This window comes from Prionailurus viverrinus, chromosome E1 (genome assembly GCF_022837055.1).
Source record: "Prionailurus viverrinus isolate Anna chromosome E1, UM_Priviv_1.0, whole genome shotgun sequence".
In the NCBI taxonomy this organism is placed as follows: Eukaryota; Metazoa; Chordata; class Mammalia; order Carnivora; family Felidae; genus Prionailurus; species Prionailurus viverrinus.
Genome location: NC_062574.1, coordinates 9848064 through 10398920, shown reverse-complemented (window position 1 = coordinate 10398920; position 550857 = coordinate 9848064). Strand labels below are relative to the sequence as shown.

The 550857-nt window shown below is 44.2% G+C and overlaps 4 protein-coding genes, 1 long non-coding RNA gene, 1 other non-coding gene and 1 pseudogene across 17 annotated transcripts; 1 reads left to right on the top strand and 6 right to left on the bottom strand.

Annotated features, from left to right (window-relative positions):
* Window positions 1-3602: 3602 nt before the first annotated feature.
* ALDH3A1 (aldehyde dehydrogenase 3 family member A1) lies at window positions 3603-12335 on the bottom strand. 2 transcript variants are annotated; one of them, XM_047833068.1, is made up of 11 exons: window positions 12269-12335; window positions 9772-9938; window positions 8128-8359; window positions 7628-7713; window positions 7201-7409; window positions 6501-6618; window positions 5646-5787; window positions 4873-5039; window positions 4478-4577; window positions 3910-4040; window positions 3603-3807 (listed from the first exon to the last, which is right to left on the bottom strand). In XM_047833068.1, the coding sequence occupies exons 2-11, from the start codon at window positions 9931-9933 to the stop codon at window positions 3793-3795; spliced, it is 1362 nt and encodes a 453-aa protein (XP_047689024.1). In that variant the 5' UTR covers window positions 9934-9938; window positions 12269-12335; the 3' UTR covers window positions 3603-3792. The 2 variants fall into 2 exon arrangements, with proteins under 2 accessions (XP_047689024.1, XP_047689025.1); XM_047833069.1 differs by lacking the exon at window positions 12269-12335 and adding an exon at window positions 10211-10227.
* Window positions 12336-41163: 28828 nt separating this feature from the next.
* ULK2 (unc-51 like autophagy activating kinase 2) lies at window positions 41164-125944 on the bottom strand. 3 transcript variants are annotated; one of them, XM_047831989.1, is made up of 27 exons: window positions 125756-125942; window positions 124411-124503; window positions 123274-123315; window positions 113105-113137; window positions 112779-112815; window positions 108033-108206; window positions 107029-107102; window positions 104878-104979; window positions 103675-103733; window positions 103043-103125; window positions 98940-98987; window positions 98032-98120; window positions 92126-92297; window positions 77412-77472; window positions 70226-70363; window positions 66547-66692; window positions 64543-64623; window positions 62412-62698; window positions 60844-61031; window positions 60334-60437; window positions 52211-52360; window positions 50679-50887; window positions 48485-48675; window positions 47915-48033; window positions 46916-47073; window positions 44446-44581; window positions 41164-43528 (listed from the first exon to the last, which is right to left on the bottom strand). In XM_047831989.1, the coding sequence occupies exons 1-27, from the start codon at window positions 125843-125845 to the stop codon at window positions 43470-43472; spliced, it is 3123 nt and encodes a 1040-aa protein (XP_047687945.1). In that variant the 5' UTR covers window positions 125846-125942; the 3' UTR covers window positions 41164-43469. The 3 variants fall into 3 exon arrangements, with proteins under 3 accessions (XP_047687945.1, XP_047687946.1, XP_047687947.1); XM_047831990.1 differs by lacking the exon at window positions 70226-70363 and having other exon boundaries at window positions 125756-125944; XM_047831991.1 differs by lacking the exon at window positions 52211-52360 and having other exon boundaries at window positions 125756-125943.
* Window positions 125945-130417: 4473 nt separating this feature from the next.
* LOC125151388 (pre-rRNA-processing protein TSR2 homolog) lies at window positions 130418-130709 on the bottom strand (annotated as a pseudogene).
* A 9900-nt stretch (window positions 130710-140609) lies between these two features.
* On the bottom strand, window positions 140610-223984 carry AKAP10 (A-kinase anchoring protein 10). 3 transcript variants are annotated; one of them, XR_007146813.1, is made up of 16 exons: window positions 223733-223984; window positions 214049-214096; window positions 208549-208731; window positions 204174-204731; window positions 182015-182113; window positions 176914-176998; window positions 175961-176084; window positions 174728-174864; window positions 172108-172252; window positions 169896-170069; window positions 164820-164929; window positions 161433-161515; window positions 157677-157729; window positions 156986-157081; window positions 146585-147775; window positions 140610-140621 (listed from the first exon to the last, which is right to left on the bottom strand). XR_007146813.1 is itself a non-coding variant. In XM_047832580.1 (15 exons), exons 1-15 carry the CDS (start codon window positions 223818-223820, stop codon window positions 147770-147772), a joined length of 1989 nt encoding a protein of 662 aa, XP_047688536.1. In that variant the 5' UTR covers window positions 223821-223984; the 3' UTR covers window positions 146264-147769. The 3 variants fall into 3 exon arrangements, 1 of the variants encoding a protein (XP_047688536.1); XR_007146814.1 differs by having other exon boundaries at window positions 146998-147775; XM_047832580.1 differs by lacking the exon at window positions 140610-140621 and having other exon boundaries at window positions 146264-147775.
* Window positions 223985-258089: 34105 nt separating this feature from the next.
* SPECC1 (sperm antigen with calponin homology and coiled-coil domains 1) lies at window positions 258090-544758 on the top strand. Of its 7 annotated transcripts, none has more exons than XM_047834069.1 (15): window positions 258090-258156; window positions 341093-341263; window positions 352555-352690; window positions 439401-440983; window positions 454134-454341; window positions 458170-458243; window positions 458657-458835; window positions 472875-473020; window positions 474189-474289; window positions 477334-477415; window positions 480473-480629; window positions 485114-485216; window positions 526089-526205; window positions 532708-532767; window positions 541543-544758. In XM_047834069.1, the coding sequence occupies exons 2-15, from the start codon at window positions 341117-341119 to the stop codon at window positions 541630-541632; spliced, it is 3183 nt and encodes a 1060-aa protein (XP_047690025.1). In that variant the 5' UTR covers window positions 258090-258156; window positions 341093-341116; the 3' UTR covers window positions 541633-544758. The 7 variants fall into 7 exon arrangements, with proteins under 7 accessions (XP_047690025.1, XP_047690026.1, XP_047690024.1 ...); XM_047834070.1 differs by lacking the exon at window positions 258090-258156 and adding an exon at window positions 315491-315570; XM_047834068.1 differs by lacking the exon at window positions 258090-258156 and adding an exon at window positions 316150-316299.
* On the bottom strand, window positions 322025-328731 carry LOC125152216 (uncharacterized). The gene is made up of 3 exons (XR_007147085.1): window positions 327216-328731; window positions 327045-327118; window positions 322025-322200 (listed from the first exon to the last, which is right to left on the bottom strand). It is a non-coding gene; the product is annotated as an uncharacterized LOC125152216 (long non-coding RNA).
* Window positions 514366-514472, bottom strand: LOC125152306 (U6 spliceosomal RNA). The gene has a single exon (XR_007147154.1). It is a non-coding gene; the product is annotated as a U6 spliceosomal RNA (small nuclear RNA).
* Window positions 544759-550857: the final 6099 nt, after the last annotated feature.

The following is a 550857-nucleotide window of genomic DNA, read 5'->3' as shown; positions in this document are numbered from 1 at the left end:
TCAGTCGGTTAAACCTCCGACTTCAGCTCAGGTCATGATCTCCAAGTCCGTGGGTTCGAGCCCCGCGTTGGGCTCTGTGCCGACAGCTCAGAGCCTGGAGCCTGCTTTGGATTCTGTGTCTCCCTCTCTCTCTGTCCCTCCCCCGTTCATGCTCTGTCTCTCTCTGTCTCAAAAATAAATAAACATTAAAAAAAAAAAGTTTATTTATTTATTTTGAGAGAGAGAGAATGAGCAGGGGAGGGGCAGAGAGAGAGGATTCCCAAGCAGGCTCCGCGCGGTCAGCCCAGAGCCCGTTGCGGGGCTCGAATTCACAAACCCTGAGATGGTGACCTGAGCCGAAATCAAGAATAAGTTGCTTAATGGACTGAGCCACCCAGGCGCCCCCAGGGTGTTGTCTTTACTGTGAAGATGTTTTCAGTTTCTGGCTGTTTTATTCTAGAGTTGGCTCATGTGAGCTTATAGTCACCTAAAGTAAGGTAATTTCAGATGAGAAGATGGCAGGAAGAATGGGAATTTGGAGCAACCAAACCCCAATGACGTCATGTAAATTCATTCACGGAAATATTTGTTGAGCACCTACTATGAGCTAGTCACTGACTTAGCCTCTAGGGATATACGGTGAATACGACAGAGGTCAGTGCTCGCATTAAAAAAAAAAAAGGTTTTTTATTAGTTTTCTTTATTTTTGAGAGGCAAACTGACTCTTTGATTGACTCTTTGATTTCGACTCAGGTCATGATCTCACGGTTCGTGAGTTCGAGCCCTGCGCCGCGCTCTGTGCTGACAGTGCGGAGGCAGCTTGGGATTCTGTCTCTCTCCCTCGCTCTCTGCTCCTCCCCACCTTGTGCTCCCTCTGTCTCGCTCTCTCAAAATCAATAAAGTTAAAAAAAAAATAAAGCAGAATGTGAGGCACCCCACAGGCAATCTGCTAGGACGTGGCCAAGACGGAAAGGAATCCCACCTCCTTGCGCAGCCAGGCGGAACATTCCATCACACACGTTCTCAAGATGAAGGATGACTAGGCCTCCAATAAGAGGACGTCACAGCACCATTCGTCTCACAAGGGTCATCCTAACTTCGGCTGGTATTCGGGGACACTATCTGTGTTAACTAATTGGCTTCATCCAGAGGACAAACGTCTATCTTCACGACAGGAGGCAGTTCTGCGACTTGGAGCAAGGTGCTGGTAAAGTGCGGCTCCTACGTTGGGAGACAGGGGGCGCTGTTTCGCTGGCTGTTCCCCTTTCAAAAAGGTCGCTCCCAGGTCCTTGGGAAAGGAAGAAGAGCGCCCGGCTTATGAGGCTGGCTAGAGGCTTTCTTAGCTTTTAAAAAGACTTATGCAGGTTTCAAAGAGGCCGAGAAAGAACATACCCTGACAAGTTTTCGGAAGTAAGCAAACGGAAGGGAGAAAAACCTGTTCCTTTATTTTTGACAGGAGGGGATGAAGCCTCTTATTTTTAATTATCTGCTCTGGCAGTGGCATGGTCTGATTTTTGGTCTAGGAATCTCCTCTGGGTGCCCAGGGAAGAATGAACCAGAGGGGAGCAAGACCAAAAGAAAGGACACCACTCGGGAGGCTCTCTGTAGTACCCAGACCAGGAGTGTGATGGTGAGAAGGCAGAGCAGGACTTACCTGGGCGCTACCTGGAGGCACCCTCCCCCACCCCCCACCCCCCCCCCCCGGGGGGTCTTGCTGAGGTCTTGGCCCTAAAGAAAAGCAGGGAGTCAGCATGCCTCCCAGGTTTAGGCTTGAGCTGTCCTCTGAGGGATGAGGCCACGTTGGCTTAGAGAGGAAAATCAAGAGCTCTGTCCTAGGCCTGCTAGCAATACGTTCGTGTTAAGAATCCAAGTTCAGGGGCGCCTGGGTGGCTCAGCCGGTTAAGTGGCCGACCCTTGATTTCGGCTCGGATCATGAGCTCCCTGTTCCTGGAACAGAGCCCTGCGTTGGGCTGTGTGGTGACAGCGCAGAGCCTGCTCGGGATTCCCTCCTTCCCTCTCTCTCTGCCCTTCCTGCCTCTCAAAATAAATAAATAAACATGGGGTGGGGGGAGAAGACTCCAAGTTCGTTATGTCAGGTAGGCAGCTGGATATATGGATTAGGAGCTCAGAGCCAGAACTGGAGACTTTCATTTGGAAAGAGGGTAGGAGGAGAGTCGAGGCATGGAGTCCCAGGACCCCGGAGGTGAGGGGTGTTGGACGGAGGGGTGACCGGGCAGCGGGGCTGGGAAGGCTGGCTGGGAGGTGGGACGGTGAGTCTGCCCACTTGGGGGTTGGCGGTGCCCAGACGAGAGCAGTTTCGGCGGAGCGGAGGTGACAGAGGCTCACCTGGCTGGCTCCGTGGAAGCATTGGGCTGTCCGAGAGCAGATAACCCACTGTCCGGAGGAGTCTCTCTTGGGCAGGAGAGTGGGGAAAGGAGGCACTAATTAGAGGGGCAGAGGTTCCGGGGAGGATTTGGGCTGCATGAGTAAATTGTTTGGATATTTGCAAAATAAGGAAATGGTGCACCCAGTGAACATCCAAGCAGTACAAAACTTCACCCTCTGCCTGGTCCCCCTCCGCTTCCCCTCAAGTGGAGGGGATGAAGCCCAGGTAACAGCTTAAGGGCTTTTATTTGAGGTTGTATTTGGGTTTGGGGGCGGGGGGAGAAATAAGATGTGAGATATCAGAGGCTGGGAATGATCCAGCACAGAAGGGGGACCAGTGATGGAGGGGAGCTCCAAGGGGGATAACGATGAGAGTCAAGGTCAGGAGCAGGCAAGGTGGAGAGAGGCAGGTGGCCCTGGGACAAGTGGAGGGTTGGCCTTTATTGGGAGCGAGGACGTTCTGGCACCGGAGGTGGGGGGGGGGTGGGGGTGGGGGGGGTGCCGGGAGGACGGCCATGCTTTTACAGTCAAGGCTCCTGTGAGCACCACCACCTTCACCCCAGAGAGGGGCCAGCCCCAGTCATTGCGACATGCCGCCAGGAGGGGGCGCCAGCCTGCCATGAACCCGGTTCGCTTCAGCAGGTCTCTCCCCCACCTACCCCTGTCCACCTGCTGGCCAGGTTGGGCTGATTCTTGGCTCTTGCTTCAGACCATCCTCCCCGGACCCTGTCCCAGCTCTTCAGGCCTCCAAGGCCAGACCCCTGGGCCCAGGCGGTCCCTGACCAAGAACTGTCAGGCACTGTGGGTCCTGGGTGGGGAGGGGGGGAGGGTGTAGGGGGCTTCTGCCCAGGAGCTGCGCTCGGAAATCACCCAAGGGTTTCGAGTTGACCCCTGCATGGTCTCACCGAGGGACCCCTGCCCTGGGTGCCAAACCCAATGTGAGAGGAGCACTTTGGCCTCCAGTTTCCGAGCCACTTGCCATCAAGACAGCCCCCTCGGTCACCCCTTCGCTGGATACACCAGAAACGGAGCTCACTCCCCAAGTCGAGATGCAGGATAAATGGCTCCAGGACACCAGTGGCTCCTGCCTCGGGGCTCTGGGGGCCAACGCGGGACTTTGGGGAGGCCTTCAGTGCAAGTCGGGATGAGAACTGGCTGGGGCGGGGGCACGGGACCAGGGAGGATGCGGGGGCTGCAAAGGAAGCAGGCGCACACACTCCTTGGTCCGGCTGGGGAACTTTTATTGGTCTCTACGTGTCCAGCGAGGGGGCGGGGACTTGGGGAAGTGAGGCCCGGGGCCCAGATGGGAGTGGGGGCATGCAGTGATCCTCAGGGGAGCAAGAGGGGGGCTCCGGGAGCAATTCTCCCAGGGTTGGACAGAGGGGCAGGGGTGCGGCGCGGGGAGGCCAGCCAGGTGCATGCAGCACTTCAGTGACGGGTCATCTGCGAAGAGGACACAAGGGGGCAGTGAGGCCCGTGTCCTGCGCGGGCCCAGGGGCTCCCAGCAGCCGAGTCTCCCCGACAGCCTCCGCCCCCACCTCTCACCTTGGCCAGGCTTGGGGGGTATCTGGCTTTGAGGGACTCATCGTTCAGCAGAGGCCGCACCAGGCAAGAGCGTCGGTGGGAAAAGGTCTCAAAGCTCTTCTTGCCGTGGTAGGACCCCATGCCGCTGTTCCCTGCGGGGAGGAGCTGGCTCAGCCCCCGGTGGCCCGAGACCCCCAGACCCTGCCGACAAGCCTCACGTGCCCTTTCTCTGAGCCTCCCGGGGGTGGCCGATCCCTGGCGGATGCCCCAAGGGACACGTCCACGCTGGGGACAACAGAAGGTGCTCAGAAGAGTTGTTTCAGCTGTGGGACCTCCGGGCCATGTCCCCTCTCTCAGGGCCTCCCTGAAGCAGGACTGGTGTACCAGGTGACCGTTAGGACCCTCTAGGATCTCAAGGTCGAACATGGCTGACGGATGTGCCGGCCGGAGCCAGAGGCTCACACAGGAGAGGTTAGTGGGGGTCTGAGGCCCAGGGCTGCTCTGGTCCCTCCTGAACTCCCAACTCAGGGCTGTGGAGGGGGGACACCTGGAGGGGGCAGGCAGGCAGTGAGCTCAGCCCCAGACTCACCCACACCCCCGTAAGGCAGGGAGTGCACAGAGTTGTGGACAACGACGTCGTTGGCCGTCACGCCGCCGCTCGAGGTCTCCGAAATCATCTTCTTAATCACCTGCAACAGCCGCCGGCCCCACCCCCGCCTCAGTCTCCTTCCCCGACCCCCCAGGCCCCTCCCCACTCTGTCTGGGCACATCCCAGAGCCTTGGGGGTCAAGTCGATGGACTGGTTTCAGAGCGGAGGACAAAGAGGCTCCGAAAGGTTAAGTGACTTGCCCAAGATCACACAGCGGTAAGCAGTGACGCTGAGATTTGAACCTTGGCCCGTGGACCCCTGGATCCTGTTCACGCGAGTGCTGTGTTGGGACCCCCCCCCCCCAGGACCCTGGGAGGAGGGCACCCCAGGCCTACCTTGTCATTTAGAGAGAACACATAGAGGGCCAGGGGCTTCTCCCGTTGGTTGATGAACTGGATGGCCTCCTCCAGGCTGCGCACACACACAATGGGCATCACGGGCCCAAAGATCTCCTCCTGCATCACCTGGGACTGGGGGTCCACGTCTGTGAGGATGGTGGGGGCTGGGATGGGAAACAAGCGAGGGTCAGCGGGTGCAGAGGCCCCCACCCGCCCTGCAAGCCCAGGCACCTAGCTTCTTCCTTCAATTCCTGTACAGGATTCGGGTGGGGCGCGGGTGAGCCCCCCCCCACCCCTGCCTGGGCTCCATCACAGCAGACCAAGGAGAGAACTGTGGATTAACCTACACGTGGGGGAAACCCAGGGTCCACATCTGGAGCGGGCGGGCACTGTGCCCCGCTGGCCACCTGAGCCCCTGCCAGAGCCCTTCAGTCTCCGACAAGCTGGGGGCCGAGCGGGGTCGCATCGGGTGACCTTCAAGCCTGGGCACCGGGGGGCCCCTCCAGCTGGCCACTCGTTACTCTTGGGGCCTTGCCGTTCAGACCCCCTGCTGATGCCGCCTGGGCCTGGTGGGCAGAGGGCTTCTGGGCTGGGGATAGGCTTCCCGGGAGTCGTGCCCAGTCCCTGCCTGCCGAGACCCCTGGAGCATCCCCCCGACCCCCTCCCTCGCCAGGCCCACTGGATCGCGTCTGCTCCTCAAGGATAGCTGTCCACCCGCGGGGACCCTGGCAGCGGGCACGCACACACACACCAAGGGCGAGCACACACACCGATGTATCGGGTGGCCGCGTCCCCAGTGCCTCCGTAGGCGACTTTCTGACCCTCCATCAGGCCCATCACCCTCTGGAAGTGCCGGGAGTTAATGATCCTTCCGTAGTCACGGGACTTCTTGGCATCCTCCCCGTAGAACTCCTGCGGACAAGAGGTGACAGGTTTCAGGTGAGGACGTGGACCCTCATCCTGGCCATTGGCTGAGGGGCGACCTTGGCCTGGGAGCACCCAGGGGCACCACCTAGCCCAGGACTGCTGAGCTGTCATGACACCTGCAGTGCTCCAAACTTTCACGGCGTATGAACAGCTGCGAGACAGCATTATTTGAAAGAAATCTGTGCACAGTTGTGTGGACGTTGTCAGAAGATCGAATGTGTGTCTTCACGGAGAGGAAGAGTGTGGGACGTACGAGGAAGGTGGCAGTGATTGTCGAGGCGGTGGGTTTCTAGCTGGAGCTTTTGTTTCTTTACGTCTTATTCCTTTATAACCTTTTCTGAAAACTTTCTTTTAATGTTTCTTTTTCAGAGAGAGACACACAGAACGTGAGTGTGGGAGGCGCAGACGGAGAGGGAGACACAGAATCCCAAGCAGGCTCCAGGCTCCGAGCTGTCAGCGCAGAGCCTGACGCGGGCCTTGAACCCACGAACCTCAAGATCGTGACCTGAGCCGAAGGTGGACGCTTAACCGACTGAGCCACCCAGGCACCCCCTTTTATAACCTTTCCCAAATTATTTACAGTGAGTGTGGATTATTTTGATGACCAGGGGAAAAAAAAAAAATCCAGTGTGTTCTAAAGTCTAGACCCACCTCACTGCCTTGCAGCTTCTCACTCAGCCCCAGGGACCAACACTCACTTTCAGGGACTTTTTGAGCTTCTCCACAATTTGGTTCTGGATGGAGGGGTCACAGAGGATGTAGTCCGGGGCCACACAGGTCTGGCCACTGTTCATGAATTTCCCCCAGGCGATGCGTCTGTGAAAATTCCAGATTAGATTGCATCCCGGGAGGCATGGGAGGCTCCCTCAGACAAACATCTTATTCCATTATCTCAGGGTCAAGGTAGGAGGGGCTGAGCACTGGGGGAGAGCTCTCAGGTACCCAGAAGCCAGAGGCTCCCTAACGTCCCACTGGTTTCTAGACACTGGACTGAGCAGATGCATGTCCCTGGACGTGTTAACAGGGGCCGATGGCATCACACGTGCTAACCTCATCAGTGACTGGTGGGGGGTTTCTGGGAGACGTCTGGGGTGGGCAACCTTTGTGCCTCTCTGTTCATGCCCTTGAGCCCTGCATGGCCAGGTGTTATCTCTGCTCGGGGTCCCCACACCCTGGAAGGCCACGCACGTGGGATGTGAAAGGATTCTGGCTCGACCTCTTTCCTGCTGGAAGCCTTCCCAGACTGCCTTGCACCTCTTTTGTGGGTATGGTACCCCACCCCCACCCCCAGCTCCCACCCAAGACCGCAGACACCGTGAGGGCAGGGACGATGTCTGTGTCCCTCATGGCAGAACTGTGGTCTGCGTGAGCTGGAGGGCAGCCAGAATGGCCACTCACCTGCAGGCGACATCCAGATCACAGTCCTTGTCCACATAGCAAGGGTTCTTGCCCCCTAGCTCCAGGGTGATGGGGGTCAGGTGCTTGGCTGCGGCCATCATGATGATCTTGCCCACAGCGGTGTTCCCGGTGTATAGGATGTGGTCAAATCTCTCCTTGAGGACCTCTGTGGTCTCAGAGATGCCCCCATTGATCACCGGGTACAGATCCTTCCGTGCAAGGAGAAGGTGGGGCTCAGAAAAGACCACAACACTTCCTCCTCGCCCTGCCCACCCGGCCATCACCAAACAGACCCCCTCTCCTGACCCCGGGACTCCATTCACCTCAATGGGAGAGGCCGGCTGTCATTGGCCCCAACCCAAGGCTTAGCCCCTTGCTGCAAAAATTCACTATTTCTCAACCCCCAAAGACCTGGGGAGCACCTCACCCTGTCCAGGTACTGAGGGATGACGGTGGCCAGCAGGTTCGCCATATTCTCACTCAGCTCCGAGGGCTTGATGACCACTGCGTTCCCTACAGAGCACGCAGAGTCAGGGCCCTGCCCTCCCAGTGACCACGCCGGGAGCCCCTCCGTTCTCTGTGTCCTTGGCAGAATGGACAGAAGAGCAGAGGGCAGGCACCCACAGAAGCTGCACCATCCGCCCTCTGCGGAGTTCAGATGCGGGAGGAGGGGGAAGAGAAGGGAGGGAAGGGCCTGGGCCCTGATGGGAGAGCGGAGCTGGTCCCAGCTGGTGGGACTGGTGAGCCCAGATGCATCTAAGCTGAGAGCCACCCGGCTCCGCATACATGGCCGGCCGGCAGAAAGGGGTGGGCCGAAATTCAGACCCATCACACCACTCCCTGAGCCCCAGCTCCACCCCATCTCTGGCTCCACTGGGCTGGGACAGTGATCCCTCCTGACGCCCTCCCGAGACAGAGCCCGAGTACCTGCAGCGATGGCGCCCACCATGGGCTGGACCGTGACAGTGAAGGGATAGTTCCAGGTGCCGATGATGAGGACCACGCCCAGGGGCTCCGAGTGGATGTAACACTCATCCTGCTGGGTCTGCGGAGTCTTCTCCACGGGCTCGTCCGCAGCCCACTCGGGGAGCTTCTTGATCACGTGTTCGATCTCTTCCAGGACATACACCACCTCCTCGTAGTAGGCGTTCCACTCATTCTGCGGTGGCGAGGTGGGGGGGCTCCGTGTGAGCTCCCCGGTCAGAGATCCAGGGCCGTGCAGCCAGGCCTCTGCTCAGGGAGTCACCGGGGCTGCCTGTGGTCCTGGCTCACTGGGCCCTAGACGTGTGACCCTGAATGAGCTGCCCACCCTGTCCTAACCTCAGTCTCCAGATCTCGAAAATGGGAGCATTTTTAGTACTTCACATGCTGGGTGGGCACGTTGGACACAGCCTGGCATGTTCAGCTGCCAGGGTGATGGGGCTGTTTACTGTGCGCTCCCCAGGCCAGGGGTCCGGGCCACCGAAGGCACAGTGGGGCTGCGGGCAGAGCTGAGGATTTGCCGCTGGGGTAGTGGGTCTGCGAGGGCCCCTTTCTGACAGTGTGGAGGGCCCGGGCAGTTTGCACATGCTAAATTCATGGTGCCTAAAAGGACCTCAGACCTGGGTGATTTGAAGGTCATTAATGGCGGGGGGCGGGGGGGGGGGGGCGGAAGTGAGCTGAGGAGGGTCCAGGAATGCTTATAGATTAAAATGAGACTTGAACTCAGGACGAGCCCTAAGAAGGCCACCTTGAAGAAATGGGTACAGGTTAAAGGCTGCCAAAGAGAGGAAAAAATCCAGGAGAAACTCTCAGCAGGGGAGAGAGGGAGCAGGCCAAGCCTTCAAGGGATCCTCCTGGAGTGGGTGGGGAGGAAGCCATGCTGCAGGGGTGAGGGGAAAGGAGGAGCAGACAGCAGGAAAATAAAACACTTCCATGAACTTTGGCTGCGAGAAGCAACGCAGAAGTCGTGAAGCTTTTGTTTTAAGATGAGGAACCAGAGATTTGAAAAATACAGCAGCGGGGGCCCGGGTGGCTCAGTCCGTGAAGCCTGGGACTCTTGATTTCGGCTTAAGTCATGATCTCAGGGTTTGTGAGTTCGAGCCCTGCATCCGGCTGTCTGCTGTCACCACAAAGCCCGCTTCGGATCTTCTGTCCCTTTCTCTCTCTGCCCCTCCCCTGCTTGCTCTCTCTGTCTCTCTCAAAACATATAAATAAACTTAAAGAAAAAAAAGTTAAAAAAAAATACAGCAGCAAAGGACTGTGAAACAGGAGGGGCATGAGCTCGAGAGTCGCTCTGCTCTCCTCCAAGGCAAAAATGGAACGGGTGGAGGCAGGGCCAGGCGACTTGGGGGCAGCAAGGCGAAGGGGTTGAGAATTTGGAGGTGTCTGATTTCGCTCAGGGTGAGGGATGGACGGGGAGGGAGGGCCCTCTGGGACGCCAAGCTGGGATGCTCTCTGGTTAGGGGAACCCAGGTGGCCCTGCGTGGGGCTGAGGGCTGGGAGAATGAGGAGACCCGACGTTCGGGGTGTCGTGTCCCCAGGACAGGGCTACAAACGGGGGGGGGGGGGGGGTCTCACGCTCTGGCGCACCCTGTGGAGGTCCGCTGTCAGCGCGCCCGCGATGTCCTTCTCGTGCTCCTTGATCATGCGCCGCAGCGCCTCCAGCTGCTGGATCCGGAACTGCAGCGGGCGCGTCTTGCCCAAGTTGAAGGCGGCCCTGGCCCGCTGCACGACTTCGCCGATTTTGCTCATGGTGCCTGGGGACAGAGAGCATCTTGGAGCCGGGGAGGAGGACGGCCGCATCCCTCATCACCAGGACCTGGGGGCTGCAGAGGCAGCATCCTCATTGCTCCTCCGCCGCGTTTCTTTTGTAAGAAGAGAACGATCCCCCAGGAGAGCTGGGGAAACGGCATTCTTTTGCCTTCTCAGCTCCCTCGCCCAGCTGTCTGGCCCCCCTGGCCCCTGAACTGATCACAAAGCATGTGCACGGAGGGCCAGGAAGCAATGGCATGCGACCCTAACTGCTCACGGTGAGATCCTGGCAGTGTGCGAGGGAGGGGAGTGCAGAGGTGGGGGAGGCCCTTCCTAGCATCTCTCAAGCCCCGCCCCCACCGCTACCCGCTTGCAGAGCCGGAGACACTCCCCCCGCAAACACTCCAAGAGCTCCGCACACCCAGCCACGCCACATTCCGGATTAGATTGGCTGGCCCGGGTTGGGATTCCACGCCCGAGCTGATTAAAGAAAGCCCAGCATCAGCATACCAGCACCACCTTCCTGGCTCTGCGATTGTTCGCAAAAGCATTAGCTGCCTTGCGGGTGGAACCAGCCTTGGCCTTTAAACCAGTGCGTGCCCGCAACACCTGTGAGACACAGGGCACACGCCAGCAGAAGTCTCCCGTCTCCCAGGGCCTCCGAGTTGCACACGGACGTGTGGAGGGGATCCCTGCTACCAGGGCGAGAAACGGTCCTGGCACACTGGGCTGGTTCTTCTGGGGGCCGTTCGGCTGCATCTAAGCAAAAGCCTTTAAAACGTTATTTCCCTTTGAGAGTGTAGGTCCACATTCAGGAGCCTATGGAAAGGACAGCGTTCCTAAACCTGAATGAGAAAGGTCATCAAGTCTTTATGTAACGGAGAAATACTGGAAACATCCGAAAGGTCCATCAGCGACTGAAATGAGCCATACAGCACCTGGGTGATGGCCCGTTGTGCAGGATTTAGGAGGGAGGCAGAATAGATGTTTCTGCACCTTCATAAGGGCACTGGCTGTCTGTGCCGGATGTGTCCCAGGCACGAGGCATAAGAAAGAAAACCGGGAGCAGGGCAGCAGGAACACTAGGTATGCACGTGTGTGTGTGTGTGTGTGTGTGCATGTGTGTGTGTGTGTGCTCTTGAACACGCAAGACTAGAAGGGTGGCTCCCAACATGGCGACCATAGACGGGGGTGACATCAGCGGTGACCTTCGCTTCCATCTTCCGCGGTGTTTGACTTCTTTTGCAATGAGCTTGCATTTTTAAAAAATGCTTTGTAACTTTTTGACTAGGTAACACATGTTCGTGGTGGAAGAAATAAAAGATAACAAAAGGGGCACAGAGAAAAGCCTCCCTTCTCCCTTCTCCCTCAGCAATTCCTTTCCGTCTTCCCGGAGACACCCCACCTCTTTCAGACACTGCATAACTGCTAATAACAGGAAGAGAACCACCATAAGACTATTTCTACTTTGCAAAAAAATATATATATATATGCCATATATATTATATATGCATATGTTTGATATATACATATATATGTATGTAAATATATGCATATATGGTATATGTAGTGTATATGGTATATATAATTTTTTTTGGCAAAGTGGAAATAGCTCTGTGTGTGTGTGTGTGTGTGTGTAATCCTGCTTGAATTCCAGCAGGTGGTTTCTGGGATCTCCCACTGCCTCCCCTCTCCACCGTGCTGAGCCCCACCCCAGGCCTTCTCTACAGAGAGGAGGGGCCCCTGTTGGCCTCCAGGGCGCTCCTGCTGACCACGACCCCAGCCACACAGCCTCGCAGGAAGGTCCTGCTTCCCTCCCCAGCCTCAGGTGGTCAAACCAGAGCATCAGCCTCTGGCCAGCGGCCCCCAAGACCGGGCGGTCCAGGGCGGAGTGGGTGAGTGAGACGGGGTGGGCACTTGGTCCAGCACTCAGAACCATGTGGTCTCTGGGAAGGAGCCCCCTCTGCACAGCGTTAATGGCGCTGCCTCTCAGTTATTAGCGATTCACGGAGCTGGAGGGCGTCTAACATTGCACCTGGCACACCGGGGAGCAGCTGGAGCTCCTTTCCCGGGACCAGCTGCCTTCGCACGTCTCCGCATGCCACCTTCTCACCTGTGCCGACTTTGCCCCCGGACGTCCCCGAGGATGGCTCCCCCTCAATCCTCCCCTTTGATCCTCACAAAAACTCCACAGCAGCGCCCCGGGGAGAAGGAACTGTTAGGAGTCCATTTAACAGCCGAGCAAAGCGAGGCCAGGCCGAAAGACACTAGGTGTTCTCACCTAGGGGAAAAAAAAAAAAGAACGGGGTGGGAGGAAGGGAGGGGAGAAGATTACCTTTGACACAGCCTTTCCCAGCGCCTTGAGCTTCTGGAATGAGCAGCCTAGAGGGGACACTTTTAAGGACCCTTCTTCCAGCCCACGTGGCCTGGGAGTCCCTGCCCAGGAAGTTTGTGTAACAGGAACAAAACAGTATTCAAATAGGGGTTGTAGCTAACGGACCTCTCCTTCCTATGAGCCCCAGCTTTGGGGATTAGGCCTTGGGTTGTTTATTTTTTTTCTGTTCTGAAATGCAAGAATGCGTCTGTGAAGGCGTGGGTGGGGCGCACATCCAAGCTTCAAAAGGAGCCTCTGTGTTTGCCCTGGGCAAGGGGGCCCTGATTGATTCAGCCTGGCATGCACCTCTTCCAGATTTCCGAAATTCAATTGCCAGAGGCTATTGTCCCAATTGCCCTGTTATGTAAGGTCAGCAGAGGGTGAGCTACGAGTCATGGTGAGTGTGGGTGCACGCAGCAACCCCCACACGCACCAGTGCATGGGCCCGTTCTTGTCCCCCTCGCCTCTCCGCCCATGCGCACAGGTGTCAGGGCCCCTTCGAGGTAGAGGTGTCCCACCCGAGGAACCGCAGGCTGGGGACTTTCTCCGTGAGGCCCCACTGATGCGCGGATCTGCCCTCCTGTTGAAGAGCAGAGCTTATGCCAAGAACCCATCATGACCGCGTGGTCGCCCAGGAAACCAGAGACGCTTGCGAAGGAAGGAATCTAGAAGCCCCTCCCTCGGCCATTTGCCAGATGCTTGCTGGGCATGTCCTCTGTGCCACCTAAAGGGGCACCTTTATCAGGTGGATGTCACCTACTGTCGCGTCTCTTCCCTCTCCCGCTGCTGCAGACTCTTGGTCCCTCCCTACCACACTTCCTGCCAAACTTCCCCACCTGCAGGCCCCTCTCCAGCCAGCATTCGGGTGCCCCGGCTTCCCCTTTCGCTCAGAGGAAAACACGAGGTCTCCACGGTGGCCTGAGGGTGTCCTGCTCCTCTCCCGTCCCTCTCTAGGAGGCCCTTCCCTTGATATCCACACACAGCTCCGCTCAAGTGTCATGGAAAACGGTAACCAGCCCAGCCTGTCACTTTCTGTCTTCTTCCTCCATTTCATTTTTCTCCCGGGCGTTTATTGCCCACGGACATGCTATTCATTTGTCGCTTATTTCATTTGCTACCTGCCGCCCTCCGGCTGGAATTTGGTTTGCTCCCTGCCGTCATCCTCGCACCTTAGAATGATGTCTGGCACCCAGTAGGTGGTCAAGAGATACCTGCCGAATGATGGGGCGAAACAGGAAATTTCAAAACCCGTATGGCAACAGTAGCAACTGGATGCACAAGACATTGACCGTGACTCAGACGAAGCTGACGCAGGAGGGAAATGGCATCTGTGCTGAATGAGGGCTATTCAAGCAAGGAACAGCAAAAGGGCGTGGAACAGCCAAAGCGAAGGCACAGAGGCAGTCAACAAGGTCATGCATCCCCTGCAGCTAATAATAAGCGGTGGTGATGTGTATGGTGCTGCCCCAGGAGGTGAGGGGATGGACGGGGGTCCAGGGGCAGGGGACTCGTGGAGGCCTGTGGGCTGTGGGAAGGCTGTGGGTTCGGTGGGCACGAAGGAGCTCATCACAGCTTATCAAAATCAGACCTTGTTTTCCGAGAATCCGTCTGGATAGGGCACAGTCTTGATGAGGTCCGGACCGAAGGCCGCAGTGTGCGGGAGGGACGCAGGCAAGGAATTCCAAGACCCCGAACTAGACTGACAGAATGGGAAACCTTCCAGAATGGCAGGAGGAAACACCAGTCCGATCAGGTGCCTGGGGAGCCTGCATTGGGCGGTGGGCCGAAGTTGGGCGTGCTCCGAGATGGGGAGGGCCGGGGGGGGGTGGGCACACCAGGCCTCTTGTGCCGACCCGGAACCCTCCCCTTGCTTTTCCAGCGGTAACGCCAGATCATCTTTACAGATGACACCTTCGCCCTCTGCTGCAGCCTCGCCAGGGGGAGCGTGGGTCCCCCCAGCCTCTCCCGGGACCTGGATACTGAGTGGAGGGCAGGCTTCGAGGCCCAAGGCTGCTGGAGCTGATTCATCACGACAGCAGCTCCCTGGACGGACAGCCCGCTTGTCCACTTGCCAGTTCCCTGACCGCCCTGGCCCCCACCCTGCCGAGCTCTGCTTTTCAGCTCCACTCTTCACCGGATTGCTGACCACCAGGGGCATGTCCTTAGACAAGTGATTCAATGTCTCTGGGCCTCAGTTTCCTCATCTGCAAACCGGTGCAGGGAAAAGAAACAGAGACACCAGCACCCTCCCACCCCCGGGTCGCCCCCTTCCCGGTCCTTGGCTCCACCCGCCTTCCGTGAGGCTCTTCTGCGGCTTTCGTTGCCCCTAAGCCGCCTTCATCCGTCTCATTTCCTCCTTCATCTTTTAGCATGAAATTGACCTCCCCGAGGAGAGTCATGGAAGCGACTGGAAAAAGCGAGTGCAGACAACAATGACCGTGTGGCACGATGGGAACGGGGCCTGGCACACGGAAAGTTTCGTGTGAATGCTGGAAGCTGTTGCTTTTGTCGGAAGTAGCAGCTCTTGGGGCGCCTGGGTGGCTCAGACGGTTGAGCATCCGACTCTCAATTTCGGCTCAGGTCCTGATCTCACGGTTCATGAGTTCCAGCCCCGTGTCTGGCTCTATGCTGACAGTGTGGAGCCTGCTTGGGATTCTCTCTCTGCCTCTCTCTCTGCCCCTCCCCTGCTCGTGCTCTCTCTCTCTCTTTTTAAATAAATAAGATATATATATAGCAGCCCTCGTCCTGGATGGAGCCTTGAAACTTGTTTGAATCCATGGAAGACAAAATCTCTAGATTTTTGTTCGTGAAGAGTTTCAGTTCCGGCATAAGCTTGGGTTGTCACAATGTTGCAGATGCATGGTTTTTAGTTTTTAAGGGTTAAAGGTTTTAATCTTTGCCCTGATGGTCCATCCCAATGCCTCATACTTGCCCAGATTGTCACACACACACACACACACACACACTCTCTCTCTCTCTCTCTCTCTCTGGAGCCACTGCTGCCTGTTTGTTTTCCTGAGTCCCTGATCACCTCTCTGTGGTCCTTTCTCCAAATATTGACAAAAGGGCCCTTGGGCAATGAAGACTTGAGCATGTTTCCCCCCATTGACATCCTTCAGTGGCTTTCTACTACTCTTAGGAAAAAAAACCTTCCCTGGCCTTTGAGACCTGCACAGTCTGACTCCTGGATGCCTCACCAGCCTCATTTTGTACCGGTTTCCAACATTTTCACTGAATTCCAGTCCATGGGCAGTTCCTGAATGGGCCACGCAATTTCCTGCCTCAGGGCCTTTGCACATGATAGTCTCTCTCCCTGGAACACTTCCCTTCCACTCTGCACCAGGGTAACTCTTGTTCCTGTTCAGACCTCAGCTTCTCTGACCCACCCCTACCCCCCAATAATACCTTCCTTACTCCTAGGAACCTGCCCACAACTTGCAATCATATATTTGTTCCTGTGATTATTTGCAGATTGTTTTTCTTTGTTCCTTGTCCCCCTACAGACTCAAATTTCCATGAAAGCAGCAGTTTCAACTTTTTTTCAATATCATATCCACAGTGAATGGCATATAGGAAGACCTAGAAAATAATGGAAACAGGTCAATGTACCAAACCATCCCAAATCAGCAGGTGGGGCTGGGCAGGATCTAAGCAAAGATTGAGAGAAATTATCACTCCTTTAGCAAGGTGATTTTCAACAAACACTCCTAAAGCTGGCAAAACATTTTTGGATGAATGAGAAAACCAGTTTAAAAGTTACGTTGCTTAACTTTCAAGGAGCAATTAGGTTAGAATAGCTTTTGGGAGGGAAAACCCACTTTCTTTTTAAGAACAGGTGGGAAGGGGCGCCCGGGTGGCTCATTCGGTTAAGCATCTGACTTTGGCTCAGGTCATGACCCCGCTGTTCCCAAGTTCAAGCCCTGTGTCAGGCTCTGTGCTGACTTCAGGCTCAGAGCCTGAAGCCTGCTTTGGATTCTGTGTCTCCCTCTCTCTCTGTTTCTCCCCTGCTCATGCTCTATCAAAAGTAAACATTAACAAAAAATTTTTAAGAAAATCATATCTTACTGCTTAACATCTGTTACATGTTATAATATATATTTATTTGTACATATAGATATTTGCAAAATTATATTTCATAATTAAAACTGGCAATGATGTGAATGTAAGAGATCTTGTATAGGTTCATGACACAGAATTCGGTTTACATTTTTCAAGTGGCCAAGGAGTGAGGGTGACAGCCTAAAAACCTTGGGGTGACACCTGGGTGGCTCAGTTGGTTAAGCATCTGACTCTTGATTTCGGCTCAGGTCATGATCTCATGGCTGATGAGTTCAAGCATCAGGCTCAGTGCTGACAGCGTAGAACCTGCTTGGGATTCTCTCTCCCTCTCTCTCTGCCCCTCCCCCTCCTCTTTCTCTCTCACAATAAATAAATAAACTAAAAAAAAGGGAAATTGTTCTAAGGGGCAAATAAACTGTTTCAGTGGTAAACATGAAATTATTAGACAATGGCCAGTGTCATGTCAGCCCTGAGGCTGCTGATGATCACCATGGCCACCATTTATTGAGCACTTAGTGTATGCCATGGACCGAGGGCATGATACCTTTAATCATAATTCTACAAGAAAGGTGTTATTATCCCCATTTTATAGAAGGGGGAACAAAGGCTCATAAGAACTCTCCTCCAGGGACACCTGGGTGGCTCAGTGGGTTGAGCATCCAACTTCAGTTCAGGTCATGATCTCGCATTCGTGAGTTCGAGACCCGCGTCAGGCTCTGTGCTGACAGCTCAGAGCCCGGAGCCTGCTTTGGATTCTGTGTCTCCCTCTCTCTCTCTGGCCCTCCCCTGCTCATACTCTGTCTCTCAAAAAATAAAGTGTTAAAAAAAAAAAAAGCCAAAAACCTTGTCCAGGCTGTCACAGCTCATAGGGGGCAGAACCAGGGCTTGAACTCATGCTTGGCAGGTACCAAAGTGCACAGACATATAGATCTATGGAATAGAACCAGGAGTCCAGAAATAAACCCTTACAGTTATGGTCAATTGCTTTTTGACGAGGGTGCCAAGACAATTTGATGAGAAAGAAGGGTCTTTCTAACAAATGGGGCCGGGATGACTGGACATCCCCATGCAAAAGAATGAAATAGAACCCTTACCTCACATCATATACAAAAATGAACTCCGAATGGTTCATTGACCTAAACATGAGGCATAAAAATATAAAACTTCTACAAGAAAATATAGGAGCAAAGCTTCACGTTCTTGGGTTAGGCCATGATTTCTTAGATACATCACCAAAAGCACAAATGACCAAAGAAAAAATAAATAACCAGATCACATCAAAATTAAAAACTTCTGTGTTATAAGGTATACCATCAAAAAAACTGAAGAGAAAACCCACAGAATAAGAGAATATAATTGAAAATCATATATCTGGTAAAGGGATTTATGTCAGAATATATAAAGAACTATTATAACTCAATAATAAAAAGACAAACCAATTTTTAAAAATTTTTTTTCTTAATGTTTTTATTTTTGTGACAGAGACAGACCATGAGCAGGGAAGGGGCAGAGAGAGAGGGAGACACAGAATCGGAAACAGGCTCCAGGCTCTGAGCCATCAGCCCAGAGCCCGATGCGGGGCTTGAACTCAACAGACTGTGAGATCATGACCTGAGCTGAAGTCGGACGCTCAACCGACTGAGCCACCCAGGCGCCCCAAACCAATTTTAAAATGGGCAAAGGAGGGGCACCTGGGTGGCTCATTTGGTCAAGCATCCGACTCTTGGTTTTGGCTCAGGTCATGATTTCACGGTTTTGTAAGTTTGAGCCCCGCATCGGGCTCTGTGCTGACAGTGTGGAGCCTGCTGGGGATTCTCTCTCCCTCTCTCTCTCTGCCCCTCTCCTACTTACGCTGTCTCTCTCAAAATAAACAAATAAACTCAAAAAAATATGGGCCAAAGATTTGAACAGACATTTCTCCAAAAACAGTATACGAAGAACGAGTTAATCCACGAAAAGATGCTTGTCATTATTAGTCATTAAGGAAATGCAAATAAAACTACAATGAAATACCACTTTAGACCCGCTAGGATGGCTATTTTTCTTTCTCAAAGACAGAAAATAACAAAGTGATGCAGGGCCACTTGGGAAAACAGTATGGACATTCCTCAAAAAGTTAAAACTCGAACTACCCTACAACCCAGCAGTTCCACTACTAGGTATTTACCCAAAGGATACAAAAATACTATTTCAAAGGGATACACGCACCCTGATATTTATAGCAGCATTATCCACAGCTGCCAAACTATGGATGTAGCCCAGGTGTCCATCGGCTGATGAATGGATAAAGATGTGGTGTGTATACACAATGGAATATTACCCAACCATCAAAAAGAATACAATCTTGCCATTTGCGACCACGTGGATGGAGCTAGAGTGCATTAGGCTAAGTGAAATAAGTCAGTCGGAGAAAGACCAACACCATGATTTCACTTATATGTGGAATTTAAGAAACAACACAAATGAGCAAAGGGAGGAAAAAGAGAGAGAGAGAGGTAAACCAAGAAACAGACTCTTAACTATAAAAAACCGATGGGGAGCTGAGCGGGGTGGGGGGCAGGGATGGGTGAAATAGAAGATGGGGATTAAGGCGCGCACTTGGGATGAGCACTGGGTGTTGTATGGAAGTGTTGACTCACTACAGTCTACACCCTCAACAAAGACAATAACAAATGTCGATGAGAATACGGAGAAATAGGAACGCTCCTACCTTGCTGGTGGGACTGGAAAGGAGCGTAGCCGCTTGGAAAACGGTCTGGAAGTTCCTCAAAGAAGAAAGCATAGAATTTCCACAAGATCCCGCAATTCTACTCCCAGGTGTATACCCAAGAGAAATGCAAACATACGTCCACAGGAGAACTTCTACGAGAATGTTTACAGCGGCATTATTCATAAGAGCCAAAAAATAGGAACAACCTAAATGCCCATCAGTGATCAATGATAAACAGACGTGGTCTATCTGTACAATGGAATAATGTTCAGCCATAAGAAGCAATGAAGTTCTGATACACCTCACAATCGTGGATGTGTCTTGTAAACGATATGCCAAGTGAAAAAAGCCAGTCCCACGAGACTACATACTATAAGATTCCATTCATATGACACATCCAGGAAAGACAAATTTATAGCCAAAAAAGTAGACCAGGGGCAGCCTAGGGCTGAGGAAGGGGATTGGAGCAGGGGGCGGGGGATGAGAATTTTTTTCAAGGGAACCAAAAATGTTTATGATTAGATAATGATGATGGGTGCACAAAAAAACTAAAAAACACATAATGGTACAGTTAAATGGGTGAAAAATATGATGTTGAATTATGTCTCAATAAAGCTATTCAAGTATTTGTATTACATTCAGTATCTTCACTCTAAGAAATAGGAAGATGAATTGAAAAATCCACTCTGGAAAACAGTGTGGAGGTTCCTCAAAAAATTAAAAATAGACCTACCCTATGACCCAGCAATAGCACTGCTAGGAATTTACCCAAGGGATCCAGGAGTGCTGATGCATAGGGGCACTTGCACCCCAATGTTTACAGCAGCACTCTCAACAATAGCCAAATTATGGAAAGAGCCTAAATGTCCATGAACTGATGAATGGTTAAAGAAATTGTGGTTTATATACACAATGGAGTACTATGTGGCAATGAGAAAGAATGAAATATGGCCCTTTGTAGCAACGTGGATGGAACTGGAGAGTGTGATGTTAAGTGAAATAAGTCATACAGAGAAAGACAGATAACCATATGGTTTCACTCTTATATGGATCCTGAGAAGCTTAACAGAAGACCATGGGGGAGGGGAAGGAAAAAAAAAAGTTAGAAGGGGAGGGAGCCAAACCATAAGAGACTCTTAAAAACTGAGAACAAACTGAGGGTTGATGGGGGGTGGGAGGGAGAGGAGGGTGGGTGATGGGCATCGAGGAGGGCACCTGTTGGGATGAGCACTGGGTGTTGTATGGAAACCAATTTGACAATAAATTTCATATTAAAATAAATAAATAAATAAATAAACAAACAAACAAACATAAAAATAAATAAATAAAGGGCAAAAAAAGAAAAAAGGAAGAAAACCCTTTTGGAATCTCCTTTATAGAAGTATTCAAAATAATGTATATAGGTAATGCCCTCTGAAGCAGGTGGTACATAATCCCCTTTCTCTAAGTGTAGGACGTGTAGTGACTTCCTTCCAAAGAGGACAATGTGGACAGGTCAGGAGAGTTGGCTCTACATGGAGAAACCCAATGAACACCACCTCACCAGGGGGTCAAGGTCAACATCATCAGCGATGAGTCATGATGGCAGCATGTCGCCTGGATATGGCGTGATGAAAAAGAGCACTTCTTGGGGCACCTGGATGGCTCAGCCAGTTGAGCATCCGACTTCGGTCAGGTCATGATCTCGCAGCTTGTGAGTTTGAGCCCCACATCAGGCTCTCGGCTGTCAGCCTGTCAGCGCAGGGCCCACTTCGGGTCCTCTGTCCCCGTCTCTCTGCCTCTCCCATGCTTGTGCTCTCCCAAAAATAAATAAATATTTATGATCTCACAGTTCCTGAGGTCAATCCCCACATCGGGCTCTGTGCTGACAGTGCAGAGCCTGCTTGGGATTCTCTGTCTCCCTCTCTCTCTTTGCCTCTTCCCTGCTCGCATAACCTCTCAAAAATAAATAAATAAACATTAAAAAAATTACAGTACTGTGCACGATTTTTTTCTTCCTTATGATTTTCTTAATAAATTTTCTTTTCTCTGGCTTACTTTATCATAAGAATACAATATGTACTATATATAACATACAATATATGTATTAATTGACCGTTTATGTTATCGGTAAGACTTCGGGGCAACAGCAGGCTGTTAGTTAGGTATTTGTGGAGTCATAAGTTATACAGGGATTTTCCACCGCAGGGGTTGGGGGTGGATGGTGCCCCAAACCACCAACCACCCACACCTTCCACCGCTGATGTCCAAGGATCAACTGTATATCACTAGGTCTTTGCCTCTGGGCACCTTGGTATAGACCCTTCAGCCTCAGGGCGGGCTCTGTTCCTCTGCCTTGCCACCCATACACAAGCCTTCCCTCTCAATTCCTGCAGTGAGCTCTCCCCACTGCCCTGTGGATACCCTCCTGGTGTCCATGAAGGTCACCCCCCCACCCCCCCGCACTGAGATCCAGCTGTAGCACCCCTCCAGCTGGCAGGGCAGGAGGGTAAACTTGAGGATGAGGCACCAGGAGCGACACTTGCTGACCTAGAGGGCTGACTGCCGGGGCTTGGCTGGAGCCAGGATGATGAGGGCTGGGGTGGGCCAGGCTTCCCCCCAGCTGCACATCATTTCTGACCTAGGGGTCCCCTTTCCTGGCTCCCCTCCAATCCTTGCACTCGCCAGGCCCCCTGTTTCTGGCCAACCAGTCTTAAATGCCCGATGGTGAGCCACAAGAGGACACTGGTTTTTCTCAGGCAGCTACTGTTTACAGACTCTCCCCTTTGGGGGGAATGAGAGAAGTGCCCAGCCCGGCGCTCCCCCCAGCTGCAGGTGCACCTCCTGGGAATATGTAGGGAAGGTCTCCGGGTCCCTCTTCATGTCTCTATCTGCTGCTCATCGCGGTGCCTTGGGTGGGAGAAGCTGCCGGTTTGCAGGGAGTCGGTGGGAGCAAGAAGGAACCCACGAGGGCGCCGTAGGGCCCCCCTCCTGTCACCCTGATCCTCGCCTTCCGGCTGTGAGGGCTCTCAGGGAGCACCCAGGGAGCACCCAGGAAGCCTGGCCGAGCCAGGGCTGCCGAGCAGCCCGGGTGGCGCAGCAGGCAGGGGGCGCGCTGCTGGAGGGGGCGGCTCCCACGGGACCCCCCAGTGCAAAAGTGCCAAGTCATGGAGACCTGTGCACGGCCCGCCTCGGAGCCACCGCCCTCCTCCTGGAAGGGAGACACCTGCACACGCGGGGTGGGGGTGGGGGGCTCTCCAGGACGCTGGGGCCTCAGAGCTCCTGCCCCTGCGGGCTGGGGAGCCACACCCCGTAATTAGCAAACAGACCCAGTGCATCCCCATCACACACGAAGTGCAATGTTCTCTGGAAAACTGTCAAGAAACTTTCCCTTTTATTTCTGCCCAGGAATCGCACACGGTAATTCCACAAACACGCATAAAGGAGATGAGACTATATTTTTTAGGGTAGTCTTTTTCTTTCACACCTCCTGGGCTTGCGTCCCCCTCGATATCAGCACCCCGTGACCAGCCCTGTGCTTTTCTCAACGCTTATGTAACACAGGATGTCCATGTAAATGGGCATGACTCACGGGGAGTCGCTATTGCTTCAAAAAAAAAAAAGGGGGGGGGGGTCTGATCAAACACACATTTCCGCATCTTCCGTTGCCACTCAGTGGTTTGTGGACACATCCCTCCATGGCAGCTGGGACCTCGGGACCCCATCCTGTCCATTCCTGTGGCTGGTTGATAGTCATTTTCATAATGCTTACTTAATATGCATGTGGCCACAATGTTCCCTGTGGATGGGAAACCACTTTGCTTCCAGTTTGTGGGCACTGGTGTTTTCGTTTCTTTGTAATAGATGCCCAGGAATATTTGCATTTTTCAAGTCCATAGGTGTTGCCAGATGGCCTCTCACAAAGGCAGCCCCGTTCCGGGCCAGCAAAGCTGTCGGAGCGGGTCAGCCTGATGGGTGCAGAGTGCTTTCTCTGTGCTCCCCGGGTCCGTGTTTCCTGCCTGTAGGTGAGCTGGGGCGGTTCCCACACATGCACTGGCAATCCGTGCTCACGCCCTGGGCCCTGCCCTCCCTTGGCCCATTTCTTCTGCCCTGTTTTTGTGTTTTCCGTCAGTGTTTAAGCGCTCTGTGTATCATAGCCATCTGAGTTACCAGTATTTCCCTCAATCTGTCATTTGTGGACTGTAGTCAGGGTACCTTTTGCTATCCAAAAGTTTTTATATGGCCAACTAGAACATTTCCGTGTTAGCCTGGGTGAGGAGGCTCCTCTCCAGTCCTAGGTTGTTCATCTAACTCCCTAGATGTTCTTGTAAGAGTTTGATTATTTTATTATCTCCTCCGAGCCCATCAAGGATTTATTCTACATTTGAAGATGGAAACCCACGTTTATTTTCTTTCAGCTGGAGAGCCTTGTGTGCCGTCACCATTTAACAAAAACACCACCAGTGGTAACAACAGCACTTACGGAGTCCTTAGCAGATGCACTTTCCATGTATTAGCCCATCAATCCTCCCAGCCACCTAAGAAGTAGGAACTATTATAAGGTCCCACAGCTAGTAAGTGACAGATCTAGGTGTCACCCAGGGCATCTGACTTCAGTGCCCCGCCCCCACCAAGGTTCATACCCTTCTTCTTTTTTTTTTTTTTAATGTTTTATTTATTTTTGAGAGAGAGCAAGAGGGGAAGCTGCAGAGAGGGAGGGGACAGAGTGTTCGAGAGGGCGGGCATCGAACTCACAAACTGTGAGATCATGACCCGAGCTGAAGTCTGACGCTCAACCGCTCAACCGACTGAGCCACCGGGCACCCCAAGGGGTTCATACCTTTCTGCACCATCCACTTCCTCCAGGTTTTCAAACCTGTTGCCATCGTGTTGAATATGTTTCCTTAAAATTCTTTTACTCTCTCCTGAATCTGTGCTTATGTCTCCTTTCTCATGCTTAACCTTGTACATTTCTGTTTCATTTTTCCTTCACCAAGGAAAGTGCAAGTCATGGTGAGCTTGGCTTTTTCTGTGCATTGGGGCTTGCAAAAACCAATTAACACACGCTTATTCTCTCTAATAGAAATATGAATGTCAGTACAGATCTGCTGTTCTAATTCATTAATTTGTCTTTGTGTCTTTACCAATTCCAACTTCCTGATTTCTTTTGGTACTTAGACTGAGCAAGTAGGTCCTTATTTTTGTCTTCCTGTTTTAAGACTAAAGACATTTAAGTTTGATTTTCCACTGAATGTGGTTTTGCTGTGTCCCAGAGGTTTGGGAATGAAGCATCCTTATTTCCAATGCTTTCCACTAGTTTTTAATTCAATTTCCTTCTTGATGCCCTCTTTAAGTATTATCTAGAAGTGTGTTTCCTCATATCAAAGTAGTTAATAGTGTAGTCATCACCTCTTTATTATTTACTGATCTGATTTCACCAGATTAGGATAAAAATGTGGCCTTTTTCTTGGCTTTTCTGCACTGGTTCAGGTTTTCTTTGTGGTCAAATAGATCATTTCTGCAGCAGTTACAGGGACACATGAATAGGAAGTATGTTTTCTCTTCATAGAGGTAAGAATCCTCACCTATTAAATCAGATTTATTGACCACTCCTGCATATGAGCCTAATTCTGAGAGATGTGTATTGAAATCTCTCACTGTAAACGCACCGCTGTTCAAGTACTGGTACTTATTCTGGTACTTTTGCTTTCTGTGTTTAAACACATGTTGCTTAGTTCCTATGGGTTTGTGACACTTTGGTCTTTATAACTTTTGCTTTTCATCTTCATAGGTCTTCACCTTAATGTCCACCTTATCTGATGTTAATATTACTGGTCCGGGCTTACTTTTATTTGTGCCTCTCTGCACCTCATTATTTCCAGCCTTTCTTTATCCTGCTGTTTTGCGTGCATTTCTTGTAAATAAGGTCTAGCTAGGGTTTGTTTTAGGTACCATTCTGACGTAGTGTAATGACCAAAATCCTTGATATGATTCTTTCCACTTCCTTTACGTTTACTATTTACATTGTTCTCTCCTCTCAGACGGTTACTATTCCTTCCCTTTCTCCTTGTTAATTTATAAGCTTCCCACAGCACCGACGGTCCCCTTCCTTCTTCCCTGCTCTCCTAACAGATGCATATTTTTCTACAATTATTTGAAAGCAAAATTCCAACTGTTCTCCCCTCTAAGCCGCTCTGTCCCTCTCCTGTCCCAAGACAGAATCTCTAGATCCTTTCCCTTCCTACCCCCTCTCCCTGGACCCCCAGGCCTTGGTTGTGACATTTAGGTTGATCTTACTTTCTGCCTCCCCAACATCTGTACCCTTTGGAGAGTTTTGTACTTTTAATTGTAGACCAGTGTTTGGACCAAGTGAGACAGGAATACAAAATGGTTTTTTGAATTTGTTTTCAATCAGTGCCTCCGACTGTGCTCTGTCAGATCTTTATTATACATCCCTTCAAACATTCCAAGCAGCTCCCTTCGCTTCCTGGTTAATTTCCGGTAGCAGAAGCTCAGGCCAGACTAATTTAACACTTTGATCCCCGTGAATACTCTCCCTCCTGGCTCAGGTCTGGCCCCGAGGAAGGAGTGGGGGTCTCGCTCTCCCTCCCAACCCATGTCTGCTGAGTCCCTTTGCCCCTGGGAGCTGGGGCTGGCAGGGGAAAAACGGACTCGGAGCGAAGTCTTTCTACGCAGCTGGTGCTCCTGACGCCCTCCCTCCGTGGGCAGATAATCCACACTGACTCGCGAGAGCCCCTGCGGCACTTGCCCACTGCATAGTTCCCAGGAAAGGGAGAGATTTTTCCTGCCGCCTCATAGCTCCTGCCCCTCCCCACCCTCCACATCGCTTCCCACAGGGGTCCCCTCACCCAGCTAGCAGCTCCCCTGGCACCCGCAAGATGGTTAACGCGGCAAGCAGTTAGCTCAGAGGAAACACACACGTGTTCACCGTGCCACCACCCCACCTTTGCCCTGACTTCGCTCTGGTCCTTTTTTTCCTCGCTCAGCCAGCTCGGATGACACAGAGGGGAGCTCAGCAAGTCCCCTGCATGAGGATATGTCCCAAGGGGCGAGGATTTGCCGGCCCCCTTCTTTCCAGGCACCCCGGTCTCTATCAGTGACTCTCTTGAAGCCCCGCTTGGTTGGCCTGGGGACGCGGGGATGGTGGGGAGGAAGGGAAAAGGCCACAGTCCCTTCCCTTTAGGCTCACGACTCCCCGACTCTTACAGATGCTCCAATTTCCAGTTTTCTGGATTACGTGGCAGAGAGATGCTGGAGGAGACATTGGAGCCAGTTCTGCCCCCTCACCCCGGCCACGAGGTCTCCGTGGGGACACAGGGTCAGAACCCACGGGAATGGGACACTGCAGCCCTGGGGTCTTTGGTGGGGCTTGGAGGGCTGGTGAGTCCCACAGATGACTCCCACACTGGAGCTCACACCATTTCCACCTGCACCGGGGAGGGCAGGCAGCTGCTCTCAGGACCACGAGACACCTACCCAGCGCGCGGTCCTCGTCGAACCATCTGCACGATGCACCAACAATGGAGTGTTCTCAAGCCTTAAAAAGGAAGGAAATCTGCCACACGCGTGGATATGCACGGACAACGCGGATGAACCTTGAGCACATTACGCTGGGTGAGATCAGCCAGCCGCGGGACACATACTAGGATTCCGCTTCCATGAGGGACCTACAGTGGTCAGATTCACGGAGACAGGAGGTAGCATGCTGTTGCCGGGGGCAGGGGTGGAAGGGGGAGAGTGTTCAATGGGGACAGTTTCCATTTGGGAAGCTAGAAGGGGTGTTGTGGGTAGATGCCGGGATGGCTACATAACAATGTGAATGCACTTAATACTGCTGAAGTGTATGCTTAAAAAATGGTGAGGGTGAGGGCCCCTGGGTGGCTCAGTCGGTTAAGCACCCGACTCTTGATTTCGGCTCAGGTCATGATCTCATGGTTCGTGAGTTCGAGCCCCACATCGGGCTCCACGTCGGTGGTGTGGAACCTGCCTGGGATTCTCATTCTCCCACTCTCTCTCTGCCCCTCCGCTGCTCTCTCTTTCTCTCCAAAAATAAAATGAAATAAAATGTTTTTTAACGGTGAAGATGGCAACCTTTGTGTCATGTATATTTAACCGCAATTAAATAAAAAATGTTTTTAAACCCATTCGTATGGACCCAGTCATGCAACAAACCACCCACACCATTTAGTGAGCTCCCCCTGGGTGCCAGGTGCAGGAGCCACAGTGGTAAAAAAAATAAGAGGCAGAGAGGGCCCTTGCCGTCACAGAGCTCCCACCCAGCAGGGAAGGCAGACAGAAGTGGCTGGGGTGACAAGGGCGGAGGCTCCCGGGGGCTGAATGGACAACCAGAGCCACATGGCCGGTGAGCCCAATCACAGAAAACCCAAGACGGAGAGATGTGCCAAGGTCAGAGGAAGTGGTCCCAGCACACATCCGGTGCAAACCAGCCCCAGCCTTGCGTGGCTAACGCTGCACTTGCCCAAAGGCGTGTGTGGAGGATGATAAAGCCAAATCAGGACAGTGAAGACATCTGGGGGGGGGGGGGGGAAGGGGAGGGGGAGAAGCTTAGATAGAGGGCACAGCTGGCTTTCAATGTATTTAACTTCTTTAAAATTTTTCTTTTCCTACATTTTTTTTAACGTTTATTCATTTTGGAGAGAGACAGAGACAGAGACAGAGACAGAGACAGAGCACAAGCAGGGGAGGGGCAAAGAGAGAGAGAGGGAGAGGGAGAGACAGAATCTTAAGCAGGCTCCCCACCCAGGGCAGAGCCCAGACCAGGGCTCGATCTCAAGACCGAGAGATCACCACCGGAGCCAGAATCAAGAGTCGGACGTTCAACCGACTGAGCCACGCAGGTGGCTTACGTTTCATTTGCAAAATTAAGACCGGTTTTTAGAGCCATTTTAGACACAGCAAAATTGAAGGGAAGGCACAGAAGTTTCCCATTTACTCCCACCCCCCCCCACACACGCATAGCCTCCCCAACTATCAATGTCCCCCAGCAGCGTGGGACATTTGCTACAACTGATGAGCCTACATGGGCACATCACCATCACCCAAGGCCCATAGTTTATATTACGGCTCACTCTTGGTGTTGTACATTCTACAAGTTTGGACAAATTACGGCAGGGATTCACTACTGTCGTATCATACAGAGTATTTTCACTGCTGAAAAGAAGGCAAATGTAGGGGCGCCTGGGTGACTCGGTTAAGCGTGTGACTTCAGCTTAGGTCATGATCTCACAGCCCATGGGTTCGAGCCCTGCGTCGGGCTCTGTGCTGACAGCTTGGAGCCTGGAGCCTGCTTTGGACTCTCTGTCTCCCTCTCCGTCTGCCCCTCCCCCACTCGTTCTCTCCCTCCCTCTCTCTCTCCCTCCCCCTCTCTCTCTCTCCCTCTCTTTCTCAAAAATAAATAAACATTAAAAAAATTTTTTTAAAAAGGGTAGATGTTCAGGGGCACTTGGGTGGCTCACTCGGTTGAGCATCTGACTTCAGCTCAGGTCATGATCCCACGGTTCGTGAGTTCGAGCCCCACGTCAGGCTCTGTGCTGACAACTCAGAGCCTGGAGCCTGCTTCGGATTCTGTGTCTCCCCCTTTCTCTGCCCCTTCCCCACTCATACTTGGTGTCTCTCTCTCTCCAAAAAAAAATTGTAAAAAAATTTTTAGAGGGTAGATGTTCATCATGTATTTATATAGAAGAGAAGCAAATCTTAAAATTGTACCTTTTCTGTCATCCCATTTTTGTTAAAGATTTTGGGTACAGGCAGGAAAAAATAATCTGGGCAGGACAAACTGAGATGTTAACGTAATCTCTGGGTTTATGGGAGGTTTGTTCTCTCTTTGGCTTATTTTTATTTTAAGAGGTTTTTGCAATGAACACAAAGTACTTATAAAATAAAAAGGGGGAGGGGGTCTTCCTCTGTCTGTTTCCTGGGTTCCCTCTGTCCATTCCTAGGCCGTTGAGAGAGAGAAGTGGCCAAGAGCAGAAGGGGGCTGTGCACGTCCATCAAGGTAGCAAGCACTTCCCAGCCTCCCACCGTGGGCCAGGACCTTGGGGATAAACCCGGTTCTCAACAAGCTCCCACAGTAGAGGCAGGAACTGGGGGCCCCAGTCAAGAATCCGAGGCAATCTGGAGAGGAGTCACTGGGGGAGGGCAAGGTGAGGCGCCCCGGGGCAGCGCTGGGGGTGGCAGGAGGGACTCTGTCGGGCAGGAGGCGAGAAGCCTAGCCTCGGTGTGGAGTGGGGTGTCAGGGAAGGGGCTCTGGACAGTGAGGGCACCTCAAGGGACAAAGCTGGGGGCAGGGCACTACAGGCCACATCTTTTCAGGGAGCCCAGAGCGGTTTGGTGAGCTCTGCAGGGCCGGGAGCAACAGGGAGCCACAGAATGTTTAGAAGGACACGTGTTGACCAGGCTGTGCTGCAAAGTACAACCCAAGGCAAACCACCTTCATCCAGGGAGTGGGGGTGGGGGGAGATACAGGGACCAGCTTCAGGCCTGCATCAGGGACCCCGTTCCTCCCTCTCCACCTACCTCTCTCTGTTCTGCTTGTCTACACACTGCCCTCATTCTCTCCTCCTGAAATCCGGAGGAGGAGGAAGAGGAGGGAAGGAAGAGGGAAAATATCCACCAGCCTCCATCACGGCCAGTAATCGCGCCCCTGGCCTGGCCCCTCCACCACCCTGCACCTGCCCAGCCCCCTGCCCCCCATCTGCCCAGACCCCTCCCTGGGACCTTCTGGAAAGCACATCTCCACTCCTCCCTGGCTGAACTGGAAATCCGGTTTACCCCTAAGGACAAGGGATGTGGCTTCTGGGGCCCTCCCCGGGGGCAGTTTTTCCTCCTGAGTCCCTGACCTCAGGCTCCAGGAGTGGGCAGGGCTCCTCTGGACCCCTCATGGGGGGTTCCAGACCACATCAGTCTTCTCTCCCTCACAAATCCACTCCCCGGCTCCTGTGCAGTCCCATTTCCAAAACCCTGGGCCACTGCATGGGGATCTGGCTCCGTCCCCCTCACTGTGGTCACTTACCGCTCAGCCCCAGGGCCTCTCTGTTCTTGGATCTCACTGCACTGGCCTCCCTTCCGCTCCAATTTTGTCTCCCACTATCACGTGCCTCCTTCAGACTTTTACTTATTTACTTTTACTGTGAAAACTAGGACAATAGGAAAAGGTGGGTTTTGTTCTCACAACTGACGGTGCCTGTCTGGGACCAGCTCAGACAAACAAACACCCTAGTTCTCCAGGTACACGCACCCCCGGCGGGGCGGCGGGGCGGGGGGGGGGGGGGGGGGTTGTTGCAACCGGTAAATACGCCGGACGTAAAATTTACCATCTTAACCATTTCAAGGGTACATTCTGTGGCTCTGTTGTGCTACTGTCACCCCCCTCCAACTCCAGAACTCTTCGTCCCGCAGATCTGACACTCCGTCCCCGTTCAGCACTAACTCCCTACCCCTCTACCTGCCAGCCCCTGGCAACTGCCATCCTACCTTCTGTTTCTGTGAATTGGACAACTCCAGGTGCCTCGTGTAAGTGGAATAATGGAGTATCTGTCCCTTGGTGACTGGGTGATTCCAGCCAGCATGTGGTGCTCAAGGTTTATCCATGTCTTAGCAGGTGTCAGTTTCCTTCCCCTTTAAGATTGAGCACACTCCAATGTCCCACTGTATCCATTCATCCATCGCTGGACGCGTGGGGCACTTCCATGCTTTAGCCACCGTGATTAATGCTGCCGCAAACACCGGCATAGAAATCATCTTCTCGTGTCTCTGCTTTTAATTCGTTGGGGTGCGTGCCCAGAAGTGGAATTCCTGGACCGTCCAGCGAGTCTATGTTTCATTTTTTGAGCAGCTGCCATATTGTTTTTCACAGTGGCTGCACCAGCGCACGTTGCCACTGGCAGGGCGTGAGGGGTCCGGGATCCCACATTCCCACCACGTTTCTTCCAGCAGATGGGAGACCACCCAGCAGGTGGTCCACACAGTGGACCGGGGGGGGGGGGGGGGGGGCGGTCTCATGCTGTGCTGCTGAAAACCCACTCTTGCTCTTTCCCCACCGATCTGTGGGGCTAGTTCTTTCCGGGGCGAGTTCCACCACATTCCCGTGCCCTCTGATCTTGCCTGACTATCCAAGTCCAGCCGGTCAGGAAAATGCCAGGCCGGAGCGATCCTCCCGTCCTCTTCGTTGTTTGTGGTCGATGGTCGTTCTGAGCTGGGCATCCCCACTGCCCCTCAACTACAGATGCCCTGGGGGGAAACGGGTCACTTCTCAGCTGTCCCACCTCACTTGTCCCCTTTCTCCTCCATGTCTTGGTGACCTCCGGCCTCACCAGGGTTGAGGAGTGAAGATGGGGAAGCGGTCAAGGAAAGCTTTCTTGTCTGCACAGTCGGAGGGAGGGTTCCTCTGGCTGCGGCAGATGTCGAAAACTTTCTCTTTCAAGTGGTAGATTTTGGAGAGCCTTCCTGTATTCTATCTACCCCAGGGTCTGCTGTCCTGGCTTCGCCCGACATAGGAGACTCCATCTGTCCAGTGACTAGCTGTACTCTTGCCCCTGGTCTGAGCCTGTGATGGAAAACCTCCAGTTTTTCCACCAGGGTCCCCTTCACATCAACCCACGCAGGCCCCCAGCTCTTCCTATCAGGCCCCCGGCCGACACAGCTCCTTCGAGACACTCCCGCACATCCTTGGGCCCTACAAAGTGTTTGACAGCTGATGGCAAGTTATGAACTCTTGGCCATGTGACTTTTCAGGTATCAGACACCCTTCTAGAATGTTCCCCCGGCCTCAGGAGGTATTTATAAAAGTTCTCCCACAGGTCGTGCTGGAGGGACTGCTGAGCAGCCCTTGGCCCTCTATCTTTGGGAGACGCTCCAAGCACAGTGTTGGCCTGGGTATCCCAAAAAGCAGAGTCGGAGATAAAGGCTCATTGTGCATCCAGGGACTTCGCTGGGGTGTGTGGTTCCAGGGGAGCCTGAGTGAGACAGGGAAGGAAGAGTCAGTGCAAGGATGTGCTGCTGAGTATGGGACCCCTTGACCCTGGCTGCGGCTTCTGCAGGACCATCTGAGGACCAGCCTTTATGGAAGGTATCGGGACCAGTCTGGCTGGTCTTACGAGAGAGCGGTAGCACAGTGAGGTTGGCATTGGCCCCTGCTGCTGGTAGGTTGCACATTAGCAAATATAGCCTTCGAGGCTCGTGGATGGCCTCCAACTCTGTCACCGTGGCCTACTTGTTGTGGGCCATGAACAGGCTGGTAGACCTTCCCAGGACAAGACATCCCAGGACTAGGCACATGCCTAGTGCCCCCTCTGGTGGCCATTGGTATGAAATACAACACTGTGTGTCCACTTCCCAGGTCATCCACTCATCCACATGCCTGGTCCCCAGATCTCAACTCCAGTTTCTCAATCTTGCTTCTTCTTGACCCTGACCACTCAGCAAAGCCATTCACCACCACCCACGTGTTCACGTATACCCTTAGCTCAGACCCCTCTTCTCCAGCCATTCAAAGATGACCAGGCATGTTGCTTAAGGCTCTGTCCACCCCGCAAACAGGGTCTTGCATGGGATAGAGCTCCACCAATGCGACAGAACCACACATCTTAAAGGAGGAGCAAAGTGGGGGCCTCTGGGGTCTTCCTCTCTGACACCAGCAGCGGCTGTCACAAGATCAAACTCCCAGAGCAGCAGTGGATGCAGGATTAAGGCAATGCAATGATGTCCTTCCTATACCAGGTCTGCGTGACCTGATTTCTGATTTTGTTCCCGGTTCTGCAGGCCTTCCCCAAATTCTTTTCCCAGTCACTTTTTTTTTTTCCCAAATTCCTTTTTGCTTAAATCAGCCAGAGTCGTTTCTGCTTGTGGTAGCTTACAAAAATGGCCACAGGAATTCTTCCCATAGCCGTGTTCACGCAGTTTTGCAATATGTCATTGCAAAGTCTATTTCTCCGCCCTTGAATCTGGACTTGACCAATGCGACATTAACAAATATGGTTCAGGGGCGCCTGTGTGGCTCATTCGGTTAAGCATCCAACTTCGGCTCAAGTCATGATCTCACGGTTTGTGAGTTCGAGCCCCACATCGGGCTCTGTGCTGACAGCTCAGAGCCTGGAGCCCGCTTCGGATTCTGTGTCTCCCTCTCTCTGTCCCTCCCAACTTGTGCTCTGTCTCTCAAAAATAAATAAATGTTAAACAATTTTTTTTAAAATAAACAAACAAACAAACAAACAAAAACACCAAATATGGCTCAGTAGGGGCTTGAAGAGTGCAAGAACCCTGCGGCTTGGTCTCTCATGTCCATGGGATACTGTGACATAAACGGGGCTGAGCTAGCCTTCCAGATGATGACCGACAGGTGGCCAAATCATCCTTGCTACCCCAGCTAAAGATCAAGCAAACCTACAAACACAAGTGAGGCCATCCTGAACCACAGAGCAACAGCCATGCTGAACCAGATCAGAAGACCTACCCAACTGGACTGAAGAATTTTGATAAGTCGTACATGTTCATTGTTTTAAGCCATTAAGTTTTAGGGTGATTTATGACACAGCAAAAACTAACGCACACACTATTTCTAGCGAAGGAGAACCCTACCTGACACACGCCTACGTCGTATTCGTCTCTACATCATGTTGATTTCAATTCTCATTTGAATAAGTTTCAGTTGGTGTCCCTGTATCCATTGGTGCCCCCTCTGATCTTTTTCCAACCTGCCAATTTAATCAGCCACACCCTCTACTTAAAACCCTTTATAGGCTGTAAGATGACCCACCTCAACATACCGCCCCCCTTCATTTTCCACACCTGCTCTGGCCTGCGGTCACACAGTGACGGTGCCTGTGAGCCTACGTTCCATCATGGGATGGAGTCCCCTCCTTGCTCACATGTGCACAGACGTGCGTAAAACAGTATGCACACATAAGCAGACTCATCAGGCTCTCTTTGCATTTGGGGACGGCATGCAAGGGAGGAAGCCTGCCTGAGATAGGTCCTGACTCAGGCACTTACTGCCTGGGAGAAATCAGCAAGTTGAGTAACGTCTCCGTACTGCAGTTTGATCACGGTGCCGGCTCTGAGGTTGACATCAGTTCGTGTACGTAAGATTCTTACGACTGTGGCTGGCACATGGAATGCATATAGATCGGCCAGCAGCACCATTATCATTTTCCACAAATACTCGCTGGGTGTCTGCTATTGGCCAGGCACTGTCCTAGGGACACAATTAGCAAGACAGGAAGATTCCTGGCTTTCGAAAGCTGACATTTTAGAGAGGTGAGTAGAAGAATAAACAAGTAAGTAAATAAATACAATAATTTCAGGGGTGCCTGGGTGGCTCAGTCGATTAAGCATCTGACTCTTGGTTTATGCTTAGGTCATGATCTCTTGTGGAATCCAGCCCCACATCTGGCTCTGTGCCAACAGCATGGAATCTGCTTGGGATTCTCTCTCTCCCTCTCATAATAGTTCCTTGAAATGTATCTGTCAGCTTCTGACATAGGAAACATCTCACAGCAGAGGGAACTCCTTCCCTAGACCCTCCCTGCCTTACGTCAGACCCTTGTTCCCTAAATTCTAGGCCTTTACCCCTAAATCCAATGATAGAACAATTTGGGCCTTTGTCTTCTATATCCTGGTTGGCTGGGGGCCTGGTCTTTCGTACCTACAAAGGCCCATCTGGGGCTGATCTCACACACGAGCCTCCACTGCCTGGCTGAGATAGAGGTGAAGGGCAGAAGTCAGAGGGAGGAGGGGCACCTGTGTGGCTGTCAGTTGAGCATCCGGCTTGGGCTCAGGTCAGGATCTCACGGTTTGTGGGTTTGAGCCCCGCGTCGGGCTCTGTGCTGACAGCTCGGAGCCTGGAGCCTGCTTCGGATTCTCTGTCTCCCTCACTGTTTTTCTCTCTCTCTCAAAAATAAATAAACATGCAAAAAAAATTTTTTTTAAAAGAAAAAAGAAGTCAGAGGGAGAAGTAAGGGCAGCCCCCACCCCCACACCCCAGGACTCTCTGTCTCTCTTTTGGGGCCAGAACCAGGAAGAGATTGAGAGACTCTTTGGGGCAAGAGTTTCCTGGTGGTGGGAGGGGTGAATATGCTGAGGACTCACCTCACTGCCTCCCCTAGCAAGGGAGCTGGGCTTCTGGAAAGCACCAAGGGAGTTCTCTGAGCTTTGTCCTTGCGAGCTTGTGCACCTTCTCTGAGGTTTCCCTGGGGCTCTCAAAGGGGTCCATGACCCTTGGCAAGGTGTTACCTTACTGTCCACTCTACCAGGACTCCCTTGTCTCTCTCCCTCTCTCTCTCTCTCTCTCTCTCTAGGTGAAGTGGGGAACCCAGACCCATCCCAGGGCCCCCGTGGGCACCCAGGAAGCCTCATTCCTGTGCGTGGGCACCCTCTGTCTGCTGGGGTCGGGACACATGGTGGAGGTGGGGGGAACCTCAGCCTGGGCTGAGGGAAGGAGACAGCCATGGAAGGCCTCATGGGGGACCAGTGGGAGAGGGGGAATCTGACTCTGTCACAAGTTCCTTCTCCAAGGCCAGAGAAGGCCTGAGGTGGCCCTGCTGAGCTGTGGGCCATGGAGATCCAAGACTCACGATTTCATAGGGAATTATTTGTTTTAATTTACATGCACACATTTATTTCACATTTTAAACACATCAAGAAAATAGAGCTGAAACCTTTCAGGATCAGCCCTGCAACAAGACACTGGGGGCTTGGTTTTGTGAAGTCGGCGTGCCCATGTTCCATGCTGAGAGCTGAGGCCCACGGAGAGGCTCCCTGGCATGGGTCCGGGAATGGATGCTAACTTTAGCATTTAGAACAACTCCAGGCAGCTGTTTCTAGGAACAGGACCTCCAGCCCCGCCCAAGAGAGCATAGCATTGCGTATTTTTAGTATTAAAAGCAAAACTACCACCATTTATTAAATGCGCGCTAAGTGCTATTGCACAAAGGGCACCTTCCCCACAAAAAGTGTTTTAGAAGTTTTCTTTTTTTTAATCTTTTTTTGGTAAGGTTTCATTTTTTGAGAGACAGCGTGATCAGGGGAGGAGCAGAGAGAGAGGGAGACACAGAATCCGAAGCAGGCTCCAGGCTCTGAGCTGTCAGCACAGAGCCCGACGTGGGGCTCGAACTCAAGAACTGTGAGATCATGACCTGGGCTGAAGTTGGATGCTTAACTGACTGAGCACCCAGGCGCCCCAAGGGTTTTACATTTTTAAATGGATATCAACAGTAAAAAAAAAAAAAAAAAAAGAGTAGGACTTGACACTCGAAAATTGCATATAAAGTTTTTACTGGAACATAGCCATGTTCGCCCGTGCGCGGTCTACGGATGCTTTTCGGCGTCCAATGGCAGGGGGCCGCTAGCTGCAAGAGACTGCTTAGCCCCCGAAGCCAGAAATACCCTCTAGTCCTGTACAGAAAGTGCGTGAACAGCTGGTATCTCGGGCCGCCCTGTCCCAGATTTCCTCAGTTAGCATGTGACGGAGGAACGTATGATGTTTCTATGACCATGTGAAAGGAAACGGTGGTCTTTACAATAAGCTGCTTATGTAACAAGCATCCTGTCTCCCCGACATACACCGGTTTTCCTATCCTTTCTGAACCGACATGACTTGGTCAGCTGCCGGCTTGTTAGTGAGCTCACGTCGATGTGCGCTCCGATCGGCTTGCCTAAGCGATGTGGTTTTTTGTTTTGTTTTTTATTTATATATTTTGAGAGAGAGAGAGAGAGAGAGAGTCGGGAGGGGCAGCAAGAGACAGAGGAGAGGGAGAATCCCAAGCAGGCTCTGTGCTGCCAGCACAGAGCCCAACGGGGTGGGGGTGGGGGGAGGCTTGAACTAACCAACTGTGAGATCATGACCTGAGCTGAAAGCAAGAGTTGGATGCTTAACCGACCGAGCCACCCAGGAGCCCCTGTCTAAGCAATGTTGTTCTGGTACATTCTCCGTGGAAAGAAGAGCTCGGGTCTCCAAAAAAAAAAAAAAAACCAGATGTGAGAAAGAGAGTACAGCACACAAGTGGTGGAGGGGAGGACAGAAGTGAGTCCTGCCCCGTGTCCCAGTGGTCAGTGGAGAAGATACAGCCAGGCCCTCGGGCCTCGGCCCTGGCTCTAATCCTGCTGTGACTGCCACTGATCCCGCCACCTGGTGTTTATTCAGGGCTCACCATGTAGGAAGGGGTGTGAGCACTGCATGTATGATTTTGTTTAATCCTCATGATAAGCTTGAGAGGCAAGTTCTCTCACCATCTCTGCCTCACAGTCGAGGAAAGCGAGGCCCGTGTCATAGTCAGGGCACATGGGAAGGAGACACAGAAACACGCATCTGGGGGAGAGGACCCTAAGGCCTCTTGGATCTATTTCCCTCTCCTGAGCTGGGTGACTCAGAACATCTGTTGGGAGCCTTGGCCTGCTCGGCCTGCGGCTCATCTATTCTGCTGCTCCCGTCAGGCCTCTGACTGGGGACGGTGGCGGGGGGGGGGGGGGGGGGGGGGGGGGGGGGGGGGAAGGGGGGGAGTGCATCAGGAGCAAAGGGAATTTCCTGATTTTCTACTAGCCTTTCCCTCACCGTCCCCTCCCTTCATCTGTTGTATTTATGGCAAATACTTTCCCTAGTTGTGATTTGCCTCTTGGAGTTTTCCTAGACTTAAAGAGCCTTGTTTAAAAAACGACACAGGGCTGGGGCGCCTGGGTGGCTCAGTGGGTTAAGCGTCCGACTCTTGATTTCAGATCAGGGCAGATTTCACGGTTGGTGAGTTCAAGCCCCGTGTCTGGCTCTGTGCTGACAGTGTGAAGTCTGCTTGAGGTTCTCTCGCTGCCCCTCCCTCCCTCCCTCCCTCTCTATCAAAAATAAACTTAAAAAAAAAAAAAGACACAGGGCTGTTTTTTCTTCATAGTAAAGGGGATTAAGAAGAAAAACCTCATGCTCAAAATATTCTGGGTTTCCACTAGAAACTGTGTCTCCTTTCCGCTCTCAGTTTAAGGCATTCCATACCAGCTCGGCTGCCCACACCTTCTGCTCCTTATGCGGGTTCCTAAAGGAACCATGACTGGGCGTATTTCTAGAGTGTGCAATCCATTTACCCGTCATCTTTACAGAAACCCGCTAGCTGGAACTGAAAAACAGCCTGTCTTCCTCCCCAGCCTCTCCTTGCGGGGAGGGGAGTGAGGGGAGTCCTGTCCCAGCGGCACAGGACCCTCATCACCGAGATGGGGAGGGCAGGACAGGAAGGTGAGAAAATGGGTTGGGGCCTTGGCGGTTTGAGGCAAACAAGAGAAAACCCTGGGGGCTACGCTCCTCCTGGTGGAGGGGCTGGCGTAGTGTGAACTCCACGTTGGACGGGGCCCAGGTGAGGGCGTGGGGCCGCTTGGCCGCAGTGGGGGCAGACCAAGGAGTTCCTGGGGAAAGGGTTTCTGCCTCCATCAACAAAAGAACTGGTCCCAGGACTCGGCTGTGTGCGTGTCGGGGTGGGGGTGGGGTCCCCTGGACAAACCCGGATTGAGGCTTCTCCCACCTGGTGCTGCACCTGCGGTTCGAGCTCACTGGCACAGGTAAGACCAAACAGGGAAACTGCAAAGTGGGTCAATCAAATGCTCAAGTTTATTTATTTATTTTTTAATTTTTTTTTTCAACGTTTTTTATTTATTTTTGGGACAGAGAGAGACAGAGCATGAACGGGGGAGGGGCGGAGAGAGAGGGAGACACAGAATCGGAAACAGGCTCCAGGCTCCGAGCCATCAGCCCAGAGCCGACGGGGGGCTCGAACTCACGCGAGATCACTCGAGATCTCGCGAGATCGTGAACTCACCGACCGCGAGATCGTGACCTGGCTGAAGTCGGACGCTTAACCGACTGCGCCACCCAGGCGCCCCCAAATGCTCAAGTTTATTGATACGTCATAGACGCCCTTTCACTGGGAGGTTCAAGGGTGGTTTCTGAAACCCACTGTTCTCGGGCTCCAGCCCCAGGCCCAACAGAGCTGTTGACTCCACCTGTTCTCGAAATCTGCTGCCTTCTGCTAGGCAGAAGATGGGTCCGAATGGCACAGAACTCTACTTCTTCCCCCCTCTTCCTGGACATCACCGGAGAGGTGTTACAAGGACGTGCGGGTGAGCAGGTTTGGGGCGCTAAGCACATCACAGGGGGAGGAGGGCTCCCCCACACCCAGGCTCCCCAGCCCAGCAGTCCAAACCCCTGCTTCCACCACTACCTGGCCTCAGGGCTTTTCTCTCGGAGCGGGGATTACTCTCCAAGCCTGTTTCTCCATCGGTAAAATGAGGCAAGTAAGGGTCGATATGCTGATCAAATAAATGTTAGCTCGATACAAACACTTCACTGTAACTGCCAGATGGACCTAAAAGGGTAAATAAAGGATGTCTGAACACAGCTTGCCGGGCGGGCCAGCCAGGGAAGGAGGCAAGTCCTTTCAGAAGCTGTCCGGCTAGAGCAAACGTGGTTCCAGGGAGCCCTAAACCCAGGCCTTGCCCTAAACAAACACAGGCCGTTCTCCAGCCCTCCCCAAAACAACACAGCGGGGAGCCGTGGACCGCCACCAGTCCAACGGTGAGCTTCGCTGAGGATACGCACGTCCCCGGAACGGCTTGAACTTCGTGCTCGCTAACCTGTTTCATCCGCACCCCACTCTCTGAGCTCTGCGCCCTTGCCCTCTGGACACACAGCTCTGCACGGGGCAGCTGGAGTCTGGGACCCAGGGGACCACCACGCCGAGGCGGCAGAGTGAAGCTTTCAGCAAACAAGTGCTCGGCTGGCCTCTCCTAGTGATGGAAGCAAACTCGGGGAAGGTCAGGACTGTCTCGGAGGAGGGCACGCAGCGTGGGGAGGTCCACGACCGTGCGCCAGGCAGCCTCGCCCAGGAGAGGCCCACCGCCTGTCTCCCGAGTGCGGACGTCGAAGGAGCCGCTGTGCCAAGGGAAGGAGCAGGTGCAGGGCTCCAGGAAGCAGCCTCCTCGGCTCAGATCCACTCCCCCAGGAGGCACCCTGGGAACACACTGAACGACAAAATCCACATGGCCTGTTGAAAACTGGGCTGAGACCTTCCGTGGAAAGGGGGAGCCCATAGGTGAGTTCCGCTTGCAGGGGGCAGACATGTGCGGCCTCCGCGGGGTCAGTGTGCCTGCAGCGGCGGGGACAGCAGGCTCCCGGCCCCCGTTCCTGTCTCTACCACAGTCTGGTCCCTGAATTCACACTGACCCTTCCTGTTTGGCTCTGCCCCCTCCGCAAAAGCAGAGATTTTCGGGGCCGATTGTCAGTTTCCCGGAGAGCGAGGCTTTTCTAGGTGGATCGGGTCTGAGGCGGTTCCCTCTGACTCTGGTAAGGAAAACACCGTCTTGACCCTCTCCCACAGGCAGTCTTCTCACAAGGGCTTGGATAAACAAGGAAGAGACTCGAGCAGGTCCCGAGAGCTTCCGTGGCTGAAGATTCACGGGTCCGGGCCCCAGAGGTGAACCGTCTGAGGGCCGCGTGGAGATGGGCACAGATGCTTCGAAGACGCACCTCTCGGTGGAGGGAGAACATCACGCTCCCCGAGCAGTAGCTCCTCGCTGTCTCGGACACCAGCAGGCAACCCTCCTGGAGCCACACACCGCGCTTTATCTCAGAAAGGATTTAAGACAGTCTGTAGAGACTCCACGCGTGGGAGGTCGTCCTGCAATCACTTCTGTCACCTCAACGGCTTCCTAGATACCTGAGTCAATGGCTTCATGTCCACTATGTCCCCGCTCAGCTTCTCCCTTGTGGCCCTGTGGAGACTGAGGAGGACCCGGCCCTGCCAGGAAGCTCCTCTCCAGGACTCCGGCAGAAACAAGACCATTGCTGCCTCGACTGTTCCTCTGGGCAGGGATAAGGGCGCGTGGACTGTGGGAACCGTTAGGTCCAGGACAGGGTGCCGTTATAAAGGCAAACCCTTACAGCGGGAAGAGCTGGTTAGCAAATTCACCGAGCAGGCCTCTGTTTACATGCGTGTGCTCAGTAACTTCCCACGTTATGCCTTCAATACGGGTGTCAACCCATGGATGTGTAGACTGGCCCATTTCTACCGTATGAAACAGATGATACGGAATTAAAAAGTACTCGTGGAAACATAAAGCATTTATTATTGCTATAGTCAAGGCAAGATCTCTGAAAACAATTGGCCTTGAAAATGGAAGTAGAATCAGAACCGTTATTCATGAGTTTACAGTTTGTTCTTTGCTGTTCAGACTTCACGGTTTCACACACAGCATCTATCACAAGACGGACCTTCATTATACAAGAGGAGGAAGAATGAACTTGGAAGTCACAAAGCATGGCTTAACTACCTCACTAGTTACCTGACTTCAGACACATCACTTACTTGCTGAGAACCTGTTTCATCCTGTTTAAAGAAAAAAATAAAATAAAAAAAAAAATAAAGGACAGGGCGGAGGGGCCAGAAGGAACCCAGCCCCTTGGAGGATCTACTGAGAGAACGCGGCTGATAACTACGAGAAGGTGAATGAAATTGCTCGGTATGCTTGAAGGAATTATGCAAACTAGAGTGTCCCTAATACCAGTGCTTGTCACCCCCGCAGGGAGGCGCAGGAGTCCTCATCGCGTAGTCTACACGCCTGGCAGCCTGCGCTGACAGTCACCGAGCATCGGAAATCTTGGGGCAGGACAAAGGATATTAGTGACCAAGCCTCCAAACTCACTGAGGAAGGAGCTGGCTTGACAAGCCACGTAATACGGACCCAGCTTTGCCCTAGAAACACTTTGTCACTTTTATTTTACCTCAATATACATCTGTACAGGCAATAATAAAAAGGCTATTACACAACAATTCAGTGAGTTTTACCTAGTTTCAAGAATAATGCATATGCAGTTACAAATGGGAGGTAGAAACACTGTATTAAAGACCTAAAAATACAAACATCATATAAATAAATGTTCAAATTAAGTGCTGGAATTTCATACAGATAAATAAGGTAAAAATTACATTACTTCGTCAAAGTAAAAGAAAAACCATGTTTTTGTTTGTCTTTATCAGTATGCTAAAATTAGATTAATGCCAAAGAGCTTCTGTGCAATTTGTCAGAGTTCAGATTATATTATCTAAAAGGATAAAGATATAAGGATTAAAAGTGGAGAATGTTTATTCAAGTATTCAAGCAGGTGAGTAAAAGAAATCAAACAATACACAACATAGGAACGGTTTCTGGAAGGATGTTAACTGCCCGCATTCTCCACGTCTAGCTATCTGGTGACTAGCTATCTGGTGAACTGTCAGGATTAACGTGAAAAATACACATTAGGCTGGAGAGAGAGCTGCCCATTTTCCTAAGAGAAAACAAACCTCATTTTTCACTAACTTCATGTAGAAAACTCCACATCACTAACAAGCCTTTAGGTCGCCAACTTTGTTGTGGCCCGGCTAAAATTCTTGTGAGTCTCCCGATTGATACTCTTTCTAATACTGCCCAAATAAACCTAGCCTTTAGTAAACGTAGAGATCACAGGCGTCAATGCACATTCTGCATGCACGGTAAAAAATAAAACCAGAGGCAAACGACCAGCAACTCAAAAATACCACTGAGAAAATCTGTTACGTGTGGATGAACAGGTTAAAAAAATGCAACGGTCCACATGAACACAAGTTTTTACCGTTTAAAAGTCCACTAGACATTACATGTGAATTCTGGAAAGGGTGTGTGTATAGAATATAATCAAGTAAAATATTTTAAACAAGTCCATTGTGCCTCAGTTAGTTTTAAATTGCAAAATCCAATGCACAGTTGTTTTAATAAATTAGTGCAATATGAAAGATTTTGGAAGAGTAACATGTGTCCATATTAGATCAGATGGAAGATTTCACAATTTCTTCCAAGAGCCTTCTTTCAGCTGGTTCTTAAGCTATTTCCTCCTGAGCTGTTTAAGGATGTGTGCTCAGATTTAGACAAACCTACCCCAGATATCAAACTGCCCGGATGAGATGTAGATTTTTTTTTTTTCTTTTTACTTTTATACCTCAGTAAATACATGGAATTTCACACACTGCTCCGATGAACGAGTAAAGAGCCACTCATTTTGTTCCCCTCTTGATCGTCTTTAAGAATAACTGCACTGATAGTTCTATTTCTAAGGTACGTTTATTTACCAGGTTCGAACTGAGAGCCAAGTGGAATACTCTTGCTGCTGCTTCTACAAAGAAAAGGGGAAGGGGTGTCGTCTCCGATAAGGCAGATTTCCTACAAGTATGTAGTTTTGGATTGTTCTTCCTTTGTGAAGTCACTGCTTGGTCTTTGGTAGTCACCAGGTGAGAAACTACGGTTTCCTGGAGATGGGGAACCAGAACCCGAGCTGTCATCCCAAACTTCTGTCCTCAATTCCACCACTGGTCCAGGGGCCGGACCGGCTGCCGCTCACAGGGTCGCGGTGCTACAGCAGAGTGCCGACAATCTTCTTTCAATACTAGTTTTATCTAGAAATAAAGTAAGTTCAGAGCAAAAGTCATTTCTGTTTTCAAAACCAAGGGCAGAACAAATGGAAAAACAAACAAACAAACAAAAAAACAAAACCAAAACCACTTTCCACCTACATCCTTGTCTCTGTTCTATCTTTGCCCCAAAGTGAACCATTCTGAAGATTTTTTCTTCTTTCTGCCTGATAATTGTTTAGATATAATGTCTAGCTCAGTGATGCACAGGAGCAAAATGTAGGTTAGCAAGTCAAATAAAGAAAATTTAGGTTTTAATAGCTAGCTTGCTCACAACTGCACATCATTTTAGAATTGCAGTCCCCTTGAGGCTCTTCAAAATGTGGTGTGACCACCTATGCTCCCAAGCCCCTCCTCAAACACCAGGGCTTAAACTCCACAAATGGTATCATCATCCTAGTACTCTCTAAATCTCCACTCTGTTGTCTATACCCGATCTGGGGTACGTAGGATCTTCATAAAGTTCTTTTTTTTTTTTTCCCACAATTTTTGAGAGGAGAGAGAGCACTAGTGGGGGAGGGGCAGAGAGAGGGGGGAGAGACAGGATCCGAAGCAGGCTCTGCACTGAAGCCCACGGGGCTTAAAATAGTTGCATGTATTATTATTTAACAAAAACAGAGTTCTCTACATACACAAACACACATCTTCCAACACGGTAATGTGGTATAAAAATCAAAAGCCATCAATCATTACATTATAAGCATGATCTCCGTTCCTCAAACAACTCTCTCATCTTTTAGAAGCAGCAGCAGACCGCACTAAGAATCGATGACTTGCCCAAAGTTGGAAAGCCAAGATTCAAACCCAGGCAGTACGACTCCAAACTCCAAGCTCTTCCTGCTGCACCCGTAGGAGGCAACTCAGCTGCAATCAATAACACACCACTTTCCAAGTCAACTTACATTTATGTACATTTTCAATATCTGCAGGGTCCTGGAGGATCTTCGTTAGGCCTTCCAAAAGAAGGGCTGCCTTATGATAGCGATAAACAATATCTTCTGTCTGCTGAAACATCTCATCCAGGGCTGCAGACTGAACCTGAAGCCAATCAGCAAGAGCAAGGAGATTCTCAACTTTTCCACGAAAATACACATCCATCTGGGCAATGCAGCTTTAAATGATATCTAACACATTTTGACGAGATGATATAATCTACCAAACTACAAAACTTACTCCTAAGACTCATCAGATGAGCAGTATAAAGGAGCTTCTCGATGAAAGTTATTTTGCCTTCAAACATAATCCCGTACTCAGAGAGATTCATGATTCAGCGTTTATACTTCTAAATTGGCTCTTCTATGGCTACACTAAAAAGTTTATTTTAAACATATACTCTCACACTAGGGAAACCTGACATTTCATTAAGGTAGATTTTGTTATAATAAGATAATTAAATGGTGGTAAAAGCCATTTAATAGCTTCCTTTAGCCAAAGAACTTTCTGGCGTAGTCACCCATTCATTCGGGGGTGTTTACAAGTGCCAAGCACTGCACATACCACGACGGAGAACTCACAGTCTGGAGGGACACACAGGCCTGAAAACATGGCTTGCTAATTCCACGAGACTCGTGGTTGTGTAGGAGGAAGCCCCGAGATGGGACGGAACACATACCGGGCACATCTAACCACCCCGTGGCACACGGAGATTAGGGAAAGCCTCCAGGAAGTGGTGTGTCGGCTGAGTCATAAAGGAGTAGAGGTGATGAGAAAGGTGGGCAGGGGCTTTCCAGAAAGAGGAGACTGTAGTATTATGCACAGGTCATGACTATTTGAGAAGTCTTCTCAATGGTATTCTGATTTCCTTGTTAAAAAGTAGACGACAGGCCCAAAATGGCACCACTTAGGCCAAGTCAGTAAGCCAGGACCTCACCTCACCTCACCTCACCTCACCTCACCTCACCTCACCTCACCTGACTGCATACCTCACCTGACTGCAGTTCCAATACCCCAGGTATGTAACCTCGAACCAGTCAACATGGCATTTCCTGGTCAGCACTAGGAAATTTACTGATTGACCCCTTCCTTCCACACTTCAGTTTCCCTTAGAAGGGTAACTTTGCCTAAACAACGCATTCCTTGCTAATGAACTCTTTTCCTCTTTTTTACTACCCCCTTCTCCCTTCAAACACCTTTGTTTTATTTAGCTCAGTAAAGCTCTCCTCTACTTGCTAGATGAAATGCTGCCTGATGCATGAATCATTTCACAAAAGCCAATTAGATCTTCAATTTTACTTGGTTGAATTTTGTTCTTTAACGTTCTCTTCAGTCATTAAAAGCCGGGACTGCCAGTAACCCAGTATCCTGAGGTGTACTTGCCGATATGATCTGCTTCTTTCAAAAAATACTTGAAAGCCACTTACAATAAAACATATAAAATGGGTACAGAAAATCCATTCTGAAAAGGATGAGGAAATGACTAAACATGGTGCTAATATCACAAAGTTTGCTGCGCAGCCAGGACAAAAGGAGGGACTTATTCAAGTTACACTGCTCTTGTTATCAGAAAAGGAAGAACAGCTAAACTCCTCAGGAGAGGACATTTTTCTCGGCCCCAAGTTTTAAAAATAATTTATCATATGAAGTCTCAAACCAGTATAGAGTGATACAATGCCTATTATTCATATCAATAGTTTAGAGCAAAATAATGTATGTTATGCTTATCAACAGTTTATACTCCAAAGTCATTTTCATTTGACTTTTGATAATGAATGGCTTGCAGAATAAGGCCAAGGGTAACATAACCGTACAATTCAAAGTAGACATATTCTGGGGCGAGGAGGTAGATTTATTATGTTAATGTGGCAAAAATAAGATTGCTCAATAATTTTCTTCCCCACTAAACTACTTAACAGTCTCTAATTTCATCACTACTTCAGAGCAACTTTTCCCCCATGAGATAGAAACAAATTATTTCCAACAGTAGACCCAAATAATTGGAAAAGCAAATTTTACTTTGTGTTGAATGCTTCAGTAAGGTCAGTAAGTGGAATCTGGGCACGTGGACTTTTGTGGACTGGTAAACAGAGCGGTATTTTTCCTAATGTTTTATTATGCCAGAATTTCTTAGACAGTACAAAATGCAGAAACAGATCCAGCCAAAGTGTTTAGATGCAAAGTATAAGAAGATTAGATCATGCCTAAGGTTAGCAATTTTTAGGAGGTACAATAACACTTCACCGAATGCGGTAACCAACGTTATTTAATGTGTCACCTGTGCTCGTGAAGTCCAAGTCCTCCTTTAGTAAGAGGCTATCACCGTGTTTGGGACTTGGGAGCAGTCAAGGGCACAAACTCTTTTTAAAACGATAAGGTCAAGCAGGTATTCAACTCAAAAGATACTCTTAAATAATGTTAAACCGTAGAAAGGGTTACCATTTCTACAGCACAATTATAGATGAGTTTCTCTGCAGTCACGCTGCTGATTTCATCAATAAATCTCTGTTTGTCAGAGAAGAAGCGAGTCAGCTCTTCCGTAAGTTTCTTGCACATGGTGATGCAGAATTTGTATCGTTCATTCAAATTCTTGACAACTGAAAAGAAGTTGAGATGAGAATTTTATTTTTCCTCCACAAGTCAAGTCACAGTGACATGCACTTTTCCTGCTGATTTAAGGAAAGTGACATTAAATGATCATTGAAAAAAATGACCGGGGTTGGGGTGGGTGGCTCGGTCGATTAAGTGTCCAACTTCGACCCCGGTCGTGATCCCACAGTTCATGCGTTTGAACCCCATGTCGGGCTCTGTGCTGACAGCGCAGACCCTGGAGCCTGCTTCAGATTCCGTGTTTTCCACCTCCTCTCTGCCCCTCCCCCACTCTCAAAAATAAACATTAAAAAACAAAAAAGACCAGAAATCAGATTCTTTCATGTGTTCTCTTCCACTTCACTTCCAACTGTTCCCTGTATGAATTAAATGGCAAAAACAAAAAACAGAAAAATCAGAATCTTTGCCCAGTTAAGAATATTTAAATGTTTTTTGAAAATTATTATCTATTTATTTTGAGAGAGAGAGAGAGAGAGGGAGGGGTGGGGGGAGGGGGGAGAGAGAGAGAGAGAGAGGGAGAGAGGGAGAGAGGGAGAGGGGGAGAGAGGGAGAGGGGGAGAGAGAGGGAGAGGGGGAGAGAGGGGGAAAGGGGCGGGGGGGAGGGAGAATCCCAAGCAGGCTCTGAGCTGTCAGCACACAGCCTGACTTGGGGCTCGATCCCATAAACCGTGACATCATGACCTGAGCTGAAATCATGAGTCTGATGCTCAACCGACTGAGCCACCCAGGCACCCCTACGAATATTTACCAACACAGGGATTCCTCATCACAAACTCTCAGTGCAAAGGGGAAAGGAGCAGCTCGAGGACCGTCACGCCCCACCCATACCTTGTTTCACGGCCGTGGATGGGCTCAGTTTCCCGGACTTGACCTGGGCTTTGGCGAGATGCAGCGATGCGGCTAGAAGCTGTGCCGCCTTCATGTACAACACCAGCTGCTCCACCCGCCTGTGCCCAGAAGACAGCAGAGTGTTATCCTGGGACCCACATGCCAGACTCAGCTCTCTACTCATCAGGTCACCATTAAAACAGCATTTCTAAAGGAGTATCATTCTCCTGGATATGTTTTAATGCACAAGTAACTCTGGAAGGAAGAAGGTTCATGAAAAAGATGTGTGTGTGCTTTGAACACAACAGGTCTACTCAAAGAAAAATCAGTATGATCCCTTTATCACCAAATACCTTCGACAGTGTAAGATACAAAGAGAAGGCAACGCTAGGGTTGCGGAATCTTCAAGTCTTGGCTCATATAGTGAGATCTCGCACAACGGAACAACTCGGGGCTCCCTTGAAGCCCTGAGATGGGATGTGATCTCGGCGTGCGACAAGGTCTCCATCTCAGACGTGAATTTACAGAAAGCATGGAGGATCTGGAAGTGAATGGCTGGGGAGCACCTACCCCCAGTCTTTGCTTAGTTGGCTGATCTGGTCCACGACCACGCTCTCCTGGATCTGGTACAAGGAGACGGCGGATGAGACAGCCGACGCGCACAGCTCCGGGTCTCCTCCCCGCGCGGCTGTCAGGTCCAGCACGCACTCGGTGAACATCAGCATCACACTGAGGTGGCGTAAGGCGTCTGTGTGTTCTCGCTGTGGCAAAGCCAATTTGTCTTAGAAACTTTCAGTGAAGAGGAGGCGTGTACTCTTTCCTGTATATAAGCCATGGCCGGCGCTAATGTTTTTCTATACTTATGAATATCAGAATGAGCAAAACAGACGAAGATTTTTAAATTCCAGAAGACTAGTAAGAAAATAAACACAGGTGAAACCAAATGTGGGTATGCGCATGTGTCTGTGTGTATGTATGAGAGCAGCCCCAAACTTAAGTGTCAAAGGAATGAGGTCACCGTGTTTTACCAGAAAAACAAAAACAAAGACAAGCACAACCCCAAAACTAAACAATTAAATCAACATACTTGAGACAAAAACATGACCAAATAAGCATCAGGATTTTAAGGATATCCTTTACACTAAACCACCCTTCTTGCTAGTTTAGTAAATTCTACTGACTTAGAGTTCCAGAGATGTTTTATTTTAATTTCTGGTGAGTTTTCAGTTCACAGTGACTCCTAATACCAAAGCTCTAAATTTCTGTGAGCTGTTCACTTAAAGAGGGGAGTATAGACATAATAGCATGCTTTAAAAAATGAGCATTCTAAAAGTAATGTGGGTTTTTGTTTTTTTGTTTTTTGAGAGGGCCCAAGTGAACCAGGGGCAGAGAGGGAGGGAGGGAGAGGGAGAGAGAGAGAGAGACAGAGAGAGAGAGAGAGAGACAGAGAGAGAGAGAGAGAGAGAGAGAGAGAGAGAGAGAGAGAGAGAATATCCCATGAGGGGCAGAAAGAGAGAGAAAATGAGAGAGAGAGAGAAGGAAAGGGAGAGAAGTGAGGCTCACCCAAAGCAAGGCTCGTGCTCACCCAATGCAGGGCTTGAACTCACAAACCCTGAGATCATGACTTTAGCCAAGGCTGAGCAACCCAGGCACCCTAAATTAATGTTGTTTTGAGATGTGCTTTTAGCTATAAATGTTTTTTGAAAGCTCAAATAAGACTAAGCTTCTCATTCTCCTTCTATGATGAAAAAAGGAGAATCATTTTCCTAGAAAAAGGAGAATAAACCAATTAACTTTTGAAAGTCTCTCTGCTCTCTGACAGCATATTGGACTGTACATTCCAATACACTGGAAAATGTACTAGAACACAATTTGTGTCTAGTTTGATGGAAACTGAAAAAACTCTGAAAACTGCTTTCCCAATCTTAGGACTGGATTGTACATATTTTCAAAATCACAACTAAAACTTCTACAAAATCACTACTAAATTTTGCATGCAACATTTTATAACTTTTATGTGAAATATTTAATTCTCATTCATGCAAAATAAAAACGTTAGTTGGAGGTCCGGCATGGAGAGAGAATTTGTTCTCTGTTGGCCCGGAGAACTGATCATTTTAATTTGAAATGCTAAGTCAGCATTGTAATCAGGACTGAGGACACAGTGTAGGCCACTGGGTGCTGTCCTGGAGTCGAGTCTGAGGAACTGAACTGGCACAGTCTTTGGAGTCGCAAAATTAACTTCTGTCGTTCTGAATGTGTGTTCAGCGTGCTTCAGATTAGGCTGCGTTTTTCCCTGTGGAACTGGCTCCACCGAGGGAGGGTGCTGGTCTACAAATGTGAGCATTTGCTTGGCAGGTTTATTTCTCAGTGCGACTAATCTGGCATTATGCTTTATTATTTCATAAGCCTAAGTGTATTGCTTTTATCTTATGAAGAAAAGCAAGCGGTGAGAATAAAAAGTTACGGTTTCAGGACAAAGACTGTGCTTTACAAATCCCATAACTAGCAAATAAACTTCAGATTAAAAAAAAAATCTCCATGTGTCACTTCCTCTCAACCAATGCTTGTTCTGGATGAGTGTCACTGTTAACATTACTCTAAAAACACATCAGCAATGTTTTTCAAGGAGAAAAGGACAAGGTGAGTTAAAGAGAAGAAAAAAGCTTCAGAACTTTTGTGTATTCTGCCCTTTCCTCATTGCTAGAACCTTCTTCCGTGCTCTCGACATTACAGCGACACGCCACAGGGGTCTCTTCTCTACCTCCATCAGTGTCTCCTCTGGCAGTTCAGGGGCTTCAAAGGTGATGAGCCCCTCTAGGCTGGGGGGTGAAGCACCATAAGGCATGTATCTCAGGCCGGGAGCCGCCTCCGCTCCCGGAGGGGAGGACCCCGAGCACGGCCCTGGCGGGGAGCCCACGCACGCGCGGCCGCTGGCGGAGCACAGGGAGCCTCCGGAGCCGCTGGAGCCCGCTGCAAGAGAACAGGACATGCGGCGCAGGGCCCGCAGTGAGCGCCTGCGCCCACCATCCAAGGAACAAAGGAAATGTTAAAAGAAAAGGCACCGACCCCCTGGGTTTTAGTTTTCCAAGTTCCCCTCTGTTCTTCTTTTATACGTACATTCCACAGACATCATCATGGCTCGTTTTAAACTAATCTGCGACATGCACATCTCTCCCTGTTGCTCCGTAGTCTTTACTGCAACATGCGGTCGGTGCAGAGCAGTTCACTAAATTTTTATAGCTACCGGTTATCGGAAGATTTGTACCATTTCTGATTTTTGTATCACAAATAACACTATAATGAAATCCAAAGCGTTTCCTTCCTCTGAGAGGCTCGTTTGTGATCAATACTCCGAAGTGCTGGTGTAAACAGGAGTGGGATTTCCACAGAGCAAATGTGACCCCCGCTTTTACAGCCCTGGGGACAACCGCGTCACGGCCTCCTGCGGTAGTGGCTGTGAGGCAGCGCGCCGATCCCGCCAACCTTCAGCGACGCTGGGCGTCAGTCTTTTAGTGTTGGCTTAGTTAACAGGTAAAAAACGTTACTTTCTGAAAATTGTATTTTATGATTACTTAATACTTCTAATAATCCGAAGAACAAGATCGTTGGCTCTACCTCCTCTCTCGTTATCTGTTTACAATCCTTTGCTTACGAATCTACTGACATCGTGATCGGTCACTTACTCAGTGTAAGAGAACTCAGAGAACCCACGGTCCAATATAGAAGATGATGTCAAACGAGAACTCATTTCAAGTCCAATCTAAGTGCTTTCTTCATTTAGGGTATTAACGACCTACGTGTAGAGCATGGAGGATGATAAAACCAATCTATTGACCTGTCTCAATGCAGACAGGATTCAGTGCAAAGACTGGGGCCCAAGGTACAAAAAAGGTAAGACTCAGGTTTCTAAAAGGACAAAGCAAAGACAGACAACCATCTACCATTCCAAAACATGTACTAAACGTACTAAATTAAGCCTTTAATATAAGCTAAGAAGCACCATATAGGCATAGCTGCTTCATCATGGAGAAGTCGCACTTCGACTGTATCGCTGTAATATCGCATGTTGTAAATATACAGTACTTTTATTTTATCAGGTTTCCCCCTCCCACAAATAAGGTCCCATTCATACCTTACAACCCTTTAAGGTAAAGACAATGATGATCTCCATGTCATTGGTAAAGAAACTGAAGTCCAGAGAGGTCAAGGGACTTGCTCAGCCACACCATTAAGCCATCAACAGAACACTGTGCTCCCAACACTAGCCAAAATCATAATAAGACGATGCTTCACCTGAGGTTGTTCTCGTTCGAAGGACCATATGGGTACAAGTGGGGGCCGTGGCACTGTGTGGAGGAGATCCTACAGTGAACAGGACAGCCCTGGAACTTGCTGCTGTTCCTATGGGAGGTGCCAGTACCACACCACAAGCTCCTGCGGGGGCTACGGTGAAAAGGTCACAAGATGTTACATCGTTTTGATAGTGTTTCTTTTGGGGGCTGGGATTATAGGGAGACCTGTACTTTTATATCAGGGTTGTTTTCTTTTCCAATAAGCATTTATTACTCTTAAAATCAGAAATGCAACGTAGGTCTCCACTAATAGTGTTTTGTAGTAATCTCTTCACAGCTGTGAATCTTCTTTACCCCAAAGCCTTGGATGCAGAGTCACTTCCGTGAACTTCCAGAGTATGTGACCTGCAGTCATGCCTGTTGAGGGTCATTTGAAAAAGTGGAAACCAAGTATTTAGAATAAAAACGTGAGGTAAAGCTGAAGGAAGAACAGGAGTCTCCACAGAGTAAGAGCTTGAAAAGAGAGAGAGAGTGGAGTCGAAGCACACGCCTTGGAACCGCAGCCGTGTGTCTGTCAGGGGGGTGTGAGGTGGGTCCAATGTCAGAGGGGCCTGATGGGCTTAGCGTGGGCTAAAGGAAGATGAGGAGAAAAGTCCCTCTCCACCAAACTAAAGCGAATGAACAGAAGTCGTCCAAAGCTCTTTCACATCCAAGCATCTCGAAAACATTACATTTCTGAGGTCACAGGATGGAGGCAAATCACAAATTTAAAAGTAGAAACACTGAACCAGACACAGAAAAGAATTGCCATCAGTGTCCGTGATCCACAACAGAGCATGACAAACTTGAAGCATCTAATTAACAGAACAGACAGTTCATGAAAATCTTCTAGGGAGTAAGGGAACAGTTAAGTGGGAATCAATTAAATAGCACCTATTGTCACACAAGATGTACGAAACGACACAGATACTCTCTTTCTGTAACACTGTTATGATGTTATTTTATTGGGTATACATGTATTTAAAGATAATCATGGGTATATTTTAAGGGCCAATGATCCTATTGTTTCTTAAGGGCTTATGTTTTTATTTTCAGAAAAGGAAATTTCATGATTAGAGAAATGTGCAATTTCAAATGCTGACAATAAAGCTCATGTGGAAGATGGAAAAGAAAAAGAGAATAAAAATAATCAAATATGCATTTTCTGCCTAAATATTGTTTAAGGAGAAAAACCTGGTTTCACATCCACAAACTCGGACTGAAATCAGAACATATATTCGTGTAGAACTTACACAACCTATAAATTTAAATCTATTTGTGAAGGAGAACGAGACATAATATGCTCTTTCAAAAAAGCTATTTTCAAAAACGGTCCCAACAACCAGTGACTGACTTTTGGCAGAGAGCACACAGAGCAATCACTCCCAGAAGGGGCAGTGTGTGAGGGGCATCGCAGACCTGCTCCTCGGTGACACGACCGTAACTGGTGGAAATTACTTCTCAAAAAACAACCACTTAAAGCGGCTGCAAAATGTCCTGAGGGCATGCAGGAAATGAAACATTTATTCCAGAATATCTACCACATCTCGGTAAGAACCTGTGTCTCCACCCAGCCCCCACTCCGAGGGTGGAACCGGGGCGCGTAGATGAAATGCTAGAGCTTTACTGCCCTCACCTCAGTTCACTTGTCGAGCAGAGGTCTCGGGCCGGTAGAGAGAGGCAAGCCAAAAAGACCAGGGGCTTCCAGCCCACCCAGCACCCAGGTCACAAAGCAAGGGAGTCACTCTGAAAGAAATGGGCCAGCATCCTCACACCCAGCTCTAGAGAAGGGTGCCCAGAATTTTCCACGGTGGTGGAGACACGGAACGAAGAATTCTGAAATCCTCCCCAAGGAAATGGACTTTATTTGAAACAGATCACGAGAAAGTTCTCTGAGTGCACTGTCAAAAACAATGAAGATTTTGGTGATAAACAAATGAGGAGGCTACTGGCTCCATGAGAGCAGCAAGCTACCAAACAGACCATCTAGAAGGTTAATAGAGAGAACCAGGGAGAGAGACAGCTAAGAAGAGCCCTCCTGTGGTCAGAACGAGGCTGAAAGAAGACTGGCTTCAAAGACTACTTCTGCAAAAGGGCCAGCATTTAATCAGACAAGACCGGAACAATTCACACCCAACACGATTTGTCAAAAATAGAGCCCTCGGAGGGCAAGCCGCAGGGCCCACCAGTTGGCTGTGGTACCGACAGAGGGAGAGCCTGAGAGACCAAAGAAAGAGTGGAAGAGAGCCCCGTCAAAGCCACCGTCATCCCAGGGCAAGTGTACACATGGCCAAAGCTTGCTCTCCGAAGACCGACACCAGAGGGTTCACACTACCAGGCCTACAGATTTCACGGGAAGAGTCCAGACAAGACTAAACACATTAAGCCCAAAACAACAAGCCAAAGGGTAAGGGACTGGAGGAGTCAGAATTCAGAACTGCTACAGAACTATTATATAAAATGTCTGGTTTTCAACAATAAAAATGTGGTATGTGCAAATAAACAGTAAAGAGTGACCACACATAGGGCGCCTGGGAAGCTCAGTTGGTTGGGCGTCCGACTTTGGCTCAGGTCATGATCTTGCGGTTTGTGGGTTTGAGCCCCACGTTGGACTCTATGCTGACAGCTCGGAGCCTGGAGCCTGCTTCGGGTTCTGTCTCCCACTCCCTCTCTCTCTCTGTCCCTCCCCCACTCGTACTCTTTCTGTCTCTCAAAAATAAACAAACATTAAGAAACAATTTTTTTAAAAAAAGAGTGACCACACACATGAAGAAAAACAAACAGAAACTGCCCTTGAGAGGGCTCAAATGTCAAAATTAGCCGACTTCAAAGGAGCACTTTTAAACATCTCCAAATAACTAAAGGAAACCATACTTTAAAAAGTAAAGGAAAACTTTACACTTGTCAGAATGGCTAAAATAAAAAAAAAATGCAAGAAATAACAAGTGTTAGTGAAGACGTGGAGAAAAAGGCACCCTCACGCACTGCTGGTGGAAATGTCAACTGGTGCAGCCACTGTGGAAAACAGTATGAAGATTCCTCAAAAAATTAAAAATAGAATTACCCTATGGTCCAATAATTCCACTCCTAGGTATTTTCCCAAGCAAAATGAAAACACTCATTCAAAAAGATTTATGTGGGCCACCTGGGCGCCTTAGTTGAGTGTCCAACTTTGGCTCAGGTCATGACCTCACAGTTTGTGGGATGGAGCCCCACATGGGGCTTTGTGCTGACCGTGCGGAAACTGCTTCAGATTCTCTATCTCCCTCTCTCTCTGCCCCTCCCCTGTCCATGCTCACTCTCTCTCTCAAAAATAAATATTTAAAAAAATTTTTTTAAACCAAAAAGATATATGCACCCTATGTTTATTGTAGCATTATTTATAATAGCAAAGATATGGAAGCAACATAAGTGTCCATCAACAGATGGCTAGATAAAGAAAATGGTGTGTTGTGTGTGTGTGTGTGTGTGTTATCTATACAGTGGAATGCTATGCATCCATAAAAAAGGATTGGCATCTTGCCATCTGTGACAACATGGATGTACCTGGAGGGTATTTTGCCTAAATGAAACAAGTCAGACAGAGAAAGACAACACCAAATGATTTTATTCATATGTGGAACCCGAAAAACAAAACGAATAAACACAAAGGAAGAATCAGACCTACAAATACAAAGAACAAACTGATGGTTGCCAGAGGGGAAGGGTAGGGGGAAAGGCAAAATGGGTGAAGGGGAAAGGGAGATACAGGCTTCCAGTTACGGAATGAGTAAGTCATGGGAATAAAAGGTACAGCATAAGGAAGAGAGTAAATGATATTGTAATAGCATTTATGGTGACCGATGGTAGTTACACTTATGGTGACCAGAGCATAATGTATAGAGATGTTGAATTGCTATGTTGTATATCCAAAACTAATGTAACATTGTATGTCAACTATACTCAAGAAAAAAAAAATGTTTTTGAGAGAGAGCATGTGCAAGCTGGGGAGGGGCAGAGGATGACAGAGATTGAGAATCTCAAGCAGGCTCCATACCCAGCACAGGGCCCAATGCAGGGCTTGATCTCATGACTGTGAGATCATGACCTGAGCCAATATCAAGAGTCGGACGCTTAACCAACTGAGCCACACACGCCCCAAGAAAAAAAATTTAAAGTATGACATTAATGTCTCCTTAAATAAAGAATAGGAATACACAGAGAAATTATTAAGAAAAACCCCAAATGCAAATTCAGGAGTTAAAAAGAATAAGTGAAATTAAAAATTCACTACAGGGGTTCAACAGCAGATCTGAATTGGCAGAAGAAAAAAAATCCATCAGCTTGAAGATAAACCTACAGAGACTGTGCAATCTGAAGCATCAGGAGAAAAGAGAAAAGAATCTCAAAGAGCTATGAGACACCATTATGGGTACCTATGCATAGTGTGTATTATATGCATGATGGAAGCACCAGGAGGAGAGGAGAGACAAAAAAAAAAAAAAAAAAAAAAAAAAAAAAAATCCAAGTAAATGGTGGCTGAAAATTTCTCAGGTTTGAAGAAAAACATTAATCTGTATATCCAAGAAGCTCAACAGACTCAAAGTAAGATAAAGTCAAAGAAATCCACACCCAGATACATCAGAGTAAAACAGCAAAAACTGAAGACGAGGAGACAACTTTGGGAGCAGCAAGAGAAAAATGACCTGTCACATACAGGGGTTTCATTCAATCTATAGATCAATTGGGGAGTTAACAATAGTAAGTCTTCTGATCTATAAACATGGGTTTCTTTCCATATTTAGGTCTTCTTTAATTTATTTTATCAGTGCTTTGTAACTTTCAGAATAAAAGTTTTATCCTTTTATTAAATTTATTTCTAAGTATTTAAAAAAAATTTTTTTTTTTTTGCATTTATTTATTTTTGAGAAACAGAGTGAGACAAAGCGTGAGCAGGGGAGGGGCAGAGAGAGGAGGAGACACAGAATCCGAAGCAGGCTCCAGGCTCTGAGCAAGCAGTCAGCACAGAGCCTGATGCGGGGCTCGAACCCACCAACTGTGAGATTGTGACCTGAGCTGAAGTCGGACTCTCAACCAACTGAGCCACCCAGGCGCCCCCTAAGTGTTTTATTTCTGATGGTATCTTACATAGAATTGTTTTTTTAATGTCATTTTCAGATTGTTTCTTGCCAGTGTCTAAGAAATACAGTGGATTTTTGGATATTGATCTTATACCCTGTCATGCTACTGAATTTATTTATTAGTTCAAATAGTTTTTTAGTGGATTACTTGGGATTTTCTATATACAGGATCACGCCATCTGTGAATAGAGGTCATTTTATTTCTTCCTTTCCAAACTGGGTGTTTTGTTTGTTTGTTGTATTGTTGTAGTCATTTTTGCCAAGTTGCCCTGGCAAAAGCCACTGATGCGATGTAAAATGGAAGTGATGACAGCAAATATCTTTGTCTTGTTCCTGATCTTGGGGGAAAAGCATTCAATCTTTCATCATTAAGTATGATGTTAGTTGTGGGTTTATCAGGTGAGTAAACTCACTTCTATTCCTAGCATATTGAGTGTTATGTATTACCTTAATTGATTTTCATATGTTAAAGCATGTGAATCAAGGGAAAAATTTCATCTTAGCAGGTGATGCTAATATTCATATTGGAAACTCAAGGACCCAGGATAACCAAAACAATCTTGGAAAAGAACAAAGGGGGAGGACTCACATTTCCTTGGTTACTATAAAGCTATAGTAATCAAGGCAGTATGGTACCAGCATAATAACAGACATATAGATTGATATAATAGAATTAAGAGTCCAGAAATAAATGCATTTATAGTCAATAGATTTTTTACAAGGCTGGCAAAACAATTCAATGGAAGAGAGAATAATGTTTTCAATAAATAGTGCAGGAACCACTGAATATCCACACACAAAAGAATGAAGTTGGACTCCTACATCACATCATCCACAAGAAATAGGTCAGAGCAGATCACAGATCTAAATGTAAGAGCTAAGATATAAAACTCTTAGGAGAAAATATATAGTTAGCCAAGGGTCGGATGTTATTTAAGGAAGGGTATCTAGGGAAACTCAAAAACAACAGAGAAAAGTTTAGCCTGACACCTACAGGTACAGGAAAAACTAAGCATAGGCTAACTCCTAGCCAGAAAAACGAAAAACCTCATACTATTTAACTCAATTCCTTTTATCCAATATATCATGTCAGGCTTTCACACACAAAAAAATTAAAAGAGAAGCTAAAAGGTAAAACTAGTTTGATGAGACAGGGTAACCATCAGAACCAGACTCACAAATAGCAGATTGGAATTATCAGATTAGAAGTTTAAAATAACTGTGATTAATATGCTAAGGACTCTAATGGAAAAAGCAAACAACATGTAAGAATAGATGGATAATATAAGCAGAGAGATGGAAACTCTAATCAAAAGGACACATTATACATCAAAATCATCAAAACAGAAATGAATAATGCATTTGATGAGCTCATCAGTAGATGGACATGGCTGAGGAGAGAATCAGTTAGCTTAAAGATATGTCAACATGAACTTCCAAAATTGGAAAGCAAATACAAAGAAGAAGGAACACAAAAACAAAAACAGAATATTCAAGAACTGTAGGACAACTACAAAAGTATAACATATACATGATGGGAATATCAGAGGGGAAGAAAAAGGGAAAGGAATAGAAGAAATATATGAAGTAGTAATGACAGACCAAACCACAGATCCCAGGAAGCTCAGAGAACACCAAGATGAGTACCAAAAAAATTATACCTAGACCTATCATATTCAAACTACAGAGAATCAAGACAAAGCAAAAAATCTTGAAAGAAGCCAAAGAAAAAAACACCTCACCTATAGAGGAACAAGGGTAAGAATTACATCGGACTTCTCTTCAGAAACCATGCAAGCAAGAAAAGAGTGGAGCATTCTCTTTGGATTAGAAACCATGTTCAATCAGATATCTGATGATCCAGATATTTCCTTCTTTGGAAATATTTCCTTCTCCTAATGGGAGAGTCAATAAAAAAATTCTAGAGAAAACCAGAACAAAGAGATTACAACAGTGATTCTCAAATTTAAGTGTATATAATAATCACGTGGGGAGCTCATTAAAAATACAGAATCCTAGAATCCATTCCCAGAAAATGTGATTAAAAAGTCTGGGTTATGGTCTGCAACCTGCCCTTTGTTTTTATTTTTTTGACAAGCAGTCCAAGTAATCTAGAGGTGAGTCTGTGGACACAACAGTCCCTGAAACAACTATGAAAAGGCCAGGGGATCTCAGTGACCTACGTTTTTTATAGGATCTACTCACAGTAGAAGAAATGCTCAAGAGCATATGTGTATTTAAGCTCCCTTTGGCCAGTATTATCCTACCAACATAACCCAATCTTGGGCCAGAATTCCTTCTGACTCCTAGCTGTTGATCATCAAGATACCTAACGAGCCCCTATCTTGTTGTGCTGAGAAAGAAGATGAAATGACAGGAGTGGGTGAAGAAATCTGGGTCAGTAGGTTCATGAAGAGTCAACAGAAGCAGACAGGTGAAATCATTACTTTCTCTTGCCCTCCCACACAGCCAAAGATGGCCATGTTCTAATGCCTGGAAACCGTAAGTAGGCTACGTTAAATGGCAAAGGGTAATTAAAGTTGCAGATAGAACCGAAATTGCTAATCGGCTGGCCTTAGAATAAAGGGATTATCCTGGATTATCCAGTGGGTCCAATGTAATCACAAGCATCCTTTAAAGGTAGAATAGGGAGGCAGAAGGTCAGAGTCTAGACTGGTCCCCAATGGGAAGGGATCCAAACAAGGACTGAGGGCAGTCTCTAGATGCTGGAAAAGGCAAGGACATGCATTCCCCCCTAGAGCCTCCGGAAGAAATGCAGCCTTGTCAACACACTGATTTTAGCCCAGTAAGACCCACTGCAGACCTCTGACCTCCAGAAATGTACGATAACACATTTATGTTGTTTTAAGCTACACGCTTGTGGTTAATCTGTGGCAGCAATTATAGGAAACCAACGCATGCACTCACAAATTACCTGCCTAAAAAGAAACCACATTTGTCTTACCTATATCCATTGGTCGTTCTGTATTTAAGCTGTCCGTGCTGCCCTGATGTCCACCTAAAGGTATCTTTACTTGTTGATCTGATAATTTCCCAGTACTGACAGACCTAAAAAGAAGAATGGCGTTAATAACGGTAAAAGTATACTTTAAAAATCCAGACATTTAAATAATAAGGGGGATTTAAGCCAAGCCACAAAAGGGTTAACGGGAAGTCAGAGAAGAAGGAGACAAAAAATAGATACCAAACAATTCAAGGCAGAGATGAACTTCAATAACTGAAATAAACAAAAAGCAGAGATAGAACATTCAGGAAATTCAGTGAGAGCTCTGTATTCACAGTTGCAGGAAGCACCTGTAGGTTTTCAGAGATTCTAAGGGTACACAGTTCATATTATTAACCGTGTGGCATAAACCAGCTACTAACCCAATTTGGTCTGGTTGTCTTTATACCAGAAATATATGTACCATTACAGTTTTCATATCAAAGGCTGGAAGGAAATGCTGTCTTTTACCTGCCAAACACTGCCTTGTTCTGCTGCTCAGACTTCTGCCTCTCACTTCCTTGTACTAAGAGACAATGAGAGCATTCCCGTGGGTCACTCCCATCTTTAGACTGCCCTTCAGAAGGCCCATGACGAGTAACCAAGGCTAGCAGGTTGGAAGACGCTTGTGTTTTAGGTATTTTGAAAGGAGCTGTGGTCTGAGGAAGAAACATGTGGAAGCGAGTTACTACCATGCGGGCAGCATTCAGAGTTGTCAGGCTGCGCGGTGCGGCGCTCAGAAGCACAAGTCAGACCCAGGTTCACACACTGGCTCTTCCACTCCTGGACAGTTGGTTCATACCCTGTAGCCTCAATTTCCTTTCTCTGGGATTAAGTAGGATCATGTGTATAAAGCATTCAGGAAGTAAAGTGGCTTTAGACTGTGCCTAAACTAAGACTGTGCCTGGCACCCAGCAAGTGTTCATTAAATTGTAGCTGTTTTCACCACGAATCTTTTCCCTAGTGTACAAGAGTCTCCCTATCCGTGGTTTTGTTTCCCGCGGTCAACCTTGGTCTGGAATAGATGATCCTCCTTCTGAGGTATCATCAGAAGGTCAGCAGTAGCCTAACACTGCATCATAACACCTATATCACTGACCTCACTTCATCTCAACACACAGGCATTTTATCATCTCACATCATCACATCCCACTGTAGTGACCACAGTATGGTATTCTGAGACACACACACACACAGAGAGAGAGAGAGAGAGAGAGAGAGAGAGAAATATCACATTCATATAACTCTTATTACAGCATATGTAACTGTTCCCTTTTGTTATTAGCTATTATTAATCTCTTATTGTGCCTAATTTATAAATTTAACTTTATCGTAAGTATGTGTACATAAGAAAAAAACAGTACATATAGGGTTTAGTACTGTCTGTGGTTTCAGCTGTCCACTGAGGGTCTTGGAACATATCCCCTGGGGGTAAGGACTACTGTACTTAACTATACCATACACTAGCTCATGACCTACTGTCAAGAGTTCAGCTGGGCTACTCCACAGTATTGCTGCCTCTGCATTCAATTTGTGTGGCCAAATGGCCTGCAGGACCTTAAATGACCTTGAGCCCCTCATGTAAGCTTGTGACCTAGACAGCGGTTTGCACAGTCACAAGGAAATGTAAGTTCTGGATAGGACTCCTCCGACAGCCCTGGTCGTCAAAAGTCTCCCCCAGGCTTTCCCCTTATATGTCCCATAGATAAGACTCCTGTGGAGCTTACCAGAATCTCATTCTTTTGGTTTTAATTGGCCAATTTAGCTCAGGAACCCCAAAGAACTCGATCCATGAACCCTAATAAAGGCATGTGCCCCAGGTCCTGTCTCTCTCCGTCTGCACCTGCCTTGACGTCCCCGTGTGGCCTCTCGAGGCATGCCAGGTACGTCTGCCAAGACAGAGGAATGGAATTCTCTATTTCAATTTCTCTTGTGGTCTACTGCTGAACCTTGGCTCAACATCCGGCACTCGATGCTCCATTTAACAAACGCTAATTTAACAAAGTCCTAACACTGACAAAAGAGTTTAACAAACATACCTTAGTAGGAGAGCCAATGATTGTTGGTAAAGGAGTTTTAAAGAGCCAGTCTGAACTCCGAGGAGAGGACCCCATGTGCTTGGTGGGAGAGGTTCCAAGGCCACCGGGCCGACTGGGTTGAGGTGAGTAGCTGTACCCAACCCCAGCGTGGGATGGGCACACAGGGTCCGAGTGCTGCTTTCTGAGTTTCTGCTTGTTCTGGTAGATGTCAGTGAGGGTAGGGGCGCTCTGCAATCTAGCACCCAACAGGAGAGACTGTGGTGACTGGGCCTGTGGCACTGGAGAACCTGCCAAGAACGCAGCCAATGTTCACCCAAAGTGTGGGGCAAAACTTAACGGTTAAGAAGACAATTCTTAAAGTGAGAATTCTAACAAATGTCATATTTTTCAGGAGCTATTTAAAAAACTGTTTATTTGGCAAGAGACTATTTTCAAGCATCTTTTACAAAACAGTAACAAGCCCACAGTCATTGGGATTCTCAGGAGATAGAAGTTGATGATGGGTATGTTGGCTGTTTTTATCAGCAGCTAGCAAATAACTCAGATTAATGTATAGTCTGACTAGCACAAAAGAGAACTATATCATAAATTGTTAAAGTTAATTAAAACTACAAAAACCTACATTGAACAAAATGATTCCTACTCTTTATATGAATATATACTTTGGGGATACCAATGTAATTATTCTCTTTTCTCACGTAGCAGCTAAAAGAAACCTTTCAAAGCAACCCAGAATAACCCTTTAGATATGGGGAGATATATATATAAAATTAGATAATACAGTTTTCTAGGATTTTATTTTACTTGTCTAAAAATAACAAGCTAATTCACTTTTTTATGGATAATTCATTTTTTATCAGTTTCATTAGTGAAATTCACTTATAACCTAAAGAGTCCATATTCTCTACAAAGAAAACACTTGTCCACAGATCCTTGCCTCTTAAGGGCACACCATATCAAGAGCACACCGTATCAATAGGATCTTTTTGGGGTTTTCTTTGAGAGAGTGAGCACACACATATGAGCATGAGCAGGGGAGGGGCAGAGAGAGAGGAGAGAGAGAATGTCAAGCAGGCTCCAGGCTGTCAGAATAGAGCCTGATGTGGGGCTTGATCCCACAAACCATGAGATCATGACCTGAGCTGAAATCAAGAGTCAGATGCTCAAGCCACTGAGCCGCCCAGGTGCCCCGAAATGGGGCTTTGATATGGTAAACAGTTGGCAGCAGCAAGAGAATTCTCCACACAAACCTTGTTGTGGCCAATTTAAGGTCTACTACGTAAGCCTGGAGCTTCAGTTACAAATTCTTCGGAGCTTCTTGCAAGCCACACTACCACCAATAATGCCAAGGATCTATAAATCTCCTTGGTGACCCATAACCATCATCTTCCCCAAAAGAAATTAGAGCTTTTGCTACTGCTGCCCACTCCTAGCTTACTCTCTTCCTAAATCTGGGATTTTATCTTTCAGAACTGGGCACTGCCGTGTGTATGTGTGTGTGTATGTGCACGTATACATACCCATGTGTACGTATGTACACATATATACACACAAGTAAATAAAATTAACAGCAAAATGTTATGATTTGGAGAAAGTTACCTAAGACTTATTTTGAGGGAAACATAAAATATGAAGAACTAAGAAAAGAGTGATATTCTAAGTACCACAGGATTCCTTTAATTGGCCAACTCTTCAAATGCACATACAATAAAACTTGACTTACAAAAGTGTGATTTACACACATCTTTTCAGGCATATACATATTATATAATAAAGCAAATAAACATCTCTATTTCCTGCTTATCTCAGGTAGCTCTTATCTAGAATAGTAATCAAAACAATGAAATTTCATTTTCTAGATTGATTTTCATGATCTTTGTGACGATGACCAAAATTTAGCTCAGTTACTTAACTTCCAAGACTTACTTTCATAAAAGAATCATCTACCCAAAGAGAAATACTTTGTGGATTGGATGATACGCTAAAACATATTAGACCAAGATTCTAAACAGTAGGATAACAGATAAAATATTTCATGCCAGTTCTATTCTTTTGATAAGACTAGAGAAACATAACACAAATCCACTTACAACAGGATTAAAATTATTAGTACACCAAATATATTTCCTACCTGATGAGTTTCTACTCCTGGATTCATGACCCTGAGGATGCCCACAGCAGCACTGACTAAATTGCTCAGGAATGGTACCAACTATGAACGGGGAAATGGGGAAAAGGAGAAATGATTCAAAACCAACGAAGGACGGAAACAGGTAACACATGCACAAATTGCACAGTACATCATAGTTCACAAAATTTGATTAGGCAGAGATTTATTTCTGCTGACACTTACTGAGCGACCCATGTGCTGGGTGCTGGGCACGCTATACTCTGCCTTGAAACAAGATCACCAGGAAAGGAAGCCACGTAAACAAATTAAAGCCTGTTAACAGGTAGGTCAGTTAAGACAGAGAAGTACCAAGAGCTTGCCGTGTTTGAGGCGGGTGGAGCCGCAGGGGGCACAGCTGACTCACAGCCCAGCTGCTGTCCCTCTGCACCCACCCCATCCCTGAGGCTCCTGACAAGGCCAGTTCCCCAGGGCTGCTCCCAGACAGTGACCAACCGCATGTGGGCGAGGCACTAATTCAGGTCATTCCAGCAGGTCAGGGAACCTGGACAATGCAGTGTTTGGGGACGCCCCTTGGGCCTGGCTAAAAGGTTCCGAGAGCTCACGCTAGTCAAGACGCCCCCGCCCACGCCTCCTAGCTTCCTCTCCCCCTCCCAGGAGTCAGACCTGCAAGGTGATCTGAGGGGGCTCCCCCAGATTCCTGCTGCCCCCCGACCCCAGATCCATCACAGGCGTCTCCCAAGTCACTCTGGCACGTTCCTGCAGCTACCTTCTCTGCATCTACCTCTGAGAACCCAAACTAACAGGAGGAAGCGCTGAGAAGGCCCAGGGAGTTTAAGCAGACAGGAGACATGGGTCTATAAAAACAAAAAGGCACTGACTCGGTAACTACGCGGGCAGGCGACGCTTAGGTCCCGAGGAAGGGCCTTTTCCTTGAGTGCAAGCATAAGGCTTGGACCTTGTCTCCGGAGACCCTGAAGTGCCCCAAGCGCTGCTGAGGGGGTGAAGGAGGGCCAGGATTTTGTTCGGGGAAGATTTTTCAGCTAAGAAACAGCCTCAAAACCATTGCAGGTGAGGTGGAGAAGTAAATTTTCAAAAACATTATCATTATGGTTTTGTGTTTTTTTGAATCAGGGCTCCTGGGCACCACTTCCATCCTTCTCACTCCGCCTCCTCCTGAAATTTCCTCGCGTGCCCTCACTCTTACTCCAGCAGTTTTGCCTGAGGGTGGGGCCCTCTTCTTTTAGAAGTAAAAAATACATAAATACATTCATATACCTTGCGGGGGTGGGGGGGGAGGCAAGTTTGGGATCTGCACCATGAGGCCTTAAGACCTGCTGCCCGGGCCCTCTCTGCATCCCCTGCCCCTCCCCACCACACCGGTGAGGTCTCTCACGCACTCTGCCACCTCAGCGGCTTTGGCCTCTCTCTTGCTTATATCCTGAAGTTGGAGCACTTTCCCTCTCGATTCCACCGAAACTGTGGTTTAAGGTTCGCTTTTTGGTTTGTTGCTGCTGCTGCGTCCCTGCTTGTTCTAGCGTTCCCCTTGCCCTGCGTATGGTTTCCACGAGAGGTGGAAAGATCCGTGACGAAGCCGCTACCATCTTCCTCCCAGAGCTGGGAGGCCTCTGGAGAACACGAGCCAGCACGCAAGGTACACTATTGTCTTCTAATCCTCGTAAATCGGAGTGCTGAGTGGGTAGGCCTTTCATGTACTTTCCTCTAGGGTTTCTGATGTTGTGTGTTTACAGCCCAAGCCCAATGGAGAGACTTTTTATCCATAAGGCTCATTTATTATTACATTTCCAGTAGCGGTCCTAACAAATTTACACAGAGATGCTCAGGCGGGGGCCAGGTGTAGGGTGGAGCTGGGGGAAGGATATGGCTCCCCATCAGCTGAGAGTCACTGTCGTCGCGAGCCACCGTCACGACTGACATAAAGAGCGTCACGTCAGATTTGTCAGAGCGAATAAAAAAAGTTGAAAACAACAGCTTTGCTCTCCTTACCCAAAGGGGAAGGTGAATAAGGTCTGGAAGACCCAGTGGAGAGTCTCCGTCCAACTGTCTGCACTGTGTCTGCTGGTGCCGGGGAGCAGGATCCCAGCCGGAGGAAGCCCATAGGGCTGGTGTTAGACCTTCGTACCGCTGCAGATCTGAAAAGAAAAATAAAATTGTTCCCTCTCTGGCAGGTTCTAGGACTCTATTTCTGTCTTGTTTTTTTTTTTTTTTTTTTCTTTCTAAAACTTCCTGACAACCTGCCATGGAATAGAATTTTCTTTTTTAAAAGTTTATTTTTTTGAGAGAGACGGAGACAGAGCAAGTGGGGGAGGGGCAGAGAGAGAGTCCCAAGCAGGTTCCACGCCGTCAGCACAGAGCCCGACGTGGGGCTCGGACTCATGAAACTGTGAGATCATGACCTGAGCCGGAACCAAGAGTCAGACGCTTAACCAACCGAGCTACCCAGAATTTTTTAAAATATATGGTATGGTCACATGGAACAAATGTAAAATGTATGAAATTACATGGCGTGAAGTCTCCCTCCCATCCTGTACCCTGTCTGCCGGATTCTCAACATTTCCTCAATCCTACTCCAAAGGTTACCATTATTTCCAGCTTCTAACATATCCTTCCAGAATTCCTTAATTTACACACAAGCAAACAGACTGGAAATCAAATCTTACTTCCATCTTGATTTAACTATTTTCAATTTTTTTTGGTTTGAGGTTCCCTTTATACTCCTAAAAATTACTGAATATCCCAGAGTTTTTGTTCATTCAACTTATAGCTATTGATATTTACTGTATGTAAATATTTCAGTTAAAACTGAAAAAATTTTGTAACTAGTAATTTATTAAAAGTAACAAACTTATTACATGTAACATAAGATTATGAAAATTAATTATATCCTGCAAATAAAATACATTCATGAGAAGCATGGCATTGTTCTACATCTTTTCAGATCTCTTATATCTGGCTCAATAGAAGACAGTTGGATTCTCATACTGGTTTTTGCATTCAATCTTTTATGTAACACAGTACATATGGGGGGATGTACATGAAGAAAATACAGCCTTATACAGCCTTCCTCCTCAAAAAAAGAAAGAATATTTCGGTAGCCTTTTCAAATAATTGTGATGCTCATCTTTGATAATATACCAAAACTCAGCAAATGGACATTTAAAAAAGATTAGCTGCAATGTAGAATCTGAAACTACTTCAATGAAATCTTGTACTCCATTACATTAGACTCTAATCTTTTGCAAAGTCCCTTGTACTTGGACTGGATCTCGTTCTTTTGAGCCCGACACGGAGCTCGAACTCACGAACCACGAGATCATGACCTGAGCCGAAGTCGGACGCTCAACCAACTAAGCCACCCAGGAGCCCCTGGACTGGGTATTTTATCTATGCATGGTTTTTAAACATTCGGTCACTTGAAAAATGTTGGTTGGTATTCCAAATGTCGACCACATCACAGGGTATCAAAAAGTCACATTCATACCAAAATATCACCACAAACCTTAACAGAAGTGGCTGTCAAGGCATAGCAGAAGCTGTCAAGATCACAGTAGTGAATCAAGAGTTTTCAAAAACTCTTAATTTTTGCTCAAGAGCTCACATTTCACGATACTTATTTTCTAGGTGGTGGCAGACTTGGCTCATGAGCCGCCAGACGCCCACAGCTGGAGTTTGTCAGTTGCTCTTTCACGAAAACACGGTGTTCCGTGAAAAAGGGGCTATGGTTCAGCTTGCAACTGAATCACACGAGAGCTTCTCCTTAAGAGAACTCCTCCAATCTGCTGCAACAGTGCTTTATGCCCACATGCCACTCGAGGTGGCGATTTCCAAAGAGAAATAATAACTTTGCAGGCTTCATTAAAGACATTCCTTGGTACCACAGTGCCGGTGGCAAAATATACAAAAACTCACAGTGTGGTTGGGTGCCACCACCGTGATGCATTTTAAGGCACCAGCAATTTGCACGTCATTGCTTTTGCACTATCAGTGCATGTCCACACAGTGAGAGAAGCAAACGATGTCCCAGTATCATTATGAAAACAGGTTTGACCTCATGGACCTTCTGGAAGGGAGCCACACATGAACCACACTTTGAAAACCACTGCTAATCCTGTTATCACTTTGCTTTTTTCATTTTATAAAATACCTTGGAAATGTTTCTACCTTAGTGCACAGAGAGCTTCCTTCCTCTTTTTATGGAAGGTGCTCTGTTGTCACAGGTGGACCTTACAGCAGTCACTTACTGGTGGGAACTTGGCTTACTTCTCATCCTTTGCTATTGTAACAATTAACGACCTGTGCATATGTAATTTCATACACAGGCAAGGACTGTATATCCATAGAATAAATTGCCAGAAGTTATCGAGTGCTGGGTTCAAAAGATACATCCGTTAATAATCTTCACAGATACTGCCAAAATGCTCTTTGTAGACGTTTTCTCAGTTTACATCCTATGAATCTTCTTCCACTCACTGAGCTCTACATTAGGTGGGCCCTTTTAACCTAAAATCTTGTGTTCTCCAATCCTGGAAAAATTTCTCTTGATTATTTCCTGGAAATTTTCTTCTTCACCATTTTACTTGTTCTTTCTGGAATGTCTACATTAATTAACACTTGAAGATTTTTTCTTTTTTTTTGTTTTTAAGTAAGCTCCATGCCCAGTGTGGAGCCCAGTGTGGAGCCCAGTGTGGAGCCCAGTGTGGGGCTTGAACTCATGACCCTGAGATCAAGATCTGAACTGAGATCAAGAGACAGACACCTGGGGGTGCCTGGGTGGCTCAGTTGGTTGAGCATCCGACTTTGGCTCAGGTCATGATCTGGTGGCTCCTGAGTCCGAGCCCTGCATCAGGCTCACCACTGTCAGCACAGAGTCCACTTCAGATCCTCTGTCTGTCTCTCTCTGCCCCACCAGGCTCACGTTTGCCCTCTCTCAAAAATAAACAAACATTAAAAAAAAAGAGAGAGACGGGGCGCCTGGGTGGCGCAGTCGGTTAAGCGTCCGACTTCAGCCAGGTCACGATCTCGCGGTCCGTGAGTTCGAGCCCCGCGTCGGGCTCTGGGCTGATGGCTCGGAGCCTGGAGCCTGTTTCCGATTCTGTGTCTCCCTCTCTCTCTGCCCCTCCCCCATTCATGCTCTGTCTCTCTCTGTCCTAAAAATAAATAAAAAACGTTGGAAAAAAATTAAAAAAAAAAAAAAAAAAAAAAAAGAGAGAGAGAGAGAGAAAGAGATATTTAAGCAACTGAGCCACCCAGGCACCCCTGAAGAATATATTTTATTCATAGTTTCCACCTTCTTTATTTGATTCACCTATTTCAGATACGGCCTCAACTTTGTCTTCCAACATTTATTTTTATCTATTTCAGTTATATTTTATAACATCCAAGAGGTCTTTTTGATTTTGATTATTTTCAAAAACATTTTGTACCAATTTATGGATGCAGTCTCTTTCCTATTTCTAAGGATACAATGTTTTGTTTTGTTTTTTTTTAAAGATTTTAATTTTAAGTAATCTTGACACCCAACGTGGGGCTTGAACTTACAACCCCCGGATCAAGAGTCGCATGCTCCACCAGTTGAGCCGGCCAGGTGCCCCGGAAAGTAACAGATCTTTGAATAATAACAACACATTTTTTAAAAGAAAAGGAAGAAAAGAGAACGCTAGCTTACCTTGGAGAACCGTGCAGATTTGTGCCAGAGCTGGCAGTAGATGTAAGATTCTGCTCTATGCGCTGATAATTCCTTATCTGAGTAGGGACCGGAATTGGTGCTGTCTCACTGTGAGGGGACACGGTAGGCTGGCACTGCCTGCAACCGTAATTTATTGAAAAAGGCAAGAAATCCAAGTAAGCCTGTTTTTCTTTCATTTGACACATTGGTGATATTTAGAGAAGATTCTAGAAGGGGCCAAACGATCGCTTCTATGTGAATAAAAAATGATCATCTCAAAAAATAAGGCACAGAAAATCACATTAGTCATTTAAAAGACTCTCCAGACATTCAGATGCTTATTGAGGACGAAGAATTCCAACAAAAACTGGAAAAACACTCCTCTACGACAATAGGAAAAGTCCGTAGGTTGGCAAAACTCAGTTTCATCTGCTCACATTCTGCTATTCATTATTATGTGAGAGAAAACAAATATTTCTAGGAAAATATGCTGGGTAAAAGAACAGGAAGTTCATGAGCAAAGATGACAGGAATGTTTACAAAAGTTATGAATGCGGTAAGCATTCCCAAAGAACTTCTGACTTTTAAAAAGATTGCAAACAACACTGTGCAACTCTCAAAGCACATTATTGATCTGGGGCCCACATGGTGAGGTGTTAGTACTGGGTTTCTGTAACAGCCTCTCCCCTTGATTTTCATAAATTCAGAAACAGGATGTCCTTGGATGACTTTCAATTCAATTTGCAACCTGTCTTGACACATCAGGGACAATACCGGGCCTTAAAAGATGATTTATTTCATTTTTCTGTCCTCCTATAAGTCCAAAAAAGCCACATGAATCTAATACTTTTTCTCAAATTACAATATGACAGATATCAAGAGACTGTATACTTATCTAACAAACAATATGATATTCATCTAAAGTGTCACTTTAGAGCTTTTGAAATATTAGAGCATTTCATATTTAAATAAAATCTCATCTCTAATAGAGATGTTAGTTGCTTTCTCCAATATCCATTCACCCACTCTTTCTGACTAGCAGAACTCAAATTTTATGGAAGATGGCAATTTGCTCAGTGAAATTATGACACATCCCAGACTCCTTTGCAGCCGTGAGTAGTCATATATCTTTCCTGGTCAATGAGATGTAAGTGGAAGTCTTCGATCCACTCTTCCTCCTTCCTCCTGCCTGGACTGTGGGTATGCTTGCCGGAGCTTCAGCAACTACCTTTGAACTATGAACAACAGGCCAAAAGAATTGGAGACAACTTCCTTGAGCCAAAGAAACGAAGACAACAGCTATTTATTTTGACTTCTCATCTTGCAAGAAAACTAAACCTTTAGTGTGAACCACGCTACAGTCAGGACTGTTGTTTCTAGCTTTTTGTCTATAAGCTCACTCTATTTTTCCATTTAGATAATTCTCATTGTCATGTATTCATTTATCCATCCATCCATCCATCCATCCATCCATCCATCCATATTGAAGTACAGTTGACACATACATTAGTGTCAAGCGTAATGTTAAGTATCTTTTAAATACAACAATGTGTGTTTTTAATATCTATATATCTGATTGTGAAGTTTACCTACAACCTGAAAATGAAACAAAACAAAACCAAAAACTTCTACTAGCGGAAACTAAATAGGTTTACAAGACTTCATTAACCAACTGTGGTGCCTGCAACCCAGAGCTCGCACAGGCCTGAGATAATAAGTTCACAAAGATCAGAATGTGAATGAACAAATGTTCATTCCTACTGTCTCAATTCAATGAGTTAGTAAAGACTTAGTGAAGCAAGTACATCTGGGAATTTCTTTTAACATATACATCGTCAAGTTCTAATATCTTTTCACCAAAGGGAAATTAGAAGCTGAGTAAGAGTACCCTATGATATAAATTGAGCAACTTCATACATAATTCAAAGCACCTCTCTCAGGGAATCCTAAGCAATCCTCTCCCAGCATATGAGGAGATAAGCAGCCATGACAGGTGTTCTGGAAATGTGGTCTCCGACAGTCTCTGGACAGAACCTTCAAGCAGACCTGCTCAGTCTACAAAGTCTTCCCAGGAGAAATCCCCAGAGCACCAGCTAGCTAAGACCACTGAAGCCAAATTTCTGTCTAGCTTTATATTAATATCAATATTTAACCATTACTTGACTCCCTAAGCCCAGGATGAGGAGAGGGAAGGTCTATGCATGCCCTGAGTCTCCAGCACAGCCTCCCCACCCCCACTAAGTAAAGCAGTTCAGAGGACTCTCTATGTGCAAAGTCCCGTTTGACCTGCATGGAATACTAGAAAGACTAAGCAGGCTGCCCAAAATACAATACACTTTTATTTTACGGAAATGAGTCATTTTTATCTAGGAGTCAGAAATTTTCCCGGAAAGACTTAGGTTAAATATTTCAAACTACTTTCAACAAAAGTGAGGCTCCGAGGAAGAATGAGACCTACTACTACCAACATTGCATAGACTGGCATATGAGATGACAGTTTGGGATACGGAGGTGCAAAGTTTTAACGACTTCACAAACAATATGTCTTGTACCTGCATCAAACCATTTTATTTTTGCATACAGCATAATTTCAATGTATTTTTAGTAATTTCTGTTTTCACTTGCACTTAATATCTTATGGTAGAGTGTTTTTTTGTTTTTTGTTTCCAAAATACTCACTACCTCTCTCTGGACCCATTTCTATACTCCCTGGTGTGGGCACTCCTGCCACAAATCCCGGGAGGTAGGTTGAAAGAACAGCTCCCAGTTAGGACATGCTGTTCTCAAACCAGAGGGAAACAGACCGATGACAGAAGAGAAGCTTTCAGAGCCATTATGTAGTCCTGCTATCACTATTTTCCCCTCTCGTTTAAGATCAGCATGTCCCAATTCTTATATACCATGTAAGAGACACAAGTACCCCAAAGCCCATAAATCTATGATATTATTAGAAACACATGGGGTGCCTGAGTGGCTCAGTTGACTAAACGTCTGACTTTGGCTCAGCTCATGATCTCACAGATTGTGGGTTTGAGCCCCACATCCGGCTCTGCGCTGACAGCTCAGAGCCTGGAGTCTGCTTCATATTCTGTCTTCCTCTCTGCCCCTCCCCTACTCGTGCTCTCTCTCTCTCTCTCTCAAAAACATTTAAAAAATTTACAAGAAAAAGGAACATATAAAGATGCCATTTGTGACATCAATAACATAAATGGGGGTAGTGTACTCCCATACTCTCCATTAGGAGGGTTTTTTTAAATATTTTTTTAATGTTTATTTATTTATTTATTTATTTATTTATTTATTTATTTATTTTTTTCAACGTTTATTTATTTTTGGGACAGAGAGAGACAGAGCATGAACGGGGGAGGGGCAGAGAGAGAGGGAGACACAGAATCGGAAACAGGCTCCAGGCTCTGAGCCATCAGCCCAGAGCCCGACGCGGGGCTCGAACTCACAGACCGCGAGATCGTGACCTGGCTGAAGTCGGACGCTTAACCGACTGCGCCACCCAGGCGCCCCAATGTTTATTTATTTTTGAGAGAGAGAGAGAGAGAGAGAGTGTGTGTGTGTGTGTGTGTGTGTGAGAGAGAGAGAGAGAGAGAGAGAGAGCAGGGGAGGGGCAGAGAGAGAGGGAGACACAGAATCCGAAGCAGGGTCCAGGCTTCGAGCTGTCAGCACAGAGCCTGATGCAGGGCTCAAACTCACAAACTGTGGGATCATGACCTGAGCTGAAGTCGGACACTTAACGAACGGAGTCACCCAGGCGCCCCAGGAGTAGAGTTTTTGCAGGCAATTGAAGTTATCAGGTAAATGAGATTGTTGTAACTGTTAGGATATTTCATGTAGTCCCAATAGTAATCACAAAGAATATATCTATAGAATACACACGATAGGAAATGTGAACTGAAGCATGTCACTACAACAAGGTCAACAAAACACAAAGAAAGGTAGCAAGAGAGGAAATGAGGGACCAAAAAGCCTCAAGACATACATAAAAGTAACAAAATGACAGTAATCTATCTTCCCCTATTAGGCTGAAAGTGAAAGAATATCCCATGCAAATGGTAACCAGAAGAGAGCAGGCACAGCTATAATATCAGACAAAAAGACTTTCAGTCAAACACTGTTACAAGATACAAAAAAGGACATAATGTATAATGATTAAAGAGTCACTTAACCAGAAAAATATAACAATTATAAATATTTATGCACCAAACATCAGCTCTCCCAAATAGATCAAGCAAATACTGACAGAATTGAAGGGAGAAATAGATAATTCCATAATAATAGCTGTACCCCCACTTTCAATAATGGATAGAACAACCAGATAAAAGATCAATAAAGAACCAGGGCTTGAACAACACTCTAGACCAACTGGATATTGTAGACACACACCGAGCATTCCTCCCACCAACAGAAGAACATTCGTTCTTCTCAGGTATACACGAAACGCTCTCCAGGATAGACCACACATTAGGTCACAAAACAAATCTTAAGAAATTGCAAAATACTTGTCAACAAGCTGGATAACCTGAAGAAATGTATAAATTTCTACACACACACAGGCTACCAAGACTGGATGATAAAGAACGAGAAAATCTGAACAGACCCATAACTAAGGAGACTTGATCAGTAATCAAAAACCTTCCAACACCAAAAAAAGCCTAAGACTTTCACTGGTGAATTCTACCCAACATTTAAAGAATTAACATCAGGGGTGCATGGGTGGCTCAGCTGGTTAAACGTTGGACTTCGGCTCAGGTCATGATCTCATGGTTTGTGAGTTCGAGCCCCCCATGGGGCTCTGTGCTGACAGCTCAGAGCCTGGAGCCTGCTTCGGATTCTGTGTCTCCTTCTCTCTGCCCCTCCCACACTTTCATTCAGTCTCTCTCTCAAAAATTAAGTAAATGAAAGAAAGAAAGAAAGAAAGAAAGAAAGAAAGAAAGAAAGAAAGAACATCAACATCTCAAACTCTTCCAAAATATTAAAGAGGAGCAAATACTCCCAAACTCATGGAATGAGTTCAGCATTATCCTAAAACCAAACCACACGTAGATACTACAAAAACAAAAAACTACAGCACAATTTCCCCTATGAAATTTGATGCAAAAATCCTTAACAAAATATTAGCAAACCAAATTCAACAACACATTAAAAGGATCATAAACCATGACCAAATGTGATTTATAACACACCTACATCAATAGAAAGGACCAAAACCACAGGACTATCTCAATTTATGCAGAAAAAGCATTTGACAAAATCCCAACATCCTTTCATGATAAAATGCATTCAACAGGGGTGCCTGGGGGGCTCAGCTGGTCGAGTATCTGACTCTTCCAGCTCAGGTCATGATCCCAGGGTCCTAAGATTGAGCCCCTCACTGGGCTCCGTGCTAAATGTGGAGCCTGCTTAAGATTCTCTCTCTCTCCCTCCCTCTGCTCCTCTCCCCAGCTTGTGTGCTCTCTCTCTCTAAATAAAAACAATTTTAAAAAAAGCATTCAACAAACTAGGAATTGAAAAAAATTACCTCAACATAATAAATGCCATATATAAAAAGCCCACAATTAACATCATACTCAATGGTTAAAGACTGAAAGCCTTTTCTCTATGATCAGGAACAAGACAAGGATGCCTGCTCTCATCATTTCTATTCAACTCTTAGCCAGAGCGATTAGGCACAAAAAAAAGAAATATAAGGCATTCAAATTTGAATGGAAAAAGTAATATTATTTTTGTTCATGGAAACATGAATTTAAATGTAGAACATCCTAAAGATTTCACACACAAAAAGCCTTTAGAACTAATACATTCAGTGGGGCACCTGGGTGGCTCAGTCAGTTGAGCATCTGACTCTTAATTTCGGCGAAGGTCACAATCCCAGGGTTGTGGGATCGAGCCCCATGTTGGGATCCACACTGAGCACGGAGCCTGCTTAAGAGTCTCTCTCCGCACCCCCCCCCCCGCCCCCCCCTTCTCTCCTGCTTGGTCTCTAAAATACAATACAATAACTCCTAGAAGAAAACATAGGAGAAAAGCTTCATGACATTGGATTAGGCAATGATTTCTTGAATATGACACCAAACACACACACACACACACACACACACACACACACACACACACAAAATAGACAAATGAGACTACATAAAATTCTAAAACTTCTATGCTGAAAGGACTGGAAAAACAATCTTTGGAATGGGAGAAAATATCTGTCAATCATATACCTGATAAAGGGTTAATATCCAAAATATATGAAGAACTCCTACAACTCAACAACCAATGACATACAAATGGCCAACAAGTATATGAAAAGACACTCAAAACCACTAATCATTAACAGAATTGCAAATCAAAACCACAATGAGCTATTACCTCACACCCAAACAAAGAAGTAACAAGTGCTACTGAAGATGTAGAGAAACCGGAACCCTTGTACACTGTTGGTAGGAACGTAAAATGGTACAACCACGGAGGAAAACAGTATGGCAGCTCCACAAACACTTCTAATATGATATGAATCCAGCAACCCCACTGTTGCGTATATATCCAACATAACTGAAAGCAGGGTCTCAGACGGGTATCTGCACATTCACATTTATAGCAGAAGTATTCACAATAGCCAAGGGGTAGAAGAAATACAATTGTCCGTTGAAAGAAGAATGGATAAAGAAAATATGGTATGTGTGTAGAATGGAATATGGTTCAGCCTTAAAAAGGAAATTCTGACACACGCTATGACACGGATGAACCTTGAGGATATTACGATGACTGAATGAAGCCAGTCACAAAAAGACACGTGTTGTATATCCTACTTTTTTGAGGCATATAAAATAGTCACATCCATAGAAACAGAAACCAGAATGGTAGTTACCAGTGCCTAGGGACGGGAGAAATGGGGAAGGCTGTTACATGATGAGCACTGGGTTCGACTTTTGCGAGACGAAAAAGTTCTGGAGAGTGGTTGCACCACATCGTGAATGTACTTAACGCTACTAAACTGTAAGCTTAAATGTGGCCAAGATGACAGATTTCATGTGTTTTGCCACAATTTAAACTTTGTTCACAAAAAACGACACATTGTGAAACTAAATTTTAAGAATCAGGAGCACAGTCAAAGTCCCCTAACTTTCCTCACAAAATTCAAAATGAGAGCAATCTTTTCATTTAATATACGTAAACATACCCTCCACACACCAAGAACTCGTTTGAAGCACGCTTGCCAGCAGCTCCCATTGCCATGTCATCTAAAGGAGAGAGAGGAAAACACAGTCAGTTCTGCTCGACCATCTGCTCACAAGACGTAACTTGTTCCAACATGATCATTGGGAAAAATCCGAGCACGACACAAATTGACCACTTGCTTATGTTGCAGTTTCCTCCATGAGTAAAAGCAGGTAAAAACCGCGAGGAGAAACACCGAAGACGCTGCACCCAGCTGAATGCACAGCCCGCAGCTCTTCAACGCCCGTTTCTAGAAACAATCCGGTCTTTACGAGGTAAAGTGTCCTATTTATTTCAGTGTTACGTATTTCTCCACCATCTAACACGCACGGGAAAACTGTGCTAACGTTTCAATCGTGTTCTTTTTAATATGTCACTCACCAATGTCTGGAGTATTATGCCTCCAATTCCAATTTGCCCATAAACTTGGTGGTTTTTACTGAGCAATTTTTTCAGACTGTGGTAATTTCCAGAACACACATGTCACATTCTAGCACAACGGACTGCAAACAAAGTCTAGTTCACACCAGTGTTGGAGCACCCCCATCCTCCTGCATAACAAACACTCCTGTGTCCTGAATGGTTGTTGAGCGAGACGTGGAAGCTGGGGCTTCTCAGCCACAGCAGCACATGCCACAGGCCATCGTCACCTACTCCTACATCGTCTGTATGTGGGAACAGAGCTGGGCTCAGACGCAGGGGCCCCTCACTCCTCGTCACTGGTATGTCCACTCTATCGCATTGCCTGTGTGATTTTAAATGGCCGTAAACGTGGGGCGCGTGGGTGGCTCAGCTGGTTAAGCATCCGACTCTTGATTTCAGCTCAGGTCATGATCTCATGGTTTGTGAGTTGAAGCCCTGAGTCAGGCTCTGCACTGACAGTGAGGAGATTCTCTCTCTCTCCCCCTCTCTCTACCCCTCCACCACTCACACACATTCTTCCTCTCTCAAAAGAAATACACTTTACATAAATAAATAAATAAATAAATAAATAAATAAATAAATAGCTAGCTAGCTAGCTAGCTAGCTAGCTGTAAAGGCATAATTAATGTGTTGATATGACACAGCAAATAATATCAATTTTTTAAAAAGTACACAGCTAACCCATACTCAAAAGGGGGGAGAAATCAACACAGATATCCCTTTGAATGGCCCTAAATAAGATTTGAGAAATGTATTTATTTTAGCACATCTCAAGTCCCTGCTCTCTTGAAGCTTACATTCTATCAGTGAAAGAGGGTAATAGTGTCAGGCATGATAAGAAATATAAAGGAAAATAAATCACGGTAAGAGAATAAAGAGAAGTGAGGAAGCAAGGTATCTATTTTTTTAATTTTTTTTTTCAACGTTTATTTATTTTTGGGACAGAGAGAGACAGAGCATGAATGGGGGAGGGGCAGAGAGAGAGGGAGACACAGAATTGGAAACAGGCTCCAGGCTCCGAGCCATCAGCCCAGAGCCCGACGCGGGGCTCGAACTCCCAGACCGCGAGATCGTGACCTGGCTGAAGTCGGACGCTTAACCGACTGCACCACCCAGGCGCCCCGCAAGGTATCTATTTTAAAGAAAATAGCTGCCAACATGGGAACAGGGCAGATGGGGTAGAGACAGAAGCTGCGTTTCACTAAGTGCACTTCGTTTTGTAGCTTTGAGTTTGGAACCATACATAATTATGAAACAAAATAAAATCAAAAGAAAAAATATCCCTAGAAATCAAAAGCAAACCACTATAATGTTTTGCCATTCATAACCATATATCAACATATCTGTATTGTCACCAGAAGGGAATTCTTTCAAGTGACTTTAAAGCTCAGTAATTTGATTGGACATCCCTAATGAGATTATCCTAAGGACAAAAAGACCCACAGAAAGAGTTTTTGTTTTGTTCTGTTTTCTTTTGTTCAGTAGTCTTCATGCCCCATGTGGGGCTTGAACTCTTGACCCTAAGATCAAGAGTCACAATCTCTACCCCATTGAGCCAGCCAGGCACCTCCCATAAAAAGATTTTAGTAATTATATCATTATCTTGATACCACACTGGGGAGGGAGAGAAAAGAGAAGAGCCTAAACTCACAAGGGCAAAAAGAAAAGTCAACAGCCACAAAAACTTAGAAGCTATAAAGTTGATATAAGCCTCCTTTGATTTAGGAGACCCAAGAAGACAGAATCCTTAGCCAGCAGAGGTTCCCCCATATTGTATCAGGGAGTCTTCTCTGGGACATGTGAATGGCCCTCCAAAAGGGAAGCATTCCAAGGCAAGTCAAGGACTCAGCCATATCGTGTCCCTAAGACCCACCACTCACAAAACTTTCAAACAATGTTCTAATTTTCCACTCAATTATGAGTACACAACAACCACCAAACATCCAAGGAGGGAAAGCCAATCTGAAAACCAGATTCCCAAACAACCTGGGGGAGATTTAAAAAAAAAGAAATATTTTCCAGGGAAAGGTTAAAAGATGTATATATAATTAATGTCCTCGGGTAAAACAAAATATTGCACCCTCAAATAAGAACAATTCTCAAAGGGAGGAGGGAAGCTTTTGAAAATTAAAACATGAGAACATAAATGAAAAACTCAGTGAAAGAAAACAAGGAAATTTCCATAAAATTAGAGCGATAAGACAAAAAAATGTAAAATCTGACAAGAGATAGGAAAATCAGAGGACTGTACTCAGGTATTTGTCTTATGTTATTACTTTTAAATCGTACACATGTTATTTATTTATTTATTTATTTATTTATTAATTAATTTATTTATTTAAATCGTATAGATGTTTTAAAAATCTTATATGAGGACTTCCGCTTCCCAGTCTCACATGTAAGAAGCCTGGAAGTTGCCATTCCAACCCAACAAGTAAAAAGGTGAACAGACTGAACAATCAACAATTCTTCTTGGTGGGCGCCTGGGTGGGGTGGCTCAATCAGTTAAGCGTCCAACTTCAGCTCAGGTCATGATCTCACGGTTTATACGTACGAGCCACCCCCCCCCCCCCGCCCCCCTCCCCCCCCACTTGGGCTCTGGGCTGACAGCTCGGAGCCTGGAGCCTGCTTTGGATTCTGTGTCTCCCTCTCTCTCTGCCCCTCCCCCACTCTCACTCTGTCTCTGTCTCTCAAAAATAAATAAACATTAAAAAAACTTCTTCTTGGATCCAAAAGAGATAGAAGGACAAAGGGCAAACCGATGCCCTAGGATTAGAGAGACAGGAAAACACAGGGACTTGTGGCTTATCTGAGATAAGATGTACCAGCAGAATGCTTGAGGAAACAGAGCTGGGGTGGCAAAACATGAACCATGACTGACAATTTGCTAGAGGATCACTGTGGACAACTCAGAGTTAAAAACTCCAGGAGGATCTAGTCATAGGGAGGCTCACAATATTGCCAGATTTACCTCCAGGAATTCAGAAGCTCACAGTAAATACCAGAGAAAAATCGCCTTCTGCTTCTGCTGAGATAACGGAAGAGAGACCATTTTTATTTTTATTTTAAAAAAAATTTTTTTTTTCAATGTTTATTTATTTTGGGACAGAGAGAGACAGAGCATGGACGGGGGAGGGGCAGAGAGAGAGGGAGACACAGAATCGGAAGCAGGCTCCAGGCTCTGAGCCATCAGCCCAGAGCCCGATGCGGGGCTCGAACTCACGGACCGCGAGATCGTGACCTGGCTGAAGTCGGACGCTTAACCGACTGCGCCACCCAGGCGCCCCGAGAGACCATTTTTAAATAGGTCTGAGCATTCTGTTCCGAACAAGGCCTGCCCTCAGGGGAAACCACTTAATCAGAGCCTAGCCGACCTGGGGGCAGGGAAATGCCCAACTCCAGTCCCCCAAGGCCATCCGGTCCCACCTAAGGCAGGAAAAAGAAACTGGGAAACACTTATGCCCACAGAGCAGAGACCTAGGCTCACTAAAAGACTGAGACCTAATCACAGGGCTACAGAACACTTCTACATACAGGCCTACTACTTACTTCCCCTCCTACTTACTGAACGGCCTACTTACGGCGGTTCCTTTTACCCAGTACATCATGTAGGACTATCAAGAAAAAGTCACAAGGCATACCAACCAAAAGGCAAAACAAAACAAACAAAACAAAACACAGTTTGAAGAGACAGAGCAAGCATCAGAACCAGACTTGGCAGGGATGTTAGAAGTATCAGGCTGGAGGGGCACCTGGGTGACTCAGTCGATTAAGTGTCTGACTCTTGATTTCCGCTCAGGTCATGATCTCACCGTTGGTGGCATCGAGCCCCACATCGGGCTCTGCGCTGACAGCATGAAGCCTGATTGGGATTCTCTCTCTCTGCCCCTCCACCCTCTTTCTCTCTCTCTCTCTCTCTCTCTCTCTCTCTCTCTCTCTCTCTCAAACTAAATAAAAAACATTTTAAAATATCTTTAAAAAGAAAAGAACTATCAGACTGGAAATTTAAAACTATGATTAATATGCTAAAGGCCCTAATGGAAAAGGTAGACAGCATGCAAAGACACATAAGCAACATAAAAAAAAGATGGACATACTAACAAAGAACCAAAAAGAAACACTAGAGATTAAAAAGCACTGTAACGGAAATGAAGATTGCCTTTGATAGGCTTATTAGTGCACTGGACACAGCTGAGGAAAGAAGAACATATGGACAGAATCCTCAAAAACTGAAAAACAAACAGAATAAGAACAAAGACTTTTTAAAAAATCAACAGAATATCCAAAGTCTGTGGGACAACTACAACAGGTGTAACATGTGTAATGGGATTACCAGAAAGAGAAGAAAGAACAAAAGGAACAGAGGGAAATATCTCAAACAATAATGACTCAGAATTTCCCTAAATGAATGTCAGATTCAGGAAGCTCAAAGAACTCCAAGCAGGATAAATGCCCAAAACAACTACACCTAGGCATATCATTTTCAAATTACAGAAAATCAAAAGTAAAGAAAAAAGAATTCTGCAAGAAGCCAAAGAAAAAGCCATACTTACAAACAAAGATAAGAAATCACATTGATGGGAATGCAAGCTGGTGCAGCCACTCTGGAAAACAGTATGGAGGTTCCTCAAAAAACTAAAAATAGAACTACCCTACGACCCAGCAATTGCACTACTAGGCATTCATCCAAGGGATACAAATGTGCTGTTTCGAAGGGACACACGCACCCCTGTGTTTCTAGCAGCACTATCAACAATAGGCAAGTATGGAAAGAGCCCAAATGTCCATCGTTGGATGAATGGATAAAGAAGATGTGGTATACACACACGCACACACACACATATACATATACACACACGCACACACACACACACACAATGGAGTATTATTCGGCAATCAAAAAAGATGAAATCTTGCCATTTGCAACTACGTGGATGGAACTGGAGGGTATTATGCTAGGTGAAATTAGTCAGACAAAGACAAAAATCATAGGACTTCACTCATATGAGGACTTTAAGACACAGAACAGATGAACATAAGGGAAGGGAAAGAAAAATAATATAAAAACATGGAGGGGGACAAAACAGAAGAAACTCATAAATATGGAGAACAGATTGAGGGTTACTGGAGGGATTGTGGGTGGGAGGATGGGCTCAATGGGTAAGGGGCACTAAGGAATCTACTCCTGAAATCATTGTTGCACTATATGCTAACTAATTTGGATGTAAATTAAAAAAAATAAAAAACAAATAAAAATAAAAAGAATCACATTGACTTCTCAGTAATCATGCAAGCAAGAAGAGAGTCAAGTGACTTAAAGTGTTGAGAGAAGTAAACCACCACTTAGAATTCTGTACCCTGCAAAATTATTCTTCAAAAGTGAAGGATGGGGCGCCTGGGTGGCGCAGTCAGTTAACTGTCCGACTTCAGCCAGGTCACGATCTCGCGGTCTGTGAGTTCGAGCCCCGCGTCAGGCTCTGGGCTGATGGCTCGGAGCCTGGAGCCTGTTTCTGATTCTGTGTCTCCCTCTCTCTCTGCCCCTCCCCCATTCATGCTCTGTCTCTCTCTGTCCCAAAAATAAATAAACGTTGAAAAAAAAAATTTTTTTTAAAAAGTGAAGGAAAGGGGTTCCTGGGTGGCTCACTCTTGATTCTGACTCAGGTCATGATCTCATGGTTTGTGGGATCAAGCCCCAAGTCAGGCTCCATGCTATGAGCATGGAGCCTGCTTGGGATTCTCTATCTCCTCTCTCTTCGCTCCTCCCTAGTTCACGCTTGCTCTCTTTCTCTCTCAAAATAAATAAATAAACTTTTTAAAAAAGTGAAAGAAAAATAAAGACTTTCCCAAATAAAAATTGAGGGGATTTGCTGACAAAATAATAGCATCAGCATATTCAGTTATGTATGCTAAATGTTTATGTCTTATGTATATATGTATATGCTTACATATGCTTATATTTAACTGGAATGAATGACAGCAATGATACAAGGGATGGCAGGAAGGAATGAGGATTTTATTATTATAAGGTACTTCACATTACCCATGAAGTGATACAGTTTATTTGAAAGTGGGCCTGGATTAGTTACAAACGTATATTGCAAACTCTAGGACAACCACTAAAAAAAAAGTAAAAAGTATAATTGATATGAAGGAAAGAAAAATAGAGTAATAAATGCTCAATTAAACCCACAAAAGGCAGGGGCGCCTGGGTGGCTCAGTCGGTTGAGCGTCCGACTTCGGCTCAGGTCATGATCTCACAGCTCGTGAGTTCGAGCCCCGCGTCGGGCTCTGTGCTGACAGCTCAGAGCCTGGAGCCTGCTTCTGCTTCTGTGTCTCCCTCTCTCTCTGCCCCTAGCCCACTCACATTCTGTCTCTGTCTCTCTCAAAAATAAATAAACATTAAAAAAAAAATTTAAAGGCAGAAAGAGTGGAAGACAAAAATAGAACAAAGAACAAGGATGATGAATAGAAAACAGTTAACAAATATGTTAGATATTAATCTAACTATATCAATAACCCTTTTAATGTCAATGGGCTAAATACACCTATTAAAAGACAGATTTCAGGGGCGCCTGGGTGGCGCAGTCGGTTAAGCGTCCGACTTCAGCCAGGTCACGATCTCGCGGTCCGTGAGTTCCAGCCCCGCGTCAGGCTCTGGGCTGATGGCTCAGAGCCTGGAGCCTGTTTCCGATTCTGTGTCTCCCTCTCTCTCTGCCCCTTCCCCGTTCATGCTCTGTCTCTCTCTGTCCCAAAAATAAATAAACGTTGAAAAAAAAAATTTAAAAGACAGATTTCAGACTGGATTAAAATACACAACCCAATTATATGTTGTCTACAAGAAACTCACTTTAAATATAAACACACATAGATTAAAAAAGTAGATGGGTAGACAAAAATAGACCATGCTAACACTAATCAAAAGAAAGCAGGAATAGCTTTAATCGCCAACACAGCAGACTTCAAAGTTATCAGGAATAAAAAAGGGCATTGCACAGTGATACATTTATGTTTACATAAACATAGATCCTCCAAGAAGGCATAATAATTCTTACTCAACAGGTACGCATGCCCATAACAACAGAGCATCAAACTATGTAAGGCAAAAACTTGAAAGGAGAAATAGGTGAAACCACTATCATAGTTGGGAGACTTCAACACCCCTCCCTCAAAAATGGACAGATCCAGGGGCACCTGGGTGGCTCAGCTGGTTAAGCACCTGACCTTTTTTTTTCTAATGTTTATTTTTGAGAGACAGACAGACAGACAGACAGGGCATGAGTAGGGGAGGGGCAGAGAGAGAGGGAGACTCAGAATCCGAAGCAGGCTCCAGGCTCTGAGCTGTCAGCACAGAGCCTGACACGGGGCTCGAGCCCACAAACCGTGAGATCATGACCTGAGCCGAAGCTGGACGCTTAACTGACTGAGCCACCCAGGCACCCCAAGCATCAGACTCTTGATTCCAGCTCAGGTCATGATCTCATAGTTTCGTGAGTTTGAGCCCTGCATCAGGCTCTGCACTGACAGCGTCAGAGCCTGCTTGAGATTCTCTCTCTTTCTCTGCTCTTTCCTTGCTCATGCTCTCTCTCAAAATAAACAAATAAACTTAAAAAAAAAAAAAAAGTTTTTTAAAGGACAGCTCCAGCAGGCAGAAAATCAATAAGGACATAGTTGAACTCAAACACGCCGTCTATCACCTAGATATAATTGGCATCTACAGACAACTTCATCCGACAACAGAGTACATATTGTTTTTAAACTCACATGGAACATTCAGCAAGATAGACTACATTCTGGGCCATAAAACATACCTTAACAAATTAAAAAAAATAGAAATCAGGCAATGTCTATTCTCAGACCACAAGAGAAATAAACTAACAATCAGTAACAGAAAGAGATCCCACTGAAATTAAAAGGATAATAAAGGGATACTATGCACAACTCTATGTCCACAAACTTGACAGCCTAGACGAAATGGACCAATTCTGTGAAAGACACGATCTGCCAAAACTCACTCAGGAAGAAACACGCAATTTGAATAAAGGCCTATTTCTATTAAAGAAATTGAGTCAGTAATTAATAACCTTCCAAACCAGAAAGCACCAGGCCCAGATGAGTTCTCTGGTGAACTCTTACCAAACATTTAAGGAAGAAATTATACCAAATCTTTATCTTCAATCTCCTTTCAGAGGATAGAAGCAGAGACAGTATTTCCTAATTCATTCTATAAGGGCATCAGTACCCAGACAAATCTCCAACAAAACATGAGCAAATTGAATCCAACAATGTATAAAAAGATATATACACCATAACCAAATGGGATTTATCCCAGGTATGCAAGGCTGGCTCAACATTCTAAAATTAATGTAATCACATTAATAGACTAAAAAGGAAAATCACAGAAAAAGCATTTGACAAAATCCAATAAACATTCATGATAAAAAAACTCTTGGTAAACTAGGAATGGAGGAGAACTGTTTCAACTTGATAAAAAAAAATCTACAAAAAGCTACTGCTAAAATCATACTAAATGGTGAGAAACTCCAAGCTTTCCCACTAAGATCAGGTAAGAAGATAAGGACATCCTTTTTCTTTCTTTTTTCCCCCCACTGATTTTTTGTGGACTGTGGTTATTACAGTTTCATATAATCTGTGAAAGATGTCCTTTTTTACCACTCCTTCAACACTGCACTGGAAGTCCCTGTTAATGCAATAAGTCAAGAAAAGGAAATGAAATGTATACAGCTGGGTAAGGTAGACATAAAACTATTGCTTGCAGGTGACATGATTATTTATGTAAAAAAAAACGAACTCAAAGAATTGACAACACACACACACACACACACACACACACACACACACACACACACACACACAAAATCCCCCAAACTAATAAGTGATTAAAGCAAGGCTGCAGGATACAAGGTTAATATTAAAAAAAATAAATTGCTTTCCTCTATCTCGGTAATAAACAACTAAAATTTGAAATTGAAAGCACACCACCATTTCAAAAAAACTTTTTTAATGTTTATTTATTTTTGAGACAGAGAGAGACAGAGCATGAGCAGGGGAGGGGCAGAGAGAGAGAGAGAGGAAGACACAGAATCGGAAGCAGGCTCCAGGCTCCGAGCTGTCAGCACAGAGCCCGACATGGGGCTCGAACAAGTCAACCACGACATGATGACCTGAGCCAAAGTTGGACGCTCAACCAACTGCACCACCCAGGCACCCCAGCACACCACCATTTACATCGGCCCCCCACAAAATGAAAATATTTAGTATAAATCTAACAAAATACATACAAGATCTGTATGAGGAAAACTACAAAACTCTGATGAATGAAATCAAAGAACTAAATAGATGGAGAGATACTCTATGATAGGAAGACTTAATATTGTCCACATGTCAGTTCTTCCCAACTTGATCTATAGATTCAATACAATCCCAGTCAAAATCCCAGCAAGTTGTTTTGTGGACATTGACAAACTAATTCTAAAGTTTAAATGGAAAAGGCAAAAGACCCATAATAGCCAACACAATACTGAATGAGAAGAACAAAGTTGGAGGACTGACGCCAGCCAACTTCAAGACTTACTATAAAACTACACTAATCAAGACGCTGTTGTATTAGTAAAAGAACAAACAGATCAACGGAACAGAATAGGGAGACCAGAAATAGACCCCATAAATATAATCAACTGATCTTTGACAGAAGAGAAAAGACAATACAATGGAGCAGAAACAGTCTTTAACAAATGGTGCTAGAACAATCAGACATCCACAGACCAAAAAAAAAAAGAATCTAGATATAGACCTTACATCTTTCAAACAAAATTAACTCAAAATGGGCCACAGACCTAAATGTAAAACAAAAAACTACAAATATTGTAGAAGATAACATAGGAGAAAACCTAGAGGACCTTGGGTGTCATGATACCAACATGAAACACAATCCATGAAAGAAATAAATTGATTTAAATAATTTAATCATTAAATTTAATGATTAATTTTAACTTATCAAAATTGAAAACAACCACTCTGTGAAAGACAACATCAAGAAAATGAAAGATAACCCATAGACTGGACAAAAATATTTGCAAAAGACACATCTGATAAAGGACTGTTATCCCAAATATACAAAGAGCTCTTAAAGCTCAACAGAAATGGGAATGCAAACTGGTGCAGCCAGTCTGGAAAACAGAATGGAGGTTCCTCAAAAAATTAAAACTAGAACTACCCTACGATCCAGCAATTGCACTACTAGGTATTTATCGAAGGGATACAGGTGTGTTGTTTCAAAGGGGCACACGTACCCCCTTTCACAGCAACACTATCGACAATAGCCAAAGTATGGAAAGGGCCCAAATGTCCATCGACGGATGAATGGATAAAGAAGATGTGGTCTATATATACAATGGAGTATCACTTGGCAATCAAAAAGAATGAAATCTTGCCATTTGCAACTACGTGGATGGAACTAGAGGGTATTGTGCTAAGCGAAATTAGTCAGAGAAAGACAAATATCATAGGACTTCACTTATATGAGGAATTTAAGATACAAAACAGATGAACATAAGGGAAGGGAAGCAAAACTAATACAAAAACAAGGAAGGAGACAAAATAAGAGACTCTTAAATACACAGAACAAACTAAGGGTTGCTGGAGGGGTTGGGGGTGGGGGGATGGGCTAAATGGGGAAGGGGCATTAAGGAAGACACTTGTTGGGATGAGCACTGGGTGTCATACATAGGGGACGAATCACTGCAATCTACTCCTGAAATCATTATTACACTATATGCTAATGAACTTGGATATAAATTTGAAAAATAAATAAATAAATAAATAAATTCCATCAGTAAAATGAAAAACAAAAACAAAACAAAAAACCAAACCAAACCAAAGAAAAAGCTCAACAAAAAGATAACAAAAAGGGACCAAAGATCTTAAGAGACACCTCCCCAAAGAAGATATATGGATAGTGAATAAGCATACGAAAAGATGCTGAACACCACGTCATCAGAGAAGTGCAAATTGAAACAAGACACCTCTGCACACCTATCACAACAGCCCAATCCTGGAACACTGACGGCACTAAATGGTGGTGGGGGTAATGGGGCAACAGGAACTCCCGTTTACTGCTGGTAGGAATGCAAAATGGCGCAGCCACTTTGGAAGACAGTTTGGTGTTTTCTGACAAAACGAAACGTGATCTTACCATACCAGCCAGGAGTCCTGCTCTTTGGTGTTTATCCAAAGGAGTTGCACACTTATGTTCACACAAAAACATGCACACAGATGTTTATAGTAGTTTTATTCTTCATTGTCAAAGCTTGGAAGCAACTAAAATATCCTTCAAAAGGTAAATGGATAAACTGTGATATAAAACTATACAGACAAAGGGATTAATGGTTTCCAAGGAGTACGTGGGGAGCATGGAAGATTTTTTAGGGCAGTAGAAATGCTCTGTATATTATAATGATGGAAACGTGCCATTACACCTTTCTCCAAATCCACAGGATGTACAACAAGAATGAATTCTAAGTAGACTGTGGACTTTGGGTGATTGTGATATGTCAACGTAGGCTCATCCTCAGTGACAAATGTACTGTTCTGGTGAGGTAGGCAGGAGGTGTGGGGGAAACCTGCATCTTCCTCTCAATTTTCTTGTAAACCTAAAACTAATCTAAAAAAATGAAATCTTTGAAAAAATATACGTTTCAAAATAACAAATTTTTAGCAATTAAGAAGAAGGGTGTGGCCAACTATAACACACGCTGTAAGTACATCAAAAAGATGAAGACCAAGAAATGACCTCTGAGGTTTAGAGGCACAAAGACTTCAACAGAAGCAGTTTTGAAAAAAAAGGTTTTCATATATTTACACAAGCACAAAAAACAAAGGTAACTAGAATAAAACAAAAGATGTGAGGGTCCTTTATGTAGGAAAATATAAATATGTACCAAAACATGTTGAGGAGAAACACATACTCTTGATTTGACAATTCAATATTGTAAAGATCATTTACTGCCTCTCAATAGGTCTTATAAAATCAACACAATTCCCATAAAAATCCCCAAATGGTTTTTTGTAGGATTTGTCAAGCCAAATTTAAACTACATGGGCATAAAGGGGGCCAAGAATAGCCAAAGTGATTCCAAAGAATACAAGAATGCTATCATCACCCCTCCCCACAATCTCTCCCCCCTACCTCACACACACACACACACACACACACACACACACACGCATGAATTTAAAAATGATTTATTTAAAAATTAAATAAACGTGGGGCGCCTGGGTGGCTCAGTCGGTTAAGCGTCCGACTTCGGCTCAGGTCATGATCTCGCGGTTCGTGAGTTCAAGCCCCGCGTCGGGCTCTGTGCTGACAGCTCAGAGCCTGGAGCCTGTTTCAGATTCTGTGTCTCCCTCTCTCTCTCTGACCCTCCCCCATTCATGCTCTGTCTCTCTCTGTCTCAAAAATAAATAAACGTTAAGAAAAAAAAATTTTTAATTAAATAAATGAAATTTTAAAATGATTTATAATATAGACAAATAGACCAATGGGACAGAAAACCTTAAAAAAAAAAAAACCCCTTAATCCTTTATATAAACCTGATTATGACAAATCTGGAATTGCCTATCAGTAGAGAAAGGACAGAATATTCAATAATGGGATCCCTACTTCATTCCATCTACAAAAATGAATTCCAGGTAAAGACTTTTCTTTAGAAGGTACCATTATACCATTAGGGGCAGCATGGCAGAGGCTACTGACTGGCTACAACTTGTGTGAACCAATATTTTGTAGATTTGAGGTTGAAAATTTCTGAAGTATCCATGTGGAAGGAACTCTGACCCAAGGACATCTGTTATAATACATTCTGAATAGTGAAAAGACAGAAATAATCCAGGTAACCATCGGCACAGAAATAGACAAACTGTGGTTTAGTTGTACTGTGAGATTCAGATATTAAAATGAACTAGACACACACCTAGATATATATATATATATATATATATATATATATATATATATATATATATATATCTAGCTTCGTAGCAAAACCATGCATAAAAAAACAAACTATAGAAAGCTTCTTTATACTATTTACTTAAAAACTGTATAAACACAAGAATACCGTATGTTATTCACAGATCCTGGCATATGTGGAAGCATAAAAAAAAAGTCGACGCAAAGAATTTACCTCTGGCAAGAGTAGAAAAAGGGCAAGGACTTGAGCTGACCTGCAGCATTTTTATCCTTAAAAAAGGACATCTAAAACAAAACGGCAAAATGTTGACATAAATAAAATTAGCATGGTGGTGACTGGAGTATCTGCTGTATTACTTCCTGTTTGAAATATTTCATGATGTTTAAGGTTTCTTACTTTAAAAAAATAAAATAAAATAAAATAAAACCCCCAATGTATGCTGGACGATCTCTGAAAGGTAACTCTGAGGTGGGAGAGCACTGATCATAAGTTGCCATCTACTCCTGCTGCGGCGTCCATAAAATAAATGCTAAAGTGCGCTTGCTCTTCACAGCAGCTAGCATGGTGCCTGACACAGCAGCTGTTAAATCAGTATTTGACAAATGACTAAAGAGACCTCTGGATACCAACTTCTCCAACCACCTGTTCGCACACACAGTCAACCTAAGACTATTTAAGTACCAAAGTAATCAAATTTCTAGTTTTTCTGATCCAGTTCCTTCACAACCAGACTATTGTTCCTTTTTGGTTTTGTCTAAGTCTCTTTTTTGTAGGTTTTCTGGTGCCCTTAATTATTCCATTAGAGCCCTGACTATATTTAGCCAACTTGGATTCTGCTTCCTTTATAAAAATTCTTCCTATACATTTACAAAACTCATCCCCGACCTTATGCCAGGATCTTCCGAAGGGCATCCAGATTGACTTTAGACTCCCTTGACTCTTAGGCTGTCTTGCAAAAGAGGCGTTCTTTTCGCTCCTTTCCTTAGATTTAATTTCCCTTGGTCTGCTGGCTTTTCTGTTTCTGTTTCTACCGTCTCCTGTAAACTTTCCATCTACCTTCAGAATCCAAAGTTACTGCTTTATGGGAGGTGCCTGAGCAGATTTTAGAAAGGCGGGTACATAACTCTGGGAATTCCAGCCACTAAATAACGTGACCGTTTGAAAGGGCCCCCTACACAAGAGAGCGTGATATAAAGGTTGAAAATAAATGCGAGTCTAGCCAAGTAAGAAGTATGTAACGTGTACAAGCAGAAAAGGTTCTCACATGAGTGGTCTGACGAGATGCTGTGTGGAACCAAAACAAAGTCATCCGTATCACAGGACGAGTTCTTGCTACTAGTGCTGGCAGAATCTTTGGACACTTGCAGACAGTTGGGAGGACCCAACGGTGGGGAGGATAAGTTCTCTTCCTGAATATGCTGCATATCTGGAAGGGACTAAAATGAACAACAGAAAATTAAAACTGGCCTAATAATACAATGCACGTCAGAACAGCCACAAGACGAAGGAATACTGTCTTCATAAAAGTGGGCCTAAAGTTCAATTCCAGCTTAAAATTGCAAAAAAAACTCTGTTTGGAAAATCTCTCCCTTAGAAAAGCACAGTTTTAAAGTGTCTTTGCATAAAGACTTCTCAAATGTTCTCCAAAAATGATACTTAAAAATATATCATACCACTTGTCATGTACATGTCTGCTTCTCCTGCAATTTTCGAGGTGCGTTTTTATCATCTCAACATCCCCAGTTTCGGCTCTTGGCCTAGCAAAGCAGATACTTAATAACTGTTCACTTAATGACTAAAACGCAGAGACTCTAGGTTAATGACATCCTGCACAACTTGAAAAAGTTTTAAACCTAAGATGAAGAAAACATTATAAACAGGAAAGCAAGAGAGCATGTTACGTCAAAAAGTAAAGAAATCAATAAGGATAACTGCATTCAATCCTAGACGTTCACTTACACTCACAGAAAGATTTGGAAAACCTTACAGGTGGTGGCTACGTTCCTTTGGTTTCTCTTTTGTTAGGGGGTAGGAAAAGAAAGGAAGAAAAGCCTATAAGATACATTTAAGCAAAGACTTAGATGCAAGCAGCTATATATCTTTTAGCAGTTGCCTAGTTCAAGGACTCTAGTGACACCTCTAATTAAATGTCTTGATGACACAATGGTTTTCTAAAACAATGAACTTCCTAACTTATTGTGTTCAGTCCCCTATTACCCTGTTTAACCTCTGTTTCGATGTAAGAAAAGGAAAAATACCACAATGTCCTTTAAACTTAAACCCATGTCTTAAACACCCAATTCACTGCAAGGGCTCTTTGAATGTCACTGTGCAATGAAAGCTGTCTCAAATCTCCTACCGTGTGCGTGTGTGTGTGTGTGTGTGTGTGTGAGAGAGAGAGAGAGAGAGACAGAGACAGAGACAGAGACAGAGAGACAGAGACAGAGAGACAGAGAGACATACATATGACATACAATCTCCTCATCACTTTTTAGAGAGACCTTATGTGTCAAGGTAATAAAGAGAAGGGACAACGTAGACTTACACTACTGATCGTCACTGTGGGCTAGACACTGTTAAGAGCTTTCCATGTATTACTTAACTCCAATCATGTTCTGAAACCCATTTATATATAATATATAGATATAGAGATATACATCTACACACACACACACACACACACACACACACACACACACACACACAACTCAGAAGTTTAGGAAATTTGCCCAAGATCATACAACTAAAAAGCGGTCAAGTTGAGATGTGATTCTAAGTATTTAACTCCATAATTTCTTTCCAGTGGTTTAGGCAGGAACTTTCTCACTTTCTTCCCTGCATTTGTAATATTATCCGCACCCACAACATCTGAGCGGAAGAGATCTCCTCGCTTCTCCACCTGTGCTCTAATTCTATTCCCCTCCACCTCCTCACCTCCTCAGAGACCAAGACCAACTTCCCTCTGCCCGACACTCACCCTCTCCCTTTTCCTCTCTGCACATGAACACATTTCATTTTGTCACGTCTCAAATCCCTGCAGCCCGCTTAATTACCATCTTCTCTGACTACTTTTTAACAGTATCTCTTGAAATTATCAATCTTCATGGGCTCATTCCTCACCTCGTATGTATCCCTCAACCCACCATAATCCACTTCTACCTTCGACTGTCCAATAAAACGGTCTTTATTAGGCTCATCATGACCTTCCCATTGCCAAGTCATGTGGACTCTCGCTCTCTCCCTTAATTTACCCGAGCTACGTTACACTTGCCCTGCAGACCATTCTTGACACTCTACCCCTTCATTCAGTGACCCTGCTTTTCCTCCTACTTCTCCATCTGTTTTGTGGATACCCGCTTCTCATCTGTCCCTTAAAGGAGACGAGTAGAGTCTGGAGTCCCCAAGGTGCCAGTCTGGACCCTCTACTCCTCACGTGCTTAGCCTCACCCCAGTGACCACTCTCACCCTCCTGCCTTCAAGTACCACCTCACCTCTGCAGCCTGGATACCTCCAGTGAGCGATGGACCAACTCACCACCTTTACTCTCCAGAGCACCCCCACCGACACACACTCCCACACCCAGCGACTTCATCATGCATCCGTTCAGTCCCCAGTTCAAGCAATTCCAAGCTCTGCAGACTACCTTTCTCTTACCTGGTCCCACCTTCCCCTTAGCTCAGGCCCTCATTCTCAGAAAAAAAACAACAAGAGAGGTGCAACAGTCTGCGGTTGTTCTCCTTCCTCTACCAGAGAGACCACTCTACTCTCTACCAGTCTCAAATCCAGTCCTCCACCCAGCTTTTGGGAGAATCTGGCTAAAACACACAGCGGGTCACATCACATCTGCATTCAGATGGCTCACCGCAGCCACACCCTGTCAAGATGCAGCATCTCCCTGCCTCTCTAGCACGACGTCCACCTCCCCTCACCACCACCGCTCTCGGCATCCACCAGTCTGGACTGCTCCGAGAAGCCTTGTCCACAGAACCTCCGGCGATGAGGGAGACAGTCTGCATCTGAGCTGTCCAGCATGTTACAGATCTACTAGCTATCGATGGCTACTGAACGTGACTAAGCAACAAAGTTTAAATTTCACTTTGTTCTAACAAATCTAACTTAAAGTGGGTACGGGGGGGAGGGGGGCCTACAGAGTTCCTTCAGTGGGCCGTGCTTCCGTGACTTCACGAACAGGAACTCCTCCACCTACGATACCATTCTTTCACTACTGCACCTTGCTGCGTCTTTCTCCAAAACGCAGCCGCTCCCTGCCCTCCCCAGCAGCCCTTCTCAGTTGCTGCTCTGACGGGATGCTCCTCATTCGTGTTCCCACAGGCAGTAAAGAGACACACACACACACCACACACACACGCTTCTAATAGTGACCCATTTCCCGGCCTCCTCTCCACACAACTAAACTAAAAGCTCCTTAATGTAAGGGACCTGACTGTCTCCTCCATTAGTATCAACCAGAACCTTACACAAAGTAGACATTTAGTAAATATTATGAAACCAATAAATACTCAAGAAGTATCACCTAAATAGCACTTAACCTATAGCCAGTATCATAACTGAAAGACTAATTATTCATTTTGTTTTTTGTTTTTCTGCCTTTCTGAGATTGCCCTGGGGGTGGGGGGGCGCCTGGAGGGCTCAGTCAGTCAAGCATCCAACTCCTTATATCGGCTTGGGTCGTGATCTCGCTGTAATGAGATTGAGCCCCATGTCGGGCTCTGCGCTGACAGCTTGGGACTCTCTCTTTCCCTCTCTCTCTCTGCCCTCCCCCACTCGCACGCAAGCACTCTCTCTCAAATACACATAAAAAAAAGATTTCTCCAGAGTAAAGCAGCAGCTGGAGATTTGTGTGAGAAGGTGAGAAAGAGAATGTTATGTGTGCGTGTCTGTGTGTATCAACCCTGAGTATGAGAATCAACTCCAGCCGTAGGAAGGATGCATGTATGAAATAATCTTACTTTTGTCAGATTACATTCAAAGCAAGGCTTGTTAAACCATCCCATTTTCTTTCTTTCTTTTTTCTCTTTTTCTAAGCAGGCTCCACACCCAAAGTAGGCCTTGAACTCACAACTCAGAGATTAAGACTCGCATGCTCCACCAACTGAGCCGTCCAGGTTCCCTAAACCATCCCATTTTCTGTCTCGCTATCTGGAAATTACACAGAAACACTCTTGATTTCCTTTTATTCCCCAGCTTTCCTTTTTACTTTCACTTCAAGCATTAGCTTTTAATAAAGGCCTTCTAAAATGTTTTTTCCACCACAGTTTGTGGCATCTAAATATGCCTCTTCTCTCCCTCCTGTGTGTCCTCACTGCTGTTAACACTCCATCTCTTCCCTAGCAGCCAAGCTAGCTCTGTAGGCTCTCCCTTTCAATGCCACCCTCCTAAAAAAAAAAAAAAAAAACAAAAAACAAAAAACACAAAACCCAAAAAACCCAACTTGCTCTCTCCAGTCAAAGCAATTTCCAATTCAATGTCCCTCCTACTGGAACCCCTCTTTCTCATTCCCTGGTCGCTCTACAAACAGGCTCCTTTATTCTTACTCTCCCACATCTCTCCCATAATCAGATCCTTCCTTGTGGTTCCTTTCTCAAGCCTAAACTTTGCTTTTCGTATTATGTATCACACTGTATCAAATGCAGACTTCATAATAATAGCTACAGTTTATCAACTACTCACTAAGGCTGCTCTTCGGGCAAAGCGCAATGAAGCCTGCGCTACAGATGAGGGAGCCACGGCTCAGCTCTGGAACTGACCTGCCCAAAGTGAAGGGTGAGCAAGCAGCAGTTGTGCCCAGCTCCAAATAACGCCAGCTGTCTTTCCATGTCAGTACTTCCTCCACACTTCTCCCCAATCACTCCAAAGCAGTGTTTTCTTATACTCCAGACTGAAGTAGGAAAATACACAACAGTCTTCTTTTTTTCCTCTTGGGTTCCCCCCACCCACTCGAGGTTTTTTCAATTCATGGAAATATAATGTAAGTCTTATTAGCCCATCTGCTTTTTCTACTTGGCTTAAGACTGCAGGGTTATGCAGAAAGGTTTTTTTTGTCAGTTTTAGGACTCATCTTTTGGCGATAGGCTGCTTGGCATCTGCTCTAGCTAAGGGGCTATTAGGTTTTCCTTGAAAATAATAATAACATTAGTTGCCACAGAGTATTTATTATGTACCAGACAGTGTAGTAAAAGTGTGTTTGCTCATTTATCCTTAAAAAACTCTACGAAATAGGTAAATGACACTCACTTTACATATGAGAAACGTGGTTAAGAGAGTTTAAGTCATTTGTCGTAGTTAACTGTGGCAAGTAAGGGATATGGAAGTCCCAAGCCCCATGCTCTTAAACCTCTGAGTTGAACCCACTAATTACACAATCATCTCCTTTTACAACTGCCCCACGCTCTGCCAGCAGAATTCAAGAAATTCATGTCTGCCAGGCTAATCTGGAAAATATTCACAATAGCTGACGCAAGAGCCCTTGGACCTTCAGCTTATGGAAAAGCCTCAAGGTCACAACCCACACTGCAACAGAGATTTGGGGCAAGGGTCAGAAAAGGGCAAAGTAAAACCCTGGGAGAGTGGAGTAGGGAGATGTAGTGAGCAGAAGCTCTCAGGGTCTAGAAGAAGCACTTAGGTTGGAGGAAAGACAACCGTGGGAGAAATGGCCAGGGAGCCCAGGAGGAAGAGGAGGCCAGTGGGGAGCAGGTCTTGAAGGGCTGGCAGCCGCCACTGTGGGGGTCCGGGTCCGCGGAAAGTGCACTCACCGCCACTGGAAATTCTAGATACCATAACTACCCAGCTGGTGTCATGACACTCAGATAAAATAAACATTACCTGTCTACCTGTAATAGGTACCCTTTGCAATGATCATTCTTTCCAACCCCCTAAGGCACGAGGTGAGAGTACTGTACCCGCTGTTCAGAGGCAAGTGGCCCAGAGAGCTGACATTCCTTGCTGCAGCTTACATAGCTACGTAAGGGCAGAGATCCACATCTAGGTCTATTGTCTATTTGACTCAACAATAATGCTCTTTCCCCAAACCTCAGTTGCCCCAGTAAACACGACACATAAAAAGGTCATCCACAGTGTGCCTGTAGGCTTAGGTGTGGACAGATGCAATAGCACTAACTGAAAATTACCGTCAATGAAAGCAAAGCTTACCGGTGGAGAGGCAAAACGACAAGACGGGGAGCTGCCACAGGAGCTGCCGGAGACAGAGCCAGCATACACGGGCACCGGGACTGGGCAGGCTGGGGGAAGAGACACGGATGAAGACAGACGTCACTCTGTACGGCAGTTACACGGCTTGTCTAACAGAAAACCTGTCAAAACCACTACAGCTTCGGGGCGTCTGGGTGGCTCGGTCGGTTGAGCGTCCGACTTCAGCTCACGTCATGACCTCACAGTTGGCAGGTTCGAGCCCCGCATCGGGCTCTGTGCTGACAGCTTGCTCAGAGCCCAGAGCCTGCTACAGATTCTGTCTCCTTCGCTCTCTGCCCCTCCCCCGCTCACACTTTGTCTGTTTCTCAAAAATAAATAAATGTAGGGGCGCCTGGGTGGCTCAGTCGGTTAAGCATCTGACTTCAGCTCAGGTCATGATCTCGCGGTCCATGAGTTCGAGCCCTGCGTCGGGCTCTGTGCTGACAGCTCAGAGCGTGGAGCCTGTTTCAGATTCTGTGTCTCCTCTCTGACCCTCCCCCATTCATGCTCTCTCTCTCTGTCTCAAAAATAAATAAACGTTAAAAAAAAATTTTTTTAATAAATAAATAATTTAAAAAAAAAAACAAAAAAAAAACCCTACTACACCTTCATGTTGACCCCAAATTCACACTCACCAACTTATTACACCTCCCATGGATAAAACTGAAGATGCAGCAATTACTAAAACTGTTTCCACCCAGATTTGGGACGAACAACTGTAATTAAGTAAATACAGCTACGGGTATTTAAGAAAAGCTCAATGGAATCTTGAGAAGCACAATGAAATTAATTTTGTAACACAAAACACTAATTTTTCCTTAAGCCTGCACTTACTCTTCACGTAAAAATGCAAAAAAATGGGTACTCACATTTTTTCACTGGAACTTGCTCAAGAAAAGGATGGTTGAAAAATGCTTCTGTAAGGAAACAGGAGAATACAGCCTTTAAACTGATGCTGACCAGCAGACAGGTTAAACCTTTGTCAAAGAATTTAACAGAGTGTCTCTTCGATCATGATTATCATGAACTTCTTCACGTAGCCTCTATCTCTTTCAGTGTAAAAGCATATTATTTTCATAACTCATCTATAAAAATGATCAGATTATAAGTAACTCTTAGTCAGTGAAAAATTAAGAATAGTAATTTGAGTTCTCAAAACACCCATTACCAGCACGGGAAGCCCTGAGCTGCCGAAGCAGACACGTTCCCTGACACATGCCGTCCCTCAAGCAGCATCCCCACGGACGGCTGTGAGCAGGCCTTTCCTTCCTAAGCATGTGTATGAGGCACGGCTGTTGTAAACTGTCCCAAGAGGCAATCCAGGCAGCTGATTTATGCAATAAATCCTATCCTTCTATCCCGGAAGAGAGATTCCTGCAGCTGGCTTCATATTTTTTTAAAAACTCTAGGTTTGATTTAATTTCTCTGGTTATCCGCCAAGGACAAAATCGACACAAGCCTGCTAATTAGATAAAGATACATAAGCAGGTGAGTACACGGCAGTTTGTTATTTTAGTTATTTTATTTTCGTACGTGTTTAGAGTGTTTCACTATTTCTTTAAAAACCCACAAAGAAAATCTCGTCTGTCATGAAGTCCCGGACCTGTGTGCTATTACATCTCGCAGAGCAGACAAGGAGAGCAACACGGTACCAGCATGGAGGTCGAAAAGAGGCAATGCAAGACCAGGAGAAGCTTAACTCAGGATCTAACGTATCTTCCTTCTACTCTGACGGGTCCCATGAGTCCCGCTGCAAAGCATCGCCAAAAGCCACTCAGAGTAAATTATCAGTTACGAGACTTGCCAAGGAAATGTGGAAGCTTTTGAAGGAAAACGTGAGTTTTCTGAGTTCATTTTTAAGATTTTTTAAAAATGTTTATTTATTTTTGAGAGAGACAGAGTGTGAGTGGAGCAGGGGCAGAAAGAGAGGGAGACCCAGAATCGGAAGCAGGCTCCAGGCTCCGAGCTGTCAGCACAGAGCCCGACGCGGGGCTGGAACCCACGAACCGCGAGATCATGACCTGAGCCGAAGTCAGGCGCATAACCAACTGAGCCACCCAGATGCCTCCACCTGAGATCACTTTTAGAACAATCATTAATATACATATTATATTTTGTATATATATACACACACACACATATATATATATAATTTATATACATATATAAATTATATAAATTATAGTTTGCCACATAAGATTTTTTATGCTGATTTTTACAAGGGGCATAATAGGGATGAAATAGAAAAGATTAAAAAAAGAACTGAATGCAAACACTCCGAAACCGCATTCCAAATCAATTGCCATGGTATGGAAAGTATATAAATATTTAATATAATCTATCGTTTTTTTTTAAGTTGATTTATTTATTTTGAGAGACTGAGAGAGCACAAGCAGGGGAGGAGCAGAGAGAGGAGAGAGAGAATCCCAAGCAGGCTCCAAGCTGTCAGCTGTCAGCACGGAGCCTGACACGGGCCTTGATCTCACTGTGAGATCATGACCTGGGCTGAAATCACGAGTTGGACGCTTAACTGAATGAGCCACCAGGCGCCCCTATAATCTATAATTTTAAAACTATTATCCATGAACATATTGTTTCACTATTGACCCACATTTCTCATGGTTATAGAGCAACTCTCAATTTCATTTCTCCATCTGAAAGATAAAAATATCTACCAAGTAGATTGCTGATATTTAACTCCAACTTTACAAAACTTTAATACATATTCAAGCTATTTCTTCTCTTCCCCTATATGGAAACTATTAGAGCCACTGTCTACTAAGAACATATGCTAGGACAATGTTTCACATACCAGGTCATTGAATCCACACAAACTTAATGCAAGGCATTACCTTCCTTGTATGGATAAGGAAATTAAAGCACATAAAGGTCATGTATCTTCTCTAGTGTCAAAGAGCTAGTAAGTTTAGAGACTAGATTTCAAACCCTGGTCTGTCTTATCCAGAAGCCTTTGTAGACTTCCACAATACACATTAACAGACCAAAATTCTGGAATAAGTTTTTGCAAATCGCTATTACTATTACGACTAATTACTATAGGAAAAATCAAACACTTTTTTTTTCCCTAAAAACATCAAGGTCAAGGTTAATTTAATAAGCATTTTCACTGAACATGTTTTATGGTTTTTCTGGTCTGACATTTAAGTTTGAGTCATGTTGTTTTTACACATGACTGCTAAGAACAGGATTGAAAAGACAATCTTTTACATGTTTACATTGATAAGAACAAGTTAACAAACTGTGCCCCAAAGAGAAGCTGAGGCCCAAACAATTTCAGGGAAAAATTGCCTTTCAAAACCTTCAAGAACTGGATAATGCCTACAGTATTAAGCTTTCCAAGTTCTTTCATCACACAAGAGGTGGTAAAATATTATTTGAAAATAGACTGTGTTAACTTAAAATACTTAAAGTTTCAGCTTCAGTGATTAGATTGTAAAAGAAAAAAGGCTCAAAATCAATGATAGAAGCTTTGCCTTAAGAGTCTAAAAATCTAGGGGCTCAGTCGGTTGAGCGTCCGACTTCAGCTCAGGTCATGATCTGGAGGTCTGTGAGTTCAAGCCCCAAGTCAGGCTCTGTGCTGACAGCTCAGAGCCTGGGGCCTGCTTTGGATTCTGCGTCTCCCTCTCTTTCTGCCCCTCCCCCCCCCCCCCCCCCCCGTCAAAAATAAACATTAAAAAAAAATTTTTTTTTTAAAGTCTAAAAATCTAAAACCACCCACAGCTGCTCTCCTAAGGCCACGGTGAGAACCAAGTGGCCACAGAGCACATGTTCACAAGGGTCACTAACACGGAGCTGCCCCTCCCTGTCTCCCTAAACTCCATCTTTGAGGCCAGCGACTTTTCGACCAGGATTATGGAGTGTTTCTCTTCTCCTTCCTCCCACACCTTCTCCCAAGTATACCCTCAGCCTAGACCTGTCCTCTGAACGCCAAGTGCCTTCTGACATCTACAGTTACACAAATGCGTATCTTCACTTTAACACGGTCAACCCCAAGTCCTGATTTGCCCCATATCCTGCTCCAGCCTTTCCTGTGTCTGTAACCAACAACTCCATTCCTTCACGTGCTCAGGCCAGAAACCCTGGAGTCCTCTTTGCGTCCTCTCTCTCTCTCACACCGCACACCCAATTCATCTGTAAACACTGCTGCTTCTACCTCCAAAAAGATCCAGTAGTCAACGGACTCCTCACCACTTCTGCTGTTATTATCCCAGCCTAAGTGAGCAACTGCCGTCTCCCGACTGGCCTCCCTCGTCGGTCCTCGGGCTACCTCCACACCCTTCACCAGAGTTCAAAACAAGCAACCAGAACGAGCCACTTGAAAACATCGGTCAGATCCCATTACTCCTCTGCTCAAACCCTCCCCAGCACACTGAGCGAAAGCCCCAGTCTTTAACTGGCCTTCTGACTGTTCCCCCAGTTTACAAGCCACGCTCCCAGCTTCGGGCATTTGTACTGGCTGTTCACTCCGCCTGGAAAGCTCTTCCCACAGATATGCACACCGCCCACTGCCCACTAGCTCACTATCCTGCCATCCATCAATCAAGTCTTTATTCAAAGGCCACTTTCTCAGAAAGGGCTTCCTTGGCTGCCTTATTTAAAATCTCCATCCCTTCCCCACCACATTTCTCTTCCTTCTTTTTCTCCACAGCACTTATCACCTTCTATATGGTTTATAATTATAGTTTATCATCTGTCTGCCTCCCCCCCAAGAGAATATATGCTACATGAGGACAGGGATTTTCTTTATTACTCTATTTCCTGTACCTAGAACATAGCAAGCACTCAATAAATATTTATAAAATAAGTGAAAGAAAAAAGACAAAAAGAAAGAAAGAAATTGACTTTAATTTTTTCTTTTTTTTGACTTTAATTTTCTTCTGAAAATTCCATAGCATCTTCTCAAAATCTTTTTAGGATACACAGAAATACAAAATTTGAAAATATTACTTACCAAAGTCCATTCTGTCTTTTTGGTTTCTCTGAAGCAAACCCAAGAGGAGATTAGCCAAATAAGGTGATGTTTCTCTGGGAATACTGGGAAAAAGGAAAAAAAAAAAAAAAGGATCTAAGTGATGAGTTTATACATACTCGCTATATGACCTTGGCCTTCATTATGATAAAGGAAAAGGCAAATGCACTTTCACAAATACTACTTTTTATATGAAGATGATTGCAGTAAAACCACATTTCTTACAGGAGAAAAACAGAAACAAAAACCAAAGCACTAAGCAACTGTCTTTGAGAAAAAGCATCCGTCTGGGAATGTCCCTGCACTGTGCTTCTCAATATTATTTGTTTGAATGTCGGCAGCGATAAAGCACTTCACAAGGGCAGCCTGGAGTTTAACACCACTTTAGCTTGGCACTAATATCTGCTAGAGTTGTCTGTTAGAAAAGGAGCCACCTCCAATTCTGTCTGGAAGAGGGCATGGCTTAAACAAATGCAAGTGAGAAATAATCCAGCCTCTCAAAATCCAATAAGAAAAAGATAAAGCACACACGCGCACAGAAACACATAAAGCACAGAGTTCACTTAACGTTGTATTCACAGACAATAAAACCCAGTGTTAACCAAAACACATACCTAGGCATTAAGCTCCTATTTTTTTCATAAAACATCCTTAAGTCTTGAGGACTATTGGCCTGTTAAAAAAAAAAAAAAAAAAAAGGTTTTATTTCCTAAATAATGGGGGCAAAAATTTCAAATCATGTGACCCGTACTCATATTCTTGCCAAAGAACATAGACTCTGAACCTGAAAGTCATGGATTGCTAAAGGAACCACAGATGGGCACTAGGAACCTAAAAACCTCTAAAATTGGGCGCAAATTCTGCGTATCCAGGCATAATGTCTCTTTTCTGAGTTCAGCCTCCTAGAGGAGCCTGAAACTTAGAAAAAGTTAAGAATCAGTATTCTGGAGGTTACATTACCAAACAGGTACAGTTCTGTTGTGTAAAACTCAAGGTATATTTTACCTTAGGACTGTCAGGGGTTCAAGGGAGAGAACAAAGTATACCTACCTCTAACTTTTAGTCCCTCCACAGCAACAGGAAGGACGCTCAGAACAAGAGCTGCTGGCTTAGTGAAGCTGCCCGTACGTGACAAACCAGACTGAGAAAGTTAAGTGTCTACACTGGCTGTGTCACTGTTTAACACCGTTTTGGACAGATAATTTTACTTTGCTGCAGTTTTCAGATTCAAAAAACCTCTTTGAAACTGGGCAGTTATGAACTCAGGAGGGGTCATCATGATGAGTTCTAGAGGGCCTCTTTTTGACGGGATATGGGGGTGGGGTGGGAAGAAAAACCCAAAATAATTTCCATAAAGACTGAACAACTAACTCTCTCTCACCCAGCAGTGGTGGCAAGAGAGAGCTGAAGACAGTTTCCAGTTACCTTCCCAGACCAGGCCCAGCCCTCACCTGGGAGTGCAGGACCCCCAAACCAAGCCAAGCAGGGAGCGCCGACATCACTGTTCACCCCCATTTCCCACCAGGCTGTCAGTCCGGACCCTGGCTAGTTTTCATCAGCTTGTAAACATACAACAGGCTTTATGCTCAGGCCAGGTACAAAGGGAAGGCAGGTTAAAAAAAAAAAAAAAAAAAAAAAAAAGGAAAAGCAAAAGACATTCTAGCTCTCTGTAGCAGTTTCTGCCTGTAAGAAAATCAAACTAAGTCACAAGGGAACCCAAAACACTGCTTTCAAAGTATTCCCCGTTTTAGAAGTCAGAGGCAACTGCAAAATGAGAAGATCCCAAAATTAAGCACATAAGTAAAAAGTCAGGCTACCTGAAAAGGTGGCTTTCCAACTAGGCATTGATATATCACCGTTCCTATGCTCCACAGGTCTGCCTTAGCATCATAATGTTGAGACATGATAACCTCAGGAGCCTGGGGATAGAAACATTCCACACACATGCATTATGTTATTTATATAATTAATATGCATAAATTAATTAACTGGTAAAGGTCATGCTCCTAACAGAACTACTGAAATAGGATCACATTGTGACATTTCCCTGATCAGACGATCCTGCAGTGAACTTAAACCACATTCATACATTGGGGTTTCCTGGTAAATCGCAAAAACAATGTGGCATGAAAAGAAGCAATTTATAGAAACAAACACTTCTATATATTACCATGGGCAGCAACACAGTAAGAGCATTAAGTTTATAATAAAGAAAAACACACACCAACTACAAGACAGAGGCTACTTCTGGGGTAGGAGAGTGGAAAATGGAAAGAGGGAAAGATATAAAGGACTCGGACTGTTTCTGAACGATTTTCCTCCTTTCTAGGAAAAAAAAAAAAAAAGATCAAGACAAACATGGCCAAATGTTAACTTTGTTAAATGTGGACAATAGGGACACAAGTTTTTTCCTGTCATTTGAAAGCTTTTAAAACAATATACAAACTATCATGAAAACACGGTAAAGGACTGTCTAAAAAGCAAAGACGTTTTCTCTTTTGCTTTGCACAGCTCTGTTCCCACCTCTCACTAGATGTTGCTTTTTAAAAATACCATCAATCTGGACAAATGTTAAATAGAAATGTCAAATATACCTAAAGCAGTGAAACTTTCTTTTCCACGTGTACCATTTTTATTTGTCGTGCCTAGTATGCTTCTGAGTCGACTCCCTTAAGAACTGGCCCAAGCACTCTCTCCATTCTCAAGGCGATGGTTCAAGCCTGAACGCATTTCATACTCAAGAAGTACAAACTCACTTTTAAGTGACATTAAATGATAAAGTTTATTGGATAAGCAGTAAAATTATGATCAAGAAAGTCAATCTAATTTAAAAAAGATTTTTTTTTAACTTTGATTACTAGTTCCTTAATCTCAGAGTTGATTTAGATTAGAGGAAATCCTCATTGAACACAAACCCATTTTAAATTTTGAATTAAGATAGGCACACTGATGTACTTTGCAAAATTCTGAAGGCCCAGAATTAAGCTATTTCCAGGCCTGATGCTTCACATTAGTTCAGAAGTTTCATAGCCTTCCCCTATCAGACCTGAAAACATCCATATGAAAGGATAAAGGGGAGAACTAAGAATTTTCAGCTTTAAGTGTAACACTAATTGAAATACCATTTATTTATTTATTTATTTATTTAGAGGAGAGTGGAGGGGCACAGAGAGGAAGAGAGAGAGAATCCCAAGCAGACTCTGCACTGGGGCTCAAACCCATGAACTGGGAGATCATGACCTGAGCTGAAATCAAGAATCAGATGCTTAACTGACTGAGCCACCCAGTGCCCTGAAAAACCTTCTGACACAGGGATCTTGTCAAGAGAAATAACATGCAAAAGATGAGCATGTTCATCCTATAAATGAAGAAATGCCCCCAAAAGGTTGTGGGTTTTTTTTCAAGTTTTCCCAAATATTACACATCAAGTGTAACATGACCATGCTTAATCAATTTTTATTTTCAGGGTAATCTAATAGGAAATTCCTACCATAATAACTAATTTCTTTTTTAATTTAAACTAGTGGGTAAAAGTGACTTTTATGGTCCACTATGTTAATAATTTTTTTTAATGTTTATTTTTGAGAGACAGAGAGCGAGAGAGAGAGTGTGAGCATGAACAGGGGAGGGGCAGAGAGGGAGACACAGAATCCAAAGCAGGCTCCAGGCTCTGAGCTGTCAGCACAGAGCCCGACGCGGGGCTCAAACTACAAGATAACGACCCAAGCCCAAGTCGGATGCTTAACTGACTGGCCCACCCGGGCACCCCCGGTCCACTGTGCTAAAGCAAAAGATGACTTATAGCATTATCAGTAACATAATCAATGTTAGTAATTATTGGCAATTACAAACGACAAGATAGACCATACATAAAATCCCATCTTAGTTGGAAACTACCATTATACTTAAATCCCAGGGCTAAGGCGCCATCATCTACACATGTCAGGACAAAAAAAACCCTCACTCACCATGTACATTGGGGACCCACACAGGGTTGCGGCCATCATGTTACTATGCAGGTAACGAGCAAACCCAAAATCCGCTGTATCACAAAATAAAAAGGAGAAAAACAAACGATACTTTTACTCATGCTTGACACAGATCGTATCTTCAAGATACAAGAGGGCACAAGGAATTGTGAGAGATTTGCGGCTTATTGAATAAGCCCGTCTGCCAAAGAGAAAAGTTGCTACCTCAATTTCCACAGGCTAAAAAACAGTGTTGGCCACCAGCTGAACAAGTCACTGCCCTGCCAGTCCTGAAACAAGGAGGGAACACCAAGCTTTGCAAGACAAAGTGCTAACTGTAACAGATGATTCATTAAGGCAGCTCTCACTAAATACGATACCAGGTATAGAATTTGAACTGGGTTTTTTTTTTTGCCTTCTCCAGATCCATATGTAACACATGTGAAATCAGAAATTTCTTTAAATACTGGTAAGAAAAAAAAATTATATATATATATATATATATATATATATATATATATATATATTTGTACTTTTTTGTACAAAAAGAAAAGCTTGAAAAATACCTACTATTACAAAAAAAAAAGAAAAAAAAAGAAAAAATGCCTATTATTAGAAACTGCTTGAAATAATTGTGACATACAAGAGCCAAAAAGGAAAGGCTGAGTTAAATGGTCTCTTCGACCCCTTGCGTTAAAATCCCATGAGTTGTAAAGAACCAGTGCCATTCCATTGCTGCCAGGACTGTAACACATCAGATTCCCTCTGATGAGAAGCAGGATAGGGTTTGCTGCTGGGAGTCCATGGGCCCCTGGGTCCTAAGATTCAGCATATGCTACCAGTAATGTAAAGTTTCCCATATCCAAATGCACCTCACTGAACTCAATAAAAATGCCCAAAGTGCATCAACAAAACCCGTCATTCTACAAAGCTGAACTGAAATCATCCAAAACTAAGAAGTCTCAAAAGCGTCCTTTTGCATAAAACGCTATGTGGCCATTTACCTATTTTGATGCGAATACCACTGACGTTGGACTTTCTGCGATTGGCGTATGACAGCAAGATGTTCTGTGGTTTGAGATCCCTGTGGATTATTCCTTTGCTGTGCAGAATTCGCATGGCAGCTGCAATCTGATGCAGAAACACTCTAATAGTATCTTCGCTGAGAGTTCCCTTAGCTGGTAGAAAAGGAATTGCATAAATATTTAAGCACACAAACTCAAATACCATCTGCATCTTCTATCAACAGAATCGAGTTAAGAATGTAGGGGGAATAAGGAACCAGGTTTTTTTTCTTTCTTTTACTCTAATAATTTAAGTCTATGAAAAGACATCAGACACCTCAAACATTTTACACGATCTGTAGTAAAGAGAACTGATTTACATTTGCATTTCATTTCACTGGTGTTTTTCCTTTCCTGTTTTTACTGTGAAGGTGTCCACATTACTGCACACACAACAGGTACTTTCCCTTAAGAAGACAAAAAGTCAAGTTCCCCTTCTTACTAGCCAAATATCTGGGATAAAGGTCCATATGTACTTCCAACAATTAACAAGAACACAAATTAAAGACAGGTGAAATCCTTGCATAGAGACCTGGACCTCACCACCACTTGCAGGTGTCAGGCAGGGATCCGTGTTCCCACATCTCCCTCCCCTCATCACCCCTGCCCTGCAACACTCCTGACCTACCACAGTATCTTTCACTACTGTAAAGAGACAGAATGAACATTATTGGAGGGTGCTCATCATTCAGTAAATCCTGAAGTGTGCCTGTGTGTATGCTGGAGCACGGAATGGTTAACAGCTGGGTCTGGAGTCAGGCTGCCTTTGCTCAAATCCCAGCTCCTCCTCCTACTTCCTGTGTGACCCTGGAAGATGAACCTTCTGTGCCTACTTCCTCATCTATAGAAAGCCAAAATCAGACTAACCACCTGGGGCTGTTGTGACCATCAAACAAGACAGCACCTTTAATAATGAAGACTTTAGAAAAAGCCTGGCACAGAGTAAGTACTCAAACATAGTCAGTACACAAATACAGACTTTTTATTCCTGTGGATCTCTAGAAGTCCCAAGTGTGATTCCTGGAATCTACATTAGGATTTAACATCCACGACCCTGTCTACTAAATCCTCTGTGAACATACTTCTGCCCTTACAACTCTAGAATATGTTCCACATGACCTTTCCATATGCAATTAAGAAGATAAAAATAACATTACATTTGGAAATGAAATATTATAGTTTTAAAATCATTTCAATGACATGTGATAATGACATTTTATGCCCTCAACACCCTCAAATAAAATATATCCTCTTGGTTTAAAAAATTATCAAATACTTTTTTCTGTGAGGGCTGTTCTTAACCTATCCCCCATTTTTATTCTTTGATGCTGTCAAAAAAGAAAGAAATCTAAATACACTAAAACATATAAAAAGTGATATCTCCCATATGCCATCCCTTAGAGATAAACACTGCTAAAAATATGGAGGGTATTCTTCCGGACCTCAGTGGGTGGGTCAAACCAATGATGGGAGTGTGGAGCTTTATTTTTGTAATGCCTACTTAAGTTACGTTGCCAAAATTAAAATGGGCAGTATTTGTTTTCTGTTTCATTCATTTACATTTTCATTTTAGGGATTAGAAACATTTTGTTACTTCAAATGATTGCAGATGCTTAGAACTTGTACTTTTGCTCCATGACATACAATTGAATACACTTAAAATTTATTTGCTTCAGAGTCCAAATTCTAATGCTGTTCTTGTGTGTTGGTGGGTGGGGGAAGGGGATTAATGATCTAACATAAGCTGTTTCTGAACACACGCTGTAGTAAATATTCATATTTTTACGAACGTGGAATGCATATTTCTCATCACGATCCTATAAACTGTATTTCCCATGTTAAAAACTTACTATTTTAAAGGCATGGCCAACATCGACACTCTTCAAAAAAAATAAATGCAAAAAGCACTTGAGCAAATCAGCCCGGAGGGAGCAGGCTCAGCCACTCCTGCCACACTCAATATTCTGCTGGAATTCATGTTGAAGTACAACTTGATAATTAACTTAAAATTTGTTTTAAACTTGCAATCAGTAGAATCCGTGTTCTAGCTTTTGAAAACATTAATAGCATTTTCCTTAACAAAGCAAATAGAAGGATTAAATGATCATCATCGTGTTGTGAAGTAATGGCATTAGATCTTCTAGACCAGCACTCTCCAACAGAAACAGTATGTGAGCCACATACCTAACTTTTAAATTTTCTAGTAGCCACATTTTAAAAAGTAAAAAGAAACAGGTGAAAATAATCATCCAAAATGTGATTTCAACTTATAATCAACATACTTAATGAGATACAGTCATTTTCTTCCTTGAAGCGTTCGAAAATCAATACATTCACATTTACAGCACATCTTCAGGCTAGTCTACATTTTAAGAGCTCAATAGTCCCACGTGATTGGTGGCTACCATACTGGACAGTTTAACTCTCGAAAATTCCTTGAGGTCTCTTATATGCCTTTACAAGTGTTTTCAAATGACAAGGGACTCCCGTAAGAACTACAGCAGAGAGGCACCAGAAGGAGGCTAAGTGACTCGACCAAAATCACAGCAATTACGGGATGTGAGGAGCGGCTTGCCTGTCTGACTCCGACACTCAGGCTCATACACCCCTCACTCTGGGGCCTCCTGTTCTAACACTACTGCTCCGGAATATCAAACATGGAGTTCAACATAAGGGACAAAACTGCTGTCAAAGCGACCTACCCCAGTAACAGTGCCTGTATCAGCGAGTAGGACTTCTGTCGGTGAGGGAAACTGATACTCCAGTGAGGGCACTAAACTGATAGGGTGCCACTCAATCTGACCCCGGGGAAAGGTGCGTTTATCTGGATCACTGAGAACATCAAGGAACTAGAGAGTCACTGACTGAGAAGGATGTAGAGCAGGGTGTTTTCCAGCTTGAACTTTCCACCAGTGGTGACCCAAAGTGCCTGTCTCATGTGTCCTATTAGTAAGTGACATTTGACATATACATATATAACCAAATGAGAATATTTACATAAAACACCAAATGAGGATTAAGAAAAAAAGAATCTCGGTTGGGAAAAACACAAACTGCACATGGAATAAACTACCAGATTCCAGATAACCATTGTCTTTAAGGGGGAAAGCCAGGAGAGGACTACAGAAGGGCTTACACTGGATCTTCAACTATAATCTTTTTAATGGGGGGGGGGGGGGGCATTTATACCAGTTTCTTCCCTCCCTCCTCCCCCTGACCCTTCCCAGCAATCACATAGCCCTAAAAGGAACTTCCAAATCCAGTTTCTCTCCGGGGCCTTCCCTAAGGCGTGCTGGCTTTAGAAGAGGCACAGCCCTTTCCCTAGGCTGATGGGAAGGGCCCACAGCACTGGAGGGCAGGGTAGACGCCCCCCTCCCCGCCCCCGGAGACCACCCCCATCCCCACCCCACTCCCGGGTAGCACTTCTGTGCGAGGGAAGCCGGAGAAGCAGCAGCCTCGGAGCCCCGGTGGTCTCCTCTTGGGGCAGGAACACAACACGCGGGACTAAGGGGCCGGGGAGGAGGGGGGGGGAGGCATGGCGCAGAGACAAGGAGGGTCTCGGCTCCTCTCCCGCCTCCATCTCCCGGGTCAGGTTGAAGCTTTGCTGTCGTTCGCCCGCTGTGCCTGGCGGAAGAGCCCATGTGACATCCGCAGTGTCGGCCGGCCCCCGGGGTCGTCGCGGTCCCCTGCAAGCCCGGTCCAGGCCAGGAAGGAGATGCTCCGGAGCCTCAGGCCCAGGGCCACTTCACCCCGCACCAACCAACCGGTCGTGGCCTGTGGCAACACTCCCAGTGTTGTTTCTAGTAATCTCCACGCAGCTTTTGAAAGTGAGCAATGTTTTATACTTTAAAGACTTTTAAATTTGCAACTGCACTCCTTGATTACTAGGTGAAATGGAACATTTTTAGTATGCTCTAAAACTGTCTATACCCTTTGCAAGTGTATCTACTGATGTCGGTGACTTTGCCATCAACTGCCCGGATCTATTTAGAGGCTGGGGTATTATCAACCTTTCACTGTTTTTTGTTTTTGTTTTTTTGCATATTTCCCTTGCATTTTAAGGAGTGAACAAGTAGATGCCGGCCTCATCTAACACCATTTAGAAATTACTTGTGAGAGACACAATTGATCTGAACACCTTTTATCCTATGTACATACATTCTGGACGCAGAATTTCTAGCACCATCTAGTACTAAAATCTCACCTCTGTGCCACGAAATAATTTCAGTGTTACCTTTAATCCTTTGTAACTTTTTAATTTACAAGAAAGATTCTCATTAACAAACACATTCTTAGATACATGTTTTCATCATTTTTTTTTTTTTTTAAAGAAACAGAAGGAACTAAAGGCCCACTGATGGCAACTCAGCAGAGTCTTTTGAAGAAAGGAACCTACATATTTGTTTTTTTCTCTCTCGGGGAGAGGACTCGTCTCTCAAACACTGTCAGAAAGAGGCACACATAAAGTAAGTACCTAGAAGCAAATAAAGTTTAGGAATAAAACCACAACAAATGACAACTGGTTGGCAAAGTGACCACACTTAAACAAGTACACAAACATTTATTGACTGTTTCTATACAAGTGCAGAGAACAGGGTCAGCATTACTTCAGAAGCAACTCTCAGGATCCAACAGACCACACACAGTACTATCTTCACTGAACACTGACAGACAGACAAAAATTACCTTGCAAATAATCTGCCAGGTCTCCACCATTGCAGTACTGATACATAGAAGAAAAAATAATTAAAATAAGGGAACCGATTCAAGATTAATTCAATCTGCAACCAGTTAATTTCAATTAAAAATACTTTGTGTACAATGTAAATCTAGTCTGAAAAACATAAGCACTATGGAATCAAAAAATTTTATATTCCTTATAAAGTAGAATATAAATCACTAAATGGAGTTTAATTCAAAATTTCAAGTAAAAATAATCTACTGTCAATTTTAAAGTACATATTAATCAAAAGGAATCTGAAGTAAATTAAACAGCACATATTACTACCTACCTCCATCACCAGAAAGACAGAGTTGGGTAATTCCTAAAAAGTAAACATTAAATATAATTTAGAGTAGGGAAAGAAAGAAGCCAAAATTCACAATATCTAAATCTATCAGTAAGTGAAATTTTAAATCCCCAGCACGGTAATTTAAGCATCCCAGCCTCAAAGTCAAGTCAAGTTTTGATAACACTAACGTAGTCATGAAGTTCAATTCTGCTTATGGAAAGAACTAAAGAAAGATTCATCCTTTGATCAAAGCTATGGTAAATTTGTGAGGAAAAAAAAAGAAAAGGTAAGATTCTCTGGTCCTCAGGGAAGCGCTTCTACTTTGAAAAGTTTATGATTTAAGCAGTGACTCAAAAATCCTATCTAGCAACGCTAACTGCACAATCTGATTTCTGGAATACATGACCCAGGATGGTTAGTCTTTTTCTTTTCTTTTTTTTTTTTTTCTTTTAACATTTATTTATTTTTGAGACAGAGAGAGACAGAGCATAAATGGGGAGGGTCAGAGAGAGAGGGAGACACAGAATTGGAAGCAGGCTCCAGGCTCCGAGCTGTCAGCACAGAGCCCAACGCGGGGCTGGAACTCACAGACCGTGAGATTATGACCTGAGCCGAAGTCAGACGCTCAACCGACTGAGCCACCCAGGTGCCCCTGGTTAGTCTTTTTCTGGAGGCAACCACATTATCTGGGAATTGGTGGCAAAGAAAAGACAAATATTTCTCCTCACTTATCTTAGTAACAGATTGATTTTTAAGGAATTAAGAAATTTTACTAAGTTTCTCAAATTTCACATAGCTCCAGATCTGTTGCTTGGGCAATTCAAACACTGACGTCCTGATTCTTCAGTAACAATATTTCAAAGTTAATGAAAAATGTTTATTTATTTTGAGAGAAAGAGAAAGCATGAGTCAGGGAGGGGCAGAGAGAGGGGACAGAGAATCCCAAGCAGGCTCTGTGCTGTCAGCACAGATGTGGGGCTCGAACTCACGAACCGTGAGATCATGACCAGAGCCTAAGTCGGATGCTCAACTGACATCCGTTTAGTGCCCCGTTAATGAAATTTTAAATTGTGCTTCCTATACCCTAACTTGAGACAGTGCTCAAGTGTGATTTAAGATACAACCCTTCCCAATAGCACTTGGCTTCACTAAGCTCCTAAATTCAAGAATGAGGAGTTCTATGTGAAAAAAAGAAAAAAAGAAAAAGAATGAGGGGTTCTATCAGAGAACAAAGGGAGATGTAAGGCAGTGTCCCTCAGAGCATTGTTCAAGGACCAGTGCCAAGCAGTGAATTATTTGGTATGAGCCCACAATGAGATAATTGTAGAAATTAAAACTTAAAAGTCTTAAAGCTATAAAATAATTTTATGTCTGCTAATCCTAATAAAAACTTTGGACATCTGTTCATAGGTCCTTTTTTATTTCATTTTGACAAAAATTCATTTTTATTGGCTTTTATAAATAAAGGATCAGTTCACACAGATCAGAAATACAAACTGGCGTCGCAGCGCTTCTGGTCTAGAGCACTTCTGTGCCACAAGGAACAGAAGGGGCTGCCACAAAGTGGTTCCACCGCATTCACCAAGGGTCTGGATGCCCCAGGCAAGATCTGAATTAAATCATTTTCTGCAAAACACTCAGGGACTTGGGATGATTTACTTCACTTAGTTCTCAGGACTAGACAAAAAATTCAAACCCCTTGTGCCCAATTCTTTGAGCAACCCCCTCGCCCCCAAACACACACACATAGAGGCACATGGGAGTTCAGAAAAACAGCAGTGCTTTCTGCTCTCTGCTGGGGAACCAGGAACCAGGAACCACAGTCCTGCCCGAGCAGGATGGCGGGCGTGGAGAGCCAGGCCGCAAGCCTAGAACAGACACTTGGTTTCCCAGAACAGCAGCACTCCCATGATCAGGAAGGAAGTAGAGACCAGTCAGCCTCCAGCAGGCTACAAAAGCAAATCTGTAAGAAATACTTATTTCCTTTTATCATAAGTAAAAACAAAAATCTACGAGTGAAATCATCTCTATGGTGAATCAGCCTTAGGTTTAGCCATCTCACCTGATCAAATCCAGACCAAAATACCCTATCATCCCCCAAAATACCCTATCATCCCCCAAAATACTGAGATATAATTAAACCAGTAACTTTCAACACAGTTTTCTTCTTCTTGAGTAGGAGTTACAAAAATATTATCTCAAATCAGTATTGCTTAATCAGATAATGGCACCATATCCTAACTACTGAAGAGAAAAGAGAACTAATAATTCCTTAGGGGAGACTAAACTGCTAGCTCAATGTAAAGATATCAAAAGAAATATTTTAACATCCTTGATTTCTCAGGCAAACCTTCTTTTGCCCACCTTTAAAGCAGTGAGAATCTCCACTGATCCTATCATTCTCTCCTGAACACTCCCCTCCTTAAGGGCCTCCAGTACAAAACAGTGCACACCTTTCAAGTGAAGCACTTAGCTCTAAGAGCCAGGAAAGAGTCAGCAGAAAGAAAAGAGAACTGAAAAAACAATCAAGTCTTCAACAGACAAACTGAAACTCTGATGGTACTGGGGCACCAGGGAAGAACTTGAAGAGATACTTAAAGGAACAGAAAGGCTGAGAAGTGAGGCCAACAGACCTGTGAGCCAGACCACAGAGGGTTTCCCAAAGTTGAATACACATCTGTCCTCCTTTCCTAAAATCAGGAAACTAATCACCCTCAACTCCTCCCCAGAACTTCCATCCACAAAATTAAGTATAATGAATTTCATTTTATCATTCCCCTACTCAAACTCTTTAATAAGATAGACAAACCCTAAGGTGGGGGGGGGGGGGGGGAGGTATTCTTAAGAAGAACTCTATGCCAGGATACAAAAATGTAGATGAAATAAACAATTTGGGAAGCAATTTGTTCAAGTAAAAACACAATCCTCAGAATTATTTCTCCTTGAGGTTACATGGGACCAGACAGCCTCATTGCATCCTGTAAGTAAGAAGAGTTGGATTATCATCCCTCCTTTACCAAGGGGGTGGTGTTAACAAATAAAAAATAAAGTCTTTTGAAGGATGCACAACAGTGGAGGTTTTTTTTTTTTTTTCTGGAAAAAGAACTAAGGGGAGGTATCAGAAGAGGGCATCTCTTCATTACTTAACACACAACTAGACTATTTAAATTGTTTTTCCACCCAGGCCCTATTACTTTTGTAATTTAGAAAACAATAAAGAGAATTTAAAAATCAGACAGCATGACTAGGTGTTTTCTCCAGCAGAATTCAGATGCTCAGGATCAGAAGGGGAGAAACAGAAAGTAACAAAAGAATTAAGTAAATAGCAAGAGAAAGATTCAATAAAAATCCTTGGCTCCTAAAACCCATCCCTCACCACTTCTCTGCTACTTTTCCTGATTTATTCTCCATGCCTCAGGTGACTCCTATGGGTTATCTCATAAAGAAAAGAAAATCCTTGTGATCTGCTAAGGGATCAGATATGGAAGGATCTTTTGTTAGTTCTTGAGGTGACCTTTGGAAAGTCCCCTAAGGATAGGGCCTGGTTTGCCAGAGAAACCAACAGTTGGATCAGAGAGTTGGAAATTTCAGCCCAACCCCTCCTCACCCCATCCCACCTCCAGGGAAGGGAGAGGAGGGGCTAGAGACGGAGTTAAATCACCCGTGGCCACTGATTTAATCAAGTGCAGCTATGTAACACAGCCTCCGTAAAACTCCAAAAGGATGGAGCTCAGAGGCATGTGGGGAGTGAAAGCCCTCCCCACATACCTCACCCTATGCTTCCGTCTGGCTGTTTCTGAGTTATGTTCTTTTATATCCTTTTATAATAAACCAATACCCTAGTAAGTCAAATGCTTTTCTGAGTCCTGTGAGCCACTCTAGCAATTAATCAAATCCAAGGAGGAGGTTGCTGGTACTACCTCCATTCAGACCTCAGTGGGTACTTTCTAATTGATAAAGTTCTTCTTCTTAACTCAGGCAAAAGCCCTGGAGGGCAAAGCGAGACGGACGGGGTCCCAACCCCACCAAGACCCCCTGTGATTGACCCTAAGACAAGGATTGACCTGACCTTTACTGCCCACCTGCAGGTACCCAGTGACCTTTGCCCCATATTTTCCTTAGGTAAACCTAGATGTACTTTCAGCACTTTGGAGACAGTCTTTGAGACCCTGGTCCGCTGTCTTCCCTGTAGTGGCCTCACTGAAAATCAAAATCCCTTTCTTGTTTCACCTACGCTCCTCTCTCTGCCTTCGGACTTTGTCCAAATCTGGTCTGTTTGGGACCCCGGGAGCCAGGTGCTCTTGTACCCTCGGGCCCCGGTCACAAACTCAGTAAGTGATAACAAAGTACCCACCTAATCTAAACCTGATTTGCCCATAAGTCTCCAAACTGCCTAAGTCCTAACTGTTTGTAACAGTAGGGAGGGGAGATAGTGTTGGGGAGGGGATTGTTCATTTTACTGAGGGTGGCTAAAGAAAACTTTTGAAAACATAGAGTTTGGGTAAAGACCTAAAGAAGGTTGGGAATATACCTATATATACTACAGACATGTAGAAATATCTGCACATACAGTGTATCTGGGAAGAAAGGTCCTGGGGAGAAGGAAAAAGGGGGCAAGGGCCCCGAGAATGGACTACAACAGGAGCCGTCAGAAGCAGCAGCAAACACAGAGAAGCACAAGACAGACGGGGTGAGAGAGAACGCGGTTATGCTGTGCAAATAAGGACTTCGGCTTCCACTCTGATAAAAATAGGGAGCCGCTGCAGAATCCCAGTCTGAGCAGAGGACTAACAAGCCCTGACTTACATCACCAAGATTATTCTGATTGCAACGTCGAGAATATCCTTACAGGGTGACAAAATATTGTCAGATAGCATGCCAAAAATGTTCTTACGATTCACGTTTCTACCAGTGATCTATGAGCATATTTCACACCTCCTCCCCAATTCCACCAGGAAGAATTAATGCACTTTTTAATTTTGCCAAAGGGGTGAGTGAGAAGTGGCACCTCACTGTTACTTTAATTTACGTTTCCCTGACTGCTTGTCCGTGAATATCATTTCATACATTAGCCATTTTTATTTCTCTTATGAGAACCAACAGTTTATATCCTTTGCTTACTGTCTCTTTGGGTTATCTTTTCCTTACCAGTTTGTGAGAGGATTTATATGTTTCAGATATTAGCCTATTATCTGTTGTGTTGTAAATACTTTCTCCAACTGGTATCTGTCAATTGCCTTTTCTTGAATTATGTTATGGTCTAATGTACACACATTAATACACAGAGATTTCAGTGTGCAGTTCAATGTGCCGTGACAAATGGATACATTCACGTAACTACACTTCCAGCCGAGCTACGGATCATTTCCGTCGCCCCAGAAAGTTCCTTCATCCTCCTTGCGGTCAACCCCCACCTCCCCAGAGGCACCCTCTGCTGTATTATCCCCGATTTCTACCACCCTAGTCTCCTCTTGGAACTCACAAAACAGAATCAAACAGTAGCTTTGTGTGGCTGGCTTCTTTTTCTCAACATGGTAGAGGCCACTTTTGGGCAACAAGCTTGAGCAATGGAAACTTGAGCAAGGCAGTGACCACAGTGACCACCGAGCTGAACGCAAACAGGCTCATCAAGCGACCCACCTCAAAATGGCCACAGGCCCTAAGTGGCCAATGAGCTACTCACGACTGGGCACGGTTACCAAAAAAGGGAAAACTTCCTCTGTCCCCGTACGCCCTCACTATAACTAACTACAGCCCCCCACCACCGCATCCTCGAAGACGCGAGAGACAGCATCTCTCCTTCGCTGTCCTGCCCACTGCTCCCTTGCGCTGTATTCGATAAACTTCTATCTCCTTAGTTCTGCCTTGGGTGAATTCTTTCACCGCCTGCACCACCGGCCCCCACCCAATCGGGACACCCCACAAGCATGTTTAATATATCATACGCTGTGGCATGTACCAAGTTTGTTCCTTTTTATGGCTATCGATTTGTTCATGGTATTATTGGCCATAAAAAGAAGTTTTTAAAGATTTTATGTGCCTACTTCCCTGTTTATTTATTTATTATTTATTTATTTATTTACTGAGAGAGAGAGAGAGAGAGAGAGAGAGAGAGAGAGAGAGAAAGAGAGACGGTGACGGTGTGAGCAGGGGAGGAACAGAGACAGAGGGAGAGAGAATCCCAAGCAGGCTCCGTGCTGCCAGCACAGAAGCGGAGTGTGACTCAAACGCCCAAAACCGTTGAGGTCATGACCTGAGCCGAAACCAGGTCAGAGGTTGAACCGACTGAGCCACCCAGGCGCCCCTATATCCCTATTTCTACAGCTTCAGAGTTTCTTATCTTGATTTAAAAAATCTTTCTAACTCTTGGGTTATATACAGTCATCTATGTATTATGCTAAGGTCCTTATTGGGTATTTTATATATTTAAGCCTTTCATTCATTTGGAAATTGTTACAGAACATGATGAGAACAGGGATCCAACTTTACTCTTTCTCAGATACTCGGTTTTGCCAGCACCATTTATTAAATGAATCCTCTTTTCCCACTACGCTAAAAATTACCTAGTGGTGGATCTTTATCCAGGCAATTGACCATCATACAGGTAAAGTACTCCTAACTGACAATACTTACCTCTTGCCCAGAAGGTTCAAAGATCTGTATCTTCTGAAAAACAGACATATCACTCTCCTGCTCTTAAAACTCTTCAATGGCCCTGCGTTGCCCTCAGAAGAAAGGTGGCCCCTGCCAACCTCGCCAGCATCACCTGCCGCCACCCTCCCCTCACTCCCGCACTCCCCTCGCCCAGCCTTCCCCTGGCTCCTCAAGCTCTCACCCTCCTGCCTGCTCTCCACAGAAGGCTTCATCTGCTTGGGACACTTCCCTGCTCTTCTCCCATCTGCCCCAGCCTGGCTGGCTCCCACTCTTCTGTCAAGTCAGCTTAAACATCATCTCTTCACCAAGTCTTCTCCAGCCCGTAAAGTGGGTAGCCCCCATGTGGTGTCCTCTCAAAGGTCTTCAACAGTTCTGTCTCACTGCACTGGGCACGCTTAGAGTAAGTGGCTATTAGCTTCACGTCCTCTTCCCCACTATACTGTGAGCTCTACAAGGACGAGGGCCATTGCTGTTTTGTTCACCACTAACTCCCGCATACCTCATTACCTGACTCAAGAAATACCAATTGCAAAGAAATCAGTAAGAAAGATGAACACAACAGAAGCATCACAGAACAGCAACAGGAAAGCCACAGAAGAAATATAAAAAGGCAAATAAAACATTAAGATGGTCAATGCACTGGGGCGCCTGGGTGGCTCAGTCAGTGAAGCGTCCGACTTCGGCTCAGGTCATGATCTCACGGTTCATGAGGTCAACCCTGGCATAGGGCTCTGTGCTGACAGCTCAGGGCCTGGAGCCTGTTTCGGATTCTGGGTCTCCCTCACTCTCTGCCCCTCCCCCGCTCATGCTCCATCTCTCTCTCAAAAATAAATAAACATTAAAAAAAATTTTAAAGAAAAAAAAAAGATGGTCAATGCACTAATGATTTAAGAAATAAAAATTAAAACTTAAGCTACTGTCTTCCCATGAGATTGTCAAAAAAGGAAAAAAACAGGCCATTGGTATAACCTTTTGGAAGGCAATGCAGTAATATCTTTGGCCAAACAATTCCATGACAAGGGATTTATTCTACAAGAACACTCATACAAACGAGCAAAGATATGTACACAACTTTCTCTCCAACACTGTTTCTAACAGGAAAAAATACCAAACAACCCAAATGGCCACAACTGGGTTTTAAGTAAATTATCATTTAGCCCTATAATACTGTAGTGACATGAAACTGTATCCAAAATACATTAAGTCCAATAAAACAAGCTGCATTCATGTACAAATACTCTTCTATTAGTAAATCTCTCACAATTAAAAGGTTAAAAATCTAATTATAAATGGTTAAAGAGGCATAAATGAATTCTGAAAACTCTACAAGAAAGGTAACAGTGGTGTCTCTGAGAATTGCCATTTCTTTTAGAATTTACTCATGTTCATAATGATTATTTTAACTAGGGGGATATATTAATTTCATAATGGGAAAGTATGTTGCTTTTTAAATGTCATCTAAACTGAAACCAGATTTGTTAGAAACAATGTCAAAGTTCTCAGTTTATACAAGTGTATCCATAAGTTTTACATCTCCAAAACTGATGGCCGGGAAAAATAATGTTCAAGTTGGTAAAATTACTGTTCTACTGTCTCTTTAAACATACAGTAAACAACTAAATTTATAAGGGGGCAAACCTAAAATAGTAGATCAAGACTCTGTTCACTCATTGGCCAAATGCTCAAGAACATATTTACTTGACTGAGAGGTCTTAACTTTATGTATTTCCAGTAACATACAGTGGATAAAATACAAACATTTTTAATGCAGTCACCTTCATATTCCTGATTGTTTGGTAATTCAGGTTTTTGAGTACATGTTCCCCTTAAGTATCTCATTCTACAACCAAAGCTAGTACTTAAACATATTTTTCTAATGGAATGAAGTTTAAGTACACTCTCTCTTCTGAAAAGAAATTCTACTCTGCAATTGACAGGGTCTTCTGTGCTTCTCAAAAAATGGGATATTAAGAGTTAATATTATTTAACATTTTTTGTACCGGGCACTGACTTGCACCACTTGGTGCCCTCTGTCTCCAAAGACCAAGACAGGCTGCACAAACAGCTCCGAGGAGAATCGACATTTCAACTAGGGATTGTGAGAGAAGTTGAGTTTTGACTCAAGTTTTTTCTCCTTTCTATGCTGCTCTATCTCGGCTGAAGGAATGAGTTACACCTATTTCAACAGGTAATAAAATACACCCCACAGTCACTCACAACAGTCTGTATGTGAAATTTAAATTGCAATTTTTTTGGAGAGTAATCACACTCTAACACCAAGAACTTTAAAATTACCCTGGTAATTCCAATTCTAGAAACTGAACATAAATAATCTAAGATATGTCCAGAACTTCACTATTATCCCCATAGCACTTTCCTGTAACGGGAAAAAAATGACACATCTTGTAACATGGGTTTAAATACTCTGTAGTATTTCATGGCTGCGTGAAAAATGACTATACACAAAAAAAGAAGTACATTGAAGAACGGTCCATTTCGCTCCACCCCACTAAAATTAAGCACACTGAAAGCAAGGACTTTGTTTTACTCACTGCTTTGTTCCTACACTTAGAATGATGCCTGGTGCATAGCAGCCACTCAAAACCTTATAAAACTAATGAATTTGAGTAATGCGAGTGTATACAGAAAAAATTTTAGCTAGAAACACATACAGCAGAATCACATAACATGTCCAGCTACTTTACTGGAATTCAACTGTCCAGACTAAGAAAAACAAAAGAAGGAAATAACGTAAATCATGCACCCTAGTCTGCTTTGAAGTGAGAATCCAGGGGGAAGCTGAGTCGGCTGGCTGCCCTCCCTGCCCCCTCGGTAGATCTCAAATCCTTGGGGCTGTCACACAAGCCATGCTAGAGAAGAGTGGTTTTAGTATTTAAAACCCAATATGCCCCTAAACATAAAAGCCAACTGCTTACCCTGGTGCCCCACCCCCCCCCCCCCCCCAAAATAGTAATTTTCTCCAACTTGGGGCTTTTCAAAAGGATTTCCAAGGGTAATTTTGCCTGTATAGAAATGTCGCCTTAGATGATAACTTGAGAACCCAGCCTTCCCACCTCCAAATAAAGTGTAACTCTACTGTGATGATCAGATACATCAGGGTGAGGAGTATGCAGTTTCCTTGCTTTTATTTACTTTCTAATACCTCTACAATTAGCAAATGTTGCTTTTGCAATAAGAAAAAAGCTCTAATTTTTTAAGAACCCACAACAGTCCTTTCTACATTTATCACAGAAATGCCAGATCTGGTATCAATATTCCTCTACCTGACCTAAAACACTACTCCCATAGTACAACCACACTCATGCAGCACATCATTTTAACCTATCGCTCTCTGCTACTTTAAACAATTTATTAACAAACATATAACTCAAACTATATACCTTGCTAACAAGAATAAGGCAGTTTTCTATTTCTATTATGATTCATTTACATTTGTATGAAACAGAAAAGTTCTTTATTGACATGCAAATTTTAAAATAATAATAATAAGGTACCTGAACATCATAGAGGGCTACAATATTTTCGTGCTGAAGTTCCTGTTAAGGAAATTGAGAATTTAAAATATTCGTCCTAACACATTTCAATATGCAAATAGATATTAAGTATACACACACATACACATACATACATACAATTTCTATATACTACACTTCTGATGACTGGATTAGAACAATTCAATTTACGAAAAAATAAGACGAAATGTGCCTGATCAAACTTTACTTGGGCCCTAAATGTTTCTTCACCACGATCATTTGTTAGACTCTTAACACAGGGAGTTAGACTCTTGTCTACAAAATAAATACCACAGGTAGAATGACCGCAGACTTTCTGGGAGTCTTTTAAATTCAGTATACAACTCTAACAGCACTAAAGGCATAAGTTCCAAAATGCTTTTAAAGAGCAGATAATTTGTCTGAAAGAAAACGAAGCATAATTCTTAGCTCAAAGAGCTAAGAGGGTAGTAGTTTTGATGAAAGCTAGTGTTAGGTGAGGGGTCTAGGTTCTTATCAGCTTGGGGGACACTGAGTTACATACATCTAAACTAGTTTCTTCATTGAGTAATTTTTCAGACTTTCTTTACTGAGCAAAGTGCTTTGTGAGTGACTCTCCAAGAAGTATGTAGTGGACAGGATTTTCCACACTCATTTGACGAGGAGACCATTTTTTTCCTCAAAGCATCTCATTGCGATAACACTGCTTGTGAGTGATCTAAAAAGGCCACTTGCAAGGTAGGTAATTCTTTTCAATTTACAAGGAAAAAAGATTCCAACTGTCCCCAGTCCCCTTCTCCCCTAAATACTTAAATGTAACACGAAAGGGATCAACAGAAGAGCTAAATGATGGATAAGAAGGGCCTGCCTCTTCTCAAACAGTAGTAACACAGTAACTAAGGAAAAGAAATTAGGAGAAGCTAAAATCAGCCTTCCCAGAACCCCTTCTAAGCACTGGCCAAGAACACAAACATCTATTCTTAAAAACAGTTTCCAAGTACTCAAACGTTTCAAAAAATGACAGCAACAGGTGAAAATTCTCAAATTTGGCTCCAACCACCAAAATGACAAAGGAAGTCATCACGCATTAATTTAAAATAGGTTTTAACTTACTATCAAATATCACATAAAGAAGCATACCTTCAAGATTTTAATTTCCTTCCCAAGCAGGATTTGTGATTTTGACAAGTTCTTTTTATTAATACTTTTAATAGCCACCTCCCAGTCAGTTTTCTGAAAAGGAAAAATAGTGTTACTCCTGGAAATTATTTCACAGAAGTAAATCTATAAGCACAAAGATGTTTTTAGCCCACTCACATACAGACAATGGAAAGGGTAAATGGAAAGGACCCTGAACCTCCAGCAACAGGAAAATGATTTCATAAATTACAAACTAGTACCTTATAAGACAGCCACTAAAAATAATAGGAGGACCACAAGTGAAACAAAGAACACAGTTTACAACCACTTTAAAGTTATGGAGAAATGCGGATAATAAACTGGAAGGTGGCATTTGATAGCTTGGCAGGATTAAGCCTCCTGCTTAAATTATTTTTTGAGTTTTAAGCTTTTTCTCTTAAGAAAGGAACGCAGTTTTTATTACTCTATCTGATAAGTAACAAAATCAGCCCACTTAAACATGCCTCTTGCCAACAGTCAGAACTACCAAGCCCCTTTGATGATTTCCACTCTCTAGGTGCTCTTCCAAATTCTTTAGATTCTAAAACCTCGTGTGACCCTATTTACGAAACAGCAAAAGCTTTAAAAAAAAAAAATTTTTTTTTTGTTTTTTTTTTGGAACCTGCTTTCATGTTTACTTGGATTGAAACAAGAAGCGTCCGCCCATCTTTTCCAGCCGCCCATCTAACCCCAAGAAGGGAAGGTGGTACGGGGCTCGAACGGGGTGTAGACGAACCAATGCTGGGAAATGCGATACCCCCGAGTTTGAGAAAGTCTCGAGCTAACGGGAAACAAGCCCGTTTTCCGCTGGGTCTGCAATTATCGACCTCAAAGGCGACAAGCCTTGGCAGCCCAGGGCGCGGAAAAACCTAAGGTGCGCGCTTCCACGCCCGAGCCCCGCGCTGGGGAGGGGACCGAGCACTCCTTTAGGACTCAGATTCGGGTCACGTTCAGGTGGAAAGGCGTGTGTCCCGCCGGGCCCCGGCGGTGAGCCCCTAAGAGCATTCTGGTTACCAGGCTCTCTGCAAGCAGGGGAAATCAGAGGCCGAGCGGCCCGTCGGTAGGTGGAGCGCTGCCTAGCGGCTTCGGCCTCAAAACAATCCCCGCCCGACCAAAACAAACCCAGCGACACTGACAGCGCGCACAATGGCAGGCCTCGGGGCGACGAGCCAAACCGGGGGGTGGGGGTGGGGGGGCCGCGCCCGCGGCGTCGCCAAGTTTCGGGACCACCACCCTGCCTGGCCGCAGCCAGGCAGAGGTGCCGCGGCCCACACACCCCGGCCTCGCCCCGGCGGACGGGGCTCACCTGGCGGTGCCGCCCCCGGAAGACCACCGCGAAGGCCCCGTGTCCCACGAGGTCCCTCTTGCTGTACTCGAAGTCGCCCACTACCTCCATGGCCGCGCCCCCGGGGGCATACAGCGGGCGGGCGGGCGGGCAGCGCAGCGCGGCGGGCCGGGATCAGCACCGCGGGCCCGCCGGCCCTGAGCGCGCCCGCGGGCCGCCGGACCGGGGCAGCCGCGGCCCCCGGCCCGGGCGGACGCTCATGCCGAGAGGCCGGAGCGGAAACGGGGTGGAGGCCTCCGCGCGGGGCCGGGGTCAGCGAGGCCTGGCCCGGCCCCGGCCGCTCCTCATGGCCCGGCCCGCCGCCGGCCGAAGGTTCCCTTGGCGAAGCGGCCTCGGCGCTTGCCGGGCCAGCGGCGCCGCAGCCGTCACTGTGCGCCCCCGGAGCCGCGCACGCGCCCGGGAGAGGTGCGGGACCCGGTCCTCCCCATCCCCAGCTCGTCCGGCCGCGTCGGCCCCCTCCGCTCGGGGGGCTGCTGCGGTGGCAGCCGCCGCCCTAGGACCGGCACAACCACCGTCCCCGCGCGCCTCCCTGCCTCGCCGCGGCGCCTAACGCACACGCGCGCGCGCCGGCCGCTCCCGAGCCGACTGCCGGCCCTCCGCGACGTCAGCACGTCTTGTAGGACGCAGCGCCCGCCGAAGCCCGCTCCCTCCGCCAGGAAAATGAGTGCGCGCGCGCCCGGGGGAGTGGCGCCGCCGCGGGGGCGCGTCCCCAGTCGCCCGCCCGGGCGGGAGAGGAGGGGTGCGAGCCGCTGGGACCGCAGCTAGTTACCCGCCGCAGCCTTTGCAGCCTTCGCGCTGGGCCTGGGAGCAGATTCCAGCCTGCCACGCCCCAGGCTGGAGCCCGCTGGGAGGCGGGCGTCGGGGAAGCGGGTCTTGAACTCTGACTGCAGGAGGGACGGGGCGTCCCTGGTGCAGTGTAGACCCCAGGGAACCGGTCGGGGCAAAGGAGCGTCTCCTAGAGCTCGGCCTTCCCCGCCCCCTCTAAAACCCGAGGAGGTCGTACCGCCAAGCTGCAGGTCTCCCCCAACCCTTCTGCCTTTACTCCTCAGGGTCCCTGAAGAGATGATGTCAGGCAGGGGTTCTGCACCTTTTGGGGTCCCTTGACTTCTGTGAGAAGCTGATGACGGCTCGGGACCCTCTTCCCGGAGAAATGTTTATGCACGTAGACTCAGTATTGAACACAGTTTCAAGGGCTGTAATGAGAAGCCCTGCTCCCCAGCCACCACTGTATCCTGCCGGTTTGACCTCAGGCTTACCTTTGAATGGCTTTAAGGGAGTTCTCTTTTCCTCCTGATTATTGAAGGTCAAGTGTCAGGAACTGATTTGTCCACTTTTCCTCAAGGAAATGCCATACGAGACCATTTGATAAACAGTAAGCTTGAACATTTCATAGAGAGGCGCCTGGGTGGCTCAGTCGGTTGGGCGTCTGACTCAGGTCATGATCTGTTTCATGGGTTCCAGCCCCCTGTCGGGCTCTGTGCACTGGCTGCGTGGAGCCTGCTTGGGATTCTCGCTCTCTTTCTGCCCCTCCCCTGCTCATTCTCTCTCTCTCTCTCTCTCTCTCTGTCTGCCCCTTCCCCACCCGTGCTCTCTGTCTCTCTCAAACTAAATAAAGTTAAAAAAAAAAATAGCTCTTCGGGAATATGTATCTTAGGAGCTGAAAAAAAATTTTTAATGTTTGTTTATTTTGAGAGAGAGCATGAGTGGGGGAGGGGCAGAGAGAGAGGGAGAGAGAATCCTCAGGAGGCTCCATGATGCTTGACCCAGGGCTCCATCTCTCGAACTGCAAGGTCATGACCTGAGCTGAAATCAAGAGTCCCACACTCAACGTGAGCCACCCAGGTGCCCCATTGGTTCTATTGTTTCTACTTTGCTGCTGCTGCTGCTTTGAAATTCTTGTGTATAGTTCATGTGCAGAGCTTTGATATCTACATATGCATGAATTTATAATAAATTATGGAAATAATCCCATAAAATGAAGAGACGGCAAGATTTGGATATATTTCTTAAAGCTTTTAGAAATAGCATAACCACAATTCTTCTAAATAATAAACACAAATCTTCTGAAATTATACCAAAAACAGACTTCAGCCTAGGAATTTTATGATATTCTGATAATATCACAACATCAAGGAGCATCTTTTCATGTCGTGCAAGAATCAGTATAAAATTTGCATTTCTCTTAAAAAAATTTTTTTAATGTTTATTTATTCATGACAGAGAGAGAGAGACAGAGAGAGAGAGACAGAGAATGAGTGGGGGGGGGGGGGCAGAGTGAGAGAGGAACACAGAATCAGAAGCAGGCTCCAGGCTCTGAGCTGTCAGCACAGAGCCCGATGCAGGGCTGGAACTCACAAACCGAGAGATCATGACCTGAGCCGAAGTCGGATGCTTAATTGACGGAGCCACCCAGGTACCCCATAAAATTTGCCTTTCTAAAACAAAGAACAGGGGTGCCTAGGTGACTCATTCGGTTCAGCATCCAACTCTTGATTTTGGCTCAGGTCATGATCCCAGGGTTGTGGGATCGAGCCCTGCGTCCAGCTCCAGGCTGAGTGTGGAGCCTGCTTTGGATTCTCTCCCTCTCTCTCTCTCTCTCTCTCCTTCTGCCCTCCCCTGCTTGCATGTGCTTGCATGCTCTCTCTCTCTCAAAAATAGATAGATGATAGATAGATAGACAGACAGATAGAATGAAAAACAGTTTCATTATTTCAACCAAGATATCAAGTAGCTTATTTTTGCTGTTGCCATAACTGTTATACCCAGACAGTCCTCACAATTTGAATCATTGAAAGTTAAAACAGCTAACCACATATTTCATAGGAATGGCCATGATATCCTGTTAATGCCAACGGGCAAAATAAAGAATATTTGCAAATGTCACTGAGATAAAATACAAGGAACATCATGAGTCAGTTTTCCAAATAAAGCAACTGAAATAGTAAAACTCCTAAAAGAAATACGTTAGTGATGTGATGATAAAGAAAATGAAAAATGTTTAATTTCAAAAGAATTTTAATCAAACACTTACACAGCATTTTCTGTGAGGTCTAAAACAGAATGCAACATCTTCAGCCATGAAGCATTTACTAGAACTTCAAAAAAGAACAGAAACGTATCATTGTGATCTAGATCTTTGCTCCCTCTTATGAACCACGTACCTACTGACCTGAGAAAACAGTGTGCCAGGTGGGTTCTCCAGAAATAGGTGCTGAGTTGGGGTGCAAGATGATTATTAGAAATTAACACAGGTGGTGGGAGGGGCTGGAAACAACACTGGCGAAGAGGGAACTGGGATGCAGGCAGGGCCACCCCAGCAGAAAGCTCTGGAACAAAACGTCACACTAGACCTGCATTGAGCCAAAATGCCCCAGCTCGCCCGTCACCTGATGGGGCTGCCCCGGGAGCTGTGAGCTCAGGTGATCTAGGCTGCTGTCAGGCTGAGACCCTGAAGGAGCAGAGAGCTGGAGGCAGACCGTAGTTCCCCAACTAAACAGCACATCCTTCCTCCCGCAGAGGTCTGGACGGCACATCTCCAAGTCGACAACAGTGTTTTGGAAAATTTCTGTGTCAGGCTGTAAAATTTCTATCAGTGTCAATGACGTGTCTATTGTTTCCCAAAGAAGTATGTTTGTTTTGCCTTGGCTTTTTTTTTTTTTTTTTTATTAAGAGAAAGAGTTTATTTTGGAAACTTTCAGAGTGCTGCTGTGCTCCATTCGTCCATCTGTTTATTTGTCCAGAAGTACCAGGCTGCGGGGCGCCTGGCTGGCTCAGTCAGAAGAGGATGTGACTCTTGATCTCGGGGTCGTGAGTTCGAGCAGAGATTACTAAAACAATTAAATAAACTTAAAAAAAAAAAAAAGTACCAGGCTGCTAGGGTGGGCCCAGAAACTACACCCTGGCTGAGCTCTGAAGCTCAGCTCCCAGAAGGCTGATTCCAAGATCAAGCCACAGGTGGAACAGTAAGGTATTACATACTGATGTACTCATCCCTGGACTTGGGCGGGATAAAGAGTTTGGAAGGAGGTTGGAGGAGGCAGAACCCAAGCTTAGCACCTAGCAAAGGGGTTAGACTTCCTGAGAAATTCCAGGGCTGGAGGCTGAGGGGCAGGAAGGAGTGTTCCAAGAGGTTCCAAATTCTGGGCTGGGGTCCAGAGCTATTCAGGTGGGGCCGGGGGGCGGGGAGAAGAGGAAGATGCTACAGCTACTTTCGTTCACATCTCCAAGCCATCTCGCTTCCCTTTGCAGGGTCACCTCACGTTCCTGACTCAGCAGGAGTGTCAACTCTCTAAGGCTGAGTGTTGGTTCCCTGGCTGTTCCTTCTTCACAAACCCACCTGCCCGCCGGCAACCAGCGTGCAGCTACTCCAGCCATACCCACACCCACTCGTCCTTCCTCTTACCCAAGAGGCGCGGTGTGGGGAAACTGGCCTCATCACTCAGATAGTAAATGAAGGCCCGAGGGGGTGTGGTGAGCCAGTTCCCGTCACCCCAAGACCAAGCATCCTAAAGCTCTTCCTCCTCTGGTGGGAGCTGGACAGGGGAATGGGGGAGAGGGAAGGAATGAGACAAACAAGTCTCAAAACAACTAGCAAACAAAGGCACAAACCATTTCCAGCCCCACTCATTTCCTTCTCCCAGCAATGGGCCAACCATCCTGCACCAGATCGTCTACCCTAATGGTCTGGGAGTCTGGACCAGAGGGTGCAGGCTGGGGGGCCGACCCCATGTGTCCCGGCTGCACCATTCCCAGCTGTGACCTCGGTCCCCTCCACGCCGTCTGCTTCGACCTCGAGCTCATCCCGCTCTCTGGCTGCCCTAAGTGCGGTGGCTCTGGTCCTGCACTTTCTCTGGGTGATGTGGGAGGCCGCTCCTCTCAGAGCAGCCCCATCTGCGCTCTGGAGGTGATGGAACATGTCTGCAGCTCACCTGGACCAGACTCCCATCCTCCTGAACACATCAAACCCCTTGGTCGCCAGCTGCCCAAGGAAGCCTTCCTCCTCATCCAACTCCTGGGCCCCATCCGCTTCGTGGGTAAAGGTCCAGACAGGGAGCCCTTTATCCGCGGAGGTGTGCACTTCTGAAGGACTGCTCCAGTGTCCCCCGAAGCCGCTTGGCTTTCTCCTGGCTCTACCTTCCCTGAAGTCATCCTCCACTGCCATCTGCCAGGCCGGGGACCCCAGCACGCGTGCGCATTGCGCATTTCCCCCCAGGCCTGCCGTCATCCGGCTGCGGACCCCACATACGGGTATTTTAATAGTGTACTCACAGTGCAAAATTGAAGACTCGGAAGATTGTTTAACGGTTCTTAGGGATGATGGAGCACTAACAGGAGTAGCATCTTAAAAAAAAAAAAACAAAACTTGTTTAATGTTTATTTATTTATTTTGAGAGAGCGAGAGAGAGCAGGTGGGAAGGGGCAGAGAGAGAGAGAGAGAGTCAGACAGAATCCCAAGCAGGCTCTGCACCATCAGAATGGAGCCTGATGCTGGGCGTGAGCCCATAAGCCATGAGATCATGACCCGAGCCGAAATCAAGAGTCGGGCGCTTAACTGACTGAGCGACCCAGGCGCCCCCAGGAATAGCATCTTAAAATCATATCTTTAATTTGATGGTCAGTGCTCCAGAAAAATGGTTTCAATGAGAAATATGCATATGAAAACTTGATTGGGTTTTGTGTCCCCGGTCCCAGTGCCATGCTAGAGGGAGAAAATCTAGCATTTCAGAGTTTTAGAAAACCTTCAGATGTTTTCATTGGATGCTTAGTCACTGTATTCAGTGATCTCTGGGTGATGCAAGAAAGTTGCAAACCAAGTAACTCACTTTAAATCTTCCCTTGATAAATGTTGTATTTACTAGCCTGTGTCAAATAAACAGCAGAGAGAATGAAACAAAGTATCTGAGAGCAGGGAGGGAAATAATGACAGCCGGGTGAGGACTTGGATCTTCTTAGCCAGCCTGTTATTATCCTAGAATGACAAAGGAATTAAGAAATTCTATCAGTCAGGGCGCCTGGCTGGCTCAGTCAGTGGAGCCTGCGACTCTTGATCTTGGGGTTGTGAGTTCAAGCTCCACGTTGGGTGCAGAGATGGCTTAAAAAATAAGATACGGGTGCCTGGGTGCCTCAGTCGGATAGGTGTCCAACTTCGGCTCAGGTCATGATCTCACACTTTGTGAGTTTGAACCCCGCATCTGGCTCTCTGCTGTCAGCACAGAAACTGCTTCAGATCCTCTGTACCCACCCGTCTCTGCCCCTCCCCCAAACTCTCTCTGAAATAAATAAACATTTAAAAAAGTCTTCAAAATAAAATAAAATACAGTAAATGCTATTGATCCTGCTCTACAGAGTTTGATAAAAATTGTAGAGTGAGAGTGGCTAAATAAATAATAAATACGTGGGAAAGTTTATGTGTTTGGGTTTAAATTTTTTTTTTTTTCTCAACGTTTATTTATTTTTGGGACAGAGAGAGACAGAGCATGAACGGGGGAGGGGCAGAGAGAGAGGGAGACACAGAATCAGAAACAGGCTCCAGGCTCTGAGCCATCAGCCCAGAGCCCGACACGGGGCTCGAACTCCCGGACCGCGAGATCGTGACCTGGCTGAAGTCGGACGCTTAACCGACTGCGCCACCCAGGCGCCCCATGTGTTTGGGTTTAATAAGCGAAATTACATATTATCTGTTATCTATTACAATAGAACACTCAGTACTTTACAAGATAGACTGATAGAGCTTGTATCTTACAAGCTGATAGATCAATTCAATGGTCCTCAAAGTGTGGACTCCTGAATATTTCTGACACTTTCAGGGGTTCTGTGAGATCCGACCGGGCATGTATTTTCTTTTTTTTTTTTTAATTTTTTTTTCAAAGTTTATTTATTTTTGGGACAGAGAGAGACAGAGAATGAATGGGGGAGGGGCAGAGAGAGAGGGAGACACAGAATCGGAAACAGGCTCCAGGCTCCGAGCCATCAGCCCAGAGCCTGACGCGGGGCTCGAACTCACGGACCGCGAGATCGTGACCTGGCTGAAGTCGGACGCTTAACCGACTGCGCCACCCAGGTGCCCCTGTATTTTCTTAAAAACATGAAAATATGAGTTGCCTTTTATGTTGTATTAATATTGGCACTAAAGGCACAAACGTCCCTTTTCTTACTAAATTTGTTTCAGAAAACAGTTATTTTTCATAACAATATGTTTTTTATGTTCACTTATAATGGGCTCATTATTGTCTTTAAATAAATTAAGAATAAATCTATTTTGTTTCTTAGTTTTAATTTTATTGTTTTTAAAAAAAGATTTTATGTTTAAGTTATCTCTGCACCCAGCATGGGGCTTGAACTCACAACCCCGAGATCGAGAGTCGCTCACTCCACTGAATGAGCCAGCCAGGTGTCCCTTAGTTTTAATTTTTAATCCAGTAAATATGTTGGGTCTTGAAACTACACAGTTTGAGAACTGCTGGATTAATTAGGCACATGATAAAAATGATTAAACATACAAACCTAAGGAAGGGAATCTATGAAAGAAAAAGAGATATAGTATGCTATTAGAAATTTTAAAAAGGTATCAATTCCAAGGGAAAATTTCGGTTGTTTAATTATGTAATAAGGAAATTATTTAATGACACAAGTGAAAATTACAGTAAACTTTTAAATATTTATTTATTTATTTAAAAAAAATTTTAAATGTTTATTTATTTTTGAGAGAGAGAGAAAGAGAGACAGAGCATGAGTGGGAGAGGGGCAGAGAGAGAGGGAGACCCAGAATCCAAAGCAAGCTTCAGGCTCCGAGATGTCAGCACAGAGCCCGACACAGGGCTCGAACCCATGGACCGCAAGATCATGACCTGAGCCGAAGTCAGACACTGACTGAGCCACCCAAGTGTTCCTAATTCTTTTCACTTTTTAAATTCTGAAACTTGTTCAAATGATGCTTTGGCTTCATGGATTGAGGATGAACAAAAAGTCCTAAAATTATGCCAACTGATGAAATAAGACGTACCAATAATTTTCTATATACTTGATAATAAATATGTCAAATGTGCTTTTTAAATCTCTGAGATTATTACAAAGATTGAAAAAGGATCCAGAGCCATGAACAACATAGTTAATCTTAAAAGACATCTGCTACTTATTTAAGAATATTGAAATTATTGGGGTGCCTGGGTGGCTCAGTCGGTTGAGTGTCCGGCTCCGGCTCAGGCCATGATCTCAAGGTTCATGAGTTCGAGCCCCGCGTCGGGCTCTGTGCTGACAGCTCGGAGCCTGGAGCCTGCTTCGGATTCTGTGTCTCCCTCTCTCTCTGCCCCTCCCCTGCTCATGCTCTGTCTCTCTTCCTTTCTCAAAAATAAATAAACAGTAAAAATTGTTTCTTGAAATTTATCTTTTCCTAAGGCCTAAAAATGGAATGTTAACAACTTGTGCTTATTAAAGGAGGCACCTCTGTTTTGTGCTGTCCCCGTCATCCCTTCTGCTTCCATCCGCTGTGTTGCCCCACCTGGGACGACCATGATGGAGGCTTGAATAATTGACATTTTGTAGGATGGCTACATGGATACAGGGTTGGCTCTGAGAGTCAAAGTTCAAAACCAGCGGGATGGCTCACAGCTGAGTCTATGTGAGATGTCTTAGAGAAAAAATACGACTCCCAAGACCTTCAAGTTGAGCATATCTGAAGAAAGCCTGTGCCAATCAGAAAGGGGCTAGGAACCTTGGAAGAATGAAAAGATGGAGTCAAGGAGGGGATGAAAGGAGAGGGAATACTGGTTGAGGCTTTAGTTGTCTTGACGTGAGGGAGTGTCTCTGACGCGCCCGTATCAGCAGATGACCTTGGCTCTGATTCCAGCGTACTCAGTACTCCTGAAACTCTGACTTCCCACGTGGCCTTGCGGTGGTGAGGCATGTCGTGATCTTGTGATCCAAGCATTGCAGCCCGCTGGACAGTTCCCGGACGCACGCATTCAACAAGTAGTTATGAGTGAACAAAACTGACAAGGTGTCTAAGCTTATTCTGTGGTGGGGGAAACAAACCATAAATAGGATAAATAAAATAAGATGTTAGCTAGTGATAGGTACTAAGGAGAAAACAAAATCTAAGAAAGGAGATAGGAAATATGGACAGAGGGGTACTTTATTTATTTATTTATTTATTTATTTATAAGTAGGCTTCACGACCAACGTGGGACTTGAACTCACGACGCTGAAATCAAGACCTAGGCTGAGATCAAGTGTCAGATGCTTAAGTGACTGAGCCACCCAGGCGTCCCAGGATATAATTTTTAAAAAGATGGCCAGGAATGGCTCCACTGAGAAGGTGACATCTGAGCAATGACCTGAAGAGAAGGAGGGAGGGAGGCTGTGATCCATGCAGATATTTAGAGGGAGAGCATTTCAAGTGGAAGGAATCACAAGTGCAGAAGCCTGAGGCAGGAGAGTGCATGTAGCCCAGAGTGGCTGGAGCTAGTGACCCAGGGGGAGGATGATTAGAGATAACGCCACAGAGAAAACAGGCCATAGGGTCTCATTGGTCATTATAAAGACTTTGAGGGCCCCTGGGTGACTCCGTTGGTTAAGCGTCAGACTCTTGATTTCAGCTCAGGTCATGATCTCACGGTTCATGAGTTCGAGCCCGAAGTCGGGCTCAGCGCTGACAGCATGGAGCCTGCTTGGGATCCTCTCTCTGCCCCTCCCCCGCTTGCTATCTCCAAAATAAATAAATAAACATTTAAAAAAGAAAAAGGACTTAGGCTTCTCCCCCCCAACCCCCTGGGGTCAGATGAGAAGCCTTTGTAAGTTTTTTTTTTTTGTTTTTTGTTTTTTTAATTTTTTTTTCCAACGTTTATTTATTTTTGGGACAGAGAGAGACAGAGCATGAACGGGGGAGGGGCAGAGAGAGAGGGAGACGCAGAATCGGAAACAGGCTCCAGGCTCCGAGCCATCAGCCGAGAGCCTGACGTGGGGCTCGAACTCACGGACTGCAAGATCGTGACCTGGCTGAAGTTGGACGCTTAACCGACTGCGCCACCCAGGCGCCCCTTTTGTAAGGTTTTTAACAAAAGAACAACATCATGGCAGCCAAACTGAGCCGAAAGTTGCTCCCACCACCTCTGAGACAACAGACGTGTTAACTAACTACAATGGCCGTCATGCGGCAATATAAATGTGTCACATCGATATGCTGTGCCCCTTAAATTTACACAATGTGGTATGTCAACTATGTTTCGGTTTAAGAAACTGAGCAGAGATTTTCCACATATGCCCTGTTCCTACACATGCACATCCTCTCCAACTGTCCACACCCACACCAGAGAAGGCTATTTGTTACAACTGATAAGCCTACATCGACACGTCGTTATTACTCAAAGCCCGTACTTTACATTAGGGGTCACTCTTGGCGCCGTACATTCTATGGGTTTGGACAAACGTCCAAGTGGAGGAAAGTTCTCTATTCCTGGTTTGCCCAAAAGGGTGTAGGGTTTTGTCAAATGCTCTTTCCAGTTTACTTATTGACAATTGAACTTTTTCTTTTTTTTTTTTAAGTTTTTAATGTTTATTTTTATTTTTTTTATTTTTGAAAGAGAAAGAGCCCAAACGGGAGAGGCGGCGGCGGGGGGTGGGGGGGGTGGGGGGGGTGGGGGGGGTGGGGGGGTGGGGGGGTGGGGGGGCGGGGAAGCCATGAGGACAGAGGGTCCAAAGTGGGATCTGCACTGAAAGCAGATGTGGGGCTCGAACTCACGAACCTTGAGATCATGACCTGAGCAGAAGTCATACACTCACCTGACTGAGCCACCCAGGTATCCTGAACTTTTTCTTTTTTTTTAATATTTATTTATTTTGAGAGAGAGAGAGAGCAAGAGAGAGACAGCAGAGGAGGGGCAGAGAGAGGGAGGGAGAGAGAGAGAGAGAGAGAGAGAGAGAGAGAGAATCCCAAGCAGATGGGGGGGTTGAAACCCACAAATGTGAGATCATGACCTGAGCCAATATCAAGAATCAGAGGCTTAACCGACTGAGCCACCCAGGCACCCCTGAACCTTTTCTAATAAATCAATAAACCTGTCCTCTGGTGTATATTTCTGTGTCACAGCCTCTGGGAATTAGATTAAAGTGAACTGTTCTAGGGGCGCCCGGGTGGCTCAGTCGGTTAAGCGTCCGACTTCGGTTGAGGTCATGATCTCGCGGTTTGTGAGTTTGAGCCCCGCGTTGGGCTCTGTGCTGACAGCTGAGAGCCTGGAGCATGTTTCAGGTTCTGTGTCTCCCTGTCTCTCTGACCCTCCCCTGCTCATGCTCTGTCTCTCTCTGTCTCAAAAATAAAGAAATGTTAAAAAAAATTTTTTTTAAAAATTAAAAAAATAATACAGTGAACTGTTCTTGAGAGAATCTCTCGCCCTCACCTCCGGATGCTCGTGCAGTCAGGTTCGTGTGAATTCTCTAGAGGAGGCTCCCCTTGCAAAGCCTTTAGGGAGGTCAGCGGGACAGCCAGCTGCTCCCAATGCCCCCGCTCCCCATCAAAGCAGTGCTGAGGGCACACAGTCTCTCCGAGCCTCCTTCCCCAGCGGCCTGGCATGTCAGCTCTGTGGCTGACCTCAGGCAGGCAGAAGAGATTGCTCTGGGCCCTGCGGTCGGGACAGAATGTTCACTTCCTGTTGAGCTGGGCGAAGCTATCAGATCAGCAGTTCTCCACAGTGGGGAGAGAAGAAGGAAAGCTCCTTTTTCCAGGGCCGGCAATTACACAACTCAAGTAAGTCCTCACGATCAGAGACGCCTCTAATGAGGAACCGAGGGCCCGCACAAAGTACTAGGTCTGCACTCTGAGAGCGGCCTTGGAAGTAAGATTATTGGAGGGGGTCTTTCCTTGTAATACTCTAAAGAAACCCAGCACTTCGCCCTCTTCTTCATAATACATCAGCAGCACCTTTTGATTGCATTGCCAAATATCTCTCGAACCGATGAGCTTCCTCCTCTGCCACCACCAGTTGCTGAAGAACAATCATCTCCATTTCTACAGGGGCCCAGAGAAGTGAGGGAAATACTGAAGATCCCACAGCAAAGAGGCAGCACAACAGGGAATTGGATCTTTTTCATGCAAGTAGCACGGGGCAGATGAGCTCTGGCCTCCCTGGTGCGGCTTCTGCGACTAGCCAGAGGTTGGGCAGGTAGGGCAGTTCTCAAACTTCTCCCTCTCAGAACCCCTTCTCACTCTCCTGGTGGATCTTGCCCTTTGAATCTTTGACCTATGCATGCTTCTGTGCCTCACGCATTCGTCATTTGGAAAATGTTGGTTCATTGGGTTATCCAGATCTTCCAAATGTTGGCACATTTCACCACACAGGATCAAAAAAAAAAAAAAAAATCAGGGGTGCCTGGGTGGCTCAGTCAGTTAAGCATCCGACTTTGGTTCAGGTCATGATCTCAAGGTTTGTGAGTTCGAGCCCCACACCGGGCTCTGTGCTGACAGCTCAGAGCCTGGAGCCTGTTTCAGATTCTGTGTCTCCCTCTCTCTCTGCCCCTCCCCCACTCATGCTCTCTCTCTCTCTCTCTCTCTCTCTCTCTCAAAAATAAGTAAACATTAAAAAAAATTTTTTTTAAATCACATCTGTTAATCAGCTCTCAATAGAAATGTCCTTTCTATTGTGAGCTATCAAGTTCACAGTGGTTAATATTGGTTTTCCAAAAGTCTAAATTTTGCTTGAAAACTCAAATTTTATCCTTGGCAATAAATACTGTCAGTGTTGTCTTCTCAAAGCCCTAAAGGCTTGCTTCATTCATTTTCCAGAAAATACCTTTTATGTATTAAAAAATGTTTTTTTTAATTTTTATTTTTTTAAACGTTTATTTATTTTTGAGACAAAGAGAGACAGAGCATGAAGGGGGGAGGGGCAGAGAGAGAGGGAGACACAGAATTGGAAGCAGGCTCCAGGCTCTGAGCTGTCAGCCTAGAGCCCAACGCGGGGCTCGAACTCACAGACTGCGAGATCGTGACCTGAGCTGAAGTCGGACGCTTAACCGACTGAGCCACGCAGGCGCCCCTAAAAAATGTTTTTTAAGGTTTATTTATTTTTTTGAGAGAGAGGCAGAGCATGAGTGGGGGGGGGTGGGGTAGGGGGCAGAGAGAGAGACACAGAATCTGAAACAGGCTCCAGGCTCTGAGCTGTCAGCACAGAGCCCGAGAAAATGCCTTTTAAATGCCCAAGTCTCTGGGGGCGCCTGGGTGGCTGAGTCTGTTGGGTGTCAGACTCTTGGTTTCAGCTCAGGTCATGATCTCATGGTTTGTGAGTTCGAGCCCCAGGTCAGGCTCTGAGCTGCTGACACAGAGCTTACTTGGGATTCTCCCTCTCTCTCTGCCCCTTCTCTAATCGTGTGTGTGTGTGTGTGCACATGTGCTCTCTCTTTCAAAATAAATAAATATTTGAAAAAAAAAAATAAACACCCAAGTCTGAATAACCAGCTTGTCTGGTCTTTCACATATTCCATGACCACAGCGGCCAGTTCTGCTAACAAGTCGCACGATTGCCTAAGTGCTTGTCCTGCAGGCCACGGTCATAGTCACCGTGCAGAAGTGCTTTATGCGTGCTTCCCATTTTGTCCCACATGCGATTGAAAAACATGTGTTTGAGATTTAATAAAACTAATAATTGTTTCTGCTTCGCCAAGGACATTCTTATGGGAAACTGGCTTTTTTTTTTTAAATGACAAGTCACACAGTGGTGAAGAATACAATGACCGCTGGTAGTTTAGTGTCACTGTCTAGATTCCTGCTAAGATTCCAGAAGTTTCACCATTGTTTCTGCATTATCAGTGCAAATATCCACACGGTGCAAAGGGCGATTAACGTCTTTAGTGTTATTATGATACATAATTTTGACCATGTAGACCTCCTGGAAGGGTCTCAGGACAGTCAGGCGTCTGTAAGTCAGACCTTATGAATTGCTGGATGAGTGTAAGACATCCCAACATCAACCTCTTGCCAGGAGCAGAGACCCCCTTTAGCCCCTAAGGCACAGGAAGACTTGGTTCTGAATCTGTGCACATAGGCCTGGAAGACCATTAGCTGGGCCTGATTCATTTAGAGCAAGCCCCCCACCCCCCAGCATCTCCTGAGCCATGCTCCTCGGGGTCAACCCCAGGCCTTTCCTGGGAAGAGCTTCCTCACATCTGGTGAGACAGGCCCAGAACCAACCCCCCATGACACCACATTGGATGGTGTGTGAGGATGTGCTCAGAGCAACTCAGACGGACAGGGCATCAGGGAAGGTTTCTAGAGGAGGAGGCAAGGGAGGAAGGGAGCCAGCCTTCAGAAATGAGGACTTCTTTATGTGGAGTTTAGAGAAGGGCATTTTAAGTTGTAGGCGTTGCTTGAGCAAAGGCACGGGCTCAGAGGGGTAAAAGCCCACTGAACAAAGGATAGAAAGGGGTAGGTGTGGTTTAAATTCTAGTGTGGAGCGTCCAACTTTGGCTCAGATCGTGATCTCACTGTTTGTGGGTTCGAGCCCCACATCGAGTTAGTTCTGTGCTAACAGCTCAGAACCCGAAGCCTGCTTCGGATTCTGCGTCTTCCTCGCTTTCTGCCCCTCCCCCACTTGTGCTCTCTCTCAAAAACAAATATTTAAAAGTAAAAATTAAAAGAAATAAAGTCTAGTGTTCCAAGATCTAGGCAGCTAGGTCAGTCAGTATGTTAAATGCTAATTAAGGAACTTGGGAGTTCATTACTGATATAGGTGATCTTAGATTTAAGGCAAATCCCTATTTTCCTAAGGAAAAGATGGTTAAAAATCAAGGGGTCAATCCGGATATTTAAACTTTTAGGAATGTTGATGAAAGAGTCAGATGTCTAATCATAATATCTAATTTATTTAGTTACACATGCATATTTAAAATAACATTATATACAATAATACGGTAATACAAAATATTGCTCCCCCCATTCTTACATTTCAAGTAACAATTTTATTCCAACTCTCTACATGCATCTTGGACATCAACGTCTTCGTCATATCCAGAGCCAGTGTCTTGAAGAACATATCCTTCAACTGCATCCAAGCTGTTTGAGCTGCAGCTTTTTAAAATATTTATCTGACATCGTCATTGGAAAGTTTGATCCAAGTCACCACGTGAGGGCAGTTCTTGCCCCACCCCCCACTTATCGTGTAGGCGCAGGTTTGTAATCCTTACAACGACAGTAGTCACTTATTGCTTCTGAAATTGCTCTTTGAAAGGCTGGTTTACAAAACCTAACTCTTATAATAGTGAGGGCATACCCCTCTGGGATACTTACTAGGTTTCTTCCCCCTCCCCCCCACCCCGCCCCCTTTTCACGCATCCCAATGGGAGGAATCTAGAACTGTACTTGCACCGTTTGGGATTAGGGTGGGCTAAAATGTGAGGGGAAACCAGAGGTAGAGCAGTTGACAGGAGGTGACAAAATCTAGTTATGGGTGTGACTGAAGAGTAAAATATGTTCTTGAGAACGAGGAAGGCCAAAGAACTCTGAGCTGGGTTGCTGGCTGGGTCATCATCATGGACAGTGGTTTCTTGGGGTGGGAATGATGCGGTGATGAGCCAAACACGTGGAGAAAGATAGCCAGGAGTGTTCTGGAGCTGGGCAGGTGGCAGAGATGAGAGCACAGCGTCCCCATGTGGCAATGGGGGATGTGGAACAAGGATACGGACACAGCCCTGGCCAGCAGCGGGCAGTCGTGAACCATGCCAACATGAAGTCGTGGTCCAGTTGTGGGGTTAAGGGGGAGGAGTGGCCTGCATGTGTTGGGACTGGGAAGAAACAGTATCTTGAGGAAAGAGATACGTGCAGAATGCACATGTTCTGGAGGAAGACGGAGATGATCAGGAAGTCTGTGGCTCACAAAGAGGGGTCTGCCTAGACTGCCCCGACAGATGCCCCGCTCTCTCTCCCGTAACACTCATCACATGAATTACCACTGTCTTCTAGGCTGCAAGGAGGGGTACTGCTTGTACCCCCAGTAACTGGAACAGGCATATAACGAGTCCTCAGGAAATATGTGCTGAAGGAAGAAATGGGGAGGAGGGAGGTGAAGAGGGGAAGAAAGGATGAACAAGGTACCAGTGTCCTACGGGAGGGACTTGACAACGAGGGCAGCAAGGGAGAGACAGGTCAGGAAAGTCATGGTCAAGACCTCAGAGGGCAGTCGGCATCAAGGACCTGGGGGAAGAACTGGAAGAAAATGGACCAGACAGGGATTGTGCACCTTGGGTGGGATGCCAGCTCAGGCTCAGCCCTAAGGGAGCATGTCAGGTGCACTGTCCCCAGCAGAGGCACAGCGCATGGCGGGGCAGGGGTGGGAGCTCAAGACCATGGGGGCTGAGACTAGCCTATGGCCTTACCCCCAGGGGGAGACTTGCCTCCATGGTCTCAGACCTGCCCAGTGGCTGAGACAGTGGGGTGGCGTTTGGGTGTGCTTGGCTCCGACATCTGAAAGCACTAAGAGATGCGTGTGCTTGTTTTGGCGAATCATGAGTAACAAAGACTCAAATTGCGTTTCTGCATAGCACGGGCATTTCCAATAACGGAATGAAAACACTCAGTTCCCAATTTACAGGAAAAGACTTAAAGGCAGTGACTCTCCAAAGTCAAACGTCTGGTCTCCAGAGCAGAATAGCGTCATCTAGGAATGTGTTAAAAATGCGAATCCTCAGCCCTTGCCCCAGACCTACTAAATCAGACACGGGGTTAGGCCCAGAAATCCATGTCTTTAACAAGTTCTCCGGGGGATCCTGATGCACGTGACAGTTTAACTACTGCTTTCAGGTAACGGATGGAGTGTTTTCCATTTTAAAGCCACGATCCCGTTTTCCTAGAGCATCTATGCCAGGCTTTCGTCAGCACGAAGCAACAGCAGCACAATGAGAGAAGAGCCCGTGACGATTTACAGGGGGGCAGAGCGGTGGGGAAGCGGGCAGTCTCACCGCCTGGACTCGCTTCTTCCACCTCTGAAGCCTCCGCCCCCCTCATACAAGGGCAAGTAGGCACTTACCTTACCAGCGCCTGGCACAGTGTAGGCACATTTGCTTGTGCCGGTTACTGTCATTATCGTTAAAGTCGAACTCAGAACGAGCAGACTACCTCTTGGAGTCGGCTCAGTAGGCTCTTCCAAGGCTGGGATTTTATATCACGTGCATGTGATGACTTTACACTAGCTTTTGTGTTTCTGTTTCTAAGAATTCAGTTCCCGAAACTCTGCACAGAGCCCCATGGGGCTCAGACTGATCCTTTGGCCTCTGCTAAGCCTACCCTACTTAGACTTGTTTGATGGCCTCAGACGTCAAGGTGCCCACTCCTTGTTGTCAGCCCGGTGCTCCGTGGCAGAGCGACCCCTCGTTGGGCCCCCTTCAGCCTGTGGGTGTCTTTTATGGGTTGGGGAAGCCTAGTGACTTCCTGCAGGGCTTTGTAAGGAAAGGGTGTTAAATCATAGGCTCAAAAGGCAATCTTGAGTCAAAAAATCCCAGCACACAGTATAGACGGAAGCTTCCAGCTTCTTATCACTTCCTCGGTACAATGGAAGTGGCAGGGGGCTCACAAGTTTGTTTTATTCCCCTGTCCCTGCACTGTAAATAGTGCCTGGCACTTAGTAGGCGTTAAAATGCTTCTAACTTCGCGAACATTTGCTAACAGGGGCTCTGTCATTAGAAGGAACGAAGGTTGTTTGTCAAGATGAGGAAATCTAGGGTCTGGGTGGAGCCCGCTGGGTTCTGATGAGCACACAAGACTGGGCCCGCCACTCAGAGCTACACATAGTGTGGAGGCTGGCACTGTTCGGCGAGGGCCTGTCCTCGAGGGGCATGGCGCAGAGGCCTCTTGCTGTGGTGCAGGCAGAGGCTAGCTTGGGACCATTTAGGGGTGAGCCTGAAGGCACATTCAAGATGGGGGACTCATACCTGAAGTCAAAGGAAATGCCAGGAGCTGAACTCAAACTCACTTTTTCTAGGCACCTTGCCTGCCCAACATAGGCCCCAGGGGCCCAGCTACCCCAGCCTGTGCTCACGAATAGTCCCGTAGGTGCCGCAGCGGTGCCTGGGAGCGGTGCGCTACCACTCTTCGGCAAGGGGCTTCATTATTCCAGGTGAGTTCAGACACCCTCACTGTGCCAGAGCAGGCAGTTTGGAGGGAACAGGCTGAGGATAAATTAGTTGCATAAAATTACTAAGGCAGAAATACTCACTACCCTGTGTGATAGGCAAGCAAGCAGATGAACTTCTCTCTCCCTGAGCATGAATGCCCTCCAGGCTTTTGCTCACACTGATCCGTCCAACACTCTCCGTGGCCACTCCCACCTGCCCAAGATCCATATAGTACCATACTTCTGACTCCGAACCACTCTCAACCCTGCCCAAGCAGAGACCCCGTGAAGGCCCACAGTGCTAATCTGTAAGTGGCCTCCTAGGGTGACTCTTAGTGTGGGTCTCCTAAGTTGTAAACTTGAGGGTTTTGCTGGGATTTACTCCTACTTATGGCTCCAGCCAAAGGCCAGACATCTTGCCTTGTATGTAGAAGTGGTCAGCATTGACCTGTTTTTGATAATCACTGCCCTCCCATCATTTGAAGCTTATTAGTTATGTTACCCATTGATAAAAATGCCCTCTATTTCTGGGTTTATTATAGTTGCTACAAGCGGGGATGGTGCTTATCCTTTGGAGGGATGTTGGGAAGCAAGAGGAGGCCCTGGTCCGGAAGGCCTGAGTTCTAACAGGGACTTAGACCTCCCCTTTTCCTAGGCCTGAGTAACTCCTCCCTATATAAATGAGGGAGTGTCTTTTAGCTCCATTGGTTTAGGATTCCATTTTGAGAGAATTCACAAAATGACCAAGGAGCATTTACAAAAGAAGAATGCTCCAGAATTCAGTGGTACTTTGCAAACACACTGAGGACACGATCATGAGTAATTAGAACAATCTGGCAGTACTTTAGTCAAGGTCCTTTTGGTTGCATGTAATAAAAATTCACTTCAGACTGACTTTTGAAAAGCCAAAATGCATTCTAAGGATACCTGAGGGATTAGTAGAGTTCACGGCAAAGATGGAGAACCAGATCCAGAAGCCAGCCAAGTCCTCGAGGCCACTGGGGTGGCCCCTCTGGCCCACTCGCACTCATGTTTCTGTATTTCTATTTTAAGCCTCTCTGACTGTCATGCGGTGCAGCTCATGGGTCCCCGCTTTCTAAGCGCCCCATACCAGCTGCAATCCCAGAGGGTCTCTCTCTTTCCCCTTGCAAAACTGTTAAGATAAAGAATTTTCTTGGGCCTGTTTGGGTCAGTTCAACCCTGGTCTAATCAACTGGTGTGTGGGGGAGGGAGGAAAGGGAGAAGGTCACTGTGTGCAGACATGTCAGCGTGAGTCAGGCGGGTATCCCCCAAACAGTGTCATTAGAGAGAATAACACCTGCTTCAGCAGGTGCTCAGCTAGCTGTACTGAAATAAGACAACAAAGAAGATTGTAATTTTCTGCAATCCAGAGTGACCTTCCCCTCCAAATTCTTACTGAACTAGTCACAGCTCCAGAAATGGACATTGCCTCCATTTCATAAAGCTCTACTGAATGCTGAAACCCAAGGAGAAAAAGCTGCAAAACGTTGCTCCCTGCTTTATCACTCATCACTGGACTCAGCTGACATTTGCTGTTTTCACTTTTCATCAAATCTTACAGGAGTGATTGAAGACGTGGTAAGTTACAGAAGGTACCACTGCTTTACTAACACCTCTTCTTCCTTAACGATTTGCGTTGATGTCAACAACATGATAAGGATGGGGTTCAAATGATTCCTTGAACCTATGAGAGCCTGCAGAGGCAGCATATTTTGTGGGTGCGCTGCATAGAGCCTGGAGCACACTGTGTGCTCAATGTTATATCGCATCCCATTCCAATTTTACAAGAAGTCCAAGGATCTACTTCCCATCAAATATTAACTCTGCCTAATAACTTCAGGCCACAATCTGCCTCTGTGTCCCACAGCAGGTGGGGCAGAAAAAAGTAACCAAGTCTCAAACTTGCTACTCTTCTCTGTAGAAGAATCTTACAACCAACCACTGATGTCTCTAGCTCGGAAGCACAAAATGTATACAAAGGACTATATATACTCTTAACTAAAAGCAGTAGTTTAAATTAGCCTCGAGTCTTACAGAAATTGTTATTCCAAAACATGCAGAGGCAGCAAGAGTCACCCAAAACCACATTTTATTCTATGACCTTTATATTGCTTTTCTCTTACTTAAAGGTTGAAGCAAAGTGAAAGGGTGGCAACATTGTGTTAAAAGAACAAAACGAGTTAGTCACAGCAAATACACCTAATAAAACCTCAGGTCTATGCCATTCACTCCAAACACAGGGCTTAGTCCAGGAGTGGCTCATGTCTGGGTTTTTGTAAAGCAAACAGAAATATTTGGAAGAATCAACACGTTTCAGGAGAAGAGCCACGAGTGCCCTGAAAGCAGAAAGTTGACACCATTTTAAATATAATTCATATATATATATATTTTTAAAATCAAACACAATTAAATAGAATATGGGTTAAGTACATGAATACTTCGCTTTAGAAGAATAACAGTGGTGGTACACAGTACCAAAAACTTATACACAGCCTTTCGCTTCTTCTGTCGATGAAACAGTGTGCCTCTATACAATCAAATATTGCAATGGAATAAAATCTCTATTCATTCAAGACTTTCTCAAGGACAGAGGTGATTAATAATTATATATTTATATATATATGTATATATATCTCTTTTTTTGTTTTCTTTTTTGCAAAGTCTGAGCAAAAGCAGTAACGCCTAAGAGAACGTTCCTTCCCCTCAAACAGTCACGCGCAGCGAGGAGGCGTTGGCACCGTCTGGCCAGTGGAGTGTGCTCGCCAATGGGGCGGGCCTGCTGACGGCGGCGAGGTCCGGACCCAGTAGCCGGCTGAGTGGAAGGGCAGGCAGGGGGTCGCCTACTATCCGAAAGACAGAAAGCAAAAAGGCCACCAACTGCACAGCGGAGAAGGGGGAGGCAGCCGAGGCTGGGTGCTCTTCCCGCCCCCAACCCTTGATGTCAATATTCTTAATTTACAAAAAAAAAAAAAAAAAAAAAAGAAAGAAAAAGGAAGAAACAAAACAAAAACCGCGTAGTCTGGGAACAAACATTTTGTTCAAGGTACCACAGGGGAAACGGGAGTGACTGCTACTGTACATTCCTTCCCACACGTATTCTGAAGGGAAAGTGAAGTAACCTGGAGGAGTATTCCAGAAGAGCAAGTCCTGATGCGCAAAGCAAAGGAGACTCATCTTTTTTGTTAGCAGGGGAGAGCCTGGTTTTCAGTATACTGCATTTTAGGAGCAATTAAAGTGTAAAAAGTGTATGCTGTCACCGCAGGGAAGGACAATGTCACTGAGATGACCTATCAGCTGGCTTCCTTCCAAATTAATGCCTCTGCGAATGCACAATGCCGCTGAAGGAAAACAACCCGCTAGCACCACGCTGCCTCCCCGAGCTGCCTGGCTCTCGGAGGGGCTGACTCACCTGTTGGTTTAGGAGGCCAAAGCAAAGCACTTCTGGTACCTGCTTTATGATACCTTTAGGGATGGGTTACCGCTACAGAATGGGCATCGAGTAACCGCTCTGCGCTTGTCTGCCTCCCACAGTATGTGGTCCCTGTCTATTCCAGTGGGCTAAAATTCTTTCGTAAATGGGTTATTGCCATTGGAAAGCTATTAGTTTTCTAGTAATGTAAACAATACCACTTTGTCTCTTTATGACTTTCACTGTGTGAACATCATGTGCAGCAAATGTCTACATGTCACTCTGCTTAGGATGGAAGTCTAGGATTGTCTGCCATTCTTTCTTGGGAACAACAGTGATATATTCGTGAAAAGAAATACAGTGCTTTGTCTTCATTGGCTGTGTTGAAGAATCCAACCAAAGGAAAAAAGTTCACTTATTTTTCAAAAGCAGATTTCCTTTTTCTCAGGTCTTGAGTCATAGCTGAAAAAAGAAAAAGAAAAAGAAAAAGGTAACGTACATTTCTACAGCCAGTGACATTATTACGGATTAAGAAGGGAATCAAAACCTAGTGTTTACTATATACCAGCATCCAGGACAGCCAGGATTGGACCACAGCCACTTGAGGCAGAATACTAGAACTGCCTTCATTTACATATGAATGAATGGATGGATGGAAGCTTTAAAAAGGTCAAGCAACTCACCCCAGCATTACCCAACAGGACTAGACTGGCAACCAGATTTGCTTTTATCTTTCCATTCTGGCACCAGATTATTAGAACGAAATATCTACCTTTTGACAGAGTAATTCTGCTTCTAGCAATTAACCCAACAGCATACTTGTAAGAGAGGGTAAAGACTTCTATACACAGACATTCATTAAAGTACTGTCTGTAACAGGGAAAAACCCCAAACAACTTAAATGACGATCCTTAGAGGATTCACTAAATCAGGAGAGCCATAATACAGAATACTCCAACACCTTCAGAAAGAGAAAAAGAACTCTGACCTCGCCTCCTAAGACCAAGATCTTGAGGCTGAGACCCCTGTACTCACAGCTCTGGGGAGGGAACAAACATCCCGGGGAGACAAGGTCTTGGGGACAGATACACATGAAATAACTCAGTAATGCCGTGAGGTAGTTCACGTTACATTCCCAAGTACGTTTCATAGACACGCGCAGAGTAGGCGATTCCGAGCACAGAGGCATCAACATAGGCTAGAGAGAGGCTGGGCACTCCTTCGTGGAAGCAGCTCACATTCATATAATCATAGAATGAGAATCAGAAAGAGATCTTATGAGACTGTCTTGTCCAATTTTTCTGATCTACTGATGAGGAAATGGGGACTGGAAAGGAAAGCGACTTGCAGAAGGTCCCACATGTTCACTAAAAGTGGACTGAAGAAGTTCTGTTGGCCCAGCACTTTCTCCATACCAATACACTGCTGATCCCTAAAGGACACACAGGATGGTCATCTTAGCCAGCCAAAGAGAAGGCTAGCGAGCTTAAAAAACAAAATATAGCAAAATAGACGTAATATTTTAAAAATGAAAAGCACACGGTAATAAAATCTGAACATACAACTCAAATAAAAAGCCCCAATTTTAAACACCTGCTTTCTAAAATGGTGTTGAAAAGAACATTTTCACGTTGTCAAACATTTGATCATCAACGATGATGGGGAATCACAACTTCATACACCTTTATCTTGCTCTTTGCTATTTTGGGTTTGACTGAGCCAGTGGAGATAGACAAAAATTACCACCCTTACACAGAAAAAAGGATGGAATCTGCCACAGTGAACAGAGCTTTGGTGTGAAATGGCTCAGTGTGAAGTTCAAAATTAAACCAACCTCTGGTAATGACAGTGCTTGGAGTAAAAAGTTGGCAAGGAAAGGGTGATGCTGGACCTAAATTTAAATTCAAGCCCTCCAAACTACTGTGGGTTATACGGGGTGTCATCTGAACGTATTTGATTCTGATTCCTGATTTTTGCTAACATAAATAATAGAGGAGTCATTTAATGCCTTCATAATGAACACGAGCAGATATTCTCCTCTCGCATTAAGTCTCTGTGATCAACTCAAGTTAGGGAAAGTAAAACTGTTGAAAAAACTGGGAATGTTTGGCTTGAGGAGAGGACTGGGGGGTACGCTATGTGGCTGCCTTCAACTTTCTAATGGTTACTTGCATGGTTTCTCACGGGTACTACTAGAACTAGCTGGAGAAGCTACTGAGAAACAGTATTAGCTTGTGGCAAGTCAGAATTTCCTAACCATTACAGCTGCGGGCCTCCAGACAGAGATGGAGAGTTGATCACACTCATTCAATTCACGCCTTCCTAAAATAGCAGTTAAAAAAAGAAAAAGAAAAAGAAAAAGAAACAAAAATTCACACAAGTGGGGAAAGTGAGAGAAGAGGCAGAACAAACTTGCAGAAGCTGGAAGCAAATGTATGAGTGGTAAATGACTTAGCTGGTCCAAAAGACTCAATCCTAAAAGGAAAGTGGAAAAAGTGGAGAAGCAACCTGATTTACAAGGCAGAATCCCTCAAAGTCCAGGAATTGGTGGCACCAGTATGTCTCATAAAGGGAATGGGGGCTGGGTGCAAACACAAGGATTTCTAAAAAGCCTGTTTTGGAAGTTAGTAATCTACAGTTATTCTGCAATTCTGCTCAACCAGCCCCTGCCCCGAAACCAATCTCAGCAGAAAAATCTGAGATTTCTTCTCTAAGCAGAGTAAGACAGAGGGTCTCTGGGCTGACCTACACCAAACACGACCAAGTACAAGGATTCTGTCCTGAAAAGAGGGGGATTAAGGAGAGGTATAAATAAGAATAATGAGACTTCCCTAGCTTTTTCCCACTTGCCTCCTTGGTAGCCTGGCCTTCATCCTCCAGGCTGGAGACTGCTAGTGTTTTCTCTGGAAATATGATCAGCCCAAGAAGAAAACTTAAATTAAAAAAAAATCTGCCATCAGAGTTTCCCAAGGAGATACCTGGCTAGTATATATTTCACTTTTTAAAAGGCTGCCAAATTGTTTTTCAAAGTGGCTATAGCAGTTTGCATTTCCACCAGTAATATGGTAGGGTTCAAACTGCTCTACATCCTTCACCTGTCAGTCTATTTTAGCCATTCCATTACGTCTGTAGTTGTGTACCATTGTGACTTTAATTTGCATTGCTCTTATGACTAAACATGTCGAGCACATCTGCATGCGAATATCTGCCATCTGTATATCTTCTCTGGTGGAATGTCTGTTTATCTTTTGCCCATTTAAAAAATACCAGATTGTCGGGCTTATTATCGAGTTTAAGGGTTCTTTATATATTGTGGATACAACCCCTTTCTCAGACAGTTGTTTTGCAAATATCACTTCCCAGTCTGTAACCTGCCTTTTCATTTTCTTTACAGTGTCTTTTGACAAGTACAAGTTTCTACTTTTGATAAAGATCAATTTAACGCTTTTTCTCCTTTATGGCTCATGCTTAGTTATGATCTAAGGAATCTTTGCCTAACCCCAAATCACAAAGATTTTCTCCTACGAGTTTTACTTTTAGCTCTGACATTTAGGTCTATGATCCATTTTGAGCTGATTCTGTATATGCTATGAGGAACAAGGTTCGCTCCCCACCCTACCCCCACATAGATATATATATGTAACTGTAAACTGTAAACTAAAAAGACCATCTTTTTACCATTGGATTAGCTTGCACATATGTCAAAAGTCAATTGACTTCATGTATTTGGGTTTACTTCTGCACTCTCTACATGTTCCAACAATCTATATGTCTACCCTTATGCTAATATCACTCTGTCTTAATCATGCAGCTTTACAGTAAATGTGTCTAGGCAGTGTTAGTCTTCCAATTTGTCTCCCTCCCCACCACGTTTCTTGTTGTTGTTGCTATTCTAGTTACTTTAAATCTCCCAATAAATTTTAAAATCATCTTGTCAATTTCTACAAAAAAGCCTGCTGGGATATTTACTGTGATTGTACTGAATCTATCAGTAGTCTTGGATAATCTTGTACAGAATGGAGAGTATAGTCAATATTGTATTACATATTTGAAAACTGCTAAGAGAGCAGACCTTAAAAGTTCCCATCACAAGAAAAAAAAAAAATCTGTTAACTATGTATGCTGATGATGTTAACTGGACTTATTGTGATCATTTTGCAATGTACACAAATATTGAATCACTATGTTGTACACCTGAAAAGAATATAATGTTATATGTCAGTTATACCTCAACCACCACCATCACTATCCCGGGTTGAAAAAGCACCTTTAAAAAAATTTTTTTTTTAATTTATTTAAATCCAAGTTAGTTAATATTTAGTGTAATAATGGTTTCAGGAGAATTTAGTGATTCATCATGTATACACAACACCATGCTCATCCCAACAAGTGCCCTCCTTAATGTCCATCACCCATCTAACCCATCCCCCCTAGAAATGGCTCCTTAACAACACTGAGTCTTTTGATTCACAAACATGATTTGTTTTTATTTAAATCTTTAATTCTGCTCAGTTATAGTTTATAATGTACAAATATTATACATATTTCATTAAATATATTCCTAAGAATTTCATGTTTTGGGATGCTACTGTAGATTGTATCGTTTTTTAAATTTCGATTTCCAACTGTTAATTGCTAGTATATAGAAATGTACTTCATTTTTGTATATTAACCTTATATCCTTTAGCACTGCTAACCTTAGTTCTAATAGCTTTTTTGTAGATTCCTTCAGATACTACCATCCAACAGTCCTTTCTGTGATAATGGAAATGTTCTGTATTGTGCATACATGGCTAGTCACTACCATACTGGATAAAGTAGCCTTAGGAATTTCTATGTAAGTGATGAGGTCTTCTGCAAAGAAAACCAGTTTTACTCCTTCCTTTACAATCTATAGGTCTTTTCTTCTTTGCCTTTTTGCGTTGGCTAGGACTTCCAGTGCAAGTGTCCTTGCCTTTTTCCTAGAATCATGGAGTCTTTCCCCATTAAAAATGACGTTAACTGTCAGTTTTACCAGGTTTAGGGCGTTCTGTTCTGTTCCTAGTTTTCTGAGAGTTTTGTCATCAATGGCTGAATTTTGTCAAATTCTTTTCCTGCATCTATTAAAATGATCATATGCTTTTCTTTTTATGATGAGTAACAGCAACTGGTTTTCAAATATCAAAGCAAACCTGCTTTCCTGGGATAACTCCACGTGTCATGGTGTTCTACTCTTTTTATATATTGATGATTGGTTTCCTTGTATTTTTGTCAAGGATTTTGTATGTATGTTCATGAGAGATACTAGCCTGTAGTTTTTTTTCCTTGTAATGTCTTTGTCTAGTGTCAAGGTAATGCTAGCCTCATAGACTATGTTGGGAAATATTACCTCTTCTTCAATTTTCTGGAACTTTGTCTAGAATCAGTATTATTTCTGTTTTATTTTTTGGGCTTGGGGTTTTCTTTGTGGGAAGGAAATTCAATTTCTCTCCTCTACCCTCCAATTTTATTGCTATGATGGACATAATACTGTTTAAGTTTAAAGTACATAACATGACAATTTGATATATATAGTGGTTACTACATCTATCACCTCATATAAATAGCTTTAAAAAAATAGTAAGAATACTTAAGAACTACTCTATTAGCAACGTTCAAGAAAATAATACAATTATTGTTAACTATAGTCACCATGTTGTACATTAGCTCTCCAGAACGAATCGATCTTGTAACTCGAAGTTTGTACCCTCTGACCAACATCTCCTCATTTCCCCTACCCCCTCCAGCCCAAGTCCCTGGCAACTACCATTTTTGCTGTTTCAAGGAGTTTGACTTTTTCAGATTCCACATACAAGTGAAATCACACAATATTTGTCTTTCTATAGGTCTGACTTATTTCACTTAGTAAAATGTCCTCAAGGTCCCTCCATGTCATCACAAATGGCAGGATTTCATTCTTTTTTTAAAAAATGTTTTACTTATTTTTGAGACAGACAGTAACAGAGCACGAGCAGGGGAGGGGCAGAGAGAGAGGAAGACACAGAATCCGAAGCAGGCTCCAGGCTCTGAGCTGTCAGCACAGAGCCTGACACAGGGCTTGAACCCACAAACCACGAGATCATGACCTGAGCCGAGGTCGGACGCTTAACCGACTGAGCCACCCAAGCGCCCTGGCAGGATTTCATTCTTTTTGATCCATTCAACCATAAATGAACACTTAGGTTACTTCCATGTAACACATTTAGGATTCTTGCATAGGATTCTAAATATGCAATGAACATGGGGTGCAGATATCTTTTTGAGGTAATAATTTCATTTTCTTCAAATATATACTCAGAAGTGGTATCGCTAGATCTATACGATAGTTCTAATTTTAGTTCTTTGAGGGACCTACATACTGTTTCCCATAATGGCTGTACCAATTTACGTTTCCACCAATAGTGCACAAGGATTCCTTTCTCCTACATCCTCGTTAACATTTGTTACTGCTTGTCTTTTTGCTAACGGTCATTCTAACAGGTGTGAGGTGATATCTTACTGTGGTTATGATTTGTGCTTCCCTAATGATTAGTGACATTAAGCACCTTTTCATGTATCTTTTGGCCTATCTTTCCAGGTCCTTTGCCCATTTTTTAATTTGAAAACAATTTTTTTGTCTGCTGAGTTCCTCATATTTTATACATATGTACATATATATAATGTATCAATATGATAATATCATAACTATAAATATATTTAAGTCCTCAAATTCAATTTAATAGATACAGCATTATTCAGATTACCATTTCTTACTGAGTTTTGGTAATTTATATATTTCAAGGAATTTCTCCATCTCATTCAAGCTGTTGAACTTATTAGCATAAAGTTGTTCATAATAGTTCACTAATATCATTTTAATAACTTTAGGATCTGTAGCGATGTCCCCTTTCAATCTTTGTATTGGTGATTCATGTCTAATCTTTTTTCCCCCCCTCAATTAGATAAAAAAAAAAAAGGTTTATCAATTTAATCGATCTTTTTAAAGAGCCAGCTTTTAGGGGCGCCTGAGTGGCTCAGTCAGTTAAGCGTCTGACTTCGGCTCAGGTCATGATCTCACGGTCTGTGAGTTCGAGCCCCACATCGGGCCCTGTGCTGACAGCTCAGAGCCTGGAGCCTGCTTTGGATTCTGTGTCTCCCTCTCTCTCTGACCCTCCCCTGTTCATGCTCTGTCTCTCTCTGTCTCAAAAATAAATAAACATTAAAAAATAAATAAATAAAGAGCCAGCTTTTGACTTTATTATCTGCCTGTATTCTATGTAATTGATAATCACTTTTTATTTTATTATTTCCTTCTTTCTTTGGGTTTAATTTACTCATTTTTTTTAGTTTCAGGTAGAAGACTGAGACTCTTGTCTAATATAAACATTTAATGCTATAAATTTCCTTTTAAGAACTGTGTTAGCAGTATCTCACAAATACTATGCTGTATTTTCATTTTAATTCAGTCCAAAATATTTTTAACCTCTATTTTGATTTCTTCTTTGACTAATAGGTAACTTAGAAGTATGTTACCTAATTCCCAAATATTTGGGGAATTTTCCACATATCTTTCTCTGACTTCTTGTTTAATTCCTTTGTGAGGAGAAAACAGATTGTAGGATTTCAATCTTTCAAAATGTACTGAAACTTGTTTTATGGCCCAGAATATGGTATATCTCAGTCAATGTTCTATATGTAGGCCAAAATAATGTGTATTCTGCGCTGCGAGATGCATTATTTTCTACAAGTCACTTAGGTCAAGTTGGTTGACATTGTTATTCGAGTCTTCTAAACACTGTTCTATTACTGAGACAGGGCTGTTGAAATCTCCAAGAGTCATTATGGATCTGTGTATTTTTCCTTGTAGTTCTACCAGCTTTTGCTTTATGTGTTTTCAAGCTCTGTTGTTAGATGCATACACATTTAGGATTCTTTTTTTTTAACGTTTTTTATTTTTTGAGAGACATAGACCAAGCACAAGCTGGGGGGGTACAGAGAGAGGAGACACAGAATCCAAGGCAGGCTCCAGGCTCCAAGCTGTCAGCACAGAGCCCGACACAGGGCTCGAACTCACAAACTGCAAGATCATGACCTCAGCCAAAGTCAGACGCTTAACCGACTAAGCCACCCAGGTGCCCCCACATTTAGGACTCTTGACGTCTTCTTAATCAACTGACCTTTTTATCATGTAAAATGTACTTTGTGCCTGGTAATATTCCTTGTTTTGAAGTTTACTCTGACTTGTAGTAATATGGGCAGTCCAAATTACTTTTATTAATGCCTGCATGGTATATATCTTTTCCATCCTGTTTTTACTTTAAGTCTTTATGTTTAAAGCAGGCTTCTTACAGATAGCATCTGCCATTATCTAATCAATCTCCGATTTAACTATTTATTAATTTTTTTTTTGATTTAACTATTTAGACCATTTACATTTGCTATGACCACTAATAGGATTTCACTTAAACCTACTATTTTGCTATTTGTCTTCTATTTGTCCCATGGATTCTTTCTTTCCTTTTCCCCTTTTTCTTGAGTTCTTTTATATCAGTAATTTTCTGGGTATGGTTTCTATAGATTATGTTTTTCTTCTGATTGTGGGTCAAGTTTTTCTGCTTCCTTGCATACCTAGTAATGCAGTGGATGGCAGACATTGTTATATTTATACTGTTGAGTACTGAATTTTACTGTGTTCCTTTAAAGCGGGCTGGCCTTTGTCCTGTCATGCAGTTGTTATTTACAGAGCAGTTTGATCCTTTCAAAGGTTGCTCTTCAGTTTGGTTAAGGGGCTTTACTCTAGAGCTTTTGGTTTTATTTTTAAAGATTATTCATCTATTTTGAGAGAGAAAGAGAGCTTTCATGTGCGCACAAAAGAGGGGTAGAAAGAGAGGCGGAGAGAGAGAATCCCAAGCAGGCTCCGTGTTGTCAGTACAAAACCCAATGCAGGCTCGAACCCACAAACCATGAGATCATGACCAGAGCCTAAAATCAAGGGTCAGTGCTTAAACAACTGAGCCCACCCAGGTGCCCCATACTCTAGGGTTAATTTAGCTCCAGCAGTAAGGCATAATGTTTCTGAGGAACTACCCAATGCCCTGTACATTACAAGACCTTGGTTAGTAGGGGTGGGACCTATTCCTAACCCATGTTTCAGGAATTAATTTCTGTTATTTTTTCCATGGCCATGGGCATTTTCACCCAATATATGTATAGATCAGTATTTGGCCAAGCCCTTCAAGGGACCTCTCATAAAGAGAGAAACTCTGGAGCTTTCTTTCTGTGAAGCTCCTTTTCTGGTATTCTTCTCTATGACTTCTAGCCAATTTAGGTTATCCAAACTTTGATTTCTAACTCCTTAATTCAGCAACACTATGAACTCTATTAAGGTCTCCCCTCCCTGCACTTTGGAAACTGCTTCTGGGCAGTGAGCTACAGATCACTTCCATGTTACCCTTATTACAAGAATTACAGACCTCTACTGCCTTTTGTCCAATATCTGGAACTAGTTGTTTCACTTAGTTTGTTTTCTAGTTGTTCATGATGAGAGGGCAGTTTCTATAGCAGCTAATCCTTCAAAGGCAGAAGCAGAATCTCCCTTATGCCCTTTTTTAATATCTGGAATTTAATTCTTTCCAGTTTTTATACAAGCTAGATCAGAACACATGTCATTCTTACCTTTGTAGACCTCTCTAAGGGCTGATCATATTGTGCCTGTTGCATAACATCACTGACTATCATTTTAGCAATCTTCCAAGCTAGCTCTTCTTGGGCCTAAAACAACAACAACAAATCATTTCAAACTGTTGATAATGGTTATTCATTAGAAAAGTTAAGACTTACAGTATCAGTGCTCTAAACACAACTGTATGTGATAGGACCTGGGCCACCCTCTGGCTATGCTACATTAACAAGCTATTTGTTCACTGTCTTCTAGGGTGAGCTACTGGGTACCCAACATCATGACTATTTTCATGTTAGATGATCAAAACATTTTTCTTTTTCCACTCACATCTCTCAATGTACTTAACAAGTCAAAAAGCAAGCCTCCTCTTCTGCAAACAGAAGTGAGGAAAGAAACATTTGAGCTTTTTGTTTCTATGGATGCCTGATGGTTGATGGAAATTTGGAGGTATGTCTATTTCTCAGTGGCTAGAGTCTCTGAACTAAAAGATCCTGCACTGACCCCACAAGGCAACTGTTAGATACTAAAAAGGGCCCACCCTTTCTTGTTACCTCCTGGATAAGGGAGCAATGATGTGCCATGTTGCTTAAACGTGGGAACTAAGGAAAGAGAAAACCTGAAACTTTACTTAGACAAAGTGCCACTTATAAACAGGAATTTCTTTACACTGAAAGTAGAATTTACCTCATCAGTATTTCCTTGCACCCATTTCTTCATAGCTTGTGAGAACATGGATCCTAGTAAATAAAACCAAAATTGAATGTATATTTCATGCACAATTTTACATTAAAAAGGTGCTCTTATTCAAAAGCTATTTCCAGAAATGGATATTCTTTTTTTGTACAATCTCATCTAAAACATTAAGGAATATTACCGTTAATCAAAATTGATTATCTCCATTAACAAGTATTTAACTTGCAAAAGACTTTTGAAAGTCTGTTTCAGAGTTCTGGACTTTTATTCTATTCTCCTCACTTAATAAAAGAAAAGTATTATCGGGGCACCTGTGTGGTTCAGTCAGTTAAGCGTCCAACTTTGGCCCAGGTCATGATCTCATGGTTCACGAATTCAAGCCCCAGGTCGGGTTCTGTGCTAAGAGCTCAGAGCCTGAAGCCTGTTTCAGATTCTGTGTCCCAGAATTCTGTGTCTCTCCCTGCCCTTTCCCTGCTCATGATCTGTCTCTCTCTCAAAAATAAAAACATTAAAAGAAAAAAAAGAAACTATTCTCTAGTGTTAGATTTTCAGCTAATATTAAGTGAACAAAAGAAAACCATGACTAGGATTTGGCCTTAGATAAGAGTCTAGCGGTACATCAGGAGGTATCAATCTACTTGTTATATATCCAAATTTTTTAGACCAGCTCCTATACAAAAGGGCTTCCAGTAAAAATTACACTGCCACATGCTCAATCTCTGGTGTGTATAAATTGGCTGATTAACAGCAGAGTTTTAAATGGCCATGCTCTGTCCAGGCCACAGCACACCTCAACCCCCCAGGAGATACACACAAGCCTATCTTCGTATAGGTAGGTACTCAGGTGCTGAGGAATCACCAAGACATAGACTAGCCACTTTTTCCATTAATGAAATACATAGCTTATCCTTTCTTTAACACAAATAAGATCCTTTCCAACTCGGCCTTAAATCAAGCAGTTGGTAGATTATTTCTTAGGCAAGGTACTGATTAAGTCAACGACTAGATTAGAACTATATATAGCATTCATGAAAAGTGCAAAACCTGCATCCTTTCCCTTGATAATTTTTAGTATTAGCTAAAAGTCTGAAGACTGGTCTAGGTAAACTTTATGGCCAACCAGTCAATAAAGCCACATTACACACTCGGCCTAAAGTCTCAAATGGCTGTTGAATTGCCCAGTGCACTGCTCTCTCTCAGGCTAACCCAAAGAGCCACACTGTGACAGTCTCCTACATGTTTAACACCCTCTCTCCTTTTCAATGCACACAAATTTGGCTCCTTTCTGTGCCTCCCCTCCCCTTTTAACACGGAACTTCTCCAGGACCCCATTTCCAGCCTTCTTTTCTCCTTTGACAGATTTTCTCTGGGGCATCTCATCCCCTCCTGTGGCCTTAACTTCCTTCAAAATGCAAATAACCAAAAAACCTGACCTTGGGCATTAAAATTCATGGACTTAGAAATTGTCCTACGGTATCTCACAATTAACATGTTCCAAATTGAACTTGTCTGTTCTCTACCTACTCTTTTTTTTTTTTTTTTAAAGTTTATTCATTTATTTTGAGAGAGAGAGGGAGAGTGTGCAAGCAGGAAAGGGGCAGAGAGAGAGAGAGAATCACAAGCAGGCTCTGCACTGTCAGTCCTGAGCCTGATGCAGGGCTTGATCTCCTGAACTGTGAGATCGTGATCTGAGCCACAATCAAGAGTCTTGATTTCTTGCTACCTGAGGACAGTGTAGAGCCCTTGCTGGCCAATACCCCACAGAGGCTGTCTAATACTTCCTCTACTCCAAAGCTACCAGTCACTTCTTCTTTGTACTCATTTTTTACCAATAAAATACACTATTAGACTCTAAGTTTCTTAATGGCAGGATCTGTATGTTCTAACCTGCCCCGTGAATAAGAGTGCACAGAGGCACTACAAAATTATTTACTGAATGAACTGTGCAGACTTCTTTCCATCTTTGTACTTTTCCTGACTGTGTACCTCAGGCTTCTCTGGCAAATTAGGAAATAAAATCAATTATTTAAATAAACTGATAGGGTAAAATAGGTTAACAGGCCCTTTTTGGGTCTAAATGATTTCAACAACTGTTGCATTTTTTGCTTACTCTGTCAATGTATATCTGACCCAGAAGTAGATTGTTCACCAACACCAAGAGCATTCCTTACTCAAGTAGTAGTTGAATTAAAAAATAAATATAATACAGGCACCTGGCTGGGCTCAGTTGCTGGAGCATGTGACTCTCGATCTTGGGGTTAGGAGTTTGAGCTCTACGTTGGGGGTAGAGTTTACTTAAAAATAAATAAATAAATAAATAAATAAATAAATAAATGGAATGCAATCCTATTAAATTCAATAGGAAGATTAATAATAGCTCTTAATTTTAAACACATTTCTCAAAATGGGAGATTTTCTTCTTTTTTTAAAGTTTATTTTGAGAGAGAGAGAATGTGGGAGGGGCAAAGAGAAAGAGGGAGGGGGAGAGGGAGGGGGAGAGAGAGAGAGGGAGAGGGACAGAGACAGAGAGAGAGAAAGAGAGAGAATCCCAAGCAGGCTCCACAGTACCAGCGCGGAGCTCGATGTGGGGCTCAAACTCATGAACTGTGAGGACACGATCTGAGCCGAGACCAAGAGTCAGACACTCAACCGAGACATCCAGGTGCCCCTGGAACACTTTCTTCTTACAAATTAGTGTCTTTTACTCAAGACAATACTGTCAATCCAATCACACTGAAAAATTTCTAGATCCCAAGTGAATGGATCCACATTGGTTTTTATTTTTATTTTTATTTTTATTTTTGGGACAGAGAAAGACAGAGCATGAACGGGGGAGGGGCAGAGAGAGAGGGAGACACAGCATCGGAAACAGGCTCCGGGCTCCGAGCCATCAGCCCAGAGCCTGACGCGGGGCTCGAACTCACAAGGCTGCGAGATCGTGACCTGGCTGAAGTCGGACGCTTAACCGACTGCGCCACCCAGGCGCCCCCACATTGGTTTTTAAAATCTTCCTTGTAAACCAACTGTTTGGAAGCTGAAATCAGTCACAAATAATGTACTGGTCAAAAAAGATTTGTGTTTAACTCTTGCAACTAAATGAGCACTCTCCAGGTGATTTTAAATGAAGGACTTGAATTTCAACCTCTTCATATTTTTCACATATATATCATGTATTTGAAATTTCAGCAAATTAGAGGAAATTTAATGAATTAAAGGGTCTTGAGATAAACCTCAAATCCAACCTGGACTGGGTATTCACCATTTTTGTTTTTTAAGTTTATTTATTTTGAGAGAGAGTGTGTGAGCGAGTTGGGGATGAGCAGAGAGAGAGAGAGAGAGAGAGAGAGAGAGAGAGGGAGGGAATCCCAGACTCCGCACTGTCAGCACAGAGCCTGATGTAGGGCCTGAACCCAAGAACCATGAGATCATGACCTGAGCCGAAGTCAGACTGACAAAGCCACCCAGGCACTCTGGGTATTCACTATTTTAAATAAAAAAGTGACAAATATTTTTTCATGCAGATGTGCTTTCTGGAATGGTAAAGCAAATTCAATACCTTTCATTCAGAGACTGTACAGACATGTGATTACACAAAGCCCTTGTGCTCAGCTGTGACTACAAACACAAGGTGAGAGAGAAGGCAATTATTTCATAAAATAAACTGTTTAAATCTTAAATGATCCTTCACTTACAGTCACTGACTAATGTGAGCAAAGGCTCAACAGGGAGTATGAAAACACCACAAACCTTTTGATTTCTTTACATCAGGCTCAGGCTCAGATTCTCGGATGAATTGCCCCAAGTCACTTACTCTTCCAAATGTCATCTTCCTAAATAAGTACAAAAAGAAAAATATGATTTCTAATGATCAATACCAAATTAAGGAAAGAAAAATTCCACTCTTAAGCATCTCATTTAAATGTAGGAAGCTAAAAATACTGTGTCATGTTATTCAAAGCAAGGTTTATTATTTTATTTTATTTTATTTTTATTTTTTTAAGCAAGGCTTATTTTAAATAGAACCGTCCCCTAAAGAAAGCAAAATAATCTTTAATTCAATGCAATTCCATTCAAAATCCCAGAAAGGTTTATGAAACATGATGGGTGAACAGGTAGCTCACAATTCTAAAATTCACATGGAAGACAAAAGGCATAAAAATAGCCAAGATAATTTTGTAAAGGAGATAAAAAGGTAGGAACCTGTCTTAGATCAAAATGTGTATTACAGAGCTAGAGTCTATAGAGCTAGAGTCATTATATATTACATATAGTCATTATATATGCTATAAAGCTACAATAATATCAAGCAAACTTGAAAGGCAAAGAACACAGTGAAAGACCTTATTTAACAGATTACTAATCAATAATGAATATTCAAAAACATAAAGAATTCCAACAAGTAACTAAGAAAGACAGAAAAATGTAAAAAGGAGACGAACAGTCACTTCACAGGAAGAGAAACCTGAACGACCAACAAACATGCCAAAAGCAACTTAATCTCAGGGGCAATAATCCAGATTGGTAAAAAATCAAACATCTGATGTTATTTAGTGTCAATAAAGATATGGGGGAAATGAGTATCTTCCTTAACGGGGGGTAAGAATGCAAAACATATAGCTACTCTTAAAGGGAAGCTGGTTAACGGGCGCCTGGGTGGCTCAGTCATCAAGCATCTGACTTCAGCTCAGGTCATGACCCCATGGTTTGTGAGCTCGAGCCCCATTTTGGGTGAGCAATGCTTCTCTCTCTCTCTCCTTCTCTCTGAGGGACTCTCTCTCTCTCTCTCTCTCTCTCTCTCTCTCTCTCTCTGTGTGCCCCTTGCTCACTCATGCCCTCTCTCTCTCAATAAAATAAAGAAAATAAAGGTAAACTGGTTAAGATCTATTAAAATTTAAAATCTGCCTCTTGGTACAAGGAAGTATATAAAAGTAATTATTTGCCATTCTGTGCGTAACAGTGAAAAATTGCAAACAATTTGAATATTCATCAATACCCAAAGGGCCAAACAGTGGCCACAGTTATGAGCTATAATTAAGATTTTATATGGAACACTACAAATAGTCAAAATGAGGTAAATCTGTACATACTACTATAGAAAAGTCTCCAAAACTCACTGGACTGAAAGCACAAGGTACCAAATACAGTGTAATATCGATTACATAAAAATAAGCAAGCAAAAATACATACTATAATGTCACAGTGATTATCCTGAATAGGAAGGGGAGAGAATAAGCTCTGGTTTGTGATCAAAGGGGACATCAGCCTTATCTACACATTTAATTTTTATAGGAGATTAATGTATCTGTAATTAAAAGAAGAAAAAGAAACTGTGACGCCCATGTATTATTTCACTCGGGCCATGGTGGGTCTTATTTTAGGGTTATCCTTCCCAGTAAGTTGTCACTTCACATGTGCTTGCAATACACCAACAGACAGAAATATGTCTGCCTTGAGAAACACTTCAGGAAGATGCCAAAACCATAAGACTAAAAAACAACACTGAAAACTATCTTTAAAGATGAAGAAAAGTTGGGGGGCGCCTGGGTGGCTCAGTCAGTTAAGCGTCCAACTTCGGCTCAGGTCATGATCTCATGGTTCATGAGTTTGAGCCCTGTGTTGGGCTCTGTGCAGAGCCTGGGGCCTGCTTTGGATTCTGTGTCTCCCTCTCTCTCTGACCCTCCCCCATTCATCCTCTGTGTGTGTGTGTCTCTCTCTCTCTCAAAAATAAATGTTTTTAAAAACTAAAAAAAAATTTTTTAAAGATGAAGAAAAGTCATTATTTCTCTATTTCTGACCCATTTTATATATTATCTGTTAAAATACATTTATTTTACACACACAGCAAAAAACTACAGAAGTAAAACATCTTGCAATTGACAGACTGCTTTAAGTCAGGTTTTAAGTAAATGAACTAACAACGATTCCTTAAGAATAAATATAATCTTTGGGAATTAAATCATTTAGGCTTATTGTCCACCATTTCCTAAAAGAAGAGATAAAGATCACCATATTGACGCAGCTAAAGCATGCTTTCTGAAGACAATGTGGTCCCATAGCTTTAATTTACTTCAAAGTACATCCCACGACTCCCTGGTCTCCCAAATATCACTGTTACTTTCTGATAAACTCAATTAAACATGTTGAAATCCCTTTTTATGGCATTGCCGGGACTGGGGTTGGGTCTGAGTAGGGTAATCAAGACTACACAGGTTTATAGGTTAATCAAGCCATCTTTAGAGAGGAGGAAGTGATTTTGTGATCTGATCTGTGGTAAAGGTCAGCAAGTGGTACATGCTAGGAATTGATGTCTTTTTGTTACAGGATAAATTAAACATCCAATTCTTAATTAAATACAAAGAAATAATTTTATTCCATTTTCAAGTATTAGTTACACAGTATTAGTCACTGTACTTTACTTTTGCTTTTAAGACAGACTTTGAAATAGCTAACATACAGACCAAATGAAACACGGAAGAGATACAGCCTAAAACCTGTCAGATAAACATGATACTCATCAACCTTGTACAGCATGGTGGAATGATGACGGTAATGACATTTATGGAGTGTTTACTAGATATTAGGCAAGGTTTTAAATGCTTTTTGTGTATTACCTCATTTAATCCCCTGAACAACCCAATGAAGCAGTAATATTAATCTCAATTTAGAAATGAAAAAACTGAGACACCAAGAGGTTAAGTAGTTTTCCAATAAGTGGCTGAGCCAAGATAAAAACCCAGGAAGTCACTCCTGAGCCTTCACTCTTAACCATGGTCTACTGCATACTCTATATAAGTAAGTGCTGGCTATATAATAGATGAGAAACAATTTTTAAATCTTAATTGTTTTTAATGTTTATTTATTTTTGAGACAAAGAGAGATAGAACATGAGTAGGGGAGGGACAGAGAGAGAGGGAGACACAGAATCCGAAGCAGGCTCCAGGCTCTGAGCTGTCAGCACAAAACCTGATGTGGGGCTTGAACTCATGAACTGCGAGATCATGACCTGAGCCCGTGTCAGACGTTTAACCGACTGAGCCACCCGGTACCCCCCAAATTTTTAAATTTTAAATTGAAAAATAAAAGAGACAAAACTCCATAAACTTGTAAACATTTTAGACACTCAGTCAAGCTTACCCTGCATATGTCCGCTGATACAAAGATTCTGGATCCAAACTGGCAGCATCCACAATGATCGCTTCATCAAAATTTTTCAGAATTTTAACACTGGCTTTTTTCATACTGGACTACAACAGAAATTGTAAAATCAGCAGTATATTATTTGGGAATCGAACAATCCTGGGTTTGAGATAGGAAAGATTTGTACAAAATCTTCAGTAATTGAAATACACATAATTTTCACTCAACCCCATCATGACTGAGATGCGAAACAGTAATGATTCTGAAATGTAACCTCGAAATATAACTGCAGGAGGAAGCACAATATTAAAGTGTACGACCCAAGCTTTTAATGCCAAATCTGTTTGTTTTCCTGGTGATCTGACAAATGTGCTGTCTTTACAGGCATTGTGTTCCCAAGGGTGCAAGACACCCATCCATCCAGGTATATATAGCTTAGCTAACTTTTTACAAAATAAACACGCATACTTTTGATCTTCAGTGAGGCCAAGAGAAGCTGAAGAAAACTTTCTAAAATGACCAGCTAGAAGAGTGTAGTAAGTTCTCCTCCAGCATGTTATCTCCCACTCCTCATCCCACGAAAAAGCAAGTCAGAATTGTTATTTCTATAAAATACCAGAGCCACGTGTTTTCTCAGTTATTCTACTTCTAAAAATTCAATTACAGACAGACTCAGCTTAACAAAATGACTAATATGCAAGATTATTATTCACTGTAGCATTGTTTAAAGTAACGAAAGGCAGGAACGTGTTTAAAATCTGTGACTAAGGTACAGGTTAATACCCATGACTCACGTATAGGTTAATATCCATGGTTAAGGTATAGGAACAGATGCTTACAGAACACACTCCACAGTACATGGGGTTCTCTTTATGTGCTAAGAAGGGGTAAATAATTAAAAAGAAAGAGGCACCCAAATAAAGAAGACAGAATACTTCCTTGAGGCTACTGTTAACTCAGTTACCAAAACTGGACATCACAAGAAAAGAAAACTACAGATCAGTGTAAGAATTGATGCAAAACCCTAACAATATACTAGCAAACTTGTAAAAATAATTACATACCACCACCAAGTGAGTTATCCCAGGTATGCAAGGTTGGTTTAACGTCTGATAATCAATTAGTGTAGTACACCATATCAACAGAGTAAAAACCAAAACCCACATGACCACTTCCATTGATACAGAGAGAACATTTGACAGAATCCAATACCTTTCATGATATATAAAAAAAAAAAAATTCAACAATTAGGAATACCGGGAAATTTCCTCAACTTAATAAAAAGCATTTATGAAAAATCCATACCTAACATCATATTAAAAGATTAAAAAACTGAAAGCTTTCCTCGTGAGGTCAGGAATAAGACAAGGATGCCAACTTTCACCACTTCTGTTCAGCACTGTACTGGAAGTTTTAGCTAGAGCAATCAGGCAAGATAAGCAAATAAAAGGCATTCAAAGAGGATAGAAGAGAGAAAACTATTTCTACTAGCAGGTGACATGATCTTATATAAAAAAAAAAATCCTAAAGAATCCACAAGAAAACTATTAGAGTTAACAAATGAATTTAGTAAAGTTGAGGTACAAGATCAACACACAAAAAAGTTATATTTCTATGCATTACCAGTAAAGAAAAAGAAATGGAGAAAGTAACTATTTATAATAGCATCAAAAAGAACAAAATATTCAGGAATAAAATAACTCAAGGAGGTATTAAGACTTGTACACTGAAAACTACAAAACATCAATGAAAGAAATTAAAGGCTTAAATAAATGGGATGACGTCCCATGTGCATGGACTGGAAGACTTAAATGGCAATACATCCCAAAGCAATCTACAGATTCAATGTAAACCTGATCCTAAAATTCATATGGAATTGCAAGGGACCCAGAATAGCCAAAATAATCTTATGAATGGAATGAGTTGGAGGACTCACAGCTTCTGATTTCGAAACTTATTAAGCTGTAATAATTAAAACAATATTAGTATTGGCGTAAGAAAAGACATGTAGATCAATGAAGTAGAACTGAGAGTCCAGAAATAAACCCATGTATCTAAGGTCAAATGATTTAAAAAATAAATAAATAAATTTAAGTTTATTTATTTTGAGAGAGAGAGCGAGAGAGCGCGTGCGAGCGATTGAGTGGGGGAGTAGCAAAGAGAGAGAGGGAGACAGAGAATCCCAAGCAGGCTCTGCACTGACAGGAGCGATGCTGGGCTTGAACCCATGAACTGTGAGATCATAACCTGAGCCGAAACCAAGAGTCAGACACTCAACCAACTGAGCCACCCAGGCGCCCCTAAGGTCAAGTGATTTTTGACAAAGATGCCAAGATCCTTCAATGGTAAAAGAATAGTTTTCTCAATAAATGGTCCTGGGACCAGATACCCACATACAAAAAAATAAAGTTGGACCTTACCTCACACAACATGCAAACCTAACTAAAAATGGATCCAAGGCCTAAACTCTTAGAAGAAAACACAGGTGGACATGGGAAGTGACAGCTTTATGTTTCATTAGCTAGGTTTCCATTTGGGGTGATGAAAAGTCTGGAACCAGACAGTAGTAATGGTTGTACAACACAGTGATTATACTAAATGTCACTGAATTATACACTTTATGATAGTTAATTTTATGTCAAGTGAATTTTATCTCAATTAAAAAAATTATACTTCGGGACGCCTGGGTGGCTCAGTCATTTGAGCGGCCGACTTCGGCTCAGGTCATGATCTCGCAGTCCGTGAGTTCGAGCCCCACGTCGGGCTCTGTGCTGACAGCTCAGAGCCTGGAGCCTGTTTCAGATTCTGTGTCTCCCTCTCACGGACCCTCCCCCGTTCATGCACTGTCTGTCTGTCTGTCTGTCTCTCTCTCAAAAATAAACAAACATTAAAAAAAAATTATCAAAAAAAAAATTATACTTCTATATACTTACAATGAAAATGTGAATATGAGAAAAAAATTCCATTTATAATAGTATCAAAAAGAATAAAATATTTAGAATAAACTTAAGAAATACCAAATGGATACTTGAAAACTACAAAATGTTATTGGAAGAAATTATAAAAGATGTGAATAAATGAAAGGCATCCTGTGTACATGGATTACAATATTAAGTATTGTTAAGACGGCAGTATGTCCCAAATTGATCTATGGAGTCAATACAGTCTCTATCGGAGTCCTGGCTGGCTTCTTCATAGAAGTTGACAAACTGATCCTTAAATGCATTTGAAAACTCAAGGGACCTTGAGAAGTCAAAACAATCTTGAAAAAGAAGAACTAAGTTGGAAGACTCTCAGTTCCTGATTTTAAAACTTGTTACCCAAGCAATGGTAATTAAGACAGTTAAATAGAACGATTATTTGATCTAACAATTCTACTTCTAGGTATATACACAAGAGAAATGAAAACCTATATCCACACAAAAACTTGTACAACAGCATTATTCCTAACAGCCAAAAGAGAGAAACAACCCCAATGTCCGTCAACTGATGGATAAACAAAATGTGGTATGTGTGTAAAAGGGGATGTTATTTGTTCATAAAAGAGGACTAGTTCTGATACACCCGAAACATGGATGAACCTTGAAAACATCATGCTAAGTGAAGGAAGCCAGTCACAAAAGACCACTATCATATGGCTCCAATGACCAGAACAGGCAAATCTACAGAGATAGAAAGTAGATTAGATTAGGAGTAGCCTAGGGCTGGAGGAGTGGAGGATCTGGAGGGTAGTAAAGGACACACTGTTTTTTTCTTAGGTGAAAAACTTTTAAATTGGCCGTGGTGACAGTTGAGCAACTCTATGAATATACTAAACACCACTGTATTATGTAACATAAATGAATGAACTGTATGATTTGTGCATTCCATTTCAATAAAGCTGTATGCAAGAAATAAAGGAAAAGAAAGAAAGAATATATAAGGAATGATTTCAATTATGTAACTGAACAGGTAACACTAACCCACACCATCAAAATCAGGATAGTAGCTACCTGGCAGGGAGGATAGTGACTAGAGGGGGGCACAAGAGAGTTTATGACATACTGGTAATGTTATGTTTCTTGATCTGGATACTGGGATACATGCGTTAGGTCTGTTTATGAAAATTCTTTAAGCTATATAGTTATAGGAGTTTTCTGTACATATATTATACTTCAACCAATAATGTAAAACTATATTTTATGGTCAGCACTTAGACCCTGTAAGTGCCTAAATAAAAACAAAACACTCTAGCCTGTATCAAAAAACAAAATGGCGACCACATTCAGCAGGTAACCTAAACAGGAGGAAAAGGTACTGGGGAGAGCTTTGTTAATGGTAATAAATAGTACTTCTTATAAATTAAGAAAATTATCCAGGGCCCTGTGTCAAAAAATCTGAAGTGTTATTTATTTATGTGTCAACAGTGTAATGAGAAAACGATTATGCTACATTACGGCAAAGAACACTAGACAGGGAATATGTTTTGGCTCTACACTTACTGTGTGACTTGAAAAAAAATCAGTTAACTTTTTAGCACTTCCCTAGATCTCTTCTCTTGGGGACAACCCATTTAATGTGATTTTGGAGAGAATCCGAGAAGTCTGATACATGAAAGTACTCCAAAAAAAAAAAAAAAAAAAAAAAAAGGGTTGAGGAAATGTGCAATGGCACTAGAATTTAAAATAAAATAAAACCAAAAGCTCTTCAGTGAAATACAGTATTAACAAATCTAGGCGTTCACTCAATTATTCTATAAAAAAAAGCATCCCCAGTGTAGTTACTAAAATTTCCCAAGTAATTACACTAAATAGCTCTTCAGAGGCTCTAAATGCATATTATTTGATTACGGAGAGCACCAGCTGGAGTGTCAAGCGGAACAATGGCCTGAACGAAAGAGGACAATACCTTACAATATAATATACTGTTAATCACCACAGATACTCTGATTAGAACATATAGTAAGTAGGCTCATTTTATTTTCTCTTTCGTTTCTTCTGCAACTAAAACTTACACACAGAATCTGTTACTGGTATTTGAAGGAAAGGATTTGTACACTTTTCTTCCTAAGGGCAGAGGCAAACTGGTCAATACCTGAGAAGCTGAGCCATCGGAACCGCCTGAGTGAGAGTCATCAGGAGGGCCGACAGAGCCATGAGCAGCCAGTGAAACGTTCCCTCCCAGGAATTCATCGCCTCGAACCGAATGGATGAGATCATTCAAATATTTATAATAAAGATTGCTGGATAAAAAGCCAGGCAAAAAGACCTGAAAAAGAGGACAAGCATTATTTTAAAGTTGAAGTCAAATATGACTAAAATTTTATTTGCAAACAAAATTTTACCCACAGTTCTACCAGGTGGTACAAATGATTTTGTCACACTACCAAGTATTATCCCTTCATACACAGTTTACATTGTGACTGCAATTAAGACTACTATTTGTAGGGGTGCCTGGGTGGCGCAGTCAGTTAAGCGTCCGACTTCAGCCAGGTCACGATCTCGCGGTCTGTGAGTTAGAGCCCCGCGTCAGGCTCTGGGCTGATGGCTCAGAGCCTGGAGTCTGTTTCTGATTCTGTGTCTCCCTCTCTCTCTGCCCCTCCCCCGTTCATGCTCTGTCTCTCTCTGTCCCAAAAATAAAATAAAAGAGTACAATTTGTAGGTTTTTTTTCCCTAAAAAACACTTGCCATAAAACTATTACATAGACTTGATACTTAGACTTCTTAGTGACCAGAAAACATGCAGGGAGTGAATATAACCTGACACTACATTTTTCTGGTTTGCTATAAATATTAAAGTCCAGGTGTATGTATTGATAATTTACTTTTGAACTGATTTCCTTAAGATAAATTACCAGCTGTGTGATTATTGAGTTAAACAGCATGAACATTCTAGCTTTGATATATATGGCCAATTTACTCTTCAGAAGGATGTTGCTAATTTGTATCATTGGCGATGTATCAAGGTGTCTGTTTTGAGACCGGCTTTCCAACACTGGATTGTGTTTTTCCAAATCATTGTTAAATAACTGCCTAATGATGGATGTTTTTCTTTGCATTTAAAAATTATTAATGATGCTGAATAAGCTCCCATGCTTATTACTGGCATTTCCTATCACCAACTTTTCCTTCATAGCACTTAGCCCATGACGGTGGCACTTAACATGTTTTTAACTTGTGCCTTCTTTATAGACAGAGATCCAAGAGGGCAGAAACCACATTTCTTCGTTTACCCCTGAAACACCAATACCTAGCACAGAAATTCTCAAAGTACTGATGAACAAACCATCTAGGTCTTTTTCTCATTTATCTACTGGATAGTATTCTTAAAATTAGTGTAAGTTCTTTCACATATATACATTTTATAAGAAATATTTTTATGTTCTGTTTTTCTGTGTATTTTAATTTTCTTTTTTAGCCAGAAAGCTTGCACTCTTCACATGATACAGATTTGGAACTTTTCCTTTAAGATCAGTAAGATTTTAACTTTAATTTCATTTAGTTTAATTAAAAAAAACTATCCCTGGGCCATAGCTGATACTCTACTCAGTTTAGCACTAGATTTTAATGATTTGAATTTTATATGTAACTCTTCCATGTTCCTGAAATTCAGTTTTTATGTGTAGTATTATTTAACAGTGCTTACTTAACCCCTTCCCACCTAGATACACATGACATACATAAGCAACAGAACCTCATGGGCTTATCCTGGGCTCTGTGCAATTCCTGGCAAAATCTGCTCTAGTTCATTAGAAGAATAAATCATTCACAAATTCCAACACCTTATTATTAATAAGCTATCAGTGATACCCCAGAAGTTATGATACACAAAACTAGCACTCTAGCCCTGTTGACAGATATTGATGAAATATCTGGAACACCCCTAGGCTAACTTCACCCAATATTGCTCTCGAATCATTTTTGAAAACGTGATAACAACAGGCTATGTTAATAGCCACTAACATTTTTTAATGCTTACTATGTGTCAGGCGTAAGATTAATAGTAACTGCATCCATCTTACCTCATTTTAATCCTTAAAATAACCTTAAGTATCCATACTGTCTCCATTTTACCGGTGAGGAAAACGGCATTAAAGAATTTCAGTAACTGCCTGAGGTCACTCAGCCTATAAAGGTTAAGATGAATACATACCAAGTCAGAGTCAAAGCCTCTGCTCTTAATCACTATGCTCCACTGTTTCCATTTTCCACTGTTCTGTTACATTTGGTTTTTCCCGTGTTATGTTTTCTGGGTTTCACCAGTAAAAACTTCTTGCGGTTTTAATATTTTTGAAGTTCTTGGTTACCTTCTCCATGGTCGTCCAGGCCTGACGTAATGGAGTTGTGAAACAGTTAGGGAGTGGCCCACCTTCCCTGCAGATATTGGATTCGATTTCTAATCGCACAACATCATCAAATCCAAGAGGATGTGTGGCTTGGAGGGAGAAGTACCTATGGTACAAAGACAGCCAAAGAAAGTAAAACCAAATTCCACAGCCAGTAGAAGCAACTTTTGGAACCTACACTAGAGAATCTTCTATGATGCTACTTGATTCAGCCTGCAGACCTAGGACTCTAGAACTGGCTGACAGCTGGGCTGCAACCTTGATTCCCACGGCCCTAAAGTCAACTTGCTACCTTTGTATTATCTCCTTCCGTCATCCTTAGCCCTTGTTTAAGTTTTCTGAGGGTCAACTGAGACAAAGAAATCAATCAATCACACACATCGAATGGGTACCCATTCTCTGTTCAGCACTTGGGAGACAGAAATCGACTTAAAGGAGGGTAAGACACAGTTATTTCCCCTGGAAAGGGAGCAGAAAAGATCTCTGCATAGGCCACAATAAGAACATGCCATCATAACTAAGAGACCCAAGTAATGTACAAGTAGGAATTCAAAATAAAAGAACAGTGAGGGGCAAGTAAGTGGATTTGATGTATTTGGATAGGATAACAGGACTTGATGATTGCGTGCAGAAAGGAGAAGGAGTAATTGATCAGTGATACCTCAAAGATTTCTAACTTCTTAAGATATAATGCAAAACTAGTGTCTTGGTAAGCTGATTATAAAGTGGATACCAAAAAAAGGAGGATTAAAAGAAAAATACCATCTTAGGGACTTCTAAATCCTGTCTACGATACAAATAAAGACTGATTAGATAGGACTGTGATGTTACATACATAATATACAGAAGACATAAAAACAAACAGGGATTGGTAAAGTCAAATATGGCCCAATGAACTTGACAAAATGACAGTGCGAGTGGGATGCCATACAGTAACCTTCATTTACAAAAGGCTCCCAATGTGACAATGGGATCCAGTAGGAAAACAGACTCTCTGCTCTGTGGGGTTACTGACCTCCAGCCAGGATCTCACTACTAGTACCATTTTTCTGTTCCAGCATAAAAAAATATACATATATATTTTTTGTTATCAGCCTTTTCTTAACAGAAAGTTAGTCTCCCATCTTGTAATGAGTAAGTTGGTAAATACTCTTCCATGATTGGAATTTTGGAGCATCTCAGACCAAATTTCTAAATGTAAACATCTGCTGTTTCAACGTCCATGTAACAATATTTCTTATATAATATTTCCCACAAATACATTATACTAAAATAAACAGAAAACATCAAGAACTGTATTCCAGCTTAAGTTATGCCACTAACTTGCCCTGTGACTTTGAGAAAGTCACTACCTCTCTGGGCCTTCATTTTCTCATCTGCAAAATGGGAAAATCAGACTAGATCCCTAATCTGGCTATTCATCAGCATCATCTGGGGAATATTCTAAAAATAAAGATTCCTGGGTCATACCTCAAACATGCTGAATCAGAATCTCTCAGAGAGGACTGGAAACCTATTTTTAACAAGCCCCCAGGTGATTTTCACACAGACAGCCCAGCATGAACTTGCAGAGCAATGTTTAAGAATCACTGACCTAGATGCACTTGGCTCTCTCCCAACCCTGACAGTCCATGGATTCTCCTCTACCATCAAGTTATCCCTCTTAGCAGTTGCTTGTGGATACAAATAGCATATTACTTTTCTTTACAGAATATGGAAAATTAAATGAACAGCGTACGGGCGCTGGCCACAGCCTTATCATTTAACTGACCAAATGTTCTCAGTCTGTTCACTGTAAGATTTTGCCATCCTCTCATTGGCAGTGAAGACAAGTGAAAAACTATTATTCACTGAGTATGAACCAGGCTGAGCAGATCTGCACCACAAAATATGATCTGCCTATAGAGAGTCAAGACCCTTTTCAATATATCCCAGTTAGTTTCATCTTCCTTCTTATTTTTTAGAGAGGGGAGAGAGAGCGTGTGCATATGCGCGTGCGTGCGGACCAGGCAGAAGGAAGGGGAGAGAGGGACTCTCAAGCAGGCTCCATGCCTATTGCAGAGCCCGATGCGGGCCTCAATCATCTGACTGTGAGATCGTGCCCCAGGCCGAAATCAGGAGCCGGACACTTAACCAACTGAGCCACCCAGGTGCCCCCATCTTCTGCTTATATTCCCTACCCAAGTTTTACTTACCCAAACTCAAGTTTCCTGAAAGTGCCACATTCCCCTAAGTTTCTCTGACTTTGCTTGTGCCAATCCCTCTGCCTAGAATGTTCTTTCCTGCCTTCTCTGGCTAGCAAATTTCAATTCGTTCTTCAGGATCCAATTCTCATCTTTCTCTTGTGAAACCCTCCCTGAACTCCACCACCATCAACCTTCTTGCCACACACAGACCTCCTATTCCCCCAAGACCTTTGTTCTAACAGTCCTAAAACTATACACACCATACGAAACGTAGCTTTTCTGCTACTTCCTGTGAGCTCCTTGACAGCAAGAACTGAATCTATTCATCTTTATTTCCGAAGTACCTATCAAATAACAAACACTTGCCAAACGCTGAATACATCAACAAAACTCACTTGTCATATAAAATCATGGCATCATTCTGTGCCTCCTGTCCATCATACTGGCCCTTCTTGGCAGCCAGCTGAGACTGGAAGTTATCTGCTGCCAACCAGAACTGTAAGATATTCACTGCATCCTCTTTCTCCATGTACTAGGAAGGAAAAATACAAAAGAAGAAAAAAAGACCATAAACAGATTTCTCTCCCCATCTCTAATCTCTAAGTCCAACCATTAAAATACAGGACACACACGCGCGCGCACACGCACACACACACACACACACACACACACACACACAAAACAAACACAACACAAAAACAGGTCCGTTTGTTCAGTTAATGCCAGTCAACAACTTACAGTTATTTGAGATTGAAAAGCATAAAGCCATTCTTGTAGGGAGAAAATACAAAAACTAACAACAAAACAACCACACTGCCGGATACAAACTTAAGTGAACTGGAATAAAAATCACGGTAAAGATGATTAGTGGTCCCTCGCTGGCAAACATACACAGAGTAAACTAACCAGACCAAATCTTTTATACCTGATCATTTCCATCACTCCACGCAGCCAGAGTAACGGGAACAAATGCTGGACTTAGGCTGATGGCAAACGAGGGAGTGAGAAAGCAGATCAACTGAACGGGCTCTATTCTTGGGAGAGGCAGAGTCAAGCGTATCCAAGTTACGCTTTGTGAGCCTGGAAATCCTCTCATCTCTACTGAATACTCATTTGCTTTGCAGCAAAAGCATTTCATTTGCTGAAGCTGAACAAATACCATTACACTAAACTGTATGCCTCAAAGAGATTAATATATTCATTGCTCGAGAAATCCTATCCAGTGGCTGAAGTAAAAGGGACGATAGTAGGAAAAAGTTTGCTACTTTTCTTTCTCTCTTCTGAAGTCTGGTCTGCAAATATGTGTGCATTGGAATCATGTATCAAAACTGTGGTTTTTTAAAACAGCTCCAAATAATCAAAAATATGCATTCTCTTATAAGAAGATGTTTAATAAGTTTTTCAAAATTAGAGTTATCTTACACTGAATTTTCACATTCTCTACTCTAACACGCCATCAAAGTACCCTTGCCACTAGATACAGCTTAAAATAGTACTGTGTCATTCCAATTGATCTTTTTGGAAATGACTTGGCTCTTCCGTGTTATTTTCTACAGAGGGGGCCCCAGCATTTCTAGTTCAGAGGCTGGAATGCTCTAACAGAGTGTGAAAGGAAATGCAGACTTTACCTCAGAGAAATAAAAGAGGGCTGACTCACAGAAGAGAATGTCAGCCAGGTAAACAGTTCCACTGGTCAGCACTTCAATCTGGTATTTACAGAAATGGTGACTTCGCAGAAACTCACTAAAGTGCCTGCACATGGACAAAAAGGGAAAATTTGAGGGAACGACCAAGGAAAGAGCTTAACTGGGAAAAGTACACTCTTTCCATTCTGTGCCTGTTGTATCTTAAAAGCCTAGGTCAACACTACCTCCCTTCCCCTGGTGTCGTTCCTGGTTCTTACACCTGGAAATAATCTCTCCCCGCTCTTGGTGGCTTTGTAGTTTTCCTCTGTGACACATGCTACCTCCTATTACGGTAACCAAAGATCATGCCCTATTTCTCTCATTAGGCTCTAATTTTCTTCAAAGCAGGCATTGTATCTAACTGTGCCTTGCACAGAGCACCCTTTTCAGAAATGCTAAATGAATCAATATGTAGATTTTTTTTTTTTTAAGGGCATGCAGCAGTAATTAATCTAAAACAAAACAAAACAAAACAAAACAACTTTGGAGGCCGTTTCAACAAATCTATGTGGATTTAGTAGTAACAGCATCCATTAAGCCTAAAGCATGCACTAACAAATTAGGATATCCACCTGCACACGTGCATTGTTTGAACAGAAACCAATTGTAACAGTCACACTACACCCACATCACCCCCAAATGACTTCAGAATTAAAAACAAATTCTTTTAACCTGGGAAATATTAACATTAAAAATGAACACGGGTTTTATTATTTTTAAGAGTTCACATAATTTATATTTAAAAGACACCATTAACCAAAGTAGTCTTAGAGCAGGAGTATGCTTATACGATCCTGTAAACATTCAAAATACTTAAGTCCTCAGAGACCATTTGTTTTTAGTTGAGTGAACCCAGATCCCGAAAATGCAAATGGGAAAGTATGTAATTAACTTACTCTTGCTCCATTGCACTAAAGACTATGGACTGTGCCACAACAAAACAGTTGGGGTCCACCTGTCCATCTTCTCCACAAATCTTTGCTGTAAAAGAAATGGTAAATAAATTTCTACTAAATCTGAACTATACACCTTTGGGAATCAGAGGAATAAAGGTAGAGGCATATGAATCAGAAGGTTTTAAATAGAGCTAAGAAAAATACAGGTGCACGGCTAATCTTGAGGTAGGGAAGGTCTTTCTAAGCATATACACAAAAGTAGAAATCAAAAGATTTAACAACATAAAATTAATTTTTATACACGAGAACACCTCCGAAACAAAATAAAACAACTGGTGCAAAAAATTCACAGCGTGAATGACAATTTACTTTGTATGTGACAGATTATTCAAGAGCTCCTACAAACTAGTAAGAAATGTCCTGGAAGAAAAATGAGCCAAGGACATGAAAAGACAGTTTACAAAAGAACAAATATAGGGGCGCCTGGTTGGCTCAGTGAGAAGAGCATACTACTCTTGATCTCGGGGTTATGAGTTCAAACCCCATGCTGGGTACAGAGATCAATGGAAAAAAACCAAAACTTTTTTTTTTTTTAAAAGAACAAATTATAAAATGGCCAATATGCAAAGATATGCATGCTCGCTGGTAATCAAATAAATATAAGTACAAATTAGAATAACGAGGCACCCCACCTTTTGTCTAGCAAATTGGCACAAAACTGTTACAACAATGCATATGTTTAATTGTATAACACTACACTGCCTTGTTTGAGCAAGGGCATGGGAAAACAGACACTAGCATTTGTGGGAAAATAGTGGTATATAATTTTCCGGAGGGCATTCTGGTAGTTTCTAGCATAAGCTTTAAAAATAAACATGCCCTTTCAATCAGCAATTCTATTTCTAAGACTGCAACCTAAAGAGTTATGGATTTGTAAAAAGGTTTATCTGTAAAAAGTTTAGCAAAATGTTATTTGGAAGAAACACAAAGTGTGCTAAAATTAGGAATTACCTAAATCAACTGCAGCAAGTGGGTAAGCCCGTTGGTTAGCCAGCTATCAAACATGGCTGAAACCCTCCCGCCCACGATGGCTGGTTTCACTTTAAGTTCATGACCTTAGCACGACCTCAATGGAACCCAAGGATCATACTACAGTCTCCTGGGCCATTTTCTCTCATACTCTACCGGACAACACACAACACATCTTCTTCTCTCTCTTTAAAAATGATATATACATCTTCGAATTCTCTTTGCTGATTACTCTGCTTCCTACTTCATTAAGAAAATAGAAGCAGTCAGAAAATTATTTCCATCTCCTGCCACCACATCTACCAACTCACCTGCACCTCTACCCACACACTCTGCATTTGAGCACCGGACCCCTTCCTCTTGCCTCAAGACTTCTTTCTTACAGCAACTGTCCCCTCGGTCTCCTGCATCGCTTCTTTGCTGCTGCCTCATATTCACCAGCTACATACAGTCTGTCTGTATGTTACACATATGAACTTGCTTGTATGCTATACCTTATATGCGTATAACGCATCACCACAAAAACAAAACCCACTGGCCCTTGACTTAACATCCCCTTCCAGTTTATCCCTGGAGCAAGATGCCTCAAAGAGTTGCTCATACTTGCTGTCTCCACTCCGCCTCCTATTCTAAGACTCCTCTGATGAAGTTTTCGTCTCCACTGGTACCCTGAAATTAAGATAACCAGTGGGCCAGTTGTCCACAGGGTTGGCAAGTCCATTCCATTCCTGGTACTCATCTTACTTAACCTCTCAGCAGGATTTAACACACCTTCGATCACTCCCTTACCCCCAGAAACGTTTTTTCACTTGGCTTCCAGAAAAGAACTACTGTCCTGAGACAGAGTTGATAAAGCGGGGCCTACTTTACTAGCTGTTACTCCTGAGTTTCTGCTAGTTCTTCCTCACCTGCCAGACTTGTAAATATCAGGCCTGCCTCAGAACTGGGTGCTTAAGACTTCTTTGTCTTCACTCATCATACTTACACTGAGGGTAATGTTATCCGTGGCTCTAAACCACCTATATGCTGATGACTTCTAAACATGTATCTTCAACCTACACCTCTTTCACGAACTCCTAGTGCAGATATCCAGCTGCATACTTGACATTCACCATTTAGTGAACACCCAAACTCCTGATTTTCCCCATAAGCCATTACCCTCACAGTCTTCCTCATCTTATAAATGGCAACTCCAGGGGCACCTGGGTGGCTCAGTCGGTTAAGCGACCGACTTCGGCTCAGGTCGTGATCTCACAGTTCATGAGTTCAAGCCCCATGTCGGGCTCTTTGCTGACAGCTCGGAGCCTGGAGCCTGCTTCGGATTCTGTGTCTCCCTCTCTCTATGCTCCTCCTCTGCTCGTGCTCTGTCTCTCAATACTAAATAAACGTTAAAAACATTTTTTTTTCAAGTTTATAAATGATAACTCCACTCTCTTATTCAGGTTTGTTTGTTTATTTGAGAGAGTGACAGCGTATGAGCCAGCGAGCAGGGGGAGAGAGGCAGAGGGAAAGGGACAGAGAATCTCAAGCAGGTTCCAAGCCCAGTACGGAGCCCGAAGCAAAGCTTGATCCCATGACCCTGGGATCATGGCATGAGCTGAAATCAAGAGTCTACATTCAACTGATGGCCACCCAGGTGCCCCATTATTCAGATTTGAAAAACAAACAAACAAACATGAAGTCATGCTTAATGCCTTTTTCCCCTCTCACACTATTCAACTTCAAACCATCAGTAAATTCTATCAGCTATACCTTCAAAATATCTTTAAAATTCTACCACTTCAAGGATTTGCAGAAGATGAAGGAAGCAGTGGAAGCACAGTTTTTGGGTTATTCTGAGTCCCCATATAAACAGGGAGTAATGAGCCAGCAATACCAGAAACCCATGGATAACATTTACAACCAAACTAGGCAGGTGGGATACACAATAACAGCTTAAGTACAGACTTCTTCCAACTGTAATGTACTTTAAGTAGAGCTGTGTAGAGTATTCCAGGGGCGGCTGGGTGCCTCAGTTGGTTGAGCATCTGACTTCAGCTCAGGTCATGATCTCATGGCTCAGAGTTCGACTCCGCACCGGGCTCTGTGCTGACAGCTCGGAGCCTGGAGCCTGCTTTGGATTTAGTGTCTCCCTCTCTCTCTGCCCCTCTGTTGCTTGTGCTCTCTCTCTCTCAAAAATAAATAAACATTAAAAAAGAAAAAAAAGCATATTCTAACTGAAAGAGAAGAAAACGGGGTAGGATTCAGAAGAATGAGGTTCAAAGAAGAAAAACGGTCTAAAAACATAGGTAATTAACATTTTAACTTTCTCAGATCTCCTGATCACTAAATGTTACCAACTTATACTTCAAAAGCTTTTTTTTTCCCCTCACGGGATTATATCATTACTTTGATAAAGAAAAGGAAAGAAAATAATTGAAGTGATATTTCATTTTTAAATATTTTACTTGAAACCCACCCCCCCCCTTTTCTCCCCTACCCCTGCATAGTTTGGTTATTCACTGGCACAAACAAATCCCCAAAGGAATCACTAGCCAATCAATATCTCAAATAGCCAAATTCTAATCAGTTAGCACACCCCAGTTGTCCTGTTGCAGAGGAAATGCTGGTCTAGAGAAGTGTGGAAAATGGTTGTAACAAATTCCCACATAAAAATAGAGGAACTGCATAGAAAGGCCAAATTCCAAAGACAACATTTGCAACAAAACTGGGTGAAAACCCAAAATACAAGCAAATGGGGACAATCAACAGCCTCAAGACCTGTATAAGAGTCTATCTGTGTGGGAGAAACAAAAGGAAAACAATGGGGCCAACATCTGACAAGCCCTAAAATAGTCAACAGTTGTTCACTGGAAAGTATGGTGGGCCAAATTAAGAACTACAGTTTAGACAGGAAAAGGTTTTGCTGTCTCCAATAATGAATGAATGCAAAGTATCTGTGATAAAGACTGAAAGAGCCCCATGCTGGGAAGAATCTGCTAGAAGAATAACATGCTATATTTCATAAATCAAAAATATCAAGTTTCTGCAATAAAAATATAAAACTCAGTACCAGGACTTGATGGGAACATAATAAATATTTGTTTAGCGAATAAACAAATCACTTTCATCTGTGATTACAGGTGCCTCTAAGGTCCTTCTTATACAACAGAGTAAAAACTTTCTTTTTTTTTTTTTTTTTTACTATGACCTACAGAGAAATAGGTTTACATGACATAGTATATACATACATACATAAACATATGATGAAAACAATTTCCTGAAATGAGGTTTGCCCTTACTACTGTGAAGCACTTTCATTTTTCTATTCTAGTCTTTTTTTGGCAGGAAGGTGTGGTCATAAGAGGAGACTAGTCTGAATTTACAGTATGAAAAACATTGCCAAATAGCATACCAGTCAACGTGTAGTGGTCTATTTTCTCGCCTTTTCTTTTTTTAATGTTTTTATTTTTGAGAGAGAGACAGCATGAGCAGGAGAGGGGCAGAGAGAGAGGGAGACACAGAATCTGAAGCAGGCTCCAGGCTCTGAGCTGTCAGCACAAGGGCCTGACACAGGGCTCAAACCCACCGACCACGAGATCATGACCTGAGCTGAAGTCAGACAGTTAACTGACTGAGCCACCCAGGTGCCCCTGTAGCGGTCTGTTTTCAAATCCTGAGTCTGCTATGTCTGAGGTGTGTCATCTTGGACAAATAATTAAATCCCCTCTTTGTGCTTCAGATTTCTCATTTATAAAATAATAACTGTATTTATATTACAGGTTTTTAGAAGGTTAGAGTTTATCCACAGAAAGTGCCTATAATGCTGTCTGGGACACAGTAAGAATTCAACATCTTTGAGTGCCACTACTGTTTTTGCTGCTGCTGTTATTTGAGCCAAAGTCTAAGAATTTACATCTGCCATACGAAGAGAAAATTTTTAAGTGAGCTACAGTTGATATACTAAAGTACTCTGAACACAGACTAAGAAGGGATATGTTGACTTCCATTTTCATAAAAGAGTCTCTTAAGTAATAACCAAAAATAGGCATTATTTTTTTTTTTATTTGCCATAGCTTCAAGCACTGCTTACCTATGATGTCATTTCTCATTGCTTCTGTAATTGGTATTGGTTTAGCAGCATCTGGAGATATGTATTTGGTAAAAGTATTCACTGCATCTTGTTCTATGCCTGCAAGGGAAGAAGGGGACAACTTCAAAATTCAAAGCACACTTGGACCAGTAACGGGCTACAATCATGAACAGCGGGGCTGTTTGCTGTATGCCCAAGCGTGTGCGTGCACACACACAAATACATCCACATTTATTACAAATATAAATACATAAAAAAATATGTATGGGAGAAAACAATGTTGCTTCTTCACCGTTTGGTTTGTGGAACAGAGAAGTTACGCCTGAATTCCGCTCCCTATTCCTCCTCTAAACTAACCAACTGCTCCTTAACAGCAATTATTTATGCATGTCCTCTTTCCATGTCTCTTCTCCAAAATCTCAACGTAAAGGACTTGCTCAGCAATGTTAACAGCAGGAACTGCAAAATTATTTATAAACCTGCACTTAAAATATTTTACAAAATGATTTCAGGTTTATGAATACCTTTGTTCGACTTTCAACAACCCTAGAAGGTTAAAACAACAGATCTCAAACTTTTTAGTCTCAGGACTTCTTTGCAACCTTAAGTTAAATTGAAGAACCTAAAGAGCTTTTGTTAATGTTTTATCTACAGGTATTAACATATGAGAAATAAAAAATAAGAAAATTATTGATTCGGTTAAAATTAACAATATTAAATCTGTTGTAAGTTAACATAAACAGTATTTTTTATGTGAAAAAAAAAAAAAAAGATTTTCCAAACTGAAAAAATTAGTGAAAAATGGGCCTTGTTTTACATTTTGCAATGCTCTTTGTCTTGATAGCAAACTGCTGGACTTTCATGATCTGCCTTGGCATTCAATCTGCCGTACTATTCTGTGTTGGCTGAAGTATATTCTAATGTGCTGGTGCGTGTACACACACACTGTTCATTCTGGTTCTGGCACAGAGCTTCTAAAAGCAACCCCTAGAATTTCCTAAGCAGCAGGGGTGAGAGGAGCATATTTTGTTATTCATAATGAGCCCCTTTCAACCACAGGAGTGTTTATGGTAATGAGGTGACTTGCAGAATGGGGCAGGTTGCTAGAGGAACAAACTGTGTGATTACAGAACTAGAATTTTCAGCCCCACTCCCCAACCTCCGGGGAGGGTAGAGGGGCTGGGGATCATCAAGTTAATCACCAATGGCCAATAATTTAATCAATTATGCCCATGTTGTAGAACCATGAAAACCCTAAATGAAGTGGTTCAGAGCTTCCAGGTTGGTGAATGCATCTATGTGCTGGGAGGGTGGCACACCCACAACCCCTCAGAGACAAAGGTTTTGTACTTGGGATCTTCTTGACCTTGCCCTATACACCTCTTCATTTGGTGGTTCATTTGCATGCTTTATGATGTACTTTATTATTATTTGTTAAGTTTATTTATTTTGAGAGAGAGACAGAGAGAGCAAGCAGGGGAGGGGTAGAGAGAGAGGGAGAGAAAGAATCCCAGGCAGGCTCCATGCTGTCAGCCTGGAGCCCAACGTGGGGCTCAAACTCACAAACCATGAGATCATGACCTGAGCTGAAACCAAAGGTCAGACACCTAACCAACCGAGTCACCCAGGCACCCCTTGATGTACTTTAAAATAAACCAGTAAATGTAAATAAAATGTTTCCCAAAGTTCTGTGAGCTATCATAAGAGATTACAGAACCTGAGGAGAGGCTGTGGAAATCCCAGATTTATAGCTGGTTGGCCAGAAGTACAGGTGACAAATGTACTTGGGACTTGCGACTGGCATCTGAAGTGGGAGGCAATCTTGTGGAACAGTGCCCTTAACCTGTGAGGTCTGCGCTAACTCTGGGTAGTTATGGCCAGAACGAATTGAACAGTAGGACCCCCAGTTACTGACCACAGAGAGAACTGGAGAAGCGCTTGGTGTGGAAAGCCCACATGTTTGGTGTCACAAGTACTGTGAATAGAGGAATGGGTTTCCTTTTACCTACATTAAGAAACTCTTGCCTCAGATAGGCAGAGATGGGAAAAGGAGTATTTTAATGGCTGTTTGAGATCACTGTGGATAAATTCTTCTTTGATACTACACCCAAATGTGACAGTGGTAGTTTCTTAACGGTAAGTTAGAATGGTAGAAGTGCAAACCCTATCAGTGAACTTGTCTGTTATATTAAAATCCAATGGTGTATCTCCCATGTTAGGAGACCTTTTACTCGTGATTTTATTACATCATATATACATATTTTTAAAATTTTTAAATATTTATTAATTTTTGAGAGAGCGAGAGAGCAGGGCAGGGGCAGAGAGAGAGGGAGACAGAGAATCCCAAGCAGGCTCCACACTGTCAGCACAGAGCCCAATGTGGGCGGGGCTCAATCTCACAAACCGTGAGATCATGATACGAGCCTAAGTCGAGATTAAGTTGGATGCTTAGCCAACTGAGCCACCCAGGTGCCCCGACGTAAATTTTTTGGAATATTTTGGAAAATATTGGTTCACTGACTTATGTAGACCTTCCAAATGTTGATGCCCTGCATCATATAGTATAAAAAAAGAAATCACATCATTAATATCACAAACATCTTATCAGAACACTCTTTAAAGCTGTCAAAGCATAGGGTGGTGAATACGAGTTTTCCAAAATTCTAATTTTCATTGAAAAGCTCAAACTTTACCCACGGGCAAATACTGTCAGCTGTTTTCCGTGAAATGTCAAGCTTAATTCATTCATTTCCAAGAAAATATCTGGCAAATACCCAAGTCTGTAACCGTAGTCATTCTTTGGAGTAAAAATGGTATTCCATTAAATAAGCAGCTAATTGAGCTCACAAAAACAAAGCCATACACCCATGTTGCGATGGGCTCTAGGTTTTGTACAGAAGTGCACACCTGAAACTAATACTACACTGTAAGTTAACGAACTGGACTTTAAAAACTTAAAAATAAAATAAAAACATTTACATCTTAAAAAATACATGCACCCAAGAGTTTAGATTTAATAAAGTTAATTATCTACTTCCCCAAAGACACCTTTCAGTAAAAGCGGCACTTAGTTTTATTGGGAGTATGTAGCAGCACAAAATGACGATTTGTACAATCTGGCCCAAGGCCAGCAGGTTTTCCCACAATTGCCTTTGAACCATCACTACAAAGGTCAACACAGTGAAAAAGACAAATAACATCTCAGAATTACTGTGGAAACAGTTTGGACTACATGCAACCTGTTGAAAAATTCTCAGGGACTCTATGGGTGTGCAAACCATACTTTGAGAACCCCTGGGTTAACAGAATAATTTTTTTTTAACAATAGATTATTATTCCTATTTTTACAGGAAAAAAAAAACACCTTATGTACAAAAATTTTAAATGACTTATTTGAGTTAAGAAAGTGCTGGGGTGGGGGGGGCAGGGAGAAGCAAAAACAGTTTTTGTATGTGATTGAAGTTGTTATCAGCTTAAAATAGATTGCTATAAGATCTTTTATGTAAGTCCTATGGTGACCACAATAAAAATATCTACAGAAGATATGCAAAAGAATGAGAAAGAAATCTTAAGTGTGTCACTACATAAAAACAAGGAAACACAAAGGAAGACAGCAAGAAATGAAAAGAGGGAAAAAACCTAAAAGCCACTCACAAAAACAAGACAAAATGGCAACAGTAAATCCTACCCTATCAATAATTACTTTAAATGTACATGGATTAAATTCCCCAAAGACAAAGGCTGAATTTTTTTAAAATAATAAAGATCCCACTACATGCTGCATACAAGAGACTCACTTTAAATTTTAGTTTTGAGAGCGAGACAGACAGAGAGACAGAGCATGAGCAGGGGAGGGGCAAAAAGAGGGAGACAGAACCAAAGCAGACTCTTGGCTCTGAGCTGTGAGTACAGAACCCGAAGGGGTGCTCGAGCTCACAGTTCATGAGATCATGACCTGGGCTGAAGTCAGACGCTTTACCGACTAAGTCACCCAGGCACCCCAAGAGACTCACTTTAGATTTAAGGGCACACATAGGCTCAAAGTGAAGGGACGGAAAAGATACTCCATGCAAATAGTAACCAGAAGACAGCAGGAGGAAGGGGACTAACCTTATATCAGACAAAAATAGACTTTATGTCAAAAACTGTCATAAGAGACAATGATAAAAGGGTCAATCCACCTAGAAGATATAACAATTATAAACACATCTCTGTATTTATTCTGATGTACCTAACATCAGAGCATCTAAATATTAAATCAACCACTGACAGAAGTGAAGGAAGAAATAAACACTAATACAATAATAGAAGATGGCAATACCACATTTTCAAAAATAGATACAGAATATCCAGACAGAACACTGGAAGGAAACAGAGGACTCAAACACCACCACCGACCAAAAGGACCTAACAGACATACACAGAACATTCCACCTTACAGCAGCAGAAGGGAATACACCCTCTTAACACATTCAGATCATTCTCTAGGACAGATTACATGTTAAGTCAAAAACAGGTTTTAGATTTAAGACAGAAATCATAACAAGTATCTTTTCCAACAGCAATGGAATAAACCCAGGAATCAAAAGCAAAAAGAAAACTGGAAAACTCAGAAATATGTGGAAATTAAACAATATATACTCTTGAACAATGAATGAGTTGAAAAACACATCAGGAAATTTAAAAAAATATCTGGAGACAGGGGTACCTGGCTGACTCAGTCAGTAGAGCATGCAACTTTTGAAGTTGGGATGGTGAGTTCAAGCCTCACACTGGGCATGTAGCCTACTTAAAAAAAAAAAAAAAAAAATCCTGAGACAAATGAAAACACAACATACTAAAATGGGATGCAGTAAAACCAGTATCCAGAGGGACATTTATAGCTATAAATGCTTACATTAAGAAAGTAGAAAGATGTCAAAGAACATCTTTACAGAGCTTCACAGAAGAAACTAGAAATAACAAATTAAGCCCAAAGTTAGAAGGAAGGAATAACAGAGCAAAAATAAGCAAAATACAGAATAAACAATAGAAAAATCAAGAAAAGAGTTGTTTTTAAATTCTTTTATTAAAATTTTTTTTAAACATCTATTTATTATTGAGAGACAGAGCATGAGCATGAGCACAAGAGTGGCAGAGAGAGAGAGGGAGACACAGTATCTAAAGCAGGCTCCAGGCTCCAGCTGCCGGCACAGAGCCCGACGTGGGGCTCAAACTCGCAAACTGTGAGATCACGACCCGAGCAGAAGCTAGGATGCTTAACCGACTGAGCCACCCAGGTGCCCCAAAGAGTTGGTTTTTTAAAAAGATCAACCAAATTGACCAACTTTTAGCAGACCAAAATAAAAAGACAACTCAAATAAATAAAATAAAAAAGGAGATATAACAACTGATGCCACAGAGATGAAAGTTTTAAGACACTATTATGAACAATTATATACCAACAAACTAGATATATGCCAACAATCTAGAAGACACAGGTAAACTTCTAGAAATATACAACCTACTAACACTGAATCATCAAGAAACAGAAATCGAACACATCTATAATTTGTGAGGAGACTAAATCAGTAACCAAAACTCTTCCAACAAAGAAAATCCCAGGAAAAGATGGCTTCACTGGTGAATTCTACCAAACATTTAAAGAAGTAACACTAATCCAGGGCGCCTGGGTGGCTCAGTCGGTTAAGTGGCCGACTTGGGCTCAGGTCATGATCTCGCAGTCTGTGAGTTCGAGCCCCGCGTCAGGCTCTGTGCTGACAGCTCAGAGCCTGGAGCCTGTTTCAGATTCTGTGTCTCCCTCTCTCTGACCCTCCCCCGTTCATGCTCTGTCTCTCTCTGTCTCAAAAATAAATAAATGTTAAAAAAAAAAAATTAAAAAAAAAATGAAAGAACTAACACTAATCCTTTTCAAACTCATTCCAAACAAATTAAAAAAGAAAGAACATTTCCAAACTCATTTTATAAGGTCAGCATTACCCTAATACCAAAACCAAAGACACCATAAGAAAACTGCAGAACGATATCCCTGATGAACATAAATGCAAAAACCCTCAACAAAATACTAGCAAACAGAATTCAACAGTACATTAAAGCATCACACACTATGACCAAGTGGAATTCATCCCTGGAGTACAAGGACAGTTCAACATATAGAAATCAATTCTAGTGATACACCACTTCAACAAACTGAAGGAAAAACATCATATGACCTACTCAATAGATGCAGAAGAAGCATTTAACAAAATTCAACACTTCCATGATTTAAAAGTTTCAACACACTAGGAACAAAAAAAAGGAAATGATCTCAACATAATAAAGGCCACACATGAAAAATTCACAGCTAATATCATACTCAATTGTGGAAAACTGAAAGCTTCTCCTCTAATATCAGCAACAAGGCAGTCAGGACGCCCACTTTTCACACCTCTATTCAACATAGTATTAGAAATCTAACCAAGGTTATTGGGATAGGGGGAAAACAAAGGGCCTCCAAATTGAAAAGAATGAAGTAAATACCTCTATTTGCAGATGACTTAATCTTACATGTAGAAAACCCTGCGGTGCCTGGGTGGCTCAGTCAGTTAAGCATCTGACTCTTGATTTCGGCTCAGGTCATGATCTCACAGTTCATGAGTTCAAGTCCCACATTGGGCTGTGTGCTGACAGTGCGGAGACTACTTGGGATCCCCTATCTCCCTCTCTCTCTGCCCCTCTTCTGCTTGTGCTCTTGTTCTCTCTCTCTCTCAAAATAAATAAACTTTAAAAAAAAAGACACAAAAATTAGAAAAAAACCCTGACAGATTTAATTCAGAGTTATAGGATACAAAAATCAATATGCCAAAATTAGCTGCATTTCGGGATGCTTGGGTGGCTCAGTTGGTTAAATGTCCAACTTTGGCTCAAGTCATGATCTCATGGTTAACAGGTTCTAGCCCTGTGTCAGGCTCTGTGCAGACAGCTCAGAACCTGAAACCTGCTTCAGATTCTGTGTCTCCCTCTCTCTCTGACCCTCCCCTGCTTATGCTCTGTCTCTCATTTTCTCTAAAATAAGTAAAAACCAATTTTAAAAAATAAAAAAAAATTAGTTGCATTTCTGTATACTAACAACAAACTATACTATCCAAAAAGGAAACTAAGCAAATAATCCCACTTACAATAGCATCACGAAGAATAAAATACTTAGGAATAAATTTAACCAAGGAAGTGAAAGATCCGTACACTTAAAACTGTAACACACTGCTGAAAGAAATTAAAGAGGACACAAATAAATGGAAAATCATCTTGTGTTCATGCAATGGAAGCCTTAATATTGTTAAGATGTCACTACCCAAAAGTGATTAACAGACTCAACTCAATTCCTATCAACATCTCAAAGGTATTTTTTTCAGAAATAGAAAAAAACAACCCTAAAATTCATAAAGAACTACAAAGGACCTGAATAGCCAAAAACAACCTTGAGTAAAAAGAACAAAGCTAAAGGCATCACACTTCCTGATTTCAAAATATATTATGAAGCTACAATAATGAAAACAGTATGGTACTGACATAGAGACAGACATACAGATCAAGAGAACAGAACCACAATGAGATACCATCTCATACATGTGAGGATGACCATAATAATAACAAAAAGAAAACACAACACGTTAACAAATGTTGGTGAGATGTGGAGGAATTGGGAGAATTGGAGTCCACATATACTGTTGGTGGGAATGTAAAATGGTGTAGTTACTATGGAAAACAGTATGGAGCATCCTCAAAAAATTAAAAACTGAACTCTTTTATGATCCAGCAATGCCACTTCTGGGTATTTATTTAATCAGGATCTTGAAGAGATATTTGTACTCCCATGTCATTGCAGGATTATTCACAATTGCCAAGATATAAAAACAACCAAAGGTTCATGGATGGATAAATGTATAAACAAAATGTGGTATATACATTCAATGGAAGACTGTTCAGCCATAAAAAAAAAAAAAAAGGAAAACCTAACTTATGTAACAACATAAATGAACCTTAAAGGCATAATGCTAAATAAAATAAGTCAGTCACAGAAGGACAAATACTGCAAGATCCCACTTATATGTGGTATCTAATACAGTCAAACTCAGAGAAGCAGAAAATAGAACTGTAGCTGTTAGAAGCTGGAAGGGGAGAAATAGAGAGTTGCGATTAACAGGTATAAAGTTTCAGTTACCCAAGGTGAATACGTTCTGGAGATCTGCTATACGCCATTGTATGTATAGTTAACAGTATTATACTGTACACTTAAGAATTTGTTAAGAGGGTAGAGTTCATGGATCTCGTTTACCACAACAGAGAAAGAAAAAAGAATTCATGGAAAGAAGAGAAAGTCCCAGAGTTAGGACAAAAGTTCAGGTATGACTCATGATCAGTACTGTCTCTAATGTAGAGAGCTATAAAAAGGTATGTTTTGGGGAAGGGAAGTTGTGCTTGTTTTTTCTCTACATTAACTAATTAATCCTCTCTACACCCAGGGCCTTGAAGAAAGGTATCAATTGTGAAGATTCAGGGGGACTGTTTTGCCTTTAACTAGGTCTAACATAATCCAAGCTAATTCCACTCTCTCAACAGATGTTTATTGTATAGCCACTATGAGCAAATTATTAATCAGAACAAAGACACTAGTTTTGAAGCAAATGCCTATCAAAAAGCCTAAAAATCAGAACCTGTGTTGTTTCTCAGTTTTTGCTTTTCCACCAACTAAAAACAGCTGCCAATCCCAGACAAGTACTGTAAGATGTTGCACAGACGTTAATGCACATTTTTGAGGGGATTAAAACTAACTGAAAGAAGTTTTGATACCTTTAAATAAAATATTAACTGTATTTCATTTCAGAAACACAGAATGAAGTTACACCCTTCTTCTGGATCAGAAAAACTCAGTTTTAAGAATAAAAGGACATTAACATATTTTAAACATTTTAATAAATTAATAAATGAAACAGTTTTAACTCAATAAATGCTTGGCTAAGCAAAGATAAATGCTTTGGTTCAATTTCTAAAATACTCTTTTAATAAAAGAACAAAGGAACATAGAAATGCTTAAAACATCTGCTTTTTAAAAAACATACCTTTTAGGAACCCATGAGGACAGATTACTGGAAGTAAAGAACTTTCCTTCAATTATTTGAGTGATGTTCAAAACTCCATTACTCACTTTAGTATTTCACTAAGAAGTTTTCAATTTAAAAAAAAATGGCTATTTATTTTGAGAGATAAAGAGGGAGAGAGACAGCAAGCACTCAAGCACAGGAGGGGTGGGAGGGTGGGCGTAGAGAGACAATCCCAAGCAGGCTTCACTGTCAGCACAGAGCCAGACTTGAGGTTCGAACCCACAAACTGTGAGATCATAACCTGAGCAGAGATCAAGAATCAGACGCTTAACCAACTGAGCCACCTGGCACCCTAACTTAGTGTCTACTTAAATGCAAGTACAAAACACCAGTATATTCTAAAGAAGTTACTCGGAAGAAATTACACGTCAATTCTGAATTCTTAGTATCATCAATCTTTAGTTATAAAAGCAATAGGCCATTACAAATTCCTTTACGGTCACCTTGTGAAGCTCAAGAAGTTTTAATACAATGAAAATGATTACAACAGAAACCTTAGAGGCAGGTGTTAGACCATCATCTTCTTAATATATTTGCGTTTTAAGGGGAAAACAGAAAATCTATATAGGATACTCATTCTTTGATTTGCTCTGAAATCCTAAGGACTGGGTCAAGATGAAATAAGCACACCTCACCCACCCCACAGAATGCAACTAAAAACACTAGACAAATGTATCTGAAGACCTGGAAATGGCAGCAGGCAGACAGAAAGGAAACCAGAACTCAAAGTGCCACCAGAGCAGAGCCAAGTGTCCCGCTTTGTTTCTCCAGTATCTCCTGGCCTGGACTCCAAAGCTGAAACTGCACAAGGATGCACAAAGAAAAAGCTCCAGAGAAGCCCTCTATGTCTGGTCTAGGGAGCAGGAAGGGGTTTCATATGGATAGCAGAGAGTGAGGGAAATCTCCTGGGCTTTCTTTCACTCCAGTCTCCATCCCCAGGCAATGGCAGCAGCACTCAGGCAGGCTCCAAAAGCTCTCCAAACTCTGTCCTTTGACAGAGAAACCGTAGTCCCAGTAAGAAGAGGAGAATCCCTATTTCTTTTATCCACTGTCCTCTGGCTGCTTGGCCACAGAAGCTGACATAGTGGTAGAAAGTGAAGCCCCAACTTTCTAGCCAAACAACCAGGAAGGTAGGGTCCCCTAGGCACCAGAAACTGCTAGGGAAACAGCAGAAAAGAAGGCGGCCTGTGAAAAGCATATCAAGTTGTGTGTGTACTCCTCGGCTCACACATGAACTGGGCATGCATGGACTTGACTTTAACAGCATACCAATGGGTGTGAGAACTAAACTATGACCTTTCCACTGGACAGGTCTCAGACTGGACCCTAGCAGGCATAGATACAAATACAATCCAAAACTGAATGGACTCTAGAACCACAGCCTACAGAATGCTGGTTGGAACTTGGCTGAACCTAACCAGGTGAATTTCTTGCTGAAACAAAAATTCAACATTCTTCACAAGATCTAAACATGATCCAGAATCATGCAAGTCAAACTGCCCTTAATACAATCCAAAATTAACTGCCATACAAAACCCCAGAAAATCCCATTATCTCACAAGTGAAAAGACAAGCAAGATGATACAGATACACAGATGCTGGAATTACAGAACAAAGATTTTTTTTTATAACCATGTTCCAAGAAGTAAGGTCAAATACTCTTGAAACAAACAGACAGCCTCTGCAGAGAAAAAGATTAAAAAAAAAAAAAAAAAGCACAAGAAGGAAGAGGAGGAGGAGGAGGAGGAGGAACAAATGGAAGGATGAGAACCAGAAAAAAAAAATAACCTAAGGTTAAAATTCACTGGAAAGACTCAAAGCATGATGGAAATGACAGAGGAAAGAATCAGTGAATTCAAAGATATACGAATAGAAAATTTCCAAGCTGAAAAACAGGAAAACAAAAAATTAGACAAAAGCACACAGAGCCTCAAGGATCTGCAGGACAATGACAAACATACAACATTTGGGTCATTAAAATCTCAGAAGAAAGAGAAAGAAGTATGGGGCCCAAAAAAAAAAAAAAAGTGGAAGAACAATCAATGGCTGAAAACATCCTCCTTTGAAAATCAAAAAGCTCAGTGAACCTCAGATGGGATAACCAAACTGCTGAACATTAGAGACAGGGAAAATATCTCAAAAGCAGCTATAAAAAAGATGCTAAACATAAGATAATAATGATTCCAAGACTGCAGATTTCTCCCAGAAACCATGGAGGCCAGAGGCAGCGAAACAGCACTTTTAAAGTGGTAAGAGAAAAGAACTATCAACCTTGAATTCTCTATCAAATGAAAATTCCTTCAAAATAAAGAAACTCTTAGATGGAAAATTACTGAGAAAATTCTCTGACAGCAGTCCTGCTCTAGAAGAAATGCTAGAGGGATCTTTGAGATGCTGGTGAAATAACAGAAATAACAACTGAACTTCAGGAATGAAGGAACAGCAACAGATATGGCAAATACCGGGCTTACACGTAACAGACAATTCTTTTTTTAAGTTCTGTAAGTTGTGTCCAACAGTTGAAAGCCAAATTCCCAACACCGTCTGATGGGATTTTCAACAAAAGTGGATGACACTATACCACATGAGTGGGGAGACAAAGGGACATACATGGCCCACTTGATGTAATAAAATGATAATTTTAGGGGTGCCTGGGTGGCTCACTTGGTTGAGTGACCGACTTCGGCTCAGGTCATGATCTCACAGTCCGTGGGTTGGAGCCCCGCATCGGGCTCTTTGCTGACAGCTCAGAACCTGGAACTTGCTTCGGATTCTGTGTCTCCCTCTTTCTCTGTCCTCTCCCACTCATGCTCTGTCTCTGTCTCTCTCTCTCAAAAATGAATAAACATTAAAAAAAATTTAAAAAAAAAGATAATTTTACATGGACTGTGTATGTATGATGGTATGTATACTGCAATCCCTAGAGAAACCACTAAAAACCTATACAAAGAGATATAATCAAGAACTAAGTAGATAAACTCTTAAAAAAATTCAAAGAATCCAAAAGAAAAAAGAATAGGAAATCCAAGGATGGGAACAAACAGAAAAATAAAATGGGAGACATAAATTCAAACACATTAATAATTACACTTAATGTAATTATATATGTTAAATTAACAAGCATTTATATTTACATATTAAAAGGTAAATAATCACGTTGTAATTAACTACACTTAATATAAAGAACTACACTACAACTTATACTGAAATAAATTTATCAACAAAAAACCAGATTGTCAGAATGGATTAAAAAAAAAAAATGACCCAACTACATGCTATCAAAAGAAACTCACTTTAAAAATGATAAAGGCAAGGGGTGCCTGGGTGGCTCAGTCAGTTGGGCGTCCCTTTGGCTCAGGTCAAGATCTCACAGTCTGTGAGTTCAAGCCCCAAGTCAGACTCTGCACTGACAGCTCAGAGCCTGGAGCCTACTTCAGATTCTGTCTCCTTCTCTCTCTTACCCTCCCCCACTCACACTCTGTGTGTGTGTGTCTCTCTCTCTCTCAAAAATAAAATAAAAACATTAAAAAAAAATGATAAAGGCAAGTCAAAAGTAAAGTGAAAGAAAAAGATGTACCATGAACTGCAGTGGCTATATAAGTCAGACAGAAGAGATTTCTGACCTTAGAACAAGTGAAGTTACCACAGATAAAGAGGAACATTACAAAATGGTAGGATCGATTTACCAAGAAGATTCAATGATTCTAAATAGGTACAAACCTAACAATTGAGCCTCAAAATACATGCAAAAACAGAACTGAAAGCACAATTGGAAAAATCCACAACTATGCTCAGAGACTTCAACACTCCTCTCTCAGTAACAGATATAAAAAACATAAAAGTACTGGCAATGATACAGAAAAACTGAACATCATCATCAACCAACTCCATCGAATTGACATTTATAGAAAACTATCAAACAGCAGTATGTTCTTTTCATTGTATGTGAGTTATTCACCAAGATAAACCATATCCTAGGCTATTTAAAATTTTTAACAAATTTAGGGGCACTTGGATGGCTCGGTTGAGCATCTGACTTCGGCTCAGGTCATGATCTCACAGCTCGTGAGTTCGAGCCCTGCATAGGGCTCTGTGCTGACAGCTCAGAGCCTGGAGCCTGCTACGGATTCTGTGTCTCCCTCTCTCTCTGCCCCTCCCCTGATCGCGCTCTGTCTCTCTCTCTCAAAATAAACATTAAAAAATGTTTTAATAAAAAATTTTTTAACAAATTTAAAAGAATTGAAATCATTCAAAGTATGTTTTCTAACCATGATATAATTACACGGGAAGTCAGTAACAAAAAGATCACAGATAAAATTCTTCAAACACCTGAAAATTAAACAACATATTTCTAAATAATCATGGGCAAAAGACTAAGACTCCAGGGAAATTAGGCATTTTATTTTTATTTAATTCAAAGTATCAGAATTTGTGGGGTGTAGATAAAACAGTGATTGGAAGGAAATTTATAGCATTACATGCTTCTCTTAAAATACAAAGGTCTCTGGGTGGCCTGGGTGGCTCAGTCGGTTAAGTGTCTGACTCTTGATTTCCACCCAGGTCATGATCCCAGAGTTGTGGGATCAAGCCCCGCATAGGGCTCTGTACTGACAGCGCAGAGCCTGTTTGGGATTCTCTCTCTCCCTCTCTCTCTCTGCCCCCTCCTGCTTGCATGCCCACGCATGTGAGCAAGCTCTCTCTTTCTCAAAATAAAGAAATAAGCTTTAAAAAAAAAAAAAAAAAAAAGGTCTCTTGGGGCACCTGGCTGGCTCAGTCACTAGAGTATGCGACTCTTGATATCAGTCAGGGTTATGAGTTTGAGCCCCACATTGGGTGCAGAGATTACTTAAAAAAATAAAATCTTTCAAAAAAATTAAAAAAAAAAGGTCTCAAATAAACGATATTAAGTTTCTATCTTAAGAAATGAGAAAAAGTAAATCTAAAGCAAGCATGAGAAGGGGCTCCTGGGTGGCTCAGTTGGTGGGGCAACTGACTTTGGCTCAGGTCATGATCTCACGGTTTGTGAGTTTGAGCCCCGCATGGAGCTCTGTGCTGACAGCTCAGAGCCTGGAGCTACTTCAGATTCTGTGTCTTCCTCTCTCTCCACACCTCCCTCACTTGTGCTCTCTCTCTCTCTCTCTCTCTCTCTCTCAAAAATAAACATTAAAAAAAATTTAAAGCAAGCAGGAGGAAAGAATTAACACATAGCAGAAAAATCCATAAAATTGAAAAGAGAAAAACAGATAAAAAAAATCAATTGTAAATCAAAAGCTGGTTCTTTTAAAAAGACAGATTAAACCCCTATGTATGCTGGCAAAGAAGAAAGAAGACACAATTACCAATATCAGCAATGAAAAAGGGGTATTACTACAAACTTGAGACTAAAAAAGAAAGTAAGGGAATCCTAGATAATTACATGCCCATAAATTCAACAATTTAATGAAAATAACAATTCCTTCAAAGCTGCAAAGTACTAACATTCCCTCAAGAAGAAATAGATAACCTAAATAGTCCTAGATCTATTAAAGAAACAGAATTTATAGTTTGAAACACTCTGAAAAAACACACAAAAAAACCCCAACAATTCTACATGATCTTTTCCAGAAAACAGAAGTGGTGGGAAAACGTCCCAACTCATTCTTGGGGGCAAACATTACATTGATACTAAAATCAGACAAAAGCAGTACAAGAAAACTACAGACCAAATCCATCATAAACGTAAATGCAAAAATGACCAACAAAATTTAGAAAATCAAATCTAGCAACATATGAGAATAAAACACACCACACAACCAAATGGCACTAAACCTGGGAATGCAAGGTTATTCAGACTTTCAAAAATCAATCAATATAACCCATCACATTAACAGACAGAGAAAGGAAAACTACATGGTCGTATCAAACGACACAGACAAAACATGTGACAATTCAACACCATTCATGATTCAAACAACTCTCAAGAAACCACTAAGAGAAGCAAACTTCCATCAACCTATAAAGAGCCTTTATGAAAAACTCATGGTTAACCTCATACTTCATGGTGAAAGACTAAATGCTTTCCCTCCAAGATCAGGAACAAGAATATTCATTCTCACCACTCCTAATCAACACAATACAGCAAGTCCTAGCTTAGTGCAATAAGGCAACGGGAAAAGAAAAAAAAAAAAATCAGAAAGCAAGAAGTAACTGTCCTCATTCACAAACAACATTAATGTAGAAAATCCCAAGTAATCTACAGAAAAACTACTAGAAGTAGTGAGTTTCATAAGGTCACAGAATAGGTTAACATATAAAAGTCAATCATACTTCTATATACTAGCAATAAAAAATTAGAAACAGAAAATTTTAAAATAGCATTCACGGGGCACCTGTGTGGCTCAGTCAATTGAGTATCCGACTTCAGCTCAGGTCATGATCTAATGGTTCATGAGTTCAAGCCCTACATTTGGCTATCTGCTGTCAGCACAGAGCTTGCTTCAGATCCTCTTTCTCTCTGCCCCTACCCCACTCACACTCTCTCAAAAGTAAATACATTAAAAACAAAATTGCACTCACAATAGCACCAAAAAGAAATACTTAGATATGTTTAAAAAAATATATGAAGGATGTGTACACTGAGGACTACATATTGCTGATAAATAAATAAGATACCTAAGTAAATAAAAACATTCTCCATGTTCATGTATTCTAAGACTTGATACAGTTAAGATGTAAATTCTCATCAAACTGACCTAAGGATTGAATGCAATTCCAATAAAAACTCCATCAGGATTTCTTTTCTTTTCTTTAATGTTTATTTATTTTTGACAGGGGGTGGGAGAGACAGAGTGCAAGTGCGGGAGGGGCACAGAGTGAGGGAGACACAGAATCCGAAGTAGGCTCCGGGCTCTGAGTTGTCAGCACAGAGACCCACACGGGGCTTGAACCCACCAACTGTGAGATCATGATCTGTGGAAAGCTGGATGCTTAACCGACGGAGTCACCCAGGCACCCCTACCAGGATTTCTTATAGATATAGACAAGATTGTGCTAAAGACTATATTTAGGGGAAAAAAAACAAAAAAACTAGAATAGACAGAACAATTTTGAAAAAGAAACAACACACTTGGAGACCTCATACTATCTAATTTTAAGACTTACTGTAAAGCTACAGTAATGAAGACAGTGGATACTGATTGGTGAAGGAATAGACACATGTATCAATGGAACAGAACAGAGTCCCTAAATAGACCTACAGAAATATGGCTAAGGTACAAGGGCAAGTCAATACAATAAGGGTAGTCTTTTCAATTAGTGGTGTTGAAACAACACCATATTCATATGCAAAAATAAAAAACAATACAAAAATATTTGACCACCTCTTACATCTTAGACAATATTAACTCAAAATAGACCATATATCTAACTGTGAAGGATGAAATCATAGTACTTTTAGAAGAACACACAAGAGAAAATCTTCATGACCGTTAATTAGGCAAAGAGTTCTCAGGATATGACTCCAAAAGCACAATCCATAAATGAAAAAAGTCACTAAATTAATCAAAAAGTCCTCTTGTTCTGTGAAAGACACTATTAAGAGAATGAAAAGTCAAGCTATCAACTAGGAGAAAACATTTGAAATCACATAGCCAAAACAGTTTTATACCCAGAACACACACACAAAAAAACCTCTCAAAATTCAATGTCAGTAAAACAGACAATCCAAGAAAATATGGGAGTATGTTGCTGGTGGATATGCAAAATGGTACAGCCACTCTACAAAACAGTCGGACAGTTTTTTATATAATTAAACATATACCATATAATTCAGCAAACTTACCACTTGGTATTTGCCCTAGAGAAATAAAAACTTTTGTCTACACAAAAAAAGTATACATGCACAAATGTTTATAGCAGTTTTATTCATAATCATTAACAACTGGAAACAATCCAGACGCCCTTAAACTGGTGAATGGATAGTACATCCATACAATGAATATTACTTAGCAATACAAAGCTATGAACATCTTGACAGAACATGGATAAATTTCAAGCCATTATGTATGCTAAGTCAAAGAAGCCTACCTCAAAGGCTACATATTGTAAAAATTCATTTGTATGGCACTCCAGAAAAGGCAAAACTACAGAGTCAGATAGATCAATGGTTGCCAAATGATGTGACAGAGGAGGGTTTAAACACAAAGGTGACAGAACTATTCTTATCCTGTGAGGACAGTTACAGGAACCTATGCATGTGTTAAAATTCATACAAATATACATCAAACGAGGTCAAATCTATTGCACTAAAATTTTTTAAACTAATGAAAAATGAAAAAACAAGTACTCTTTTAATAACTCCACTCTTTTTTTTTTTTTTTTTAACATTTATTTATTTTTGAGAGAGTGTAAGAGCGTGCGTGGGCAGGGGAGGGACACAGAGAGGGAAACACAGAATCGAAAGCAGGCTCCAGGATCCGAGCTGTCAGTACAGAACCTGACATGGGGCTCGAACTCACAAACCATGAGATTATGACCTGAGCTGAAGTCAGATGCTTAACTGACTGAACCACCTAGGCGCCCCATCCTCCACTGCTATTTCTATGTTTTATTGAAATAAACTACCACCAAACCAAAAGGCTTCCAAAAAAAGAAAAAAAGAAAAGGAAGTGTATTACAATTAAACAGACTTCCCATTTCCAGAAACAGGCCAGACTAGATGTTTAAAAAAATTCTTCGCAATACTAAATTTCCCCAAAATGCTTTTTAAAAGTATATCAGAGTTCGTGGTAAAGCAAGGGAAACAGTGAGAGGAAGAAAACAAGGACAAGCAATTCCTTAATCTGAAAACTGTGGGGCCAGTAATATTTTAGAATTCAGAACCTGGGCAGTTTTTATAGAGGTAATGCACTGTGTTTATAGAAACCAGGTTAATCCTCTAGCAGCATGTGGGACAACACCACATAATCAAACACATCTACGTTTCTGCAGTAAGTTCATACCAGTCCAGGTCAAGTTTCGTCCTTTTAAAAAATAACCTGGGATAGTCAAAGCTTTCTGGATTTCTAAATTGCAGATGAAGAACTGTGGAGCTGCAGGAGCCAGTGCAAATCAAGATGGGCGTAAGTACAGAGGGGAAGGGCATTCACCTGGGAAAACCACCAATGTCAAGAGACTTAAGTGTGCCTTTTCAAGAGCAGTTGCCCAGGACCCAAATAGGGTAGAATTTGGGTTTTAAGTGGTAACTAAAACTAATGGATGGTACTGAAGCTGGCCCCAGATGCAGGACAAATGCAAATGCAGACATACTCTGAAATAGGCCCATTTAAACAGATTTCTCAAACAATTCCCACAGATAAAAATCCAAAAACCTATGTTCACAGTCAAAACCACTAAAATCACAAGCTACCAAGAGTGTAAATCTGAAGAAACAAATACTGAATCAGATCCACAAAAACTACAGCTATTGGAATTATCAGATGATGAATACATATTTAATAAATTTAAATAGAAAATGGGCTCAAGAGTGGGATGAAGGGATAAAGGAAGAAGAAACTAAAAAATGATGAGGCAAATTTGAATTGTAAAATTTTTTCTAGAAATAAAAAATTCAGTTAACTTTTAAATAAAAATAACATTAAAAAATTATTCAACAGCAGATTAGACAGACCCATATTGAGACAATCAATGAACTAAATAAAAAACAGATCTGAAGAAAACACCACCAATGTGGAAAAGTTACCTACTATAGATTTCAACTCTAGGATATTCTGGAAAAGGCAAAACTATGGAGACAGTAAAAAGATTAGTGGTTGTCAGGGATAAGCAGGTAGGAAGAGATGAATAGAGAGAGTATGGAGGATTTTTTAGGACAGTGAAAATACTCTAACACCATAAATGATGGATACATGTCATTATACATTTGTTTAAACCTGTAAGAATGAACAACACCAAAAGTGAACCCTAATGTAAACTATGGACTTTGAGTGACTATAAGGTATCCAGGTAGGTTCATCAACTGCAATAAATGTTCCACTCTGGTGGGGGACGTGGATGATGGGAGAGGCCTCTGTATGTGTGGAGCAAGGGTATATGGGAAATCTCTGTACCTTCCCCTCAATTTTGCTGTGAACCTTAAACTGCTCAGAAAAAATAAAGTCTTACTAGAGAGGGGAAAAAAAAAGAAAAAGCAAACAAAAGCCAAGAAAGAAATCACCTAGCCCTGTAAGAAACAAAGAACAGATAAGATAAAAAAAAGAGGAAAAACTTGGAGGCTGTCTAATCAGAATTCTAGAAGGTAATAACTGAAAAATTCAGAGGGTGTAACTTCCAAATGGACAGAGAAGAAATCAAGAAAGAGGTGCTATTGTTGAAATGCCTGGACTTTAACTTTAGCTCCACCCTCTCCCCTCCCCTCATTCTATAACCCGAGGCAAGTTCCTTTACTTTCCTAAATCATGATTTTCTCATGTGTAAAACAGGCTAAGGATGGCGATCTCATACAGGTGTTGGAATTAAGTGGAATTCAAGGGCAGCACTTGGCACAGAACCCAACAGAGGTCACCGGTTGGCAATTAACAAATAATCGCATCTATAAAGTTCATTAAAATGGTAGTAAATTAAGAATAAGATGAGGATGAAATAAGCATTTCTGGGTTAATGATCTGATTTGAAACTCTGTGGAAGGGAAAGGCAGGACACTTAACCCCTCCTCACTGGTTAATTCTGCGAATATCCTTCTTAGAGGATCCAATCCTGTAGGTATCCCTGCTGTTCCTTTTTTATATGCCAAGCCTACTCAGGACACTTTCCATCCAAATCCTTCCAAATCTGCAAGTGGGTGTGAAGAGAAAAGAAACCTTTTCTAGTCCTAGCCTCAGCAATCAGACAACAAAAAGAAATCAAAGGCATCCAAATCAGCAAGGAGGAAGTCAACGTTCACTCTTCGCAGACAACATGATATTCTATGTGGAAAACCCAAAAGACTTCACCAAAAAACTGCTGGAACTGATACACAAACTCAGCAAAGTCACAGAATATAAAATCAATGTACAGAAATCAGTTGCATTTCTATACACACACTAATAATGAACCAGCAGAAAGAGGAATCAAGGAATCAATCCCATTTACAATTGCACCAAAACCCATAAAATACCTAGGAATAAACCTAGCCAAAAATGTGAAAAATCTATACACTGAAAACTATAAAAAGCTTATGAAAAGAAACTGAAGAAGACACACAAAAAAATGGAAAAACATTCCATGCTCATGGATTGGAAGAACAAATATTGTTAAAATGCCAATTACTACCCAAAGCAATCTACACATTCAATGCAATCCCTATCAGAGTAACACCAGCATTCTTCACAGACCTAGAACAAGCAATCCTAAAATTTGTATGAAACCAGAAGAGACCCCGAATAGCCAAAGTAATCCTGAAAAAGAAACCCAAAGCTGGAGACATCACAAGCCCGGACTCCAAGCTGTATTACAAAGCTGTAATCGGCAAGATCATATGGTACTGGCACAAAAACAGACACATAGATCAATGGAACAGAACAGAGAACCCAGAATGGACCCACAAATATGTGGCCAACTAATCTTTGACAGGAAAGATTATCCAATGGAAAAAAGACAGTCTCTTTAGCAAATGGTGTTGGGAAAACTGGACAGCGACGAGCAGAAGAATGACCCTGGACCATTTTCTTACACCATACACAAAAATAAACTCAAAATGGATGAAAGACCTAAACATAAGACAGGAAGTCATTAAAATCCTAGAGAAAACAGACAACAACTTCTTTGGCCTCAGCTGCAGCAACTTCTTACTTGACACATCTCCAGAGGCAAGGGAAACAAAAGCAAAAATGAACTACTGGGACCTCATCAAGATAAAAAGCTTCTGCACAGCAAAGGAAACAATCAGCAAAACTAAAAGGTAACCAATGGAATGGGAAAGAATATTTGCAAATGACATCTCAGATAAAGGGTTAATATCCAAAAGTCTATAAAGAATTTATCAAACTCAGCATGCCCAAAAAACAAATAATCCAGTGAAGAAATGGGCAAAAGATACGAATAGACAGTTTTCCAAACAAGACATCCAGATGGCTAACAGACACATGAAAAGATGCTCAATATCACTCAGTATCAGGGAAATACAAACCAATACCACAATGAGATACCACCTCATACTTATCAGAATGACTAAAATTAACTCAGGCAACAACAGATGTCAGTGAGGATGCAGAGAAAGAGAAACCCTTTTGCACTGCTGGTAGGAATGCAAACTGGTGCAGCCACTCTGGAATATGGAAGTTCCTCAAAAAATTAAAAATACAACTACCCTATGACCCAGCAATTGCAGTACTAGGTATTTATCCAAAGGATACAAAAATGCTGATTCGAGGGGGCACATGCACCCCAATGATTATAGCAGCACTACTGACAACAAAGTATGGCAAAAGCCCAAATGTCCATCAACTGATAAATGGATAAAGAAAATGTGGTATATATATACAATGGAGTATCACTCGGCAATCAAAAAGAATGAAATCTTGCCATTTGTGACAACATGTATGGAACCAGAGTGTATTATGCTAAGTGAAATAAGTCAGTCAGAGAAAGACAAATATATGATTTCACTCACATAATGGAATTTAAGAAACAAAACAGATGAACAGAGGGGAAGAGAAGCAAATATAAGATAAGACAGAAGGAGACAAACCATGAGACACTTAAATTCAGAGAACAAACTGAGGGCTGCTGATGGGTGGGGGAATGGGCTAAGTGGGCAACGGGCATTAAGGAGGGCACTTATTGGGATGAGCATTGGGTGTTACATGTAAGTGATGAATCACTAAATTCTATTCCTGAACTCATTATTACATTATATGTTAACTAACCTGGATTTAAATCAATCAATCAATCAATCAATCAGAAAATGATTCCAACCCTTCTATTCCCCTCAAGTTCTACTTTGTAAACTGATTAAACAAACAAATCAAACAGGATAAAGAGAGACAAGAAAATCACATACTTACTTTTCATTAATTTTCCTGATAAGTCCTTTAGTGGTGAAGAGGGACTATTTCTACTGGCTACTAGAAGTCTGGAGGAGGATTCTTGGGTTTCCATGGAAAGTTGATGAGTTCCTGTTCTGGCCATTTCAAGATGGAGAGAATGGGCACTGTCACATTCCCGGGAAAGCAGCAAGTGATTCTGAATGTTGCTAGTTCTATTATTCACGTCAATTCCTTCTGATTGAGTCATAAGCAACTGGGCTGAGCAAGAATCCTCCAATCTCTTGTCAAGAGACTCAGTTATAAAAGACGTTGTAGTTTCGTGCTTTTTAGATGGAGAGACAGGCTCGGCCAATGAGCTCTGCTTCACTGTGTTCAGACTGTGTGCTCTTATTCGAGACCAAGTTGTAGAGTGAAAACTTTCAGCCTCTAACCAAAATTTAACCAAATGCTCCATTCTCCGAAGTTCCATGAATTGAATGAAATAAGGGAGGACAACTGTGTCATGTAAGACTTGTTCAAGAGTCTTTGAAAGACTGGATTTGGTCTCTTGAGTCTGGTAGTCCAGACAAGATCTGCCTAAAAGAAGCAAAAGATTAGCAGCTCAGTAACAAATAATTTAAGATTGACAGATAAGTCAGTCACTTTTAGCATCAGTGGTACCAGAATTCTTGAATAAAGTTTACTTCCCTAGCAATTTAAATGAATAAAGAACTAAAAACTCTATATTTCTGGCTTCTAAACAAGCAAAGAAACAACTGTCCAAAACTTATTTAATCCATCATAAAGCTCTTTGTAGCTCAAGTATTATCTCTTTTTTTTTTTTATTTATTTTTTTTTTAGCGTTTATTTTTGAGACAGAGACAGAGCATGAACAGGGGAGGGTCAGAGAGAGAGGGAGACACAGAATCCGAAAGAGGCTCCAGGCTCTGAGCTGTCAGCACAGAGCCTGACGCGGGGCTCGAACCCACGGACCGTGAGATCATGACCTGAGCTGAAGTCAGACGCTTAGCCGACTGAGCCACCCAGGCGCCCCAAGTATTATCTCTTTTAATGGCAGTTCAGACCATGTAAATTCTTAAAAAAAAAAAAAAAAAAAAAAAATCTTATACTAGTCCCAGAGAAAGGAAAAAAGGCCAATAAAAATATGAAAATATATTCAATCTAGTTAAAAATCCCAGAAAAGCAAATTAATACAAGGTCACATTTTTGTCTGTCAAACTGGAAGATATTGTTTCAAAAAGTAACAATTAACAAAGGCAAAGAAAAAACAGGCCAACATTGTCACCCACTGATGATGACAAGAAAAGATGGGAAAACCTTTTTGAAGGAGCACTCAGTAACAGACAGCAAAGCTTTAGAAATCTCCATGATTTTCAATCTAGTAACTCCACTTCTAGGAACTTTTCCTGAGGAAAATTGTGGATGTGTGGATATAGCTAGAAAAATGTTACCAACTCTCAGCACTGATTACAACAGAATAAAGAACAGTTCTTGGAGATTAGCTAGAAAAATAAAATTAAATAAAACTTAATAAAAATATGTTCATTTTACATTAGACTAAATTTAGGTTATGATTCTAACCACAAACTAGTTATTAAACAAAAAATTTAAAAACATTTTTTACATTCACAGCAGTGGCACATTGAGGTTCATTTTCATAAAATTAACAAGGGCTTCATCAATTTTTCAAAAGGGCTTTTCTTCATCCTTTGATATTCAAATCATTTTCTTTTGAATCTCTCTGCGAAGCATCCTTGCTGGCTGTCTCATTGTCAATGTTAACTAGGGCATCTTGGTCAACATCACTTTCACGAACTTCAGAAAATCCTGACCCTTTACGAGACTTACAATATTTTATTTTTTTAAGTTTATTTAGTTTATTTTGAGAGAGAGAGAGAGAGCAGGGGAGGGGCAGAGTGAGGGAGAGAATCCCAAGCAGGCTCCGCGCTGTCAGCACAGAGCCCAATGCGGGGTTGGAACTCACAAACAGTGAGATCATGACTTGAGCTGAAACCAAGAGTTGGAGCCATGCAGACGCCCCTAGAATTACAATTTTTTAAATTAAACTTCTAAAAAAATTTTTAATGTTTGCTTATTTTTGAGAGAGAGAGAGACAGAGCGGGTGCGGGAGTGGGTCAGAGAGAGGAGGAGACAAAGACTCCAAAGCAGGCTCCAGGCTCTGTGCTGTCAGCACAGAGCCCAATGCAGGGCTCGAACTCACAAACCGTGAGCTCATAACCTGAGCTGAAGTCAGACACTCAACCGACTGAGCCACCCAGGCACCCCTAAATTAAACTTTTAATTTTGAGATAATGGTAAACTCAAAAAAAAGTGTAAGACACAATATAGAGATCCCATGTACCCCTTACCCAGGTTCCCCTACGGTAACATCTTACAAAACTACAGTACAGTATCCCACCAAGGTACTGACATTGATACAATCCACCAATCTTACTCAGATTTCCCATTTTACCTGCACTCACTCATGTACTTTGTTCTATGCAATTTTATCCCATGTAACCACCAAGATACTCAACAGTTCCAATGCTACATGGATCCCTCATATGGCCTTTTGTAACCACCTCCTCTGTTCCTAACCTCTGGCAAACACTACCGTGTTCTTCATTTCTCTAATTTTGTCATTTCAAGAATATCATACAGAGGCGCCTGGGTGGTTCAGTCAGATCCTCTGCCCCCGCCTCTGCCCCTGCCCACTTATGCACACACGCTCTCTCAAAAATAAATTTTTAAATATCATTTAAAAAAAGAATATTATACAGATGGAATCATACTACACAAATATAACATTTTGGGACTGGCTTTTGACTCTCAGCCTAACTCCCCTGAGATTCATCCAAGTTGTTAGGTATATCAATAGTCTGCTCTTTTTTACTGCTGAGTAGTATTCTGTGGCATGGATGTACCAGTTTATTCAACCACATTCACTCACCTGTGGAAAGACAGTCAGTTTTTGGTTTTTAAGCTGCTATGAACATTGGTATATAGGTTTTTTATGTGAATGTAAGTGTCCACTTCTCTGGGATAAATGCTGAGTGAAACTGATGGGTCATATGGTAACTGCATATTCAGCTTTATAAGAAACTGCCAATCTGTTTTCCAGAGTGGCTGTACCATTTCACATTCTCACCAGCAACACAGGAGTAATCCAGTAAAACTTACAATTTTATTTTGTGACCAATACAAATGTTGTTTGCAATGTACTGCTGAGTGTGACCCATCATAAATACTTTGGCACCTTTGAATAAACACTAATGTTTAAGTGAAGATGGCAAAAGAGGGATTAATTTTATTAGATATCAATTTATTCATGGGATTGTTTTTTCAATTTATGATACCATGATATGCAATTTTTATAAGTGCAGAAATCTGGGTGACAAAAATTCAGAAAACATCAATCTCCTTATCTTTAGGGGTGGGGGACAAGGGAGAAAGAGAAGCTATTTTAACATAATAGGGATCCTACTACACACAGTTATGCAACCTGCTTTTTAAACTTTCACCTTAGGGGCGCCAGGGTGGCTCAGTCGGTTAAGTGTCCGACTTCGGCTCAGGTCACGATCTCACGGTCTGTGAGTTCGAGCCCCGCGTCGGGCTCTGGGCTGATGGCTCAGAGCCTGGAGCCTGTTTCCGATTCTGTGTCTCCCTCTCTCTCTGCCCCTCCCCCGTTCATGCTCTCTCTCTGTCTCAAAAATAAATAAACGTTAAAAAAAATTTTTTTTAAACTTTCACCTTAGACATTTCTCTATGTTATCTTCAGATTTTTAAATGGCTACCCACTATTTCAAATACAGGTATACCACAACTTGACTGCTTCTTCATTAACAGATATTTACCTTGTTCCTCGCTTTTTTGCTATCACAAACAACACACACATAGTTGGATATACATCTCTCTGCATATATGTAAATATATCTGAAGGCTAGATCTTATATTTTATATTTTGATAAATACTTCCAAACTGCCTTCCAAAAAATTTTCATCAATTTATACTTCCACTAAATAGGAGTGGCCATTTCTCTTCATCTACATTAACATTCAAATTATCAAACTTTAAATATCTGCTCATGTGTTGGGGGAACTTATTTAAATTTGCATTTCCCTGAGTATGCATGAAGTGAGGCATCTTTCTCATATAATTAGTAGCCAAATATATTTCTTCTGAAAATGGCCGATTTTTCTACTGAGAATGCTTTACATTTTATACTTACAGGAACACAATAGAGTGCCATTCATTATACTTATAACTGTTATTTTAAATACGTTTTTTCAAAGCCTGTTCCAATTGTAATTCCAGTATCCTCCAGCAAGAGTTTCACATATTACACTCAAATCCTTCCTTCCATTGGAAGTTAACAAAAAGTGAGTCACTTACCCAGGTCACCAAAATGAGCAGCCTCCATGTGGCTTGGCTGCTTCTTAAGTGTTGCTGTCCTGCTACTTGAGAAGGAGTCCATGTTGGCAGAAATGGCATTGATTGCAACATGACTTGGTCCTGCTGCCTCCAGCAAGGCATGATTTTTAGTGCTTTTTTGTGGGGAATGTACAGATATTGAAGCTGTAATTTTTCAAAAACAAATGGTTAAAAGTTAAATGCAATTTGATCGTCTAAAACTGTCTCATAAAAGGGCTTTAAGAGAACCTTAAAAATTAAATTTTGTAACACCTCTCTTAGGTATGCACTCAAAAATACTTAGGGGAAAGGTAAATCAATCAAGGGGCAGAAAACTGGAAGGAAATGTCCTATTATTATTTAAAACTCTCAAAATATTGTGCTAAAAATGAAACTGAAAACAGAGAGCTTTGAGAACTTCTGATGATAGAAAGTGCCAAAGCCAGGAAACATTGATATATGGACCCTTTTCAATTCCTTAATCCTTTTTTGTCCAAAGAACAAAAAACTAAAACAAAATAGGGGGGAAACCAGAAAATACTCTTCAGAACGCCTGTATTACTTTTACTTTTTATTCTCATTTTTTTTTTAAGTAGGCTCCACACCCAACATGGGGCTTGAACTCATGACCCTGAGATCAAGAGTCACATGTTCTAATGACTAAGCCAGCCAGGTGCCCCTTATTTTACTTTTTAATTGGGTAACAAATTTCTCTATTTAATAAAAAACATTTCTAATCAAATTTCAAGCTGCTTAAACATAAAGCACACTTAAAAAATTCACAAATAGGGGCACCTGGGTGGCTTAGGTAAGCATCTGACTTTGGCTCAGGGCATGATCTTGCGGTTCGTGAGTTTGAGCCCCGCGTCGGGCTCTGTGTTGACAGTTCAGAGCCTGGAGCCTGCTTCCGATTCTGTGTCTCCTTCTCACTCTGCCCATCCCCTACTTGCGCTCTGTCTCTCTCGCTCTCTCAAAAATAAATAAACATTAAAAAACAATTTTTTTATTCACAAAATATACTTTCTTTAGTAGTCTGAAGAAAGATCCTATTGACATCAGAATAAAGAGACTAGTTACCTATTTATTAATAGGAAATAATCAACTCAATATATTAATACTGTCAAAGTAATCCTGTGACCTTGTTGCTACACAGCTGGATCAAAATTCTAGCTATCCCCCCAAATATCAATGACTCTTATTCAAGGTTTTGAAGAAGTTTTGGTTTAGCACATTGCTATAGCGAGAAGGATAGAAGAGATACAGGTCACCTAGCATTCCATACTCCACACCCTCAAGATAAATACTCTTAGATAACTAAACTTGTAGCCACCAACACTATTTATTTTACTACACTGCCAACAGATAAGCACTCCTCAATCTCAGCAAACAGTTCCCACAGATTCTGAGCAATACCAGGTAACATTTCTTATGAAGAGTACAGCATACTGTAATTCACTCTCTTACTCTTCGAGACATTTTGATAAATAGGATAAAGCAGGTAAGAACATGAATGTCCATACCTATTTGTCGGGTACTATATTACCAGTCATTCAACAAGAATTGGGAGAATTACAAAATGGAGTTGTCCTCAAGACATTTTTTTCAGTTTTAGAATCAAGTCTTGTTTTTTGTTTTGCTTTCACGATAAATTGGAGAGCAAAATCATTTTAGCAAGTTTATAAACAATAATGGTTTTTTGTATAGATAACAAACTACAAATAACACTCTGTAAGAACGGGTAAGATTAATGGTTTCCTTATTAGATGTATATAATGATACAAAATGCTATTAATTTATTTATTTCTCCTCTTTCTTATTAGAACTATTGACTTATTATTTTTTAATGTTTATTTTATTTCTGAGGAAGAGAGAGACAGAGAGCGACAGAGAGAGACAGAGAGACGGAGCATAAGCAGGGGAGGAGCAGAGACAGAGAGAGACACAGAATCTGAAGCAGGCTCCAGACTCTGAGCTGTCAGCACAGAGCCTGACACAGAGCTCGAACTCACAAACGGTGAAATCATGACTTGAGCCGATGTCGGACGCTTAACCGACTGAACCACCAGGCGCCCCTTATTTTAGATATTGCTTCCAGATAGTCTACCTTCCTTCGGTTTCCATGGTACTATGTGCTCCTTAATTTACTTTTCTACAGAAAATATCTTTTTTATCTGTGCCTCCCTTTCAAGCCCTTAGAACACATTTATTAGTCCACTGTGTCAGATATGATCTCCTTCCATGACTCCTCAGGACCCCCCTCTTCCTGAGGTTCTGTTCTTCTATTCTTCCTGCTAGAAACAACATTTATTCTCAAACCTCAAATTATTGCTACAGCAATCTTTTTCAAACATTTTTTTTAAACCGTAAACACGCTCTTTTTTTCCCCCCAAATAAACTTAAGTGAGGACCCTGATACACCTGTAAAACAAATCTCTAAATAAAATAAGTATCTAAAACCTAAATAGATATCTAAAAGAGATTTAAAAAGAGAGTTACTAGTAACTGGCGGATTCAAGGGGAGAGTCTCACTCATGCCCTGGACCTCCAGCAACAGCTCCTAGATTGTACTTGTGTGGAACTAGAACCCCGGTTAGAACCCCTGACCTGTATCTGAGACCTGTCCTTTGATCTGGGCTTTGATCCTGTATCTGCAATAACTTACTACTAGCTACTCTCACTTTGACTTTACCATATCAAGACCAATTTGTCCAAATATCAAACTTACTGCATCTTCTTCCAAACTAAATCTCCTACTCAATTTCCCTGTCTCTGTTCAATCTGCAAGTCTCCAAAGCTCAAAATCTTGGACCCATTCTTTTTCGCTCTATGTGTTTACCTGCCAAGATCTGTTGACTTTTCCTTCAAGATCTCTAAACATCTACTTGTCTGTTTATTATCAACACCACATCTTTAATATAGGCCTTTCTGCATTACAGTAAAAGAACTTCTAGGATCTCCATCCTACAAAACGCTTTCAGACTAACCTTTCATAAATACTGTATGCAAAGCATCAACATCCTGTTCAATAGCCTGCAGGCTCCCTATTTTTCTGTCTCAACTCTCTTTTCTGGTCTTTATGGCCCTCATAATGGATATCACTCTTCTGTAAAAATATCTTTACTTGTCTGAATGAAGGTCCCTCTGCCCAACATATACCCAAAGAAACAAGAAGCTGCGCTGGTAGGAGAAAAAGAGACAGAATCGCCTCTTTCATTCAAATTCTTCTTCTTCAACTTTTAGATTCGTTAAGTCCCATTTCTATAGTCTTCCCTACACTCCAGAAACCATTTGCTGATCTCAAATTCCTCTGAACTCCTCACAGCACTTCCTTTAACGAAGTCAACATATTGAGGGCCTCTCCTGCTAAAACTAGAAAACAAGAGCTACCAATGCAGTACGGGTTGCTTCATAGACGTTTTTGGGGGTACGTTATTTCATTATTTCTCACAACAATTTTGCAGGACCAGCATTTTCCCCATTTTGGAGATGTGGACACAGACAAAAGTTAAATACTTTGCCAGAAGTCAACGAGATGGTAAAGAGTCATTTGTTTCAACATGCAGGATTTCAACTTTGGTCTGCCAGACTCTAGAAAATCACTTTCACCTCTGGATGGAAACTCAGACTCTAGAATTACTGTGTGCATAAAATATATGTAAATGTCTCCAAAGTATCTCCCACCCAACATGCCAAAACTGAACATATAATTTCCCAACCTGGTTCTCCACCAGTCTCACTGTTGGGCAAACCAGAAAGAAAGGTAGGTGTCAACCTTAAACCTCCCTTTCCCTTACATCTCATATTTATTCAGTAACAAAGTTCTATCCATTTTAGCTCTAAACTGATCTATCCAGATCACTTTATTTCCATCACTACAGATTCTAGCCCATGCCATCTGTGGAATCACCTGATTAACATGCCTCTCCCCTACCAATCTATAAGTTCAAGGACTACAGGATCCAAGTCCTTTTTGTTCACTGTTACAGCCGCAGTTTTTTGGCTAATGCCTAGAAGAGAACAGGTGCTCAAGAAATGGTAGTTATTAGTATGTTGGGGTATTTGCTACTATTCTGCATCTAAGTTCTAATCAGACTGCTAACTTCGTGAGGGCCTGTTTCCTGTCTTGCTTCTGTATTATTCCAAGGTAGGTCAGGTAAGCACAGATTATATATTGTCACAGAGTATGAACATGGAACTTTTTAGCCTCATATAGACTTAGAAAGTGAGGCAGGCCAGTTCTCTCATTCTGCAACAAAGAACCGAAAAAGGTTACGTCACTTCCCAAGGTCGTACTGTTAGTAGCAGAGTTTAGAGTAGAAGATCTGTGTGCCTGAGACATCAAAGTCTGTTCCTTCTACAATCAGATCCTGTCTTCACACACACTGCTTGCTAAGGGCTTGAAGCCAATCAAATTTTGCTTGAGGAGGGCAGTATGAACCAATGTGGAATCCAACTAGCTTTAAATTATCAGAAATAAGCAGAAAATAAGACTGCAAGCTACCCTAGTTTTTCCCTAATTTTATAAATCTTTTAAGTTATAATCAGTCTCTCTGGCAAATTGATCATATACAGTTAATACTCACTGCCAGCTACATAACAAACATTTGGAAGAAAAATCTAAGCAGCAATCTACAGATTTCATGTAAATAAATTTTCTTTAAGAAACTTACATGTAACAGCTATAGAAACAATTTCCATCATAATCTTCCATTCCAATCTTTGTACATGGACATGATGAAATCAGTCAAAACTATAGTAGGGATCACAACCTAAAAAAGCATGCTCTAACCTATAAATAAGGGCAATATATTGACTACAATAAAGTACTCTGAATACATTTTAAGACCATTCATCCAAAGTAACAGAGAAGTTCAAGCTGTGATCATCCACACTTCTGGAAAACCAAGCCTTAGAAGTGGTAGTTCTTTCACTTAGCTGTCAGCTCGGTTCAGAGTATTTTTCGCTTTTTGGTTTTTTTTAATTTTTTTTTTTTAACGTTTATTTATTTTTGGGACAGAGAGAGACAGAGCATGAACGGGGGAGGGGCAGAGAGAGAGGGAGACACAGAATCGGAAGCAGGCTCCAGGCTCTGAGCCATCAGCCCAGAGCCTGACGCGGGGCTCGAACTCACGGACCCTGAGATCGTGACCTGAGCCGAAGTCGGACGCTCAACCGACTGAGCCACCCAGGCGCCCCTTGTTTTTTTTAATAGAAAGACAACTAATTGCTTTTAGGAACAATCAAAAGGGTGATTAATAAGGACTGGTTTACTGTATCACTAGGACAGCCAACAAGCACTTAGTAAAAAGCCTATCATGTGCTAGTAAGTATATAGGCTGAACAAGAAAGTAAGTCACAACCCTAATTCTAAAAGAAGACAGGGACGAATAATGGCAAAAGAAGGGGGAAGATACCAGGATTCAATAGCCTATAAATGCAGAACACATCACTTTTTAATACAACGGAATGACGTGGAACTCACCTTTAATTGACTTGCCATCTGAGGTCTTCTCTTGTTCTTTGCCTTTCACTAGAAGATAAAAGAGCATCGTGAGCAACTTTTACAGTTGAAAAGATCCATTCTATATGCTGTAAAAATTAGACAAGCTTTATTCTAACAGATGAATATTCAAAGTTGTACAATAACAGAATAAGTGCCTTGGGAGGGAGACAGGGCAGGACAATTGTCGGGGGAAGTTTCTCTAAGGAAGTGACCTTTGAACATCATTCATTCAAGAGCACAAGCACGGAGTGTGCTTACGGAGAGACAATGCAGAATACCTGGGTTCCAATTCTAGCTTGCCACTTATTACACAGCCATGTGATCCTGGACAAGTTACTTCTCTGGGTCTCAATTTCCTTGATGTATAAAATTAGGTCGGTAATAACACCTATCTCAGAGGGCCGTGGGTGAAAAAAATAAATATTTGTAAAGGGTGTAGGAGAGTAACAGGCACACAGTAAATTTAGGATGTTAACTAATATTATTAAAAGATGCCCGCTACTAGATACATCCTGAGGAATATCTTACTTCTTGTGTATTACCCTCACAGTATCCAATACAAACATTCTAAACTTACATTCTAAACTTCTAAAACTCAATCAAGGCCCAACAATTTCTCTTAAAAAGCTATATAGTTTCTTCTCCATTACACAAAACAGTAGAAATTGTACTACAAGTATGCTAGTAATATAATATCCAAGAAAGGAAGGTACATGGCAGCTTAAGCAAAGTGTGAACTCTTACAGGATCTAACCTAAGACTATTTTTAACCTTTCTTACTTTTCTTCTATTTTTTTTTTCAACACTAAATTTTCTTTAACCTCACCACGAAAAGCCAATCAAAATAAGAAATCTCAAAATGTGACCATCTCTCTACTTGTGCTCTTAAACACTAAACACCAGTAGCAGGAAATAACTAGCTCTCGCGGTATCTGATAAATCAATCCGTCAACAAGTTATTTGAGTGCCTCGAATGTGCGAGATACTCTCCTGGCTCAGAAAAGAGCAGTCCTACCTTCAAGAAGTCTACATGCGTGAATGTGGAGACCAACACGGACAAATATAAGATCATTGCAGGTACTGATCACTACTCTTAGGAAGATCAAACAAGGAAATGCAGTAGAAGGGACTGGGTTGCAGCCCTCACCACGGCGTTTGCCAACTGACTACATCTCCCACTTGAAACGTGAACTTGTCTTGGCTTCCATAGCACTCCACTCTCCTGGTTTTCCAGCTGCTCCTTCTCAGTTTACCGCCTTGCCAACTTCTCCAAGTGCCCACTGGGAGTTTCTCAGGGAAAGGGTCTGAGCACCTTTTCTTTTCACTACATACACATACGTATTTCCTGGCTGAGCTTACCCATTCTTAAGGCTTTCAATACCAAACGTAAGTCGTGAATCCTCTATTTCTATTTCTAGTTTAAGTCCTTTTTGACCTTAAATTTAACCATCTCCCTGTCATCTTCCATAATAACACTAGTCCAAAACGGAACGTACCATCTTTTCCCAAACCTATTCTACCTCAGTCTTTTCTCTCATGAATGACACGATCACCCCAGTTTCTCGGGCCAAAAACCTGGAAGTCATCCTTAACATGCCTCTCTCTTACCTCCTACACCCAAACCACTTCTAAGACCGACTGACTTTACCACCACAATATATCTTCACAGTTCCACTTCCGTCACCCTCGATACATTCTCATCTTACAAATCAAATCTCCTAGTTAATATTTCAAACATAAAAGTACACACACAATCCAGCTTTGCCAAATATTAGAGGTCTGACCTACCTATTCCCTCCCCTGAAATATTATACATATAGTTAAAGGAGCCTATGAACCACTACCTGATCCCATTGCTCTTCTTCCCTTCCCGGAGATAAACTGGTCCTGAATTGGATGTTTACTGCCCTGTATGTTTTTAGACCATTCCTACAAATGACTTTTAAAAATGCTATTATTCTGTACATCTTTAAAAATTGCATAGGGGCTCAGTCGGTTAAGCACCTGACGTTGGGTTTCAGCTCAGGCCGTGATCTCACGATCTCACGATTTCATGAGTTCAAGCCCTGCATTGGGCTCTGTGCTGACAGTTCGGAGCCTGCTTGGGATGCTCTCTCTCCCTTGCTCTCTGCGCCTTCCCCGCTCACACTGTCTCTCTTAAAATAAATAAGCTTAAAAAAATTAAAAGTACATAAATAGTATTTTTCTATACATATCTGACACTTGTATCCATTCCATAATTTCACTTTTGTCCATACTGATGCAATTCTAGTAGACTCATGTAGCTCTAGCTCATTCACTTTAGCTGCTTCATTCCTAAAATGCACTTTTATTTACCCATTTTCCTGTTAATAAACATTTAAGTTTTATTTCCTAGTTTTCATGATCACAAACATTGATGTGATCAACAATCTAGTATGTGTCTTCCAACGTATATAGGTAAGAATTTCTCTAGGATAAAACACTAGAAATGGAACTGTTAGGTAACCAATGATGGGTATTTTGAATGAAAGTGGCTATATAAATTTTTCAAATGTCACTTGATGGTGTTTTGAACTCACTTCCTTGATTTCCTTTGAGGGGACACCTTTCATGTTTATTGGCTGTTTAGGTTTCCTCTTTTATGGGCTGCCTATTCATGTACTTCATCCTTTACTTATTGGTAGGAATGCCATAGTATTCTGGATACTAATCATTTGTGTTGCAAATACCTTATGTATATTTTACTGTATGGAAGCTTTGGGCGCCTGGCTGGCTCAGTGGAAAGAACATGATCTTTATCTCAGGGCCATGAGTTTGAGTCCCATGTTGGGTGTAGAGATTACTTAAGTAAAAAATAAACAAATAAATAAAACTTTATTGCATGGAAGTTTTGCACTTTAATTAGCTAAATTTTCATTATGTGGACTGTATTTTCCTGTCTTATTGTTTAAGATATCTCTTCCTGGGGTGCCTGGGTGGCTCAGTCGGTTGAGCATCCGACTTCGGCTCAGGTCATGATATCACAGTCATGAGTTCGAGCCCCGTGTCGGGCTCTGTGCTGACAGCTCAGAGCCAGGAGCCTGCTTCGGATTCTGTGTCTTCCTCTCTCTCTGACCCTCCCCCGTTCATGCTCTGTCTCTGTCTCAAAAATAAATAAAAAACATTTAAAAATTTAAAAAAAAAAGATATCTTTTCCTACCCCAAAATCAGATTCCCCCCCCCTATATTTTCTCCTATGGTTTCAAGTTTTGCTTTTTAAAGTTCTGGGTTCTTATCCACCTGGAATTTATCTATCAGAGACTGGGAAACTACAGCCCATGAGCCAAATCAGGCCCACCCCTAGGTTTTTATATAAAGTTTTATTTTAGCATAGCCATGTCCATTTATTTACATACTATCTATGGCTACAAGGATAGGAAAGAATGAGACAAGAGACTCTATGGCCTGCAAAGCCTAACAAATATATTTACCATCTGGTCTTTTATAGAAAGTTTGCTGACCCCTGATGTGTACGATAGGAGGTAGAAAATACTGTCTTTTCCCAGAGGAATAATGAGCATCATTTACTGATTAGTCCAACCTTTCCCAAATGAACAGAAATTCTTTGTATACTAAGTTCCCATCCATACATGGGTCTGTTTCTGAGCATTTAATTGTATTGTCTTAGTTACCTAACCATATAATCAGACTTTGGCAGGGCCAAGTGCTCTACCTTATTCTCTCTTGAAACTATCTGCCATATTAATTACAGGGTTAACTTGTTTTGATCCTAAAACCTCCATGAGAGTTTTGAAAGCAGCACTGACTTACTTAATGATTAACTTGGGAGAGTTCACATCTTTCCAGTACTGTATTTCTATCCATGAACATAGTATACCTCTCCATTTATTTAGGTCTCCATTCTTGTCCAATTGGGTTTTGTAAACTCCATAAAGATTTCAGTCTTTTGTTTTTACTGGCATGCAGTGATACAAGTGAATTTTAAATACTTACATATAAATGCATATATTTTAAAAACCCAGCCAAACTCTTTTATGAGTTCTAATAGTATGTGTGTAGATTTTCTTCAATTTTCTATGTAGGTAAACATGTTACCTGGGAATTAGAATTCCTTTGTTCCCCTCCTTCCCAAAACTTAAATTTCCCTTCTTTTTTTGTGTATGTGTTCCTGTGAAGACTATATTAGCTTTCTTTTTGTCTTATATCTCTAATATATTTTCCCATCCTTTTACTTTTAACCTTCTCATGATCCTATTTTTATTTAAGTAGTATACAGCAGGAATCCAGTCTATAAATCACCATTTCCTCACCGTCTGGGGCAGCCCATTTCTTTTTATTGTGATTACTACTCTTGATTTATAAAGAAGACCATTCTTAAAACTTCAGGACTATTAATTTGTTGATTTCTCTTGGTAATTTTCTATATTTTGCTTTCTGTATTTTGAGACTGATAATAGGTACAAAGCAGTTCAGAATTTTATTTTCCTAGTACTGTGTTCATCCTATAATGTACTGACCTTTTTAGCCCTAATAATGTTTTGTGCTTTAAAGTATGCCATCTGCACACAGCTTTCTTCTGGTTAACATCTGTCTGCTTTTTCTTTCCATTTATTTTCAAATTTTCTATGTTCTTATGCTTTAGTTGTGTTTCCAGTAAAGAGTTTATGGTTGGATTTTGGTTTATTATCCGATTGCTTTATCTTTTAGCTATATAGCTTTTTGCTAGAATTTGGTCTATTTATATTTATCGTGACTACTGATCTTTGTAGGTTTATTTCAGCCACCTTATTTTGACTATGCTTTTTGTTTCTATATATTCTTTGAATGAAACATCTAAAACAGAGACAATACTAGAATCTGAATAACACTCAGGTTTGAGCAACACTCAGTCTTCTCAAATCTTAACATTATGCTGTACTTGCTTCAGAAAAATTTTCAGAAGAAATAAAACATGCAGGTGCAACTGAAGTCTCTCCCTGATCTCATTCCCCCTCTCCCTATGGAAATAATTTCATAAATTGAACATTTGTTGTTTCCAACCATATTTTTACTCTTTAAATACATTTACGTATCCATAAACCATATAAAGCATTGTTTGAAAGTTTTTGACCTTTATACAAGTGGTCCTACAATTGCAATTCCCAACAGCAGTGTACCCTAACCAAATCTTGGTATAGTCAGGCTTTAATCTTATCCCTTAGGACTTCCCAAGAACTTTACTCCCACAAATTAACACCTCTCTTCTCCATCATTTTCTCCTACCAGATCATTCCTATCAGCATACAAACGTGCTCTAACATCTTTTATCTTAAAAAAAAAAAAAAAAAAAAAATCCCTTAACCCAAAAGCCCCTTTTAGTTCCTTTTCACTGCAAAGTTTCTTGGAAAAGGTGTTTTTTAGTTTTACTCTTGCTACTTTCCACACTTCACATTCTCCCCTCAACCCATTCCACTGATACTACTCTTAAAGTGACCAATTACTTCCACATTAACAAACTGAGTAGCTATTTCTATCTTGATCTTGCAAGTGACATTCAACACAATACTCCCTTCTTTTTGAAACATTATCTTCTTTTAGCTTCCATGACATCGCACTCCTATATGACTGGCATTTTATTTTTGAGTCCCCTTTGTCAATGGCTCATGTTCCTCAATTTCACTTTTTTAAACATTTTTAAAACTTTTTAATGTTTATTTATTTTGAGAGAGAGAAAGCAAGCAGAGGAAAGGCAGAGAGAGAGGGACACACAGAATCCGAAGCAGGTTCCAGGCTCTGAGCTGTCAGCACAGAGCCCGACGCGGGGCTCAAACCCACAAACTGTGAGATCATGACCTGAGCTGAAGTTGGATGCCCAACCGACTGAGTCACCCAGGCGCCCCTCTCAATCTCACTTCTAAAAGCTGGATTCACTCCAGAGCTCTCACCTAGGCTCCCTTCTTGTCTACAGTATGGCAGGAAATGCTACCATGGTCACTGAATTCATGATCACTCCTCTTCTTGGCAAGACGGCTGTAACCTAGCACATAACTGGCTAGTTACTTTACATTTCCTAGGAGCCTCTGCAGTTAGCTATGACCATATGACTAAATTCTCACCAATAAAATATGAATAGAAATGGCTATGTGCCACTTTCTGGCTAAAGCTGCTCCTTCCTCCTTACCACGGGTCAGAAGACTGAGGACAGACAGAAGGGGCTATGACGTGGCTTTGATAGAAGAGACCATACCCTAAGGGAAGGAGCTGTAACAAAATGGGAAGAAAATGATCCCTGAATGACTGTGAAGCAAAGCCACCCAATGACCATTACACTCAAAAGTAATAAAAATCTCTCGTCTGAGCCGTTACACTTCAGTGTCTCTGTTACAGCCTCTCAACGTAACGAATTCACATATTACAGGTATTCTCTAGGTGATCTCTACAGAACTGTACATCCCACTGCCTCCTCAACACACCCCATGGATGTCTGAGAGCTGTCACCAACTCACAACTGCCAAAAGACAATTCCACTCACTCCAAGTCATGTCAGCTCCCTCTCCAAAACATATCCCATTCCCAGTAAGTTCCAGCCTTTTTCTGGTTCCTTAAACACGGCCAGTTCATGCCTGCCTCAGGACATTTGTGCTTCCAGTTTTCTCCGGCTACAATGCAGTCCCTTTCATCTTTTGTGAGGCTGGCTCTCTCTCCTCATTTAGATCTCAATCTAAATACCATCTTCCCAGACAAGCCTTCCTTTATTATCTGAACACAAATTGTCATCCTGTGATCTACTCCCACATCAGTTTAAATTCCCAGCACAGCACTTTTTACTAGCTGATATTTTTGTTTTACTCACTTATTCAACAAATTATTTACTAAAATCCTAACTATATCCCAGGCACTGGACCTAAACCTGGGAATACAACCACGAACAAAACTCAGCTTCCATCTTCATAAAACACACAGTAAAGCAGATGGTGATAAATGCTGTAGAGAAAGTAGGGCAAGGGGATAGGAGTGCAGGGGCTGGGGGCTGCAATGTTAAAAGCAGGATGGACAGACAAAACTTCACTAAGATGCCAAATGATCAAAAACCTGAAGGAAACGAGGGAACAAATAGTGGGTATCTGTGGGAAGGGGTTTCCAGACAGAAAATGTAAGTGCAAAGGCCCTGAGGTGGGAATGTATTTTACAACAAAGAGGTCAATATAAATGGAACAGTGATGAGAAAGGAAAGCAGGAGATGAACACAGAGAGGAAATGGGACCTCAATAAAGGAGGGCCAAGTACAGGAAGTCACAGGAAACATTTGAAAAGAGATGTGGCATAATGCAATTTGAAAATATACCATAGGGGTCAAGGAGGGAAGGGAAACCAAATTGAAACCTACAGAAAAATAATTCCGTTCTTGATTTTCATAAAACCGGCTTCCTCTTAACATTCAAGCTGAAATTTGAATGACATCCTTGAAGATGTTAAGGACTTCCTTAACTGCCCAATCTAGACAGAGACGACTGCCTAGATCAGGGATCAGGGATAACGAGACAAGGTTGAATTTGGATATGTTCTGGGGTAGATCTAGCAGATTTGATGTAGATACAGAGTAGGAGAGAAAGAGAAGCTCAAGAATATACTCAAGTTTTAGCCTGAACAATTAAAAGGCCAGAAATGGAATGTATTGAGGTGACAAAAAATCTGGAGTTAAATTTTAGATATAGTAAGTGAAAGATCCATGTGTTAGTCTGTCATTTCTATTAATAGATATACCTATATCTACTAGGTAGAGGTATAAAGTGGACCGACAGTTGGATATACCATTCTTAATTCAGGAGAGAGAATTCAAGCTGGAGATGTAAATTTCAGGAGTCATCAGCATATAGGTGGTATTTAAAGACTGGATGGGATCCCTAAACAGAAGCATCTCCAGCTTCTACTCTTGCCACATTCAGTCTGCAAAAAGCATCTACAATGATCTTTTTATAACATAAGACCAAATCACTCCTCTTTAAAAATGTTTAAATAATATCATCTCTGCACTTGGAATAAAACCTAACAACTATGGCTTACAAAGCTCTGAATCTTGTCTACCTCTCTAAGCCCAAGGCACAGTGGCCTTCCTTCCTTTCTTGAAGGGCACCAGACTCTTTCTTGACTCACAACCTTTGAACATGCTATTCCCTGTGCTTAAAGTGTTCTTCCCTACCCTCTGTGACCTCCTACAGATCCCTCAGCTCTGAGTTTCAAGGTCACCTGCTGAGGCCTTTCTCTATCCTCAAACCAAAATATGCTTCTTCTCTCCAGTTCTCTCTGTCGTAATATGTTATCAATTTGTAAACACACATACATAAGAAAGAGAAATTTCTTGTCCGTCTGCCCCAGCAGACAATAAGTTCCATGGGTGCAGGGACTTTGTCTTGTTCAGGGCTTAATTGTGAGGGTCTAGCACAGTGCCTGGCAAGCAGCAGACATTCAAATGTTGAACACAGACAACAGTCTTATTATGCAACATGCAATTTGCCTCATTATACACAGAATGCTTTCTTTCCCCTTCAAAAACAAAACTAAACACTGTCAAACAAATTAGAGCTTTTAACTATACCAAGGTATGTTATCAACAAAGCTTCCTTGTACCATTTTACAGGTTTCCTTCATTCAGCACTGCATTCATTCATCACAGCTTCATTCACTCACCCCATGACATCAGTTACTAAAACTCGGCCGTGTACTGAAAAGGAATTCTTGAATTCATAGCTGAATGGGGCCTTTACCAATCATCTAATTCTCAGTTGAGAGAAGAGAAAAAAGTGGGTTAACACTTTTCTGTCCCAGGTTACAGGCAGTAGCAGAGCAGACATATGAATCCACGTTCCTGTTTTAGTGTTGCTTTTTGTTGTTGGTTTGTGTGTGTGTGTGTGTGTGTGTGTGTGTGTGTGTGTGTGTGTGTTTTCTGGTATTTTCTCTTAAATAACAAGAATTCAAAGAACCACCATCATCCAAAATGACCTACACTTGTTCATTCTGCATATGTATTTTTAATGACACACAACAACTTTATCCAGGATCAAAATTAAGCTGCCTCTACTTAAAAACTGGGCAGCTATGAAAACGGAAAATCAGAAATATAAGCAGTTTACAGAGTGAGCGTCCCAGTAGTTAGTAGACTTGCTAAGTCATCAAAAGAACTAGTTTCTTTCATTAGGGAACTTTTAGCAATAAGTAATGTTATTTTAGGAAGTGCAGAATCCCCTTCCCCCCCAAAAAAGGAGGAATCTAGAAAACAGCACTAGTTGAAGAAAACATTTTCACATGTTGCTTTGGCACATAAAACCCTCAATATTCTGAAAAGTCAGAGACTTCCTTAACAAGGTACTAAAGGAATTTCCTTTTTTTTGATTCACAGTTTAGACACACACACACACACACACACACACAAACGCGAAGGCTGTTCTTTACGCAAACAGGCATTAACTTGGATGAATTTCGGCAAACACTTTCGGACCAGCGAGACAATTCCCCTGACCTCGCGCGAGGAAGCCACCTTCTCCCTCCCTGCAGAGTCCGGGAGCAAAGCGAGGCACGCAGGGGGCGTCTGCGCGGAGGCCGAGGGCCCCGCCGCCGCCCGGGAGGAAGCCCGTGCAGGCCCACCTGCCCCACCGCCGCCCCTGAGGCCCGGCCTGGCTCCCCGCCGGAGCCCCCCTCTGCTACCTTTCCGCCGGAAGAAGGACATGGCGGGGCCCGGGTCGGGGCGGAGGGCGCGGGGGGACTGTCGCGGGGAGGGCCCGGCTCCCCTCATTCAGCAACCGGCCCGGACTTCCGGGTCCGCAGCGGCCGCCGCACTAGCCTGAAAAGAGACCCTTCTTCCGGGTGTGGGCCCCACCGCCTCCTCGAGAAGCCCAGGCAGCTCCTGCCGCCATATTATCAACAAGGCGCCCGCCCGGAGTTCCGGTCCTTCCCCGCGCGAGGCTTCACGGGAGGCCGCGCTGTCGGCCCCGCCCCCATCCCCGCCTCCTCTCGTGGATGCGGGGGCACGCGCCCGCCCCGCCCACGTGACCCTGCGCGCGTGCGGTCTGTGCCCTTTCACTGCTACCGGGTGGCCGGGACGGACGGCGTTACTGTCCGTGTGCCTTCTCCGATATTCGGTGGCCCGGACCTGCGGCGGTACCCCGGCGCAGCTTGGTGGTGCCCGGCTGCAGCCCCGGGTGGAGCGGGACAGACCTAGTCTCCGCAAAGCTGACCCTCCCGGAGCGGGAGCACTTCCCAACCCGGGGCTGGATGGTGCGGCGCCTCAGGTCTGGGGCGCGCGGCCGTGGGCGCTCAGAGCATGCCCTTGTACGAGGCGAGGCCTGCACTGCCACGCTCCGGCTTAGCCCCTCCTGTTTCTCGGTTCCAGTTAGGCTGAAAGGCACTGGCCGGTCGGAACGGCTTCGCCCTGCACCCCCAGGCCCTGCTCTAGAGCAGGACCCCCCCCCCCCCCCCCCCGGTCGCGTAGTTTCCCGGGGGTCAGGGTTCCTCGAAAGGGGAAGAGGAAGCATGACCTGCTTTATGTGGCTCCTCTCTCAGTCACAGTGACCTCGGCAGTAAAAAAAGGAGAAGTGGGCTTATTTTCAGAACCAAATCCCTGCAAATGCTCCAGTTTGAAAGGGTAACTTAAAAGCATCGCCAGTAATTACAAGGCAAACTCGTGAATCATCCAGCTTTGTTCACATGCACTTCTGGCCCAGCATCCATCCCTAAAAGCAGAGCTAAATGAAACAAGTCTTTATCCCTCAGTGTCCCTCACCCCTGGGTGAGTGTGCTCAGTGCCTGATTAATAATTGTACGTCCTCTTTCGGGGAAGGAACCTGGAAGATAGCACTCAATAAATGTTCACTGAGTTTTGTTTCTTGTCTAATCCGTGAAGTCCATCGTGTGATGGTTGGGAAAACAGGACCGAAAAGAAGTCTAACTTGTCTGAGATTACTAAGTGTCAGTGTTGAGACTATAACCAGAAACTGGGGTCTTTCACCATATAATTAGAGCAACTTAATAGGTTTGTTTCGGTCCAGGGCCCGTAAGGTAATCAGACCTGATGTTTATTGAAAGTTTTCTATGAACAGTTACTGTGCCAAACCCTGCAGATTAATAATAGTCTTTGGAGTCTGTCTTGGTGTGGGGAAAACTAGGCACAGAAAAACAGCCTACCTAGGGTCACAAGCTAACTAGGGGTGAACCTTGGATTTCAAACCTAGGGAGTTGGCCTCTAGAAGCAAAGATCCAGCCTCTGCCTGGGTAAAGAGAGTGTGTTCAGGCAGAAGCAAGAGAGACTGGCCTAGACTCTGGTTGCCTGAGTGTATCATCCACCTGAGTTGGTGCTGAGAATGGATGTCTGTTTGATTCCTGCAGGCTTCAACAGAGGCTGCATAGGAATTGGGGCAGTGTCCTCCGGGGATCTGAGGGGCTATTGGAAACCAGCCTGTGCTCAGAGGTGGGGGGGGGGGGGGGGGGGGTGTGTGGTGGGAGGGCTCTGCTGTCTGTGGCCAATAAAAACAAAGATCTTGCCCCTCTCTCCTTGGAAATGGGGATTGTCTGAAGTCAAGCGGGAGTGGGGAGCTGGGGTACAATCTGTATAAAGGGAATAAGCAGTATCTAGGAGAGGTATAAGCACAGGGCATCACACACTTGGCATGAAAACACAGTGCCCCTCTCCCTTTCCCTTCTTGTTGTGAGTTCAATCCTTTGTTGGCAGCGGCTTTTTGTCTTTGTTGACTGGTTAGTTGCATGGGACAGAAGGGGGAGTGCAAGAAATCCCCTGATATCACCGAACAGGAGCAGTGCCAAGGAATGTGGGCAGAGTGGTGGGGATGGTTGGGATGGATCGTTCTCTAATCCCTGTAAATCTCCAATCCTTTCTCATTTTCTTCGCCTAAGCATGGGATCAATGTCAAAGCAGTGTCCTTTCCCACCTTCCAGTGTGATGACTGCTCTTGAGCCCCTCCTAGCAGAAATTGTGGAGCTGCCTTTATTCCTCCAGGCACCAGTCAGGTGATAATAGCTGTCATTATTTCTTAAGTACTTATTATGTGCTCTCGACCAAGTGCTTTATAATGTACCAAGTGCTTTATAATCACAATCTCACTTCATCCTTTACTTTCTCCCCTGCAAAAGACCCTGTAAGATGCCTAATATCATTACCCCCAATTTACAGATGATGACCTTGAGACTCAGAGTAACTTACCCAGGGAACACAGGCTAGTAAGGATTTCAATCACTGTCAGTCTGACTCCAAAGCTATTTGTTTATATCACTTGCTGTTCTCTTTTCCTCCACCTCCAGCTAATACCCATTTAGCCAATGTTCCAGCATGGGGTGTCTATTTATTGGGCAAATAAGAGGTGATGAGTAATATCTAGCAGTACAGATGCCTTCTGAATCATCACCCATTAAAGTGTTTATACGCTTAGGGAAGCTTTAAGAGTACTATCATTTAATCTGTAAGAATTTGATGACCCACGTATGCATAAAGTTAGGATAAAATGAGAATATAAAAATAAGCAAGGGTATTCCACTCACCTGAATACCCAGTTATGGCAAACGGATATTCTGCATTGCATTTCTAAGTTACTTTGTTACAGCCACTTTAATTTACATGTAAAACAAAATACATTTTCACCAGCAGGAATTCTGTTAATTACATTCCTAATTTTCAGGGACTCCTCACGGTCTTTTTAAACCAGTTGTATCAGTTACAACAAACCAGTGAGGTAAAATCAGCAAGGTAATTATCACAAAGCCAGTGAATAAAATTAATCTCCTATGACTAACAGTTTAAAAATTTAATGAATTCTACAACAGGGGCGCCTGGGTGGTTCAGTTGGTTAAACATCCCACTTTTTATCTCAGCTCAGGTCATGATCACATGGTTTGTGAGGTCAAGCCCTGAGTCAGGCTCTGTGCTGACAACACATAGTCCGCTGGGGATTCTGTGTCTCCCTCTCTCTCTGCTCCTCCTCCTCCTCCTTCCACTCTCTCTCAAAATAAATAAAGACTTTTTAAAAAAAGAATTCTAGGGGTGCCTGGGTGGCTCAGTCGGTTGGGCGTCCGACTTCGGCTCAGGTCATGATCTCGCGGTCCGTGAGTTCGAGCCCCACGTCGGGCTCTGTGCTGACAGCTCAGAGCCTAGAGCCTATTTCAGATTCTGTGTCTCCCTCTCTCTCTGACCCTCCCCCGTTCATGCTCTGTCTCTCTCTGTCTCAAAAATAAATAAACGTTAAACAAAAAAATTAAAAAAAAAAAAGAATTCTACAACAGGCACTCAACAAATGTAGTTGTCTATATCAAACATTCATAACCTCAAGGACATTATTCAAATAAATCTTTTGATACCTTAGAGAAAGGAAGCTCCCTGTACCTTATTAGTAAGCAGATAAAAGCAACTCAGATTCATGACAAGACTCAGAATAGGTATAGACGTAACTTAAAATTCTTATCAACCGTGAAAGGCTAATTCTTAAACCAGTGTTTTACATTCTCAAAAGCCTTTGTATCCGCAGCTTTGTAAAATTTATCTCCCCCCCCCCAAAAAAAAAAGTGTGGTCTCTGAGTTTTAGTCAAAGCTAACTCAAAAGCAGTTGGGGCTTAACATAATTTATTTCTTCTATAGTCTCTAATCATGCCAGATAAATGGGAGTTTAAGGCACATTTTTCCCATCAAAGGAACCCAAAACAAGTAGGAGATATGAGAATAATCTCTTAAAAATGCCTAACAGAGGAGGGCCTGGGTACCTCAATTGGTTAAGTGTCCGACTCTTGATTTTGGCTCAGGTCATGATCTCGGGGTCATGGGATTGAGCCCCACATCGGGCTCTGTGCTGATGGGTCTGATGGATCCTGCTTGGGATTCTCTCTCTCTCTCTCTCTCTCTCTCTCTCTGCACCCCCCCGCCCCCCCCCCCCCCCCCGCTTTCAAAATTAAAAAATATGTATATGCCTAACAGAGACTTCCACTCTTGTGTGAACCAGAGTAAAGCCACCTTGGACAAATCCACCTTGATGGGTGCTCTATGATCAGAAGCCTTCTTGAGCACAGCACTTCACCCCACATTCTTTCTTTTTGTCTAACCACACCCTAAGGTACACCCCTGGGACATAACATCCTTGATCTTCTCTGAAAGTAAGACTATGACACGGAGTGGGGCGCCTGGGTGTCTAAGTCGGTTAAGCGTCCAACTTCGGCTCAGGTCATGATCTTGCCATCTGTGAGTTCAAGCCCTGCGTCCAGCGCTGTGCTGACAGCTTGGAGCCTGAAGCCTGCTTCAGATCTGTGTCTCTCTCTCTCTCTCTCTGCCCCTCCCCTTCTCACGCTCTGTCTCTCTGTCTCTCTAAAATAAATAAATGTTTTAAAAAATTTTAAAAAAAAGACTATAATACGGAGCCATTCTCTAGCTACTAACATGTACTTCCCAGCCCCTAGAGCTAGAAAAGCAGGTCTTACTGGCACTGGGGTTGTGGAAACCCACTGGGCTTATGGTCTCCCAGGACACACTTCTGTCTGTAAGTCCCCTTAATAAGTCATTTCTTATCAAGATGGACTTGTCAGCCTTTTCCTTCAGTCTTATGGCTCCTTTGGCCTTTTGGAGATACTTCTGGATATACCTCCCTTTCATGGAACAACTTCTAGTAACAGTGTAGCAGGTCATATGGACTAGCCACCTGCTGAGGAAAGCAGGAAAAAAGGAAAACTGAACCCCAAAACTATAAGACATTGAAGCAAGAAGAGGGTAATGAAGAATTAGCAGATGGAGAGAGAAGAAAAGAAAAACAAAATCGAGTGAATTAAGTCCCGCCTTTGTGGCCTTTTCTCTGGGAGCTTTCCTGTTCAGGGAAAAGAGACTGAGAAGCTGGCTGAAGGGTGCTTTTGAAAATGTCACAGACTAGAGGAAAAAAGTTGGAGCCCAAGGCCTGCTCTGGGTCAGGATTCTGAAAAAGCTACACCAGTGGGGCGCCTGGGTGGCTCAGTCGGTTAAGTATCCGACTTTGGCTCAGGTCACAATCTCACGATTTGTGAGATTGAGCCCCATGTCGGGCTCTGTGCTGACAGCTTGGAGCCCCAAGCCCGCTTCAGATTCTGTGTCGCCAGGAACAAGAACCAAGGGAAATAATGAGCAATAGAAATAGTGACATGGGAGTTCCAGATACTGGAATTATTGGTCATAGATTTTAACATAATTATGCTTACTATGATTGAGGATATAAAAAAGAAAATTGGAAATTTGGGCCGAAAACTAGATATTATAAAAACTGACGCTTATATACACAAAAAAGAAGCAACTAGAAATTCTAGAACTGAAAAACAAAATACCTGAAACGAAGAACTAACTATATGGATCTGTAAGCAGAGTTACAATAGAGAGAATTTATAAAATGGAAGACAGGTCAGAAGAAACTATCCAGAATGAGGCACAGCGTGAAGGTAAGAGACCTAGAGAAGAATACAGTGAGAAGTTTTACCGTTTGCTTGATCAAAGTCCCAAATGGAGAAAAGAGAGAGAATGTAGCAGAGGAAATATTTGAAAAATTAGTGGCTGACAATTTTCCAGAAGTGATGACAGAAACCAACCTACCAATTCAAGGATCACTGTGAACGCCAAATAAAAGGAAATTCACACCTAGGTTGTTAATCATGAAACCTCAGGAAATAAAAAACAAAGACAAATTATTAAAAAATAGCTAGGGGTTGGGAAAACAAATTACCTTCAAAGGAGTGACATTTAGGGATTAGCTGATTTTTTCAATAGCTACAGTGGAAGCCAGAAGACTATGGAATTAAACTCTTCAATGTGCTGGAAAAGGTAACTAGCAACCTGGAATCTTATACCCATCAAAGATGACACAAAATAAGGCATTTTCAGATGAAAACAGGAAAACAAATGTCACCACAAGACCTGAATTTACCAAAGGATTTACGAAAAGTCGTTCCAGATGCAAAGTGTGAGATATGAGACATAAAGAACAAAGAAAGTGGTAAATATGTGGACGAATATAAACATTTAATGATAATGTGAAAATAACCAACTGTGAAGTCAAGGGGCACAGTCTACACAAGATCACTCTCAGTTGCAAGTTTGGGGTCCCCAAGACCACTCTTAGTTTCACTAACTTGCTAGAAGTACTGGCAAAATTCATTGGTAGCTGTTATACTCAATGGCTATAGTTTATTACTGCTGGAATATACAGATTAGAGTTAGCCAAGGGAAGGAATATAGAGGGCAGAATCCAGGCAAGTACAAAACACAGAGCTTCCAGTTGTCCTCTCCCCATGGAGTCATTACTTTCCCGCCATTTATATATACAATATTGATGGATTATTGCCAACCAGGGAAGCTTACCCAAGGTTAGTGTCCAGAGTCTCTATTGGGACTATATTACACAAGCATGGCTAGCTGCCTTTGCAGCTGATCTCAGTCTCCAGCCCCTCGAGAGGTCACACTGATAACCACGTGACCCAAAGGCCCCACCCCAAATCACATTGTTACAATATGGCTGGCCCAAGTCATAACAAAACACTTCTATCAGGCATGACATTCCAACAGCCCGGAGATGACAGCCTAGTAGCCAAGAGCCAAGGCGAGGCCTCTCTTTGGGCAAGTTAAATGATTTTCTACACAAACATCTAACAGATTTAAAATTTTCACCGATGTGGCTGGCCCAGGAATCTTTGTAGGGCTTATATCCCACCTTTTGGCATGTGTATGTCTTACAGGGCGTCTAGAATACCTGCCGTTTCTTGTTCACTGGGTCTAGTTAGCATGATGTCATCAATATAGTGTCCCAGTGTGATATTCTGCAGAATGTCTTGACAATGAAGAATTCTTTAGACCTGCACTGTCCAATATGGTAGCCACTAGCTACATGTAGCTGTTCTGCTCTTGAAATGTAGCTAATTAACATGTGCTATGACCATAAAATGCACAGATTTAGAAAATTTGGTATGAAAAAACAATGTAAAATATCTTACTAATATTCTTGTGTTGATTACATATTTATTTAATTTTTTTGAGAGATAGAGAGCGAGCATGCAAGCAGGGGAGAAGGGCTGAGGGAGAGAAAAAGAGAATCCCAGGCAAGCTCCAAGCTCATTATGGAGCCTGACAAGGTTGATTCCACAACCTTGGGATCATGACCTGAGTCAAAATCAAGAGTTGGATGCTCAACCTACTGAGCCACCCAGATGCCACTATATTGACTATATATTACATTGATTACGTCATCAATATTTTTGATGATCTATTTTTTTTAATGTTTATTTATTTTGAGAGAGAGAGAGAGCAAGAGAGGGGGGAGAGAGAATACCAAGCAGGCTCCACACCATCAGTGCAGAGCCCATCACGGGGCTCAAAATCATGAACTGTGAGATCATGACCTGAGTTAAAATCAAGAGTCAGACACTCAACTGACTGAGCCACCCAGGCGTCCCCATAATGATAATATTTTAGATACGTTGTGCTAAGTAAATACATATATTATTAATTTCATTTGTTGCTCTTTGACTTGTTTTCAGTGAGGTAACTAAAATTACACACGTGACTCATGTTATATCTCTCTTGAGCAGCACTGCATAGACTATTTTGATACTGAGTGTGATGGTTAGTTTTATGTGTCAACTTGACTGGCCACGAGATGCCCAAAGCAAGCATTGTTTCTGGGTGTGTCTGTGAGAGTGTTTCTGAATGAGATTAGTATTTGCGTTGGTAGACTCAGCAAAGTAGATTGCCTGCTCCAATAAGGGTGGGCATCATACGATTGCTGAGGGACTGAATAGAACAAAAGGTGGGGGAAGGAGGAATTTAGCCCCTGTTTTCCCGCCTCACAGCTTGAGCTTGGACATCTCATCGCATGGTCTCCTGCTCTCAGACTGGGGTTTGCACTATCAGCTCTCCTGGTTCTCAGCCCCTTGGACTTGGACTAAATTATATCCTCGGCTTTCCTGGGTGTCCAGCTTGCAGATGGCAGATTGTGGAACTTCTCAACCTCCTAAATCACAGGTGCAAATCGTTTCTAAAAAATAAATTCTCTTGGGGCACCTGGGTGGCTCGGTCGGTTAGGCGTCTGACTCTGGCTCAGGTCATGGTCTCACGGTTTGTGGGTTTGAGCGCCACGTCGGGCTCTGTGCTGACAGCTCAGAGCCTGGAGCCTGCTTCGGATTCTGTGTCTCCCTCTCTCTCTGCCCCTCCCCTGTTCGCGCTCTGCCTCTCAAAAATAAATAAACATCATAAATAAATAAATAAATCCCTGTCTTTCTCAGTTCTATTTTACTGGAGCACAGTGACCAGTGCACTGAGATCAGTAGAATGAACAAGGACTGGACAAGGCTGGATTTGTGCTATTCTCCATCCCAGGTGAATGCAAATTGCTTTACAGCCTCCTTCTTAATGGAATTTGAAGACAATGTATTTGCTCATTCAATAGCCACATCCTAATTGTCAGAGGCTGTGCGAGTCTGGAATGGCAACTAACGTTAGGGCTACATCTTGGTTAAATTTACAGTAGTCCATCACCATCCAGTATGATCCATCTGGGTTTTGCAGGGCCATACGCCCATGAATGAGACAGAAAGTAGAATGGAAGCCACAATCGTTCTTTCATCTTTCTGGGAGGCTGTAATCTGTCATTCTACCCAGAATGCCCTGTGGCTTGATTTATTGTCTTGGCCAGAGGTTAGGAATAGTTTCAGGAGCTTCCAGTTGGCCTTTTTTTCTCCTTAAAAAAAAAAAAAAAAAAAAAATTAATGACTCTAACTCGATAGGTCAGGGAGCCAATGTGAAGATTCTGCCAAATTCTAGGAAAATCTGTATTGATTATGCCTCAGAAATGACTAAAGGCCTATTTGGAGAAAGGATTGAGAGAATAGCTACTATATATATTTGTTGTGACATTTCAGGGTTTCTGAAGAAGATTTGGCCTCCTTTATTTTATTTTATTTTATTTTATTTCAATGTTTTATTTATTCTTGAGAGAAAGAGAGACACAGCATGAGTGAGGGTGGGGCACAGCGCAAGAGGGAGACACAGAATCCAAAGCAGGCTCCAGGCTCTGAGCTGTCAGCACAGAGCCCGACATGGGGGCTTGAACCCACGAGCCATGAGATCATGACCTGAGCCGAAGTTGGACACTCAACCAACTGAGCCACCCAGGTGCCCCTAGCCTCCTTTTTTCTTGTTGGGCTCAGGTCTTAGAACTGTCTCAGGTTTGGAAACTGAAGAAAGATCATGACTTTTCCATCATGGTAGTGACATCAGCCTTCTGATATCTAATCTTGATCTTTTGATTATATGAGCCTCATAATACCCTTGTTTGCTGCCTGTCTTAGTCCCTTCAGGCCGAGATAACAAAAATACCACAGACTGGGTGACTTGAACAGCAAACATTTATTTCTCACAGTTCTGGATACTGAAGGGTACAAAATCAGGGCACCGGCAGATTCTGTGTCTGCTGGTAGCCTGGTTCATAGACGGTCATCTTCTCTCTTCGTCCTCAGAAGGCAGAGGGCACAAGAAAGCTCTCTGGGGTCTCTTTTATAAGGGCATTCGTCCTACTCATGAGGGCTCTCTGATGACCTAATAATCACCCCCCAAAGGCCCTACCTCGTAATAACATCAGGAGGTTAGGATTTCAACATATAAATTTTGGACACAAGCATTCAGTCCATAACACTGCCCATCTATTCATTCCAAGAACATAATCATCATTAGCCATTCCCACATATCCCTGTGGGTCAATGCACTCTTGGTACCTTTCCCACCCGTGTGGAAATTATATCTATCATGTCTCTGACAACTTAGGGCTGTCACATGGGCTCTGTTATTCTGGAATCCTGTCATGACCATTGACACTAAGGAATCCAATTCTATAACAGCATCTCCTACTGTAAGACCTAGGCCACCATTCAGGTCCTCAATAATCCAGTAGCAGTAGCCCTCTCATGAATTCAATCCTTGTTTGACAGAGGGGGGTGACCTCTGGGACCTCTTAGGAAATATAGTCAGCCAGTGGTTCCTCTGGCATGACTTAATGCATTCTGACATCCCCACCTCTCTGACCTGAGATTCTCTCTCTGGAAAGCCCAACCTGCTCCCTGTATAAGCCAGCCAAAAGACCACAGCCAAAGGCTCACCGATGCTTGCAGTAGGAAGCTATCTGATTACAGTGCACAGAAATAGTTAAGTGCCCAGGGGATGTGGGCCAGGTACCAACAGTGTCTACTGCATTAACACAATTCCTACTTTGGGGCTGAGGAAATAACCACCGAGCGGGTCTGAAGACTCACTGGGCCCGTTGTCAGCTAGATTTGAACCTGGACTCGATTAGCCTTCATTTTAGGCACAGGAGCATGTGATGTCTCCTGGTTCCAATCAGTCTTATCTCAGATCTGGGTATTCTTTTTACCGTGGCGCATAGTTACCCTGGCATATGACCTCAAGTCTCCCTAGGAGAATGATCGGGGAAAATTTTACTATAGAGATTTATGGTGGTATTGCACAGTCCGTCCTTAAGGGGACCTGGCTTCCCTTTCAAACACTGAGCTCTGGGCCTGTGAACTAACGTTCACTTGGGAACTTGAAAAGGAATGTGGTTTCCATTATGGCAGCTGACATTAGCCTTCTGCTCATGAGTTCTTGATTTCTTTTTAATTATATAAAGAAGCATGCTGTGCTCAGTTGTCTGCACCTTTCTCCCCTCTAGTAATACTATGATCTGTTAGCCATTTCTCCAGATCTCTGTGGGTCAAGGAACCTTGATGGCTGGTTCAGCTTTGCTTTCTAACACAATAATTACACTCACTTTCCTTTGATATTTAAATGCAGTCACCTGGCCTCTTGACCTCTCACTGTCCACACTAGCCGAGAGAGGACGGTCACCATTGGGTGTCTCAGAGTTGCTGGTGGCCTTAATAAAAGCGGTGTCCTCTGATGGGTTCTTAGGTCTTACACAGTGAATCAGTTCCAAAGTCCATACTTTCATAATCCTTTTGACCTTTCCTTGATGCTGTGTCAAGGAAGTTCTGGTAATATCCTTTTCATTTCTCTAGGCCAAGTTCCATCCCAACAGTCAATTAGGACTAGCTTTAGGTATCGTGTCCACAGCTCTGGATCTTGACTTGTGGATGAAGGGCCCCCAAGTGGGAGAAACTCCCCTTGCCCAGGCATATCTTTCACCTCTCCCCCAATCAAACAGCTTCAAATCGGCTCTCCCACAAGCCCCCTGGGTTCTTCCCATATGTTGTGGCCAGGGCCCACAAGCCCTATGGTACGTGTACTATTTTCTCCCAGAGCAGAGACTTTTTCTTGTCTAGGATACAGAGAGCTGACTTTGGTTACTTACTTTGAAAGAGTCAAGAGCGGAGGGGTGAATCTTCAGTAGGACATGTGGCATCTTACAGGGCTTCTGCCTCAGCAGAGGTTGCAGTATAGTCTCCTCTGAGAGAAGGAGGTTTGAGGTGTTTCCAGGTTCAAGCTTCTCAGGCGAATCTACTCAAACATTATCATTTCACAGCTCAGATTCCACTCTTATCCTTCACACTCAGACTATAACTGGGAGGCCATCAAGATGATGCATTCTCTTTTTCTTTTTTTTCATATTTATTTTGAGAGAGAGAGAGAGAGAGAGAGAGAGAAAGAGAGAATGAGTGGGGGAGGGGCAGAGAGAAAGGGAGACACAGAATCTGAAGCAGGCTCCAGGCTCTGAGCTGCCAGCACAGAGCCCGATGCAGGGCTCGAACCCACAGACCATGAGATCATGACCTGAGTCAAAGTCAGAGGCTTAACTGACTGAGCCACCCAGGTGAGCCTATGCATTCTGTTTTTCAACTCTGCTACTTTTTTATTTTATTTATTTAACTGAAAATTATTTATTTATTTTGAGAGAGAGAGAGAGAGAGGGAGAGAGAGAATCCCAAGCAAGCTCCTCGCTGTCAGCACAGAGCCCGACATGGGGCTCGATCTCACCAACCATGAGATCATGACCTGAGCCGAGATCAATCAAAAGTTGGACGCTTAGCCCACTGAGTCACCCAGGTGCCCCAACTCTGCCACTTTTACAGTTAGATCCTGGGCCTGCTCTTTAGCGAGGTCTGTCCTGCACCTGCTTCTTGGAAGCTGTCAAAGGAGCCCTGTGGCTTTTCACAGTGTGACTGGAATTGGCAGTTTTCAACCAGAAGGCAGACCTATCACTAAACTTCATTTCAATGAGAGGCAAAAGCCTGAGTAATTGTGATGGATGAGGTTCCCCTCTGCTTGCACGGGATTATTTGCATCTCCACTCACCACTACTCATAGTGTTTTTATTGCCATCATGCTGGTGAATAACTCCCAAATCTCAATCACCCAGTTAGGTTTAGCCTAGGTTCCCCAGGATGCAGAGCTGAGGGCAGAGGTCTCACAGCAGGACTATGTCAAGGAGCACATGCCCAGGGAGCAGGAGTGAAGAACAAGGGGAGTGAATCAGGGACAGAGGGGAGTCAATGTGAGATGGTGTTATTGAGTGGGCTGCTACCAAGTGGGAAGCATTGCTGGGTCTGTAGGGTTGTGCCCAAGAACCTGTATAAATGCACCCACAAGCTCTCATCTCCCATTGACCGATGATTCACTCCACAGGGCTTAACACTCTGGCACCTCAGGGCTGTGCATACAGCCCCAGGCATTGCCAATATGGAAGCCCTGGGGCAGAGGAGAGAGGCACAGTAGGGGCAAGAAGGGAGGTACCGTCAGATTACCCCTGTGTGAAGTTGTCTAGAGCCCATGCAGAGCTGGAACCAGAGCCACACGAGACCAAGAGGGTCTGGAGTGACCCAACAGAGGAGTGGGAAATAGTGGGCGAACATACGTGCTCCACCCCAACTCCACACCTGCAAGTTCAGAGTGTCCAGGAGTGAAGCCAAAGGAATGTGTTTATAAGGGTCACAAAGTTGCAGGGATTCTAGGGCATCTGTAGGGCCTCAGGTTCGGACTGCCCATATCTTTAATGTGCTGCTGGGAGTGACGGCTGTAAAGAAACTAAACAAAGCTAGAAGGGATCTTGGCGAGGGCCTCACACAAGTCCCCACAGCCTGAGGATCCGAAAACTGAAGCCTCTCACAGTGTAATAATAGTAACGATCATTACCACCATGGTGATAATTTCAGCTAGCATTTTTGAGCACCCACTGGACATACCTTTTGAAAGACTTAATCGCCATAAGAGCTCTCCTTTCGCAGATGAGGAAGAGTCTCACATAGGCTCTGATGTAATATCAGTCTTGGTGATTCTGATGACTAGTATGTAGAGACTGATGTTTAACTTAAAATTGATTTGTTTCCCTGACCCTCAAAAGGAGACAAGTGAGCCTGACCCTTTATAATCAACCCTCTTGCCTCTGTCCTTTGATTGCCTGTCTACCCACAGTCATCAGATAAGTTTGGATGACGTTTCCCCCAGATACCGTTATTATAAGGATCTATTCCTACATGCTCGGTATCTACATAAAAAGATAGAGACAAGAGACTCACGTTTGTTGAGTGCAGACTGTATGCCGGCTGTTGTCCTAGGGACTTTTCATTTCGTCAAGTAGTGTGGTGTTTAATCCTCACGACAGGGGCGCCTGGGTGGCGCAGTCGGTTAAGCGTCCGACTTCAGCCAGGTCACGATCTCGCGGTCCGTGAGTTCGAGCCCCGTGTCAGGCTCAGAGCCTGGAGCCTGCTTCCGATTCTGTGTCTCCCTCTCTCTCTGCCCCTCCCCCGTCCATGCTCTGTCTCTCTCTCTGTCCCAAAAATAAATAAACGTTGAAAAAAAAAAATTAAAAAAAAAAATCCTCACGACAGCCTGGGATGTTAGGTATTATTATTCGCCGCATTCTGCAAATGAAAAACTTGTCGTCAGAGAGATGACATGAACTGCCAAGGATCTTTTAGTGAATAAAAAGGCAGAGCCAAGGATGGGAACGTGGTTCTGTCTGCGTCCAAAGCCCCCCTTTCCTTTACACCACGCTGCATCGAGAGCTGGTCTGGTAAATTTAGTGGGTCCTGTGATTTGGAAGTGATAACCAGATTTCACATGGGTGTGTTTTTTTGAGAATGGAAGTAACTGAGAGGTTTTCAGTTCCCGGTTTTCTGACTTAAACTCCCTCTCTTTGTCCTGACTTAAAAGACTTAGAAACAGGGGCGCCTGGATGGCTCAGTCAGTTGAACATCCAACTCTTGATTTCGGCTCAGGTCATGATCTCATAGTTCACGGGATCAAGTCCCACATTGGGCAGTGCAGAACCTGCTTGGGATTCTCTCTCTCCCTCTCTGTTCCTTCCCCACTTGCACTCTGTCTCTCAAAATAAACTAAAAAAAAAAAGTTAGAAACAAGTGTGATACGTGGGTCTGAATGCAGAAATGCAGGACACCTCCAGGGAGTTTCTTTTTTTTTTTTCTTTTCTTTTTTTTTTTTTAATTTTTTTTTCAACGTTTATTTATTTTTGGGACAGAGAGGGACAGAGCATGAACGGGGGAGGGGCAGAGAGAGAGGGAGACACAGAATCGGAAACAGGCTCCAGGCTCTGAGCCATCAGCCCAGAGCCCGACGCGGGGCTCAAACTCACGGACCTCAAGATCGTGACCTGGCTGAAGTCGGACGCTTAACCGACTGCGCCACCCAGGCGCCCCTCTTTTCTTTTCAAGTTTATTTATTCATTTTGAGAGAGACAGAGACATCGTGGTTGGGGGAGGGGCAGAGAGAGAGGGAGGGAGAATCCCAAGCAGGCTCCACACTGTCAGTGCAGAGCCTGATGTGAGGCTTGAACTCATAACCATGAGATCATGACCTGAGCTGAAATCAAGAGTGGGAGGCTTAACCGAACGAGCCACCCAAGTGCCCTGAGAACTTTTGTTTTCAGGTCAAGCAAAGCCACAAAAACCCCACGAGGCCGGGGATAGACTCCACCTGAAGTGGGGTTTGTCAAACTGAGATGCTCAAGGATGAATTTTCTATCCAGAAGTCTATCCAAGCCTATAGTTGTATTTTGGTACAAACGTATGTAAGACTTCTTTTGGTAACAGCTGAATGTCCAGGGAAGCTGAACCTTGCCCTCTCTGCATCAGGCAACAGTCAGCTATGCAGATAGTCGGATATGACGATAGCCCCTCAGACTTGTGTAATCCCACTTCGCACAGACTGCTGGAACCACATCAGCTAATTACACCACCAGGAAGCTGGAAAGACCAGAGCTGCACCATAATCCCAAGGCAAGGTAAGAAGAGGGAAAATGAGGCCCATGTTCTAGAAAGAGGAAGGTCTTGTTTGGGGGGTGGGGGTGGGGTCTGTGCATAAAGGGATCAAAAGGCACTTTTTGTCTAGTCTTTCCTCACTGTCCATGGCAGAGCAAGGTGAGCCCATCTCTTTATGGTGACAACCTTTGCATGGGCAGGGGAGACAGAATCCAGATTATGGTGGTCACCACTCCTTAAACATCTTCTAAGTGTCCATGACATGTCTGTTCTTAAAAGATGGCACCTCATACCAGAAAGAATGTAAGTTTGGGGGCGCCTGAGTGGCTCAGTCGGTTAAGCGGTCTGACTTCGGTTTGGGTCATGATCTCGAGGTCCAGAAAGAATGCAGGTTTGAGAACATTAGTGCTCTGGAGACCTATCCCAACCCAGTATTTGTCCTTGGGTAAATTATTTACCCTTGATGGGTGGCATCTGTAAAATGACAATATCACCTGTCTCAGAGGGCAGTTGTACCTCTATGTTTTTTTTTCAATTTGTAAATTTTATTTAAATCCAAGTTAGTTAACATCATGTAATAATGATTTCAGGAGTAGAATCTAGTGATTCATCGCCTACATAGAACACCCAGTGTTCATCCCAACAAGCGCCCTCCTCAATCCCATCGCCCATTTAGCCCGTCCCCCTACCAATACCCTTACCCTACCCCCCTCCCGCAGCCCTCAGTTTGTACACTTAAAAATAATATATTTGAAGCGTCTAAAACAGAGTGAGGCCTGCAGAAAGCATTCAATAGATAGTAACTGCTATTGCCATTATTGCTGCAATTGTTTCTTAGCTTTGGTTATTTATATTGACGGTCTCGCCCCTGTTCTGGGCCCTGGGGCAGATGCATGGAAGATTAGACTCTGTTGCTGGCCTTGAGAAGTGCTCTGTAACAGACGAGACAGAGACCTGAAGACTCTGTGTTCATAGGGTCTGAGGGAGAGGGGAGTAAGTGTGACCAGGCCACTATTTGCACTAATAATAATCCTCGAGTGTCGAGTGCCCTTCTGGCTCTTCTCTCCATCTCCTGCCTTTTCTTCAGGACTCAGCTCCAGATCCACTTCCTACAGGAAGTCCTCCCTGACTAATCTAGCCCTTGCAGACTTCACTGGTTCTAAATTGTCATACTTGTAGCAGTACATCTACTTATTATTGACACCTATTATGGGCAAAGCACCCTTTATGTGTTATCTCAGAGCCTTTTTAACACCTTTGGGGGGGGCAGGTATCGTTATTCTGATTTTATTTTTTATTTATTTATTTTTTTTAACGTTTATTTTTGAGACAGAGAGAGACAGAGCATGAACGGGGGAGGGGCAGAGAGAGAGGGAGACACAGAATCGGAAACAGGCTCCAGGCTCTGAGCCATCAGCCCAGAGCCGACGGGGGGGCTCGAACTCACGCGAGATCACTCGAGATCTCGCGAGATCGTGAACTCACCGACCGCGAGATCGTGACCTGGCTGAAGTCGGACGCTTAACCGACTGCGCCACCCAGGCGCCCCTATTCTGATTTTACAGATGGAGCCGTTGGGGCTCAGGAAAGCCTTGCCGGACTTCTATCGATAATCAGTCACAGAGTCAGAATTCTAACTCAGATCTGGGTGACTCCAAAGCAGGAGTTGGCTAGCCAGGAATCCTGGGGCAGATCCAGTCCATTCTTTGCCTATTTTTGTAAATAAAGTTTTATTGGAACACAGCCATGCTCATTATTTACATATTCTCCATGGCTGTTTTCGCAGCACAGAGCGGAGTTGAGCAGGGTCACGGAAGAGTCCATCTGGCCCTCAAAGCCTAAAATGTTTGCTCTCGGGCCCTTTACGGTAAAAGTTTGCCAGCCCCCGCTCAGAGGCCTATGTTTCTGCCACGGTGTCTCCCTTGTCCCTCTACCATTGCTGTTACAACACCTACGGTTGCCAACACTTGCTCCCAGAGGTAGCAGGACACAGCATGAGAAGGGCCTCAGCACCCGCAGGGATGATTCAGCAAACAAAGGGTAGGATAGAATTTTCCTGGGATTCCAGTGAAGGGTGGGGCTGTGGTGACATTTAGATGAAGCCGTGTTTTGATGGGCTCACAGCAAAGCAGGGCTATGTGTTGAACGGTGTATGTTGGACCCAGAGTCTTGTTCCTTTGGAAAAAATAAATTTAGGATGCCTGGGTGGCTCAGTTGTTAAACATCTGACTTCAGCTCAGGTCATGATCACACGGTTCGCGAGCTCAAGCTTCACATGCAAGAGTCTTGCGTGGGGTGAGCATGAGCCCCGCTTCGGGTAAAACACGAGCCCTGGATGAGCCCTGCTTCTCTCTCTCTGTCCTTTGTGGGATTCTCTAGAGCTCTCTTTCTCACTCACTAACGCCATCTGTCTCCCAACAAAACATTTAATAGAATAGGAGGGTCTAGGGGCGCCTGGGTGGCGCAGTCGGTTGAGCGTCCGACTTCAGCCAGGTCACGATCTCGCGGTCTGTGAGTTCGAGCCCCACGTCCGGCTCTGGGCTGATGGCTTGGAGCCTGTTTCCGATTCTGTGTCTCCCTCTCTCTCTGCCCCTCCCCTGTTCATGCTCTGTCTCTCTCTGTCCCAAAAATAAATAAACATTGAAAAAAAAAATTAAAAAAAAAAAAAAGAATAGGAGGGTCTATCTAGTTCTATCTATATCAGAAGGAAGGATGGATATTAGGGGCAACTAAGTTTCTGCTTCAGTGGCAGAGCTCAGATTTAAAATACATCTGAAAAAATATTTAAACATTTAGAAAAAAAATCTTTATTTATTTTTGAAAGAGAGAGAGAGAGAGAGTGCAAGCAGGGGAAGAAGAAAGACACAGAATCTAAGCAGTCTCCAGGCTCCAACCTGTCAGCACAGAGCCTGATGCGGGGCTTGAACTCACAAACTGCGAGATCATGACCTGAGCTGAAGTCCGGACGCTTAGCCAACAGAGCCAACCAAGCGTCCCCGTGAATTTTTTTTTAATTAAAATAAAATGCATCTGTCTGATTCCAAATGTAGAGAACAAGGGAGTCACTCGTGTCAAGCAGAGGCCTGTATCAAGCAGTGAGACAAGCAGTTAAGGGCAGTACAGCTACAGGGTTGCAGAAACCAGCATCAGCTGATACCCCTGAGGTCTGCAGGGGCCCAAGCCTGATTAAATCCCTTTAAAAAGGGAGGATTTTTGCAGCAAACTGTCAGACGCTTCAGACATGACCCCTCTATGTCTTACCACTTAAAAAGAAAGCAGCGGCTGCCCAAGGGCCTCCGAACAGAACCGAGATCCTTCCTTGCTGGAGCGTGATGGGCGGTAAGAGCCGGGAGCTGACCCAGACCGGCCAGAGGCTTATCTCCATTGTGCGCCCACAGTTATCTTGTTTGTCGCGTGACTTGTCTTATGTTCTGCTTTTCGTGCTGTATAAGAAGCTGAGTTAATTACATGGTGCGATGTCACTGAGTTTGGAATCCTGAACCTGCTTGACAATTACATTACCTTGCTTTAGGACTGCATAAAGCTGTCACTGTGGAAAGACACAACTTGTTTGTGCAACTTTAGAGGGTGCTCTTGATATCATTCATTTAATTCCACCTGGAGACATAGAAAAAAATTTTTTAATGTTTATTTTTGAGAGAGACAGAGCACAAGTGGGGGAAGGGCAGAGAAGGCGGGGGTGGGGGGGACATAGGATCTCTGACAGCAGAGAGCCTGATGAGGGGCTCAAACTCACAAACTACGAGATCATGACCCAAGCCAAAGTTGGATGCTCAACTGACTGAGCCACCCAGGTGCACCGACCTAGAAATGGTTTTTTTCCCCCAATGTTTTCTTCATTTATTTTTGAGAGAAAGAGACAGAGAGAGAGAGAGAGAGAGAGAGAGTGTGTGTGTGTGTGTGTGTGTGTGTGTGTGAGTGAGCGGGGGAAGGGCAGAGAGAAAGACACAGAATCCGAAGCAAGTTCTAGGCTCCAAGCTGTCAGCACAGAGCCTTATGAGGGGCTTGAGATCATGACCTGAGATCATGACCAGAGCTGAAGTCAGACGACCAACCAACTGAGCCACCCAGGCACCCCTAGAAATGTTTTTATTACTGTCATGGCTTTAAGGTATATACGCATCTAAAGTCACACACATGAATGTTCCTCCATATAAAAAGTCATCCACTTAGACCTGGGGCCTCTTGTCAGGTTTTCTATTTGCACGTTCTTCCTGCTTGTTCCTCAGTTTCGTCGCCAGCTAACAATCAAGTGTATGGCGAGATTTGGAAGAAAAGGCTTAAATAGGAAGACTTCACACTTCTTTTACGGTTTATAGTCCGTGTTCAGAAGTCAGGAAGTACAGATATATTTGTATTTCTGGTGGCCTGGAAACCACAGGACTGAGCAAAGTCCTCCCCTCTCACCGCATCTCACACTTGATTCTGCAACATGAGAAGCCCAAGTTAACTGACTTCTGAGGGTCCTTCAATCCCTTGGGTTTCCTTTGATCTCAAGTCTGGGAGCGGGCTCCACCCACCTTCATCACCCCTCCAAAGCTTCCTTTTATCTGTGGAAATACCACAGTATGTGGACTGAGGCTGTTACTTGTGTGTGCGTGTGTGTGTGTGTGTGTGTGTGATAGAATAAACATAACATAAAATTTACCATTTTAACCATTTTTCGGTGTATAACCCAGTGGCATTTAGCACGTTCATGCTGTTATGCAACCATTATCACCATCCAGCTCTAGAATATTTTCACCTTCCCAAACTGAAACTCCGTCCCCGTTAAACACGGACTCCCCGTTCCTCCTCCCCCTCCCCCTTGGCTACTCCACTTTCTGTCTTTCTGAATTTGACTGTTGTAGGTATCTCATATCAGTGGAATTGTACAACGTTTGTCCTTTCGTGACTGGCTTATTTCACTTGGTGATTCATTCCTGTTGTAGCATGTCAGAATTGTATTCTTTTTTAAAGGCCGAATAATATTCCATTGTATGTAGACATCACTTTTTGTGCATCCTTGGGTTGTTTCGACTTTTTGGCTACTGGGAATAATACTGCTATGGACATTGATAGATAACATCGGTTAGGTCTTTACTTTTGATATTTTGGGGATATATACTTAGGAGTGCAGTTGCTGAATCATACGGTAATTCTATGTCCATTTTTTTAAGGAAATGCCAAACTAATTTCCACAATGCCTCCACCAATTTACATTCCCACCAGCCATGCACAAAGGTTCTAGTTTCTCATCAACATTTGTTCGTTTCTGATTTTGGTTTTATTTAAAAAAAAAAAAACAATAGCCATCTTAATGGCTGTGAGAAGTGGTTTCTCATTGTGGCTTTCATTTGCCTTTTTCTCATAGCTAGTGATGTTGAACATCTTATTTATTTATTTATTTTTAATTTTTTTAATGTTTTTTTTTTTTAATTTTTTTTTTTCAACGTCTATTTATTTTTGGGACAGAGAGAGACAGAGCATGAACGGGGGAGGGGCAGAGAGAGAGGGAGACACAGAATCGGAAACAGGCTCCAGGCTCTGAGCCATCAGCCCAGAGCCCGACGCGGGGCTCGAACTCCCGGACCGCGAGATCGTGACCTGGCTGAAGTCGGACGCTTAACCGACTGCGCCACCCTGGCGCCCCTTTAATGTTTATTTTTGAGAGAGAGAGATACAGAGCATGAGTGGGGGAGGGGCAGAGACAGAGAAGGAGACACAGAATCTGAAGCAGGCTCCAGGCTCTGAGTGGTCAGCCCAGAGCCCGACATGGGGCTTGAACTCTGGAACCGTGAGATCATGACCTGAGCCGAAGTCAGACGCTTAACGGACTGAGCCACCCCAGTGCCCCTGAGCATCTTTTTTTTTTTTTAAAGACTATTTTTTAAAGTAATCTCTACACCCAATGTGGGACTCAAACTTACAACCCAAGATCAAAAGTCACATGCCCTGCCAACTGAGCTGAGCGAGCCAGGTGCCCTGAACACCTTTTCGTGTGCTAAATGCCCATTTGTGTATCTTCGGAGAAATATCTATTCAAGGCCTTTGTCACTCTTCACTTGATCTTAGCTAAAAGGCTGAGAAGCAACGGGCCTTTGTTACCCTTAAGAGCCCATTCTGTCCTTTCTCCAGGCCTGCTGTATCAGTCAGTGTAGGCCAGGTTATGCTGCAGTAACATGCAACTCTAATAACCAGGGGCCGAAACAACAAAGCTTATTCTTCATTCATCTTACATGTCCCACACAGGTCCACAGGGGGCCTCTGCTTATTGTGGTACTCAGGGACATGAGTTGGCATTGACTTCATCACTGGGCATTATTCCACTGTTCTGACATCAGTGCAAAGGGGGGCATGTTGAAGAATGTCCCAGGTCTCAGAGCTGCTCACCTTACATTTACCAAAGCAAGTCACGTGGTTATCTCTAACTTCCAAAGAAACTTCAAAGGTACGTGTTAATTTTTTTTTTAATGTTCATTTACTTTTGAGAGAGAGAGAGCAAGAGAGAGGAGGGAGGGGCAGAGAGAGAGGGAGACACAGAATCCCAAGCAGGCCACAGGCTCCGAGCCGTCAGCACAGAGCCCGACACAGGGCTTGAATCCATGACCTGCGAGATCACGACCTGAGCTGAAGTCGGACGCTTAAAGGACCAAGAAGGATCCTTTAGAATTGTGCTAGAGATCAAGGAAGATTTGACTTGACCTAGCTGATGCATGCTCTGAATTCCACTCTATTTTCTCACACTATGTGTGTTTCCCTGTGGGTCAAACTCTCACTGGGAAGTAAACAAATAGTTCAGAGATAGTTTGTAAATAGATGAATTTTGAGTCTGTAGTTAAATTGTATTTGTATTTGAAACTGAATTGAATTTGAGTTCTGAGGTTTTAGTTAATTCCCTTATAAAACAGAGGTTTTATGCCGACAGCTCAGAGCCTGGAGCCTGCTTCAGATTCTGCGTCTCTTCTCTCTGCCCCTCCTCTGGTCATGCTCTGCCTCATTCCGTCTCTCAAAAATAAATAAATGTAAAAAAAAAAAAAAAAAAAATGCAGCCTCCAGGTTGGGGCTCTGAATTTCCGTGCACACAGTTCAGTACTAGACTAGTCCTCTAGATGGCAGCAAAACCCTCAATATAAACATTCCCTCTGGTCTCTGAATTTTCTAGCACCAAGGATGGAACCCAGACCCAGAGGTTCTTCCCACTATTCAACTGGTTCACCTCACCTCAGCATGAGCTAACATGCTAAGGTGCTTACAGCTGTGATTTTTGGTTCCATATTTTGAATACTAGATTGATTTCAGTAAGGGTTCAGGTAGTACAGATTGGAAAATCTGAAATATGGATTTTCCCCACAAAAAGCTAGAGGAACACTGATGATAGTTTGAAAAAAAATTTTAATTAGTTAATTAATTAATTAATCTATTTATTTATTTATTGGTTAGTTTACATCCAAGTTAGTTAGCATATTGTGCAATGATTTCGGGAGTAGATTCCGGTGATTTATCCCCTATGTATCAACCCCTCCAGTAACCCTCAGTTTGTTCTCTGTAGTTAGGAGTCTCTTATGTTTTGTCTCCCTCCCTGTTTTTATATTATTTTTGCTTCCCTTCCCTTCCCTTATGTTCACCTGTTTTGTATCTTAAATTCCTCATATGAGTAAAGTCATATGGTATTTGTCTTTGACTAATTTCGCTTAGCATAATACCCTCTGGTTCCATCCACGTAGTTGCAAATGGCAAGATTTCGTTCTTTTTGATTGCCGAGTAATACTCCATTGTATATATAGACCACATCTTCATTATCCATTCATCCATCGATGGACATTTGGGCTCTTAACACCGATGATACTTCTAACATTGCTGTAGTCTCAGTCTCTGGAAAAGCTGTTTGAACAAATGCACAAGTGGATTACCACAAGAAATGCACAATATTAGGCGTCACCTGAGTTGGAAAAATGGCCATATATGTGGAAACCCCAGTGTACCAGCTAAGGTTCTTGACTGCAAGCAACAGAAATCCACCCTGGCTGTCTGAAGCGGAAAAGGAATTTGGGGGACAACATGGGCGTAGATTACAGAATCATGAGGAAGCCTTCAAACTTTGGACTGTTCCCTTACTCTGCATCATGTGTTCTAGACTTGTGGGTGGATAGATCCTTTGACAGAGTCCAAGTCATGTGCCAGGGCCCCGGCTGCCAAAGGGTGAAAAGGAGGGGGATCTCCATGATGCAGCTTCCCTGTGGGAAAGGCAGTGCCTATGTCTACCACACCGCACGTGGACCACCCGTATCCCCCGGCCTGCTAGGTGGGCTGCACTAGAACATGTCAGGGGTCTTCTCCAGCCTCTCCCCACCACCATATTTTTATTACCACTTACTTCTTCTTGACTTCTTGGGATAGTTGTAAAGACTGCAGACATTTTTGTCTTGACTTTGTTTTAATGGTTATTTTTGACAGAGAGAGAGAGAGACAGAGAGAAAGAGCACAAGCATAGGAGGGCAGAAAGAAAGAGAGTCCCAAGCAGGCTCCACACTGCCAGTACAGAGCCCAACGTGGGGCTCAAACTCACAAACCTTGAGATCATGACCTGAACCGAAACCAAGAGTCAGACGCTTAACTGAGTGAGGCACCCAGGCGTCCCTTGACTTTTTTTAAATGCAGACAAGCATATATGCTATATATATCATATATATATATATAGAGAGAGATATCTATCATATATATAGATATCTATATCTATGAAAGATAGATCTATCATAGATATCATCTATATCTATCTATATATATAATCTGTATATATATATGATAGATCTATCATAGATATAGATAGATATCTAGGTATATATAGATATCTAGATATCTATACATAGAGAGATATCATCTATCTATATCTATGATAGATCTATCATAGATATATCTATCATATATATGATATATCTATCATAGATATAGATAGATGATATCTCTCTTTCTCTCTCTCTCTCTCCATATATATATATATATATATATAAGTTTTAATTTTAATTCCAGTTAGTTAACATACGGTGTTATATTAGTTTCAGGTGTACAACATAGTAATTCAGCGATTCCATACATCACCCAGTGCTCATTGTGACAAGTGCACTCCCTAATCCCCATCACCTATTTCACCTACCCTCCCCCCCGCTCCCCTCCCCTCTAGTAACCAACAGTTTGTTCTCTACAATTAAAAGTCTGTAAAGAAGAGTCTGTTCTCTATAAATAAGTCTGTAAATTGTGTACACTCACACACACAAATACACACACACAATGGAATATTCCTCAGCCATCAAAAAGAATGAAATCTTGCCATTTACAACGATGTGGATAGAATTAGAGTGTATTATGCTAAGTGAAGTAAGTCAGTCAGAGAAAGACAAATACCCTATGATTTCACTCATATGTGGAATTTAAGGGAGAAAACAGATGCACATATGAAAAGGAAAAAAAATGAAAGAGAGAGAGGGAAGCAAACATAAGAGACTCTTAACAATAGAGAACAGACTGAGGGTCGATGGAAGGAGGTGGGTGGGGGATGGGCTAAATGGGTGATGGGCATTAAGGAGAACATTTGTTATGATGGGCACCGGGTGTTATATGTAAGTGATGAATCACTAAATTAAAAAACAAAAGAGTCAGGGGTGCCTGGGTGGCTCAGTCAGCTAAGTGGCCAACTTTGGCTCAGGTCATGATCTCACAGTTTGTGAGTTTGAGCCCTTTGCTAATTTGGTTTTTTCTTAAGTTCCACAGATGAGTGAAATTATATGGTATTTGTTTTTCTCTGACTGACTGGCTTAGGATTGTATTCTCTAGCTCCTTCCATCCATTTCATTGCAAATGGCAAGATTTGATTCTTTTTTGGAGGGTGGATAATTTCCATTGTATATATATATATACAACACATTTTCTTTATCCATTCATCTGTGGATGGACATTTGGACTGCTTAAATATCTTGGGCTTCTGCACAGTGAAGGAAACCATCAACAAAATTAAAAGGCAACCTACGGAATGGGAGAAGATATTTGCGAATGACATATTTGATAAAGGGTTAGTATCCAAAATATATGAAGAACTGACAAAACTCAACACCCAAAAAACAAATAACCCAGTTGAAAAATGAGCAGAAGGCAAGAATGGACATTTCTCCAAAGAAGACATCCAGATGGCCAACAGACACATAAAAATATGTTCATCATCACTTACCGTCATGGAAATGCAAATCAAAACTACAATGAGTTATCACCTCACACCTGTCAGAATGGTTAAGATCAACAACACAAGAAGCAAGTGTTGGCAAGGATGTGAAGAAAAAGGAACCCTCTTGCACTGTCGGTGGGAATGCAAACTGGTGCAGCCGCTGTGGAAAACAGGATGGAGATTCCTCAAAAAGTTAGAAATAGAACCACCCTACCATCCATTCAGCAATCGCATTACTAGGTATTTATCCAATGAATACAAGAATACTAATTCAAAGGGATACATGCACCTCTGTGTTTACAGCACCATTATTTACAATAGCCAAGACATGGAAGAAACCCAAGTATCCATGGATTGTCTTGATTTCTGATGGGAATATTTCTAATATTTCACCATGGGGTGTTGTGTTTACTGAAAGCTTCTGGTAGCAAGATCTTTTATCTGGTTTAGGAATCTTCCTTGTATACCCAGCTTACTAAGCATTTTTGAAAACAGAAATCACGCTTGAATTTTACCAAATAGTTTTTGGATCTAGAGTTTTCCTCCCTTTGAGGAGGAAAGCTGATAAATGCAAATAAAAAGGGCCAACCAGATGTTTGAGGTCAGATACTCCCTTTGCATGCTTTTGGCTTTTGCAACCTTGCTTGCATCAGCCAGCCGCTGGGAACCAGAAGCTTGACTATATTAGTCTTGCCCAACCTGGAAGCACATATGTATAAAAGATCGGGAGAACCTGAGCCGGATGCTTAGCCTTTGCAGGTGACTCCGCTGGGCCCGCACCACTGAGAAATAAACTTTTCTGATTCCCCAAGTGCTTGTCGATTGTCACTTCCTGGGGGCCGAGCGTTTGCTGTAACAGTTTAATGTATTGCTACAGAGAATAACACTAACACATTTTTTTCTTTTCTCTTCCTTTCTTTTCTCTTCTTTTCTCTTCTCTTCTCTTCTCCTCTCCTCTTCTTTTCTTTGCGGAGATAGAACTTTATTGAATACACTGCAAGGGAGTGACGGGCAGGAAAGGAGGGGCTGTCTGCCAACACTAACAAATTCTCTAATGTTGAACCAGTCTTGCACACGTGAGATTAATTTTGTTCAACACTTCATTCATTTCGCGAATATTTATTGAGTGCTTGCTATGTAAACAGAGTGTTTCCACCATTGGGGACGAACAGAATGAACAGAACAGCAATGAACGAAACAGAAACAACGTGTCTTCCTGCAGGGAGCATACATTCTAGCTGGAGGAAGACAGACAATTTTTTTTTTGAAATGTAAAACATAAAGTATGTCAGAGAGCGGTAAATGCTGTGAACCAATGTTGTTCAATAACTCTCGTGTTGAAATTTATTTCAAGGGCGTTTATAATTTTGGCGTTTATTTCCTCTTTCTTCCCTGACTTGAGTGATTTATAACATCACGTTGTGGTTAATTTATAATTTTATTGCATTGGGTCAGTGTGAGTGTTGATTTTTGGAATTTTTCAAGGTTTTTCTTTGCGGCCTAACATTTACGAATGGAACATTTCCCAAAGTAGAAACCATACAGATATTTCTATTTAATATAGCACTGTAAGTTCATCCCTTAAATATAGCAAAGAAATAGATAGAAAAAAGAACAAAAATTAAACATAAGATCAGACTCAAAGACATTGAACATATCTCCGTGGACTAGAAATAGGGAAGAAATCCAAAGTGGGGTGCTGGCCTGAAGCCATTGGACTGCTGAACCCTGAATCTGGAACAAGGCAGAGAAGGCTGGGAGTTCAATTCTGTGGGTAACAGGATCTAAAACTTCCTCACAAGAGATGGGGCTGTAGAGGGTGGGATTCCTGGTTCCTGAAAGAATGATAAGAAAAGCTGCTGTCCATCCCTGCCTAGGATTACAGTTTATGTGCAGGGAGCTGTGCAGGGAGACGAGAGGACACAGGCACCCATCTAAGTGAGCCTCTGGTTTAGTGACAGAATCGGCAATATCTTCAATATGCCCAAGGACAGGGACCCTGAACCACCCCATCTAATTCCTGTCTAGACTGAGGATGGGTGGGTGGTGTTTTCCAGAGGGTGAGTGGACTCTAACACTGCTGGACGGTGGGGGAAGGGGGAAAACAAGGTTCTCCAGTTGAAAATAAGACTGCAATAGAAACTCCAAACTCAATAATCAAAAGGTAAGCACCCTTGAGGTAGGGTGACGGTACCTCCTGCTTTCCCAGAGTTAATCCTCAGGGATTAATATGAGTCATATTAATGGCATTATATTTATGTCACTGTCGTTTGCTTCCAGTATTCTGGTTTGGGTGACCAGTGATCATCCTAACAGAGGGGAAATTAAAATTTCCTGGGCGCCTGGATGGCTCAGTTGGTTAAGTGTCTGACTTTGGCTCAGGTCATGATCTTACAGTTTGTGAGTTCCAGCCCCATATCGGGCTCTATGCTGAAAGCTCAGAGCCTGGAGCCTGCTTCGGATTCTGTGTCTCCCTCTCTCTCTGCTCTTCCCCTGCTCATGCTCTGCCTCTCTCTCCTTCAAATATAAATAAGCATTAAAAAAAATAAAAAAAAATAATAGAACAGTCTGGAGAAAGGATTGAAAATGGATCTGTTTTGGACGTGGTGAAATACAGTTGAAATTTCCCACACCTCTTTCAGAAATTACCTGAGTAAGGAAGAGTATGAGACATAAACATAAACACCATCTTTCATGAAGCTTGGGAGGCAGTGAAATCCCCAACCATAAAACAGGGGAGGGCTGGGGTGCCTGGGTGGCTCGGTTGGTTAGGTGTCCAGCTCTTGATTTCGGCTCAGGTCACATTCTCATCGTCATGAGATGGAGCCCCCTGTCGGGCTCCGCCCTGGAACATGGAACCTGCTTAAGATTCTCTCTCTCCCTTTCCTTCTGCCCCTTCCCTGCTCTCTCTTTCTGTCTCTCAGACAAATGAACAGAAACAAGAGAGGGCTGACAGAAGCTCCTGAAATCAAACGGGAGAAAACTAGATCTCTCAGGAGGAGCTGGCCAAGTTTACCACCAAGGTGACAGTAGACCCGAATATATAAAACCCTTCCTAGGAACAATGGGAATAGGGTGCTTATCTACCCTAGAATTAGATGAAAATAATGTATTAGAAGAAATATTTAAAGATTTAAGAGAAATGGGGTGCCTGGTTGGCTCATTTGGTAGAATATGTGACTCTTGATCTTGGGGTGGTGAGTTCTAGCACCATGTTGGGCGTAGAGCTTATTTAAAACAAAACAAAACAAAAACAAAAACCTCTAGTCCCTGGGCCCAGAATAGTACCTGGCCTAGAGTTGCTTAATGAACGTATGCTAAACAATTTGTGGAATGAACTAGTCATTAAGTGATCCTACGACAAAAACATGACTCATCTTTAGTATTCGTTTTGGGGGTCCCTGGATGGCTCAGTCGGTAAAGCATATGACTGTTTATCTTGGGGTGATGAGTTCCAGCCTCATGTTGAGTGTAGAGATTACTTAAAAAAGAAAAAAAAAAAGATCTGAGAAAAATGACCAAATTAAAAAGATGAGCTGAATCCACACAGCCAATCCATTTTTTTCCCAGGAACTATCCACCCGCAATGATAATTCCAAAATGTGTAACAGTGAAGTTCATGGATTTCATAAACAAAGAAGTAATTCTTGGGGCAGCAAGGCATTTACATCGCTTGTAAGAAAAAAAAGAAAATCAGGCTGGTTTCAGGTATCATCGTGGCAGAGAAGACAATGAAGCAATACATACACATTTCTCAAGAAATAAAGTACCGCCCAAGAATTTCGTATTCAGCCAAACCTTTTCAGGATAAAGGCAACAAACGTTTTTGAACGCGAGAAACTCAGAGACTATCATTTCCATAAATTGTGCTTGAAAAAAACTAAAGCGAGATCTCCACAAGCTGAGATCTCAAGATGACATCACGAGACGGGATGGATCACAGGATGGGATGCCACAAAATAAGTGTGTGGCGAGGGGGGTGGGGACACTTTGGTGAAATCACTGTGGGGGTTCTGAGTCCGCTTACCTGGAGGACCCAGATGAACACAAATGTGGGGCTGATGATTACAGAGCAGAATGTATGATTTTACAGACCCGGTAATGTAGAAGTGGTCTAACTAACAAAAGTTGGGATGAGAAGGGAAAATAAAGGAAGGGGTCTTTAAAGCACATTGATTTCCTCATTTTTTATGGCCAGGGGTGGAAATATTTCATTTAAAGCAGATAAAGAAAGATCAAGGGGTGCCCAAGTGGCTCAGTCGTTTAAGTGTCCGACTTTGGCTCAGTTCATGATCTCAAGGCTCATGAGTTCGAGCCCAGCATCGGGCTCTGTGCTGACAGCTCAGAGCCTGGAGCCTGCTTGGGATTCTGCGTCTCCCTCTCTCTCTGCCCCTCCTCTGCTTGTGCTCTGTCTCTTCCTCTCTCAAAAAATAAATAAACATTAGGAAAAAAAATTTTTAAACAAGTAATAGAAGTATGTGTAAACATATTTAATTTTAAGAAAAAAGCAGACACCGGGGTGGCCTGGGTGGCTCAGTTGGTTGAGTGACCAACTTTGGCTCAGGCCATGATCTCTGGGTTCATGAGTTCAAGCCTTGCATGGGGCTCACCAGTGCAGAGCCTGCTTCAGATCCTCTGTCCACCCCCCCCCCCCGACCCCGTGCCCCTGCCCGTTCATTTTCTCTCTCCCAAAAATAAAAATTAAAAAAACAACAACAAAAAAGCAAACATTAAAGAAATATAAAATCCTTTGACATTGGATGTGGAGACAGGAGGGATAAAGAAAAAGGAAACGTACTCTGTTATCGTTGTTCAACAAGCAGTAAATGGAAACAGTCTGGAGCGGTAGAGGACTGAGGGTATTACGTACAATTACAGTTGTAAAGGCAACCTTTTGAATAAAACCTAAACCCTCCAAATCCTCAGGAGAAACACACCCAACACAGCAAAGCAAACACCAAGCACATAAGAAAAGGGTAAAGAAGAACCTGAAAGGCTGTGAAAACACAGCATAAAACAACATAACCATTACATGAATAGGGCTAAACCCATCTATTCCAAGAAAAAAGACTTTCAGATTAAATCACAAACAAAACTTGATGTTCGATTCAAGGGATTTGCCTAATACAAAGGCTTCAGAAAAGATGAAAACAGAAGGGCAGAGCTGTATTGGGCTGACGGCAAACAAAATTTAGTAGGCTTGGGGCGCCTGGGTGGCGCAGTCGGTTAAGCGTCCGACTTCAGCCAGGTCACGATCTCGCGGTCTGTGAGTTCGAGCCCCGCGTCGGGCTCTGGGCTGATGGCTCAGAGCCTGGAGCCTGTTTCCGATTCTGTGTCTCCCTCTCTCTCTGCCCCTCCCCCGTTCATGCTCTGTCTCTCTCTGTCCCAAAAATAAATAAACGTTGAAAACAAAACAAAACAAAACAAAATTTAGTAGGCTTGTCATTAACATCGGACAAGGTTAAAGTCAGGGCAAAGGTCAAAAACATCAAATGAGACAAAGGTCATTTTATAATTTAAAGGGACAAGTCACAAGAATATAAGGATATTTGTGCACAGATAACATAGCATCATCATTTACAAAGCAGGACTCCACAGAAATAAGGAGAAATAAAAACGCAATAGTAGTTAAGTTTTTTTTAATGTTTATTTTATTTTTGAGAGAGAACATGACTGGGGGAGGGCAGAGAGAGAGAGGGGGGGACAGAACACCTGAAGGGGGCTCTGTGCTGACAGCAGCAAGCCTGATGCGGGGCTCGAACTCGCGAACCCAGAGATTGTGACCTGAGCTGAAGTTGGACACTCAACTGACTGAGCCACCCAGGCGCCCAGATAGTATAAAGGTTTTAATTTACTTCTCTCAGATTATATCAGGTCAAAATACATGTAAGGACATGGAAGGTCCACACGACATAATTAATAAGTTATATTTCATTGATATGTGTTAAAATCTGTATGCCAAAAACGGAATATGCATTCCTCTCCAGGGCCCTTAAAGCATTCACAAAAATGGACTCTAGGCCGCAAAGAAAACTCAAGTATTTAAAAGATGCGAAGTAGTAAGACAACATTGATCTCTGATCTCTGATCACAATGAAACAAAACTAAACTTTAATGACCCGGTCAGAAACAAAACACTCTAACCCCTGGAAGTTTTATTTATTCATTTATTTATTTTTTTTAACGTTTTTATTTATTTTTGAGACAGAGAGAGACAGAGCATGAACGGGGGTGGGTCAGAGAGAGGGAGACACAGAATCGGAAACAGGCTCCAGGCTCTGAGCCGTCAGCCCAGAGCCCGACGCGGGGCTCGAACTCCCGGACCGCGAGATCGTGACCTGAGCCGAAGTCGGCCGCTTAACCGACTGAGCCACCCAGGCGCCCCTAACCCCTGGAAGTTTTAGAACTCTACCACCCTCTCTTAAAATTTATTTATTTATTTGTTTACTTGTTTATAAAGATTATTTTATGTATTTATTTTTTAACGTTTATTTTTGAGAGAGAGAGAGAGAGAGAGACAGAATGTGAGTGGGGGAGGGGCAGAGAGAGAAGGAGACAGAGAATCGGAAGCTGGCTCTAGGCTCTGAGCTGTCAGCACAGAGCCTGATGCAGGACTCGAACTCATGAACCATGAGGTCATGACCTGAGCTGAAGCTGGATGCGTAACCCACTGAGCCACCCAGGTGCCCCATCTTTCTACTCTCTTATTCACCAAAGATGTCACTCATAGTAATGTAAAAAGTGATCTGCCTATGTGTATGGCTGTTTCCATATCCATGCTTATGACCTCAGCTCCTCTATTCACCCCACTACTCCAGCAGGGCTGTGCTGCTCACTGTACAAACTACATAAGGGTACTCGGTGGCCTGCCTCCACTCCACATTAGCCATCTGTCCTCACATCCTGACCTGGTCATCAGCAACCATCTCTATTCTCTTACCGGAAATTCCTTTCCAGGTTGCTTCTTCGATTACTCCAATAAGATAAATAAATCTCGGACCCCCATCAAGATTCCCAGTCTGTTGAGCCCACTTCTTCGCCACCATTCAGCTCTCTCCCTCTCCTACTTCTCTTCTTATACAGCTTAGCTCCTATGATTCAGCATTTGATACACACACACACACACACACACACACACACACACACCACACCTATCTATCCTCATAGACAACTCCCTCTCTTCCTTTCCAGAGAAAACTCTGGCTTTTTCTTCTTTCTTTCTTCCTGCCTCATACAAGAGAACAGGCTGCTGTCCAAGCCAGGACTTCTCAATTTCAGCATCACTGACATTTTAGGCTGGAACATTCTTTGGTGTGTGTGTGTGTGTGTGTGTGTGTGTGTGTGTGTAGCTGTGCATTGCAGAATATTTAGCAGCATCCCTGGCCTCTACCCATTAGATACCAATAGCACCCCTAGTCACAATCAAAAATGTCTCCAGACATTAGCACATTTTCCTGGGTCGGGGTGGGAGGTAAATCCCCCCTGGTTGAGAACCACTAGTCGAGGCTCACCCTTCTGCTTGTGCCTGGGACTCCACCTCCACCCTCACATATATACAATCTTTTCAGGAATCATACAGTATGAAAAACCCTTTCCTCTCCTGTATGGTCAGAAGCTCTTTCTCAACTGGATTCTTTTCATAAATATTTAAACGTCTTTAAAAAAAATCCTTCCTCAGCCACGCTTCCATCCCCAGCCATCAGTACCTCTTCTTCCCTTCCCCACCACATCTTGCAGAAGTTGGTTATTCATCCTGCCTCCTCTATTCCTCCCTCCTCTCTCCTTCAACTATGACTCAGGGTTCTTGGCATTCCACCCCTGTAGCTTTCACTACGGTTTCAAGTGGCTTCCATGTCTATAACTGCAGTGGGCAGTTTTTAGCCTGTGGCCATAGGCACAATGGAGGAGAACTAAGTGGAGGGAAGTAAAGATCATGAATTTTGTCGTGATCCGGTGGATTTCAGGTGTCTCAGAGGCATCCTGGAGGAGATGTTGGGTGGACATTGAAACAATGAGGGCTGGGGTCAGAGGAGAGGTCTGGGTTGGGACATAAACTGTCTGGGTCTCCCCCAGTGTACGCAAGGATATACGGGTGTATGTGTGTGGGTAACTAATGCCACAAGTGTAATGTTAAGTACCTTGGCAAGGGGGCGATAGAGGGGCAAGTACCTTGGCAAGGCTGTGGAGAGCAATTATGATCACTCGAAGGGTTTTCAAAACGCAGATTTCTGGGCCCCACCCCCAGATTTTAATACAGGAAAAACTGAATAGCCTCCCTGTGATGGAGAATTGTCATTTTTACCAAGTTCCCAGACGATGCTGAAGCTGCTGGTGCAGGTACCACCACATTTTGAGAACCACTGATCTAGAGCGAGGAGAGGAGGCCCAGGGCTCGACTGGAGCGTTCTCACACTTATTAGCTAGAAGCGGAGGTGAGCCCCTGAGGGAGACAGAGAGGAAGCACGGGGGAAGAAAGGACCACCACCAGTTCGTGGATGGAGAGCTGCGAGGGTGAATGTGCAGCGGCCGCAGGACTACATCTCCCAGGATGCCTCGCGCCGGCTCTCGCCCGCCCCCTGGAGGCGGCTGCGGGAGGCGCGGGTAGGATCCCAGGGACCTTTCGCGGAGCATCCGTGAGCTCGGGGAGCCGCGGCGGCTGCGGGCTGCGGCGGCGCGGCGGGAGCGAGCGGAGCCGGTGAGTAGGCGCCGCGCTGGTCGCCGGCTCTTTTGCGCCTCAGCGGCGTCGTCTTCCCGGGTCGGGCGGGCGAACCCTGGGGTCCGAGGGTCCAGGCAGCGGGGCGCAGGACTGTCCGTCCGAGACGGAAGACGCGCTGTTGCCGTTGTCGCTGCGGTGGCCCCGGTGCCCCACCGCCCGGAGGGTCCCGCCCCCAGCCCGGGACGGACCTCCTACCCTGTCCTGCCCACCAAGCCCGGGAACTGCGGGACCGGTGCCGCAGGTGGCAGCGGCAGGGGGCCGCCCCCCTCCCTTCCGGGCCCCAGGGGTTGGCGTAGGAGCCCAGGACAGAGGGCCAGGTGAGTCCAGAGGACTGCGGCCCTGAGAGGCGCCCCCAACCCTCGCCGCGGTGGGACAGGTGCGTGGGCACGCCCGGCCGGGGCTCTCCCGGCCCCCGGAGCCTCCCGCACCTTTCTCCTGGTGCTGTCCGGGGGATGCGTGTATGTCGGGGACCGGGTAACCCTTGGCCATCCTCCGCGTCCACAGAGCTCTGATCCCCCTGTTGGCCTGGGGTGACCGGGGAAGGCGCTGGCCGTGCTTCTCCCGGGTCAGCCGGCGGTGCCCCAGCGCAGTGCACCTGTGAGCCCTGGGGGACCCTTTGGATGCTTAGGGGTGGCCCGGTGATGCGGAGCCTGCCAGGACTGCAACAGCAACGACCTCCTTCCCAAATGTGTTTGAAATGAAATGAGTTTTAGGTCCCCCCCCCCTTTTTTTTAAAGGAAGTTTGACCCTGCATATCTCATTTTTATTTTGAGCGAGCTGCAGTTTTCAGCACGTAAGTTTATATAATAAGCAGTATAAGGCTTGGGGAAAAAAAAAAATTACTGCGAAGGTGCTCTTCCTTGCCCTCTATCGGAAGAATTATGTTGGACTGGTTGACATGCTTATCCATTAGTAACTGCGGTAGCTGGAGGCAGGAGATAACGTGTTTTTGAGGGGAGGTACAACTCAACTCTTCAGGACAAATTTGGGTTTGAGAAGATTTTGGTTATCCGGTTGCAAACACGAAGCTTTTGCCACGTTTAAGACGGGGGAGGAGAGACAGAGCAAGTTTGTCAACCTTAAGGTCTTACTCCACAGAAAACAGCTTTGCGTAGTACCTTTGAGAAAGCAAGCACGTTTAATTTGGTAGCTTAGGCTAGATCTGAAGCTGAGCCTTCGTTCGAAACTCTATCCGTTTTAATAGTTTTTCAGTTGACTTGTTTGGTTGTTCTGGGCAAATACTCTCTCTTCATCTGTTCAAAGGGAGCAGACGTCTCTTACCAATGTTTGTACTTATCTCTTATTTTCCATTGACCACTGTCTCCACAATCCTGGCTATTAAGGTTAGCTAGGACAGTTTGTTTCGGGCTCGGTTTTAAGGCAGTGATCCAAGGCGATCTTCACTAAATATATTCTTACCATATTAAGTAAGTTTTCATTTATGCCTAATTACTAAGAGTTTCAAAAGTTAGGAGTCAGTGTTGAATCCCCCCACCCCCCCCAAGTGCTTGTGTATCACATGTATTGATATGACTGTGTAGTTTTCTTCTTAAAATTGATAACATAGGTGATTATACTGCTAGATTTTCGGTCACTAAAATCCTGGCATAAATTAAAATGCACTTTTGGGTTGTTTGATAGATTCAATAAGCTAACATTTAATTAGAGTTGTAGCGTTTATATTTATAAGCGAGATCGGTAACTTTTCCCTCCTGCCCCCCTTTTTTGGTCTGAGTTTTTAATTATGCTGATTATGTCCTCACTGAATCGGTTGGGAAGTTTTCCATCGTTTTCTCTGCTGTGGAGCAGGAGAATTATCTGTTCCTTAAAGTTTGGCAGAATCTGACTGCAGGCTGCCTGGGCTGCTGGTGATCATATTTTTTTAAGAAGTTGATATCCATACTTAACTATCTTTTCTATTTTTTCCACGACCATTGATTTTCCTCAGGTTTTCTGTTTCTCCAAAGTCAATCTAGTGCTTTATATCTGCCCTGAAAATCATTAACATTATTGGAATTTAATGTGTGTTTGCATAATGTTGTAGATAGTCTTCTGTTGCAGGAAAATAGTTCTTCCACATTTATGGTGTGTTCATCTTGTTCACACTCTTGTGTCTGTGCCTTTTCTCTTCTCTTGTATCGGTCAGGCTTGCTTCCTCCTTGCTTATTTCATTATCTTTCCAAAGCGCCAGTTCTGGATTTATTGATTAATCCCGTTACTTTTATTTTTCTACGTCAGTAACGTACATTCTTAATCTTCCTACTTCATTTGAATTTATTTTTGCAAGTTCTAGCCTTTTGAATTTGAAGGCTTAGATCATTTATGTAATCAATCAGTCCTCCTTCTGAACAAGGCAAGGACTTCTAATATTTTCACTCCAGTTACCTCCCATTTGGTGTTAAGCTCTGTTACTACTTCAGTCCTTTAAATTGGACATTATTGGGGCGACTGGGTGGCTCAGTCCGTTAAGCGTCCGACTTCGGCTCAGGTCATGATGTCACGGTTCGTGGGTTCGAGCCCCGTGTTGGGCTCTGTGCTGACAGCTCGGAGCCTGGAGCCTGCCTCTGATTCTGTGTCTCCCTCTCTCTCTCTGCCCTTCCCCCGCTCATGCTCTGTCTCTCAAAAATAAATAAATGCAAAAAAAAAAAAAAAAGAAAATAAATAAATTGGACATTATTGCTGATGTTACTATTATACCGATTTTCTGGGTCAATATTTATTAGACTTCTGTACCTGTTTATCTATCTTCTTCACTCTCCATTCCGTCTTTTTTTTTTTTTTTAATTTATTTTTGAGACAGAGACAGAGCATGAGCAGGGGAGGGGCAGAGAGAGAGGGAGACACAGGATCTGCAGCAGGCTCCAGGCACAGTGCCTGACGCGGGGCTCGAACTCACGGAGTGTGGGATCATGACCTGAGCTGAAATCAGACGCTTAACGGACTGAGCCACCCAGGTGCCCCATTCACTCTCCATTCCTTCTTATATCACTTTGAATCATTTTCCTTCTCCCTGAAGTACATTCTTTAGAAGTTCCTTCAGTGATGATGCATTCTGTTTTTATAATATCTGAAAATGCCTTTATTTTGCCTGCACTCTTGAATTTTGGCTTCACTAGGTTTCTCTAGCCCATTGATTTAAAAAAAATTTTTTTTCAACGTTTATTTATTTTTGGGACAGAGAGAGACAGAGCATGAACGGGGGAGGGGTAGAGAGAGAGGGAGACACAGAATCGGAAACAGGCTCCAGGCTCCAAGCCATCAGCCCAGAGCCCGACACGGGGCTCGAACTCCTGGACCGCGAGATCGTGACCTGGCTGAAGTCGGACGCTTAACCGACTGCGCCACCCAGGCGCCCCGCCCCCTAGCAGTTTTTAAAGATGTTTTGTGGCTGGAAGGCTTTGGGATCTCTAGTCTGCCATATTGCTGAAAAAAGGATGGAGATGAGAAAACAGAAATTAGTTTGTAATCTAATGAGCTGTCAGTTTTTGTGACATTTTTCTGCATGAAATTGTAGATTTATTTCCAATTTATTAATTACAAATTATGTTCTCTGTCTCCTTAGCTTACTTTTTCTCTGTTTGATCTGTTGATTCTGAGAGTTGTGTTAAAGTTTTCCACTATGATTCCCAGTGGGTTTCTTTTGTTCTATTTCTATTAGTTTTTGTAATATGTATACTTACAGACCACCTGTAAATAGTGCTTATCTATTTGCATGTATTTTTGAAGTTATGTTTTTAGATACTTTTTAATTTTTTTAAATAAAGTTTATTTACTTATTTTGAGAGAGAAAGCACATTCGTGCATGTGCAGGGGAGGGGCAAACAGAGAGGGTGAAAGAGAATCCCAAGCAGGCTCTGTGATGTCTGACCAGATCCCAACACGGGGCTCGATCTCACGAACTGTGAGACCATGACCTGAGCCAAAATCAAGAGTCAGAAGCCCAACGGACTGAGCCACCCAGGCACCCTTTATGGAGGTATAGCATAAATGTTTAAAGGTACACACATATTAAGTGTATAGATCCATGAATTTGGACGGGCTGAACACACATATAACCAACACTCAGAACAAGAAACAACCTTTCCAACACTCCGGAATCTGCCCTCATGTGTCCCACCCCCAAGGATAACCACTATCTTGATTTCTTTTTATTTTTTTATGTTTTTTATTTTTTATATTTGAGGGACAGAGAGAGAGAGAGTGAGTGAGCGAGCGAGCAGGGGAAGGGCAGAGAGATGGAGACAGAATCTGTAGCAGGCTGTAGGCTTCGAGCTGTCAGCACAGAGCCCGACGCGGGGCTCGAACTCACGAGCAGTGAGATCATGACCTGAGCCGAAGTTGGACACCCAGCTGACTGAGCCACCCAGGTGCCCCCACTGCCTTGATTTCTAACACAGTAGATTCGTTTTAGCTATTCTCATACTTTACATCAATAGAATCATATAGTATGTGCCCTTTTATATCCAGCTTCTTGCCATCAACCTTACAGTTGTGTGATTTGTCTGTGGTTCTGAGTGTAGTTGTGGTTTGTCCGTTCTCCTTGCTGTATGTATTCCCATCATGTGTGTATCCACGATGTAGAAACCCATTTTACATGATTGACAATTGGGTTGTTTGCAGTTTGGAGATATGGTGAATAGTGCTGCTGTGAACATTCTAGTACCTGTCGTTTGTTGAATGAATGTATGCATGTCTGTTGAGTGTGTATATCCAGGAGGAGAATTGCTTGGTCATAGCACATGCCTAGGGTTTAAGTAAATATTGACAGTTTCTAAGTTATGTACCTGAGAAACATACATGGTAGCTGCCATCTCTTGGTAATTTCCGTCTTTTAGATTTTAGTCATCCTGGTGGGTATCACATTGAGGTTTTAATTCGTATTTCCCTTATGATAAATGAAATCGAGCTCTTTTGCTACCCTTAAATTTTCACACATATCTAAACATTTTTTTCCCTTGGTGTTTAAAGCTAATCTGTATATATGAACCCTTCGTGAGTAAAGCAAGAGTGAACCTGAACCTGATTTTAATTCTGCGTCGTATTAAGATCATATGGAATTTGTTTTTGTTTTTTTTTTTTACATTATGCACAAACAGCCATGTTTTACTGACTATTTACTCATCATTTATAAGTTTTGCCAATTATTTGCTCTTCATTGGTTCTTTCATCTCTTGTTTTTCTACTTTGTGGATTCATTATTCCTTAAGTGAATCCTCAAGTAACTTTGTATTTTCACCTGAGATTTCGTGGGTGGTAAACTTTCTGAGCCTTTGCACGTGTAAAGTATTTTTTATTTTGCTTTTCTGCCTGAGTACTCTTGGCTGAGGATAGGATTCCAGGTTAAAACCTCTGCATTTTGAAGATAATTCTTCATTATCTGCTGGTATCTAGTGTCGTGGATGAGAAGTTTCTACAGTGTGATTTCCATTTCTCTGTAGTTAACCTGTTTATTTTCTCTGAAGCTTAACCATTTTTTCTTTTTTCTTGGTGTTGGAACATTTTACTATTTGTCCAGGGGGATAGTTCTCTTTTGTTCTTTCTGCTCAGTGCTAAGTGGCCCCTGTCTTTCCATAGATTAACGCATTTCTGTGGCACAGGGGAAGTTTCTCTTTGGGTATTTCCTTGCCTCCATTGTCTTTTATTTTCTTTTTCTGGAATTCCTATTAAATGGGTATCAGAATTTCTCAATTCATCTTTCATGTTTCACTTTCATCTTTTCAACTTTTTCTTTCATCTTCCACTTTCTTCTCAAACGATCTGCCTCCTTATCTTTATGGGCTGCATTTTGGGAGATTCCTTGGCTTGGATTTTCCCACTCACAAATCTAGTGTTTGGCTTTGTCCAGTCAACTCACCAGTCCATCTGTTGAGTGTTTTCCATGTTGATTATCATTTATTTAACTTTCAAGGTCTCTACTTTGTAAAATTTAGTTTTTAGAATAGAAAAGATATTCAGTGTTCAAAAATCATACTGTATGTGGGGTGCCTGGGTGGCTCAGTCGGTTAAGCGTCCAACTTCAGCTTAAGTCCCGATTTCACAGTTCATGGGTTCGAGCCTTGTGTTGGATTCTGTGCTGACTTCTCAGAGCCTGGAGCCTGCTTCGACTTCTCTGTCTCCCTCTCTCTGCCCCTTCCCCGCTCACACTCTGTCTCTGTCTCTGTCTCTCTCTCTCAAAAATAAATAAAACATCTAAAAAAATAAAAAAATCATACTGTATTAAAAAGATATGCATGAAAGGTCTCCCACCATCCCTTTCCCCCATCTGCCTAGTTCTCCCTCACCCCACAAGCAGGTAGCCCCGTTATTAGTTTTGTATATGTCCTCCAAGGTCTCCTTGTGCAAATACAATGATATATGAAACGATTCTCAATCCCTCCTTTTTTTTTTTTTTTTTGCACAAATAATAGCGTTATTCCATGTCCTGCCCCTCACCCTGCTTTTTTATTTCACGGTGTAGAGATCTTCACCTCTCAGCTGCTTCCTTTTCACAGACAGACTGTCCCCTCCAACCTTCCTAAGGACGTCTTAATATTCTATGTGCTGGACTAACTCTCTTTCCTTGGGTATATGTTCTGTTGACTTGCTGTCCCCATTTTGTGACGTTAGAAAAACTCAGTGACTCTCCTTTTGGTGCCCGTCTTTACGTTTGAGAATTCCCATTTCCCCACCTGTCCTGTTTGCCATAGGCCATCTCCGGAGATTGCCAAGGAGTTGCACGGTGCTGCTGAGTGGGGTGCATAGTCCAGGTGAGGGACCATTTGTTGTAGGCTGCTCAGTGAGTGTGGGGAAGGGTCTCGTCGTCCTGGCTTATCTGACTGTAGTTCCCCAGTTCATCGGGTTGTCATATTCCATCCCTGCCCCGTCTTCTCTCTGCCCATTCAGAGCCTGAAGCCCCTTATCATTTCCCACTGCATGACGGCCTCCTCCCGGACAGGTGTGGGGCTGTGCTTTGCTCAGGCAATCTCGTTCTGAGTACCCTCTCCCTTTCAGAAAGTTCTTAGACGTTCTAGTTAGCCAGTGGCACTGTTTCTTTTTGTGTGTGTGTCTAGGTGTCTTATCAATTTAATATTTTAAAAATAATACTTTTTGCCATTCCATGGATTTTTAGGCCACCCGGAAGGCAGAAGTGTGTGTTTAGTCCATTACGTCAGTCCAATCTCCAATATTATCTTTTATTCAGATTGTATTTGTAGGCCTGGGGTCCACAAGACCACCCTGAGATTTAGTGATTCCTTAGGAGGTCTCGCAGGACTCAGCACACTGGCTTATTCGTGGCTGTGATTTGTTTTGTGAGAGGCTAGAAAGCAAAATCATCAAAGGGAAGAGGCACACAGCACCAAGTCCAAGGACACTGGCTCCCAAGAGTCCTCTTCCAGTAGAGTCACAGGACGTGTTTAATTCTCCGCGATGAGCCGTGACAGCATGTGTCCCCCAGTGTCGTCCACCGGGGCAGCTCACTAGAGACTCAGAGAGACTCATGCGTTTTACAGGGGGCTGATCATGTAGGCGCCCTCTGCCTAGCATATTCCAAAACTTCAGACTCCCGGCAGGAAGGCAGGTGTTCAGGATCAACCACAGTGTTTGTGCAAACAGTTTAGGTCCAGAGAGCCTCTCTTACCAGTTCCACAAATGTTAGGAACATTTGTTCCTAATCTAACAAATTAGATCTAAATCTAAATTAGATCCTAAATCTAATTTGGGAACTTCCCAAATCTAAGTTCCCCATGTCAGCCAAAGGCTAACCTCACAAGCAGGGCCTTTTTAGAATTGGAATCTCCAGGTTGCCTGGGTGGCTCAGTCGGTTGAGCGTCCGACTTCGGCTCAGGTCACGATCTCACGGTTCGTGGGTTCCAGCCCCACATCGGCCTCTGTGCTGACAGCTCAGAGCCTGGAGCCTGCTTCCGATTCTGTTCCTCTTCCGCTTCTGCTCTGTCTCTGTCTCTCTCAAAAATAAATAAAACTTAAAAAAAAAAAAAAGATGACAAGTGGCTTATCATCGAATGTAGCAATCTGCAGCTCATAATAGACACCTTCTCCACAGACCATTCTGATCACCCCAGTCCGCGTCAGGCTCTGGTCCCCAAACTCCGGCCACGGCTCTGCTCATGGAGCATTTTCTCACTTACTTCTCCTTTGTGGTTGTATTAGATGGTTTCGTTGCTTCACCCTTTGGGTCTGGGTTTAATCTCCCACAAGATCGAGAATTCCCTGAGGACCGAACAGCAATGCCTACTTAGTTATGTTAGTTGTGCCTCCCTAGTAGGGTGAAATGCTCACAGTTGGTGCCTATTAATGCTTGCTGAAGGAATGGCTACAGGGGAGTAGGAAGCCGTGTCCTCTTTATTCTGTCCCCTGCTTAGCACGTGGCTGATTTTTGTTCTGTGAGGAGGACAGTGATGTAAAACACCAAGCTGGCATTAACCGCCCGGATTGTCTGAGTTCTGTCTCCTCAAGCAGCATGCTCAAAGTTTTTTGGTTTATGTTTTGGTTTAAGTTTTGGAGTATACTCAAAGGTTTTTGGTTCGAAATGTTTTGAGGTCATTGAACCTGCGTGGGGGCTTAGATTCCCAAGCCATTTTTTTGTCTACGTAACCCCACGTAACATATCTGGTTGTAGACCTGTTTCTTCCTTCTCCCTGTGTTTTCAGACCTCAGGCATGGGGAATAATCATTATTTACCTTCTTGGCACTTTATCATCGTTGATCTATGTAAGCCCCTCCCTTGTTTTGTTTACTTGTTTCTGCATTTGTTGGTTCATGTTCCCCCACCCCACCCCCACCCCCCAGATGGTCTGTGTGAGAATCTCTTTGGGATTTAGACTCAGGAGCAGAATTTCCTGGTCACAGCGTGCACCTGTGCTTCATAGAACCAAGTACGGCCAGGTCAGTCTTCAACGTGTCTGCACCATCCACCCTTCCCCAGCAGTGCACAGGATTTTAGCTTGGCCTCTTGATATGTTGACTGACAGCACGTTAATAATTAAGACATTTCTGGGGCGCCTGGGTGCCTCAGTTGGTTAAGCGTCTGACTTCGGTTCAGGTCCTGATCTCTCGGTTTGTGAGTTCAAGCCCTGCATTGGGCTCTTTGTTGTCAACGCAGAGTCTGTTTTAGATCCTCTATCCTCCTCTCTCTCTGCTCCTCCCCTGCTCACTCTCCCTCTCCTTCTCTCTCTCTCTCTCTCTCAAAAATAAACAAACTTAAAACAAAAAGAAGACATTTCACATAAAAATCCATAGCCCTAGCCTCTGTTGAATAAATCCTATTTCCTCGTTGGCTAAAGCAGCCGAATGGTGGTTCCTCCTTCATGCCACAAGCTCTCCCCAACCCGGGTGGCCTCACTCGTTCTCTTGACCTCCTGGTCCCTGGAGTCGTTTGGGTTTATGACCAGCCCTGTTGTATGTGAAGCCACACCTTGCAAATAAATAATCTGGTGTTGATATTCACGAAGATGTTAGATGAATGTGGTTGTGGGGTCCAGTGGACTCAGAGTTGCGAGCACAGCAGCTCATGACATCGAATGGGCGTCAGACTTAATGTCCCCACCGTCCTCCAGCAGCAATAACTCATTCTTTCCAACTCTTTCTGCACTGTCATTTATTTGGATGCACAAAGAGGCCTTTGTGGAAGCGGGAGCTCTAAACCAAGCGTCTGCAAACTTTCTGTGAAGAGCCAGATAGTGAATATTTTAGGATTTCCAGGGTCATACAGTCTCATAACGACTCAACTCTGCCCTTATAGCCCAAAGACATTGCCAACAGGGGATGGGCTCCATTCATTTGGCCACAAGCTGTAGTTTGCCAACTCAATTATTCCTCTCTTCTCTTGTTTCTGAGGTGCAAGTTTATAGCATTCACCTAATTGCTGCACAGTGAGTACCTACTGTGTGCCAGTGCTAAGATTATAATGAAGGACAAGGTACAAATCAGTCTTTAAGTATGGAGACAAATGAGCAGACAATTACCCAGGAAGAGAACAGGCCAGTGGGGCACCTGGGTGGCTCAGTCCGTTGAGCATCTGACTCTTGATTTCGGCTCGGGTCATGATCCCAGGATTGTGGGATTGAGCCCTGCGTTGGGCTCCATGCTGAGCATGGAGTCTGCTTGGGGTTCTCTCTTTCTCTCTCCCCCCGCCCCACCCTTTCCCTCTCCCTCAGCCCGTCTCCTGCTCATGCTCTCTCTCTTTCTCTCTCGAATGAAAAAATAAAAATATTTAAAAAAAGAGAAGATAACAGGCCAAGACCAGGTGAGCACAGAATCGGGCACTGGGGTTTAGGATGAAGCATATCAGACAAGACTCTCTGTAAGAAGGAGAGACCTAAAATAAAGGGGGAAGAGGAGTTAGGTGGGATGGGGCAAGGGCCTTGAGGGTTTCACTCACTATAGCTGGGGGGTAAAGATCAGGGTTTTGTGGTGCAGGGAAGGGGGGAGTCGGGACAGCGGTAGCTTGGGTGGCAAGCGGCCAGAAAGTGGGTGGCAGGAGTGACAAGGAAGAGATTGAGTCCCAAACCCACAGGCAGAATCACCAACGCTTAAATATCCCAAGGTCGATGGTGGTGATTCCACGGCTATTAAAATATTCCAGAAAATAGGAAAAGATAGAAAGTTCTCCAAATAATTTCACAAAATTAAGGTAGCCCTGATAGAGAACAGTGGGAGCCCGCCAAAAGCCAACTACGGACCAAAGCTTACCTGTGGTATCTATGCACGTATCCCGAGTGAAATGGCAAAATGAATGCAGCAGAATCAAACGAGTAACACGTTTTGGCCAAATAGTTTTCACTCTAGGAATTCAAGAATGGTTCGGTGTAAGGACATATGTTAGTGTAACCCATTGTGTAAATAATGAAAGGGGAAAGCTATGCAGTCGCACGGAGAGGGACGGAGAGAGCGCTTCATAGGACTGGACTTTGCATCTGGTCGTTCCTGCAATGCTTTCGTTTGCCCTGCCTTCAGCGTGCGCGGTCTTCCCGGCCTGGCTGACTGTCGCCCCTTCTATTCCTCAGGCAAACCCTTGCCCGTTTTTCGTATCCTTTTTCATTCATCACGTTTTCTTGTGAGCCCTCTCTCTCGGGTACCCTGTGTGGAGGAAGTTACCCTCTTCTCTCTAATGCAGTAACGCTCTATCCGTATCTCTACTCTCGTATTTCAGTGGCCATTCTCGGTTTCTGTTAGTACTGAGTTGATTTCCTTCTGTAGGAACGGGGTCCTGTGCTAGGCACTTAGGTCCTGTGTTCGATACAGAGATGGATAATACCTTGCCCCGTTATTCATCTCTTCACCCCCAGAGTCATGCCCTCCCCTTCTCCTGTTCTCTCTACTGGAGGCAGCCGATCCCGCCAACTTCATTTTGCGGGCTCCTTTGCCCAGATGCCACTGGCTAAGGGTGGCTAGTGAAAGACACTGGTGGAAGATTGGAAGGTGAGGGGAAGGGAGAAGCCAGGGGATTTCTTCCCCATCTTCTGCTTGGTCCCAGCTCCGGCCGAGTGACGCTGGCCTCTGGTGATACCACCTTCTTCCTTTTCCCTCTAGCCTTAAGTGTGCTGGGCACGTCCCACTCTTGCCGATCTCTGGCTTGGCTCACCATCCCACCGTCCCATTTGGCTGTTTAGCCCTTCCCCAAACCTTGTAACTACTCCCTGTATTAAATTCCCTCTTATTGAACTGCCTCTTTTGAATGCCGTTTTCTTGATTGGACCCTGCCCGCTAAAGGCAAGAGCCCTACCCCTGTGTCTTATAGGACGAATGGACATTAAAACAACTCTGATTTTTTTTTTTTTTTTCTGTTCAAGGCTCCTTTCTTCCTTTTTCTGGAAGTACACTTCTCTTTGGGTGCGGGGACTGGCCGTGACCCAGATTGAAACAATCATAGAACTTCATACTCCCCGTTCACAAAGATTTTTCCAAGGGTGACTGTCATCCATATCGGGCTGATCACTTTTCCTTGCATAGTTCAAAATGGAGCCAGTAAAGCAAGAGGTTGGAGTCAGAAGGGTGCATGAGCTCCACGGGAGCTTGGTCCTTGTTTTGTTCAATGTATGTCTCCAGTACATAGTAAGTGCCCAATAAACACAACTTCATAAAATCTAAGATGCTAGAAATTTTAAAACAATTATTTTGTGTTCCACTAAAAAAGAAAAAAAAAGTCAATGGAACTATAATACAATGCTTTTTATTATGTACATTAAAATTTTTAAAATGTTTTATTGTTTATTTTTGAAAGAGAGAGAGAGAGAGAAACAGAGACAGAGTGCGAGCAGGCAAGGAGCAGAGAGAGAGCGAGACACAGCATCCAAAGCAGGCTGTAGGCTCTGAGGTGTCAGCACAGACCCCGACTTGGGGCTCGAACTCACAAGCTTTGAGATCATGACCTGAGCCGAAGTCAGATGCTTCACCGACTAAGCAACCTGGGCACCCCTGCACAATTTTTTGATTTTAGACTTATTGAGAGATCTTTTACAGTTATTTAGACATCAATGTATGTCATATTCCGTTCTCATACATATGCAAAAAGGAAAATATAAGCAAAATAAATTGGTTAAGGTATTTCCAAAACTTCCTTACATTCAGATTTTCTGTTTTTTAAAGCTTATTTATTTTGAGTGGGGGGAGGGGTAGAGAAAGAGGGAGAGAGAATCCCAAGCAGGCTCTGCACTGTCAGTACAGAACCCGATGGGGGGCTTGATCTCACAAACCATGAGACCGTGACCTGAGCCAAAATCAAGAGTCAGACCCTTAACCAACTGAGCCACCCAGGCGCCCCTAGATTTTCCCTTTTGAATCGCTTTTTCGTTCCAAGTCATTCAAGTCGTTCGTGTCTGTGATTTTTTCTCACAGTTAACATCCCCTCTGCCATCAGGAACACAGGTAATGTGTTGGTTGTAAAAGCATTCCTCAGTTTTCTCCAGGATTTCCTTTTGAGCTTGTGATACCCATTCTGCAAATTTGATGCTGACAACGTCCTGGATCTTAGCTGCAGGTGTCACCGGAAGGTGTCGATTAAGCAACCAGGACCCACATCCCTTCTTTGAACACCCTTGCTTGGTTTGTAGAGTGAAATATTATAGGATTGCAGTTATCTGTGAGGCCACCTGGGATGCAAACCAAGTCACCATGCTTTCTGGTGAGCTGCTTCTTTAACTGCCTGATTTTGCGCACATCCAGACCTCGGCGCTGACGGCCGATGGCAACCGTAAGAGGCATGCTGATTTCGGGGATATTATAATGTGTGTCTCAGAATTGATAGGCTGTGATATTTGTGAAATTAATTAATTAAGTGAGTCTCATGCTGCCTGAATCTGTGACTCCCACTGAGAGAATGAAGGTAACACACAGAAAGGCCTGGCGAGTGGGTGGTCCCAGATTCGCTTGTTCCATAGACCACATCTACCTCGGTACTTCCCATGGTTTATTCATAGAAGCTGATAATTCCTCCCTCTTTTTTTGGTAAAGCTAGCTCAGATTGGTTTATTTTTTATTTTTTTAATTTTTTTAATTTTTTTTTTCAACGTTTATTTATTTTTGGGACAGAGAGAGACAGAGCATGAACGGGGGAGGGGCAGAGAGAGAGGGAGACACAGAATCCGAAACAGGCTTCAGGCTCCGAGCCATCAGCCCTGAGCCTGACGCGGGGCTCGAACTCACGGACGGCGAGATCGTGACCTGGCTGAAGTCGGACGCTTAACCGACTGCGCCACCCAGGCGCCCCTAGTTCAGATTGGTTTAATGTCACTTGCGGCCTAGAGAATCATGACTAATACAGAAACTTTATAAAATGATTATAAACAATGTGGCACGGGCAGAAATGAGAAGTACATACAAGGCTCAGAAGCAGCATCAAGGAGAGGGGATAACCCTATCAGAGGGTCCCTCACATGTGGAGATTGACTTTCCCACATGAGGCGAGACCCCCTTCTTAGGTGCTTCTCAAGGACCTTGCACACACTCTCACTTGAAATCACTTGTTCCCATCCTGCTTGTCCCACTACTGTTTCCTAAGGTGGGGGTCCCAGACCCAGTAAATAATTATTGAACAGATGCACGAATGAGTTGTGAGGAATGAAGAGAAGTTGCTCGTAGTCAGGGGCGTGAATGGTACTCTGGGAAGAGAAACCAGAAAGTGCAGTGGGAAACAGTCATGGAAAAGCAAGATGTATTCTAGAAACCATGAGTAGTTGGAAATGCTAGGAGGTGAAGCTCAAAGCTGGAATGGCAGGAGATGAGGCTGGAGGGACAGGCAAGGACTAGAGAACGGAGACTGATGTGTCATGTGAAGATGCTGGGGCTTTATTCTGTAGGCAGTGGGAGCCAAGGGAGGATTCACATTTTTTTTTTTTTATTGTGGTAAAGTGTACATAACATTTACCATCTTAACCATTTTCAGTGTGCAGTTCAGCGGCATTAAGGACATTCATGTTGTCGTACAACTACCTCCATCACCCATCTCCAGAACTTTTCTGTCTTCCCAGACTGAAACTCTGTCCCGCATTCAACAATAACTCCCCATTCCCTCTCCCCAGCCCCCCTGGCATCCATCTTTCTGCTTACTTGTCTCTACGAATTTGATTATTCCAGCTACCTTATATAAGCATTGAAGTATTTTTAACATGGTGCGTAAATGGATTTGCATTTTAGAACGTTCATGCTAGCAATTTTTTTAGTGGGTACATGAGAGAAGGAGGAGGCAGAGTGTAGGAAATCCAGTTAGACGCCAAGGCTTTGGCAGTGGGGATGCCAAGAGAGAAGAGGACGTACCACTCAGGGTATAGAGTCTTCAGGGTCCTGGGTGGAGGGGTGGAAGAGAGAGAAGAGCTGGTTTTGACACCATGTTTCTCTGGGTTGGGTGATACCAACCACAAGAGGGGACCCAGGAGGAGCTCCGGGTTTGAATGGGTAGCAGAAATGTGGGTACGCAGCTCATATTCCCTTCCCCTCACCACTTCTGTGAACACTGGCCTGACTTCCCATTGTTAGCACCCGCGTTTCTTTGGCTGAGGATTTTCTGGTGCCCATGTTGCAACCCAGAACAGCAGAGTAAATGTGCCAGGGAATCAACACCCTTCCAACTCCCCAGAAGCCTTCAACCAAGGATAATGGAGTTGGTGTAGGACTACCCCGGCTCCTTTCTTCTCCAGTGGTAGAGTGCTGATGTGGGTATTTTATATGCTGGTTCCCAGAGTTCCTCAGTGGGATTAAGCTTTAGGTACCCACACTGGTAACTTGCTTGATGAAGCACACTTTCATTCGTTTCTTCGCCATCTTGCTCCTCTGTCCGAGTTTTCTGGTATCACCTCCCAAATAACCAGTTTGTTCTCAAACCCTTACCTTAAAGGGGTAGATTTGGGAGAACCCAAACTAAGACAGGGTCTGGAGGAAATGATCCATTTTAAGTGTGGCGTCCATGTGGATGTGGTGGATGTGTCTATTCTGCAGCTAGAAATGTAGGTCTCTGGTGTAAGGTAGATACAGATTTGGGAAGACAAGTCTGTTCTTGGAAGTTAAAACCATGAGAGTGGGTGAGATTGCTTGGGAAGAAGTAGGGTGGAGAAGAGAACCAAGGTGAGACTCCTGGGAAACTCCAGCCTTTAAAAGTAGGAACAAGAAGAGGATTCTGGAGGTGCCTTAGTCGCTCGATTGGTTGAGCCACCGACTCTTGATTTCGGCTCAGGTAATGATCTCAGGATCATGGGATCAAATCCCTCGTCGGGCTCCATGATGAGCATGGAGCCTGCTTAAGGTTCTCTCTCTCTCTCTCTCTCTCTCTCTCTCTCCCCCTCTGCCCTTCTTCCCCACTCTTGAAAGCTCTCAATCGCTCTCTCTCTCTCTCAAAAAAAAAAAAAAAAAAAAAAAGGATTCTGAAGGACTGGACTGGATCAGCCAGAATGGAAAGGAATGAATAGAAAGGAGATGAAGGAGCTCAAGTGGAGGGAAGGATGGAGAAGGTAGGAGCAGGATTGGCCTTGAACTAGATGCTCTGTGCTATTTCTCTTCAGCGTAGAGTCCAAGGAGCAAGGATGGTAATCAAGGTTTATTTTGTTTTGTTTTCCCTTGGTGGAGGATGCGTAGTTAGCCGCTGTCAGGATTGACTACAGGTGCAATTTGTGACAGGGGTGGTTTCTTGGTGGTGTTTCTTGTTGTGACAGGGGTGGTTTCTTCCCAAATTCAGTTCTCTGTCTTCTTCATACTTTCACAAGCGAAGCACCGTTCCCTCCCTAGAGACCAGCAACCACACTGTTCTGTGTGTCCCGGGGTGGGGGAGGTCAGACCCAGGTTTCTCTCAGAGCCTATGCCGACTGTTTCCCATTCTCTGCAGGTCCCACCCTGTGATAAACAAAGTCTTCCTCATTGTACTTGCGTTTCCCCTTAAATTGCAAGGAATCATACAATTGTCTTTTGTCACTGACTTCTTTCACTTGGCATAACGTCTTCAACGGTCATCCATGTTGTAGCATGAAGCAGTAGGCATTCCTTTTTATGGGCAGATAGTGTTCTAGCATATGGATATACCACTTGTTTCTCCGTTTGTCATTTGACGTGCGTTCGAGTTGTTACCACCTTTGCTATTATAAATAATGCTGCTTTAAATACCCCTTTACAAGTTCCTATGTGGACATATGTTTTCTTTGGGGGCAGGCATGTACATACCTAGGAGGACAGTTGCTGGTTCATGTGGTAAGTCTATGTTTCATCATTTGAGGAGCCGCGAGACTGTTTTAAGAAGTGGCTGCACCATTTTACATTCTCACCAGCTGTGAATGAGGGTTTTGATTTTTCCACATCCTGGTCAACGTTTGTTATTTTCTGACTTTTTAATTCTAGTCTAGTGGGTGTGGAGTCTCATCTCATTTATATTTCTGTGATACACATTGAGCATCTTTTCATGTCATATTTGGCCATTTATATATCTTTTTAGAGAAAGATACTCAAGTCCTTTGCTTATTTTAAAATTGAGTTGTTCTTTGTTGTTGTTGTTGTTGGAGCTGTTTATATATTCTGGATATGAAACTTTTATCAGTATCTGATTTGCAAGTAGTTTCTCCCATCCTGTAGGTTGTCTTTTCACTTTCTTGATGGTGTTCTTGTAAGCAGAGAAGTTTTTAATTGTGGTGTAGTCTAATTTATCTTTATTTTTGTTGTGCTTTTGGAAAGAATTCTTTTTTTTAAATGTTTATTTATTTTTGAGAGAGAGGGGGAGCACGTATGCATGCACATGCATGGGAGAGGGGGAGAGAGAGAGGGAGACAGAGAATTCCAAGCAACCTCTGCACTGTCAGCACAGAGCCTGATGAGGGGCTTGAACTCATGAACCATGTGATTATGACTTGAGCTGAAATCAAGAGTTGGACACTTAACTGACTGGGCTAAACTTCTCGGCTAGCTCAGTCAGTAGAGCATGAGACTCTTAACTGGTTGAACTACCCAGGTGCCCCTTTTGTGTGTGTGTGTGTGTGTGTGTGTGTGTGTGTGTGTGTGTGTGTGTTTTATTTAAGATTTTATTTTTTTAAAAAATTTGTTTGTAATGTTTATCTACTTTTTGAGAGAGAGAGAGAGAGAGAGAGAGAGCGAGCATGAGTGGAGGAAGGGCAGTGAGAGAGAGAGAGAGAGAGAGAGAGAGAGAGAACCTTAAGCAGCCTCCATGCTCATCATGCTCACACAGAATCTGAAGCAGGCTCCAGGCTCTGAGCTGTCAGCACAGAGCCTGATGCGGAGCTCAAACTCACGGACCGTGAGATCATGACCTGAGCTGAAGTTGGACGCTTAACCGACTGAGCCACCCAGGCACCCCTTTACTTAAGATTTTCTAAATACAGGATCATGTAAATCTCTGAATATAAGTAATTGTACTTCTTCTCTTCCAATCCGGGTGTTTTTTCTTGCCTAAATGCCCTGACCAGAAGCTCCAGTACTATGTTGAATAGAAGTGGCAGAGAAGACATCTTTGTCTTATTCCTGATGGGGGGGGGGGGGTGCATCCAGTCTTTCACAATTAAGAATGATGTAGGCTGTGGGTTTTTAGAAGATGATTGTTAACAGGTTGAGGAAGTTCCTCTCTAGTTTGTTGAGTGTTTTTATCAGGAAAGAGTTTGGATTTTGTCAAATGCTTTTTTTCTATGTCTATTGAGATGATCATGTGATTTTAAAATATATTCTATTGAAATGATTAATTGAGTTTTCGATGTTCAACCAACTTGAATTCCTGGGATAAATCCACTTGGTCAATGGTATACATTTTTTTTTCAATGTTGGTAGAATTGGTTTGCTAATATTTTCTTAAGGATTTTTATATATCCATATTCAGAAGAGCTACGGATCTGTAGTTTTTTGTGATGTCTTTATCTGATTTTGGTATTAGGATAATACTGGTCTCATAAGATGAGGGGAAGTGTTGCTTTTTCTTCCATTTTTTTTTTGGAACAGTTTGTGAAGAATTGATATTTAAAATTCTTGCTTAGTACAATTCAGCAGTGAAATATGGGCCTAGCTTTTCTCTGTGGACAATTTTTCATTACCAGTTCGATCTTTTCACTTGTCATAGCTCTGTTCACATTGTTTATTTATTCTTGAGTCAGTTTTGGTATGGTGTCTTTCTAGGAATTTTTCCATTTCACTTATCTAATTTGTTGGCATACATTTGTTCATAGTATTCCTTCATAATCCTTTTTATTTCTGTAAGGTTGTTGGTAATACCCCTTCTTTCATTTTTGATTCTAATAATTTGAATTGTCTCTCATTTTTTCTTGATCAGTCTAACTAAAGGCTTGTCAATTTTCTTGGTCTTTTAAAAGAAGCGTTTCCAGTTTTACTTATCTTCTCTATTGTTTTTCTGTTCTCTATTTCGTTATTTTTTGCTCGAACCTATTATTTCCTTCCTTCTGTGTGCATTAGGTTTAGTTTACTCTCCTTTTTTTAGTGTTTTAAGGTGAAAGATTAAGTTATTGATCTGCGATCTTTCCTTTTAACTGTAGGCATGCTGGCAATACCGACTCCATCTTTGGCCCTCCATCTTGTTCATGTTCACTCAATGACCTCTCTTGGAGCTACACGTTCTCTTGGAGATTAATATACATACCTTAGAAATGCCCGCCAAGGCTGGGATGGGGGTGGCTTGCTTTGTCCCTCCTCAAGTTTGGTAAAAAGATAAAATAGTCTCTTCCCTTCCTGAGGCATAGGTGGTGCCACGAGGCCTAATTAAATGTTAGATGTCAATTAGGTGCATGCAAACCCTTTGAAATGCATGGGAACCCTTTGATCTCACTACAGCACCCTTCTGTACACCCCCTCATTCTATAAAATCTGTAGATGAAGGTCAGGACTTTGCAGAGAATAGCTGCACAGCTGATTGGATCATTGTCTGCCCAATCCCTCCTGTCAGTTAATTACCCTGAATAAAACTCTCTAAACTGTATGGGGTTGTCTTTTTTGTTTTCCAGTCTCAAAATGCCTACTCAGTTTGGGAGATACTTACTTGTCTCTTCCCTGCCTTCGAACATTAACATAGATACTTGCAGCTGTCGGTTTCCCTCTCAGCACTGCTATCGTGGCATCCCATACGTTTTGGTATGTTAATTCTTCATTTTCATTCATATCAAAGTATTTTCTGATTTCTCTTTTGATTTCTTTTCTGACCCGTTGGTTATTTAGGAGTATGTTGTTTAATTTTTATGCATTTGTGAGTTTCCCAAATATTTTTCTGCTCTGGATTTCTAACTACATTCCATTTTGGTTAGACAACATTTTTGGAATATTTTTGTCCTTTTAAATTTATTGAGGTTTGTTTTATGGCCTAGCACACGGTGTGTCTTTGAGAATGTTCTATGTGCACTTGAGCAGAATGTATATTCCACTGTCTTGGGTTGAGCATTCTATAGATCTAGTGTTCTAATTGGTTCAGAGTGTTTTTCAGATCTATTTCCTTGTTGAAATTCTGCCTAGTTTTGTCTATTATTAAAAGTGGATATTGAAGTCTTTAGCTACTGTCACTGAACTGTCTGTTTCTCCCTTCATTCCTGTAACTTCTTGATTCATGTATATTGGTGCTCCATTATTAAGTGCATATATAATTGTTATGTCTTCTGATGAATTGACTCTCTTATTATGTCTTTATATCTAGTAACATTTTTATTTCAAGTCTATTTCATCTGCTATTAGTATAGATACCCAAACTTTCTTGTGGTTGTTGTTTGCATGATATATATTTTTTATCCATTTATTGCAATCCATTTGTATCTTTGTATCTAAAGTGTATTTCCTGAAGATAGCATATAGTTGGATCATGTATTTTATTTATCCGGTCTGACAGTATCTTCCCTTTTATTGCAATGTTTAATCCATTCACATTTAATATTGTTATTGTAATAGCTGGATTTACGTCTGCCATTTTACTTTTTGTTTTCTATATCTCATCTTCTTTTGTTCCTTTGTTGCTCCTTTCACTGCTTCCTTTTGCATTGAGTGCTTTTTCATGTAACATTTCAGTGAGTTGACTAGTTGAAGATCTTGAGGTGAAATCATTCTGGATTGAGGGCCCTAAATGCAATGACTAGTGTCATTGTAATAAGGGAAGAGTATATGCAGAGACACACAAAAGGAAGAAGGCAGAAGGCATGTGAAGACAGAGGCAGAGACGCAAGTACAAGCCAAGGAACACATATGATAACTGGGAACCACAAGAAGCTGGAAGAGGCGAGGAAGGACTCTGTCCTAGAGCCTTCAGAGGGAGCATGCCCTGCTGACACCTTGATTTCTGACTTTTATCCTCCCAAACTGGAAGAGAATAACTTTCCGTTCTTTTCAGCCCCTCAATTTGTGGTAGTTTGTTACAGCAGCCCTAGGAAATAAATACAAACCTTTTCTTTCCTTTAGTGATTTTTTTTACCTTATCTCTTTGAGTTATATTCTGATAACTTACCAGAATTGACTTCAGATGTATACTAATTTAATTCCAATGAGGTATAGAAATGTTACTCCTGTAGAGCTCTATCCTACTTTCACTTTTTGTTGTATCAAAATTATGTATATTGCATCTGTTAATATTACAAATCCAACGATACATTGTTATAATTATTACTTTAACCAACTATAGTAACTTCCTTAGCTCCATACAGCTTTACCACAATCCATCTGTTTTGTACAGTTGTTGGCAGATAGATTACACATGCATTTGTATACATTCTATGTCTAACAATACATTATATGAATATATTTTATATAATTGTTTTTTAAATCCAGAGAAGAAAGGAGAAAAATGTGCACTTTTGCTGTTATTTATAATTACCTAATTACCTTTATGGTGCTTTTTGATTTTTTGTGTGTGAATTTGAATTACCTTCTGGGTTTACTTGCTTTCACCTAGAAAAGCTTCCTCTGGTATTTCTTGTAAGGCAGGTACACTAGCAACAAATTCTCTCAGGTTTTATCTGGGAAAATATTTATTTCACCTTCACCCCCCTGCCCCCAATTTTTGTATTATGGTAAAATCCCCATAACAAAATTTACCATCTTAACTATTTTTTTTAAATTTTTTTTAACGTTTATTTATTTTTGAGACAGAGAGAGACAGAGCATGAACAGGGGAGGGGCAGAGAGAGAGGGAGACACAGAATCCGAAACGGGCTCCAGGCTCTGAGCTGTCAGCACAGAGCCTGACGCGGGGCTCGAACTCACGGACCCTGAGATCATGACCTGAGCCAAAGTCGGATGCCTAACCGACTGAGCCACCCAGGTGCCCCTCCATCTTAACTATTTTTAAGTGTACAGTTTAGTGATATTAAGTATGCTCACAGTGTTGTGCAGCTATCACCAGCATCTATCTCCAGAATTCTCCGTCTTCAAAAACTGAAATTCTATAGCCGTTAAACAGTAACTCCTCATCCCCCCCTCTCCCCCCCCCAGCCCCAGATGGCAATCAGCATTCTTTTTCTGTCTCTGTGATTTTGGCTGCTCCAGGTACCTCATATAAAGTATATTATACAGTATTTGTCCTTTTGTATCTGGCTTATTTCACTTAGCATAATGTTTTCAAGTTTGATTCATGTTGTAGAATTTCCTTTCTTCTTAAGTCTGAATAATATTTCATTTAGGTGTATATCACATCTTCTTCGTCCATTCATCTGACATTTGAGTTGCTTGTACTTTTAGGCTACTGTGAATAATGCTGCTAGGAACATGGATATATGAACTATCTCTTCACGATTGTACTTTTCATTCCTCTGGGCATATATCCTATTTCATCTTTATGTTTGAAAGAATTTTGCTGGATACAGAATTCCTAGTTGACAATTTTTTTTCTTTGAGTAGTTTGAATTTGTTATTCCATTACCTTCTGGCTTTCATTGTTTCTGATGAGAAGTCAGCTGTTAATCTTATTATGGTTCCACTGTGAATGCCCACTTGTTTTTCTCTTGCTGTTTTATAGATTTTTCTCTTTGTTTTTGATTTGCAGCATTTGTACTATACTGTGCCTGTTTGTGGATCTTTTTGAGTTTATCCTGCTTGGAGTTTGTTGAGCTTCCTGAATGTAGAGGTCATTGTTTTTTCAATTAATTTGGGAAGATTTCAGCCATTATATCTTCAGATATGTTTTCCTTTCCTTTTTGTATCTCCTATCTTGCTACTCCCATTATGTGTATGTTGGTGTGTTTAATGATATCTCATATTACTCTGAGAATCTGTTTTACTTTTTTCTATTTTTTCCCTTTTTGTTCTTCAACTTGAATAATGTCTATTGATCTATCTTCAAGTTCACTATTAGTTCTTCTGCCAGTTCGCATCTGCTGTTGAACCCCTCTAGTGAGTTTTATTGCAGTTATACTTTTCAACTTCAGAGTTTTCATTTTTTTCTATCTAATTTTCATCTTTTTATTGATAGTCTCTATTTGATATGATATTGTTATTCCTTCCTTTATTTCTTTAATTATGCTTTCCTTTAATTCTGTGAACATATATATAATAGTTGTTTTGAAGTCTTTTTCTATTAATGCTGGTATCTGTTCACTCTCATTTGCAGTTTCTCTTGCCTGCTTTTTCTCCCCTGTACCCTACCCTGTCCTAACCACAGAAAGTATGAGTCATACTTCCCTGTTTTCTTTTCACGCACCCTGAGTTTGTTGTTGTTGGAAACTAGACCTTTTAGGTACTATGTTTTAGGAACTCGGGGTACTGATTTCCCCCTCTGGAGCTACTTGTTTTTATTTGCCTGTTTATTTGTTCAGGAACTATTTCAGTGAAGTCTGTTTCCCTCTGGCAGTGTTAAATCTTCTGACATTGCTCCTCAGGGAGGCACAGCTTTGGGTATGCCCACAGTCACCCTTGAATGACAGTGGTATTGGTACAGCTCTCTTCCTTTCTTTCCTGCTCTATACCCAGCTGTTGAACTCCACTAATTGTTGGCTGATTGCCCTGTTATTTTCAACAATGCCCTAGGGCAGAAGTTGCTTTAAAAACTAATTCAATCGAATTCTGGCTTATTTGAATAGTTTCTGAAGTTAGTGTCTAATATTTGTTCATACCTTAGGAGGGCTTCTATGTCTTCTGGCAGATTGATCGTTTCATCCCTCTCTGTCTCTAGAAATTTTCTTTGTTCAGAAGTCTAATTTTATCTGGTTTCTTTTGATTTATGTTTGCTTGATATATCTTTTACCATTCTTCTAATTTCAACCAGCCTGTAGTTTTCTATTTGAAGTGAATTTCTCATAGACATATTTTTAAATCCACTCTGCCTATCTCTACGTTTTGATTGGTATAATTAGATAATTTACATTTATGTAATTATTTTTTTTTAATTTTTTTTTTCAACATTTATTTATTTTTGGGACAGAGAGAGACAGAGCATGAACGGGGGAGGGGCAGAGAGAGAGGGAGGCACAGAATTGGAAACAGGCTCCAGGCTCTGAGCCATCAGCCCAGAGCCCGACGCGGGGCTCGAACTCACAGACCGCAAGATTGTGACCTGGCTGAAGTCGGTCGCTTAACCGACTGCGCCACCCAGGCGCCCCACATTTATGTAATTATTGATATGTTATGGCTTAAGTCTACCATTTTCTTTCTTTCTTTCTTTCTTTCTTTCTTTCTTTCTTTCTTTCTTTCTTTCTTTTTTCAACGTTTATTTATTTTTGGGACAGAGAGAGACAGAGCATGAACGGGGGAGGGGCAGAGAGAGAGGGAGACACAGAATCTGAAACAGGCTCCAGGCTCTGAGCGGTCAGCACAGAGCCCGACGCGGGGCTCGAACTCACGGACCGTGCGATCGTGACCTGGCTGAAGTCGGACGCTCAACCGACTGCGCCACCCAGGCGCCCCTACCATTTTATTTATTTTAATATGTTTGTTCTCTATGGGTTTTTTTTCCATTTTTTCTGTCTTTTCCCATCTTCCTGTGTATTATATTAGAATTTTTTTAGAATTCCATCTTGATTTACCTAAAGTGTTTTGATTGTAACTTTTTACACACTGTTGTTAGTGGTCATCTAAGTATTACATTATATATATGACTTATCACAGTCTACTAGTGTGATTACCTTACCATTTGGAGTGAAGTGCAAAAACCTCACCCCTCTTTACTCTTCTCATTTATACTTTTCTATCTACATTCGGAACCACATCAGGCAGGATTATAATTTTTGTTTCAACCTGCAAACATAATTTAGAAGTCTTAAGAGGAGACAGAAATTTTATTATAATTACACTCATTTTTAAAATTTATTCTTGATGGTCCTAGATTCCTTCTTTTATCATTTTCTTTCTGCTGCAAGAACTTCCTTTAGACATAGTTTTGGGATAAGTCTGCTAGCAACACATTCTCTTATTTATTTATTTAATCTGAGAATGTCTTGATTTCCCATTGATTCCTAAGGGATATTTTCTCTGGATAGGATTCTGGGTTGATAGTTCTTTTCTTTTAGCACCTGAAATATGTATTTCTTCCTTCTGTCCACCATGGTTTCTGTTGAGGAATCTGCTGTTATTTGAATTATTTTTTTTTCTTTTATTTTAGAGACAGAGTGCAAGTAGGGGAGAGGGGTAGAGGGAGAGAGAGAGGGAGAGAATCTTAAATCTTAAGCAGGCTCTGCACTCAGCATGGAGCCCAACATGGGGCTCGATCCCAGGACCCTAGGATCAAGAGTTGGAGACTCAACTGACTGAGCCACCCAGGCACCCCAGAATTATTTTTTCCCTATAGGCAAATATTATTTCTTTCACTGTTTTCAAGTTTTTTTGTCTTTTAGAATTTGGTGTCTTCTAGTCTCTTAGGATGAAGACTATGTCTTGATGTGGATTTCTTTGGGCTTCTCAGTTTGGGTTTCAGTTTTTTTAATACGTAGATTTAAGTCTTTTGCTGAATTCAGAAAGTTTTCAACTATTATTTTTTTAAAATACTTTTTCAGCTTCCTACCTCTTTGTCTCTTTCCTATACCCTGATGACTTAAGCGTTAGGTCTTTTATTACAGTCTCACAGGTCTTTGAAGCTCTATTCTTTTGACTTCTACTGTTTTATGTTCATTGGCTATTTCTTCTGGCTGGAGTAGAGCATTTATTATCTGAATGTTTTGTCTTGTTAAACTACTCCTTTCCTGGTCCTTTGGCTGGAACAGCAGCCAACAAATATGTTTGTGCCCTGTCGTATTTCCAGGTTTCCCACTTCTTCAACTCCCAGTCTGGTTTATGTGACACAGAAAGGAAACCCAGGCAACTTGCCACTGTGTTGTTCCTTGAGCCCTGAGTTCCTTAAACGGTTTGTCTTCTTCTTTTCACCTTTCAGAACCTTCTTATATTTATTTTCTGTGTCATGTCTGTGGATTTTAGTTGTACTTAGTATAAAGCATAGGGAAAAGTATGTCTGTTCCATCTTCCCAGAAGCCTAAGTCCATGCCTTTTTCTCTTCCTTTTTTTTTTTAAAGTTAGTTTTGCTCTTTATGAAGGTGAATTTTCTTTTAAGAGGCAAGTTGTCCAATAGAGCGTCCCACGTTTGAATTTGTCTAATCCTTCCTCATGATTTAGCAAACAGTTTCAACAAGAAGGCTAGGTAGGTGATGCTGGGTGTCTCATCACATCACCTTATGAGGCATGCACTGTTAGGTGGCCCACCAGGTAGTCATGGTAAGTTTGATCACTTTGTCTTCCTTTCTGTAATTGATACATTGTGGAGTGAAACCTTGACATCATGTGAACATCTTCTTCCCCAACAAACAACCTTTTAGTCAATGGTTTTAGCATGTTTTGGTGCATATATAAGATTTATAAGATTTTAGGGAGTGATTCCCCCCATAATTCTGTCATTTCCTTTACATTTATTAGCTCTTTCATTCTGTAAAGAAGAGCTTTATCTTTCTGTCCTTTTATTCTTTTTTTAGTATCAATACATGTTTTTTTTTTTTTAATTTTTTTTAACATTTATTTATTTTTGGGACAGAGAGAGACAGAGCATGAACGGGGGAGGGGCAGAGAGAGAGGGAGACACAGAATCGGAAACAGGCTCCAGGCTCCGAGCCATCAGCCCAGAGCCCGACGCGGGGCTCGAACTCACGGACCGCGAGATCGTGACCTGAGCTGAAGTCGGCCGCTTAACCGACTGAGCCACCCAGGCGCCCCGTGTTTTAATCAGTGTCTTATAGTTCACTATTGTCATTTTGTTGTTGTTGTTGAAATTGTCCCAAATAAGTCAAATTGAGCTCCTTCAGGTTTACCCCATTGTCCATGTGACATGGTCCTTTTAGTCTTTGGGCAGCTCCTTGATTTCTAGGCCCCCACAAGATATCCCAGACTCTTTTGTTAATCCCATAGTCCACACCTGGAACCAGCTATTTTTCCAAGGAGCCCTGCTAACTTTTAGTAGGAATTGTATTTAGAAATGTAGATAAATTCGGGGCGCCTTGGTGGCTCAGTCGGTTAAGCGACCGACTTCGGCTCAGGTCATGATCTCACGGTCTGTGAGTTCGAGCCCCACGTCGGGCTCTGTGCTGACAGCTCGGAGCCTGGAGCCTGCTTCAGATTCTGTGTCTCCCTCTCTCTCTGCCCTTCCCCTGCTCATGCTCTGTCTCTCTCTGTCTCAAAAAAAAAAATTGAAAAAAAAAGAAATATAGATAAATTCTAAGTAGGAAGAGTGGGAAGATAATGTACTGAATTAAAGTAGTCATTCATAGTCATAACTGCTCCTATTGGTGAAAGTTAAGGAGGTAGAGTTTAGTATGATAGTAATTTGTGAGCTGTGTCTCCCCTACAGGACGGGACTTCTTGGGGGCCAAGCTAGTATCTTTTCCATTTTTATATTCACAGGGGTTAGCATAGTTTCTAGAGCAGAAGAGGCACTTAATAAATATTTGGACTTAAACTGTGCTAACTGAACTCATAAACTATTCATCTTATAACTCTAATGTTTTTCTAATTTTCTAACTCTGTAGAGAAATAGTAAAGGATCTGGAAATAAGCTTTGCAGTGGAAATGTTCATTGGCTGTGGGCAAATTATTAAATGTTTCAGAACTTGTTTGTCTTGCTGAATGGTAAGTGTTTTATTGGCTTCCGAATACTAAAAAGGCTACAACAAGATCTGAGGCTGTTTTGTTAGGTAATAGTAAGGCAGTGGGACGTGACTCACTGTGAATGACTGTTGAAGGTGACTGTCCAAGCTTTACATCTCACCCTACAGACGAGTAGTGTACAACTAACCAGGATTCGGCCTCTACATAGGAGACCTAAGGTTTTTCTTTTGCTGACTGGCACTCCTGCCCAATTGCTTCGTTTTAAGCCAGTTGCTCAATTTCTTTTCCTCATTTTTACCTGGAAAAGAATGTGTGACAGTATCCTAAACAAAATGAATTAAGATGTAATGAGAAAAACCATATAAAATCCTTTGATATGTAGTAATTAAATGAAATCTGTATTATAGGCACAGAACTTAGTCATTATAAGTAGTAACAAAGGAAGCCTAACATCATATTCTAGGGTTTGTTTTCATTCAGAGGAGTCGTAGCATGGCATTTTAACAAGCGTTCCAAATGAAAGGGTGGTTGCAGCCTGAGTCTAGCTTTTAGACTGTAATAATAATGGGACTGCAAGGTCAGAGTTTGTTCAGTCTCCTTTAAGTGGGTTTTGGCAGGAGGCACATATAAACTGGGTTTATTTATAACCTGCATTTTGAGTGTAAAGAACAGAAGCTAAAAGGAAAGACTAAAATATTAAACGTATTTATTAAGTAAAGGGTGTGTGTGTGTGTGTGTGTGTGTGTGTGTGTGTGTGTGTGTGTTTTATGATTAGGAAGAAAACTTTATTCCTTTACTATTGGCAAAGTTAGAGGTATTCCATGACAAGTGCTTTTTTGAACATGAGTGAAATCATATGGTATTTGTGTTTCTCTGACTAACTTATTGCTTAGCATGGTACTCTCTAGCTCCATCCATGTCACTGCAAATGGCAAGATTTCATTCTTTTTGTATGGCTGAGTAATATTCTATTCTCTCTCTATATATACCCATTCATCTGTTGACGGATATTTGGGCTGTTACCATAATTTGCCTATTGTTGATAATGCTGCTATAAACAAAGGGTGCACGTATCCCTTTGAATTACTGAAAAATGTTTTTGTGTTCTTTGGGTATATACCTATAGTGCAATTGAGGAACCTCTATACTGTTCTTCAGAGTGGCTGCACAAGTTTGCATTCCCACCAACAGTGCAAGAGGGTTCCCCTTTCTCCACATCCTCGCCAACACCTGTTGTTCCCTGTGTTGTTGATTTGGGCCATTTTGACAGGTGTGAAGTGACATCTCATTGTAGTTTTTGATTTGCATTTCCCTGACGGTAAGTGATGGTGAACGTCTTTTCATGTGTCTGTTGGCCATCTGGATGTCTTCTTTGGAGAATTGTCTGTTCATGTCTTCTGCCCATTTTTTTTTTAAAGTTTTTATTTGATTTCCAGTTAGTTAACATACAGTGTTCTATTAATTCTGCCCATCTTTAAATTGGATTATTTGGGGGTTTTTGGTGCTAAGTTTTAAAGTTCTTTATATATTTTGGGTACTAACTCTTATTCAGGTATGTCATTTACAAATACTTTCTCTCATTCCATAGGTTGCCTTTTAGTTTTGTTGATTGTTTCCTTTGCTGTGCAGAAGCTTTTTATTTTGATGTAGTCCCAATAGGTGATTTTTGCTTTTGTTTCCCTTGCCTCAGGGAACCTATCTAGAAAAAAGTGGCTATGGCCAATGTCAGAGAAATTACTGCCTATTCTCTCTTCTAGGATTTTTATGGTTGCAGGTCTCACATTTAGGTCTTTAATCCATTTTGAATTTATTTTTGTGTATGGTGTAAGAAAGTGATCCAGTTTTATTTTTTTGCATGTTGGTGTCCAGTTGTCCCAACACCATTTGTTGAAGAGACTGTCTTTTTCCCATTGGATAGTATTTCTTGCTTTGTCAAAGATTAATTGAACATATAATTGTGGGTTTGTTTCCAGATTTTCCTATTCTGTTCTATGGATCTAGGTGTCTGCTTTTGTGCCAGTACCATGCTGTTTTGATTACTACAGTTTTGTAATATAACTTGAAGTCCAAAATTGCGATGCCTCCAGCTTTGCTTTCCTTTTTCAAGATTGCTTTGGCTATTCGGCGTCTTCTGTGGTTCCATACACATTTTAGGATTGTTTGTTCTCGTTCTATGAAAAATGCTGTTGGCCTCTTGATAGAGATGGCATTAAATGCGTAGATTCCTTTGGGTAGTGTAGACATTTTAGCAGTATTTGTTCTTCTAATCCATGAGCATGGAATGTCTTTCCATTCGTTTGTGTCGTCTTCAATTTCTTTCATCAATCAGTGTTTTATAGTTTTCAGAGTACAGGCCTTTCACCTCTTTAGTTAGGTTTATTCCTAGGTATCTTATTCTTTTTTGATGGTGTATTATTCTTTTTGATGGTTGAATTCTTTTTGATGGTTAGATATACCCCCCTTTAGCCAATATCCTACTGATAAAGATTTGAATTATTTTTTTAATTACAAACAATACTGCAGTAAGCATCACTTTGTGTATGTATATGCCCAGTTATGTATTTTGATAGACTTGCTATTTAGGAGTAGAGTTACTGAGACGAACATTGTGGATATCTAAGATTTTGCCAATTTTCCTAAAAAGGTGATCAATTCACAGTGGCTGAGAGTACCTCTGCCCAAATTATATCAGGTGCTTCCTCTTCTACACTCTCTAAGCACCCTATAGGTCTCCTCTGTAGCACACCAGAATTGCATTTAAATGATTACATACTGGTTTAAAAATTTTCCCTCTCTCCCCTTATTCACGCCCTAAAAATATAAGTTCTTTGTGGACAGGAACATTGTTTTTCTATTATATTTGTATCTCTGTTATTATATTATTATATTTGTATCCAATATAATTCCTTACACATCATGTGTACCCATTAAGTGATAAATATTTCCCCATACCCTTGTTGACACTTGGTATTATCAATGTTTGCCAGCCTGACAAATACAGCAAATAAAGGTCATTATTTTACTGTGTATTTTAAAATTATTAATCAGTGTGAAAACGCTTTCGTATGTATCTATCGATCTATCTGTTTTAAAGTTTATTTATTTTGAGAGACAGCGAGTGTGAGGGGGGAGGGTCAGAGGGAGAGAGAGAGAGAGAGAGAGAGAGAGAGAGAGAGAGAGAATCAGAAGCAGCCTCCACACACTGTCAGTGTGGAATCCGGTGTGAGGCTTCATTTCACGAACCACGAGATCATGACCTGAGCCAAAATCAAGAGGCCGCCGCTTAACCACCTGAGTCACTCAGGCACCCCTCACATAGATTTATAATAATTTATATTGTGTGTTTTTTGAAAAGTTTTTTTTGTGTGTTTTTGTTAAATTTTTATTGTGGGGGGGGAGGGGCAGAGAGAGAGGGAGAGAGAGGGTCTGAAGCAGGCTCTGCGCTAACAGCAGAGAGCCGGATGCGGGGCTTGAACTCATGAACCGTGAGATCATGAGCTGAGCTGAAGTCAGCCGCTTAACCAAGTGAGCCACCCAGGTGCTCCTATGTTGTATTGTTTTTCTTATTTTTTAACTCATTATTGAGCCCTTTACACTTCAATGTGATACTAGGACTGTTGTGCGTATTTTTGTGTGGTTTGTTGCTTGTCTTTTGAATTTGTTTATGGCGTTTTTGACCATATAAAAGTTTAAAGATTTTTACGTAGTGAAATTATAAACCTGTTTTTTTGTGGCTTTGGAGTTTATACCATGTTTGGAAAGGTATTTTCCATTCTATGGGTTTAGATTTTTATCTAGTACTTTTTGATAGATATACTGAATCTACATTGTCATAATATATAATCATTTCTTATTCAACTGTTTGCCTTTACTAATCATTTTGCATTAGTTTTCTGGGTAAATATATATTTAATGCTTGCTACCAGTTCTTATGATGAAACCTCTCTGGATAGTTGGCTTGGTTAATACTTGTTGTCTAGAAGATTCCTCAATATAGTTTTTCCTGAGTTCTTCCATGTTCAAAACTGTTCATCTATGATCTTTATTCTTGAGAGTCTGTTTGGTTGGTTATAAAATCCTTGGTTTATGTTTTCCTCCATGAGTATCTTCAATATGTTACTCTGCTGCCTGCTATCAAAGTCTGATGACAATTTTCCCCCTTGTAAGTGACTTGGTTATTTTGCCTGGATTCTCAAAGGACTTAAATCCTTAGGGGTGCCTGGGTGGCTCAGTTGGTTGGGTGTCGACTCTTGATTTTGACTCAGGTCATGATCCCAGGGTCGTGGATTGAGCCCACGTCTGGATCCACACTGAGTGTGGAGCCTGCTTAAGATTCTCTGTCTTGAAAGACAGATACCATATGTTTTCACTCTTATGTGGATCCTGAGAAACTTAACAGAAACCCATGGAAGAGGGGAAGGAAAAAAAGAAAAAGAGGTTAGAGTGGAAGAGAGACAAAGCATAAGAGACTCTTAAAAACTGAGAACAAACTGAGGGTTGATGGGGGGTGGGTGATGGATATTGAGGAGGGCACCTTTTGGGATGAGCACTGGGTGTTGTATGGAAACCAATTTGACAATAAACTTCATATATTGAAAAAAAAAAAGATTCTCTCTCTGTCTCCCTCTGCCCCTCCCCTGACTTGTGCTCTCCTAAAATAAAAAAAAAAAAAAAAATCTCTCGGCCATTCTGCATTGACTTCTCCGGGTACACAGTGGACATTTTCAATATATAACTTCATGTCTTTCTATTTGTTCAGAAATGCTGTTCTGGTTTTCTTCTGTTTCATGAGCCTGTCTCTCTAACATGTCTTCACTCTCTGTAGGGGTGTTGGTCTGCTCAATATTTTCTTTTTTTCCTATCATACCCTAGTGTGGGATTGACCATGTATCCTTTCTGTTGCTCTCAGGCCAGATGGAAGCAGTGGGGCAGGATAACTTTCCCAGCCTTGAGCCTCCTGAGTTCTCTCTCCTCTTGTTCTCACCAGGTATTCAGGTCCATGGCCTTGGGCTTTAGTGAGATGTACAGGTTATGTTTTCCTCCCCTGCTTTTACCTGGATCTTCTCTTTTCCTTTGTCCCTAATATCCTTGTCATGTCTGGCCTGGAGTGTACTCCCTCAGTGTGGGCCTGTGTCCTGGAAGGGAGCTTTCCTTCATTAGATTTGAGTTCAGAGGGCTGCAGACAGTGACAGTGGCTGGTTGCCATGGTTTCTTCCTTAGGCTCCCTCCAGTTCCCCATGGTTGTTGGGATGGACCAAGCTTCCTAGGGCTGTATTCTCTCCCCTCCCACTGTGGTGCATTGCTCTGATATGGCGACTGTAACAGTGGGCACAGATGCTTTTGAGATGGTGACCCCACCTTCCAGGGTCATCAGTATCCTGCAGGATGCCTAAGCTGGCACATCTCAACTCTGAGCATGGTCCCTCAGCTCCATCCAGGCAGAACTGGGCACACATGTTCATAGTTTGTGGTTTAGGACCATGGTGATTTTCCTGCTTTATCTGAGATGATGCCTTTCTTCCCTATGACTTGGGTTGATGGTCACAGGAGAGGAGAGTGAAGCAAAATAACTCTTACTCATTTTCAGTTAGAAGCTGATTTATATCTCATGCTACGTGACCCAGTTTTTCTCTTCCTCCCCTCTCTTAATTGGAAGATATACTTATATGTTTATAATTCTTCTGTTTGTTACCTTTTTACCTTTAAACGATATGCTTCAAACACCTTTCTCAGTTTTTCACCTTGAGGAACAATTTTTCAATATGCCTTTCTGAAAAAAATAATAAAATAATTGGCATTCTCCTTACTCTTCAGTATTTGTGACTCTTTGGGAATTCTTGTTATTATTGTCGAGTTAATATTATTTTACATTGTTACCTTTTCTTTCTAGACTTCTTAAAATTGTATTCAGTTTTGTAGCCATAGTTAATAGAGGTTATTAGACTTAATCATATGTATAAGTATATGATTAAGTCTAATAACCATAATATATATAATCATAATATATATATGTATGTTTTTATTTAAATTCCAGTTAGCTAATATGCAGTATAATATTAGCTTCAGGTGTACAATATAGTGATTCAGCACTTCCATACGTCACCCTGTGCTCATCATGACAGGTGCATTCCTTAATCCCCATCATCTATTTAACACATCCCCCCACCCACCTCCCCTCTCATATCCATCACATTGTTCTCTATAGTTAAGAGTGTTTCTTGGTTTGCCTCTCCCTCCCTTTTGTTTTGTTTTGTTTCTGAGATTCCCATATTAAATTTCACATATGAGTGAAATCGTATGGTATTTGTCTTTCTGACTGACTTTCTCACTTAGCATTATACTCTCTAGCTCCATCCATATCATTGCAAATGCAAGATTTCATTCTTTTTTATAGCTGAGTCATATTCCACTGTGTGTGTGTGTGTGTGTGTGTGTGTGTGTGTGTGTGCCCCCATACACATATATCCCACAACTTCTTTATCCATTCATTAGCCATTAGACACTTGGGCTGGTTCCCTAATTTGGCTTTTGTAGATGCTGCAGCTATAAACATTGGGGTGCATGTATCCCTTTGAATTCGTCTTTTTGTATTCTTTGGGTAAATACCAGGTAGTGCAATTGCTGGATTATAGGATAATTCTATTTTTAACTTTTTGAGGAACCTCCATACTGTTCTTCAGAGCGGCCGCATCAGTTTGCCCACCAACAGTGCAAAAGGGTTCCCCTTTCTCCACATCCTTGCCAACACCTGTTGTTTCTTGTGTTGTTGATATTAGCCATTCTGACAGGTGTGATATCTCATTGTAGTTTTGATTTACATTTCCCTGATGTTGAGTATCTTTTTATGTGTTTGTTGGCCATCTGTATGTCTTCTTTGGAGAAATGTCTGTTCATGTCCTCTGCCCGCTTTTTATTTGGATTATTTATTTTTTGGGTGTTGAGCTTTATAAGTTCTTTATATATTTTAGAAACTAATTCTTTACCAGACACGTCATTAGCAAATATCTTTTCCCATTCTTTAGGTTGGCTTTTAGTTTGTTTAGATTGTTTCCTTCAGTGTGCAGAAGATTTTACTTTGACGTAGTTTCAATAGTTGATTTTTACTTTTGTTTCCCTTGCCTCAGGAGGCATATCTAGAAAGGAGTTGCTACAGCTGATAGACTTAGTTATATTTAGATATAACTGTGCTCAACTGGTTCAGTGCTACCACTAATTTTGTTGATGTTGAATATCCCAAACCACATGTTGTTCTAGGTGCTTGGATATACAAGTGAAAAAACAGGCAGAAATTCCTGGCCCCTGGAACGTATGTACAATTGGGGGCCGCAAACAATGAGCCTGATAAATGAGGAAATGAGATAGCACGTTAGAAGGGAACAAGTGCTGAACATGGAGATAAAAACAGAATAGTGTAAGTAAGGTCCAGCGTGCCAGGAGAGATAGGTTAGAATTTTCAAAAGAGTGGCCATGAAGGGTCCTACTGAGAGGTGACATCTGAGCGAAGCCCTGGAATAGGAAAGGGAATTAGTTAAATCATGCCAGGTGGGGGAAGTACCTGGAGCAAAGGCCTTGAGGAAGAGCATTCCTGATGTTTGGGGGTAGCAAGGAGGCTGGGAACTCCAGCGCAGGGTAGGAGACATGGTCACAGGGGACAGGAGGGCGTGTGTGGGTGCCTTGTAGACCAGTGCACAGACTGCACTTCACCCTGAGTGAGATGGGGAGCCACAGGAGGGGTCTGTTGAAGGTGGTACATGGTCACTGTGTCTGCCATGTTGAGAGGGGACTGTAGGGGACGTCAGCGGAAAGAAGAGATGAGTTGGCTTCTTGCAAGAATACCATGTGTCGCTAGATGGGACCAGTGTGGTTTCACGCAGTGAACTTTCCCTTAATGAGCACATTATTTACGTCTAGGTTTTTTTTTTTTTAATTAAAAAAATTGTATTTATTTTAGAGAGAGAGAGCAGCAAGTGCCAGCAGGGGAGAGGGGCAGAGGGAGAGAGAGAATCTCCAACAGGCTCCATGCTGGGCAGGAGGGCTCAATGCCATGATCCTGGGATCATGACCTGAGCTGAGAGCAAGAGCTGGACACTCAACCAACTGAGCCACCCTGGCGCCCCACATTTAACTTTTAATTGGCTGGACTATGACTGCATTTTTCTAAAGGATTCTTGAGTGCTATAATCTGAGTTCCGTTTTTGGTTTCCCTTAAATATGTGTGACATTCTAACTTGGGAAAGAATTCTTGAGTCCCTTCTTTCATTCAACACTCCGCTGGCGTTGCTCCTTCGTCTTCTGTCATCTAACGTTGTGGAGAAGACTGGAGGAAATCGCAGAGTCTAACTTGCCTCCCGATTAGGGGTAATCTGTTGCTTCTGCTTCATTGTTGGCAGTTATTTCTTTGCCCTTAAGCACCCTTTAACTTTGTTAGGATATGTCCTGTTTTGATTGCACTCTTCCTGATTTTTCAGCTCGTGGATTGAAAAGTATTTAATTCAGAATTAGCAATTATGTGGATGTCACATCTTTATCTTCCATATTTAGCACCTTTCTAACCACTTTCATCCTTGTTTTCTTCTATTCCATTTCCTCAAATGAGTCTTCTATTTCACTGACTTTTTTTTTTTTTATTTCACTGACTTTTTTAGCATTTTGGTTTCACTTCTTGCTCTTCCTCATGGAACATTTGTTCATAATGTGACGGTGTTAACCATTTTCCTCTATTTATGTCCTTTTCATCTCCTACTATTGTCTTATGAGCTCTTCTGTGATGCCTCATTTCCACCATATCTTTCCTCAGGTGGGGGGAGCAGGGACCTCAGGAGGATAGTCCTTGCTTCTGCCTCTCACTCAGTTCAGAGAAATCTCTAACTTGCTCAAGATCTAGAGAAGTATCAATTCTTGTAATCCTTCCTCAATTTTGTTCAGTGAATTCTTGTCTCTGGAAGATAGTCTTTGTATCTGTTACCCAGGGGTGAGGCCATTCTCTACTTCCTTCATAGGTTAATTTCCTTCTCTATTTTGGCTTTAACCGAAGGGGAAAGTAAATAAACATGACTTTAAAAAAAAAAAAAAAAGAACACAGCTTAAAATTTTCATTTTGTGAAAAAGTAACAGAACCGTATATAAAATTCAACATGTTCAAAAGGAGATATAGGTGAAAAGACATCTCCTTTCTGCCTCTGTTCCCTGTTCCCCCAGTCTCAGCCCCAAAAAGAATAAATCTGTAGAATACATTTCTAGAGTGGAATTGCCTTGTCATAGGACATATGCATTTGTCAATTTCATGAATATTGCTCTATTGCCCTCCATAGATGTTATCAATACACATCCTATTAACTAAAAGTGGAAGTGTTAATTTTCTCACACAGTCACCAACACAGTGATGTGTAACAAACGTTTCAAATTTTTGCCATGCTGATAGGTAAAATATGTTTAGAGTTTTAATTTGCATTTCTTTTATTAAAAGTGAGATAGAGCATTTTATGTGTCGATGTGCCATTTGTATTTTCTGTGAACTCTCTGTTCATTACTTTTGCACATTTCTATTTTGGATTATTGGTGGTTTTCTTCTTGGGTTTTAAGGTACCCTTGTGTATAGGAAAATTTACTCTTTATCTGGATATGAGTAAACTGGTTTTTTCTCAGTTCATTCAGTGGTGTTTGTTTAACTGTGTTTCTGTCATGTTTTAGGTATTTGGCTTGTATGTAGTTGATTTTTTAATAGCTTCTGAGTTTTCATATTATAAATTAAAAGATCTTCCATATTATGACTTTAAAGATTCTCTTGCATTTTCTTCTGCTAATTATTTTAGTTTTTTTCTTTAAGATATTTGGTATTTCTGGAATCATTTTTGGTATAAAGAGTAAAGTAGGGTGTCCAACTCTGTTTTTTCCAGATGCCTGTCCAAATGTCTCATACTGTTTATTGAATACATTCATCCTTTCCTGTGGAATATCAGTTTTATCATATATTAAATTCCTTATCATATATGAAATATATATATTCCTTTCTCATATATTAAATTCATTAAATATATGTGAATATATTTATTCATATATTAAATTAAAATCATATGTAGTTGGGCCTAATTCGTGGTTTGTCGATTCTGTTGATCTCTTTGTCTATTCATGTACTAGTATCAAACTTTTAAAAATTTAGGCCTACAATTTTTTTTAATACTAATTCAATAGAATTACCTCAGAGAGAAATCATGTTGATGAATTTAGTAGTATCTTCATAGTAAGATGTTTTACGTGATTCTTCTGCTAATTCAGTGTTAGGACACACATTTATTTATGTGCTTTGGGTTGATTTTGCTGATAAAAGTAAGGACTTTTGGTTGGTCATTCTACATTCTCTTACTCTGGCCCCCCAGTGATATAGGAAATAAATTTGCAGGATTGGCAGAGGAAATTAGGATTTTTTTGTTCTGGAATATGTTGACACTAACTCGAGCTCATATGGGAAGCTTTATCCTCCCTTAGTTAAACTGGCCGTGGGTATTCTTCAGGAAAAAAAAAAAGTTATTACTAATTTTTAGATTAATGTATGCATGAGCTGGTAAAGAGGAACATTATAAGCACAATTTCAGAATTATAGAAATGTTATTGTTATTATGATCTTATAGGTTTGCTGACTGCTTTACTGAAATAGTGCATGGGAAAATATAGCACAGTATTTCCCAAATAAGCAGTTGGGCATTTCTTTAAAGCAATCATAATTTAAATTCTGCCTTAAACTTGTCAAATTCTTTTTTTAAAAAAAAACATAATGTTTATATAAGCATTTGTTTTAGTGCTTTTTCTTCCTTTGAACTTTTTCATTCATTTTTTTTAATTCAACAAACACTTCCTGATTACCTGCTCTATGCTAGATAAAATTCTAGGTACTGGTGGCCAGTGGGAAATGAAAGAGACAAGGAACCTGCTCTCATTGAGTTTATGATCTAGTGAGAAGACAGGCAATAAATAATAACATTCCAGGTTGTAATCAGTTATTATGGAGAAAATAAAGCAGGATGGTATGATAGTGAATGACCTTGCGGGCAATATCCAGTAAGAGGCCAATGTCGTCATACTTACAACTTGTTACCATTTATTAGAGGGGTGATGTGGGATAATGGAAAAAGCCTGGACTTAGGTGAGATCCCACGCAAATCTCAGGTTTTCTACACGGCAGTTGTGTGAGCCGGACCAAATTACCTGACCTCTCCGATCCCTAGTTTCCTCAGCTGCCCTGAGGAGAAAAAATAATACCTGGCCTCCCGTGGCTTTTTGAGAATCAAATGTGACAACTGAAGCAACAAATCCTAGAGAAGTGTTTGACCTATAGTCGTTGCTTTAAAAATAGTAGCTAAATGGGGCGCCTGGGTGGCTCAGTCAGTCGAGCGTCCGACTTAGGCTCAGGTCACGATCTCGCGGTCCGTGAGTTCGAGCCCCACATCGGGCTCTGTGCTGACAGCTGGGAGCCTGGAGCTTGTTTCAGATTCTGTGTCTCCCTCTCTCTCTGACCCTCCCCTGTTCATGCTCTGTCTCTCTCTGTCCCAAAAATAAATAAACCGTAAAAAAAAATTAAAAAAAAAATAGTAGCTAAAGTATTACTAGCTTAACACCTTCTTCGTTAAACCCGCAAAAATGGGGCGCCTGGGTGGCTCAGTCGGTTAAGCGACCGACTTCGGCTCAGGTCATGATCTCGCGGTCCGTGAGTTCAAGCCCCGCGTCGGGCTCTGGGCTGACAGCTCAGAGCCTGGAGCCTGTTTCAGATTCTGTGTCTCTCTCTCTCTCTCTCTCTCTCTGACCCTCCCCCGTTCATGCTCTATGTCTCTGTGTCTCAAAAATAAATAAATGTTAAAAAAAATTTTAAAAAAAACCCGCAAAAATAAGAAATTTCTCCATGATTTCATTAGTTTTAATATCTTGGGCCTAATCAGGCGTTTCGAAGAACGGCCCCTTTAAATAGCCATCCGTTGTCTCTTACCACGTGTCTATTACCATCCGTGTCTAATACCACGCTGTCACCATGGTAATGGCTAAAATGGGGACTTGCTGGTATCCGCGCATTCCTTTCCATGAATTGTCATGGTTCAATGTTCGTCTACTGTTGGTCGAATTTTGCTGAGGTCATTAAAAGCAGAAAAGGAACTACATTTGTGTTTATCATCATCTTAAAACAAATTTTAGTAGAGCTGGAAGGCACTACGTCAAAGAATCTAGACGCTAAAGTGGAGTTCCAGTTCAGAAACACAAGCGCTAGCACAGTTTCACCTGTTCCACACTGAGGAATATGACCGACTACGATTCAAAGACATTTTAACATCTCATCCATACCACTAGGGATCCAGGCAGGGATCCTTCTAGGCCGCAGACTGGGAGCAGGGCAGGGCTCCAAGATACCAAGTCCGTCAGGGCTACTGATGGGTACTTCTCAAAGGGGAGATTCTGAGGACAAGCTGAAGTCATACTTGTTTGAGAAGCAGCCCAATCAGATGCCATCCCCAGGGAGGAGTAGGGTTTATGAGAGGTTCGGGAAGAGGAAAGCAGGTAAGTCAGAATGACAAGCCTACAACAGGCCAGGGAGACATAGCAGGGATCTTCCTACAACACGAGAAGGTAGGGAGGCTGGGATAACAAACTGATTTGAGATATGTTCCTCAAGGGGTCACATCTATATTTCTAACATATGGTGTGTTGCTTATCTATTTTCCCTGGAGACAGGAGCACACTAGATAGCACCCATTCTCCCCTCTTTTCTTTCTCTCTCAAGTAAAGAGGTCCTTCCTCTGGCCCAAGTCAATGGACAAGGGATTCTACCAAGACCTTTGTCACCTTTGCCCACGAAAATTCCCTACTCTGATCTCTAACTGTTGACTTCCTTTCATGGTGAACTTAGGCTGACCCTGCTTCCTTTATCTTTCATTTTCTCCTTAATTCTGTGACCCTCTAACTCTGTCACTCTATAAACTTTATTCTTTAAAAATTTTTTTTAAAGTTATTTAGTTTTATTTTTGAGAGAGAGAGAGAGAGGGGTGGGGAGAGAATCTTAAACAGACTCCATGCTCAGCATGGAGCCCAACACAGAAGACCCCACAACCCTGGGATCATGATCTGAACCAAAATCAAGAGTCAGATACTCAACCGACTGAGCCGCCAAGGTGCCACTATATTTTATTCTTGCTAAATTGAACAATGACTCTGTAGGGGTATGTTCATCCCCTTGCTGGACACTTCCACTGAATGTCTTAAGCATTTCCAATTCAGCATGAATTGAACACATTGTCCACTTATGAGATGTGATGATTTTAAAATATATCCACTCATTCTTTATACCTTTCAAGAGGCAGAGCTTACTTCCCCTATCCTTGAATGTGGGCTAGGCTTAGTGACCTTCTTCTCATGAATGAAATAAGGCAGAAATGGTGGTCTGAGACTTCAGGGTTATTAGGGATATTGTGGCTTCCTCCTTGCTCTCTGTTTCTTGGATCACTTGGTCTGGGGGAACCCAAGTGCCGTGAGAAGGATGTTTAAGCAGCCCTACAGGGGGGTTCACTTGGAAAGGAACTGACCTCTCCTGCCAACAACCAGCACTTACTTGCTGAGCATTTGAGTGAACTCTTTGGAACTCCAGCCCCAGTCAAGCCTTCGGGTGACATGGCCCCAGCTGACATTTTGATTGCAACCTCATGAGAGGCCTTGAACTAGAACAACCCAGCTGAACCCTTCCTAGATTCCTAACCTACAAAAACTGTGAGGTAATAAACATTGGTTGTTCTAAGCTGCTAAACTGTGGGTAATTTGTTACGCAGTGATAGAGAAGAAGTACACATGGTAAATCTCAGCAAGTTGTGCCCAAACCAGGAAACTCCCTCTTCCTTCCCTGAATCCGAATCCTAATCCGACTGGTGATCAAGTCCTGTTATTTCCTTTTAGGTATCTTTTGATTCAGCCTCTTTTCAATTTTGTTGTCACTCTCTTAGATTTGTTATTTCTCGTCTGAACCGTTAAAATTGCCTGTTAACAGGTTCCTCGCTTCTGGCTCTACTCCCTTGTATTTGTCCTCCACACTGCCGTCAGAGCAGTCATTCTAAAATGGCATTCTGATCGTTTTGCGTCTCTGCTTAAATTGTCCTCACAGACTAGGGGTTACCAAGTTCAAACACCTCAGCAGTGCAGGCAAAGCTGTTTGAGGTCTGATCCCTATCTTGCTTTCCAGCTTTATCTCCTATCTCTCATGCAGGAGAGGGTTCAGCCATCACAAAAATGCTTGTTTATATTGCTTTGCAACATTTCAGTGTCATTTTCAAATACGCAACGACATACGAAAATTTCGTTTAATTTGTTTAAAAAATTATTTTAATGTTTATGTATTTTTGAGAGAGACAGGGAGAGCAAGTGGGGGAGGGGCAGAGAGAGAGGGAGACCTAGAATCCGAAGCAGGCTCCAGGCTCCGAGCTGTCGGCACAGAGCCCGACGCGGGGCCGGAACCCACGAACCTGAGCTGAAGTCAGATACTCAATCAACTGAGCCACCCAGGTGCCCCAAATTCATTTAATTTGTAATGAAAACTGCCAACTGCTGGGGAGGTCAAACTCATGGTGACTTAGGTACTTGCACTGCAGTTTGATCCTATCAAGTTACCCTAACATTTGAGCGTTCAAAAGAAATCGTGACATTTCCGCGAAGATTCAGGCTGCTCTAAATAATTGATTTCTGACACGTACGATGTCAGCCAGTCATTTGAGATCACAGAAATGGTCTTTACCGGCACTCTCAATGCCATGAAGAAACAGTTTTTTTTTTTTTTTTAATTTTTAAAATTTTTTTATTTTTAAATTTTTTTTTCAATGTTTATTTATTTTTGGGACAGAGAGAGACAGAGCATGAACGGGGGAGGGGCAGAGAGAGACAGAGCATGAACGGGGGAGGGGCAGAGAGAGAGGGAGACACAGAATCGGAAACAGGCTCCAGGCTCCGAGCCATCAGCCCCGAGCCCGACGCGGGGCTCCAACTCACGGACCGCGAGATCGTGACCTGGCTGAAGTCGGATGCTTAACCGACTGCGCCACCCAGGCGCCCCGAAACAGTTTTATATTGTTCCTCATTTCTAATGCCCATGTGAGTGCCTTTCCCCTTAACAGCCTGTATATTCGAGTAGAAAACAAACCCTGGTACTCAGCGTCCCACCTCACATTGAAAAGACAGATTGTCCATGGCTGTAGTTTGATTCAAAATGTTTATCCCTTTTTTCAGTACTAAATGAAGATCAGATTATTCAGATCAGCAGCCCTCCTGTGAGAAAAAGAGCAGTGGTGTAGATCGGTGTTCAGTTACACTGTGTGTAACAGCTCCTTTTCTTCCTGGCTGGACTCCTACCAGGTCCTCCATCAGCGCAGGTCCCTGGGTCCTTCTCCACCGAGGACCTTAGCCCTCGAACATGAGCCTCAGACATGAAAGGTACTGATTCATACCCTGCTCAGAGGTTTCAGTCAATGGTAAATTGAAATTATCTGCCTCAGATCTCACTCCGGCTCACAATGATCTCACTCAAGCTCACAATTCCTCTTCCGTATGGCCTGCCATTGGTATTCCTTGGTGTCCAGTGTGTTATTTGATAGAGGAATTTTGCTAATATCTTGTTCTGTTTTCTTTCTGACCAAAACATGTATCATTAACCTTGGGGCTGTTCTTAAAACAACAACAACAACAACAAAAACATTCCCTTAGTGTGTGTCTGCGTGTGTTTTATGTCTGAGGAGTGCAACTTTAAATGATGCCTTGGTAGTTTCGGTCTTTTCCTTTGGTGATGAATGATTCAGTTTGGCACTGAGATACATTATTCTGCCCTTGAGGAAGAACTTGGTTGGTTTACCAAAGAGGCCATTGCACTTCGATGGCGACATGGAAGGCACAACATGGTTTACTGCTACTGTTCCAGCAGCTTCCCGGAAACAATAAAGTGCTCTAGCCTCAGGAGCAAATGGATGAATGGCCCAATAAATTCCAATTTTTCAGTCTTTGCCATTACACCTCTTATTTGCACTTCCCTTTTTAAAAATGGTTATTTATTTATTTTGAGTGAGAGAGAGCAGGAGGGGCAGAGAGAGAGGGAGACAGAGAATCCCAAGCAGGCTTTGCACTGTCAACACAGAGCCCAAGGTGGGAACCACGAGGTCATGACCTGAGCCTAAACCAAGAGGCAGATAGATGCCCAGCCGACTGAGCCACTCGGGTGCCCCTGCGCGTCCCCTTTTTAACAGCCTATATGGCATACCACTTGACACAGAGGGCAGAGATCTCTCTATCTTGCATTTGAGTTCATTCGATCATGATCCTTATCATTGTTAAGAGTTCTGTTTATATCACTCTCAACCCAACTTTTACATTTCAGTGAGCCACTTTGCTTTATTAACTTTCCTGAACTTACATAATGCTACAAAATAGAAAAAGGTGAAAACTGTGAATTTTAACAAATATAAATACCAGCTCATGAATATTACGAAAACATCGTGAAAATACAGTAACCAGACTAATCAAGATGAAGCACGTTCTTTTTTTTTTAACCTTACTTTTTTTAAAGTTTATTTATTTTTGAGAGAGAGAGAGAGAGAGAGAGAGAGAGAGAGAGGGAATATGCATACGTGTGGGAAAGAGGCAGAGAGTGAGAGAATCCCAAGCAGGCTCCATGCTGTCAGCACAGAGCCCAACTCAGGGCTCGAATTCACAAACCTTGAGATCATGATCTGAACGGAAATCAAGAGTCAGAAGCTTAATTGACTGAGCCACCCAGACGCCCCCACATTCTTTTAATTGAAGGTCAGCTGCAGAAAAGTGACCAGTACAAGCATAAATCCCAACTTAATGGTTATATTGAGTATAACAAGATTTCAGCAAAAATAATTAAAAAAAATTTTTTATGTTTATTCATTTTTGAAAGACAGAGAGAGACAGAGCACAAGCAGGGGTGGGGCAGAGACAGAGTGGGGGACACCGAATCCAAAGCAGGCTCCAGGCTCTGAGCTGTCAGCACAGAGCCCGATGTGGGGCTCAAACTCATGAACCGCGAGATCATGACCTGAGCCGAAGTCGGATGCTCAACCGACTGAGCCACCCAGGCACCCCCAAAATAATTTTACATTTCAAATTGTTGAAATATATGTGAACAAAGTTGTTTCATTTGTTTCTTTTAAACTTGAAATTCCCAGAGTACATTTTGATATTCTTTAGTCCCATTTTTCTTTTATTCACTCAACAAGCATTTACTAAGTGTTCTGTGCTGGGCATGCTGTGTCAGAGGGATATGCAGTGAATGGAACAGAGTTTTTGCCCTGAGGGAGCTAATATTTTCGCATGTGTGGTTTTCGTCTTTTTTTTTTCTTTTTAACGTTTATTCATTTTTTGAGAGAGACAGAGACACAGAGAGTGAGTGAGTTGGGGAGGGGCGGAGAGAGAGGGAGACACAGAGTCCGGAGCAGGCTCCAGGCTCTGAGCTGTCAGCCCAGAGCCCGACGTGGGGCTCGAACTCACGAACTGGGAGATCATGACCTGAGCCGAAGTCGGAGGCTCAACCGACTGAGCCATCCGGGCTCAGTGTGGTTTTCTATATCGTAGCACTTTGCTGCTTATTTTTCTCTTTCTCCTTTTCTTACTTACTATGTTTCAGATCCATAAAGTATTTTACAACCTATGGCCTTATTTCAAATTACCATTTTCTGTCAGCACAGAGCCCGCTTTGGATCCTCTGTCCTGGTCTCTCACTGCACCTCCCCCACTCGCTCGCTCTCCCTCTCTCTCTCAAAAATAAACAAACATTAAAAAAATAAATTAATTAAAAAAATAAATTTTCAGGTATAATACAAAAAAACATATTTTTATGAAAATTCAAATATAGAAATAGAGTAAAATATGAGAAGTCCCTCTTTACAATCTCTATTCCCAGCTGCATCCAAGGAGCCACACACACAACTGTGTGCAATTGTGTATTTCCTACATTTTTGCTAATGCTCTTATCCCTTGCAAATGTATTCATCCGTGCAATGGACTTTTAAAAATATGTTATTGCTTTAGTTTGTGTTTGTTGGATGCTAGGTAGGCAAAGCATCTTTTCATGTTTACAGTATTTTTCCTTTCGTGAATTGCCTTTTCTTACCCTTTGCCCTTTTTCTATGGGACTGTTTGTTTCTTCTTGAGTTAATTTCGGTAATCTGTGTTTTCCTGGAAAATTATCTGTTTCGCCTAGTTTTACAAAGCCATGTATGTAATTACGTCCTCTTTCTTGTTTTTAATTTTAGTTTTTTTTAATCTTCAAGACCATTCTAAAAAATGTTTTCGTTTCATTAACTGCTGCTTCTAACTGTATTCATTTCTTCCTTCCACTTTCTGTGGATTTAGGGAAGGCTATCTAGTTTTCCCTTCCTGCACACAGAGGAAGGTGGGACCAGAGGTCAAAGGGTGTCGCTGGGGGTGTGGAAAAGAATTGTCGGCATCATTCTTCCCCACCCCTGCCATCACAAATATAGTTCAGGAATCAGACTGATGGAGATCAGAGATCAGCTTTGTTAATGATACGGCTGGCTTGGAGAATAGTGCCTGACCTGTGCTCACAGTCAAGCTAATGACCCTCCCTTTCTGAATTAAACTTGACCGAGATGTTCTTAAAATAAATGCTTTTTTGGAAGGCTCCGCGAGAAGCCAGTTAGAGTGAAACACATCAGTGGCTCGGAGACACCAAGGGCCACGTGGCCTCGGGCGAGTTCTGTCTTTATAGTTCCCTTGGGAGACCCAGGCTGGGAACATAGCAGTCCCTGACTGGTGGCTGACTGAGCAGGGCCGCAGTAAAGGCATCCAGGGACTGGTGAGGAGCATGGGGGAAGGATCCTGGGGTTCAGAATGGGTGGGGGTGGGGGCGATGTGAGTCTGGCAGGGGAGGAAGGGAACCTGAGACTGGGGAGCAGACCAGGCTGGGAGGGAGTGTGGTAGCGAGACGAGTGGGGGAAGAGCAGCCGGAGGTCTGGGAGGGCTCTTGCAGATTCGGAATCCTGATGGCAGGAGAGTCCGCGGAGAGGCATGTCCCCAGGTGCCACGGAACTTGTGAGGGACTGAAGCTGAGTCATTCTTCAGACTCTCGGGGGCTCTTGTTCTTTCCCAAAATTAGTTTAACATCTGCTTGGAAACCAAAAGAGTCGCTGCTTCCCTATTCCTGGCTAGTTAAACAAATTCAAACATATGCATAGCCTCACTCAGCATTTTCACACAGCCCAGGAGGGAAGTGCAGTGTGGGTGGCAGGTGTATCGCTACAAGCAGAAGGTGGTCAGTGCTGAGGAGGGAAGACCATGGGGGGTGTGGGGGGAGGTCCATCTCTGGAGCCAGACTCACCTCGTGGCTATGTGAGGTCTCAGGATTCAGGCATGTGAATCGACCCGGTGCTACAGCGGTGTTGTTTTTTTCGTTTGTTTTGTTTGTAAAGGATTTTCTTTAATTTATTTTTTAATTTAAGTTTGTTCATTTGGAGAGAGAGAGAGCCAGTGTGAGCGGGGGAGGGGTGGAGAGAGAGGGAAGGAGAGAGAGAATCCCAAGCAGGCTCAGGGCTGGAACTCATGAAACCGTGAGATCACGACCTGAGCCGAAACCGAGAGTCAAAGCATAACCGACTGACTATAGGCACCCCTACAGCAGGGCTTTTCTTAAAAAACAAACAAACAAACAAACAAACAAACAAAACAAACATGTATCAGGGGCACCTGGTGGCTCAGTCGGTTAAGTGTCCAACTTCGGCTTGGGTCGTCATCTCTCAGTTCGGGAGTTTGAGCCCTGCGTGGGGCTCCAGGCTGACAGTGTGGGGCCTGCTTGGGATTCTCTCTCCCTCTCTCTCTCTGCCCCTCTCCTTCTTGCCCTCTCTCTCTCTCTCAAAAGGAATCAGTAAATAAACATACACAAAAAAACATACAACTATGAAAAAAAGAAAACATAGCATATGGTAACTTGTAAGCCAACAAACTTCTTGTTCCCAACTGTGCGTTTACAGAAAGGGCCTCCCCTTTATGTTCTCTTGGGAAGGATGTGATGAACCTTGCCTCGCGGCTCATAAGAAGGCCAACTTCACTAACCACCACTTTCCCAGGGCAGTGTGTCTCCCTCCGTAATTACTTCTCTCTGTGTAATTTCTCACAGTGAAATGCTATGTTTTAGAACGAAATTAAAAAGTCCTCTAAAGAGATGGTTAGGTTAACATAGAAGTCAAGCTCCTCTTAGTCAGAATGAGTGTTTATGGTCAGGCTTTATAGATATTTACAAAGAAGTGCAATATATTTCTATACTACATGCAGATGTCACGTTTCAGATTGTATTTAGTAGACTAGCATGTTCATTACGATCTACCGACTCATCAGATAAACACTGGCTATTTATACTCATTTTCCAGTAATAAGCACTGACCTGCTGCTGCTGCTGAAGCTTAGAGACCCATGAAGATCTTCACCACCTTTGCCCTGGGAGCATGTCCTTTCACCCTGCATCATAACAGATTCTCTTGGGGGCACCTGGGTGGCTCAGTCGGTTGAGCCTCTGACTTCGGCTCGGGTTGTGAGCTCATGGTTCATGAACCCGAGCCCCAGCATTGGGTTTGCTGCTGTCAGCACAGAGCCCGCTTTGGATCCTCTGTCCCTCTCTCTCTCTGCCCCTCCCTCATTCATGCTCTCTCTCTTTCTCAGAAATAAACATTAAAAAATAATAATAACAGATTCTCTTGGGTACCTCCCGGCTAATGCAAGAGTCCTGAGGGTCTGACTCCTGACAGTCTTTGCAAAAATTTGTCACACATCTGTTTGAAACCCATTCAGAGTCGCTTTCATCTTTTGGCTTTGTCCTAGTTATTTTTAGAGTTGATAAATTTATTTTGCAAGAGCAAAACAGCGCATTTTTAGGCTTCAATTTTTGGCTAAGGTTTAGGAAATTCTGTTCTGTAGAGAGCTGGCAGGTTTCCCACAGAGGCACTTAGGAGCTCAGCCTGCACAGAGGTTTCCTTCAGCATTGGTCCGGACTCCTCCGTCCAGCTCTTGGAGCTAGACCACCCTGACACTGCCCAGCCTCTGTGCAAATGAACTCCTCAGCGTGCCATTGTAGCCCATCGTCTGACCCTGTTCTTTCCTAGACAGTCCGGGAGTAGAGATTTCAGTCCTTGCAAAGGATGTCTCATCCGGGGTTTAATTATTTCTACAATTAAGGAAGTCTCAGAACACCTGGGTGGCCCAGTCGGTTGAGCGTCCAACTCTTGATTTCAGCTCAGGTCGTGATCCCAGGGTCGTGGGATCGAGCCCTGCATTGGGCTTCACGCAGAGCATGGAGCCTGCTTGGGATTCTCTCTCCCTCTGCCCCCCTCCCCTGCTCACGCGAGGTCTCTCTCTCTCTCTCTCTCTCTCTCAAAAAGGAAGTCTTTGGGTCACACACACATACAAATCTTCTTTGCGTCAAATGAGCTTAGTTTCTGCAATATAAGCCATCAGTCACAAATAGAGTCTAATGCTCTCATGATAGATAATAGTTCTTATGCCTAAATAATATTACTTATTTATTTTTATTTTTTTGTTTATTTATTTTTGAGAGAGCGGTGTGGGGGGGTGAACAGAGGATCTGAAGGGGGCTCTGTGCTGACAGGGAAAGCCCAATGTGGAACTCGAGTCCACGAAATGTGAGATCGTGACCTGAGCCAAAGTTGGATGCTTAACTGACTGAGCCACCCAGGCGCCCGCCCCTAAATAGTATTTTTTAAATTGTAAACCTGTTATGTGTTCATTGCAACCAGTGTAGAAAAATCTTTAAAGCATAATGGAAGTTAATACTACGAACCGGAGATAACCCTTTTTTGTAATTTATTTTATTTTTTGAATTTTATTTTATCGTGATAAGAGTATTTAACATGAGATCTAACCTCTTAGCAAATTTTTAAGTGTATACAGTATTGTCGTTGCCTATAGGTACAGTATTGTATAGCAGACGTCCAGAGTTTATTCATCTTGCTTGGCTAAGACTTTATGCTCATTGATTGGTAACTTCCCATTTCCCCTTTCCCCCGGCCCCTGGCAACCACCATTCCACTCTTTGATTCTATGAATTTGACTATTCTAGATACCTCAGGTAAGGAGAATCATGCAGTTTTTGTCTTTCTGTGACTCCTTTATTTCACTTAGCAGAATGTCCTCACGTTTCATCCAGCTTGTTAAATATTGCAGACTTTCCTTCTTTTGAAAGTTAAAGATTCCAGTGTGTGTGTGTGTGTGTGTGTGTGTGTGTGTGTGTGTGTGTGTGTTGTGTGTGTGTATCTCACATCTTCTTCATCCATTCATCTGTCAATGGACATTCAGGTTGTTTCCACATCTTCGCTATTGTGAATAGTGCCACAATGAACATGAGAGTACTAATATGTCTTAAAGAGTCTGATTTCAGTTCTTTTGGATAAATACCCAGCCGTGAAATTGTTGGATCATATGGTAGTTCTAGTTTTAATTTTTGAGGAACCTCCATATACTATTCCATACCGGCAGAACCATTTTTGTGTTCTCACCAGTAATGTACAAGAGTTCCAACTTTTCCACATCCTCACCAACACTTGCCTTTTATGTTTTTTATAATAGCCATCACAGCAGGTGTGAAGTGAGATATCTCACTGAGATTAGGATTTACGTTTCCCTGATGATTAGTGATGTTGATCATTTTCTTACATATCTGTTGGCTATTTGTGCGTCTTTGAAGAAACGTCTATTCAAGTCCTTAGCCCATCTTTTAATCAGTTATTAGGTTTTCTGGTTTTGTTCTTCACTATTGAGTTGTAGGAGTTCCTTGTCTATTTTGGAGATTAACCCCTTATCAGATTTATGGTTTGCAAATATTCTCTCCCATTCTACAGGTTGCCTTTTTACTTTGTTGATTATTTCCCTTTGCTGTGCAGAAGCCTTTTTAGTTTGATGTGGTTGTGATTATTTTTGTGTTTGTTCCTTGTGGCTTTAGTGTCATATTGATGAAATCATTACCAAGACCAATGTCATGAAGGTTTTTTGCCTTGTTTTTTCTAGGCGTGTTAGAGTTTCAGGTCTTATGTTTAATTCTTTAACTCATTTTGAGTTGATTTTATCTATGGTACAAGGGTTCAGTTTCATTCTTTTGCATGTGGCTATCTAGTTTTTTCAACACCATTTACTGAAGAAACTGTACTTTCCCCATTACAGATTCATTTCAAACCCTATTAGAATCCCAATGGTATTTGTTGTAGAAATAGAAAAAACAATTCTGAAATTCATATGGAACTGCAAAGAAAACACGAATAGCCAAATCAATCCAGAGAAAGAAGAACAAAGCTGGGGACATCACACTTCCTGGTTTAAAAATATACAAAAACAGGGAGTGAGCTGGGTGGCTCAGTCAGTTAGATGTCTGACTTTGGCTCAGGTCATGATCCTGTGGTTCATGAGTTTGAGCCCCATGTTGGGCTCTGTGCTGACAGCTCAGAGCCTGGAGCCTGCTTTGGATTCTGTGTCTCCCTCTTTCTGCCCCTCCCCTCCCTCTCAAAAGTAAATAAACATTAAAAAAATTAAATATATATATATATATAAGAAAGCTACAGTAATCAAAACAGCATGGTACTGACATAAAGACAGATGTATAAACCAATAGAATAGAACAGAGACCTGAGACGTTAAGTTCATGCATATATAGCCTACTGATCTTCAACAGGAGTGCCAAGAACAGTCATTTTTCAAAAAGTTTATTTATTTTGAGAGGCAGAGAGCATGCATGTGCATAAGTGAGGGAGGGACAGTGAGAGAGGGGGAGAGAGAACCCCAGGAGGGTTGCACACTGTCAGAGCAGAGCCTGACAGAGGGTTCGATCCCACAGACTGTGAGATCATGATGTGAACCAAAATTAAGAGTTGGGCGCTTAACTGACTGAGCCACCTAGGCACCCCCATTTAAAAAAATTTTTTTTAATATTTATTTATTTATTTATTTATTTATTTATTTATTTATTTATTTTAACGTTTATTTATTTTTGAGAGAGAGAGAGCATGAGTGGGTGGGTGCAGAGAGAGAGGGAGACACAGAATCCGAAGCAGGCTCCAGGCTCTGAGCTATCAGCAGAGTCCGACACAGGGCTCAAACTCATGAACCATGAGATCATGACCTGAGCCGAAGTCGGATGCTCAACCGACTGAGCCACCCAGGTGCCCCAAGTGTGTGGTTTTTAAAAAAAAATTTTTTAATGTTTATTTATTTTTGAGAGAGAGCTGTCAGCACAGAGCCCGATATGGGGCTTGAACCCATGAACTACAAGATCATGACCTGAACCGAAGTCAGACTCTTAACTGACTGAGCCACCCGGGTGCCCCACCATTTGTATATTTTATATTCTCTTTGGAGAAATGTCTGTCTGAATCCTTTGCCCATTTTTAGTTATTTGTCCTTTTATTATTGAGTTGTAAGAGTTCTTTATATATTCTGGATAATAGATCCTTATCAGATATATGATTTGCAAACATTTTCTTCCACTATGTGGGTTATATTTTCACTGCCCTCTGAAGCACAAAAGGTTTTTTTTTTTTTAATCAAGTCTAATTTATAGACTTTTTGGTTTGTTGCTTGTGTTTAATATCTGAGAAAACATTGCCAATCCAGGGTCATGAAGTTTTACACTTAATGTTTTCTTCTAAGATTTTTATATTTTTACCTGTTACATTTTAGAGGTAATTTTTGTATGTGGTATGAGATAGGAATCTACTTTCATTCTTCTGTATATGGATATCCAGTTGCCCCAGCATCATTTGTTGAAAAGACAAATTGAATGGTCTCAGCGTTCTTGTCAAAAATCAACTTCCATAAATGCATCGGTTCCTTTATGGACTCTCAGTTCTGTGTTATTGACCTGCTTATGTCTCTCCTTGTGTCAATACCACACAGTGTTGATTGCTATAGTTTGTAGTAAGTTTGAAAATTTGGAAGTATAAGTCTTCCAACTTGGTTCTTTTCAAGATTGTTTTGATTATTCCGAGTCCCTTGCATTTCCGTACGAGTTAAAGAATTAGCTTATCAATTTCTGCAAAAAGAGCAGCTGGGATTTTGATAGGGATTGTGTTGAATCTGTAGATCCATTCGAGGAGTATTGCCATCTTATAATACATGCACATGAGATGTCTGTCCATTTAAGACTTCTTTAATTTTTTTTTCATAGTTTTTAGTGTACAACTATTGCGTATATCTTATTAAATACATTTCTAAGTATTTTATTCCTTTTGGTACTATTATAAATAGAATTGTTTTCTTAATATTTTGGATTGTTCACTGCAAGTATATAGAAATGAAAACGACTTATGTATAATGATCTTGAATCCTACAACTTTGCCGAACAGGCTTATTAGCTCTGTTTTGTTGTAGATTTTTTTTGAGATTTTTCTGCATATATGATCATGAGATAATAGATATAGTTATAATTGTCTTACTGATCTGGTGCCTTTCTTTTTATTGCCTAATTTCCCTGGCTAAAGACTCTGCTGCTATAATGTTGACCAGAAGTGGTGAGAGCAGAGACATCTTTATCTTGTTTCTGATCTTAGAGGAAGTATTTCAGGTTTGCACAATTTTTTTTTGTTTGTTGTTTTGTTTTGTTTTTAGGTTTACACCATTAAGTGTGATGTTTGTAGTTTGGCCTTTGTCAAGTTGAGGAGTTTCCTTTTTATTCCTAGTTTGTTAAGTATTTTTATTATGAAAGTGTATTGGATTTTATCAAGTGCTTTTTCTGCACCTATTCGTGCACAATCCTGTGGTTTTGTCCTTTATTTTATCAATATGGTGTATTACATTGGTTGGTTGTCACATGTTGGACCAACTTTGAATTCCTGGGATAAATCCCACTTGATCATGGTGTATAGTCCTTATATGTGTTGCTAGATTTGGTTTGTTGGTATTTTATTAAGGATTTTTACATTTACATCATAAGGAATATTTAAAAAAAATTTTTTTAATGCTTATTTATTTTAGAGAAAGAGACAGAGCATGAGCAGGAGAGGGGCAGAGAGAGGGAGACACAGAATCCAAAGCAGGCTCCAGGCTCTGAGCTGTCAGCACAGAGCCCAACGTGGGGGCTCAAACTCATGAACTGCAAGATCATGACCTGAGCTGAAGCCAGATGCTTAACCAACTGAGCCACCCAGGCGCCCCATAGATATAGTATCACTTTTAATGGCTGCATAATGTTTAATTACATGGATCTGCCTACAATAATCTAATCAATTAGACTTTTAATTATTTCCTTTGTTGTCATTGTTATAACCAAGGATAAACTCATAATTGCCATGCATACAGTTTTGTATATATTCATGATTATTTTCTTAGGATACATTCCTACAAATAGAATAACTGAACCAAAGGTTATGCAGAGATGTTTGTCTCATCTTGTCATTGGCATTTATGTTTTATTTACAGGATTTTTGTTATTAACAGAGGTTGGTTTTTTAAATTTTTATTTATTTATTTATTTATTTAATTAAAAAAATTTTTTTTAATTTTTTTTTTAACGTTTTTATTTATTTTTGGGACAGAGAGAGACAGAGCATGAACGGGGGAGGGGCAGAGGGAGAGGGAGACACAGAATCGGAAACAGGCTCCAGGCTCCGAGCCATCAGCCCAGAGCCTGACGCGGGGCTCGAACTCACGGACCGCGAGATCGTGACCTGGCTGAAGTCGGACGCTTAACTGACTGCGCCACCCAGGCGCCCAAAAAAAAAATTTTTTTTTTAACGTTTATTTATTTTTGAGACAGAGAGAGACAGAGCATGAACGGGGGAGGGGCAGAGAGAGGGAGACACAGAATCCGCCTGTCAACAGAGCCCGACGCGGGGCTCGAACTCACAGACCGCAAAATCATGACCTGAGCCGAAGTCGGCCGCTCAACCGACTGAGCCACCCAGGCTCCCCTAATTAATTATTTTTAATGTTTACTTATTTTTGAAAGAGAAAGAAAAAGAGACAGAATGTGAGCAGGGGAGGGGCAGAGAGAGAGGGAGACACAGAATCTGACACAGGGTCCAGGCCCCGAGCTGTCAGCACACAGCCCAACGGGGGGCTTGAACCCACAAACTGTGAGATAATGACTTGAGCCGAAGTCAGACACTCAACTGACTGAGCCACCCAGGCATCCCTTAAAATATTTTTTTTGTTTATTTTGAGAGGGAGGGAGAGAGAGCACAAGTTAGGGAGGAACAGAGAAAGGGGAAGAGAGAAAGAATCTCACGCAAGCTCCCAGTGTCAGCACAGAGCCTGACATGGGGCTCGAACCCATGAACCGTGAGATCATGACCTGAGCCTAAATCAAGAGTAGGTTGCTTTACTGACTGAGCCACCCAGGTGCCCCAAAGATTTTTATCTTCAAAGTCAAATCTGTTTCTTTTTTATGTATTCTGCCTTTGTGTGTGGGCTCAGAGGCCTTTCTCACCTTGTTCAGGTTCAGATACAGTCTCCTCTCTTCTACTTCTTATAATGCTTCTTTTTATTTTTTTCCTCCACTTAAATGTTTATCAGAATTCATTTGGGTATACGGTGTGAGGTAGTAGTCTTTTTTTTTTCCCCCAAATGATTAACCAAATTCCCCAATACCATTTTTAAAAACAACCCATTCTTTATCCTCAGATTAGTAATGCGATCTTTATTTTAATCAAAATTCTTGGGGCACCAGGGTGGCTCAGTCGGTTATGTGTCTGACTCAATTTTGGCTGAAGTCACGATCTCATGGTTGTGGGATCGAGCTCTGCAATGGGCTTAGTGGTGAGTGTGGACCCTGCTTAGGATTCTCTCTCTCTCCCTCCCTCTGCCCTTCCCCCATTTGTACATGTTCTTTCTCAAAATAAATAAAGAAGGTTAAAAAAAAAGAAATATAGAGCATTTTTCACACCCCTTAACCCTATTAGAATTTTTATTGGAACTATAATACATTTATACAATTATTTTGTGGAGAATGAATATTTAATTGGAATATCGTGGTATATTTTTTCATCCAGTCCTCTCTTCTGTTGTTCAGTAAAATGTTGTAGATTTGGGTGGGGTGTGACTGTAATTTTCTTACCAGATTTATTCATAGATATTCTATATATATTTTTGCTGGTGAGCAGGATTTGTTTAGCATGCAGTAACTTCTTTAAATGTATTGTGTTATTGGGGCACTTGAATGGCTCAGTTAGTTAAACATCCAACTTCAGCTCAGGTCATGATCTTGTGGTTCATGAGTTTGAGCCCCAGGCCCGGCTCTGTGCTGACAGCTCGGAGCCTGGAGCCTGTTTCACATTCTGTGTCTCCCTTTCTCTCTCTGTACCTCCCCCACTCAAGCTCTGTCTCTTCTCTCAAAAATAAACTTAAAATGTATTGTGTTATTATAAAATTTAATAATTTTTATTATTTTTAGAAAATGAAAAATCTTTAAAGGTTTTATTTTTATTTTTGAGAGAGAGAGAGACAGAGTGTGAGCAGGGGAGGGGCAGAGAGAGAGGGAGACACAGAATCTGAAGCAGGCTCCAGGCTCTGAGCTGTCAGCACAGAGTCTGATGCGGGGCTCCAACCCACAGTGAAACCATGACTGAGCTGAACTGATGCCCAACTGACTGAACTACCCAGGCGCCCCTATTTTTAGAAAGTTTGGAAGATACAGTGTGAGTTTAAAAAATAAATGACCCACAATAGCAGAGATAACCACACTTAACACTTTGTGTACATCCTTCTATAAATAGATTTACAATCAAATTGGGGAAGTAAGACACAATCACATGAATGGCTTAATCCAAGGCACTAGTTTGTATCTTTTTGCCTGTGTAGCATTTTGGGGTTTGTTTGTTTGTTTGTTTGTTTTGTGTGTGTGTGTGTGTGTGTGTTTTGGCTTTTGGGAACTGCTCTTCTTATAACTCGTGGGGCTGTCAGTCACCCAGGTCTTTCTGGACAGTGTTGTCAAGTTTCCTTTCTGAGGAGTGCCTCTCTCCCAAGGTCTTGAATGCTAAATAAAGACTTGGAATCTTTATCATGGAATGCCTCTAGGAAAGCCTTTCCCATCCTGAGAGCCCCGCTGTTTGAAGGAATGGAACCTAGGGAAGCTGAGCTGAAAGGTGAAGAAAAGAAAGTCCCGATGACGTTTGAACCTCCAGGTCTCCTGGCTTGAAGCCAGCTTGAATTCATCCCTAGACTTTCCAGTTAGTCAAGCCAGTAAGTTGCCATTTTGCTTGAGCGAGGCTGAGTTGGAGTTTCGTCACTTGTAGAGTCCCATCCACTACCACCTCCTGTGTCTGGGCCATGGTGCCCCCAACCCCATGAGTTAGGTACCTTTATTCCCCCAACCCCCAGGAGGATGGATATTCTTCAGTGAGAGCAGGTCCCATGCATTGTCTCTTGATTTCTTTAGGGCAAAGAGGGAGGGCCACCAAAGGCAGCAGTGTTTGCCAGAGTGGCATGGGGCCACAGTTGTAATAACAGCTCTTACAGGGGAAGGCCAGCTCTAAACTGCCTGACCACAGCTCCTTTCTGTGATCTGTCATTAGAAAGGCAACGTCTGCATATGGGGGGTGTGGCATTACAGTGCACCCCGGGGCATTCAGCCTCAGCGAGGCTCTGAAAACTTCCTCTGCCAAGAAAGAGCTAGGGGGCTGCTTTTCACACCTATTATCTGGTATAATAGCAATTAAACTCCAGCTAACTCCAGCAGTGACTAAGCTCAACCCGGCCCTGATGACTGCAGTTCTTGGTGAGCGTAGATATAACACACTTTGCTGGTTTACCTCCACAGAATTTCTTCCATGTTGTTACGGGCAATCTCATCATCACGGGGCCATCTGTAGCAGCAGGATTCGTGGACCTCAGGTTTTGTGAGAATGTTCAGCTAATTCTGGAGCTCTCGGAATTCAAAATTAGGTATGAAGATCTTTAGAATGAAGAAAGAAATTACAACAAGTGATACGGGGGCTTGGAGGTTTAGATGCTTTATCTCTGAGCAAGCTTCAGTCCGCTCATCAGAGCTGCCGGCTTTGAAATGCTTCGGGATCATAACCTGACTTCCCCATCCCCTTAGAACATTCTACAGCCCTCAGGTTATGGCAAGTGAGGGGCCCTGAGGCTTCAGGGCAAACTCACCTTTGAAGACAGCCTGGGTTGTTTTTTTTTTTGTTTGTTTGTTTTCTGTTTGATTATCTCGGGAAACAGCCAGAAATTTGTCAGCCTATATCTGTGTGTGTGTGTGTGTGTGTGTGTGTGTGTGTGCGCGCGCGCGCGCGCCTATATCTTTAAATCATTATGTTTTTGAGAGGTACAAAGTAAGTATTCAGGAACCAGTAGGATAGAAATGATTTTGCACTCTGTGTGTGTATGAGAGTCAGAGAGAGAGAGAGAGAAAAGGGAGAGAGATTGTGAGAGACAGAGGGAGGGAGGGAGGGAGAGGGAGAGGGAGAGGGGAGAGGCCGTCAGAAGCCCTGGAGAGCAGAGAACCGCCTGCTTCCTGAGTGAAGCATTGCTCAAATGCTCACTGCCCGGGCCCCTTGAGTGTGGTTTTCCTCCCCAGCCAGCACCAGACCCCAGAATAGTGCGGCTGGCTTGCTGATTGAGGTCAGCAGCTCCCAGGAGGCGCAAGAAGCGAGAGCCTTTGCAGTAAGTACAGAGTTGGTTATTATTTAAGATGGGGCTGGAAAATCTTAGAAGGATAGCTGTATCTGGGGGAAGACGTTCTTCTGCCTTAGGTATAATGTCTAACACACCCAGTGAATCCTGATATAACGAAGGCGTGATTAATACATTTTTTGGTGATTCATGGGCTAGGTAACTTAATGCTACATACCTGCTTCTTTGAGCTAAAAACGAATTTGAAAACTCATCTTCTGACATCTTGAAAAAATAGACTTTTTTCGCTGCCTGTCACGTTTTTCATCTTGCAAAGTGAGGATGATTAGTGCTGACTTTAAGTTAATGTGTAGAGTTTTTTGGGAAAAGAAACCCTCTCTGTGGGTACTAATTGCTAGCAGTGTGGCGATCTCTTTTCACAGCCAAGGTGAATGGGGCTACTTCTGTGCATTCTTGTCACTAATGTGGGAAGTCCTGTGGAGAGAAGCACCCACTTGACTGGTTCTTAGCCCCCCCGGAAGGTTCTAGAGCCTTCTCCCCGTGAAGATGAGCACTGTGGAGGGCACCCTCCCATCTTGCAGAGGGCCTGATAATGTCCCAGTGCTTAATATCTGAGCCAGACATTGTGCTTATGAGGCCTAGAAGGCAGAACTTCAAAGATATGACAAAGACAGAGGCTTTTCTAGGAAGTTACTTATTATATGGTTTCTGTTTAGACAGTATTTTGCACTAACCCCCCCCCCCCCCCAATCACTCCCGGCCCCGCCCCAGCCCCGGCCAAAGCACAGGCTACTTTGAAACATCTCTTCACCACTGTATTTTCTAGAAATGAAGTTTTTAGGGTCCCCCCTCCTTTTCCCACTGAGCCCAATTTCTGAGCTAAAATATTGAGCTCAGTCATGCAGGAAGTTGACATTTTAAGTTTACTCAAACAATGTGATTTTTCCCTGTCATTAGAACAGAAAAGTAAAAAAGACACACGTTCTCTGCTTCTACTACAGGACTCCCCAACATGGCTCGGTTTTTGTTCCTTTCCAACTGAGCTCCACGGACTATATATTTTTACATGGTTCTGGTTGTGAGTAGAGGTTTCATTTCCTTTAATCTTCCCTTCACCACGTGGGTTTACATGTAAGTGTCGTCTGAGCAGCAGTCTGAGCAGGAAAAAGCCGCAGAAGCAGAGGGAGTACGAAATTAACCGTACTAAACTTCCAAATGAAAATAGACCCTGCCTGTGAAATAGCTTCCTCATTTCAATGATTTCCCCCTGCAAACATGTTACCCTTTTTTTTTTATATGATAAAAATAACATTTCTGAGTGCTTACGTGTGCGAGGTACGGCAGTCAAGTTCTTCCCAAGTACCGGCTCAAAACGCTACCGTGAGATGGCTACATTTACGATCTTTATTGTTACAGGCAAGGAAACTGAGGCATAGAAAGGTTTTGTAACTGGGGCGAGGTCAGAATGACTGGTGGGTGGAAGAGGTACAGCCAGGACTGGGACTCGGTCCTTCTAAATCCATAGTAAATTTAGAAATTAGAGAAACTCATGACTCAATCCCACACCCTGAAACAACTTAAAATTTCTATATTTCTTTGTAGTTGTACCACTAGATATTATAGCATAGGGTTTTTAAAATGTTATTCGTTTCAAAATTATTTTTAAGGGGTATAATGTTCTAGTAGGTGATTGTTCCATAAATTACTTAACTATTCCCTGTTCTTAAAAATTGGGTTGCTTTTTTCTTTCTTTCTTTCTTTCTTTCTTTCTTTCTTTCTTTCTTTTTTTCTTGCTGTAATGAATAATGCTTTAGGGGTGCCTGGATGGCTCGGTCAGTAGAGCTTGCAACTCTTGATCCCGAGGTTGTGAGTTCAAGCCCCAGGTTGAGGGTACAGATTACTTAAAAATAAAATCTTAAAAACAAAACAAAAAAACTCAATACTTCAGTAACTATCTTGGCCATGTGATTTTCCCCAGGTTTCTGGATCATATCTGTAGAATAGATGCTCAGACATAGGATTACTAGGTAAACGGGCATGAACATTTATTTTAATGATGCTTGGTGTATGTTACTCATAACTTTGTATCAGCACTCTGTGTGAGAGTGCCCGTTTGATTTCACGCATTCCATCAAAGACAATATCATTTAAAAAATAGGCAAAACAGAGGCCCTTTGTAATGTTGCATTTCTTTTAACATAATTAGGCTGAATGGTTTTTTCACGTGTTTGTTTATAAGTTGTACTTTCCGTTTTGCTCATCTGTTTTGCTTCGTTTTTTGTTTTGCTGATTTACATAGGTTTTTGATGAGACTTATTCCATGATTTTGGCAGTTCTTTTCCCCAGACTATTTGGTTACTTTTTAAAAATGAATTTTTTTAAAAAAAAATTTTTTTTTTTTCAATGTTTATTTATTTTTGGGACAGAGAGAGACAGAGCATGAACGGGGGAGGGACAGAGAGAGAGGGAGACACAGAATCGGAAACAGGCTCCAGGCTCTGAGCCATCAGCCCAGAGCCCGACGCGGGGCTCGAACTCGGACCGCGAGATCGTGACCTGGCTGAAGTCGGACGCCCAACCGACTGCGCCACCCAGGCGCCCCTAAAAATGAATTTTTAAAAAATGTAGCCATTTAACGTTTTTACATAGTCCAAACTGTCCATTTTCCCCCCCGGATTCTTCTTACTTTAGAGATGTTATCCTCTTTTAAAGGATTTTTTTTTTTCCTTCTAGTTTTTACTTTGGTGGATGATGTGAAAAGTGGATTTAGACTGACTTAAAATAGTGCCAGTGTTTCCAATATCATTTATGATAAATCTTTGTGTTCTCTAGTATTTTATAGTTTTGTCTTTTCATGCCTTAAGCTTTTTAAAAAGATTTTTCTATATTATCTGTTTTATTTATAGTTGCTGTTTCTGTGCCATTCTCACACTGTATTAATTACCGTTGCTTTTGTGATATATAGAGAGGATAAGTTGTGTGGAGTCCAAATGAAGTATTAAGGGTGTGGGCTCAGGAGGCAGGCGCTGAGTCCTAACTTATGTGTCCCTCAGTCTTACTTGTATGGGGATAGTGATAGGTAGTGTGTACTCCATGGGTTGTTGGGGTGAGGAAATAAAAGGTAAATTAGAGAAAACCACTGGAAACAGTAATTGATATGTATAGATACATATAGAAAGTATTTGAGGCATACACATATGTATTTTATGTACACAAAGATATATTATATCTTCTTCTTATATAGAGACAAATGTGTCATTCTTTTCCTATATGGCTTAAGACAAACTTTCATGTAATCTTGGGAGACAGAGAAAGAACGTTCGACTCTCTATACGTGAAGGAACTGATACACTGAAAGACGGGCAAGTGACAGAGTGATATATGCAACACACATACCACAGAGGATTACTACCCATTATAAATAAAGAATTCCCAGGGGTGCCTGTGTGGCTCAGTCGGTTAAACGTCCAACTTTGGCTCAGGTCGTAATTTCACAGTTCGTGAGTTTGAGCCCCACATTGGGCTCTCTGCTGTCAGTGCAGGGCTCCCTTCAGATCCTCTGTCTCCCTCTCTCTCTGCCCTTTCCCTGCTCTTGTGTGCACACATATGCTTTTTCTCACTCTCTTAAAATAAATATAAAAATAAATAAAAAAAATAAACATTAAAAAAAAAAGAATTCCTACAAATCAATTGGAGAAAGACAAATACGTAAAGAAAACATGGGCAAGGACAATTTGTAAATAGGCAAATTATATTTATTTTTATAAACAAGCAATTCACAGAAGAAGAAATACAGTTGACCAGTAAACATATAATGTTCAACCTCAGTAAGAATCATGGAAACACAGGGGCACCTGGGTGGCTCAGTCAGTTAAGCGACCGACTCTTGGTTTCAGCTTAGGTCATGATCTCATGGTTTCATGAGTTCAAGCCCTGCATCGGGCTCTGTGATGACAGTGCAGAACCTGCTTGGGATTCTGTCTCCCTCTCTCTCTGCCCCTCCCCCACTCAGGCTGTCTCTCAAAATAAATAAATAAACCTTAAAAAAAAAAAGAATCATGGAAACACAAATTCGAATACTATGCAATTATTTCCCCCGTGACAGATTGGCAAAAGTTGAAAACAGAGCATCCAGCATCAAAGAGAACGTATGGAGATGGGCATAGGCAATCAAATACAAGGAACAAGAACTAATAAGGCTTTTTGTACAATTTTACCAAATTACCAAAGTGTAAAATAACCTTTAATGTACCTCAGAAAAATACGGTACATGTTTTCAAGTAAACATATACAGTATAATCATATCTACCTGTAAAATTTCATTATTTATATTAAGAGATCTAAACTCCCTAATTTTATTTGCATGTGTATAAAAATTCATCTTAAAAAAGTAGTGGATATATAATATCAAGCTGCTTGCTATGGGAAGTAGCATTAAGGGCAAGGTCTCTTTCATCTTCTGCTACATACATTTCTATGTTTGAACTCTTCTATAAATCTGTGCCTATTAAAAATTTTTTTTTAATGTTTATTTTTGAGAGAGACAGAATGTGAGCGGGGGAGTGGCAGAGTGAGAGGGGGAGACACAGAATCCAAAGCAGGCTCCAGACTCTGAGCTGTCAGCACAGAGCCTGACATGGGGTTCAAACTCACAAACCACGAGATCATGACCTGAGCTGAAGACAGATGCTTAACATACTGAGCCACCCAGGCGGCCCTGTATTTGTCTCTTATTTGTGCAAAATAGATAGATAGGTAGATAGATAAATAGATAGATAGACAGACAGGCATTTTTCCAGGCCCACAGGCAAAATTTTAGGGAGCAGAACCCCAGGTATAGAGGCCTACAGTTGGGAAAGTACACGACAAATTTTAGGAAGAGTGAACATGTGAGTGGCAGTGTTTTCACATTCTTTACAGGTTTTAACTTATGTTTTAGGAAAAGAAGCAAGGAACTTGTTGAGAAAACTCAACCCAAGAGGCACAGAGGGAAAGGTGCTTCATTGACGAGTTCTCACCTCTAAGCAGCTCCCGTTCTGTCCCATCCCTATTCTCACGCTGCGTTCAGGGGGTCCCCACTTGGGTGGCTCATAGACCCCAGCCCCGACACACCATGCCTCTCTCCTTCCTTTCATCTGTGTTCCTTATGGCTGTTTTAAAAAGGTTCATCCAACCTTCATGATGGCCATTCATCCAGATATTTGCCCAGCAGATACCCCATGCCTGGTCCCAGCCGGGCAGTGCTCTAGGCCCCGCAGAGACCAGGGCGAGCCAGAGAGGGACGGTGCCAGCCCCGTGGGAGCAGCAAACCCACTAGCCAATTACTCATCACGGATCATGAGCGTTGCTATGAAGCTACCAAATAAGGAGAATAATAGATGAGAGGCCCATTTACATGGGTGCTCAGGAGGGGGCGAGTAGAGGGAGGCTGGTCTAAGAAAAGCACAGGTGGGGACCCCTCCCAACCCCCCCCATGACCCCCCCTCCCCCCACATCCAACCATTAGGAACCTAATGGTTCTTCTCTCACATTCCGTCCCCTTCTTGCCATTCCTCCTGCCATTTCTTCATTCCTTTCCCCGGGACCACCGCTTCCCAGATTTTAGTCACTCAGATTTTCTCTTTCCACAGCTTTTCTTATTAAATTTCCTAAAACTGCCATCGTTAACAGATTTTAAAAGGAAACTTGTTGACTCACCGTGAGTGAGAAACAATGAAAATGAAATAATGCCAAATTCAAAAATCAACAATAAAAAATTTACCAGGAACGAATGCAGAACTCTGTCACCTGGTCTCTAAGGCCTGCGAGGTCGCCTTGATCACAGGGATGCTATTTCTGGAAGGAACCGTATTAGGTTTAGATATGTAGCCAGTAGAAAGTGACTCTTGTCTATGATGACTTTGTTAGCCAGTAGAATTCAGGACAAGGACACTGCAAGAGAGAGAGAGAGGTGGGGGGGGGGGCGGTTAGAGAGAGAGAGAGAGAAAGAAAGAGAGAAACAGGAGACTGGAGAGCAGTTATTTATTTTACAGTGACAAGAGTGAGGTAAGCCGGGGACACGTGACAGCCAGGGAGGCGGAGGGTCCCTCTGAGACAGGCCTGGGAGCCCGGAGAGCCCTGAGAGCCACACCTGGTGCTGCGGTAAGGAGTCTTCTCTAATGACAAGAGCCCAAGCAGTCACCCTCTGGGGAGAGTCAGGGCAGTCGCTGGGGAGGATTTATGCAGGAGATAAAGGACGGGATGCTGGGAGGATGGTCTGGGTTGTAAACAAAAATCTGTATTGAGCCTGGGGGCTGGAGAACTTTCCAGCACCTACTGCCTGTGGGGACGCGTTCTTGGTCTCACCGATGAGCTTAAGGGTCTTAGAGTCCCCCACACTCGTTTCCCACCTCCTGCCACCTCCTTCCCACCTCCTTGCCTGGCTGCTCCCTCTGCCTGTGGATGTTCTCTGCCCCTTTGCACCTAGTTAATGCTGGCTATCCTGGAATTGTCTTTGCCTCATGGAGCCTGCTCAGGCTGTCCTCCCTGGCTTGGCCATACCTCCCCCCCCCCCCCCCCCAAGTAAGCTCTCTTCAGCAGTGTCACAGTTGAGATCTTTTGTGATCTCATTGAGACTATATGGTAGCCTCCTCTCCCCGCCCCCCCTCGGGACCACGATCCCCCCATGAGCAGAGATTATGTTCGTGTTCGCTCGTCCCTGTGCTGGTGCCTCCCTGAGACCTACAGCAGGTGCTCCGCAAGGGTTTGTTGAGGGAACAAAGGAATGAAATAGTCCCCAGCTGTTTGCTTGTGCAAACAAGTGAATTCACACTCGTCCTTTTGGGCCTGACTTTGCTATTCCAGTGCAGTGAAGGGCAGGGAATGACAGAATCTGACCTGCGTTTTAAAAGGAGAGCTGTGGGTAGGGATGAGTGAAGGTCGGAGGAGGACCCAGGGGTATGTCGTGACCGTACAGCCAAGGGCACATGGCCATTCTGGTTGGCAGGATCCCATTGTTTCTTGCCCTGATCAATGCTCTGCCTTTTCACAAAAGAGCCACAGTTCAGTCCTATGTGTCACACGTTAAAATACATATAGAACTTTTTTCTTCAATTTTTTGTGTTTATTTATTTTTGAGAGAGAGAGAGAGAGAGACACACACACACACACATACACAGAGTGCGAGTGGGGGAGGGGCAGAGAGAGAGGGAGACACAGAATCGGAAGCAGGCCCCAGGCTCTGAGCCATCAGCCCAGAGCCCGACGCGGGGCTCGGACTCACGGACCACGAGATCGTGACCTGAGCTGAAGTCGGATGCTTAACCGACTGAGCCACCCAGGCCCCCCTAGAACTTTTAAATTAACAAATGTTTGCTGTCCCCAAAAGCCGCCACAGCAGCCCCATGGCTCGTACGTACCAGTGTGGGACACACAGTGGCCTTGGCTTCCAGCCCTGGCCAGCCTGCTGCTGCTTTCAGCCAGACACCGGTCACACCGGGCGGAGACGCACCAGCCTGCAGAGGAAAGGTAGCCGCCTTCACCTGGCTTTTGGGACCTCCACAGTCTCCTTGGTCTCAGGGCCGTTTTGCTCTACTTGCTACAGCGTTCATCCACTGCTGACAAACCAGACCATTCCAGGGCACGCACCCCGTAACCGTGCCTCCCCTGCCTTTGGGTGTGCTTCTCACCTGGAAGGTCCTTTCTGCCATAAAGCACCGCAGAGTGGGGGCTTAAACGCAGACGTTAATTTCCTCACCGCTCTGGAGGCTAGAAGTCTGAGATCCAGGTGTTGGCCCGGTGGGTTCCTTCTGAGGCCTCCCCTCCTTGGCTTGTGGACGGCCATCTTCGGCCTGTGTCCTCACGTGGTCTTCCCTCTGTGCACCACTGTGTCCCAACTCCCCGCTCTTGTGAGGACACCAGCTGTTGGGGGTAGGGCCCACCCCAGTGACCTCATTTTACCTCGTTTCAGGCCCTGTCTCCAAACGTAGTCACATTATGAGGTACTCCGGGGGTTAGGACTTCAACATACGAATTGGAGGACACCGTTCAGTGCGTAACAAGAGTCTAACTTAAATACCACTTTGTCCTCAAGCATCTTCCCTTCTCATGCATCATAGCCCTTCAGCAGACTTCTAACACCCTGTCCTTTGGTATTCAGTCAGGCAGGCAGGCAGGCAGGCAGTCATTAGAAATACCCAGAAACAGGGGTGCCGGGGTGGCTCAGTCGGTGAAGTGCCTGACTCTTGATTTTGGCTCAGGTCATGATCTCATGGTTCCTGAGTTCCAGCCCCATGTTGGGTTCTGCATTGGTAGCACGGAACCTGCTTGGGTTTCTGTCTCCCTCCCTCTCTGTCTCTCTCTGCCCCCCCCCCAATAAATAAAAAAAGAAAAAAAAGAGAAATACCCAGAAATACTTACTTACTTGCTTACTGAGCTCCTTCTGTGCGCCAGAGATCTGCTTGACGCTGGCTATCCAGAGGTGAAAAATATGGTACCCAGCCCGAATGCTCAGTGGGGAGACGGACAAACCAAGGGTAGCAACTGTGATGCAGTGTGGCAGATGCCAACATTTGGAGGAGGGGCGTCCCACTCAGTGCCGGATCAGAGCCAGCAGAAAGCTGGCTAGGTCAGGGGATGCTTCGGCTGAGCCTTGAAGGGTGGATGGGAGTGGACAGGCTGAGGGAGCAGGGAGAGTGTTGCACCCAGAAGGGATGGCGTGTGCGAAGGCCCGGACTTGCCAGGGGTCACGGTGCCTTCGAGGAGCTCCTGTTGTGGGAACAGGTGTCTGCAGTGGGCCTGCGCGAGAATGGTAAGAGGTGGGGCTTGGGGTGGGTATGAGGGTACAAGAAGTCCGGCATGTGGAATTTGGGCCTTATCCTGAAAGGGGTGGTGGTGGGAGGGTTTGAGCAGGGGAGGGACTTGAGCAGGCTGCGTTTTAGAAAGCCTGCTAACGGCACAGGGGCCGTGATCCTGACTCTAGGTAGGGAAACCAGCAGTAATTCTGATGCCCATGAGGATGTGAAGTGTGGAAATAAGGAGCGGAGGAAGAGACCTTTAGCAGTCCAAGTGACAGGACTCGGTGACTGGCCAGATATATAGGGGGCGAAGGACAGGGGTAGGATCATCATTAGGTTCCTGGATTCCGAGTCCCAATGAATGCTTCCATTTTGAATGGGCACTCTGTATTTTTTAAGTCTCTTTTTTTTTTTTTTAAGTGTATTCATTCATTTTGAGAGAGACAGCACGAGTGAGGGAGAGGCAGAGAGAAAGGGCGAGAGAGAAAATCCCAAGCAAGCTCTGTGCTGCCAGCACAGAGCCTGACACAGGGCTCGAACCCACGAAACTGTGAGATCATGACCTGAGCCGAAACCAAGAGTTGGATGCTTAACCAACTGAGCCACCCAGGTGCCCCTTGAATGTATACTTTGATGACTTTTGCTAAATGTATACATCCCTGGAACCACCACTCCAGTCAAGCCACGGAGCATTCCCATCACCCCTAAAACTCCCTTTGTGCCCCTTTATAGGAAGTCAGGTTCCCAGTGCCTGTCTGCCCCCTGGCCCTGGCCCCCAGCGAACACGGATCAGGTTTCTATCACTCCACCTTATTTTTGCTTCTTCTAGAATTTCAGATCAGTGGAACCATACACTCTGTAGTATTTGGTGTCTGGTTTCTTCCACTCAGCATAACGCTTCTGAGATTCATCCGTGTTCTATGTGTCAGCAGTTCACTCCTTTTTATTGACGGGTATGGACGTATTACAGTTTGATGATCCATATGCCTGTGCGTGTGTGCGTGCATGTGTGTGTGTGTGTGTGTGTGGTACCTCTAAACAGATACTCAAAGCCTGCATTTTTTTATTGGCTACCTGTAGGTGAGTCTTTGACCTTCTGACCATTTAGGAAGGTAAGTCCCAAGCTTGACTGATGAGTCACACTGGGAGTTTATTAAAAATTCAGAAGCAGCACTCACCCTTGATGGACTGAGTCAGGACCCCAGGCATGTGTGTTTTTAACCAGCCTTGATCAGCCAGGTAGGGGGACCAGGCGACTACCATACGAATAGTAGTTGTGGAGGTATAACCTCCCTAGTCCTGTTTGCTTATCACTAATCTGGACTCCTGGGTGATACTATTCTTTCCGGGTGCTGACCACACCAACTTTAGCTGCCACAGGTCACCCTGGCCATTGATTTTTTTCATTAATTCATCAAACAGAACTTTTCTGAGCACTTACCACACATAAGGCATCGATCTAGACACTGTGCATAAATGCAAAAGTGACTCAAACTTGGCACTTAAAATTAGTTGGAGATACGTGATACGTACACAATCGTACAAGAAATGGTGAGAAATGTAAGAGATGCAGATAAGATGCTTGGCATTTGCAGGCATAGCAAATCACTTCCAGCTTTTTGTGCATGTGGGATGGTGGTAATCAAATACAGTTACAAGAAAAGGTAACATTTGCCCTGGGGCATGAAGGATGGATAAGATTTGTGTATAAGCGGGGGCAAAGGTGGGAAAGGCTGACCAGGCAAAGGGAACACGAAGAAAACCAGAGTAAAGGCTGGGGGTGGGCAAGGCCCATGCTGCTGGGGGCCATGGAAGGCCAGCGTCACAGGAGCCCGGAAGGCATGAGTAGGGGAGGAGGAAATGAGGTTGGCAAGGTGGGCTTGGGCCAGCGCAAGGAGAGCCTTGGATTATATTCATTCAGCCCACTTGGGCTTTGACAAATGCGTGTGCAACCACTGCCACAATCAGGATTCACAACTTATGCCCCAAATTTCCTTGTACCTCTTTATAGTCAGTCCCTCTGATGTGTGTTTTCCGACACGTTGAGCAGTTCACTCAGTTCTGACACCGTCTACCTGGAGAGAGTATCAGATCCCACATGTTAAGGCCCAGTCCCACAAGACTCCTCCCACTCCCTCTTCACCCCCAATTCAGGCCAGTCACAAGTCCAACCTGCTATAAATCGGAGGTTCCCACAACGCCCTTCTGAGGTTCAGTTAATTTGCTGGAGTGACTCACAGAACTCAGGAAAACATTTATATACTTCCACCGGTTTCTTATAAAAGATATCATAAAGGCTACAGATGAACAACTAGCTGGAGAGGAATGTAGGGTGAGGTCCCAAGCCCTGGTAACCACTGCTCTGTTTTCTGTCCTTATGGTCTTGCCTTTTTCAGAATGTCCTATAAATGGAATCCTATAATGTGTAGCCTTTTCAGTTTGGCCTCTCTCACTTAGCACAATGCACTTAAAATTCGTGCGCTGTTTTTGCACGTCATTCAGCACGTGGACATACCACAGTGATACCCACTCACCATCAAAGGACAGTCCGGTCGTTTCAAGTTTTCGCTCTTAGGAACCAAGCCTATGAATCACGCTGTTACAAGCATTCCCATTACAAACGTTTATGTGAACTCGAGTGTCCATTTCTCTTGGATAAAGGCTGAGGAGTGGGATTACTGGGTTGTATTAGTGCAGGTTCAATTTTATAAGAAACAGCTGCACTGTTGTGCAAAGATTCTATTCCGTTTTGCATTTCCACCGGCAATGAGTGAGAGTTCCCGTTGCTCCAAATCCCTGCACTCGATATTGTTTTATTTTGTTTTATTTTCTAGTCATTCTCCTAGGCGTGTAGTAGTATCTCCTTGTGGTTTCAGTTTGCATTTACTTCACGACTAATGACGTGGAGCATCTTTTCATGTGCTCGTTTGCCATCCCGAGAATATCCTCGTTGGCAAAGTGTTGGATCTTTGACCATCTTTTACGGAGTTGAGTTACGGAGTTGCCGTTGAGTTGGGTGAGTTCTTTATAAATTCAGGAAGCAAGCCCTTTACCAGTTTCGTGTTTTCCAGATGCTTTTCTTCCGATCTGTGGCTCGTCTTTTTATGTTCTTGATAATGTCTTTTGAAGAGAAGTTTTAAATTGCAGTGAAGTCTAACTTATCATGTTTTTTTTTTTTTTTTTTTTAATGTTCTCTCTTATGGACCATGCTTTTGGTGTTACATGTGAGAGATCTTTGCCAAACTCAAGATCACAAAGATTTTCTCCTGTTTGCCTCTAGTATTTTTCTAGTTCTGTTTGGGCTTCACGTTTAGGTTGATGATTGGTCTTCAACTACCATTTCTTATGGACCAGACACCGGGCCCAGAGCTGTGGGATCACGGAGGAATGAGAATGAGTTCTTTGCTCAAACGTCATCGAGGCTGGGAAGTTGGGGGGCAGGAGACAAGTCAGCAGAGTGTTAGGCTTTCATACGGGGTGTTGTGGATGCTCACTGAGCTGGGGAAGCAGGACTGTTCCTGGACAAGGGGCAGGAAGCCAAGTTTTACAAGGACTTGTAGGAGTTAGGCAGCGATCAGGAATCAGACAGGGGTGGGAAGCCCGTTGTTCTGGGCGTGGCGTGGCCTTGGGGAGGCCTGAAGACTAAATGATCAGTCATTGGCTGTACTGGGTCTGAGCCCTAGGCACCCTGAAGGAGTGGGCCAGCAGGAAATGTGCCTGACGCTGAAACAAAGAGAAGGTGGGGGCAGCTTTACAACACGGCTCTTGCTCTGTGTTTTTGAGGGACAGGGGACTGTCTCTCTTCACTGAAAGTCAGACTTGACTGTGTCACAAAGCCCACCCTGAGGGGGCAGCTGCAGGGCTGTTCCACATTTGTCTCCAGCTCCCACCCTGGAGCACAGAGCACAGAGCCGAGGCTATACTGCTGTTCCCTGTAGATTTTCTCCTGGGGACCGTGCAAGGGACACGTAATGACAAGGTAATCCCAGGGGCAGCCTGCAACATTATCCCTCATATTTGCGGCTATTGTATATATTTAAAACGCAATAGCAGAAACATTTCATGCTGGGGAAAGATAGAGCATATTCCAGGCACTGAATAAATTAACCCCACAAAGCACAGCAGTAGCTTTCATTAGCCAGCTGGCATTACAGGAAAATAGCTGAAGCCTGTGGGGTAGAAAAGAATATTTCAGGAATGCAAAAAACAAGAAATCAGCCGCGTTCAATGATTTAACTTAATCCAGGAACAATAAGGAAATCCAGTGGAATGACAGACTCTCACAGCCTGTGCGAAGGGACAGACTTTGCCCGTTACTCAGAGGGGGTGTCCACCGTGACCCTGGGGCAACCAGGGTGACTGTGCGGGCAAGAATCAGCTCCCTGACCCTTCTGAACCTGTACAAGCTCCAGGAAAGTTCTGTCTTTCCCCCATGTTTCTTTTTTTCAATTTATTGATTGATTGATTTTTGAGAGACAGATGGTCCAAACAAGGGAGGGGCAGAGAGAGAGGGCGACCAAGGATCCCAAGCAGGCTCCATACTGTCAGCACACAGCCCCATGTGGAGCTCGAACCTATGACCTGAGCTGAAACCAAGAGTCGGACGCTTAACCTACTGAGCCACCCAGGTACCGCTCCTTCCCTCATTTCTTTCCAGTGGTCCCAGGAGTGAACACAACTGGCTAATAGCCTCAGGTGCTTCGAAGCTCTCCCTTCTCCCTCCCCTGCCCCTGCCAGGGCACTTTCCGGGATGCCTGTTGTATCCCACCATATTTTTTGTTTTTGTTTTTGTTTTTGTTTTTTGTGGCTGGGAGGTGCCAGAGAACCGGGTATTCAAGACATCTCCAAAGACCCCAGACAGTGGGAGAGAAACCTCAGAGTTTCTTGAATTTCCTCAGATTTCAGTGTTACTTTGATGGTCCAACACATTCCTGTCTCCCTCATCCCCGCGGGCCCTTCAGTTCCTCAGACAGTCAGGGGCCCTCGCTCACCAGCCTCCTGACCTACCACACCTGCTGGGCCACAGCACTCAACGTGGTTGGGATCCAGTCGAGACCCTGCTATTCTGAACTCTTTGAGCTCTCGTGACTTAGGGCCACCTTTTCAGAATAATGTCGTCATCGTAAAAGACCCACATCAACCTGAAGGGAGTCCTTTGTGAGTCTGTCAGCAACCACAAGACTCTGAAGGTGCCACGTCCGGGAAGAATACCATCGTTGACCAAGAAGCAAGAGAGAAACCAGATCCAAGGCCAAGGTCAAAATTTACTTTTTTTTTTTTTAAATCGGTCATCTCCCCCAACCCTGCCCAACACAAATGCACGCTGACAGAAACTAGTCGAGACAACGTGGGCCCTTGTCAGGTGAACCCCTCCCTTGGCCTCCCGAGGGCACCCCGTGCCTGACGCAAGACGCAGATGAGTGAAGAAAAACCAGCAGAGGTGAACACACATCTTCAGGGGGAAGAGAAATGCCGTAGTCATGATTAAAGCTTCGAAGGGGAAATGAGGCACTTAGGGAGGTCCCGCCGTGTAACTCGTGGGCCCCGCTGGCTGGGGAGCTCGCGGCTGCCATGGCGGGCACAGCTCCCAGCCAGCGCTCTGGCCTCTGATCACAAGTGGGGCGCGGGTGGGGTTCTCCTCCCACAACTCTTGAATCGGTAAACCACTTTCTTAGCAAGGGAACTTGAAGGATGGCCCTCTGTGGTTTCTCTTGGGGAGTCTCACTTGCGATGCACTGCATGGCGCGTGGAGGCCGCCCCCGCAGATGATGCCAGCTTCCTGCCGGCTGACGTTTCTCTTGGGCAGGAGGCCAGCATGGCTAAAGTACAGTGAGCAAAGGTGGGGGGGGCGGTGGGTGTGATGAGGGGGCCTACCTGTCCACAGGTGGAGGGGGGCCACCGTCACACAAGGTCCCTATTTGGCACCTATGCTCAGCAGTGCCGGGGGGAGGATTTGTGCCCTCCCTCCTGGGTCTTGGTAGGGCAGGTGCACTGAAGCTTGTTGGTGGAGGGCACAGGGGTTCCGTCGGGTGGGTGGGGCAGTGAGCCCTGCCATCCTTGCATTGTTTCTAGAGGAAGTGAACAGAATGAGTCAGAACTGGCTTCCCTGTTGCCTTGGAAGCTGTGTCACTGACATCACGGGGCTTTGCCCCTTGTCCCACCCGACTTAGGGGCCCCATTTACGAACAAAGACACAAAAAAACGTTGGCTAAAAGACAAAGACACGTAGACTTGCGCCTTTAAATTACTGGGTCCCTCAGTCTGTGGTTATCACCAGCTGCCACTAAGCATCTACGTAATTTCATTTAGTTTTATGTTTCAACGAAGACATCTGAAATCTTAAACCATAAACGTGGAAAAGTATCATTTGCTATTACTGTGAAACTAAGATGCGTACCCAAAATGTAAGCAGCCACCCTTCAGGAACAAGCCCAGGAAACAAAATGAAGCAATAGGTGATTTTAGAGGTTTGGTACCACATGATTTTAGGAACCATTTCCCCAAGCATGTTATAAGTTAATGAGATGAATTTTTATAATGCGAACGCTTAAACGTCAACACGAATGTTATTTTCAAGGTAATAATGCCGGAAGGCACCCTATCCATGTCGACGGGGTTTTCATCCTGAAATCCAGTTTGGGGATTGGCTTTTTTTCCCCCAGTTGTTGAAAGACATTTTAAGTCTCACGGGAGAAAGACTGGGATGGCTTTATAGATCTGTTTTGTATCTGCCCACGAATTCCACCTGTGCTCAGTGATGATACCCATTTGTAGAGGCTCACGCTGCCTCACGAGGGAGGGGCGGGAGGATACTTGCGCACATTTCTTCAGCGAGAGGCGGAAGCTAAATATGCATTTTAGCAAATGTTTCTTGAGCACCTACTACGTGCTGCCGCAGTGTAGATGCTGCAGACACCATGACTCCCAAAGACGGTAAGGCCCTGCTGTCACAGGGCATCCGTGGTGGCAGAGGGAGGCAGGTAATCAATGACGGTGGTAGTCTTAGTTTGGTGATGAAGGCTCTGAAGAAATGAACAGGAAATTGTGGGGTGGAGTGGGAGAGCTACTCAAAAGAACAGGAGGAAAACACCTCTTAAGAGGGAGTGCTCCTGGGACGCATGGGTGGCTCAGTGGGTTAAGCATCTGGCTCTTGATTTCAGCTCAGGTCATGATCTCACAGTTTGTGAGATCTAGCCCTGCTTCCGCATCGGGGAAGCTAGCGGATTTCTTGGCCTCGCTGACTGCAAAGCGTGGGTGACAACAGCTGACTCATGGGGCAGGCAGGAGCATTCGAGAGAGTGATCTCCGGCAATCACGGAACGTTGTGCCCGGCACGTAGCTTAAAAATAAATGAAGATGAAGGGTTTTGAGCAGGAAGTGATGACCCCAGCTGAGCTTTTGGAAGTCTGTCAGGAATCCGTGGGAGGGATGGGCTTCAGGAGGAAAGCAAGAGCTGCTACCCAGGTCCACGCTGGGGAAACGTGGCAGGCATCCCATCTCCCAGCCTGCACAGCTGTGGGCTTGGAGCCCCAGGGAGGAACCCACGATGCCACTGAGGGTTTGAGTCTGGGAGAGCGAGAGAAAGGCCAGGCTGAGAATAGAAATGGGGAAGTCACGGGGCAGGGGAGAGCTGGCTGTTCGGGGTCTGTGCTGTGCACTGTGCTAGGGCGGCCACACACAGGCAAATGCCAGGAGGCTGCCCCGGGGGCAGGTCCCACAGGCCAGAGACCCTTGTGAGGCCCCCTGAACTGGGAGAAGTTTCTAGAGGGGAGATTCTCGACTTCACTTCAGAAGGTGGCATTGAAGTTGGCCAGGCCAAGGGGGCAGGGCGGGTGTCCTGAGCTTCCAGTGTTTGCCCCTCCACGTCTCCTCTCGGTCTCCCTCTTCCAGGGAGCCAGTGAGCAGCAGATTGGAGGGAGAAGGGGGATGAGTTTGAGGCGTTTCTTGCCCCAGCCCCCTCCCGAATGAATCTCCACGGGTTGGTTGCGTTTCTCTAGTGAAGGCCAAGCTTCTGTCTTTCGGTCTCTGGGCGCCAACAGCTTCCTCCCCTGGCTCCTGCACCTTAACCATTTTTAAGTGTGCAATTCAGCGTGTTATTAAGTACATTTGTGTTATTAAGCATCATCCAACCACAGAACTGTATTTACCCCATAAAACTGGAATTCTATACCTATTAAACAGTAAACCCCATCCCATTCTCCCCTGCCTCCTCCCACGCTCCCCCCACTTTGGCAGCTACCATTTTACGTTCTGTCTCTATGAACTTAACTGTGTAAGGGGAATCATACGGTATTTGTCTTTTTCTGACTGACTTGTTCACCGAGCCTAACGTCCTCAAGGTTCATCCGCGTTGTGGCATGTATCAAATTGCCTTAAACATAAGGCTGAATCCTATTCCACTGGTTGTATATACCACATTTTGTTTATCCATGCATCCATCAATACCTACTTGGGTTGCTTTCACCTTTCGGCCCTTGTGGGTAGTTGTTCTATGAACATGGCTGTAAGGCATCCTTTTGAGACCCTGCTTTCAGTTATTTGGGAATATATCCAGAAGTGGATTGAACAACTCATATGAGAATTCTAGTTTTTAATTTTTGAGGAATTGCCACACCGCTTCCCATAGCGGGTGCACCATTCTACTTTCCCGACGATAGTACCCAAGGGTTCTATCAAACTTGTTAGTTTGTGTTTGTTGCTGTTGTTTATAGGAGCGATGCTAATGGGTTGGGTGCGGTATCTTGTCGTGATTTTAATGTGCATTTCCCTAATGATTAGTGATGTTGAACAGCTTTTCATGTACTTCTTGGCCATGCATATCTTCTTTGGAGAGATGTCTATCCCAGTTCTTTGTCCGTCTTAAATCATGTTTGGTTGTGTTGTTGAGTAGTAGTTCTTTATATGTTCTGAACATTAGCCCTATTTTTGTCTGCTTCAAAATACTACAGACTGAGTGGCTTATACAACAGACATTTATTTCTCCCGGTTCTGGAGGCTGGGCAGTCCAAGATCAGGATGCTGGCTGTTTAGTTCTTTGTGAGGGCTCTTTCCTGGTTTGTAGACGGCTGCCTTCTTACTATGTGCCCTCACAAGGTCTTTCTTCAGTTCCTTTTATAAGACCATCAATCCTATCAGATGAGGACCCCACCCTTGTGACCTCATTTAATTTTAATTTACCTCCTAAAAGCCCTATCTCCAAATACACTAACACTGGGGGCTAGGGTTTCAACATATGAATTTGGGGAGAGTGGGGGACATCATTCAGTCCATAGCAGACCTCTCACCAGATAAGTGATTTGCAAGTATCTTCTCCCCTTCCACGAGTTGCCTTTTTACTTTGTTGATTGTGTTCCTTGATGCATATAAGTTGTAAATTTTGATGTAGTCCAGTTTCTATAGTTTTTTCTTTCGTTGCCTATGCTTTTGGTGCCATATTGAAGAATCCGTTGCCAAATCCAATGCCACAAAGTTTTTTCCTGTGTTTTCTTCTAAGCATTTTACAATTTCAACTCTTGCCTTTAGGTCTTGGATCCATTTGGGGCTAACTTTTGTTTATGGTGCAAATTCATTCTTTTGAATGTGGATATCCAGTTTTCCCCAGCACCATTTGTTGAAAATACTGCCCTTCCCTATTGAATGGTCCTGGCACTACATTTTAGTTTTTATTCTTAGTTACCCTTTGATAGATCTTTTTGAACTATTTCTATAGAAAGAGCTCTTGAAGTATTTTGTTCCCATCTCCTTTTCTCCTGCTTTAGCTCATTCACTTAAAAAAAATTTGTTTTTAATGTTTATTTATTTCTGGGGGTGGGGAGAAGGGCAGAGAGAGAGGGAGACACAGAATCCAAAGTGGCTCCAGGCTCTGAGCTGTCAACACAGAGCCCCACGCGGGGCTTGAACTCAGGAACTGTGAGATCATGACCTGAGCCGAAGTTGGACGCTCAACCGACTGAGCCACCCAGGTGCCCCTCATTCACCTTTATTTCTTTGATGTGAAGCCACATTATAGGTAAGGAAATAACTACTGATTAGTGGGCATCCACTCCTTGGGGTGTTGGCTTCTTGGTTCAGCTTTGGAGACAGAAGGATGGCCCCCAGGCAGTGATTCTGAACTCTTGGTCTCAATATAGCTCCCAGATTATAGCCTCTCTCCAGGGCCTGCATTTCGTATTCAGTGGCTCAACTCCTCCTCTGTGTCTTATCTCAGATTACACCCTATTTGTTATGGATCTCTGCCTTGTGGCCGCATTTCATGGTTTCTGCAAGTTCTTTACTCCGTTTTTGAAGTGTGTGTTTTTTTTTTTCAGGTTTGAGATGGTGTGGCTAGTGATGTATAAATGCTCTTTTCTATTTAGATTTTGGTTTATTACTTCTTGGCTCTTGTTTTCTTTAAGTGACTTCTGCTGACAAGATCAATTTCAGTGTGCCATTTTTCTTCTAATGCTACATGGACATCTGTGCTTTTCCTTCTTTACTGGGAAGGAATCTAAGGCCAAAGAGATGACTTCTCATCCCGAGACCACAGGAAATAATAAACTTTGAAGAGTTTCCCGTGGCTCCAGCTGAAATCCGGGATTCCCTCGGCTGCTCCCCAGACAGATTCTCAGCATTAACATTTTGGTGTTAGATGGGAAATTGAACCAGCATCTGAGGACTCTTCATTCTTCCTGTAGTACTGAGTTTCTAAACCTTGACTGCTGACATCTCAGGGCAGACATCTCTTCGTTGTCGGGGCCGCCCTTTGGATGTTGAGTAGCATCTCTGGGTCTACCCAGTAGCACACCCCAAGTTGTGACCACTAAACACGTCTCCCCTGCCCCTGGAGGGCAGAGCCATGCACTCACTCACACACACACACACACACACACACACACACACACACACCCCAGTTGATAGCCACTACTGTTGAGGTCAAGAGCAAACTCAGCACATGTTCTGAAAAGCCCAAGCTAGATATTTTCAGCGTGGTCCTCCCTTACATTCTGTTTCCTGCCGAGTCCCCTGGTGATTGAGCTATGTGAACATTCTTATTTTGTTAGTTCTCAGACTTGAATGCTTCGGCTTCCCGCTTCCTGCTGCTTATTGTACTTGTAGTCAAGACCTCAGTGCCTCTCCCACTCGCAGACATTCTTTATTTTGTGATCGTCCAGAATGGTTTCCCCATCGCCCTTCTGTTCTCTTGCCTTAAAAAGGTCATAAATCTGAGGCCCCGAAACAGCCCTTCCAACACAAGTTCTGCGGGCAGCGATTAAGCAGCAGAGTAATGTGTTTTGAGGGACTGGGAGACCTGTGCTTGGGCTCTGACTTTCCCTGGGACCCAGACACCTAATCATATTCCTAAAATAGCTGCTACCTCCTCCCTCTCACCCCACTCCCCCTCTCTTTTCTTTTCTACTTTATGCCACACAATTTATGAGTTATGGTTTAAATAGAAGTCTTAACTCCGTTCTGGAAAGGAAAGAAGCTTGGTAAGAAAATAAAACTGTTGGAAAATTTAAAGAAAACAGCCCCAGGAAGACGCTCTTCCCACCCCTGCAGGAGTGGGTTCCCAGATTTAATTGTAATTCCTTCATCAGCTTGATCCTTTGACATGGTTCAGGAGGATTTGCAGAAATCAGGGAATTAACAATGGAAACCTTTTTTTTTTTTTTTAATTCTTGTATTTGGCGAGAGTTCATCTATTTATTTTCTGTCACTCACTCGCATCCAGAAGGAAAGTCTGAATCACCCGGTATTCGTACCTGTGTTCTCAGAAGCTAGGCTGCATTAAGGTTGGGGCCAATTCTCATGATGGGAGGATGTCTGCCCTCAGTGTTTATTTTCCTCTTTGCTTTCCCTCTTTCATGTTTCCACATGAAAAGTGGCTGTTCTGTGTATAGGAGGAGCACTTTCCTTGAGTCTAGTGTGTCTGGATCCTGCCACTGACATGGATTTAATCGATCCATTGCTGTGTAATGTTGAGATAATAAAGCAGAGCCACCTTCCACTGAACATAGTCACAGTGTTTGTGGGGAAGGCAGCTTATAGTCGTTGAGCGCCTTCTGTGTGCTTGGCCCTCGGCATCCATGTTTTCTTTCCATCGGCACGTAACGACTCCATTTTATTAGGTGAACATGTTGAGAATCAGTGTTGGAAAGGCACACCTGAGTTCACACAGCAAGCAGCGATACTGGGTTTGGACCAGGAGCATTGGATCCAAAAGTCCTCCTGGTGACCAAAGATTATTCACAGAGGCCATACCATCCCTGACGTTTAAGGGCCAATGACAGCTGGGTTTGAATCCTGGCCCCATCATAAACTCTGTGATTTGGGCAAGTCGCTTAACCTCCTTGATCCAAAGAAAGTGTCTCCATCTGTAAAGTGGGGGTGATACCTACCTATGTCATAGGGTTACGGTGAAGATTTACAGAGACACCCACAAAAAACACTTAGCCGTGCCTTGCCAGGCTCGGAGTGGCACAGAGTAGCTGCTCTCACGTCACTGCAGTGTTTCCGTAACTAACTGGTTCCCTGTGTCAGAAGTGGAGCGTGTGAAAGTCTGCAACAGTCTCGGTGTGGGGCGTATGGGCACCTGCTCCCCTTCCGGCAGGAAGTCTTCCTGGAAGTGAACAGAGAGCAGGGCCAAAGCCGGCCAAGCACTGCCAGTGGATAGCTCTGAGCATAAGCCTTCCCAGTCTGTTCCAGGAGAGCCCAGAGCTGGGGGTGGGCAGAGCAAGGGAAGATAGGCAGTCTCCAGAAGACTCGGAGAACGCTAGGAAGACACTGGTTCAGGCTGAGGATGTCGGGCGGGGAGAAGTTTAATAATGTCCAAAACCATGAGAAAGGGGAGCAGGGCGCAAAGCCAGCACTGGGTCTGGCTGGGCCAGCTCTCACCAGCTCTCACCCTCTCACCCATCCCTGGAAAGCTGCATTGATCCTACAGAGCCCGATACTACTCTGGGAGTCCCATCCCGGGCACGTTCCCTACCTATAGGGTTCTCTTCCTGGTTCGTGTGAGGGGGACATTAATTATTTCATTCCCGTATATTTTGCATTTGGAAAGAAGGTGGAATTTGATGGGAAGAATCTGGCTGGTGAATGGGTCGAAACAGAAGGCTTAGTCTGGGGGAAATAACAGGGAAAACGAGAGAAGGGAGCCAAGAAAAGATCATGGCAGACAGGAGCGGTCCAGATGAGACAAGCCGTCTGGGTACATCCATTTGGAAATAATTTGATTGGGTTCAGAGAGTTCTAGGAGAATAAAGAAAGGAGTAATGATACAAGTGGAATAACCCTGAGAATTTTGCCTCCGAGCAAGTGACATCTCAATCTTTGAAAAAGAGTTGAACATTTTCCAGGTGCTCTGCCCAGAAGGTGGCCATATTTGTTGCCAGAGGGCAACTCCTAAGAGAGTTTAGATCTTGAGTTTTGACTAAGACAGCAGAATCACCTTATGTTTTCACAAAGTAAGCCCTGTGTTAGTCATTACAAAGTCGTTGTAATCATAACGTAAAAGGATGCCTTGATCAAACAGGTATCTTACTTAAGGCGTCTTCCTAAGTCAGACTGACATGTTACAGGTTGGTTCTGTACTAACTGGTGAAAGTACTCAGTAATTCTCTTCAAGAACCACTCAGGCTATGTCAGCTCATTAATGAGGGGAGTCCTAATGAAATTAGTTACTGTGTAGCTGTCAACCCAAGAACGCTCATTGTTGCCATGGAAACCAGCATGAAAAATTGTGGGTCAAGGGGCGCCTGGCTGGCGCGCTCGGAAGAGCATGTGACTCTTCATCTTGAGGTCATGGGTTCGAGCCCCACACTGGGTGTGGAGATCACTTAAATAAATCAATGAACCTAAAAAAAAAAAATTGTGGGCCAAGAACGAAAAATAACTGGTGCTAACGTCAATAAAATGCACAAGAAGTAATACAGAATAAAAAAAGTAATCATAATACCTGAAACCAAGCCGAGACTGCTAAGGTTCAGAACTAATCCTACAACTGAAATCATGGATGAGTTTTCTCAGAAACTCTTGTAGAAAACAATGGCAAAGTCTTTAAATACATTTTTTCACCTGTAGCCATGTTCGCGTGGCCAGTATACAGCAGGCCGGTGGAATGAGTCCAGGTAGAATCGTGGACACATGCCACCTCGAGCTAATCACTTTAAGTAGGAAGAGAAGCTGGCTGGCCCTGGCTGAGGGGTGCTGTCGGTTGAAATGGCGTCCTCCAGCCAGGAAAAGGAGACAAGAACAGGAAGAGGGCACAGCCCGAGCTAGGCTGGGGAGGGGGCCTATCGTTTTTGTTTTAGGTAGCTAATGGGGTCTCGTGGGATGTGGCGAGGCTCCCGGTTAATTAGACCTCCAGGTTCTATGGGTGTGGCTGCTGGAGTTTGCTGTCACCTGCTGGTGTTTTTTAAAGTGCATTTTTCTGGTTTGTTTCTTTATTTTATTAAAAAAATTTTTGTTTTTAATATTTATTTATTTATTTTCAACGTTTATTTATTTTTGGGACAGAGAGAGACAGAGCATGAACGGGGGAGGGGCAGAGAGAGAGGGAGACACAGAATCGGAAACAGGCTCCAGGCTCCGAGCCATCAGCCCAGAGCCCGACGCGGGGCTCGAACCCCCGGACCGCGAGATCGTGACCCCGCTGAAGTCGGACGCTTAACCGACTGCGCCACCCAGGCGCCCCTAATGTTTATTTATTTTTGAGAGAGACAGAGCTCGAGCAGGGGAGGGGCAGAGAGAGAGGGAGACACAGAATCTGAAGCAGGCTCCAGGCCCTGAACTGTCAGCACAGAGCCCGATGCGGGGCTCGAACTCACCGACTGTGAGATCCTAACACTTAACAGACTGAGCCGTCCAGGCGCTCCTGGTTTGTTTCTTTGAAAGGATGCGGCATCACCTGTGGTTTTGGTATTCTGTGTCACACCCTTGGTCATGAGAATCCGCAGAGGCAGAGTTAGAGCTGAATAAGCCCCTAGAGAGCATTTACTCCTGTCCCATGGTGCTACTGATGGAAGAAACGGGCTCAGGGAGGTCAGGACATGGCGGGCCACACCTCATGCAGGAATGAGAGCCCTGAGTGCTGATCACAAGACTCAGGCTGCTTTCCACAACTTTGTATGTGGGCTTTCCCCTTAGGCCTTTAACTACATCCTGCCACTTTGCACAATGTTTCTTCCATAAAATGTTTTTGTTAGGGGCGGATAACTGCTCTACAATGTCAGATCCAACCAATTAAAATATGCTCCAATGTCAGATCCGACCAATTAAAATATGCTCCATTAATGCTTTATTTTTCTAAAGATTTGTTTTCATGTTTATTTATTTGAGAGAGAGAGAGAGAAAGAGAGAGAGCAGGGGAGGGGCAGAGAGAGAGGGGGACAGGGGATGCAAAATGAACTCTGTGCTGATAGCAGTGGGGGGGCTCGAACCCATGAACCGTGAGATTGCGACCTGAGTCGAAGTTGGATGCTTAACTGACCGAGTCACTCAGGCACTCCCATTAGTTTTTAAATGATACCCATTTTTGTCCAAAAAGAAGAAAACGGCTATGCTTCTATGAACTCCAATTTTGAAGTAATTCATTTATATCTATTTGAAAATTAGGTAGGTTGTGTCATTATCAACCCTGAAGCTGCAAGCCCTATGGACATAGTAGGTCTTAACCCAAGCTGACCTGTTTTAAGGGGATAGGTATATATGTAGTGTGTGGGTATACAGTCTAATCCTGTAGTGTGATAATAGTATGTATTATACCATATGCTAATATAGTAATACCCTGACCAACCAGGAGCCGTCATTTTGCTGTAACGTCAGAGCATCAATAATATTGCATGTACGTTTTCAATAGTTTGGTAAAAGCCACTGCGAGGTTGTAAAAAGTAGCCTCATGCAAAGGCGTCGTCTTCAACGCAGAATCCTCATCTTGAAGTCCCCTCAGAAGCCCCCGTTCTCTGCGATAACAGAGGGAAGGTGGAGATGGGGGGGGGGGGGAACTCTGCGACGCCACTCAGCGTGTTCAAGTTGTGGACATACGTGTTTTTCTTTTCGGTCTTGTGCAGAAGGACGGCCTCTCTAGGACAAACATGAGGAGCGCGGCCAAGGCCTGGAGTCCAGTCATCAAAGCGGGCAGCCATGGGGCGGACCGTGCGCGGCCCCTCCCTGCAGCCTCTTCCGGCATGAAGAGTTCTAAGTCTTCCACCTCGCTGGCGTTTGAGTCCCGGCTCAGCAAGGTACAGACCGAAGCGCCCGCCTGGCGTAGGGCTGCTGGGCGCCCCCCGGGGTGGGTGGGGGGGCTGGGCGGGAGGATTGAAGAGGGCAGTAAGCGAGACCCGTGGCCTCTCAAGGCCAGAAAGGAGGCTCCGAGGAGGGTCCCAGGGGCTCCCCTGTCCTGGATTACGTGGACTCTCCAGAGAGAGTTCTGCCCTCAGTACCGCAGGAGGTGGGGGTCAAGATCACCAATGATCTTCACGGGCCTGATAAGTGGAGTTATCAGTGCCCCATCCTTGTCTGACTTGGCCGTCAGCCGTGCTAACACCGTTGATAGCGCCCTCCGTCTGGGAATACCTTCTCGGCTCAGTTTCCTCCTCACTCCCCAGCGGCAAATCCTTACTCCCTTGGGTTTCCAATGCCAGGTGGGCCCAGGGTGCAGTTCTGGGGCCTCGTCTCTCTTCTAGCTTCCCTTACGATCTGGAGATGAGAGTCAGAGACACTATAACCTACCTGCACACATACTCTTAGAAAATCAAAATAACATCCTAATGAGAAAAGAAAACTGACAGGCAGTTAGTTTATAATTAAATAATCCGTATTCCCATCTGCATATGCCTGCGTATGACTGCCGAGGGGCCTGAGGTGCCCCTCAGAGCACCGCAGATGTGGTAGCTGTGACACAGACTGACCCAGGCCCGTCGTGTACGATGACTCACATACCACGAAGGATGTTGAGGGAGTGACGTGATGGTTTTCAAATGGTGGACACTCTTGGTAAAGTTCTGAACCAAAATGCAGTCTTCCCTAGTTATTCTCAGAATGTTCCATGTGCCCATCTTAAAGCTGTGCCAGAAGTACATTTTTAAAAAATGTTTATTTATTTCTGAGAGAGAGAGAGAGAGACAGAGACAGAGAATCCCAAGCAGGCTCCGCACCGTCAGCACAGAGCCCCGTGTGAGGCTCGAACCCACGAACTGTGAGATCACGACCTGAGCCGAAATCAAGAGTCGGATGCTCAACTGATTGAGCCACCCAGGCACCCCAGAAGTACGTTGTTTTTACATGTGAAACAAGAGGATGCTTGAGGCTCAGATAATAATAAAAAGGCATGCCACCTTTGGGAATGTCTTTGCAAGATTGTCACATGCAAGATTGTCTGGGTTCCCTGTTCTCTCACCCATTAAATATATAAGTAGGGCCACCAATTGGGGTGATGACTAAAAATGCCCCCAACACATTTCCAGCATGCTCCCTGAGGGTCAGCGCTGTCCCTATTGAGAACAGTTTTTCTAGGTGTTAGCGCCTGTTCTCGTGAATTTTAATACTACAGTTGACGCTTGAATGCGGGTTTGAACTGCACGAGTCCACTCATATGCCGATTTTTTACAGTACAGTACCGTAAATGTCTATTCTCTTGTGATTTCCTTAACATTTTCTCCTCTCTAGCTTACCTTACTATGCGAATACAGTATGTAATACGTATCACATACAAAATGCATGTTAATTGACTGTTTATGTTATCGGTAAGGCTTCTGGTCCATAGTAGGGTATTAGTAAGTTTGGGGGGAGTCAAAAGTTGTATGTGGATTTTTGACTGCATGGGCATTGGGACCCTTAACCCCTGCGCTGTTCAGGGATCAGCTGTATGAGTAGATGACATCCAAGTTTGCGTCTCCATCCAGATGCCCTCCAGCGGCTTTTGTGACCTCGCCTCTTGGATGTCTGAAAGGCACCTAGAATATAACATGTCCCAGACGGGTTCCTCCCCCTCCCCGTCTCCTGCCCTCAAACCTGCTCCTCACGAATCTTCCCCTTGAACAGCTTCATCCCCTCAGTGGCTCAGGCCAGAGCCCGTGGCCCCATCTTGGGTCCTGCTTCTCTCACGTGCCACACGCCGTCAACAAAACGCCATCACTTCTGCCATCAGACTCGATGTCGCCTTCAGCCCACTCCCACCGCCGCCCTTGGGACCACCCGGCTCATGCCACCGCCTTCCTTGCGCAGCCTTCCTCGGCAGTCTCCGTGCTTTGTCTTTGCACCCTACATTCCGTTCTCAGCCAACGCCAGAGTGGTCCTTCTAACGCATTTGTCATGTCACCTCTCTGCTGGAAAGTCCCTCGGGGCTCCCCGTGTCACTCAGAATGAAAAGCAAAGTCCTTGATGTAGCCGGTGACGGCCTGGAGATCCCGTTCCCTCTCAGACATCATTGCTGTCCCCTCTGCCCTGCCCCCCGAGCTCCGGCCACACAGCCTCCCGGTGCCCAGCGGCACTGTCCCTCCACGAGCCGGGCGCACTCCTTCTGCCCAGAATATTCCTCCTCCCCACCCCTGTTCCTCTGCCACGTCTCCCTTCAGTCTCTGCTCAAATGTCACCTTACCAGATGTCACCCCTGACTACTCACTGTAAAGTGGCCCCCCATACACCCTCCTCACCCTGCCTCATTTTCCTTTTTGGCTCTTACTACCTGCCTGGCGAGTATCTGTCTCGCAGCGGCTAGAATGTAAGCCCCATGAGGGCAGGGACCGTGTGCTCTTTGGTTTCTTGCACAGCTCTGTCCCTCACGCTTAGAAAAGCACCTGTCCCCTGGTTGGACACTCAGTACTCATCAAATGCCTAAGTCCACTGGGTCTGCTGGGAGCGGCAGTGTGATGGCGGCCTGGAGTGAGAATAGCACGGGCTGGGAGCGGGGCAGACCAGGCTGAGTCGGGATCCTGCCTCGAGCCCTTTCTAGCTGTGAGCGCTCAGGCAAGCTGGGTAGCTGTCCTGAGGAGTAACACGTGGAGAGAGTGATCTACACACAGTTTTGTTTATCATTCTGTTGCCCTGGACTTGCTCATTATTTCCGTGGCTCTTATTTTTATTATGCTTGACCTACAGCACATTTGGGACACATTTTTAATGCAGATTTTAAATTAATGCATATACTTAAGACCATTAGAGCTCCTGGAATATATCGAGATGTTTTTAAAAGCAGTGTTTAGGGGCGCCTGGGTGGCTCAGTCGGTTAAACGTCCAGCTCGTGATTTTGGCTCAGGTCACGATCTCACGGCTGTTGGGATCAAACCCTGAGTCGGACTACATGCTGACAGCGCAGAGCCTGCTTGGGATCCTCTGTCTCCCTCTATCTCTCTGCCCCTCCCCTGCTCGTGCATGCGTGTGTGTGTGCCCTCTCTCAAAATAAACTTAAAAAAAAAACAAAACCAGTGTTTAATAACAAGGTGTAAAACTCAGGAGGGTTTTCTAAGAACAATGAAATGTTGGTTGCTTCTGCCACTGATAGGTATGCTTTTTTGTTTATTTTTTAAAGTTTATGTATTTATCTTAGAGACAGAGAGAGAGAGAGCGAGCTGGGGAGGGGCAGAGAGAGAGAGGGAGAGAGAGAGAATCGTCTCGACGCAGGGCTTGAACTCATGAACCATGAGATCATGACCTGAGCCCAGATCAGGAGTCGGCTGCTTAACCGACTGACCCACCTAGGCGCCCCTAAGTGTTTTTGGAAATCTGTCCCACAGGAAAGAAATGTCAGGACAAAAGCAAATATCTCTGTTGTCACTTCTGATTCTTGGGGTCTCCAGGTCTTACCCTGTAAAGAGAATGGGAGCGTTTGAGGGAAGGGGTAGCAGAGGGGGCTACACCAAGCCTGTGCCTTTTCTAGCCCTTGTCACGTTTCTCTGCCTTGGCCATTCTCTCCTTTCCCCCTCTAGTCGCAGGTAAAAGATTTGTGTCCCTCAGTAGTTTACTCTGAAAATGGCAAGCACACAGAGAAGGTGAATGACAGTGACCCCCCCCCCCGCCCCATATACCACCACCTGGATGCACAATTGGCATCTTAACTATATTTGCTTTATAGTCAATGGATACATACAGACTGGACAGATATATTCGAACCGGCACAAATAGGAAAACTGAAACAAATCCACCAAAGTGGAATGAAATGCCCTATTGAAATAGGCCCCAATTACAGGAGCAGCATGGGCACGGGGTGAGGGCCTGGGAGCCTGGATGGCCCCGGGGGCTGTCACCACAAGTCCTCCTTGGGCCGCTGGAGCCCAGCGCAGGAAAGGAAAGCACCTGGGGTGCCCTGACGCAGACAGGCCGCCCCACTCTGGCCGTCTCTAAGGCTCGAGTCTATCAGTCAGGACTCCCTTTGTTGCAGACGACAGAGCATTGGCTTGAGCGAGCTTCGGCAGAAAAGAAATGGATTGGACACATCTGAGGTTCCCATGTCACCAGGGGAACAGAGGTGCAAGACGAGCTCAGGGAGGCCAGGATTGACACTGGAAGACCCGAGGACTCTCTGTCTGTCGCTCATGTCCGCGTGCCTCTGTCCATCTGCTCCGTCTCCTGCTGACGTCTGTTCTCCTTCAGCTTGTATTACGAAGCCTGGCTGCCAGCGTGGCCAAGCCTCCCGCATCTTCTCGAAAGACCTGGCCGCTTACTTCCAGTCACTTGCTTTGCTTACTTCTGATTGACTCGGCAAAGAACAAAATCAAACAAGCAGCAAAAAATTGGGAAAGGTCTCTGCTTAGCTAGGCCTGAGTCGTATACTGACCCTGCCCAATCTCCCATGGCCAAGAGGGAAGCAGGGTCTTTGGTAGCTTAGGCATGTTCTGCGTGAGGCTTGGGGACCCAGTCATTCTTCCGTAATCATTCTCAGGGACTGCTCTGCACCTGTGCTGCCCAATGAAATAGCCACTAGCCACGTGTGGCAGCTGAGCCCTTGAAATGTCCACCCACAAACCTTGAGATCAGGACGTGGGCCAAAACCAAGAGTTGGACGCTTAACCGACCGAGCCATCCAGGTTCCCCTAAAATGCTTCATTAATATATTTATTAATGAAAATATATTTTTAACATTAATTTTAAGAAAATATATTTTTAACATTAATTTTACCTTTTGTTTTACTCATGAGCATTTTTTTGTTCAGTTTATTTATGTTGAGAGAGAGCAAGCACAAGTAGGGGAGGGGCAGAGAGAGGGAGCGAGAATCCCAAGCAGGTTCCCTGCTGTCAGCACAGAGCTAGACACAGGGCTCGAACCCATACACCATGAGATTGTGACCTGAGCCGAGATCGAGAGTTGGATGCTTACCTGACTGAGCTACCCGGGCATCCTACTATTTTAAAAAAAAAATGTTTATTTATTTTGGGTGGGGGGAGAAAGAGAGAGAGAGAGAGAGTGTGCGTGTGTGTGTGTGCACGCTCACACGAGTGGGGGAGGGGCAGAGAGAGAAGGGAGAGAGAGAATCCCAAGCAGGCTCCGTGCTGTCAGCGTGGAGCCCAACGCTGGGCGTGATCCCAAGAACCATGAGATCAAGATCAAGAGCCAAAATCAAGAGCCGGACTCTCAACCGCCCGAGCCACCCAGGCGGCCCTCATTTTATTCTTTTAATGTGGCTGGTGTTATGTTTCCATCAACAGTGCTGCACTAAACCTTTGGTTCTCAAGTGTGGTCCCCGGATCAGCATCATCAGCATCCACCGGGAGGGAACTTGCTAGGAATGCAGATTCTCAGGCCTCACTTCAGACCTTGGGAACCACACTTGGTGGTGGTGGTGGGCAGATTGGAGGCTGGGGTGGAGGCAGCAGACTGCGTTTTCACAAGACCCTCAAGGATTCTGACGCACGCCCAAGTTTGAGAGCCCCTGCTCCAACCCTAACATGTTTTCTTCCTTTGGAGAGGGGATCGGGGGGCGCCTGGGTGGCGCAGTCGGTTAAGCGTCCGACTTTGGCCAGGTCACGATCTTGCGGTCCGTGAGTTCAAGCCCCGCGTCAGCCTCTGGGGTGATGGCTCAGAGCCTGGAGCCTGTTTCCGATTCTGTGTCTCCCTCTCTCTCTGCCCCTCCCCCGTTCATGCTCTGTCTCTCTCTGTCCCAAAAATAAATAAAAAAACGTTGAAAAAAAAATTAAAAAAAAAAAAAAAGAGGGGATCAGGTGATGTGTGATTTTAGAACTTTGGATTCTACCAGTCCCCACCTTTGTGGAATTGAGAGGAATTTCTTAGTTACATTAATCTGTGAGCTATTTAAAACTTTTTCCCTTTATAAGCTTTCACGCGCAGGTGCTCAGCAGCTCAAATATCAGTGGAAGCATTATTGAAAATACTTACTAAACATATCAAAGAAGCGCATACCTGCCCTAGTGATCTTCTGTAACAAACCCAGAAATCTCAAGCAGCGGCGAAGCCGCATTCGGTGACCAGGAAACAAAGCCCCAGATGCAGCCATGAATAGAGAAGGAACAAGAATTACTAAGACAAGTAGCTTTCCGTGTCTGATGTAGCAGCAGCCAAAAAATAGTGACAGAGGAAGAGGTTTGCTTCAGAGGACAAGAAGGACCAGTTTTCAGTCTGTACGGCCCGCCTCCGGGGAGAGCTTCTGCGCGATCGATCTTTCTCGAATGGGATTCCTTGTGGAGGGCCCAGGGGAAATGAGGTGCTCCCTGTAGAACAGCCTTGCTGCCATCCCAAGTCCGCACGCTGCCTGGTAAGGCCATAGCACGCTGCTGGCCTGTAGCACATCCGCTGTGTCTTTTTGCCTGGAAAGGACAGGATCAGATCTATTTACAACACACAGTGGGACCACGAAGGGGGAAGTCTCCCACTGCTTGCCAAGTCCTGTCCTCTGTGGCCTGCACCTGTCATCTCGTCAAGGACGAAGCTCTTACAAAAAGGTGGACGAGGAGAGTGGGGAGCAAGCTCTACCCCCTGGGCGCCACACCCAGGGCGCGGAGGTGGGTGGAGGCCTTGGGGGGCTTGCAGGAGACAGTTTCACTTCTGGCCCCAGTGGGTGGGCGGGCGGATCGGGGTGGGGGGGAAGAGCCTCCCATTTTGGATTCCCTGTTCTGGTTGGCAGACCGAGCCTTCGCTCTCCTGGCCTTTTGCTGTGGATTTAGATTATTCAACACTTTGCGTCCAATTTACGGATCCTAGCACCGTCGGGGGAATCAGATGGAGGAAAGCAGAACCAAGTGCACATCATTTGCATTTTTGCGTTAGAAACCCCCTTAACTGTAACGATTTCCCTTTTTCATTTGAGGTGTTTGTCTAGGGAATTTTCAACATCTCAAATCAGAATTGACTTTCTTTGGGGACCCAGGGAGGCATGCGGGCATGCTTCTAGGCAGAGCGAATAATAGGTTTTTTTCTATTGAGAAAAAGTTGCTGCCATCATGAACTATTGTCATTTAGTGCTAAACACGCATTTCACTGATAATTTGAGAGGCTGGAGAAATGGGGTGCAGGAACCCTTGTTACTCTGAGACAGGAGGTAGAAAAACAATGATGCAGTCCCCAGAAGAAGGGCAATGGAGTGGGGCGCCTGGGTGGCTCAGTCGGTTAAGCGTCCGACTTCGGCTCAGGTCATGATCTTGCAGGCTGTGAGTTCGAGCCCCGCGTCGGGCTCTGTGCTGACAGCTCAGAGCCTGGAGCCTCTTCCGATTCTGTGTCTCCCTCTCTCTCTGCCTCCCCCCACTAATGCTTTATCTCTGTCTCTCTCTCAAAAATAAATAAGTATTAAAAACAAAAAAAAAAAAGGAAGGGCAACAGACTGATTCTGGCACAACCCAGATGCCATATTTAGTCCTTTTGTTAAACTAGGGGTCTGTGCAATTGGCCAGAAAATATGGTTCTGCTCACTTCTAGGGACTGGAAGTACATGTCAATCATCCTTTCCATGTTAGCTATTTGTTTTTAAAATGAATAATTTGTTTAAAGACATTGACTAGAACTTCTGGGCTAATCTTAAGACTTTTACCATTTTCCCTCTTTTTTTAAAACATTTTTTTTAATGTTTATTTATTTTTGAGAGAGACAGAGACAGAGACAGAGAGAGAGACAGAGTGCGAGCAGGGGAGGGGCAGAGAGGGAGGGAGACACAGAATCCGAAGCAGGCTCCAGGCTCCGAGCTGTCAGCACAGAGCCCGCAGCGGGGCTCGAACTCACGAACCATGAGATCACGACCTGAGTCGAAGTCAGACGCTTAACCGACTGAACTACCCAGGTGCCCCAGCATCTTCCCTCTTTTCGGGGAATTATTGTTTCATGAGTAGAGTCTCACTTTGCGATGGTGGAAAAGGTCCGGAGGTGGATGGTGGGTGGTGATGGTTGCTGAACAGGGAGAATGTACATAATGCCACTGACGTGTACACTTAAAATGGCACATTTTGTTTCGTGTTTATTTTACCACAATAAAAAAAAAAATCTCTAAAATAATAATGGGGAGAAAAGGAAAAAAGTGGACTAGGATTTGTAAGGGTGGAAGCAAGACTTCACCCCAATTATAACCCGTCCCCTCATTTTCCTTTTGTTTTTTGTTGAAGCCAAACACACTTAGAATAAAGTATGTGGGGGCGTCTGGGTGGCTCAGTCGGTTGAGCGTCCGACCTCGGCTCAGGTCATGATCTCACAGTGTGAGTTCGAGGCCCGCGTCGGGCTCTGTGCTGATGGCTCGGAGCCTGGAAACTGCTTCAGATTCTGTTTCCCCCTCTCTCTCTGCCCCTCCCCTGCTCATGCTCTGCTCTGCTCTCTCTGTCAAAAATAAAAAAAAAAAAAAACATTAAAAAAATTTAAAAAAAAAGTGTGAGAACCACACACACACACACACAAAATAAATAAATAAATAAATAAATAAATAAATAAATAAATAAATAAAATAAAGTATGTGGAGCGCATTAATCTTAGTCTTAGCCATACAACTCATTGAGTTTTTACATGTGGCCATATCTATATAAACCACCACCAAGTCAAGATATAGAACATTCCGCCCCCCCCCAACCCCAGAAGTTCCTTCCCAGTCAGTAACACCCCCAGAGGGAACCACTATTTTGACTTCTATCGCCATCATTTGGTTTTTACCAATTCTTAGCTCTGTAAAAAGTGAAATCAGGAAGGGTATACTCTTGTATGTCTAGTTTCTTTCACTTGGCCTCTCTGTGGGATCCATTCATCTATTGGTGTATCAGTAATTCCTTTTTTTTTTTTTTTTTTTACTGTGTACTTTCTGTTGTCTACTAAGTCATTCTTTAATTTTCTCCTCTTGCTGGTGAACACGTGGATTGTATTTTGGGGGGCTCTCATAAATAAAGCTGCTGTGAACATTCTTTTGATGAGCCCATGTCCTCATTTCTCTCTTGGATACAGATTTAGGAGTGGGATGGCTGAGTCATAGTGTGCAGATATTCACCTCTAACAGATACTGCCAGCTTTACAAAGCAGTTTATCGGTACACACTCCCGCAAGCAGAGCATGAGAGTTCCCGTTGCTTCACAACCTTACCAACACTTGGTTTTGTTTTGTTTTGTTTTGTTTTGTTTTGTTTTGTTTTGTTTTGTTTTGTTTTCTTTCACACCATTCTGGGGTGTGTATTGTTAATACCTTGAAATCTTTTTTTTTTCAATGTTTATTTTATTATTTTTGAGACAGAGAGAGACAGAGCATGAACGGGGGAGGGGAAGAGAGAGAGGGAGACACAGAATCGGAAGCAGGCTCCAGGCTCTGAGACATCGGCCCAGAGCCCGACGCGGGGCTCGAACTCACGGACCGCGAGATCGTGACCTGAGCCAAAGTCGGACGCTTAACCGACTGAGCCATCCAGGCGCCCCAATACCCTGAAATCTAAACAATGCAAAAATGGAAATGTTTTTTTTTTAATTGTGCAAATATTTAAACACCTACCCTTCAGTAAATGACCCCAAAGCCAGTAGAGTGGGATGGAGCTGGCCCTTTGGGCTCTCAAGCCAGAGTGGGTGGCAGGGATGCCTGCTCCAGGCCTCCGTTGATTTGAGGGCTTTCCCATACTGCTCTCTCCAGATGTCAGATATATTCGGGATGGCTCCGGGCATCTGCCTGGCTCCAGTCTTCTAGCACTGTTCCTCTTCAGGAACGTTCTTTCGAGAAGACTTACGGCGGTTGAGAAAATGTATTTGCAGTGTCTCTCGCTGACCCTGACTGTAATTTACTTGGGCCAGAGCTGTGAGCTCATTTAGGGGCTCCCCCTCTTAGATTTCAGTTCCTTTTAACACATGTTTGTTTTCCTGGTTTCGTGACAGGGAAGAAAGCAGAAAAGGAGTTTCTGCTTTCTTTCTGTCTCCACAAGCAGTGTTCTTCTGGCCTCCGGGAAAGTTCCTTTATTCCCTTTGAACACATCTGTGTGAGATCATATATGGAGTGCCTGGTATGGAGCACATGTTACATGTTCAGATTGTTTCTATGCCCTCCTTCTGCTTCCCCCATATATGTGTATGTGCACATATACATACATATGTATACACGTACATATACACACACACATACGTACACACACAGACATCTCTATAACTGAGATATGTATTTTTAAGCTATTTTTTGTTGTCCTTGAATTTTCTGCACATTGTCCCATCTTGCCTTTTGTGCATCTCACAGTTCTTTTTTTTATCATCTCCCTCCCCCTCCTTTTTAAAAAATTTTTTAATTTTTTAAATTTTTTTAATTTTAATTTTTTAATTGTTTAATTTTTTAATTTTTTAATTTAATTGTTTAATTTTTTTAATTTTTTTAAATTTTTAAATTTTTTTTTAATTTTAATTTTTTAAATTTAATTTTATTTTTTATTATTTTTTTTTTTATTTTTTTTTTCAACGTTTATTTATTTTTGGGACAGAGAGAGACAGAGCATGAACGGGGGAGGAGCAGAGAGAGAGGGAGACACAGAATCGGAAACAGGCTCCAGGCTCTGAGCCATCATCAGCCCAGAGCCCGACGAGGGGCTCGAACTCCCGGACCGCGAGATCGTGACCTGGCTGAAGTCGGACGCTTAACCGACTGCGCCACCCAGGCGCCCCTTAAATTTAATTTTAATTTAAAACCCAGGAAGGCAGGGTTTTTTGTTTTTGTTTTTTAGAGAGAGTGAGCAGGGGAGGGACACAGAGAGAGAACAGAGGATCCAAAGCAGGCTTTACAGCAGAGAGCCTGATGCAGGGCTCGAACTCATAAACTGTGAGATCATGACCTGAGCCGAAGTCAGGCGCTCAACCGACTGAGCCACCCAGGTGCCCCCAGGAAAGCAGGTTTTAAAAAAAATCATTATTTGAAGTGTGACACGATGGGTCATATTCACCCATCATCTTATACTATTTGAAACAGTAATGGAAGGTCGTACTCTGTCCTGTAAACGATAGACACAGGCTTGTCTAGCTTTGCAGGTTTCCACCTCCCAGTGGGATACTCCTGAAAGTGCCATCACGGCATCTTAACCACAGGGCAGGTGCTATTGCGCTGTGTTTTCTTGGTCTATAGCACTCCCTACTGATGATACATGTTTTCATCCTCTGTCAGCTCAAGAGGGCCAGCAGTGAGGACATGCTCAACAAACCAGGAAGTTCGGCCGCTTCTGGGGTAGTTCGACTGAAAAAGACTTCGACAGCTGGAGCCATCTCTGAACTTGCTGAGAGCCGCCTGAGGAGCAACCCAGGTAGGAAGGACCCAGGTCGGAGAGCCCAGGGCAGGAGGGCCCCAGGCAGGAGGGACTCAGAGAGGAGGACCCCAGGCAGGAGGGACTCAGGCGGGAGGGCCCCGGGCTGGAGGGACTCAGGTGAGAGGGATCCAGATAGGAAGGCCCCAGGCAGGAAGAACCCAGGCGGGAAGGACCCACGCAGGAGAGCCTCAGGTGAAAAGGACCCAGGTGGGAAGGACCCAGGCAGGAGGTACAAGGGACCTAAGCAGGCCATTCATCTTGGTGTTTTGAAAAACATTCAATGATTCCTGCGTCCCTCCCCTCATCAGAGATGTTTTGCTGGCCCTTACTCTGGGCCAGGAAGGAGTTTAGGCAACGACATCCCTGCCCACGGGGAGTTTACATCTAGTGAGGAGACTGAGAAGAAACAAAAAGGTAGGGAGGAGTGCTGTGGTTCCCTCTGTCCGTCTCGCTGTCCATCTGTCACCGTGTGTGTGTGAAATTCCTCCGAGGCATTTCTGGCAAGCTAGCGATGGTTCTGGGGTCATCTTGGTATGAGGCGCATATTCGATGAGTGAATGAACGCTGTAGGCCTCTCACGGGCCTGGGTGGACGGCATCCTTCCTGGACCCTGTGGAAGTCTGGGAAAATCCTCCCATAAAGGCTGCTCTGAGTCACTTAGGTGGCAGTGGCCACTGGGACCCGGGGAACTTTCTCAGGTTTCCTAGTTTTGTGAGAATCAGAAAAGGGTTTTTTAACCATTATATGTGAGTTCAGAGCTTGGAAAGCATAAAACGCCAGGAATGTATTTGATTTTATTTTGGTCAGAAAGCTAAGATTTCCATGGTCCCACTGTTCTAGTGCAGATCTCCCTGTATTGCTAAATTGTCTGAGATGGGAAAATAGCTGAATTATGTCATTAGTACTTTGTAATGGAGGTTGAATGGTAGTATACTTACGATTTTTTGTGTCTGCATAAAATACCACAACCCAGATTAGCTCTCCAAAGGTGTATTTTAATGTACTCGGTTTTCACAAAGTTGAATCTATGAAGAGTATATGTGGCTTTTTTTTTTTTTTTTTGATCTAAGGGCCTCATGTTTCTATACAATGGTTTTACTATTTTAAAGACTACTTTCATACTAAATACACACATTTGGTTTTAAAAATACAACAAATGAAAGTACAACTTCTTTCTATCATGCCGGCCTAAACACGAGTTTCAAAAGTTGACAAAGCACCATTTTTAAAAAAATGACAAAAAGATCTCACTCTGAAATATTGATGTAAAAGTGTGAGATCCAGGGACGCCTGGGTGGCTCAGTCAGTAGTAAGCCAGTAAGTCAGTGACTCTGGATTTCGGCTCAGGTCATGACCTCACGGTTCGTGAGTTCGAGCCCCGCATTGGGCTCCTCGCTGACAGTGTGGGGCGTGCTTGGGATTCTCTCTCTCCCCCTCTCTCTGCCCCTCCCCCCACTCAAAGTAAATAAACTTAAAAAAATGTGGGATCGGAATATTAGCAAATAGAATTCAAGAAGAAATTAAGAGAATAATAGTATACGTCGCAACGAAGTGGATTTATGCCAAGAAAGCCTTAATGTTTGGAAATTTAGTAATATAATCTATTGTACAATATTGATAGACCAAGGAAGGAGAACCATTGGTCATCTCGGTAGAGGTGGGAGACACATTTGGCAAAATTAGCAATCTTCCCGTTTTTAAAAACAAACTTTCAGTTTGCTATAAATGTATGGATACTTGTCTAGTGGTATGACGTATATGTATCTCAAACCAAAGCCAGAACTGTCCTCAATAGTGGAATCCTGGAAGTCTTCCCATTAAAATCAAGAATGATTCAAGATTGCCCATCACTGGGTGCGTCTGGGTGGCTCAGTTGGTTAAGCATCCAACTCTTCATTTTGGCTCAGGTCATGATCTCACGGTTTGGGCATTTAAACCCCGCGTTGGGCTCTGGGCTGACAGCACGGAGCCTGATTGCGATTCTGTCTGTCTCTCTCTCTGCCCCTCCCCTGCTTGCTCTCTATCTATCTCTCAAAAGTAAATAAAAATGAACAACAGCAACAAAAAAAGATTGCCCATCATTATCCCTGTCAACTAAGTTTTTCTGCAAGTATTAACCAGGGCAGTGAGACAGAGGAACAATAGCTACATAAATATTAGAAATGAGGAAACAAAATGATGATTTTATGCAGAGGATAACATCATACGCTTAGAAAAATGCTTAGAATTTCCTGAACATTTGGGGCGCCTGGATGGCTCAGTCGGATGAGCATCCAACTTTGGCTCAGGTCATGATCTCATGGTTCATGAGTTCGAGCCCCGCATCGAGCTCTGTTCTGACAGCTCAGAGCCTGGAGCCTGCTTCGGATTCTGTGTCTCCCTCTCTCTCTCTGCCACTCCCCCGCTCATTCTCTCTCTCTCTCTCTCTCTCTCTCTCTCTCTGTCAAAAATAAATAAACATTAAAAAAAAAAAAAGAATTTGCCGAACATTTTATCATTAGAAAAAACTTAGAATGTCCCGCAATCTATTAGATACAATAAGAGTTTAGTGTGTCGTTGTAGAATACAAAATATAAGTCACTTTCCTATCAGTGACTGGTTGGAAAAGATAAATAACATAAGAAATGATCCCATTTATAAAGGAATGTAAAAGGTAAAATATATATAGGAATAAACTTAATATTATAAGAGACCATATATATATTTTTTGAGGGGGGGTGCAAGTGAGCAAGGGACAGAGAGAGAGAGAGAGAAAGAGGTACGGAGAGAGAGAGACAGAGAGAGAGAAAGCGGGACTCACCTGGGGCTCATGTTTTACCCGAAGTGGGGCTTGAGCTTACCTGATGCAGGGCTTGAACTCACAAACTGTGAGATCATGACCTGAGCCGAAGTCAGATGCTTAATGACTGAGCCACCCAGGTGCCCAAGAGACTGTATTTTTAAAAAAATAATCTTAAAACTCTTTTGAAGGACATAAAAGGAGAAATAAATAAGTAGAAGGATATATATACGTGGTTCCTGAATAGGAAGTTTAAATATAATAAATATTTAATAAGTATAATATCTTAAATATAATAACATTGTCTAAATTACTTTATGAATCTCTTTTCATCCCAATGAAGGTATCCGCGGAAATTGACTGGGAGTGCAAACACTGGGAAAATGATACTGGGTTTATCTAAAACAGTAGTTCCAATGGGCGGCCCTCTTGCCCACCACCCTAACCCAAGGAACAATTGGCAATGTCTTCAGACATTTTTGATTTTCATAATTAGGGGGGTGCTACTGACACCTAGTGGGTGGAGGTCAGGGTGGCTGCTAAATGCATAAGACAGCCCCCCACAATAAAGACTTATCCAGCCCAAAACTTTAATAGTACCTCTGTGGATAGGTCCTGATCTAGAAGACTAAATATTCGTCAATAATCAGAAAATTTCTAAAAAAACGGTAAGCAAGGGACTAAGTTTAAGCATCTTGGAACTGGAGAACCAATAGGCAGTTCAATGGACGATGGAGAAAGTCCAGATTGCATTGGACTAGTATATATATAGGATAGTATAGGACAAAGTAGCATCTTATATCAAGACTGATAATTCATTCGTAAGTAACGACTGATTGATGGGGTGCCTGGGTGGCTCAGTCGGGTAAGCGGCCGACTCTTGATGGTGGGTCAGGTCATGATCTCGGTTCGTGAGATTGAGCCCCAATTTGGGCTCTGCACTGACAGTGCTAAGCCTGCTTGGGATTCTCTCTCTCCCTCTCTCTCCGCCCCTCCCCTGCTTGTGCTCTCTCTCTCTCTCAAAATAAATAAATAAACACTTAAAAAGTATTAAAAACAATAATGACTGAGTCTTTGGGAAAAAATAAAACAGGATTCTTATCTCATTCCTGCCATCAAAATAAATTCCAAGCGGATTAAAGATGTAGACATTAAAAAGTGAAACCATGAACGTACAAAGAGAAAAACATCAGAGTCAATTTGTAGTCTTGACCTTGGAAGGGGCTTTCTAAGTAGGAGCAAACACAGAAGCCATATAAGAAAAGATGAAAAATCCCATAAATATAAAAAACTGCCTTGTAAAAAGAGGAAGGTATTTGCAATACATGTAACAAAGGGCTTATGTCCAAAGAGTTTATATAAATCAATAAGAAAAAGAAAAATAGTACAATAGGAAAATGGCTAATTCACACACACACACACACACACACACACACACGCGCGCGCCACTAGAAAGATGCTAAGTCTCACATATAGGTAAAGAAATGTAAGTCAGAATAATAAGTAGATATACTATTTCCCCTAATAAATTAGCAAAAATGAAAGTGGTTGATAACTTCTCATGTTCTTAAGGGTGAAGGAAGCTGGCACTCCACATACACTTGATGCACAAAGATAGTTAGGTAATATCTGTCTGCATTTGAAATATGTATAGTCTTTCACCAAGGATTTCTGCTACTCAGCATTTAATATGACTTATTTACTTGAAAAAGGATGACGATATATATCGACAGTTGTGGCATTCTTATAATAGTAAACTACTGGAAACACCTAAGCGTGTATCAGTACAGAGCTGGTTGCATAATGTGAGGGTGATGCTGTGGAATACTATGCAGCTATGAAAACTGACACAGTAGATTTGTATGTAACCAAAAAGGAAAGATCAAAGTACATTACTCAGTGGGGAAAATAGCATGGTGCTTATAGTACGATCTTTAATTTTTTCAAATATACATTAATACCTATATTTGAAATCACAACTTTTTTTTTCTGGAGGGATATAAAAATGGTTATCTTTGAGGAGTTACCTGAATTGAAAGTGGTGGGGGAAAGAGACCTCATGTGGGATCTTTCTATAGTGTTTGAAGATTTTTAAACATATCCATACAATGCTTTAAAAATTAAAAACAGAGTAAATACAGGTCAAAACCTAAAGGTTTTGTTTGTTTGTTTTGCCTTAACCAAATCTTCCACTTCTACTTGCTTTTGTGATGTTTGTTTAACCGTTTTGTTGATGAACTATTTAGTTGTTTGATCACAGCATGTGCTTCCTTGGTTCAGGATTCCAGAGAAAGACTTGGGTCTCATCCTGGCTCCTCAAGTGGGCTCACTCCCACACCTCCTAGGGCAATAGCCTGTTTAATTGTCAAATTAAGGAAGTACTTGCATATCTGCTACATAGTGATGCTCTCAAGACAGAGATCTTGAAGACTTCCTAAACTGTAATGGGCTAGTGGGTTGCAAGGCACAAGTTACGATTCCTAAAGTTTCCATATGAATTCAGTTTGCCGCTTTCTTTACTGTAACGAAATTATGTCCTTTGAATTAATGGAGTTGCATTCGAAAATGACAGCTTGCCTCTGGAACTTTTATTTTGAAACGCGGGCAGTGCTCAACAATTCTCTAACCAGCTTTTTGGACAGCTGGCGCGTCCGTGCATTGTCGTGTATCCCTAAACTGCCTCGTTCATGGTGAATCAGACGTGTGCATCAGCCGGTGAGCCAGCTGTGAAGCCACACGGTGACGCTTCCCGTCAGCCAGGCTTGTCTGTTGTAGGTACAGGGGTGTTAGGTGGCCATTTGAATATTGGATCACATTTTTTTCTCTCTGTCTCTTTCTCTCTTTTATACACACGAGAAACAGGGAAACAAAAGTGCTGGTACTTTTGTAGTAATAAGTGCAGGTTTTAAAATCTCAATGCCATGGCAACAAAAGATGGAAGTGATTTAGTTTGTTAGAAATGGCACCCCCATTGGATGTTGGATTTAGAAGCCTGCTTGAGATTCTCTCTCTTCCTCTCTCTCTCTGCCCCTCCCCTACTTGTGAGCTCTCTGTCTCTTAAAATAAGTAAATAAACATTAAAAAAAGAAAAAGAAAAAGAATGAAAACAAAGAAAATAAGCAAAATGCTAACAATATGTAGTTGATTTCCTCTTAAAGGAAAGTTGCAATTACAAATTATATATATAGACTCTTAGGGAACAGAGTTCTTTTTATGGCCCTCAAGTCTTAGTTTCTGAACTTTTGGCCTTGGGACAAGTTTTCCATAATGCATGGTATGTGTTATTTCTGTTTTCTTTCAACTGCATTAATTTTATTTTTTTAAGTTTATTTATTTATTTTGAGAAAGAAAGAATAAGTAGGGTGGAGGGGTGGGAGAGAGAGAGAGAGAGAGAGAGAGAGAGAGAGAACCCCAAGCAGGTTCCACATTATCAGCGCAGAGCCCGATGCAGGGCTTGAACTTAACAAACTGTGAGATCAGGACCTGAGCTGAAATCAAGAGTCGGACGCTTAACCGACTGAGCCACCCAGGCGCCCCTCAACTGTACTAATTTTAAAAAGGATCTTAGCATGAAATTATAATATGGTATTATAGTTTTAAACTCACAATAGTTAAACCTGCGACCAGCCTGTATTGCGTGCACCCTGTGCTGGGGATCAATCCGTCGTTAGGGAGAACCACTCAAACCCAGTACCAGCAGAAAATGCTCCGTGCTTTGGTAATAATAATTTCATGGTTGCTCACACTTGCACATAGTGCTAACTCACCATCTGACCCAGGTCTTGAATGGGAGAGCATGGAGTTTCTGGAAGCCTTTTCTAGAATATCTCAAGAACAACAGTTTCCACACTCCACATCCACTCCTGCTGATTTTCTTTCTAGATCAGTATTATTTTTTTTTTTAATTTTTTTCAACGTTTATTTATTTTTGGGACAGAGAGAGACAGAGCATGAACGGGCGAGGGGCAGAGAGAGAGGGAGACACAGAATCTGAAGCAGGTTCCAGGCTCTGAGCTGTGAGCACGGAGCCCGACGTGGGGCTCGAACTCATGAGCTGTGAGATGGTGACCTGAGCCGAAGTTCGAGACTCAACCTACTGAGCCACCCAGGTGCCCTTTACCTATAATTTGTATATGCATGCATGATTTTTAATTGTCAAAATCAACTAATGTTTTTTTAAAAAATTTTTTTTCAACGTTTATTTATTTTTGGGACAGAGAGAGACAGAGCATGAACGGGGGAGAGTCAGAGAGAGAGGGAGACACAGAATCGGAAACAGGCTCCAGGCTCTGAGCCATCAGCCCAGAGCCCGACGCGGGGCTCGAACTCACGGACCACGAGATCGTGACGTGGCTGAAGTCGGACGCTTAACCGACTGCGCCACCCAGGCGCCCCTAGATCAGTATTATTAACCTATCTGTGTTCCAGCCCAGAAACGTTCTTCTTCCTTTTGTCCCTAAGGTACCCTTTGTATATATCTCATCTTACCCTGTTGGGGTAGATTTAGAGAACACGATGGTCCCTCGTGCGTAGGCACTTGCCCTCCCTGCTTTCGCCATTGACTGCTCATCTCCGGGTCCCGCAAAAGGTGGGGGGAGCCCCCACAAAGCTACAAAGGAATCCAGCCACTAGATGGCAACCTTGTCAAGACACTGCCGCGCCCTTCTGCTATGAGCCCTGGTGCTGAGGCATGGTTTCATTACCAGACTTGAGAAGCAGTCCTCCTTTCACATATTCACTAATTCAACAGATATTTTTGAGTGCCTCCTGGGTGCCCAGCACTGCTCGAAGCAAAAAGAACCATCGGTGAAGAGGAAAGAGATGCCTGCGTTCACGAGCGCGACGTGCAAGAGGTGATGACGTCAGCCGGGTAGAAAGGGGTGACCCACAGTGAGAGGCCACTGTGGCTGCAGCTGCGTGAGCGAGGGCAGCCGCGGGAGGCGAGGGCAGAAAGGCCAAGGAACAGAAGAGTGACATGATCTGACTTCATTCCTTTTTTTTGTTTGTTTTTAAAAATGTTTATTTTTGAGAGAGAGAGTACACATGCAAGTGCGTTGAGGGTGGGGGAGCAGAGAGAGAGAGAGAGAATCCCAAGCCCAGCTCCAGGCTCGAACTCACGAACAGTGAGATCATGACCTGAGCCGAAACCAAGTCAGATGCTCAACCGACTGAGCCACGCAGGTGCCCCCTGACTTCATTCTGAAAGGAGTCCTTGGCTGCTTGTTCAGAGGGGACGAGTGGAGTGGGGAGGCCAGACCAGAGGCTGGGAAAGAGGTGGCCTGGGCAGGGTTGTAGCCGTGGAGCTGGGAGCAGTAGCCAGGTTCTGGGTATATAGAGTCAATGGCTTTAAACGCCCCTGATGGGTTCTTTTGAACTGTGGTAAAAGACGCATGACATAACAATTATCTTCAGAAGCATTTCTAAGGGTACAGTTCAGTGGCATTAAGCACGTTCACAGTGGCCTGCAGCCATCCCCCCTCCCCCGTCCACCCACAGAGCACTTTTCCCCCTGCACAACTGAAACTCTGTCCCCACTCAACACTAGCTCCCCACTCCTTCCTCCCCCGCCCCCAGCCCCTGGCAACCAGCATTCTGCTTTCTGCCTCTGTGAATTGCCAGTTCTAGAGACTCCATACAAGTGGAGTCGGGCAGTCCTTATCCTTTCGTGCCTGGCCTATCTCATTTAGCATAACGTCCTCAAGGTTGAGCCGTGCTGGAACTTGTGCCAGAATTCCCTTCTTCTTTTTTTTCCTTTAAGGCTGAATTCCATGACGCTGTATGCACACGCCACATTTCGTTTGTCCATTCATCCATCAGTGGATGTTGGTGTCGTTCACACCTCTTGGATCCGGTGAATAATGTCACCATGAACGTGGGTATGCAGGTAGCCGTCCCAGTCCCTGCTCCTGACCCTTTGGGTTTTATGCCTCAGAGTGACATTGCTGATTCTCCCAGTGGGTGTGGGGTAGATGGAGGGTCAGGTTTCTGCTCACGGTATCTGTGGAGCTAGTGAGAGGAGAGTCTGACGGGCACCCCAGGGATGAGCTTGAACACCAGTCCCTTCTGGAGACAGCGCTTGGCCAGTAGAGTGGCCGGGGGGAGGGGAGGAGGTTCCTGTAGCCACACAGGTGAACGTTATAAAAACTGGCACCACACAAAAGTGTTCATTTAGGTGATTCTGTACATAGCACATGTGGGATTTAAGAGGATGTCATTATTTTAAACTGGTATCAGGGTTTTCTAAAAGTTAAGTAAGTTGAATGTTCGGTGCCAGCTGCACCTTGGCCAGACTCTGTGTTAAGGAAGCAGGCTCACTTCCAAAAAGGTGCCCGTGTCCTTGCCTACACAAGCGTCCGCCCGTTCCCCAGTTACACGTGTCAGACCAGTGTACCTTGGGCTGCAACCTAAGATGCTTGTCCTCTTTGACCTCTCTAACCTAGAAGGTAGATGTTCTTTAAAAAAATTTTTTTTAATAATTTATTTATTTTTGAGAGACAGAGACAGAGCACGAGCAGGAGAGGGGCAGAGAGAGAGAGGGAGACAGAGACAGAGACAGAATCTGAAGCAGGCTCCAGGCTCTGAGCTATGAGCACAGAGCTTGATGCGGGACTCGAGCCCACAAACTGCGAGATCATGACCTGAGCCGAAGTCGGACGCTTAACTGACTGAGCCACCCAGGCGCCCCTAGATGTTCTTTAAAAAAAAAAAAGTTTTTTTTATATTTGAAAGAGAGAGAGCATGAGAATGAGCAGGGGAGTGGCAGACAGGGAGAAAGACAGAATTCCAAGCAGGGTGGAACCCTACAAGGTGCTCGAACCCATGAACTGTGGGATTGTGACCTGAGCCAAAATGAAGAGTCAGTCGCTTAACCAACCGAGCAGGCTCAGGTGGGGTTTGGCAGTGTTCCCAAAGTCAAACCCAGTCTGACTCCCGAATTCTTTCCTCCGCCACCTTGTTTCTTCTGCTGGGGTGGGGAGTCTTGTTTTTTTCCCCCATCATCTTCATCCAGTGTGGAATTACTGCCAATAGGTCACATTCTTTGCACACTGTGTGCTAACCATTGTTCTATGTGCTTGATACATATCATCTCCTTTAGGCTTTACAATACCCTAGGACATAGGATCATTACTGTCCTTGCCTTTTTTTTTTTTTTTTGAAGTAGGCTCCACATCCAGGGTGGTGCCCAACGGGGGGCTTGAACTCCTGACCCTGAGATCATGACCTGAGCGGAGATCAAGAGTCGGATGCTCGGGGCGCCTGGGTGGCGCAGTCGGTTAAGCGTCCGACTTCAGCCAGGTCACGATCTCGCGGTCCGTGAGTTCGAGCCCCGCGTCAGGCTCTGGGCTGATGGCTCGGAGCCTGGAGCCTGCTTCCGATTCTGTGTCTCCTTCTCTCTCTGCCCCTCCCCCGTTCATGCTCTGTCTCTCTCTGTCTCAAAAATAAAAAAACGATTAAAAAAAAAAAATTTAAAAAAAAAAAAATTAAAAAAAAAAAAAAGAGTCGGATGCTCAACCGACAGAACCACCCAGGTGCCCCACTGTCCTTGCCATTCTGTAGATCAGAGAGATTAAGCAGCCTGTGCAATTCCATGCTTAGTAAATATTGGGGCTGGGACTTGCTGAAACGTGGGCACAGGTTGGCTTGCTGGCCTTCCTTCCCCTCCTCCTCCTCCTCCTCCGTGCCCTCCTCCTCTCTCTGTTGAATTTATGTCTAGGTTTTATACTTTCATGACTCTGTGGATGGGAATCCTTAGTCATTGTTTTTTCAGTAAGCTCTAGGCCCGATGTGGGGCTTGACTCACAACCCCAAGATCAAGAGTCGCATGCTCTACTGACTGAGGTGGTCAGGCGTCCCCCTTAGTCATTTTTAAAAATACGGAATGCTTCGTGAATTTGTGTGTCATCTTCCATGCTAACCTCTGCGTCATTCCAGTTTTAGAATGTGCGCTGCCCAAGGGAGCATGCATTGTGTTCTTCAAGTAGGTATTTTCTTGATATTTAATTTGTAATGCCCTCCCTCTCTTACTGCTGCTAGTGGTTTCCCAGTGTGAATGGTTTCCAGTTGATTTGCAAGTGCTTTCCAAGTAGACAATTCTATCAGCTGCAGATAACAATGCTTGTTGTCTCCTATTCCGTAGTTGTGCCTTTGTTGTTGTTGTTAAGTGTTTTACTTTAATTCCCGTGTGGTTAACATACGGTGTTATGTTAGTTTCCGGTGTACAATATAGTGATTCAGCAATTCTGTACATTACTCAGTACTCATCATGCTAAGTGTGCTCTTAACCCCCGTTACCTGTCACCTACTTCACCCGTCCCCCCCCCCACCTCCCCTCTATAGGGGAGTTTGTTCTCTATAGTTTGTTCTCTATAGTTAAGAGTCTATTTTGTCTGTTTCCCTCTCTCTCTCTCCTTTTTTTTCTCCGTTTGTTTGTTTCATTTCTTAGATCCCACATATGAGTGAAATTGTCTTGCATTTGCCTTTCTGACCGACTTATTTTACTTAGCAGTATACTGTGTAGCTCCATCCATGTCGCTGCAAATGGCAAGATTTCCTTCTTTTTTATGGCTGAATAATATTCCATTTTATATGTATAAAACACATCTTTTTTAAATTTTTTTTATTTTTATTTATTTTTTCAATATATGAAATTTAATGTCAAATTGGTTTCCATACAACACCCAGTGCTCATCCCAAAAGGTGCCCTCCTCAATACCCATCACCCACCCTCCCCCCCTCCCACCCCCCATCAACCCTCAGTTTGTTCTCAGTTTTTAAGAGTCTCTTATGCTTTGGCTTTCTCCCACTCTAACCTCTTTTTTTTTTTTCCTTCCCTTCCTCCATGGGTTTCCGTTAAGTTTCTCAGGATCCACATAAGAGTGAAAACATGGTATCTGTCTTTCTCTGTATAGCTTATTTCACTTAGCATCACACCCTCCAGTTCCATCCACGTTGCTACAAAGGGCCATATTTCGTTCTTTCTCATTGCCATGTAGTACTCCATTGAAAACACATCTTCTTTATCCACTCCTCTATTGATGGACATTTGGGCTGCTTCCATAATTTGCCTATGAAAAATAATGCTGCTATAAACATGGGGGTGCACGTATCCCTTTGAATTGTGTTTTTCTGTTGTTTGGGTTAATACCCAGGAGTGGGATTGCTGAGTTGTAGGGCAGTTCTATTTTTAACTTTTTGAGGAACCCTCCCCCCGCATGCCGTTTTCCACAGTGGACGCACCAGTTTGCATTCCCACCAACAGTGCACGAGGGTTCCTTTTTCTTCACATCCTCGCCAGCACGTACTGGTTTTTTGTGTTTTGGTTTTAGCCACTCTGACAGGTGTGAGGTGATCTCTCGTTGTAGTTTTGATTTGCATTTCCCTGACGGTGAGTGATGGTCTGGTAGTTATGTCTTTTATTTCCGGTTTCTGCTGTATTGTGTGGGCGACCCAAGTCCTATTAAATGCTAGTGATGTCCTTGGTCTTATTTTACTATGAGTGCTTTTAGTGTCTTGCCATCAAATAGGATGCAGAAGGATTGCTTGAGATACTGTTTGTACGATCAATTCTCTCCTTCCTATTTTGCTCAGAGTTGGGTTTTTTGTTTTGTTTTGTTTTGTTTTTGGTGTGTGTGTGTGTGTGTGTGTGTGTGTGTGTGTGTTTTGGCTGGACAGGGAGGAGCTATAAACCCAGTAACCTACAGGCCATGTAGCTCAGTTGTTAATAGGATTGGTGATGGGTTTATTTAATGTCCTCCGTTCTGCTATTACTTTGCTTTTCTTTTTAACCTGGAGTCTCCTTCAGGAAATTCACATTATGTGTATGTTTGGTCTTCTGGGTATATCTTCCACATCATATATTTTGTTTGATTCTTTTGATTACTTTTGATTTCTTCAAGTTTACAACCGAGAACACTTTGCTTTGCATTTCTTTACTTCCGCTATTGTGTTTTTAATCTGTAGCCTAATTTCCATGATCTCAAATTGTTTCTTCTTCATGACTTCTTGCTCTAGCTTCATAGCTAGAAAAGCTCCTTGAATTTCACTGAGGATGCAAATTTGAGATTTTCTAAAATTTCCTGTTTCTTCCAATAACTTTGTTTCCTAGGTGCATGTTTACCTGGATTTCTCAGGTGGTTCCCCTTTTATGAACTTCCAAAACCATCCATATACATCTAGTGATTTTTCTAGGATCATCCTTTTACAGAGGGAAGTCTGTGCTGTTCCAGAATTGGAAACGAAGAGGGATTCCAGTATAGAGGATACCATTGAGGTGTTAGGTCGTGTATTTTACGCTCAGTTGAAGGAAGAAGGAAAAACGTTTTGTGTTGACCAGGGTGAGAGTGGGGAGGGCACTAAAGCTTGAAGTTAGCTTTGCCTTTTGTTTTTTGTTTTTTGTTCTGGTGTTGTTTTGGTGTTTGGTGTTTGCCAAAAGGTGTTTGCCAAAAGGTGGCGCTATCATCTCGCTCGCACGATTGCTCTTGCCATTAGCTGGTCACGGCTTTGTAGTTGTTGTTGGCTGGCCATGGTTATTTCCGCCTGCACAGCTTTCCGAGAGAAGTTCAGTCGAGGAGAAAGGAGCACGGGAGTACTTTCGGAAGGCCCTCGCTGCCAAGGTTCCACCTGGTGCATCCACTCACCCTTCTTTATCACCAGTATTTTGGAATGCACCCTTTAATACCCTGAAATGAAATTCACTGGTAGTACAACCTACCTATATACATTACTGGGGGGAAAAAGCCAACATCACGCCCTACCTATAATGTAGAGGAGAAATAAGAGGAAAAGAACTTCTAACAAAATCACACGTTGTTGTTGTTGTTTCCATCTGTAAATGCTGGAGGCTAAGTGCATGTAAACGGGACTGAGTCCAGGGCTCAAATACCCAGGCACTGTTGACACGCTGACTCTATAATGCTGACAACTCAGGGTCAACTTCTGAATAACACCAAGGGCTGTCTTCCCTTGATTTGCTGATTAGTGGTATTTCTAGAAAATTCAGTGTACAGTACCATTGAGTTTCTAAGTAAAATAGAGATAGCTTCTGGGCTCAGATAATTATAAACACTTTTTTCACCTCCATGAATGCTGGTCTGTCCCAAGAAAGGAGAGTGGGCTGGAGGAGGCAGGCACACCCCTGACATTTGCAAGCCCCCGGGGGCAAGAATACAAATTCATCCCCGCTCTTTATTCCCAATTTTCTGATCAGTAATTAAATATGCTAGCAAGGAATATGAAGTTTCAGGGATTTCAGATGACCCATTAGAGTGTGGATTTGATGAAAATAATTTTCTTGCTCATTTTCATTGTGTTTATCTGGAATGGTCAAATTTCGTGTGGCATGTTTTATTCTTTTTTTTTTTTTTTTTTTTCTTTTCTCTTCTCAGCTTTTTTTCCCCTGGGTTCCATGTTAGCACGTCCTAATTTTTTATTACTTCAGGATTTATAATCATCCTCAAAGATTAAAATCAAAGTAATGTTATTCAAAGTGTATAGTTTTTATATAAATTTTCATCAAAGTGTAAATTAAAGTCAATATAAAGGTTGAACATGTATTTCACGTTTTTACATTTTTTGTAATGTTTCTGTACTTTTGAGAGAGAGGCAGAGCATGGGTGGGGGGAGGGGCAGAGAGAGAGGGAGACACAGAATCTGAAACAGGCTCCAGGCTCTGAGCTGTTAGCACAGAGCCCGACTTGGGGCTCGAACTCGGGAATGGGGAGATCATGACCTGAGCCGAAGTCGAACACTTAACTGACTGAGTCACCCAGGCGCCCCTGTATTTCATGTTTTTAAAATAAACTTTTAATTTTGCAATAATCATAGACTCACGTGCAGTTGTAAGAAATAATAGAGAAAGGTTTCCTGGTACCCTTTACCCACTTTCTTCCAATGGTAACATCTTGCAAAACAATAGTAAAATATCTCAACCAGGACACTGTCATCGGGGCAGCCTGGTTATGTTTCCATCACTGCCAGGATCCCCCCTACCTGCCTGTGACCCTTTTACAGCCACTCACTTCCCTCTGTCCCCACTCCTTCTTAACCCCGGCCACCGCTGAAATCTGTTCCATTTCTACAATTGTGTTATCTCAAGAATATGACATAAATGGAATCATACGGCCAGTAAGCTTTGCACACTGGCTTTTTCCATCCAGCATTCTCTGGACATTAATCCATGTTGTTGTAGTATGATGCAAAAGGTTGTTCCTTTTTAATTTTTTCATAGTATTTCGTGGTATGGATGGACCACACTTTAACTAGTCACCCATGAATCTGTGTCGTTTCGAGTTTCTTTGCTATCACGAATGCAGCTGTTAGAAACATGCACGTTCAGGTAAACATTGTGTAAATATTTTGTGGGAGCATCTCTCTGGGAAAAAAAAAATGCCCAGGAGTGCAATTTCTGGATTGCATGGTAGTTGCACGTTTAGCTTTTTAAGAAAGCCGAACCGTGTTCCTCCCAGGGTGGCTGTACCATTTTACATCCCCAACAGCAAGGTGTGAGTGATCCGGTTTTTTCACATCCTTGCTGGCATGAGGTGTGGTCACTTTTTTATTTTAGCCATCGGGGTAGGTGTGCAGTGATATTTCACTGTAGTTTTAATTTGCATTTTCCCAATGGCTTGTGATGTTGAACATCTTTCCACCTGCTTGTCGTGTTACATATGTCTTCTTCAGTGAGATAGTTTGTCCATGAGTGAGTGCACTCATTCCCCAGTTGGAGTGCTTGTTTTTTTCCCCTGTGGAGTCCTGTGAGTTCTTTACATACTCTAGATACTAGGTCTTTGTTCTATATGCGGTTTGCAAATATTTTCTCCCAGTCTCCACTTTGTCTTTCTATCCCCATCACAGGGTCTCTCACAGAGCAAAAGTCTTGAATTTTGATGAAGTGCAGTTGACCATTTTTTTTTCTTTTATGAGCTGTGCTTTTGATGTTATACTTAAGAACCGTGTGCCTGGCTCCAGATCTTGAAGATCTTCTGTGCTTTTTTTCCTAAAAGTGTTACCGTTTTACATGTTGCATGTACGCATGGAATCCGTTTTAGTTAATTTTTCTAGAAGTTACTATTTTTTTAGTATTTATTTTTGAGAGAGAGCACGCACTCGCAGGGGAGGGGCGCAGGGTTGAACCCACAAACATGAGATCGTGACCGGAGCGAAGTCAGACGCTTTATGGAATGAGCCACCCAGGTGACTCAAGTTTTTTTCATAAACTATGAGACTTAAGTCAGGGTTCATTCCTTGTTTGTTTGTTTGTTTTTAAGTTTATTTATTTATTTTGAGAGAGAGAGGCAACACAAGTAGGGGAGGGGCAGAGAGGAAGAGACAGAATCCTAGGCAGGCTCCAGGCTCTGAGCTGTCCGCACAGAGCCCAACGCGGGCTCGAAACTATGAAACCATGAGATCATGACCTGAGCCAAAACCAAGAGTCGGACGTTTAACTACCTGAGTCACCCAGGCGCCCAAGGTTCACTTCTATGCTATGGATGCCTAATTGTTACAGCACCATTTGTGGAAAAGGGTAAGGGTACCCTTCTTCCACTGCATTGCTCTCACAGCTTTGTCAAAAGACAGTTGGGCATATTTGTGTGGATTTATTTCTGGGCTTTCTATTTTGTACCATTGATCTATCTGTCTGTCCCTCTGCCAGTATCTCATAGTCTTGATTATTATAGCTATATAAAAAGTCTTGAAATTGGATGGTGATTCTTTGATATTATTCTTCTTTTCCATGGTTGTTTTATCGAGCCTAGTTCCTTTTACATTTCATTTAAATTTTAAAATAATCTCCCCTACATATACAAAGAACTCTTCTGGGAACTGACATCTTTACTATATTGAAGCTTTCAATACACAAACATGGTATGCCTCTCCATGTAGTTAGAGTTTTTTACATATTTATTTATTATTTTAGGGAGAGCACAAGTGGGGGAGAGGCACGGAGAGGGAGCCAGGGGATCCAAGGAGGGCTCTGCACTGACAGTGTGACAGTAGTGAGCCTGACGTGGGGCTCGAACTCACAAACTATGAGATCATGACCTGAGCCAAAGTTGGATGCTCAACCAACTGAGCCACCCAGGTGCCCCTAGATTTTTTTTAAGTTTATTTATTTATTTGTTTGTTTATGTAATGTTTATTTATTTTTGAGAGAGAGACAGAGACAGAGGCAGAGCATGAGCAGGGGATGGGCAGAGAGAGAGGGAGACACAGAATCCGAAGCAGGCTCTAGGCTCTGAGCTGTCAGCACAGCCCGACACGGGGCTCGAACTCACAAACTGTGAGATCCTGACCTGAGCTGAAGTTGGATGCTTAACAGACCGAGCCACACAGGCACCCCAGTTTATTTATTTATTTTGAGAGAGAAGGAGAGAGACAGAGAAACAGGAAGCACAAGCTGGGCATAGAGAGGGGCATAGAGAGAGAATTCCAAGTGGCTCTGCCCTCTCAGCACCCAACGTGGGGCTCAGTCTCATGAACTGTGAGATTTAAAAAAAAAAATTTTTTTTAACATTTATTGATTTTTGAGAGACAAAGAGAGACGGAGCATGAGCAGGGGAGGGGGAGAGAGAGGGAGAGGGGAAGACACAGAATCCGAAGCAGGCTCCAGGCTCTGAGCTGTCAGCACAGAGCCCGACGCGGGGCTCGAACTCACGAACTGCAAGACCATGACCTGAGCCAAAGTCGGATGCTCAACTGACTGAGCCACCCAGGCGCCACCCCCCCCCCACCCCGCCCCGTGAACTGTGAGATTATGACCTGAACCAAAGTCAGATGCTTAACTGACTGGGCCCCCCAGGTGCCCCTTTAGATTTTTGATTTATTTCAGCAGCATCTTGTAGTTTTTAGCATATAAATCCTGTACCTATTTTGTTAGATTTATCCCTATTTTGTTTTTTTTTTTTTAGCAGTTGCAAATGTTATGTTTCTGTATTTTTGATTTTGTGCTCATTGCTGGAATAATGCAGTGTAATTGATTTTCATATGTTTATCTTGTCTATTGTGAACTTGATGAACTCACCAGTTCTAGGTTTTTTATTTAGATTTCTTGGGAATCTAAAGTTTGTGTACAGTTGACTCTTGAACAACCTGGGTTTGACCTGTGCCCATCTGCTTATTTGCAGTTTTTTTTCACAAATACAGTACAGTGGTATGCCCGTATTTTTTCTTATGATTTCCTTCATACCATTTTCTTTTCTCTAGTGTACTTTACTGTAAGAATGCAGCATGTGATATATATATAAAATACAAAATATGTGTTAATTATTTATGTTATCAGTAAGGCTTCTGGTCAACAGCCATAGTTAAGTTTTGGGGGGGGGGGTGTCAAAAGTTATACCCAGGGGCACCTGTGTGGCTCAGTTGGTTAAGTGTCCAACTTTGGCTCAGGTCATGATCTCATGGTTAGTGAGTTCGAGCCCCACATCGGGCTCTCTGCTATCAGCATGGAGCTCATTTGGGTCTTCTGTCTCCCTCTCTCTCTGCCCCTCCTCCACTTGTGCTCTCTCTCTCAAAAATAAATAAACATTAACATAATAATAATAAGGGGCGCCTGGGTGGCGCAGTCGGTTAAGCGTCCAACTTCAGCCAGGTCACGATCTCGCGGTCCGGGAGTTCGAGCCCCGCGTCGGGCTCTGGGCTGATGGCTCAGAGCCTGGAGCCTGTTTCCGATGCTGTGTCTCCCTCTCTCTCTGCCCCTCCCCCATTCATGCTCTGTCTCTCTCTGTCCCAAAAATAAATAAACGTTGAAAAAAAATTTTTTTTAAAATAATAATAAATTTGACTCATTATTTTCTTTTTTTAATTTTTAAATATTTATTTATATATATCTGAGAGAGAGAGAGAGAGCAAGTGGCAGAGGGGCAGAGAGAGGGGAAGACCCAGAATCCAAAGCCGGATCCGGGCTCCAAGCTGTCAGTACAGAGCCCAACACGGGCCTCAAACCCATGAGCCACGAGATCATGACCTGAGCCGAAGTCAACTCTTAACTGACTGAGCCACCTAATTTGACCCTTTAAAAAAAGTTATGCCCAGATTTTCGACTGTGCAGAGGGTGGTGCATATATATATGCATATATATATATATAATAGGATATATTATATATATCCTAATGTATAACCGTGTTATCTGAGGGTCAGCTATATATGGAAATCTGGGCATAATATGAGTCAAGTATAATTCTGAGGAAAAAAACATATCTCAAGAAAGCAAAGCCTAAAACTCTGAGCAAGGTATTCCAGACACCGGCACAGGTAGATTCTTTTTTTAACTGCCATAATTCCTAAGTAAGGGATTCTATTAAGGAAGATATTTGTGTGTTGCCACGGGGGGGCGGGGTGGGGGAGAGAATCACATTTTATAAAAATATCCATATTTCAGGTTCTGCTCTAGGTCCTTATACATGTCATTTCATTTAAGTCTCATAACTCTGAGACGGCTAAGATTGGCTTCATTTTACAGATAAATAATGGAGATAAGAGAAAAATATCTACATAGTTGGAAACAGAAAAATCATAGAGAAAAATGAAAGAAACAAAGAGCTGGTTCTTAAACCGATCAATAAAGTTGACAGACCTCTATGGAGACTGACAAAGGAAAAAAAAAGAGAAAATACAGATTAACAATATGGAACAAAACAGTATGTCACTAGAAACCCTGCAGACTCCAGAGGGATCCAAAGGAATACTTCGAATAACTGCACACGTGAATTTGACAACCTAGAGGAAAGGGACTGACTGATTACAAAACACAGCTCCCTGCGTGCCGATGACATGATTGTCCCAAGTGCTCTACGGCTGCTAGTTTGGCGTTGAGTTTCTTAGAAGCCAGAAGAAAGAGGGAAACCCGATTCGTGGTGACAAAATGAAACGACGCCAGTTATTAATGAAACACACAATTCTTCCTGCGGCTGAAACATTTAAAAAAAAAAAATCTCTTTTAGGAATCTGAAGAGAACAAGGGATTCAGTATCATAGAATCAACAAAGTCGTTAGATAAAGCAAATGTAATATGGCGTTATTACTTTTACCTTTATGAAATAGCCTTTATTCCTCTTACAACAACTCATAAATTTACACTCTCTCTGCAGTATTTAATCAAAAATACCACATTACTGTTAAGTTTCAGTGCACTTAAACCAAGCGATGCCTGTGCCAGGAAAGATTGGATTACGTGTTGGAGTAATACATCAATAAACTTCAGGATGGGGATACTATGTTGTCAATGATGTGAGTTCATGTTAATAACTAATTGGTGTCTGTTAACTGAAAGGTAGAAGATGCACTGAATAAATACAGCAGAGGTCATTGTCAAAACTCAGACACTATAAGGCTGTAGTACAGAGGTGGGAGATGAGGACATTTTCCTCTGTGACTGCCCTTTCTGTTAGAACACTGTGACTGAAGTCCTTGAATACGGTCAGCTGTCTCTTCTAGTTGTATGCGTTAATTCATTCTTCTAAGAGAAGAGAATGATCATGGCGTCATTCTCTTAAGTGCGAGCTGGTTCATGGTCAGAACGACATGGCCTGGTACTAATTCCCCAGCATTCATTACAGAAGAGGAGAAAAGGAAAGGAAATAGAGGGTCCCGCTCTAGAACAAGTGTTATGTCCCAGAAGAAAGTTCTGCTCTTCTGGCTCTGTGCGATCATCATGTTGGATGGAAGGGAAACTGGAGGTCTTTCCACTGAATTCATGGAATATTAAAGTTCCAGTCCTTGAACTTGGCCATGACCTTCTGAAATGTTCAAGTCGCTCAATGGAAAACATGATCAGATCTGCTCTCTTACACTGCTTTTCCTGGCTGCCGACACACAGCACATTTTCAGTGTTCTGTTCTTTCTCCCCGAAGTTTGTTTGCATGACTGAGTTTGCTGGTGAATTGTCTTTGTTTACATATTGATTTCCATATCAAAAATAAGTCTCATACTGTGGAAAGTATTTTTCCTAAGCCGATTATAGTACAGATAGGGTAGAGACTGTACTGCCGATCCCCGCCCCGCCCACCAAACTGAATGCTTTACTCCGATTTTCTTAATACCAGTGGATGGGATATTTATCCTTATTTGACCCATCCCAAAAGACAGCCCAGTTGCCGTTGGTTTTATGCTGTAGGAATTCGTTTTGGAACATTGAGCCAAGAGATTTATAATCGATTAAATCAACCTATATTTGATAGTCTACGTGCAGGGTATTACATCAGGAACTACACGTGAGGTTGATGCCAGAGAAGTGGAAAACAAGACAGTCAACGGAGCGACAAGACTGTAAGAAAAGTCTCACTGGACCTTCCTGCCACCACACCCCACCTGTATGACCTTAGGCAAAGCAGTCCACCACTCCTACCGTAGGCGGTAGCCAAGTCCGTGTATTTTGAAATGAAAGCAAGTGCAGGGGTGCCTGGCTCGCTCGGTTGGAAGACCATGCAACTCTTGATTCAGGGTCGTGAGGTCGAGCCCCACATGGGGTGGAGAGATTACTTAAAAACTTTTTTTTTAAGTTTTTTTTTCTTCAACGTTTTTTATTTATTTTTGGGACAGAGAGAGACAGAGCATGAACGGGGGAGGGTCAGAGAGAGGGAGACACAACCGGAAACAGGCTCCAGGCTCTGAGCCATCAGCCCAGAGCCTGATGCGGGGCTCGAACTCACAGACCGCGAGATCGTGACCTGGCTGAAGTCGGACGCTTAACCTACTGCGCCACCCAGGCGCCCCTTAAAAACTTTTTTTAAAACTAAAAAAAAAAAAAAAAAAGGAAAGGAAAAGGAATCAAGTTGAAAGAATCCTAGAGCAGTTTGCCCCATTCTCAGTGAGTTTTCCTAGTTAGTCCATACGCACACCTGCTGATCTCTGGGTCTCCTTTTTAAATTCTTTTTTAATGTTTTATTTATTTTTGAGAGAAAGAGAGAGAGACTGCGCGAGCAGGGGAGAGGCAGAGAGAGAGGGGGACACAGAATCTGGAGGAGGCTCCAGGCTCCAGGCTCTGAGGTGTCAGCACAGAGCCCGACATGGGGCTCGAACTCACGAACCGTGAGATCATGACCTGAGCCAAAGTCGGACGCTTAACAGACTGAGCCACCCAGGCGCCCCTCTGGGTCTCCTTTTTAGACCATTCCAAACCATCCCTCTAAAAATCTGTTCTACCAAATCTGTTCAACAGGTGAAATGTCTATATTTATTTATTTATTTATTCATTCATTCATTCATTCACTCACTCATTCATTCACTTACTGAATAGATAATACAGTTCACGCAGTTCAAAGCAGAAGGGCACAGGGAAAAGTTTGGCTCCTCCCCTGTGGCCCGGCCACCCTGCCCACCACAGTCTGGTATCCTCTGGATCTCTGGTGTCCTTCTGGCAATACCTGGTGTATACAGAAGCAAATGCATGCCCCCTCCCCCGTCTGCACACAAATGGCGGCACCCACGGACACAGCATTCTGCACCGGTGCTTCTTCTCTGAGCAGTGTATTTATTTGGAAGACCAGAGAGCCTCCTCAGTCTGGTTGGCATCTCTCGGGTGCCATTCTGTTCTTCTCAGTGGCAGTCCCTGACCTCCCTCACAAGTGACCTCGGCATTTGGGTTGCGATTCCTCCAGCCCAAGACATGTAAACTCGCGAGGGGGTCTCCTTGGACTTCAGTTTCTTCTCACTAAGGTTCGATCTACCTTTTGCAGGGCAAAGACCGTTGTGGGGGTGTGCCTGCACAAGAGGAGACAGAAATAGAGGCAGAGCTGCAGGAGCAGCCTGGTGGCTTCTGTCCTCCCCATTTGCAACAACCTCAGCTCCTTTTCAGGATCGGCTTTCCACACCGTTTTTTTTTTTTTTTTTAAAGCAGGTTTCTGCCAACTTCATATTCGTCCAAGGCTATGTGTCCTATTTTTCAGTTTGGTACATGCTGTCACATTTGCCAGGGCACGCCGTGAATAACTGTACTTTCACAGTTGGAATCCATGGTTTACCGGGGCTCAGGATCCCCGCCTTGAAGAAGCATCACATGCAACTATGGACAAGCCACTTAGCCTCACCGAGTGTCTCCTTATCTGTAGCACAACACCCATCTCTGGAAGTCAGGAGGATGAAATGAATTGGCATCCACAAGGAACCAAGAGCAGAACCTGAAATGTAGATATTTTTATAAAATGGGATTTTTCCCCCCCGAAACCATCTTCACTAACAGGATTTCCTACTTAGGAATTAGGGCAATTAAAAAAAAAATCCACCTGCCTTAGATTCCGGGGCCTCTTTCCCAGACCCCTTCAGCTTTGCTTTCCTAAGAGGACACTGTTTTTTTCTTCTAAAGTTACCGTCACTTGCATTTTGTCATCCAATTCCTTTTTTGGTCAAAATTAAACTTTTCCTTTTTGGTTCCAAGCAGTAAAACTAGGGCCAGGTTTTGACTTAATACGTGGAAGAATCTTCTTCTTCTTCTTCTTCTTCTTCTTCTTTTTAATGTTTATTTTGTTTACTTTTGAGAGAGAGGGGTAGAGAGCAAGCAGGGGAGGGGCAGGGAGAGAGGGAGATAGAATCCCAAGCAGGCTTCCTGCTGCCAGCACAGAACTGGAAGCGGGGCTGGAACTCACAAACCATGAGATCATGACCTGAGCCAACACCAAGAGTCAGACACTTAACCGACTGAGCCACCCAGGTGCCCCTGGAAGAATGTTCTAATAGCAGGGAAGTGTGTTGCCCCAGGAAATAAAGAATTCCCTGTTATTGCTAGAGAGGCATTCATTCTACAAGGAGCAACTCTCTAGTGGAGATGTTGTAGGGTGATAGGATTAGAACCTTCATTAAAGTCCTTTCCAACCCCAAAGGGATTACTATTAGGGTCAAAAACCTTTACTAAGATATTTCCTCCTGTCTCCTTCCACGTGGGAGACACCATTCCAGGCCCTAGGGTTACAAGATAGACAAGGTCCCTGATGACTCCCAAGCCTGCATCTCTGCCCCAACTTGCACCCTGCATTCCAGAAATACGCCTCCAACTGTTGGCTGAAAATGTCTCATGGATGTTCATCTGCATGTGTGTCCATCCATTCACTCCTTCAACAAATATTGAGCTCCTACTGTGTTCCAGGCATCTTTGTAGCTCTGGGGTTCACCAACAGACAGAACAATGGGAATCTCCACTCTCCTTGACTTTGCATGGCGTTCTCATTGCATTCGGCTAAATGAAACTCACCACCCTCTCTACGAGCTGCCTGACTGCTTCCCCGAGCATCTGGGCTTAGCCCTAGTGCAGCGCTGTTTCCCTGTCACCCAGATACATTCTCGTGTTGTCTTTGTTAGTTTCCTTCCCTTGAGCGTGGAGTTGTCTTTGCCAGCTGTATCTGCACACGTCTTTCCATTTCCTCTGGATTCCCCTGGCCCGGCCCAAGCACAGAGGCTTCCTGGCCGGAGTCGCATGGCCATTAATGCCTGTTCCGTGCCCTCATGTCCCGTGACCAGGCCAGCTTGGGTCAGTTAATTGACAAAGTGGGTTAAGTCAGGGGATCCTAAAAAATGAAACTGACATACTTTAAGCATTTTGTTCTCACCTCAAACATACAAGTGGGTATCCATTCACTGATCTCTGGTTACAGGGCCAAGGCATTTTCTTAGAGCAGACCTGTCGGTTGGAGCTCTTTCGCATCTTTTCACACTTGTGATCCATCTTCCATGATTTTCGGTTTTAGTATCTTCATAATGTTTATTTTATTTCTGATGGAGGGAGAGAGAGAGACAGACCATGAGCGGGGGAGGGGCAGAGAGAGAGGGAGACACAGAATCAGAAGCAGGCTCCAGGCTCCGAGATGTCAGCACAGAGCCCATCACAGGGCTCAACCCCACAAACCGTGAGATCATGACCTGAGCCAAAGTCAGATGCTTAACCGACTGAGCCACCCAGGCGCCCTTCGGTTTTAGTTTCTTGAAACAGGACCAAGAGCTTAGACACTTCAGGAGAAAACTGTACGTAGAATGTAGAATCCTTTTACACGTTTACAAATATTCCCCTCATCGTTTGCAGTTGCTTCAGGCGATTTTTAAGGGCTCACCTTCATTGTGTCTTTTCAAAGCATTCATTGTGGCTTCTGTAGAAACAATGCCTCTCTCTCTGTGCTCATATTTTATTGGTTTCCATAATAGTTAAGCTACGTAAATAAAATCAGTAGTATAACTGGCATAAACAGGTTTGGAACAAATACATCTGACTCTTAGTTCGCAGACAACCCACACGGCGGGAACAGAAGTGCAATGTTGTTCCGGAGACAGCCTACCGATCAGTTGTATTCATCTTGCCCAGGGCGTCGTGAAGTCTTATTAAAAGGGGGCACATTGGTTATTTTGGTGAATCTGTTATCTGTAAAATGTTAGGTAGAGGGTGTACAAGGGAGCAAGCTTTGTCTTGCTGGAATAATCTTCCTAAACCAGAGCTTTCGTCAGGCCTCTTCTCTGCTCATACACCTTTGGGCCTCCTCACCGGGTAGGAAACCAAGGGCAAACCTCTTGCCTTGATTCTGCCCGATCCCGCGGCAGCCTTATCTTGGTCCCCTGCTTATGCCCTGAGCTCCAGTCCTAGGCCACACGGTGGCTCATTCTCTGAACACATTCAGGACTTTTTCACAATCAAGCCTTTGTTCACGCTGATGAACAAAGACACGGCCCTGCTGCTGGGGCCTGCTTGTCCAGGATGCGCATGTCCATACCAGGCACCTCCCTCCCCTGCCCCCTACCCCCTCCTGCCACCCTGGACGTGGACAGAAATGCTGTTCATCGTGAAAGGAACAGCTCATAAGAGCACCTCCTTCATAAAGCCTTTCTTGATCTCACGATGGGATGTGCCTTTTCTCTTGCAAGCGTCGACTGGAGCCCTGTATTTGTATTTTTGTAAGATGCTCACCATATCCCCGCCTTCTGCTATTGTCTTTCCTGCCTAATAATTCTCAGTTGCTTTGAGTGGAACTCTTTTTTCCCTTTATCTCCTCTTCTTCAAAGCCTGTGTCTTTCTAGTCTCTATTCCTGGCGGCACTCCTCAGGCTTCAGTCATGCTAATTGATTCAGAGTGAGGACCAGGCTCTTTTTAGTTCTGAAATAATAACATGGAATCTTGAAGGCTCATCCATTTATCATCCTCGACTTAAAAAAAATTTTTTTTTAAAGACCAAACCCCAGTTTTACTGAAGTATGCTTTACATATCATAAAACTCGCTCATTTAAAATGTGCGGCCCAATGATTTTTAATAAATTTACTGAGTCACAACCATCCACCACAACCAAGTTTCGCAACGTTTCTGTCACCCCAGAGAGATCTCTTGTGCCATCCCAGCCAATCCCTGATTCATTCCCAGCTCCAGGCAATCTGCCTTCTCTCCTCATAGATCCTTCCTTGATTTTTCTCGCCACCTGTCATCCCTGGAATGATGATTTAGACCAGTATACCTGCTATCTGCCTGAGGAACTTTTCTGCTGATGCCGTTACTAAATTTTGTTACTCCCTCTTTGACTCTCTCGCCATGTTCGAGTTATTCTTGGTTTTCTTGGTGTGAATCTAGCCTCTGTTTAGCAAGTTGGCCTTTGGCTTATTAAGAAAGTCGAGGGTTTTTTTGTTTTTGTTTTTTAAGTTTATTTTTATTTATTTTGAGAGAGAGAGAGCAAGCAGGAGAGGGGCAGAGAGAGAAGGAGGCAGAATCCCAAGCAGGCTCTGCGCTAACAGTCCCAATGCGGGGCTCGAACTCACGAACCATAAGATCATGACCTGAGCCCAAATCAAGAGTCAGAGGCTTAACCGACTGAGCCCCACCCAGGCGCCCCAAGAAAGTCGAGGTTTGGGGGCACCTGGCTGGCTCAGTCCAAAGAGCATGCAAGTCTTGATCTTAAAGTCATGAGTTTGAGCCCTACTTTGGGTGTAGGGACTACTTAAAAAGATAAAGAAAGGGGCGCCTGGGTGGCGCAGTCGGTTGAGCGTCCGACTTCAGCCAGGTCATGATCTCGCGGTCCGTGAGTTCGAGCCCCGCGTCAGGCTCTGGGCTGATGGCTCAGAGCCTGGGGCCTGTTTCCGATTCTGTGTCTCCCTCTCTCTCTGCGCCTCCCCTGTTCATGCTCTGTCTCTCTCTGTCCCAAAAATAAATAAAGGTTGAAAAAAAAATTAAAAAAAAAAAAGATAAAGAAATAAGCTTAAAAAAAGGTTGAGATTTTCCCCCTCTGTTAGAATATGGAAAGCTTTGGGGCGCCTGGGTGGCGCAGTGGGTTGAGCGTCCGACTTCAGCCAGGTCACGATCTCGCAGTCCGTGAGTTCGAGCCCCGCGTCAGGCTCTGGGCTGATGGCTCGGAGCCTGGAGCCTGTTTCCGATTCTGTGTCTCCCTCTCTCTCTTCCCCTCCCCGGTTCATGCTCTGTCTCTCTCTGTCCCAAAAATAAAATAAAATGTTGAAAAAAAAATTTAAAAAAAAAAAAAAAAAAGAATATGGAAAGCTTGAATCGTGTGATGTATAAAACAGATCCTGGATATTATTTATTGAATAAAGCAGTCTAAGCTCCTCTAAGGCATGGGCAATCTTATCTCCTGTTATATTCAGTGTAGAGTGCATAACGCCACTTACATTATTATTTTTCATCATGAATAATCTTCGATAAGAAAAATGACATTGTTTTTATTGAAATTATGAATGCTTGATAGCTTAAAGCACCATCTAGAAAAGTACAGAGAAAGTTAAAAAAGCATGATCCAGAATGCCAACTCTCAGAAGCCACCAGGGCTAAGCTGTGGTGATTCTCTTTCCAAACATCTCTCTCGTCACTGATACGGCTATTGAGGCAATTACTGATATAGTCACCAAGCCAGAGAGGCAGCTTTGGCTGCTGTAGAAACCCAAGCTAGACATGGGGGTCCTAGAGAGGAGGCCTGTAGCAGGGACATCCTGTGACCACATGAGGCAGCACAGAGGTCATGGGCGCCACAGCAGCATTGAGGGGATGGCAGGCCTGGCCTGTGGAGCAGTTCCAATGACTGAGACAGCAAGAGTGAGGACCACTGGCGATGGGCAGCCTCCTTGGGCAGCTGAGTGGAGGGTGGAGGTGTGGTCTGCACCAGTTGGATTTCCCAAGGGAGTTCTGAACAAGAGGGAACATAAAGGGTACATGCTATAAGTGCACTGAGTTCTTGCTTTGAGAACTTGGAAGCTGCCGCACTCTAGAAATAACTGGAGGGAACTGCGCAGTGGGGATGAAGGTCAAGTTTATAGTGAGTGACTAGAGCCAGAACAATCCCATTCGATGCTGTTAACATGGCCCCATTTCTATTCCTAGACTTGTGCAGCCAAGGGAAACATTAGGTTATGCAAATATATAGGTAGGTCTTCAGCCTAGGCCTTTCTTTCACACATAATGTGAACTTCAGAATCTTGAAGGCCAATGATGACTTTTTTATTATTTATGCCAAGCTCTCCAGAGAAGGTGGTGGGTAGATAATAGAGCTCTCATAAGCTCAGAGGGTGGCCTGAACATGGTCACTCATGAGTCAGTGGCTGAGACAAGTACAGACAGTGGGAATTTTTGTGTATAGGGTTTTATGGTACAAATGATCATATCTCAGTCTTATTTCATTTAGATTGTAGCAGTGTTATTCATATTTAAGTTACACCCTGTTGAGAAAAATGCATTTTCTATAATTCAAGGAGGATTTTCAAGATTTTCTTTCACAGTTACAGTTACTTATTGCATGAAACTATTTGCTTTTCTGAATCCTGAAATACTCACCTCTTTGAAGATTCGGTGCCCAGCTTCTACTGGAGGCAAAGAGATATAGACAAAAAAAAGAAAGAAAAGAAAAGAAAGAGAAAAACAGTGCTTTGGAGACAAGAGGCCTGACTTGCATTCCAGCTCCTTACTCTTAATCTCTATGTTCTTGGGCAAGATAGCTTAATTTCTCTGAATCGGAGTCCTTTACTTAGAAGAGGAGAAAGAGAATAGCTACCGGGTCCGATCATATCTGATTCAGCTGGACTTCCACGCTAAGGAAGTATATACTATGTTGTATAACAAAAGAAAAGGTAGGCGACTCAAAGGTTGTTTGAGGGGACACTGATGTTATCAGGGATCCAGGTTCTTTCCATCTTCCTGGTCTGCCATCCTGAGTGTGTTGGCGTGGCCCTCTGGCTAGCTCCCCCGCCATCCAAGATGGCTGCTGCAGTTCTGGTGCTCTTCAGCTGAGAGGACTACGTCAGCGGAGAAGAGACGTCTCTTCCAGTATGTCCCTTTAAGGGCAAGAGAACTTCCCCCACCAGCAGACCTCCCCTCATGATGTTGGCCAGACCTGGGTCACATAGCATTCCTAACCCAGGTGCTAGCAAGGAAAATGGGATCACCGTCATTGGCTTTAGACTGTGTCATTAAGATTCTCTCCTGGGCTAAGAATAGTGTGACCTTCCATCAGCGTCCTGTCCAGAGTTCCTTAACAAGAAAGAAGTAGGAGACGGCTGATAGTGCTGATAGCCCAGTGACTATTAAATTTGTGTTGTGGTGCTGCTTTGAGTTTGAGGTAATTGTTTGGGTCATGATTTTTTTTAAGGAATACATTAAAAAGAATTTTTTTTAAATGTTTTATTTTATTTTTGAGAAAGAGACAGAGCATGGGGGGGGGGGAGGGGCAGAGAGAGAGAGAGAGAGAAGGAGACCCAGAATCCGAAGCTGGCTCCTGGCCCTCAGCTGTCGGCCAACGTGAGGCTCAAATCCACGAACCGTGAGATCATGACCTGAGCCAAAGCTGGACATTTAACTGACCTAGTCACCCAGGCTCCCCTAAAGGAATATATATATTTTAAAGCAGTTTTAGGTTTATAGAAAAATGAGTGGAAAGTACAGAAAGTTCCCATATACCCCTCACCATCACTCCCAGTATCCCCTATCATTAATAGCTTGCAATAGTGTGGTACATTTGTTACAACTGGTGAACCAATGTAGATCCATTGTTATTAACTAGAGTCCAGAGTTTATATTAGGGCTCACTGTTTGTATATTCCATGGGTTTAGACAAATGCATAATGATATGTATCCACCACCAGTGTATCATGCAGAGTAGTTTCATTGCCTCAAAAATACCCTGTGCTCCACGGAAGTCATCTGTCCTTCCTTCAAAACATCTGGCAACCACTGAGCTTTTTACTGTCTCTAAAGTCTTGCCTTTTCTAGAATGTCCTATATTTCGAATCCTATAGTATATAGCCTTTTCAGACTGGCCTCCTTAACTCACAAGGTGCATTTACGGCCCCTTCATGTCTTTTTGTAGTTCAACGGCTCATTTCTTTTTTAGCACCGAATAATATTCCATTGTCTGGATGCACCACATTTTGTTCGTCCATTCATTCATTCAACATCTTGATTGCTTTCAAGTGTTGGCAATTACGAATAAAGCTGCTGGAAACATTTGTGGACAGGTCTTTGTGCGAACATAACTTTCCAGCTCATTTGGGTGACTGTCAAGGAGCATGATAAGCAGGTTGTGATAAGGATATGCTGAGTTTTGTAAGAAACTGTCGAACTGTATTTCCAGGTGCGTTCCCAAGAGCGACGCCCAAGAACATTGCTGTCGCTCCATATCCTCACCAGCATTTGATATTGTCAATGTTTTGGATTTTCACCATTCTGATAGGTGTGTGGTAGTATGAATCATGATTTTAAAAAATCCAAAGGGCACTTGCGTGGCTCAGTCAGTTAAGCTTCTGACTTTGGTTCAGGTCACGATCTCGTGGTTTGTGGGTTAAAGCCCTACCTGGAGCTCTGTGCTGACCGTGTGGAGCTTGCTTGGATTCTCTCTCTTTCTCTCTCTCTGCCTCTCCCCTGTTCATTCTCACTCTCTCTCTCTCAAAAGAAATAGACTGAAACATTTACCAATTCGTTTCAAAATAACTGAGGATAGAGAGAGAAATAGATGATGGTCGATGAAACAAGATTGACCACGAATTGCTAATTGTTGAAACTGGTTTGTTAGGTGAATAGAAGGCCATTATAATATTTCTTTCTAATTTTGATTGTTTGAAGTTTTTGTAACATTTAAATTACAGTTTGATATCATGTTATTAAAAAATGGTAGATGGACACTATGGTATTTAGTAAAAATATGAATTGTCATATAGTACTACCTTCAGATTAAGCTAAGTTCTTAACAGTGTTATGGGGAAGAGATGAGTATATGTCAAGTATCTATGCTGAATTAATAATTATTTGAAGAATCCTTCTAGAAACAGAAGAATCTTTTGGTAACATAAGCAATTTTACCGAAAGTAATTTTAAGAACACATGTGATTTCTTTCAAAGTGAATTTTGAAATTACTGAAGCAAAAAACAGTACATGCACATTAGGACAAAATTTAAAATATGTGGACAGGCAACAAAAGGACATAAAAGACATAAAAATCATACCCACTCAAATAGAGCCACCTTTAATCAGAGGCTTGAGGTATAATTTTCCCAACCCTTTCCTGCTTATCTGGGTGTTGGTATCCAGATCTTTTTTGTTTATGTACCAAAAATTTATGAATTATATTTTTAATATATATATCGTTCTGCTCTGTAACTTATATGTCTGGCACATTGTTTTAAAGACTGCACAGGATGCCATTGTGTGGCTGTTATCATTTATTTAACTAGGCCACTTATGCTCAACCCAGAAGGTTTTCTCCCCAGGTTTTTGCCATTGCAAACAGAAGAGAAGCAGTGAACACTTGTTAAGAGCACAGATTCTGGAGTTAAATGGAAGGGGCACTGTGCAGAAAAAAGTGAACGGAGCAGGCCTGGGATGGCTGTCCTTAGAAAGGCTGCTTGCAAGGTTGGCGCTTGGCTGGCTTCTGGGAACTTGGATTTCAGGCTGGTTTCCAGCATCCCAGCTGACAAGCTTGGTTCCCTGGGCCTAAACTGTCTGTGCAAACCCTGAGATTTATGCTGAGCATCTGCAGTCCTTCAGAAAGTCTGGAGTTTTGTCAGGTGCTAGGCAGAAAGTGCTTGTGTGACCAGCCCCCGATAAAAACCTGGGTCTGGAGTCTCTAGTGAACTGCCCTCTAATATGACATCATACTTGTGTTGTCGCAACTTGTTGCTGGAGGAATTAGGCATCCTCTATGACTCCCCTGTTTGGAAGCTTGCATCTGGTTTCCTTCGGCCTGTGCCGTGGGTCCTTTTCCTTTTTTGTATCCTCTGCCTGGAGCACAGCATGGCCATGAGCCCAACTACATGCTGAGTCCTGCCAGTCTAGGAATCTCCAAACCTGGGGACAGCCTGAGGTACCCCCGACACAGGTTTAAGTCCTAGCTCTGCCACCTTATGGCTAAGTAACCTTGGTCAAGGTATTTACCTTCTTGGTCATTTTCTTTCTTTCTTTTTTTTTTATTAAAAAAAAATTTTTTTTAACGTTTATTTTTGAGACAGAGAGAGACAGAGCATGAACGGGGGAGGGGCAGAGAGAGAGGGAGACACAGAATCTGAAGCAGGCTCCAGGCTCTGAGCTGTCAGCACAGAGCCTGACGTGGGGCTCGAACCCATGGACTGTGAGATCACGACCTGAGCTGAAGTCAGACGCTCCACCGACTGAGCCACCAAGGCACCCCACCTTCTTGGTCATTTTCTAATCTTTCATTGGGGTAAAAAAAAAAAATAGCTTTATCTTATTGGATTTTGGTAAGGAATTGAATAAGTTAAAGTATGTAAAGTACTTAGAATAGTCCCTGGCGTGTGATTATTTCTCAGTAAACGTGAAGAATCATTATCTTGGAAGCTAGATGTTTATGAGTATTTGCAATTATTTCTTTTGAACACATTCCTAGAAGACAAATTGCTGGGTTTAAGGATACACACTCTTGTTTTTGTTTTTAACTTTTTGTGTGCTCTGATCATAAAAGTAACATATGTTTATCGTTAAGACATTAGAGATACTTGCTATGGAGAAAGAAAGTCTTCCATAACTCTCTTTTTTCAGATGTAGTTATTGGTAGTAATTGGTTATATACATGTCCAAATTTATTTCTATATGCACTAATATGGACAATATCATATAATATTTTTTAATAAAAATGGACCCATGCACATATTATGCATGCCTAAACATCAGGGAATCTTTTTTTTTAAATTTTTTAACATTTATTCATTTTTGAGAGAACAGAGCATGAGCTGGGGAGGGGCAGAGAGAGGGAGACAGAATCCAAAGCAGGCTCCAGGCTCTGAGCTGTCAGCCCAGAGCCCAACGCGGGGCTTGAACTCACTGACCGTGAGATCATGACCTGAGCCGAACTCCCAATCGACTGAGCCACCCAGGTGCCCCCATCAGGGGATCTTTATATTCAATTACTATTTCTTTCTTTTTTAAAAAAATTTTTTAAATGTGTATTTATTTTTGAGAGAGAGAGGGAGAGAGAGAGAGCGTGAGTAGAGGAGGGGCAGAAAGAGGGAGACATAGAATCCGAAACAGGATCCAGGCTCCGAGCTGTCAGCACAGAGCCTGATGTGGGGCTCAAACTCACAGACCACGAGATCATGACCTGAGCCGAAGTCGGATGCTTAACTGACTGAGTCACCCAGGCACCCCTCAATGACTATTTCTAAAACCCTTTTTTGGTCTCCCTTAAATAAACATTTCAAATATAGATGAAATAGAAAATACAGAATTTGGGGGCACCTGACTGGCTCAGTCAGTAGAGCATGCAAGTTTTGATCTTGGGGTCATGAGTTCAAGTCCCATGTTGGGCATGGAGCCTACGAAAGAAAGAAAGAAAGAAAGAAAGAAAGAAAGAAAGAAAGAAAGAAAGAAAAAGAAAAAATAAAGAAGAAAGAAAGAAAGAGAAAGAAAGAAAATACAGTATTTATCAACTGAGTCACACTTTTACATTTGAAAGCACACACTGTGTAAAATATAGCAATTTAAAGTTGCACTGTTGCTCTATTTTTTTTTTTTTTTGCTCTATTTTTAAACAAGCATCACAGGCATCTTTGACCTCAGCATCATTCATCATCACTAGAGTAATTTTTGAGGTTATTTAATACTGGCTTAGGAGCACATTGGCTCTACCTTCACCTGTTGCTTGAGATAAGCATTCTTAGAGCCCACTGGAAGTTTTATCCTATTCACATCACATTCTGGCATTTTATTTGTCCCACGTGTGTGTGATCACCACAACCTGCCCTTTCACCATGCTGCTTTAAAAATTTTTTTTTAATGTTTATTCATTTTTGAGAGACAGAGAGAGACAGAGAATGAGAGGGGGAGGAGTAAAGAGAGAGGGAGACACAGAATCCCAAGCAGGCTCCAAGCTGTCAGCACAGAGCCCGATGCGGGGCTGGAACCCATGAACTGCGAGATCATGACCTAAGCAGAAGTCAGAGGCCCAACAAATTGAGCCACCCGGGCATCCCTCACCACGCTGCTTTTAAAGTTATCTTTAAAAGTATCGTTTACAGTGATGTCTAATATACAAAATTATGAGATTGTGCCCTCAGGAATAATTACTGTGAGTGCGTTCAGTTTCTCTACCTCCTTTAAACAAAATTTTTATTTTATTTTATTTTATTTTTTTTAATTTTTAATTTTTTTTAACGTTTATTTATTTTTGAGACAGAGAGAGACAGAGCATGAATGGGGGAGGGTCAGAGAGAGAGGGAGACACAGAATCCGAAACAGGCTCCAGGCTCTGAGCAGTCAGCACAGAGCCCGACGCGGGGCTCGAACTCACGGACCACGAGATCACGACCTGAGCCGAAGTCGGACGCTTAACCGACTGAGCCACCCAGGTGCCCCTAAACAAAATTTTTAAATGTTTATTCATTTTTGGGGGGGGAGGGAGGGGCAGAGAGAGAGGGAGTCACAGAATCTAAAGCAGGTTCCAGGCTCTGAACTGTTAGCACAGAGCCCAACGCAGGGCTTGAACTCACGAAGCGAGAGATCATGACCTGAGCTAAAGTTGGAGGCTAAACGGACTGAGTCACCCAGGCGTCTCTCCTCTTAAGATAGTTTTATCGGGCAACCTCTATGTATCAGCATCTCAAACTCATTGGTCAAGGTTGTTTGAGGATGTGTCTTCTTTACACAGCACTTAACACTGATTGGATCTTGGTGCTTAAAAATACATAGATTTTGGAGACGTTTGGGGAAATTTTGATATAGGCTATATACTATATGATATTTTGAAAATATTATTTTTCTTAGATGTGATAATGCTATTGGAGGAGGAGAATGCCTTAGCAGATCATAGTGGAAGTATTTAGGGGTGAAGTGTCATTATATCTACCATATACTTTCAAATGATGCCGTGAAAAGAAAAATGGAAGGGGGCAGAGATAAGAAGCAAATGCGAATGTCCACAATTGGTAATTGTAGGTGATAAATATATAAGGGTGTAGTGTTCTCTTCACACTTTTCTATGACTTTGAAAATGTTCAAAATGAAAAGTGGGACAATAAAAAAGGCTTCCTTACCCTTCAATATTATAAGAATATTTATCCACATTTACTTCTGGGACTTTCATATTTTCATGTTTTACAGTTAAATTTATATTGAATTGGACTCTATTTTTGGCACAAAGGGTGAGATGTGGGTCTCACTTAATTTGAAGTGCTACGTTATGTTAAATTCTTCTAAATCATTTTTTTTGGGGGGGGCATTTCCATTCTGTGATAACTATACAGTTTTTCTTACGTAATTTTATGGCATGTTTTTAATTCTAATAAGGTAAACCTCTCCTCTTTATTCTTCCTCTTGTAAATTTTCTTTCTTTGTGTTTTAAGATTTTATTTTTAAGTAATCTCCATACCTAACATGGGGCTTGAACTCACAACCCTGAGATCAAGAGTTGTGTGCTCTACCAACCGAGCCGAGTAGGAGCTCTCTCCTTATAAATTTTCTCAGATTGGCCAGTGCACTTATTATTCCAGGTGAACTTTGGAATAAACCCGTTAAGTTCATGATTAATTTGCATTTTGTTAAAATCATAGATTAATTTGGGCAGACTTGACTTTTATGTAATTTAGTCTTCTCATTTCAGTTACATGGGATTTCTCTGGATAGCCAAGAATCCTTCAGAAGTTCAAGTAACCAACACAGAGCGATTATGTTTGTTTGAGAAGTTAGCATTTTAACTGAATTACAGAGTAAATAAATATATGATTTATTTTGCCTACTATACATTAGATACTAGGAATGCAAAAATTATTAAGACAGCATCACTGCCACTCAAAGAGTTTATAATTGTATAAAGGCGAATGGGGGGCCCCTGGGTGGCTCAGTTGGTTAAGCGTCCGTCTTCGGCTCAGGTCACAATCTCGCGGTCCATGAGTTCGAGCCCCGCGTCAGGCTCTGTGCTGACAGTTCAGGGCCTGGAGCCTGCTTCGGATTCTGTGTCTCCCTCTCTCTCTGCCCCTCCCCCATTCACACTCTGTCTCTCTCGGTCTCAAAAATAAATAAACGTTAAAAAAAAATTTTTTTTAAAAAGGCAAATGGTTGAAATAAGGTGGTTTTTGGGAAAAGACAAGCATTTACAAGGTGCAGAAGTTTCATGAGGGAGAGAGTATTTAACTCTGGCCGAGATGGGCAGGCTCACCGGAAGAAGTGATTTTAGCCTGAGCAAAAATTTAAAAGATGAATAGGCACTTGCCAGGCAGCCAGCTTATAGAAGAGTATCAGATCAGAGGGAATATAGTAGACATCAAAGCACAGAGGCCTGAAATAACAGGGTGTGTTCAAGGCACCACAACGGGCATCTCGTTGCCGGAATATAAAGTAAAAGGAGGTACTTTTGAAAGATGAGGCTAAGATAACGAGGGTGGAGGTGGGGTGCAAGGTTATGAAGGGTCTCCGTATACTGTGCTGAAGAACTGGGGCCTTTATGTTAAAGGTAGAGGGGTGCTGTGGGGAGCTTTTATTTTTTTATTTTTATTTTTATTTTTTTTTAAATTTTTTTCAACATTTATTTTTGGGACAGAGAGAGACAGAGCATGAACGGGGGAGGGGCAGAGAGAGAGGGAGACACAGAATCGGAAACAGGCTCCAGGCTCTGAGCCATCAGCCCAGAGCCTGACGCGGGGCTCGAACTCCCGGACCGCGAGATCGTGACCTGGCTGAAGTCGGACGCTTAACAGACTGCACCACCCAGGCGCCCCTGTGGGGAGCTTTTAAACAGAGGCGTGCTGGGGCACCTGGGTGACTTAGTCGGTTAAGCATCTGAATTGGTTTCGGCTCAGGTCACGATCTCATGGTATGAGAGATCGAGCCCCGCATTGGGCTCTGCACTGATGGTACGGGGCCTGCTTGGGATCCTCTCTCTCTCTTTCCCTCCCTCTGCCCCTCCCCCGCCCATGTGCTCTCTAAATAGATAAATAAATAAATGAATCAATAAATTAAAAAAATTTTTAAATTAAATTTTAATTTTTAAATTAAAAAAAAAAACAGAGGTGTGCTATGGTCAGATTTGCATTTCTGGTAGGTTTGTGACGAGGGAATTTGAGCAGTAGCAGACCTAGAAGTGAGCTGGAAGCTAATGCGAATTCATCCTTGTATGATGTTAAAGGCCTGGATTCGACCAATGCCAGCAAAGACAAGAGAGAGGCAAGATTTGAAAACAGTTAAGGAGAGAAAATACATACAGGAGCTGACTAGATATTTTAGACTTTAAAAGAGAGCCATAGGAGTCCAGAAGGTATGTTGGGTCGGTGTCTCATTTAGTTGTCATAAAAAGGCACAGGTTAAGTCCTTTCCATTTTATGGGGTTAATAAAATGACTCATCAGTTTTCAAAACTCTCTGGATAAGGATGTAACTGTTCTGTAAATTGAAGTTATGTCACTGTTCCAGTGTTTACAATTGCAGCCTTTGTCTGTCATTTCATAAATATTTTGGGAAGTCAACCATCTTTTCTGGGATTATTCTTCAGCTTTAACAAAGTGGGGTGGCAGAGATTGAACTTGATTTTGTACACATTTCTGCTCGAAAATCATGCTATGCAATTTATTTTTCCTTAATACTTTTATTTCTGTGTGCTCAGTGTTGTACTAGGTTGTGTAGGTTACAGAAATAGAACTATGGCATCTGTCTTTGACAAACAGTTTTGTTGGCGAAATCAACTCATGGCAGTACTATTAAAAGGAAGTAAGGTGTAGGAGCTGATTGGTTTATGGTACAGGCTGTAAAGTCATTCATTTATTACCTGTTTTTATGAAGTCCAGTGGGGAGAAAATAAGCCAGTAGACAAGAAAATATATAGTATACTGAATGGTGATATACGTCACGGAGGCTAACAAAGCAGGGAAGCGTGTGCACTGAGGGCCTGGCTTACTACTTAATGTGACAAGAGAAGCCCCTCTTAATAGAATGACATTTGACCAGAGACTTAGGGAGTGAGAGAGAGTGGACCATGTGGTCTATAATATGTAGGACTGTGGGGGAAGAGGAATCCGGGCAGAGGGAGCAACAACTGCAAAGGCCCTGGGGTGGGAGTATGATTGGCTTACTTGAGCAACAGTGAGGAGGAGCTTGCTGTAGTAAAAGCAGTGTGAGAGGGGGAAGGTGAGTCCACGAATGGAAGGAGGGGAAAATTATTCGGTGGAGGTCAGGGTAAGTGTGTTGACTTTTCCTCCAAGTGAGACAGAAAGCTATTGGATCACTGTAAGTGGAGGTGGGATATGATTAGACTGAACTGAGTTTTGGGAGCACCATGCTAGACTATAAAGAGGCTGGGGGCAGAAGATGGGAGCCTGGGTAGGAAGCAGTTGGAATCATCCTGGTAGGATGGGCAATGGCTTGGACCAGATGGTAGCAGTGAACGTGGTGAGAAGTGCTGAGACGCGGTGGCATTTATGACATGTATTCTGACATATTCCATTTATGGAGGTGGAGAAGACTGTATGAGACATCTATGAAAGAAAATCAAGAATTTGGGTTTTTTCCAGTTAAACTGGAGATGCTTCTTAAGACACCTAAGTGGAGGTGTCAAGAAGGTAGTTGGTGAAATGAGTCTGGAATACAGCAGAGAGTACCAGGCTGAAGATATATAGGTGGTATTTTAAAGCCACAAGTTTGGGGGGTCACCTGGATGACTGCGTCCATTAAGCGTTAGACTCTGGACTTTGGTTTAGGTCACTATCTGGAGGTTGGTGAAATCAAGCCCCACCTTGGGCTCTGCACTGATGGGGTGGAGCCTGCTTGGGATTCTTTCTCTCCCTCTCTCTATGCCCCCCCCACTCTCTCTCTCAAAATAAAATAAACAAACATTAAAAAATAAATGAAAGTCGGGGCGCCTGGGTGGCGCAGTCGGTTGGGCGTCCGACTTCAGCCAGGTCACGATCTCGCGGTCCGTGAGTTCGAGCCCCGCGTCGGGCTCTGGGCTGATGGCTCGAAGCCTGAAGCCTGTTTCCGATTCTCTGTCTCCCTCTCTCTCTGCCCCTTCCCCGTTCATTCTCTGTCTCTCTCTGTCCCAAAAATAAATAAACGTTGAAAAAAAAAATTAAAAAAAAAAAAAATAAATAAATGAAAGCCACAAGTTGGTGACACTGGCCAAGTTAGAGTGGATAGGGGCGACGAGCCTCCAGGTGCTAGAGATCAAGGAGATGGGGAGAAGCCAACAAAGGGGATTGGGAGGAGGAGCAGAGAGGTGGGCAGAAAACCAGGAGGGTGTGGGGTCCTGGTGTCTGGACTCCTCCTCCTGTTTTGAGGGGTCAAGAGTGATCAGTGGTGACCTAACATGTTGATAAGTAAGATAAGAACTGGGATTGGGCCATAGCGGTCAAGTAATGCAGGAAACAACCAGTCATTCCATTCATCTTTTTATTAGTGCTAAATATGTTTCACAGCAAGATTTAGTTATTTCTACGTTTTTTTCACTGTCAGATTAACTATGAAAGTTGTCCAGGGTAATTTCCAGAAGTTAGTCATTTCTGATAGCAGCAAAAAAGATTACCACTAAGGATTAGTATGCATTTTTATTATTTGCGGTAGTATTTACCATCTTGAATAACAGGCGAGTCCTTGTTAAAGGGTTATTTTTCTTCACGCCCTCCGCAAGAGTTGCTTGTGCGTCCATTCTTTCGTTTACCCAGGAAATCACTAAGCGCCTGTACTGTGCCAACCCTAGGTTGTTCCTGTCCCGACATGCGATCGAATTTCTCACGCGCAGGATTTTGCCTTTCTTGCGGCACTTGGCTTCAGCCTCCCCGCAGTGGGGTTTTTCCAGCCTACCTTGTCCAGCTGCAGTTCTCAGCGTCCGCCCCTAGAGGCCCGAATCCGTCTGCCGGTGCGGCCCTCCCACGCCTGGGAGGGACCCTTTGGATGCTCTAGAGCGATATGCAGACGAGACGGGCGGGCACTATGCAGATAAGGTGGGCGGGCCTCGCCGGGCGGGCACTATGCAGATAAGGTGGGCGGGCCTCGCCGGGCGGGCACTATGCAGATGAGGTGGGCGGGGCCCGCCCGCGCGGGCAAGGAGCGGCTCCGCCGGCGGCCGCCGGGAACTGGAAGGCGCCCGGCCCTTTCTTTGACTGGAGCGGACCCGCCGGACGCAGCTGCCTCGCCCGCCGGAGCCGGCGCGAGCTGCAGCACGGCGGACACCGTGTCCGAGGCCGGCCAGCCGGCCGTTGCCCGAGTCGGCCGAGCATGGGCAACCACTCGGGTCGGCCCGAGGATCCCGAACCAGGTCTGTGCTGTTTGCGGGGGTCGCGCCGCGCCCCCTCCCCGGCCCGGCGCCCTTCCCCCACCCGCCTTTCGGGCCAGCGGCCGCCGCGCTGCCCGCGGGCGCTCAAGGGGCGAGTGGAAAGGTGAAGTTCCCGGGATGTGATTCTTGCCTTTGGAATGCGCTAGTGGGGTTGTGAAATTACCTGTGCCTGTTCCGCGACACGGAAATGCCACTCACCATAAACACGTACCTGGAAGCTCTGGGTCTGCCCGGACGCGGCGAGTGGGGCGGGAGGGAGCCGGTCTCCGTGGCCCGGCGCACGCAGGCCAGGCCGGTGGAGAGAGGGGTCGGGGCGGGGGGGTGGGGGGGTGGGGGTGGGATGGGGGAGGGTTCTGCCCAGATTTCGTAGTGGAGTCTGACTTGCCCCTCCTGTCTGCCGCCCAGCCAGGGTCTCGAATACGGTGGGTGGAGGCAGTTCCTGCAGACTTTCTGGGCATTTGCAACGAAAAGTGTGACTTGGCAGTGTTTTCTGGTTCATTGTCCATTTTGCGGTGCATCATTTGCGTATCACACACTTTCTGGAGTCCCGTGGAAGGTGGCAGCCCGTCAGCAGATCTGTTACTCATACTCAGACCAAGGGCTTGATTGTGACTGTTTCTTACCCAAAATAGTCTGTGCTTTTTCTGGGATACCAGAAACTTCAGCGGCTTATCAAATTTTTATTTCCTCAGAAATTAAGCGAGCCTGGTTGGAGAGTCAGCTGGGCTCTAGTTGTCATCTTCTGGTTCATCATCCTGGCCTCCGGCACAGATTTAGATGCTGCAACCACGGGGTTGCATTTAAAAACAAAGCCAGAACATTTCCATACTGTCACATGAAGGAAGTGGAATTTAATTTAGCCTCAAAAATTACATCTTGCCTGATTGGGGAGAGATGGTCCACTTAATGCTGGAATCCTGGAATGGCAGGCGGCGGGTATGTGTTCCCAAGACAGAGTCAGAACTCTTAAAAATGTTCTCAAGGGTGTAATTTTTTAATTGAGATTTGAATGAGGAAATTGAGGCTTTGAGAGGTGCAGTGACTTGTGTTCAGTGACAGCCCTGGGATCGGGAGCAGGGCTGTAATTAAACCCTCGATCTTCGTAGCCTCGGTCCATTCATCACTCTTCGCTTACTGCCCAGTGCCTTAGCTGTCTGTCTTGACAGGGAGGCCAAGGGGACTCAGGCCGTATCCTTGGGACTGGGCCCAGGAGGGGTGCCTCTAGGTGGGGTGCCTCCTCGGCAGTTGTGGTTCACTGGACTGGTACAACAACCAGGATGGAAAACTTTGCCACACGGGAATAGTGTGTAGAAAAACATCAGAGATGGGGTTACTGTGTAGATTACATAGGGGCAACTCTCTAAAGTTCACGGCCTGTATCCAAACTTCTTTGGGCAGAATAACCAATATTTGCAAAATAATGCCTTTGTCGTAAAGAGCCCTATAATAAACTGTTAGGTCAAAGATATGTAACACTTTAAAAACACCTCTCCCTGGTACACAGCTGCCCAGGTATTGTAAAAACTCATTTCCTTTGTGTCAAATTGCAAAGAGACACCCCCACCCCCACCCCCCGCCCTGCCACCCCACCTTGTTAGAGTTCTTTAGGTTCCAGGGCGTCTGGCTGGCTCAGTTGATGAAGCATGTGACTCTTGACCTTAGAGTCGTGAGTTGGAGCCTCACGTTGGGTGTGGAGATTACTTAAAAATAAAATCAGGATGCCTGGGTAGCTCAGTCAGTTTAGCGTCAGACTTCAGCTCAGGTCATGATCTCACGGTCTGTGGGTTCCATCCCTGCATCAGGCTCTGTGCTGACAGTGTGGAGTGTGGACCCTGCTTTGGATTCTGTGTCCCTCTCTCTCTGCCTTCCGTTACTCGCACTCTGTCTGTCTCTCTCAAAAATAAATAAACATCAAGAATAAATTTAATAATAAAAAAAATAAAACCTTAGGGGTGCCTGGGTGGCTCAGTTGATTAAGCGTCTGACTCTTGACTTTGGCTCAGGTCATGATCTCATGGTTTGTGAGTTTGAGCCCTACATGGGGCTCTGTGCTGGCAGTGTGGAGCCTGCTTGGGATTCTATCTCCCTCTCTCTGCCCCTCCCCTGCTTGCTCTCAATCTCTCTCTCGAAATAAATAAAAATAGACTTTAAAAAAACCTTTAAAAAAAGAGTTATTTGGGTTCCAGTTTCTAAGTGGCTTTGCTTTGTAAAGCATTCTAATGGACAGGAGATGAAAAGACCGCTTTTATGCCAGTGACTTATTTTATTGCATTTTTCAATGACTATAATTTCAGAATGGGAACTCAATCTGATTCGCTGCAAGTAAAGATCACCAATTAGGAAATCTTAGGGACTAGGGTGACCTGAAAGTATGAATATAGTTTTAGTTGGTCTCTTTTCTTAATCCCTTTTTTTAAAGTTTATTTATTTCTTTTTGAGAGAGAGAGAGAGAAAGAATGTACACATGCACTTGAGTGGGGGAAGGGCAAAGAGACAGGGAGAGAGAGAATCCCAAGTAGGCTCTGCACTGTTAGCGCAGGGCCCCATGCAGGGCTCGACCTCATGAACCATGAGATCATGACCTGAGCCAAAATAAAGAGTCAGATGCTCAACTAACTGAGCGACCCAGGCGCCCCAATTTTAACTGGTCTCTTCATACAATGATGAAATGCTGTAGAATGCATCAAAAAACTTTTGAAATCAGAGTTTTGTCAAAGATTAATCTGTCTTCATTCTGCTTTACCCTGAGGGCAAGGATGCGATGGGGGCCTCCCAGTGTCAGTTGTGGTATATTGGACTAGAACCAGAACAAGTGCTTCAGTGGGTCGTCACAACAAGGGGCCCAGAGATGAGTGGTAGAGGTAAGGGGGGGGAAACAGGAAGGCTGGACAAGGGAAGAGCAACACCCAAGTGTGATTTTTACATAGTTTCTTGTATTGTGTTACTTTTGTCCTTTGAGATGCAGACTTTTAAAAAGACTTGGGGGGGGGGGTGGCAGGAGCGGGGGTGGGCGCCTGGCTGGCTCAGTCCATGGGGTACGAGGCTCTTGATCTTGGGATCATGAGTTCAAGCCCCACGTTGGGTATAGAGATTACTTCAAAAAATATCGTTAAATAGAATTAGGAATGAAAGAAGTTTATGAGAGACCTGACAAACACAAAAGGCGTGGGAAGCCAGAACTGGGCTGGGAGAGTTTTAGGCCATGATGCAGATCCAGCGCGTATGAAAGGAAAGGAGGGGGTGGCAGGTTTGGGCAGGGAGAGCCTCAGATAGCTCTGCAGCTGTGGCGAGGCCCTGGCCAACTGATTGAGGGAGCTCGATTGGGCAGAAATGGCCAATCCCTAGTGTTCTTGCTGTGGTCAGTCACTGCTGGAGGCTGCCTGGGAAGAAGGCACCTTCAGCTCAAAAGCCAGGTTGAATCCTGGGACCCTGGTGGCACTAACAGCTGGAGGTGTCAGCTAACTGCAGTTCTTGTAGCTGAACGCCAAGTTCTTTCTTGAATAGAGATCCAGGTGGCACATCTCATGGCTGCCTTCCGCAGGAACCTCAGTTGCTTGGGCAGGGATGGTCTATTTAAAGAGTAAATGAGGTAAAATTTCCATCTTAGATCCCCATCTTAGACCCTAGGCTTGAAAGGGCTGGAATTAACCCCCATGTCTTCTCTCTTCCAGTTGGAAGCACCTTGTCCTCTCCGGGGCACACCTTTTCTAGCCCTGGAATTGGCCATGGTAGCAGCAGGATTCCTCTTTTGTGGTGTCTGTGATCCTTTGAGTTGGGTCATTGTGGCTTCATTGTGGTATTGTATTACAGGATGGGCAGGAGAAATGGATCAAGTAAAAGACATGAACATATCCATGAATGAGGGCAGCTAGAATGAGAACCTGTTGATTACTTTTACTTCCTAGAAGTTCCCTAGAACTAGAAGTTCTAGATGTTAGCAGTCTTTCAGTTTCCAACCAGGTTGTCAGACCTGCATTGTAGACAGGGCTATTGGGTATGGTTGTGTTGGTTGTGCACTGTTCAAAGGCACCTGGATATAAAGGGATGAGAGGGCCCAGGTGGGGTTGTATCAGTCCAGAGATAGGGGTGCCATTTTGCAGTTTTGCCTTTTTATATTCACACAAAGATGCCTGATAATGCTAAAGAAGGCCTTAGTCAAAGGTGAGTTTAGTAGGCTTTCCCCGGTTTCACTACTAGCTGATTTTTGCTTGCTGTTTACCTTAAATTTGCATGTATGTACTTATTTTTTATTTTATTTTATTTTTTTAGTTTATTTAATTTTTTCAGTAATCTCTACACCGAATTTGGGGCTCAAACTCACAACCCTGAGATCAAGAGTCGCATGCTCTTCCGACTGAGCCAGCCAGGTGCCCCTGCATTTATGTGTTTAAATAAATGCAAATGATGTGAAACGAAAGCGAAACTTCTACTTCTACCCGCTTAGGTCCTACTTTGTATTAGTTACAGTGAATGCTAACTGGTTAAAGACAAATCCCCAAATAGCCACTGAAGACTCTAAAAGTTGGTTTCTCGCTTACATCACAGTCCGGTGTGAGTCGGGGGCAGTCTGGGCAGTTAGACGTTTGTTAGAGACTCAAGCCTGCGAACGTTCATCCTTAGCGCCTGGCTGCTGGGTTGCACTTGGATGTACCAGCATTCAGGGGAGGATTCATGGAGGATACCGCAGGAGATTCTACGGGCCAGGCCTGGAAGTGACGCACATCATTTCCACCCAGGCTCTACTGGCCAGTTTCAGTCACACGGCCCCACCTGGATGCTGAGGGACTGGAAAACATCTTTGTGGATGCCAGGCAGAGGACAGACAGCAGCAATATTGGTGAATACTGGCAATCTCTTTCCAGACATGGTATCCACTCCCAACCGCATCTGTGTCAGTATTAAGAAAAATTTAATCAGAAAAATGAAAGACCTGTAAGCACCCATATATCCACCGTCTAGATCTGCAGTTAACATTTTGCTACATTTGCTTTATATATATATCCATCTATTCATCCTTCCATCCATCATCCTATCTTATTTTGGGGGGCATTTCAAAGAAATGATGGTTACCTCCATCATTCTACATAATACGCTATGCCTCTTATGCCTGTACTATTTCTTGACTTAGTAGCTTTCAAGGCTATATACTAACCTTTACTGTGAAACTTCAGGAATTAGTGCATTTTTACTAGTATATGCCTCTACTCCCCGCCCCCCCCCCCCATTTCTGCAAGTCATACATAAATTTTCTGATGTTCTTGTTAGTATGGTAAAATGCCAATGGGGGAATATAGTTGTGGGTGTATAGTCTTTTACTGTATTTCACTTTAGAATTCTAGGGAAATTGGGGCACCTGGGTGGCTCAGTCGGTTAAACATCCAACTCTTGATTTCAGCTTAGGTCATGGTCGCATCAGCCTCCGCACTGACAGTACGGAGCCTGCTTGGGATTCTCTCTCTCCCTTTCTCTCTGCCCCTCTTCTGTTTGCCCTCTCTCTCTCAAAAAATAAATAAACTAAAAAAAAAAAAATTAGAATTCTAAGGAATTCTATTGTTTACCATCTTCCTTCCTTCCTTCCTTCCTTCCTTCCTTCCTTCCTTCCTTCCACCTGCATTTCTTCACTGACCAACTTTAAACAGTGTCCTTGGCTAGGTAAATGAGGATATAACATCCTCAAATTTCAACTGTCTTTTCCATTTTATCCTTCACACCCTATCCTGGTCTGCCTCTCAACCTTTCATGTGGCTAGAATGTTCTGTTCCATAATTAGTATAATTAAATCTTCTGTGCATTGTCTGTAGATTGAAAGTTGAAAACTAATCAGTATTTAACATATTAGGATCGCATATGTATTATTTACTGGGCAACCAGGGAGTGCATTTAGACTTAGAGAGAAGGAAATGTAATCTTACATTGCTTACCTTGTGACCTGTGGCAGAAGACATTACTTTAAAAGAAAAGCAAGGAGTAAGATTGGAAGGGAGGTAGTGCAGGTATTATAATTATTTACTTTTAAAATGATCTTAACATGCTTTTATCCTGTTTTGGAGCTTCTCCCTTTTACTTCCATTATTATGGAGAATTTATTTTCTTTTTGAAGACGAAAAGCAGGGTGGTTAAGACTTTGGGCTCTGGAGCCAGACTGTGCAAATCCCAGTTTTGTCACTTCCAGCTCTGAGACTTTAGACAAGTGATTTAGGCTTTCTGAGCCTCAGTTTTGTCATCTAGAAAAGGAGTTACTAATATAACGTACCTCGTAAGGTTGTTGTTAAAACCGGTGAAGGATTAGAACAGCCTCACACATAGAAAGTGTCCGAGAAGCATGTTTTAGTTTGGACTTGGTTCCCCCTGGTCCTGTCTCACTCTTGGGTTAGCCCACTACTTCGCTGATCTTTCTCTGTGTTTGCATTCCTTTGCTTTGGCTGGAGTATTTCCTGTGGTCCTCTATATATTCTGTCACTCTCTATATTCACCTTTTTCTTACAGTTTTCCTGTTGACTTTTAAAATTCCATTTTCTCTTTCCAAAATATTTTTTGTTGTCTGCTTGATCTTATTCATAGAAGTTTGGGGCTTGGGGAGGGGAGTGGTGTTGGTCAGAAGGCTTGAGTCAAATGAATTAATGGCTTCTGTTGGCATTAAATTTCAAGGACTCATCAAATTTTTTACAGTATTCACTAAGAAGAGAATATTCTCAGAATAGGAATTTTTCTCAGAGGTATTTTGTACCATGGAAGGATTTCGGAGTGGAACTAGTGTTCTGAGAGACATACTTTGGAAAATGTGCTCTTTTAGGATTAAAAATGATGTATGTATCAAAGAGCAGTGATAATACATAGAAAAAACAGATAAGATAAAAAATGTCTATTACTGTAATAAATGTGAATGGGTTAAAATCTCTGTTAAAAAAAAAAAAGACCCCCTTCCAGATTAAGACAGAAAGCAAAATATACATGCTGCATATATTTAGGTTCCTGTTAGGTCTGATAAACCAGTCCAGTTTTTTAAAGTCTTATATACTTAATAATTACATTTATAAACAGAGATTCTTAACTCCTCTTATATATCTCAGAACACACATTGTCTCTATGTGTGTGTGTATATGTAAGATACACACTTCGAATTAAAATTACAAATTAATTGCTCAATTACACATTTTAGATTGGAATCAAGGGCTGATCTGAACTCTTTATACGTCTAATTCCCCTAAATGTTAAAAATAGAATCCCAAACTGCAAGTATTTCTTAGTACATAATACTGCTTACACACATACGTAATTACATAATTACTACTCATTTAATTCTTATTTTATTTTATTTTTTTAAGTAGGCTCCACCTCCAACGAGGGGCTTGAACTCACGACCCCTGAGATCAAGAGCCACATGCTTCACCTACTGAGCCAACCAGGCGCCCCTCATTTAATTGTTTTAAATACTTCTCTACTTAATTCTAAATCATTTTAGGATTAAAAAGTTAGTTTAGGGGGCGCCTGGGTGGCTCATTCGGTTGAGCGTCCGACTTCGGCTCAGGTCACGATCTCGCGGTCCGTGAGTTTGAGCCCCGCATCGGGCTCTGGGCTGATGGCTCAGAGCCTGGAGCCTGCTTCCGATTCTGTGTCTCCCTCTCTCTCTGCCCTCCCCCATTCATGCTCTGTCTCTCTCTGTCTCAAAAATAAACATTAAAAAAAAAAGTAAAAAAAAAAGTTAATGTAAGTATTTTTTTATAAATAATACAGGAATTTCATCCCAGGTGAGGCTTTTAAGCAACAGAGGCCTCTAGCAGGGACAAGGACAGGATTGTTACTCTGGACTCCAAATACCCACGGGAGCTCCTTTTGCTGTGGTGGGAGCATATTTGGTTTGAGCATGTACAAAGATAGTCTACTCATGATAGGTTTTCTCAACCTTTATGTGAGGATCTGTTGTTTTACCTTGTCTTTACTGATAGTTTTTCTGGGTGTAGAATTCTAGGTTCAAGATCTGTGTAATCTCTCTGCATAGTGATTTCAAAACTTGAGGAAGGAGGTGGTCATAATGCCCATTGTGACAAACAAACTTAGATTTAAGTTATATTTTCCTTAATTCTTAACAGCTCCTAATTGGGAGCCTTAGACCTCCGTTCAAATGGCCACGTCACTTAATTAGAGTCTGTACTTCTTTGGCATTTAGATATAAATATTTCCCCTCTGACTCCAAAGACTTGTGACTTGATAGAACACTACCTGCTTTTCTTACACTGTCTGTCTCTTAAGGCCAGTATCTTTCTTGATAGTAATACAAAATGTCATTTAATTGTGCCTATCTCTGTGGCTTTAATTGTGCCTATCTCTATGGCTTTGTCTGACTTACAGAGTCATTCTACTGAAACAATAGTATCGGTGACAGACTTTCCTCCCCTACCCTCCACAGGCACCACAGGGTACCTTAAATCAGACAGGACCTTCTATGTTGAAGAAGAAAAAGTAGCATTCACAAACTCCAGCACATTAACCAGCAAACCTTGGAAGAGTGACTCCTGCAGAACCTATTAGAAATGCATTAAAATAGACTCACAAGTAAAAACGAGAGAATTCAACAATATGTCTTACACAGTTTTTCTAAACTGTTCATGGAATGGTTAAAACATTGATCTGTCCTGTTCCAGAAAGAAAGCCTCATTATAGTCTCTTAAGGGAAATTTTATGGTCACTCTGTTATATCATAATGCAGTAAAACTGTAGATAATAAAAGTTGAAATTTAAAAAACTTAATCCATTTGGTAAAGTTTGACCCAAGAAAGAACTGAGAACAACAATTTATTAAAAAATGATTATGGAGTGCTTCATCAAGTTACAAATAAGCAAGTTCGTTCCTCTGAAATTTTTTGATGTCTGAAAAGAAACAATGAAAATAAGTTAATTACTATACTCAGAAAATTAGGAAATAAACAAGAAAATAAATCTGGGAAAACAGGAAGGTGTTTTTTGAAAAGGCAGAAATTAATGAAGCAGATTATAACTGTGGCTGTTTCATCCCCCTCTTTTTTTTCTTTTTTCTTTTGAGTTTTAAATTTTTATTTATTTTTGAGAAAGATACAGAGAGCAAGCGCGGGAGGGGCAGAGAGAAGAGACAGAATCCCAAGCAGGCTCTACACTGTCCGCGCAGAGCCCGATGCAGGGCTTAAACTCACGAATTCTGAGATCATGACCGGAGCCAAAATCAAGAGTTGGACACTTAACTGCCTGAGCCACCCAGGTACCCCATGTCTCACCCTCCTCTTACCCACCCTCTTACCACCTAGCACACTGCCTGATACATGCTTGGCACATGGTGAATATTTGTTGAATGAATGGATATATGAATGAACAAAAAAGAAAAAGAACACCTTCAGTTAAAAATGTAAGAGTATGTTTTTTGTTAAAACAATGAAGTAGAGAAAACAAAAAACAATGTCTAACCATAGTTAGACTAAGAAAAAGAAGAGAACAGAAATATCCCAGATTTGCATTTAAGAATGCACATATTCAAAGACGTGGTTTAAAAAAATAGAATAAAAATATAAAATTTTGATGAACATGAAAATGAAACTATAAAATCAGTTCCTGAAGAAACGAAACGGTTGGACAGAAGAGTAATTTTGGAAGACATCACAAAGTAACTTAAAAGCTCCAAAAATATCCCTGAACCCAGATGATTTAATAGGTAAAGTTCTTTAAATACAAGAAAAATATAATTTCCGTGATATTTAAAGTCATCTAACGCCTTGTTTCCCAAAGATTGCCATATTATAGAGGGTACAGGTAATGATTTGAGATATATACAGATGACTGTTTCTTATTTTAATAATTAATTTCAAATGTGTCAGAAAAATTATAACTAGTACATCAAATCTATGCTGCTTAGGATGAAGTTGGGCTAAAAGAAAAAGTCAATGTTAAGTTCGTGCAAAAAAAATTAAATACATAATCAGACAAGTAAGTACAAATAGAATTGTGACGGTAATACTCAAATAATAGAAACTTGGAAAATATTCTGAAGTACGTAAAAGATGGAAAACATTCCAATTTATTTTCACAAAAGTAATACTAGTACTGTGAAGCCAAAACGTTTCAAAGATAGCGCTAACAAAGAAAGCCAGAGTACCTTCTTACTGATGTTGATATACAAGTCCTAATCGAAATATAAGCCAAGTTTAATCCAACCATATATTTAAAAACTATTATGCCACTGTAAAACTGGTTCATTCCAAGAATGCAATAATATTATTCTATGAATTTATGCCAACAGTGAATTTAAAGAAAAAAATTTTCATCTGTATATCCGTAATACATTTAATAAAATTTAACATATACCTTAGAAACATTTAATAGGAATGAATGGATCCTTTCTTAAGATAATAAATAAAATGGTCTGAAAGCTGCACACACCATGCTTAACAGGAAACTAAAAACATTCCTGTAAAGGTCAGGAAAATAACAGTGGTGCCCATACAGGACATTGTTTTCAGATAGACTAGCCAAAGCAGTAAGATGTTTAAAAATAATATTTATTGAAAATGAGACAAAAGTAGCATTATTTGTAGGTCCTATAATTTTCTTGCTAGAATAGCCAGGAAGATTAACTGAAAAACTATCAGAATGAATGAGAACTCAGTAAATAGCTAGGAAATGCATGCATATATATTTATATAATTTTGTTATATATATTTTATATCATATATATAAAATTTTGTTGTATATATTTTATATATATACAGTATATCATATATGTATGAATATGCATATACATGCAGTATGTGTGTATGTAGGTATGTGTGTTTGTATCAGTAGCTTTATGCTAATAATAACCAGAAACAGTGGTTTATTAGAAGGTCACGTTCACACTATAAGAAATGTGTATAGAATCTGGGGGAGAAATAAGGAATGTATAAGACCTCTGTAGTAAACAGTAAACTCTTAGAGAGTTAGATCCTAGTGATGATGGCACAAATGTCCTCTGTTAATTGGAGATACTGTCCTTCAGAAGATCAGAAATCATTGCTAAATTTTGTAACATACCTTTTTGCCGTTCATCTTGATGTTATGATTTTTCTTGTTAGACATAATGATTTCACGGATTTAAAATTTTTTTCCCTGGGGAGTCTGGGTGGCTCAGTTGGTTAAGCATCTGACTCTTGATTTCAGCTCAGGTCATGATTTCACAGTTTGTGAGTTCGAGCCCTGAATCTGTTTTCCTGCTCTCTCTCTTTCTCTCACTCTCCCCCCCCCCCCACCCTTTTACCCCTCTCCCACTTGCACTTGAGCTCACTCGCTCTCTCTCTGAAAATAAATAAATAAACTTAAAAAAAAATTTCCTCTTATAATCCCATTTTAGGTCACATTTTCCTTAATACCCCTTTTGGTTTTGTTTTTGTTTTTTTTAACATGAAAGATGAATTATTGTAAGTTTTTTTTGGTTCCTTGTTGTCTCATATGGGTAAAAGGGTGTGTATGCAAGGTTAGCTCTGAAGTTTCTGATAACTTTAATATCCTATGATTTTATGTTTTTAGACTCTTTTTTCAGTAAGTTCTATGCCCACCATGGGGCTCGTACTCACGACCCTGAGATAAGGAGTCTTGTGCTCCGCTGACTGGGCCAGCCAGGTATCCCTATGATTTTTTTAGACTTAAACTTTCTAAGTCAGGTATTTTGTGGGTGGGGGAGACTGGGGTTTTCTTTGTTGAGCTTGTCACCCAGCTGTGCTTTAGGTATGAGCTTTCTAGCCAGTTGAACTCTGTTTTACTTTTTTAAAAAGTTTGATATGGCTCCAGTCAGATGAGACCAACCTGTGTGGTCGTATCCTAGAAGCATCATGAAGGCGCCGAGCATTTTGAAGGTTTCTGCATCTCCTCATGAAGATGTCGCACTCCCATGACAAAGCAGTCCCCTGGGACCGTCCTTCTACCAGACCCGTCCCATTGGCCTGGCCTCACCCCTGCTGCTCAGCGTCAGGAGATGCCACTTCCCCAGTCGGCCGGCCCACTTCTGACTTGGCCTTCGATGCCCTCTGGTGCCCGGCCTTCACGTGGACATCGCAGGACGGTTTGTTCTCCAGCTGAGGGAGAACTAGCCGAGAACACTTACTTGCCCCCCTCATCTCATCTCCACAGCCCCCAACACTCCCCAGAGGCCCTAGCGAACAGCCCGGCTCTAATGAATTGATGGCAGCCGCCCCTTGTATTTCCTGGAAATTTTTTAATTCTCAGGAGAAGGTAGGCTTTATATTTTAAAATCGATGTGGTTGGCCACATATTTAAAACCGAGATTTAAAAAAAAAAAATCACTTACTGGTATGAACTTCAGAAAAGCTTGTTTCACAGAAAGAGATTTTCCACATTCCACACCACTACAAAGATAACCCAGATATCCTGGGCCAGCGACTCCCCAGGGGCCGGGCGCAGGGAGCCACCCCCTGTCAGAGGCCCAACAGGCCACGGGCAGGATCTCCCTGTGGCTTTTCACAATTCCCACCTATTCGTAGATACCCTCTCTCCAGTGACCTGCCCCCTTCATTGTTTTTAACCTCTGCTCCGTTACTTTGGAAAAATTAGTCTTTTTTCCCTTTGCTTCTTCACGCTCCTCCCCTCTCCAGCTCCGTGTTCCATATTGAACCTAATTATGGATAAGTGTTCAGATTAGGGGTTATGATAAACCTGGAAAGGTAAAGTCATACATTTTGACCTGAAACTCTATCCAATGAAGAACCAGTGCCAACAGCCTCCCAAGCCCTTGAAAAATCCCCTTTGTTTTATCTGCCAGAGAATTCATTTTTCTTCCTCTAATTGGTCCTGCTTTTCTCTCTACCAGCAGCCAAATTAAAAAAAAAAAAATCTTGAAGGTTAAATTATCAGCAGTCTAACTTTCTGATTTTTTCACAGATAAACAAGGAGTCCATTCAAAGTGGTCCTAGAACTATTCTGAAAATTATCTGTTTATAGTTGCGTTTTGGTCTCTTCTGCTCTGCCCTTCCTTCAATCTGAGTACATTCCATTGCGCGTGTTACGTGCAGTTAGTTATAGGCCGGACCAGAGACGTGATGAAACAGTCTCTCTTTGCAGGTTACGTTTGTGTGTGTGTGTTGTTTGCTTGCGTGTGTTTGTGTGTGCACGTGCCCCTCACACCTTCCCTGACATCCTAACTTTCTGTGGCATTCTGCTTTTGTGCTTTATGCATTGGTGAGGGTTTTCAAAACCAGTAGTTGTAGGTGATTAAGAAAGAAGAAGGAATGAAAATCAAGGAGACAACAGTAATTGGAGCGGTGGTTACATTTTCGTGGAAGCTGCACGTTAAAATGTCCTCTGGTTTGTCCTAAATTCTCGTATCCGGAGCCTTACACTAACCACTTTAGATACAAGATAGTCCTTGAGGCATTATGGACAATCCTGCTTTTCCTTTACTGTCACAGTACCGGTTCTGTTACCAGCCTGGACTCCGGGGGTGGGGTGGGGATGGTGCTGGGGGCCTCTTGATGGCTTTGGTCCGTCCATGTCCGCATGCTGGACTCCCCTCACTCATCCTCAGTCCCCGTGTGCCTGGAAACCAGTAACCAAAGCAGCCAGAACCGTGTCTAAACCAGAAGGGCTTCTCCTGATCAACAAAAAGGTGTGAAGTTTGGGCACAGACAGTTTTAGCTTCTCCGGAGACCTCTTTCTGTTCCGCTGGTTGAGGACAGCATCTCAGGGGGCCGAGTATCTCCGGCTGTACAGTGCTGTACAGTGTACAGTCCTAGTGAGATAAAGTATTTTCGCACACGCGGGCGTGGGCACACGCCGTCCCCTCGCCTCAGCCCTCCCCTGAGATGCACGGGCCTCCCGGGAACCACCCCGCGCCCCTTCTCCTTGCCCTGTGCCCGGATGCTCCTCTCACAGAACTGGTCCACGGACTCCTCTGCAGGTCGACCAGAAGTCCCCCTTGTCCAGGCTAAGTCCCAGTTAACACCTGTTGCGGGTCAGTGCACGCCTATTATTTTCATTTTCAAAAATGCCATTTGCAAGATAAATGTTACCTCCATCCTACTTTTCATCCTTTCAGGCTTCTTCAGCCCTGATGTCACCTCCTCAGGTAGACCCTTCTGCACCTGGTAGGCTTCCTTTCTCCGAAGCTGGACAGGATCCTTTGTTTGCCCTGCTTGCTGACTGGGCCCCAGGGCTTGGTCAGGCTGAGCCAGGGGTTTGTGAGAAGCAGATACATTTAGGCTTCTTTCAGCCTCGGGACCCATGCAGGGCCAGGCTGGGAGGAAGTGAGAGAGGAGGCACTAGGTGCAGGAGAAGGTGAGGTGCAGGGGAGGGATGTGCAAGGGGAAGGGGAGGTGAAGCGGAGGAATGCAGGGGAGAGTGAGGTCCAGGGGGGAGCAAGGAAGGACAGAACGTGGGCGCGTGCTGCGGGCCAGGATGTATGGGAAGCTTCACTAATGTGATTGTGCCCCCTCGAGAAATTTTAATGTCCTCTACCACTCAAGGCTGTAAGAGTCGATGTGAGGGTTTCAGATTTGAGGCCGTGTGCGGTCAGCTTGAAGGGACTGATACCGCAAGAGACGTCTGATGAGGCTTGATTATAAGTGGATTACGTGAAATAAACAAACTCCATTTTTTTCTAGGTGATTGTTTTTCTGGGAGTATTAGACAAAACAGGGGATTCAGAGGCACACGTTCAGGCTCGTCTCTCCTTTTTTGACCTCGATGGGTTTTCATGTGCGTAAAGGGCTTGAGCTCCATCTACGATGTCCCTTCCACCTTTTAGAACCGTATGATTTCGTCATACATGGCGGCCAGACTAGAAAGCATTTTGAAGTTCTACAGAGTACTATTTTTTTTTTTTTTTCCAATTGCAGGCCAGAAAGGAAAACTTCCAAATAAGGATGCGTAAGATACTCAGACAAAGGGAAACAATAACTAAAATACAAGTCTAGCCTTTGCCCTGGCATGAAAAGAATGCAGACTGGTAACTGACCTAAAGGTTTCTGTTTCATTTCATACTTAGGTGAAATGGTCAGCTTTGACCATTATTCCCCACAAAATGTCTCTTCAGACTTTTAAAATATTTGTGTAATATTGAGGCAATTGTATTATCCTTGACAACACCGAGGTCGCTTTTACCTGTAAAAAATGCCGTGCCTAATTGTGTATGTACCAGGAGCAGTGCTTGAAAAGCTAAACTTAGCAAAATTAATCCGGGCTCACAAATGATCACGGTAGACCTTCAATAAACACCCCTACCTAATACCATGACAAACATTGTGAGGTCGCCTCCCGGTGGCTTAGCCATCTAACGTGGAGGAATGTTTCAGCAAGGAGAGTAATTTGATTTCATCAAATAGTAAGCACACGGGCCATTCAGACTGTAATTGTCAGGGTTATACCCACGGATGAGAAACGTCTGACCAGTGAATGAACAGAGCTGAGTGCGAAGTGACACTGAGTATGTCGTATGTCTTTGTAAAATGGACAGTCCAGAGGACACACATTGGCCAACCTCATTGGTCTTCTGCAGCGTCTCAAAATTTTTTGAGTAAGAATATTTTCATGGGGCCTTTGAGTAAGAATATTTTTCAGGGGGTCTGCCTTTCACAGACATTTACTTACCTCTCCGGCTCCCCAGGCAGTTGAATTGTTGACCTTTGACCTTTGATTAAAAAAAATAATAACATCTAATTACTAAAATAGTAAAAACTAAATAGTCCTGGTTGCTTACTGGGAAATCCACCTTGAGACAGAGATTTGCGTGTAGAAAGTTTGTGGAGGGCGCCCGTGGAAATAATATCTAGGGTTGGGGGGTGAAGGAAACAGGTTCTGGCAGAGAGAGAAGGTGAAATGTGATAGGACCAGCACCGTTGTCTCAGTCCCCAGGGCCTGGAGCTAGGATGGTCCTCCAGGGTCATCCCAAATTGAGACCACGTGGTCAGACCTTTGTGCCTTCTTCCCATCAGCCATGGGAAGGCTTCAGGGGAGAATCTGTTTCCTTGCTTTTTCTAGCAGTCTTTCATTTCCTTTATGAATTCTGCCCCAACAGGGACATTGTGATAGCCTGAAAGCCAAAAAAAACCCCAAAAAACAAAAAAAACAAAACAACCCAAAAAACAAAAAAACAAAAACATTCACTCACTAGTTTCTTCCTTAAAAAGTTCACTCTCAGGGAGTTGGCTCCACCGCTGACCACAGGTTCTGCCTGCACACGGATAGGCCTGACTCACTCCCGTCCACTCCTTCCTGCCGCCCTCGCCCTCGTCAGGGCCTGTTTCCCCGTGACATCTAGCCAGCGCCCCACGAGCACCTGCTTTGTGCCTGTGGCTAGGGGGGGAGGCCCGGTCACTGCTTGCCCTGCAGAGTGGAGGGTGAGTGGGGCCTCATGGTAGAATTAAAAAAAATATACATCTGCTCCCTGGTTCCAGGCACAGAGCTCCTAAAACCCTTGGAATTTTTGAGAGGAGCATCTTTTGTTATTCATAATAAGCCCCTTTCAACCGCACTCCAGTTTATGCTAATTGTGGTGACTCTTGGAGGATGGGGCTGGTTGCCCGAGGAACCAACCACGTGATGAGAGGGCTGGAACCTTCAGCCCCACCCCCCACCACTGGAGAGGGAAGAGGGGTTTGGAGATTGAGTTTAACCACCAGTGGCGAGTGAACCGATCAGTCGTGCCTACCTAATGCCACCGCAGTAAAAATTCTAAACAGTGGGTTTTGGAGAGCTTCCAGGCTGCTGAGCACGCCAAGGTTATGGGAAGGTAGCACACCCGAAGAGGGCGGGCAAGCCCCACGCTCACCCCACGCCTTTCCCTCTGCATCTTGCATCTGGCCGTTCCTGAGTTGTGTCCTTTGCAATAAACTGGTGATCTAGTAAGTAAACAGCCTTCTGAGTCGTAGGAGTCGTTACCGCAAGTTATCCGACCTGAGGCAGGGGGAGCGGAAACCCCCACTTTGCAGCTGGTTGGTCAGAAGTGCAGGTGACAGCCAGGGACTGGCACCTGAAGTGGGACCGGTCCTGTGGGACTGAGTCCTTAACCTGTGGGGTCTGTGCTAAGTGCAGGTAGTTAGTGTCACAGTTGAGTTGTAGGACACCAGTTGGTGTCCAGAGAGTTTGGAGAAGTGGTTGGTGTGTGTGTCGGGGAGGGAGGGGGGGGGGCGGGGGTGGGGGGGTGGGGAGGGGACCTATGCATTTGGTCTCAGGAGTCAGTGTGAACACAGAGGGAAATGGGTTGTTCTTTTAGGGCCTCTTGCCGGCCTTGACCAACCCCTGCATTCTTCTGCTCCCTTTGCCAGCTGTCAGTGGAGTGTCCCTTCAGAGTGAAGTGTCTGGAGTGACCCCTTCACTGGGGACACAGCCCCTCGAGCCTGGAGCAGGATTGAGCCACCCCCCAGACAGGATTAGTCGTGGCTGAGCTCCTGCCTCTGACCCCATCTTCAGACGGTCAGAACTCCTTACCTCCAGCCACTGGCCGGGGAACACCTGCTCGAAGCTGGCCTGGGTGCTTTGGATTCAGACGTTTGTAGTATGTCTCCTGCTGGGGGGGGGGGGGGTGTCCCTCTTCATTAATCTCGCCTGGTGCCTGGCTGTCCCCTTCAGGTCTCTCCACTCTTCTCTGCCTCAGCTTAGTTTTCTCCCATCGCTTTCTTCTTGCCATCTGGCTTTCCTGTTGTGCTGGAGATCTTTCCAATCTTCCTTCAAGTCTCTTAATTTTCAAAAACCTTCTATTCATCTCTTTATCCTTTTCCTCAGAATTCTGGGTAAATTTCCTTAGTTGGTCTTCTAATTCATTGCCTGGATCTTCTGTGGTTCAGTATTACTGAACATCAGTATTTTGCACGGGGAAAGCAATCTTTGCCTGATGCCAAGTCCTCCCTTCTCATCAAGGCGTTTTGCTTTCAGATCTTCCTGAGCGTGGATGGGAGACTTTCTAAAGGCGTGTTTACCACACGGCCTTGTGGAAGGAGCTTTCTCTGGGCCTCAGCAGGACAGAGGTGGGAGAGTGGGTTGGATGAAGGATAAGCTTCGGGGCGGCATCCCCGCAGCCTTTGAACGTCCCCTTCTGCCTCATATCTGGGTTTGAATCCAGATGTGTGTGAATCAGTGCAGAAAACAGAACCGCACAGAACGTGGCACATCAAATAGAGAATATTCCTTTAATAAATTCAGCCTGATTTCAACTGCATTTAGTCCCCTTGGCTTATGTAAATGTACAAATTCCTGCAAATCCCTCAACGTGTATAAGCTTTTCCTTCTTAATATTTAACAGCATGGGCCCTGGAGCCAGAGTTGCTGCATATTCTTATCCTGGCTTCGCTGATTTACTAGCTGTGGGATCCTGGGCTAGTGTCTTAATCCATTGCTTTGTTTTCCCTCCTCTATAAAATGGGAATAATAACACTGTGCTGAGTGCTCAGGACAGTGTAACATTCTTAAACAGTGCCTGGAAAGTAATGAATTTTCGAAAAATGTTAATAAAATATTAACAAATAAATTAACAGTAAATCTTAAGGTCTCAATAAATGTTAGCCCATGTTTTTTTCTTCCTCCTCCTGCCTCTTATCTTATTGCTTCTTTTCTGTGGTTTTCCTTGAGGTGGATGATGTTTCATTTACCTACCAAATGTCTATAAGAGTGCTTCCTTTCCCCAGCTCCAGGCCCCACCGTCCCCCTCTTTTTGGCCCGCCCCAAGGTGCTTTTGGGATAGTCAAGGATTGTATTAGTTTCCTGTTGCTGCTGTAACAAGATACCACAAACTTCCTGGCTTTAGGCAACACACATTTGTTTTCTTAGAGTTTTGGAGATTAGAAGTCTGGAATGAAGGTGTGGGCAAGGCCGTGTTCCTTCTGGAGACTTCAGGGCAAACTTATTTCTTTCCCTTTTCCAACTTCAAGGCCACTTGCACCTTCTGCCATATTTCACGGTTCATCGCTACAACCTCTGGTTCCATCCTCACATCTCCTTTTTCTGCCTTTGACCCGCCTGCCTCCCTCTCGTAAGACCCCTATGATTACGCTGAGCCCACCACATAATCCAAGATAATCTCCTCAAGTCAAGAGCCTTCACTTAATCACACCTGCAAAGTCCCTTTGCCATGTAACGCATTCACAGGTTCCAGGGCTTAGGGTGTGGGCATCACTGGGGGCACTATTCAGTTTACCGCAGGAAGGAGGCTATGTGAGAAACCTTACTAGAGAACACTCCCCTCACAGTGGTGCTTTAAGAGGTGTGGAACTCAGGCCAGGAAGCAGTCTTTCTTCCTGGGGACACTGGGAAAGGTTTCACAGAAGAGGGACGTTTGAGCTGAGTCTTAAGGCTTGAAGAAGCCTTTGCTAGGGGTTGGGCGGGCTCTTAGGCAGAGGAAATAGCGCACACCAAGAAATGGGGTTGTGACAGAACCCAGCAGTTTTGGGGGCTGGTTAGATCTCTGGATGTTGCCAGAACATTAAGGAGGGGTGGTAGGCAAAGAAGTGTGTGGTGTAGATCTAGAGCATGCCATGATTACGGGTCCGGAATGTATCCCGTGAAGGGAGGGGAACCAGTGGAGCTGTTTTGGTATTTGTTTTTAAATATGAATATTTTACCTGATTATGTAAGTAATACGTCTCACTTTATAGAAAATGAAATTAAAGAATGTATCCAGAAAATAAAAATCATTCATAATCCTGCCACTCAGGATAATAATGACTTGACATTTCTTTGTGGTGTGGTTATGGAGCCTTTTTTTTATTAGAAATTTTTAATGTTTGTTTATTTTTGAGAGAGAGAGTGGGGGAGGGGCAGAGAGAGAGGGAGAGAGACATCTGAAGCGGGTTCTATGCAGACAGCAGAGAGCACAATGTGGGGCTCGAATTCACCAACTGTGAGATCATGACCTGAGCCTAAATCGGATGCTTAACTGGCTGAGCCACCAGGAGCCCCTGCTGAGCCTTTTTACACACACACACACACACACACACACACACACTTTCACATAGTTAAATCGTATTGTATATTCCAATTCATATCTTGACTTCTTTATTTAACAGTGTATCATAAATTTTCTTCATGTCATGGGGTGCCTGCGTGGTTTAGTTGGTTAAGCATCCGACTTCGGCTCAGGTCATGATCTCACAGTTGGTGAGTTCGACCCCCACATCGGGCTCTGTGCTGACAGCTTAGAGCCCAGAGCCTGCTTCGGATTCTGTGTCTCCCTCTCTTTCTCTCTGCCCCTCCCCCCACTCATACTCTGTCTCTTTCTGTGTCAAAAATAAATAAACGTTTAAAAAAAGTAAAAAATAATTCTTCGTGTCATTAAATATTCCCCAATATTTTTAACATCTCCATAATATTCTATTATTCCGTGTGGTATTGTATTCTACTCCCATCATTTTCTTTTTAATTTTAAAAGGGAAGGCCCTTTTTATTAATTTTTTTTAATTTTAAAAGGGCTCAACTACCATAATTTATTTAATCCTCCTGTTGTTGGATCCAATATTTTTCTCTATTTTAAATAATTCTAATATATAAGTCTGTGTTTAAGTTTTTACTGACTGTATCTTTAGACTCAGTTCTGTTAAGTTTTACTTGTTTATTTTGAGAGAGAGAGAGAGAGAGAGAGTGCAAGCGAGCGCATGAGTAGGGGAGGGGCAGAGAGAGCGAGGGAGAGAGAAAATCGCAAGCAGGCTCCATGCCATCAATGCAGAGCCTGATGCGGGGCTCGAACTCACAAACCATAAGATCATGACCTGAGCTGAAATCAAGAGTTGGATGCTTAACCGACTGAGCCACCCAGCAAGATGTCCCTAGACTAAATTCTTAAGTAGATATTTACTTGGCCAAAATATATAAGATCATTTGTAAACTTCTTGATATGTATCTCTGTTATAAAATACATAGAGCTGTGTAGGAAAGTGTTGGTCTCATGGCAGTCTTACCAGCATTATTATGATCCTGTAGAATTCTCCCTAATTTGTTAGGCAAAAAAAGTACTTCATTGTTTTAATTTGCAGGTCTACTGAGTTTCATATATACATTGGTCATTTGTTTCCTGGGATTTGTCTATTTCTAACTTTTCTCAGTGTTCCAGTGGGGTTTTAATGTTATTCTTATTTATTATGTGGTATGTTAACACTGTCAATCCATTTCTTTTTTTTTTTTTAATTTTTTTTTTCAACTTTTTTAAAATTTATTTTTGGGACAGAGAGAGACAGAGCATGAATGGGGGAGGGGCAGAGAGAGAGGGAGACACAGAATCGGAAACAGGCTCCAGGCTCTGAGCCATCAGCCCAGAGCCTGACACGGGGCTCGAACTCCCGGACCGCGAGATCGTGACCTGGCTGAAGTCGGACGCTTAACCGACTGCGCCACCCAGGCGCCCCAATCCATTTCTGTTATATTGTTGCAGATAATTTCTGCAGAGTTTTCTTTTTTTTTTTTTTTGGTAGTATATTGATTATTATGTTTGTTTTGAAATATAAAAGTCTAAAACTGTAATGGGACATATTTATTTTTTCCATTGTGATTTCTTACATTATTTCTAGGCTTAGAAAGATTTATCATACCCAAAGGTCAGATGTTTTTGGGTTTCATATTATAATTTATAATATTTATATATTTAATACATTTGGAATGTTCTTTGGTCTATGACTTACAGTGTTTTGTTTTGTTTTTTTAATTTTTTTTTTTCTCAACGTTTTTATTTATTTTTGGGACAGAGAGAGACAGAGCATGAACGGGGGAGGGGCAGAGAGAGAGGGAGACACAGAATCGGAAACAGGCTCCAGGCTCCGAGCCATCAGCCCAGAGCCCGACGCGGGGCTCGAACTCCCGGACCGCGAGATCGTGACCTGGCTGAAGTCGGACACTTAACCGACTGCACCACCCAGGCGCCCCTGACTTACAGTGTTTTTAAAACATTTGGCAATTATTCCAGTAGCATTTACTGAGCAAGATTTCTTTTCCTCATTGATTTGAATTTTCTATTTTTTAATTTTCTGTTAGATACTTATATATTCTTGGATATATTTGCTGTTCTCTATATCCTACTTCATTGATTACATGATTTTAACTTTTGTGGCCATGTAATATTTTAGTATCTAGTAAATCAAGTTCTCTTCATTGTTTGTTTCTTTGTTTTTAGTATTTTTTCCTGTTTATTCTTTCAAGTGAGTATTTAAGTCACTTTATCTGGTTTCAGAAAAAACATCTACTTGTAAAATTTGGTGAAATTGCATTACTTTAGGGGATGAAATCTGCACATTTTTCAGTATTGAGCCTTTCTTTCTAGGAGTGTGATGTCTTCATTATCTTTTATATTGCCTAGTAAATTTCAAAAAAAAAAAAAAATTTTTTTTTTTTTTTTTTAAGTAGGCTCCATGCCCAACATGGGGCTTGAACTCACAACCCTGAGATCAGGAGTTGCGTGCTCTACTGACTGAGCTAGCCAGGCAGCCCCACTCTAGTAAAATTTTTAACTTTTTCTCTGTAAAGGGAGAAATGAACTAAAGGCATTGTATTTAGATTGGATGACTGGGGAAATGGTGGTATCACTAAGTGAGACACACACACACATACACACACACACACACACACACACACACACACACACACTTCCCCCCAAGAGAGACCCCGAGAGAGCCCGAGACCAGGAAGGTCAGGAGGAGAATTAGAGAGGCAGCCTAAAGAATTCACTTTTAGAAATTTTGAGTTTTAGGGGCACCTGGGTGACTTGGTTGGTTAAGCGTCTGACCCTTGGTTTCCACTCAGGTTGTGATCTCGCGGGGTTTCATGGGTTCGAGCCCCACATCGGGCTCTGTGCTGACAGCAGGGAGCCTGCTCAGGATTCTCTCTCTCTCCCTCTCTGTGCCCCTCCCCCACTCACTCTGTCTCTGTCTCTCTCAAAATAAATAAATAAACTTAAAAAAAGAAAAGAAATTTTGAGTTTTAGCCGACAGGAACATCTGAATGGTTCTGTTAACTTCTGTGAGGCTGCTATTTGATTTGTATTCGGGGAAAGCGGTTGCTGGTCAGTGGAGATGGTCTGTATTTTTTCCTTTGACTAAATAAATACCTAACCTCCCATCCCAGGAAACTTCTGCTCCTATAGAAGGAGTGGATAGCAGGAAGATAGGTTGTTTACAATTCTACTCATTTGCTTTTACCTCCTTGCCCTCAGTCTGTCTGGCTTTTCTGAGTTTTAACCTCTTTTCTCTCGGGTGACGCTTTTCAAGATGATGGGGCGAGCGAGATTAGCCCCTCCCTGATTTTAGCGATGTTCTTTTACTCTTTTGTTTGATTACATGTTATTTGCTGGGTCTGTGGTTTCGTCTGTCTGCTCCACTTTGTCCACGGTTCCGTTAGCTCTGTCGAAATCACCTGTTCTCACCACTCATGCTGATCTCCCCTCAAGACACAGCTTAGTTGTGATCCCTTCCTTGACCACCTTCCCTGACCCTCCGAGCTGGGCCTGGTGTCCTATGCTCCCCAGGTTCCACATTTGCTGTTTTTACTCTATTTGCTGTACTGGATTGCAGCCATCTCCTTACATAGCTGTTACATACATTTCTACATCAGTACCTCGACCGCTGGGCTTGGCACTTACAAGATGTCTAGGAAAGGTTTGTTAAATGCAAGTACTCTGAACTACATTCATGCCAGGGCATAGGGATGGAGAGATTAAACAGATGGTTGGACATCTTATAGCTAGAGATTAATATTTAGGAATGGCTCACATGGAATGGCTATGTGCAGCTTTAGAAGCGGATTATGGAAAGGGTGGCAAAAGACAAGAGCAGTCAGTAATTCCCCCCATCTTGACCCTCCTTGGGTCAGGAGTCTGGGTATATATGGATAGTGTAGCTTAGGCCTGGTCCCGTCTCTTGGCCACTGCTTACAACAGAAAGGATTTTCAGCACAGTAAACACGACAGTGTGCAAGTGTTAACAGCTCTCTTTTCCCCTCCCTGCATTTAGTCTTTGAAGGGACCTTGGGCCCTGCACACCTGAGGAGCTAGCGGTTGGCAGGGACTGCTTCTCCTGTGTTTACTCTCAGAAGCGTGAGATCAGACAGAAGCGTTCCCCATGGCATGGTGGAAGAGGTCCTAGTGTGCCAGTCCATGCACTTCTGGGTTCTAGAATGAAAACTCCCATTCCTCTGCGTGATGATCTGCCACTGTTGGAGAAGCATTCATGTGTCTGGGTGCCGAAGGTCAAACCCAGATTTGGCAAAGCGAAAGTGTGGTCCACTTTCAGGGGGATTTAATAACTTGAGATAGAGAGCTCAAGCTGGACATTCTGAACAAGCAAAGCTAAATCAAAGAGACAAGAGGGCCTCCTGGATGGCTTGGTTGGTTAAGTGTCCGCCTTTGGCTCAGGTCATGATGTCATGATTTGTGGGTTCAAGCCCCATGTTGGGCTCTGTGCTGACAGCACGGAGCCTGGAGCCTGCTTCGGATTCTGTGTCTCCCTCTCTCTCTGTCCCTCCCCTGCTTGTGCTCTGTCTCTCTCAAAAATAAATAAACATGAAAAAAATTTAAAAAAAAAGAGAAGAAGGCATTCAACAACAAAAAAGTAGTAAGTAAACTCAAAGAGTTTTTTTCCTGATTTGAAACTTTTATTAGATGAAATACAAAGGATAACGGCCCCCATGAGAACTGAATTCGTTTTCTGGAAGCAGCATCTTGTCAGAAACAAAGATACCGATATCATGAGGTGAAATAGGTAACATGTTTGAGAGAGACCAGTGTAGGAATGTGAGAAAGGAACAGATGGAGAAGACCTGACACATAAAAGGAGAGAACCTAAGCTGAAGGAAATTTTGGGCTTCAAATTAAAAAGGATTCCTAGAAGTCTGGAAAAAGGCATAATTTAATTGCCCAACTACAGCAATAAAGATAAAAATCCTACCGGGGCTCCTGGGTGGCTCAGTCAGTTGAACATCCACTTTTGGCTTGGGTCATGATCTCACAGTTTGTGGGTTCGAGCCCTGCATGGGGCTTTGTGCTGACGGCACAGAGCTTGCTTGGGATTCTCTCTCCCCGCCCCTCCCCTGCTTGCTTGCTCTCTCTCTCAAAATAAATAAATAAACTTAAAACAAACAAACAAACAAAAAGCCTACCAATTTTTAGACAGGAAGACAGGTCAGTTTTGAAGAGAATTATGATGGTGTTGGAATGCTCACCAGAAGCTAGGATAGCGTCTGTTGGGACTGTTGGCCCCAAAGAGCTTTAAGTCTTCTATACCCAGCCATGTTAGCCTGGGTCCTTACCTACAGGCCACGGAAGCTGATTTGCGTTGATTTAGGAAGGAAGAAACATTTTTTTAGTGGATATTGAGTTGCTGTGGAATTGGAGAATGAGCCGCGGAGATTGTGCAGCCAAGGAACAGTGCTTAAAATCTCACGCAGAATTGGCTCAGGCTGGACGCTGCTGCTGTGTGCGTAAGCACAGAAAATGCAGTTTGCACCAGACCTGCTGGCGCCGGAGCCCACAGCGAGCACCTGGGCCACTGCTTGCCAGGATCTTCATCTTGCTGCAGCCACCATAGCTGCCAGCGGGCATTTCTTCTCATAGTCGTTGCTTTGCAGCACTGGTTGCTGAGCCAAAATCTGGGGCAGGCATAAATACTGTCAGGGTCAAGGGCACACCTTAGCTGCAAAGCGGAGCTGAGAAAGCAAACAGCTGATGTTTTCAGTTTATTCAGTGGGAGGTGGACCCTGCCTTCAGCTGAGACTAATGAAGTGGGCAAGTCCTAAGCACAGGGAAGAAAGGTTGGAAAGCTAGGTACTCGGAACGAGTGCCAGATTCAAATTCTCCTGCCAAGATATCACTTAATGAATCAGAGTGAAAAAGGATATTTTTAGACATGAAGGATTTATATACCCTGCTTGAGCAAGCATTCAAATGACCAATTAGAGACTGGTAATTGGATCGGTAGAAACATCAAGCTAGAGGAAGACCAAGAATATAAGAAAACAGTGGTGAGCAGTGACTCGTGTAGCATGAAGCACTGTGTATATAAATCAAGGATGCGAACTTAGCTGAAATTTTGTAATGTAACTGTAAAGTGGAACTTTTGAAGAGAAGGATCATACTTCAAGGAAAATCTAGGAAATAGCCCAGAACTAAAAATTCGAGACTGTCAGCAAAATCCACGATTGCAGGTGGGGGCATTCAAGGCATTCGTATGGAAAATTACTCTAAAATTAATCTCATCTTTGTTGGTAAGGAATTGGGGGACATAGTTATTTAATATTGATGAAGGTTTAGTTAAGACTGTTACGAATGGCCCGTAACCACAAACAGAATAGAAATGCATAGTATTTCCAAAATGATAGGGATTGAGGTTGATAATGAAGGGTAAGCAGGTCAGAAAGGAATAAAGAGAAGCAATATCAAATGAGCAAAGGTGAGGGGAAGGAAAAAAGGTGAAGTAAGAGTTAATAAACAGTAAACAAAATGAAGTCAAAACAATAAAGCTAAATAAAAGCCCCAAAATAAATATTCTTAAGCTAAATTCACCCATTAAAAAACAAACATAAGCATATTAGTGTCAGACAAAGCAGAAGGTAAGAACAGAAGCATTGAACAGGACAAAGAGGGATATTTTATACTGACAAAAGCCAAAAACATACAACTGTCTTTAATCTTTAAGCAACAAAACACATAGGACAAAAATTGGGAATAAAAGGAGAATTTAATTTTTAAAAACATACTGATACTAGGAGATGTTAATTATGTGTCTTTTCTAATTTGACAGGCCAGGGAAACTAGACTGCCAACTTGGATGCCCACAGGGACCACGTGGGCAACATTAATATGTGAATTATTGGGTGTAACACAGCAGAGAAGATGGGAATTGTACAGTGAAGGAGAGATTGCATGCCTTGCCTAAAGGCATTGACATTCATACATTTTAAAGCCCTTTGCCGGCCAAATAAAACATATCTGTAGCTTGCAGGCTGCCAGTTTCCAACCTCCGAAACAAACAAACAAAGCAAAAATACAGAGGTTAGAAATAAAAGATTCAACAAATTTATAGAGCAGGAAATACATATTCTCTAGATCTAGGAATTGTTCATAGGAGTTGATCACGTACTTTGTCACCGGAAATGAAAAGCAAAATATAAGAATTCTGATTCTATATGCAGTCTTCTGTCCTCTTAATCCAGTGAAATGAATGGTCAAAAAGACAGTTATTTAAAAAAACTACTTAAGAATTCAGGGACACCATTTTTAAATAATCTCTGCACCAAGAGAAAGTCAAAACAAATTATAAATAATCTAGAAACACACAAAGGGAGGAGAGTTTTGCAGCAAAGTGGATGGAATGGAACTGAAGCTGAACTCAGAGGAAAATGTACAATCACGGATGCTTTTATTACCATAGAGAAAAAAGACTGAAAATGTAGGAGTGGAATATTCAACCTATGAAACCAGGAAGAAAGCAAAAGAAAGAGAAATAAATTAATGAGGAAAGCTGGAAGGAATGACATAGAAGACATAAAACCATAAAGAAGATAAATCAAACCAAATACTAGTACTTTGAAAAGGCAAATAGTGGAAATCATTTCTGCTTAAAGAAAAGGAGAGGAAAAACATTAAAAATGGGTAAGGATCTATTGTTAAAGACATGAAAAGTGAAAAATTCAGTGTATACTAATACATTAAAAAAACTAGAGGAAGTGGATGAATTTCCCCCTAAATATAAATGTATACAGTAATTCCTGGAAATAATAGAAAACTTGAAGTATTATCATTATTAGTTATCATCATTTTGTTATTAGTGCAATAAGGCAAAACATCTTTTGGCTTAAATATTGAAAAGAAAAATTAGACCCAAGAGTAAGGGAATTGGTAAGTGACTGTATATGAGATAAATATAGAAAGAATATAAGCTTTTTTTGTATACTAGCAATAACTTCTTCACAATGGAAATTGAAAAAAAAAAAAAGTCCAGTTCAAAGGTGCCATAAAATATTTAGGAATAATTTTACCTAGAATATTCTAGGACATAAGGTAGAAGATGTTAAATCTCACTGTGGTTCATAGAACAAGACTTGAAATAATGGAGAAGCTACTGTTTTTCAGAACGGGCAGATTTAATGTCATAAAATTATTAATCCGTCTCAAATTAGTGTGCTTGGAAATGAGACTAATTTCTCCCCAGAATTCTTTCTTTGAGGAAAAAAAGGAAACCCCTTAATTCAAGCCTCAAAAAGTGTCATTTTTAACCAAGGCGGCATGTTCTTAATTACTTTATTCTGAATAACAAAGTAAGACTCAGGGAAGACAGACTAAAATAACCTCAGTTTTAATTTTAGAGTTTTATGGGGGCCACCTGACAGAGTTGGTTTAGAAAAAGGGAGACAAATTTTTTTTTATTGTTTATTTATTTTTGAGAGAGAGACAGACAGACAGAGTGCGAGCGGGGGAGGGGTCAGAGAGAGAGGGAGACACAGAATCCGAATCGGGCTCTAGGCTCTGAGTTGTCAGCACAGAGCCCGACACGGGGCTCGAACTCAAAAACTGTGAGATCATGACCTGAGCCGAGGTCGGACGCCTAACGACTGAGCCACCCAGACGCCCCAAAAGGGAGACAAATTTAAAACAAATTTGGTGTTTATTCTACGAAGTATAACCTCATAGTCACAAGCATTCCGTGTTGCTAAATTGAGGCTTTGAAAGATTATGACAGCAAGTGATTGTGTTGTAGGGATCACACATATATACCGGCAGGAAGCATTTTTTTTTAGAAGAAATTGACATCATGCCATGTACGTATGCTTTTGAGACTTGGTATGAAACTTTCAGTGGCAGAATGATGCAGTCCGTGGATTCAAAAAGCGCCCAAACTCAAAACAGCTTAGATGGTTCTCTGGTCGCCTGGAACAGATGGCTTAAAAGTAGCTGTGGTATTGATGAAGGCAGTGAGGGAGAACGTGCATGTGATGAATCTGGATACAAATTTTCTTGAAATACAAGTATGGGATCAATAATTCTTTTTTTTTTTTTAATTAAAAAAATTTTTTTTACGTTTATTTATCTATTTTGAGAGACAGAGAAAGAGAGAGAGGGAGAGGCAGAATCCCAAGCAGGCTATGCACTGTCAGCACAGAGCTTGACGGGCTCGATCTCACAAACCCTGACATCACGACCTGAGCTGAAACCAAGAGTCATACGCTTAACCCACTGAGCCCCAACCCCCAGGTGCCCCTGGGATCAATATTTCTAAATGAATATATTTTATGTAATACAATTTTAAATATGAACATATAGATAAAATTTTAATATATTAATATGCATTCTGTAATACGATAAGACATTATTACTAACATGTAATATACAATTTATTGAAGTACATATTTTATATATAATATGTAATACATATTACATACTAAATATAAATGAGTAATATATAAATTAAAGTAGGGATTTGACTGTAGTAATAAAAGCTTACTCAAGGGGCGCCTGGGTGGCGCAGTCAGTTAGGCGTCCGACTTCAGCCAGGTCACGATCTCACGGTCCATGAGTTCGAGCCCCGCGTCGGGCTCTGGGCTGATGGCTCAGAGCCTGGAACCTGCTTCCGATTCTGTGTCTCCCTCTCTCTCTGCCCCTCCCCCGTTCATGCTCTGTCTCTCTCTGTCCCAAAAAATAAATAAATGTTGAAAAAAAAATTTAAAAAAAAAATAAAAAATAAAAAAAAATAAAAGCTTACTCAAGTTGGTCAAGAAGTTTCTATTTGGTTTTTGTTTTTTACTCTTTTGGGAAATGATTATCCCCTTATATTCAGGGTCCACTCTCTCTGTTAGTGTTAAATTTGGCTGTGACAAAATCCCCCAGATAGTAGTGGCTTAAAGAAGACCTGAATTCATCTCTCATGTAAGTCTGGGTACATGGGGCGTGGGGCACCTGGGTGGCTCAGTTGGTTAACTGTGCAACTTCAGCTCAGGATCTCGCAGTTTGTGAGTTCGAGCCCCGCATCGGGCTCTGCTGACAGCTCAGAGCCTGGAGCCTGCTTTAGATTCTGTGTCTTCCTCTCTCTGTGCTCCTCCCCCACTGGTGCTCTGTCTCTGTCTCTCTCTCTCTCTCAAAAATAAATATTAAAAAAAATTTTTTTTAAAGTCTCGGTACATGGTCCAGGCCAGTATGGGGCTCAAAGGTGCTGGGCCTGGCTCTTGCTGACCTCTGGTTCCACTAGGTGAGATCCTGACCTCACGTCCCAAACATGACCTTTGCATTTCAAGCAGCGATAATAGTATGATAAGAATGGAGGAAAAGGGTGAGCACTGCCTGGTAAGGGGAGCTTCCAGAAGATACTGTATCCAGTTGGCCAGAACTTAGCTACCCAGCCACACCCCACTGCAAAAGAGGCTGGGGAATGCCCTTATTCTGGAACCATGTGCCCCCCAAAGAAGTCATGTTGTTGAGAAAGGAAAAGGGAAGAAATACTGAGGCATATCCAGCCTCTGCTTAGACATATGTAACAATCTGGGGAAAATGTTCAAAATATCCTGAATCTGTGAGGTATACCTATAAACAGATAAGGGTAGATAAATATCTAAGGAGGCAGTGGTACAGGTCAGTTGGCAATAGTGTGATAAGTAACTCAGTGCAAAACAAAACCAAAAAAAGAAAAAAAAAGGAAAGGAAAGAAAAAAGAGGAAACAAAGATATTGAACATCACTTGTAATCAGAGAAATGGAAGTCAGAGGAAATCATTTTTCACCCCTCAAAAAGAATAATCAGCACTGATCCGGGTCTAAAGAAGAAATTATTCCTGTGCATTGTTGGTGGCAGCGTGAATGGTTGTAATCTTTTTGGAAAGGAATCTAGTAACAGCTATCGAGATTGAAAAGTTGTATGTTCCTTTTGACAAAGCAGTCCCATCTTGGGGGATTCTGCCCCCTAGAAATAAAAACACCACCACTTAAGTATGTAGTGAATGCAGAAAAAGGTTGGTAATTGCAGTACATTTAAAAAAATTTTTTTTTAATGTTTTTACTTATTTTTGAGAGACAGAGACAGAGCAGAGTGCGACTGGGGGAGAGTCAGAGAGAGGGAGACGCAAAATGTGAAGCAGGCTCCAGGCTCTGAGCTGTCAGCACAGAGCCCGACGCGGGGCTCGAACTCATGAATTGCATGATTGTGACCTGAGCCGAAGTCGGACACTTAACTGACTGAGCCACCCAGGCACCCCCGGCCCCCCCCCTTTTTTTTTTTTTGTAATGGCCCAAATCTGAATGTTCCTCAGCGGGAACTGATTGAATAAATTGTAGTTCATCCCTCCTATGAAGTACTATATTATTAAAGAGAACAAGTTAGCTCTATTTTCACTGTCCTGGAAGGCTGTAAATGCCTTCTAGTGATAAAAGTAGAATTCACAAAGAAATGCTAACAGCTTTATGTCATATATGCATATGTTATGATCCCGAACAAAAAACTAATAGGCCTGTCTGTGTCAGTGTGGAAGAACACATTCTTTCCATATCTCATATTTCATTTTGCTATCTCAGGAAAATAGGGGATTTTGATTATTTCAGTTTGAGAAAGAGCATTATTATTTCTGTATGCCAGAGGGGAGAGTTTGGTGACTAAGAGTGAGAACTTTGGAGCCCACGTTTCTGGGTTCAAATCTCCACTTAAGCTGTTGTAACCTTGGGCAAGTTATCTGAACGCACCTATGCCTCCATTTCCTGCGAGGTAAAATACATATAAAATCAGTAGCTGCAACAAAGGGTTTAAGTGAGCTAATATAATATATGTAAAGTATTTGGTGCAGAATAAGTTGTGCATAGGAGAGAAGGCTGTTTCTGTTTTCTTTAAATTAAAAATATTAATAAAGTAAGTGAAGAGTAAGGGAAGGTTCATTTTATTCCTTTTGTGGTGAAACACTAAACATATTTTCATTGCTCTTAGAGGTTGATTTTGAAGAAATGGTGAAGCCACAACATATATATTTTTTTTTAAGTTTGTTTAAGAGAGAGAGAGAGCCAGAAAGGGGCAGAGAGAGAGGGAGGGAGGGAGAGAATCTCAAGCAGGGAGGGAGAGAATCTCAAGCAGGTTCCGTGCTGTCAACGCAGAGCCCATTGTGGGGCTCGATCTCATGAACGTGAGATCCTGACCTGAGCCAGAATCAAGAGTCAGACACTTAACCAACTGAGCCACCCAGGTGCCCGCCCAACAGATTTCTTGAGCATGCCTTTACTCCTCACTGTAGAGAAGAAATGGGACCAGCTTGCCCCAAAAAGTGCAAAACATCGAGAGTCTTGTATTTACTAGGGAGTGGATCTTACCACTGTCTTCAGTGTGAATTTGGAACTGGCAACCTGTCAGTGGAATGAACATTGGCTTCCATGTCTAGACATTTCAACAACGAGAACATCAGTTTGGGAAATAGAGGCACACGGTTAATGGCTTCATGAGATAAAACTGTGTGGTCAGCCTAGGGAGGTGTGACGGATTGTATTCCCCTGAGACGGCTCCGCCTCTGCCTCCCACCTCGTGTGCACTTCCCCAGGGCAACTTTGCCACTTGCTCCATCAAGGAACGTGAACCTTGAACTTGGGCAGGCCCAGGACTGCTTCCTAGTGGAGTATGACAGAAGTGACCCGTGTGACTGCCAAGGCTGGCCTGGAAGAGGCCATGTGGTGACCCTTGTATGCAGAAACACACCCGGAGCCCTGAGCCATTCTGTAACAAGCCCAGCCACCCTGAGACCCACCCCCCGCCCCCTCCTGGAGAGGCCCCCCCAACAGTGCTCCGACCGACAGCCCAGCTCAGCTGCCACGCGACCGCATTGGTTGCCCTGCCCGCCACGTGAGCGAGCCCCGTGGCATGTCCGGCCCAGTGAGTCTTCCGGTTACTGCAGCCACCTGAGAGCATCGAAGTCACAAGTGCCTGGCCAGGCCTTTCCCAAGTTCTTCACCTGCAAAAGAAAATGGTTCTTTCCAGGGGAGTCTGGGTGGCTCAGTCGGCCGAGCATCCGACTTCAGCTCAGGTCGCGGTCTCACGATTCAGGAGTTCGAGCCCCGCATTGGGCTCACTGCTGTCAGCGCAGAGCCTGCTTTGGATCCTCCGTCCCCCTCTCTCTGCCCCTCCCCAGCTCATCCTTTCTCTCTCAAAAATAAATAAACATTAAAAAAAATAATAAAATGGTTTTTTCTACCTATGAAATTAAGGGGAAACTTTGTCCCGAAACAGTGGTAACTGGCTAAATAGTATGCATAATTTTCATTAAAAAATTTTTTTGTTTATTATTTATTTTTGAGAGAGAGACAGAGCGCGAGCAGGGGAGGGGCAGAGAGAGAGGGAGACACAGAATCCGAAGCAGGATCCAGGCTCCAACCGAGCTGTCAGCACAGAGCCCAACGCAGGGCTCGAACTCATGAACCATGAGTTCGTGACCTGAGCCGAAGTCGGAGGCTTAACCGACTGAGCCATCCAGGTGCCCCCATAATTTTCATTTTTAATTGTTGCCTAATATCCCCTGCTGGGGTCTGAAGCCTTTTTTTATTTGTTTTAAAAACTGGTGCACTATGCCATTTTGTGCGTGTTGCATTACTACACCAGTGTCACATGCACGTCTTTGATGTTTGTTCTGGCGTCTGCTTCCCTCTTCTGTGCGGATTTCTTTCTCCTTGGATAAGTCTCCCCCCCCCCCCCCCCCCCCGCCCTGGCCTTCAATGAATCAGCATATCACCTTGACCTTCATGAGTCGAGGCCAGTAGCGACCCAGGCTGAATGAGATGCGAGGAGACATTTGTTAGGGCCTCCAGAAGAGTCTTAGCACCATTCCCTGGATTTGATGTTGTGCAGACTGAGGCCTGGAGCTGCCCAGGCATCACACTGCCATGAGGCAAGGCAGATCGCTGACGAAGGTAGCCCATCCAGGTGCACGTGCGAGGGGGAGCGACGGTCCCTGAAAGCATATTTCAGTCGTGCTGGACCTCAAGTCAGACTTGCCCCTAGAGTTCCAGTTATAGAAGCCAAAAACTCATTTTATTGTTTCAGGCTTGAATTGGGTGTCCTCTTGTGACTGGATGATTCCTAACTCATAGCGACCACAACTGCAGCATTTTTGAGATTCTGGGTAACATTTCCGAGGGATGTTGCTAAATCAGAGGCTCTCCAGACAGTCCCCCTGATGAATGACCCCGGGTCCCGTGAGGCCTGGTGGGAAGGGTGAGGAATGCTTTTGCTTCAAGAATGGGAAACCAAGGAGCGAAACAAAGCTGCCCTCACATATTCAGATGTCACGTGGAAGAAGCAATAATTCTATTCTTTGTGGTTCCAGATCGTTTCAGAACTGGAACCAACATGTGCCATGTTAACGAAGATCAAACGGAGCCCCGTATAAAGAAGGATTGTCCAACTGTTGGGGCCTCCAGCAGTGGAAGGGGCTGTCCGGTGCTGGCTTCTCTTTCACTGCAAATCCTTGGTCTCTGGCACGTGACAGTTTGGTAAATAGCATCAGAGGTTGGATGCTGTTGATGCTACTTTGTATGAAAGATCAGGCTACATGGTTTCTCTGTTTCTTCCAGTTTGGAAATGATACGATTCTGTGCTTCCTTAGGTATCAGAAGACGTACTTACTGTGAGACCCTTGGGCTAACTGTGAAGCGTCTCAGTCCGTTTCCTTATCCGTAAAATAAAGATAACAGCACTTTGCCAAATGATTTTCGTGAGCCGCAAATTAATGTGTATGAAAACGCTTTGAAAGACCAAAGTGGTGCGGATGTGAACTGGTATTAGCATTGCCTACATTGCAAACTCTCAGTTTAAAGAATGTGGGAAGGGCCACCTGGGTGGCTCGGTTAAGCATCTGACTCTTGATTTCAGCTCAGGTCAGGTTCTCATGGTTCATGAGTTTGAGCCCCGCATCAGGCTCTGCGCTCTGTGCTTAGAGCCTGCTTGTGATTCACTCTCTTTCCCTCTCTCTGCACCCTCCCCACTCTGCCTCTCTCTCTTTCAAAATGAATAAACATTAAAAAAATCAAGAATGTGGTCAATTCCTTAATGTTCTATGTTTTGACCAATGCGTGGTTTAAGAAAACAGAACAAAGTGATGTTAATCCAGATAAACCTATTTCAGCACGCCCCCTCTGCCTAATTGTCTAATTTCTGCAATTGCACACGCAGGTGAATTTGGTTCCTTTTAGTGGTGGAATTTGGAAGTTTCTCAGTGATTGCTATGAGATGGAGCAATCACTGGGCAAAGTGTATATAATGTTAGGGAGTCAGAGCTAAATCGTGATCTAGAATGGGTCCTTCTCAGGTGTATCAAGACTCACATATTGGGTGCCTGGGTGGCTCAGTCAGGTAAGTGCCCGACTTAAGCTCAGGTCGTGATCTCACGGTTCATGACTTCGAGCCCCACGTTGGGCTCCGTGCTGACAGCTCAGAACCTGGAGCCTGTTTCGGATTCTGTGTTTCCCTCTCTCTCTGACCCTCCCCCTCTAGTGCTCTCTTTCTCTCTCTCTCTCTCTCTCTCCCCCACTGTCTCTCTCAAAAATAAACAAAGCATTTAAACAATTAAAAAAAAGACTCACAAATCGGGAAGTGGATTTTTTCTCATCTCTACTGAGGGGAAGGCTACACGGAGAGGCAGATGTTGTAATTCACTAAAGCCCCACCGCCGACAGCCCCTTCTCCTTTCCAGTTTGCTGACCAGAGACCCTGGGGGCGCACCTCCCATGCAGAGGAGTTAGGTAATGAGGATTTCATTTGGCCCACACAGTGGGCTAGGAAGCCAACCCAGCATGCAGAGTGAAATCTGGGGCCAACCGGTCCTCTGGCCACTTCAGTTTCAATGGAAATGAGACGTCCCGCCTGCTTTGGGCTTTTCAACTGGCGTGTTGGGAGCTGCCCTTCCAGAGCCGTTTCGCATTTTGGCTTCTGGAGGGGACTGCCAGCCGTGTGGGCCCCCTGCAAGAAGCCGCTCAGACCATGCTATTATCTCTTCTCGGAACACTGCCGCTTTGTCTCCCCACTTTGTCTTTAAAGACCCAGCACAGAGTGGTCGCTGTGCCCTCCCTAGGCCAGACCCCCTTCGGAGTCTTTTGTTCAGAGGCCCTCTCTGTCGAGAGCATCGTTCATGGTGGCCATGGAACAGTGTGACTATTTGGGAAAGAGAAGGATGCAATTTTTTAAAAAATTTTCAACGTTGATTTTTGACAGAGAGGGAGGGTCAGAGACAGAAGGAGACACAGAATCTGAAGCAGGCCCCAGGCTCTTAGCTGTCAGCACTGAGCCCAACACGGGGCTCAAACTCACAAACTGTGAAATCATGACCTGAGCTGAAGTCCGACGCTTAACAGACTGAGCCACCCAGGCGCCCCGAGAAGGATGCAGATTTACAAGTGTTTTCAACTCTAACCCAAGATGCTGAGCCAGTGGAGTGTGACCAAGAAAAATTTGGCACCCTGCAAAAAAAAAAAAATATATATATATATATATATGACAAGACAGAAAACTTTTGTCCTGCTACAAAAAAAACCGTCTCTAAACGTGGACCCGACTGTTTGCTTTTAGCCAAGAAAGCAAACTGCACAAGTGATTTGGTTCATTGGTACGGGTAGGATTCTTTTGAGTGGTTTCCTCTGTTTGGTCCGCCAAGGAGTTTCCACTGACTTTCATATGAGGTGAATGCATCTCTAGAAAACACTCCAGGGAAACTTCCCAAAAGGCAGTGGAACTGGGGAAGAATTACCTTCCGCCACAGGCAAGGTGGGGCCTGAGATTTGATAACAGACTTCAGTTCCTTGTGGCCCTGCTTCTGCTTTGCTGAGTTGCCTCAAGCTTTTTTATCTCACTTGTTCTGAGTCCAAAGGAACAGCACCGCCTGTAAAACCAACGGACGCCTGATTACCTCCTTCCGAGCTGCATCCACCAGCACTCACGTGTCTTTTTCTCCATTCTCGTTATTGACGTGGTATAGTCACAGGTTAAAAAACGAAATAGGGCCCTTATGAAAAGCAAAACTGCTGTTGCTCTACACCGTCCCCTTTCTTATCCCACTTCTCAAAGTTAACCACTTACATACACTTGCTTAATTAAACTGCTAAGGTGCCTTTTTTTTTTTTAAGTAGACTTTCACAGCAGTTTTGGGCACAGCAAAATTGAGAGGGCACACTGTGCCCACCCCTGTAACCCCTGTCCTGCCCCCCACCCCCCACAAGTGTGCAGGGCTCCTCTCACCATCAATATCCCTCACTATAGTGGTCCATTTGTTACAACTGCTGGACCTGTACTGACACATGACAGCCACTCAGTCCATGGTTCACATTAGGGTTCACGTTCTTTGGGTTCGGACAAATGTATCCACCCATTATAGTATCATACGGAACAGTTTCACTGCCCTAAACATCCTCTGTACTCTGCCTGTTTGTTCTTCCCTCTGCCCAGCCCCTGATCTTTCTACTCTCTCCATAATTTATCTCTTCTGGAATGTTCTATAGTTGAAATTCTACAGTGTGTAGTCTTCTCATAATGGCTTCTTTCACCCAGTCATCTGCATTTAGGGTCCTTCCCTGTCTTTTCATGGCTTTATAGCTCATTTCTTTGTAGCACTGAATGATACTCCATTGCCTGGATATATCATGGTTGATCCGTTCACTTTCTGAAGGACGCCTTGGTTGCTTCCATTTTTGGGCAGTTGGGAATAAAGCTGCTCTGAACATCTTTGTGCAGGTTTGTGTGTAGGCATCACTTTTCAACTCATTTGGGTAAATACCAAGGGGTGCGATAGCTGAATCACGGCAAGAGTGTGTTTAGTTTTGTAAGGAATTGCCAAACTGTCTTCACTGCCTAACTGCGTCATTTTGCATTTCTGCCAGCAATGAACAAGAGTTCCTGTTGCTCCGCACCCCTGTCGGCACGTGGTGGTGTTAAGGTTTTGGATTTTAGCCACTTTCGTACATGTGTAGTGGTATTTCATAGGTTTTTTTTTTTTTTTTGTAATGTATTTATTTATTTTTGAGAGAGAGTGAGTGGGGGAGGGGCAGAGAGCAGGGGAGACACAGAATCCGAAGCAGGCTCCAGGCTCCGAGCTGTCAACACAGAGCCCGACGCGGGGCTCGAATCCACGGACTGTGAGATCACGACCTGAGCCGAAGTCGGACGCTCAACTGACTGAGCCCCCAGGCGCCCCTCTCGTAGTTGTTTTAATTTGTTGTTCCCTAATGTATTTCAACTTTATTTGCTAGCTGGGATAATATTCAAATGTTCTATAAAATAGTCTTGCATACTTGGTGTATAGGTCAGTTTAAATAGTATCCGTGGAATTGTCACTATATACGTATATATTCCCCGCAGAGTAAAGTCGTGTGGTACGATTTTGTGACCTTTCTTATGCAGCTTCCTGGTTTTATGAAGTTTCTGGTTTTTTCACTGTTTTCTAAGTTATTATTTTAATTCTGATTAGTTAATATGCAGTGCTGTATTAGTTTCAGGTGTACAATATAGTGATTCAACACTTGCATATATCACCCAGTGCTCATCATGACAAGTGCCTTCCTTAATCCCCATCATCTGTTTAACCCATCCCTCTGCCTGGAGCCTTCCCTCTGGTAACGATCAGCTTGTTCTCCATAGTTGAGAGTCTGTTTATTTCTTGTGATAAGAACTTTTTTAAAAACTTAAATCCCAAGTTAACATACGGTGTAATAATGGTTTCAGGAGTAGGATTTAGTGATTCATCACTTACATATAACGCTCAGTGCTCATCCCAAGAAGTGCTCTCCTTAATGCCCATCGCCCATTTAGCCACCCACCACCACCACCCAACACCCTGCCAGCAACCTTCTGTTTGTTCTCTGCATTTAAGAGTCTCTTATGGTTTGCCTCCCTCTCTGTCTTTATCTTATTTATCCTTCCCTCCCCCAATTTTCATGTTTTGTTTCTTAAATTCCACACATGAGTGAAATCGTATGATATTTATCTTTCTCTGACTTATTTCACTTAGCGTAATACACTGTAGTTCCATCCACATTGTTGCAAATGGCAAGATTTCATTCTTTTTGATCGCCAAGTAATATTCCAGTGTGTATGTATGTATATGTCTGTGTGTGTCTATCACAGGTTTTTTTTATCCATTCATCAGTCCATGGACATTTGGGCTCTTTCCATAATCTGGCTATTGTCAATAGTGCTGCTATAAACATTGGGGTGCATGTGCCCCTTTGAATCAGTATTTTTGTATCCTTTGGATAAATACCTAGTAGTGTAATTGCCGGGTCTTAGGGTCATTCTATTTTTAATTTTTTTGAGAACCTTTCACTATTTTTATTATATCCTCATTTTTTTTTATTTTTTCATACTCTTCATCCAACCAGATGTTCTTTCAAAGAAACTTCCCTCGGGAGGCATCTTGTCCTCTTGGCCCAGTTTGGATGTGTTCTCCAGATTTGCTCCATGGGTATCCTCTCGAGACTCCCCGTGACTGGTTTCCTCTAATAGAACTATTGGTCTCCCACGATCACTCACCCTCTTTCTCTTTGGTTTACTCCCTCGTTCTCCTGGAGCACATTCTCAAGTAACTTACTTAGAAAGGGTGTTAGCCGTTTAATTTTTTTTTCTGAGTCTCCATATGTTTGACAGCATGTTTTATTGTCTGCCTCTGTGACTAGTTTATAGTTAGGTCAGATATAGAATTCTAGGTTGAAAATCATTTTCCCTCAGAACTTTGAAGGTGATTGCTTCATTGCCTTTGAGAATTCAGTACTGCTATAATGAATGATAGCCAGTCTCATGCTCACACCCCTTCCCTGAACTTGTAGGCATTCTTGGTGTCCTGAAACTTTATAAAGGGGTATCTTCATGTGGGTCTTTTTTCATTCATTCTGCCTGACCCAAGTTCTGGGACTCACATTCTTCAGCGTTGGAGGATTCTCTCGTGTCAGTTTTTTGGTCATTTCCTTCACTGTGCTTCCACTGGTCTCTATTTCCAGATCTTCTGCTAATTGACTGATCTTCCAGATTGGCCCTGAGTGTTTACCTTTTCTGTTTAAATCTTGTTACATATCAGGAGAGGTCTTTGATTTTGCATTCCATCCCTTCTATCGAAGCTTATAATTTGACCAAATGTATTTAAAATTTCTGAGAGTTTTTTCTTGTGCTGTCCTTTTCTTTCTTCCAAGCATCCTGGCGTTGTTTTAATGAGTGCATATCACCTTGAATCTCAAGCTCTGTCCATGAGGCTTTCCTTGAGCATCCTCTAGAAATGTGTCTTCTTCCCCGTCAGCCCCCTCCTTGTCAGGGCTCCCTGCACTCCAGGCCTTTTGCACATTCCGTTCACTTTTTCTTAGCCTACCTTTATGCCTTTAATCTAGTTTGAGGTACTTTTGTTGTAATTCGATTATACTTACCAAGTAAGTAGTTTGATATTCAGATCTGTTGCTCAGATGAGAGGTCCATATAAAGAGAGTTAATTGGGGGGTCATCTGTATATAAGTGGTATTTTAGGATCTTGAGATGGAATAGAATCAGCAGGAAAATAATTTGTAATAAGAGAGGAGGAAAGGCCCAGGACCCAGGTCTGAAGATTCTGACAAGTAGAAGCAGAGAGACAAGGAGGGGCCAGCAAAGGAGAGAGACCGAAGACAGTTGCTGAACTAAGAGAAGAACCAGGAGAGTTGTTCATTGGAGACATGCTTGTTCCCGGGCACCTCGGGGGGCTCAATCGGTTAAGTGTCCGACTTCGGCTCAGGTCATGATCTCGTGGTTCGTGGGTTCGAGCCCCACGTCAGGCTCTGCACTGACATTGCGGAGCCTGCTTGGGATTCTCTCTCTCTCTCTCTCTCTCTCTCTCTCTCTCTCTCTCTCAATAAATAAATAAATAAATACATAAATAAATAAATAAAGTAATTAGTTAAAAAAAAAAGGAATTGTTTCAGTTCTGCTGAGAGGATTGAATGTCTCTGTTGTGTTGGCCCGTGTGGAGGTTGTGGATGGCCTCAGTGGACAAGGTTTGGGTTGAGTAATGGCAGAGGAGAGAGAAGAAGTGAAGACAACCAAGGTATAGGGCTCTGGGGAGGATTCTGTTGTGAGGGGGAAGAAGGAAATCAGCTATTAGCTGGAGGAAGATGTGGGCTACAGACTTTTTTTTAAGATTTTATTTTTAAGTAATCTCTACACCCAACATGGGGCTCGAACTCACAAACCTGAGATCCAGAGTTGCATGCTCTACCGACTGAGCCAACCAGGTGCCCCGAGATTTTTTTTTTTTTTAATTGAAGAGAGTTAAGCATGTTTAAATGCCCATCAGAAGGATGGAAAGGAAAGGCTGTTTCAACAAATCACAGGGACAGTGGAGATGTGGAATGGGTTAAATAGGTTTGTTGCAATGGGAGGGGAGGTGGGAACAAAAACCCAAAAGTGAAAAGGTTGGATATGTTGATTAGGATGAGATTATGCCTGACCAGGAAAGCCCAGGGGAAAAGTTTGACATGGTCATGATGCAGGCGGGAATGCCTACCGATTCTGGAACAGAACAGTGAGCAGGATATTTAAGGGATATTGGTCCATTATGTCTCCGGGCTGGGAGAGGCTGGAATCGGAAAGACCTTTGGGAACATTTCAGAAATTTAGATGGAACATTCTTAAGGGCCTAGACTGGATCCCTACCAAAAGGAAAACAAAGAAAAAATATAGAAACATTTCCATAAATAACTGGTTTAAGTGACTGGTTGGCTACCAAAAGAAAAGGGAGAGGACATTTTAAATGTTTTTCAGGTCCCTTGACTGGAGGATAAGGAGATATGGATAAGGAGAGCGAAGGGAAGGAGGAATAAATATCACCCAAAGGTTGAGAAAGATGGAGATTGACGGGGGGAGATTAGATTTGACAATAAATGCATTATTGGAACTTTTGAGAAAAAAAGTTATGAATGGTTAGAGTAAAAAATATCCTAGTAGTTTGGATTCTTTGAGACCAAAGGGGTAAGTTCTCTTGTGTTTCAGAGGCAAGGCAGCAATTATGTGGTAGGTGATAATGGTGAACTTTCATTTCTGTCTCCCGCCTGTCTCTCCCACAGGACAGGTCTGTGAATTCTTATGGAAGAAATGAAAGTTTAGCAATTTATTTCAGAATGTCACCATTTCCTTCATCAGTGCATAGTAGAGAGAAGACCTACCTACCAAAGAACAATCCAAGTAGCATTCTTAGGGTACGACAAGGAAATTAAGGGACTGAAGTAAATTTTAAAAAATAAAAAATAAAATTAAAAAAAAAAGAAGGGACTGAAAATATTTTATTTTCAGCTCACGAGAATCACTGCTTAAAACAGGCATCTGATCTGATTTAAATGGTTGTGCTATTGTTGTTTTAAACATGCTTTTTATTCTCTGCAAAGATTTATGTTTCCTGCCCCCTTAACTCTCTGTATGTTGTTATGATAGGATTTTCCCTTCTGCTTTTTAAATTTACTACATAAATATAACCATACAAAAGAAACAGGAAATTTTCTCACAGCCCAAGCAGCTTAATATTCACCTGTTCTCAATGTTCTGGGTACTCTTCTACTGTGTATGTCTATGAATACAGAGTTTGATGCACCTGTGATCTGTCACATTATAAGTTTTCCTTTGGCATTTTAAAAATATAACACATCAGGGAGCACCTGGGTGGCACAGTCGTTTAAGCATCTAACGCTTGATCTCGGCTTGGGTCATGATCTCACGGTTCATGAGTTTGAGCCCCGCATCGGGTTCTGTGCTGATGGTGTGGATCCTGCCTGGGATTCAGTCTCTCCTCTCTGCCCCTTCCCCGCTTGTGTGTGCATGCTCTCTCTCTTAAATATATAAAATTTAAAAAAAAAATTTTTTTTTAGTATAACATCATTTTTTTTAAGTTTATTTTGAGGGGGAGAGAGAGAGAGAGAGAGAAAGAGAGAGAGAGAGCGTGTGCATGTGAGCAAGGGAGAGGCAGAGAGAGAGGGAGAGAGAGAATCCCAAGCAAGCTTAACGCTCAGCATGGAGCCCCACACAGGGCTCGATATCACGACCTGAGCCAAAATCAAGAGTTGGACATTTAACTGACTGAGCCATCCAGGCGGATCCAAACATTTTTTCTTTTTGAGAGAGGGGGTGCAAGTGAGTGAGGGTTGGGAGGGGGGAGAGAGAGAATCCCACGAGAGGCAGAGAGAGAGAGAGAAGTGGGGCTCACCCGAAGCGAGGCTCGAGCTCACCAGATGTGGTCCTCGAACTCGCAAACCGTGAGATCATGACCTGAGCCAAAGTCACATGGCTAACGACTGAGCCACCCAGGGGCCCACCAAGCATGTTTTTTAGAAAATCATATTAGTCTTCCCGATTATGAGGTGGGGCTTGCTTTTATTTCAGCTTCATGCCGTTAGACAGCCAGCCTCAGTAGGAATAAGTGGCGGTCTGGTGGGAGGATGGGGAAAAGACCCAAGAAGTCAAGAGCGACGGCTAGGCCGTCCGTATTCTGTCAACCCTGGGCTTCTCACTGCCTCTGCGGTCTCCCTTGCCGTGGTGTATGTTTCCAGTGGTATGCTCCATGTCAGGGTTCCCGGATGTATAGTGCAGTGCCGATCAAGTGTCAGAATGGAAACAACAGAAACAAAAGCGAAAACAGATGTCGTAACGAACGCAACTGGATTGTGTATTTCATAATACACAAGCGGACATATTTCACAAACGTACACTGATGTAAAAAAATTCCTACTAGTCTAGGTAAGGTGCAAGGAGTAACACCTACGTGGAGGGCAAGCTAAGATTTGGCAGAAGGGAGGAGCTCACTTCAGCCGGAAAGGATGACAGAGTTGATCTGCTGCTCTGTTTGAGTCCTGCCCATCCTCAAACCCGGCGGACGGATGGTTGAAAAGGAGCCTTCATTTCAGTGGCCATGTCGGGAATGGCCAGTGGCTGTGTGATAACAAGAGCTGGGCTCTCCCATCTGCCTTGAACTTGAGTTCTCTTCCGTTTTCATCAGGGCCCTTTCCAGGATTACTTCATTCTAGAGAACCAGCGTTACTAAAACGGTTTATTGCTTAGTGATTTCAATCTTCATTTTACGAGAACAATTAAATAAATCTTGCCTTCATTGAGTATTTTCTTCATTAAGTATGATGCAAGGAAGATGCCTGAAGGCATTAAACTGTGTATTGTAGTACTCTTAGCTTTCCAGTGACTTCTAATTTGAAAAAGTTAATTAAAAAACAAACAAGCCCATAGTTTGGGGGCACCTGGGTGGCTCAGTTCATTAAGCATCGGACTCTTCATTTTGGCCCAGGTCATGATCTCATGGTTCATGACTTCAGGCCCCGCCCCCCCCCCCCCCCCCCCCCACTGTCAGCACAGAGCCTGCTTGGGATTCTCTCTCTCTCTGCCCCTCCCCTGGTTGCGTTCCTTCTCTCTCTCTCTCTCTCTCTCTCTCTCTCTCTCTCTCCAAATAAATAAATAAACTTAAGAAAAACCATCTAGTTGTTCTGTATATTAGTATGACAACTTAAGCTTTATTGTGTCAAGGTTTTAAAAAGCACTTAACTGTTAGACACAGCACCGAATGCCATTGGCCTTCACATCATCACCCCCAATTTCAGCATGTTCATACCTTCAGGTCTTCCTTAGAAGCGGCCCTTGGCACTGGGCTCAGAGCTACCGTGCCACATCGGGTTCTGCTTCTGTCTTGGTCGACTGGAGCTGGGGGCCATTCTGGGGGGCGGGGGGCATACCCTCCACTGCTTCCCACCTTGTGGAGGCCTAGGGATTGGTGACACCTTCTAGGGTCCTTTGTCACTGGGGACCTTCAACCTGAGGCACAGAGTTGCGGAAGTTACCGCAGTCAGCCTTGATTCATCAAACGGTCTTTGAGTTTGGAAAATAGGTCCAGAATTTTCGCTTACCCTTTAACCTCTGAGGTGGGTCTCATTTGTAGAGCCATATAGGAGATCGATGTCTGGGTTTGCACTCCTAGAATTTTTTTTTAACATGGTCTACAATGTAGTATAGATGAAAACAGAAAATAGTTCCTTCCCTTACATTTCCCGTTATAAATACTCTAAATTTTGTATCATTTCCATATTATGTAAATCCCTTTAGCATTTAAAACCGTACCATAGCTACATGTAATGCGAACTTATCCCATTTGTTCTTATTTTTCTGAATACAAATAAGCACACTGTTTCCACTTGTGTTAAAAGCAGTAGGTCATTGGACTAGATTAGTCTTCCCTTGGTGTTATTCGTGTCTTGTGATTTCTTAAGCAAATTTGTACTCATTCACAAGATGTTGATGAACTTTTTAAAAAAAATGTTTATCAAGGGGCATCCGGGGTGGCTCAGTTGGTTAAGCATCCCAGTTAGGCCCAGGTCATGAACTTGCGGTTTGTGAGTTCGAGCCCCGCGTCAGGCTCCACGCTGAGTGTGGAGCCCGCTTGAGATTCTCTCTCTGTCTCTGTCATGGGGCGCCTGGGTGGCCCAGTCGGTTAAGTGTCCGACTTCGGCTCAGGTCACGATCTCACGATTCGCGAGTTCGAGCCCTGCATCAGGCTCTGTGCTGACAGCTCGGATCCCGGAGCCTGCTTTGGCTTCTTTATCTCCCTCTCCCTCTGTTCCTCCCTTGCTCACGCACTCTCTCAAAAATAAAGATTGCACTCTCTAAAAAAGATTTAAAAATATCAAGAAAAAAACGTTTATCAAGAAACGCACTGTGACCTTGCGTTTTGTCAAAAGGCTGTTGTTTAGTTGCCGGGGTTACAGTTCAGATGCATTAGGCTGCAGGTTACAGAAAACCCAATTCAAGATGACTTGTGTGAAGGGCATTTATTGGCTTGTGTAACTGGAAGGCCAGCTTAGCTACAGGCTAAGCTCCAGGGCTGATTGACTGAGCAACTCCACCGAGCTACTAAGAATTTGCTTTCCTTCTTTCTACTCTGTTCTCACCTTCCTCTCATGATGACAACAGGTTGCAGCCATTCCCAGACTTCTGTGCTCCCTTCCTCATGTGCAGTAATGTTTTAGAAATTCACCCAGAAGACCCCCTCCTGGTGTTCTGTTGACCTCAGTTGAGGGGTGTGTCCAGGCCTTGAACCAGCAACTGTGGCTGGGATGAGATTAAGTGGAGGAGTTCAGGCTTGGAGTCAGTTTCCCCCCAAAGTCTAGGGGCTGTGGGAGGAGGTACAGAAACCCCCGTCAGCTCCAGGTAGGTTTCTAGAGGCGTGGGGGGCGGGTGGGTGGGGCGGAAATGAATGAAGGGCAGCAGCCATCCCGTTCCGTGTCCGACATGAGTTGAAGTCACTTGGGTTTCATTTATAAAAGTGCCTGCGTTGTTTCATTGGTTTCTACTTCTTCTGTCCTTAGGGGCTGTGACAACAGCCAAACGGACAGGCATCCCGGCTCCTCGAGAACTTTCGGTAACCGTCTCCAGAGAGAGAACCGTGCCACGCGGTCCCTCCAACCCCAGGAAGTCGGTGTCCAGCCCCACGTCTTCCAGCACACCCACCCCTACGAAGCACCTGCGGACCACCTCCGCAAGACCCAAGCCAGAGAATGAAGGCGGGGAAAAGGCCGTGCTCGAGTCCCAGGTTCGGGAACTCCTGGCAGAAGCCAAAGCGAAAGACAGTGAAATTAACAGGCTTCGAAGCGAGCTGAAGAAATGTAAGGAGAAAAGGACTCCGAGCACTGAAGGAACCGAGCCTTCCGACGCAAATGCCGATGGAACGCCCGTCTCCCCAGGTGACTCGGAACCCTTGCTAAGAGCTCTTGAGGAGAAGAACAAGAATTTTCAGAAGGAGCTTGCAGATCTGGAGGAGGAAAACCGGGCCTTAAGGGAGAAACTGACTCATCTGGAGCATTCCCCAAATTCGGAGGGGGGTGCTAGTCACACGGGGGAGAGCAGCTGCCCAACGTCCGTAACTCAGGAGTCCAGCTTCGGAAGCCCACCCGGAAATCAGCTGTCGGGCGAGCTCGATGCGTATCGGCACCCCATACACGAAAACGCGTTAAGGACATCAGGCTCTTCAAGCAGCGACGTCACCAAAGCTTCTTTGTCCCCGGATGCCTCGGATTTCGAGCACATCACAGCCGACACGCCCTCCAGGCCCCTGTCCTCCAGCAGCAACCCCTTTAAGAGCTCCAAGTGCTCCACGACAGGCAGCTCCCCCAACAACGTGAGCGAGCTGTCCCTGGCCTCCCTCGCGGAGAAGATACAGAAGATGGAGGAAAACCAGCACAGCACGGCCGAGGAGCTGCAGGCTACTCTGCAGGAGTTGTCGGACCAGCAGCAGATGGTTCAGGAGCTGACGGCCGAAAACGAGAAACTGCTGGACGAGAAGACGATCCTGGAGAGTTCTTTCCACCAGCACCGAGAGAGGGCCGCGCAGCTAAGTCAGGAGAACGAGAAGCTGATAAACCTCCTGCAGGAGCGCGCAAAGAGCGAGGAGCCCGCCGCCGTCCAAGAAGGCAAAATCCTGGAGCTGGAGCAGAAGTGCGCAGAAATTCTTGACCAGGGCCGCTTTGAAAGAGAGAAGCTGCTTAACATCCAGCAGCAGCTGACCTGTAGCCTCCGGAAGGTGGAGGAGGAGAACCAAGGAGCTTTGGAAGCGATTAAACACCTCAAGGAAGAAAACGAAAAGCTGACCGGGGTTCTGGAACGGGAGCGGTGTAATAACGGTGTGATGGCCAAAACTCTGGAGGAGTGCAAGGCGACCTTGGAAGGGCTGCAGATTGAAAATGGGTCTTTGAAGGCGCATTTGGAGAGTGAGCAGCAGAAAGCCACGGAGACCGGTCCCGTGGGGCAGACGGCAGAGGCGCGTGAAGTTCAAGAGATGTTGAGAGTCGCTCGAGCTGAGAAGGATCAGCTGGAACTGTCTTGCACCGAGCTCAGGCAAGAATTGCTAAAGGCCCATGGTGAAATTAAACATGTTTCAAGCCTACTGGCCAAGGTAAGGAGACAGTCCTTTCCCGGTATTTGCTCATCCTTCTTAGCGTTGTTCCCCTCGACCTTGAGATTCACAGAGCATAGAGACTCCTTGGCTCAGCCAGTTTCATTCATGAATCCAGCTTTCTAGCTTGAAGATGTGTTCCATTCCGGACAGACTGGGGACACAAAAATGAAACACCCCCATTTCTGACTGTAGGTTCAAAGTGTAGCAGGGAGATGGTGAATCAGATGAGTGAGTGCGATGCAGGGATAAAGAGTATCCTAGAGGACAGCTCAGAGTTCAGTTCCAAGGAGGAACACCTAGAATGATATGGGAGAAAGGAAAGTAGTGCTGGAGGGCTTCCTGAAAGAGGTGGCAAGTAAGCTGAATCTTATTGGCTCAGAATGAGAGACGGTTATCCAGGTTTATCAGTTAACATGCTCTGGGCTGCTAGTAACAGGAGATTAAAATCATCCCTAATTTCCCTCCCCAGTAATAATATAACCACTGTTTTGGGGTTTTCTTTCAGGTGTGTGTGTGTGTGTGTGTGTGTCCCACAAATTAAAAAAAAATTTTTTTATAGACTCATCCTTTACATACTCTTTTAGTTTAAAATTTTTAGGTTTATTTTTATTTATTTTTTTGAGAGGGATAGAGAGCAATCAGAGGAGGGGCAGAGAGAGAGGGAGACAGAATCCCAAGTAGGCTCCGTGCTGTCAGCACAGAGCCCAGTGCAGGGCTCGAACTCACAAACCATGAGATCAGGACCTGAGCCGAAATCAAGAATTGGACACTTAACTGATTGAGCCACCCACGTGCCCCGTGTAATTTAATATTTTGTGAGTATATTCTTCTCATTATTCTTTGAAACGTGATATTAAGGCCAGGCCGTATTCTAGTATATAAATATCTCATATGTTCTGTACCGGTCACCTGTTCATTGAGCGTGTTATGTTCTCTTCCGGTCTTTTGGTATTCTAAATACATTTTTTTTTTTTTTTATATCTGTCTGGTTATTTCCTTAGGAAAAATTCCTAAACACTGACTTGATGTGTCAGAATGTGACCTTTTTTTTCTCTATTTTTTTTTTAATGTTTATTTATTTTTGAGACAGAGACAGAGCATGAACGGGGGAGGGTCAGAGAGAGAGGGAGACACAGAATCAGAAACAGGTTCCAGGCTCTGAGCTGTCAGCACAGAGCCCGAGACGGGGCTCAAACTCATGGACCGTGAGATCATGACCTGAGCCGACGACGGACGCTTAACCGACTGAGCCACCCATGCGCCCCGAATGTGACCATTTTAAGGACACTCAATACATTCAGCCAGTTTCCCCCCAGAAGTGTTCCCACCAGCTGATCCATGGGAGTGCCCGTTTCCCTGAACCCTTGCCAATGCTTGGTATCCAGTTGCTGGGTCATTCAGATCTGGTCTTCATTGCCTCTTTTTTCCTCCCCTTCTTCACTGGGGAAGATCTTACCCAGCCCACGATCAAGTAAATGATCCGTTTCATTTTTAAAAATAATCCTTTCGTCAGTCTGCAACTTTGTCACATGATAAAGTTGCTGGTAATTCTATAATATCCTGCCTGCTCACAGGGCAGTGCTGGAAAGGCATAGACAGGTGGCTTCCTAGTTTCCGTTTCCTGCAAGCTCTGGATCTGTGATGTTAGGGGTCTGGTGGTGAGAGAGGGAGGTTGAAATCACTTCCCACCTTAGGGTCGTCACTGTTTTAAGAAACAAGCTGTAGGCGCCTGGGTGGCTCAGTCAGTTAAGCGTCCGACTCTTGATTTCAGCTCAAGACCTGATCTCACACAGTCGAAAAGGCAGAGCCTGCTTGGGATTCTCTCTCCCACTCTTTTTGCTTCTTCACCCCTATAAGCTCTCTCTCTCTCCCTCAAAATAAACAAACACACACACACACACACACAAAAAAAAGAAAAGAAAAAAGTTGTGCCATGAGCTCACAGGGTGATTTTTCTCCACTGCTTCATCTGCCTTTAGATTAGGCTACTGCCTGGTGCCTGGGTTGGTTAAGTTGGTTAAGCATACACCTGTGGCTCAGGTCATGATCTCGCGGTTCGTGGGTTCGAGCCCCGCGTCGGGCTCTGTGCTGACAGCTCAGAGACCGGAGCCTGCTTGGGATTCTGTGTCTCCCTCTCTCTCTGACCCTCCCCTGCTTGTGCTCTCTCTCTCAAAAATAAATACACGTTAAAAAAATTTTTTTAAAAGATTAGTTTGTTGTAACTTGGTTCTGGCTTGGTTGTTTGATAATTTGGGTGGTAGGTAGTGTTAGTTTTTTCTTTTTTTTTTAATCATTGTCAGTGTTCTAAATTTATAGCTAAAATGCTAAATAAAATTTCAATAAAATTTGAAAGTATGGAAGTGATTCCATAGAAGGTACTTGCCAGGTGCCCATTTGAAGTTTAAGTTGGTGATTGTAGCTTTACATTAACTTCTAGTGTCTGAAATCAGTTTCTCTCCATCACTGTTGCAAAATGCGTCATCTTCCAGATGACCTTCTTGAAGTGCCCCCTCAGTCCTTCACCTGCCTCTTCGGTATTTCGATTGACATTACATTAAATACATGGGTCACCAAGAAATAATTTGGTATCTCAAAACAGTAGCTTCACTTCTTCTGGCCATGAAAATTATGTATTCGTTACGGAAGGTTTAGGAAATATGGAAACGTATAAAGAGAAAAATTAATACTACCTTTTAGTTCCGTCACTTGGAGAAAAACAGTGTTGACAGTTTGCTGTATGTCTTCTGGGACGTCTCCCCAGTTTATGCACGTTTAGGCACGTGTACCAACCTGTGTCAGCATAAGTAAAATATTTAATCTTCTTATTCAGAAGGATAGAGTATGTCACTCCACATGCCTTGAATTCTCGAACACACAGACCAGCTGGATTCGTTTACCGGTTCTACGTTAACTTATTTCATTCATTTGTTTCTGCTTTTATCTTTATTAATCCTTTTATCCTGCTTGTCTGTATTTCCTTGGTTTCTTCTTAGTTTTTTGAGTGAAATTCTGTGTTCGGTTAAGTCTGTCATTTCTTGGTTGGTAATGACAGCATTTAAAGGTATGAGTTTGCCCTTCCTTCTAGCTTTATCTACACGAGGACAGTAAAATTGAGAATTTTTCTGGGGCAAACCAAGTCTAATTTGGAGAAAAAGAAAAAAGGTTTGCATTTTCTGTGGAGTGCAAGGTACAGCATATACATTTTAAGTCAGCTGTTAATTATATTATTCCTGTATTCCCTTTGTATTACACGCTGATTAGAATCATCAAAAATTTGTCAGTAGAATGGAAGAGACTGTAGCTGGTATTTCGAGGTAAGACTGTGTGAAGCACCAGGTCACCTGGAGTTGCTTTTATACTTGAGATCCCAGGTCTGTGATTTTGTGCCGTCTTAGTGCACAAGGGCATTGACCTATAATCACAGTGGGCTCGTTACCTGTGCTTTTTACTGTTACCTTCGAAAAGGTGTAAAACCCGGACTTTCTAGGCTGACCGAAAGCTTATTGTAACCCCAGGGCGATATCAGTTGATCTACCAGCAACCATGAATTCAAGTGATAAGATGTTAAGGGACTCAAGCCTGAAGGACACAGGAGCACTTGTAGTACAAACATAGAATGATGTGAAGCGATGGATTGATAAGTGGAAAGCGTGGGTCCTCCTGACTCGGTTAACTGTGATTAATTCTGTGACCTTGGGCAGCCCCTCTTCATCGTAGGGTGTAGAACAGAGGTGTGGTTGGTGTGGAGGCGGAGGGGGGCGGATCTTGGCCTCGTTCCTGATTTAAGGGGAGTGTCTTCAACATTTTGTTATCAAGGATGTCTGTCGTAGGCACGTGCTGTGTACCTTTTATTGAGTTATACAAGTATTTTGCTAGGAACTGATTTGTTTGTTTTTTTTTTTAAAAGGATAGGGGTTGAATTTTTCTACATCTGTTGTAGGTCTTAAACATCTCTCAGATCTGATCTTAGAGTAGTTCTTATATAATCATGGTGGTTTTTCTCTTTTAACTTGTTAACAAGGTCAATTAGAATAACAGATTTTCTAAGGCAGTCCAGTGTTAAGTCATCTTTGCATTCCCAGCGCAAATTCTAATTCTTTAGTTCTCAGTCACTTTGCAGGACATTTGTTAGACTTTTCACATTTCACCACCTTGAGCCGATGTCTGAGTGAGCATCCTGTTAACCACCAAGCAGTTTTCTTGGTGATGAACAACTTCTACGCTTGAGCTCTGCATTCATCCATTCAAATTCATGGCAGAAGGCGACTGTTAAGAGGAAAGAACAAAATTGCCTGTTTACTAAAGAGAGGAAAAGCAATACCAAACCACCCTGTGATCTGATTGAGTAAATCTGTATAAATTTCCAGTTTCCGTAAGTTACACAAATGACTCAGATACTATTAGAAGAGCCTCTGAAAAGCCTTAAAATGTACTTTTTTTTTTTTTTTTTTTGGTGCAAGGTGGATCTGTTCTTCCTACAGTAAATGGGAAATTGGTAGGACATTTACAATCATTGGGATTATTTCAGAGGCTCTCTGTTCCTCTCATTTCTTTGTCTTCAGCTGTTTGCTAGTATCTCCATTCTTGTCAGCTTCTCTGATATCCTATATATACATTTTGCTGGCAGATTACCGTGTGGTTATAAAACTTGCCTCCGTACGACTTTGAGGATGGCTGTCATTTCCACAGATGCCTCAGCCTCCAATAAGCCACACTCATTCGCTCTCCCTCTCTCTCTCTCTCTTCCTTTCGAGAGAGAGGAAGAGAGAGAGAGAGAGAGAGGAATGCCTGCCCCAGCCAGCAAGCAGCATGTCATTAAATGGGATTATTGGTTTTTCAGACTATACTGCAATCCAGGTTTATGGTTTTCTAACGATCACATTTGCAGTTGGTTGAGATCTTGATTTCAAGTTACAGTGTCTATAAGCCTTGAAACCTAGAAGTTTTAAAAGAAAGTATTGTCGTTGTTCCCTCCCTCCCCCCCCCCCCCCCCCCCCGCCCCACCCCTGAGGTTGAAAGCTTATAGGTGGTATCCTGGGGCGCCTGGGTGGCGCAGTCGGTTAAGCATCCGACTTCAGCCAGGTCACGATCTCGCGGTCCGTGAGTTCGAGCCCTGCGTCAGGCTCTGGCCTGATGGCTCAGAGCCTGGAGCCTGTTTCCGATTCTGTGTCTCCCTCTCTCTCTCTGCCCCTCCCCCGTTCATGCTCTGTCTCTCTCTGTCCCAAAAATAAATAAACGTTGGAAAAAAAAAAAAAAAAAGCTTATAGGTGGTATCCTTAGAAATTTAGTTCTTTCTAAAGCAGAAACTCGGGTGTCTCTTCCAGAGGAGAGAGGAGATTATAAAGAAATACATGCTGGGGCGCCTGGGTGGCTCAGTCAGTTGAGCATCCGACTTTGGCTCAGGTCATGATCTCATGGCTCCAGTTCGAGCCCTGCATAGGGCTCTGTGGTGACAGCTCAGAGCCTGGAACCTGCTTCAGATTTTGTGTCTCCCTGTCTCTCTCTCTGCCCCTCCCCCACTCATACTCTGTCTGTCTCTCCCAAAAATAAATTGACATTAAAAAAATTTTAAAAAAAAGAAAAGAAACACTTGCTGTGAGTGGTCGGAGAAAACTCAGAGGTGCAGTAATCATTGTGTGACCAGTATTGGTCACCAGGCCAAGCTGATTAGGGGAGCCACTGGCCGCAAATGGCAAAACCAGAATTTGAGAGAAAGATGCACCAGGTAGATGATTCTGTAGCCATGACAGCAGAATAAGACTCTTTGAAGGACTGAGGTGACCTTGGAGCCTGCTTAAATAGCAGGTGGTCCGTGAGGATGCCCAGGCCATGCTTTGGATCCTAAGAAACAGAAACCCTTAGTGCCAGCGGCTGAAGCCAGCGGTTCACTTTCCTCCTGTAATCGGAAGTCAGGAGGCAGGAAGTTGGTAGCTGTGGTCCAGGGGCTGTGTGACGTCAGGGCTCTGTGATTCCACGGCCTTCCTGCCAAGAGGGCACGGGATCCTCAGCATGTGATCCCCACAGTCCTGACAGGCAGGCGCCTCGGCAGCTCCCCGATACCTCAGTCCTATCGGGAGAACAGTTTTCCCCGGCTTGGCGGGGGGCGGCGGGGGGGCCCTCAGCAACTTTTACCTTTGTGTCTGGTCACAACTGGGCCACACGCACCCTCCCCCAGCCCACTTCCCTTGATATCACAAGATCACAGCCCGATTCTTAAACCAAATCGGGATTCTTAGAAAGAAATGGAGAATGACTTTTGGGTAAGGGAGAGAGCACTGTTTGCCGCAGCCCCCAGAGAGGGGGTTCACTTTCCCCCATTCCCGTCCGTTCTCCGTGAAGTGCTCGCAGTGATCTCCCGAATTCAGGGTAAAGCCTTCAGCCATTTGCACCCAATGCAGCCCCTGATGGACACCCAGCAGCCACCTTCTGTTGCACCCCCAGCTCCCCTGTACGGGCCGTGCCTGGCCCAGTCTTTGTCTGCATCAGGAGTTTTGTTGTTTGGGAGGCTCTCTCCACCGAAGGCGCGCTGGCCCCTGTCTTTGTCCCCCTCCCCATTCCCCGTCCTTGACTTGCCTCACCCTGCCTTAAGCGTTAGGTCTCATCGGTGGTGTCGCTTTTTCAGAGGGGCCCTCAGCTCTGTGGGGTCACTGTCCCCATGGTAGATCAGCTAGGATCACCTGTGTGAAAGCCCCTTGCCCTTCCCTGGCATCTCGGAGGAGGTCAGAAGTATTGGCGAATCTGTTTGGTAGAGTCCAAGGGGGAGCTTAGGGATCACGTCTCCTGCGTGCATCATGAACTGGGTACTTGTGGGAGAGTCGGTTAAGGTTGAGTTGTTGAGGCTGAAAACGTGGACGTTTCAGTGGTCTTGGGCTCAGCGTCCCTCGTGCTCTCCGGTGCCTTTGGTGGACGCCAGTGTATCAGTTCTCTGGGCAAAGCGGTCCTGTGACTTCGTGCTGGGAAGAAGGCAGTGAGAAACCTGTGTAACAGAGCCTGTTTTCAAGTCGAGAGGAGACACTTGTCCAGGCAGCTTGGGGAAGGCCTGTAGGCTCTGCACCAGGAAGCCTGCGAGGGGGGCCATTGCTCAGGGACCGCGCCTCGGGCGCCAGCCTTGTGGTCCAGAGCTTGAAGCCTGCTGTGCACCAGGAGCTGAAGCTTAGGAAGGGCCCTCTGTGAAGCAGAACGCCCTTGCGGCCTTTATTAGGTCAGATCTGACAGTCAGGTGGCCCAGGACATGATGGCAGTCCTGTGTTGCCATGTGACTGCTGGCTCCCTCCACTCCCCAGCCCCACCCCCACCCCCAGCCCCGTAGGGCTCTGTTCTCAAAACCTTGTGAAGGAGTTTGTGGGCTGAACCTGAGGGTTTGGCAAAGAGACACGTGATGTTTGAGTAAAGGTGTAGGGGGCACTCCCCTGGACCCAGTGTGGTCTCTCCCTTTCTGGATTTCCTGGGCTGACCGCCCCTCGCCACCCCCCCCCCCACTTCCCTTCCGAGGGGCCCATTTTTCTCTGTAGACGTGTTAACACCTTTCCTGAGATTAGGCCTGAGCACTTTTTTTTCCTCAACTTGACCTTAGGGCTTGTCTGCGAAGCCCCGGCATTTTGAGCACTCAGGGAGCACCTCCCTGAGCGCTCATCTGAAAATCTAGAAAGTTCCCAGAGTGAAATACAGATGCTTACCCATTTCTTTGAGGGTTCCTAGCCATTTTCCTTTTTCCATAACAAAAGCTTAAACTAAATGGCCATGCTCTGCTCTCCCTTGGCAGAATAGCATTGCAAAAAAATAAACAGAAGAAAAGTTCAAGTTTTGGCCAGCGTGAATGAAACATGGCTCTCCATCAGCAGTATATATTCGAAACAGGGCCAAGAAGTAAGCGAACGGAGTTTTGGAGGAACAAAGTTAGATGTAAAAACAAACACAACAAAAATAACACACTCTTACTCATGGTGAAGTTACTCAAGCAGTCGCTCCCAAGTTTATTTACTTTCATACCATACACAGCTGACCCTTGAACAGCACGGGTCCACTTTACATGTGGAGGTTTTTTTCAGCAAGTACAGTACTGTAAATGTATTTTCTCTTCCTGATGATTTTCTAAATAACATTGTCTCTAACTTCCTTTACCGCAAGAATACGGCCTGTAATACGTATAACATGCAAAATATGTGTTCGTCGACATTTATGTGATCAGCAAGGCTTCATAGTAGGCTATTAGGAGTTAAGTTTTGGTGGAGTCAAAAGTTATAGTTTAGTAAAGCAATAAAGTTTTCAACCATGTAGGGGAGGTCGGTGCCCACTAACCCCCATGTTTTTTGGGGATCAGCTGTGTAGTTTTAACATTGTGACTTTTTCCATATATTAGGTATCCAGTTATATTCTTCCTGAATAAATGAATGAATGTTAGAGAAACTTGTAATGGAATATAGGAGAGAGGCTGTGATAATCGTATCAATATGTTAAAAAACAAAATTTAGAGGGGGGGGGTGCCTGGGTGGCTCCTTCGGTTAAACGTCCGACTTTGGCTCAGGTCGTGATCTCATAGTCCTTGAGTTCGAGCCCCACGTTGGGCTCTGTGCTGACAGCTCAGAGCCTGGAGCCTGCTTCTGAGTCTGTGTCTCCCTCTCTTTCTGCCCCTCCCCTGCTTGCACTCTGGCTCTCTCTCAAAAATAAATGTTAAAAAAATTTTTTTTAAGCACATAAAAGCAAAATTTAGGGGCACCTGGGTGGCTCAGTCAATTGGTTAAGTGTCCAGTTTCGGCTCAGGTCATTATCTTGCGATTCCTGAGTTCAAGCCCCACATCAGGCTGTCTACTGTCAGTATGGAGCCCACTTGAGATCCTCTGTCCCCCTCTCACTCTGCCCCTCCCCTGCTTGCACGTGTGCGCGCGCATGCGCCCTGTCAGAAATAAATAGACGTTAAAAAATTTTTTAAATGTAAATGTTAAAGAAACAAAATTTATTATCGTATTTTAAAAATAACAGTTAATAGTTTAGTGCTCTGTATGTGCTAGGTGCTCCTGGAGGCTTTAGATCATTTCATCTCATTTAATCATGTTTTTATGCTAGAAATACTGTCATTATCTAATGTTTTGCACTTGAAAAAACCAAGACAGAGAATGGCTAATGTTACTAGCTTACTGATGAATTGACGAAGGCCAGGATTCAATATTGGGTCTTTACTCCTCATCACTGATTTGTACTGCTTTCTGGTTCCATGACCATAAAGAAGGGTTAGAAAAACATTTGAGGCAGACGAGAGGACTCAAACACACTGTAGTCTTAAGGCCAGAGCTTTCTTGGTTTGAAAAGAACAAGCTTTCAAGTCTCAATGAATTAGAATTGTTATTTGATTAGAACACAATAGAAAAGTTCACAATGAAAACCTGAGTCATCAGAACACATCCTTTTGTTTGATTTAGAACTTGGATCTTGAGGGGAGTAGGAGGTAACCCGGGGAGGTGGTGGGGTGGGGACAGCAGGTTCTAGCCCGTCTGTCTCAGAGCCGCCCTGCCCGACCCTGCATCCTGGGTCCCGGAAGGGTGGGAAGCTGCGCCTTGGTTGTGAATCCCACGAGGTCCTTGCTGCCGTCTGCCCTCTGGCGGTTGCCGGAGCTTGAAGCACTGGCTCTAAACAGCCCTCTCCAGGAAGGACTGTGGCTCCCACTCCCTCCATGGGAAACTCATTTGAATCTGTTTGTAATACAATTCTTCACGCCCATTTCTAGAGAAAGTTGATTTTTGAAGATGAGAGGTCATCTGTGGAATGCATGAGGTGATTTCTCGAGACCTCGGAGGGGCGCCTGGGTGGCTCAGTCGGTTCAGCCTCCACCTCTTGACTTCGGCTCAGGTCATGATCTCACAGTTCGTGAGTTCAGGCCCCACATCGGGCTCTGTGCTGACAGTGGGGAGCTTGCTTGGGATTCTCTCCCTCCCTCCCTCTTGCCATGCTCTCTGTCTCTCTCTCAAAATAAATGAGTAAACATTAAAAAAAAAAAAAAGAAGGGGAGACAGTAAAAATCACGTTGCTGGTTGTTGGATAGAGCAGTTATTGAACTAGAGAAGCTGGACTCTAAAGGACTGGCCGGCAGGAGGGCAGCCTAGAACTCTAAGGGTCACGGAAGTACCAGGTGTTGGCCCTAGATACCTGATAAATTGCGTTGTTCTTTTTCATTAGCTTGGCTTCGCCCTCTCTCCATCTGTGAATCTGTAAAATGGATATAATAACACCTGCCTGTTACTACTTAGCAAGCCCCTGCAGGAAGACGTTGCGAAGCGACTTAAGGGCCTTGTCGTTGTTGCTTGTCTTAATGAAAGAGCTTTCCGGAATATATTGCTAAACTTGAGAGGACGACTCCCCAGTCAAGAAGGAGGAATGAGGTGTGTGATCTGAAACGGCATCCTGACTTGCAGGTTTACTGGCTCCAGCGGGCCACCGCACACATCCCAGTGGCCCCCTCCCCACCGCCTCGCCTGCCATCCGGTGGTTGTGATCACGAGGGGCCAACGTGTAGGAAGTAAAGGTGGGTCGGGGCCTGTGGGAGGCCAGCAGCCTCGGCCGCGTGTGGAGACCCTCCTCAGGGTGCATCCTTCAGTTTCACTCCTGACGCACAGTAGGTCCCACGCAAGTAACAGGCATGTTTCTAGGCACCAGGTGAGCGGCCCTCAGCCTGAGAGTTCCTGGACACGGAGCCCAGCCCGCTGTGCAGAAAGCCACGGTCTTACTCAGGGTGCAGGGCTCACAGTGTGAGCTTCCTTCCTCTGCTGCTTTACAAATGCCGTCGAAGCTCAGCCTTCTCGTATCTAAAACGCCGTGCCCCTCTTCTACCTAAAGTCTTGTGTTTATTCTGGAGCTATCGGCGGATATAAGACTTGGTCTGTTTTGTGTGTTGTGGACTTCCTGGACCTGTGTCATATTATCATCTAACGTCGCACACACACGGAGACATGAGGCAGTTAGGAGAGATACAGTAACTTTTATTGAGTGCTTCCCATGTGTCACGCAGGGCGATAAACTCTTCAAGTGCAGTATTTCATTTAATTGTTCAGATGAGGAAACGGAGGCAGGGAGATTACAGAACCCAGGGCTGGGGGCACCTGGGTGGCTCAGTCGTTTAAGCGTCCGACTTCAGCTCGCGTCGTGATCTCAAGGTTTGTAAGTTTGAGCCCCGTGTCAGGCTCTTTTCAGCACAGAGCCTGGAGCCTGTTTCGGATTCTGTCTCCCTCCCTTCCTGTGCATTCCCTGCTCACGCTGTGTCTGTCTGTCTCTCTCAGAAATAAACATTAAACAATTATATATATATTTAAAAAAAAAAGAAAGAAGAAGAAGAACCCTGGACCGACTTGGGCAGAATTGGGATTTCAGCTCCGGTAGTCTGGCTCCAGGCCAGCAATCTCGATGTACCACAGCAGCTACAATGATGTATTTTCTATTGCAGTATCCAGCCACACGCCTTTATAATTGAAATACAGGTTTCACAGAACAGAGCTCACCTTTGAGGTAGGCAGTGTACTGTTTCCCTCTGTATTCCCTCTCTCTCCCCCTCCCTCCCTTCTTTCTTTCTTTCTTTCTTTATTCCTTACCGCAACGTCCCAATTGAAAAACAGGTGCAATATTGCTGTCCAGTGTCTGTATTCATTCATCAGGTTTTCACTAGGTGCCTCCTGTGTGTTTGATGCTGTGCAGGTGCCAGGGATATGATGGTGAAGAAAGCAGACAGGGTCTCTGCCTGCCTAGAACTTACACCCAGAAGGGTTTTTTTTTATGTTTATTGATTTATTTTGAGAGAGAGAGCATGAGCTGAGGAGGGGCAGAGAGAGAGAGAGAGGGAGAGAATCCCAACAGGCTCAGCGCTGTCAGCACAGAGCCCAGTGCGGGGCTCGAACTCACAAACTGTGAGATCATGATCTGAGCCAAAATCAAGAGTCGGACACTTAACCGGCTGAGCCACCCAGGCACCCCTACAGCCAGAAGGTTTTACCCCTTAAATGCAATGGTAAAAAAAAAAATGTTACTGTAAATGGAGATGCCTCCAAATCTAGGAAGAAATCTATTAGGTACCAAGCTTATATTAATTGGTAAGTGTATAGCTATTATGCAACATTATTTAAAGGACTACAGACAGACTATAGATAGACTATAGAGCAAATACTGTGAAACATTTAAAGTAATGACAGCATTGTAGATATCAGTGTGGATACATGTCAAAAACGTGATTAAAAACAAGTTTTACGAAAGCGTAACAAGTCTATGACTTGTATACAAATTCTAAAGCAGAACTATGTACATAATACTATGTATGTATTATGGGCACAGTCATATATAGTGAAAGTGAAAACCATTTCGGAACAAGTGCACGCCAATTTTAGGATAATGCAAATTACTCTGGGGTGGGAGAGAAGGTTGGGGCTTCACTAAATCTTGTTAAAGTCAAAATATTTAGCAGACATGGCAAAATTTAACCATCGTTAAGTCCGTTTGGGCGCATGGCTATCTCGTCACGTTGGGGGCTTTTCTGCGTTCGAAATGTTTAATGATTAAGAACTGAAAAGGTGAAGAATGCCTGTCCCGTGCCTCTTTTCTGTGTCTGGTGCACGTACATGTTTGTGTTCTGTGCCTTCCGCTGGTGTTCTCCATCACATTAATGTCGTATTTCTCTAAAGAAACACCATGACCGCAAGTACTTTACTGAAGGGATTTGGAGTTTGCGGGGGGGTGGGAGGGTGGCCGGGATCAGGGGCGGTGGGGTGGGGGGGGGGGGGGCGCGGAATCAGTCAGGTCCTGGGGGCACTGTTCCCGGCTCACCAGCAGAGGGCGCTGTGCCACAGCAGATGTGAGGAGGCCAGCTCTTGCGGTGCAATACCAGGGCCTCCCGGGGGAGCGCTGTTGCACCCAGCTGCAGGACAGAAGGGCCCTTGGGTACCTGCAGCTTTCCTTATGCCTGTAGGAAGGGACACAGCATCCACCATTTGGCCTTTTGCACACACCACGTTTCTCTATATTTATAGCCTTGGCTGTTTCTGAGGCTAAGAATACAGGTGTCAAGTACCGCGCGTGCACAGAGCTTCCCTTGCTGTGCGTGGATGAGCCTGGGGCTGATGTGCGAGGAACATTTTCCTGTTATGCTGACCGGGAAACCTTCCTTTCGTTCTAGGTGGAAAAGGATTATTCTTACTTGAAGGAGATATGTGATCGTCAGGCAGAACAGCTGAGCAGAACCAGCCTCAAGCTGCAGGAGAAAGCGTCAGAGAGCGATGCAGAGATTAAAGACATGAAGGAAACCATATTTGAACTGGAAGATCAGGTGGAACAGCATCGGGCTGTCAAGTTACATAACAACCAGCTCATCAGTGAGCTAGAAAGTGAGTAAAATCACGCCCTGGTCACAGGTAGGCCAGGAGCCAGCAGGGTGCTGGGGAGGGCCTGCGAGAATTATTTTTTGAAAAGTCTTCCTAGGGGCGCCTGGGTGGCTCAGTCGGTTAAGCGTCCGACTTCAGCTCAGGTCACGATCTCACGGTCCATGGGTTCGAGCCCCGCGTCGGGCTCTGTGCTGACCGCTCGGAGCCTGGAGCCTGCTTCGGATTCCGTGTCTCCCACTCTCTCTGACCCTCCCCCGTTCACGCTCTGTCTCTCTCTGTCTCAAAAATAAAAATTAACATTAAAGAAAAAAGAAAAGTCTTCCTTGCGCATAGTCTACGGTCTCCTAGGAGGAGAAAGGCAGGATACTTAACGCCTTTAACTGGAAAACGGGTGGCACCAAAGAAACAATCATTGAACATCGAGCCAGCAGCGTGGGGTGACGGTGAAAAGGAGCAAACGCATTTTGGAGTGTCAGGTGTGCTGTGCGTGAGCCACACCGCTGACCGCACTCGTCCGGCCTTGACAGAGCTTTGTCTTTTGGGCCTGATGGATGGGAAGGTGGGTGACAGATGGTCAGATGGGTTTGAGCAGTGTGTGCTCTTGGGCTCAGGGAGAAAACAATTCTAGCGTGTGTCCCATTGAAGGTAGGATATCAAGTAACTTACAGATGTTGGCCACTTTGTTACTGAAGAGGCTCCAATATATGGCTTCTTTATGGACTCATTGTTTGCTTTGACTAGGGAAAGACTTTAAAAGGGGTTAGTTAAACATTGCCTGCCTTGTCCAAATGAGCTTTATCAAAATGATCCCATCTAGTGGTTTGTTTGTTTTTTTTTTAAATTTTTTATGTTTATTTATTTTTGAGAGAGAGAGAAAGACAGAGTGTGAGTGGGAGAGGAACAGGGAGAGAGGGAGATACAGAATCTGAAGGAAGCTCCAGGCTCTGAGCTGTCAGCACAGAGCCCGACGCGGGGCTCAAACCCACGGACCGCGAGATCATGACCTGAGCTGAAGTTGGATGCTGAACCCACTGAGCCACCCAGGCGCCCCCTAGTGTGTTTTGCTTTTGGAACACGAGAACTAATGCACAGAGCTTTTCGTGACACTGGCCATTGCTAAAAATAGCATAGCTGGTTGCCTGCAAAGTTCCCTGAGGCTTATAGTCCATCCTCCTTATCTAGGGTCCCTATAGCAGGAGAGATGTGATGTGCTTTACGGAGAAAATATGTGCACTAGACACGTTTTGTTCAAGCACAAGTTTTAGTGCTGTTGGCTGTGAGTTCAATGTTAATGGGAACTTCCAGGGAAGAGAAGAGGAAAGTCACCAACCCGTATATGAGACTGGTCTGGAAGATGCTGAAGTAAAATCTGTGGTCCACGATGAAGCCGTGGAAAAGATGGAAAAGCAGCTAGATTTGCAGATTGGTGAGATGATGTCTGGTTGAAAGAAAATGTAGTGGACTGCATTGTTATGAAACCAAAAACCAAATAAATTTACAGCCCTGTTTCCTAGGGCCAGGAAAGCGTTAAACCCTTCTCAGCTGGCGCTGGTTGGCTCTCAAGGCTCAAAAGGCCACACACCATGAGAAAGTAAAAAACTTTGCAGGTGAGGCAGGTTTAGGAGGTGCAGAAGAATCTTTTTTTAAGTTTATTTATTTTGAGGACTGGGGAGCATGAGAGGAGGAGGGGCAAAGAGAGAGGGAGAATCCCCAGCAGGTTCCACACTGTCGGCACAGAGCCCGATGTGGGGTTTGAACCCACAAACCGTGAGATCATGACCTGAGCTGAAATCAAGAGTCAGACGCTGAACCGCCTGAATCACCCAGGCGCCCCAGAAGAATTTTCAAAATGCCTGCTGAGTGTTATACAGGAAAAGGGTCCCGTGGATAAGCAGGTTTCCAGCATTGTTGGGATGGGCTTTTTTTTTTTTTTTTTTTTTTTTTTTTAAGGACATTGGCAAACAAACCTGTGTAACACAAGTAATGTCTCCTTTGATAAAAATGTTGTGACCAGAGGCTCACAAGAACCTAACTCCGTATTCCCCATAGGACCAATAGTTTAGTATTCACTAATTCTGCATGCATGACAACTTTACATAACTTCCACAAATGATGAGGATTGACTGTATAGTCTACACTGTGGTTGATTGGTTAGCACCCGAGTTCCATCCTTCATTGGATGTGCCACGCAGGACAGCTACAGGACGTTAGCATTCAGTGTCCACAGCATTCAGACCATTCTCAGTAGTCATTGCTTGAGAATACGACCAAACCCCCCTGCCCCCGTCCATGTATATTTCCAAACACAGCACCATGCTTGACAAGCATAAAGTCAAAGAAGAGAAGTTTGGTTTGGTTTTGTTTTTGTTACATTGCCCTTGAGAGTTTGGTTGTGTGGTCCCCAGATCCTTAAAAGTCAGCACAGACCCACCAAGAAAGCCAGCATATAATTAATGTTCTGAGCAGATGTCAGGCCACTCCCTGGGGTTGGATCACAACATACCCAAGATTGGAAATAACACAGACTGTGTGTCTTTTGAGAAGCTTTTTAAAAAAATTTTTTTTAATGTTTACCTATTTTTGAGAGAGAGAGAGAGAGCGTGCAGGCACATGAGTGGAGGAAGGGCAGAGAAAGAGGGAGACACAGAATCCGAAGCAGGCTCCATCCAGGCTCTGAGCTGTCAACACAGAGCCTGATGCAGGGCTCAAACTCACGAAACGTGAGATCATGACCTGAGCTGAAGTTGGACGCTTAACCGACTGAGCCATCTAGGCTCACTCGCCTTGAGAAGCTTTTTAACCTCCTTCCAGCATATTAAGGTATTACTAAGATGTCTCTTCACTGGGAGACCCAGGGACACACAAATCCAGCCCAAGACCAGTCACTCCCCTCTATAAGTTCCTTGAGAGAAATGGACAGAAAAATAGAAACAAAGTTAAGGAGCGTTTTCTTATTCTGTAGCATTGACCCCCAGCTACAGATTCTGAGGCCCCCAGTGCTGCATTAGATTGTCCCATGTGGGCCCTGACCATGTGTTTATTCTTTTTGAAGCCTCTCTGGTAATTCTGACTCATATCCTTAATAGACATCTACTGCCCTGGAATGAATCATGAAGAACCGTTGAAGAATTTTAATTGGGACACAATCAGACTTAAATTGAAATGAGTCCAGTAGCCATGTGGAAGAATCGGAGACAGAGAGAGGAAAGGACTGAGGATGTTCTTAATTAGGGAGAGCGGTCAGGTCACTTTGGAGCTGTTAAAATACACCCACCCCAGATCCTGTCTCCCCCCTCCCCTTCCGCCCCCCGGGCTTTCCCTTTCTGTGGGTCAGAGCCTGGGGCTTTGAACCTGTGTGCTCTGGAGAGGTTTCCCAGGCGATTCGGAGGCTTAAGTACGATTAAGAACCACGACCCTGGCAGCTGATCTAAAAGTCACCGGAGTAATAACCAGTCACCTCCTCTGTTATACAAAAGCCTTCGGTCTCACAGCTTTAGAGGACATTCAGGACGATAGTGTGCGACTGTCAGGGAGGCCGAGAGGGAGTGTAATAAATGTGAGTGGCAGTTTACGTCTTCCCAGAGTGCTGCATGGGTCTACCACCTGTCATCCGATGGTATAACCTAACGAAACACCGCTTATTTCCCAAACCATCCCGTTTTCCGTGCCGGAAGATCCTCCGGTGTCTGGCTGCCGGTTATCGGGGTGCTGAGGATGGAATTTGTAGCAGAATGGACGGATTCTAAATCTGGAGCTGCTCCCTTGCTATCTAGCTTATTTTCCCCCAAGAGCCTTGCACCTTTTCCAACGCTCTGACTTGTTCTTTTCCAGGCAATGTGATGAAGCTGGAGGAACAGAAGTCAGACCTGGAAAGGCAGCTGAAGACGCTCACTAAGCAGATAAAGGTGAGGTGGGGCTACAGCCGGGGACGGGGCAGGGGCCTTCCCCATCATTTTACCGAGAGCGTCCCCGCCTTAGGTTTGGAAACCTTCGAAAAGCTTCCCGATGACTCTCCTGGCCTGCGTTCCCGGAGTCCCTTCCCATGGCACGGGCCCTGGTACCACCGAGTAGCGTTGGCAGGGAACAAAATTAAAGCAGGCTTTCATTTGCAGGCTGGAGCACTCTGATAACACGAAGGTGTAAGTTCCCACCCGTGCTGGGCCTCTTGCCCGGTAGTGAGGCAGCATGAGAGCGGTGCTCGGTGCCGCCTGGCCAGTCTTCCTCGGTGGCTGACACGGGGCGGGGGGACCCTGGCGCCCCTGCCCACGTGCCAGGCCTGGCCGGCCGGTGACGCGGGCGTGGGTCCTGGCGTTTTCAGGAGGAGACCGAGGAGTGGAGGCGGTTCCAGGCGGACCTGCAGACCGCGGTGGTGGTGGCCAACGACATCAAGTGTGAGACACAGCAGGAGCTACGCGCCGTGAAGCGGAGGTTGCTGGAGGAAGAGGAGAAGAACGCGAGGCTGCAGAAGGAGCTGGGGGACATGCAGGGCCACGGCAGGTTGGTCACGACGGAGCCACGCGTTTGTGAGTCTGGCGGGCACCCGCGCAGTGCTTGGCTTCTCACTTAATCGCCATGCATGAGCCTTCGCCGTCTGGAGACGTGGCGCTTTGATGTCTCTCTGTGCAAAATCTTTATTCCTTTCCTAAGCTCGCTCCCCCGCGGCCGCCACCACAACACAGCCTAGGAACGGTTCATCCAGGGCCCCGTGGCTGCCCGTTCTCTGGCCCAAGGCGGTGAGAAGACTCTTGGCTCGCATACGTACGAAAGTTCTAGCCACGTGTCCTCCTACATTTAAAGACTAGAAAGATGTCCGGGATGTTCCTTAAATCCCAGCGCTGGTTAGCGCCCAGCAGTGCCCACTTCAGCGAGCCGTGGCAACACCTTGCGTGGGAAAGGTTGGACTCACTCCCCGGGGGAATTGCCACCAGATAAGGGACTCATTCCTCACGGCCCAGTGACATGCTTCTCCCTTGGCAATGCCTGTGGCCTGCCTCCAAAAGCCCTTGAAATAACCCTCTTTATGAGAAGGGATGAGCACGGCAAACTCAACATCTGGCAGATAGGTGACTTTCCTTTTCCGTTCCAAGGGAGGGAAATCACATAGTGTAATGCCCCAGAAAGCTCTTCTTTTTTAAAAAAATTTTTTTTAATTTGTATTTATTTTCGAGAGACCGAGACAGAATGCGAGTGGGTTAGGGGCAGAGAGAGAGAGAGGGAGACAGACAGAATGTGTGGGCGCATGAGCCAGGGAGGGGCAGAGAGAGAGGGAGACAGAATCCGAAGCAGGCTCCAGGCTCCGAGCTGTCAGCACAGAGCCCAATGCGGGGCTCGAACGCACAAACTCTGAGATCATGACCTGAGCCGAGGCCGGAAGCCCAACCGACTGAGCCACCCCAGGTGCCCCACCAGAAAGCTCTTCTTAAGCGGGATGTTTCAGAGGAAGGTACTCCTAAAGTGAGCTCAAAGTTAATTATCATTTAAAATTGAAATGGTTTACAAACGAGATTACAAAACAGTACTTTAGGCTTTAACTAATGCAGTGTCCCCTTCCCCCAGTCAGGAGTAAATGTCCCTAACTTTGGGATTCGTGGATATTAGGAAATTATTTGGAATTTCGAGATGCCTTTGAAATATGAAATGTAGCATTTTAAAATCAGAGTTAGTGGGTCCTGAATGCTGCTTGGTACAGTTTGCTTTTCTTATGTTTTCCGGGATCTCTAGGGTTTGTTCCCTGGCTAGATTCTGAGCCTTTGGGCCTGATGTATTATCATGAATTTCATAACATGGGAAAAAGTAGATTTCTTGTGAGAACTCTGTTTCGATTCTCTCCCCAAATTTGCTTTAGTTAGTCTCCCTCCTTCCTTTGTTGATGACTTTTACAGAAAACAGGCCGTAGAGAAGGATTCAGGTACAACATTTGTAGCTTGTTCCGTGATTCACGCTTGAAAATCGAGGTGATTATTTTATAGTCACACCTATACCCTGTGGCCGCCAGGGCGTGTGAATTTTACATTGAGGAAGGATAGGAAGACTAGACTTGATAGTGTTGACATGACCACGAGGTCCCCTAGTCTGCTTTTGTGCTTCTGTTTATTTGTCCTTTTGTCTCGCTTTCATAATGTGTGTCTTTGGAAGAGGAACCTGATCATAACTTGCATTGCTTCATCCATACATTATCTTAAAAGTAAAGGATAAGAGACGAGTCCTGAGTTTATATAGTGGCCCTGAATAAGTTATTATGTGGGCTGTTGTATTTCTTACATAGATTCTGAGACACAGGCCAGATTGTACAACTTGAACTCTGATTCCGTAAGAAATCTTCGCATGCGTCTTGACTCTTTAAGGATCCGTATACAATATCCTACATCTTCAAACTTCGGGTCACTTTTTTTTTTTTTTATAGACACTGTGTGTATCTCTCTTGATTTTCTAGTGATTTGCAAACCTCCCACCCAGATCTAGCAGTTTAATCCCCTATCACAAAACATTTCAGAAGTGTAGAGCTGGCACCATCCCAGAACGTGGCAGATTACTGAAACCCTGCAGGCGTCAGTGTGTGTCTCTCCCGTCGTCGTGTCGGGCGGGGCTTCAGACAGTGGCGGGTGCTGCTTTCTTGATCCAATTCTGCAGACTGGCCCTTCCAAAGAGTCGACTCTTTGAAAGGTACTCGCCGATGGCCCAGCCACTTCCTGAACCTCCCCCACGAGCAAGACTTGAAACTGACTCACACCCTCAAAGGTCCTGAAGCGACATAGTGTTTCCGTCTTGGCTGAATGGGTTCTTGACTGAAACCCAATTTGACTTTGCCAGTCACCTAGCGAGAACTCAAAAGTCATTTTTGGTTCAGGCACAGCCAACGAACTTGCAGAAAATTCTCTGATGAGGTCCTCCAAGTACAACTGAGAGAAGGTAAGAGCATCAGAAGAGCGCCTCTGTCCTACTATGGGATTAACTGATTCACATTCTCATTTTGCATTAATGGGCATTTGAAGGGATATAATGACGCTGGTAGGTGAGCAAAGGAAGTGCCTGGGTGTGAATACAAGTTAGCCTTTATTAAATCAGAACATTATTTAACCCAGTATTTTCCATCATTCTGAAAACTAGCTCATTAGCAATCTTTGGTCCTGTTAACGTTTTCGAAGGCATTTTGATTTTGGAGTCCGAGTAAACCGATGTGAAGATAGGTAGGTACGAGGCTCTAGTCTTGTCTTTGCCACTAACTTGGCACGGTTTCCTTCCCGGACCGAGCTCCTCTGTCCCTCCAAGCAGGAGATAAGAGTGGCTCGTGATTTAAGGCCCTTGTGTTCTCTGAGACCAGTTGGGCAGCTGGCCCTCCCCTGATGGGAGGGTCAGGAACTCACATGCCAACAGTCCTTGTAACCTCCCAGACAAAGTGGCATCTCCACGTTTTAGCTGGGCTGTGGACCTCCCTTTTCTCCAACAGAAATTTGAGCACGCCAATGTAGTTCTTCTTTTTTCTTTTAACTTTATTTATTTATTTATTTATTTATTTATTTATTTATTTTGTGAGAGACAGCACAAGTGGGAAGGGGCAGAGAGAGAGAGGGAGAGACAGAATCCCAAGCAGGCTCCGTGCTGCCAGGGCAGAGCCCAACGTGGGACTCGAACCCACGCACCGTGAGATCATGACCTGAGCTGAAGTCAAGAGCCGGACGCTTAACTGACTGAGCCACCCAGGCGTCTCTGTACAAGCCAGGGTAGTTCTTAGTGGCCTGGAAGTGATCTGTTCTGCCGGACATTGGTAAATTAATGGATGAAAGGATAATAACTTGTTCAACTCTGGCTTCTTTCAGCTTTGAGTCATTAAGAGCAAGACGTTAAAATTAAAACTTCCATCAAAATTAAAACATCACGCCTTTTTCTGGAAAAGTCAAGACCTGGGGCCTGGCCTTCAGATACAGAGAACGCACACGCAGCCCCACATAGTGACTTGATGGGCCACACGCAACCTTTCTAGTGAAGGGACATTGTTGAGCAGTGAGTGACCCAGGCTTCTCCAACGGTAACAGGGAAAGACCTACACGTTTTTTTTTCTCTTACTCTGAAACAGTAAAAACCGTTATTTTTAGGGTGACTTACTCGGTTCTCACTGTATGTTTATCATATGACCCCAGTCAGCATCCATGGTGACATCTGAAAAAGAGATCATTAAAAACACTCAACATCTGTGCCTCACGAACCGTAGCGATTTCTAAACAGAATGGCTGAGATTCTGAACGTGTCTAGCTTGTGCCGCTCACTGGCTCTTGTGTTGTCCCCTCTGAAGCGGGCAGCGTGGTGGCATATTATCACTGCCAGACTCTCTGGAATCGGCTCTAACTCTGTGTGCACGGTGTATCCTACCCTAACGTCCGTCACGTGCCTGTGCCGCCCTCTGTGTTCCCACAGCTGTAACGTGTCACAGCCGCTCGCCGGGGGGGGGTGGGGGTGGGGGTGGTTCTGGGACTCTCACTGAAAGGCAGAGCCTGGAAGTCGGAGGTGTAGATTCTCGGAGATCTTCTCCGGTTCTCTCATTGCAGCGACTTTAATACAGCCTCCCTGGCCCCGCCAGAAGGGTGACCTGTTCTCACGGGGGTTTCTAAGCGGGTTCTGGGCACCTGGGATTGTCAGGGGCCTCTGGTACTTCCTGTGGCCCTCTATATGCAAACTGGCCCTCTGGGATCCCAGCACAACCCTTCCACTCCTCATGTTTTCATGGCTGGAATTTGCATCTGTGGCATTGGATACACAGCCTAGAGTCCTAAAGAGCGATGTCTGCATCCCCTAACCCCCATCTTTTTTTTTTTTTTTAATGTTTATTTATTTTTGAGAGAGAGAGAGAGACAGAGCACGAGAAGGGCAGGGGCAGAGGGAGAGGGAGACAGAATCTGAAGCAGGCTGCAGGCTCCGAGCTGTTAGCACAGAGCCCGATGTGGGGCTCGAACTCAGGAGCCATGAGATCATGACCTGAGTTGAAGTCGGATGCTGAACCAACTGAGCCACCCAGGTGCCTGCCCCCCAAACCCCAGTCTTTACAGAGTTGCTTTGAAAAGTGTGGACGTAAGCTTTCCCTAGATCTTTAGGACTTTTATGCCTTAATAATAAAAGAAATCCCCCCCCCCCTTTTTTTTTCTTTTTTGGCCTCTACTAGGACAGTAGAGGGATGCCCGAACCGCCCTGTAAATTACAGAGGGGCCTGATTTTGTGCCTCCTGGCGGTCTCTACTTCCCCAGCACAGCTGCCCATTGGTGAAGGTCTAGTGAGAGGAGGCTGGTGGTGGTGTTTTGAAGTCTCTGGCATGTTCTCTGACTGAAGACCTTTGACTTCCGAAACCGTTAGAGGCACAGGAATGAAAACATGCTGGTCCTATTCTAGATTGCTCGTGTTTCCCCGTGGGTCAGTGTCAGCCACTCCTTCCTCTGTGTGTAGCCTGAGAGCATGTTGCCTCAAGGAACTCCTTTACCAGCCTTTCCCCCTCCATTTCTATTTCCACAGCTCCGTGGTCTCTGTCAGCTAGCAGAGCATTTGCTGGAAGAAAGACAGCCCAGCCCTTGCCATGATGGGAAACTACAGCCATTTCTATATGAAAGGGGGAATAACGTAGAGGCGAGATGACCCCTTTCAAAGAGCCAGATTGTCTCCTTATAACACCCAATGTTTCACACAGAGTCATTGCCATCAAGTCTGTACCTTTTTTCCGCGTTTTGGAATCCATTCATTCATTGTGCACGATCAAAGATGAATGATCCTTCCCTCCTTCCCCCCCCCCCCCTTTTTTCCTCAGAAGATCCCGAAGTCTTTTATTTGGAGCCTAAGATGAAGTTCTGGAAACCAAAACAAAACAAAAAAGCACAAGCATGTTGTGAAACATTTTTTTTATGTGCATCTAGGGTGTTCCGAGGGAGCAGAGGCGAACACAGCCCATGTTTGTGTTCGACTTTCTGGAGTTTATTTCTGTGCCTCCTCTTGAAAATGGTATCTGACAATCTTGGAATTAACACTACTGAAGGCAAAATAGGAAGCCGTCTGTGTGAGGTCTCATTCTGAAGAAGCCAGCAGGTTCCGCTTCCTTCATATCAAGCCTCGAATGAGCCTTCAGGCTGGGGTCTGACTTCATGGCCTCATCGGACACAAGCCACCGCTAAGCCTGGGGTTGATTTCCCAAATCTCTGTTGGGCTCAACACAAATAGACGTTTGGCTGACAATAAAGGATGTAGTTGAAGCAGTGATCTTCCGTGGTGACAGTGCCCGTTGGAATCTGGCTGAAAATTAGTCAACAACTACAACAGATGCCTCAGGAATAAAACTCGGGAACTGAAAGGCTTTGAATCCAGAAGTGTGTCGTTGAGTGGGATCCAGATTTCAGAGTGTGATGTTAAACTCTGGAAGTACCAAGTTTGTGAAGATCCACGTTAATTCGGCGGCCGCCGTCAGGCACGGCCTCCTGTGGCCCAGACAGTTCTGGATCTTAGCTGTGTGTCTCCAGGATGAGACCAGAGTCCCTGTCTGGCACAAGGACGTGAGAAACAGGAACACTGTAACTCAGGAGGATGGTCTGGCATGTCCCAACCAGAGAGCCCAGAATCCCTAGAAACATTTAGCTTGGTGATAGAAAGAAGAGAGTTCAATGCCTTCTCCCTAAAAATAGTTTAGACTCTCGCTGGCCTTGCCCAATTTATATACTGGGAGACCTTTACCTCAGATTGCGCATTTCTTGGAATGCTGTGAAATTCACTTGTCAGGCGTTTTTCAACAGGAACAGTAAGAACATAACCTCAACTTCAGATGCACAGCTATATTTGCACCCCGTATTTCGATCTCTCTTTACTCTGGGTACCGTTGAATATTTTTATACGCAAGCATTTATGAACCGCTAAATAAATATGTTACTATTCAGAAGACGCTGTTGCCTGATTTGTAATCACTGGCCACGTTTTCGCAGGGCCTTCGTGTCATCTTGTCCTCCATTTTCTAAGCGCACGGAGTTTCAGATCTTTAAAGCCACGTCCAATAACTAGAATTTGAGCTAGAAGCAAGCTGGGCTTTCAGTACAGATTTGTTGATAGGAGGCTGATTTTAAATATGAATGCAGTTTTTAAAAATGATTTCATTATGGTAACAAGAGGGCAAGGGGCAAAAATACTGATTTTGCATAAACCGTCAAAGCAAAACGCCAGTGTTTCAAAAAAACAAAAAAATCTAGTACATGGAATTTGAAGTCTAGATTTGTCTTGTTGAAATGTAAAAATAAATAGGTCACTTGGTGATTGGGTATATTGGACTTCTTCTTAATTACGAATATTTAGGTGTCCGGGTAACAGAATGGAAATGGATAATGAAGAATAATCTTTTCCCTGGGGTGCCTGGGTGGCTCCGTCGTTAGGCATCTGACTTTGGCTCAGATTATGATCTCACAGTTCACGAGGTCGAGCCCTCCTGCTTCGGGTAAACACAAGTGCCACTTCTCTCTCTCCCTCCCTCCCCCCACCTTCCTCTGCCCCTCCTGAGATTCTCTCTCTCTCTGCCCCTCGGTCACTTGGGCCTTCTCTCTCTTTCTCAAAAAAAAAAAAAAAAAGAAATATATATATATATATTTTTTCTCTCTCTCTAATACCACCCTGTAAGGTAATCAGTGTTCACAGCATGTTTGTTTTTCTTTACCTCCTCCTCTACTCCTAAAAATATATAAGGTTCATTTTTATTTTTTTATAAAAATGGCATTATATTCTATACAGTACTCTGCATTTTCACATTTCACTGAACAGTGTACCATGGGCATCCTTCCAGGTCAATATATATGAATTTAACTCATTTTCATAGCTGCCTGGTGTCCCAGAGGATGAATGTGCCCTAGAACATTCGAATATTGTCATATCAGTGAACATCAAGGTTATATTTCATGGTTTTTTACTTTCCCAAGAATGGGAGAACAGCAGTCCTTATCCACATACACTTATAGATATGTGGTTTTATTTTCATAGGATGGGTTCGTAAAAATATGATTGCTATAATGGACGATATGCACATTTTTTATTTTAATAGATTTATTAGATTGCTTACCTGAGACTTACGATCTTTTATCCTTGACGAGAGTGCCTGTTTATACACAGCCTTAGCAGAAGCAGATAATACCAATCTTAATTTTTGACAGTAGGATAAACAAAAACTTCTATCTCATTAGTACTTTAACTTTGCATTTTCCCGAGCATATTTTTTATGTTAACCATTTGCGTTTTATCTTTTTGAGAATTGCTTGTTTAGCACTTTTGCTTATTTTTTCATTGAGATGATTATTTTTCTCTTATCCATTTATAAATCAGCATTTTATTAGGGATGCGTATTTATTCCAGTATATTATGGGTCTTTTGGCTCTTCATCTTGATCAGGGAAAATTTTATATTGTTACACAGTGTAATCTGTTAGTATTTTCTTTTACTGTTTCTGGGTTTTGTTTTGTTCTGTTTTGTTTAAGATTTACCCTACCCTAGGGACACCTGGGTGTCTCAGTCGGTTAAGCATCCGACCTCGGCTCAGGTCATGATCTCACAGTTTGTGAGTTTGAGCCCTGCATTGGGCTCTGTGCTGATGGCTCGGAGCCTGGAGCCTGCTTCAGATTCTGTGTCTCCCTCTCTCTGCCCCTCTCCTGCTCATGCTGTGTCTCTCTCTGTCTCTCAAAAATAAAATAAACATTAAAAATGAAAAAAAGGCTTCCCCTACCCTAATCTTACACAAATAGGCTGTCACATTTCCTTCATCTATTTCTTTCTCTCCCTCTCTCTCTCTCTCTCTCTCTCTCTCTCTGTCTCAGATATTTGGTCTACCTTTCTTTGTTTAGTCCGATGTGAGGTATGAGTCTTTTTCTTCCAGGTGGACAGCCAGTCATGCCAGCACCATTTATGATCCAAACCATCCTCTACCCACTAAATCAAAGTTCCACCTTTATGTTATATTTTGTCTATATTTAGAGGGATGTTCCTGATGTGTTTTCTTTTTTTTCTAGAACTTTTAAACAAAACTGCTTTAAAAAAATTTTAATGGGATTATTAGATTGCTGATATCATGTTTTAGACTTGGCCTTTCATCGTAAACTGTCATCTTTCATATATGATCCCCTTTTCTTGAATTTTGTTGTATTCTCAAGGCAGTTTCTATCAAGCACATGATTCTGTCTCCTGTCATGAATTTACAAATGTCTGCTCTCCCTTGAGTGCAGTCATTCCTTTCATTTTATGTTATGGAATCTGTGCGTAGATCAGGGCATGTCTTAGGGCAGGGCAGATAATTGCCTGTCTCCTCTTCTTGCTTAAATGGGTTAGCGTATCAGGGCCTGACGTTTGCCCAAGATCAGTGTCTATAGGTGCTGCTTACGTCTATACCCACTTTGCCTGACTACTGCTAAAATCTTTTCATGTCTTAAAAAGATATGAAGAGGGGTGCCTGGGTGGCGCAGTCGGTTAAGCGTCCGACTTCAGCCAGGTCACGATCTCGCGGTCCGGGAGTTCGAGCCCCGCGTCGGGCTCTGGGCTGATGGCTCAGAGCCTGGAGCCTGTTTCCGATTCTGTGTCTCCCTCTCTCTGCGCCCCTCCCCCGTTCATGCTCTGTCTCTCTCTGTCCCAAAAATAAAATAAATGTTGAAAAAAAAAAATTAAAAAAAAAAAAAGAAAAGATATGAAGAGGGGCTCCTGGGTGGCTCAGTCTGTTAAGCGTCCGACTTCAGCTCAGGTCACGATCTCGCGGTCCGTGAGTTCGAGCCCCGCGTCGGGCTCTGTGCTGACAGCTCAGAGCCTGGAGCCTGCTTCGGATTCTGTGTCTCCCTCTCTCTCTGCCCCTCCCCTGTTTGCACTGTGTCTCTCTCCCTCCCAAAAATAAACATTAAAAAAAAAAATTTTTTTTTAAAGGATACAAAGGAAGGTTCTTTTTTTTTTTTTTTTCAAGTTTATGTATTTATTTTGAGACAGAGAGAAAGAGAGGAAGGGGCAGAGAGAAAGGGAGAGAATCCCAATTAGGCTCTCCACTGTCAGCGCAGAGCCCAATGAACCTTGAGATCATGACCTGAGCTGAAGTTGGACGCTTAACTGACTGAGCCACCCAGGCGCCCGAGAAGGAAAGTTCTTTAAGGTAAATTGGTGTTACATATCGGAGACACAGAAGCTCAAATAAAGTACAGAGGAACAGGTTCGTAGTGGGTGAAATTCATGTGTTCCTTCTCTGATGAAACTAATTGTGGGAACCAGCATCCTGGGTCTGCTTTTGCTAGCCATTGTCCATTTCAGGGACGTGCTGTGGCTCTTCCTAATCTGCCCCTTTCTGCTACTGTCCTTTTACCTGGGATAAACCATCTCTGGCCTCTTCGGACAGTCCTATGTTAATGTTGCCCAGCCCTTGCAGGAAGAATGCTCTGTGTGCTCAGGGCTTCCTCTGCTCCTCTGAGGCCCAGCTCCCTAATGGGAGCCGTCACAGGAGCTTCCCCACATCTTCATTTTCTCTGAAAGGGAATCGGGAATCAAGCCGTAGTATTTACTTTCCATCCCTCCCCCCACTCCTCCCACTTACTCTCTATGTAGCACAAAGTCCTCAAAGCTCAGGCCAGGTAGATGCTGTCTTTCTGTAACGTCCGGTGCTGAGGCAGGATTTCCACAGTGACTCTCACTGCTGGGATTTGGAGATGAGGATGCCTGTGTTCAAAGTGCTCTCTTACCCTGTTTGTTTTTCTGCCGTGTCTACGCTTCTACTAAAATTCCAGAATGGAATTGGGGAAAACACGGATACCTGAGAGCCAGAATAGTTACGCATTTCTGTTTCACTCTAGAGCTGCAGACTGCTTTTAGATTTGTCCCACGCACGACAGTAAGAAACACGTGGAGAAAATTGCATTCCACGCAAGGGCGTAGAATGAGCAAAGGCACAAAGACCTAAACGGAACAGAGCCCCGGGTAGCTAGGGTTGTAGCCCAGAAACGAGGTGAGTGGAGGGGAGGCAGAGGTTATGAGTCTGTGTGGTGCCAGGAAGGGCCTGGAGCTGGGCTCACTCAGGTTTTCAGGAACATGACTGGTCTTCTTTACAGATACTGACCTGCCGGTTATGAAGGTAGTGGTGGTGTGACACAGAGGTAGTTAATTTTTGAATACTTTAAAACTAAGCATCAGGGCCCCCCCGGGGGGCTCAGCCCGTTAAGCGTCTGACTGCAGCTCAGGTCATGATCTCACTGTTCGTGGGTTCGAGCCCCGCGTCGGGCTCGGTGCTGACGGCTCGGAGCCCGGAGCCTGCTTCGGATTCTGCGTCTCTCCCTCTCTCTGCCCCTCCCCTGTTCTCTCTCTCTCTCTCTCTCTCTCTCTCTCTCTCTCTCTCAAAACTAAAATAAAAACATTAAAAAAAGTTTTAAACTAAGCACATACAAGAGCTCACATGTTACATTCTTGCATCGACATGGACCTGGATGACGAAATAAGTGCTGTGGAAAGTCAGCACCACTTGAAGACTCTATCTTTAACCAAAGAGAGCAGCGAATTAGAGAGACTGGGTAACATTTTGAAAATAAAAGATGACTGCAGACACACGGGCACATACGTTTAAATTAGAACCAAAGACCTAGAAGGCACAGCAACAGTGAGTACGTGGTTCTTGCCTGCAACGGTCGGTCATTCTCGGGTATGGGTTGCCCCTTCCTAAGAGCAGATTACCGCATGAAAATAAGAGCAATGAAATAAATACTGATAGCATTTTTAAAAATACACATTAAGTAAATTACATAACGTTTTTAAGATACATGGTACTTACTATGGAGCTGTACGCAAAATTTTTTCTTTTTTTTTTTTGGCAAAAATCGTTCATTATTATCATAGTCTTACATTCTGGAATCAGATGGAGACACGCCTCATTTTTGTTGTTTTCATCGTGCCCCCTAAGCACACGGCAGCTCCTTTATCTGCGAGGCACCTGAATATAGAGAGACTGCTTGCTCGATGCTATAGGGAAATCAAATACTAGGCGTATTGAAAGATAGTATCTTTGTATACAGTTGTCCCTTCAAAACCATGGAAGCTGTACTTCTGGGTGACGTAGGAGATTTTCAAAGCTCATTTGATGATATGTGTGTGTGGGTCTTGTTCTACAGATTGACCTTCGAACCTAACCTCTGTCTTTAGGACATAATAGCTAGCATAGAACAAATTCCTAACCTTGAAGCTTTTCCTGTATTTAATGAACTCGTGACAATGCACCTGCTACATGCTTAATATTTCTTAACATCCTTTATAGAATACAGAGTCTTACTCTTCCTTAGAACAGACAAAATGTAGTATTTCATTTATTGCCAGGGTTGTTACTGGTCGATCTAGGACAATCCTAACAGGCTGGTGTAAAGGAATTTCAGATCTATTGATGATTAAGGTGCTGTGCTAATAAAAAAACAATAGTGTTCTTAATAGCTGTTTTCTATGGTTCTTCAATTCAGGGTTTGTTTTGTGAATCCTTGTCCTACCCCTGACATACGTGTGCGTGCACATATACACATGCGTCCCTGTTATATAACATGGCGGGGCAGGTGTGGTATTTGGTTCAGTGGCTTCTCCGATCTGCTTAAACAACTTGCAGAGTTCCTCACTACTGACTCTTGCTGTTCTAGGCAAGCCGACTGATCATTTGAAATATAGTCTTGGGGTATCTGAAGGCCAGAGGACTGGGAATCGGCTCTTGGACCCTTGCTGTTTTCTAAATGAGCCTTCCTATTAATCATTTGATCTGTTGAATCACAGAGAAATGTAGGTGATGGAAGGAAATACCTTGGCAGAAGGTAGGATTGTTTGCATTAAATTATCAAGGAACCAAATGCAAATGAATTTTTAAAAAAGATCTTCCTTCGGGACGCCTGAGTGGCTCATTCGGTTAAACATCCGACTCTTGATTTCAGCTCAGGTCATGATCTCACGGTCCATGAGTTTGAGCCCTGCATCGGACAGTGCGGAGCCTGCTTGGGATTCTCTGTCTTTCCCTTTCTCTCTGCCCCTCCCCTACTTGTGCGTGCATGCGGTCTCTCTCTCTCTCTCTCTCTCTCTCTCTCTCTCTCAAAAAAAAAAAAAAAAAAAAGATCTTCCTTTGAAGGGTGCCCTGAGTTTCTGCAAAGCCCCGTTGGGAGCCCGTCCTTTAAATGGGTTGGTGAGAAGGTGGTTCACTTTGTTTCTGACCTTCCTCGGAATGGCCGGGACAGAAATTGGAGATTTTTTTTTTCTGCTTGTACCTAACCTGATTTCATTCTATTTCTGCGTATTCACCACTTGATTTTATACTGTATAACACAATGGGGAAAATACAAAAACCAAACTCATTCAGTTAAAAAACATTGCGGGGGGGGGTTGCGGTGGGCGCCTGGGTGGCTCAGTCGGTTAAGCATCCAACTTCGGCTCAGGTCATGGTCTCACAGTTCATGAGTTTGAGCCCCACATCGGGCTCTCTGGTCTCAGCGCAGAGCCCACTTCAGATCCTCTGTCTCCCTCTCTCTCTGCCCCTCCCTGGATCTCTCTTTCTCTATCTCAAAAGTAAATAAACATTAAAAACATTTTTTTAAAACCCAGCTCCCTACCAGTTTCTGAAGTTCCTGGTATTTTCTTTCAAGGAAGTCACCAGGTTATTGATTTTTTTTTTCCACTCAAAAGAAGGGGGAGACAAAAGTGTAGGACAGCATGATTTCAATGTTTTAAGTTCCGCCTCACTAAAATTTATTTTGTTCACATCGATCACAGAGCAACAGAAGAAAGCTTTGAGAATTAAGGACAAGTAAATTCAACCATAGAAGCTTATGAGCAGCTGGATTGATCCCAGAAAGATCAGTAAATAAATATTTTAAACTTCCACTGACCTTATTAAAATACACTGCCAGAAATATTCTGTTTGAGCCATTCTCATAAATGAGTCATCTTCCAAAAACAGCTGGTAGCAATTTGCTAGAAGAAAAAGAGTAGTGACTTAGAAATCAGAAGATTGGGAGGTCTTGCCTTGGCTCGTTCACAGGGAGATTAAATGACATGCTAACATGTCCCAGATGAGGCACAAGAGAATTGAATCAGATGATCTGTCTTTAAAAGACCCCTTCATGGGGCACCTGGGTGGGTGGTTAAGCGTCCGACTTCAGCTCAGGTTATGATCTCACGGTCATGATCTCTCGAGCCCCACATCGGGCTCTGTGCTGACAGCTCAGAGCCTGGAGCCTGCTTCTCATTCTGTGTCCCCCTATCTCTCTCTCTCTCTCTCTCTCTCTCTCTCTCTCTCTCTCTCTCTCAAAAATATTAAAAACATTAAAAAAAATTTTTTTAAATACTTTCCTGGCCATTCCCAAGAAAACATCTCTGATAGAAATAGAGGGCAGTACCTATATTATTTCCCAGAGAGGCAAAGCGGATACAGAAAATGAGATTTTAAATTGGGGATCCTCCTTCCGGATTTGTGTTTCTCGGCATTGTTTCTGTTTCCATCTGTGTCTCTTCCCCCCTGGGAACATCCTCCACCTTTTCAATTTGCCGTACTCTTTACCATGCAGAGCTGTGAATGAAGAGTCAGAACCCCCCGAGGTCGATGCTCCCAGCCGGTGGCATGGCGTCTATGTGAACAGAACATCTCCGACGCCTTCGGAATCTGCGACCACCGTTAAGTCCCTCATCAAGTCATTTGACTTGGGACGTCCAGGTATTTCATCATTTGGTCTCACGAATCCAACTCAAATTCAGACGGTGGCCCCACATACCAAGCTGTCTCTACTCCACACTGGCCCCAAATTAATGCAACCACAAGGGCTCGTCTACATCATTCTGCACGTAGCTGCCGTGTACAAGAGACTTCTGCAGCCTTGCTGAAGCTCCCGTAAGACAACCCTGAAGAGTCTGCGTCACACGTAATACAGCCTCCTCTTTCTGTCCACCTCTTCCTTAGCTTTAATTCCAGACTTGCCACGTTCCTCTTCTGCCTCTATGTCCATTAAACTCAGGTTACCACCACTGGCCTTCTTACCGTCTCATGAGAGTTAGCAGGGTCAGCCAGAGGCTTCATTTCCTAGAAAATGAGGTGTTGAATCTATGCATTTGGCTCTCTTGTTGGACACCCCCCGCCGCCGGCCTTGCTCGTCTCACAACATACTGTTAGACTTTTCTCTCCCTGGTCTTGTGTGCGACTGCCTGTTCTGACCTGTCATGCCTGATCTTGATACATTCCCAGATTTTTCTGTAAATGTCTCTCTGGCTCACAGTTCACCGTTACTCACTGTTAACTATGTACGTGAGGAAAATGCATGTTGCTACTCTACGCACATAAATATAGCAGATGGAAGAAACCAAATGTGCATCTGTCCAAAATAGCAGTATATTTCTTCTCTTGACCGCAACAGATAACGCCTGTGGTGTAGGGAGACTAGAGTTATTAACCCCTAGCTAATCCTAGGATGCACCTGGTTGTCTTTGCTAAAATAGTTTGTAGCTAAGTTAGATGAAGATTAGCCTGCAAATATTAAAAGATATGAAAGCCGGTGACTACGTTCAGTCTGTGAAGATAGGAAGTGAATGAACAGTGAATGGTTTGTGCAAGAATTTTCCTGTTCCTTCTTGCCTTAGATGCCTCGTCACGTGTTTCCCCCCCCCCCACCCGTCACTGTGTGTCCCACCTCTAAGAGCAACCCCCGTGTAGTTGGCTCCTCCCCGCTCCTTCCCCTGTTCAGCACTAGTCCAGAGGAGAGAACAGAGTGGTACCTTAGAAGCATCCTGGGATGCCTTTGTAGTCACCAAAACAGTAACAAATGAGGAGCTGTTACTTGCTGTTTTGAACTGGAACTGCATACAAATGTCCCCTTCTCTTTGCTTGGCAGGTGGAACCGGACAGAATATTTCTGTCCATAAAACCCCCAGAAGCCCCCTGAGTGGGATCCCCGTGAGGACCACTCCAGCTGCTGCTGTTTCTCCAATGCAGGTAAGAGAGCTTTGGCCACGTGGGTGGTGGCCTGTGCCACGTGGTATCATCGTGGTGTCTTGTGCCCAGGCAAGTCGCAAAGGGAAAGTGAAAACCCAATTGTTTTATTCTTTGAGGCACATTGAACGTCGTTTTTAATAGGAGTAAGATAATAATAATGAAACTTTCGTTAAAAATTACAATTCTAGGGGTGCCTAGGTGGCTCGGTCAGTTAAGCGTCCTACCTCAGCTCGGGTCATGATCTCGCAATACGTGAGTTCAAGCCCCGCGTCGGGCTCTGTGCTGACAGCTCAGGGGCTGGAGCCCGCTTCACATTCTGTGTCTCCCTCTCTCTCTGCCCCTCCCCTGCTCTTGTGTGCGTGCTCTCTCTCTCTCTCTCTCAAAAATAAACATTAAAAAAAATTTTTTTTAATTATAATTCTGGGCACCTGGGTGGCTCAGTCAGTTAAGCATCCGACTCTCGATTTCTGACAGTGCAGAGCCTGCTTGGGATTCGCTGTCTCCCTCTCTCTCTGCCCCTCCCCTGCTCACACAGGTGCACTTTGTCTCTCTCTCTCTGTCTCTCTCAAAATAAATAGATATTTTTAAAAAATTTTAACACTTGCAGTTCTGAGGCCTGATAAAGATCCAAGAGAAGCACTCTAAACCTCATATAATTTTGTTTGTAAGGTATATTTAAAATTTTCAGTTAACCGAAGATTGTAATTTTTACCAGAAGTGGATATTGAACTAGTTATTTTTCTCAAAGAATTGTGTCTTTTCTTTTTTTTCCCAAAAGCCCCCCAGAGAGAGAAAACATTTATAATTTGTAAGTTCTTAGAGTTCACTGGGTACAATCTGTGTCACCTTTGCTGTTTTGTGAAGGTTCTAGATCAGAGCTACTTGGCATTTTCAGAGTCCAGAGTGCTAACCATTACACCATGGAACCCACTCGCTACTTGGCATTTTCTAAGGCTGGGGCGTTCAGTGTTATTAGTAACATTCAGCACTCTGCTCTCTCTGAGCCAAGGGTAATGTTGTCATTAACAAGTACCGTTTGGGGGCACCTGGGTGGCTCAGTCGGTTAAGCGGCCGACTTTGGCTCAGGTCATGATCTTACCGTTTGGGACGTTGAGCCCCGCGTCGGGCTCTGTGCTGACAGCTCGGAGCCGGGAGCCTGCTTCACATTCTGTGTCTCCCTCTTTCTCTGCCCCCCGCCCCCACTCCCGCTCACACTCTGCCTCTCTCTCTCTCTCTCAAAAATAAATAAACATTAAAAAAACATGTATAGCTTGAATGTTTCCGTATGTACCACCCCTGCAGCCAACACCAAGGTAAAGCATTCTCGTCACCCCAGAAGGCGCCCCCCATGCCACCACCCAGTCAGTAATCTCTTAAAGTAGCCATTATTCTGACTTCTGTTACCATTGGATCAGTGTTACGCTGACCTAACCATTGTAAAAGGGAGTGACTTAGAAATCTCCCTTGCTCCCTAGCCCCAGAAAGAACCACTGTTGATGGCTTGTTGTGTATCCTTCTAGATGTTTTTCTTTAGCATAAAAGTGTGTGTGGTTGGGGAAGGGGGAGGGAGAGAAAGTTTTATAAATTAGATCACACTAAACATCATTCGGACACTGGCTCATTCCACTTTGTCGTTGGAATGGAATCCATGAGGGCAGGGGTTTTTATCCGTTTTGCTTGCTATTCTGTCTTTTGCCTGGATCAGTGGCCGGCACATAGTTCTATCACAGTACAAGCTCAGTAAATATTTGTTGAATGAATGAAGGAAGCTATCAGAGACATCTTTACATGACAGTATGTGGAAAAAATACTGCATTCTTTTTTTTTTTAATTTTTTTAATGTTAATTTATTTTAGAAAAAGAGACAAGAGTGTGAGCAGGGGAGGGGAAGAGAGAGAGACAGATACAGAATCTGAAGCAGGCTCCAGGCTCTGAGCTGTCAGCACAGAGCCTGATGCGGGGCTCGAACTCATGAACAGTGAGATCATGACCTGAGCCGAAGTCGGACGCTTAACCGACTGAGCCACCCAGGTGGCTCCCCTCCTTCTTTTTTTAAGGCTGTATGTAAATACCACATTTTGTTTCTCCATTCATCTGTCCATGGACATTTAGGTTGTTTCCGCCTCTTGACTATTGTGAGTAATGCTGCAACAAACATGGGTGTGCAAAAATGTCTTCTAGATTCATGTTTTTTGGATATAGACCCAGAAGTGAGACTGCTGGATTGTGTAAGAGTTGTATTTTTAATTTTTTGAAGAGCCTCCCTACTATTTTCCATAGCGGGTGCACCATTTTATATGCCCACCAGCAGTGCACAAAGATTTTAATTTTTCTGCATTTTGATCAACACTTGTTATTCTCTCTCTCTCTCTCTCTCTCTCTCTCTCTCTCTCTCTTTAAAATAATGACCCTTCTAACAGATGTGAAGTGATATCTCATTGTGGTCTTGATTTGCATTTCCCTGATGATTAGTGAAGTTGAGCATCTTTCCATATGCCTGTTGGCCATTCAGAAACAGTATTTTTACACACCTCCTTGACTATACATAGAATTTTCCAGGAAGGTACTCACAAAGCTGATTAATTATGATTAATTAAGAGAAGAAACAGGTGGTGGGAATGAGAGGGAGACTCTTTCCATTTTATGTCCTTTCTGTTCTTTTGAGGATCGGGCCAATTGCATTTATTACCTATTCAAATAAATAAGTTGTGGTTTTTTTTTTTCCAATGTATATTTATTTTTGAGAGAGAGGGTGAGCACAAGCAGGGGAGCGGCAGAGAGAGAAAGAAAGGGAGACACAGAATCCACAGCAGGCTCCAGACCTCGTGCGGGACTTGAACCCACAGACTGTGGGATCACGACCTGAGCTGAAATCGGATGCTTAACCCACTGAGCCAACCCGGTGCCCCTAAATAAGTTGTTTTAAAACCTCCCTCTCGTGATTCTGATGAGTTTAAGAACCGTTGTGTGGACACACACGCCTTGTTTACGCTGTCCTTGGGGTCACAAGCTCACCTGTGCTGCTGTGCCTTTTGGTTTTTTAGAGACACTCCACTTACAGTAGCGTTCGGCCAGCCAGCAAAGGTGTGACTCAGCATTTGGATCTTCCAGAACTTCCACTCTCAGGTAATACAAACACCTTTGACTTATTTTTTTGTGTGGTCGACGTTTCTTCTTTGCCCGAAACCGAGCTTAGAAAAATAACCCATGGAGTTTATCTCAAACAGTTGAAAACCCCAAATGTTTTGTGTGACGGGTGTTGGATCCTGTTTCCTGCCAGCTGTCCTTCCCAGCGTGCATGTGTTCAGGAGAAATGTCCAGATTTGGAGGCGGGGGGGGGGGGGTTGCTTGCTTTTTACTGAATCTCAAGGGAATAATTTACAATCTTTAGAAGTCACTATTTTAAGAAAAAAATTTTATCTGATTCTAAAGGTCTGTTGCTTCCACAATTCCTGAAATATTGCCTCTTTAGGGCTCTGTCTCTGAGCGTAGTCCCCTTCCTGTTGTTCCCGCGGGTATTTTATTTATTTATTTTGAGAGAGAAAGCACGAGCAGGGGAGGGGTGGACAGAGAGGGAGAGAGAGAATCCCAAACAGGCTCCGCACTGTCAGCACAGAGCCTGCTCAGGATTCTCTTTCTCTCTCTCTCTCTCTGCCCCTCCCTTGGGTGCATGCACCCTGTCTCTCAAGATAAATAAATAAACATAGGAAAAAAAAAAAAAAAGGAAGAACACTGTCTGCCTCATAGTATCGCTCCAGGGGCTGAGTGAACGCGGCCGGGTGTGGGGTGGGTGCTGTGGAAGTGTTGGCTGTTACCACTCTAACGTCTGGTCTCTTGGAATCAGTTCGCCTGTCAGAACAAAGAGGCATTAGCAGAATGTTAAGCTTGTCCTGAGTATTTACCCTAGAAATTTATGTGTATGATTCTGTGGTCACTGTTGTGAGGAAACAACAAAGATAAAAAAGAACGCAAACACTAAATGAATTATTTGCTGGTGCCTAACAGGAAGGCCAGAAAGCCAGAAATCTAGATTGCATAGATAGAAGTCCCGTGTTGCTAAGCATCAGACAAAACTTCTGTAACACGGTGTGAATCTAAAGGAATTCTAGCTGTTCTTCTTTTTGATCATGGTCAAACACCATTAGGTTCATTCTTAACATAGTTATTTCTGAAATAACTATTGTTATTGTTTTGGTCTTTCACTGGAAAGTCTTTCACCTTACCACCTTATTTTCTTTCACTTCTGAATTTTGTTTTCTTTTTTTCGTGGGATAAGAGGATTTTAAACGTACATAAATACCAATACTGACAATGTGAAGACCGCCTCAGCCCGTCCCCTGCATTTTACATGCGAGAGATTCAAGCCCTACAGAGACTAATTGATTTATAACTGGTCCCACCGATTCTGAATGACTCTGGGACCAAGATAGGATTTTTTTTTTCTGATTCTTTTCACCATGTTGCCTTTTGGAAATGAGGCTGGTGATTGCTCTGATCAGATAGTGACAGTGGTTTATGTAGGACTTGATAATGACCTCAAGGAAGAAGAAGAAAATGGTGTCTAAGGGCAGGAGAATAAGAAAAAACAAAGGGTAAGTGAGTCCAGTAGAACAGGTCATTATTTCTCTGCAAACTAGAGAAATGGAGGGAGGCCAAAACAGGGTATTGGAAACCCACCCGATTTAAGTTCCTACACTTGCCATATAGTGGAAAATAAGGAATAAGTTGATTATATAATACCTATAACATAAAAGTTACCATCTTAACCATTTTTAAATGTACTAGGTGAGCTTTAGGTCATAACATTTGTCTTCTCTGTTCCTCCCATTTTAAAATTTCCTTTGGTGGGGAGCCGGGGTGGCTCAGTCAGTTAAGCATCTGACTCTTGATCTCCACTCAGGTCTTAATCTCAGAGTCATGAATTCAAGCCCTGTGTTGGGCTCTGCACTGGGCGTGAGGCCTATTAAAAAAAAAAAAAAAATTTCTTTTTTCCTTTTGTGTCAAGAAACCATTTGTTTAATTGACAAGATAAATACTGACGCCAAAGCCATACTGGCTCTTGCCCTGAAGTAAACAGTTCATTGTCAGCAGCCGCTCTTTTCGCCCACCAGGCACCTGTCTACCCGGATGATTCTATTTACCATACTAAAAAAGGATTACATGGTAAAAGTTGCTTGCATTCAACCCAGCCTTGCCAAGACTGAGGTCATCAAAAGCTGCCAAAGTGGGATTAATGCGTTGTTTTTGTTGTTTTCTTCAGTGATGTAAGCACTGTTTTCCCTCTGCTCTTCCAGGCTAATTAGCCTCACTCCCCACTTTACTACCCATAATTGGTGGCTCTTAGCTGTACAAGTATTGTTTTCTTCCGTGACTGTGGTGTCATAGGAGGCGACCATGGGCTTAGCCTGGTCACAGAGGCCTGTCGTGTGGCACTGAGCAAATCACTGAGTTCTGTGCCGTTGCCCCCGTTAACTACAGACCAGACCATCTCAAATTTTCCTCCCATTCTATACCTTTGTGGTCCTTTAAGAAACATCATCGGGACGATCCAGCCTGTTGCATCAACGTGTTTTGGTTTCTAATATAACAGCAGAGAGGAGCCTTTAAAGAGTTATTTTTGCTTATTTGTAAGCAAGCCAGACCCTATGACTGGAATGGCTTGTTTTCTTGCAAAATAGTTATCAATTCTTGCAAAAGTAATCAGCTTTTTGCCTGCTGCCACCTGTGACTTGAAAATCCCACTGGGCACCTACCTACCAGCTCTCTCTCTCTCTCTCTCTCTCTCTCTCTCTCTCAGATGCCCACTGATTAAAACAAAGTGCTTTACTTGGGGGCAGGGCTGGTTTTGTGGGCGTGTGACCCGTGCAGAGCTCTTGGAAGGGCTTCAGTTCAGTGTTCCACGGGTGCCATCTTGAAATTCTCATAATTCTTGAAGAAGAGGCTAATTTGTCAACAGTCTCTATGAGTCTTGTAGTCAGTCCTGCCTGGAGAATCCTTTCTAGAAAACACTATGTCCCTATTTGCATTTTTATTACTTAATCGGAAACTGTATCTACAAATCTATATCTGTTATATATATTTGTACTTGAGAATAAGATGAGAATTATATGGTACTTGAGAAGAAAGCGTGGTGACCAGATTTCTCTTCTTCAGGAGTAGGTGATTATGTTGTTGTTCACACAGATCTTCTAAAGGGAAGGGGTGAGGACCTGAAACCGGACCCTTACCTCCGCAAGAGCCCCTCGCTCGAGTCTCTGAGCAGACCCCCTTCTCTGGGCTTCGGGAACACGAGGCTGCTGAGCGCTTCCACGGGGGGCTTGAAACCACACAGCAAACTCAGGTATCGCATTTGAATCAGTGAGAAAGCACTGGGCTGATGACCTTGTGTTCTTCCTTCCATTTTATCCCCTCTGGTCAGTTTCCTTCTTACGTATATTTCCTGAATGAAAAGGACCCAGACTCAGCACCTGCCTTCAGCAAGAGAGGAGGGCACTGCACAGCAGGACGGTGCGGAGTGAAATAAGAGCTGTAGAAAAAGAAGTATAAGCAGACTACGTGGGGAGTTGTTAGTTGGATGAGGAAGTCGGGAGTGAGGAGGCAGCGTTTCTGCCACAGGGGTCCTGCAGGCGTCACCTTGAGGCTCTGCTGGAAGTTCAGGGAACTGGCGGTGGTTTAGTTTGGTTAGACTGGACTGCGGGCCGCATGAGGGCAGGGGCCCTGGCACACACATCATCAATGTCAGGATTGGCCAGGAGGCAGATAGGTGGTTAGGGTATCACCACCGGAAAGGCGGGTTGGAGTCACATTGTGAATGATCTTCATTGCCAAGGCTAGAGGTCTGTACTCATTTCGGTAAAGCAGTGGGGAACCACTAGGTTTGTGGCCTCTTGTTTCTGTTGTTTCTGATTGCGAGCAGTGGTTCAGTAAACAGTGGCATGTCGGAAGGACTGGAGGGGCATTTTGAAGTCAGTGTTGAAAGAGCCCGTTAGTGGTGATGGGGGGGGGTGGGTGGTGGAGGGGGGACAGAGACTGCGGGGGTGGTCACCAAAAACCTGTCTTTGCTCATACCTCTGCCACTTCCTCCCTGCTCTGTGCCCCTGCTCACCCAGGCCACGGCAAACCTCCCCGCCCTCTAGCCGCTCGCTGCTTCCCCACGTAGAGTCATCCTCTAGAACACCGAGCGCGTCCCGTGCAGACCTTGTCAGAAACCTCCCGTGACTCGTCATGCACTCTTCCACCCTCGCTCCTTATTCTGGTTCTCTGCAGCTTAGTCTCACCCTGCTCACGTGCTAGCGTGTCCCTGCCCTCCGCTCGGTCAGAGCCTGTTTTATTCTCAGCCTTTGCCGCTAACACATGCATTGCTGACTGCTCGCGAGGCTCTGGCCTGAATTGTCTTCCTTCTGTCCCTTTCATACTCCCCTAAGTCCTTCTCCTTCAAAGCCAAGCAAACTACCCTGGTAGCGTCGATGCCCCCTTTCTCTGCCTTTGGTGTCTTAACCTCATTTGGGTATTTAATCCACTGTGGTGTGGTGTGTGTGCCTTTGTCCCCATTGAAGGCTGCACTATGTTTATTTTTTTAATGTTTATTTTTGAGAGAGAGAGAGACAGAGAGACAGAGTGTAAGCTGGGGAGGGACAGAGAGAGAGAGACAGAATCTGAAGCAGGCTCCAGGCTCTGAGCTGTCAGCACAGAGCCTGATGCAGGGCTCAAACTCACGAACCGTGAGATCATGACCTGAGCCGAAGTCGGACTCCCCACCGACTGAGCTACCCAGGTGCTCGTACGTTGCACTTTAGTAGATGGTGAATACCTCGTCTCACACTTTGATGTCTCTCCCAGCCCCCTGTGTTGTGTTACGCACACAACATTTCATTCAGTCAGTGCTTATGAGTACATAGATAGATGAGTACACAAAACAGGGCACTTTAGTAGTAATGGCTTTTTAGCAAACATCATAACTACAGCATTATGCGTGTTACAATAGGATTTTATAAAAGTCTGAATAAGTTCAGCTCTTGTCATACCTTTGGGTGTGGCCTATATTTGCACCCAAATAGATGAAGTCATATCTTTTCAGAGGTTTAACTTAAAGCCCCAGATATTACACATTAGTCTTGTTTCTGCACAGGAGATTTAAATGATCAGAACTTTTTTTTTTTTTTAGCTTTTTAAAATGTTTATTTATTTCTGAGAGAGAGAGAGAGCAAGCAAGGAAGGGGCAGAGAGAGAGGGAGACACACAATCTGAAGCAGGCTCCAGGCTCCGAGCTGCCAGCACAGAGCCTAAAGCAGGCCTCAAACTCATAGACTCGGAGGCTCAACTGACTGAGCCACCCAGCCACCCCCCAAATCTTGTTTTTAAGGACCAGAATTAGTGCTACTCTGAAATGGCTCTTTTCTTTATGCCACAAATGTGTACAGAAAAGGCTATGTGGGGCGCCGGGGTGGCGCAGTCGGTTAAGCGTCCGACTTCAGCCAGGTCACGATCTCGTGGTCCGTGAGTTCGAGCCCCGCGTCGGGCTCTGGGCTGATGATGGCTCAGAGCCTGGAGCCTGTTTCCGATTCTGTGTCTCCCTCTCTCTCTGCCCCTCCCCCGTTCATGCTCTGTCTCTCTCTGTCCCAAAAATAAATAAAAACGTTGAAAAAAAAATTTTTTTTTTAAAGAAAAAAAAAAAAGAAAAGGCTATGTGTGTGTGCTGTTGATGTGATACCCTTCATCGTGAAAGATTAAATTAGTGGAAATCACTGTGTTGTTTTATTTTTGTATTCACATCACTGAGACGAATGACAGGATAGAAATTAATTTCTTTTGGAAGTTTTCATCCCATTGATATTAATTTGGAGCAGGCACCACATCTAGTTAACTTTATCTTTTCAAAGAAAATTGTCCAGTAAATGTTTTAGTTGTCCGCCTTTACAGAAACTCTTCTCCCAACCTTCCTCATTTGTCTTTCCTCATTTGTCAGACCTACAAATTCAGCTCTAAATGACAAAGTAAGACGTGGCTTTAGTAAACACAGGCCACGTCACTGTAACATCATAGGCTCTTCGTGACTCTGACCACGGAAACTCACGGATATGAGTTTACAGATGATGCCAGGTACAAGAAAAACCAGGCATCAGATGGCACCAGCAAAATTTTAATGCAAGTTTATGAAGTTTTCTTACCATCTCTACCCTAATTCGGATTGCTGAGGTCTGGAATCATTACATTCTTCCCTAAAAATATTTTAAAGTATTTTCATTAAGTATCAGAATGATACAAAACAATAATAAGATATGTGTAAGGTATAAAGAACAACAGTGCACCTGGATATCAACCTTCCAGTATAAGGAAGAGAAAATTATTATTACCATTGAAATCTCCTGCCAGCCCCTCTGCGCTGGCCTCACCTCCCTGCCCCGCCCCAAGATCACCACTGTCCTGTTTTGTATGTCGTCCTCTGCTTCCCTTTCCAGTTTCACCACGTACGCTTGCACCCCCAAACAATATAAACAATACATTATTTAAGTTCTCATTTAAACTTCTGTATAAATGGGAACATACAGTGCTTTTCTCTTTTTTTTTTAAATTCAAAATTGTTCCTGCTGTGCATTCAAGTCATCGCGTACATCTCAGTTCGTTGGCTTTTATTGCTGTATAGTATTCCTTTGTATGACTGTACCTCTGTTCACTAATTTTCCTGATGATGTGCATCTGATTGTTTCCAATTATTTGCTAGTATAAAAAAGTGCCAAGGGGCGCCTCGGTGGCTCAGCGGCTTAAGTGTCCAACTTCAGCCCAGGTTGTGATCTCACGGTTCGTGAGTTTCGAGCCCACTGCTGAGCTCTTCGCTGTTGGCACAGAGCCTACTTTGGATCCTCTGTTCCCCTCTCTTTGTGCCCCTCCCCCACTTGTTCTCTCTCTCTCAAAAATAAACATTTAAAAAATTTCTTTTAAAGTAACATAGGCATCTGTTAAAAATTGAGGGGTGCCTGGGTGGCACAGTTGGTTAGGTGGCTGACTTGAGCTCAGGTCATGATCTCACGGTCCATGAGTTTGAGCCCCACGTCGGGCTCTGTGCTGACGGCTCAGACCCTGGAGCCTGCTTTGGATTCTGCGTCTCCCTCTCTCTCTGTTCCTCCCCTGCTTGTGCTCTATCTCTCTCAAAAATAAATAAATGTTAAAAAAAATATTTTTCTTTACAAAGTTAAAAAAAATAAAAATTGAGAAGAGGGTGCCTGAAGTCTTGCTCTCAGAGTGCTGTTATATTATTTAGTAAAATCACTTCCTTTGGCTAGGTGCTCAGAAATGAGTTAGTATCTCACAAACTGGGGAGTATCACTTTTGGAGTGTGCAAAGCCCCTCTTTTGAGTAGTTTTGACTGATTTTCCCCTTTTATCTCCATTCCTATCACCTCTCCATAAGCAGCCAATCTAGTGGTTTTAAATGGCCTTTCAGCCCACCTTTCATAGGTTACGTAGGTATAGGTGTAGCCTTGGAACACGTAGAATAGTTTTCTAGAGTCTTTAGTTAAAATGATACTGTACTTAATAGCTAAAGGGCTAGATGAATGGAACAACAGATGGATTTAAAAACAACCGAAAACGAAAATCAACCTGTTTCCAGACTTCTGACAGCCAAGCAGTACAATTTAATTCTTCCTTCATATCGTGAGACATAATAAAGACGTATCATTCGTATGACTGGCATGACATAATAAAGACGCATCTCACTGGAGAGACCTAGACTTTTGCTCTATAATCTAGTTATTTGTTTCTTGCCTACTTGAGGGTCCTAAAAATCAGCCTCTTCTCTTTACCACGTGCTCTTCTTTCTAACTAGTGTGGAGAGAAGAGACCCCCTGGCTGCCTTGGCCCGGGAATATGGCGGCTCCAAGCGCAACGCTCTCCTGAAATGGTGTCAGAAGAAGACGGAAGGCTATGCGGTAAGCGACCGTGTCGACCGGCTTCCACCCGGCTCTGGGCGGCAGGCCTTTGCCAGGGTTTGTTCTGGGCACGCATATGGCTTGGACGGGCCGGTGTGCGTAGAACTCGTGTCCTTCTCTTCTCTGGGGGAGGGGCCGCCAGGTAGTGGGGTTTGCTGTGGTGCCCAAAGAGGGGAGTGGGACTGAGAGCCAGTCTGTGCTCTGCCCAACGAACCATGTACCTCAACCCAGGTGTGCATCTCCTGTGGGAAGGGGCACCTTTCTCTTTGCTCAGAGGACATACAAACCCTGCAAGCAGTGCACCCAACAGGCTGCTTCAGTCCAGACAGACCGCGTTTGCTGCACCATCTTCCCGAAGGAGGCACCTTTTCCTGATTGATACGAACGCCCCGCTTAGAATGTCTTCAGCATTTCTCTGTTACTTGGAGAGTTGTTTGCATGTAGTTTCAAGTTGCAAACTTCAAGTTTCAAGTTTATCAGGACGGTATTTGTTTTCTGGGAAGGTTACACAAGGAAGTGACACCCGATCTAAAAGTGTAAGCTTTGTTAATTGTGAAATACCGTATATAAAGATAAAAATACCTCGAGTATAAGTGATAGTTTCATGGATGATTATGAGGTGAAAACCCACGCAGTCACCACTCACATCCAGAAATGGAGCATCGCCGGTTCCCCAAAATTCTTATGACTTTCTAATCGTAGCCCCTCACCACTCCCAAAGATAACTCTTGTCCTCAGTTTTATTCCTCATAGCTTTCAACAAAAAGCAGGCATCCCTAAATGCTAGAGTAGTTTTGCCTGCACTTGAACTGTACATAAACGCAGTCAAAAACTACGATACCTGCATCTGGCTTTTCTCATACAGTATTAAGTTACTAAGGCTTACCCCAGCTGTAGTTCGTCATTCTCTTTACCCTTTGGAACCTTTTGTGTGATCGTACCGTTATTTACTTATCCGTTCTATCATTGCCGGACCGATGAGTTATTTCCAGTTCAGGGCTCTTGCAATAGTGTGGGTGTGTTCTTGTGTGTGTCTCTCGGAACACACGTGTACTCGTTCTTTCTGGGCCTACGCCCAGAAATGGGATTATTGGGCCATCGGGGATGCATATATCCAAGCACAGTTGAGAGTGCCAAACAGATTTCTAAAGCAGTTGTGCTGTTTACCTCCCGCCAGCAAATGATGAGAGACCCGTTTTTCTGCGTTGTCCCAGTCTTTGGATCAGCGTGTACTAGTGTCTGATTGCGGTTGGGGTTTGCACTTCCCTGCCGGCCAGTGAGGCTGAGAACTTTTCCGTATGCTGACTGGACATTTGGGTAGTCCATTTGGGGATGGATGTGCCCTTCGGGTGTCTGGCCCATTTTTAAATCAGATGGTCTTTCTTTCCCTTGTTACTTTCAGGAGCTCTTTATATGTTCTGGATACCCGTCCTTTGTCAGATAGATGTATTGCAAATATCTCCTCCCGGGTGGCTTGAATTTTCACCTTTTTGTTGAACAAAGTTTTTAATTTTAATTAAGTCTAGTGTGTCAGTCTTCTCCCAGTGGTCAGTGCTTTTTGCATCTTGTTGCAGAAATCTTTATTCCAAGGACATGAAAATATTCTCCAGTGTTTTCTTGTACATATCGGATTGTGTTACCTTTCCCATTAAATAGCCATCCTCTTTAAAATTGTCATCTCCAGGGTGCCTGGGTGCCTCGGTCGGTAGAGCTTGTGACTCTTGATCATGGGATCATGAGTTTGAGCCCCACGTTGGGTGCAGAGATGACATAAATAATTTTTTAAAATAAAAATAAAATAGCCTTCTCCTGCCTTCTCCCCACTCAGGCCCCACCTTCGTATACCTTTACCCCACTTTGCTAAAAATTTTGAAGATGCTAGCACCACAACACTCCCTCCCCCATCTTAAGCTTTGAGGGTAGCGGGGATAAATAAAGAAAGAAACAAGCAAGAAAACAAGGCCTTGGCCAAGAGCCAGCCCAGATGGTTAAGCAGCAGCAGGGCTGGGATTGTCTTTCTTTTTTTTTTTTTTTTTTTTTTTTAAATTTTTTTTCAACGTTTTTTATTTATTTTGGGGACAGAGAGAGACAGAGCATGAACGGGGGAGGGGCAGAGAGAGAGGGAGACACAGAATTGGAAACAGGCTCCAGGCTCCGAGCCATCAGCCCAGAGCCCGATGCGGGGCTCGAACTCCCGGACCGCGAGATCGTGACCTGGCTGAAGTCGGACGCTTAACCGACTGCGCCACCCAGGCGCCCCTGGGATTGTCTTTCTAATAGCAACAACCACGGGTCTTTAAATCAGACTCCACCCAAGGACGTAAGCGTTTTGTGTCTTTGAGGTTACCTTTCTTCCCCCCATTTTCCGCCAAAAAGCAAAAGCAAAAGATTAGTCTAATTAATGACCAGTAATGGAGACTCCCAGGGGAAAAGCTGGCTTCCCATGCATCGTTTCGTCTTTCAGCTGCTCTCTGCACACTCTGCGTCGGCCCCTTCCAGGGCTTGAAACCACCCCATAAAGGAAAGCCACCCCAATGACAGCACCCCTCGGCATGTCAGCCACACTGCCAGGGAAATGGAAGAGCATGAGGAGTAGGGGAGAGAAAGTGATCCCGGGAGGCTTTAGGGTAGGGGGAGTAGGAACGGTAACAGAAGACCGAAGCTGACAAAAGCCAGGAACAGAGTCCTGGCCGTGGCCGAGCCGCACGCGGCCACTGACGCTTGATGGCACTGTCACGTCCCCACCTCACAGAAATGGATGGAGGGAAATACTAGATGGATACAAAAAGACAATTCAGATTTCCAGAAGGAATTGGTCCTTGGGCACCTAATGCCGTTATAATTAGGTTGCAGGGAGGGATTATACAATAAGACCTTTCCCATCATAAGAATGAGAATAGTATTTCCTGCTGTGGTGATTTTTTGTTTTGTCTTGTGTACATCTTGAACTAGTTTTCCAAGCATTTTACGCTTGATGAAGCCCAAAGGTCATTCTGCCTGAAGAGTAATTTTCATTCATCGTTAAATCTCTGTAAGTTTAGAGGGAAACATAAATCATATGTGTCTGATTTATTTACTCCTCACAAAATATCCTTTGTCTAGACCTGTTTGTCTGAGACGCCTCTTAAGCCTTCTAAAGCTTGTCTTCTCCGACTCAGGAAGCCAAAAATAAACTGTAGAAAATTCAGATGGCTCAGTTTAAAAAAAACAAACACGAAAAAACAGTAGCCACGTGCATTTCAACTTAAAAGAACTTCCTGTTTAGCCCACCGAAGTATAGCACGGATAGATTATGTCCAAACTCTGGGGCCCCGTAATATTTTAGGTGCTGGGAAATCAGCAGGGAATGAAACAGAATCTCTGCCCTCATGGAGCTTCCACCCACATGAGGAGTGACAATTAAAATTTAAGAAGTATAATACCTGAGGGGCACCTGGGTGGCTCCGTCGGTTGGGCGTCTGACTTCGGCTCAGGTCATGATCTCGCGGTCAGTGAGTTCAAGCCCCGCATCGGGGTCTGTGCTCACAGCTCAGAGCCTGTAGCCTGCGTCAGATTCTGTGTCTCCCTCTCTTCTCTGCCTCTCCCCCACTTGTGCTCTGCTTCTCTTTCTCTCTCTCTCTCTCTCTCTCCCTCTCTCTCAAAACTGAATAAATGTTAAAAAAAAAAAAAAAACCTTAAAGTACAGTACCTGCTATATTGGAAGGTGTTATGTACTGTGGAGAAAATTCGGGGCAGGGGAACTGGGATCACTGGGTGTGTGGACACCAGTGACATAAGAAGGTCGGGGAGGTGACATTTGAGCAGTGGCTCACCTCGCCTGAGGAAGGCAAGGACTTGCATGTTTTCATCAGGGTTTATCTCATCCCAGGTAGTAGGCTTGGAAGGTCAGAATGAGGACATCATCGCTGTAACGACTGTGTCCATTGGAACTTAAGTAACATGGCGTGACAGCAGTGAAAAGTTAGAACAGCAGCTCAGACCTGCGGCCGAGCCCTCAGGTTCAGCTTTCAGATGTCTTGAGTAGCCCCAGGACTGAGGTCAAGTGGAAAAACACAAGCATGCACTCTGTCCAAAGTGAGGCCCACCCCGAGCTTTAAGTGGCTCTCAGCAAAGAGGAGACCTTTCTAGATGATCTACTCAACCCAGATTTCCTTGGAATTGTTTGTTTAAAGTCAGGCTTCCAGGAAGCCCCTGCAAATCGCTCTCCAACCCCAGCCAAGGATAGACCTGACACATAGAACCCTACGTCTCTTTTTTAAAATCTGCTTTCAATTCTCTCATTTGGGTTATGACAGGGAAATTTTCATCTCTCATGTAATTACCAGAAGGGATTCCGAAGGGGCCAGAACACAAGATGGTGGGTGTGATAGGCAGAATTCTAAGAATGACCCCCAGGGATCCTCACCCTTAAATAATCTCCTGTGTACATAGGGCAGAAGGGGGGTTATCTGGGTAGACCTAACACATGAACCCTTTAAAATCCAGGAGTTTCTTCTGAAGCATCACAAGGACTCAGTGCACCATCAGTGGGTCTGAAGTGGAAGGGGGCACATCCGATGCTGAGAGAGGTCCCTGACTGATGGCAGTATGGAGACCGGGACTTTCTAGCCCTAAAGCGTTGGAGCGCTGAGGTCCTACCGATACCCAGAAAACACCATGGGGGCCACCTTGCAGTTGTGAAATCAACCAGTTTGTGCTGGAGTGTCCTTTGTCATTTCTCTCCCTGTCCTGAAGCCCTCAGACCTCAGCTCGGCTAAGGATGGTCACTGCCATCCTTTAGTTGAGAGACTCGGCCACTCTGAAAAATGTATGGAATTCAGCCATAAATCTGCAAAGTCCTCGTTCCTCCCAAGAAGAGTGACTAGGCACAGCCACCCCATACCTCTGAAGGTGGCACCGTGGGTGTGTTCCCAGAGCCCTGCCATACCCGGCCAGTGTGGCCAACACTGGTGATTTATTTGGCTGAAGGCACAGGTAGGGATTACCCATAGCTTCCCTACCTCTCAAAAGCTAGGGGCGCCTGGGTGGCTCAGTCAGTTAAGTTTCTGACTTCAGCTCAGGTCATGATCTCACAGTTCCTGGGTTCAAGCCCCGCGTCAGGCTCTATGCTGACAGCTCGGAGCCTGGAGCCTGCAGCCTGCTTTGGATTCTTTGTCTCCCTCTCTCTCGGCCCCTCCCCTGCTTGTGTTCTGTCTCTCTCTCTTTTTCTCTCTCTCAAAAATAAATAAGCATTAAAAGAAAAAAAGCTAGAATCCATAACATGTAGCATGTTTTAACAGGCTGTTTTAAGGTTTTAAAGGCCTCAGATTCCGAGTGTCAAATTAAAACATTAGAGTTACTGTTACAGTAGCAAGAAATATGTAAAATGATATTCAAGTTCACTCCTACGGGAAATATAATTTGAAAATAGTTTGGCTGGAAACGGCCAATTATTTTTATTGCTTTGAAAGTCTCCGGTGTCGTTTTCTTTTGCTGTGTGACAAATTACCACAGACTCAGGGACTTAAAACACCTGCCTAGGAGCTCATAGTTCATAAAAGTCAGAAAGAAGCCCAGTCCCACGTCACTTGAAATCTAGGTGTCAGTTGAGCGATGTTCTCCTTGGAGGCTCTGGGGAAGAATCCACCCCTCGTGTCTTTCAGGTTGGTGACGGTACCCTGTGTTTGTAAGATTGAGGGCCCCATTTCCTTGCTGGCTCTCAGCCCAGGGTCACACCAGCAAGTGGAGGCCGCCCAGATTCTTTCCACGTTGCCGCCTCCATCCTTGGGCCCCAGTGGCCATCCCGTCCCACTCCTGTTCCCACTTTGTATCTCTGACTTCTGTCTCCAGCGGGGAAAATTCTACTGTAAATAAACCTCAGGTGGGGCGCCCGGGTGGCTTAGTTGGCTGAACATCCGACATTGGCTCAGGTCATGATCTCACAGTTCGTGAGTCCGAGCTCCGCGTCGGGCTTGCTGCTGCCAGTGCAGAGCCCGCTTCAGATCTTCTGTTCCCCTCTCTCTCTGTCCCTCTTCCGCTCGTCCTCTCACTCTCAAAAATAAATAAAACATTCAAAAAAATGTTTTAGTAAAACCTCAGGTGATGAGGTTAGGCCCACTCAGAGAATCTCCCTGTTTTAGGGCCAGTTCGATAGCAAGCTTAATTACATCTGTCAGATCCTTTTGCTCCATGACATAGCGTGATCACAGGAGAAACTCTGGGGAGTAGAGATCATAAGGGTGTCTTAGAATTTTGCTGCCCAGTCCTGGTTTCAATGCTGACTGCACATCAAATCACGGAGGAGCTTTTATGAAATATCTGTGCTGGGGCCTGACCCTAGATCTCCGGAATGACAGTCTCACGAGCAGGGGCCCGGGCCTCGGGTGGTTCTGAGGCACAGGCTGCCTTGAGAGCCTTGGATTGAAAAGTCACATCTCTGCCTATGAAAAAACCCTTTACGGTTCTGGATCTCAACTTGCCAAAAGCCTGTGCGTTGTAAAAAAAATTAGAAACACAGGGGCGCCTGGGTGACTCGGTCTGGTAAGCATTCACTCTTGATTTCAGCTCACGTCATGTTCTTGTGGTTTGTGGGATTGAGCCCCACATTGGGCTCTGTGCTAATTAATAGTGCAGAGACTGCTTGGGATTCTCTTTCTCCCCTCCGGCCCTCTCCCGCTCACACTTTGCGTGTGTGCACTGTCTCTCTCTCTCTCAAAATAAATAAATAGACATTAAAAAAAAAAAAAAAACCAGGAACACGGTGGATGTGAACAACAAGAACATAACGCCAATGGCTTGAAGAAGAAAAGATGTCACTGGTTTACCATTTAGGAACAGTAAGTAATCTGACCCTAAGGAAGAAACTCTGGAATGCTCTGTTACCTCCTGACTCCAGCCACTCTGCTCTCAGTTTTCTGTTTCTGTGAATTATTGCAGATTTAGCTATTAGCTCACCACGCTGTGGGTCAGAAGTCCTGGTGAGCCCAGCTGGGTTCGCTGCTTTGGACATCACAGTGGCAGCTGGGCTCCTCCTTGGAGGCCCTGGGACAGAACCGGCCTTCCCAAGCCGACTGAGTTGACCTAGGGTGTTGGCAGAGCACATCCTTTTAAATTTGCCCTGTGACCTTGGCTGAATCACCAGTGTTGGCCACACTGGCCAGGGCATGGCAGGGCCCTGCGAACACAGCCAGGGCGCCACTTGCAGAGATGGGGGTGGCTGTGCCTAGTCACGCTTCTTGGGAGGGACGAGGACTTTGCAGAGATTTACGGCTGAATTCCACACACGTATCAAGAGTGCGTCACAGGCCAGGTCCCTCAGTGAAGGGATGGTAGTGACCATCCTTAGCCGAGCTGAGGTCTTAGAGCTTCAGGACAGAGAGAGAAATGACAAAGGACACTCCAGCACCCAGCTGGTAGACTCCAGGGCGTCCCCCCTCAAGGTGTTCTCTGGGTATTGGAAGGGCCTCAGCTCTCCAACCGCCTTAGTGCTAGGAAGTCCCAGCTGGCCCACAGACACCATGGACAACAAGCTTTCATAGTTAGATTTGGACTTGCTAGGGGCCCTGCTGTTTCAAACCGTACAAGGATAGACCTAATGATTCCAGAGCTTTCTGACAAACCAGATGAATCTACCCCACAAATAGGTAAAGAGGGAGAGAGAGAGAGAGAACAGTGGGTTATTTATCTCAAGTCTCTTGAATTCATTTACTGCTTCAGTGAACATCCATTTTCTGATAACATATTCTATAGGTTGGTAAGTAAATGCTATTTCCTGTAAACTCTTTCATAAGCTTTGTTGCCAGAGTATGCTTCATAGTTAAAGGCTTGATTCCGGAGAGATTAACCAGAAACTTTTGATGAATAGTTGAATAACCCCGGGAGCTCCGCACTCCTCAGGAAACTGAAGAAAATAACTTTTCTGACAGTAACAGAAACTCCATGGGTTTAAACTCAAATAAGACCTTTGCCCTTTCCAGACTAGCGTTTTTCTTCACAATGCGTCTGTAGTCACTGGTGTATAAATATCCTTGGACCACCTCTTCCTTATCTTTACTAAGACCATTTAAGTAACATAATTGAATAAGAAAATTAAGTTGTCGACAAGACTGTTTTTTCCCCCGGGGCGCCTGGGTGGCTCAGTCGGTTAAGTGCTCGACTTTTGATTTCGGCTCAGGTCATGATCTCACAGTTCATGAGTTCAAGCCCCACCGTGGCCTCCGCGCTGACAGTGCTGAGCCTGCTTGAGATGCTCTCTCTCTCAAAATAAATAAACTTTATTAAAAAAAAAAAAAAAAAAGGAAGAGTGTTTTTTCCCCAAATCATCCCATTCCATAGCATTGTGATTCACATTTTATCTTTTAATTCTAACCAAGAATGAGCGAAGTTTGAGGGGCTTCTCATGTCACTTCACAAGCACTGAGGCCAGAGGGGTGAGACTCCGAGCACCACCTGGGACCTGGTTGTGGCTGCAGGGGCAGGGGTAGTTAAGCCCTGGATACCGCTGTCACCTCAGGAGTCGTGTGACATCGGGCTGAGGCCAGCAGCTCAGGGGGCGGGAGGGGGCTCCCAGCAGTTTTGATTTGAGGCAGTTTCTAGGAGAACATTGTGGGGACACTTCCAGCTAGGACCTGAGACAGGTCAGTATCGATCAAGGGATGATCAGACTAGTTTTAGTCCAAGGTTGGGAGGTGTGGGGGTCACCAAACTCATTGATTCCTGTGTGCATATTCTCAGCAACTATATACCAAGCACCTGCTGGCTACTGCGTTCAGCAGCCAGGTCTAGACAGACAGCAAAGCGGGACCGACAGTGAAGAGAAGGGCCAGGGCCGGAGGGCACAAGGGTTGTGTGGAGCGGGACAGTGCGGGGTGACTGGGGGCACTCCAGATTCGGAAGGCCTGTCTGAGGAGGGGAGCGTACCTTCAGGCCAGAATGACAGGAAGAGCCAGCCCTGTGGAGACGACGTAGAAGGAATCCCAGGCAGGGGGAACAGTCAGCACAGGGGTGGGGGCAGAAGGCAGGCCCGTGCGAGGCTGGGTATGGTGGTGGGCAAGGTACAGCGTGGATCGGGGCCAGACTGGAGAGCGGGTCACGGGTTCATTTCAAACGGAAGTGGGGCTCTGGACGGGGACGGGAGTTTAGGCCCAAAAAGAGGGGATGGTAGCTTGGCCTTTGCCGTGCCCCGGGGGACAGTGGTTACACCTCAAGTCATACACACCTTTGTCCTGGGTGTTCCCTTGCATTCCTCCCTGGTCCCCGAGGGAATTACAGTGATGATCTCGTCTTCCTAGAGTTTTGAATACCTTCTCTGTATCACAGGCTCTGACAGCCTTCAATGCTGCAGGTCCTTGAGCTCAATATCATGAACTCCCTGTAAGTTAAAAAATAAATAAATGAATGAATGAATAAATAAATAAATAAATAAATAAATAAATCACTAACAGGCATAATAGTTACAAATAGCCAAAAATTATCTTAAAATTTTTTTAATTAAAAAATTTTTTTTAATTTATTTTCGAGAGACACACAGAGTGCAAGTGGGGAGGGGTAGAGACAGAGGGAAACACAGAATCTGAAGCAGGCTCCAGGCTCTGAGCTGTCAGCACAGAGCCCGATGTGGGGCTTGAACTCATGAACCACGAGTTCATGACCTGAGCCAAAGTCAGATGCTCAACCAACTGAGCCACCCAGGCACCCCTATCTTAAAAATGTTTTAAACTAAGTGTTGTTCAGTCTGACTTACAATCAAAGAAATACAAATTAAAGGAGATGCCATTTCTTGACTTATCATATTGGAAGACTTTTTTTAAGTGATAAGCTCTACCACTGGTGAGAGGGTAGGTGAATGGTGCTTTTTGGGAGGGAGATGTAGCAATGTGTATCAGGAATCTCAAAATCAGTATGCCCTTTAACACAGAAATTATGTTTCTAGGTATTTCTTGCAAGGAAGTAATTGTGGGTGCCTGTGAAAATATAATTTAAAACAAGTTTATTATAGTTTTATTTATTTAAAATCATTATAAAGGATGCCTGGGTGGCTCAGTTAGTTAAGCGTCCAACTGTGGATTTCGGCTCAGGTCATGATCTCATGGTTTGTGAGTTCGAGCCCCGTGTTGGGCTCTGCACTGACAGTGCAGAGCCTGCTTGGGATTCTTTCTCTCTCTCTCTCTCTGTTCCTCCCCTACTTGTGCTCTCTCTCTCTTATAATATATAAATAAACTTTAAAAAAAAAATCATTTTGAAACAACTGGAGGTGATACAAATTTCTGACGAGATGAATCAATTAAATAGATTATAGTATGTGTGTACAATGGAATATTATAAATCCTTTAAAATCATGCTTTGGGCAATATATTTAAAGGCACTGGAAAAAATATGCATGCTACATTAAGTAAAAAATCAGATTCTAAAAGTCTGTCTGGTATGATTCCAATTCTATCAAAAGAAATTTATACAAATGTTATATAAATGTTAACAGTGAGTATCTCTGGCTAAATACTAAAATTTATTCATGCTTTCCCGTAGTGTTTCATTTTCTACAATGAGCATGTAAATTTTTAACAAAAATTTATTTTTAAGATTGTATCTTTTTAAAGAAAGAAGCCAGATGCAAAAAAAAAAAAAAAAAAAAAAAAAAAAAAAGAACCCTCATAGATTCTGTGTATATGAAATGTCCAGAGTAGGCAAATTCATAGAGTCAGAAAGCAGATTAGTGGTTGCCAGGGTTGTGGGGATGGGAATCGGGAGTGACTAGGCACAGGCTTCCTTTTGGGACTGATGAAAATGTTCCAGAATTAGATAGTAGTGGTTCTTACACAACCTCGTGAATATACTAAAAGCTACTGAATTGGACATTTTCAAAAAGGTAACTTTATGGTATGCGAATTATATCTCAATAAAGCTATTATTTATTTTTTAAGTAGCAATAAGAAAAGCTTAAGTGGGGCATCAGGGAGATGATTGGTAAGGAATAGGTAAGCGTACATAGGAAACTGGAATTTAAATTTTAGATCTGATCAAATATAACTTTAAAAAACCTACCCGTGGCGGGCGCCTGGGTGGCTCGGTCTGTTGAGCATCCGACTTTGGCTCAAGTCGTGAGCTCGCAGTTCATGAGTTCGAGCCCCATGTTGGGCTCTGTGCTGACAGCTCAGAACCTGGAGCCTACTTCGGATTCTGTGTCTCCCTCTCTCTCTGCCCTTCCCCTGTTCATGCTGTCTCTCCATCTCTCTCAAAGATAAACATTCAAACAAACAAACAAACAAAAAACTACCGTGGGTGCCTGGGTGGCTCAGTTGGTTAAGCGTCCGACTTCGGCTCAGGTCATGATCTCATGGCTCATGAGTTTGAGCCCCGCGTGGGGCTCTGTGCTGACAGCTCAGAGCCTGGAACCTGCTTCCAATTCTGTGTCTCCTCTCTCTGCCCCTCCCCTACTCATGCTCTGTCTCTCTCTCCTTCAAAAATAAATAAACAGGGGCGCCTGGGTGGCGCAGTCGGTTAAGCGTCCGACTTCAGCCAGGTCACGATCTCGCGGTCTGTGAGTTTGAGCCCCGCGTCGGGCTCTGGGCTGATGGCTCAGAGCCTGGAGCCTGTTTCCGATTCTGTGTCTCCCTCTCTCTCTGCCCTTCCCCCATTCATGCTCTGTCTCTCTCTGTCCCAAAAATAAATAAACGTTGAAAAAAAAAATTTTTTTAAATAAAAAAAAAAAACAAAAATAAATAAACATTGAAAAAATATATTTTAAAAAACATATCCAAGTACTACCTTGTATATTAAAAATTAAAATAAAAGAATACAGTAAAACACATGGATGCAAGGTATTCATACTCTAGTTTTTATATGGGAGGTGGGACTCAGATATTCACTTTATTGTTATGATTCATAAACCTAATATATTCTTTGTATCAAACGTATATAATTTGGGGGTGAAAGTCTGAGGAAAAAGGCCATATGGTTTTATTATATTTATTATATTATATTTATTATGTATATATAATTAAACCAGATCCTTTCTGAGAAACGTTTTTAAGCGGAAGAACACCTGAGGAATTACAGCATAAAAAAATGAGCTGAGCTGAGAGGGGCCTGTAGGGTAGGATTGGTTCCATTCACATCTCTCCCATGTCATTTCAAAACCATGTGACAGTTAGCAAGTCAATGAAAAAAACAAAACACTGCACATCTTTTTTTTTTTTTTTAAGTTTATTTTATTTTGAGAGAGAGCGAGAGAGAGGGGAAGGGACAGAGAGAGAGAGAGAGAGAGAGAGAGAGAGAGAGAGAGAGAAAATCCCAAGCAGGCTCTGTCTGCACTGTCAGCACAGAGCCTGACGTGGGCTCAAACCCATGAACCATGCTTAGGCTTCTCTCTCTCTCTCTCTTCTCTCTCTGCCCCCCACCAAACAAATAAATTAATTTTAAAAAAGTAAAGTGAACATTTTGTATCATCAGAGCTTTTGCCATTTGGGGTAGTAATAATGTAGGTCTGATCCTGTAATACCAGATTTAAGCTTCAAACTCAGATTGGTGTGATGTCAACAACAACCGAGGGGCCAAATCTAGCCCACCACATGTTTGTTTGTTTTTTAACGTTTATTTATTTTTGAGACAGAGAGAGACTAGCATGAACGGGGGAGGGTCAGAGAGAGAGGGAGACACAGAATCGGAAACAGGCTCCAGGCTCTGAGCCATCAGCACAGAGCCCGATGCGGGGCTTGAACTCACGAACCGTGAGATCATGACCTGAGCCGAAGTCGGACACTTAACTGACTGAGCCACCCAGGCGCCCCACCACCACATGTTTTTATAAGTAAAGTTTTATTGGAACACAGTCACAGCCATTCATTTACATATTGCCCATAACTGCTTTTGTTCTAAACTGCAGAGTTGAGTAGTTACAGTAGAGCCCTTTTGGCTGTATGACATACTAATCAAAATTATTTACTATCTGGCCCTTTACAGAAGTTGGCTAACCCCTTCCTTAGCGACAGAGGTACACAAGTATCTTCTGTTATTGAACGCGCGTTTGGTTCTTGCATTTCAGATGGCAAGAAGCAAGTGTTCGATAACGAGAGACTTACTTGAGAACTTAATCTGAATCTGTGCAGTTTCCAAATTTGTATCACGAGAGTTCAGCTAGTGAGGGATATAGCTGTGGGATCGTGAAGGCACAGATATCTTTGAACCTGTTTTTAACCCATGAGCTAGGAGCTATATGTTCTTCTCTGTTGGAGAAAAAAGCAATCTCTGTGTTGTCTAAAACAAATCTCATTTTGCATCTGGAGAGAACACCCACATTGCCGGCAACTTCTGTTTTTCTGTCTCTGAGTTCCCACAGACAAGCGCTAACATATGCTCATCCAATAGCAAGCAGCCTGTGAAATAATCAGGCCATTTGGAGCTCTGTTTGTTGTTTTCTTTTTTGAGATAGGTCTCTTGAGGGCTACATGCGCAATTCAAAGAACGTTACAATGCTTTGATTTATTTATTGTCATCAAAGTGGTTCTTGTCCTGACTTCATTATAAAGATAGATTCTCCATGGAAGACGAATGTCATTATTGGCCTCTACTCTTTTGACGGCCTTTTTTCACGCAGTGTCTCTGCTTATGCAGCTGTTTATGAGACATGGTGATTTGTGAGGACGTTTTAAAGGGCATCAGGCATTGTCTTACAACCTGAGGCAACAGTAGAATCTGTGTGAATAACGAAGATGAAAGGCTTTATTTCCCAGGTTGTGGTGGACATACATTCAACTCCCAGCAATCCATATTTCCCGGGGTTTTATCTCATGAGCCAGCATGGCTAGAAGCTCCCCTTTCTACTCTCATTTGTGTGTGCGTGCCCAGATATAGGAAATCTTAAGTAATAAAAACTGTTTTCTGAACAAAACCCTAAAGGGTGTTGTACGGATACCGTGAGATTGTTTGCACAGCAGATGGAGAGGGACTTGTTCCACCTTCATTGACAGGGATAACAGAGAAGCAGCCGTGATCACTGCTGACTGGTCCAAGGGAGGGCACCCAACCTAACCTAGGCCAGTCAGCCTTTCCCCAGGAGTTTGAAATAGAACTAAGAGGAAGATTACTCTACGAACTCCATGCTGTCGGCCGCCATGTTTTTACCTCTGTGCAGAGAAGAGCCAACGTAACAGGCCTGCCATGGCTGTGCCTGCAAAGGCTGCTTACGAGGTTAGCCCTTAATTTGCGTCTGGTAACTTGGATTTTGGGAGACTTCTCACCGTTCCCAGAACTGATAAGAGAGGCTCAGAAACCACTGTGGTTTCTGCCCAGCACCTGCCTTCCTGCGGGGAGTCTGGAGTTGTTGTTGTGTGCTAGGCAGAGGGCGCCCATGTGACCAGCCCCCAGTGAAAACCCTGAGTCTCCAGTGAGCCTCCTTGGTGGACAGCACCTCCTGTGTGTTGTCACAAGTCATTGCTGGGGGAGTTAAGCACGTCCTGTGACTCCACCAGAAGAGGACTCTTGAAAGCTTGCACCTCGTTTCCTCCAGACTTCGCCTCACGTGGCTTTTACCTTTGCTGATTTCGCTTTGTATCCTTCCGTGGCAATAAACCCATGCATCGTAGTAAATCTGTGAATGGCCTGGGAATGTGGCTACATCCTGATTGCTCTGAGTCCCCTTGCCAGTCACTGAACCTGACCTGGAGGTGGTCTTGGAGACCCCGCCCACAGCCACACTGACCAGGAAAGAAGTGGAGGAAGCCTCTGTAGAGACGGAGAATTTAATAAATGCATGGGGAGAATGCCAGGTAGTAGAACAGAGATGTGGCACCTTCCAGGCTCCTGATTCCAGGTGCCTGTCAAGGCTCAGTGGCATCCTTTCAGATATCCTTAGTTTCTGTGAAACCTTAAAATCCTTAGAACAGATTTCCGCTTTTCTTAAATTAGTTCCGGTTGGACTTTGTTGCTTAAGGATCAAAAGGATTATACCTGATCATACAAAGGATCGTACAAAAGAATCATAACTGATCTCTTTTACTTGGGTATTTTCTGAATATTTGCACTAAGCATTTATTCCTTTTATTATTAGAAATAAATGGTGTTATTTGGTTTATTCCTTACATGTATCTTTTCAGTTAAAAAAAAATGAATGCTAATTCTTGGGGGGGGGATTAAATGTTATATTGTGTATAAATAGTGACATAATTCCTACCCTGTTGTTCAACTCTGCTCTCTTAAAAGTATCATTTTTAACAACAGGTTGATATTTTTCTTTAAATCGAGGTTTCTCAGCCTTGGTACTTTTGATATTTTAGGCCAGATAATTCTTTGTTGTGGGGGCTGTCCTGTGCATTGTAGGATTTTAGCTGTATCCTTGGCCTCTACCCACTAGATGCCATTGTACTCTCCCGGCTGAGACAATCAAAAATGTCACCAGATATTGACAAATGTCCCCCACCAGGGGAGGGAGGGGAAAGATCGTCTCTGGTTGAGAACCACTGCCTCGAATATACAATCCGGAACACTGGCTGCAGGAGTGTCTTGGAAATACACTTTTCAGGGGCACCTGAGTGGCTCAGTTGGTTAAGCGTCCAGCTTCAGCTCAGGTCATGATCTCACAGTTCGTGAGTTCGAGCCCCACATCTGGCTCTGTGCTGACAGCTCGGAGCCTGGAGCCTGCTTCGGATTCTGTGTCTCCCTCTCTTTCTGCCCCTCCCCACTCATGCTCTGTCTCTCTGTCTGAAAAATAAATAAAACATTAAAAGAAAGGAAGAAAGAAAAAGAGAGAGAAAGGCACTTTTCAGCTTTCTGGCTCCTACACAGGGTTTAGAAGATTGTCGATCAAAGCAGTCCATAATGTCTGTCCTGTCACCCATCCTTAGAAATAGTACCACGAGGACATCAGTGAAAACGGGAGGTAAGGAAATCCAAGGCTCCCTCCCTCTTCAAATGCAATAAATCAGGTGGCAAAAAACCCCCGTCAGAACCAGCCTTTTCAGAACCCTGGGATGTAGTCAAAAACTTGTAACAGCCAAGGGATCGCCTAATGAAAGGGGGGAAAAAAAACCACAGAGACTCCGTAACAGAGCTCTGTGCCCTTTTAACTTCCTGTTACCACCCTCTGCCTCGCGGCTCCGCGGTAGCCTTGCAGATGGTGGCCAGCGTCTTCCCGTCTTCCGGGAACTGCCAGTGGTGTGTTTGGCCCTGTCTGATGGTTCCCTAAAGGATCAGCTCCAGGGTTTCCCTTTGTTTTGCCTGCACAGGAGCTTCCCCTGGGCAGAGGTGGCTTCCCAGGCAGCATTTTCCAAGAGCATTTAAAAGATCAGGGATTAGCTGCTGCCTCCTGAGTAACCGGGAGCGGTTGGGACCAGTGAAGACAGACGGAAAAGCCTGAGAAGAGAGTAGGGGAAGGGAGGTACGTGGGGGGAAGAGGGCAGTGAAAAGCACTCACGCATTCCCCAGAATCTAGAAGGACCCAGAAAAGACCCGACGAGTCCCAAAGCTCCGACCCCAGGCTCCGCGCCAACAGGGAGTTGTGAGCCTCTGAAAGAGCGTCCGTCACTGAGCCAGGCTGCAAAGGCTGCGAGAGGTTTTCTCCCAGGCCGGGAATGAAATCTGTCGCATCGTTAGCCAGTCACTAAACTAGCAAAGCAGAGACTTCGGTGGCCTCCCTTGACAAAGAACCCAGACTTTACAAAATTAGTTCAGAAGAGTCACCAAACAAAAACACCAGCGCAGACTAACAGTAAACCCTGTGGAGGGAAGAGAGACTGGCTTCTAGAGTCACATTAGAATACCCAAAATGCCAGTTTTCAACAAAGAAGTTACAGGTATGCCGAGAAACAAAGTTTTGGCCCACTCATAAGGGAAAAAAAAAAAGTGGGAACTGTCCCTGAGGAAGCCCAGACACTGGACCTCCCGGATGAAGACTTGAAACGAACGGTCTTAAGTGTGCTCAGAATGCTCACGGGGGACCACGGTCAAGAACCACAGGAAATCAGAAACAGGATCTATGAACAAAGTGATCCATGAACTCCAGAAGCTTGTAGAACTTCTGGTTGTCCTCAGCTTTCAAACATTTCGGGGTGATACGCCTCGAGGTGGGTCTTTCTTTTTTTCCACCATGCTGAGTACTCCTTGTACCCTTTCAATGAGATAATTCATGTTCTTATTTTCCTGAATTATTTTTTGTGGTAATTTTCTTCCTCTTCTGCTTTCTTCTCCTGGTATTCCTCCTAGCCTGGTCTCCTAGTTATCATATCTCTTTTCACCTTTCTTCCATCTCTTTGTTTCACAGGTTACTGAGGGACTTCTTAATATAATGTTCTAAAATCAAATGTTTCATTTGTGCATCGTATTTTTTTTGCATCATTTCAACTTTTAAAACCTTTAACTGTGGGGGCGCCTGGGTGGCGCAGTCGGTTAAGCGTCCGACTTCAGCCAGGTCACGGTCTCGCGGTCCGGGAGTTCGAGCCCCGCGTCAGGCTCTGGGCTGATGGTTCAGAGCCTGGAGCCTGTTTCTCATTCTGTGTCTCCCCCTCTCTCTGCCCCTCCCCCGTTCATGCTCTGTCTCTCTCTGTCCCAAAAATAAATAAACGTTGAAAAAAAAAATAAAAAAAAGAATAAACATTTTCTAAAAAATGGTTAAGATGGTAAATCTTATGTGTATTTTAACACAGTTAAAGGGTTTTTTTTTTTTTCAAAGTTTTTGAATTTTTTTTTCAACGTTTATTTATTTTTGGGACAGAGAGAGACAGAGCATGAACGGGGGAGGGGCAGAGAGAGAGGGAGACACAGAATCGGAAACAGGCTCCAGGCTCCGAGCCATCAGCCCAGAGCCTGACGCGGGGCTCGAACTCCCGGACCGCGAGACCGTGACCTGGCTGAAGTCGGACGCTTAACCGACTGCGCCACCCAGGCGCCCCAAATGTTTATTCATTTTTGAGAGAGAGAGGGAGGGGCAGAGAGAGGGGGATCGAGGATCCAAACCGGGCTCTACACTGACAGAGGTGAACCCCGGGCTCAAACTCACGAACCCCGAGATCATGACCTGAGCTGAAGTCAGATGCTTAACCGACTGAGCCACCCAGGTGCCCCTCAGAGCTCTTTATACATTAAAATATTAACCTTTATCTGTCACAGGGAGCCCCAGATCGTTTTTAAACATTTAAATCTTTTTTCTTTTGAAGCTTGTGTTTGTTTTACTAGGTAGCACTGTAACTTTTTTTCTAAGTGGATGGCCATTTGGCTTAGCATCTTTTTTATTTTTTTATTTAAATTCGAGTTAGTTAACATACCGTGTAGTCTTGCCTTCAGGAATAGATCCCTGTGATTCATGTCTTACATATGACACCCCGTGCTCATCCCAAAAAGTGCCCTCCTTAATGCCCTCACCCATTTAACCCCTCCAGCAGCCCTCAGTTTGTTCTCTGTATTTAAGTGTCTCTTATAGTTTGCCTCCCTCTCTGTTTTCATCTTATTTTTCCTTCTCTGCCCTTATGTTCATCTGTTGATTTTCTCAAATTCCACAAATGAGTGAAATCATATGGTATCTGTCTTTCTCTGACTTATTTGGCTTAGCATAATACCCTCCAGTTCCATCCACATTGTTGCAAATTATTTTATTTTTTTTAATTTTTTTAATGTTTATTTATCGTTGAGAGAGAGAAGGTGCGAGCAGGGGAAGGGCAGAGAAAGAGGGAGACACAATCTGAAGCAGGCTCCAGGCTCTGAGCTGTCAGCACAGACCCCGACTCAGGGCTCCAACTCACGAAAGGTGAGATTATGACCTGAGCCGAAGTTGGATGCTTAACCGACTAAGCCACCAAGGCACCCCCCTTTTTTTTTAATTTTTAAAATTAAGATGTTGGATATTCTTGTCTTATTTTCCATTCACAGTAGTATTGCACCTTTAAATATATTTTTGCATTGTTACCTAATAAATACTCTCTCAGCTAAAGGAAGCTTAGTTCTCTTGTGAGTTTACTGAGTTTGTTTTTTTTTTTTTTACTTAGTTTTTTTTAACATTTATTCATTTTTAAGAGTGAGGGACACAGAGCATGAGTGGGGGAGGGGCAGAGAGAATGGGAGAATCAGAAGCAGGCTCCAGGCTCTGAGCTCTCAGCACAGAGCCCGATGGGGGCCGATGGGGACTTGAACTCATGGATCGTGAGATCATGACCTGAGCTGAAGTTGGATGCCTAACCGACTGACCCACCCACGTGCCCCAGAGATTTTTTTTTTTTAATCCAGAAATAGGTAAGAATTGTATCAAATTCCTTTTTGGCATTTGTTGAGCAATACATAAGGTGTTTTCTCTTTTAATCCACTTATATAATTAACATAAATGTATTATATTATGTAACAGATTTCCTAGTGGCAGAAACATTCCTATATTCCTGGGGCCAAAGTTGTGGAATGTGGTGTATAATATGGTATATTACTCCTGGGGGAAATTGCTGCTTGATTATGGTCATTCATATTTTTTATACTCTGTTACTGATAAAGGGGCTTTTGGCTTGTTGTTGCCTGGCTTAACTATAAATGAAGTTTTATGTTAATCAGATCTGGTTTTTTGTTAAGATGTCAGTGAGTACTAAAACCCTGTACATGGGGCGCCTGGGTGGCACAGTCGGTTAAGCGTCCGACTTCAGCCAGGTCACGATCTCGCGGTCGGTGAGTTCACGATCTCGCGAGATCTCGAGTGATCTCGCGTGAGTTCGAGCCCCCCGTCGGCTCTGGGCTGATGGCTCGGAGCCTGGAGCCTGTTTCCGATTCTGTGTCTCCCTCTCTCTCTGCCCCTCCCCCATTCATGCTCTGTCTCTCTCTGTCCCAAAAATAAATAAACGTTGAAAAAAAAAAAATTAAAAAAAAAAAATAATAAAAAATAAAACCCTGTACGTGGCCAAAAAATGCAGTGGGAATTTTTCTGCCTTCTCCAGTAGGGTTGGTGACAATTTTCAGCCAGAAGGAACTGGAATATACTCTGGAGTACAGGACAGATCCACACAAGACTCTGACATTCCTTCTGACAAATGAGAACCCAGGGTGTTCTGAAATTTTGTTGGGTCCAAGTTGGGGAAACCTCTCATTTAGAAGTTGCAAGTCTAGGGGCGCTTGGGTGGCTCAGCCGGTTGAGTGTCCGACTTCAGCTCAGGTCATCATCTCTCGGCTCGTGGGTTTGAGCTCCGCATCATCTGAGAGCCTGGACCTGGTGGGATTGTGTGTCTCCCTCTCTCTCTCTGCTTCTCCCCCACTTGCATTCTTTCTCAAAAACCGAATAAACATTAAAGGAAAAAAAAATTTTTTTTAATATTTTTTTTTCAATGTTTATCTATTTTTTGGGGGACAGAGAGAGACAGAGCATGAACGGGGGAGGGGCAGAGAGAGAGGGAGACACAGAATCGGAAACAGGCTCCAGGCTCCGAGCCATCAGCCCAGAGCCCGACGCGGGGCTCGAACTCATGGACCGCGAGATCGTGACCTGGCTGAAGTCGGACGCTTAACCGACTGCGCCACCCAGGTGCCCCTAAAGGAAAATTTTTAAAAAGAAGTTGCAAGTCTCATGTTCCCCAAAAGTGGAGGCCTAGGTTTTTCCTTGGGGCTGAATGCTCTTTCCCTTTGGTAAAAGCCCTCCACGAGGACCTTTTCGTCACACAAATAAATGTAGAGTCTCCCTACTTGCTCTGGGGGGGACCTTGTAAATGGGCTGGAGCTGTGGGCACTGGAGAGTATCCTTCACTGTCCAGCACTGATTTGTTGAGTTCTAAATGAGCTGTGCTCTTACTCCGATATAGTTTTTGTCAAAATCTTTGACTTCTAAGAGTTCTTACATTAGATACTTGGATACCAGACTAAGGGTTCATCACTCTTGTATCTTTTTTTTTTTACTGTTGTATCTTCTTAATCTGTTTATCTTTTATTTCAGTTAAACCTTCTGACCTAAAGGTTTTCAGTTTATGGTAATCATATACTCTTCCCGTTTCTGCTCAGCTTTTATTTGCCTGGCGTCTTGTAATTCCTTTGTTGTCGATCTTTCTTATCCACGTGCTTTAAGTGTATTTCTTAGTGTAGCTTTATGCGTAATTTGAAAATTCCTCTAATAGAGACATTTAGCCCATTCTCCTTTTCTTGGGGCTTACTAGTATGTATTTATTCTTATTCTTGTTACCTTACGTTTTCAGTATACTTTTCCTACTGGATTTCTTTCTCCCGATTTCCAGTCACCTAGCCACGTGTGTCCTAAGGTGTGCGGGTTGAAAAGGTGGAAAAAGGCCTGAGAATCTGAGTAGCTTATTCTGGTAATCATGTGAAAATTAAAGCTAAGGGGCGCTTGGGTGGCTCAGTTGGTTGAGCGTCTGACTTTGGCTCAAGTCATGATCTCACAGCTCATGAGTTCGAGCCCCACGTCGGGCTCTGTGCTGACAGCTCGGAGCCTGGAGCCTGCTCCAGATTCTGTGTCTCCCTCTCTCTCTGCCCCTCCCCCCACCCATGCTCTCTGTCTGTCTCTCTCTGTCAAAAATAAACAAACATTAAAAAAAATTTTTTTTTAGAAAGCTGGGGTGAGGAGAGAGCCCGCCTGACAGTGTCAGATTTCCTGTCACATAAGCACCAGTTCGGGCCGTGCGGCTTCTGCAAGATGGGCAGAGCCCCCTCTCCCACAGCACTGGGGTTCCCTGGGACAAAATGATGGCGACAGCACAGCCAAGCAGAACCACCAAACAGGGATTTGAAGGAATACCTGGGAACTTTTCACTCACACTGGGCTCGTTACCTAGCAATTCGCTAAGTAGAACAGGATAGTTCTGAAAGTGTTCTTAATTACAGGGGGAAGATTCACTGTTGTCCAATGGAATTCACTTAGCTGCTTTTATTGGTGTTTGTGGGAAGATGGGCAGTGAGCGATCTGTCCCCTCTGTTCTTTTGTCATTCCTGTCATCCTTGACCTCTTGTTGTGGTAAAATATGCATCACGGGAAATTTGCCATTTTAACCATTTTTAAGTGGCCGTAGCGCGTTGGACATTGTCATGCAGCCACTGTCACCGTCCATCCACAGAACTTGTTCATCTTCCCCAGCTGAATCCCTGCACAATTAAATACGAATTCCCCGTCCCCCAGCCCCTGGTAAGCTCTGTTCTACTTTCTGTCTCCGTGCGTTCGCCCACGAGCGGTACCTCACAGGCGCGCAGTCATCCAGCCTCTGTTCTTCTGGGTCTGAAATTAATATTTCACCTTACATAATGCCCTCGAGGTTCATCCGTGTTGTAACATAGGTCATTCATCCTGCGTGGGTGAACTCACAGCAGGGGTACATCAGTCTCCCAGAATCACAGCTCTGGGAGACCCTTGCCACCCTTTAATGGCCCTGCAGCTGACTGAATGAGACCCATGTGTGTGGGAGGATTGGCCTTTTCTTTTTTTTATATGTGTATTTTTATTTTTATTTTTACAGTGTATTTGTGAGAGAGAGAGCAGGGGCAGAGAGAATGAGAGAGAGAGAGAGAGAGAGAGAGAGAGAGAGAGAGAGAGAGAATATCCCAAGCAGGCTCCGCATTGTCAGCCCAGAGCCCAATGCAGGGCTCGAACTCACGAACCGTGAGATCGTGACCTGAGCCGACACCAAGGGTCGGATGCCTAACTGACTGAGACACCCAGGTGCCCCAGGATCAGCCTGAATCAACGTGAATATTTAGCTGTTTTGTTTTCCCTCCCTTTTCTCAGACGTCTGGAATGTCGTCCACCCCATCCCCCATACCAGAAACCGGGAGTTTAAATCCTCTGTGTCACTGAGGAAAAAGGAAAGAGTGTTTTGGTCACCAGGGGTTTGGGCTGCCGAGCTCTGTAAGTCAAAAAGGTCCGTGTTGAAGCACTAGAGATGGAGGGTAGGGGGTTGGGGGACGGTTGGAGTGGAGGCTGGGTGGGTGTGGGTCGGGAGGGAGAGCAGAGAGAGACGCACATGCCCGTGAGGGGAGTGGCCACTGCTCAGAGGCCTGGCTGCAAGGTGCACCCGGAAGCCCAAAAACCCAAGCGTAAGGCTCAGCTCGGCCACCCTGCAGGCTGAGAGACCCACATCCTGCCAGCTCCAAACTGCTGAATTCCTGTGAGATACAGGTGGGCTTTCAGAGACAGCATTACCCTCCAGTGAAGCGCTCTTGACGTGAGTTAGCTGAGCCTTCTGGTTGCATAGGATCCTTTGAAGGAAGCATCTGCAGTCAAACATTGCCAGCTCGCACATTTTTTTTAATTCGAATAGAAATGTTGGATGTCCTGCCGGCTTCAGAAAGTAAAAGTAAAAGCGTGATTTTCAAAATAAAATGTTGTAAGAACGTTTCCTCTAGGAGCGCCTGGGTGGCTCGGTGAGTTGAGCATCCGTCCGACTTGGGCTCAGGTCATGATCTTGTGGTTTGTGGGTTCGAGCCCCTTGTTGGGCTCTGTGCTGACAGCTAGGAGCCTGGAGCCTGCTTCGGATTCTGTGTCTCCCCAGCTCTCTGCCTCTCCTCCACTCAGCCCTGTCTGTTTCTCTCTCTCTCTCTCTCAAAAATGAATAAACATTAAAAAAAAAAAAAAAGCTTCCTCCTGCTGTAGATTGAGGTTGATTTAAAGTGCCTTTGTCCCTTCTCCTCCCTGTGGATCGTTTGTCCTGCCCCAGGGCCTCTGCAGATCAAATACGCCAGCAGCTGGTATTATAGCCCAGCACCATCCAACACCAAAAGCCATTATCTTGCCCTCATTAAGAGAGACGAGGCCTTGCCGTTTGCCGCTGTTCCAACTCTCGATCCCCCAGGACGGCATGGAAGTCTATTTAGATAATAACAGTCCCAAGCGAATCTGCACTGAGTATTTTTTCCGTTCTCTTATTTATGAAATGTTCAGCTGGGAAAAAGAAATAGTCTAGCCACAGAAGCTTATGATGTTAGAGGCTGAATTCAGTCTTTCTGGGAATAAGGGGTGAAGATTGCTAGTATAAATTAAACTTGATCGTGGAACAGAATTCCTTAGAACAAATCGTTTAGTTATTACATAGTATTTTCTTAGTAAGCACATCCAAAAATACAGAAGTGCTGTTTCCCTTTTTTTTAAAAAAAAAAAAAAAAAAAGTTCTTCCTTACTAAAAATACTCTATTTGGAGTGCTAGGGCATCAGAGTGTGGACAAAATCATGTTGTTCTCCGAAACTTTGTGGACTCTGATGAATGTGTAGGGACGTAGTCACTCACACGTTGTGAGGTGCAGGAAGCATAAAGTGGAAGGATCTCTCTCAGAGCGATTGGGCAGAATCCGTCATAATTTATTCCACGTCTGTGCAGAATAATCACAAAAGACCAGAAACAACTTAAAACAGACTGTCGTATCCATCCATATGACAGACCCATAACGGATAGTTAATAGTGATGAAAAGCGAGCTCTTTACTAAATAGTTACCATGAAGCAGACATTCTTACAAGTGCTTTCTGTGTTGTTTGTGTATTTAACCTTGACTAGAATCCTGTAAGGTATTCCTTTTCCACATCCACTTTAAGGATACAGAAACTAAAACACAGAGAGCTTAAGTAATTGCGCACGGTCACACAGCTCCTCAGTGACGGGGCTCTGGGCTTCAGAATCCGATCTCTCCGTCTCTGCACTGTAACTGTTTCTACACGTGTCGTGAAAGGGCCTCTGTCTACAGGCTTTAGTAAGTGGGTACAGAACGATGTGCATCACATGCTACCCTTTGCATAAAAAGGGGGAGATACATATACACGTTTGTGTAAGTGCAGCCCAGTGCTGTCCGATAGAACTTTCTGTGACGGTGAGAAGGTTCTAGACCTGCACCGTCCAATACAGTAGTCACTGGCCGGCCACTTGTGGATCTTGAGCAATTGAAAGGTGGCTAATGCGACTGAGACACTGAATTTTAAGTTTTATTCCATTTTGGGGCGCCTGGGTGGCTCAGTCAGTTAAGCTCGGCTCAGGTCGTCAGGACGTCGGCTCAGGTCATGATCTGGCAGTTTGCGAGTTTGAGCCCCACGTCGGGCTCTCTGCTGTCAGTGCAGAGACAGTGGATCCTCTGTCTGCCTCTCTCTGCCTCTCCGGCGTGCTCGCTCTCCCTCTCTCTCTCTCTCTCTCTCCTTTCTCTCTCTCTCTCTCTCTCACAAATAAACATTTAAAAAAAAAAAACTTTATTCAATTTTAACCAATTTAGCCACATGTGACTAGTGCCTATTGTATTGGACAGTGCAAGATAGGATATTCACAGAAGGACACAAAAGGAGCTGGTAAGAAATTGTTTATAGTCTTACAGCGTTCACTCTCTACCTTTATAAAAACCTTCCACAGAAAGCTTTAGCTAGAACAGCAGGTCCCACAGCTGATGATCATTTCACAACCACCGTTAGGATCTAACCAGTTCGCTGGAAAGATGAGGAAACTAGAAGCCAGAAAAGTCATTTGTCTAAAGTCACAGTCACATAGCTGCTTTTGTGACACAGAGAGAGCCAGGCCTAGGAGCTGGTCCGAGTTTGGATTTGTTCTTTTGAGTCATGCACGTTTTGGTTTGCCAGGGCTCATTCAGTCTGAGTATCCGCTCAAAAAAACAGAAAACAAAACAGACCTGTGTCTCCTGTGTTCTCAGAACTCCGTGGGAGTCCTGCGTATGACCTGTTCACTCTCTGCAGCCCAGACCACATCAGGCCTCCTCCGCAGCCCAGACTCACCGCTTGCCTCGCCCTGCCTGCTCCACTGATTGTGGTGAACCATTCGGGACCAGGGACCACGCCTCATTATGTTTGTCTCTCAGCGCTTACACGTAGCGGGGCTCGATGAACATTTGCTGGCTGTACTTACACACTTTCGGGCACCTTAAGAGTTGACCCATGAATGCGGGTGGTTCATAAGAAGGTCTTCTACCATTTCCTTGGCGAAATAAGCTAGATAAGCTCTCAGGTAGGAGAAGGAGGGGCTTCAGAGTGCTAACAGAATACTGAGCCTGAAAAGTGGGTCATTGGGCCATTCTAGGATGAACGGAACCAGCAGCGCCGCAATTACCATCTTTTTCAGAAAGAGTAAGCTAAAAGGACACGTGAAGTTAATTAAGATGAGGTAACCGACTCAGCCGAAAGGCAAGAGAGGAAAGGAGGGGAAGAAAACTCTAGAAAGGTGTTTCTCCGAAGATCTGGAACCTGGTCTGGGCCTGGGGAATAGAACATGGCAGAGAATCGTTTGGGAACCAAGCTGAGGGGTCGAGAGAAGATCTGCTCACAGAAGTTGTGCAAGAACCCGAGTTCCCATGCTGAGCCAGTGTATTTCATCTTCCTTTGACCGCGTTGGCCGTGGGACGCCAGCCCTGCTGCTTGAGCCGCTGGGTGGACCAGGAATGGAGTGTTGGCATGGGCATGGACCCCACGAGATGGCTGGCAGGACACTTGCCGTGAAACTCAACCAAGTGTCGCCAGGCCCAGGGCAGAGAACCTCAAGAAGGAAACGTCATGGGGTGTTTGCTTAAATGAAGAAGGAGGAAGCAAAGCAGGAAGTAAGAAAGATGTAGCTCCAGCCACTCTTCTGATCTCAACATCCTTTTGATTCTGCCTCCAGAGAGAGGTTGTGTGGTATCTACCTACGCATCATTCTCTGAGGACTCGGCAGAGGATGTTTCTGCTGACGTTGTCCCTTGTAACTTACTCATTTGATCCTCACCCCGTAAACCAAAGTGCAGTCCTTCCTAGACTTGCGGTTTTGATCTGTTCTTTTCCAAGTCTCAAACCCTCAATTCCTTCCACAGGAATAAAGAGGGGGAAGAATCATTTAAAAAAGTAAACTGATCCTCTAAATGTAATTCAGTTCCAAGTAAAATCCCACAGCATTTCTTTATTCTTGAATGTAAAATAATTAAAAACTCACCCAGAATAATAAACGAGTAAGAACAGCCAAGAAAGTTTTGAGAAAGTAATGATGAAGGCATGGTTGCCCAACCTGATTAGAAGTGGTCCCTGCTTCATAACCCACTTTCAGCCATCATAGGTGTTCCAGAACAGATAACACAAACAGTGGAAACAGACCTGAATGTGGAACAGACCCATGTTTAAGAGTATAAAAGAGGGGCGCCTGGGTGGCTCAGTCGGTTAAGCATCCGACTTCAGCCCAGGTCATGACCTCACGATCCGTGAGTTCAAGCCCCGCGTCAGGCTCTATGCTGACAGCTCAGAGCCTGGAGCCTGCTTCAGATTCTGTGTCTCCCTCTCTCTCTGCCCTCCCTAGCTCGCTCTCTCTCTCTCTCTCTCTCTCTCTCTCTCTCTGTGTCTGTCAAAAATAATAAACTTTAAAAAAAAGTATAAAAGATATTTAGTTGACTACCTGGAGTGGGGTCACATTTTTTAAATCTTAAAGGCAAGCAAAAGCTTTCACCCTTGACTTGGGAGATGATTAGCCATCTAAAAGATAGTAAGTGATTAAAGCAATAATATGAACAGGATCAGAAGAGCAAAGGAGTTCCAAGGAACCCCCAAAGTTATTTGCTTGAGGAACGGAAGGTTGGTTTCCATTCTGCCCTTTGCGACAGTTTTAAAAGAAGTAACGAGCGTCAGATGTTCTGAGTTATCTACAGCTATGTAACTACCCCCCAAATTTGGTGGATTACAATACAGCAGTGTTCATCTTGTTCCTGTGTCTGCAGTTTAGGCCTGACCCCTCCCTGCTGCACCATGTCTAGGGCCTCTGCCCTTAGCCTGGGCTTCTACCCACGACAGGAGCCTCAGGACTCCTGGAGAGAGTGTTCTGAGAGTCCTCAGAAAAACTTCAAGGCTTCTTGTGTCCTAGCCTTGCAGATCCCACCTTGCACTTCCTCTGCATTCAAGCAAATCATTAAGATTCAAGAGGAGAAGAGTTAGACCTCACCTCTCAGTTGGAAGATTTCAGGGAATCTGTAGCTGCTTTTCATCGATCACATAAAGAAAGAAACTTAAGGTCTCTACACTGCCTTTCTAGCAAGTTCTTTTTTTAAAATGTTTGTTTATTTATTTATTTATTTTAAATGTTTTGTTTATTTTTGAGACAGAGAGAGACAGAGCATGCACAGGGGAAGGGCAGAGAGAGAGGGAGACACAGAATCCGAAGCAGGCTCCAGGCTCCGAGCTGTCAGCACAGAGCCCAACGCAGGGCTCTAACACGTGGACCGTGAGATCATGACCTGAGCCTAAGTCAGACACTCAACTGACTGAGCCAACCAGGCGCCCCTAATGTTTATTTATTTTTGAGAGAGAGAGACAGAGCACGAGCAGGTGAGGGGCAGAAAGAGAGAGAGGGAGACACAGCATCCGAAGCAGGCTCCAGGCTCTGAGCTGTCCTCTCAGAGCCCGACGCAGGGCTTGGACTCACAAACTATGTGATTATGACCTGAGCAGAAGTCAGATGCTTAACCAACTGAGTCATCCAGGCACCCCTCTAGGAAGTTCTTAATTGCATCTTCCTTCTTTCATCTACACAGCCAACATTTTGGGGGAAAAATAATTTCTTCCGGATCCGTTCAGCATAGAAACATACAGTTATTAGCAGTCTTATTATTCACTCACTACCTTGGAATTGGCATTGGCCTATTTTGTCTATAAGTGATGTCATTAATATTTTTAATAACGTATTATTTTTCTTAACTGCAAAAGTAATACACGGTCACTGTAGAAAAATTGGAAAACACAAAAAGAAGATGAGGAATTAAGCTAGATATCATCCCACTTAATTTGGCCCATTGAAATCTTTTTTGGATTTTGACTCTCTCCATTTGTTACTCCCTGTCCTCCCAGATTACCTCAGTGCCAGTGACCGTGGAGGAAAGCGTAGGACCAGTCCTGTAGATTGACATTTGACACTGATAACTAGTGAGAAACATCGAGTATCTAGAACAAATCGCATATGGCAGACCAATCAAAACCCAGAACATCGGGGCTTCTGGGTGGCTCAGTTGGTTAAGCATTCAACTTCCCACTCAGGGCACGATCTCAACATTCGTGAGTTCGGGCCCTGCGTGGACAGTTCAGAGCCTGGAGCCAGCTTCAGATTTTGTCTCCCTCCCTCTCTGTCCCTCCCCCACTTGTTCTCTCTCCCTCTCTCTCTGCCTCTTTCTCTCTCATTCAATAATCAACATTAAAAAAAAAACCCTCAGAACATCAACGTTTTCCCATGAGCTTCACAGGAATGCCTGCAGATTAGAAAACTGAGTTATAGATTGGTTTGGGGGAGGGTGTTTGTAAATACAGAACACTTCATGAATCTATATGTCATCCTGGGGCAGGGGCCACACTAACATTCTCTGTCTTGTTCCAGTTTTAGTATCTGGGCTGCTGAAGCGAGCACTGTAGATGGGTTTTCATAACAATGTTTCAAAAGCAAAAAAAGTTTGCTTAGCTTAATTGATAGACAACTGGGATATTTCCAGTTCCCCATTCTGAACAATAATGCTGGAGTAAACATTTTTTGTAGGTGTGTCTTTGGGTAGATGGCATGACTGTTTTCTCTAGAATAGATACCTACATGTGCAATTACTTGGTCAAATCATTTATTGATTTATTTATTTTTGGAGAGAGAGAGAATGAGTGAATGTGAGCAGGGGAGGGCAGAGGAAGAGGAAGAGAGAGAATCTCAAGCAGGCTCCACGCTCAGCACGGAGCCCAACATGGGGCCTGATCCCACAACCCCGGGATTATGACCTGAGCCAAAACCGAGAGTCGGACGCTTAACTGACTGAGTCACCCAGGCGCCCCATATTTTTCTTAAAAAAATGTTTCCAGTTGCCCTCCCAAAAGCCTGTGCCAATCCGTATTCCCATCAGCCAATGGGGGAACACCCATTTCCCCACATCTTCATTAACTCTGTGAATTAAAAATCTTTTTAACTTTTGCCAATTTGATGAGTGAACACAGTTCACTATTTTTACTTTCTGGTGAGGCAACACCCTTTCAGATGTTTCTGACTGTATTTCCTCTTCAGTGCATTACCGATACATTCCTCTGCTAAGTTTTCCTTGACTTGTTTTCTCTTATTGATTATGAGAATATATTCCAGGGGCATCTGGGTGGCTCAGTCAGTTAAGCGTCCAACTTCTGCTCAGGTCATGATCTTGCAGTTCGTGACTTTAAGCCCCGCGTCGGGCTCTGTGCTGACAGCTCGGAGCCTGGAACCTGCTTCAGATTCTGTGTCTCCCTCTCTCTCGGCCCCTCCCCTGCTCATGCTGTCTATCTCTCTCAAAGAATAAACAAACATTAAAAAAAATTAAAAAGAATATATTCCAGGTATTAGTGGTTTGCTATATATGTATTTATATTGCTTATAATTTTTGTTATGCAGAAACTTAATTTTATATCACCAGTTTTCTCAGTCCCTTCTTTTGTACTCTTTGCATTTTATGCCTTACATGGCTTTCTTTCCCCCAAGGGTATAAACCTATTTATGTAGATTCTAATAATGTTTAATTTTAGCTTTGAAATTTAGCCATCTGGAGCTTATCGCCAGACAACTACTGTCCGAGAGAAGGGAAACTCACGAGGTGACCTCCATGATCACCAGCCCTCTGCTTGGGAATAGTTTCCATGTCACAGTATGGGGAACCAGGGTGGGATCCACGCTGAGGGGGACAGCCACTAATGGCAGCTGAAACAGCAATGTTCTAGGGGACGAGGCATCAGAAAGGAAAAAAACTGTGCAGAGGAGGGTCCCAAGTGCTCTCTGTGTGAGTCACCACGTGTCCGTGACTGTGGGCTGTGCTGTCCATATGTGGGGCCTCCTGCTGAGGTTTACCAGATAGCCTGAGATCAGAACAGGGATACTAGAACTGGACGGGTGTAGACATCTACCCAGCGCAAGGAATGAACCCCAAAGCCCATGGTGAGAAATGAACTTTTGTTCTGTACGATCCATAAATTGTTACACCCCTCCCCCCACGCAAAAAAAAACTTGGTCTGATTCTACAGCTGTGACAATAAAGACATGTCAAAAAAGAGTCTCAGAGAAGTCCCAGGAATGAGGATATTTAGGTCACTGTGTGCCCAAGACATCTAGTTCCTGTGGCAGTGGACAGACTGCATTTTCTTTTTTAATGTTTAACGGAATTGTAGTTGACATACAATATTATATTAGTTTCGGACATACAACATAGTGATTCAACATGTATATACGTTACTAAATGTTCACCACGATAAGTGTGTTACCATCTGTCACCGTACAGCATTATTACAATGTTATTGACTGTATTCCCAATGCTGCACTTTTCATCCCTGTAACTTTGTTATTTTTTTTTATTAAAAAAAATTTTTTTAGCCTTTATTTTTGAGACAGAGAGAGACAGAGCATGAGCAGGGGAGGGTCAGAGAGAGAGACACACAGAATCCAAAACAGGCTCCAGGCTCTGAGCTGTCAGCACAGAGCCCGACGCGGGGCTCGAACTCATGGACCACGAGATCACGACCTGAGCTGAAGTTGGACGCTTAACCGACTGAGCCACCCAGGCGCCCCTAACTTTGTTATTTTATAACTGGAAGTTTGTACCTATTAATCCTCTTTACCTATTTTGCCCATCTCCCCACCCCTTCCACAGGGGCAACCACCAGTTTATTCTCTATGTTTATGAGTCTGTTTCTGGGTTTTTATTTGTTTGTTCCTACATTTTGTTTTTTTTATATCCCACATGTAAGTGAAATCACATGATGTGTGTCTTACTCTGTCTGACTTATTTCACTTAGCATCATGCCCTGCAGGTTCTTGTTGTCACAGACAGCAAGATTTCATTCTTTCTTATGGCTGAATGATATTCCAGTGTGCGTGTGTGCGTGTGTGTGTGTGTGTGTGTGTGTGTGTGTGTGTGTGTGAGACATCTTCTTCATCCATTCACCGATCAGTGGGCACTTGGGTTGCTTCTATATCTTGGCTATTGTAAATAATGCAATAAATATAGCAGCACATACATACTTTGAAATTGGGGGTTTTATTCTCTTTGGGTATATCCCCAGAAGTAGAATCACTGGATCATGTGGTATTTCCATTCTTAATTTTTTTGAGGAACCTCCACACTTTATTTTTTTAGTGGCTGTACCAATTTACATTCCCACCAGCAATGCAAAAGAGATCCTGTCTCTCCGCATCCTCGCCAACATCTGTTGTTGCCTGAGTTGTTAATGTTTGCCATTCTGACAGGTGTGAGGTGGTATCTCCTTGTGATTTTGATTTGCATTTCCCTGATGATGAGTGATGTTGACCATCTTTTCATGTATCTGTGGACCATCTGCATGGTTTCACGTCTTCTTTAGAAAAACACCCATTCAGGTCTGCCCGTTTTTTAATTGGATTGCTTGGTGTTCGTTTGGTTGGTTGGTTGGTTGGTTTTGGTGTTCAATTATAGTAATTATACTTTGCATATTAACCTCTTATCAGATATGTCATTTGCGAATATCTTCTCCCAGTCGGTAGGCTGCCTTTTCATTTTGTTAATGAATTCCTTCACTTTTTAGTGAAATGCAAAACTGTGGTGCAAAAACTTTTTAGTTTGATGCAGTCCCGTGGTTTATTTTTGCTTTGGTTGCCCTTCCCTGAGGAGACAGATGAAAAAATATATATATATTGCCAAGTCTGATGCTGAAGAGGTTATTGCCTATTTTCTTTTAGGAGTTTAATGGTTTCAAGTCTTGAGTTTATTGAGTTTATTGTTGTGTATGGTGTAAGAAAGTGGCCCAGTTTCATTCTTTTGCATGTAGCTGTGCAGTTTTCCCAGCACCATGTATTAAACAGACTGTCTTTTCCCGGTTGTATATTCTCGCCTTCTTTGTTGTAGACTGACCATATAAGCATGGGATTATTCCCGGGCTCTTTAGTCTGTTCCATTGATCTACATGTCTGTTTATGTGCCTGTACCATACTGTTTTGATCACTACAGGTTTATAGTATATCTTGAAATCCGGGATTGTGATAATCCCCATTTTTGTTCTTCCTTCTCAAGATAACTTTGGCTATCCAGAGTCTTTTGTGGTTCCATACAAATTTTCAGATTATTCTAGTTCTGTGGAAAATGCCATTGGGTTTTTTTTTTTAATGTTTATTTATTTTTGAGAGAGAGAGAGACAGAGCATGAGTGGGGGAGGGGCAGAATCCAAAGCAGGCTTCAGGCTCTGAGCTGTCAGCACAGAGCCCGAAGCGGGGCTCGAACCCGCTGCGAGATCATGACCTGAACTGAAGTCAGACGCTCAACCGACTGAGCCACTCAGGTGCCCCAGGTCTTTTTTTTTTTTTTTAATGTTTATTTATTTATTTTGAGAGAGAGACTGAAAACAGGGGAGGGACAGAGAGAGAGGGGAGAGGGACAATCCCAAGCAGGCTCCACACTGTCAGCTCAGAGCCTGACTCAGGGGGACCGTGCGATCATGACCTGAGCTGAAATCAAGAGTCGGACGCTTAACCAACTGAGCCACCCAGGTGCCCCAAGATTTTTTTTTTTTTAAGAATGTGAGAGGGTTGTAGCTTCACCCATGGGGGGTATGCTGAGGGGGTCGACTCTTGGCCAGGTAGAGCAGCAGGTGTCTCGAGGGGCTCTGTCCGGGGCTCGTATGGGATGTGGGTTGTGGTCAGGCTGGAAAAGAATCTGTTTTGTAGTTGGGGTCTAATTTCTGAGAATGGAGGGTGCCGTGACCTAGAAAAACAGAGTTAGGGCCAAGTGCAGACTCCTGTGAATTTGTCTGTAAAAGTGTGGCTTGGGGCGGGGCACAGCGGGTTTTGAACAGATAACGTTTCACTTTCATAATTTTCTTACTTCTAGTTAGTCATAGCCTTATTTTCTGCTTAAAGAGGTCCATGTAACATTTCATGTAAGGCTGATTTAGTGGTGATGAACTCCTTAGCTTTTGTTTGTCCGTCTGGGAAACTCCATCTCTCCCTCGCTTCTGAACGATAACTTTGCAAGTAGGGAATCCTTGGTCATAGGTTTTTTCCTTTCGGCACTTTGAATGTGTCCTGCCTCTCCCTTCCAGCCTGATTCAAATTACTGAACGGGATTTTTCCCATATGTAACTGCTTTTTTTCTTGCTGCCTTAAGATTCTCTTTTTCTTTAAGTTTAGCTGTTTTCATCATTACGTGTCTTGGTGTGAACTTCCTTGGATTCACCGTTTTGGGGGCTCTCTGTGATTCCAGGACCCGGATGTCCATATCCTTCCCAAGGTTAGGGAAGCTAACCTTGGAAGGTTCGAAGTTTTGTCTTCGAATAAGTCGTCTGACCCTTTCTCTTTCTTCTTCTAGGACCCCTGTAATGCAGATATTAGTATGCTTAATGTTGTCCCAGAGATTTCTTAACTTATCCCCTTTTGTTTTATTCTTTTTTTTAATGCTCAGTTTGGACAGTTGGCACTATCCTGTGTCCAGATCATTAGCCCTCCTGTCTCAGCTGCTGGGGACGTGCTGGTGGACCAGGCTGCCCCCAGCACAGCTGGCCAAGAGGCCCCACCACGACAGTTACAGGCCTGCTAGTGGGCGGGCTGCCCCTCTGCCCCAGGGCATGAGTCAGGAGGGGCATGGGTCCCAGCTGGGACTGCCCACCAGGTGTTGGCAGGGCGGGAGCCACTTTGGAGGGGTACCTGCCAGAGTGAGTGGGCTGGGTGTGTGGGTCTGCGGGGCAACACAGGGCTGGGCAAGCAGTGCTAGCAAAGTAGATGGGGAGTATCAGAGCTGGCTGTCCCCAGCCTAGGGCCAGCTAGGCTGAAGGAAGGCAAGAAAAATGGCGCCTGCCAGCACACCTCCATTTCCAGAGAAAGTTCCTACACATCTCTGCTCCTCTGGCAGACATTTTTAAAATCAGTAAACCCCCTTCCATTATAAGCCAGGTGCTTTTCAAAAACTGCTGCCTCTGTGCTGGGTCTGCAATGCAGTGGTAACAGTGCACTGACCCCTTAAGAGCAGAGTCTCCATTTCCTGTAGCCCTCAGGCTCTCCCAGATTTAAGTGCCACTGATTTTCAAAGCCGGGATCTTATGGGAGTTCATCTTATGGGGGAATACCCAACGTGGGGCTTGATCCCCTCACTCCTCGGAGAGGACCGACCTCCATGCCTGTGACAGCCCTTCCACTGGGGGTCACTGCATGGGGTGGGGGGGTTGGTTCCCGACCATGTCTCTGCCCCTCCTACCCTTCTCGATGTGGCTTTTTCTTTCATCTTTAGCTGCGGAAGAGCTGTTCTGTTGGTTTTGAGGCCGTTTCCAGAGGGAGTCGCTATGTGTGTAGTTGCGGCCTTGATGTGTCCACGTGAGGAGGTGCGCACTCAAGATTCTTCTACTCTGCCGGCTTCCTACATTCCAGCAGGCTGCATTTCCTAATCGGGCCTCTGCCTTCTTCCTGGGAGCTTTGCAGGGTTTTTTGTCTTTTTAAATTTTTTAAACTTTTCTATTCAGTGCACACGGAGTCACCCCATTCATAGAAATCTCGTGCAGGAATCTACAAAGCCCCAGAAGAGATGCCGGAGCAGTGGGAATGAGGTCCTGTCATGGCCCCCGTGGGGTCGAGCGTGGGACCCGTTTCATTGTGTGCTCCCAGCTTCCCCCTCCAGTGGTGGATGTTTTCACCAAACGTTGGGGTTGCCAGGCAACAAAAGGCAAATGACAGAACCTTCTAGAAGCAAATGATATAGATTGTTGGATTTTGTCCCACTGTGTAATTTAAGAGTGCCGCCTCCGCATAGAACTTTGTCTTTGGTCTCAGCCTTCGGAATATTCTTGGATAGTCCCATGTAAATACTCTCCAGGGTATTCACTTTTCTCAAATGACTTTTGCTGTGCCGAGGACAAAATTGTATATCTTACAAAATTTTTTTCTGAGCGTTCATAGAAACTTATTTTGGAGATGCTTGGATTGTTACTTTTTATATCCGTATCTGACTATCTATATCTCTTCCTATCTCTCTATCTGAGATTTCCTTTCCCCAGAATTCTCTTCTTCTCAGAAATATCTCTAAGGTATTTATATCCCAGAGAAAGTTAATTTGAAATGTGTAATTAACCATTTCCCCTGGGGAAATAATCGGTTTGTGTCTTTGGGTTTTTGCTCTGCTTTTCCCCCCCTCAGTAAATCTTACAGTAGATAAAACCCAGAAAGTGTACTTCTTTTTAGCAGCCACAAGTCAGTCCCTTAAGATGATCAGAGTCGGTCTTTCTCCTTCCCTCCCTTTCTTACGGAGATAGAATGTACAAGAGTATAGTGTGATGAAATTTCGTGAAATGAAGATACCCGTATAATCAGCATTCAGGTCCTGAAACATAGCCTTGCCAGCACCCCCAGAATCCTCTGTATGTTCTCTTTCCATTACTAACTTCCGGTTATCATAGTCAATTTTATTCAGGAATAGATAACAAGGAAAGTAATGGATGGTATACCTTGTTATTTTTAGAATGCCTTGTTGATCATTTTCTGCTTTTCCTCTTAGTTATTCTTTTGATGAACCCCTAGGAATTCAGCTGAATGATAATTGGGAAGATTATCCCAGTTGGGAAATTATTCCCAATTGGGAAATATACCGCCTGGGGTATATGTATTATTATCCTGAGTTTTTGTCCTAAGTCAGAGGTTCATCTGTGGGCATTGAGCACCAGCTCAGCAAGAATCACCTCCCACCACCCCCTCCCCCCCGGCCCAAGGCCAAGCCAGTCCTGATCATCTCTAGCCAAAACTAAGACTTTTCACCACCCCCCTCACCCTGTTTAGGGGTAGGACCTAGAATTAGTCCTTGCTTGGCTCCTGGGGTTCTTGGGATTGGCCAGCCAGCCATGCCCAAGAAGCTGTTGTCGTCCTGCCTGTCACCCAGTGCCTTGGTCCTGTCCACACGAGCACCTTCCTGCCATGACTGCCTCGTCCTCCGTCTCTGGTTCCTGCATCAGTTCTGTGTCTCAGCCCATTTCGCTGCCTAGCTCGCCTCCATGTGAAAACCGTGAACACTGTCAAAGCGTGGCACACCCCATCCGCTAGCTCCTCATTCACTGAAATATGTCGCATAGCTCCCCAAAATACACCTCAGTGAGCAAAGATAGCAGCAACAGCAACTCTTGAGATTTGTATGGTGCTTTATATCATCTTATATGAGGCATCATAAACACACACGTGTTCTTTTTTTTTTAATTTTTTTTTTTAACGTTTATTTATTTTTGAGACAGAGAGAGACAAAGCACGAACGGGGGAGGGTCAGAGAGAAGGAGACACAGAATCGAAACAGGCTCCAGGCTCCGAGCTGTCAGCACAGAGCCCGACGCGGGGCTCGAACTCACGGACCGCGAGATCGTGACCTGAGCCGAAGTCGGCCGTTTAACCGACTAAGCCACCCAGGCGCCCCAACACACACATGTTCTTAATTGTTCTGCCAACTGAGTTGACTTAGGAATTTTGGATTCTCTCGTTCAAATAGAATTACGATTCCAGATGACATGCAGGGCACTGGAATTGAGGTCGTTCCCCTTTACCCTAAGAAAGGTCAAGGTTTTAACTGATCGCCATGTTCTTGGAATGAGTATAATGCTACCGATCATACCTGGTTGTCTTCCGTCCCTGCCAGTGTCAGAACAACTCAGAGTCTCAAACATGGTGGGGGTGGGTTACATGAAAGAGAAGCATTTCCTGACCTTGACGTTGGATTTGATAACCTGACTAGATGTTGGAATTTCCATAATTCCGTTTCTTTTTAAAGATAGGGCACTACTCCTATTTCTTGTATAGTGTTGGTGTGGTCTTGCTGCTGAAATGCCAGGGTCTGCTTTACAGTGTATCTCCCATTTCCAGAGAGGCCCGCCAGCTGCCATCCGGCCGGAAACATCCGGGTTCTCTGAGCTCCCCTGAGGTTGGGGAGCCATTTAGATGGATCTTTTTTCAACCCCGGCTTTGATCTCACCAGATTTTAGTCTCAGCCTGTTGCTCATTTATACTTCTAGATCAAAAACTGTTTTTAAATGGCACCCAGTTAACTAAACTACCGGGCACTGTGTCGGCTTTGTGAGACAGGACGGCATCGTCGCTCCTTCTGCTCTATTCGGCCTCTCGCGACCCTTCTGAAGGCCATGCAGATGCAGGGAAATGACGTTCTGTATCACGAAACAAAAAAATGGCACAAGAGATAAGTGTACAGAATGTTCTCACGTTTTAGGAAGTGAAAGATTTATCAAATCTTAAAAGCTTTAGGTGTCGAGTAAATTTGTGAAGAAGGGAAGGCAGTGCAGCAAGGCACGACCCACAGCTGGAGTCCGTCCCTGGCTCTGGCCCCGGAGATACTTCTTCCTGCTTCGGCTTCCTCATCTGTGCAGTGGGGCACATTGCTACTTGCCCCGTACGGCCGTTCTGAGAATTAAATGAGCAGATGCCCAGGAACAGACACATCGTGGACAGTCGAGGTGACTGCCCTTCCCACTCCTATTTTGGGAGCTTTGTATGTAAGGGGGCTCCTGTTTAAGGGACTCCCATCTTGATCACGGAACGGTTGGCCTTTTTCTGACTGACACACCACTTCTTACGACCTCAGTTTCTTTTCCTAGAAAATGAAGTTGTCTTTTTCTTCATGTCTTCATTGCCTTTCGGAGAGAGCACTACCGTGAGAGATGGGTTTGCAGACGGGGCCTCAGACAGCCTCTGCGAGTCAAAGAAAGGAAGGGGACTCCGTGTTGAGAAGAGCTGGGACACCTGGTTTCCCAGGCTGGCCCGGCCCAGCTCCTTGCTCCCACTTCCCAGGGCCCCATGTGCATGACTTCTGGTTCGAGCTCCTGAGACTGGGAGTAAACCGGCTGGGTCGTGACCCCCACCTGTGTCTGTCCTCTTCTTTTGAGAAAGCATACAATTACAATGCTTCCCATTTCTGAAGCAGCATCCAGGCCCCATCAAGTAGCTCCAGAGTCTCCAGAGAGGCTTTCTGAAGCCAAAAATCCAAACGATCGGCTGTTGCACATTCAGCCTGGAAACTGGGACGGGGCATTCTCAGACTTCTCTGTAACACCGATGCTCAGCAGCTCTTAACGTTTGGTTGCGCGTGGGTCATGAAAACCAGGATGAAGAGGCGATATTATCGTCATGTGTTGCTCTCAGTCAGCTGTCCTTCCCCCAGGTGAATGTCACTGCAAAGCAGACTGGAGAATCCAACATCCCTGAAAGCCCGTGCTTTGCGGGGAGGCTCTCAGGTCCGCCTGGGTCATCCCGGACTCTGGCTAGAAGCCAGAGGAGGTTTGATAGAAAGGGCCATGGGGCGGGGAGGGGCGGGGGGCGGGTGTGACTTGGCCTGCTGAAGCATCCGTCATCCAGGTAAATCCTGTGTGTGATGTGTGACACCATCTCCTCGGGCCTCAGTGTCTTGGCTGTAAACTGAGGCATTTGACCTACATCGTCGCCAAAGGCTGAGCTCGCTCGAACTGGCACTGGGAAAATCTAGATAAAATGTTCAAACGAGATGATAAAAGCCATTTGCTTCCAACCCCCTCCCCCCCCCGCCCCCCGCCCCAGGAAACCACATGGTAAACTCTTCCACCATATTTTATTACACATGTCCGCCCACGTGTGTTCTTGGAAGCTTCTTTTACGCACAGTTCAGGAAGCATTCCATAAAGTCTCCCTCCCCTACTCCAGTTTATCTTCCTGCCACGTTCCTCTTCACCCTTCCTCTCCTATGAAAGTGCCGTTGCTTCTGGTGGAGACGCCCTGAATAACCTCCCAGGGCAGTCAGAGTGGAGCCTCTGCCCATTTGCATTTGGTCTGGGCAGAGGGAGGGACCGGCTGTCCCCGTTCACGCCTTATGAGAGAGCCGCCTCTTGGCCATCCGTTCACCTTTGCCCACTTTGCTGACCGTGCTGGCTTCCCGCATCCCGGGATGGGGGGTTCCGGGGGAGAAAGAGGACTTCCGTGTCTCCCCCAGGCTCCAGCAGCTGTGGGGAGATGGCAGAAGGAGCCCCACCCTTGCTCAAGTCCTCTTTCTTATTGCACTTGAAGTGCTCAGAACTCACACCTAAAACCCAGCAAAGCCCACGGAAGCACACACGTCTACACTCCTTACAGGACTCCCTGTCCCAGGCCTTTTCAGCACATTTAAACAGCCACTAGGTAAAACAAGGCGTTAAGGAAATTAGCGGGCTTGAGAACCTGGCATTTCATTTCGTTTGGGATGAGCTTTGAGAATCCAGGGAAGAAAAACCCTGTTAGTACGGAGCATGGTCAGAGAGAAAGAGGCAGGTGGGTGACAGGTGTGAGGCTCCGAGAGGTGGACGTGGCCCGGGGCTATCGGGCCCAGGGGACCTGCCCGGGAGCTAAGCCATATAAAGTCAGATTCTGGTTTTCTAATCACTGTTTACCAAGTAGCTACTGGGGCTCCAGCCTATTCCAGAGGGGAAGGTTTTTCTTCAGGTAGCCTCATAATCCTTGGGGATTTGATGTTCTAACAAGGATGCTGTTGACCGTGAAGGGTTTTCTCCCCCTGACAAGCCCTTCACGTTGTGGGGAGAAGAGGGTATTAGCAGGAATAAGCCACGGACCAGCCATGTAGGTTTTTAAGATCTCGTTTTGTCTCGCTCTACCTGTTGTTAGTTGGGGTCATACATGATGATGATGATGATGATGGTGGTGATGGTGATGATTCCCCCTTGACCAAATAAATCTGGGAAGTGCTGGGGCATACACAGCTAATCGGGTGGGCTAATTTGAGAATAAAAGCTCTCTGAGCTTTTAATGTGCCACGGGGCAGGCAGAAATGAATTCCCCAGGGTTTTGAGCTCGAAAGGCTTTTTTTTTTTTCCATGCCATTCTGTGAATGGATTTGGGTGGCACCAGGCCATTGCCGGTCCCCAAATTAATTAAGACTTTCCGGAGTCTTGGATGGTTTCTTATCTGGCCTTCCTGCAAACCCGGAGGCGGATACCCATCTTCCCAAAGTATCATCCGTATTCTCTGACTTTGCACAGTTTGGAGACTAATGCTGCTTTTCCCCTACAGAACATCGATATCACCAATTTCAGCAGCAGCTGGAGTGATGGCTTGGCCTTCTGTGCTCTCCTCCATACCTACCTGCCTGCCCACATCCCGTATCAGGAGCTGAACAGTCAGGAGAAAGTAAGTCACCTGCCCACTCAGCCCTACTAATCCTCTAGAACATGCCAGGGGAAGAGTCCTGTCATACTGGCACATCCCGATGAGACCCCAAGAGGAAATTAGGCTATTGACACCAGGCTTAGCTAACTACTGAGTGTATGACGAGGCTGTAGGATCCCACCCTCAGTAAATACTTCTCAGTTTCCCTCACTAGCTAGAAAAAGGCCGTGAGGACCGGTTTACTGCGGCTGCTGAGAAGTCCCTGTCGCCCATTTTTTAAGAGAAGGCCCTGATGAAATTTCGAGACCCTGGCCAGCATTTTCAAAGTCTTTTCCAAGGAACCAGAAAGCACCAGCAAAAGGATGTCCCTCCTCAAATAAGCTTGGGAAACTGTATATTATGTCACATTCTCAGAGATTCACAGCTCTCATTAGCCCAGTGAAGACTTCAAGAAGTCCTTCATTAAAGACACCTGTGTGACTCCATTAAGCCCTGCGTATATGAGATCCACAGAATGGTCTTCCACATAATTACCTATAACAAGAGTTGGCAGACTTTCCTGTTAAGGGCCAAATGGTAGGCTTGGCGGGTCCACGGGTCTCTGTCACAGCTACTCATCTACCACTGGAGTGCCTGAGCGGCTGTAGACAAAATGCATGGGCATATGCTGTGTTCCAATAAAACTTTATTCACAAAAACGGGCTGCGGGCCAGATTTGGTCCATGGGCGGTAGCTTGCCAAATCCTAACCTAGAACGTCCCACAAAACCATATTCCACAGAGCGTACATTGGCAGATGCTCTTCCGGGCCCTGCACTCCTTCTCTCACCAAGCGTTTCTTGCCAAGCGTCACGCACGGTAGCAAAGACAACAGCGAACAGTGTGGACCTGTTCTTTGCCCGCTGAAGTAGAGAGACAGTCCACAAGTGAGTAAACCTACAGCACGTAATGCTATAGAGAAACCTCAGAAGCGCTACAGGGGAAGCCCCGTGCTGTGGGAGAGAACAGCTCAGCCAGGACTCAGCTTCCCTGGCTCCAGCCTCTAGCTGTGGCTGGGGCAGTAGCATCGTAAATAGAAAGATATAGAAATAGGGCTTAGATATAGAATCAGCTGGACTTAGTAACTGATTGGTTGTGGGGGAGGACAAGAGGAAAGAAAGATGGCCCCATGTGTCTAGCCTGACGGACCATTTTTGAGATGGGGATCAAATAGAAATGCTGGAAAGTTCTGTTTTGATTATCCCACACTTGGGCTTAAATAAAGCCCAAAGAATGGTCATGACACTGATGGTGGTAATAAGTGACTAGACCATGATTTTTTTTTAGAGTGTTAGAGTTCCCCAGAGAAGCAGAACTAATAGTGTGTGTGTGTGTGTGTGTGTGTGTGTGTGTGTGTGTACAAGAAAGTTGAATGCTACCGTTGGAATCTAAAGGCAGTTTCCTAGCAGAAATCCTTCTTTGTTGAAGGGAGAGAAGTCTTTTTCTAATAAGACCTTCAACTGATTGGGTGAGGCCCACCTACACTCTGGTGGGTAATTTGCTTTACCCAAAATCTGCCGATTTAAATGTTAACCTCATTTTTAAAATACTGTCACAGAAACATCTAGAATAATGGTTGACCAAATATCTGGTACCACGACCTAGCCAAGTTGATACGTAAAATTAAGCATCACAGAGTGTGTACAAATTTCAAGACATAAAATGTGTGCGTGGTGCTTTGTTTATAGTCTGTGAAGCAGGCCGGACAGGACTATTAAACATTTGGAAAGCAAAAAAAGTGTTCTGTTTTTAATCATGTCAAGTCAGAAATGTTCACGAAGTATGCAGTTTGCTACGTCAGGCAGGCAGTTGGATACCAAATGTGGAGTTTAGAGGGGAGATCAGAGCTGGAAAGAGTCAGGAGTCTTCCATGAGTAATAATTTTTTTTTTTTAACGTTTCACTTATTTTTGAGACAGAGAGAGACAGAGCATGAATGGGGGAAGGTCAGAGAGAGAGGGAGACACAGAACCTGAAGCAGGCTCCAGGCTCCGAGCCGTCAGCACAGAGCCCGACACAGGGCTTGAACTCACGGACCGCGAGATCATGACCTGAGCCGAAGTCGGCCGCTTAACCGACTGAGCCACCCAGGTGCCCCAAGAGTCTTCCATGAGTAGATAAGTGCTGCCTGATTGAACAGAAGTGATGGAAATGTTCTATATTTGTCCCGTCCAGTACAGTAGCCACCAGCCATATGGGCTGTTAATGGAATGTGGCTTTAAATGACTGGAAAACAGAATTTTTAATTTGAACTAGAATTTAAACAGCGTTGTGTCAAGCGTGACTGCTGCATGAAACAGGGCAGGTATAGATGGTGTTTTAAAGCCATGAGAGTAGCGATCACCTCAGTCCTAGGTCATGAGGGAGGTTTTGAGGAGAAACACACTCCTGTATATCTCTGCTCCTCCCAGTGTTTCACTTCTGACACTTCTGTAAACAGATGGGGGGGTTTCCTACACCAAGCAATCTGGCAGCACCAGCTGGATGTCCTAAAGTGTATCTCTGTTCTGACACTGTCCACCTGGAGGGAGCCATCGGGTCCCACAGGTTAAGGGCTCAGTCTCACCTCAGACCCCAGTCACAACTCGACTGTCGCCTGTGCTTCTGATTGACCAACTGTAACTCAGAGGTCCCTGTGACCCTTTCCTGAGGTTTAGTTAATTTGCTAGACTGGCTCACAGAACTTACTAGGCTACCAGTTTATTACAAAGGATATTGAAGGACACTAATGATCAGTCAGATGAGGAGACCCATAGGGTGGGGTCCAGAAGGGTCCCAAGCACAGGAGCTTCTATCCCCTTGGACTTTGGGGTGCACCACCCTCCCAGCACATAGATGGAGTCACCAATCCAAGGTGCTTTCTGAACACCGCCCTTTTAAGTTCTATGGAAGCTTCATGACACAGCCACAATGGATTAAATCACGGACCATCTGTGATTGAACTCTCAGTGTCCAGTCTGTCTCCTGTCCCTGAGGTTGGGGTCAGGGGAATGTGGGACTGACAGTTCCAACCGTTTGATCACATGGCTGGTTGCTAGGGCATCCTTGGGTGATCTGGGGGTTGGTGGAACATCACCTCTTTGACATAAACTCAGGTGTGGTTGAAAGGAGTTTGTTATGAATAACAAAAGACATCTATTTCAACATGACTGTCCTGAAGCCGTTTCTGGAACTGAGGACAAAAACCAAAAATTGTAACAAAAGATGCCCCTGTGGCTCTTCTGTAGGAAATTATAAGGGTTTTAGGAGCTCTGCCAGGAACCAGGGACAAAGACCAAATACATATTTCTTACTATAAATCCCAGTATCACAGAGGCGTAGAGAAAAGGCTAAGGAACAACCTTGAGGACTCCAATGCCTGTTGTCTAGGTCGAGAGTGACCCAAAAAGGGAACCAGGATAGAGCAACCAGAGAAGAGGACACAGGGCAGGGCAATGCGGGGTCCACGCCGCCTGTGATCGTGCCCCTCACATCCAGCCGTGACCTCGATGTCCGTTTTCTTCCCTCCCTCTTCACTTTCCAGTCTCTGCCTTTTCCATGTCATATTACGAAGATAATGGAGTAAAGAGCGAGCATAACACAATTCAGAATATTCAGAGGCCCTCCCTAAAACCACAGTTGATAGAAGGCTGAGCACTTAGGAATACACCACCTAAAACAGGAGTCTTCCTGTATATGCGAGATGTTCCTCTGCTGTCATGCAAAACACCTAGGCTCTTTGTCCTAAATTGCTACCCAGCTGTTGGAGAAAAATGAACCTAAAAGTGTGTGCCTTCACACCTTGAACCATGAGCATATGTTCCCTGTGGAACCGTATCGTCTCGCTGTGGGTGCCCCTGACTCCCACATAGCACCCAGCTGGCTGTCCAGTGACCTGCTGCAGATTTGCAGACAGCCAGAAGCCACTGTCTGTGTACTTCCTATTGTCCTTGTGGTAGAGGGGCTGGTATTTTCTCCATGTAGGGCTGAATTTCTCCCCCCTTAATCTAGGATAATGCAGTCAGGGAGCACCCAGGTCAGATCGCGGGAGACTGTGGGTCTGGGAGATTAATGATAGCCTGGGAAGTTCAGAAGTCGTGAGCTGTTGCCCCAATTCAGACGGAAGTGATGCAACCATGGAAGTCTGACATCAGTGCTAAGCAGGGAATTTCTGATAAAACTAACAAGGATGTCTTCCAAGCCATTGAGGAGACATGAGTTACACATTTTTTTCAGTGTGTCAGCCTATGAAACTTCCACGGAGGCTACGCAGATTCGGATGATAGAATTGACAGAATGGAGTGTTTTCATGCCAGTGTCTGAAACAAAATGTTAACGTGAGAGGGAAAACTCTGGACTTGGGGTGCTTTCTGCTGTCAGTTTCAGGTGAGATGCCCTGCCAACGGGGCCAACGGCAGAGGTCTCTAACCAGGGGCTTATCGTCCTGGGTCTGGAAGGTCTCTGGCCCGTGTGGGCAGAGCTAGGCCGAGTGAGGCCCTTCCTGGCTTCCGCCCCAGACACACTCTGCTGCTCCCCATAAGTGGCCATCTCGCAGTGGCGTAGCAGTGATGTGATGAGAGAGAATTAGATAACAGTGCTTGGTTGTAATAGTCTATGCAGGTAAGGGTGTGAGAAAGTGGACGCTTACACCCTGTTGCTGGAATTGAAAATTGGTGTATCATTTTTATTTTCTCATGCCATGTCGTGTCTTGTCGTGTCATGTCATTTCATAGGCTTCATGCCCAGCGTGGGGCTTGAACTCGTGACCCTGAGATGAAGAGTCGCATGATCTACCAACTAAGCCAGCCAGGCCCCCCTGGTGTCGTGTTTTAGAAAACAATTTGGCATTACATATTAAAAGGCATGACTTCTGGAATAATGGTAGCGGACAGGGCTTACAAACCCCCTTTCTCCTCAAAACTAACCAAGAAGACTTTAAAATAAGGATAAAGGCCTCATTAGCACAGAATAGGAAATGGCTGCCCCAAGTTTGGGCTCAATTAAAGGAAGCCAGGAGCCAGCTTTCAGCTCCCCACTCAGCAGAACAGAGAGTAGTGTTACGGAAACCAGCATTAGGTTTCTAGTCCCTGCCCATTAATCTCCCTTAATGTGGAGGAAGAGGGCTGGCGGCTTGGGCAAGCTGACCGCAGATCAACAGCTTTCCCAGGCCCTGACCACACACTGGTACAAGACATGTGTAGCCTTGTCTGAGTGTTTTTCTGTGACCTGGCACCTAGAGCAGAGAGTTTGCTTCAGCGTCAGGGCAGGAAGCAGATGTGCACCCAAGGACAGAGGGCAGAGGCCATGAGGAAATGGAAAAACAGATAAGAATATGTATAAAATCCAAATGTGGGGCGCCTGGGTGGCTCAGTCAGTTAAGCGTCTGCTTCTTGATTTCGGCTCAGGTCATGATGTCATGGTTCGTGAGATCGAGCCCCGTGTTAGGCCCTGAGCTGACAGCGAGGAGCCTGCTTGGGAGTCTCTCTCCTGCCCCTCCCCCACTCATGCTCACTAGCGTGCTGTCTCTCTCTCTCTCTCTCTTTCTCTCTCAATATAAATAGATAAACTTAAAAAAGAAAAAAAAAAGATTCTCTCTCTCCCTCTTGTACATGCATGCACTCTCTCAAAAAAAGTCACCAAAAAAGAAAACAAATATAAAATTTTTTATTTAAAAAAATTTTTTTTCAATTTATTTATTTTTGAAAGAGACAGAACATGAGCGGGGGAGGGGCAGAAAGAGAAGGAGACACAGAATGTGAAGCAGGCTCCAGGCTCTGAGCTGTGAGCACAGAGCCCAACATGGGGCTTGGACCCACAAACCGTGAAATCATGACCTGATCTGAAGTCGGACGCTTAACAGACTGAGCCACCTAGGTGCCCCAATATAAAAACTTTTTTAATCTAAAGGCATAAAGTCACAAAATTCTACTGGGGAACATAAAACATGAATACTCACAGAAACATTACACTCTCGATCATGTTTAACACATCAATTTAATTAAATTGTAACATAATCCTAATGATTCTCAAATGAATTATGGAGGGGAGGAGGCATGCTAAAGTGATTCTTAAGTCCATCCAGGCGAGGAAACAGCAGGGAGCAGCCAGAAAGCGTCTCAAAAAGAAGCTACAAATTGTGGAACAGTACCTTCGGAATTCTAGGGGAAAATGACATAGCACATTAATTAAACAACGGTTGATACGCAACAGAATATGTATGTCATGAATCGTGACAAAGTAAAAAATAACACAGATTGACCTTTGATAGTCAGAAATCATCAATAATGTCATTTTTAGTACCAATTACAACCTGTCAGTCTTTTTTTTTTTCTTAGATTGAAACTATTGTTTGAATATTTGACCTAAAATTTCGAGTGTTTTGTAATAGTAGATAATCTGTATGGGAGCGTCGTTTAGTGTTCTTTCCTAACAAAAGCTATTTGTTTTTATTTTTTAAAAGCTATCTATTTTTAGTTGGTAATACCAGTTTCTGTCTTTTTAACCTAGAAAAGAAATCTCTTGTTGGCATTTGAAGCAGCTGAAAGTGTGGGCATCAAACCCAGCCTGGTAAGTATCCTATTTTGTATCCTTGTGATATTTTGTTCTACCTGTAGGAGAAAGAACTTTATGCCATCTACACAATTTCTTACAGAATATTAAAATCCATTTGCTGAAGATTTGTTACTCACGATCCCTAACATGTAAATATCCAGTTGGTCTGACCACATATGATTTAGAGGGTTTTCAAAGATTTCGTTGTGGCTAAACTTCATTTCTGGAAGCACAGTGGACTGAATTATCATTAAAGCCCTCTTGAAATCCGATAAAATTTGATAAGATGTAATTTAAAAAAATATCAATACGTAGTTGAGGTCTAAAAAAAGAATGGGAAATCACCAGATGTCATAAATTCAAAGAGAAGTGAAAAACAGAACCATGAGGCATGAGCCGAGACTGTGACAACCCTCAGAAGTAGGCCTGGGGGTGTCGGTGGAGGGGTCACAGGAAACGGGTACCTAATGGATATAGGTTTTATTTAAATGCCAACACAGGAACAAGAAACAAGGCTCTGAGCTCCCATAAACGGGACATTAGTACTGAGACCCTTGCACAAAACCAAGGCTCACAAAGTAACATTCTTCTCAGTGAAGGGGAAAATAAAAAACCCTGCCTGACAGTCTAGGCAGGAAGCAGGAAGATATCAAGTTATTTTTTTTGTTTTCTTTTGTTTTGTTTTGTTTTGTTTTGTTTTGTTTTGTTTTTTGGTAGCCAGAAAAAGGGAAATCTACAAGAAAAGAAAACTGGGCCAAATGAGCTTTGGAGTCCAAATTTATAATATCTGTGCTACAAGATAGTTTATACTGCCTGAAGCAGGAAGCTCCTGGCTTAGTAGTATAATAGCCACTGAGAATACATTCACAATCCAAAATTACAAAACACTCAAGAAAGTGAACTAGCTGAGCTAGTCAGTAGACATAGCAAACAAGAGGATCATCTACCAGAGCTTGGGATAATAAAACAATAAGAAAGCGACTACAGAAGGCTATGTTTGCGAATATTAAAGAGATAAAAGAGGGGGGTGCCTGGGTGGCTCAGTCTGCCAGTTAAGTATCCAACTCTTAGTTTCAGCTCACGTCATGATCTCACAGTTTGCAAGTTCGAGCCCTGCATCAAGCTCCCAGCTGACAGTGCAGAGGCTACTTGGGACTCTCTTGGTGTCTCTCTCTTTCTCTCTCTCTCTCTCTCTCTGCCTCTCCCCAACTTACACATGCTGTCTCTCTCATTCTCTAAATAAATAAACTTAAAAATAAAGAGATAAAAAGAGAACAAAAATCACAAGGGGGCGTCTGGGTGGCTCAGTCAGTTAAGCGTCCAACTCATCCTTTCGGCTCAGGTCATGATCTAATGGTTCCTGAGATTGAGCCCCGCATAGGGCTTTGTGCTGAGAATGCAGAGTCTGCTTAGGGATTCTCTCTCTCCCTGTCTCTCTGCTCCTCCCCCACTTGTTCTCTCTCTCAAATAAATTTTTTTAAAACTCATAAGGAAGAAGCATAGTACTATAAAAAAAGATTTGGGGAAAGATTCAAGTGAAACTTGTAGAAGTAAAAATTAGGAGTTAAAAAAAAAAGAAAAAACCCGGTCGGGTTGAAAAACGGATTAGATACAGCAGAAGAGAGAACTACTGGACTGGAAAATAGAACTAAGGAGGTTATCCAGAACATAAAACAGACATTTAAAAAATGGAAAATATAATAGAGAGGTTTTATTAGTTAGTATGTATTCAAATTCAAGAAATGGAAAACCAAGTAACAGTTGCTTAAACCATAAAGATGTTAATTTTATTTTTTAATGAGAAGTCCAAAAGCAGTTTCAGGAGTGGTTCACTACTCAGTGTTGTAATCAAGGACCCCAGAGTGTGTTTTGTCTACACTCTACCATCTTTAATCTATTACCTCATTGTCCCCATGTCCTCTGTGGCTGAACATGGCTGTCAAGCTCCAGACATCACTCCTATATCTGCAGGGCAAGAAGGGGAGTGGGATGGACTAGAGCAAGTGCCTCCTGTCTTCCCCCCTTTGATAAGGAAATCAGAAGGCTTCCCAGAGTCCCTCCAGCTCGCTGGCAGTACTCTGTTCCATGGCCACCCCGGCTGCAAGGGAATTTGAGAAAGTAAATAGTGAATGTTCTCCATTCTCTTCAGCTGGAAATCTACAAGGGAGAGGGGGGTTGGTAACGGCCATTAGATTAACCAACTGATAGTGTCTGTCACTGACCTTAAGAGAATGGAAGATAAAAATCAGATAATTTCCAAGTCCCATGGCCAGTGGGAATTCCAGAAGAGGAAAGAAAGAGTGGGAGAGAAAATATTTGAAGCAATGGTGCCTGAAATTTTTCCAGAATGATGAAAGACCACAGATTCTTGGTCTCTAACAAGGTGAATCTCTCTAACAAGATGAATCTCTAACAAGATGAATAATACAAAAGACCCATCTAGACACATCATAACGGAAGGAGCTGCGTAAAAAGTAAAGCGAAGACAGGTAATCTATAAATAATTTCTACTAGCCAATAATAAAGAAGACACCTTAGGAGAGGTGCGTGGCAACTCGTGCATGGCTAATAAACACTTACAGAGGTGCTCAGTCTCATCAGTGATGGGGAAAACCCAAGTGGAAACAACAGAGACAGTTCTGCAACCAGCAGAGTATGAAGGGAGTCTGAGAAATGGAAAAGCGATCATAGAAATTTCAGTACTAGGAACAAAGTTAGGCCAATGCGTTTAAATCAGAACGGACAGTTTTCTAAACAAATATAAATGTATTTCTTCAAATACTAAATGTAACTATTTCTCCAAAACTCACTCAAAAAGAAGTAGAAGTTCAACCATGAAAGAAATTGAATTCATTGTTTAAAAAATGTAGTCGCGCACACACAAAAATGCCAGTGAGCCCAAGTTCTACAAAACTTTCTACAAGAAACAGATGTCCCTGTCCTATAAATTAAAGGCTAGAGAATTTAGAAAGGAGGGGACATACATGTCTGGCCAAGATGGAGGAACGGGAATCTGATTTATCTTCCCTTCTGAAACACTGGACAGCTAACAAGTAACAACAGATAATTAATGCGGGGAATCAAAGAAAAAATGCGAACTTGTTAGAAGATATCATACACAGAATGTTTTTCTCTGTAGTGTTCCAGCTAATAGTTGCTTCTTTTTTAATTTCACCTTTTTTTCCCTGTTTTTTTATCTGACATACTGCAGAAGTCAGTGAAAGCTAGGAAGTGAATGAGATCATCTTGTCAAACAGAGCCAATGGCTGCATTTTTACAGATGTCTGTGAGGAGATACAAGCATAAGAATTAATCTCAGAAGCATTTGGAGATGCTTGCGAGCCATTTAACTAGTTCGTGCCATCAACAAAACAGAAACTTCCTACATTATTAAACTTGCTCTTCGGTGTCTTGATGTGGATTGAAAAATAATCCTTAATTACACATGACACTTTTAAAATACATGCAGTCAGAATTGGCAGCAGTAAAAACCCCCGGGTCTTTGATAAAGGTCTCTTGTAAGATTAGTCAGTAAAAAGAAAGGAAGGAAGGAAGGAAGGAAGGAAGGAAGGAAGGAAGGAAGAAAAAGAGAGAAAGGAAGAAAAAAATGCATTCTTTCTCAGCCACTTTCTCAGCGTAGGGTAGAAATTTAGGCCACCACATGACAAGGGTGACCACTCCCCATGGAACGAATAGATAAGAGAGGATGTGTGGTATCATATTGCCATTACCTGAACGACAGCCAGAAGGTGTGTCCTCTGAGAACTGATGTGTTTGTATGCTGGTGAGGGGAGCACTCTCACGCTGAGTCATACAGTCTGTGACAGTGTTGCTTAACGAGTAAGCCACCCAGACAGTCACTACCCACGGAGGTTAGGAGGGGGTCATTACAACTCAGGCTTTGATGACGGTGTCTGAATGATTCTGTAGCCGTAAGCGAGCCTGCACCGTAGTATAAACGTTATAAAGGATACTCAAAGAGTTCATCTGAGTTTAATAGCGTGAAAAATTGCTTTTTCGCGTTTCCCACGTGCCAGGCATTTTCCATATGTTGACTCACTGAACCCTCTCAGAAGTCCTGTAACGACGACAGATGCTCCTTACAGGAAGGACAGTGGGGCGGGTGCTGTTCCGTAAAAGCTCACACAGGAGTGAATAGCGGAGGCAAGAGTCAAGGCAGGCCGGCCTTCTCCAGAGCCCACGTCTTAACCTGCCCCATGACCCTCCATCCAGGACAGCCGTGCCCACCTTTGGGTTCTTAGAGCAGCATTTACTCCTCGTACTATGTAGCACATGCTGTGTTATGTTGTGATGTGTCTGATTATAGAACTTCATCCCATCTCCCCAAGACCATGAGCTCCCAAGGGCAGGAAGCCCTGTCTTTTCAATTATTTTTATTGTGGTAAAATACGTATAACATGATCTAAGTGTCTTGTCACTTGGCCAATACCACACTGTCCTGATGAATACAGCTTTGTAGCAGCACCTGGGTGGCTCAGTCAGTTAAGCATCTGACAGCTCAGGTTAATGATCTTGCGGTTCATGAGTTCAAGCCCCACCTTGGGCTCTGTGCTGACAGCTCAGAGCTTGGAGCCTGCTTCAGATTCCGTCTCTGTCTCTCTTTGCCTCTCTCTCTCTGCACCTCTCCCACTCTCACTGTTTCTCTCTCTCTCTCAAAAATAAACATTAAAACAATTTTTTTAATTTTTTTAATTTATTGTCAAATTGACTTACAAAAATTTTTAATACAGCTTTATAAACTGTGAAGTTAAGGGGTGCCTGGGTGGCTCAGTCGGTTGAGCAGCCGACTTTGGCTCAGGTCATGATCTCACGGTCCGTGAGTTCGAGCCCCGCATTGGGCTCTGTGCTGACCGCTCAGAGCCTGGAGCCTGTTTCAGATTCTGTGTCTCCCTCTCTCTGACCCTCCCCCATTCATGCTCTGTCTCTGTCTGTCTCAAAAATAAATAAACGTTAAAAAAAAAAAAATTTAAACTGTGAAGTTAAATCTTCAAACATTATTCTTCTTTTTAGAATTTATTTGGTTGTCCTAGTTCCTTTGCTTTACAGATTTTAGAATCAGTTTGTCAATATCTACCCCCCAAAAAGACTTTGCCAGGATTTTGATTGGGATTATGTTGTATCTATAGATCCATGAACATAGAATACTCTCCATTTATTTAGAGCTTCTTGATTTCTTTCATCAGTGTTTTGTAGTTTTCTGCATATAGTGTTTTATAAACAAGTTTTCTGCCTATAAATCCTTTTTAAAAATTTAGTGCCATTTAAATGGTTTGATTTGGTTTCACGTTTCAGTTGTCCATTGCTGGTATTTTGTAGGAAAGCTATTGACTGAGATCTTGCTAAACTTGCATATTAGTTCCAGTGGGTTTTTTGGTAGACTCTTTGGAGTTTTCTACATCAACTATCATTTCATCTGCAAATAAAGACAGATTTAGTCCTGCCTTTCCAGTCTGTATGCCTTTTGTTTCTTTTTCTTGCCTTATTGCATTAGCTAGAACTTCTGGTACAGTGTCCAGTAGAAAAAGTGAGAGAAGGCATCCTTGCCTTGTTCTTTCCTCCTGATCTTACCGGGAGAGTGTTCAGTTTCTCCATTTAGTATGATGTCAGTTTTCGGGTTTTGTGCATGTCCTTTATTAGGTAAAAGAAATGCCCTACTTTTCTAGTCTTTGGGGTGTTTTTATCATGAATAGTTGCTGAATTTTGTGTGCGGGCATACCTCATTTGTGCTTCCCTTTATTGAGCCTCACAGATACTGCATTTTTTGCAAATGGAAGGTTTGTGGCAACCCTCCGTCAAGCAAGTCTGTTGGCACCATTTTTCCAACAGCCTTTGCTCACTTCCTGTCTCTGTGTCACATTTTGGTAATTCTCAAAGTATTTCAAGCTTTTTCATTGTGCAAGGGTCAAACGTACCTTGTGGGTTTTTTCAGACATATGCTATGGCACACGGAATAGACTACAGTAGTGTAACTCTAACTTATCTGCACTGACAACTCAAAAAATTCATTTGACTTGTTTAAGCTATGTTTGCTTTATTGTGGTGGTCTCGAACCAAACCCACAAATATCTCCAAGGTTTATGTGTGAATGTTTTTTCTGCATCTGCTGATGTGATCATATGACTTTTCTTATTAAGTGTGGCAATAATAACAATGCTGACTTTTGGATGTTGAACCTCCCTTGCATTCCTGCTATGAACCCCACCTGATCATGATTCAGTTTGCTAATGTTTGTTAAGGACATCTGTGTTTGTGTTCATGTGAGAAAATCGATAGCTTTCTCGTTAAAGTCTTTGTCTGATTTGGTATTAGGGCAACGCTGGCTCCAGAGAACGAGTGAAGAAGTGTTCCCTCCTCTTCTATTTCCTGGAAGGGAATGTGTAGAACCGGCATTATTTCTTCCTTAAGTATCTGGCAGAATTAGCCAGTGAAACCATCCGAGCCTGGTGTTTTCCATTTTGAAAGGTTTTCAGCTACTGATTCAAATACATGTCACACGTCCTCAGATTTCTGTTCAGGCGGCTTACTCGCCCATCCCCAGAAATGTGCCATAATTATTTCTCCAGATGTGTTCAGCTGCAATGTTGACAATGTGCCAAAATATAGTAATGTTACTATTGTTAGGTTCAGGCATGTGAGATAGTCTGAGTAAAGCTGCGAGCGTCGGTCCGACTCCTGCGTCCTCTCTGAGACACAAGACCCACCCTCGCCGTCACAGGGAGGGAGGCTTGTCATCTCTCTTGGTTCATAGGTGTGGCTTCCTTTCTCAGAGCACCTCCCCTACCTCCTAAATGTCACACTCAATTTTTCTTTTTTTTTAACTTTTAGAGTTTATTTATTTTGAAAGAGAGAGAACACGAGTGGGACAGGAGCAGAGAGAGAGGGAGAGAGAGAGAATCCCAAGCAGGCTCTGCACTGTCAGCATGGAACCCAACACAGGGCTTGATCCCACGAACTGTGAGATCATATGACCTGAGCCGAAATCAAGAGTCGGACGCGTAACGGACTGAGCCATCCAGGCACCCCCAAGTCACACTCAATTCTTGATGGTTTATTTTCACTATTGCCATCTAAACAACCCTGCTATTGTGAGAAGCTTAGCTCTTCATGCATCGGTCTGTGTGCACAGTCCCGCCCACAGTAGTTTATATAGAAGGAGACTTTTAATCCTTGTATTCTGTGAAAATTATGTTTTTAAGTTGTTCTCAGTAGATCTGTCTATAATGTTCCACTCGCTGCCTTTTCACGCCTTTCCCATGACCAGAGAGAGGCTGATAATTTTTTTAGCATAACCAGGAAGTAGAAATGGTCAAGTATATTTAGGTGTTGTGGAAACAGGAAATAAATGGCTGGTGACAGGCCTCAGTTCTGTCACTGCTCAAGAACAGATGTGCCCAGTAAGTTCAACCTTGATTTTCCACGGCATCTCTACTCCTGGCTTTCCATCAGAGTCCTTGCCTACTCCCCTCTTGTGACCACAAAAGAATCCAAATTCAGTCCCGAAGTGAATTTTCTAATACCTTTAGTGGCATGTATTTCAGGAACATTTGGCCCAGCCATCCTGTCTGTCACTTTGTGGCCTCCTCTGCTCTTGCTGATAGCTTACTAAACAAGGGGACAAACAACAACGACAAAAACATTAAGTGGTCTGACACCTGATTCTGATAAGACGCTGGTTGCATTCTCAATTGGGTCAAGGCTTTTGTGGCCATCCCATTCATGGGAATTCATCTCAAGGCATGAATTCAACAACTCCGCCCACGGAGGTGCTTACGGCAAAGTCTGTAACGTGAAGAAGTGAGCGCACGCCCCATGGCGAGCATTAGATGCCATGTGGATTGTGGGGCAGCAGTTTCGTGGGCTGTGTGCACTCCCTCCCGTGACGGCCAGCGTCGCGACACAGCAGCCTGTGAGATTGTGCATGGAAAGCATGAAGTAAAAAAACTCAGAGCACACGATATGTCCACTCGATGGAAGCGTGGGAGAACATAGGGGTACCTGCAAATATAACTTAGGAAAGTGGAAATTGTTTTATGATAATGGAATTATGGGTGACTTTCTCTTTGCAAAGCTTTTTTTTTTTTTAATTTTTTTTTTTTAACGTTTATTTATTTCTGAGACAGAGAGAGACAGAGCACGAACAGGTAGGGGCAGAGAGAGAGAGAGACACACACACACACAGATTCCAAAGCAGGCTCCAGGCTCCAAGCTGTCTGCACAGAGCCTGACGCAGGGCTCAAACTCAGACTGTGAGATCATGACCTGAGCCAAAGTCGGCCGCCTAACCGACTGAGCCACCCGGGCACCCCAAGAAAGTTTTTTTTTTAATTTAAGTTCATTTATTTATTTTGAGAGTGAGAACAAGCAGGGGAGAGGCAGAGAGAGAGAGGGAGAGAGAGAATCCCAAGCAGGCTGTGTGCTGTCAGCACAGAGCCGGATGCGGGGCTCGAACTCACAAAACTGTGAGATCACGACCTGAGCCAAGAGTCAGATGCTTAACCAACTGATCCACCCAAGCGCCCCTGCAAAGTTTTCTTTAAAATGCTGTCATGCTCTTAAGATGAAAAGGGGGAGGAAGTCCTGTCTAATGTTTTTTAAAAGGGACAGTATCTCCTGATTAGGAATAAAACGCTTTTCTTTTAACTTGCCCACGCCTCCTGTCCATGCAGGTGGGGGGGTCTCCAGGCAGCACCAGCCCGGACCAGGCTCTGAGCCCCTTTGTGGGAAGGCGGTCTGTGGTGTCCCCCCGTGACCTCCTCCTCTTTCCCGCAGGAGCTCAGTGAGATGCTGTACACGGACCGGCCCGACTGGCAAAGCGTGATGCAGTACGTGGCCCAGATCTACAAGTACTTTGAGACGTAAACCCGGAAGGGCCCTCGAGCAGCCGCCCACGGCCCGCAGCCTGTCCTGGGGGCACCTGGTCACTTTGCACAGGCCCTGCTCCGTCCACCACCCTCAACGCTCGATCCGGGGGGGCCCACACACAAATAAGAACGGAGCTGGGTTCCAGGGCACACCTACTTTTAATCTAGATGCATTTGGCGCGTAAGTTGGAAAGTCTTGCTCTCCCACGGGCCTCCCTCCTTCTAGACCTAAGGGTCCACGCCCAGGCTCACTCCATGAGAACCCAGTAGGACATCTCCGGTCACACGCCACGACCTCACCCGTGGGCTGCGGAGCCTCACGACAAACAGCCATCTTTTCACTAAAACTCCTTCCTTTGGCCTTTAAAAAAACTTTGCCCCTGCCACCACCCACGGCCTCCGAAACCCACACGCTCATCAAAACACAAAAAGGACAAACACTCGGCTCTGGAGCAGCTTGGAAAAACGCTCCAGCCCTGCCTTTTGGGGGCCGTAACGCTTCCGTTCCAGACAACAGTTTGAACACCTAGAACCGGACTGAGCAGTTTACATCTCGCTGTCACTTACTGGAGTCTTTGGGGGGAAGACAAGACGCGCCAGCACACAAAGCAGCCCGTGGGCGCTTTGCTGCGGTGGCCCATGGGGTGGCTCGCGGAGAGAAGCGTGTGTCCGTCCGTGTGCTGGGACGCGGTCACGCTCCGAAGCCCCGGGCCAGGCAGTCCCCCGCGTGCTGGAAGGGACCCATCAGCACCTGCCCGCCTGCTGTGTCTGCCCCGCGAGTCCACACGCCCGTGCACCCCCGCACACGTTTGCCCCAGGTGCCGAACCTAACAGGAAGCCCCCTGCGTGCGAAGCGGCCTGCGCCCACCCGGGTCTTCGTGTGTTTGCGCCAACAGGCTGAAGAGGTGCCGGGCGGACGGCAGGCGAAAACAGTATTTGAACTCTAGACTCGGTCTTCGGTATCTCCTCGGGCCCTTCACATCTGCATGGCAACAGCAAGCCCTGAGCAGTGGGCAGGGATGGCTCCATTTAGAAGTGAACCGTCTACCGTCCTGCCGTCACCCCTAGTGGCTGCAGAGGGCACTCCCCCCTCCCCACCCCCCCCCCCCCCAGATCTTGCAGGGAGACCCGCTGAGGACCGACCTGGCAGCTCCCTGGAGGTCGGTGGGGCCCGCAAATGTGCATCATGTAGCACCTGAAGGCGTGGCTCACAGGGTAGTCAGGTGACCTCGGTGCCTGCCACCTGCTGATGCAAGTGTTTCCTCCCCACCGTCCCCAAGGGCCGTCCCTGTGTCAGTCCCTGGGACCTCCCAGTGTCACTCTGCAGTAAATCTCTGCAGGGGGTCCGCCCCTCACTCTCAGGCTGCCACACCTGCCTGCTTACCCGTCTTCCTCTGTGGCCCTAGATCAGGATCTCCTGCGGAACGTGTTCAAAACGCACCCTCCTGGCCTGCCCCAGCCGTCGAACCAGGGATGTCTTCTGTATGTTTCCAGAGTTCCCCTGACAGCCACGGAGAGGAGAGAAGGCCTTTCCTCTTGCTCCTCAGGGCAGGGCGGTGAGTGGCATCTGAGGTCTCTCCGGAGCAGTTTGGGGAGGATGACGTTGTCAGTGGCTCTTTTGTTTTCAAATGGAAGTGGAGGCACAGCCTGAGCAAATTTGCTTTACTCCTTCCTGAGGAGCGTATCCAAATGGAAGGGATTCCCTGTGTGGCTCCACGCATCTGTCTTTTGTTGACATAACAGGCATTTCCATGACCTCCAAGCCTCTGCCTTGCTCACCCTTGCAGTGGGGAAAGGTTAGTGTCCCGAGTATCGGGGTGAGCTCTCGGTTGTCGTGTTTGATCTGGGATTACTTCGGGGTTTTGTGTGGGAGAGGCCAAAGAGGTCTAGGGATACCTGGAGGTGGTGTTTAGCATTACTGGGCCCTGTTTTTAGTGATTACAGTAAATGAGTCCGATGATTCAGCTCTGGGCGAAGCAAGGTCTATGCAGGGGTGACGTTGCCGTTTCTTCTCCAACACTGGAACCTGCTCCCTTTAGCAGAAAAAGAAAGAAAGAAATGTCCTATGAAAGAAAGGCCACGTGCCATTTATTTTTATAACTCAAAGAAGCTCCTTGACTACCATTTTCTTTGCCAGTGGGCACGCTTCCAGAAGGGGAAGCCTGGTGGTGGCTGGGGGGCAGGTCTGGCCCCACAGGGTCCTTCGAGGGGGACCGGGCCTTCCAGCACTCGCAGAGCCTCAGACCGGGGCAAGCTGTCCCCGCCCCAGTGCTGGGCCACCGGATGGGGATTTTAGACCCATTTTTAATTGCCCCAGTAGAGTGGAGGAGTTCTTCAAAGACTTAAAGCCGAGTCCACGGGTTCGTTCACTGGGAGATCTTTCGTGGACGTGAACTAGCTGCCTGATGGTGGTGCCCCCGCCCCTGCTCCCCGGGGCGAGCATATTCTGAGGAACCAGGCGAACGCCCACTTCCCTTCCCACCCTAGTCCCTTCTCACTTCAGAAATGACGTTAGTCTTGGGTTTTCGTTCTTCATTCAGCCGTTGTGTTGTAGCTTTGGTTGAGAGTTTCCCGAAGCGGTGAGCCGTGGGGCGGTGACGAACGTTCATCTGCGGTGTTCTCTTCCCCCGCGGAAACCGATGTTCCCTGAATCTCTCGGGGGAGGGCAGGCACTTCACCGGCCCGCGGAAGCCCGTGGAAGCCCGCGGAAGGAGAGGACTCGGCCCCCGTACACAAACCCATATGCCAAATCCAGCCGCGGCTCCTCCTGGCCCAAAGCTCGAGTGCCATTTTGAGGTGAACCACCAGTGACACGCAGTAAAGAACAGGACACAGCTACCTTTTTAAGAAGTACTTTTAAGTATCCCGTTTGCCCGAGTGCCCTGGGTGTGTCACTCCTCCGACCCAGGCTAGACTGCGGCTAAGTCTACGCCATCCTCGGCCGATCACTAATTTTAACTACATTAGTTGAATACAGTGGATACATCTGTGGCCTCGTTTCTAGAAAGAGCACACCCAGCACTGTCGGGACGTGACGTGCCAACGTAGACGTATTAACTATTAACATTTGGAAGTGTATGATGTACGACTGTGTCACATTTCTAATAAATATATTTTGTTTCTGTCCGATGGTGAATTTTTCCCGGTGACGTTGATGGTTGGCACTTTGTCGGAATGCCAAGCCTCGGTTCAGGCTGGCGGCTTCGTGTCCCTATTCCGTGTTGGGCCGTGGTCGCCCCTCCCCCCTCCGCCCCAACTGAGCTGCTCTCTCTGGCGTTACTGGAAGTTGCCAGAAAGGACTGGGGTCCTGATGGCTCTTCCGCCTCCCTCCATTCACGGCAAGAGGGCTGCGACCACAGTCTCCTGTGAAAGTCACCCCCCTGGGGCCACGCAGATGAGCACAGCACAGGCACCCGCACAGGCCGCCCCCACTCAGCACACGGGTCCTGGAGACCACACGCGGCAGTTGTACCAAGGTTGAGCAGGCAGAGCCCGTATGAACTCTAACAGACCCGAGTCGTCTGTGTGTCCAGACCCCGGCGCACTGTGTGTGCCGAGGCATCAGGTGACACGTGGCTCTTCGGGCATCATCGGAGGCCACCGTTCCCTGGTGTCTTAGACGACCAGCCCCTCCCACAGGAGAGGAAAAGGGAGGCTGTCCGCCCTCGAGAATCTTTTCTTCTCCCTCCCCTTCCAAGGAAGTTCCACTGTCACTGGCCTTTGTCTCCTGAGGGACTCTCCCGTCTTGTCAGAATCGCACAGTCTCTGATGAGGGCTTACCACGCACCGAGCCACGAAGGCAGGCATGGCTCATTCTCCTCCGTGGGCTGTCAGGCGATGGGAGAAGAGGCCAGGTGATTATGCACAGCCACCAGCGGCCACTCAGTCTGCACACACACACACACACACACACACACACAGGCATCAGACAGATGACCAGCACCTCAACACTTGCAAATCGATCCCTCCCAAAGTTTGGTGAGCCTGGCCCCTCTGTGAATGAAGCACATGCCCCAACGTTCGTGTCCTGAGTATTGACGTAGCCCATATGCATTGAGTCAGGGTAACAGGCAGGAGGCTCCACGGGGACTCTGTTGTCGCACAGTCGGTGGCCCTGGTTTTCCGCGGCCACAGAGGACCCAGAACCACAGGCCGTGGGTCCCACTGGTGCACAGCCGGCCCCCTTCTCTGCTCCAGATGTTTTTTATAATTTTTTAATATTTTTTGAGAGACAGAAAGAGAGCAAGCAGGGGAGGGGCAGAGAGAGAGAGGGAGACACAGAATCTGAAGCAGGCTCCAGGCTCTGAGCTGTCGGCACAGAGCCTGACGAGGGGCTGGAACTCACAGACCTCGAGATTATGACCTGAGTTGAAGTTGCTGCTCAACCCGCCGAGCCACCCAGGCACCCCAGGATACGTCAGTTTTGATTAATTGGTGGAAACATCCAGCTACCAGGAAGGAGCTCTTTGTTTCAGTTCGGAATTCCTCTTTGAACCCAGGGGACAGACGCCTCGGCACCTAGCTGGGTTTCCGTGCTGCAGCTGGTCTCACAAATGGCCACTTCTAGCATTTTCCAACTTGGTGGTAAAAAAAAAAAATCCCAGAACTACATATGGGAGGACCCTGGGGAGAAACTTGAAACCTGAGGGTCAGAAGATCGTCGGTTTTCCTTCTTGGCTGGCATTAGGCCCGTTCTCGTGAATAAGAGGACACACGTTTCCAAGCAGAATCTAGCCTCCCCGATTCTTTAAATGAATGCAATCTAACTTAACCCACCTGCCCTACCAAAACCTCAGTGAGATTTTTCTAGATTGTAAAAAAAATAAGCCGTTGGGGCGCCTGGGTGGCGCAGTCGGTTAAGCGTCCGACTTCAGCCAGGTCACGATCTCGCGGTCCGTGAGTTCGAGCCCCGCGTCAGGCTCTGGGCTGATGGCTCGGAGCCTGGAGCCTGTTTCCGATTCTGTGTCTCCCTCTCTCTCTGCCCTTCCCCCGTTCATGCTCTGTCTCTCTCTGTCCCAAAAATAAATAAACGTTGAAAAATTAAAAAAAAAAAAAAAAAAAGCCGTAAAAAGATCTGGCCTGGACATCTGAGAGGGTTGGCCAAAGAGCCCCATCACTCCTCCCACTTGTCCATCTGGGTTACTATTTATACCGTTCCTTATACCACGCCCTTACCCTTGTATCAGAAGCATGAAGCAAAACAGAAAATGGAACATGGGAAAAGTTAGCCTCAGCTTTCCTATATTGCTGCCCATGACATCACCAGGCATGGCCACCTTGTGAAAAGTCTTGTCCTAGAAGACGCCTTGCCAGAGAAGGTACCTTTCCTGAGAGGACAAGTCAAGGTCAGGGCCAGGGCAGAGTCTCAGACCTCCTTGGGCTGGGCGGACCTCACTGGGCTCTTCCAGTGGCCAGGAACGGACCCAGGCAGGCCACCCCAGACGGGGGTATCCTCATGGCCAAGGCAGATGATCCACACTCCGTCCCGAAGAGGCATTTCAAACTCGCATTTAACTCCCGCAAAGTCGACCACGGGGAAATAAGGGTATGGGAGGCACCTGGCTGGCTCGGTTGGTTACATGCCCAACTTTGGCTCAGGTCGTGATCTCACAATTCGTGGGTGCAAGCCACGCGTAGGGCTCTGTGCTGACAGCATGGAGCCTGCTTCAGATTCTCTGTCTCCCTCTTTCTCTGCCCCTCTCCCATTTGCTCTCTTTTTCTCTCTCAAAAATAAACATTTAAAAAGAAAAATAAGGCTTTAAAAAAAAAAAGCGTGACTCTCGCCACCTGCCATTCCAGCCGATGCTCGTGTGCCCCAGAGCAAGTATGAGGCGTGGGACAGGTGCTGTTCCCTTCTACTGTCTTGGTTCCTGTGAGCGACTCATTGTGCGAGTGTCTCAGGACCGAATGCCACTTCAGTGTGTGAAGCTGTCTTTGTTTGTTTGGGCTACACTGCGGCCCCTAACCGCAAGCCAACTGTTTCGGTGGATCTCATTCCCTCCCGGGAGGAAAACTTGACGGTGTTGGGCCCATTTGAGAGAGAATTTGTAGATGTCCAAGTGGGTAGCTTCTTTTTTTGTTTTTTTTTAAGTTTATTTATTTTGAGAGAGTAAGGGAGGGAGGGGCAGAGAGAAAGAAGGAGACAGAATCCCAAGCAGGCTCCACGCTGTCAGCGCAGAGCCCGACATGGGGCTCGATGTCACGAACCATGAAATCATGACCTGAGCCGAAATCAAGAGTCAGACGCTCAACCGACTGAGCCACCCGGGTGCCCCCACGATGGTATCTTCTTACGGAGCTTTTCAAGGGTAACTTTGACAAAAAAAGATTTCCAACTTCTTTTTTTTTTTTTTTTAAAGTTTTTATTTATTTTTTTTAAGTCACGTCTACACCCAACACGGGGCTCGACCTCACGACCCCAAGATCAAGAGTCACACGCTCTCCTGACTGAGCCAGCCAGGTGCCCTGAGACTTCCAGCTTCCATGCTGACACCTTCCAGATCCTGACACCTTAAAGAGAGTCGCCTCTGAAATTCAAGTCTGTGAGGGCCCAGGGAAGCACTTACTTTGTGCCCCCTCCCAAGGCTGGGGTCCTAACGTGCCTCTGCCAGACTATTGTATTAGTCTCCCGTTGTTGCTGTAACAAGGCACCACAAACTTAGTGGCTTCACCCAGCACGAATCCATTATCTTACAGTTCAGGTCAGAGTTCGACACTAGTCTCACGGGGTTTAAATCAAGGTGTCGACGGGGCTGCATTCCTTTCTGGAGGTTTTAGGGGAGAATCCATTTCCTTGCCTTTGTCTGCTTCTCAAGGTCAGCCACACGTCTTGGCTTGTGGCCCCTTTCCTTCGTCTTCAAAGCCAGCAACATAGATGGTCTCTGACCATTCCTCTGCCCCCAGGGCTCCCCTCTGGTACTCTGCAGCTGGGAAGGGCGCTCTGACATAAGGACCCACGCAATTAGATTGGGCCAGTCCGGGTAATCAGGCTCTTCTCTTCGTCCCTGGTTCCCAACCCTCGGTCCCCATCTGCACGGCGCTTTCTGCTGGGCCAGGTAACGTATGCATGGGCTCCAGGGACTGGGGTGCGAACATCTTGGGGGGGGGGGGCATTTTTCTACACACCTCAGTCCTCTTTGGTGGCTTCCCATTAACAACCAGTGAGATCTGTCTGTATTTCTTAGTTTTAATTGCCAAGCTTGAAGAATCGGATTGACCTACCATTGGGCCTCCTCATCCTGCCTTTTGGTCACTGGTTTTCACACACACAGGGTCACTAACCTGCCAGTATTAGCTGCCTTTGTGGCAAGTGCCTGTCCTTGACGACTCGTCAGGGCAGGCGTCATGTGGGACCCGGGCGTCCTGTGGGACCCACTTAAGAATGAGCCGAGCCTCTTGCGGACTAGAGCAGTCTCCCTGCAAATGCAGTGGTGAGCGGGACAGCTGAGTGCTGGCATGTTCCATGGGGTGCGAATCAGGCTTCTCCTGCACAATCCCAGATTCACAGGTGATAGAGCCTTGCCCTCCTGTAGCCGGGAGCCCAGCACCAAGGAGGTGCTGGTTCGGAGGGCTTGGGACACCATTGCATGAGGTACGTACAAGGCCATCTTGCCAAAGAGGAGACTGAGACACAGAAGGTTAAATAATTCGCCTGAGACAACTCAGCTTGGAGAAGGCAAAGCAAGAATTTGAACCCCAGCAGCCTGGCACCAAAGCCTACACGTCCAGCTCTCCGTTGCTATGTCACCATCTGGCACCTGCCACGGGGAAGGAAGAGCATACTGGGGAGCGTGGGTCTTCAGAGTGATGCCATTTAGTGCACCTGCCATGATTTATTACTTGAAAAGCAACGAGATATTTCCTGTCCCGTGAAGCTTAGCAATTAGTTCCTGCATCGAGACCTCAGATGCATCTTAGCCAAGAGGGAGTTTGTGCGTATATTTTTTTGATGGCACGCCAACCAGAGACCACGACCTTTATGTTCGGAACGTCCACATTCGAGGACAGGTCAAAAGCCTTGCCCGGAACCCACCTCCAACCCTCTCGGGCTCTATCCCATTGGCCAAAATGGTGTCTCGTGCCCCCGCCCGTCCGGCCACCGGCAAAAGGGAATGGAGCCATCTTCCCTGACTTCTTAGGAATGGAGGAGGTCACCCTCCCTGACCCAGGGCACCCCCACACCTGAACGAAAGTGGGAGCTCCGTCAGCCTGGGAATAGCGGGGGTCACCGAGTGGGTGCCACAACCTGCCGAAGCGATTGCACGGATTTTCCTCAGGAAGACATTGCCGGTGGGGACAGTGGTACCTTTCGGCAGCTCCAGACCCCCAAGGGATGCGTCCTCAGGGCTCCCTCAGAACAGCTTACCTGGAAGCAGGCCGGTGTGAGTAACAGCCAAGGCCACCAGGCACGGGCTGCACTTCTTCCCTCACAACCACCCGGGACGTGGGGGTCACGTGCAGAGGGGCCCGGTGGGGCAGGAACATTGACCCCAGGTCTGCTCTCAGCCCCTGCGCCACCACCCCGACCCCCCCACCCCACCCCCAGCGCTGCTGGCCGGGGCAAGCCGAAGGTCACAGACGGTGGAGACGAGCAAGATGCCTTGTAAGGGGTGGCCGGGGGCCAGGCATGAAATGGCCCCTCCTGACAAGGGATCCCCTTGCTGGGTGACAACTTGGGGGGGGGGGGCGCACTGGGCCCTGGGGCAGCCTGCCTCGTCCGGCCCCCACCGGCTCTCCATTTCGAGAACGACCTTCCCCAGAGGCTGGTGCTGACAGGGGCAGGCCCTTATTTGGGGATTACTTTGCTCTTTTCCACAGGAATTGGAAAGAAGGCAGCACTTGGGGGTGTGGGTGGGCTTTGGAGGCCGTCCAGCGTCTGTCTGTCCCAGAGCTCCTGCCCAGAATTCTTTCTGCCCGAGTCTTGGCGACTGACCGCTTGTCCCTGAGTCCAGGAAAGGATGAGGGAGGTCTGTGTGTGCGGATGTGGAGTGAGCGACCACCACGGCCTCTGTACCCTCCACTCCTGGGCAGGGGGGCTCCCGGCACCCCCATCACACAGGCCAAGGGGCGGCCCTCAGCCCCAGCGCAACTCTGTCATCACCATGTCTCCCATGCCACCCCCCATCCCCTCAAGGGACCCCAGGGCCTGCTCTCTCCTGGCTTTCCTCCTCCTTAGTCTCCTGTATAGGCCACCTTTCTTCAAAATTTCAAGAAAAAAATTTGG

Excerpts from the sequence above, each read along its gene's own strand:
- ULK2 (XM_047831989.1), bottom strand. The coding sequence starts at position 125,845 with ATGGAGGTAGTGGGCGACTTCGAGTACAGCAAGAGGGACCTCGTGGGA. Across the intron at positions 62,699-64,542 it reads CAGGAGTAGAAACTCATCAG|GTTCTCCAGTGCCACAGGCC; the intron begins GTAGGAAATATA and ends CGTTCTTGGCAG. Across the intron at positions 50,888-52,210 it reads TCGAACGAGAACAACCTCAG|CGGGCTCCAGCGGCTCCGGA; the intron begins GTGAAGCATCGT and ends GTTCTCTTGCAG.
- AKAP10 (XM_047832580.1), bottom strand. The coding sequence starts at position 223,820 with ATGAGGGGAGCCGGGCCCTCCCCGCGACAGTCCCCCCGCGCCCTCCGC. Across the intron at positions 204,732-208,548 it reads TGCTCATTTTGGTGACCTGG|GCAGATCTTGTCTGGACTAC; the intron begins GTAAGTGACTCA and ends TGCTTCTTTTAG. Across the intron at positions 157,082-157,676 it reads TGCAAGGAAATACTGATGAG|GCCCAAGAAGAGCTAGCTTG; the intron begins GTAAATTCTACT and ends TTGTTGTTTTAG.
- SPECC1 (XM_047834069.1), top strand. The coding sequence starts at position 341,117 with ATGAGGAGCGCGGCCAAGGCCTGGAGTCCAGTCATCAAAGCGGGCAGC. Across the intron at positions 352,691-439,400 it reads CCGCCTGAGGAGCAACCCAG|GGGCTGTGACAACAGCCAAA; the intron begins GTAGGAAGGACC and ends TTCTGTCCTTAG. Across the intron at positions 480,630-485,113 it reads AAACCACACAGCAAACTCAG|TGTGGAGAGAAGAGACCCCC; the intron begins GTATCGCATTTG and ends CTTTCTAACTAG.
- ALDH3A1 (XM_047833068.1), bottom strand. The coding sequence starts at position 9,933 with ATGAGCAAAATCGGCGAAGTCGTGCAGCGGGCCAGGGCCGCCTTCAAC. Across the intron at positions 7,714-8,127 it reads GGTGGGCGCCATCGCTGCAG|GGAACGCAGTGGTCATCAAG; the intron begins GTACTCGGGCTC and ends CGTGCTCTGTAG. Across the intron at positions 5,040-5,645 it reads CGCGGCCACCCGATACATCG|CCCCCACCATCCTCACAGAC; the intron begins GTGTGTGTGCTC and ends TTCCCATCCCAG.